The 560,072-nt window shown below is 42.2% G+C and overlaps 1 protein-coding gene across 7 annotated transcripts; it reads right to left on the bottom strand.

Annotated features, from left to right (window-relative positions):
• Nucleotides 1-24,155: 24,155 nt before the first annotated feature.
• Nucleotides 24,156-483,052, bottom strand: TBC1D22A (TBC1 domain family member 22A). 7 transcript variants are annotated; one of them, XM_030549252.1, is made up of 13 exons: nucleotides 482,804-483,052; nucleotides 470,264-470,320; nucleotides 463,196-463,536; nucleotides 461,931-462,110; nucleotides 408,167-408,237; nucleotides 389,569-389,697; nucleotides 383,412-383,474; nucleotides 359,490-359,604; nucleotides 301,905-302,011; nucleotides 261,419-261,494; nucleotides 202,114-202,241; nucleotides 123,467-123,562; nucleotides 24,156-27,386 (listed from the first exon to the last, which is right to left on the bottom strand). In XM_030549252.1, the coding sequence occupies exons 1-13, from the start codon at nucleotides 482,863-482,865 to the stop codon at nucleotides 27,258-27,260; spliced, it is 1,554 nt and encodes a 517-aa protein (XP_030405112.1). In that variant the 5' UTR covers nucleotides 482,866-483,052; the 3' UTR covers nucleotides 24,156-27,257. The 7 variants fall into 7 exon arrangements, with proteins under 7 accessions (XP_030405112.1, XP_030405111.1, XP_030405114.1 ...); XM_030549251.1 differs by having other exon boundaries at nucleotides 301,905-302,014; XM_030549254.1 differs by lacking the exon at nucleotides 24,156-27,386 and adding an exon at nucleotides 46,676-46,745 and having other exon boundaries at nucleotides 301,905-302,014.
• Nucleotides 483,053-560,072: the final 77,020 nt, after the last annotated feature.

The following is a 560,072-nucleotide window of genomic DNA, read 5'->3' on the forward strand; positions in this document are numbered from 1 at the left end:
ACCCCTGAGCACTGCAAGATACAGTGCTGTAAAGCCTCAGTGTAATCAGTGCTGCAGCGCTGGGAGTGCGGCTCCCAATGCTGCAAGCTACACCCGTAAGGGATGTGGTTTACGGGCAGCGCTGGGAGAGCTCTCTCCCAGTGCTGATGCTCCGACCACACTCACACTTCAAAGCGCTGCCGTGGCAATGCTCCCGCAGTGCTGCCATGGCAGCGCTTTGAAACTTCAAGTGTAGCCATACCCTAAACAAAACTAATTTCTTCAGTCTTCCCTCAAAGGTCATGTTTTTTAGACCTTTAACAATTAGTCTTGCTTTTCTCTGGACTTTCTAGAATTTGTCCACATCCTTCCTGAAATGTGGCATCCAGAACTGGACACAATAGTCAGAATGGAGTAAAGTGGAAGAATTACTTCTTGTGTCTTGCTTACAATGCTCCTGCTAGTAAATCCCAGAATTATATCTGCTTTTTTTTTTGCAACAGTATTACACTGTTGACTCAGATTTAGCTTGTAATTCTCTGTGATCCCCATATTCCTTTCTGCAGTGCTCCTTCCTAGGCAGTCATTTCCCATTTTGTATGTGTGCAACTGATTGTTCCTTCCTAAATTGGGTACTTTTTACTGAATTTCATCTTATTTACTTCAGATTATTTATCCAGTTTGTCCATATCATTTGGAATTTTAATCCTATCCTCCAAAGTAGTTGCAACCCCTCCCAGCTTGGTATCCTCCACAAACATTATAAATGTACTCAATATGCAATTATCTAAATCATTAATGAAGATATTGAACAGAACTGGACCCAGAACTGATCTCTGTGCAACCCCACTTTACTGTGAACCTCTCTGGAAATGGTTTCCTGATCAGTTATGCACCCACCTTATAGTAGCTCCATCTAGGTTGTGTTTCCTTAGTTTGTTTATGAGAAGCTCATGTGAGACCATATCAAAAACTTCACTTTACTTTAGTAAGACTAAGTTGACTGGTCTGTAATTCCCCAGGTTGTCTTTATTTCCCTTTTTATAGATTGGCACTATATTTGCCCTTTTCCAGTCCTCTGGAATCTCTTCCGTCTTCCATGACTTTTCAAAGATAATTGCTACTAATTGCTAATAATCATAACATGCTACAGTAATTCAGCATCAAATAGGCACCCGAGTATTCTCTGGCTGTGAGTAAAATGGTGCATTTTGTAGCCTGTACTAATTGTGTAGCTTTGTTGGGGGACCATTGTTATCTCTATAGGATTAGAACTGTCAGTTATTTAGGTATGATTCAGATTCATCCCCTTATTCCTCTACTGCACATAGGCAAATCCGGGAGCTTCCAAAGTCCTGTGAATTTCAGATAATCCCGATAAGATTTACTGCAGGGATTCAAGAAAAATACATAAGCAAGTCCAGAGAAAAGATTAAAAAATAGAAACATTTTTAAAGATAAGTAAGCCCACTATGAGGGAAGAAAGTCTGTAACTTACATAAACTACCAGCCAAAGACAGACTAATTCTTTTCAAATGCAGAGTGACTTTTAAGTGAAGCCACCTTGACCCCTAATCACTTTTGGCTACAAATAGCCACATACTGCTGAAAGAATTCCTGAAATGAAGATAAAGCATGATCCATATTCAGCCCAGTAAAAATCTACAGGAAGACTCCCCTTGATTTCAGTGGGAGTTGGATAATGCTATCACTTGGTACAAGTGCTTATGTATGAGGTTAAAATAGGGACTATTCTTCAGTACTCACGGCCTGATTTTCTGAAGAGATGAGGGCACACAGCCTCATTTGTCTGCAAACCCCGGGTGTGCAGTACTCCAAAAAAATCAAGCTAACGGGTCTGTCAGATGATCAGAAATAAGGAATGTTTGCTTCTAATGGGTCCTTCCCAGCTGGTGATAAATAATAGATAGTGTAAATGGGCCAAAGTGGCTTTCAACGCAGTTACAAGAAACATGGCTGAGACATGGGTGCAGCCTTCTGCAGTGTGTTGCCAGTACAAGACCATTGTTAAGGCAACCTGCCTAGAAAAAACAACATGTTTACATCTGGTGGGTCTCTTTACTAGCAGGACTAATGCATTTAGTGTATGCTTTTGAGGATTGAGGTTGTTCATTCCTGGGCTCAAGTGTTCAGGGGAGCTGGAACAATTTGTATCGTAGGGGTGCTGAGAGCCATTGAACCAAAAACTGTAAACCTTGTGTATAATGGAAACTACTTCAAGCCAGGGGTGCAGCAGCATCCCCACATCCCTAGTTCCAGCATCTATGCAAGTGTTGGATAGGCAAGTGTCACTTGTGTAAATTTTAATTGTGATTGTTCACAACCATCTTAGGCTTTCTCTCATATAAATGGCAGGTTTTTTGGATGGAAGACGAGGGGTTATGTTTCTAAAACATCTGATTTTTTTGGTTTCCTTTTTTTTTCTGGATCATGTAGTGCGTTGTGTATTCTCAGGGCAGGCAAAGTGTTCCATTTGTGTACCCATGTTTTCTTTTTAATATTCTTGTGCATTTTACCATTATAATCTGAGAAACGTTTTAACTTTTTTCAGCAGGAGAGGGAACTAAGTCAGTCCTGAGGAGATGTTGATAAAGAAACTACCATACAGAAAGCACATTATAAAGTCTCCTAGTAGATATATCTTACATTTAATAACATGTGATAAAACATCTTCAAGCCTTAAAATCTATTCATCAATAATAAATACTAATAATATTTAGCATATCTGTACAGGGCATTCTGCCTCAAAGGGACTCCAAAGAAAAATGTGATGAGGGAAAGAGGGAGAGGGAGGAACGAAGTTTAAAAAAATAGTTCTGATTGCCCAGGAATAGAGAAGAAAACTGACTCTTTGTTACTTGAAATATTTAACCCAAAACTTAACGTCTTTCCAAAAGATATGCTCTATCTCAATCAGGAGTTATGGAATTGAAGCAGGAATTACTGGATGAGGTTCTATTGCATGTGTTGTGCAGAAGATCAGACTAAATGGTCATATTAGTCCCTTCTGGCCTTAAAATCTATGCCTATCATGATTTTGATTTTCTCATCTATTGGCAAGTACTCAGATACTGCAGAGATGGGTGAGAATGGAGATACAGTAAAACCTGTTTTATCCGGTATGTTCGGGAAATGAGGGGTCAGTAAGTTAAAAATGCCAGTTAACTAAGAGGGAGGGAGTTTGGGTGTGGAAGGCGGTGCAGGATGGGGTGCGGGAGAGGGTGCAGGTCACGGGCTCTGGGAGGGAGTTTTGGTATGAGAGGGGGCTTGGGGCAGTCGATTGGGGCCCGGGAAGGGGTGCAGGGTGCCAGATCCTGGGGGCGCTCACCTCGGGCGGCTCTCCACAAGCAGCAACCTGTTCCAGCTTCTCCTAGGTGGAGGCGTGGCAGGCAGCTCTGTGCACTAGAACCGTCCCACCATGAGTGCTAGATCTTCAGCTCTCCTTGGCTGGGAACCATGGCCAATGGCAGCTGCGGGGACGGCACCTGTGGGTGGCCATTGAAAAGTTACTTTTAGTCATGATTGCCTCACAGCACTATCTGAAAGAAGATTTTCATTATGCTTAAAAAAAGAAATAAATGTAAAGTATCTTTTGGCAAATGTTTACTTTGAAATGGCATCCTTTGTTCAGCATTTTAAAGTTTTCCTCTGAAGGACCGCACACAAAGCATACTGCATGGAGCTCAACTTATCCTGCCTTTAGAGGATTGAATGCTAAGCTGACACTGCTGAGATCCAAAACTGAGGTCCAAGTCAACAAGATAGTATGAAGTTGTTTTGCTAATGGAACAGGACCTTTTGGTCACTGTTGGAATGCTTCAGATTCTGAAATTCTGTGTTTTATTAAAGACAAGACCCCAGCTGCTGCTAGATTTTAATACAAGATCTTGCAATATGGTATGAGGAGTTTGCAGCAATCTAACATCTTCATTTCCCCTTTAGTCTACACTATAATTGCCACCTTCTATTATGTTTGAGAGTTTATTTCCTGTTTCGGCTGGCAGTCATTAATCGCTTTCCTCTGTTTTTTGTTTGTCCATCTGTTTCCGGTGTTCAGAAATACCAAAAAAGCAATCTGCAGCTCTTCATATTTACACTTACAAAGAAAGAACAACAGAGCTCACAGCCATTGTCACAGGGCTAGCTGCAGCTCTGTCTCCTTTTGGATCTCTCTGAGATCTCTCTGAGAATCTGGTGAAAGGGTGGTGGTGGTTGAAGTTGTGGTGGAAATTCATGAGGTAGTTTAGATCCTCTGTCCAGAGGACGAAAATATCATCAGTGTATCTCAGGTATACTGTTGGTTTTGTGGTGCATTTTTCCAGAAATTCTTCCTTCCATATTTTTGTTATTCTATATAACATTTTGGTACAGATCACATGCTTATATTACACATTTAATCAAATTTTTCCATACGTATTGTTTTCAACACTTATTTGGCTGAGAATGTTGAAGCAGAAATGATCATCGCACTTTAGACTGTGCTATTCGAAGGTCAGATATCATACAATACCAACAGGGGTGTTCTCAGCATGTTAAATCAATGCCACAGTAAACATTGCAGCTCACCACCTACCTTATTAAATGACTGTTTATCCTTGAATCTTTGTTTATCACTGACCTCTTAGCTCCATATTTTTTCTCGATAAGTATCCTTTGGTTTTGTCTTATTCTGACTCCCTTTGTCCAGAATTGTCCCTCTTCTCCTTGGTACATCAGTCTCCCTCTTGGCTGTTATTCTTTTGAAGCTCAGCACTGTGCGGACTCAAAAGTCTCTACATTTTTTTAATAATATTGAGAATCACTACTCTTGACTTGGATATATTTTTTTCTTCTCTCAATTTTACTGTGCAGGTCCAAAGGACAGTCAATGGGATGGTAAAAATGTTTTAAAAATATCAATGGCAGGAAAAGATCTCTTTTTTTTAAAGTGCAGAAGATTCAATAAAATGAAAAACCCACCACATGGCACTGTAGTTCAAAAAAAAAGTGGGGGGTGGGCACTTAGCCTGGGGTGCCATATCATGAAATGTTCAACAGGGGAGCCTGAACAAGATTGTATTCTGTACAGTAGATTATTCCACATGTTCTTTGCATTAAATGCTATACCTCTTACTCGAGGCTCTATGTACTAAGCAGCATATTAGACTTCTTTTTACAGTGATGTTAACTGATAAGAAAATGGTTCTAGAGTTTGAGTGGTTCCTAGGCTGGGAGGAGTAGGGGTAGACAGAGGAGGAAGCAGTGACATGGTGGGAGAGTAGAGGTGAGATTTTCAGGAAGTGGCATCTCCTATCCAGGGTTCCTAAGCCTCACCAAAGCAGAGCTGAACTGTGATGTGCAAATCAGGAGCTATGTAGCAAGGTAAGGCATTTGTTAGGCACATTCACTTGCTAGACATACAGCTGAGTTCTTGCAGGCTCCAGGAGCCTCAGATGTCAGCTGTAGCCCTCTCCTCTGAGCCCTCTTTACTCCACCACCTTTCACCAAGGTAGAGCTTCAGCATCATGATGGGAAGACAAGCAACAGTGCTGACAAATGATCAACCAATGGGCAAATAGTAAGTTTTTAATACTGAAGTGGCAAAAAGATTTATGTTGTAACTTGGCAAGAAGGTAAATTATGCAATTATTTGCACAGATGCTTAAATGCATCACACATGGGGCCTTGTTCTTACCTGACTCGCAGCACAAACGTCTCATTGTTTAATTCTGGCCACATCTTTTGGGGAGAAAAAATAAAATAAAATAAAAGGATGCGTTCTGTTTTAGTTGCTGCAATGAAGGTATTCTCTGCCCTGAAGGGCAAACATTGCCATGACTACGCTTGGTAGCCGGCACTCTCAGGACAAACTGATGTGGTCTGTCGACTTCCAAACCAGCATTTCCATACCTAACAAATGAGGAATCAGTTTGGTGATTAAACTGTCTGCACCTGAATTCTCTGCCCCTTTAGTAACGCCAGTTATCCTTGCATTGTTTTATTGACTTCCATTTTCCAAGCCATTGCACTTCCAAATTGTGGCCTCCAGAAGCATTACCCCATTAAGGAAACAATTAGTCTGTACACTGAAACACAACCCACATCTTACTGGCTACCAGTTATAGTTAAGTTCTGCACTTCTGAAGTGCCCACACTGCCAGCTACTTTCAGATAAATTTGTTAGACTTTGCTGCCATTTTAATCTCCATGGCTGCACTCTTTGTCCATGTGCAGCTCCTATTGTTTTTGAATAGTTTCTTAGCTCCATTACTAATTGCAAAGGCTATCAGAAGATCTCAGACATATTTGCCAGGGGGGGTGTTTGCTCACAGAAGAGCACTAGGGTTCAAAACAGAAACAAGAAACAAACAAACTTGGCAATGGAAATCTTATGGCTCAGTTGTGCTCCTAGGGACTTTCAGCATGCTGGGCAGCAGTGCTGGCTGGTGCAGGGGAAACTGGACTATGGCTGCACCCTTTGTCTTGCTGCATAACACCGTTAGTCAAGAGCAGTCTTTCCCCTCAAGGGGAGCACAAAGACCTTAATTAGGCCTCATCCTGTCACCAAGAGTGCAAGAGGGAAGGAGGCTCTTTCTGCCCTCCACTCCTTTGCGAAAGCTGGCTGACCCCCCTTAATAGATTACAAGCGGCCAATAGGTGGTGGCGGGGCGGAGTACTGCTCATGGACACAGTAGCCTGAATTTTTGCACTCTCTCTTTTCCTCTGCCTCAAAGCAGGAAGATCCTGCTCCAAAACAGTCCGTACTAGCCAGATAACGGGAGCATGAGATTTTACACTTACCAATCAAGTATTAACATGCAAGGGTTTTTGTCTGAATGTGTATAAAAGGTTTGTGAAATTTGTGTAAGACAGAGTCTTTTGTACCAAGGTACAGGCTCTTCTTTTTCTGCAGAATAAAGCATTTTTCCTTATCCCTGTCAGGCTGTTAATTGGCTCTCAGCTAGGCAGACCCAATATTTCGGTAACACATACACATGCCAGGTTAGTCACAGTCTAGCCCTAAGGAGTAAATTAAAGGTAAGTAGTTGGGAACATTCAGTAAGGGATTATTGGAATGGGCCTGCAGATGCTAAAAGCCAGAAAGTGCAAGAGGAAAAGTGTCTTGCTGTAAGACTTAGCTTTATGTTCTTTGTTGCCTTCGGCTGGGATATTTCAAAGCAGCCTAAGGGAATTAGGAGCCCAAATTCCAATTCAATTGCATTTAATCCCAGTTCAAATTCTTAGTTGTTTCCCCAGTTTTGTTTCCCTTGGAAGGCATTTGTCTATATATGTGTTTCCCCACAGGTGCCCACCACAGCGTCCTGACCCTTACTGGGACCTCTGTGTGATCCCATAATATGAATGTTAAATAATAAACAACAGCCACAGATAACAAATTGTGCCTTTCTGACCTCTTATCACTGCTGATTTGCTCATTGTGCTCGTTAGTGGCTGCTACAGCATGTAACCTCTGATATACCATTCCAGCAGGCAGGTCATTGCTTCTGGCTACAGAAGGTGGTGAGTTCATCTGCTTCCAGGTAGTTTTGTCTAAGTAAAATGCTATGGCTTATCTGACATTGAGTGTATACAGCATGGCCTTTTGTGAGTTCCCGTGTGGTTTTGGATAAAACGTGGGCAGGTGTATGGTTTGGTTTATATGGAAGGATGGAGATACTTTAGGTAAAATTTTTGGGTGTGGTCAGCTAGTGACTGTCTTTAATGAACTCTGTGTACAGGGGCTTGGCCATCAGTGCCCCAGTCTTGCTAACTTGTCTGGCTGAGGTGATCGCAACCAAGAATGCGACTTTCATGGACATATGAAGGAGTGAGCAGGTTGCTAAAGGTTCAAAAGATGCTCCGATGAGACATTTAAGTACAAGATTCAAGTCCCAAGGGGTATAGTTTGTTGGGTAAATGTTCTGTATGCCGATGAGGAAGTGTTTAGCGATTGGGTGCGCAAAGACTGACGTTCCATACAACTTATGGTGAAAGGCTATGATAGCCGCTAGGTGTACTTTGATAAAGCTTGTGGATAAGTCTGATTCTTGAGTGCCAATATGTAATCCAGTATGACTGGGAGAGGCGCTGTGATTGCAGTAAACTGTTTTTGTTAGTACTGCAGTGAGAATCTCTTCTATTTCTGGAGGTAAATATTGCCCTAAGGACTTGGGTTCCAGACCCACCCTGGAGCAGAAAAGTGGGCACTTGTGTTTCATTGCTGATGCAAACAGGTCTACAGATAAAAAGCCCCATTCTCGGAATATTGAGTGGAGGACACTATCATGTATTTCTCATTCGTGTTCCTGGGAGAAACATCTGCTTAGTGTGTCCGCTGTTGTGTTCTGGCACCCTGGGATGTAAGATGCTGAGATGTTTATGTTGTGGTATCTGCACCAGTTCCATAGTTTCATGGCTTCAGTGCAGAGTGAATGGGAATGAGCCCCTCCTTGGCAATTGATATAAAATATGCATGCTAGGTTGTCGGTCAGTATGCAGATTGGTTCATTCTGTATGAGCGAAAGGAAGGCCCCCCACCGCTGAATTACTGCCGAACACCTGGCTGCACTTCGGCGGCGGGTCCCGCTTCGGTGGTAATTCGGTGGCGGGGGGCCCCCACCGCGGGTCTTCGGGGCACTTTGGCGGTGGGTGCCAGAATGGAAGGGCCCCCCGCCGCTGAATTACCGCCAAAGCGGGGGCCCGCCACCGCCAAAGACCCCAGGAATACTCTGGGCGGCCCTGCACCATTGTTGTGATGCAATGACCTTTGGAGGTACAGTTACACTTTTGTTTAGACTGTGTTTGATGGGGTGTAGACTATGCTCAGCCAGCTCTGTGGGCAATGCATATGTAAGTCTTGTGTGTCTCACAACGAATGTTGTGGCTGCCATGTGACAGGTTTTGGCAGATATTTAAGGGCAGCTGATAACTGTTGAGATGAGGTTGTTTAGTGTAATGAATCTGTGGTTAGGCAGCAATGCTCTGGCCTGTGTGGAATCGAGGTAGGCCCCAATGAACTCCAGTTCTTGCACTGAAGTCAGTGTAGATTTCTGTACATTTATTTACAATCCCATGGTCTGGAACAAAGCAATTGTGGTCTGCACCATGATTGTTGCTTTTTCCTGAGTTGTACCTTTCAGTAGACAGTTGTCTCAGTTTGGGAAAATCATTAACCCTTTTTTTCCATCAGTGGGCAGCCACTACTTCAGGGGTTTTGGAAAAGCCAAAGGGTAGTACTCTGTACTGGTAATGATTGGTCCCACCATGAATCTTAGAAATCGTCTGTGAGCCCAGTGTATAGTAATGTGAAAATAAGCATCTTGGAGGTCAAGGGCTGAAAACCAGTTCCCCCCCGGCTATCACTGGTATAATTGTGACCATTTTAAATCTGTGATTTTGCACAATTTTTTTGAGCTTCCAAAGGTCTAAGATGGGTCTCCATCTGCCATTTCTCTTTTTGGTGAGAATATAATGGGAGTTAAAACTCTTCCCCTTGTATTGAGTGGGAACTTGCTCCACAGCACCCAATTGCAGAAGATGGTTCACTTCTTGTTGTAGAAGGTGTTCATGAGAAGGGTCCCTGAGGAGGGATGGGGAAGTGGGTAGGGTAGGAGGGTGGGAAAGAAAGGGAATAGCATAACCTAATCTTATGATCTCCAGTACCCATTGGTCCGTTGTTATTGCTGCTCAGGCATAATGGAATGGTTGCAGGTGGTGGCCAAAAGGTTTGGTGGAAGTAGTTGAGAGTGCCATGTTGTGGGGAAGGTCATTTGGGCCCCTGACCAAAACTTCAAAACTGTGGCTTGGTGGTGGTCGGTTGCGAAGATGAGGACTAACTGGGCAGGGGGAGGGGGCTGCATCTTTGTGAACATTGTTTCTGTAAAAGCAGCAAAGAGCCCTGTGGCACCTTATAGTCTAACAGACATATTGGAGCATGAACTTTCGTGGGTGAATACCCACTGCGTTTACCATCATAGTGATGTTTAGCCTTCTTATACCTCTTTAAGATAATATACAACTGGTTTGACATTGTAAACCTCAGTGCAGTTAGAGGTATAAGCAACTCTGTGCAATTTCCACAAAACAGAGGCAGATTGGCTACAATTAATGACATTTTAGGGGGACTGCTTTCTGCTATGTCATGATTCACATCAACTCCAAAGTAATTTTAGATAACTATTTGTTAGGCACTGAAAACATGCCAATCTGTATTCCTCCACTGAGGGTTACACATATGCACCATGTGTCCAGAGTTGGAGAATTTGAAAGTAGTGTCTGTTGGGTCCATGCATGCAACCTGGCTTGCCTTGTTTCCATCCGAGGTGATAAAGGGCGGGGAAGACCAACCCTGTCTCCAGTTCCTTCTCCACTGTGAATATGACAAATCTGAAGCAGAGGGGGAAAAGGATGGGAAGTGGAACACACATAAGGACCACACATCTTGAAAAACCTCCCGTGAAGTTTTTCTCCTTTGTTCCATTGCAAGAATCTAGGTTGAAACATACTATATCTGTTTTCCTTTTGCTGTCTTCCACTGTTCCTAGTCAACGTTCTTTTTCATCTTCCTCATCCACAATTATCCCACCCATTGTTCCAGCTGGCAGTTTCTTTAATCGTGCTTTTCCCTGCATGGATCTGGTTTCACAGCCGCTGTCTCAGTCTCTCCATCTTCTTCAGGAAATCAATTTGGACTTTAAACCTAAATAACCATACTCATCTTCATTCAGAAATTAGAATGTCTTCCACATCAGGCTGCCTGGGATCCAACAGTATCTCTTCTTTTCACCTAAGCATTTGTTTATCTCCCTTTTTTAATTCCAGTGTTAGAACTTGGCCTCTGTGCCTCAAAATGACAAAGTACAACTCACTCAATCAGGCCCAGAGACATAGCTTCCAAACAAAGAAAAACAGCTCGTCAACCACTTCTTAGTTTCAATCACTCACTTCTCAAAAGATCAATAACCACTGCTGTAATTCCAGGAATTACTCCCCTTCAAGCTCCTTTTTGCACGTCTAAGATGCCCAGAAAAAGAGGTGTCTTATAAGGAACTTTTATCATACACAAAATGAGAGGCTGTTTGCCAAATATATGTGATTACTCAGTAATCAAATACATTTAAAGAGTACAATAAGAGTATTTAATAAGAATGACTAGCAAGTTGTTTTTATAGTACAAACTTAAAATATAGTATTGATGCTTAGAGAAATTCCAAAAATGCATGCTCTGCCAGGAAACCAATTTATGATTATAGCTAATCATATTTCAAATTATTTGGAAGTCATCCAATTTCCAGAATTTTATTTGAAAACTACAGTCACTCTGGATTTTTGTAATGTCTGGTTTAAAGATGGGTGCTGACTTTAAAATTAACCAATAATCTTATTCTTGCACATGAAAAAGCATTTAATTTTAATAATTTTATAATGCCTCATTCGTACAATGTTACAATAAAGTAGATGATTTTTGGGCACAGTACAAGGGAAGGTGTGAAGGGTTAATAATATTGTCATTGTAGGGACTGGTTGATAGCTTAGTGATCAAGACCCCAATTCAGTGAATTACATTTATTAGATTTAAGCACATGCTTAAATGCTTTATTGAATTGGTGCCTACAAACATTATACAAAAATGTTGGTTTGGATGTTGGATTAAAAGTAATAATTAATACATGTATGTTGTGGAAAAGGTAAGAAAAATGATTCCAGAACAGACCCAGGATTTGGTCTGATCATTAGAAAGAAATATGTCTCTCAGCTGCTGAGTTTGTGCTAATTGAAACAGGCCTGCCAGTTTGCAAAGTCTGTGCTAATTGTAGAAAAACATCCAGAGACAAAGAGTTTGTTCTAAAAGTAACAAGATAACAGCTGTCCTTTATGACTGGTACAACTTGTTTTTCTGAACCCCAGAATAAGATTTGTGAGACCCCCCCCCATCCCCGCATGCTTATCTTGTTTGTTTCCTTTTAGATGTAACAAGTGGGATGAATAGACTTATTGAAGTCTGCCATGTCCCAGTGATTTTAGAATGGTTATGTTAAAGGATGGGTAGGTGATAAAATGCAGATGTGACAGGAAATATGTCGGAGTGTGAGTGTGATTTTATGTATGATTGAATGAGGAAATGAAGATTAAAGGTTGAGGTGCCAGCCTTAAAATAAGACCGTTTGGCTGAAGAATACAGCGGATGAGACAGCCCGATAACCCTAAGAGCACACTTGCCCCAAAGACAGGAGGGCCAAAGAACAGAAGAACAAGATAACAACATACTGTCATTCTGTCATTGCTGTGCATTCTGTGTGATTGACTATCACTTCAAACGTGAGAACAAGCATTGAATATCACTTCAAACAGGAGAACAGCATGACAAGGCAAATACATGAGGATGCACCCCTGTAAGAACAGACTCTGAAGACTAAGGACTTTGGGTCTGATTCTGCAAACCAACTTCCAGGAGCATCAAATGCACAGCTGACAAGGCCCTACTGTCTCCTCATGTCCAGGCCTCCTGGCCAGTGGCTTGGCACAAGCAACTCTAAGGCTAGTAACTATCATGACAACCTTGCAGAACCTGTACATGTATGAATGAATGTGTGAATGAATGTGAAATTGAATGGAATGTTATAGCTATAACTGACTGCTTACTATGATTCTTTCTGTATTCACAATAAATGTGGCATATTGTCTTATTCTCTTTAATAAGATCCTGCTGGGTTTTTATTTTCTTGGTATAACATGGAGCACTAAATTAGGAAAACACAAGTAGAAAAACTACACTACACAACTGGTGTGGATCAACTGCCAATGGAATAAGGCACTTTAAAAAATACGTTCTGTATGTTTTTTCTTCTTAACACTTTATTCCATTACTTCTACTACATAGCAAACTTCTATTAATAGAGAAACCCAAGGAATTCAGGCAAATTTTTCTATCAAGCTCAATAAAAGTTATCTGTACAATAAACCATGACGGTGACAGAAATGTATGTTTAAAAAAAACAGTCTGTGTGTGTAGGAGAAATAAGTTTTATACAGCAGATTACTGGAGAAAGTTGCCCTTTAAGCTGAATAGTTAACTTGAAAGCTAGCCAAGTGAACAGGCAACTTGAAAGCTAGTCAATTACAAAAAATGAGTTAAGTAATTTCAGGTCCTGCATCTGCCACTCAGGGCCCTGCCAATTTTTCTGGTTTTGCAATCACATTTTTCTATTTCTTAAAATATTTTTTCTCCCTTGCTACTGTGTGAAAGACCCAAGCAAATAGGGAAGGAGAATTAGGCCCCAATTTAGCAAGCTGTTATGTATGGGCAGACCCTTATGCCTGAAAGAATTACCAATGAATTCAATGGGGATTCTCCGTGGGCCCAGGAAATGCCTGTGTAGAGAAATTTGCTGAATTAGTGTGAAACTGATTATATACAAATTGCTGTCAAATGCACAAATAAGAGAATATTTTTCATCCTTTTCTTGTGGTGGTAGTAATCACAGGTGTTACATGTAAGAATAGGTTAAAAAAAAACACCCAAAAGGACAGCATTTTGCATTGCTGGTGTCCCTTTAAATTCTAAACTTAAAACAGAATTATAGCTGGCAAGCTTTATTAGTGGCCAGTAAAGTGTTCAGCATACATTATGGAAATACAATATGTGACTCAGAATTCTGAAAAGAAGCTATTTGAAACCAAAATGATCTCATCTTCTGTTTCAGTGAATATCTCCTGTCCGATAATTTCAGTTTGGTCACCAATGCATTACGCAATTGCATTGGATATGCTGCTTTATCCAACATCCTCATCTTCCCCACACACTTTTGATATCACTAGAGCAAAAAATTGGGGTTGTTTTGTTTATCAAATCATAGTGCAACACCTCCATAAAACAAACTCAATGGACAGTAGGTTCCTCAATTCCGTTTTTAAGGAAAACTATAATCCAGAACAAAAAAAACATGCCTTCAGAATAAGTCTGCTCAATAAATCTGAATGTAGTTTCCTTTAGTTCTCCTTGACATGACCCTAACGGTTAATGGGTTTGGGATAATTTGAAATTGAAAGAATACAGTCATTATCTTAGTCATTGTGAAAGCTGGCTGACCCCCCTTAATAGATTACAAGCGGCCAGTAGGTGGGGGGGAGTAAGTACTGCTCATGGACACAGTAGCCTGCATTTTTGCACTCTCTCTTTTCCTCTGCCTCAAAGCAGGAAGTTCCTGCTTCAAACCAGTTAGTTCTACTTAGATAAGGGAAACATGAGATTTTACACTTACCAATCAAGTATTAACACGCAAGGGTCTTTGTCTGAATGTGTATAAAAGGTTTGTGAAATTTGTGTAAGACAGAGTCTTTTGTATCAAGGTACAGGCTCTCCTTTTTCTGCAGAATAAAGCATTTTTCCTTATCCCTGTCAGGCTGTTAATTGGCTCTCAGCTAGGCAGACCGAATATTTCGGTAACAGTTTCTGGCAACTCCAGACGGGACTCTCCTAGCTCGGACATTGGACTCTGGACGGCTGCGGCAAACTAGGAGCAGTGCCCCTGGGGTGCTTAACCCCTCTTCCTCACTTCTCCGCAGCCCCTGGGGTTTGTGATCCGATAAGGTGAGCCCTAATAGGATAAGGAAATACTATCTGGTTCTGTTCTGTTTAACCGGTTACTGTTGTCTTTCTGCTCTGTATACATTTGGGCATTAGGAGTGTGGGCGGAACTGAACCTCTCATTCGTAATTCCTCGAGTGGAAGCCATGCATGTGAGGAAGCTCTGAGGTTGTATTGAGGTCCTTCTGTCCCGTCCCCTGTAGCGGTCAGTGTAATAGAAGTAGAAAAACCTGGATTAGACTGTAATTCCCTCTGTTTGTTCTCTGTGTAATTCTTTTTTCTGTTTGAGTGTCAGCAGACAGATGGGTGGGTCTCTTGGTAAACCCTCTTAAGGGGTTTGGATTATATGTTAAGTAAATGGCCTTTACCTGGTGTTCAGAAAGGAATGTCAAGAGGAAATTGAATAGTTAAATGCCAATGGACCATGCATTTTTGCCCAAGTGGCAAGCCTCACGAGGGAGGACTCGGGTAGTCTTGTGAGTAAGAATGTTTAAGGGAAGAGACCAGGAAGGGTGGGGGCTAGTTGAGAAGCCCATCCTCCTAGCTTAACTGGTAGTGGAACAAGTTGGTGCCCATGGAAGGGGCAGTTCAGCGAGAAAAGCAGGATTGGGCCCAGGCGGGCAGGCAACAGACAGAGAGATTGGAAAACAGGTTGGAAATTCTGAGGGTATAGTGGAAGGAAGGAGTAAGTAAGTGTAAGCATGGGGATTTCAAATACCCAGGACAATATCTTGAAATGGTGATTTGAGTTGATAAAAGTGGCTGTTGGGAGACAAGCAAGTGATTTAAGGAAGAGTGAGAAGTTAACTCTGTAGTTGCTGGAGGGAACAGCAGTTGAACTTTGTAAAATGCTAAAGAGGAAAATTCTTGGTGTCTTTGAAATGTTTGTAAATAATTCAGGCAAAGAAATTATTAGATTGCAATCTTTTGGCTATGAACAATTTAGCTGAATTAGCTAAAGAAATATATACAGTGCTATGTAATTGAAATTTTATTAGGCTCTACTATAAGTAGTGATGTTTTCTTTCAGTGTTTGAAAGCAGGAGTTAAAAGTAAAAAGCAATCAGAATTCTGGTAAAGTTAATTATGTCCCTTTTAAGGTAAGAATCTTTAAGCTGTGGATAGCTTTGGATCCAAAAGCAAGCCAGAAAGCATCTGTATTAATGCGAATTATCTAACTGATAAGGTAGAAGCCACTGAAACCTGGGCTGCCTATGAAACATATACAAAAAAAATATGGGGTAATTCCTCTGTTTTGCCTGAAATCAGCAAGGGTATTTGTATATTTAAGTAATGATTGACTGCCCAGAAGGGGTAAACCTCTGTTTTTTGTCTTTCAGATAATCAGAGAAAACTGATGCCAGCTGAACAGCATTCAACATATCATACATTTACTGGCACAATAGAAATTATGTTGTGTGTTCTATGTTCTGTCTTGTGGTGTTTGTCTCATGGCCGGAATTGTTGTGTTTAGTGTTTTCATGGGATGGTCTGGTTTGAAATAAGGCAGAGGGGCTGGATTGGAATGCAGATACTTGTTTTATTCAACTTTGAATACAAAGTCTTTGGATAAATCAGGAAAATGTGACATACTAAAGTCTAACACATTTGCTTAAGTTAAAGAAAAAAGAAACTTCATTGGCCAAATCTTTAATTTAAAATTGTTATTAAAATTTGCATACCAACAGTTTTTGGGAGCAAGGACATGAAAGGTTAACCCAATCCCCATATTGTACATGGGATCCTTCTGGCGACCTCAGATTTCTAATCAGAGGGCTGGGGATGGTGGGAAGCTATTGGACTAAAGGTTGTACTGAATGAACTCCTCAAAGTGTCAAGCTTGTCCTGGCTTGTTGCTCCAAAGCTCTGTAATAAAGTTATTTTAGTGGAAGGGTATATGTGGCATACATTGAATAATAAGACTGTACATAATAATGTACTGTATAATGGCAATGTTTATGCGTTCGTTGTTGGGAAAAGGTGTATGAGTGAAGAGTGAAAGTTTCCTTTGTAGGTTAAAAGAAGCCAAAAAGGGAGAAGGAAAAAAGAACAGAATGAGTTAACTGGAAAGAAAAAAAATAATAGCTAGCAGACTGATGATAAGACACTGGCTTCATTCAAGGACACTGCTCACAGTTAAGACTTGGCTGATAACCAAGAAAAGGGGGGGGGCTTGAATGTGCCCAAGCAGCTATGAGATCTGCAAAACACTGCCAGGCACTAATGAAATGTGTTAGGTTTCTTTTCTCACAGGTAAAGAAGCGTTACCCAAAGACCCTAGCAGCCCTGCCACTCCTTGGAACCAGGAGACGGGATCAATGTAAAGGTCCACCAACGAAAGACTGCTCTGGCTCTACGCTGGAAAGGCCCTTATTAAGTCCCGCTGACTACCATCACCGCTGTGAAGTGCCAAAGACTGACTGCTTGGACCCATGATTCTCACTGCAAAAAGACCCCTCCACATCAGGAGAATTCTCCTACTGATGATTAGCCTATTTCACCTTCTAGCTCCACTGTGCCTACTGGACAGCAGGAAAAAAGTACAAGGTGAAGTGCTAGTAACCTCTCCCTTGTCCATTGACAGATCTACTGTGCCTTTGAATTTGTCTAGAAGAATCAAAACCATTACAGGGTGATGTGCTGGTAACCTCTCCCCTGTAGGATGCTGAACCATGACTGTTTCAGGGAAGAAGAAGGAACACTCACTCCACTAAAATTGCCAAAGTCCAGGGATTCCTGACTAGAAAGGACATTAAAAACTGACCCTGGTGAAGAAACAAAGAATTATACACTGGCAGAAAAAAAATTGTGGGACCCATGCTTAGGATTGTGATATTAATTGGATTTTGGGGTTTGTTCTACAGGCTGCGCCCTGTGTTCTGGATAAATCCTTCAGTATGTATTGCTCTCCCTAACTGGATTTAAAATGACAGGTACCACAAGCACTTTGTTGCCCCTGCCATCTCCCCTGTTACTCTGTAATACACCCCCTCCTAGGCTATTAATGTCAATGCCTCTTAAAAGTACCTGAGATTTGTTAAAGGTATACAACCAACAGATGCGATACAGTACTACACCAAAGAGATATGTATTAGGATATCAATGGACTGTGATTAATACAACACTAGGGGCTGCCATTAGATTAGCACAACAGAGGGCCTGGGTTATTTCCTCTGGAAAGAGAGGGACCTGACCGGATCCCTATGGGATGGGGCCAATAGCGCAGCAGCCATTTGGAATATTATTAAAAGCCAAGAACATGATAAGAAATCGGGCCATCTAGAAAAGACCACTAGCCTTATTTCTGGAGCTCAGCTAACCCAAATACAGGCTAGAGTTGGTGAGTTACATGTTATTTCCACCCTTAGTTCTATGACCCAGAAGTTACTAACAGAGATGGTGTTGAATATCACTGAGGCTGGGAAGGCATTGCAGTGCGATCTAGTATGTTTAAAAATTCAGGATTTCCTGAATGACCAGCTGATGGCCATTCGGAGTGATCTTGAGCACAAGACTTGGCCCACTGCCCTTACAGACACATCAGGAGTACCATCTGATCTGTGGTCATAGAGACATATTTGGACACTTTCTGAGTGGAAGTGTGGACATTCACAGTGCTCCTTCCAAGCATTTGGACCAGTTAGGGGGGTGTGCGCTTCCACATACCGAATCCTGATGGGTCCATGGAGAGGATGCATGTGGGACTGAATTATTCACCGAGACATCTGGGAAATTAGACCACCTGGTATACCTAACTAATTTATAGTCAGTGCCCCAATCCCTTAGTTGTCAGACAAACAGGATTCCATTCTTTTGTCCGTGCAATCATTCCTGAGTTGGGGGTAGCTGAACTAGAGAGAGCAGTTGTAAATAGTTCTGCAGGGCTTAAGAAAGCAGCTAATGCATTAATAGATGCTTTTTAAAAGTTACAAAAAGAGATTGATGAAGTAGCAGAAGTGGCTTTGCAAAATAAACGTGTGCTAGATGCTATAAATGCTGAAATAGAGGGGGCTTGTGCTCGCATGGGGAAAAAATGTCTATATAATGCTGTAACCAAAGGTTCTGCTGTCCGTAAGACAACTCAGTACCTGTCTCTCCAGCTTGATCGTAAATTACGTAACGGGCCTGGCAATCTGGGCTTGCCAGGCCCGAAGGGGGGATTGTGAAAGCTGGCTGACCCCCCTTAATAGATTACAAGTGGCCAGTAGGTGGGGGGAGAGTAAGTACAGCTCATGGACACAGTAGCCTGCTTTTCTGCACTCTCTTTTTTCCTCTGCCTCAAAGCAGGAAGATCCTGCTTCAAACCAATTAGTTCTACTTAGATAAGGGAAACATGAGATTTTACACTTACCAATCAAGTATTAACACGCAAGGGTCTTTGTCTGAATGTGTATAAAAGGTTTGTGAAATTTGTGTAAGACAGAGTCTTTTGTACCAAGGTACAGGCTCTCCTTTTTCTGCAGAATAAAGCATTTTTCCTTATCCCTGTCAGGCTGTTAATTGGCTCTCAGCTAGGCAGACCCAATATTTCGGTAACATCATGGAGACTTTCACTATCTATACCAATTCTTAGTAAACATGTTTTATAGAATGAAATAATAAATCAGCATAAGCATATGGGGAGACACAAATGATTAATGCTATTAGGATTAATGCTATTAACTTCTTCTAAAGATTTGATAATATATAGTTCTCCTTTGATTCCTCTCTGCCCAGCTCTAGCTTGGTTTAGGGAAGCAGATAGCTTGTTCTGGTGGATGTATAATCTTCTCTTGGTAACAAGAAATGTTTGAGCTTGGGGTTTTGAAATCCTATGTTCTTGAAGGGTAAGACTCTCATATGCAGAAGCAACATTAACTTCACTTAAGTTTTGTGCAAGTTCTTTAAAATCATGATTTCTGGCGAGGCCTCTACAATCTTATGTGATAACATATTTTACCTACTATGCTGAATACTTTTTATGGCTTATTGATACAATTTAATGGCTTCTGAGCTTATGAGAAACTTACAGGTGAGTTTCAAGTTTTGTGATTGCTTGATAATTTCTTTTGCTTGATATGTACCTGAACAAAGACTAGTTAAGATGCTGTCTTGTTTCAAAACAATGGCAAACTATTCTGCAAGGCTTTTCTTCAATTAACCTACCTACCATCATTTCTTTTAGAAATACATTCAGTTAAGCAACAATCAGAGCACTCTGCTTTTAACATACCATTCCTTGCTTCCAGAGGAATATAAAATAATACATGTTCACAATCAGTAGATACATTTGTTGATTGGGAATCTGGTCAGTCAGTGAGAATCATCTTGGATATTTCTGAAGTTCTTAGACTCATAGACTCATAGGTCAGAAGGGACCAATCTGATCATCTAGTCTGACCTCCTGCACAAGGCAGGCCACAGAACCCCACCCATCCAAATTTATAACACCCCCTATCCCAGGATCGAGTTATTGAAATCTTCAAAATTGGTTTGAAGACCTCAAGCTGCAGAGAAACCACCAGCAAGCGACCCGTGCCCAACGCTGCAGGGGAAGGCGAAAAACCTCCAGGGCCCCTGCCAATCCGCCCTGGAGGAAAATTCCTTCCCGACCCCAAATATGGCGATCAGCTAAACCCTAAGCATGTGGGCAAGAGTCATCAGCCAGCACCCAAGAAGGAATTCTCTGCAGTAACTCAGTTCCCATGCCATCCAACATCTCCCCGCAGACCTATCTGGTGGTAATCCAAGATCAATTGCCCAAATTAACAATCCTATCATAACATCCCCTCCATATACTTATCAAGCTTTGTCTTAAAGCCAGGAAAGTCTTTTGCCCCCACTACTTCCCTCGGAAGGCTGTTCCAGAACTTCACTCCCCTAATGGTTAGAAACCTTTGTCTAATTTCAAGTCTAAACTTCCTAATATCCAGTTTATACCCATTCGTCCTCGTGCCTACATTAGTACTAAACTTAAATAATTCCTCTCCCTCCCTAACGTTAACCCCCCTGATATATTTATATAGAGCAAGCATATCCCCCCGCAGCCTTCTTTTGGCCAGGCTAAACAAGCCAAGCTCTTTGAGTCTCCTTTCATAAGGCAGTTTTTCCATTCATAAGGCAGTTTTTCCATTCCATTCCACCTTGAGCAATACCATCCTGGCCTCCAGTTCCTAATGTGGCTTAGTAAGCTATCTCAGGAGATCTTGAAATAGACTGTACACTTTTTGGGGCAGAGACTTGGTCTTCTTCAGTGTTTGGAAAACATCTTGCATTTTTTGGATGCCACTGCAATAAAAATAATGAACCACCACCACCACTACCTTCAGGCTTGGAGAGTGGAGTTATGTCTCCTTTAGTTTTTGCTACGAATTTTCTTTTAAAGAAGTGCAATTAACATTTTGAAATAAAACTATTTATTAAAATTTCTTTTTCTCATGAGCTCCAGTTTGCATGCAGAGACACCAAGTTAGCTCTTTGGCTGTATCACAGATTTATAGTTTATTCACAGTGTGAACAATAGCAAATATAACCAGCAAGCTAATGGGCTGAGCAGAAACCTAGCTGGAGTTAAAACATAGCTAAGTAAGGCTGATGTTACAGTACAGTAGCTGCAACAAATAAGTCAAAGCATATCCTTCAGCTTATTGCGTACTTGTGTGTGGGCACAAGAGGCCCTATATAGAAACTGAATGAATTTTTAAGAGGAAGAGACTGTTGTGGCTGACAAAGTCCAATTTCTCCCAGATTTTTGTGGTGAAATGCTGGTTAAAGCTATAGCTGCTAACAGCTAATGGACAACAAAAATATAAAAGACAATTTTAAACACTGGTCCAAAAAGAATCAATTGCACAATCTTAAAATGAGAACGTTTTTCTGTTGGGTGAGTGTATGTAGGCTGGATGTTTGGAGGGATTTCAGTTCTAATTTTTATGCTAGCTTTGTATCTTTGAGCTATTTTATAAGATTTTAAGTCAGTCTTTGCAAGATTATTGCTGACCTAATGCCTTGATAGACTTCATGCCAAAAGAAGCTGATGTCAACAGTTACATGGGGAGAATTTTGCAGGCTTTTTGTGACATCTGCTAAAACTGGGAGGACAAATGATTTGTATAAAGATTACCTAACTGATTCTTATTAGGTGATGCCAGTGACTTTAGAGGGGGGATGCTCCATTCTGAATAACTAAGGAATTCCTAAAAGCAGCAAAGAATCCTGTGGCACCTTATAGACTAACAGACGTTTTGGAGCATGAGCTTTCGTGGGTGAATACCCACTTCCTCAGATGCAAGGAATTCCTGAGGAGAAATTACACGGGGGAGGGAAAAGGAATGCATAATCCTGAAAAGCTGGAGGAAAAGGTGAAACCACTGCTCATGTCTTCTGACCTTGTGATTCCAAAATCCTTGAAAAAGGCCTGTACTTTCTCCACCTCTCCGGCTGACCACCAAGGCACAGGTGAAGAAATTTACAGCGTCTATGACCTACAAGCAAAAAGCCTCTGGCCGGCCAACAAATCCATGGACAATAAGCAGCTAAGAAAACCATCAGCAAATCTGCAGTACCAACTTCCTGAAGCTGAATGACAAAGTCATGACAATCATTTTTCATAAGAATCTATTAAAAAATTAAATGCTTATTGGCCAGAGGATACTCGTAGCGAATCTTCTTGCATCTCTTTTCCAACCATCAGGTAACAGGCAGAGTGAGTATGTGTGTACATGCAGATGTATGTGATTAGACTCACAGAATTTGACTCAGGAGTTGTTTCTCATACATTTAAGACAGCCCGAGGTTAATAATCTTGCTGTTTAAAAGACTGCACACACACAAATTTTATGGCTTGGAAGGGTGCATTTAAATCCTAAGAAATTAGCTTCACCTAATGCTGTTTGTTAATTCACTATAACACGCTGTTTTATCCTAAAGTGTACTGGAACATTTTACATAACTGTATGTTGGTGGTGATGGGAGGCAAGTGGTTGTAGCTGGAAGAGTTAGTGGAACCAGTTTAGCCAAGATTATCTCTCTTCTCGTGACACATTGCTACTGTTATGATCAGCAAAAGGCATTTGAGGTGGAACCACTTGATATGAAGGATGGAAAGGTACTAGCAGGGCATTCTCAGTGAGGGGTCTTTGGTTTTGGAATTCTCTCTGTTCACCCTTTACTCCCCGCCCATCACAGACTAGATTTGTTAACTTTTCAGACAAGCTGCAAAAGCCCATTTTTTATCTCTCTTTCTCAGGCTGTTGAGGAAGGAGTGGACCAGTGTTTGGGACAGTCCCTTCCTATTATTTTATATTTAAACCTGTAGGACACACCTGGAATATTGCATGGGCACCTGTCGCTATACTTTATACATTCAAAATAAATAAAATGCATAAGTAAATAAAATAAACTGCTTTTGGTTAGATTTCCAAAAATCTTTTCCTGGTCAAATCTCAGGAATTCCATCCCCAACCTCCTTGAAATCTCATTCTCTCTTGGTTTTCCAGACCTTATCTTCACCTCCTACTGTTCATCATTTCATTTGGAGGCTCCACTTTCTCACTCTCCATGGTATTGTTACCCAAGATCACTCACTGGGCTCTGTCTCTATCACTTTACATCCTCTCTTTCTTCTCTCTCTCTCCACTTTTGACTTGTCTTCCTTTACCCAATCCTGCCTCTCTGACATCTTCTGGAGGTCTCATTATTAACAAACTAAGCGGGTGAGATTTTCAAAAGAGCTTACCTGATGTAGAAGCATAAGGGCCATTGAACGTGAGACCTTCCCCTTGGTCACAATTCTTCCTGTGCTTCAAATATAGAACATAATGGTTGTCTGTACCATTTCCCCCTCTCTTGCCCTTGCAGACCCAGCTTTTCTTCAAAGCATTTTTACATGCCATTTTCTGTCTAGACAACCAAGACAATGACATTCTCCCATCACCTTCCATCTTGACTATTGTACCTGCACTGTGGCTACCTTCATACCCGTATTATCCTCCAAAGGTTCCTAACAGAATGCAGCTGCTAAGATCGTCTTTCAAGCTCACTTTTCTTATCAAATCACCTCCCCCCCATTAAATCTTCCACTGGTTCTCGCTATTTCACCACATTAAGTTTAAGCTCCTTGTCCTCACTTTCACAATGCCCTTCACAACTCTGCAACTCCCTACTGATTGGCTCTTGGTTTTTTTTAATTGCATTTCCCTCCTCCACCACCTCTGCTCTGCCAACCACACCTGCCTCATCTGCTTCTCATGGAAACATCCCTGTGCTTCCCTTCATGTGGCTCATTATGCAGGGATATACCATGGTATGTTGCTTGACTTATTAGCTTGTAAAGTCTGCAAGGCAGGGAGTCACAGAAATATAAATGAGAGTAGAACTTGGCCCATTAAGTTTAGTGGTTTGTGATACAGGATTGGGAGTGTATTACTACTGTAAAAATGATACAATTCTGAATCTCTCTGATTTACAAAGGGCTTTCCATGCTAAATAACATATTACTTTAGAAATATGTATTTATTGCATTATCTATCATTAATTTTACAGTTTTTAAAAGCAGTGTCTGTTGAAACTATGATCTCTCTGTTTGTCAAAAAATACAACTGAACTTTGGGTACTTTTATTTTATTTTATAGTTCTGAAGTTAAATACAAATTCATGGATTTTTCCATATGAAAATAAGCCAAATAACATTGTAACATGATTTGTTATAATGTATTAGAGATGTACATAAGAGTTCAAGCTGAGAATCTTATGTTCTCCCAAGTATTATATTTACATAGTTGATTAATTTATTTACACTCCTATGTGAATACTGAAGCCATAAAGCTGTTTCTCTATATTGTACATTTTTATTACAAAAATCCTATAAGACACTGCCTTTTAGACAACACAGCATTCAGTGTTTTCATATCAATTTTATTAAATTACAGACTGGACTCAGTAATGATGTGTCAAGATGCCCCCTATATGTTTAAAATCTTTGACCCATAAGAAAATACAAATTACAAACCAATTTTAATATTCTGATTCTTGATTTTGAAAAATAGGTCTATGGATGTAAAAATGACAGAGAAAATTATTTGCTCTCTTTAGGTAACAGTTTGGTTGGAATGACACTTTGCCTGAGATGCATATTTCTGAAAACATAAGCATAATTACTTTTATAAAGTGAAATGTTTTTCTGTTAAGTTTTACGGTATTATAAATTTGGAGAGATTTTACATAAATATATGTTGGCCTCCTATGTACTCTAAAATATCCTCTCTATATAATCAGTACATTAGGAAACTCCCCAGCACCCTCATTAAACAATGTGCATAATTACAATCTTTAAATTCTGACATGGGCACAACAGCAAATGTAGCCTCTTTTGGGGGCATGACAGCATTTCCTTTAAAGAAAGTGATATTTACCACTGGAATTTGGAAGACGAAGCAGTCAACGTCAGTGTAACTTGTGAAGGAAACTTTAAAAATACATACCAAGCTTTACAAATGTTACATATTAGCATCTAACACAGCAAACAGCTTTGGGTCGACTTTTCATGTCTTGTATAACTACCTAAATAATGTCTCGATTAAAAAAAGTTAACTATACAAATCTCACAAAACATTATATGCTTACTGCTGGGTGCCTTCTCTCTTCTGAATTAGTTACAATAATTTGAATCACTAGTAAAGGATTATTTTTATTCATGTTTTATAGCCATAATCACCACAAATGGTCACATAAAAGTTTCAGGCTTTCTGTGTATTCTGTTACTGGAAGATATTCGGTTAGGCACAATATGACATTCTTTGTCAACTTAAGGTTAATTCTAGACACACAGTGACCATTAAAGATAAACAAAAATGTTGGGACTACACTGATATGGAAGATGGACACATACATAGACTATGTATGTTAGACACAAATACAGTAATCCAGGAATCTTGATCCTGCTTTGACTGACTCCCATTGACTACAATGGAACAGAATCATGCCCTAGATGCCAAACATCAGTTTATGAATTGCTTAAGTTAGTTCCTTCACCTCCATCAATAATTTCATGCCATTTTAAAAGACAAATCCCGTATAATAGCACAAACTGATTCCTCATCTACCTTGTTTCTGCTATTAAATTAGTAAAAACACTGTAAAAAACCATGGCCCACAAAACGGGTTATTTAGCTAATGTCAGCCCCCAAAAGAAAAAGAAAAAAGGCAACTTAGTGGATAATATTTTGTAAGAGATTGCAAATAATTCATTATTATTAATATCTTAAGACAAAGTCCTCCTGAAGATCTTTTATTCCCCTAACTTAAAAATGCATTGCTACTTCTACACTTGTGCCATGAACACTCTGAAAGTGTGTTAAAGTAAAACAACTCTTGAGTTCCATATAACGTGCCCCTTGCAGTTCTCAACTTCAGGCAGAATTCCCATTTGATAAGATTCCCTGAAAATAAATATTCCATTTACAGTATAGTAAATTAAGGGACTGTAAAAATTCATTCAGAACCCTATGATTACATGAAGGAACATTAACTGTAGAAAGTTCGTGGGGATTTTTATTCTTCTAATGTTGAAAGGGGGGATTCGGACTGCCTGTTAATAGGATCAACCTTTGCTCTTCCCCTGCATCACAATGAGAGAACAAATCATCAAGTAAGTTATTCAACAAATAAGTGAAGGACACAAGTATTACTTTTTTTCCTTTTCTAACATTTTAGAAATGGATTATAAGGCAAAAACTGACATTTAAAACATTTTGCATTGTAAATTAAGCCATTGAATATAAAATCCTTCCAAGTGAACTTTCATGCTGACAAACATTCAGGTCTTTTAAAACTTTATAATTATGAATTTGTTTAGCATGACAGAAAAAGCATATTTCTTAATTTATTCAGTGTGTTTTAGAAATATTCCAAAATATAAGGCTTATGGGAGAATTTCATCCAATGCTGACATGTATCCTTAAGCACCACTTAAATCCTTAACATGTGGTTACAGTGGTTCACAGGGCCTGAGAGAGCTCTCAGGACAACCTTAATGATGTCTAGAAAATGTGCAAATTGTGCCACCTATTCAGATTCCATATGTTGTGTTATTGTTATGATAGTAGAATTTTCATATTTTGGTTCTCTGTATCAACACAAAATACAATTTAAATGTTCTCTCAGGTTCAAAATAAAAAAATAAAAATAAACACACTTGTGAGCCCTTCTGTTCCAAATTCACCTTCATACCCATGATGTGTCCTTGTTTTCTACCAAGGGGAATCATTCCTATCACAGACAAATATAAGCAGGCAAAAGGTATCAGAGACTAGTATTGCTTAGATAGGAATAATTATACAAGCTCACAATCATTCCCATAACAGATTTTAAGGCTCATGGACACATGACAATCACTAGGCAGAGATGAATGTAAAATGCATTCCATATTCATACATAATTCCAATAATTATCAAAGTAAGAAAAATGAAATACTATGAAACAATTTAACTTATGTTGCTTTTATATATTGAGCAAGAAGGTTTACTTTTATGTAAAGATAATGTTCAATACCCTGGTCTGTCCATCTCTTTGGTATTCCAGTCTCATTTTGTAAATGCTCACAGAATTCTTTATTTAAATGCAATGATTAGTAATTATGTGCAAGTGCTAACCAGAATAATGAAAGCCATAATACTCCAGAACAAGCTGGTTTAAAATTCCTGGTTCTTTATACTCATTTCTTGTAATGATTGGGGGCATCTGCGAATGCAAACTTCAGTCTGTAGGCTTCTGCTAGGAGAACACTGATATCTTCATTTCCCCAGTGCATTGTGGGCAAATTCTGTAAAAAAATCAGCAACTCCTGGGGAGAAACAACAAAAAAGAAATAGGAAGATGAATGGTCTTAAAATAGAACTGTAATATAGTGAGCTTGTTATTATTTATTTGTATATGTGTAGTGCCTTGAAACCCCAACCAACGCTGATATTCCATTGTGTTAAGTGCTATTCCTACACGTTGTATCGTTCCTACCCTGAAAAGTTAACAATCTGTTATTATTATTTGTACATGGTAATGCCTAGGCCTCCATTCATGCATCAAACATGCTAGGCAAACACACAGTAACAAACACCCAACAAAACTAAATAGACAAAGCAGCCAAAGAGTGAGGGGAAAGGAATACTTATCCACAGTTTACAGATGGGGGACTGAAGTACTGGGATCTAATGCCCAAGGTCAGACTGAAAGTCACTGGCAGAAACAGAAACTAACCTCCAATCCCCAGAGTCCCAATCTGTTGCCTTTACAGGACTATCCTTACTCCAATCTAGTTTTATCAAATTACAGTAAATTTGCTTAATATAAATAGCAATTTAATTTATTTCCCCAGTTATTTTATTCACACTTTCTGGTTCCACACTTGCAAATTCCAACTGAATGCAGCATCATGTAAGTACTGAGAATTCTTTCCAATTTCCACTCACCATGTCTTCCACCTTTAGCTCTCTTAAAATTCCAGACAAGTATTGTACATTCCATGGACCTTTTGATTTGAATCAAGGATTTAGTTACAGTTACTAACACTTCTTACCCGGGTCACTTCAACAATCAATATGCTAGCTCTGAACATTTTGGCATATCAATCCTATACTCATTTCTTAGAAGGTTATAAAATAAATACTTATTTTGTTATCTTTAACTCACTTTACTTCATCTTACCATAATGTCTATGTTTTCAGGGTGAAACGCAGTGCACTACCATTATTGTAACTTACTGACTATGCTGCACATTCACTTTCAGAATTTAATTTAGTAACCCAGGTTCACTAAATGGATGGTGCAAAGAATGCTCAGTACCGAGCCACCAGAAATGCTGGAGATTAAAATTCCATCCAGCTGGCCTTTACATAAAGTAAAGCACACATAGCAAAATAAAATCTGGTAAAATCTGGCTTTTTGCATTTTTTTAACTGCTCCCTTATTTATACACTGATAAAACAATTCACTTCTGAAGTATTTACTTAATAACCACAACTCTGGGGATTTTTTGGAAGATTACATTAGTTCAGTTTACTTCAGCATTCATTATGAATTTTTTTTAACATAGATTAAAATAGTTCAAAGTATTGTTGGAAGTGGAACCTAATAACTAAAACATATACAAATATTTTGCTAAAATATGGATTCCTACCACTATAGGAATTATGTATTACTGTGGCCACATGGCATCAGAAGATATTTCAAATGTGCTGTTGGCCAACTGAATAGCTGTGGTTGGAGTATGTGAAATCCATCATGGATAAGATTAAATCCCAGCGATTTACAAGGATTGGCAGTTGACTCCACTTTTTTGGGGATAAGGGGTCACTGGGGTAACTGGTTTTCTTCTTGTTCCATAATCCAGTGACCAGAAAGAACATGGTTTCCCACACATCTATTTTGGTCAGCCAAAATACATCCTTGTTAACCTTCGCATGATCTTTAAGTATAGGATGCTGTATAATTGCCCTTGCTTACATGGCCAGAGCCATGGCTAATCAGAATGTCTGGGGTGGAAAGGAATTTCTCCCAATAATATAGACTGACCAACTATTTAGGGGCCTTTCACCTTCCCTGGCACATTATGAAGAAGTCTCTGACAGGCAGTAGGTCACTTCTCCAATCATAATAATTAATAATGTATCTACCCCTTTCTTCCCTTTAAAAAAATAAAATTCTGTGTTTATTTATGTATTTGCTGCAAACTTTCAGATTTGTCTCCTGTTAGTAGTTAGGACAATCCTGTACGACTTGAGAGACAACGAATCAGGACTGTGTAGTTAAGGGAACTGTTGTCTGTAGGGCTCTGGCTTCATGTGTTGCACTCATTGGAAGGTGGATAGCAAATGAGGCAGAGGATTGCAAGAAGAAACAAGATGGTCTTGTGGTTAAAGACGCTGAATACTAGCCTGGAGAACTAGATTCTATCTCCCCCTGCACCAAACAGTTTACATGTGAGGCTCATTAAGTTATTTAAAAAAGCTTTTCATATGTGTCAAGTATCAGAGGGGTAGCCATGTTAGTCTGAATCTGTAAAAGCAGCAAAGAGTCCTATGGCACCTTATAGACTAACAGACATTTTGGAGCATGAGCTTTCGTGGGTGAATCTGACGAAGTGGGTATTCACCCACGAAAGCTCATGCTCCAAAACGTCTGTTAGTCTATAAGGTGCCACAGGACTCTTTTCATATGTGGTCACTAATAGTGACTCTCTCATTTTCTGGGCACCTAATTTAAGACCCTGGCTGTGATTTGCAGAAGTGTTGATCACTCACAGGTGAAACTGAAGTCAATGGGAGCTTTGAATAGATAAGAGTGCTACAATGAAAAAGCAGGTCTTAGGTGTCTCAAATAGGGTACCCAAAATCAATGAATCATTTTTACCTTAATCCTTCTATGCTTCCGCTCCCCATCTGTAAAATGGGGATAATACCCACTTATCTCATGTGGGTGTTGGGTAATAAATTAACTAACATTTTGAAGTATTCAGCTTCCATATAGTGATAACTGTCATAGAAAGCACATGAAAAAATTTTAAATTCTGCCTTCAGAGCACTGTTTGAATAGTGTGTAGTACATAAGGCATTGAACAACAAGTTAAAAACAAAATATTGAATAGTTGTTCATGCAGTGAGCACTGTCCATTCTGTGCCCTGTGGAAAACATAATATAGGATCATGTAATTAAAGATTTTATCATGATACATACACATAAGGCACAGACAACCTTAATTCTGGCATTTCCTAACATCTGAGTGCTTGACCTTGCAGCCTTAATAATGCTCATTTAACACAGGGTTTTCTTTTTTTTTTTTGTATCATTTCCTAGGTTTTTAAAAAAGGAAACTGAAAAGACATTCCTTCACATGGAAACATATTGATATCCACATGGGTCATTAACAGGGTTCAAATTTTAGATTCACCACATGAACTTGTGCCTCTTGAGCAAATAGCGTTAACTGATAGTAGTAGTAGGTTGTAATCTTCTTTGTGGACCAGAGGGCAATGGGACACTTTGCCAATAGGTTTCTGTCATAAACAGATGGTTAAGAGTTAATGTCTTTTACCTGTAAAGGGTTGAAAAGCTCAGTAAACCTGGCTGACACCTGACCAGAGGACCAACAGGGGAACAAGATACTTTCAAATCTTGGTGGAGGAAAGTCTTTGTTTGTGCTTTTTGTTTTGTTTGTTGTTCGCTCTTGGGACTAAGAGGGACCAGACGTACACCCAGGTTCTCCAAATCTTTCTGAATCAGTCTTTCATGTTTCAAAATTGTAAGTAGTAGCCAGGCAAGGCGGATTAGTCTTATTTTTCCATTCTCAACTTGTAAATGTTTCTTTTAGCTGGAAGGATTTTTACCTCTGTTTGCTGTAACTTTGAATCTAAGGCTGGGGGGGAGGGGTCCCTCTGGTCTATATGAATCTGAGTACCCTGTAAAGCATTTTCCATCCTTATTTTACAGAGATAATTTTTACCTTTTCTTTCTTTAATTAAAAGCTTTCTTTTTAAGAACCTGACTGATTTTTTCCTTGTTTTAAGATCCAAGGGGTTGGGTCTGAACTCACCAGGGATTGGTGGGAGGGAAAGAAGGGGGGATGGTTAATTCCTCCGTGTTTTAAAATCCAAGAAGTTTGGATCGGTGTGAAGCCTCTCGAGGCAACCCAGGGAGGGGAAAGTCTGGGGGGATAGGAGCGGGGATGGTTAATTTCTCCTTGTTTTAAGATCCAAGGAGTTTGGATCTGTGTTCCCCAGGGAAGGTTTTGGGGGAACAGAAAGTGTGCCAGACACTAAATTCTGGCTGGTGGCAGTGTACCAGATCTAAGCTAGTAATTAAGCTTAGAAGTGTTCATGCAGGTCCCCACTCTTTGTACTCTAAAGTTCAAAGTGGGGAAAAAACCTTGACAGTTTCATAGCTATGTGGTAATAGAGGAATGGTGAGATTCAGGGAACTTTGGTTCCATTCCAGGCTTTAGTGCAGCGGTGGCCAAAATTTTACCTCAGGTGGAGGGGAAAGACGTGGATAGGGTAAGAGGGCTAAGACTCGGGCCACAGACGGGTGTGGGAGCAGAGCTAGGTGGTGCCCTCTCCCTGTGGGGGCTGGCCCGGGCCCCAGCTGCAGCCTCCCGAACGTTCCTCCACGCCCTTGCAGAGGGGCGGGCTCCACCTCTGCTTAAGTGGGTACAAACTCTTCAACATGTTCCTGCTAAGGATGACCCTTTCTGCATCATCCCCTCCAACTTGTTTCTGTCCTGTCTCTTCGCTAGCCTTGGCTCTTTGTTCCAGTTCTAACCTTCTCACCCAGCCAGACCCAGTCTCCATGCCCAGCTACTCTCAGTTTCCAATTTACTCCCCCAAGCTCCTAATCCCAGTATACTATCCCTGATCCCAACTCAGGTCCCGCTCTTGTCCCCTCTGCATTTCAGTCAGGCAGCTTCCTCCCTCCCCCAGGCTGCATGAGCCCATTAGTGGGTGTCCTGGAGAGTCCAAGACAGACAGGTTCGCTGATCTCAGTTCAGGTGCCCAGACCTATACCTAACATGGCTTGCAGTTGTTTTGGCTTCATCTGCTTCCTGGCAGCTTAAGGTATCATTTGCTTTAAGGAATCTTGCTTCGTAAAATGGAAAAAGGAGGTTGTAAAACAAGCAATGTTATAAATCTGACAAAGCATAAGCAAAGCTGATAATTAGCAGTACAACAGAAAAAGCATCAGAATATCTTTTAAAATGTGCTCTGTCACATGCAGTCATGTAATTGTTGGATAGTTGTCACAGTCTTTGTCATTTCATTTCATTCTGCTTGTCTGACAGCTGTGTTGTTAACTGTAATTAACAGATTAGCGCTATAGAGTAGGAATCTCTTTTAAACAGAGAAAACTACATAGTTCACAAAAAAAAATTAAGACGTGTAATCTGAATAGGGTGACCAGATAGCAAGTGTGAAAAATCAGGACAGGGATAATAGGAGCCTATAGAAGAAAAAGACCCAAAAATTGGGACTGTCCCTATAAAATTGGGACATCTGGTCACCCTAAATCTGAACAAATACACTAGTCACAGTCATAAAATTAAATTAGGGTCATATGTAATTATGAGAAATTAGCCGTTTTAACCTTGTCATCAAAAATCTCTAGATTTGCTGGATCACATCCTCCTATGGTATAAACTGGCATAATTAATGTATGCCATCTAAGGATATGACCTTCTGTTTTTGCTTTTTTATTGAAGATTATACAGAAAGTTTTTAGAAACATTCACTCAATTGTCAAGTGATGTATACATGAGACCAAACTTTATATTTAACCAATTTCCTATCTTATTCAAAATATATTATTGTCACCTACACTGATATGGGAAAGTCTCCCTAAAAACTGAGTGAACTGTTTCATGGGTCCCAGGGAGCAACCCATTGGAGTGGGTGCTGTGAATAAATATGTATCCTGTAAGAAAAACCATCTTCACAAACTTTCTTCCTTAATGATCAGTTCCATTTGCAATGCTATCTGTACAAGGACAAGAAAGGTAATTTTTAAAAAATGAAAGTGGAGATTAGCTTTAACATTTAGAAGTTCCCAAAATCTGGGGCAGGAGAAATCCTGTGAATGTCAGCAGCCCTAAATGTGGGGTCTTGTAATTGTTATATATTGCTTAGTTTCACTTAATTTTCATAAAAAGACAGTGTTTTTAAAAGGATATATTAATACAGAGAAATAGCTTTCATTTTTATGAAATTTACAAACATGCTGGAAAAATAATTTTAGAATATAATGTCTTTCAAACACATTGAAAAATTAGAGCATCCTTAAAAATATGCATTCATAATCTTCAAATGATAAGAAATGTTACAAATTTCAGAGAGAAAACACTTATTGCAAATACAAGGCATCAAGGTGTAATACTCTCTCTTTTAAATAGATGTGACAATTATACTGTGTTTTGAATATCATAAAATGGTGACAAACTAACTTGCTTTTTTTTACCCCTTGAAATCATCGTGATGAATATTTTTATAAATCCTAACTGACTGTACCATGATTAAAAGGAATAAAACTACTACCACTCAATAAATAATATTCCATAATATTTATTATATGGTATACTTACATTTTTCAAAGCACTGTAGATATTAGCTTACTTGTTGTCTCAATACACCTGTCAGATACATTGACAAACCACATTGTGGTTTTTTAACATATATGGAAACAACCAAAGACAGTGACTTGTCTTCCAAGACCACAGAATATGTCTGTTGGAAAGTTGGATTCAGAATCCAGGAGTTCCTGGAGAACACACTCCACTAGACCACATGAAATACGCCATATGCAAAACTACATCATGAAAGTCCATCTTTCATTTAAACACTGTACTACATTTAACACAGTGCTTAAATAAGACAGAGGGCTCCTCTTAAAAAACAAGAACACTGTTTAAATGCTTCTATGATTACTTCCAAACTCTATTCACGATTTTCATCAGGGCTGAATATGTAAATTCATGGCACAGTAACTTGTTGAGGGTCCAATCCTGTTCTCATTGACATAAATGGGAATTTTGCCATTGACATAGATTGGAAAAGGATCAGGCCCAAACTGTTCAAGAAAGTAAGATTGGTCCTGATTGGGGAATATGCATTATAAATCCAAGTGAGGTAATTGGCAATCACCAAGACACATCGCTTTAGTAATTTACTTAAGATGAGGTTGATCTTACTCAGATATATTGCTTAACAGAGCTTCAAAACAAATCTGGATAAAAATAAACCTCACAACTTGTTTGAAATAAAAAGCATAACCTGAAAAATACCTTCTCAAGAAAATGACATTTTCTTTTAATGCCAAACATGCCAGGGGAATGTTCATTGTAGCCTGAATGTGAAATAGCCTAAGAGAAGTATGTTCTTATGCCTTTCAATCAGAGGAGATACATAGCATCTGCTAATCAATATTTAACAAAGTATACGACAAGGCTATTTAAAAGCTACTCATTTATGAAGTTTATAATTACAACAGAGCAAAGATGAGGAATTAGTAGTGACTGAGATAAACTAGATTAATTTATTTATGATTATTGTTCTGATTTTTCTCACAGATAAAGATAAAGCAAGAACCATTAAAGTCTATGTGCAGGTAAGGCAGCCAGTTTAATTAATATAATTCACTTTTCCCATCCACATTCAAAGTTTAATTTGTGCCGCTCTCCTTGTTTATTTTATTTACATTATCTGTTTTAATGAAGAACTCTTTGGTGATGAACTGTTGAAGAATATATTTTAGAATGAGGAAGCTATGCTGAGTTTGAAAACCAGTTTGTAAAACATGCTTCCACCAGTCATTTTTCTGGTCCATTTAATTTTTTCCGTAAAGGCATCTGGCAGGGGGATCTATTAATTAGCCCATAGTTCTATTTAAATTATTCACCAAAGACAAAGGCTCAAAACTGTATCCAATATTCTAACTTCAGAAACTGTATAGAATCACTACAAAACAAGTAACTTAAAGGTCAGAAGGTGTTTGTACTTACAAAAATGGTTGCATGTTTTGATAGACTATACAGATGAAATTAGCTTTTATTTCTTATGATACTGAATTGGCACAGTTCAATTTTATAATACGAACGTCTCTACCTGGTGTGAGTGTGTGTGAGTGAGAGAGAGAGAGAGGGGATGTAAAAAAGGAAAGAGAGAGAGAGGATGTAAAAAAGGAAAGATACAGTATCATTTGACATTAAATTATAACCAAAGAGATTTGATACTGTCTGCTGTGTATGCATCTGCAGGATGAATTATAATGTGTTCATGGTAGCAAGACTCTGGTGAAATGACCTTAGATGAGCAAACTTTCTCAAATAGGTCAGAAATTGGAGAAGTACAAAAACTTGTCCCAACTTCAATTTCCTGGTTAATATTTACAGAATAATGAGGAGATACATGCCTTTTATATTAGTAGAACTTTAACTGTACAAATCCTTTTAATTTAAGCCTTTTCATAAGCAGGAAAATAAGGTAGTTTTTCTCTTTATTAATCTTCTTATTTATTTTGCTTATCTTCATTCTTCTTTCTTTCTTTGTTTAGTTTCCTGCTGTTTTGCTTACTTTATTTCCTCCATAAATCTTTCAGTAGGTGTTGGAAAATGCTACAGCAGGTCTGGACAGTTGGATTTTAAATATGCTATGAACCCACTTGATATTTTATAATACTGAGGCACTCACTACTATAGTAACAGGTTTACCAGCATTTCTACCAGAAATTAGGGCTGTCAAGCGATTAAAAAATGATTTGCGATTAATCATGCAATTAAAAGAATCACAACTAAGCACATGATTAAAAAATTAATTGCAATTAATTGCACTGTTAAACAATATTTTTGGATGTTTTCTACATTTTAAAATATATTGATTTCAATTATAACAGAATACAAAGTGTACAATGCTCACTTTATATTTATTTTTTATTACAAATATTCACACTGTAAAAAACAAAAGAAATAGTATATTTAAATTCATCTAATACAAGTTCTGTAGTGCAATCTCTTTATAATGAAAGTTGAACTTACAAATGTAGAATTATGTACAAAAAATAACTGCATTCAAAAATAAAACAATGTAAAACTTCAGAGCCTAAAAGTCCACTCAGTCCTACTTCAGCCAATCTCTCAGAAAAACAAGTTTGGTTACAACCTGCAGGAGATAATGCTGCCCATGTTTTGTTTACAATGTCATCTGAAAGAGAGAACAAGTGTTTACAAGGCACTGTTGTGGCCAGCATCGCAAGATATTTACGTGCCAGATTCATACATCCCTTCATGCTTCAACCAAAGCAGAGTGGATCAACGCATGTTCATTTTCATCATCTGAGTCAGATGCCACCAGCAGGTCGATTTTCTTTTAAGGTGGTTTGGGTTCTGTAGTTTCCGCATTGGTCTTGCTCTTTTAAGACATCTGAAAGCATTCTCCACACCTTGTCCCTCTCAGTTTTTGGAAGGCACTTTAGATTCTTAAACCTTGGGTAGAGTTCTGAAGCTATCTTTAGAAATTTCACATTGGTACCTTCTTTGTGTTTTGTAAAATCTTCTGTGAAAGTGTTCTTAAAATGAACATGTGCTGAGTCATCATCCAAACTGCTATAACATGAAATATATGGCAGAACCCAGGTAAAACAGAACAGGAGACATACAATTCTCCCCCAAGGAGTTCAGTCACAAATTTAATTAAGGCGGTATTTTTTTAACGAGTATCATCAACATGGAAGCATGTCCTCTGGAATAGTGGCAGAAGCATGAAGGGGCATATGAATGTTTAGAATAGCTGGCATGTAAACACCTTGAAATGCCGGCTACTTTCAGGTGACATTGTAAATCAGAAGCAGTCAGCAGTATCTCCCATAAAAGTAAACTAACTTGTTTGCCTTAGCAATTGGCTTAACAAGAAGTAGGACTGGGTGGACTTGTGAGCACTAAAGTTTTATACTGTTTTGTTTTTGACTGCAGTTATGTAGCAAAAAAAAATCTACATTTGTAAGTTACACTTTCACGATAAAGAGATCACACTACAGTATTTGTATGATGTGAATTGAAAAATACAATTTATTTTGTTTATCACTTTTACAGTACAAATATTTGCAATAAAATACAGTAACTCCTCACTTAACGTTGCAGTTATGTTCCTGAAAAATGCAACTTTAAGTGAAACGATATTAAATGAATCCAATTTTCCCATAAGGTTTAATATAAATGCAGGGGATTAGGTTCCAAGGAATTTTTTTTGGGGCAGACAAAAGGCATTCTATACTGTACAGTGGTGGGGAGGTGCCCCTGGCTTACCCCAGGCAGACACAGCCTGCTGCAGACAATGAGGTAGGTAAGGACGCCAGGAAGCACCTTGCACAGCAGCAGCTTCCCCCCAGAAGAACAGGTGCTGACTTTGCCAGGGGATGCTCCAGGCCTGTCTCTTCCCATTTCCGCTCCACTCCAGGCCCGCCTTTTCCCACCCACACTCCACCTCTTCCCCAGAGCATGCTGCATCCCTGCTCCTCCCTTTCCTCCCAGTGCTTCCCTGCCGCCAAACAGCTGTTTGGCAGCACTTAGGACCTTCTGGGAGGGACGGGAAGGAGCAGAGCCATGGCGCTTCCCCATTCTCAGGGCTGGGGGTGCAGGGTCTGGGAGAGAGTTAGGGCGCAGGAGGGTGCTCAGGGTGGGGGTGCGGGAGGAAGCTCAGGGCTGGAGCAGGCAGGAGGTGCAGAGCACCTACCTGGGAGGCTCCTGTTTGGCACAGGGGGTGTGCAGGTGGTTTGGCACAGCGCGGCACTGCCCCCAAGGCCACAATTCTGGGAGCTGCCTCCGCCCCCCCCGGCAGGCATGGCCATCCAGAACACAGGGGCTTTAGGGACTGCAGGGTCCTGGGCTAAGGGCCCTTCCGGAATGCAGCACTGCAAGCACAGGCCAGAGGACTCAGGAGAAGCAGGGACAGCCGTGCAGCCAGTGACTGGAGAGAAGCGGTGCTTTGAAGGGGAAAGCACTGCTTCTCTCTAGCCACTGGCTGCCCCTCCTTCTCCTGAGTCCTCCTGCCTGTGCTCGCAGGGGTGCATTCTGAAAGGGGTTTTAGAGCTGCAGGCCAAGGCCCCAGAGCCCTGGGCCCTGCAGCCCCTAAAACCCCTGTGTTCCAGGTGGCCCTGCCTGCCGGGGGTGCAAGGGCAGCTTCCCCGCTCCCTCCCTTCCTCCCTCCGAGAAAGTCCTAAGCGCCTCCAAACAGCTGATTGGCAGCGGGAGGGAGGGAAGAAAGGAGGGGGAGGAGGCGGAGAAGAAGAACTTGTGCAATGCTCCCTTGTACAGTCAGCCAAATGATGTTATAAGGGAGCACTGCACAACTTTAAATGAGCACGTTCCCTAATGGAGCAGCAATGTAACTTCAAAACAATGTTAAGCGGGAGGGTGTTAAGTGAGGAGTTATTGTAATAATATAAAGTGAGCACTGTACACTTTGTTTTCTGTGTTATACTATAAATCAATACATTTGAAAATGCAGAAAAACATCCACAAATATTTAATAAATTTCCATTGGTTTAACAGTGTGATTAATCACAATAAATTTTTTTAATCTCAAATAAATTAACTCCGTTAATCACAAGAGTTAACTGTGATTAATTGACAGCCCTACTAGAAATCCTTCTTTTCTAAGGGTTAGCAATGCATTCATAGAAATTTGCTCCAAGCTGAAACTTTGTAGGTGTTTTGGTCTGCGGCTTTGGAGGAGAAAGAGAGAAAAAGAAAGAAAATATAAGAAATATACACACATACACTTTTTAAAAAAACTCCTCTCAATTCCATAAAGAAAACACACAATTTGCCACTGTATAATACCTTCAAGTAAGCTATAACAATAGCATTGAACATCATGTTAGGAGTTGAGCTAGGTAGCACAGTGACCTACAGTCTGATGTCATAAGATGCTGAAAACGTCCGTAGGAGTTCTGAGTGCCCTCAAGTCCCTAAGATGTCAATGGGAGTTCAGGGTACTCCGTACCTTGTAAGATCAGGCCCTCAGTACTCCCTCAAAAGGACTGGTTATTGTTGTTGCTCAGGTTACAAATGAAAATGAGTATGGAAGTCTCCTCTCTCCATCTGAGCACATCACACAGCCACCACAGAGGTTTTGTTTTTATCTTCACATTTATGGTTAAACTGGTCCAGTTTTTATTAGGACAGTGTCACATTTTCTCCTCATGCATCTGCTCCCACAGATCCCCACTCTTTAGGGCCTCAAGTTATGATGCACAGCCTCAACACTTTTTGAAAGGATAGCTGTTAATGGAATAGTAGCTCAACACAGCCGATAGAGAACAACAACGTAAGACATAAGAAAAGATTTGGTCCTCTCCTTAGTATGAGGTTGGACCTGATACATTTGACTAATACAGTTTTACATTTAAAAAATGCAAGATTTCTTATCAACTTGGTGTTTTTCATTTTTAATAATACTTAGCATTTATATAACACTTTTCACGTTGGAAGTGCTTTGCAAGTAGTGCAATGTAGTGTCATGTAGGTTTTTAAAGATGATTTGAAGTCTGTAGCTTTTCCCCATTTAGCATTTTAATAACTTTCATAATACTGCATATTAAATGGATTCTCAAGTTGTTCAAATGCTAAATTTTACCATCCATAAATTTGTCATAATCCTGTGGGGAATATTTTGCAGATTCTAAATACTGTTTTTTAAAATCAATCCTCCTACCCTGTGAATTACACAAAAACAGCCATTATTTGTGGAGGACACTTATAGATCTATGAGACTTCCACCTATTTACTCTGCAGCTGCCTTTGAGAGATTGTTCCTAAACTATTCTGTTTATATACCATGTTTAATAACAGTTCATTATGTGCACTTGCTGACTCTGTGGGCTTATGCTGCCAAATACAATACACACAAAAAAAGGGAGAACACAAGAGTCCATTAAAAAACATCCACTGTAGTTACAACTAAATAAAGTCACAGAATAACAACGCTACCTAGCCCTTTTATAGCAATTTTCATCAGTAAATGTTAGAGCACTTTAAAATGGAGGTCAGTATAATTACTGCAGCTGAGGAAACCAAGGCACAGAGAGGTGAAATGACTTTCCCAAGGCCACACAGCATGCCATTGACAGAACTGGGAATAGGTCCTGGGCCTCCAAAGTCCCAGTCCAATGTTCTATCAGTAGTCAACACTACCTTTCTCCTACAAACAAAAGCTACTATCTTTTGAAGAGAGATCTGTAACAAAACTATTAGCAGTTCTAAAATATTTCTTAGCCACAGGGAGGAATTAGTGGACCAATGACTGTCAGCTATACCTGGCAATAATGCATTGACAGTAACCTAAATTATATTCCACACCAGATTTTCACCAGATACTTAAACTGGGCTATCTGACCATGTTCATCTCTCAAACCTGGGATCTGACTGCATGGTAGAGTATTGGGGGCTCATCCTTGGTCCTCTCTCCCTGCATCTGCTACACTAACCTAATTACAAGATACTACAGCCCTAGGAGAAACTCCCTTGCCCACTATGGTCCCAGCGGCAGGGAAAAAAAAGAAAGTCAGAGTATCTGTACAGCTGTTTGATAGGAAGGGCATGTTAATTCCCATGAGTTCCTTGCTCTGTGAGTAGCTGTGCATTTCCTACACAGAACAGGAACAGTGTCACAGGTCCCGGTCAACTGTCCCTCTTGGTTACTCACTAGACTGCTGTGAGGAGAATCCAAGCCTTTGGATCCCCAGATGTTCTAAACCTCTCAAAGCTGAACAGCATCCAGCTACTGCCCCAGTCTTTGGGGTCCTTAGGCACACTCTATGGCAGAGACCGTCTGCCTAACTCCTGGGCTCAGTACTGAGTCTTTAATATCTCCTGTAGCTTAAACACAACCTCTCCCAGATCTCTACCTAACCCTTCTGGTTTACCTTTAAGTATCGGAAGGCAGACGGCGGATGTAAGCATGTAATACATACAGACTCCCTGCATGTTTCTAACGCTGTAATTGTCTTTATTTGATAGCACAAGACATGCATAGATCCATACAAAAATAAACTCTACACACATTTCCCTGCCACAATTTCCTTCCCACTCCAAAGCATTCTTTTGTCTGAGGTTGAAGTCACTTGAATAATCCAGAGTCCTCCTGCTTCACTGACTGGCTTGTCCTGAAACATGGATCCTTACTTCTTTAAGTCAGCTTGTTTCATTGTTATTGGTCAGTCTAACCCCCTTCCCTTCACCCACCTGAACTTCCTGTGTGTTGTTCCCCATGCAATTTTTGTGTGGTTTTCGGTATCTGTTTATATATCCCCCTACTACCACGTGGCTTTTTTTGTTCTGTGTTCCATGTTAACTATCCTCACACCTTCTTGTCAACTATCTGAAATGGGCCATCTTGATTATCACTACAAAAGTTTTTTTTCTCCTGCTGATAAAAGCTCATCTTAATTAATTAGCCTCTTAGAGTTGCTATGGTAACTTTCACCTTTTCATGTTCTCTGTATGGATATATCTCTTCTGACTATATGTTCCATTCTATGCATCTGATGAAGTGGATGGTAGCCCACGAAAGCTTATGCTCAGATAAATTTGTTAGTCTCTAAGGTGCCGCAAGTATTCCTGTTTTCCCTAAACATGCAGTTACTCTTTAGCATAGCTATTAGGTGTCATTGAAGCTGAGCATTTCCCATTGTCTTCAGTCTGGTGTGTACTTGCTGCAGGCCCTGTTGACAATAGCAGATACTCATACATAGGTTTTCCATGATACAGAAATTCCATGACTTCTTATCATAAACCAGAATTCATAAGTTATACAGACAGATTCCACAATTCACCACACACAATCCCTCTGCTGCATAGTGCTGACCATTATCAGAATAGACAGCCCAGTACAAGTCAATTTATGTGGCCTGTAGGCACCTACACATCCTTCCTGCCACGTAAATTAGGGACTGGATGGGATCCTAAGTACATAATTCATAACTAATTACAAAAAAATAAAAACATGATACTGAAAAAGTACTGCGATATCTGAATACCCCATAAGATTCCAGTTGCATATTTACTCCAGAGTATTTGAGATAATATATATTCTTTCTTGACGCCTGGTTCTAGACCACTTGAAATTCAACAATTCATTATTAGACAAGCACAAATACATCTATCATAAAACTTCACTTAGTTTACACTAGTTATTCTAATTGCTTAAAGCTTTATATGACAGTCCCCAATCATACATTTAATTTAGATCTGTAATTAAAAAAAAAAGTTACAAACTTTTATTGAAGATTAGCAGCTATATTATATACAATAGCCACTCAAAAAGTTGCCAATTCTCTTAGTTAACTCAACATTTCCTCAGTATGTGCAGTATATGCAGCATAGACCTCTGTACAGTAAAGATAGGGAAGTAGAGGCCATTCTGCAAATACTGAGGTACAAATAGAATTATCTATCTACCTAATGCAAAAGTGATACATATATAATGGAAAACACCAGGTCTATCACATAATTATTTACAAATGAGGGGATTTTCAAAGCTCTCAGCACAGGCCTTATTCTGATTCTACTGAAGTCACAGAATCATAGGACTGGAAGGAACCTTGAGAGGTCATCTAGTCCAGTCCCCTGCACTCATAGCAGGACCAAGTATTATCTAGACCAAACTATTTGCTTCAACCAGGGGCAGAATCAGGCCAATGCTGAGGACTCATAAATAAGCCTAATCCTAGGGAGCAGGCCAAAGGGTCTACTCAGGGTTATTGGTTATATGGTGGGAGCTGTGCTAACCCCACATTGGACCCATTTAAATTTCTAGTATATGAGATGGGTGAACATATACCACCCATACCCAGTGTTAAATTAATAAAGTTGTGGCCTGCCACTTAAAATCCATTCCAGTGTCTCTCATGCATCCACATGTGTTCTCTGAACGAACCATCTTGCAATTGGAATGACAATGTTGCAGCTCAGAACTAGGTGTTTTAGCACAAACTCTCTAGTCAGTGATTATACTGAGTCACTTTCAAGAACACCAAACACATATAATATTTTGATAAGGAAAAAAACATAAAAATGTAGTAAGGAAAAATTTACAAAAAATATGACTAAACTATTGATATACTAATTTAAACTTTTTAAAATATTGCAAATATTTAGGTTATCTACTTAGATAGATGTAGTGGGGAGGGACAGTTCAGTGGTTTGAGCATTGACCTGCTAAACCCAGGGTTGTGAGTTCAATCCTTGAGGGGGCCATTTGGGGCAAAAATCTGTCAGGGATGGTACTTGGAGCTGCTGTGAAGGCAGGGGACTGGCCTCAATGACCTTTCAAGGTCCCTTCCAGTTCTATGAGATAGATATATCTCCATATTAAATTAAATATGGCATTTGAGGTATGACAAAGTAAGAGGTTTTATGTATGGTGTCTATAGTATACAAAGTAGGAATAGAAAGTTCTGAATTATTTACTATGTATATTCAATAGCTATTTGCTTTGTTATAGTCACTGTGCTGGTCCCAGCATATGAGAAACACAAGGTAGGTGAGGTAATATGTACTGGACCAACTTCTGTTGGTGGAAGGTACAAGCTTTTGAGACAGGGAGAACTCTTCTCTGTGTAGCTCGAAAGCTTGTATCTTATTGCACCAACTTCTGTTGGTGAAAAAGATATTACACCTCATTACTTCGTCTCTCTATGTATATTCAAGATATGCTACAAAAGATACTGATTTATAGCATATCTGGAATGTGTGTTATTTAAGAACTCCTGCAATGCATTTAAAAGTTCAATATTTTTCCCCATTATAGTCTAACGGAAAGAAATTAATACTTGCTGAAACAGTGAACATTCAGCTCATTAAATTCAGTATCATTTGATGAGCTTCTTTACATCTTGTTTATTGAATAGCACATGAAGTATGCATCTTCAAGGTGGTTTCAAAGTGTTTTTTAAGAAAACTGCTTATGAAAAGATTCTTATTATTTATCTTATTTTAATTTTTCTTTCGTACTCCATGACTTTTTAACCAATGGATCAAAGAACACAGATCACAACCTGACTCTCAGAAGAGATGAAACTAACAATGGACCAAAAAGGTCATTCCATACACTGATCAGAATTGTTAGATCTTAAGAGACATGCATTTTTTGATTCCAAATACGTAAAAGTAAATCTTCCCTGACATCACATCACACTCAGTAATTCAACTGCAGAGAGATCACTTGCTCTGAAGAAAATATTCTTATTTTATATTTGTAGTGCATTTCTGATGTCCTTTAAATGTCACTAGTCTTTCTGTGCATTAATATTTTGAACTGCAGATTGCACTGTTTGACTTTTTACTCATTTTCCTCAAAATTATTGGTGATCTCAGACATAGGGCCAGAAACTTCCCCAATCACCACTCTGAAAGCATTAGTTAATACAGTTTTCTATAGAGGATTTCTTTGACAATCCACTTATTAGTTAGAAAATCTTGCTATATTCTGGAAGAAACCATTGTTAAAAATAGAGAAAATAGCGATTGCTAGATATGGCTCAAATACCAGCTTCTGAAATTGGCCAACGGTGAGGGATCATGGTTCTCAACAAGGTGAAAAATAGAAGGTGACACTTTGACAGAACAATCTTCTCTTAATCTTCTGATAACATATGGCGTTGTATTGTCCTTGTAATTAATTTCATATTTCTCAGAAGAAATAATTATATAGAGAAATACACCTTAGGGTCCTGAAAATAAAAGCTTATGACAAGTTGATGGTCTTATTTTCCACTTTCATGTTTCTCTTTTCATGATTACTGACAAAGACTTTCTGATCACTATACAGCATATTTAAAACACTAAAAACAGCAATTAGATTCTTGTTTGATCCTGTATGAATCTATCTTCTTCATGGCACTTCTGTCCTTAGTTGCTAATCATAAAATATTATGTTTTGAAGAACATGGTCAAAAAAGTTGTTACTTCTATTATTTGGAGTGGGGAGAGGATTTATATCTTCATTTACAGGGCTTTGCAGTTGAAAATATGATTGATAGTGAGAATTTATTAATTCAAACAGGAAAAATGACATAAAATTACTTCATTTTATCTAATATTTAATATGGTAGGTAGGTCATATGTTCACTCTCATACATTATGAAAAAGTAAAAACATAAAATACCTGTGTGAAAGTTGCAGCTTTCTCAGAGATTTTGCTGTCTACATGGTTAATAAAATTTAAAACTGAGAAAGCATGGACATAGACCAGTGGTTTCCAAACTTTTTTCACTGCACACCCCTATCAGTAAAAAATTTTTGGGCATGCACCCCAGCCACACCGCAGAGCCGGCTCTACAATTTTTGCCCCCTGAAGCAAAACAAACGAACACAACAACAAAAAAGGCGCTCGGACTCACGCCTGAACTGCCGAAACCAAAAAAAACCCAAGAGCCACTCCCTCCTGCCACGCACCCCGAAGGATCCTCTTATGCACCCCACTTTGGAGATCACTGACATAGACCATAACAGACTTTCAACTTAGAGAGACAAGGTTGGTGAAGTGATAGCTTTTATTGGACCAACTTCCATTGTTGAGAAAGACAAGCTTTCAAGCTTGTAAAGAACCTCTTCCATCGGGGAAGCACTACAGCTGCACAGCTGTATTGCTTCAAGTATCAGAGGGGAGCCGTGTTAGTCTGGATCTGTAAAAGCAGCAAAGAATCCTGTGGCACCTTATAGACTAACAGACGTTTTGGAGCATGAGCTTTCGTGGGTGAATACCCACTTCGTCAGATGCAGGTAGTGGAAATTTCCAGGGGCAGGTATACATAAGCAGGCAAGCTAGAGATAATGAGGTTAGTTCTATCAGGGAGGATGAGGCCCTCTTCTAGCAGTTGAGGTGTGAAAAGAAAGGGAGGAGAAACTGGTTTTGTAGTTGGCAAGCCATTCACAGTCTCTGTTTAATCCTGAGCTGATGGTGTCAAATTTGCAGATGAACTGAAGCTCAGCAGTTTCTCTTTGAAGTCTGGTCCTGAAGTTTTTTTTGCTGCAGGATGGCCACCTTAAGGTCTGCTATAGTGTGGCCAGGGAGGTTGAAGTGTTCTCCTACAGGTTTTTGTATATTGCCTTTCCTAATATCTGATTTGTGTCCATTTATCCTTTTCCGTAGAGACTGTCCAGTTTGGCCGTTGCAACTGTGCGGCAACAGCAGTTTAATTATAGATATACCATCAAGTCATAGGATCTTATTCTTTATTGTTTAATCAAAGCAAACAGGTCCTCATTTTCTAATGTCTCATGCTGAATTTAAGCATCTTGGAAATCCATTGGAGGCCTTCACTGTCCTGTCAGCTTTTCCTCACATAGCTCCTCCCTTCTTTCTCCCATGCTGTCCTGCATATATATATGTTCCACGATAACCTAGATTGTAAACTCCTAAAAGCTTTAATAAAAGTTTGGACAGTGCCTAATACAATATAGTCACAAACCCTTATTTGGGCTTTAGGTGCTACCATAATATACATTATTATAATTTATGTTAAATGTATATTTTGTTTTATGAACATTTTATACTTTTCTTTTATACTGTATTAGAAGGAATATATTTAGTCATTTTGCTGCTTATGTAAAATATCTACCATAAATTTGTTAGATGCAAACTCAGATGTGATCATTAACGATTCCCAAGATCTGTTTTAAAAGAAAATAAATAAAATTGACTTCACAAAAATGTGCATGAGGTGCATATCCAGAGGAGAGGTTAAATTACCTAAATATCTAATTATCTTAAAAAGATACATACTTCTGCTCTATAAGCTTTGTAAGTTACCTATGTCCTTAGCTGTCAGTATTTCATTTCTAAATGTAAGCATTACTTAACAAAATATTTAATGCTGTTTTAAGTGAATAATTATATACAAGGGCTATAAACATAGAACCAGAGGACTGCATTTTAAAAGTGACTAGTGATTTGCTTTGCCTCAATTTTTGGGAGCCCAACTTAAATGGACTGATTTTCAGAGGGTTAATGACTGTATATTCGCTAAAATTTTAGTTTATTGAAAATGTACACACACGATTTTCACAGTCCTGAGCACCCACAGTTCCTTGTTCTCAGCACACCTGAAAATAATGACCATATTATATGGGTAATCAATTAAGTTGTAATGCAAAGACGTAAGAAGAATCCTAAAGGATATCTAAGAGAATACCACATATAAACTAAATGTATATGAACTTTTAAAGTTCTGCATCTATAAAGCAAAAATACACTGAAATAGACAATCTATGTTTAAATTCACGTGAAAGGGCTCTTTTATGGACTCAAACATTTGCAAAGCTGAAAAGTTACTTAGGAAAGAATCCAAGGAAAAAGTTTTAAAAGCAAAACTTTAAAGAGATTCTAAAATCTATCTCAGCCAGATCAGAAAGTCAAATATCTTTCAAGCAGAATTTGATTCCATCTGAATATGTCTGAACTGAAGAAAGGACTAAGATAAACCCTTAAAGAGATGAGCCATGGAGAAGGGACAAAGAGTTGATACCCACATCTAAAGGGTGTGTTTTTCCATCTACAGTGAACACAATGAGAAAAAGTGAAATAACAGCTACTGAAAGTTGATGCAATTTAGAAAGGAACAACTGGAATGGTACAAGAAAAGGAGAGAGGAGAAAAAGAAAAGGAAGATCAGGAGAAACTCACTCCAGTATGAAGAAAAGAAGCAGCCTTGACGAAGCTAGGACCAATAATGAGGCCATGAAAAATCCTTCAGCTCCTGTAGTGCTCTGCAGGAGGATGCCATCACCGAACTTAATGCTTCATGGGCTAAAAAACCCCACCCTTGTGTAACCTGACAAGTGTTATATTTATTTCAATACTGAAATTGTTTTAATTGGATACTGGAATGCTAGAGTAGCTTAAAGGTAAAGAGAACAGATTTTCCTATAACCCTGAATAGCAGAGCAATGTATTCCTAGGGAGGATAGGTAAATACACTATATTAAAACAGAGAGACTGCACATGTGATGTAATCTGAATGTCAGATTGAGTTTTCATCAACGCTGCCTGTTTGAAATCACTCTATGCAAAATAGTAGGTGAAAATACATGCTGAGCTTTTGAGACAACACTCTTCATATGGGTTTTTTAAATGACTGAATTAAAGCTCTTCTTCAGATACACAGTTTCCAAAGACTTAATACTAACACTTACTTTTGTCCATGAATACATTAGCTAAAACAATCCATTATAAACTTCCTTTCATCATGTACAAATCATTAGGATTATATGCAATAATTAGAGAGGGACCACCAATTAATTGGGGGATAATTAACCGCTGTACTAGCACATCTAGAAAAGTGCACTCTCTACAGGATACAATTCTCACTCTTACAGAAAGCATAATCTGATGGTAACTCTCCAAGAAGGTGTCAAAACTGAAGGAATTTTATGTAGAGTAACACTGTTTCATTACTTATTTTATATTACATTCTTTGTAGAATAGTCAAACTTTGAGTGCTTAAGTCATGGCATCCCCTAAGAATAGTAAAAACCTGTGTGTGAAAAAAATAGGGGGGTCTTTTCCCAAAAGCTACATGATGAAAAACAATTACTAATCTAGCCCATCCAATGTTGTTTCCTTGGATTATATTAATTTAGCAATTTGGGAATAAAAGTCACCTACTGCGGATTATGCCTGAGCAACCCTTTCATACACATAGGACACTGGATATAAGTGAAATTAATATTTTACAACAAAATAATATTGACCAAAAAATCTTGCAGTCTGTCTGTAAGAACACAACTGCAGCTCAGAATTCAAAAAGCCCGATCCTGAGTAATATGGATAGGTCATACAAGCAATATTTTAGAGCTGGCTGGAAAATATCTTATTCTTTTAAATTCTGACTTGTATCTGATAAGAAAGTTAAAAGTAAACTGCCGCTTTTAAAAGTCAAAACTGGAGGTGAAAAGTGGAAAAGGGGTAAAATCTTGGCCACATTGAACTCAATGGCCAAACTCCCATTCACTTATTGGGGTTGGTATTTCACTATCCAGTTTTCATAGTAGTACTAGTAGTTCAAGTACCTAGGTAGATTGACACACATGAAAAACAAACCTTGTTACCCCACCTTTAGAAAAAAATTAGTATGTTAACAGTTGCCAATCCTATTTAATTACATTTGGTAAACACCGTATGCTGCCCATGTGATGTTCTTTTTTTTTTATGCGATGCTAATTTAAAGCAGTGGCACAAGGATCTGGGGATGGAGACTGCTGGAGGAGCCAAATATATATTACTGCAAAAACAAGAAGTTCAAAAGAAAATCAACCCCCCACCTGTCACTATTTACCAATATTAGCAAGTAAAAGAACGGATAGAATTATCCTGAGTATATAAAGCCATGGAAAATCTATTTGCAGACTATGCGGAACTAGAAGTTAATGACTTAAAAACAAGCACAGGAATTGCTGTACTTATCAAGAATGTTGCAGTTACAGCAGAATTCCATTTCTGAAATGTGTTACTACACATAAGCCAGTGAATACTATTGATTTCTCTGTAGTCTAGCAACTTCAAAATATTTGTCTAGCACATTCAAATTGAGCATTTACAACACTTGTTCTCTCTCTATTCCACATGTTATCCTCTTCTCCTCCTGGTTTGAATTCTCTGACCATAACTTGCCAATATGTTTAAACAGCTTTCCTAGCCCTCCTGTTATGGAGAAAAGCTTGAAAATATGACCTGAGTATTTTGAACTTAAATCTCAGAAACCAGAAGACAAAGTGAATAGGTCTGGCTGAAATTTTTCCAACAAAAACCATTTTTCAATGGAAAACTGGGCTTTTAACAAAAGATTTTTTTTCACAAGTAGTGTCTGTTATTCATGGAAAGTTTTTACTTTTTGTCAAAAACACTTCAAAAGAAACATTTCTGGTTTTTGGCCCAAATCTCAAACTTTTCTACTCAGAAATGCTGCCTTGGTGACTCATGTGAGTTATAGTTAGAATACCTCTTGCCCTGTTCTCCTCTAGGGGCTGGGTTGTCCAGTTGGACTGCACCTTAGAAAATGCACCATGGCCAGGGACTTCCATAATTTATCGCAGTGACCCAGCAAGACGAAAGATGCTTGTGCATCATGAAAGATGAAGTCCATCTAGGGAGCCCTCCCTTTAGAGGAAATTGGAGTATGAGGCATCCAACTCCCATAGGAATCATAGCAGCTTTTCCCAATCCAAATTTTCTGTTTTAGAGAAAGTTTTTCACTGAAATATTTTTGGTTCTTGGCTAAGTATTTTATACTTCTGATTTTTTGTCAAAAAGTCAAAATTTTCCATAGAGTGCCCTGCCCAATTTTCTGACCAGCTCTAATCTTAAACCAAAATTAAAAATTATTAAAAAAAAAAAAGATATTTTTGAGGCCTGACTCATTACTTTTAATTCTTGGCATTACCAAGGCCAGAAATACTCACCTCTGGACTCTCTGACTCTAAACACTACCCAGGAAGAACTGGAAACCACCCAGCTATAGAACACAAACATGTAATGTACTAAACTAATATGACAGGCATCAGAAAAAAACAATTTTCTTGAAATAAATTATTGTAAGAGAAGAAAGTAGAACACATTGAAATAGGGATCCAGATTCTACATTGACTTCCCCTTGTGCAACCTCAGTGACTTCAGAGGATAAGTACAGAATTTGGCAAAGGGTGAATAATGTTGGCGTAGTGATAACAATAATCAGAAACCTGTTTCCAGTGGGATTAGGCATTTTAATTTAGAAGAGACAAGACACTGTTAACTGATAATTGCTCTAGCTACAGCCTGTCTTCTTAAGATATTTTGGTGGACATAAATAAGAATTTAATCTACTAATACTTAATGATTTCCCCTACTGGCCATCTGCAAACCTATGCTTTGTCTGGGCACATTCACAAAAAGGTGGGGGAGAGACAGGATTCCTTTATGACAGGCATGAGGGACTCAACATTTAAGAGGATAGAATTTTAATCTTTTCAAGTGTTCTCCCATGGATATGGAGGTGTTGCTGATACATACAAAAAAGGTTAATTAAAACTGAATACTGAAGTGCTGAGCACTAAGCACTGATATGCTATTCTTGTAGTTAATATAATTAATTACTGAACTTTAAAAGTTTCTTCTGTTATCTAATTAATAAGCTATCACTCCTTAATGTTAACTAATTAATGTAAATCAGTATATGGTAGCTGATGTGAAGGACTGATACTAGGAAATGAAATTAATGGTTATCATTGGCATTTTCCAAGGGGCTTATGGTTGTGAAGTAGTCAACTCCCACTGAAAGTCAATGAGAGTTGGGTTGGGTGCCTGTGATGGTTCTCTGGGTACTCAGGACTGTGAATCACCTTGCTATCTCCTGGGCCTCCAGTATGAGGGAGCCTTGTTTATTCTTATCTGGGTGTCAGCTCCCTGACACCACCAGCCTGTTAGCTACCCAAGCACTCTTCTCTGGGCAATGCTAGCCCCTACTCTGCCTTGCAGGTTATCAATAGGTGCATCCCAGTCCCAAGCCCCATTGAAGTATTCCCCTGTGGCAGGCCAGCCCCTTCATCACTAAACACCAGTCTGCTGTCCCCCAAAAAACAGTTTATGTAGCTTGTCTCTTTCAACCGAGGATCTGCACCCTCCTTAATATCACAGCACTTAGATACATTTATAGTGAAAACAAAAGAAGTTTATTACCAAAGATTCTAGAGATAGTAAGGATAATGAAAACAAAAGTTACACATAAAACAAAAACATAACATGCTTTCTAGAGACTAAACTTACGTTAATGGTAACCTCCAACCTAAAGAAGTTTACCTCACCCTCAAAGTCCTCTACAGAGTTTAAACCAAGGCTGGTTTGTGGGTGTGATCACATTTCGATGAATGTCAGTCACCACACTGTCCATTTACTTTCCAGGTGCAGGATCAAGGAGTGTCTTCCTTGCTTTCTACATATATCTCCAAAGTTCATTGTCTCTACTCAAAATCAGGATAACCACCCACGGCTTTTTATTCCTGGGTGCTCTTTCCTGTTGATTTTACATTTCCCTATTGACACAGTATGTAAATATCTATCCACTGTGTCAGCTCACAAGGCTTAATTTATATTCCGACAAAGAAACGGGTGAATAAACATTTCTTGTCTGACAGAAAACCTTTGTCAACACTTTAAAATATATTTTCAGTATACATATGTAATTCCCTACACATATATTTCACAACAATATTAATGACCAGTGTGAGCCTAGATTTTGTTTAAGATGTCACATAACATTCTTTGGTGAACGAAAACGTACCTACCAGAATCAGGACATTCCTGTAACCTCCTTGCTAGTTGGCGTAAGAGGTTCTTTGGTGACAGTGCTTCAATCCCCTAGGCTCTGTTGAAAATGCCAGCCCAAACTGACTGAATAGTTCTTACAATGATCATTTTGCATGAGTAATTAAGAGCTTTCTCTACAAAGCTAAACTAAGCTAAGCATGTGTTTAAGAGCTGTGCTGAACAGTGATGGACTAAAGTGCTTGGCTGAATCAGGGCCTAAAGGCAGAATTTAGCCATTACTGTTTACTCCATTGACAGCATGTTAATGTAAGTGTGCAGAAAGTGAATTCTATCAGGACAAATCGAAACTCCAGATGTATTTGTATGTGGGGCTCTAATCCAAAAGAGAGCAGATGAGCTGTCATGTGCAAAATTCTTCAGCTTTACAGCAGCTGCAAGAGCTAACTAGGGGTTATAACAACAATAGTCTTATCTATCAGCTATAATAGCATTTCAGTAAGGAATTTTAAATCCAATTTGTTTACAATTAGATGACAAAACAATAAACATTATAATTCTTGTTATTTTTACTGTGTGGCTGTTGCTGTGTGACAATTTTGTTGTAAGATAATGAAATCTACATGCACCAGCATTTAGTAAACCATAAGAGACGAGACGGAGCAGTGAAAGAAATGAAAAAGAAAATTAATCCTCCTCCATCTGTTTGTCTGAAAGAAAAGCATGTGTCACCTATTATTTAGCTCATACTCCAAAAGTCTTTGGTTTCTATTTGTTCTTTTATCAGCAGTTTTGATTGAATTTGGTAGTTAAGTGTACAGGCTTTTGTGATTTTCGTCTTCTCGGAGGTTACACACTGATAAGGCCAATAATTGACAATGTTATTCAGCAATTTTTGCTGAAGAAGTAAACATGGAAAGAAAACAGTTTTCTTTGGAGAGAGGTGTCTCCAGTGATACCTGTGAATTACTAACTAAATGGAAGCACTGCCAGTGCACTTAGTTGAGATGGCCACTTAAATTGGTGGGGAAGCAGAGCAGTTTTTCTTTTTTCCTGAAAGGGCTTTTATACTGACATTGAGAACACATGCAGATATCTTTGTGTAGTTACTGAAAATAAATGTGAACATTGGGGGGAAATGTCATATTAACTTGAAAGTGTTCTGTTAGATAATTACAGGCCAGTAAAACCCACCATTGTAAAATACAGCTGATTTAAGATTTGACAATTAATAATGTCTCTTTGTAAGGTGTATCCAGTATAACATGGTCTATGAAAAAATCTCTATAGCTTATACAAATGTTGGGCTGTATTTCCTCCTCTTTTCTGGTAAGTGGAGGGGAGCCAAAAACCTTGCCAAGAGATACTGAAAAGGGGAAACCACTCTGCCAGATGTCTATGGGTTTGCATCTCTGGGGTTTTGAGGGGCAGGAGGCTGTGAAATCAGAGAGCAGCTACACTACACAGCATTCTCTGCTGATAATACTGTGGGTGTAAACATCATTAACTTCTGCAGTATCCACTTCTGGGCACAGAAGGGGGTGTAGTTAATGGCAGAATAGTCCCTGAGGGAACCATTCTGCCAGTCACAAGCTAAGCATGGCAGAGATGATGTTCTAAAGGGCCTTTGTAGATCTCTGGACATCTGCTGGTTTAAGGAGGGGAAAACATCCTGCCTGTTCTAGAAGTGATGGTGTTAGGTAGCCCTGCCCCACAAATGGAATGGCAAAGAGGAAGTTCTATGAGTTGAAACTCTCAGAATTCCTGCTCCTAACCAGTATTTCCACACATAAGAGAACATATGGCTCACTGGTAGGAAAACTGGCAAGATGACCTAACAGAACAAAAAGTCCTATAGTTTCTATGATTTAATTCTGTGATTATATAAAATGACTAGGTGTATATAGGGATAACAGAGACCTTTGTGTAATGCTTACTGAGTAAATACACATGCTTCTGTTTGTAATATTTAGCATCATATAGTGCATTTTCAGCTGTAAATATCAAACAGCTCTACAAAGAAAGGTACATAATTATTAACCCCATTTTATAAAGTGAGTATCCACAACACAGAAAGGTTAAAGTGACTTGCCCAAGGATATAAATCAAGTCAACATCAGTACCAAGATTAGAAGCTAGGTCTCCTGACCACTAGGCCCTTGCATAATACACTATATAAGTATACTCAGTTTTTGCTAACAGGGTTCTGCATTATGTTCAGTAGCTTGAGAAACAATATTACAATTGGTGAACTCAATTCATTAGTATCTGTGAAATATAGAAGTGTTATCTCATCTTAATATGACCTGGGGCCAGTAATAATTGTTGAACAGAAAATTAGAGAGACCATTCTAGAAAGCAAGGTGAGTGAGGTAATATCTTTTATTGGACTGACTTCTGTTGGTGAGAGACACGCTTTTGAGCTTAGGCCAGGTCTACATTACAAACTTACATCAGTGTAACTTCATTGCTCAGGGGTGTTAAAAATCCACACCCGAGTGATGCAGTTATACCGACCTAACCTGCATTGTCAACAGCTCTATGTCGACAGGAGGCCGTACAAAGGGATCTCACAAAACTCGGTGACTAGGCAACAAAGTGGCAGACGAAATTCAATGTTGATAAATGCAAAGTAATGCACGTTGGAAAACATAATGCCAAATATACATATAAAATGATGAGGTCTAAATTAATTCTTATCACTCAAGCAATAGATCCTGGAGTCAATGTGGATAGTTCTCTGAAAACATCCACTCCATGTGCATTAGCAGTCAAAAAAGCTAATAATATTGGTAATCATTAAGAAAGGGATAGATAATAAGACAGAAAATATCATATAGCCTCTATATAAATCAATGGTATGCCCACATCTTGAATACTGCATGCAGATGTGGTCGCTCCATCTCAAAAAAGAGATATTGGAATTGAAAACTGTTCAGAAAAGGGCAACAAAAATGATTAGGGGTATGGAACAGTTTCCATATGAGAAGAGATGAATAAAACTGGGACTTTTCAGCTTGGAAAAGAGACAACCACGGGGAGATATGATAGAGGTCTATAAAATCATGACTTGTGTGGAGAAAGTAAATAAGGAAGTGTCATTTACTCCTCATAACACAAGAACTAGGGGCCACCAAATGAAATTAATAGGCAGCAGGTTTAAAACAAACAAAAGGAAGTATTTCTTCACACAACACACAGTCAACCTGTGAAACTCTTTGCCAGAGGATATTGTGAAAGCCAGGATTGGCATAGATGGTGTCCTCTGTTTGCCAGAAACTGGGAATGGGTGGCAGGGGAAGGATCACTTGATGATTACGTAGTCTGTTCATTCTCTCTGATGCACTTGGCATTGGTCACTTTGGTCTGACCCAGAATGGGCATTCTTATGTAAGGTACTGCCTCTTGCGAAGGTGGAGTACCTATGCCAATGACAGAAGCTCTCCCATCACTATAGGAGCGTCTTCACTGAACAGCAGCTGAGCCGCTGCAGCATTTTAAGTGTAGACCTGCCCATATATTAATTACTTTGTGAAAAGTGTTTACCCATCAGTGATGTGGTATTTTAGTCTTTTCCTACACATGCATATCACAACATACGGTGTACTTCATCCAGTGCACTAAACGCACCAATAGCAACTATGTGGGTGAAAGCAGACACTCACTATGCTCTCCAATGAACACACACAGAGGAAAACAGTAAAAGAGAAAAACACTGCAGTACTCATCCTCAGAGGAAACCTGCATAACCAACGGAACCTCTCTCACCAATCTTGTTTCTCCAATATCCTGGAACCAACATGGCTACAACAACACTGCATACAACAATGGAAGAGGTCATTTTAGATAGTTAAATATTTATTTTAAAGAGGAAATTACATAAACAAATTTTTTGGAACAGACTTTTGAAATGCTCGTCACAACTGTAAATACGGAAAAGATGTTGCTACTTTCTTGGAATACACTACTGTCTTAGGGGCCTACCCAGTCTTAAATTACTTGTGTGATTTCATAGACTGTAGAGGTTCCCTGGATCTTCAGGGCTCTAAAGGACCAATAGCAGCCCCATATTTTAATAGGTACTTGCTCCTCAGACGTGGCCACAGAAATGTGTTTTTGGCTTTACTCCGATGCCTAGGAGTGTTCACTTCTAGGGGTAACGTTTTGCACAATCAGAAATTAAGGTCTTTGGAGTAACATTGGGAAATGTATTCTCAATTTTACCCTTATCTGAAAATTAAAGATAAATCCACACTTAGAGCATGTGGATAGGCAAAGGACAACCTAAAGATCAAAGACAGAATACTTCTAAACAATATATAATCATTTATTATATTCACAAAGATATAGATATCACTGTCTCACCACTCATTCTCTGCAAATTATGCATAATCATACACAGAGTTATGAACAAACCTGTTCTTTATTACAAGCTTGTTATTGCAAGCCAATATGGGGGGGAAATGGCAACAAAACTATTTCTGGGGAAATATGTAACCTTCAATTTTATATTAAAAAAGAAGGCTAGACTAATTATTGCATCCCTCTGTACTTTACTGCTCTAATCAAACAGATTTTTGTTACAGATTCTTTACTCTGACAATCGGAAAAGTCCTTACAATACTAGCTACTATCTTGTGTCTTGCAAAATATTTCTTACTAAGGGGGAATTCATCATACATTAAAATAATTTTGAAACGCTGTGATAGATATGGATGTTACCAAAACCACAAATGGATGCTCAAAATCTTTGTAAAACTAAATATCTAAAATAGGAAACAGAATTTCTGTTCCTATGGACATTTTAAATAATTTTTCAGAATTAAGAACCATAAACAAAGAAAGTAAAATGTCAAATTCTTTCATTACAGTAGCACATTTCACATCACTTGTTGGTGGGGGATCATGCTGCCACAAGGGAAATGGTAGCACACACTCAGCAAGACTGCAATAGGACAAGACATCATGCTTGCAGCATCACTGAAACATTAATTTAGTCTACTTAAGATGACTGGAACCACTCCAAACATAATGTCACATCATTTACTTTTGAACATTCTGTTGAGACAGCACGGCTGTATTACAGAGTAGGAGAGCCACAGTAGTCCACTTGCTGATTCATGCTGTTAAATTATGCTGTTATAACACTATATTTATGTTGCTATCACATTACTTTACAATGGGGCCTTCATTATGGTCAGAGTCTGAAGAGTAGAGTGGAAGATGAACTACATGTCAGGAAGAAACAACACTTGTTTGTCTGCATTCAAATATATGAAGACTACACCTCTGCTTAAATCAATTCTACCAATAAAGAAGAGTTAGAGTTTAAAATATAATCCTATGTGATTATATCTAAATGATAACTCAAACATATGTAGTTTTGCCTAGCCAAGGATTTAGCTATTTATCCCCTAAGGATGACATTACAGTTAATACTGTGACACAGAGACCCTTTTTTTGATCCAAAGAGGTTATATATGGTTGGAGTCTTTACGTCTTGGAGAACTGTGTTATAGATCTTTTTAGTGCTTCTATGGTGAACAGATGTCCCGATTTTATAGGGACAGTCCCGATATGTGGGGCTTTTTCTTATATAGGTTCCTATTACTCCCCACCCTCTGTCCTGGTTTTTCACACTTGCTGCCTGGTCACCCTAAGTGCTTCTTATGGGGTACCACTTCAGCAATTTTATCTAGCAGCTGTATTCAAAAGACTTCAGAATAATTGTCAGGAACCTGAGCAGAGAGAGAGATAGTTAATCATTCCCTTTTATAATTTCACCCTCTTGACAAGAGGCAAAAGTCTTTTGCTGTTAGTGAAGGAACTCAAAAATCATAAAAAGATAAAAGACAAGACAAAACAACCTTGTATCTTCACAGTCAAACTTTGACAGCTCTAGATTTCTATGAGAGCTCTGATATTACATGTGTGACTTAGTTTACTGCAGCGCTAAGAATCAAAGGATGTGATCCCAGAAATCTTGACATCACATAAGAGTACTGCACCAGTGTGGACAATGAAACTTGAGTATTATTTCATAGTGTGGCCCTCATGTGATCCAGGCTACAAATAGAGGTGAAGGTTGTGACAGACTGACAAGATATGAACAAACCATGGAATTAAAAAAAGCTTTACTGAGTTAATCTTAATTATCAACATTTAATTTAACATCCTTGGAGACACTAGATTAAAATGCAATTGTGTACATGTTATTGTGGAATTGAATGGGGGTGGGGGAGAAATGTCCTTATTTATCAGCATTTGAAGCCTCCCTGAAGAGATCAATCGGATCATAGAATATCAGGGTTAGAAGGGACCTCAGGAGGTCATCTAGTCCAACTCCCTGCTCAAAGCAGGACTAATTCCAAACTAAATCATCCCAGCCAGGAGTTTGTCAAGCCTGACCTTAAAAGCCTCTAAGGAAGGAGATTCCACCACCTCCCTAGGTAACCCATTCCAGTGCTTCACCACTCTCTGAGTGAAAAAGTTTTTTTTTAATATCCAACCTAAACCTCCCCTATAGAGATACACATATGCTAGTTAAACCTGGATTCTCTAGAGCAGTGATTCCCAAACTTTGGATGCCGCTTGTTTAGGGAAAGCCTCTGGAGGGCCGGTTTGTTTACCTGCGGCGTCCGAGGGTCCGGCTGATCACGGCTCCTACTGGCCGTGGTTCACTGCTCCAGGCCAGTGGGAGCTGCTCTAAGCGGCACGGGCTGAGGGACATACTGCCCCTCTGATAGTATATTAAAAGGTAAAGCCTAGTGAACAGAAGCTCTAAAACTACTGAACTGATTTTCTTCAAACATGGCTTGAATCTTAGATCTCAGTAAGGTAAGTTAATTAACATATGTAATATCATTGTCTTCAGATTAGGCCTTCTCTTCAATGGTGTAACTGACTTGAATTTAGTGAACAATTCGGTTGACAGTGCACAGAAGGAACAGAATCCATCTTAGCTGTCCTTAACTTCATAAAGCCAACATAGCCTAAAAGAGTAAAAAATAGCAAAAACTTTTTTTTTTTTGCTAAAATAAAATAGATGATTGACTACATGCAGGAAGCAGACACTCTGAGCAATGGCCATTTTTCAAAGTAGAAGTAAATTTTAAGTGATTTGTCAAAGGAGATACAATGAGCTAGTGGTAGAGGGGGGAACAGAACCCAGATCTTACTTTCCCATCCCCCTGCTCCAACCACTAGATAATACTGCTCACATACTACAAATGCTAGACTATATACAAAGCTCCAGGCAATGTTCTATCCCCTTTTCTAATGCAGACCTAGTAATTTTTTTCTAAATTCATGCAATCATTTCAATATACTGTACCATTCTGCGATATTGAAACCCACTGCTGAATTCCTAACCTCTTAGACATTGCAATATCTCCCAATTTATTCTGCAATCAGCTTAAATTCATGATACTGGCTAAATTACCTAATACAATATTTTCAGATCACTAGGAATGTTTATTCTGTTTCTAATTTTCCCCCAATATTTTTGTACAAATGGCGATTACCATACCATATTAAAATACCTTTCTATTTCACACTCTTCCAGCATTTGCCATTTTACTTTATTCTTGACTTCATCTTAATGTAGTATTTTTATAGATGTCCTAAGGCATAACTGTTCTTTTTTCTAATCTATTTTTAACATAACATATTCTCTATTTTAGCACTAGGATAAGGTTACAAATTAATATATAATGGAACTGATTTTTATTTTTACAAAAAGTTAATTTACATGAATATAATACAGTGTTTGTAAGGGAGATATGAACAAACATCTTAATTGTACTTCAAAGTGTCAGTTTTCATTAAAAAAAGTAAGTTATTCTCTTACTGTTATGGTTGTGAAGTAAACCTTCAAAACGTGAAATGAGTGGCTATATCTTCACTGCAAAAAGGTACGTTTTTACATCAAACTTGTATCTCAACATAAAATACACCTTTTTGCAGTGAGGATGTAGCCTGTGGCTGATGCAGAGATATCCAGCTGAATTTGCAGAGAGCTTAAAATGATAGATGTGTATTGTGAACTGTCCCATTCAAAAAGGTTGCTAATTCAGAGGCCAATGGTAGTACTTTACTATAAACATCATTAACTGTTTAAATGCATAAAACATGTCAGAAAGGAAAAGAATTATCACATTATGAAGTTCTACCTTTGCATTTCTCAAAGAGGGACAGGAAAAGGGAAAGTTTGGGGCACAGATTGAGATATGTTTGACTTTAACAAAGGGATGGCATGTATGGGATAGGGTGGCCAGAAGTCCGGTTTCTAGGGTGACCAGATGAGAGACATGAAATATTGGGACACTGGGGGTAGCTGGAGTAGCGTAATGTAGGTCGACTTACCCCATAGTGAAGACAAGCCCTAAAATGCCAAAATCTTTCACCTTACCATACAGAAAAAAGGAAAAGGGGAAAAATAAAGAAGGAAGTCCAGTGATTGGGAGACAAAAGACACTGAAGAAGGTGCTTGAAAACTTTTCAAAATCAGAGAAACGCTTAAATGTAGTCATGAAATTACAGGCCCAGTTTCTAAGCTCAGCTCTTACGCTCACTTATTAAATAGCCTCGGCAGCTCTGTGCCTCAAGATCTTCATCTGTAAAATGGGGCACATACAGTTAAGACATCTTAGTAATGTGTTCCAAAAATCTATGGGTGAAATGCACTGTACAGATGCGAAGTAATTTTTTAAAAAAGGATTCTTCATTTTTATGCTCATTTATTGGACTTTTATTTTACTGACTTAATATGCCCAAAGTGAATGTGTCTTGAAAGGAAGTATCATTTTATTTATTTCATAGGATTTGTGTCACCCAATCCTGACGACTTACGTAAATTATTCAAAGGAGCTATACGTTCTCCGCTCACTATCTAATTTAACTGTAGACTGTAACATCTAGTAAAAACAGTAAGAGTCCAAAATTTATCTAACAGCTCAGCTGAATCAAAAATGAAAGGTTCACTTAATGCCAACCAGAGACCTAGAGGAATATCAAGGGAACACTTTATGGATGAATGAACAAAAATGATTCTTTATTCTGTGTGCCACTTCCAAAGGCTTGCTATACAAATAACCTTCTTTACACAAATTGCACTTTATCAAAATATTTTTCAACTAATTCTTTTTACTAGAACAAGGAAAAGTACAACTGTATTTATATTATCTAAAATGTAGTTTTATAACTAGAACTTATGCTGAACTAATTAACAACCCTAGCATCCCAGTGAAATCATGGTTATAAATTGTCATAAGATATATTATTTTTCTTTTAAAAAACACATTAAAGGACTACTTAAGTATATTAGGCCCAAACTACATTTTTTCCAATGCTGTACAACCTTCTGTTAATAGATCTGCTCATTATATTCATATGTTTAAAGAGAAAGCTCGTCAGATACTTCCCACCATTAATTTGATTTTATTCCTCTTTGTCTGTAATATTGTCTCAAACATAAAAATACATTTTATTTCCCAGATCCATTTAATCCTATCCTTATTGGTAAAACATTGATCTGCAAGTTCTAGCACTGCATGATATTTTCACATATCTGTTTGTACACCAGCATCATAGACGGTATCTGCTGATTTCTGTGAACAGGGTTCGTTTATAAATACAGCCTCCTGCTCAGGTTCTGCAGTAGAACACTACAAAACCGTAGTACTTCTATACATGCTAGTTGCTGTAGTAGTATTGTACAATTCTCAGCACCAGAGCTGTGTCTTGTGCATGTGAGGGAAGGTATCTGAAAACAAACACAGATGTATACACGTGCCTTCTGCAGTAACAGCATGTCTACAGGATTCTTTTCACGTGGGACCAAATTAAGAGCAGCATTTTATATTATAGCAGGGCAACAGTAGTACTATAGCTAAGACGAGGTTTCTGTTTCAAGATGACTCTTATAAGTGCAAGAAAATCAACATGGTTACTCAGATTGCATTGAAATTAGGTGTACCTCAATGAGATGCAGGATTCTGTTAGTGATCCAAATTTGGGGCCAAGAGGTTTCAAAGATAAAGCCTCAGAGTGTGTATACACCTCTTTCTTTTGAGAGCTCAGATCCAGATCTCCTCATATCACACTCACACCTCTTCCAAGCTGTTCCAGCTTACTCCTCCATCATTTAATACAGCTACGCTTAACACAGTGAATGCAGATGGAGTTGCATACAGGTAATTTGCAGTGGTTATTGCCAGTTCCAGCGGGGCAGAGTTAGGTTTGTGTAGGCATTTATCCTAACTTGTAAAGTTCTGCAAAAGTCCATTCTGGAAAGGCATGAGCTATCATCTGGCAATTTTAACTCTGTTAATGAAGGTGGGTATTTTTTTTTTTTTTTTTTTGCCATTTAGTATATAATACAGAGCTGATGAGATAGATTTATATTTTTGGTTTTACAGTCTAACTAGCAGCACATGTGTAATTAGAACATTCAACTGATAAAGTGTTTGATCTAAAGCAGCTGATGGCAAAATGAGTAGCTAGCTTGTAATCTTTATTGCCAACTATGTCCATTGCTGCACATTGTAAAAGCAAATAATTATTTTAGAAACTGCTTGGCTTCAACTCAGTCTTCATCACTGCTTGTAATCCTTGAAGTGATAGAGATGCTATCCAATAAAGATAATAAAGAGATATTAATGTAGCTAGGTGCCGAGACAGAATCACAGATGAGTATTTAACAGAAGGAAATTAATCAAGAGTGATTATGTAATAAAAATATCATAGTATTTAGCTTTTTGACAGGTTCATTGGGTGATACTCATGTACTGGTTGGTATAAAGTTTATTACTAATGAATTATTTGGTGTTACAGAACACAGCATTGCTAATCACCAGAAATGGTTCCCTCTTTCTAGAAACAAATTCAGAATACAAATATGCTTTGTAAAAGAACAATGTATCAGTGTTCACTTCAGCAAAATGTAGCAGTTGATCCTTAATGACCTTATGCCTGCATCTCTTGTGAACTCATCAGAATGCAAGCAACTGAGAACTCAAGTCACTAAAATATTGTTAACTATGACATTTCCTTTAAAACCAAAATGATTAAACTCTATTCAGTCAAGGCCAGTTTGTGCCCTGCCCCCCAACAGTTGCATTTGTTATTCACTTATTGTTGCTACATCTGGGGCTTTTTGTTCTGTGTCAGATCATTCAAACTCGAAAATGACAACCCTGAACAAATATAATCAAGTAAAGGACACTATGCCACATTAAACATGTTGCAATTAAAATAAAATAATTAATGAAGACAACAGATAAAAACACTTCAATTAGCACAAATTTCACTATGCACTTTTCATTTATAAAACTGAGAAAGGATTTCTGGGGCAAGTAGCAAAAACTGACCCATGACACTGCAAGGCTAATGGAGTTGACCTAATCACATTCAAAATATACAAGTTTCAAAGAGCGTACAAGAATCTTCATTTTATCAAACTTCTAAACACTGCATTATGTATCGCATTATGTCTTGGGGAAATACAACCTAGATGGAACTTCTATAAGATGGATGCCTAACTGATTGGAAAACCATTCTCAAAGTAGTTATCAGTGATTCACAGTCATGCTGGAAGGGTACATTGAGTGTGGTCCCGCAGGGATAAGTCTGGGTCCGGTTCTGTTCAATATCTTCATCAAAGATTGACATAATGGCATAGAGTACATTTATAAAGTTTACAGACGATACCAAGATGGGAAGGGGTGCAAGAGCTTTGGAGGTTAGGATTAAAATTCAAAATGATCTAGACAAACTGGAGAAATGGTTTGAAAAAAAACAGAATGAAATTCCATAATGACAAATGCAAAGTACTCCACTTAGGAAGGAACAATCAGTTGCACCCATACAAAATGGGAAATGACTGCCTAGCAAGGAGTACTGTAGAAAGGGATCTGAGAGTCATAGTGGATCACAAGTTAAATATGAGTCAACAATGTAACACAGTTGCAATAAAAGCAAACATCATTCTGGGTGTATTAGCAGGAGCGTTGTAAGCAAGACACGAGAAGTAATTCTTCCGCTACTCCCATGCTGATTAGGCCTCAGCTGGAGTACTGTGTTCAGTTGTGGGTGCCACATTTCAGATGGAGGTGGACAAATTGGAGAAAGTCCAGAGAAGAGCAAGAATAATTGTTAAAGGTCTAGAAAACATGATCTAGGAGTGAAGATTGAAAATAATGGGTTTGTTCTGGGTCTGAAGAAGAGAAGACTGAGTGGGGACATGATAACAGTCTTTAAGTACATAAAAGGTTGTTATGAGGAGGAGGGAGAAAAATTCTTCTCCTTAACCTCTGAGGATAGGACAAGAAGCAATGGGCTTAATTTGCAGCAAGGGTGATTTAGGTTGGACATTAGGAAAAACTACCTAACTGTCAGGGTGGTTAAGCATTGCCTAGGCAGATTGAGGAATCTTCATCATTGGAGATTTTAAAGACCAGGTTACATAAACAACTGTCAGGGATGGTCTAATACTTAGTCCTGCCTTGAGTGCAGGGGACTGGACTGGATGATCTCTCGAGGTCCCTTCCAGTCCTATGATTCTAGGTATTAAAGTTAAGATTTACAGGATTACAATATTAGGATCACAGAATTAGTACAGTAAAGTGAGCCTTAGAAAAGATTTCTTAGTAAGTTACTATTACTGGGTGACCTCTAAAGTCCTTAAATACACATAATACAGCACAAGCTCTGTCCTTCGCAGTCCTTTATATTTTCTTCCTGAATAAACTTTGACCCTAAAGATGCTATATCTGCAGTTATTCAGAGACAAACGGAGTAGTATGCAAGTGATATACTTCTTAGGTTGCTATGTTATGGTGATTATCTAATTAGTTACTGCATGATGTGAATAGTAATGGCAGCATTTAAAACAAATCAATAAAATACATCCAATCAATTCTTGGCAAGAATATACATATGTTCAGTATAGGTTTACAGAATAACTATAAAAATTCTGCCTGAACAGAATGTTTTCCTTTGGCTCAAATGCAGTAAAAGCTCACTGAAAACAAAATCCTTTGAGTGTCCATTTAATTTGAGTCCAAAGACAAAGCTAATACAATTTTTAAAAAATTAATAGTGAAGAGTGAGATTTTCAAATGCACAAATGGCACTTAGGCACCTAATTCTCATTGAAAAGTAATGGCAGCTAAACACTTAAAACCATTTGTGCTTTTGAAAATTGTCTCTTAAATTAATAAAGTAAATGCTGGATTCATATCTTCTCTACCAAAATATGTTTATCCAAACCTGGAGAAGGTTATTTTTTACACACCCACAAAGAGACGACGAGACAGAGAGAAGACAAATCTAGAGGTGCAGCAAACATTCTATTCCTTTTCAAGATGAAATACAGTATAAATCCACTAGAGACCAGACTAATCTGGGCATCCTACTAATCTATAAACCTCCAGCCACCAAGGCTGCTTAGAGAAGCTGATAAGTTCGCAAGACACAGACGTCAATATCTATCTGCATGAAGCTTGTGATATACTAATCCAAAATCTCCTAACCAAACTTTCTACTTTGGGTTTCTTACAGTACCTTGGTCTGGATGTGAACATAAAAATTGTAAGGACTCCCTCCTATCTTAGTCAAATAACTTCCACCTCCTGGAGAGAATGAGAAGTTAGGCTGAAGTGCCATCAACATGTGGATGACACCCAGCACTAGATTTACTGTAAAGGTAAAACCTGAACAGCATCACAGCCTCTCACAACATCTAGCCAAAAATTAGCAACTGTATGAAAATACTTAGCGAAAGCTGAACCTAGGCAAGTTTGAAGGAATGCTGATAAAGAAGAGGGAAGGGTCATGAAGAATTTAGCCACTCTACAGTATCGCCCTCTACTGAGGTCATGTCCTCATACATTTGTTACTGGAGCAACACTCTCTGAAAAACTCCAGCTGGTAAAAATACAGAAGACTATCTGCTAAATTAGGTTGCTATGAACACATTACCCCAGTCCTCTGCTCTCTGCAATAGCTTCCTATGGAAAATGGAGTTCCATTCAATGTTTCTTTCCTAAAAATCAAAGACCTCTAGGGGACTGGTCCTAGGTACTTCAGAGTTTCCTTCAGTCTCCATAATAACGACTTCTATAAAAACTCCGTCCACAAAATCACTGACAAAAGAGAGGAGGATTTGAAAATATAAGAGAGTCAGAACTTTTACTGATAAGACAGGATTAAAACTATCTTTAAATTGTATTAGGGATGAATGACTGATTTAGTCAAAATTCTCTTAGGCCTCCAAAAGCTAAGATTCCAGAATAGTAAATAAGCTGCTTCCTTTACCTCTGACTGTAGGTGCTCTTTGGATTCTTCCCTCTTATCCCAGCAGTGCTTTTTAAGAGCACTGCCAGCTGAATCTGTCCTCCTGAAGGATTATCCATTGGGTTCAAATCCATTTTATCAGACAGATGCTTTTGGAAAAGGTAGAAGGTATCTTGAATGCAAAGGAGTTTTTCCAGTGCTGTATACTTTGTGGCTCAAGTCACAGGGAAGCCAAATACCAGAGTTCTAATGTATGTGAACTGTGACCATAAAGCTGAAATGAGACCATACTGGGTCTTCCTATCTAGCTGATGTAACCAGAGGTACCGTTAGCACAGTACATTTTTATCAATGATTTGGAAAAGAACAAAATAATCACTGATAAAGTTTGCAAATGGCACAAAAATTGGAGGTATGGTAAATAATGAGGAGGGCAGGTCACTGACAGAAATTTGGCTTGCTTGGAAACCTGGGATACATGTAAATGTAGACATCTGGGAACGAAGAATGTAGGCCACACTTGCAGGATGGGGGACTCTAACCTGGGAAACAGTGATTGTAATATTGCTGCTGGAATATCATGTTGAATCTTGGCACCCACTATTTAAGGATGATGATGTATTGGAGAGGGTTCAGAGAAGAGCCACAAAAATGATTAAAGGATTAGAAAACATGCCTTATAGTGACAGACTAAAGGAGCTCAATTTATTTAGCTTAAAAAAGAGAAGGTTAAGGGGTTACTGACTACAGTCATTAAGTATCTTCATGGGGAATGAATATTTAATGATGGGCTTTTCAATGATGCAGAGAAAGGTCTAAAACATGTCTGGAAGTTGAAGCAAGACAAATTCAGACCAGAAGTAAAGCATACATTTTAACAGTGAGTAATTAACCATTGGAACAATGTACCAAGGGTCGCAATGGATTCTCCTTCACTGACAATTTTTAAATCAAGCTTGGATGTTCTTCTAAAAATTATGCGCTAGGAATTATTTTGGGGAAGTTCTATGGCCTGTGTCATATAGAACATCAGACTAGCTGATCACCACAGTCCCTTTCTGTCTCTGGAATTTATGTCTGTCCTGTCTATTCAGACTGTAGCCATCTATTACTTTGTACATTGTCTAGCACAACCAGCCCCAAATTTCAGGTGGGGACTGTAGGCACTATTGGAAATCTAATAATAATAAGAAGTCTCCAGAGCTATGAATAATATTCCTACATCATAAAAAATAAAGAGATTGTAAAACAAACCACTAGGAAAAAAATGTTTTTGCCATGGGAATTTTAGAGTTCAATGCTATTGGCTTCTTGAGCCTTTCAAATGTTTTGTAATTCCTGAAGAAAGAGTCCAATAAAAAGATATATGTATGAACAAAAAAGCACAGCAAAAGTATACAACTCTCAGTATTAAAAACTATGTTTCAGACTAGAGCCCACATTTCAGGCCTGACACTGAAGGACGTAAATATAAATGCTTTTTTTTCCTGTCCTCTGGAAAAATAAATCTCAAAGTGTTATTTTATATTGTGTGTGTATATATACAGGTGTGTATATGCACATGTGCGCACACACACACACACACACACACGTGTGCGATGTGTATTTTTTTTATATTTACTCCCCAAATATCATGCAGTTTCATATAAGCTTTATACAGCTGTAATGTTAAACGTAGAGAAAGAAAGCAGAATTATGGCATCCCCAGCTCAGACAATCATTTACATATCATCCTTCTTAAATAAATTCATCTTACAAGTAGTTTACTTTTTCCCTTTTCATAATGTATTCATTTTCACATCCAACAATTTAATATGGACATTAAAAATATTCCAATATCACTCTAACTTTAGCTAGTTATATCACAGCAACTTCTGTTCCAGTATAGGGAAAAACGTTTAAAAAGTTAAGCTTTTTCTTCCTGAGCCTGTTGCCAAGGCACACAAACCTTTCCTTGGTTTATTTGTTTTAAATCATACTTATTTTAACACTTAATATTTATCTTCAGCAAGAGCAAAAATCACAGTGAGAGCATCACAGGTAATTTACTGACCGGAGTCAGTTAATTGTTACCTCAGATTGTGCTGAATTTCTATAAACCTTTTCTTTTTAGGTGGCTGGAAACTATTTCTAATGAAATTTCCAGAAAAAGATGAATGCTCTCTCTCCACAAAATCTATTTTCTTTATTGTCTTTAAATTTTCCAGTCTCCCAAGAGTGCCCTGGTTCTTAACCCTCTTTCTAGCATTGTCACCGCAACAATCAACCTACATGGGAATTCCAAATATATTTTAACAGCCCAAAAATCAGACAACAGTACAAAAGAATGAATAAGAAAACAGCACAACCTTGACAGATACACAGCTGCCGTTCACGTTCCTGCTGTTCTGTATCACTTTTTTCTCCTCACCCACTCCCCAATTTTCGTTGTTTCCATTGATATATTTGATGCAATGAATAAATGAAGGTTTGAGGGGATTTGGATTTAACAAGCAAGTAACTGTTTGATGCAGTAACCTGCATGAAAAGATATTCAAATGTTTTTACATTTTACAAAACAGAGATGTACCTGAACCAAAGTCTTGGATCTAAATATTTCTGAATTTTGGGGAAGCTGGGATCCAGATCAGAGATTGGCATTAACCCATCTTTGGATAATAAGAATTTGCATGTCATAGTGTGTCCAGTTCTGGGTGCCACATTTCAGGAAAGATATGGACAAATCAGAGGAATTCCAGAGAAGAGCAACAAAAATGATTAAAGATCTAGAAAACATGACCTATGAGAGAAGATTGAAAACATTGAATTTGTTTAGTCTATAGAAGCGAAGAAAGAGGGGTTGTGGAATCTGCATCATTGGAGATTTTTAAGAGCAGGTTGGACAAACATCTGTCAGGGATGGGCTAGATAATATTTAGTCCTGCCTTGAGTGCATAGAACTGGATGACCTCTTAAGATCTCTTCCAGTTCTACAATTCTGTGATTCTATGATTAACCCTTTTAGTCCTTTACTGTCTGTAAATATGATTCATTTATATAGTAACTATTCTCTAGAATCTTTAGGATATTAACAAAGAATATGCTGAATTTTATCTAAAGCCCAGAATGCTGGTCCTTGACTGACAAGTGACCCTGTTTAGGATTGTATATAATAATCCTGAGCACCTCTATGTCCACAGAACTCCAGATAGTTTGGGAAACCATTCCCTTAATATATATAATGTTTACATAAGCATATATCAACCTAGGAGACTAATAAGAGATAACTGTTACAGCAGATAGAAAAGAATAATTATGGGGGAAGAAAGACCCACTGAAATCTATTATCTTGTTAGACCTCTCAGCTGTACGTAATCATGCCTTCACATATAAATCAGGTAAACTGAAAATTATTGAAACAACATCAGAACACATTTCTTCTAGCAAAAGAGGTTTTCTCTCTTTGAAAACCCTATATAATTATACTGGTGTGGGAATTTAGCTGGGGAATGAATCTGCCACATCCCTCCAGATACAGTGAAGAACAGAGACAGAGCCTGCTCTTTATCATCACCACCACATCAAAGGGTGGTAACATATCTATTCTTTCTGTATTCTGAGTAGTACTGTCCTAATTGCTGATTAATAATCTTTGATTAAAGAATTCTAATTGAGTCTGTAATTTCAACAATCTTGAGTCATAATTAACTCAGACATGCAACAGTAACTTTGCACTATCATAGTTGATTATTTCCTAAATATAATCCAATTAATTTTGGGTAGAAAAGCATCAGATTATTTTCAGTGACCTCTTCTTGGCTCTCCTGTTATTTCTCATACGTGAGCTTTTGGCATACAGTTCTATTTCTTCACTGATATAAAAGAAAGACTGTCTACCTCATTAGGTTAAAATGAGACTTTAAAAGTTGCTTTTTCTTGTTGCTCTGTAGCTTGACTTTCCACAAAGATTTTCTGAAAACAAAACTTGGCAGCAACAAAAGCTCTAAAAACGAGACAAAAAACCTTGTCTTTCTCCATGTACACAAATAAGTAGATGCTGAATTTCTACTGTTGCACAAAATTTCCTGGATTTGTTAGAAATGAAATACAAAAGTTACTGGTTTTTAAGAGACCTATATTCTGGGAAACCTAAATTTTGAGACCTATACTTCTTACAATTCATTCTTTACGTTGCAACGACATTCAAAGTCCCCAATATGCTAGGTGGTGTACAAAAAGACGGTTACTCACCTTTGTAACTGTTGTTCTTCGAGATGTGTTGCTCACATCCATTCCAGTTAGGTGTGCGCGCCGCGCGTGCACGTTCGTCGGAAACTTTTTACCCTAGCAACTCCAGCGGGCCGGCAGGTCGCCCCCTGGAGTGGCGCCGCCATGGCGCCCAATATATATCCCTGCCGGCCCGCCCGCTCCTCAGTTTCTTCTTGCCGGTGACTCCGACAGTGGGGAAGGAGGGCGGGTGTGGAATGGATGTGAGCAACACATCTCGAAGAACAACAGTTACAAAGGTGAGTAACCATCTTTTCTTCTTCGAGTGATTGCTCACATCCATTCCAGTTAGGTGAATCCCAAGCCATACCTAGGCGGTGGGGTCGGAGTGAGAAGTAGCGGCATGGAGCACTGCAGATCCGAAGGCCGCGTCCTCTCTGGACTGCTGGACCAGGGCGTAGTGGGAAGCAAAGGTGTGGACCGATGACCAGGTCGCTGCCCAACAGATTTCCTGGATGGGCACACGGGCGAGGAAAGCCAGCGACGACGCCTGCGCCCTGGTAGAATGCGCAGTCACACGGCCCGTAGGGATATGGGCCAAGTCATAACAGGTCCTGATGCAGGACGTTACCCAAGAGGATAACCTCTGGGAGGAGATAGGAAGCCCTTTCATGCGGTCCGCTACTGCTACGAAAAGCTGGGGGGATTTGCGGAAGGGCTTGGTCCTCTCCACGTAGAACGCGAGAGCCCTACGGACATCAAGCGAGTGGAGCTGCTGCTCCCTGCCTGAGGAGTGAGGTTTCGGGAAAAAAACCGGGAGGAATATCTCTTGGTTGACATGGAAGGCCGAGACCACCTTGGGGAGAAAGGCAGGGTGTGGTCTCAGCTGCACCTTGTCCTTGTGGAAGACCGTATATGGGAGGTCCACCACAAGAGCCCAGAGTTCCGACACCCGTCTAGCTGAGGTGATAGCTACTAGAAAGGCAGTCTTCCAAGAGAGGTAAAGCAGGGAGCAAGTAGCTAACGGCTCAAAGGGGGGCCCCATGAGCCGGGACAACACCAGGTTAAGATCCCAGGTTGGAGCAGGGGGACGGACGTTAGGGAATAAACGTTCCAGCCCCTTAAGGAATCTAGACACCGTTGGGTGAGAAAAAACGGAGCGACCATCCGCACCCGGGTGAAAGGTGGAGATAGCTGCTAGGTGGACTCGCAATGACGATATGGCCAGACCTTGCCCTTTGAGGGACCAAATGTAGTCTAAGATGTCGGTTACCGAAACTTCCATAGGGCGGAGATTTCTCTCCACGCACCAACAGGAGAAGCGCTTCCACTTGGCCGAATATGTCGCTCTTGTGGACGGTTTCCTGCTGCTCAAGAGCACCTCCCTCACCGGCGTGGAGCAGCGCAGCTCAGAGGCAGTCAGCCACGCAGGAGCCACGCCGCTAGGTGCAGCGACTGCAGGTCTGGGTGACAGAGGGTCCCGTGTTCCTGGGTAATCAGGTCCGGATGAAGGGGCAGGGGAACTGGGTCGGCTACGGACAGGTCCAGCAGCATGGTGTACCAGTGCTGCCTGGGCCATGCCGGGGCCACCATGATCACGTGAGCCCTGTCCCTGCGCACCTTCAGCAGGACCCTGTGGACCAGAGGGAACGGGGGAAACGCATAGTACAGGTGGGTCGACCACTGGATGAGGAAGGCATCCGCTATCGACCCGGGCTCCCTGCCCTGAAAGGAGCAGAACGCTTGGCACTTCCTGTTCCCCTTGGACGCGAAGAGGTCCACCCGGGGATAACCCCACCTCCGGAAAATGGAGAGGGCGACGTCCGGGCGAAGGGACCACTCGTGTGACAGGAAGGATCTGCTCAATCGATCCGCCAGCGTGTTCTGTACTCCGGGGAGGAAGGAAGCCCTGAGGTGAATGGAGTGGGCTACGCAAAAGTCCCAGAGTCGTATCGCCTCGTGGCACAGGGAGGAGGATCTGGTGCCGCCCTGCTTGTTGATATAGTACATGGTCGTCGTGTTGTCGGTGAACACGGCGACACAGCGACCCTGAAGCTGATGACAGAACGTTTGACAAGCAAGGCGGACCGCTCTCAACTCCCGCATGTTGATGTGTAGCCCCACTTCCTCCTGGGACCACAGGCCCTGCGTCCTCAGGGTCCCTAGGTGGGCCCCCCAGCCTAGATCTGAGGCATCCGTTGTTAGGGACACCGAGGGCTGAGGGGGGTGGAAAGGGAGACCCGCACATAACACGGACTGGTCTAGCCACCAGCCGAGAGAATCTAATACCCTCTGGGGGATTGTGACTAACATGTCTAGCGGCTGCCTTGTTGGCCTGTAATGATTGATGAGCCACAACTGGAGGGGCCTCATGCCGAGCCGCGCGTAATCGGTCACAAAGGTGCAAGCCGCCATGTGGCCTAACAGGGTTAGACATGTCCGCACTGACGTCAATGGGGCTGTCCGCAAACGTTGAACGATCGCCGACATGGTCTGGAACCGCTGCAGAGGCAGCAAGGCCCTGCCTACAGTGGCGTCCAGTACGGCCCCGATGAATTCTACCCTCTGTGTGGGAATCAGGGTGGACTTGTCTGCGTTTACCAAGAGGCCCAGACTTGCGAACATGCCAGTGATCACGCGGACATGGCTGTAGACTTGTTGTTCCGACGTGCCCCGAATCAACCAATCGTCCAGATAAGGAAACATGTGGACACGATTGCGCCGAAGATGCGCCACAACAACTGCCATGCATTTTGTAAACACTCTCAGGGCCGTGGACAGGCCAAATGGGAGGACTGCAAATTGATAATGAAGAGGCCCCACAACGAAGCGGAGGAAACGTCTGTGGCGTGGCCAAATGGCAATGTGAAAATATGCGTCCTGCATGTCGAGGGCGGCGTACCAGTCTCCCGGATCCAGGGATGGGATAATGGTCCCCAGGGATACCATGCGGAACTTCAACTTCACCAGGTATTTGTTGAGCTCTCGCAGGTCGAGGATAGGCCTGAGGCCTCCCTTGGCCTTGGGGATCAGAAAGTAGCGGGAATAAAACCCCTTGCCTTTCTCGTTTTCCGGAACCGCCTCTATAGCTCCTTTGCTGAGGAGCGTCTGCACCTCCTGCCGAATGAATTGCTCGTGAGAGGGGTCCCTGAAGAGGGACGAGGAAGGGGGGCGGGAAGGAGGAAATGAAACAAACTGCAGGCGGTATCCCTGGTGGGAGCGTCAGATGAGAGGATGGTGACAATTGGATCCTCTATCTCCGAGACCTCCTCGGCTTGCAGACTCAGATTTTGAGCTAATCGCCTGAGGAGGTCTTGGTGCGCCCTGAGATCCAGCGGGGGGGGGCTGTTGGAGGAGGTACCAGCCACCGCTTCATCCGGGGAGGAGGATGAGGAGACCCCAGGCAAGAGAGTGTCTAACTGTGGGTCTTCCTCAGCCCTCGCCTCTGCCTCAGGAGCCAAAGCGGAGTCTTGTTGCTTGGACCCTTCCTCCCCATCCGGGGAGGGAGGGGGCGAGACAACGAGGCTTCAGGAGCCCTACGCTCCGCAGTCGCCGGCCTAGCAGGGAGCTGTTGGGGGCCCTGGGCCTGATGGTATGCCCAGGGTGTCCAGAATCCCCATTGTTGCGGGCCTTGGTCCTGCTGCGGCGGATCACTGAACAGCGCCGCCTGCCGGTCGGTGCCCAGCGCATACCCGCTGTCCGTTTGTGAGGATACGGACGGCTGTCTAGAGGGCCAAGGTGGGGCCGACCCTGGATGGTAAGGGTCTGCGCGGGTCGGCACGGAGGATCGTCTCGGTGCCGGGGACCGGTGCCGGGAGTCATATCGGTGCCGAGATCAGGATCTGGACCGGGTTCTGTCACGGTGCTGAGATCCGGATCGGTACCGGGCGCCGCTTCGGTGCCGGGATCGGGACCTGCCACCAGCTCGGTGCCGGGAGGTCGGCCGGTGCGGCGAGTAACGTCGGGACCTGCTCCTGGAATCGCAGTGCCGGTATCGGCGGCTGGAGTCTGACCGCGATCGTCTTGATGTCGACCGGCGCCGCGAGTGCGACCGGTACCGCTGAGGAGAGCGGTGCCGGGACTGCGAGCGGCGGCGGGATCTGGAGCGACCATGACGTCGGGACCTGGATCGTGAACGAGAGTCCCGAGACGGTGCCGACATCATGGGCTTGCCTCTGGACACGACCCGCACCGGAGGTACCGGGGGTGGCAGCCGAGTGGGCTCAGTCAGGGCTATGAGGTCCCGAGCCGAGGCGAAGGTCTCCGGTGTGGATGGGACCACCATCTCAACCCCAGATCTCATGGGGGAGCTCGGCGGCACCGGACTCGACGGACCCGCCGGGCCCGGAGTCGACGGTGCCGGCGGCGCCGCGGCCGATGTTGAGGCCGGGCGCTCTAGCCGGGTCTGCCTGGCCGGAGTAGCGGACTTCGACGGCCTTGGCTCTGTCTCCGGTGCCGGAGAAGGTCGGTGTCGGGGAGTCTTCTCTGTGCCGGTGCGATCCGGTGCCGGCGCCGAGATCACGGCCTGCGAAGCCGTCGGGTCAAGTGCCGCCTCCATAAGGAGAGTTCGGAGTCTTTGATCCCTCTCCTTCTTTGTCCTTGGCTTAAAAGCCTTGCAGATGCGGCACTTGTCGGATCTGTGCGATTCCCCCAGGCACTTCAGGCACGCTTCGTGGGGATCGCTGGTAGGCATGGGCTTCTTGCAGGCCGCACACTACTTGAAGCCCGGCAAAACAGGCATGAGCCTGGCGCCGGGTGCCGGGAAGGGCTAAGCCCCCGGCGAAGAACTATTTACAAACAACTTAACTTAACTTAACAATCTAATTAACAACTACAATAGTACTAGAGATAAACGATAGATAACTAGGAGAGCTAGGGACGTGGAGGACAGCTATGCCGCGCTCCACAGTTCCAACGACCGACACGGCGGTAAGAAGGAACTGAGGAGCGGGCGGGCCGGCAGGGATATATATTGGGCACCATGGCGGCGCCACTCCAGGGGGCGACCTGCCGGCCCGCTGGAGTTGCTAGGGTAAAAAGTTTCCGACGAACGTGCACGCGCGACGCGCACACCTAACTGGAATGGATGTGAGCAATCACTCGAAGAAGAACAATAAGTATCTTTTAGAAAATAACATTTAGAGTAAGATGTTTTAGGCCTGTTACACTGGACACAGTACATACAAACATTACCAACTAGAAATTATCTAGAATTATCTCTTATGTAACTATGGAAACTTGAAAAACTATACAGAACATTTTTTGTTGGACAAAGAGCTAATAATATTTATTACAATGCCTATCCAATGAATTTAACACAGAAATTCAAGGTCCACCCTCTCCAGGGTAATAAGTAATTTAATTTCCATACTAGATTTGTTTTGGATATCTCTAATGTCTTTAAAAAAAGAAATGTGAGATGGTTGAAACTGAGATGATATTGAGATACTTCAATAAAGCCCGAAATGTAATTACATTTTTCAACAGGATACTTCCTGAAGTTTATCTGCCCTAGATCATGTAAAAATTAATAACCTCGTCTTTCAAGATGCACAGTAACTGCACGTACTACTGAATTTAAATTAAAATACTGCTTAGAATTAAGTTGATTTTAAATAATAGTCAATGACCAAGTATTTTAATGACAACTGGCAAGGCACGGATGGCTAAAGAAGAAAACATTTGTATGCAAAGGGATGTTTAAGAGGAGAATGCAAAGAAATTAGTATTTTATTATTTTAGGTTTTGGAAGCACTTCACGGGAATGGGGTTTGATGAACTCAGGCAAAACCAAACTATCACAGCCATGACACTGCCTCACATTGTGGACCCAGAAGCCTATTTTAGCTGGCAAGAGCACAATATTTAAACAGGGGGGAAAAAAACTCCAGTTTTAAAACAGCTTTGAGTATAAGACATAAACAAGCAAAAGAAGACAAGCAGAGTTAAGGATGCCATGACATAATTTATCTCTGTTGGGGACAGTTTGTACATCTGGTAGACAAGATTGCCTAGTGTTGTAATACTATGATAAAATGACCTTTTACAGTGCAATATGGCTGCAAAACGGTCAATGCAAGTTTACATATCATAGAGTAGGAAACCCCTTTTCTATATGACTCTGGTGTAAATATTGCGCTCAGTTCTAAAAAGGGTCAATACCAAGGAAGCAGAGAATTTTTTTCATTGTAACTCAGGAGTAATGGGATAAGAACAGCCACACTGGGTCAGACCAAAGCTCCATCTAGCCCAGTATCCTGTCTTCCGACAGTGGCAAGTGCCCAGTGTCCCAGAGGGAATGAACAGAACAGGTAATCATCAAGTGATCCATCCCGTGTTGCCCATTCCCAACTTCTGGCAAATAGAGGCTAGGGACACCATCCCTAACTATCCTGGCTAATGGCCATTGCTTGGCCTATCTTCCATGAACTTATCTAGTTCTTTTTTATTAAATTGAGAAAGGTATGATTGTTTTCTTCACAGTGAGATATTTGTGGGTATGAATTAGCTCCCAATGAAAGGGCTTGGAGGTCCATAGCTTCTGAGTTTTACAATGGTAGAAAGATAACTATAGAAAACATTCCTGTATTTGCAGGGAAATGAACTAGATCGGGGTTCTCAAACTTCATTGCACTATGACTCCTTTCTGACAACAAAAATTAATACATGACCACAGGAGGGAGGCTTAAACCCTGAGGCCTCCTGAGCCCCGCTGCCCCAGGAGGGGGCAAAGCTGAAGCCCGAGCTCCACCACCCCAAGCGTGGGTAGCCAAAGCTGAAGTCCAAAGGCTTCAGCCTTAGGAAGGGGGCCTGTCATGGTATAATTCCCCACTCTGAACCTTAGTGTCCAAAAGATGGGGTACCAGTATGAATTCCTCTAAGCTCAATTACCAGCTCAGTACTTGTAGTGCTGCCACCAACCAGGAATTCCAGTGCCTGGTACACTCTGGTCCCCCAAAAACCTTGCCCGGGGACCCCCAAGACCCAGTCCCTCTGGATCTTAACACAAGGAAAGTAAACCCTTTCCCTCACCATTGCCTCTCCCAGGCTTCCCCTCCCTGGGTTACCCTGGAAGATCACTGTGATCACTTGAATCTTAAAACAGAGAGGAAAATCCACTTCCCCCCTCCTTCTCTCTCCCCCTCCCAGACTCTCCCTGAGAGAGAAAGTAATCCTAACACAGAGAGAAAATAACCTCTCTCTCCCCCTTCCTTCCTTTCTCCCCACCAATTCCCTGGTGGATCCAGACCCAGTCCCCTGGGGTCTCATCAGAATAAAAAAAAAAATCAGGTTCTTAAACAAGAAAAGCTTTTAATTAAAGAAAGAAAAAACAGTAAAAATTATCTTTGTAAATTTAAGATGGAATATGTTACAGGGTCCTTCACCTATAGATACTGGGAATACCCTCCCAGCCTAAGTGTACAAGTACAAATTAAAATCCTTTCAGCAAAATACAAATTTGAACTCCTTCCAGCCAAATACACATTTGAACTTCTCCCAGCCAAATACACATTTGCAAATAAAGAAAATAAACATAAGCCTAACTTGCCTTATCTACCTAGTACTTACTATTCTGGACATATAAGAGACTGTACCAAAAGATTGGAGAGAAACCTGGTTGCACGTCTGGTCTCTCTGAGCCCCCAGAGAGAACCACCACCAAACACTAACAGCACACACAAAAACTTCCCTCCCTCACGATTTGAAAGTACCCTGTCCACTGATTGGTCCTCTGGTCAGGTGACAGCCAGGATCACTGAACTTAACCCTTTACAGGCAAAAGAGACATGAAGTACTTCTGTTCTATTAACCCTTGACTATCTGTTTATGACACGCCCCCCAAATCACTGACAGTGTGGAACCGCACTGGTGGTGATTTCTCCCTAGAACTTTAGAATAAACAGATTAATAAACACATACGCCATTACATATACTACTAATTATGTAAAACTACAAGATTATTCACATTGTAAGGACAATTTTTAACCAGTTGATTCTGGGAAACTTTCACAGGAGAGTGCATCAACTCCTTGATCTGTTGCCGCTGCAGACGTTCCAAGCTTGTGGAGAGGTTCACCTCTTCCACACCACTGTCACTTTTTCCTTTGCAGTAGACACCGTCAGGCCACTCAGTGTCATCTCCTCCCTGGGCTGTAAACTGACAAACCTGTAAGTCTCTTGAAGGAACGCTCTCTGGTATGTCTATCATACCAGGCCTTTTGCTCTTTTTGAGCATCATTTAGGTTTTCTTTTGCGAGGGCTAAAGAGTGTTGGAGGGTGTTCTGTAGGTTGCTTACAAAGTCCAGAATGTTAGTTCCTGGAGCGGGTGTAAACCCCTCCCATTGCTGCTTCACCAACTGTAATGGCCCTTTAACCTCGTGGCCATACACAAGCTCAAACGGTGAAAACCCTAAACTGGGATGTAGTACAGCCCTGTAGGCAAAGAGCAACTGCTGCAACACTAAGTCCCAGTCATTGGAGTATTCATTCACGAATTTACGTATCATGGCCCCCAAAGTTCCATTAAAACTTTCGACCAGGCCATTGGTTTGATGGTGGTACGAGGTGGCAACCAAGTGATTCACCCCAGGAGTTTCCCACAGTTCTTTCATGGTCCCTGCCAGGAGATCTGTCCCTGAATCTGTAAGGATATCGGAGGGCCAACCTACCCTGGCAAAAATGTCTGTTAGGGCCTGGCACACAGTGTTAGCCCTGGTGTTGCCTAGAGCTACTGCTTCTGGCCATCGGGTAGCAAAGTCCACAAAAGTCAGTATGTACTGCTTTCCTTTGGGAGTCTTTTTTGGGAAAGGACCCAGAATACCCACAGCTACTCGCTGAAATGGGACCTCAATTATGGGGACTGGCTGGAGAGGGGCCTTGACCTGGTCTTGGGGCTTTCCCACTTTTTGGCACACCTCACAAGACCGGACATACTTGGCAACATCCTTGCCCAACCCCTCCCAGTGGAAGGACTTCCCCAACCAGTCTTTGGTTCTGTTCATCCCAGCATGGCCACTGGGATGATCATGGACTAAGCTTAAGAGCTTCCCCCGGTATTTAGTTGGAACCACCAACTGTTTTTGTGGATGCCAGTCTTCCCGGTGTCCACCAGAAAGAGTCTCCTTACTAAAAAGCCCTTGTTCTATAACAAACCGGGATCGGTTAGCAGAGCTGAGAGGTGGTGGGGTGCTCCGTGCCACCGCCCAAGCTTTCTGAAGGCTGTCATCTGCTTCCTGCTCAGTCTGGAACTGTTTCCTGGAGGCTAGAGACACCAGTTCTTCCTTAGACTGTGGACTTGGTCCTTTGGGAAGCGATGTAGGTGATGGGGTTGTTTTTGCGGCTGGTTAACCGCTCTCCGCTGGTGCACCAGGTGGTATTTCAGGATTTGGCTGAGCCTCTTGGGTATGGTTGTCTGCTGCTTCTGCCAGTTCAGGCTCGCAGGGGCCCTCTGGCGTTGGGGATGAAGATGTGTTTGCAAGCGCTGGTGTCAGTGCTGGCAATGGTTCTGGTGTTGGTTGCGTTTCCAGGTCCAGGTCTGGGACTGGAGGTACTGTGGCTGTTGCAGTCGTAGGCAGGGGATCCGAGTCCACTACCTCTGTCTGGGTCTCTGCTAACACAGATGGGGCCTCTGTGTACGGCTCAGGAACAGGGATGGGTCTGGAAGCTTGCCTGGCAGGCTGCGTGTAACCATTACCACCCTCTTGGCCCACTTTATCTGGTTGGCCAAGTCTTCCCCCAGTAGCATGGGGATGGGATAATTGTCGTAGACTGCAAAAGTCCACATTCCTGACCAGCCTTTGTATTGGACAGGCAGTTTAGCTGTAGGCAAGTCTACAGCTTGTGACATGAAGGGGTAAATTGTCACTTGGGCCTTTGGGTTGATGAATTTGGGGTCCACTAAGGATTGGTGGATAGCTGACACTTGTGCCCCCGTGTCTCTCCACGCGATAACCTTCTTATCGCCCACTCTCAAAATTTCCCTTCGCTCCAAGGGTATTTGAGAGGCATCTGGGCCTGGGGATCTTTGGAGTGATGGAGATATAATGAACTGCATTCGGTTGGGGTTCTTGGGGCAGTTGGCCTTTATATGTCCCAGTTCATTACACTTGAAGCATCGCCCAGCTGACTGGTCACTGGGCCGAGGTGGGTTACTGGAGACTGGTGAGGTGAGAGAATAGGGAGTCGGCGGCTTTCCTGGGGTTGCAGGTTGGGTCTTGGGTTGCCCTCGGGTATAGAGTTTATTGTCGGTGTGACCCCTGTGATATTCGCTCCCCTTGATAGTAGCTTTTTTCTTCTCTGCCACTTCCACCCATCTGGCTCCAATCTCCCCCGCCTCAGTTACAGTTTTGGGCTTCCCATCTAGGATGTACCTTTCTATTTCCTCAGGAACACCCTCTAAGAACTGCTCCAATTGTATTAGGAGGTGCATGTCGTCCAGAGATTTAACATTGGCTCCTGATATCCAGGCATTATAATTCTTCCCAATGTGGTAGGCGTGTCGGGTGAATGACACATCTGGTTTCCACCTTAGGGCTCTGAACCTGCGACGGGCATGCTCAGGTGTTAGCCCCATTCTGATTCTGGCCTTGGTTTGAAAAAGTTTATAATCGTTCATGTTCTCCTTAGGCATTTCAGCCGCCACCTCTGCTAGGGGTCCACTGAGCAGTGGCCTCAGCTCTATCATGTACTGGTCTTCAGAGATGCAGATCCTTTCAAAATTTTCTAGGAAGGCCTCAGTATCATCACCTGCCTTGTAGGTGGGAAATTTCTTGGGATGTGGAACAATAACTGGAGAAGGGTTGGTAGGATTGGCTGTGTCCTTCTGCTTAGCCTGTTCTAATTCCAGGGCCTGCCGGTAGGCCTCCCTCTGGAGTTCCAACTGTTTCTCTTTTATCTCCAGCTCTCTCATGTGGGCAGCCTCTCTTTCTTCCCTCTCTCTTTCTTTTATCTCCAGCTCTCTCCTGTGGGCAGCCTCTCTTTCTCTTTCTCTCAGCTCCATCTCTTTTTGTTTTATTTCTAGTTCTGATACAGCGATTAGGGGGTGGGAGAAAGAGGTGTTATATAAGTATCGGAGTCTGTAAATGAATAACATAACTGTTATAAAGCATTAGAGGGGTAGCCGTGTTAGTCTGGATCTGTAAAAGCCGCAAAGAGTCCTGTGGCACCTTATAGACTAACAGATGTACTGGAGCATGAGCTTTCGTGGGTGAATACCCACTTCATCGGATGCATGCGTGTTATAGAGCAGTCACAAGTAATCATAAATTATACATAATATTTTACACACTTACTAAATTCACAGAGAAGTAATTAAGTTCACTGACAAATGCCAGTAGTCCATTGCATTCACAGAGATTCTCCAAATCGTATCAAGATTCACTGAAAACAACAGTAGCAACCACAAAATCTCACCGAAATACCTGTCTCAGATACTACAGGTACGAATATTAAGTAGCATCCCCATAATTATATCTGATTATTTTTAACAAGAAAAAATTAACAAGAGAAGGTATTAGATAGTAGGCAATACCGTTTTCTTTCCTTCCTCCCTGAAAAGTAAACCACCTTTTCAAACTCTTTCCTGGTTATCATCTGTTACAAAGCAAAGGTTATGAAAAGTAAAATGTTAAAAATAGGCTGTTTTACCCTGTTAGGTATTTAGTTCGGTATATAACCTAATAATTTCCAGTCTATCTCAGACATGAGAAGTGTTTGCATATAAGTGTTTCCATTAAACTTTGACCACAATTAACATTTTGCTTCCCCTCCATTGAAAATATTGATATTTGATAACAATGATCAATGTCACACATAATTGATATGACAAGTATAAGTTGCTACCAATTTTGCCCTATACTTGCTTTGTTCATTTTGAAGAACTATGAAAAGCACTGGAGGCGTAAAGATGAAGATTTACTGACTACCGCACATGTAAGTCCCATCAAGCCTAGCTGTCGATTATCTTAAATCTACTAGGAAAGACTTCTGCTCAAAGAGAAGTGTAAGAAGTTAATGAATTGGTGAAGAAGTTGCTCATGAAATCTGAACTGAACTTGCCATTACACACATTCAAACTTTCTCATGAACTGTTAACCAGTGAATATATTATAATGGTTGACACAGAACCAAGCTATTCAAATATTAACCTAACGTCGGATATAAAGGCAGAACAAAGACTGTATAAATATAATTTTTAAAATGGCACACAAAATTAAACAGAAAAAAAAAGGCTGGTTATTTAGAGCTATGGAAACATCTTTTGCACTTTTAAAGATATGCATTTCAGAATAAACAAGTGAAGAAGATATCTGCTTACAGACCACTTATTTTCTTGGGCACCACATAGCTTGGTCATACTATATCATTCAGTATTTACTGCAGTGGCACGTACTTTACTAAGCCACTGCAAAAATTCTTATTTGTATATCATCTTAGAAAAGTTTGAGTGTGTTGAAAGCAGGTTTGAAGAAATGTCTGTTAATAGTACAAAGGTAAGAACTAAATCAGCCAAGTGGAGACAAAAGTAGAGTTCACTACATGGGAAAATTACATTTCACATCCATTGGAGACTAATAGCGGTCGTAATAATCTGGCTCCACTGAAGTCAACGGGACGTTTGCCATTGTAATCAATGGGGCCAGGAGTTATCTCATACTCTTAAACTGAGGTTTTGGCTAACTTATGGGTGTGACTTCATTCATGGGTTTAATAATTAATGTCCATGAAAACAAGATAATTTTCTCATAACTGAGGGAGCTCACCCTGAAAGCAAACTGGCTTTGGATTGTTATGGCCAGGAATTCTTTTTCTCCAGCAACAGTTAAGAAATGAGAGCTAGCTATTGGTTTAAATCTTTGCAGTTTGAAGTTTCTGCAATTAAAACTTAAGGAGACAGATTTTCTGTTGATTAAAAGGACAGTGATGAACAAGGAAGATAACTAAAGATCAGTTCTTACTCTAGATTCAGTTCCTGTTTTAAGACTTTCCTCCCTCTTTTGAAAATCTGATTTAATTATATTTGGAAGAAATCCAATCTTAAATAGGGCTGATAAAAAATTGCAGAGAGAGATCTCCAGGTTAGTTCACAGCTGCGGGAGCTAGGCGTTCTCATTCTCTTGAGAATTTAATCACCCTGACAGTTAGGAAGTTTTTCCTCATGTCCAACCTAAACTTCCCTTGTTGCAATTTAAGCCCACTACTGCTTGTCCTATCCTCAGACGTTACAAAAAACCATTTTTCTCCCCTCCTTCTTTTACATTTTACATACTTGAAAACTTATGTTCCCCCTCAGTCTTCTCTTTTCCAGACTAAACAATCACAATTTTTTCAATCTTCTCTCATGGGTCATGTTTTCTAGACCTTTAATCATTTTTGTGGCTCTTCTCTGGACTTTCTCCAATTTGTCCTCATCCTTCCTGAAATGTGGCGCCAAGAACTGGACACAATACTCTGGACATAGCCTGGTCTGTAATTCCCCAGGTTGTCCTTATTTCCCTTTTTATAGATTGGCATTATATTTGCCTTTTTCCAGTCTTCTGGAATCTCTCCAGTCTTCCATGACTTTTCAAAGATAATCGCTAATGGCTCAGATATCTCCTCAGTCAGCTCCTTGAGTATTCTAGGATGCATTTCATCAGGCCTTGGTGACTTGAAGACATCTAAATTGTCTAAGTAATTTTTAACTTGTTCTTTCCCTATTTTAGCCTCTTCTGATCCTACCTCATTTTCACTGGTATTCACTATGTTAGACATCCAATCACCACCAACCTTCTTGATGAAAACCGAAACAAAGAAATTATAAATCTGCCATTTCCAAATGTTCTGTTATTATTTCCCCCTCCTCATTGAGTAATGGGCCTACCCCGTCCTTCATCTTCCCTCTTGCTTTTAATGTACTTGTAGAATGTTTTCTTGTTACCCTTTATGTCTCTAGCTAGTTTGATCTCATTTTGTCCCTTGGCCTTTCTAATTTTGTCCCTACATACTTTTGTTATTTGTTTATATTCATCCTTTGTAATTTGACCTAGTTTCCACTTTTTGTAGGACTATTTTTTGATTTTTAGATCACTGAAGATCTCCTGGTTAAGCCAGGGTGGTCTCTTGCCATACTTCCTATCTTTCCTATGGAGTGGGATAGTTTGTTCTTGTACCCTTAATATCTCTCTGAAAAACTGCCAACTATCTTCAACTGTTTTTACCCTTAGACTTGCTTCCCATGGGATCTTATCTACCAATTCCCTGAGTTTGCTAAAGTTTGCCTTCTTGAAATCTATTGTCTTTATTTTGCTGTTTTCCCTCCTACCATTCCTTAGAATAATGAACTCTATCATTTCATGATCACTTTCACTGTAGAAAGTGCCTTCTACTTTCAAATTCTCAACAAGTTCCTCCATATTTGTCAAAATCAAATCCAGAGCTTCCCCTGGTAGATTTCTCCATCTTCTGAAATAAAAAAAATGTTTCCAGTACGTTCCAAGGATTTATTGACTAATCTGTGCCCAGCTGTGTTATTTTCCCAACAGATGTCTGAGTAATTAAAGTCCTCCATCACCACCAAGTCCTGTGCTTTGGATGATTTTGTTAGTTGTTTAGACAACAGCCTTTGTTTTGGTTACATTTTTCCAGCATTTTAATCTAGTAGTTTGAGCAGGAATCTGTATTCCAGCTCTAACACTGACCCACTCTGTGTGACCTTTGGGAAAACTGTTTAAACTCTCTGGTCTAGCTATAAAATGAGTACAATACCTGTATACTACACAGAGATGATGGGAGGCGTAACTAGTGTTTTTAAGTCTTTTGCTATACCTGGTGAACGGTGCTGTAGAAATTCAATTTATATTATTATTGTAGCAAAGAGAAATATTTCTTAAGTAACTGAAAATATTGCATAGCTAGTTAATGTCTATCCACAGAAGTTGATCAGTAGAAGGTAGATTATGGTAAAGCATAAGTATCAACAGATAGAAATGAAATCTCTTTAGTAAATATTGTGAAAAATTAGTACTTTTCCCTTTAAAAAAAAACAACAACTGTGGTTAATTTAAAATGTTAAGTTAATCATTGCTGCCAACAACTGTATTGTGAATAGTCTATTACCATAAAGTCTCATTATTCTGATCGCTCTCAAGTAAAAACAGATTTGACAGGCACTGTTGTATATTTTAGACAGTGGCAAAAATTAGAGGCTTTATAATTTGTATCCAAATAACAAGGCCTGTCTTTTTGTTTAGAGGCCATAACAATTTATTGCAGGTGCACAGTGGCAGTTTACTTGTTCTTTCTCTGCTCCCACTGATGTTACCTTTCCATTGGTCAGAGAAGAAAAAGTATGCATCTCCCCTTTCTTCCTTTTTCTTTTCTTTCCTTTCCTTTCCTTCAGGATCCTTCCTATCACAGGATTTCAGAACCCTGAACAGTGGCAAGAATGCTTGTCTTCACTGTGAGTGAAGTGAACATATTTTCAGCTTTCTGTGCCTAATATCAGTGATGTTAGATAGATCTTAAGACTCAATCATTCAGTAGATTTAGACTGTAACGAATAAGACCATGGTAATGTGCCCTTCTTCTAATGTCCATGGGTTAAGATGTGGATAGGACATTTTTCTGAAAGCTTAAACAAAGAAAATAGAAGGTATTCAAATAAATTTGTTACAAAAGTGTATATATATATATATATTATATATATATAGTAATCTGCTGCCCCATCACCCCATAACACACACATGCAGTAGTCTCTACTTCCAGTATGTGAAGGTTCATTGCCTCTAAAAAAATAAAAAAACTGTCCTTTTCCCCTCTCCCCAACAAGTGTTTGGAGAAATAGCTGAAGTGTTCAGAGGAACGACTTTGACCATGAATAACAGCTGTCACTAAACTAGATTTTGTTTATGAAGTACGGTACTTTAGGACACCTAAACACATGGAACACTCAACAACCCACTTTAACTGAAAGGTTAAGCCAGGTTTACTTCTGCTTTGAATTATCAGAGTGGTGGAAAGCATCCCGGTCCTGCTTTCAATCTGGTCCATGATTTTTAATTGACTATTGTGGAGTTTTGTTTGTTTTCCAGGAGGTTTGGGTCCATTGGCTGTTGAGATTAATGCTGCTGTTTAATTCTGTGTTTTTAACTTGCAATAGGGTGCTTATATCTGTCTACATGATGCATGTAATGACAGATGTTTATATTTTTCTATGAAGAATTTACTATTCATGCCTTTTATAATATGCTTTATAGTAATTTATTAAAAAATTTAGATAGAGACACTGGAACTATCTGTTGTGCACAGGTCTGAACCCTAACTGTGAGACATCCGGTATGCTGGTTGATCTTGTTGTACCAATTATATTAGACCAGTAAAAACCAGCAGGATCTTATTAAAGGGGACAAGACAAAGATGCCACATTTATTATGATAACAATTTATGACTAATAACTAATATCTTAATTCTTATACACACACATTATACCTATTACCTATACACACACACACACACATATTCACATTATACCTTATACACACACACATACATTCACACACACACATCCACATTCATCATGTGTTCTACAGCTGCTGCATAGTTACCAGTCCTGAAGATAGCTTAAGTTCATGGCTTGATTTTGCAGCTTGGGTTCATAGCTTGTGGCAGCTAACTGGCCAGGAAAGCTGGGCACAAGGCTGAGCTGGATCTCTGTTGGGCAGGCACCGATGTTCTTCCATGTTGGCAGCAGAATGTTACCCAGAGTCTCTCATCTCACCCTTCTTTTTTATAGGCTTTTAGTTTGGATTCAAAGTCTATAGGTCTTGCTATGTCACGCTGCCTCTGGGTTTAGATTGATCACCCATCAATTGCAGGCGTGACTTTCAGCCTTGGACCAGGCTTTGATCTTCCTTCTGTTGTTCTGTTGTCCTTTTCTTTTTAGGGTAGATGCTTTTTACTTTGTTTAGGGCTGTTGTCTAGGTCTTCAGCCATTGGTATTTGAACTTTATCTCATCAGGACAGGCTGGGGCTGGAGGTTGATTCCATCATTCATACATACCTCATTCACACATCTAAACTAAACTAATAAGCTTACAGCAGGGTTTGCAAAAATGAAGGTTGGAGGAAGCTTTTACAAAATGTAGTGAGTGTTTTAAAATGGGGTTTGAATTACAATATGGAACAGAAGTTACAGTATAGGCAAGTGTAGTGAATGATGAACAGAAGTTACATTAATAAAGTGAACAATTAAAAACAATTTCATTCATCAGTTCTACAATCTCACATGTCGTAATGAACTGTGATCTCATAAACTAAGACTTAGTCTACACTAAAAAAGTTAAGCTGACCCAGCCACATCACTCAAGGGTGTGAAAAATCCACACTCAAGTGATGTAATTAAGCCAGTTTAGACAGTGCTAGGTCAATAGAAAAATTCTTCTATTGTTGATCTAGCTGCCATATCTTAGGGAGCTAGATGACCTTCAGCAATGGGAGAACCCCACCCATCAGCATAGACACCGAAGTAATACAGCAGCGCGGCTGAAGCACTACAAAAGTACTGCTGTCGCATTTCAACTGCAAACAAGCCCTTAGGCCTAACTTCATTCACTCAGACTGAATAGATTCCTCCGAAGTCAGGGACTTCTTCAAACTCCTTATTCTCTAGCATGATATTGAAGATGGAAGACTGCAGGCTCAGATACCATCAAACAAGACTATCATATAGTTTGTGTTCAGAACTGTCCAGTTAGAATATTGTTGATTGCTAACATTATTTCTAATTTTACACATAAAAGGTTTCATCAGTGTGGTGGGGTGCCTGCCCCAATCCCTGAGAATTTAGGCTGCAGCAGGCCAGTGGGCCTGCGCCGATGACTGGCCAATAAGAGAAGGGCTTATAGGAAGCCAATCAGGGCTAGGCTCAGTCCTATATAAAGGTTGCTCAAGGAGAGGAGAGTCAGTCAGTCCCAGGCCTTCGAGAGGGGATGGTCTGTCTCCAGAGCTGGGAGATTAACACCTGGGACAGCGCAGTGCTGGGCAGGCCTGGGGGAGCAGAAGGAAACTCCAGCCTGGTGTCTGTCAGGCTGCAGGCCCTGAGGGGAAGGGCCTAGCTGGTGCGAGGGGCCGAAGGGAAAGCAGCCCAGGGACATGGACAGAGGGAGAGAGAGGAGGATGGCAGGACGGCTGCCACTAGAGGGTCCCTGGGTTGGGACCCAGAGTAGTGGGCGGGCCTAGATTCCACCCTTCCCGATGGGAGCGGCCGCCTAGGGCTGCACCAGCCCCCTGCCAAGAGGGGTGTGACTTTGGGGGTGCAGTGGCCCACACTGGCTGGGGTGTAGAGAGACAGCTTCTTGATCCCCACCCTCCCCGGAAGGTGGTGAGGATGGACTAAGGGGCACTGCCGGAGGGCAGTGGCTTGAAGAGGACGCCGCTGAGCGGGTCCAGACACGCCAACTGAGGGCAAGACAACGGGTAGAACACCACTGAAAGAGGGCGCTCCACTGGACTGAGTGAATTCCTGGAGTCACCAGCAGGAGGCACTGCGGTGGTGAGTCCCAACCTTGTCACAATCAGTAAGGAAGGTAGGTAGTGTTCTAATTCAACCAAGTATTATTATTTCAGCCAAACTTAGGCACCCTAACTTTCTCTAAATAATTTCACTCAACTGAGTCAAACAACTTTTCTGCATATGATGACAATCAGATATTGTCAGCTAATAATGCTCTTCCACAACCAGTCTGTTCTCTTCACCAACTTTCGGAACATCAGATTAATCCTCAGAAATAATTTAGGCAAAAATCTTAGTATCCAAGTTAAACATTCAGATCAGCCCATAAAAGGAACATTCAATTTTGTCTTTTTTGATTCCAGAATAATAACTATATTTGCCTCATAGTAGGAAGGAGTGGCTTACTGTCAATAAAGTTATTGAAGGAACTTGGCCAGTCTGCTTGTCAGGATGTCCATAAGGGCTTTTAGAAAAGTACAAGAGAAACTATTGGACCACAATACCTCACTTCACTAATGCACTTCTTAACAATATGCAAAGGAATAAGGTAATTTCAAAAGTACCCTCATAACATTCCCTAATTTGTAAAATTAATAAAAGTAACAACCAATGTTAGTTTTACAACTAGGGAACAATAAAATTTTAAAGCCAAATAATATATAATGTCACCTACTGGATGAGTAGGAAACTTGCCATAAATTGTCCAGTGAATGAATTATCACTTGCAATAAAAGGAAATACCTTCCCAAGATTTAAAAGGTCCAATGGAAAATCACCGGATATGTAGATCAAGCCCCTCCCTACAACTGCATGGAAGAAAAACTGCATCAAATCCCTGTTCATTGTTCTCTCTCTACTCACATTCTCCACTTAAATTCTTCATCGGAGCAATCCAGTCTTCGCTGCAGGTCCTGAGATTCCAGACATCATGGAATCCTAATCCTGATCCAAGATGAGCCTCCCTATTCGCAGAAGCAGTGTATAGTGATGTTTCTCTCCCAAGAGTTTCTTTTAGCTAAAAGTCCTTTAAAGACAAGAACCTGGGTTTTGGACCTTAAAGGTCCAAAGTCCCATATATAAGCAGCTTTAGAAAAGCAAGGGCTTTCCTGAAAATCAAATATACCAAGAAAAAATCATCACCACACCAGAAGACTCCCTGGAAACTAAAGGAAAGGTGAGATGAATCCCACTTTGCTCTAAAACACACAAAGATTTAAAAGTCAGTATTTACTACTAAGACTAAGGAATTTTTGTGCTTTGAACAAAGCCAGAATTTACTGCCTTTCTAGAATTCTGAACTCCCTTAGAGTTCAGATTCTTGCTCAATGTAGCCAGACCACGGTTCTGAATCCTGGAATTGAAATTCCAAATTAATAAACTTAATTTCTATAGATAGTATTAAGATATCCTGATACCAAATAAACACCAAGAAAGATTATATGGGAGCAGGAAAGAAATAGAGCCTTAAAGTAGCCTTAAGATTTGAAATATTCTAAGATTCATAATTGAACTGAGTTACAGGATTTAAATCTAACATCTTGTGTAACTAAGTACTTGCGCCTAAATTCAATTATCTGTTTTCCACATATAGAGCACTGTAATTTGAGGAAATATTTGCATTTTTGGTATATTAAGGATGATCTGACAGCCTTCTAAAGCTATTTTACTGTCGCTTAAAGAAATAACACTGAATTTATAACTGTCTTGCTGTGTATTTTCAAGAATCTGGTGCTGTACTGTATTATGTTAGATTTTTGTGAAAAGTCATTGTTTGATGGTTAACTGTTCTTTTGTCTAAACTTAATTCCTCACTTTAAGTGCTACTGAATGGTAGCAACTTTGTTAAATAACTGTTCTGCTCATACCTTGTATCTGACACACTTAACATCCTGCAGCTGTGCTGTCTCTGCCAGTGTGAGGGAGAATCACCTGCTGGTGAGAGATGTCTCTCCCTTGCAACAATATATTGCATGTGAGAGTCAGAAAAGCTATCTTCTAACTTCACAATCTCACTTCACTCTGTGTGTGTGTCGATAAAGTTCAGAATATTTTTATTTGATACTGACTTGGCACTGTGAATTTTTAACTATAAAGTTATATAACATATTGGATCTTTCATTGCAAACTAGCTTTGTTTCCATTTTTGTATGTGATAATTTAGGGTATGCTTACGCTGCAAAGAAAACGTTATAGCAACAGGTTTCAGAGACTGGATCAATTGACTTGGGCTTGTGGGGCTTGGGCAGCAAGGCTAAAATAGCAGTGTAGACTTTCAGGCTTGGGCTGGAGCTACTCCTGTCAGCATAGTTAACTCACCTCCCCAAGAGGCAGTAGCTGTGTCAACAGAAGAAGCTCTCTTGTTGACGGTGCTGTCTACACCGGGGATAGGTTGGTATAGCTACGTCGCTCAGTGGTGTGGATTTTTCACATCCCTGAGCGATGCAGTTATACCGATACAGCAGTGGTTCTCAGTGAGCAATATGTGTACCCCTGGGGGTACCCAGAGATCTTCCAGGGGGTACATCAGCTCATCTAGATATTGGCCTAGTTTTACAACAGGTTACATAAAAAACACCAGAGAAGTCAATACAAACTAAAATTTCATACAGACGATGACTTGACTTGTTTATACTGCTTTATATACTATACCAGGGGTCGGCAACCTCTGGCATGCAGCTTGCCAGAGTAAGCACCCTGGCGGGCCGGGCCAGTTTCTTTACCTGCCACGTCGGCAGGTTCGGCCAATCACGGCTCCCACTGGCGAACCACCAGAGGTTGCCGACCTCTGTACTACACACTGAAATGTAAGTAAAATATTTATATTCCAGTGAATTTATTTGATAATTGTATGGTAAAAATGAGAAAGTTATGAATTTCAGTGACAGTGTGCTGTGACACACTTGTATTTTTAGGTCTAATTTTGTAAGCAAATAGTTTTTAAGGGGGTGAAATTTGGGGTATGCAAGAAAAATCAGACTCCTAAAAAGGGTATTTATTCTGGAAAGATTGAAAGCCACTGTGCTGTAGGTCTGTAGCGTAGACCTGGCCTCAGGCACTACAGAGTTTTCTTTGCAATGTAGACATACCCTTAAATTGTTACAGGTTTATCTTTGTTTGTTCCAATTACTAAGAGCCTTGTTCTTCTTTAATTACTTTCCTGCATGTTAATCTTGCTTGTGTTTATACTTTATGAATGTGCTTTGTCTGTGACCATCCAAACAGTTTCCTTTTTATGCAAAGTAACTGAAAGACAGAAAGACCTGTTCACACCTAACCCATTTTGTAAACTGCTCACCTTTCTTCAATGTACACATCACCTAATACTCACTTAGAATATATTACTATCTTTCACCATCTCCAAACTTTAGCCTGTTTAACCCACTAAGCCCAAAACCAGTTTGTTCATTCTGCAGGGTTACTGTAACAGTTATGATGTATGTGGTTATTGTATCTTTGCTTTCTATGTTGTCATAGTAACACACTTCCTCTAGGCCAAGGATGGGCAAAATACGGCCCACGGGCTGAATCCAGCCCCTCTAACATTTCTGTCCGCCCACCAGGTTCGCTGGCTGCCCCCTTGTGATCTCTAGGCTGCTAAAAGTTCTGCCACACAGTAGGGCACTCAGGCAGGTTGCCTTTCTGCTATGGCTCCACGCTAGTCCCGGAAGTTGCCGGCTGCTGCTGGCATGTCTCTATGTGCCCTTGGCAGAGTGTGTGGTGGGGAGACGGCTCCATATGCTGCCCCAGCCCCCAGCACCATCCTCACAGCTCCCATTGGCCAGAAATACTGCTGGGAGCTGCCTGTGGTAAGTGCCTCCTGGCCAGAGCCTGCACCTTGCACATCCTCCCCTTGCCCAGGTCAGAACCCCCTCCTACATCCAAACTCCCTCCCAGACCCTGCGCCCCCATCCTGAACCCCAATCTCCTGCCCTAGCCTGGAGCCCCCTCCTGCACCAAACTCCATCCCAGAGCTAACACCCCTCACCCTCTCCTGCACCCCAACATTCTGCACCAGCATGGAGCATGTATGTAAACACTCCTCAATTTTGAGCTGCAGTGGTCATATGACTAAATGTGCTTTAAGAATTATGATTCATTCTAGAATTCTATATTCTTGAGAGAATTGAGAAGAATTACTAGTTTTATTAATCTTGTTTAAGTTGGTATTATTTTCAAGTATATCAGCATATTTAGCTTATCAACTTTTATCATAATTGTTAAGATATTTTTGATTAAAGTAAGTTATAGTGTTGTAAACTAGTTTATTTACATTGAATTTGTCTTGGCTATTTGATATTATATTTAAATGGTGCATTGAATTGTTAATGATGCTTAGTGATTAGCCTCTCTCAACAGGAGACATATGCCAATATGCTTAGGACCTTGAGTAATTAATTGATTGAATAACATGGTTGCTGATTTTATGGCTTTTTGAATTTTACTCATCTGTGATACTAGTTCTACCATAGTTAAATCACATTTTGTTGTGATTTCATCTTATGTTTTAAGATGTAATTGCTAATTAGAAGCTGATTTTAAATATTGATATATTGCATTTTAATTTACTTTTCTTTTACATAATATAAAGGATTTGCATAATCCCTGTCAATTTAATTGTTTACTGGTCTTTACTCATTTTAAAATTAAATGTTTTTTGTTTTAAAGTCAAGTACAATTGTTTATTCTGGGACATCTTTTGGTGTTTAGAAAAAAATAATCTTATGTGGACTACTCTGAGCACAGTTTTAAAAATAACCATACGCTATAAATCCATCTTTTGATTAGGTTTTTCTGAACTAGTCTAATGAGAAGCAATTAGTTAATTCAATTTAATTGTTGTTTCATCCAATTATTCATTTTGATAATTGTCTGTTCGTTTTCTCTTGGCAATTTTACTTGAAAATTGTCTCGCATCCAACCTCTTCCTACTCCCACAGTATTCACTGAACAAGTTTTAGCAAAAAGAGAAGGATTCAGGTCTGCAGTTTCCAACCAAATAATTGATATTTATTTAGATGAAAAAATAAAATTGTATATACTAGCATTCATAAGAGATTGGTAAGCAAAAGTGCCTGGACATCTTTCGTTAAAGCCTCAAGGAGAAATGTGTATTTTAACACTAGCAAAACACTGCAGAAAGACACACTAATTTGGATGACCAACCTCTTATTTATTATTTGTATTACCATAATACCTAGGAACCCAAGTCATAGACCAGGATCCCATTGTGTTAGGCTGTCACCACTGCAACATATTCTCTTATCCCTTAAATCTGTAGTGCATTTTTGCAATTTATTCCTGTAGAAGATGTTTATACAAATCTTTGATGGAGTTTCCACGTAGTATTGGAGATTCTATTTCTTTAGAAAAATTTCAGTCATGTTAGTTTTGTTGGGAATGTTCCTTCACATGAAGGAGACTGAACAAAGGTAACAGTCCAAAGAAAGATAAATGCAGCCTGGAAAACCCTCTGCAGTCAAACAAGCCTATGATACTGCATTCCAGAGAACTACTAGTCAGCCCCAAGAATGAAATAAAACAGGGATCGGCAGCCTTTGGCACGTAGCACACCAGGGTAAGTACCCTGGTGAGCCGGGCCGGGTTGTTTACCTGCCGCGTCCGCAGGTTTGGCTGATCATGGCTCTCACTGGCCATAGTTCACTGCTCCAGGCCAACGGGGGCTGCCAGAAGCCGCAGCCAGCACATCCCTTGGCCCGCGCCACTTCCCGCAGCCCCCATTGGCCTAGGATGGTGAACTGCGGCCAGTGGGAGCTGTGATCGGCTGAACCTGCAGATGGTTCAGGAAAACAAACTGGCCCAACCCGCCAGGGTGCTTACCCTGGCAAGCCGTGTGTCAAAGGTTGCTGATCCCGGAAATAAAAGAACAAGAAAATTTGTGTCTTTATAAAAAAAAAAAAGTACTTAGGAAAAAGAGAGGTTAATTGCTTGGAACAGTTAAATATTTTTGCTCTGTTCTGACGGAATCAGAATTGTATGTGCAATACATTTCCTTTGCTTATGTCTAGAAATACGTATCTTGCCTATTTCATTCACTGTTTCCATGGAAAAAATATGACTGCTACAAGTGCACTGCTCTTCTTCTTTTTCACCAGGAATAAAATAATCCTTTCCTTCAAATGTTATTGGAACTGCATGCTTTAAAATTCTGACTGAGGTTGTTTTGTTACAATAATGAAAGCACAAATGGAGTCTGTTTTATACAAAGGAGCTGCTTTCTCTGTTTGTGTGGTGATAACTTAAGGGAAATACATATCTCTGCAGACAAAGTAATTCTTTCCCCAGAGATCAGAAAAATTACTAGCCAGCAGGGTACAGTGTATGTTCTCCCGTACTGCTTTTGCTGGCTTGATAAGATTCCAGTACTATATTATTCTCCAGAAAAGGTTAAACATAGAATATCAGGGTTGGAAGGGACCTCAGGAGGTCATCTAGTCCAACCCCCTGCTCAAAGCAGAACCAATCCCCAGACAGTTTTTTTTTTATCCTCATTCCCTAAATAGCCCCCTCAAGGACTGAATTCACAACCCTGCGTTTAGCAGGCCAATGCTCAAACCACTGAGCTATCCTTCTCCCTACACACTGAAATTTTGTGGTATGAGATATATCAGGTATACTAAATGCTACTAACAAGCCATAAAATAGGTCTTTTGTTGTGCTTCCAGATATAAGATTCACAGCTGAGTTACTTTCAGCTTTTATACAAATGTTTAAAATCATTTATTAGTACGGCCCCTTCCTGTTTCAGCAAGGAAAATGGGGGAGAGTTTGGTCAGACTAGTAGCAGGACGGCCACCTCCTTTAAATATCATATCAAGGGCACATGCCACATCCAGTAGTGGGATATGAGGAGACTTTATGGTAGCAAAGGAGCCAAACTTTCCCAGGAGTCTGAAGGACCAAGACTTGCAACTAGCATGCACGATTCCATGCTGTCCAGCCCAGTCTGTTTACATAGACAGTGGGATATCTGTACCACAACCACAGAATTCAAAGGGCGGATATCAGGTCTAATGTCTGTTTTGCATTTAACTAAGGAAAGTGTTTCCATTCCTCTTGCAAATACAAGCATTGGGGTAAGAAAAAAAGGATTTTGCAGTAATCAAGACAAGATGGTGAGAGCCTGGACAAGAGTTTTAGCTGGGTAGATGGATAGGAAAGCCTATATATTATACAGAAAGAATTGGCTAGTTTGAATGTGAGGACCTGAGTCAAAGATGATATCAAGCTTATGAGCCTGCATGACAGGCAGGATGGTGATGTTGTCAGTTGTGAACAGGAAAGGAAGTACCGTAGTGGGAAGGGCTTTGTCATAGAGACAGGCAGAGATTTTAGTTTGATTGAAGACAGGTCTAAACTCTCAAAATAGGATATATTTAAATTCCAGTGAGTACCTGGATTTCTATTACAGTATTCTTATTTATTTATAAAATTTCATTCAAGAGATACACATTCAACAGCACGGCATGAGGGAAGAGATTGTATCTCAAATAACCAACAAGCTCAATTTCAATTAATAAACTTTATACATTTGAACTCTAGGCACCATACAAGCTATGGCTGTTAAGGTCAAGTCAACACCTTGAATTACATCTGAACAACCAAAGACAGTGCAACAACAATTTGTAAAGATTAATTATGCAGAACTGACATCACTTTATTGTGAGACAATGTGATACAGGACTGGTTATGTTGAAATGTCTGTACATAACTATCTAGGACATAACTAATGGGTCAAATTGTGCTCTCCCACTGGTGTAAATTCAGAATAATTCACTAGGGACCAGATCCTCAACTTGTGTAAATTTTTGTAGCTACGTTAAAACCAGTGGAGATATACTAGTTTACACCAGTCAAGGACCTGGACCTAAATCACTGAAGTCAATAAAGTTACTCTGGACTTACTGCAGAATTTGGTCCCTAATTTTCATTTCCATATGTTTCAAACATTATACTATGCTTAATGCTATTAAAAATCAGCAGAAAGTCATATTTTTCCTTTTGCATTTTAATACCATATATTCTCAATTTCATGCATAAATATTTTATTTTTTAACAGTGCCAACCATTCACAGAACTATTTCTTTTGAATCTATGAAAATTTCAGAATTATAGCAGCAGTTAGGGAAGTTAACATGCTTACGAATATGAAAGAACTCCTCATTTAGCTCTGTGATGAGTTAAACACAGACCAGACAAATTAAATGAATTTTACATCTTGCACTCAAATCAAAGACAGATTTTACAACATTTAAAAAATGTTCAACATATAATATATATGTACTTTAAAAAAATGTTAGGGTTGGTGTAATGGAGAGCACATTTACAACTAAGTGAAAAACTGGAAATCAGGAGTTACCTGGTGTTTCTCACTACTCGGCTGTCTGGAAGCTCTACACAATTGATTCTCAATCCACGCAGGGAAGGATGTGAAAATTGTGTCATATTTTAACTTCAGCTATTGTCTGTCTTAGATACTGTTCTTTTATTTTCCATCTGTGAGGTAAACTACTTTGAGTGAGGTATGGAAATATGGGATTATGAACCCAAACTGCCTCAGTGGAGTCAGTAACTGAACTCCAGTTTAATTAGGTCCTATATGTTGATGACAACAGACAAGAATAAAATGCCAGGTCCTGTGTTGTGAAGAGCAATTGTTGCACGGTGAACTACTGAATTAAGTCATTTTGAGTTGAGCGTGTTCAGCATGTTTCAGACTATATCCAAATTACTGTTTAGAGAGAGAGGAGTATGTAACTTTGCTGAACTCATTATGCAAGGTAGAGTCAAAGCCCAGATGTTGGTTTTCCATAGCAATTCATGAAATAGAATATAAAAAGATGCTAACAAACTTCAAACTACTGGTAATAACTAGTTTACACACAATCCTGCAGCGCATTTCGATGAGGGTGCACCTGCATGCATACATACATACATTCAATTACAGGATAAAGCCTTACATTTTACAAACAAAATCATCTTCAAAACTTCAAATTCCTGAGATTAAAAATGTAATAGACCAGCTGCTAGGACTTGACCTAAGTTTCATCAATATAAATACAGAGTAATGCCATTCATTTAATCTTTGATAGTTATTCTGGATTTACATCTGTATAAACTATGAATAGGAATCAGTTCTCGTAATTTATATATTTGCATGTACAAACACACACACAAACACAATTTAAAAGGTATAAATACTCTTGGCCCAATGTAGACTCTTTGGGTAGAAAAAGAGTAAAAGGATGACATGTAAACTCTACTATTTTAAATTATGCGGACAAAGGGTAATGTGAGGGGGAAAAAATGGCAAAATCTGGTATAACAATATGATTAATGCATAAGTACACAAAATGCAAGAATTATAAATCTTTCTACAAATAGATGACTGATAAGAAATTTTGAAGATCTAAAACAAGAAAATTGTGTGAACATGTGTAAATGACTTTGCTTTATCCTGCTGGATACCTTACTTTCTTTTAGAAGGTTTATTCTAGGCAAACTGATTTAATGGGTACTTTAAAGTTTTATGATGTTTTTACTATCGTGCAGCTATCGCCATATTACTAGAGGGTTTGCAGAGGCAAATTATGGGTTCAGAATTGTATTAAAGAACATCAATGACCACTCCATAGTTACAGTTGCAAATATTATGCACCTGATTTCCAACCCCCAACCAAAAGTTCCTCAAAAAGAAAGTCAGTCCACCTGAAATTTCACATGCCACTTCTCACCTTCTCAAGTGTAGAATCAAAAAGCTCTATTCACTACAGGTCTCATGAGAATGACGACATTATTTGAACACATTCCCAACATATGCCTCTGGTTGTTTACAAGTAGTATGTAAATTTACTATTCAGCTAATGCCTCATTTCAGTACATGTCAGAAATTTCAGACTAAAATTGACAGTAGCTATCATACATTTAGTAGATACAGCACAAATCTAAATAAAATATCAAGCAATGTCATATGCATGCTAGTTAATAAAATCAGCTAGAATGCAAAAGTTTACAGAAGCAATGTTTTCTTATTTTGGACAGATTGTGATCCTGTAAATATGCTATGTTTAGACAAATATACATTTAAATACTGATAATTATCAAATTTAAACCCTCAAATCCATGGAAATTAAGCTTTTAGGGCTGGAATATGGCTGGCTAGTGCAGGCATGCAAGAAGGAAGATGCAACAAATAAAAGGGTTAGGGGAGAGTCACAGCACTGGACTCTCCAAGGCCTCCTCCAGCTCCCAGTGAACCAGAACTGATACAGAAAGTGGGAGGGAAAGACTGTTAAGGGAAGAGTAACCACATGAAGCGTAAAACGGTAGCCGATCTGGTGGCATGTGCTCTCAGAAGCATTCTGACTAACTCAGAAATGAGATGCCTTCGTGCTTCAGGACCTGCTCCTGCAGCACAGTCACTCCCTATACCTCAGAGAGACTGAAGCATTAAAAGCCAGACTAGTGTGAATGTTTAGTATGAAATCTTGGTTCACACTCCCAGCCCATGGTCTAAAGGTCAGAGCACAGAACTGAGAGCAAGGAACTCCAAAATTCTAATTCTGGTTATAGCACTGTGTCTCTTTTCAACAATACTTACTTTATAATACAGGCCAGGGATTGGCAAACTTTGGCATGCGGCTCACCAGGGTAAGCATCCTGATGGGCTGGGCCAGTTTGTTTACCTGCCATGTCTCCAGATTTGGCCGATTGCGGCTCCCACTGGCCTCGGTTCGCCATCCCAAGCCAATGGGGGCTGCGGAAAGCAGCGTGAGCTGAGGGATGTGCCGGTCACAGCTTCCCGCAGCCCCCATTGGCCTGAAGGGGTGAATCGCGGCCAGTGGGAGCCATGATTGGCTGAACCTGTGGATGCGGTAGGTAAACAACCCAGCCCACCAGGGTGCTTACCCTAGCATGCTGCGTGCCAAAGGTTGCTGATCCCTGATATAGGCTAACTGCATTATTTTTTTAAGCTGCCACTCTTCGACCTTAAGAAATTCATTGCAATCAAATAACTATACTAGGTCATTTCAAAACTGCATGCAAAACATTGCTGTTTGACTGAGACTTTGTCAAATTTCAGATTGGAAGCAAAAGCTTCTAAGTAAGTTATAAGAAGTGCAAAATGGAAATGGTCACAAACAACTCATTGCAGCAGTGTAGCAAGCAAAATCAGGATTAGCTACAACAAAACAGAGCAATGGACATTTTTACAGAGTACCTAAAATCTAGTGTTTTATTTTCTCTTTGAACACTGAAGATTGAATGGATTTTGAGGAATCATTAAACACTACATATTAGTGAACTCTGCAAAAGTAAGACTGTCAAACAGATAAGTAAGAGTTAATAGAACAGAAGTACTTCATATCTCTTTTGCCTGTAAAGGGTTAACAAGATCAGTGAGACTGGCTGTCACCTGACCAGAGGACCAATCAGGGGACAGGATACTTTCAAATCTTGAGGGAGGGAAGTTTTTGTGTGTGCTGTTAGTTTTTGGTTGTTGTTCACTCTGGGGGTTCAGAGGGACCAGATGCGCAACCAGGTTTCTCTCCAATCTCCCTGATACAGGTTCTTATAGATTCAAAATAGTGAGTATTAGGTAGATAAAGCGAGTTAGGCTTATGCTTGTTTTCTTTATTTGCAAATGTGTATTTGGCTTGAAGGAGTTCAAATGTGTATTTGGCTGGAAGGAGTTCACATTTGTATTTTGCTGAAAGGATTTTAATTTGTACTTGAATACTTAGGCTGGGAGAGTATTCCCAGTGTCTATAGCTGAAAGACCCTGTACCTATTCCATTTTCAATTTACAAAGATAATTTTTACTGTTTTTCTTTCTTTAATTAAAAGCTTTTCTTGTTTAAGAACCTGATTTTTTTTTCATTCTGATGAGACCCCAGGGGACTGGGTCTGGATCCACCAGGGAATTGGTGGGGAGAAAGGAGGGAAGGGAGAGAGAGAGGTTAATTTCTCTCTGTGTTAGGATTACTTTCTCTCTCAGGGAGAGTCTGGGAAGGGGAAAGAGAAGGAGGGGGAAAGGTGGATCTTCCTCTCTGTTTTAGGATTCAAGGAGTTTGAATCACAGTGATCTTCCAGGGCAACTCAGGGAGGGGAAGCCTGGGAGAGGCAAAGATGAGGGAAAGGGTTTACTTTCCTTGTGTTAAGATCCAGAGGGATTGGGTCTTGGGGGTCCCCAGGCAAGTTTTTTGGGGGACCAGAGTGTACCAGGCACTGGAATTCCTGGTTGGTGGCAGCGCTACAGGTTCTAAGCTGGTAATTGAGCTTAGAGGAATTCATGCTGGTACCCCATCTTTTGGACGCTAAGGTTCAGAGTGGGGAATTATACCATGACATGGTGGAGACAAAAGCTGATACAAAGACCTTGTCTTGTGGTTTCACATAAACCTGTTAAAAGTTCTACATTGGTCTGGTTTCTTACACATCGCTAAACAACTGGATAGGAGTCAGAAGAAATAATAAACCTGCTCAAAAGGCATGAAATGAAAGACATACTAATGTATGTGTGAAAAAATCACAACTTTGTAATATGATAATTATATTGTCAGTGCTAGATTCACACCCCTCTTTTAAGATATCTAGTAAAACTATTGAGAATATGAGTGGCATTCCGGAGCCTTAAACCCCCTCGTGCAGAAAATTTCTACTTTTTGGTCAAAATTTAGAAAATGCTGCCTTAATGCTTTACGGGAGTTGTAATTTGAGTGTCTCCTGCCCGTTGTTCTCAATGGGTGGGATTCCCTGGTTAGACTGCATCTCCCATGTTGCACCATGATCTCTCCAACTTGCTGAGCTGCTGTGGTACATCTTGGGTGAGGGTAACTCAGATTCAGAGCCAGTCCTACAGAAGAGAATGGGGCATGAGACACCAAGTCTACAATTCTGTGAGGCACCATGGTGGCATTTCCAAACCAAACTTTTTGGTTTTCTGCATAATTTTTCAGCTGAAAATTTCATTCTCAGCCAAAATTTTCCAATTTTCAGGATTTTTTTGTTTTATTTTTGTGTATTAGATTTTTTTTTTTAATGAAAAAAGTCAAAATTTTCAGTGGAAAACAAACACTTTTAGGAAAAAAAATGTTTAATCAAAAGAGTTTTGTATTGAAAAGCAGTTTTGATGGAAATATTTTGATCAACCCTACTAACAAATTTGTTAAAACAAAAACAAATAAAACCCCTCCTGTAGGGCAGGAAAAATGTTAAGGCTCCAGGAATGCAGATCTTCTCTACTGATAACTAACAATTTCAAATCACAATGGATAATCAAATAGGTGGATATTTCTGCTGAAGTGATGAGCAATAAAACCAATAATGTTGATATTTTAATTGTCATCCAAGGCTTGCTTGCTATCATCACACAGAAGCCAGGAGAAGTTCACGCTTCTCTTACAGATACTGGATCAAGATGTCCATCAACAGACTCAGCTAGACAAAAGTGCACACATTAGCATTCAGAATGTTTTGTTTGTAACTATAAGGCCTAGACTTTTTAAAAAAATACAAGAATTTAAATGTTGCTGAAGCTGCGATGTCACAAGCACAAACAATTTGACTGGCTATGAAGAGCCTGCGGGTTATCCACCACAACTGTAGACTACAAATGACACACAAATACACTGGCCCAGTGGCTCAACCTTTCCAGACTAGTGTATCCCTTTAGGAGTTTCATTTGTCGTGCATACCCCCAGTTTCATCTCACTTAAAAATTACTTGCTTACAAAATCAGAAATAAAAATACAAAAGTGACAGCATACAACTACTGAAAAATTGCTGACTTCCTCATCTTTACCATATAATTGTAAAATAAATTGATTGGAATATAAATATTGTACTTACATTTCAGCGGATAGTATATAGAGCAGTATAAACAAGTCACTGTCTGTATGACATTTTTATTTGTACTGACTTCACGAGTGCTTTTTATGTAGCCTGTTGTAAAACTAGACAACTATCTAGATGAGCAGATGTACCCCCTTGAAGACCTCTGCATACCCTGGTTGAGAACCATTGCACTAAGCAATGAATTACAGCCTGCATATACCCCTCAATTTAGTATAAAACCCAATCTAATACTTAGGTGGATATCAAAATAAATATTATAACTGAATTTAGCTATATTAGAGCCTCTCTAGAGGTTTCCTACTGTTTTTGGAATTATTCTGATTTCTGAGCAGCCTGCCCATAAAAATGCCTTTGTTGCTTCATTCTGTTCATCAGAACTACAGGGATTTTTATAACCAGTCTCTAGAACCAATACAGCTGGTAAACAGTTAGCATGGATTACATCCTGGGCATTTGCAGTTTTTCTATACTGGCAAAATCTCTCCACTCTACTCTCATGAGCTGTGTCAATGACAGTGTGGGTGGGTGTTCCATCAATAAAAGCTCAATAGGCTGTGGCTGGAGACAAAAAGAGGACATGCCTCTGCTGCAAAGTAGGGAAAAAGTAGTATTTCTTTATTCAAAACCCCAAATTAAATCAGTTAAGCAGGGATCATAGCTCTGAGCCAGTGTAGAGCAGAGTGGAAGAATTACTTCTCATGTCTTGCTTACAACACTCCTGCTAATACATCCCAGAATGTGTTTCATCCTATTTACTTCAGACCATTTCTCCAGTTTGTCCAGATAATTTTGAATTATAATCCTATCCTCCAAAGCACTTGCAACCCTTCCTAGCTTGGTGTCGTCTACAAACTTTATAAGTGTACTCTCTATGCCATTATCTAAATCATTGATGAAGATACTGAACAAAACTGATCCCTGCAGGACTCCACTCATTATGCCCTTCCAGCATGACTATGAACCACTGATAGCTATTCTCTGGGAATGGTTTTTCAACCACTTATACACCCACCTTTAGTAGCTTCATCTAGGTGCATTTCCCTAGTTTATGAGAAGGTCATGCGAGACAGTATCAAAAGCTTTTCTAAAGTCAAGATATACTAAGTCTACCGCTTCCCCGCCATCCACAAGGCTTGTTACCCTGTCAAGAAAGCTATCAGGTTGGTTTGACATGATTTGTTCTTGACAAATCCATGATATTACTTATCACATTATCATCTTCTAGATCAGTGGTGGGCAACCTGCAGCTCGCTGGCTGCATGCAGCCCATCAGGTTAATCTGATTGCAGGCCACGAGACATTTTGCTGATGTTGACTGTTCGCAGGCACGCCCCCCCACAGCTCCCAGTTACTGCGGTTCCAGATATTTGCAAATTGATTGCTTAATTATTTGCTCCGTTATCTTCCTGGGTACAGAAGTTAAGCTGACTGATCTGTAATTTCCCAGGCTGTCATTTATCTTTTTATATATTGGCACTATATTTGCCTTTTTCAAGTCTTCTGGAATCCCTCCTGTCTTCCATGACTTTTCAAAGATAATCGCTAATGTCTCAGATATACCTCTACCCTGATATAAAGCGACCCGATAGAACGCGGATTCGCATTCAACATGGTAAAGCTCTGACACGCTGCTCTGAGCATGTTAAGTATGTTGGGCCAGGCCGGGGCTGAAGGGTTTGATAAGGGGCAGAGAGTCTCGGGCTCCCCTCCCAGGATCTGGGGGGCAGAAGCTGTGGGAGGGCACTTTTGGGGGCCCTGCAGTCCCAGAGTGGCCCAGGGGATTAGCAGGGGGCTGGGAGCAGCCCGCTCTGCTTCCCTCGCCCCGGCCCCAGCCATGTCGCTCAGGGGAAGGGATCCCCCCCTGCACTCACCAGCAGCAGCGGAAGCAGAGCAGCCCGGCTCCAGCCCACTCCACTCCGCCAGCTCCCAGCTGCAGCGCTCCACTTCCCGCCGCAGGTGAGTATGGGGGGCATCCTTTCCCCAACCTCCCTGCACTCACCTGGGGCGGGAGGCAGAGCGCCGCGGCTGGGAAGTGGCAGAGTGGAGCAGGCTAGGGCTGCTTTGCTCCGCTTCCCGCCGCAAGTGCGTACGGGGGGCATCCTTTCCCAAACCTCACCACACTCACTGGCGGCGGGAAGCAGAGCAGCCCAGCTCCAGCCTGCTCCACTCTGCCAGCTCCCAGCCATTGCGCTCCACTTCCCGCCACAGGTAAGTGCAGGACCTTTCCCCAGCCGCCCTCCAGTGACATGGCTGGGGCTGGGGCAAGGAAAGCGGACTGGGCTGGGACTGAGTCATTCCGCTTCCTGCTGCAGGTGAGTGGGGGGGCATGCTTTTCCCAACCTCTCCGCACTCATCGACGGCGGGAAGCGGAGTGCCGTGGCTGGGAGCTGGCGGAGTGGAGCGGACTGGGGCTGGGCTACTCCACTTCCCACCGCTGCCAGTGAGCGCCTGTCAGGGGGTGGGGAAGGGTGGATAGAGGTCAGAGCAGTCAGGGGGCAGGGGGGCTGGGTAGAGGGTGGGATCCTGGGGGTGATTAGGGATGAGGGTCTCTGGTGGGGTCAGTCAGGGAACAAGGAATGGCGGAGGGCAAAGCAAGTTTGATATAATGCGGTTTCACCTATAACGTGGTGAGATTTTTTGTCTCCCGAGTACTGTGTTATATAAGGGTAGAGGTGTACCTCCTCAGTCAGCTCACCGAATATTCTAGGATGGATTTTATCAGGCCCTGGTGACTTGAAGACATCTAATTTGTCTAAGTAATTGTTAACTTGTTCTTAAGTGATCCTTTTCCTGAGGGAGTCACAGTTACCCTCATCTTCCACACACTCAGAGGTCAAATAGTATCAACTGATTCAGAGAAACAAACAAACAGCAACCAATTGTGTCCTTAGTTTTTTCCTTTGCTCAAGGAGACCTGGGCAGTCTCTCTCACTGGAAAAGCAAGTTTGCCACTCCTCAGGAAGGCTTTGTATATGGCTGGCTGCAGTTCTCAAGCTTTACAAATCTAGTTCCCTTAGGAATGGAAAGAAGGTCTTTCCCTTGCCAAGGCACCCAAACATCTGAAGTCTACTTCCTCCCTTTTATTCCCTGTTTACTTCCTAGTTATAGGGCACCAAGTCCATGTTTATTTCTGGTAGGTGTTGCAAGGTTGAACTGACTGCAGTCTGTCTGCAGACCTGAACATTAACCTCTTTTTGTTGTCCCAGTGTGGGGTTTTGTACACCCATTAGCTTGGGGCAAGAGGTTCTTAACTTCTCAGAGAACAATCAATACAATTTGATCAGGAACTGTAGCAGAAGCTCTTCCAGATAATTTCAAAACCACACAAAAGCATAAGTGAATACAAATATTCCAAAGACATGTATTCTAAAGATACAGATTCTAATCAGCAGCAGTGAGAGTCTGAGATGCTGTCAGCTTCAACTGCCATAACATGCTCTGCATTTTAGTTATATTTATTTTTCACACAGCTATCAAATCCATGTTCTGTCCGTAATACATCATAGCTTTTACTTCTTCCTCAGTATTTTAATGCTTGCTATTTTCTGCTTTTTTAAAGTTGTATTATCTTAAAATATATTTTTGTTTCTTTAATGAACTCATAAGAGCCAGGCAAAAACATGAAAAAAAAAATCTATGAATATTAGTTCACACTTTAAAACAGATTCCCTTTCATTGCATTTATTCCTCTTTTATGTTCACTTTATGCAAATATTCAAGTGAAGAAGGGTAATATTCAGACAAACAGCAATTATTAAGCTAATACTAGAGAATATTCATGGAACTCACTTACAAATCTGTGAATGAGAATATTTGTACTGGAATCTGAAGGCATGTCTATACTGCCCCACAGTTCAGACTAAGGGTCTCAATAGCAGTGCACACTAAAGTGCTGTGCTGTAACTCCTCCGTGGGAATGCTGTGGGCACAAACTTAAAGGTCCGGATGTTGGCTTCACAGCACTGCTATTTACGCCCCCTTAGTCCAAACAGCAGGGCACTGTAGACACGCCTTGAGAGTTATACTCATCCAGAGAACAAAACATAGGTGTATCTATGTATCCAGTCAACACTAAACTCAGCTAACACTGAATCCCAAATACTCAATGAATTGCTGATGCTTCATCTCTATAACAAGAATCATTCAACAAAATTAAAAATACCATAACCAGCTTGCAATAATATCAGACTCCCTTACGATATTTAGCCAAAGTTACTGGCCTCTGAGGGAGAAAAAAATTATAATAAAATAAAGAAACTTGTACATATACTCAATTAATTTAACCATAACCATATCATAGTTACACGGTCTGATATCTTTGACCTTTAACAGCTGAAATGAAATGCCTTATCCCCTTTAGAAAGCTAAGATTTCAACCTTCCCAAAGTTTCTTCCCTTATGAGTTGTGAGATACAGATCTTAAACCTGACACTGGTCCAGGAATTAATGCTGGCCGGACTGCGCCTTTGTATTTTTGAGAGGAAATTCCATACTTCAGGTAGAGGGTGGAGAAGGAGAGAATGGAAACATTTGTCCTACAAGCTTATTTAAAGAAATATGTCAGCAGTTTGAGGTTGCTCAGAAGTTTGGAATGCTAGAAGTGATCCCTGCATAGGTGGTGACATTTAAATTTATCATGCATATGTTTGAATGTCTTATCAGTACTCTACGCCTCTAAGCATAAATACACATATAAAACGTTAGCTACACACATATGCATTGCCATATAAGGTTCATATCTACAAATAATTGAACTAAATTAAAAAGTCTGAGTAGAGCTAGTTGAAAATTTTCCATCAAAATCGTATTTGATGGAAAATGTGTTTTCCACAAAAATTTCTGCAGAGAAACATCAATTTTGGGAATTAAAAAAATTAGTTCTCAGGAAAATCTAAACAAGACATTTTGTTTCATATTAGTTGTTTCGATCAAAAGTGTCAAAATGAAACATTACTACATTTCCAAAACAAAATTTAGTTCTGTAAGTTTTGATATTTCAACTTTTTGTCCTGGTTTAGGACCAACAAATACCAAAATAGTGGAATTTCCCATAGGACAAAAATTACATTTTTTGATCAGTCCTACCTTTGAGTATTGTAGATTTGTTCAGGCAAATTAAAAAATTTGAAGTCTGAATCCAGACAAAAGCACCTGAACCAGATACTTCCAGATACTTGAGTTGTTGGGTCATGCTTAGGTTCCAGTGTCCTCAATAGTTTTCTGAGTAAAGATCCTTCTCCGCTGTTGGAACATTCAGGGATTTAGACTCATCTCTTCATCGCAACTGTAACTTCACTGAATATAACAACCTTATTTTTTGATTCTTAATGGAAAATCAGGATACACTCCATAACATGTTTTGAAAGTATCTTCTCCCTGGTTACCAAGTAGCCCCACCATCTAAAGACTTCTCTAGTCCATTACAGTCTGTCTGTCCTACTCCATTTTACTGGTGGTTAGTTGGAATGTTGTCTTGAGGCCACAACTTCCTGATTTAGCCAGGGATTATCAGTAGGTATTTGAGACTGTTTGGCAGTATTAAAAGTCAACCAAAAATGTACACAACAACAGAAGATGTTAGTACAATTTAGTTTCTTGCTAATTTGCAGAAATAATAGAAAGAAAAATAATATTTTGCTACATTCTGTGAATTTCATTGTGCTGTGGCAGAAACTATAACTGATATGAAGAGTGGGAAAGAGCTTAGAGTTGATATTCCTTTTGTTGCATATTTTGATCCATATTGAAATCTCAAGTTAAAAGTACGGCTACTGAGGCAGTATCTGAGAAAGTCACAGGCATGATCTGTAGATTAAGGAAGGAAGGCACTCAAAGTTAACTCTAAGTTTGAGTTTTTCCTTTCCCAAATACAGTAGGCATAACTGGAATAAAGAAAGGCTGAAGAAATCAGATTGGCAATGACTGCAATCTTTTAATACTTGGAAGAAAATAAGGGAGCGAGACTGGGTCACAAAAGGATCAAGGACTAAAGAAGACCAGAGAACATATGTGCATCAAGTTGGATTTATTGCTCACTGACCAGTGCTCACTAGCAAGTGACACTATAAACTCTGCATTGAAATATCCCACACAGAAGCAAACATGTTGGAGAAGTTTCATGCTAAAATCTTTGAGTTGCTTACTCCTTGATTTTTCTCTCTTCCACCTGGTCAAGATTTTTTATTATTGATAAATTAATAGGTTTATTTCAGCATGTTACCATCAAGAACAGAAAATTTGTATAAGAGCTATATTCTGTTTAACTTGTTTCTCCATAATTTTAAAACAAGCAGAATGTAGAAAAGCTGTGAACCAATGATAAGCAATTCTTTTTTCATTTTACACAGTTCTTTATACCTAGTGAGAAATGCATATAAACAAATAGCCTGCCCCTGCACTCTATTCACAGAGGTGGCACTGACCAAGTAAATCTCCATCCTCTATAGGCTAATACATTATAAGCAATTCAAAAACATTAGTCACATTTCAATTCAGTAAAATGGTGATGGGAATACTTAGCATTAATAAAGCTCAAGACCCATTTATAGGAAACCACTTCAATGTTCAGCTGCACTGATGCCAGTCTTAGTCAGATTGCACCACTTTTGCCTGCTGGGAGGAAAAATGCTATGTATGCAAGAAAAATCTGAAGCAACTAATGATTACTGATGAGCAGATCTCAAAAGGTTTGGAAGTAGTTTGATACTTTAATGAAAAATAAAATATTTGGTTTTTGGTTTTTTAAAAAAGGTTTGGATAAGAACCCCAAAAGCTCATCCTGATATCTTAGATCTGCAAAACTATGCTACAAATCACATGAGAATAAGGTTCTATTATGAGATTCCTGGTATTCCTACTTCCAGTAGGGCAGCAAGTATCATGGATATGGCCTCTCTCTCTGCACTTTCACTTCTGGGTGCAACACAGTTGTACAGGACTGTGGAGATTTAAAATGATGAATAATAAATATTAACTTTCACACAAACAGGCCCAGCTAAGGCTTGCTTTAAATTTTATTTATAGTACAGTATAGTAAATTAGGATTGAACTCCATTGTATTAGGTGCTATTTAAGCATAGATATATTCTCTGTGCTGAAGAGATTACAGTTGATAGACAAACCTAAACAATGGAGTGTAACAAAAAAATAAGAGGGAAATGGCCAAGGAAGATGAACGTATAAGTAATAATCTCACATTGTTATATAGGCTAATGCTGCACAGCTTGATGTTTCTGAATCATTTAAACATCTTTAATTATGGTTTTAAAAAGTAAAACTGCTGTCTATTTAAACATACTATCTACTTAAAACTATTACATAACCTCACATAACCCAATCACCCCTCTTTAGCTATATTATTAGTTTAGAAAACAAACAAACTAAAAACTATCCTCACAGTTCCCTCAAATGATGAGGGAACTTTCATAAACTCATTCCTTGAGTTGGATTGTCACTTTGCTGCAGTTCAGGAGTGGCTCCATGCAGGTATCAGGTGCAAGAAGAGGGCATTAAGATCAATTAAGGAACGTATTTTCAGATATCTCCATAGTGTGGGGCTGGGAAGATGACATTAGTGCCCACCGAGGCCTCTACTCAGTTATTCCTCTTTTCATTCACTCCCACACACAAAAGCCTCCCAATTCAACAAAATAGCTCACATTGTAGGACAGATGACATCACTGAGGGTCTGAGCTTGTCATAGTTCTCTTCCCCTTTCTTCTGCCCAATATTCTTTGATTAGCAGAAGGAAAATGTTGGGGCCATGTGACCCTAAACTCTTGGCTCTGCTTGGGGAGGGGCAGTGCCCCAAGGAAGCCGGGGCAGAGGAAGATTTGACTAGTCCACTCCACCTTACCCTGTGAGATGTTGACAGCCACTGCCATCAGGACACTTACCTAAAGTATAGAAAAAGCTTTGTGAAGTATAGTGCAGGTAACATTTTTAGATCCAAGGCTCACAGACCATATTTTTCGCAGAGGATGATGCTGACCTACCATACAACACTACTGTTACATCCCCATGGATGAACCAAGGCCCAACAACTTCTGCATCTCAAATGAAGAAGGCCCACTTTCAGCAGCAGTGTTAGCCCATGGGGGGAAAAAAAAAAAAGGAGTGAATGTCCCATGAGAGTTCAAAATGGTAGTTATGGCTACGAGCAAGCACACTTTCCATTAAATACCCTACTCATGAGTTTCATCTGATGTCATTTTTTTTATTTTGCAAGAACTATCAGCTTTTTCTTAAAGAAGAGAGCGCAACACTTATTTAAAATAAATAAAACACCTTTTCACTTCAGAATACTTGCACCATCAACTTCTTCTACATAAAGAACAGATTTGTTAAGAAAACACAGAAAATTCTTTTGACACTAACATATAAAAAGAATCTGTTTTTGCAGCTTTTTTCCCCACAGGATAACTATGAGACTGGGTTAATGACCTGAGAGGTGGAAAATGAAATGTGATGTGTCTGCATGCAAATTAATTCACTTAGGAAAATTATAAAGAAGCTAAACACGGGTTAAATGGCAGCAAATCAGTTAAAGTCATTTACAGTCTTCCATCGGTATCAAGAGCAGGAAAGAAAGCAGCATGTTGGCTTGTATCAAGAGGCATATAACGAGATGTTAGTCTCCTCATAGTTAAGACATTTCTTTTTATAACCCAGTTTTGAAAACTCATTGTTACCACCACTCTGACCTTACTTTGCAAAAACCAAAAATAGCTTCACTGAAATTTTCCATGCCAGTTCTAGGCCTAGCATAAAATTTTCTTGGAAAGTTTGAGGCAAATCAGACAAAGCTTTGGGGGAATACGGGGACTAAAACATGTAGTGAAGTCACATTTTTGAAAGATGTTCCTAACATTTTTTTGAATCATTAACATATCTCAGAAAACACTTGACTTATCAACTTTCAAGAGGTTTCATTACGTTGGACAGGATTGAAGCCAGTCTAAATTTAGGTACATTGTATTTGGGGAGGGAGGTGGAATTTAGAAAGTAATTGTGTTTTCAAACTCAAAAGGAAGTTTGTAATAGGTGTTTTACACAGTGATCAGGGCCCAGATCCGGATGTCCAGGATATGATCACAAAGTTGTAGGGAGACTATTTGTGATGAGTGACAGCCACACGTAGAAGGAGTCATACATAGGAAGGTGGGAATATATAGAAATCAGTCGAGTCCATCTCTGTATACCTTGAAGGGTTCCCTGGAGTACCTGATCCCCAGGTATTCCTGGACTCATATGAGCATTAAAAAAGCACACATTAGGAAATTCCCAAACAGGAAAACAGTTAAGAAGTTAAGGTTAAGCAGACAATGCAAATGATTACACCCCCCCAGTAATTTCAGACCTACTGGTCCATTAAGATGAGCTGCCAGGCAGAAAGAATATGAGGTAAGTAGAAAAGGCAAATGGAACTGAAATGGATTAGCACTGAGCGTTCTGGTAAAACATCAACACTTACTTCCCAGAGGATAAATTACTTGTTCAAATCACAGAAGCAAAGGAGGTCTTTCACCTGTGATGCTGCTTCTTAAAATAAGCAATTTGATACTGCCTTTGATTTTCTTGAGAACAGTAACCACATTAGGTTTTCAACTTACGCCCTCTGTCCCAGAGCTTACCAGGCTCATTCCCCGTTATGCTGGACAGAAAAAAAACATAAGAGATCTGAGCTCTCATGCTTCAGGACATAAGCCAATGAACAGGGTGAGGAAAAGTCTTACATTAGGACTATTTTTCCATGATTCTTGACTAATGTTCCTCAACTACTTCAGAACGGTACAACGAATGGCACATCCATCTGTAAGACACTGATTTTCTTAAGTGTAACGTGTCAAAGACACTAAGAAAGGGTACCCTTAAATATAATACAGCTTTAAAAGATGCTTAAATTATAGCATCTATTATATAACTATGGACAAGGCAAAGTCAGGCTCACGGAAAACCCCACGTGAACTGATACTGTTGTTCTCATTAAAACAGATATTAAAGAAAAATTGCAAGGGACTGTCATATCATGTCAAAATAACTAATTACTGCAGTTTACTTTTCAGTCATCATCCCATCTGCTGAGGCATTTAATAGAGCTCCTCACTGGAGGTGGGAATGACATATTACTAATAGGATAAAATGTTTCATCATTCTCCACGTTAAGAAACTAAGTCCTTTCTCAAATGAGTTTCATTTACTTTCTTATAGTCACTAAAATGCCCAGGATATTTTATCTGCACAGTTGTAGGAATAAGATCATATAGCCTCAAACTATCAGATATAGTCTTATTATTGAAAGCATTTGTTCAGTGTTGCACAACTTTATTTAAAGTGAGTGCAAGGAATAAAATATTGAATTTGTCAAGCCAAATTGATTTGCAGAAGTGTTCACCTTAGAGTTCAGATTGTCAATTTTTGGTTGCTTATTCCTCAAATAGTTTTTTGGTTTTTGCCTTGCAAAGAAAATGTAGAGGACAATCACCGGCCTGCACTTTAAGCAGGGAGGAGTTTGGCTGGCTGGCTGGCCGGGAGAAGAAGGCAATACTTTCTGGCTTAGGGGAGGAAGGGAGACGAGACGTAAAACCGCTGGAAGAGCAGTCAGCACAGTGGATGACTCACCACCTCGGAATGAGGGGTTTAAAACGGTCAGCCTGGGCCTGGCCCCTCCCCATATTACTCAGATCAGGCTGGGCAGCACCCACCCTCCTTCCCTAATGAGGCCACAAATATGCCTGGTGTTTAGGTACATCTGCTGTGGGCATTACGCTAGCAGCCCCGCTAAGGGGAGCTGGGAAGGAATTTTTCCCTTACCACCATATTGGCCAGGTGCAGTGGATTCAGGTAGGCTCTGTTCATGTGTAGCATGATGGGCGATAGGCCATATGTCACAACTCTTTATTTAAGTGTATAGCGGACGTTCAGTGCAGGTACTCCATAAATTAAAGCACAAAGAAACGGAAAAATGGCTTGGAAAAGGAATTAAGGAGAGGTGCTTGGTAACTGAGCAAGTGGGGGACAGTTGGGGACTCCTATGATTGGTACAACAGGGAGCCAACCCTGCCATCATTATAGTCCACCTTAACTCCTCCTATAAGGGGGGGGTGGTCGGTAAGGTCCCGGAAAGGGAATTGCTGGAGGGACCTGGATTAAAGGGGGAGGGGAAGGGGAGAGCTGTGGAAGGCCTCCCCACCCCCAAATTGGCTGGAATTGGTAAGTTCCTGGCAGTGAATCTGCTGGAGGGATATAAATTTTGTACCTGCACTGCACACATTTTATCCGCTGGGTTAGTCCCTGAAGTCTAATAATAAAGTTGTGGCCTGATTAAACCCATATCTAATGTCTCCTGTCATTCTTTCAGCATAGCCAGACAACACATTTTAAAAGCAGATGACTCACGTGTACAACTTTACCTGTAGAATGTAGAGTAAACACCATGTTTACTTTATTGTAAAAACTGAAAACTAAGGATTCAAGTCTCTAAAAAAAGTTCAACATTTCAGACCTTATAAAGACCTTAATAAATACCTTTGAGTGGTTTGTATCAAGTGTGCATTTTAAATGAATGCAATGACTATTGCCCATATGTTTTGTGTGTCTTAGAGCAAGCCTAAAACGGAAGACCACATGCTAAACAGATTTTCTGAAAATGTAGGAAATAAACGGTTTTGTTAAAATCAGATTCACATTTGCAAATTCAATATCAAACACCTGATGTTTACCATTTCCAAACTGAATCCTGACACACCTATGCATGTGCTGTCATATTTCACTGACACCACTGAAATCAAGAGAACATCAACATGTACCTAGTACATTTAGTAGCATGGGTGATATATATCTTCTGAAAATGGGCCTTGATTCTGCGGAGACTTGTATACTTAAATGGAACTACTCGCTGTGTGAAGTTAATTTAATGGGACCAATCGCAGCAAGTAAAATTAAGCACATGTATATACCTTTGCAGAATTCAGTCCATGGCTATACATTCAGCAATTCTCAAGTGACTAAGATTGATTACACTCACTTCTGTTTCCTTCCTAATTTTTCTAACTTTTAAAATAATTGAACATAAAGCGAACATTTCCTATTCATTTATCATCATCTCTCTCTCTCTCGTTTTAAAAGCAGATTTCACACAATGAAAACCTCTTTTCATCACTATAGTAATACTTTGTCTCTATGGAAGTGTTTTTTGTCCTATAGAAATAATTTGTTTCTTTTAATTATTTCCGTAGGAAAAAATTACAATGGCACTAAATACTGGTGGGTCTTTTAAAGTTTTTTTTTCGTACAACAATCTATTAGAGACAAGTTTTGCTTGACTATATAGCTCTCAGATAATCACTCCCAAATAGCTATAATTGTAAATAATTCCCCATTATGCAGTATTACTGTGTATTCTTTAATTTCTACTTTCCTTCATTGCCTCTCATGTTTAGTTCCGTTTTCCACAACATATTTATATGCTCATAAGCAACTCACACAGAATCAAACCACTAATTTTATTATGTAGCTAAGAAATAAAATCAATACTATTACTTCAACATCTATTACATTTTCATTTCTCCGTTGTATAGTTTTCTCTGCTGGAATCAAGTTTTCTCTCTCCTGTTTTCCCTATGCTTGGGGCCACTTCTCTTATTTTCTTTAGTTAAGAAACAAGACAAAGTATAATTATTATTTAGATGCTAACATTTTAAATCAGCAATCCCAGCCAGTCTCCTCTAATTACAATATTCCCACCTCATCTGCATCACAGCAGAAAAAATCTGTCTCTTTGCAAGTGCATTATTAGATACAAAACACGCCAAAAGATCAGTTGTTTAAGTCTATTATTCTCACTCAGACAAGCTAAGTAACAAACAAAAACTACATTTAGTGCCAATTAAGGTTGCAGCAGTACACATTACATTCTCCCAAAAGTTAAAGGAATAGAAATAAGAAGGAAGACTTGTACTTTATTTTTCACCTTAATATTGTCTACAACGCTACTGATAACATATTCTAAACTCCACAAGGCTTTCACTTCCAACACCAACAGATCTAAAAAAGAAATATGTACTCCATCTTCCTCCAACTTGCTCTCAAGCACAAAACCTTATGGTGATCTCACTTGGTTTTATATCAACAGATCAGTACGCCTGACTATCACACAACCCAGGCATTTGGGAAGTTCTTCTGTCTTGTCACTGGTAAGGTCCAATGCCAATGTGGGAATCCACAAGCACGAAGGCCACCATCTCAGCCAACAGCGAGGCTGAAAAAATGATCTTGAGAGTTGAAAGCATCAGTCTTTACAGCATGTGCTAAGGCGCCAGCCTCTCAAGCGACAACTGTCGGAGATACACATCTTCACTGGACTAGATATAGAGAGGATCACAGCATACACGCTACCAGTGGTTACACAGGCAAAATGAATGACAAATGACTAAATGTGTGTGTAGTGGTCCCTCACTCTCCAGTGGGGAGGGAGGCCACTCTGCCTCATTGTAAGGGTGGTAGTCGTCGGGCTTTGGCTGCCCTGGCAGGGTCCGTCTAACAAAAGCAACCACACGATAGTCTGGGCTCCTGTCCCCACTCTTGGGTGGGGGCACGCCGACATATTTTTTAGCCCTCAGCCCACTCAGCTGGGGCTGGCATCAATTAACAGTCTGAGGTCCCTGCCCTCGGGCGGGGCTGGACTAGTAGCATGCTATCACCTATGCCTCCGAGTCGAGGCAGCCAGCAAATATACACAGTCTGTAGCCTTAGCCTTTTGGGCGGGGCAGAGAAGTGAGCAGGCTTTAGCCTGGACTTTGGGATGAGGCAGCCAGCAAACAGATCGTCAATAAGCCCTGGCCCTTACAGTGGGGCGGGATGGGGCAGGGGGCACGCTTTAGCCTAAGCTTGGGGTTCAGACAGCCAGCAAACCCATACGGTCTCGGAGTTCAGGTAGGGATGACCGCCCACGCAGTCTCAAGGGCTCCAAAATGGGTTGAGCACCCAGCAAGCAATCTACGGTGTTGACAGGTGTCTTCAGGGGGCCACAGGCCTCCTGGCATAAGGAGTCTACCACCCCAGAGTTTGGGAGCGCAGGGGGACGCAGGCCAGCCCTACTCCACTGCGTCCCAGCCCAGGGTCCTAGCAGTGGCAGACAGGTCTTCCACTGGGTCAGCGGGGATCCAGCCGCAACACACTGACTTAGAAGCAGTCAGCCCTGTAGCTGGCCAGCTGTTAGCTGCCCCTGGGCTACTTCCTACCTCTGTAGGGTTTGGAATCTTGGGTATCCACCAGTTCTCGGGCTCCTCTGGGTAGACAGCTGATGGTAGTCCAGGTAACTCCTCATCTGGGTCCGTCTCCTCCAGGGGCAGAGTGTGGCAGAACGTAGATTTAGCTCCTGGGTGTGGCAGCAGGGCAGAGGCATCTGTCTTCTCTGCTGGCTCCCGCTCAACAGAGCTGCGGAGCCCTCCCTTTATACTTCCTGTCCCGCCCTGGTCCTTCCAGTGAGGAGGGCGGGCTGGGTTCTGCTTCACCCACCAATGGACCATAGTGGTCCCTTGCTCTTCAGCCTGGAGGGAGGCTACCCTGCCTCACTACAATGTGTATGATGATTCAGGCCATAAGTTGCACATTAGTTTTTCAGTGAAAAAAAACAAAAAAACAACATGTATTTTAAAGATGTCTTTTCATTTCATAACTCTCCTACAACCACACCATCATTTCCTGCATACATCAGCAACAGGGCCTGAACTATAGACTTTCAGACCCCTAGCTTATACCCTTAATGTTTGAGCTGTGACAGTAATTACCAGCTCTTTTGTAGACTAGCCACTGGAGGAGAACTTGACACAAACTTTCTCAGTGGGCTTCGGAGATATTTACTAGCAGAATATTGGTGATCATCCTGGATTCTATCCCCAGCTCTCAGAGAAGAGAGTGATTTATACCATTTAGAGAGAGGATAAACTCTGAAAGGGAATATTGTGCAGTAAATTAGATTTGGATTTATCCTGTTAGAGTCCTGGGTTCTGAGCTGGAAATGACCTTGCATAAACTCTGTACCAAAACTTATTTAAAAAATTGGAAGGAAGAGTTCAGCAGCTCTTCCCTAAACATCTTTTGAGGTTGAGGCTCATGGCTTTAGTCAATAATAAGGGTAGCGAGTTGAATGGAAATATCAATAGAAATTACCATTAAATTCTCATTATTTCTACCAATTCATTTTTGATCAAGCCACCATGAAAAATTCAACCAGCGCTCTCAGTTTATAGTGTATACTTGGGATTTTTTCATCTCAGTGAGATATTTTACAAAATAAAGATTTTAAGTACCTGTTACCACTGAATATTGTAACAATCCGAAGTATGATTCAGTTACTGCGGCAGATAATACAACATAGTTTTAGTTTCATGATAATTGTGGTAATGTATCAGAAAAATAGCAAACTACAATTGAAAAATACTCAGTATAGCATAAAGCACTGCTCTTATTCTTTAAGGTCAAAGCCTCCTGGCAGTGACAATACAATGGTGATAAAACTAAAAGAGATGTCTAAAATAAGGTGGATATATAATCATAAATTCAAACCTTGAAGAACAAATATATACTTATCAGTCTAGCATACTTTTAAGTGATACCCCGTATGGCTCACCAAACAATGCATTATTTTATGAGTCAGTGTAGTCTATAGGACTGAGTTTAGGTCTGAGAGCCATGAGTTCCTGAGTTCTAATCTTGGGCAATTCCCATGGGACTTTGGGCAAAATCATTTAACCTCCGTGCTTCCAGTTCCTCATGTGTAACATTTCCCTTCACAAACTGTTGTAACTACTCTTTAGATAGAGCTTTGAAAACCTAAATCCTTTGAGAGAGATTATTGTATTTTAAACTGCACAAAAACTCAGCCCACAGGACTGAAATCCTGACAAGTTCTTAGTGAGTGCCATTTTAGGTAGCGGATGTAGATTTGTAAAGGTATTTGTGGGGAAAATCTTTTGAATATACTGAATGGGAAAGTACAGGTAATGCAACAAAGAGGGTAACAAAATAAAAGGGAAGGAGAGGCAATAGAAACATCAATGAGATTACATACTGACTCAGCAAAGGCTAGAGCACAGCATGGTAGAACAAAAAAACAACTCTTAAAATAAATGCAATAAAAATATCTCTGACTCATTTATTGTAGAAGTCATGGTAGAAATGGGTCTCGTAGGAGCAATATGAATGAAAAGAGGGCAGTGGCCTGCGGACCTGCTCAGAAAGATCATCTAATACATAGTATGTGTTGTCAAAGGGATCAGTGACAAGAGTATTTACAGTTTCTTCCATACACTAACTTATCTGACCTGGTGCACCATCTCTACCATCTTGTCTACAAGAAACGAGTTTAATGTATTTCCTCCCCAACATTTGCAGGGCACTAAGATGACTGAAAGAGTGGTAGAAAGCAGTAGCAGGCAATATGTTCACACAAACAGGCAGAATCTGTTCATTTGTATATTAATAATGCAGGAGTACGGATCTCTCTCATAAAATACTCAGATGTTGCATCAAAGCTTGGATCTTTTAACAGTAAAGTCCTGGTAGCTGAAATGAATGTATTTAATTTGATTATTCCGAGAGTCAAGAATGCTGACTGAAAGGCAAAAGGCAATCTTGAGCCAGATATATTCCTGCTGAGTATGTCCTCTGAGCTCTTGAATTAACTAAGTATTTTGAGGATGTGGAACCAATCTAATAATATCCCAACTTAGTATTTCATCTTTCATTTATTTTTCCAAATCATCCTAATATCTTGTAAATAGATATCAAAGTGATTATAATAAACAATGAACTGTAATAGTTCCAAGTAAATAATTTTCCAAGAAAAGCTTTGAAATCTAACACTTATATTATTGTATTAAAGTTACCCTCCTTTTCAACTGCTGTCCCTGGCTCAACATATATCATCTCCATTTTATTTCCTCTCCACCTAAAAATATGATCGTTTACTACAGCCATTTTTCCTAAGTGAGTTTAAGAACAAAAGTTAGTTTATTTAAAAGTCTACTTCCCTATGACTTCCAAGCCTATATAAAACTAAAATATAAATGTATATCAGAAAACATGCAATGCCTTCCATTAAATAATTACTAAATTAAGGATGTTTCAATTCAGAAAAGCCCCAAAGGACTTTCTAACTCAGGGGTTCTCAAACTGGGAGTCGGGACCCCTCAGGGAGTTGTGAGGTTATTACATGGGGGGTCATGAGCTGTCAACCTCCACCCCAAACCATGCTTTACCTCCAGCATTTATAACGATGTTAAAAATATTAAAAAAAAGTGTTTTTAATTTATAAGGGGGGGGAGTGTCACACTCAGAGTCTTGCTATGTGAAAAGGGTCACCAGTATAAAAGTTTGAGAGTCACTGTTCTAACTCAAACTACCCCAACCTCGCTACTAACAAAACTAAAAACGTACATCTCTATAGCACGTTTATAACACCTTTTCTGTTTCCAGGCAAGGTTTTTAATAGCATTTCTGAATAGTTTCTTAGAAAGAAGTTAAAAAAAATCCAATCAATTCTGGAAACTGTGATGGCTGATAAAATAGGGACCAAACCATTACACAATTTTACTCCTATACAGGTACTACAGAGACTTTCCATTTGATTATTTCAAACCAGTTTAGAAATATTGGTTATTCATTCTTTATTGGGTAGACTTGTCAATACATTATGAATATTCTTTCCCTGATTAAAAAAAAAATTAGAAACATAGGCATTTCCAAACTAGACCAGACAAGTGTTGCCTCTGGTAACGTCTCTGACAATGGCCAGTACCAAACACTTCCTCAAAAGTTTCAAGGAAAAAGTTAAGTGGAATGGACAGCATATTACCAGCATATTGCCCTTGTAACTGTGGATATTCTCATAATCCATACTAAATATCTAATCCTTTTTCATTAACACTGTTAATTAACACGATGAAAACGTATAGCGTAGGCAAGGTGTCACAGAGTGTTTCTTCAGCTACGCAGCGAGCAGCACTGTCGAGCCTATTTTTGTGGTCTTCCAGTCCCAAACACAACCAGTCTTTAATCCTCAGTTTCCCAACATGACAGGAGATAGCACAGGTATTCAGCAGGAGGAGTCTTCCACAGCTTGCTCACTCTCTGAACTCCCAGACTTACTTCCTGTTCCTCCCAATTACTAAACCAACTACCTCATCAGCACAATTGCCAGCAATATTGTAATCCCTAGCTGTTGATTGATTCCAATTAAGCCTGAAGCCTTGGTTGTGTTCCAGCAACTTCAGTGATCAGGGTGCTACAACTAGCACTCTGTCACATAAGGACACAGTAATTTTAGATGCTCACAGTTAATCCTAGTTAATGCCAATATTAGGCCTAAAATGAAACTGTTTTTGTCTATGACTTTTTACTCATTTTGTACATATAACTCATAATACCTTCAAAAACGACAGATTAAATCATATTCATCCCCAAGAGTTCATAACTGCATATATATGTGGTGAATCACTCAGATCTGTCTCATTAATAATAGGTGTTTTAAAACTTTTCTGAATTACGTATTTACACAGATTTTAATGACATCAATGGAAACTAAATTACAAAAACTATCTTACCTTGAAGATCAAATGTAGACACACAGAAGAAAAAAAGACTACAATACTTCACCCGATATTTTCCATTTACATATGTGTCTTATCTACCGAGTGTGTGTAGGAGATGAGGAAAACGCTATCAGCTCTGGGAGCAGGAAACAGCATAAATGGATTTAGTGGAGGGGATGGGGCCCAGTGCTAACATATAGTTGGGAGGGAGAGGTGTCCAGCATTAAGATATTGTTTGGGAAACAGCATAAATTGAAGTAGCCTGGTAGCACGTTAGGAGGCAGTATGAATTAAGCTATTCATGGGGAGCTACTCAGAGTTAATCTACTGTTGGGGAGGCAGCATTAAGTATTTTAATTGTGATTAGTAAGTCAGCCCTACATTAATTAAAACTGCCTCAATTCATTCATAAATCAATTCATTTTGTGGGGAAAGGCAGCACTGACTGATTGATTAGTACATGTTTTCTGGGGGCAGCATACAGTGTTCGTGTGTGTGGGACATTAATTAGCAGAGCAGAGTTCAGCCAGCAAGAGACTGGGTTCTTTGGACCTAAGCAGCCGGGGAAATGCTCTATTAGAATGGGCAGGGCTCCCAGGCATGGCTTGTAAAAGGCTGAAATATACTGCCCCCTTGCATCTTCCTAGCTATTACATATGTAGTACTTAGAGAAAAGTAATATCATAAAAATCAAACTACTATTTTTGGGAGAACTAAACAATCTAAGTTCTACAAATACAGGCGATCTTAAAAAACAGCCAAATTCTTCCTCATCTACACTGGTGTAAATCCCAGTGCAAACAACTACAAAGTCCTCACTAATCTCTGCATCTTGCAACCCATTCCCTGACTATGCACCTTATTTCAGAAACATTCCAGCAATATAACTCATTCTTGTGTGCTAACAATCTGAATAATCTCTGAAAAGAACCTAATGTAACATGAATTGTACTAACAAAGCAGTCCTATAATTGTATTCCGTGTACTCTCTCTTCTCTGGTCCATACCTAATGTCATTTCCCATCTTTTTTAGGCACAATTTAGATTGTAAGCTCTTTCGGACAAAAACTGGCTAAAGTTTTCAAATGTGGGCACCCAAAATAAGTCACCTAGATCATATTTAGGCACTGGAGTAAACAGTCTGGTTTTCAAAGATGTGGAATTGTGTCTGCCTGGGTCTAAGTCTTTATTATCTATGTAGAAGTGCCATGCACATCACTGATGCTATACAAATGTTAATCATAATAAAGAGGCAACATGACCACATTTTAAGATAAAACATATATATCAATTTACCCTCAGCCACTTACTGTGAAATTCCAAAACTTTCCTTGTTATAATGTTTCCTGAAATCTTTGCCTCAGTGATTGTCTCAGTTTAAGTAAAACTTTCTTCAAAGTGTACATCCCCCCACATACTGCACCCCACTATCTGCTGCTGCTTACAGTCAATCACTTCAGGTACAAGAGTTGACACTTACAAAGAGTCAAACATTGTCAATTTTAGTGCAACTGTTGTTGCTCTGTCAAATTCATACCTGAGTAATCCTGTAAATAGCAATTTAATAAATAACGTCCTGTTGGGAAAAATATATCCCTAGATACCTGCAGGGTTGAATAAAAATGTATTTACTTACTTGAAAGTCTCTTTCTTCCAGTATCTCTTTCCTCCACCTGACAAGGAAGGCAGCACAGACGTACAAGTGAAAATGGGAAAAACCCTCAGGTTCAGACTAAAAAAAAACACACAAAAAAAACAAAACACAAAAACCATAGAAATTAAATTTACTGAGTCATTACTTTACTTATGAAATTTAACCCCAATTATATTTATAAGACATTCAATATTGACTGGTTGTTGATGATATGAAATGTTTAAGAGAAACAAAGAACACAGACTATGTGCTTTCTTACTTTTCATTGGGTCTAGAATCTTATTAGATTTAAGGGACTTAAACCTCTATTTTTCACATCCCAAACGTATTATGACTTCATCTCTGCCATAAGCATTTATAGTCTATATCGCGGTAGGCAACCTGCGGCACGTGAGCTGATTTTCAGTGGCACTCACACTGCCTGGGTCCTGACCACCGGTCCGGGGGGCTCTGCATTTTAATTTAATTTTAAATGAAGTTTCTTAAACATTTAAAAAACCTTATTTACTTCACATACAACAATAGTTTAGTTATATATTATAGACTTATAGTAAGAGACCTTCTAAAAACATTAAAATGTATTACTGGCATGTGAAACCTTAAATTAGAGTGAATAAATGAAGGCTGAGCACAGCACTTCTGAAAGGTTGCTGACCCCTGGACTATATCTAGTGCTGAGTACCAGGCCTGGGTGCATATTTCTCAAAGTTAAATTACTTTCTTTCCAGCCCATTCCCATGCTTTTCCCTTTAGTAACTATGTTCTATGAATTACTGCAAGCTCAAGCATACTCCCCCAAACCCAATGTTACACCCATTTGCCCCATGCCCACTATTAGAGTGTGGAAGTTCCATCTGATATTCATTTCTGTGACATTGCACTACATGTGTTTTATGGAAATATGCTTATGAAAAAAAACATGATGCATCTAGAATATGCATTATGCAAAAAGTCTCTTTACAAAGCTTATAATCTACTGAGTGTGTACATCCTACTTGTATGTATGTATCATTCTTGTATCTGAAGCTAGAAATATGAAATATAACTCTTTGTGCAGCAGGCTGGACTAGATGACCTCCTGACGTCCCTTCCAAACCTGGTAGTCTAGGATTCTATGATTCTCTGAAGTGCTATTGTAATTATGCAAAGTGTGGGCCAATAATGGTGATTTAGAACCTTGATGGCTCCCATTGACAAGACAATTGGTTGTAAATGGCTCTGTTTACTTGCAAACCTCTCTGGATATGTACAGGTCAGCCCTGGAAGAATGAAGTCTTACAGTGATATGTGACCATGTCACATGATACTGGAATCCATCTTAAACCTTTTTCATTGAGAAGGAGGGGTGGGGACCCAGAGAGATAAGAGTCCTGCCTTGTGCCAAAGCTATAAAAGGGTTAGGAGTAGGGGTGGAACAGAACAAAGGGAGCGGTCAGTCATGATAAATCCCCTAGTTACCACCTGAGCTGGAACTAACAAGGACTGTACCGGGGAAAGGATTGGGCCCACACTAGGAAGGAGTCTAGCAGACACTACACTTCTGTGGAATGTGGCCTTCCCCGAGTCAGTGTATGCACTGAGTGAGGAGTGATTGTCTGCAACAGGGATAGCCTCTTTGCAGGAGATGTACTTCTTGAAGCCCGGAGAACCAGGCACACTCAGTTGTGGGAAGGGTCCCCAACAAGAAAATAGCAGGGGGGAAAATAAAGTCTTCTATTTATTTTTTTAAGGAAGAAAATAAGGAGAGAAAAAACCTACATTTACAACTAAGTACTTGGAGATTCACTAGCTATAGAAATGTAAAATGAAAGTAAGGTTATAAGAGTCTTTGAATAGCTCTGTCTCTAGCCAGGGGCGGTTGAGAAGGTTCGCTAGCCTTGTGGTAAGGCATGAGGAAAGAGCTCATGTGAAGGCCTAACAGACACTGCTGCTGAAGGTCTCCAATCAGCAGTGCAGGGACACAAGCACACCTGCAGTGAACCACCGATAGGGACACTACTCGAAGAAGAAAATGTAATTCCTTGTGTTGGAATTTGCGTGGATTAAAAACAACAGTCTTGAACGCCATCAATGAGGGCAGACATCAGACTTTCAGTTTTGCTTGTTACTTGAAGGACAATGCCAGTGCTCCATAATTATGAAGTAGCACTAGTTCAGTCTTGATTTAGAGAAAACAATCTATCATTGACCATATTTTCCTGTATAATAATAATAATTAGTATTATATAAACAATAATAATAATCCAGTTGTGGCGTAAAACTCAAAAGGTGCTTTGTTGCCCCAAGTACACTGGACAATTAAGGACTCAATGCAGGCAGGACAGATCACTAATTTCTCTGCTTGATACTTACATATCTGACAATGGAAAGGAATACATATTGCCTAAGTACTTATGAATGCTCCTTGCACGAGGGGGAGGGGGAGTGTCACTGGAACAACTGCAGTACCCTAAAGAGTGGAAAACACGCCTTTTAGCAGTCGCTTCTCATACCACGAGAGTGAGTGCAAGGGAGATGGGGGTGGGAAGAAATCAGTGGAACCTTCCATTCCTGTTAGCAGGCAGGTGAGTCCAAAGATACGTCTGACCACATCAAGTAGTCACAAAAACAGGGTAGTGCCAATCTGTTCAGGAAGCTTTTGAATTTCCACTTGAACTGAAACAAGGGACTCAGATGTGGGGTGCCCGGAGGAAAAAATGTTGATTAATTTGGGAATCATGGCAGGAAAAAGTTTAGAATAACTGCCTTAGGAAAAAGGCCTACACTAGGAAAAAGGTATGTTTTTACAACATGATAGCTAATATATGATAATTAACACATAAATCTTAGTATAGACAGGACAAGTTATAATTTTACCTAAACTCCCCTTTAAGATTCATTTTGATCAGCTAATGAAAATAAAATATAACTTGCCTGCTCTGCGCTAGGATTTTTAGAATATGAGCTATCATGTATTCACTATTTCATTGTAACAACCATACTTTTTTCCTAGTGCAGACATACTCCTAGAGAATTTCTATTTAAATACTGGTTCAGAGCTGACTGTTTAACATATGAAATTGGATAACATGACAGCTGAAGATGATGCAGCTGTAGGAACAGCAGTAAACACCAATTATCACATCAGTTTTTGTTCAAGAAAACATGAAGAAATTGAAAAATTACTTTAAAAATCCAGAAGGCCAGTAGAGGTCAAAATCCTTTTCTACCTTATTCTGAACATAATTAACAGAACATGACAGATGTTTTTTGTTTAGTTGCATCATTAAAATTCCTTGATAGCTTTTTCAGCTCTACAATTAATAAAAACGGTTACTAACTTTCTGTAACTGTTGTTCTTTGAGACGTGTTACTCATGTCAATTTAAATATGGGCGTGCACATGCTGTGGGCACCGCCGCCGGAAAGTTTTTCCCTCAGTGGTATCTGTCGGATCAGCTCTGGTGCCCCTGGAATTGCGCCCTCATAGCGCTGATATATAGGGACCTTCTGCCCCACCACCCTGAGTTCCTTCTTGCTAGCCAACTCAGACAGAGGTGTAGGAAGGTCAGTTTTGGACTGGATATGAGCAACACATTTCAAAGAACAACAGTTATGGAAGGTTAGAAACAGTTTTTTCTTCTTCTAGTGCTTGCTCATGTCCATTCCAACATAGTGGCTCCCAAGCAGATGTAGGAGGTGGGATTGGAGTTCAATGACAAGTTTTCTGAAATGATTTAGTCCTTTCTATGTAGAAGGCCAATGCTTACCTGACGTCTATCAAATATAGCTTCTGTTTCTGGCTATCTACATGCAGCTTTGGGTAGAAGATGGGAAGACATGTCCTGGGTATTGTTGAAATGCAACACCACCTTTGGGAGAAAGGTTGGATGAGGGTCCCAGGCTGGGGTACAGTTTGTCCAGCCCCTTAAAGAAGTAGCTACAGAGCGAGTTAGCAAAAATGGACTTGCCATTTACCCCTGGGTGGAAAGCCGAAATTGCTGCCAGATGTACTCTAATCAATGACACTGATAGCCCTTGCTGCTTTAAGTGTAGCAAATAGTCCAGAATACATTACACTGATGCTCTGGTGGGTGAGACCCTTTTCTTTGCTGTCTAAATTGAGAATTTCTTCCATTTTGCCAGGTACATGGCCCTAGTGGATGGATTTCTGCTCCCTCAAAGAACTTCTTGAACTGGACCTGAGCATGCTAGCTCTAAGGGTTCAGCCATGGCTTTCGGGCCGTGAGATGGAGGGACTCAAGGTTTGGATAATGTAGGCATCCATGATCCTGGGAGATGAGATCCAGAAACAGAAGTAGGGTGATTGGTGTTTCCGCCGAGAGGTCCAGAAGGGTGTGAACCAGTGTTTACATGGTCAGGCCAAGGCTATCAGGATCAGGCTCATTCCCTCCTTTCTGATCTTCAGCAGAAACTTGTCTATGAGTGGAATGGGACGGAATGCATAGAAGAGATGGTCCTTTTATGGGAGAAGGAATGCGTCTGTAAGCAAACCATGGGCTGACGAGGAGGCCTCCTTTTGTAGCTCCTACCCCACCTCCTATTATAATCCTACCTGGACTGGGGTTTGTAGAAACAAGGCAAAGCCTGGGGCTTAAAGTACTTCCTCAACGGGGCCAGTGTGAGTAGGCCTAGTGACTTTAAGGTGGCCCTCGAACCTTTTAAGCTGCAGAGCTTAGAGTTGGTCTGTTCTGAAAAGTGAGACATACCATTGAAAGGAGGGTCCTGAATTGTTTGCTGCACTTCATATGGAAGGCTCAAGGCCTGCAGCCACAAGCTCCTCCTCATAGCCACTGCTAAGGTCATGGTTTGTGCAGATAAATCTGCGGCTTGCAGGGACGCTTTCTCCACTGCTCTGCCCTCCTCGACCAGAGCAGAGAACTCAGTCCTAGATTCCTGTGGAAGCAACTCCTTACATTTAGTCAGTGCCCCCAGGTGTTAAAGTCAGAGGCTCAGGACTGCCTGCTGGTTGGCAATTTGAAGCTGTAGTCCCCCCTGTGGAGTAGATCTTTCTGCCAAAAAAAGATCCAGCTTCCTAGCATCCTTAGTTTTGGAGGTAGGCTCTCGTTCCCCCTACCTCTCTTAGTCATTTGCTGTTGATACCACTAGTGACACTAGGGGAGGATGGGTGTACAGATATTCAACCCCCTTTTTGGGGTTGAATACTTTCTCTCCACCCTCTTTGCCATGGGTTGCAAGGTGTCTGGAGTCTGCCACTGGGCCTTAATGAGTTCCAGGATGGAACTGTTCAGGGGCAAAGCCACTTGTGATGGGCCTGAAGGGGCCAAGATGTCCACCAGGGCATGGGAGGCTTCTGAGATGTCCCCCACCTGGATTCCCAGGTTCTGGGCTGTCCAGAAGCTACTGGTGTGCCCTATGGTCATCTTGAGTGAGTGCAATTGAAGTTCCTGCTACTGCCTCATCTGGGGAGGAGGAGGAGGAAGATGCTAGGACTGCTACCAGACTCTGTTCCTTCCTTCAGCACCTGAAGAATCCTGCAATGCCAGGTCCTGAAATTCAGTAACAGGCTGAGTGCTGGGTGGGGGCGGATAGCTCAGTGGTTTGAACATTGGCCTGCTAAACCCAGGGTTGAGAGTTCAATTCTTGAGGGGGCCACTTAGGGATCTGGGGCAAAAATCAGTACTTGGTCCTGCTAGTGAGGGCAGGGGGCTGGACTCAATGACCTTTCAAGGTCCCTTCCAGTTCTAGGAGATGATAATAATTGGAGATATACCTAATTAATATGACCTAGCTCCTACACAGAGGGAAGAGGTGGGGGAGCTCTGCTCTCTGACACAATATAATATGACTTCCTTGACTGAGGCCCTTGGGTCTGATTAAAAGCCCAGAGGGTCCAAAAAGGCCATTGCACAGGCACCTGCCACTGTGCAGGCCAGGCCATTGGTAGAAACCCTTAGCTCATATCAGCTATTGGGTGCTGGCAGTCAGACCTGTGCTGGCTCCTGTGGGAGCTGTAGGACCCTGGTTCAGAGTCCAATGGTGAGGAGTCACTGCCCAGTCACCACAGGGGAGCTGTGTCTGATAGTACCAGAGTGGTGCCAGGAGGGGAGTGACCAGTGCTGCAAATTCATCTCCAGTTCTCCCTTTGCCATTACCTGTGGTCTTGATGCCATAGATGTTCTCATTTCCAGTTTCTGTTCCCACCTGGCGGGGAAAGCAGTACTGGGAGGGAGAACAGGTCTTTTGCTGCCTCAAAAGCCTCTGGAACAGATGGAAGCACAAGCACTGCACTCTAATAGCTCTTCCTCTGAGGAGAGTCTAATGTTACCGGACTCAACAGTTCCCCTCGCTAGGCTAGAGTCAACAGTGCCAGACTGGCAGCCATTGAGCGTCAGTGGCCTGACAGGGATCTCACTCTGCCAGCCTCCTTGTGACAGGTGGGCTTTGGAGTTGGAGAGCATCCACTGTCCATCTTTCATTGTTTCTTGTGTGACACTGGTGACTGAGTATCCCTATGCCGAGTATCCCTGTGAGGGGTAGATGTCCTCTGCACTGGAGATCCCTGGTGGTGCTGAATCCTGGGAAACAGACAGAGTCCTTTCTCATTGCTGGAGAGGCCAGGCTATGCTGGCTGTCTCTCAGAGAAGCCAGCACGGTTCTCAATGAGGTGGAGGTACTCAGTGCTGAGACATGACTTGGCTCTGAGGGGGAATGAAGAGCTGCCTCCATGAGGAAGAATTTGAGTCTCACTGGTTTGAACCCCTTACAAATCCTGCAATGGTCCCGCAGATAAAAATTCCCCTAAACACTTAAAGCAAGTAGAGTGGAGGTAATTAATTGGAATAGGCTTATGGCAAGCCTTATATGGCTTAAACCCCAGAGACTGAGGTCCTACTGCCCCGAGAAGTGAGGTCCTACTCTATTATTACTAACTAACACTAAAACTATCCTAACTAGTGTTTTATGAGCTATATACGGGGAAAAAGAGACAAACTGCACTGGGGAGAGTACTTGTGCAAGTGCAAGCATAAACAGAAGTTCCAGCGACTATCACAGGCGATAATAAGGAACTGACAGGCCAGTACATCAGCAGGCCCCTATATATCAGCGCTATGAGGGTGCATCTCCAGGAAGCACCAGAGCCAACTCGAATAATATTACTGAGGGAAAAGCTTTTCGGTGGCAATGCATGCAGCACGTGCACACCTACTCTGGAATGGACATGAGCAAGCACTTGAAGAACAGCAATCATTTAAAAAAGATGTCAGCTGACATCAAGAAATTAAGATAAATAAAATCAAAGCTTTTTAGATTAATTATAGATACAATATTTTTGTGTTACTTCTTACTAGTAAAGGATTACAGCCAGTCTCTGCTTTAGCATAAATAAAACAAATGCCACATGATTGCTTTTTAAGCATTTATTAAATTGTTCAACTAATGAATACATAGTTACCCATTAGTAGTATAATATGTAGCCATTTAAAAGTTACCAACATACTTTTAACATTTTGAGGGAAAGAACCATAATGTGAAAGGCAAAAGAGAGCACTTAAGGTTTTTGTTAACTTTACAGTATCAATAAAATGAGTTTGTACGAAGTACACTTCAATTTTACTCCCATGAAACAAACAGTGAGTACAACAGCTGGCTGCTAAATTCAAACTGCAAGAATCACGTAAATATAAATTTTATCTTAAAGAAGGCCTGGTAAAGTTCAATAATGTTGTTTTGAACTATTGCCTTTTTCTCCTTGCTTTGGAAATTAGGCCTATTCACCACTGGAATTGTGCCATGATGCATTTGGAAGCCAAATTACTACATTTTACTAACACATCAAACCACCTATGATGATCTTGCTGTAAACTCCCTGTGATGTTCTTACTTTTTGTATGAAGTTTAAATTAATTCAAGAGTCCAAGAAAGAATAAACTTTGGCCTCAATGAAAACAACAGAAAAGGCCTTTGGCCATGCACAGCAGTAGGAAATCTGAAGGCCTAAATAAGAGACCCCACATTCCAGACCTGAAATAAAATTCCCACACCCCAGAAGACAGGTTACAGTTGATGAAGAAGAAAAGAATCTGTTTGCTTGGAGCCAGTTCAAGAAGCTAGATAGAAGAATTTAGCAAACCAGAGTCGCCTGATGAACCTATGGTCTGAGTTTAGATCTGCCTAGGAATATGGACAATAGGATAAAAAGCTGGCAGCAGTCTAAGAATCTGCACTCAAGGGAGGAAGGGAGAGAAGAAAGCAAATGAAGTACAGAAGGAGATTTGTGGGGAAGGGTATAGACAAGTTATTCCTGGGGGAATTCTGCGCCACAATGCACCCACAGAATTCACGTCCCCTGCATATTTCTTTGCTGCCCCTCAGAAAAATTACTTTCTGACTGGGAAGCAAAAGGAAGCTGCAAGCGCCGTCATTTGCCCTCCCCAGCTGTGCAAGTACATCATTTCTGGTACTCAGTGCACCTGGAAGAAAGGTAAGTAATTGAGGAGGGTGGGGCAAGAGCTGGGGACATCCATGGGTGAACTTTGGGGGGGGGAGCAGAGGGGACATCATTCCCCTAGAGGCGGGGGGGCATGCAGGGTCACATGCCCCTGCCACCCACAATTTCTATAAGTGCTAAGCTAGCTAGGACTTGCTCTGCTTGGCCTGCTGGTGTAACACCGACAGACCCCAGTTGTCACAGGGCAGGATCAAACCTGGGACCTCTGGAGCTAAGTGCATGAGACTCTACTACATGATCTAAAAGCCATATGGCTCTTAGTTAAGGCTGTTGAGCAGACTCATTAATCTTTCTCTAAGTGGTATCAGTGCCACTAGATGGGACAGAACACCACACCCAGGAGGTGCGTGGATTACACTGGGGCCAAAGGGGACTCAGTCATTCCCAAGCTGTGCCTCCCACCTGGCATGTTTCCAGCTCGCTCGGCCCATCTTCCTACAAGCTGGGCCCAGGTGAGAAGCAGAGGACGTGGTACATAACAGCTTCTCTCATGCTGGATGATGGAGGGTGGCCACTTGGGCCTGCTGACTGCAGTTGGACACCATCTTCTGACTCCCAGTGCTGGTTGTCTTTCCCTTCTATGTGTGCTAGCCGACCTGCATGGCCACGATCCTGTTTTCTGTACAAAGGAGAGTGCTCGAAGTGTCCAGATCTCCTCCGCACCCAGGCCCCTTACTGAGCTGCCTGCACCCAGATTGCCCCACACAGAACCCAGTCATCCCCACCTGGATCCTGCCCCCAGACCTCACTAAGCCTTTCCACACTTGCATCCTGCTGGGCTGAGCCTGCCTGAGCACACCTTCTGATGTGTCAGGGCCTGGTGCAGCCTCACTGCTGAGGGAGCTGCAGACTCATTTTCCATCTCGGTACAGCCAGTGTGTTCCCCCCGCCATGCTGGAGCCTCCACATTTATTTACTGACAAATAAAATGTGTAGAATTTTAAAATATTGTGCACATAATTTTTATTTTTTTGATGCAGAATTTTTATTGTTTGGCACAGAATTCCCTCAGGAGTAACAAGTACAGGAAAAGATATTGAGATTGTTGGGTGGGGGGGGAATGTACAGAAAGAGTAGGGGAAGGGAAGGACAAGTAAAAAGAAGAACAAGAACAAGATCATTTGTGATGGTGAGGGAGCCTGAGAATGGGTAGGACAGAAAGATTGTGTGGAAAAGGGAACAGAAAGAAGAGGGGTTAATCTGGAGATGCTGGGAGGGCAAATTGCAGGTCTGAGAAAAAGGGGACAAGACAGAGGAAAAGAAGAAAAATTAATGAGAGTAAAATACAGAAATAATTTGAAAGAAAAAAGAAAACAACATATAAATAAGGTTAAAAATTCTGTTATGTATGACGGTTCCTATATTTTATTGTATTGTCTTGGCTGAAAAGGGGGAATGGAAATGAACAGCAGACAATTTTTCTGTGTGGGTGGTGCATACCAGACATTTCATTTTTCTCAAGTCAAGCACTGTATGTATTGTTGGTGGGGAGAGGGACATGAATTAAATTTAGGATATATTGAAATTTTGCTATTTTTTCATGTCTCTCAAATTCAATTCAACATAACCCTTGGCATAACTGCTTTTTTGTTCTTCAGTTGTTTTGTGGGCTCAAAAAAAGGATACCTATTCTTTTAAGATTCTGCTTTTGATACCAAATAATCAGTTTGTTGTCCCATACTAAAGAGAATCATATCATAGAAAAAGATCAAAATTAAGTGTTTAGGAGAACTTGAAAGAAAATACATCCCAAAACTCTAGCATTCTTATTGGAATGTTAAAAAGCTTTTCAAGAAAATGCATAAAAAATATACAGTATAAAACCAAAGGCCTGTGTTTGTTCTTGAAATTTTCCTCTTCTACCTTTCTTTTCAATACCATTTTCCTAGGTTCCTTTATATTAAACCAAATAGACTTAAACATTCTATTCATTAGAGAAAAATGCATATTCCCTTTAGATTTAAGAATTCATCATGCTTCAGAGATAAAACTAGGCTACAAAGTATTTCCAATGAATAGTCTTAGACAGTTTTGGAAATTGAGCAAAACAGCTAACACATAACTGCCTTTTCTAACACCTGCTACCTATTATACCTTTCCATTTGTAGCCTTGAAGTTGCAAACAGTTTGATCTCTAAATGTATAAAAATAAAGACTACAAGCTAAAGGCTGTTTAAGATCAAATATAAACAATGACCTTGATTTAAATATTTTAGCAAAATATCTCATGACAGATGTACAGCCTTCCAGAAGACTTATTCTGAACACATTATGCGTGACTCAGAGCACATTATCACAGAGCCATCTGTCATCATCGATAAAAATCATTTAGATTGCTAACATCAGAGATATCACATTGTCCTGCAAAAGCTGATCTGTTCAGCTGAAATCAAAGGCTCTCTTTCATACTCCACTCTCAGAACTTCTTGAATTAGACTATCACTGAATGGATGTAGACTTAATCAGCAAAAAAATAATCTAACCCACCCGCCCATACACAACACTGCATCAGGGAAGATGAAATGCTAATATCCGATTGCATTATGTTTATAAGTAATTTATATTTGTAAGAGGAATGGGTAGGCATATTTTAAAGTTATATTTTTAAACTATCAAATGACAAATAATACTTAATAATGGTAAAGATATGCAGTGAAAATAATGCAAGAACGTTTTGTATTTCCATAGAGACTTCTATTCAAGGATCTCAAAGCACTTTATAAATAAAGAATAGAAGAACCCCTATGTTGTTCATAGATATCTTCACTGCATAGATCAGGCAATTGAGATGCAGAGAGGTTAAATGACTTTCTCAACATTTCACAAGAAGTCTGTAGAAGAAGTGGGAATAGAAATAAGATCTTAAGATCTCCGTCCTCTACTTTAACCATAACCATGCTTCTTTAAATCATTAGTGAAAGGATAAAATTGTGTGCCATGAGTATCTTTTTTGAAAGAGACATTATGCCTGTTAGATACACAAATAAAATCAGAATTTGAGGCCTTATCCTTTTACAAAATGTTGGGAAAATTCAACTTTTCAACCAATTGTTTCTTGTATTTTCAGGATGTCAACTGCTGGTTTCAAAATTTAACTGGATGTGTCTTCTGCTTTCAGTGAGACTTATTTTTGACTCTAGAAGACCTAAGGAACAAAACTGGTATATTCTTATTCCCCGACGTTTTGACATTTTCAACTGAGTTCTGCGAAGAGCAAAAAACATACAAAACAAAGCAAAGAGACTTTCACTAGGCCACTGACTGAATTAGTTTGAGCAGTGATGTGCTGTTGCTCTGAAATCACAGGATCTCCCAGGATTTCTTTGTTAAAATTTCACCATCAAACTCAAGGGAAGCATATTATAGGAAAATGATTGCCAGAAATAATATAGGGGAGGTTGGTAGTGACCCCTATATTTAGGTTGTCTAAAACTTTCCATGATAAAGGATTCTTGCAACCTTCTGAGGAATACCTCCATCATCTGCAGCAGGATTTTGACACTCTGTAGAGAGAATCCCCTCAGAAGATTCTTCGTCATATGAAATTAAAATGTAACTACATCTGAATGTAAAGCATTTAAAATCACCATTTCCTTTTTCTAACCTGCCTTCCTCAGGAAAATGTTGGCACACTGCCAAAATCATAGCTCATTATGACAGGGAGGCTGGGCTAATGCTGCCAGCAAAGTGGCATCAGCAGCAAAAAATGCAATGAACACATTTGTGAACTGCCAGAGCAAATGTAGTGGGGAGAAAGAGATTACTCACCCGCCACCCACTTTTGGATCCAGCACATGGCCTCACTGTCCCATGACTCTTTTTGAGTCATCATATGGGACAAGTGCTCCTCCAAATCACATTGGGCAGAGTGGAGAGAGAGGGCCAAACAGGTCTTTCCCCCAGGATGGAACACATGCCCCAGTGTCTCATCCTCCCTCTGAGGACACCACGTGGGGCAGAGCTCCTTCAGCTCCCAGGGTGGACTGAGGCGGGCTCCAAATCCAATGGTCCTAGACTGCCATCTTGATGGCTTCTCAGTGATAGTCTTTCAATATGGTGTCAAGCATCTTTGCTGGGCAGGGTCACTGACTGTATTGCAATTCAACAGGCTAGCTGTAGGCAGTTTAGATGTGGTTCAACACAAAATGGAAAATGGCCTTCATAATTTGATACAGCCATATCCCACTCTGTTACATGGTCTTTAAACACATGATCACATGCTATTTTTTGTCAATATCCCTGGCCTTATTCAGTGCACAACTGAGATGCACAAAAGGACAGAATTAAGATTGCATGGGCATACATAAATCTGGTATTTTCTAAATTTTGACTGCTTGAGTTTACAACCTAACTAATATTCTTCAACAGTTTCTTGCATGTAACAGGATATAAGCTTCCTCCTTTTAACTGCTGGGAATTAAGTTATAATACTCAAATAAATTTTTTAAAAAGTGTTGTTTCTCTGAATGGCTTTATATCAGCCCCTTTTAATTCACTGGAGAACCAGAAATAAGAATCTTAATTTCGGAAAATGAAATACTTTAGCTGTATTATGAAGTTCAAATTTTTAAACAAGAAATAGAATGTTCACATGAACAGAGAAAAAGATTTTTAATCACAGTAAAATGCCCCTATGATAATCATCATCATAAACAATCACCAATATGTATATACCACCTCTCTGGGTTTAATAGCAACTACATGCATAATTAAAACAAATACCACAAAAGAAGGTAGTCCAATAAAAAAAAATGAACAGGAAAGAATTTTGCAACACTGCCTTAATGCAGGAGTAGTTCCAAAGACCAGTGCAAGGTGCTTAGGAAAGGACTGCAAGAACAAATCTTTGATATGAGACTTATCTCTAACTGCTCCACTTAAAGAAAACATTTAAGTGCTCCGGTTTTAAATTTACCAGTTACTTTGGGAAAACGTAACTTTTAAAAGTAGTTCAAAAGGAAAACATTTTCAAGCTCTCCTTTTTTGAAAAGAGTATTTATGTACTACATACATATCCCCATGTGTTTAGAAGATTGACCTATTTTTACACTATCACTGTACTGTTCTTACCAATCAAGAGGTTTTCAGCTGAACAGTTTACAGTTTTCACTGCCAGCCACAAGTAGAGACTACAAACTTCAATCTTCTATATCTATAAACGACTTCTATAAACTTTAAATGTTAAAAAGCATTTTTCTAGATCTACAGTACTGCCAAGCCATCAAATATTAAAAATATTCCTTCAACCCTGTATTTTAAAAAAAATCACACACCATTGTGGTTCTTCAATATTTAATAAAATGCCTTTAGCATTGAATAATATCAGACTATTAAAAATTCTTTCATCTGAAGGCAGGAACACATTTAAATCCTTTCTAGAGAAGCAAAATGCAGGTCTAGTATTTTTGTATTCTAGTTGAAGTATGTTACCTTAATCTGTACTTTGTGTTGAACTGCTAGAGGAGTCCCTCAATCTCACTGCACTTGGAATAATTTTTGTATCCATCATTTATACAGTAGCATTAAACTTAAATGATTAATTGGAAAGTGTGTAGGATTCATTACATTGTTAGCTGAAATTGAAAGCCTTTTAGAAGTCTGCACTTCTCAAGTATTACTTTTTAATCAACAGTAAATAAAGTTACTACTCCCAACTACATCATGATCATGTAAACAGCCTGACTGTTTTCTCTAGGTGAGTCAACACTGATAATTTGCCTTCCCTGCCATTATATTTCAATAATTGCTGATAGAAAACTTGAGTTATTTAATTGATATAATACAATTTTATGTTTACACTTAATCTGTGTGTTCAGTTAACACCACCAATTTGACTGACACTGTAAAACTTACATGCAGGAAGAGACAGTGCATCCCTGTGTTTTACAGAAAATCAGGCAAAACCCAAACAAATTCTAGAAAAATCAATATACAATATGTAGTGAAGAGTAAAAGATAATGTCCTAATTTAAGCACCTATCAGTTAGTAAGAAGAAAATTTCTGTGGTGTTATGGTGCATTTTACACACACTCTCTTTCTCTCTCTCTTTAGAATCAAAGTCTGGTCCAAGCATAATTACAAACTCTTACGCTTACTAGAACCGGACAGTGGAACCTACTAAGTTTCCAGATTGTAAATAGTAAGATAGCAGATTCTTCCACATGCAAAATATCGTGGGGAAACTGCTACCTCTGATGTTCTTCCTTGTAAATTATTTGTCATAACTGTTTGTTTTTATTAATTAAAATGTATAGGTAGGAATAATATATATAAAAAAGCCACTCACTGAACTTTATATGTAGAGTGGAGTTCTTTATAGAACAATTGTAGTATATTCTGCTTTAAAAAAATAGTTTTACATGATGTATGTTCACAGTGTCCACTTCTTCTAAAAATATTTAGATGTAAAAACAATACAAAGTTTCCCTACATTACCCCACCAGTGTCCCTGAATTTTTTTCTGGAAAGACCCCAAGAGATGAAATGGCAGTTCAGATTTCAAATCCATTCAATACTAGAGCCCTCTGAGACATTCACAACATTTCAAATTAGTGTACATTTGAAAGAGGAGGGCTGTGATGCCAATATCTAGTGTGAAATTCTAGCCCCTCTGAAGTAAAGGGGTCAAAATTTAATCCATTTGTTAGTAATTTAATTGTGACCTATTCATTTCACGTAGCATAGCAAACAGAAACCAGATGGCAACAACTTTTGATCAATAGCAAGCATGGGTGGATTTTACTGATCTAGTGGTGAAAGGCTATGCATCACATTACCAGACCTCTGAGCAATCTGCCTCCCATTAAGTATTCCTTATTCCATCTTTCAAGGGAGTTTCACTATTAATCTTTATTTTTAGAATAAAGAGATTAAAGTCACCATCGTCTTGACTTGCTGGGTTGATAAATTTAAATGGAATAAAACTTTTCTTTAGTGCATCTCTGATTTTTTTTTTTTTTGGTCCTGGCTACTCTAGAACTTCAACAAACCATAGTGATAAAACATTAAGTGTTTCTGATTTGCTTTGATGAGATTCATTATGAATGGTATGATGTATGTAGATTCTTGCTCAAAGAGGAAACACATGGTTAGCTTATCTGCAGCTGAATCTGACACTCAAACAGATCTTTCTTGTATGGTTATATTTCTGCGAGTGTGCGCGTTTAACAGCATCATATCAATCTCTCCTTGCTGAATCAGGCATTCACAGAAGCCAAAGCTATAATGCAGTCTCCTTGGAGAATATACTTCATGTCAATACAAGGAGGCTGAGAATAGGATGATCAGAATGCTATTCAATGAGAACAACTGTGCCATCCCGACCAGTGCTCACACTGCCTCTGAAGAGTAATGAATGAGGAAGAATCACAGGGAATCTGATACTTTTAGAAAAGCTGCTGCTTCATCCTCATCTTCTTCTGTGGTAGCTCACATGCCACTGAGCCTAGTCACAGAGACATTAAAGATGTCCACTAACTGCTTTTTGTGCTGAGTGGAGAGCTCATCCCTCAGCTCTTCCTGTTTCTATTCCTGTAAGTGGGAAGCATGGCTGCAGGGAGCAGCCACCTTTACTCACAGCCTCTGAATACCATGAGAGCACGGATACATGAGCACAGGAGTATGAAGTCCACGAGGGACTTGACATAGGTGATAAGAGAAGACAGACAAGTACTGGCTCTCCTAATGGTCATTGTTGAGAGAAACACAGATTTATAGTAAAAAAATTTGAGGCAACAGTGATTAATTTGTTAAAAGACTGAAAAAAATCCAGTTTGGATCATTATTACGGTAACTCAACTTTTATACCAAATAATGTTGCAGTATAGTGTCTCTTTAAATGCAGTTATCCAGTATCTCTCACTATGCAATGAATGCTGCACTGGAGGGGATCCCCTGCTTCTGCTGCCAGCAGACAGCACAGGGATCCATTGCATTCTGTCTCCTAAAGGTGCAGAAGAGCACAGAACCTAAATTCCCCACTTTCCTTAATCCCAAGGAAGTCCCTCCACAGGGGCTTCCCTTGAAATCTGGCTGCATATACTAGGAGGAGAAGGGATGGTATTGGTTGCATATAATCTCAACCAACAGGAACAAAAGCCTTTTGAGATTTTTATAGGTAAATTCCTAGGGACCATAAAATTTACTAAGATTCTCCTTTCGCAGTTTAGAATCTATCTTGGGGGAGGAGGATTCTGGGGACAGCCAGAGCTCTTCTGGCAGTAACTCCTATAAGAGTGGTGCCGTTAAAAGAGCTGGTGGGGGCCAAGGGCTGGGGACATTATGCAGAGTGGAGGTACAGGGCCTCCTCACCTTCCATAGCACATGGAGTTAGTAGTACAGTCACACGTACCTGGAGATAGAAGTTAAAGGAAACTGCATGTCAAAACTTGCAGTTCCTTTGCCTCTACTCAGCTTCGAGATATGATCTAGCTCCCAACGTGCACACTGCCAAGCCAGAAGTACAGCAAAATTGATTTGTTTTAAAGCAAAATGTTACAAAATAAATATTGTTCTGCTTTGTAGTAGAGTTGGTTTAAAAATGCACTAAGCACAGGCGCCCATTTATTAGAAAAAAGATTTCATTAGGGTAACCAATGCACTTATGTGGTAAAAGTCAAAAAGGATACCAAGTCAAGATCATGCTAGATCAAAATTAGACCCATAATTCTTCAATAACCCATTTAAAAAGTGTATGCACACAAAAACAAACTAATTCTCCACTTCACCTTTTGAATTTCTATTTATCTCATGTATCATTTTAATTATTTTTTTCCAGTTCATTCCCAGAGAACCTTGATGTTGGGAAATTAATTAATGGATACAATAAAGAAACTGCCAGCATTGTTTCAATACAATTAAAGCATAGGCCTCATTTACATGTCTTCTTTTATTTGAGACAATAGGACTGATGAAATTTGTGCATGAAATTGTTAGCTCATTAAAAGGGACACAATCATATCCATTTTCACAGATATTCATCAATTATTAGATTTTACTGCGACACAAAATAAATGAATAGGGTAATCACTAGAGTTTTCAGCCCCAGGGTTTCATAGATACTATGATATTTTTCTAATGTACTTCACATTCTGTCTGATTAATAGATTTTTAGGTTAATACACATTACAAGATAAAACGTAAAGGGCAGAAGTATAAAGAAAAAAAAGGGGTAACTTGAGTTCCCAAACCTTAAACAAAAATAATCTGAATGGCCATTACGATATCTTGTATTAAAATTAAATAGAAACTGGACACAAAGATAATATAGAATATTTTGATAGCAATATTAAAATTATTTTAGTCACTTTTTCCAATATTCTCCAGAAGAGACATTTATTACCATGATCATCAAAATCATGGTCAAAACACACAAAGTATATGCGTGACCTTGGCATATCAGCTCAGGAGATGGAAACTAACCATTTAGACCTCAGCAGCAAGAAGGCTGGTATTCTGATTGCAACCCGCTCCTCTGGATGTGACAGGTTCGGGGTTTAGCTAAACCCAAAACAGATCTTGACATCTTTTTTTAATCTAGGGAACCCCACAAGTCTCAGTTTCCCCTTTTCAGTAACATAGAGACAGTTATATTAATGTACCATATAAAAGTACTGTGAGGATTTCTTATATCGGAACTGGCCATGACTTCATTGTTGAGCTGAACTAATTGCAAACTTAACAGGAGCTTTAAACTTTTCACTTATAAAACTTTCATTAAAAAATGACAAAACCCACAAGATATAAGATAAAGTTAAAAGTGCTCAAAATTGTTCATGGTCATTTGAAAAATGAATTGATACAACAGAGAACGTGGTCCCAAACCACCCTTTTGGCAGTTTTTCCACTGGACTATCTCACCCTTTTTTCCAAACCCAATTGCAAGAACTCTTGACACACAATCTGTATTTTTCTCTTCCTGTGCCAATTATGACCATCAGTTATATACAAATAGTATTTGTCTAGAGAACATTTTCTCATATTTTAGAAATAAATGTGAGTACACACACCAAGATGAACCCATTACAATTAAGACTGACATCATTACATGTTCTCTGGTGAGAACCCTGTGGTGTCACTTTATGGGTAAACATGCTCCCCACAAAAAGACAATGCTTCAAGGCTCGCATTCTCTCTACTACATCACTGTCTCAGTTCTGGAAGGCTGAGGCTGGGGAAATATAAAAAGGTACTCAAGTGTGAGTTGCTGCCTTGCTCCCACTTTTATCAAGTTAACGAGAGGCTATGCAAGATTACTGCAGTCAGAATCGGGAATTGAATCCTGAATTTCTAACAGGCATACCCAAATCTGATCTACCTGAGATATGCTGACTCTTACTTTGACAATTTCAGCTTATTATCCTACCTCAAACCACTAAACCACACTAAACAATTCAGGGATAGAATTCAGGATTCCCAATATTCTGCTGCTGATCAGCAAATAGTTGTTTGAAGGACTGGCAAGCTGTTTATCAAATCTTCCATTCGTGTTGCATCTACAAAGAGGCTAGCAACTACTCCTGTGGCTCAAATGGCAGTAGTCTGAGCTATGGATCTAAAGTTCCAGAGTGGAAACCCTGCAGCTGCCCTATGCTATGGCTGTATTTCTAAACCATGATAATTTATAAATTATTGTATGAATAAAAGAAACCAGGTAGCTTCACATTTCAGTTATTTGTCACACATTTTGCTTTGCAGGCTTGAAAGCTGAGAGGCATACTTCACACTGGAAGGCATGAGTGACCCAGAAGAAGAGGCAATACAGTGGGCAGAATGGCTAGTGGCGTAGAGGAAGGCATACTACAGCTGCAGTCAATCCTGGCTGTATCTATTTTTTCAGAAGTGACAACACAGGCTCCTTCATAGAGGTTCCCACTGTGGCCTGACACCTCATATTCTTAATAGAAATATTGTTATGATATGAATATGGCCTAAGATGTATTTTATGCAAGATGGGTCTTGTAAGATATCATTGGAAAGGTTATAATTTACTGAACGTAATTATCCAATTTGTATTCATGTATCATTTCTGTATCTGAAGTTAGGAATATTGACTATGTAACAATTACAACTGTGTGTGTACTTGGGGGAATGCCCAGACAGTAAGCAATCCTCCTGGATAAGCCATTAAGAAGAACAACACAACTTTGAAAATGCTAATCTCACTCCTTGAGTTTACTGGGATGCTGCATTGACAGTACAAGGTCAGGCGATACCACCTGATGCAAAATACCTTGGACACTGCTGGTATTTTTTCACTGGAAACAATGGCTTCCCGCCTCATGTAAATTCTATTTATGGCTGGGAGGCAAGGCTATCAGGACTCTCTCCTCCATTGCCTACCCAAGAAGAAAGACTGCTGAAAATACCTGAAGAGACAAAGGAACTAATCTGAGGGGAAAGCCAGGGGTGAGTCTAGACTGAGACAAGGAACCAGTCTGTAAGAAGAGATAACTGAATCTCTAAGCTACAGAAACTCCACAACTTGCCTAAAATAACATTCAGGGTAAGAAATTACTTCTTGAAACCAGTCTCTTTAAGATCTTAAGCTTAGTATCCGTGTTTTGTTTTATTTGCTCAGTAACCTGCTTTGTTCTGTTTGCTATCCCTTACAATCACTTAAAATTTACCTTTTATAGTTAATAAACTTATTTCTTGTTTATAACACAACTCAGTTTGTGCAATTATAACCAGGAGGGCAAGAAGTTGTGCATCTCTCTCTTCACACTGAGGAAGAGGGTGAATTTTTATGAGCTTGTGGTGTGCATATCTTTCTATACAACGCAAGACAATATTTTCTTGGGTGTATTTTCCAGAAGGAGCTGCACTTGAGTGCTGGGCAATTTCCTAGCTGAACCATCTCAGAGAGCTATTTGCAGACTCTGTGATTCTAGAGCTGGCTCTTCCCTACCTGTGTGTGCGCGCTGCCAGAGGCCGGGAAGCCTGATTCAGCAAAACTGGGAGAAGGAGCGTAGGCTAGTGGAGCCGGTGGGCTCAGTGAAATGCCAGTACATCAGATGGCATCCCAGAAAGGGGATTGCAACCTGTCACACCCACCAGCTGACAAGATATGTCATCGCTGCTAAATATGGGGGATTGCTCTAAGTACTCACTACATACTTTTAAAGAGGAATAAAATGCTTGAGGTAAAAAGATTTTACTGAGGCATGCTGAAGCCTCTCATATCCTTCAGTAACTTCAACATAGCCAGGAGCAACTTTGGTAGTGCAGTTTTTCCTTCCAATTTTTAGGCAGGTACATCCAGCTCCCATTTCTCTCTCTGCCCCTCTCTGATCCCAGGGAGCTATTTACTGAGATTAGAAAAAAGTCCAACAACCCACTCCCCTCAGGAAATAATACAAACAGACACTACAAACAAAAAGTATGTTTAGTGACAATTTAAGCTGCTTCAGAACTTGTACTCTGAAGTAAAACCTGAATAGTAACCTCAGCAATGATAAAGCTGATTAATTTCCCAAATACTTGGAATGTGTGACAGTCAACTGTGCCAATCTATTGAGGTCACCATTAAGGCTTTGCATTGGATTGCAAGTTTAATGAACATGGGGTTGATGAACTTGTGTTGGAGATGGAAGTGAACGCTTATAAGGCATTGAAGAGTGTTACTGATAGCATTGTAGGCCAGTGGTTCTCAAACTAGGGCCACCACTTGTTCAGAGAAAGCCCCTGGAGGACCGGGCTGGTTTGTTTACCTGCCACCTCCACAAGTTCGGCTGATTGCAGCTCCCACTGGCCATAGTTTGCCGCTTCAGGCCAATGGGGGCTGCAGGAAGTGGTGTGGGCCAAAGGACGTGCTGGCAGCCCTTCCTCCCTGGTTTGAGAATCACTGCTGTATGCTACATGAAAGTGGCAAGTCTTACAGGAGACATTTACTTGAATTTCTGATCTCCGTGCGTGTAAGGTGTGTCCTGATGCAATCTAAACTGTGAAATATAGTTTTTTGTTAATGTTGATACTGTGCCTTTAATACTGCAATGTTATACAGTGATTCTCAAAGAGTGTTTCTTGGAACACTGGGGCTCCACTGAGGTCACATAGTGATCCACTCTATGACAAAGTTTGAGACTCCTGATATAAATCATTTAGAATTCAGCTAAAAGACCATATCAAGGTACATATAAAAATCTAAATAATCAAAGCAAATGCATTTCTCAAAAGGACATGAATTCCAAATTGAACTAATATTTTGTAAAACATTTTACTAAAATTAACAGATTAAAATTTTAATTAATTGCATTCAAATTTTTCAAGGACTTACATGTTTAAAGTTAAGCAGTGCTTAAGTGCTTTTGGTGGATCAGTACCACTGTGTTCAGCACCTGACAAAGCTGAACCCTAATGGTCCAATTCAGGAATCACTGAAGTCATTGGGAGATATTCCATTAACTTCAATGAGGGCTAAACACCCTATACCCCAGTGAATTTTATGGCTCCTGCTCTACATCACCTTCAGACATTTTTTTAAAAAAATCCTCCATATATGCCTCAGAAAAGCATTGAGTGTTCTGTCCAAAATTGTTCAGCAGATATCAACTCTCATGTAATATGCTCTTTTAATGGTAGTATGAGAAAAATGACTTCCCAAAAGATATTTTCTAAAACCCCTTTCATTAATGTTATAACAACATAGTAATAAAAAGCTTTATCAAAAAAACTCATTTTCTTTTTCAAAGAGACCAAGATGAATTTTGTCTAAAGCTTCATAATCAGCAAGGTATGTATGCAAGCAATAGATATTTACCAGCAGAACTTATTAATGAGCCTTTTGTAAAAAATGCAGTGTTGAAACCAAAGAAACAGACAACCCAAGAATCAGCAACTTGGAAGCTGTGTGACAAAACCAAGATTTTAGTGGGGAAAAAAATGAGACTACTAACTGCTAGCGGGTCATATGCTTTTTTGCTTCTGTAGGCTGAACTCACTGCACACACCAGAGGCTCCTTGCATTTCTCCATTTTCCCCTCCAAGCTCCCTATGTGCCACACTTTCACCATCCTCCTGTATTTCAGGGACTCCCTGCAACATTCTCAACACCCCTCATGCCAGAGGCTCTGTGTACCCACCTTTCCTTCTTCCCTAAATGGACTCATGGAGCTGACACAGAGTCCAAAATGCTTTAGAGCTGTCAAGTAATCAAGGAAAGCAGCTACTGGGATTTCTACAAGGGATAGATGTGTCTGCATTGCCCACATACAAGAACCTTTTCCTTTTTGCTACATGATCAGTCTAGTGGAATCTTTTCTGCTACAAGTTAGAATGGTTTTGAACTTCCTGGAGAAGGCTCTCTCTGCCATTAGCCAACCAGCATCCAGGCCGTGAGGTGCAGCAATTTTGGTCTGAGTATAGACTGTGACCCTCGGTATGCATGATGAAACTTCAGTACAGCTCCTGATCACATGTGGTTGAACTGGAAGGCTCATCATATCTAAGTACCAAAACTGCCAGGGCCATAATAGGGCTATCAATATCATAAGGTTGTCTTATGCCTGCCCCTTCTCAAGACCTGTATCAATGGAATGGGAGAGTAGGCATACATGAGTTCCAGTGCACAGGAAATGAGGCAAGTGTTGGAGAGAGAGAGAGACCTTGGGCTGGCTTACTACCTCCTGCCTCCTCCCTCAAGCAAAACAACTTACACTTGTTATTTTAGTCCATGGCAAAGAGGTCTATCTAGAAGATGTCTTGTAGAATGGAGTTCTCAATAGGCTATTTGTCCAAGTATTGTCTGCTGAACTGATTTGCTAAGGCATTTTGTAGGCCTGGAAGGTGTAGAGTCATGAGAGTGACTTAACAGTTGATTCATAAGTTCCAGAAACATTTCTTTCTGGCAGAAAGTGTATGCTCTTCCTTCCACCACCCCGCCACACTTACTTGCTGACGTAGTACATTGCTGTAGTGTTGTCCATAAGTACTATAATTCCTGCAGTATGGGTAAGAATGCTGTGCATGCTAGGTGAACTGCTCTTAGCTCAAGGACATTTATGTGGAGATTTACCTGAAAGGGATTTTGGGATTCTATCACAGAAATTGCTGCAGGACAACTGGAACTAAGGAAATGATTAAAGCAACACTGGATTACAGATAATTTTATCAGATCATGGGAAAGAAGGAAAAAAGAGTCTCCGAGCAGAAGGGATATGCTGGAAGGTCAAAGTTAAGTTAGTGAAAAGAGGAGGAAACGGGTAGTAGACAAAAAGAAATGTCTTGAATGAGCATTCAAGAGGGCCTGTCAGAAAGATAATAATCAGTGGTAAAACAGTATGGTGCAATGCACTGAGGAAGCCTCTGAAAGACATTACCAGAAATGTGTACTGGTGATTTTGAAGGTCCTAACTGCACATCCATTCTTGTAGTTTCCACTAGTTAAGTACAAAAAAAAGGAGAATACTGGTAGGATATTGGTGCAGAACTTAAGCATTGGTGTGAGCATTTTTGTGAATTAATGAACAGATCTCCAGCAATATATAAACTACAACTTAATCCAGCAGAAAACAGGACAGAGGAAGTGATGCTTGTGGTCAAATTGTTACAAAATGATGAAGCACTTGGTCTTGACAATGTTTCATCAGAACTGCTAAAGAGTGAAGGCCTGCGTTGAGTTCACTGACTTCATGGAGTTTGTGACAAATATGGCAATTTCCTGGACAAACTTCACTAAAATAAGTTTCAGTATCTTAAGAGCTTATTGTATTAAAATGGAAATGTTTGTGTGTTATTGTAGTATTGTATGAAACTTCTCTAGGAGACATGACTAATGTGAACCTTGGGAAGTGTTATGAGCTCTTTGAACAAAGTGCTTGACAAACAAATTAGAGGGAGATTCCTAGAAAATAGTTGGGAGAAGGGGAAAGCAACTTTTCACATCTTTTGAAGCTGTGCTCTGACGAGAAACCTATAGTCTGTTGATCACCTGTTACAAGAGGACCAGGTCAGAGGTCCAGACTGGATAAAAGAGTGACACTCAGATTCTGGGTGTGCTTGTTCTGAGCTAAGAGCTGTTATGAATTTGTAACCACTGAAAACCCCCTTGGTGGGTGAAGGACAGTTCATCTGCCAGAGCCCTTGGACTCAGCTGTTGACTTCTGGTAAGTTTATTAGCATGTGTATAGGTTCTTTCATCTAATGCTTTAATCATAAAGATAAATGTGCTTGCTTAGAAAGAGCAGTGTGCTACTTCATAATGGTGGCAACTACCCTCTTCACATCCTTTGAAGAGAAAGCAAAGCAGTGCAGGCCTGTTCAGGCAGTCTGATTTTGTTGCGAAATTCACGGTATAGGCAGGGAACTGTGCAGTCTGGAAATAGCCCAGTCAGGAGGGAGACAGATGCATATCTCCACATAAGAGAGGTGATGGCTGGGGAGCCAGAAGCCTAAAAGTAGGTGCCCTTGCTGGACCACAAGGGGGAAACAGGTACAGTTGCTCTGAACTGTGACACGGTTCTCTTAAAAGTTAAGGAATCAGGTAAAATTCCAGAAGATTGGAAAATGGGCTACATCAGACCTTTTTTTTTTTTCTTTTTCCAAACCAGGAGAGTGATCAGCTTGCTCAATATATAGGGGAATGTCACTCCTGCCAGTCCCAGGGTTCATAGTCAAACTACTGAAATACTGTCTCAACACAGAAATGAGACACAAGCAGGGTGATTTCTGCACAGGCTGAGCTACAATCCATGCTATATATGCTTTGCAGAATATTACTGAAAAAATACTAGAGTGTCAAAAGGGAAATTAACATTGCATTTATAGACATTGCATTTGCAGCTCCTTCTGAGTCAGTGAATTGATCACCACTGTGGATACTGCTAAATCAATATGGGGTGAGAGAAGACAAAGTTCGTAGTGGAGGAACAGTACGGCAGTATGTAGCTGCGTGAGGGTCAACAGTTATATTACAGATTGGTTTTCAGTAGAATCAGGAATATGCAGGGTTGCATTCTCTCACTGTGTTACTTAATGATCTAATAGACTATCCTATGACAAAGCAGATTGAGGCCAAAAAAGGTGGTGTGAAATTTAAAGATTCATCTTTAGAGGATATTGAGTATATGGATGATATTATCTTATTTGGAGAGACTACTGACCAACTACAGCTAATGGTGAAGAAATGTGAAAAACTGTGGAATCTATGGGACTTAAGGTCAATGGTGATAAAACTAAAGCTGTGAATGCCTCCTATAAAACAAACCAAAGACCTACCGATGCTACATGTAGATGACAATGATATTGAATGCTGAATGAGTGAACAGTTTTATCTCTATGGATAGTCAATTGACAGCAAGAGGTTCTATATCCAAAGAAGTCATGTTGGATTGATCTTGCATCAATGGCATTTCAGCATTTTCAAAGGCCTTTGTTCTGGGAGTGGGATATCTGTGTGACAACTGTTAAACAGAGCAGAAACATGGCCATTAAACAGATGAGGAGAGGAAACTAAACAGTATTTTCTCAAAATTAATTGTTTTGATCCCAGGGACAAATCAATACTCTCTGTAGCCTTGGTGTGTCTCATGCTAATTTCTCTCTGTGCCCCCCATCAACCTGCTTCTTGTAGACTTAATATGCAAGCAGGGCATATTGTGTGTTGGCTTACTATTGGCTCAAAATAGGTTGAATGTACATTTCTATGAAAATGTTAGACATTCAGAAGTCAAGAGGACACGAGCATCCTCCCTCTAGGGGGGAAGAATGGATAGTCTCAACTGTTAGCCCATCCTCCATGCCATGATCCACCCCTCAAGGGGAAAGTAAAGATATGCTCATTTGTTACCCAGCCTCCAGCATTAATAGTATTCATCAGTGATCTTCTTGTGAGCATTTACCATGGCCCCGCTACTTGACTTCAATCAGCTGTAAAGCTCCTTTATTCTGTTATCACATCACTGTAAGAGAATGAATACCAAGGACAGAATAGTCCTGCTCAGGAAGAGTAGTCACACAGAATAGTAATGAGCCTCACTTCATCTGACACTACTGAAGGCGTTCTTTCATACTCCCTCACTCTTACAGATGAATGCATGCGTAACAAAAATAAATACCTTTTAGGTATAGATTACAAGAGATAGATATAAAGAACATAAATAATATATAAAGTAGAGCATGTAACAGTTTAAAAGAGGGGTCTAAAGCTGATATTAATGATGTAAGATAATAATCTGGATTTAATTGTCAGCTTTTGTGTTTCAATTGCTATTATATAGAGCGAAAAACCTGGCCTGAATAGTTATCCTATTGATAATGAAAAGTATATTCAGAACTTCAATACTAATTTCCAAGTTAACAGACACTCACTTCTGCTTAACATATACAAAGTAGCCCTGTTTTTATATATTAATATATAAAAAACATATAAGGCTAAATCCACAGACTATCACTATCCTATTTATTATAACAGCAATTCTTAATCTCTACCTCCTCAATATACAACTGTGTACACTGCTTCTATCTAGAAAGATCATTACAAGCCTGTCCTCAAAATGTAGATTACATCTCTGCAAAGCTGACAGACAAATCAGGAAGCTGAACTCATTTATTATTCTTTTCTTTGTATGTGGAAGCACATGATGCTGAAGCAAGGACAGTATTTTATACCTTTTTAATTCAAAACACATCTATTTTTAATAAACAAACAATAAATAATGGCTTTTAAAATATATCTTTTTAGCTCAAATATATTTTTGGTTTTGGGGCAATAAAATGCATAAGAAAATATTTATTTAAAATGTATGGTTAATCAGACGTTATTTCTGAACTAGTTTTCTGATTAGAACTGTGTCGTAAGAGAGCCTGAGACATAAGCCCTTGTATCAGAGGCCTGGTATGAGGCAGAAGCATAGGCTAAAGTAGTGGTCAAAGCTTTGCTGATATAAAAAAGCCAGGTTGTGAGCAAAAAACAGCTCTGTTCACAGAATCTGCCAAGAACAGGGCTGATATTGCAGAAACACACATTCCTAAGAAGTGCTAGGCACAGGGCACACCTGCAAACACATTCCAGAAGGGTGGTACCAGAAAAGACGGTTACTCACCTTTGTAACTGTTGTTCTTCGAGATGTGTTGCTCACATCCATTCCAGTTAGGTGTGCGCGCCGCGCGTGCACGTTCGTCGGAAACTTTTTACCCTAGCAACTCCAGTGGGCCGGCAGGTCGCCCCCTGGAGTGGCGCCGCCATGGCACCCAATATATATCCCTGCCGGCCCGCCCGCTCCTCAGTTCCTTCTTGCCGGCTACTCCGACAGTGGGGAAGGAGGGCGGGTGTGGAATGGATGTGAGCAACACATCTCGAAGAACAACAGTTACAAAGGTGAGTAACCGTCTTTTCTTCTTCGAGTGATTGCTCACATCCATTCCAGTTAGGTGACTCCCAAGCCATACCTAGGCGGTGGGGTCGGAGTGAGAAGTCGCGGCACGGAGCACTGCAGTTCCGAAGGCCGCATCCTCCCTCGACTGCTGGACCAGGACGTAGTGGGAAGCAAAGGTGTGGACCGATGACCAGGTCGCTGCCCGACAGATTTCCTGGATGGGCACGCGGGCGAGGAAAGCCAGCGACGACGCCTGCGCCCTGGTAGAATGCGCAGTCACACGGCCCGTAGGGACATGGGCCAAGTCATAACAGGTCCTGATACAGGATGTAACCCAAGAGGATACCCTCTGGGAGGAGATAGGAAGCCCTTTCATACGATCTGCTACCGCCACGAAAAGCTGGGGGGATTTTCGGAACGGCTTAGTCCTCTCTATGTAGAACGCGAGAGCCCTACGGACATCCAGCGAGTGGAGCTGCTGCTCCCTGCCTGAGGAGTGAGGTTTTGGGAAAAAAAACGGAAGGAAAATCTCTTGGTTGACGTGGAAGGCTGAGACCACCTTGGGCAGAAAAGCAGGGTGTGGTCTCAGCTGCACCTTGTCCTTGTGGAAGACCGTATATGGGGGGTCTACCACAAGAGCTCGGAGCTCCGACACCCGTCTAGCTGAGGTGATAGCCACTAGAAAGGCAGTTTTCCAAGAGAGGTAGAGCAGGGAGCAAGTAGCTAACGGCTCAAAGGGGGGCCCCATGAGCCGGGACAACACCAGGTTAAGATCCCAGGTTGGAGCAGGGGGACGGACGTTAGGGAATAAACGTTCCAGCCCTTTAAGGAATCTCGACACCGTCGGGTGAGAAAAAACGGAGCGACCGTCCGCACCCGGGTGAAAGGTGGAGATAGCTGCTAGGTGGACTCGCAACGACGATAAGGCCAGACCTTGCCCTTTGAGGGACCAAACGTAGTCTAAGATTTCGGTTATCGAAACTTCCATAGGGCGGAGATTTCTCTCTACGCACCAACAGGAGAAGCGCTTCCATTTCGCCGAATATGTGGCTCTTGTGGACGGTTTCCTGCTGCTCAAGAGCACCTCTCTCACAGGCGTGGAGCAGCGCAGCTCGGAACCAGTCAGCCACGCAGGAGCCACGCCGCTAGGTGCAGCGACTGCAGGTCTGGGTGACAGAGGGTCCCGTGGTCCTGGGTAATCAGGTCCGGATGAAGGGGCAGGGGAACTGGGTCGGCTATGGCCAAGTCCAGCAGCATGGTGTACCAGTGCTGCCTGGGCCATGCCGGGGCCACCATGATCACGAGAGCCCTGTCTCTGCGCACCTTCAGGAGGACCTTGTGGACCAGAGGGAACGGGGGAAACGCATAGTACAGGTGGGTCGACCACTGGATGAGGAAGGCATCCGCTATCGACCCCGGCTCCCTGCCCTGAAAGGAGCAGAACGCTTGGCACTTCCTGTTCCCCTTGGACGCGAAGAGGTCCACCCGGGGATAACCCCACCTCCGGAAAATGGAGAGAGAGCGACGTCCGGGCGAAGGGACCACTCGTGTGACAGGAAGGATCTGCTCAATCGATCCGCCAGCGTGTTCCGTACTCCAGGGAGGAAGGAAGCCCTGAGGTGAATGGAGTGGGCTACGCAAAAGTCCCAGAGTCGTATCGCCTCGTGGCACAGGGAGGAGGACCTGGTGCCGCCCTGCTTGTTGATATAGTACATGGTCGTCGTGTTGTCCGTGAACACGGCGACACAACGACCCTGAAGCTGATGACAGAACGCTTGACAAGCAAGGCGGACCGCTCTCAACTCCCGCATGTTGATATGTAGCCCCACCTCCTCCTGGGACCACAGGCCCTGTGTCCGCAGGGCCCCTAGGTGGGCCCCCCAGCCTAGATCTGAGGCATCCGTTGTCAGGGATACCGAGGGCTGAGAGGGGTGGAAGGGAAGACCCGCACATAATACGGACTGGTCTAACCACCAGCCGAGAGAATCTAAGACCTTCTGGGGGATTGTGACTAACATGTCTAACGGTTGCCTTGCCGGCCTGTAATGACTGATAAGCCACAGCTGGAGAGGCCTCATGTGGAGCCGAGCGTAGTCGGTCACAAAGGTGCACGCCGCCATGTGGCCTAACAGGGTTAGACATGTCCTCACTGACGTCAATGGGGCTGACCGCAAACGTTGAACGATCGCCGCCATGGTCTGAAACCGTTGCAGAGGCAGCGAGGCCCTGCCCACAGTGGCGTCCAGGACGGCCCCGATAAATTCCACCTTCTGCGTGGGCCTCAGGGTGGACTTGTCTGTGTTTATCAAGAGGCCCAGACTTGCAAACATGCCGGTGATCACGCGGACATGGCTGTTGACTTGCTGTTCCGACGTGCCCCGAATCAACCAGTCGTCCAGATAAGGGAACACGTGGACACGGTTGCGCCGAAGATGCGCCACGACAACTGCCATGCATTTTGTAAACACCCTCGGGGCCGTGGACAGGCTGAATGGGAGGACTGCAAATTGATAATGAAGAGCCCCCACAACGAAGCGGAGAAAGCGTCTGTGGCGTGGCCAAATGGCAATGTGGAAATACGCGTCCTGCATGTCGAGGGCGGCGTACCAGTCTCCCGGATCCAGGGATGGAATAATGGTCCCCAGGGATACCATGCGGAACTTCAACTTCACGAGGTATTTGTTGAGTTCTCGCAGGTCGAGGATAGGCCTGAGGCCCCCCTTGGCCTTGGGGATCAGAAAGTAGCGGGAATAAAACCCCTTGCCTTTCTCGTTTTCCGGAACCGCCTCTATAGCTCCTTTGCTGAGGAGCGTCTGCACCTCCTGCCGAAGGAATTGCTCGTGAGAGGGGTCCCTGAAGAGGGACGAGGAAGGAGGGCGGGAAGGAGGAAATGAAACAAACTGCAGGCGGTATCCCGTCTGCACCATGCTTAAGACCCAGCGGTCCGATGTTATTTGGGACCACGCCGGGAGGAAAAACGAAAGGCGGTTGGAAAACGGGGGGGAAGGATCCATAGGGGAAACTGTTACCGCGCCCTCGGGCGCACCTTCAAAATGAAGGCTTAGGACCAGGCGGGGGTTTTGAGGAGCCTTGGTTCTGCCCCCCTTGGTTCCCCGACTGCCTGCGCCTTCCGTTCCTGCCGCGGCGCCTGTAAAGGTCCTGCCGCTGGCGGAACTGGGAAAACGGCCTACGTTGCTGCTGTTGTTGCGACCTAAGGGTCTACGCTGCGTCACGGGGGTGTGCATCCCGAGGGACCGCATAATAACCCGGTTGTCTTTTAGACTCTTGAGTCTGGGGTCTGTCTTATCAGAAAACAGGCCCTGGCCTTCGAAAGGAAGGTCCTGTATGGTATGCTGGAGCTCCGGCGGAAGGCCGGAAACCTGCAGCCAGGAGATGCGACGCATCGTAACTCCTGACGCGAGGGTACGGGCAGCCGAGTCCGCAGCGTCCAAGGAGGCTTGTAAGGCCGTGCGTGCGACCTTCTTGCCTTCGTCCAAGATGGCCGTAAACTCTTGGCGAGCATCCTGTGGCAGCAGCTCTTTAAATTTGTCCACTGCCACCCAGGAATTAAAGGCATATCTGCTCAGCAGGGCCTGCTGGTTGGAGACCCTGAGCTGCAGCGCCCCAGCCGAATACACCTTACGGCCAAGGAGGTCCATCCGCCTGGCTTCTCTGGATTTGGGGGCTGGAGCCTCCTGGCCGTGACGCTCCCTATCGTTCACTGATTGCACCACCAGTGAACCCGGAGTCGGGTGTACATGGAGATATTCGTATCCCCTAGAAGGGGCCATGTACTTCCTCTCGACTCCTTTCGCTGTCGGAGGGATGGAGGCCGGGGACTGCCAGATGGTATTGGCGTTGGCCTGGATGGTCCGTATGAAGGGCAGGGCGACCCTGGTGGGAGCATCAGAAGAGAGGATGGTTACAATTGGATCCTCTATCTCCGAGACCTCCTCTGCCTGCAGACTCAGATTTTGAGCCAATCGCCTGAGGAGGTCTTGGTGCGCCCTGAGATCCAGCGGGGGGGGACTGTTGGAGGAGGTACCCGCCACCGCCTCATCCGGGGAGGAGGAAGATGAGACCCCAGGCACGAGAGTGTCTAACTGAGGGTCTTCCTCAGCCCTCGCCTCTGCCTCCGGAGCCGCAGCGGAGTCCTGCTGCTTGGACCCTTCCTCCCCTTCCGGGGAGGGAGGGGGGCGAGACAACGAGGCTTCAGGGGCCCTACGCTCCGCAGTCGCCGGTCTAGCAGGGAGCTGCTGGGGGCCCTGGGCCTGATGGTATGCCCAGGGTGTCCAGAATCCCCACTGTTGTGGGCCTTGGTCCTGCAGCGGCGGATCACCGAACAGCGCCGCTTGCCTGTCGGTGCCCAGCGCATACCCGCTGTCCGTCTGGGAAGATACGGACGGCTGTCTCGAGGGCCATGGTGGGGCCGACCCTGGATGGTAAGGGTCTGCGCGGGCCGGCACGGAGGATCATCTCGGTGCCGGGGACCGGTGCCGGGAGTCATATCGGTGCCGGGATCGGGATCGGGATCGGGATCTGTCACGGTGCCGGGATCCTGATCGGTACCGGGCGCCGCTTCGGTGCCGGGACCTGCCACCAGCTCGGTGCCGGGAGGTCGACCGGGACCTGCCACCAGCTCGGTGCCGGGAGGTCGACCGAGACCGGGACCTGCCACCAGCTCGGTGCCGGGAGGTCGACCGGTGCGGCGAGTAGCGTCGGGACCTGCTCCTGGAATCGCGGTGCCGGTGTCGACGACTGGAGCCTGACCGCGACCGTCTCGATGCCAACCGGTGCCGCGAGTGCGACCGGTACCGCTGAGGGGAGCGGTGCCGGGATTGCGAGCGGCGTCGGGATCTGGAGCGCCCAAGACGTCGGGACCTGGATCGTGAACGACTGTCTCTGGGCGGTGCCGATATCATGGGCTTGCCTCTGGACACGACCCGCACCGGAGGTACCGGGGGTGGCAGCCGAGTGGGCTCAGTCAGGGCAATAAGGTCCCGAGCCGAGGCGAAGGTCTCCGGTGTGGACGGGACCACTATCTCAACCCCAGATCTCATGGGGGAGCTCGGCGGTACCGGACTCAACGGACCCGCCGGGCCCGGAGTCAACGGTGCTGACGGTGCCGGCGGCGCCACGGCCGATGTCGAGGCCGGGCGCTCTAGCCGGGTCTGCCTGGCCGGAGTATCAGACTTCGACGGCCTTGGCTCTGACTCCAGTGCCGGAGAGGGTCGGTGCCGAGGAGTCTTCTCGGTGCCGGAGCGATCCGGTGCCGGTGCCGATACCACGGCCTGCGAAGCCGTCGGGTCAAGTGCCGCCTCCATTAGGAGAGTTCGGAGCCTTTGATCCCTCTCCTTCTTTGTCCTCGGCTTAAAAGCCTTACAGATGCGGCACTTGTCGGATCTGTGCGATTCCCCGAGGCACTTCAGGCACGCTTCGTGGGGATCGCTGGTAGGCATGGGCTTCTTGCAGGCCGCACACTGCTTGAAGCCCGGCGAAACAGGCATGAGCCTGGCGCCGGGTGCCGGGAAGGGCTAAGCCCCCGGCAAAGAACTACTTAACAACTATTTAACTTAACTATCTACTTAACAAACTAATTAACAACTATAATGGAACTAGAGATGAACGATAGATAAACGATAGAGAACTAGGAGAGCTAGGGACGTGGAGGACAGCTATGCCGCGCTCCACAGTTCCAACGACCGACACGGCGGTAAGAAGGAACTGAGGAGCGGGCGGGCCGGCAGGGATATATATTGGGCGCCATGGCGGCGCCACTCCAGGGGGCGACCTGCCGGCCCACTGGAGTTGCTAGGGTAAAAAGTTTCCGACGAACGTGCACGCGCGGCACGCACACCTAACTGGAATGGATGTGAGCAATCACTCGAAGAAGAACACCTCGATACCAATACACAGGGCCGGCTTTAGGAAGTGCGGGGCCCAACTGAAACATTTTCGGTTGGGCCCCGGCAAGGATGACAAAAAAAAAAGATGTAAAAAAAAGGGAAGTGCGGGGCTGGCTGGAGACAGGGGCTGACTGTGGGCAGGGCAGGGGGTGCAGCAGGGGCTGGCTTCAGGCAGGGGGTATGAGTGCAGGGGGTACAGGCCACCCTGTACAGTAAGTGTCCCCTCCTCCTCCCGCCTCCACCGGGGTAGCAGCAGCAACCCGCAGCTCGGGGGCTATTTAAAGGGCCCGGAGCTCCCCTGCTTCTACCACCCCAGCCCTTTAAATAGCCACGGAAGCCCTGGGGAAGCGGCAGGGCTCCCGCGGCTATTTAAAGGACAGGGGTGGCAGAGGCAGCTGGAGCCCTGGCCCTTTAAATAGCCCCCAGAGCCCCCCCTCTACCCCAGGGTTTGCCTCTGGGGGCTATTTAAAGGGCCCAGGGCTCCCCTGCTTCTACTGCCCTGACCCTTTAAATAGCCAAGGGAGCCCTGGGGAAGTAGCGGGGCTCCTACAGCTATTTAAAGGGCTGGGGCAGTAGAAGCAACGGGAGCCCCGGACTTTTTAAATAGCCCCCAGAGCCCCACAGCCTTACTCCTGGGCTCCAGCAGTGGGGCTCTGGTGGCAATTTAAAGGTCCTGGAGCTCCAGCCCCTGCTGGGAGACCCAGGCCCTTTAAATTGCCCCCCGGGGAAACTGGGCCACCCCAGTGTGACGCACTGGCTCATGCCGGCACGCCGTACCGGGGCTTGGGCAATGGGCCCTCTTAGGCGCAGGGCCTGATTCTGGAGAATAGGGTGAATTGGCCTAAAACCAGCCTTGCCAATACATTCCCTAAATATAACAAGAACACGCTGACTCATCCTAAACATAAGGTCAGGATGACAGCATGATGGATAGAGATGTTTTGACTGAACCAACAGGTACAAAGTAATGGGTGGCATCTAGATATGTCAGAGGGGCAATACGTAATTTGTTTGTATTGGTATATAAAGAGGTATCTCAGAGTGTCTTTGGCTGGCCTACAAGATAGTGGAAAAGTCACACTATTAACTAAGCTAGTCCATTGCAATGGGCATACATATGTTCGTGTACCTGTAACCATTGAGCCAGGACATTAGGACTGTGCTTCATAGACAATAAAACTGACCAAGTGCCTTCGCTATGAACCAAGTATGTGGTCACTGAACAGTTCAATCGAGGTCTACTGTGCCAACTATCTGTGCAGAGCTGGGATAACACACAGAGAATACACACTCACAGCCAATGTCTAAAAACATCTAATGACATTACTGTGTTCCTTCGAGGAGGATGAAAAGGTGCATACCTCTTTAAGAGCTGGGCGGTCCTGTCAGAAGTTGCTTGCTTGGTGAAAATTGTGGCTGGTACCATAAGTGGTTGAGAGGTTAAGCGTTTGGTGACCATCTCCTTGAGTCTCCTGATAGAAAAAAGTCTCTGGTACTGGGCCTACAGCAAAGTTGCTGCGAATTGTACTGATACCAATAAGATGAGCATCTCGGCATCTGGTGCCTTGGAGTCAGAAGGTACTAAACTGGTTGATAGTGCTTTTCTGTGGCCCTTGGTCTTGAGATTGGTGCTGAGTGATCGCTACTAGAGGCAGTGTGGTCCTTTTTCTGCAACGCAACCATCTATGTCAATTTTGATTTCACCATGGAGGTACCAAAACAGAACTGGCTTCAGGATTATTGTAGAAGAGGCTTATAAGGAAGGTACTTGCCTCCTGTTTGGAGAAGGAAAGTGATGTCTATTCTGATCAAGGGAGCAGTGCTCCTTACAGCCCTTTCAGAAGTTGATGCTTATGTGCAGATGAATGGGACTTGTGAGAAGTGGTCCAGGGGCTTGGAATGGTGTCTTGGTTCACCATGGCACTGGAGGCATGTGACTGACCCTACTGGCGAAGCTTCTTTGTTAGTGTGCCAGGATCCAATGAGACTTGCATCGATTGTTCCAGCAGGAAAATCCTAAGTCTTACCTCCCTTGCTTTCTGAGAACGTTTGGAGAGCTCTGCGACACGTCTCTCTCCTAGGCAAATTAGACACCTAGAATGCCTGTTATCAACTGACATTGGTGCCTCACAGGAGGGGCAGGACCTGAATCCCAATGACTAGGTGTTTGAGTAACATAAGAAACTGGGTATGGGGGTGTGGAAGGAGAAGGAATAAAGAAAATCCATTGACAAACTGTCTACAATTTTTATACATCTATACTGAGACAGATTACATAGTATAGCCAAAGGAAACCAACAGAATAAGAATTAACTAGCTGATTATTTATACTAACGACAATTAATAAACACTTAAGGTAAAGTCATAAGGGACTCAGATACTGAAGATGTTCTAGCTCACAGCCACAGGTGGTAAGAAGGATCTGAATCACCCAGTGGTTGTGGCTTCTCAGGGTGCAGATGCAGTTCTGACAGATGCTGCTACTCAAAATAATCCAACCTCACACACACCAAGAGTAGAATCTGTATGGACAATCATTACAAGAAGAAGCAGGCAATTCTCATGGTTGATAACATAAGGGAAACTGCCTTTTTACATATACTGGGGTCGGCAACCTTTGGCATGCAGTCCGGGCCAGTTTGTTTACCTGCCACATCTGCTGGTTCAGTCGATCACGGCTCCTGCTGGCTGCGGTTCACTGCTCCAGGCCAATGTGGGCGGTGGGAAGTGGTGCGGGCCGAGGGATGTGCTGGCTGCTGCTTCCCACTGCCCTCATTGACCTGGAGCAGTGAACCGCGGCCAGCAGGAGCTGTGATTGGCCGAACCTGTGTATGTGGCAGGTAAACAAACCAGCCAGGCCTACCAGGGTGCTTACCCTGGTGAGCCATGTGCCAAAGGTTGCCAACTCCTGACATATACAATATGTCCTATAATATCTATACAATATTACATAATGAACAAAGGTGCCAAATTTACAAAACTGCTTAAATATGTGCTTAACTCCATCCTTATTCAGGAAGGGTACTTCAACATATGCTTAACTGTAAGAACTAAAGCATCTTTCCTAAATAGGGATTATTTTCTGAATCAGGGCCTCAGTCTCCTGCAATATCTTGGCATGATGAAGCAAGATAGGGAAAAAAGTAGAAAGTTTGGTTTCCTAGTATTTTTTGATTACATAAAATATGTAACACTGCTTGTATATAGCTTTGTGAATTTTAAATGATTTACCCTTTTCTTGTGCAATTTGCAGCAGAATATTCTGAAAATAATACTGGGAACAATTGCGTTTACAGTAACATCTCAATCAGGAAAAAGCAAAAAGGTTAACTTATTATAAATATAAAAGTTTGATTCATACAAATTAAATTCAAGCAAATGAGTAAAAGAAAATGATTACATCACTCTGATTACATTTTAGTACCAAAATTAGCCATTGTTAAACATCAGTCACCATAAAAACTCTGCTTAAAGGAAACTAATATCTGCTATGGTAAAAACACCTGCAAAATTATTTTGCCTTTGTGTAATTTTATGGTAATGACTAGAAGTTAACAATATGATGGTGTATATAATAATGATGCAGTATATAATTCTCACATGAAGGAATAAACAAGAGGCAAATGTATTCAAAATACTGTATTCAAATGACTTGAATAGATGAATTTCCCTAATTTCCCCTGTAAAACCAAACTGGCTCTGGAGGGAAGTTACACTATATAACCGCAACTATTTTACAGAAGGCAATTCATTTCTCCTATGGCTTTGTTTCCTTTCTCTGAATAGCATGTTCTTAATTGATTCTATTTAGCAATTTGAATGCTCTGTCTGCAATGGGAGGTCACCAACAGTTTCAAATTAAAATGTTTATTTCTTAATAAATGTGGGTGCCACTGAATTTTTTTTACAAGTATATTTCTAAAATATTTACTGTAAAGGATGTAAACAACATTTGGATTAAATATTCTTTTTCAACTCCATGTACAACACTCATCACCATATACAACTGCCATTAACTTTTGTCAATAGATACTGCGGTTCCTCATACCTATATTGCAAGTTATTATATTCATATAGACACACAAACATGCATATAACTGGTTGATGACCAATTAAGCATGCATGGTTTCTTTGGAATTAAATGAGCAATCCCCATTACTGCAACTTAAAGCAGGGGAAAAAAACAAAAAACCATGAACCATCAGTCATGCCTTGTTCTTAGAGTGAGAACTTGTTCACACAATCACTTCAGCCAATGTAATGCAATGTAAAAATGTGCTTTAAATAAACAGCAAGTCACCTAATTAAAATGTATCACTTACTTAGTTAAAAATCTTATCTGCTTGTAATTTTCAGGAAAACAGATTTGAGGTAAAGTGTTTATACTAAATGTTTTTCAGACCCTATCTAAATTTATTTCATTTCTCCTTTTTCATCAAACTAGCTAATCATTAGGTCAAAGACACCTGGAAAGGCCAGTTCCCAATGTATTTGGTGGCCACTAACATAAGAGGATCTATACATGTATGTCTACACTACAGATGGGAGCAAGCGTCCCAGTTTGGGTAGACAGATTTCTGCTAGCAGGGCTTGAGCAGCACACTAAAAATAGTAGTGTAGATGATCTGGCTTGGGCTGGAGCTCAGGTGCTGAAGCCTAAAGGGCTGCGTGCGCTTGACAGCCTGAGCTTTGCCCAAGCCAAAACATTCATGCTGCTACTTTTAGCATGCTAGTTTGAAACCTGATAGTGTGAATCTATTTATCTGGTCTGGGAGATCCTGCATTGTAGACATACCCTACCTCTTGCTTGCTGGGATCAACTGCCTTCGTTGCTAGGATCAATGGAAAACATGCTTTAAAGGAACAATAGGAAAAAAATACCAGAAATAAAGAATGTTAAACAACCCACAGTTTTAAAGAGTTCTAGTGTATTCTCCAGAAGAGCTACTGTATAAAGTTTATTCTCAATATAATGCCAGTTCCTTGTTTCAAGAAAACTGCTCTTTCCAACAGACAAAGGTAATTACCTCAAACAGCGGTGTGACAATCTTCAAATAATTTCTCTGCTGCTTATAAAGACCTTGATCTTAGTTTTCCAGCAATTATATGTAAATATATACAAATTTAAATCTTTTTTCCTCATACAAATGCTATTAGTTAAAATGCATTCATCCTATTTCCCTCATAGTGTTTTTTTCACACCAGAAAAATAAGACTCTATGCAGAGTTTTCCATTCATGTCCTTTATATCTGGTAAAAACACACAAAACTTCATAGAAATAAGTCTATCAGTTTGTAAATTAGCAGTTTGCTTTGGTCTGTGATATTTAAAGTTGAAAGGTAATGTGAAGAGAAATGCCCTGTTTAATTCTGGGTACTTATTTTGGATGACTAAAAAAAAAAAAAAAAAAAATATCGGCCAAGTGCCAAAAATACCCCCACATACATTGGCAGAGGCCTTTTTAAACGATTCATATAGGTGCTGCCGTTTTTTCAAATGGGAAAAAGTTTAAGAGGAGAATTCTCTGGTTATTGAACAACTGTATTATGTTTGGCTTAGAGAGTGAAACTTTCTTGTTTCAACCATCAAAATGATTTTAATAGTCTCCTGTCCCTTCTTGCCATTTATTTAGTTGGACTCTTGAGTTTTTAAAAACCAATTCGCTCCTCTCCAACACCCACATTTCATCATACTTTCTTCTGCATCACCTTTTAATAAACTATCAGGATCACTACTACTTCTTTGGGGCATGTTGCTTCTGATAATTTACAGCAGACCCTGGTGACACACAGAATGAGTGACCATGACCAAAAATGTATAGTAGGCAAAACATTATTCTAAACTCACTGAGCCTGACTTCTTTCTTCTTTTTGTTGTTCTTTTAAAAACAATAAGTGCTTTTATCATCTAAAAAGATTTCATGCAGTACGCCACAAGCTACTTTTGGAGAGGTTATAAATTCCAGTTAGTCACTTACAATTAAACAAACACTGATTTAATATTGACCGCTAAGTGTGTTAACCTTATTTTCTGCAGTTTCTAGGCAAATAACAAAGATGTGAGCACCAGTACAATGATCTTTCAAACTATATGTAGGAAATGTTTTCTCTCTCTTTTTAAAATTTGTTATAGAGTGTTCACCACGGAAAAGCTACTGTGTGCACTATCATGAGCATATATACAGTGATCAAATTAACTAAATTCTTGAGTATTTATAGTCAAGCACCATAACATTTATTCAAACTGGTCAAACATTTTTAATTAAAACTTCTTAGCATACACTAACTTTCAGCTAATGCTAACTACAGCAGATGAAACTCATTTTAATCCTAAAAGCTAATAACATTGCTTAGATTTTAATTGACACCAAACACTCCAAGCTAAGGAGACTTTTTAAAGTGTTCAAAGAACAAAAATAGTTTAATTGTGGTTAATCTGTAAGTACAGTTCTCTCAGACTATGTTACAGTGCCATTACTACGGCCCTAGCAAATTCACGATCCGTTTTGGTCAATGTCGTTGTCGTTGAAATTTTAAAATAGTAAATTTCATTAGGTCAGCTATTTAAATCTGAAATGTCATGGTGCTGTAATTGTAGGGGTCCTGACCCATAAAGGAGTTGGGGGGGAGGCGGTCACAAGGTTACTGTAGGGGGGGTTGCGGTACTTCTACCCCTACTTCTTCACAGTGGCACAGGAATAAGGATGGCATGGTATGGTATTACCATCCTTACTTCTGCACTGCTTCCTGCAGAGTTGGGCCCTCAGTCAGCAGCTGCCGCTCTTCAGCCACCCAGATACGAAGGTAGCAGTGCAGAAGTAAGAGTGGCATGGTATGTTATTGCCATCCTTATTTCTGTGCAGCTGTTGGCACAGCTAACAGCCGCCCCTTTCCGGATGCCCAGATCAGAAGAGAGCGCAGAACTCAGGTGGCAATACCATGACCCTCCTCAAATAAGCTGGTGATCCCCCCTGCAACTCCCTTTTGGGTCAGGATCCCCAATTTGAGAAACACTGGTCTCCCCTGGGAAATCTACATATTATAGGGTAAAAGCACATAAGACCAGATTTCACAGTGCGTGATGCATTTTTCATGGCCGTGAATTTTGTAGGTCCCTAGCCATAACAGAAAAAAATAATCATTTGTACTTTTTGTTGTTATGCAGTACTTAGTCTCACATGAAATGACTTATGCCAGATCTAAGGCCATATGAATTATGAATTTTAAAAACAGGCTTATTTTTCCTACTTCAGATTACTTTTCCTCCTAGGATGAACCATGCAATCTTTTTAATGCAACACTTGCAGACTTTTGTTCTCCTCCTGAGACACATTAAGATTTTTTTCAGGTGGCAGGTTTATAATGAATCTCAAATCTAAAATACCTGTTAATCAGTGTACCAAAAGGACAACATACATATCAGAAATAGTGTGGACTTTTATGAATCACTGCCATTAAAAGCAGTCATCCTTAAGCAGATAATTAACATCAGATACAATCTTTTTTGATTGAAATCCACCGTAAACTACAACTTTATTGCGTCTAGTGAGCAATAAGTGAGCTCTTCTCTGAAAGCTTCATATCTGCTTGCTAGTTAAACTTTTCTGAATATTCTCATTTAAAATCTTTTTCACTTTGACAGTGACACATGCTTGCTTTCTGGAGGGGGCAGAGGCATAAAAGGCTGACTAGTTCAATTTTTTAATGGGATTATGAAAAAGAATGTTGTAAGGAGGACTGCTTTACCAGTTCAACTAGATTAACACAATCAATCAGTTTTAACACCATTTGTTGACATCAGAAATGTTGCTCCAGCTAGTTCTGTAGCGAATACCACAAAATTTAAAATAATAGCAACCATATCATGCCTTTCCAATGGAATTTTTCATTGAAAAGGGGTTGAATCTCACTAGAGGTTATGACATTTGTGAACATATCCAGTTCATTAAAATCACAAGTTGGTGAAAGTAAAACAGTTTTTTAAATGTTTTTTAAAAGTGTGCTTGAAAAACTAGATTTTTTTTTTTAAACTGGAAGAGGGATATTTGCCATTTTTTGAATTATTGAGCTTTATTAGGGAACACAATATTATTTAAGCCACACAAATTGCAATGTTAATTAAGAAATATAGTGCTGTGTTTTTCATGGCAATTACTATGCCATTGTCTAGCTATATGAAACTCACTCTATTGTAGATCTGACTTCAACTAGAAATATCCAACCAGCAACATCAAAACATGCAAAAGACGGTTACTCACCTTTGTAACTGTTGTTCTTCGAGATGTGTTGCTCATATCCATTCCAGTTAGGTGTGCGCGCCGCGCGTGCACATTCGTCGGAAAACTTTTACCCTAGCAACTCAGTGGGCCGGCAGGTCGCCCCCTAGAGTGGCGCCACCATGGCGCTTGATATATACTCCTGCCGGCCCACCCGCTCCTCAGTTCCTTCTTGCCGGCTACTCCGACAGTGGGGAAGGAGGGCGGGTGTGGAATGGATATGAGCAACACATCTCGAAGAACAACAGTTACAAAGGTGAGTAACCGTCTTTTCTTCTTCGAGTGATTGCTCATATCCATTCCAGTTAGGTGAATCCCAAGCCTTACAAAGGCGGTGGGGTCGGAGTGAAATGTGGCAGAATGAAAACTGCTGAGCCAGAGGCTACAGCCTCTCTTGACTGTTGAACCAGGGCATACTGCGAAGCAAAGGTATGGACCGAGGACCAATGGAGCTTCGCGACAGATCTCGTGGGTAGAAACACGAGCCAGCAAGGCGGCAGATGAAGCCTGAGCCCTGGTAGAATGCACGGTGATGTGGCTTGGGGAAATATGAGCCAAATCATAACAAGTGGGGATGTCCGCCATCACCCAAGATGAGATCCTCTGAGAGGAAAACAAGCAAGCCCTTCCTGTGGCCCGCTACCGGGACAGAGCTGGGGCACCTTAGGAAATGGTTCTGTCAGCACAATATAATGCGAGCACTCCACAGATGTCCAAGGAGTGCAATGGTTGTGCCCATTGCGTTGAGCTGTGGGTAACACGAAAGGCCGAAACCACCTTAGGGAGGAAAGCCGGGTGCGGTCATAACTGCACCTTGTCTTTGTGAAACCTAATGTACGGCGGAACCACCGTAAGAGCTCTGAGCTCGGAGACCCGTCTGGCCAAGACTAGGTTGAGGTCCCAGGTTGGGGCTGGGCGGCGCACCCGAGGGTGCAAGCGCTCCAAGCCCTTGAGGGGCCTCGAACCCATAGAGCGTGAGTACACGGAACGTCCACCTTAGCCTGCTGGAAGGTAGAGATGGCTGCTGAGCATATCCTCAGCGATGATACCGCCAGGTCCTGCCGCTGAAGGCCAGAGGCAGGCCAAATAGAGGGGGATCGAGACCTCAGCAGGAGCAAGATCGAGCGTATTGCAGCTGTAGAAGAAACGCTTCCACCTGGCCCGGTACGTTGACCAGGTGGAAGGCTGCCTGTCACCCCCGACTCAGGTACGCAGCAGCCACTGTGAGGCGAAGAGGCTGCAGGTCCGAGTGACGAAGCCTGTCGTTGCCCTGAATGATGAGGTCTGGGTGGGGTGGAAGGGTAATTGGGTCTGTTACTAACAGGCCGAGCAACGTGGTATATCAGTGCTGCCTGGACCACTCTGTAGTGATCATGATGATGCGCGCTCTGCCCCTGCGGAGTTTGAGCAGGACCTAATGAACCAGTGGGAACAGTGGGAAGGCATAATGCAGTTGGCCTTTCCACGGCATCAGGAACGCGTCCAAGATCGATTCCGAGGAGAGACCTTGGAAGGAGCAGAACACCTGGCATTTTCTGCTCTCGCGGTGAGCGAACAGGTCTGTGTGAGGAAACATCTCCACTTCCGGAAAGCAGGACGCCTCACATGGGGCAGAGTGATCACTCGTAAGACAGGAAAGACCTGCTGAGTCAAAGAGTTAAGACGTTCCGAACGCCTGGGAGAAAGGACGTCGCCAGCTCCATCGAGTGTGCCATGCAAAAGACCCAGAAATGGATGGCCTCCTGACAAAAAAGGGGGGAGGACTATGTCCCTCCCTGGATACTTATGAAGCACATGGCCGTTGTGTTGGCTGTAAACACTGAGATACAACGGCCTCGCAGCTGCCGCTGGAACCCCTGGCACGCCAGGCGGACTACTCTCATTTTTGGGGCATTGATGAGGAATGCCAGCTCCCTAGAAGACCAAAGGCCTTAAGCTCGGAGGTGACCATGAGCACTCGAGCAGAGAGATGATGCGTCCGTCGTCAGGGGCAGTGAGGGCTGGGGCGGATGAAACCGCATCCCTGTCCACACCAAGGAGGGAGTTAGCCACCACTCTAGGGAGCCTAAGGTGTTCGAGGGAACGGTGACTACCATGACCATTGGCTCCCTGTCCGGGCCGGGCTCCCTGTCCTCCGTGGAGAGGACGGAGGTGGAGCTTGGCGTGTTTGGTTACAAACTTGCGGGCAACCATGGACCCAGGAGACTGAGACAAGAACGAGCCGAGGTCGTTGGGAAAGCCTTCAGACCTCAGATGATTGTTGCCATCGCCTAAAACCGCAGTTGTGATAAGCAGGCTCCGGCTAGGTAGGAGACCAGGATAGCCCCTAGGAAGCCCAACCTCTGCGTGGGAACCAGAGTGAATTGCTCTATAGTAATCATCAGGCCTTGACCTGTGAATAAGACCGTGACGATGCCCACGCGCTGAGTGGTTTGTGTCTCAGAGTCTCCTCGGATAAGCGAATCGTCCAGATATGGAAAAGCGCATATCCGACATCAGCGACGGTAGGCGGCGACTATGGCCGCAAACCAGGAGTATTGACAGTTGGCTATAAAGCGGAGGCATCTCCTGTGCGGAGAGAAGATGGCATTGCGAAAGTACGCGTCCTTCATATCCAGGGCGGCATAGTAGCCCCCAGGAGGCAAGGATGGAATAATGGTTCCCAGGGATACCATGCAGAACTTCAACCTTATCCTAAACCGGTTGAGTCCGTGCAGGACCAGGAAGGTCTGAGACCTGCGTTCGAGTGGGGGACTAGGGCATAACGGGAGTAAAACCCCTTGCCCCTTTCGTCCACTGAAGGGGGACAGGGCTGGAGCAAATTAAAGGTGGTACCTATGCTCCATCGTGCGCAGGACCCAGCGATCTGAAAGTAACTGGGGCCACGCCAGGAGAAAGCGGGATCGGGATCCCGGCCTGCGACTGGTACACCGCCCTCAGGCGAACCTTGGAAAGTTCGTCTTTGGTCCCAGTGGTAATTGCGAGGGACCTTGACTTTGGCTCTTTAGGGGTCCTGACGTTCGTCTGCGACCACCTTGGCCTTGCCGTTTGCCAGAGTTCTGCCTCTGGCTAGGTACAGAGTATGGCGGCTGGGGCCAGAAAGGCCTGCGTTTGGTCGCTGGCGTATGCATGCTGAGAGAGCGCATTAGGACCCTATTGTCCATCAGGCTTCGCAGCCTGGGGCTGTCTCTGCCGCGAAGAGGCCTTTACCAGCAAAGGGTAAATCCTGAATGGCATACTGCAGCTCCGGCCGGAGGTATGAAACCTGAAGCCATGAAATGCACCTCATGGCGACACCCAAGGCCAGAGTCCTGGCCGCAGAGTCTGCTGCGTCCAACGAGGCCTGGAGGGACGCTCTGGGAACCTTCTTTCCCCCGTCCTCCAAGACGGCAGCGAACTCCTGGTGGGAGTTCTGAGGGAGAAACTCCTTCACCCAGGTGCTATAATTATCGCAGCTAAGCAAGGTTTGTTGCTTTGCTACCCAGAGCTGCAGGGCCTCTGTAGAGTACACCTGGCGGCCAAGCAGGTTCATTCGCCAAGCCTCTTTCGGCTTCGGGGCTGGCGCCCGCTGGCCATCATATGAGAATCGTGGTCCTGAGCATAAAATCTGCGCATATGGGATGACACGGATGCGTGTCCGGACAGCCATGGAGATACTAAAAGAAGGCACAGGCAGAGTCTCTGACTCATTCGGACCTTGCCCAACTCGGCACCGGGGACCGGCACCGGGAGGCGTATCGGTACCTGGAACGAGATCCAGACCCGCAACCAGAACGGTGCCGGGAGGTCGACCGAGATCTCGAGGCTCGGGGAGAGGCTACAGGAGTCAAGGCACCTGCCGCGGTGCCGGGAGTCGGAACGGTGCCGATAGCGGGTCGGCGAACGGGATACCGACCGGTGCAGCAAGTGCGACCAGTACCGATGAGGAAAACAGCACCGGGACTGCCAGTGGTGTCCGGCGTGCCGACAGGACTTGGAGTGTCTGCGGGACCGTGATCATGAACGGTGCCGCTCTGCTGTGCTGACAGAGGACGGTCACCTGAAGAGACTGTATTACCCGCACCGGCGGTGCCGGGGTCAGGCAGCATCGACTCTGTCATGGCACTGAGAGCCCTCGCCGTTGGTAACGTCTCCGGCGTGGAGGGAACAGCAGGCTCAACCACAGTGCATACTGGGGAGCTGTCAGGCACTGGATTCGACGGCCCTCGTGGGACCGGGATCAACGGTACCGAGGTCGTCAGAGCTTCGGTAGGTGTCGGTGCCGGGCGATCCGAGTTAGATAAGCTGTCTGGCTGCGGTGCCATCAGCACGGAAGCAGCAGGAGCAATAAGCTCAACCACGGCGCGTGCCGGGGAGCCGTCGGGCACCGGATTCGATAGCCCTTGTGGGACTGGAATCGACGGTGCCGACGTTGTCGGTGCCTCAGAGGCGTCGGTGCTGGGCAATCCGACTTAGACTAGCCCTCTGGCTGCGGTGCCGTTGGCACGGAAGCAGCAGGAGCAGTAGCTCAACCACGGCGCGTGCCGGGGAGCCGTCAGGCACCGGGTTCTACGGCCCTTGTGGGACCGGGATCGACGGTGCCGACGTCGTCGGTGCCGTAGCAGGTGTCGGTGCCGGGCGATCCGACTTAGACGACCTCTCTGGCTGCGGTGCCGTTGGCACGGAAGCAGCAGGAGCAGTAGCTCAACCACGGCGCGTGCCGGGGAGCCGTCAGGCACCGGATTCTACGGCCCTCGTGGGACCGGGATCGACGGTGCCGACGTCGTCGGTGCCGGGCGATCCGTCTTAGACGAGCTCTCTGGCTGCGGTGCAGTTGGCACGGAAGCAGCAGGAGCAGTAAGCTCTACCACGGCGCATGCCGGGGAGCTGCCAGGCACCGGATTCAGTGGCCCTGGGGGACTGGAATCGACGGTGCCGATGTCATCGGTGCCTCTGCAGGTGTCGGTGCCGGGTAATCCAACTTAGACGAGCTCTCTGGCTGCAATGCAGGTGGCACGGAAGCAGCAGGAGCAGGGGGCTCAACCACAGCGCGTGCCGGGGAGCCATCAGGCACCAGCAGGAATCGTAGGCTTTCTCGACCTCGGAAGAAGGGAGCGGTGCCGAGTCGACATCGGTGCCGGTGACGGCCGGTGCCGAAAGGCCTTGGTAGTACCGGCGGGGTCCGGTGCCGAGGAGGTGCTTCTGCCCACCGCTTGAACATCGCTCGGCGCCCAAGGTGGAGGGGTAAGTGAAAGTCCCGCACCTTTTTGTTCTCGGCTTAAAGCCTTGCAAATGGGGCACTTAGCTGTCAAGTGTGATTCCCTGAGGCACTTCAAACAGGAGTCGTGTAGATCTCCCTTCGGCCGCGGCTTCTGGCAGGCCGGGCCCATTTTAAAACCCGGTGAGCCATGCATGGGCTCCGGCACCGGGTTCATGGAAGGGGCTACTTTCTGAACCCCGCTAACTAAACTAACCATGTTAGCAAAGAAAACACGTATAGCTATACAATATATATATATAAAAGGGTTATAACTGCATAACTATATACGAGAAATACGAGTAGCTAGGGAAGTGGAGGTCAGCTAAGCCGCGCTCCACTGTTCCAACGACCGACACGGGCGGTAAGAAGGAACTGAGGAGCGGGTGGGCCGGCAGGAGTATATATCAAGCGCCATGGTGGCGCCACTCTAGGGGGCGACCTACCGGCCCACTGAGTTGCTAGGGTAAAAGTTTTCCGACGAATGTGCACGCGCGGCGCGCACACCTAACTGGAATGGATATGAGCAATCACTCGAAGAAGAACTATTAATTCAACAGGTTTGATTAGTGGTTGTGATTCACAGGATTGTCGAAAAAGAAATGCCATAACATTCCTGCCCTAACATTTTAATGTTTGCCGTTGTTACTCTGACATTCTTAACATTGAACACTGATTTTTCCATTTGATTGTTTCTTTTATTAAACATTAGTTACATTTTAAAAGCTCATTCACAGTCCACTGGTTAAATAAAATAAATGTGTACTATACTGCTGATAAACTGGAATAGCTCATGGCATCAAAATTGTATCATACCACAAAACAGATTTAGTCTCCCCTAAAGCCTTCCCAGCTTGGGTTTGGGAGAGAAAGAAGGGACTTTATCAGACTGGCAGAGCTATGGTTCTTTACTTGGGAGATAGATGGGATCTTCCTATGTTTGAACGTAGAGTTTGCGGCCAGAGAAGCAGGGGGTGATGATGAATGGCTGGGGAAGAGTCTTTGTCTCCAATGGCTAACCAGAACCGAGTTTAGAGGAGGTGATGATGACAGCTATCTCCCTCCACTCCTTCCCTGCATCATTTAAGGGCCTCTTGGTCCTAAGTCACCATTTTAATTGGTCAAAGCATCCAGCTTTCCTTTCCTTATGGGGTGTTGCAGATGCCAGAATTGGGTTTCTAGATTTCTTGTGGGTCTGGCCAGAACTCCCTTTCAGGAGTCAGGAAGAAATGTTTCCCTCTTGGAAAGATGCCTAGTGTTTTCTTTTTCTACCTTCCTCACAGCATCCTGAGTCCTGGCTGGTTAGGATAAATCAATGGAAGAAATAAAAATGGACCTCAGGCCTTCCTGGTTCCCAATCTTGTGAACACTAAGCTAAGCTAATGGGATATTTTGATGAGAATAGCAGCAGGAGCTGCTGAAGGACCTTAGCTTTACTAGCTCTTTGGGTTTTCCAAAACATATGGAAAGTAGTCCCCAAACTGGCCTGGGATGTCTCATGTGTAAGAAATCTCAGCTTCCTTTAAGAGTACAGTCAGTTTAGTAGAACTCTACTTTGCATATTCAGCATGTGAGTTTCAAACATCCATCTGTAAAATCAAAACCAATTTGTACTGGAAAACACTAGCACTGTTTCTCAATGAAGATTATTTTGGTGCTCTCTCACTTCTGAGAAGGGGCCGAGCATGGAAAATTTCAGCTCAGGAGATGAATGCTTCACAAAGTTACAATGGTCTGAAAATAAAGCTTTATATAATTGAAACCATTTTGCAAACTTAATTACAGTGATTCCTTCTGATCTTGCTGTGATAAAAATTAAACAATTCCTAAATGTGTAGGCACTCTGCAGTTTCTGTCCTTTGTATCTAAAAACCCTGTACCAATACTTACAGTCACAGCTAAACCATGAGACTGTATAAATGTATTATGAGAGCACAACAGAGTTCAAACCCAATCATTAATCTAAATGAAGCATAATAAGGGAAAATGACTGGCTCTCTCCCCCTCAAAGTACAGTATTTTCAGGAATGATCCTTTATCCGTTGTATTAAATTGGAAACCTTCATTATTAACTCATTTAATCTTAAAAATGGTTTTGTTGTGGAATAGTATGACTACTTTCTTATGCTTCTCCCTCTATCCCTTTCCTTGCATATGTTATAAGATTTGTGGATGACACCAAGCTGGAAAAGACTGCAAGCACTTTGGAGGACAGGATTAGATTTCAAAATGAACTTGATAAATTGGAGGAATTGGTCTGAAGTCAACAAGATGAAATTCAATAAAGGCAAGTGCAAAGTCCCACACTTAGGAAGGAAAAATAAAATGTACAGCTACAAAATGGGAAATGACTGGCTAGGCAGTAGTACTGCAGAAAAGGATTTGGGGGTCATCATGCATCACAAATTGAGTATGTGATAACAGTGTGGAGCAGCTGCAAAAAAAAGGCTAATGTTCAGGGATGTATTAAGAAGATCATCGTATCTAAGTCACTGGAGGCAATTATTCCACTCTAGTAGGCACTGGTGAGGACTCAGCTGGAATATTGTGTCCAGTTTTGCACACCATAATTTAGGAAAAAAGTAAACAAATTGGAAAGGTTCCAGAGAAGTGCAACAAAAAGTGATAAAACGTTCAGAAAACCTGAGGAAAGGTTAAAAATATATGTTTAGTTTTGAGTAAAGAAGACTAGGGTGGACCTGATAATGGTCTTTAAATATATTAAGGGCTGTTATGAAGACTACAGCGATCAATTGTTCTTCATCTCCATTGAAGATAGGACAAGAAGCAATCAGCTTAAACTGCCGCAATTATAAGGATACTTAAGCACTGGAACAGGTTACCTAAGGAGGCTGTGGAATCTTCGTTACTGGAGGTTTTTAAGAACAAGTGAGAAAAACCACTTGCTAGGGATGGTCTAGGTATACTTGGTACTACCTCAGCTCAGTGAGATGGACTAGATGAACTTTCAAGGTCCCTTCTAACCCTTTATTTCTATGATTCTATGATTATTAGCCTAATTTTTATTTATTCTAAAGACATTTTACACAACTCTGGAAGAATAAATGACTTTAAATGTAATTAAGTAAACGTAATTTATGCTCACTCTAATAGAGGTCCCATTACACTTTTTGAGTGGTGTAAAGTGACCTTAGTATAAATGAGAATCAGGCCCTATCTGTATTAATACTGCCTGTGTTAATATATGGCGCACAACTGCTTAAGAAAAAAATATATAACCATATAATGTTGTAAAGTTGATCCATTCTTTGGTGCTCAATTTCAGACATCTTAAAGGGGGCCTGATTTTCAGAAATCTATTCCATTCTATATAGACTCTTATACTGTGCTCACCACAGTAGTATCTGAGTGCCCTCCAGTAGCGCATTAAGCAACGTGACTACACATCTGCTATATGTTGTTTGTTCTCTCATCACTTCTCCAGATGAAGAAACGTGCAGTGGAGTGTCTTTTTTTTGATAGTTTTATTTATTTATATTTTTAAATGTAAAATATGCCTGTTGCTATGTGTTTATATTAGAGAAGGCAAGGTCAAGGAAATGTGCTGTGCACTTGGAGTGGTAATTGTGAGATTTGTGATAACCCTTAGTTCTTGGGGGAATTCATTCCACAGGCTCAGACCATTCCTGGAGAAAGTTCTGTCTGTGGATATATGAGATGAACTCTTATTGTTGAGAGTTCCAGAAAGGCATAGTTGTCAACAACCGTCATCATCCTGGTGCTTTAAATGATCTTTTAGATATCCTAGGCTCAGGCCACAGGAGTGTTTTGAAGATAAGGACTGAGACTTTGAACTTGATGAAATTCTTTGGGAAGCCAGTGTAGAGAGCAAAGGACAGGTCTGATGTGTTCCTGAGGAGCCTGTGTTGCTGAGATGTTCCGCAACATCTGTACTAGTTAGAGTTTCCTAAATGCTGAAGGCTTCGTGTGCAGGTATAATGCATTTCTGTGATCCAGCTGAGAAGAAAAGACAGTCTGAATAATTGAGGTCAAGTGTTCATCCGCCAGGATAGGATGGCATCTCCTATCCAAGCAGATATAGCAGAAAGTGTTATTTGCAGATGCGGCTATGTGAGTCAGAGTCAACTAAGAAGCCAAGAGTACTCCTAGATTATGGACTTAATTGACTAACTGCGGTGTGTATCTTCAGTCAATGGAGACTGCACCATGACTGCAAGCCTTTCAGAAGACTTTCCTTTGTCCACCAGCATCACCTCTTTTTTGATTGAGTTCAGCTTCAGCCAGCTTTTCTTCATCCATGAAGCTCATCCAAATGATCACCAAAGCACCGGGCCATCTTGGTGGTAATGGCGTAGTCTTGTGTGATGAAGGAGAGTTAGAGCTATGCATCACTTGCATATTGCTGGCACCTCAGTCCATGTCATCTGACTAGTTCAACTCATGGTTGCGTGTGAATGTTGAAAAAGGACCAGAGAGTGGAACTCCATTATTTTTTGTTGAGTGTGTCTTTCCTGTAAGGACTCGGACCAGTTTAGTGTATTACCCTGGACCTTGCCATCTCTCACAGGCAAGACATCAAAATCAAATTGTCAACAGTGGCAAATGCTGTAGACAGGTCCAGGAGAATGAGAATGTCTGTGTGTCTTCTAGTCATTGACATAAGGAGATCATTCATCAGTAACACTAAGGTTGTTTCAGTTCCACGTCCTGGCCTGAATCCAGATAGTGCTAGGACTAGAATGTTAACTTCAGTTAGTATAATGAAAGAAAAAGGAAAATTCCTTCTGTGTATGAGGCACTTACTGTTTTTGGTCAGGAATGGCACTAATTGGTCATGCCTCTTTTTCACAAGCCAAGAAAGGCCTGGGTTGGATTATCAAGTCTTGGTCAAGACTCCTTTAGGATGTCCAAAACTACCTGAGGAGTGAATGTACTCACTTTGGGAATGCAGGTGGGTTGTTGGCTGGAGGATATCATCAGGATGGATCCATACTGTTTGAGAAGGCTTCTCAAATGTGAATGATCTTTTCAGCGAAGTAGGATGATAATTCTTCATAACATTTGCTGTTTGGTTCCGATGAAGATTCTACGATTTCAGAATTGAAGCTATTTACCACTCCTTTAGTAGGAATTGGCAGCCTCAATGGACACTGGCAGGAAGATTTTCTTGGCTTGTAACACACCAACAGCACAGGATATGAGGAATGCATTTTGTTCCATATTGTCTGAATTGTCTTTTTCCTGCAACTGGTGCTTGAGTTTCCTCCCCCTCCTCTCTCTCTCTCTCTCCATTGCAGGGTGTCAGAAAACCAAAGAGACTTGTGTGGGAGATGGGGAGAAAGGGACAGTATGGGGACTAACATGTCAATAGTCAAGACTAGTGTAGATTGGTAGTGATTCACCAGGTGCATGACTCCTCATCCTGTAGGTAAGGTGCTGTTGTCCTTTAGCAGCCATCTTCAAATTGGGCATTCAAATATCACTCCTTAAAATCTTGGTTAATACAACTAGGCAATAAAAGAAAATGATGCTGAACCACTATACATGAAGATGGCTAATGGGTGCAGAATCTTCCACAGTGCTATGGCTAATGTGAACTAAGAACAGTCTATAAAAGTATATTTCCTTTTTCTGTAAAGTGTGTGTATGAAAGAAATAGAGCTCTACTTTTCTCTGTACTGTGGTAAACAGTTACAGTATTTAACCCATGCATCCCAGATTGGACTGAGCTTTATCTTGTTTCATGTTATTACCATGGTTGTGGCTTTCAAAGACAGCAGAGCCAGACACTGAATCACTATTTCTGAAAGATATGGTTCCCACAAGGGCTATTTTCATTTTATTTGTAAATGATTCAGTAGTTTACAGAGTCATGAATACAGTAGAACAGATAGATATTGATGCTGTAGTTATGATTCAGGCAGGTCTTTTATTTTTAGTCCATACTTTATAGGTATGGTAACTTGTGAATTTATATTGGGTTAGATTGAAAATTGGTTAGTCTCAGGGAAATACATTAATCCCTGGTGTAATCCAATAAAGGCAATAGAGTTCCCCTAGGATGAATGTGATGCACAGTGCCTGAATATCACATTACACATATAAGATAACTTGCATTATTTTTTTTTAACATCTCATTTGGGTACTATGAGCGAGGCAGTGAACAGGCAGAACAAAGATGAATAAAGGAATGAACACTATTTTTCAAGTCCCTATATTTTTTCAAATTGAATAAATTAACAAAGGCAAAAACAAAAAACAAGTTATTCTGAGTGAAGAAAGTCAAATCCTTGCTTTCAATTTAAAATACTTGGAGTTTAATTAGTGAATAAGTTTTGTTTTTTGCAGTTATCCATAATTACTACTGGCATGAGTTAATGTGCAACAAGTTTCACCCTCGGTGTCTGTTCCATTATGCTGTTTTGTTCAGAGATCTGAATTTTTTTGATTTCTGGAGTGATGAAATGCTACACAGTTCTCTGGGCTGATAAGTGGAACTTTTTTTTTTTTTTTAGGGGTATCAATGAAAGTACAAGATTTGGGCAGTAAACATGTTTAATTCAAGCCACAGGCATGGTCATGGGGCAACTGAAACCAGATCTATCTCTAAAAATATTGCCCCTGTGGATAAAACAACATCAGTTTAGAACCTCAGTTTATTCATTGGTTAATGACAGGATATTTAATGTTACTTTAACACAGCTTTGTATTAAATAGGCATACCACTGTGTTCCAATTAAACAGTGAAGAACAGCCAAAAATGAGAAAAATAATTAGGTATGTAAGAATTCAACTGACATTTGGAAGACTCCATCTTCAGTTGCCAAATTTAGGTAGGAAGCAGGGCCAGCTCCAGGCACTAGTTTATCAAGCAGGTGCTTGGGGCGACAACTCTGGAGTGGGGCGGCACTTTCAGATATTCAGCGACAATTCGGCGGAGGGTCCCTCACTCCCGCTTGGAGCGAAGGACTTCCCGCTGAATTGCCGCAGATCGTGACTTTTTTTTTTTTTGGGGGGGGTGGGGTAGGCCTGCTTGGGGCGGCAAAACCCCTGGAGCTGGCCCTGCTAGGAAGACACAGTTAATTGCTTGTGATGTGAGCTGCCTTTCAAGGAAAAGATGCAGACTACATTGTTTAATATTGCTGTGCCCCATTTCAGACTGATTTATGAACTAGCACTGATTCTGAATTTAATAAGAAGATAATTACTCACTAGTTTGAAATGAAGATAATTAGATATTACTGTTGAGAACAGACACCTGATGTACTTTAAGCCTCTACAGCACTAGAGGAAGAGATATAGTAGACATATTTATGTGGGGTCCAACATGATTTTTAGACTGGCAATAAATATAAAGACCTGATGATTCAATTCTTGCATTAAATATTTATGTTTCTATCATTAATAACACAGTCCTTTAAAAGGGAAACTGGCCAAGCACAGGAGAGATATGGACAAGGTAGTTTCTACATAAATGTACACGATTGGTACATTTGCTTTATGATTCCAAAGTTCTTCAAGGAGCTACTTAATTTTTCATAAGTACATAAATCAGATTGGCTTAATGACCTAAACTGCTTACATGGGGCTTCAAACATATTAATTATCCAACTGATCCAGTCTGCCAGATGCACTGTTCCAATGGAAGTGTCACCTAAGGAAAATGGTGGTAGTGTTAAAAAGGATGACAGCAGCATTGTTTGGTGTGCTTCAAAGAATCATTTGGAAAGTTTCAAATAAATACTGAGACTACTTAGATTAGCACGGGTAAGGAATATGTCTGAAGTGAAGTCCACTGTTATAAATAGTTTTATACCAGTAGATTACAATAACATTGTACATCAGGGAATTTTTATCTAAACTTTATGAATATTTTGCTTTGCAGAATATGTGTGCATGCACATGTGAGAGAGAAACTAATGCAAACAGAAGTTTTAAATGGTGTACTGAGTTTGTCAGGTCTGAGATGAGAGTGGTTTTCAAAGAAGAGGGGACTGTTTACTAAGGAGCCTCTGTGTCACAGCATGGAGCAAAGTACAGAGAATCTTTTGATGGGGAAAAATAGTGACTCAGTGAGATCAACTGGGTAGGAAGACAAATTTTATATTCTGGATGGACTAAAGAGAGAATGTGTGTGTGTTCAGAAAGCCTGAGAGGAGGATATTACAGTAGTAAAGACAAGAGATAAGAGTTTTAGCTGTTTGGACTCAGAGAAAAGGAGAGATCTTTGAAATATGCTGTGAAAAAAACAGCATGATTTGGACACAGCCTGAATGTAAGAAGAAAATGTGGAAGAACCAAAGATTATGAGCTTTGGTATCAGGTAGGTGCTGCTGTAAAAAGAATGGGACAAAAAAAAATATGAGGGAAGTAGAAAGAGTTTATGAGAAAAAACAAGGAACTCAGTTTAGTTATATTATGTTTAAGTCATGCACTTTCTGGAGAGAAGTCATACAGAGAAGCTGAAATGCAGGCTTGATCTGACGGAGATAGGTTGGAGAGGTAGATTTGTATATTATCAACATAAAGATGACACTTGAAGCTGTAGGAGTGGATGAGCTCACCCTGTGATAGAATGTAGAGAGAGAAGAGGACCAAGAGTCTTCCATAGTCTGGAAGAAAGAGTAGAAGAAAATCTATCAAAGGAGACAGTGAATTACGATCAGAATGGAAGAGGAGAGACACAAATGACCACAGGAAAACTAAAGAAGGTCAGGATATAAAAGAAAAAGAAGATAGAAAAGATGGGTGAGGTTCTCTCTTTTACTGGATCAGCATCCACTGGTGTGACACACAAGCTTTTGAGCTTATACAGAGCTCTTCTTCTTCAGGACAGAAAACCTCTGTGTAAGCTCAAAAGCTTATCTCTCTCACCAATGGATGTTGGTCCAATAAAAAGATATAACCTTACCCACCCCTCTCTTTCCCTTGTATGCAACTACACTGTATACAAGAAAAAAGAAATCATTAATAATTCCCAAACCAACAGAGATGTTGAGGAGGATGAGGATGAACTGTAACAGATCCGAAGAGCCCACCTGTTCTGTCAATGATATGCAAGCCATATATGAATCTGGCATTTTTTTCTCCTGCTATATATATATTCACCCTGCAGTGCTAACAGGAGTCAAAGTAGTAAAATCTTATTTATGTCACTAAAAATCAGTGAATATTACTGAATACATACAGGGGACAGATTTATTGAGTAAGAATTTGCCATTTACACATAGGATAGGACCCACACTTTACATAATGGGAAAAGGAGGACAAACACTGAGAAAGTGTGACAAATTAATAGATTTCCACTGCAGATTGCTTAGAAGCTCTTTGTCGATACCACATGCTGCGTTGTCGCAAATAGTATAATCTGCATAACGATATATTGCCTTCCCACAGCTATCAGGTACTTCTTAATGACCTTTGCTGTAGTAATGTGTTCTGTAATGTACAGCAACGGTCTGGCATTAATATGTACTTGTTATTTTATAGATTGTAAAAAGCAGTATAAGACTAGAAGGTGGGACTAAGTCCTAGATTTCAGAAATTAAGATTTTGAAGGAAAGACCTTCAATCAAGGATCATTTATGATGTATTTTTGCCTACTTTTTGCACTGATGGAGCTGGCTATTCAAAATTATTGCTCATGCATGCTTTTATACAATTATATACAATTTTATACACTGTCTTTTCAATATCATTATCTGTTTAGTCTTACTTAGTGGTCCATTTTCACTGGTAAGAAAATGCTTACATTTTTATTCAAGGGCTCATCATTCATAAACTTAGACCTATTATTAGTACTTTTGATTTGACTTAAACTGTTAACGTGATCTAAAATTCACCTAATTAGAACATTTCATGTATTCCCACACTGAGCCAATCTCCTCTTTTATGTAACTCCTCTGACATTATAATATAAAATCATACCAAAACACATCAAAATGCTAGCTACAAATCTTTTAATATATTATTAATATTAATATCGGACTGGAGAGTTGGGACTAAGTAATGGGACAGAAAGCTTTTCCTATTGGTTCAATGGTTCAAATTTGTGCAGGCTGATAGTGACCAATATTAGCTGTTTAAAAATCAAAGGGAAATGAATTGCTGGTCCCAGGATAGTTTCCAGTATCCACCACTACGAATGGCAGTAAATAATATAACTGTTAAGCAAGTGTCAGCAGAAATACCAAAAAGTCAATATGTATGGAAATTGACTTATGTCTCTGTCTAAATATGGTTTTTCCGCAGCACAAATGAAGGCACACTGCCATAGTGCAGAAGGTGACTGAGCTTTTGCTGGTTCCATATTTCCATTAAAATGAGAAATAAGAGACATGAGAGACCCTCATTCAAATTAACCAACATGGGACACTTTTCCAAGTTACTCCAAACCAGCAATACTCTCAGTACCACATCTCTTTCTGTAATGTCTGTAATGTATGACAGTCAATTATTCTGAAGAGACATTTGAACCTAAATTATGGGCCATATACTGTATACAACTGCTTTAAAACAAGTCAAGAAACCATCCCTTCATGTATGTACCACTAGGCTGTGCTCTCTCCCCAAAACTGTGTTCTTACATCTCTAGTACAAGCTAATCCTATTTAAAAAGTAGAAATAAATTTACCCTAAATTCAGATATAGCAAATTTTTACAGAATTAGGAGATCTGACACACCTTTGTTCCTTGGTTTTGGCCAGGACTACAAGCAGAACTTCTAGAATACAGTAAGAAACATTGTTCTCATAGAATTTCCATTCCAAATGAACACACACAAAAAAACCAGGGAATCCTATAAGAATTCCCCCTCAGCTTCTAAATCAAAAGGCTTTAAATAAGTAGAAGAATTTAATTTTCAGATGTCTATCCGAACTAAATCATGAGCATTTCAGCCATTACCTACTGAAGAGTATGGAGTTAAAACTCAGCCTTATGACTTGAGTACATACAACAGAACCTTAATGAAAGTCGTATCAGAGCAACATTGATCAGAAATTATTCAATATATTATTTTCAAAATGTGTTAACTTTACTCATGTGATTTGTCATTATGTCAAAAATCTATTACGAGCCTCACACTTCTAAAATTCTTCCTTGGCACTAAATTTACCTTACCAAAATATACATCTTACAAATAAAAAAGCAAGTTAAGAATAGTTCCAAAATGACAATATAAGAATTCAGAACAGCCACTTCAGAACAGAGTATGTTACTTAGAACCCAGTTTTCAGCCAAACCGAAGGGCAAAAATACTTACCATATGTATATGTGTAAGACCCAGAGCTAGAAGGCTTGCAAGGATAGAAAACGCTGCTCCTTCTACATGGGAAAAGACAGCTCTTGATAGTCTCATTTACATTAATTATAATTACTGAGTTTTGTTGCCTTAGTTGGAAATCATCCTGGAGTAAGGAGGCCACCTGGACCTTACAGGTAAGAGACTCTAGTTTGAGAATAGTGGATTCTAGATTGGGATGCTCGACAAGGAGAGGACTCTATGCACAAAACTTGTTTTGTTCTAGTATCCCGACCTGGAGACTCTGAACCATGTTTGATTTGATTCTGACCAGGCTGAACTAGTGATAGCGGCAGCAGAACAGAGCTGTCTGCACAGCAAGGACCTGATTGGATCAGTGGCAGAGCTGATGACATGGAACTGGATCAAGTGACTACAAATCAGGATAGGATTTGGCTATGTGGACTTCTCTGGACTGAAGCAGACAAGTCAAAGAGAGCCACTCCTTGATGCCCCTTGACTACCTCTGAGTCTAACTGGACTGAAATGAGCAAAACTCAATCAGAGCATGTAAATATATGATAATATAAATTATTATATTATGTTACTTCTGTTTTTCACCCCTTTCCCACAAAGAAAAGGTACTTTTGGTTCCATACCTTACAAGTACTATGGAGTGCTTGCATGTGTAGTAAACTAGTTAGAAAAATATTTTTTTCACAGATTCTGCCTTCAGTACTCTTTGTATCCAAGAATTCTAATGTCATTCCACCAGTCTTATTTTTTCTGGTCATTCAGTTGTGTCAAACTTGAAAACATCTACAGTGAGGTGCCCTACCTAGGTTCATCCTCCTGCTGAATAGTAATATAAGGTATAGGGTGGCAGTTGCCCCACTCCTGTGAAAATCTAGGCTGATTGGGGAAGCAGCCACAGCTGGGGCCACACCCCAGTCAGGCCACAGATGGCCCTATAAAAGGGCTGTGAACCAGAAGCTGAGTCAGTCTCTAGCTTTGGAGAGAGATGGACCTAGCTGCCTGAAGGAGCAAAGAGTATCGTGGACAGAGCAGTGCTGGAAGAGGGGTAGGCTGAGCTGGGGAGCTCAGACCTGGTGACCTCCCAGGCTGTGGTCTGACGGGAAGGCCTAGAGAGGTATTGGGCTGCAGGGAAAGGCAGCAGGTCCAAACCCCCCTTGTCAATGATGAGTGGCCATTACACTGCAGTCTGCCCCGGTGAACAGGGGCTATATGATGACTGGCAGTAACCACTGAGGCGAGGTGGGCTTAGAGGGTTGGGAGTTCCCCTGGGATGGGAGACCCAGAGAATGGAGTACTGCTGGGGCAGAATCCCAAGGTGAAAGGGCACCAGGAGGGACACGGGGGCACTAAGGCAGGTGAGACATCAGCCTACAAAGGATGTTCCGGGCTGGACAAGGGCTAACGTTCAAGATGAGCAGCAGGAGGTGCCGTGCCAGTGAGTCTTGCTTCGCTACATAAGGGTTGCTCTAGGTTACTGAGTCCTTGGCATGCTCTAAAGCAAAAAAATATCATACTAACCATTAACAAAAGAGGAAAAGAGGTAGAAAAGAAAAGGATTCTCAGGTAAGTGCTACTTGTAGACACTACACACCACTGAAAATAGATGATCAATGAGCAGTGATATGTTTGGTATCTACAAGTGCTACTTGATCATCTATTTTCAGTGGTGTGTAGTGTCTACAAGTAGCACTTACCTGAGAATCTTGGGGTTTTTTTAACCTCTTTCCAGTGTACTTCACATTGCTGACCAGTCACAGAAGTTGATGTGTAAACAAAGCTGAAGTTCATTATAACAATGAAGGTTTTGAGACTGATGACACTGAATGTCATCTCTCTTAACGCCACTGATATAACCAAACATACCAAGGGCTGCATACAGCAGCATAAAAATCAGCTTCAATGTATTCAGTGCAGAAACTCAACACTAGTTTAGTAGCAGTCAGTTCCTTGTTGGTAGAATGCATGTACGTTTATTAAGGCTACAGCCATACACTGGAAGGCATTAATTAAGACATAAAGCAACACCATCAGTTGATGGTGGAAAGGGAGAAGTAGGAAGGAGAACTGAGACACCAAAGAGAGCAATGCAATACTGTGAGGCCTATCCAATCAGACATGTGCCAGTCAGCTGATAATAACCCCAATCTATTCCTTTTGAAAGCTTGTGTCACATTCTGGGCTATGTCAGCAGTGGTCACCCAACATCTGACTATCTACTCCTGGAAATTTTTGCAACAGTGTTTCACAACTTGCAACCTGATGAGCAATGCCCTCAACCCCAAGACAATACAATGACAATGTTTAAGAGTGGCTTGGGACATCACTTTCACTTCTTGGACAGTCTCAAGGGCACAAACAGTACAAAGAGAACATCTATAAAAACAAAAATAGGGCAATTAACAAAACTGAGGTGTCAAGTATTCCATGCACTTCATCCAAAATTTGTTTACACAAGAATAAGAGCTAACAGTAAGATTCAGCTGGAGAAAGACAGCTTCCAACTTGTGAAGAGATATTTAAGTGACAAAGCACCTCAACACTTCACCTGCAGAAGTAAATTCCTAACCAGTCTGCAGTTGAAAAAAATGACAGCTAAGATAGCTCCTACTCATCGTACTTTATCAGAAGTTAGGTTGTATCACTATCTGGTGAGGCAGTCCTCAGCCCAAAGCATTCTGATCCCAACCACACGTAATGCGAATGGTCTTAAAAAGAACGATCTTGTACAATACTTTCTTATGAGGAATTTCAAACTCAATTCTCACCAACTCCACGCAAAAATAACTTCATAGACTACTTTGTTCTCAAACTGGTGTTTGGGTATCTTCTCCCAAATCTGCTTCTTTTAATTTCTTTTTCTGTTCGTGTGCCATATAGTGGAATAAACACTATCTCTCAGTTTGCTTTGCTGCATATTAGCCCTGCTTCAGATCTTTGCTAGATGATCAGATCTTGTCAATAACTCAATATTTACAAGAGAAGACCAGAAAAAAATTATAGCATGTCTTCATTTATTTCCCTCTTTTGCATGATTTCCCATTCCTTATTATTTCACTGTATTACTAAATTGTTATGACATTTTAAAATGTTAAGAGCCATGGATAAAAATATTTGTCAGCTAAATAAAAATATTAAGAGACACCTACTCCCCCTCCATTAAAAGTATCATGAGTCATTCTATTAGCAATTTTGAAGATTTTGGTTCTGCAGGCTGCGCAATGAAAAATGACAAACATTTCACTTTTTGTGTAACATACAATACAGGAGCTATATAAAAGTAATTAAAACCTGAAACTTTCAATACTTTGTTACAGAAAATCACATTCTATCTGCATGAAGACATACATTAATAAAAAAACGAACTCCCCTGTAGGTTTATACCTTATAAACAAATTGAATACATCTATACCATAAAGTCTGATATTTTTCTCTTGAGCTCAGAACTGAAAAAAAATACATCTTTATTTGGGAATTAACACAACCTTAGATTAATCAGTTTGAAGATTAACATGCACTGATATGGACTTTAAAACATTTTCTGCATGCATACATAACTCCTTACATAGTACCCGTAAATATATTTTACAGCTGGGAGTTGGCTCCAGTGGTGCAATGGGTTAGCACACAGTACTTATAGAGCAGTGTTTTGTGAAGTGATGCTGAGGTTGTGAGTTCAAACCTCCCCTAAAGCACAACTGGGGGCAGAGGGATAGCTTAGTGGTTTGAGCAGTGGCCTGCTAAACCCAGGGTTGTGAGTTCAATCCTAGAGGGGGCCACTAGGGATTCTGGGATTGGTCCTGCTTTCAGCAGGGGGTTGGACTAGATGATCTCCTGAGGTCCCTTCCAACCCTAATAATCTATGATTCTATGAACAATATTAAGGGTTAGTGTGACCCTGTCCTTCATTTAAGACTTCACACGACATTCCTTGGTGAATCAGAATGTACACACCAGCAGAGCTGTCCCTAGGGTACAGCAAATCGGGGCAACCGCTCCGGGCCCTGAGCTTTGTGGGGGCCCCACGGACCAGCGTGCTTGGCTGGGGCACATGGATATCATGTGAACTGCTAGCTTGGGGATGCTAGCACCCAACCCCTCCCCTTCCATCCGAGGGAGAGTGAGCCGGGAGGGAGAGCATGTAACGGCACTGCTGCAGCCTCCCCAGTCCCAAAGCATCAGTAGGGAGAGTGCATGGTGCCGCCGCAGCCTCTCCAGCCCTGGGAAGATAGGCGGCGTGGCCCCGCCCTCTGGAGCCCAGGGGCACCACCAAAGCAGGGACCTGGGGAGGCGGAGTATGGCTGTTTGGTGGAGCCCCGGAAGTGATGGATTTGTCACTTCTGCCCAGGGCTCCATATCCCCCTAGGGAAGGCCCTGCATACCAGAATCACGATATTCTTGTAATCCCTTTGCCAGCTGGCATTAAAGAATTCTTGGGCCATAGCACTACTTGCAGCTGGTGTCCAGAATGGATAAAAGGGGAAAGGGCAGCTGCTAGAAGTAAATATTAACAAGATGCCTGGTAGACCTTTCAGTCTGTAGACAGCAGTGATCTTAAGTCTTCACGGATTGAGGTACCCATCAGAAGTACCTTCAATTCCTCCTTGCAGGAAGAAGAAGAGGAGGAGAATTCATTGCTGGGATTAGTGATAGGGATCAGTCAGAAGAGGGTCAACCCAAATTTGCTGGTTATAAAGTGTGATACCTATTTAAACTCCACACTGAACCTAATAAAATGTCTGGTAGTTGAAGGGCAGACTGATCAGAAAGAGCTGCATTTCCACTCCCAGCCACCCCAAATTGTTCAAGTTAATATTGTTGTATCCTGACACTTAAAAATCCCTCTGTTTTTTATTTGCCTGCATGGACTGATCTCTGTATAGATAGATACCCCATCTATGCAACCTTGGGCTTGTTGAGGTCCCTCACAATAGTGAGTATTTCTAAGAACAGAAGTAATGAAATATAATCAGAAAATGCCAACGTGGTATCCTTATACTATATTAAAAAACAGTTCACTATAAGCTGTTTATTTTTCTGGAACTTTTAGGTTTCCTCTGTAAGACATGGTAATTCCATTGGCTGCTTTAACCATTTAATTTTAATATGCTTCTGTGAGAATTATCAAATATTGGTTTTGTTTTAAAGCATGACACAAGAACAGGTGTGTGAAAAAGTTTACAGAGGGAAATGGACATGTGTTAAAAGATGGAAAAATGAGAGAAATTTGTAGAAATAAAGCTACATAAAATCCAGACCAATTAATCTGTCTTCTTTATCCATAGGGTATTTACTAGGGCTGTCGATTAATTGCAGTTAACTTATGTGATTAACGTAAAAAAATTAATCGCGATTAAAATATTAATTGTGATTAATCGGTTTTAATCGCTCTGTTAAACAACAGAATACCAATTGAAATTAAATATTTGTGGATTTTTTCTACATTTTTGAATATATTAATTTAAATTACAACACAGAATACAAAGTGTATAGTGGTCACTTTATATAATTTTTTTTATTACAAATATCTGCACTGTAAAAATTATAAACAAAAGAATTCATAGTTTTCAATTCACCTCATACAAATACTGTAGTGCAATCTCTATCATGAAAGTGCAACTTACAAATGTAGATTTATTTTGGTTACATAATTGCACTCAAAAATAAAACAATGTAAAACTTTAGAGCCTACAAGTCCACTCAGTCCTACTTCTTGTTCAGCTGATTGCTCAGACAAACAAGTTTGTTTACATTTACGGGAGATAATACTGCCGGCTTCTTATTTATGTCACCTGAAAATGAGAACAGACTTTCGTATGGCACTTTTGTAGCTGGCATTGCAAGATATTTACGTGCCAGATATGCTGAACATTCGTATGCCCCTTCATGCTTTGGCCACCAATCCAGAGGACATGATTATGTGCTGATGATGCTCATTAAAAAAATGCATTAATGAAATTTGTGACTAAACTCCTTGGGGGAGAATTGTATGTCTCCTACTGTATTTCATGTTATAACAGTCCTGGATGATGACCCAGCACATGTTGTTCATTTTAAGAACACTTTCACTGCAGATTCGACAAAATACAAACAAGGTACCAATGTGTGATTTCTAAAGATTGCTACAGCACTCAACTCAACATTTAAGAATTTGAAGTGCCTTCAAAAATTTGAGAGAGATGAGGTGTAGAGCATGCTTTCAGAAGTCTTACAGGAGCAACACTTTGAGAGGAAAACTATAAACCTGAACCACTGGTGGCATCTGACTCAGATGAAGAAGAGGAATCGGTATGCATTGCTTTGGATGGTTATTGAGCAGAATCCGTTATCAGCAGGGACATGTCCTCTGGAATAGTGGCTGAAGCATGAAGGGGCATACAAATGTTTAGCATATCTGGAACGTAAATATCTTGCAATGCCGGCTACAAAATTGCCATGCAAACACCTGTACAATGTCACCTGAAAGTGAGAAAACAAGAAGCAAGCAGCATTAGCTCTTGCAAATGTAAACAAACTTGTTTGTCTGAGCGACTGGCTGAACAAGAAGTAGGATTAGTAGGACTGAATGGACTTGTAGGCTCTAAAGTTTTACATTGTTTTATTTTTTAATGCAGTTATTTTTTGTACATAATTCTATACTTGTAAGTTCAACTTTCATGATAAAGAGATTGCATTACAATTGCACTAGGTGAATTGAAAAATACTGAAGTGAGCACTGTACACTTCGTATTCTGTGTTGTAATTGAAATCAGTATATTTGAAAGTGTAGAAAATATCCAAAACTATTTAAATAAATGGTATTCTATTATTGTTTAACACAGGATTTCTCAAATAGGATCGAGGGACATACTAGTCACCGCTTCCAGCAGCCCCCATTGGCCTCGAGGTGTGATCCACGGCCACTGGGAGCCACCATCGTTTATCTGCCCCGGACCTGCAGACGGGGCAGATAAACGAACCGACCCGGCCCACCAGGGGCTTGCCCTACACAAGCAGCGACCCCTGTTTTAATTTTGTTAATTCCATCATTACTTTTTAAAATCACTTTGCAGCCCTACTATTTACTCAAAATCATTAGGCAATAAATACAAAAGTAATCTTTTTGACGGAAGTCATCTATTACAGGTACTAGTTTTGTTTTTATTAATAAAAGTAAATCTTGTGCTTGTTTGTTGAGGAGATTCTTGAGCACGAAGAATATAGTCAATTAATGATGTACAAAGGAAAAACTACTAATCTTAAAAAATCTATTTAACTAAAACATGTCTAGACAACTTCTGGCAATTTTTGGTAAGGATAAAAATCAGTTTATCTTGCTTCTATACTTAACTTACCATGTATCAGATATTTGTAAGATCTACAAGATGCTAGCTATACCCAACAAAATGTACACAGTACTGGCTTTGATGCGTCTATTTTAGACCATTTTATAAATTTGTCCCTTTTTATCATCATGGAAATTGTAAGTGGCATGGCATGCATTAACATACACCAACTGATTTAGCACAAAATCTTTAAATATTCATTGGTGGGGGGTTTTCTTAAAATGAACATTTATAGATACACGCAAAGCCTAAAAAAGGAGGTTTAAGTAGAAGTTACATGTGACCCAATAACCCCTCAATGCCAACTAGCAAAGGGTTACAAGAATATCCTGATTCTGGTATGTAAATTCTATCTCAAAGAGCATCTTGCAACGTCTTAAATGAAAGCCAAGATCACACTGGTCATAAATGTCATTGTGAAATGTATGTACAGATACTATGTAAGGAGCTACGTATGTAAACTGAAAATATGTTCTTAGATTCTGTATCAAAGCAAAGGTGAGGCAACCAGTTTCCTGTCAGTCAAAAGATGTTTACTCACCTTCATCTCTGTCAGCATGTAAATTAAGCCTTAACACAATGCAGGCACATTTATATATGAAGTCACAAGAGAGATATGAAATTCACGGGAAGAACACACACTGGGGGAAGAAAACCTTATCCTGAAATACACTTCAAATGTTTACTGGGCTGTATTCGGGGAACAGAGGAGTACCTAGGAATACTAGGAAAATCCTGTACCTGGGAATATTAATGAAAATGGGATATCACAACCAGCCTGGGCTGAAGACACTGCAAAAGGCTTTGGGTGACAGACATTTCAGAAGACAGTAGGTTAACCTAATAGTTAAGATTAATCTCTAGAAAACCTGTTATGTCTTAGTTTTATATGTAACCTTTTGTTTCCATTATCTTTACTATCTTTTGAATCTTTGATAACAAACTTACAGTTTTCACTATAAAATATATTTAAGTGTTGTGATATTAAGCTAGGAGCTGATCCTGAGTTGTGTCAGACAAGGTGGTGTGTACACTGTTCCCCTAGGGACAGCCAACTTGGTATTTCCATGAGTGTTCAGTGGAGAAGGGTCTGGACACTCCAGGTGAATGCTTCAAAGGGACTCAGGGATTGGATTACACTGTTTTTGAACCTGCATGGTAAAGTCAGGGATGGCATAGCCTGGTGATGTCAGGAAAATGACACCCAGTCAAGCACAAGAAAGTCTCCCTCACGCTGGAGGCAGGGTGACTCAGTTCTGGGGACCCCACGAACCATCACACTGCACTTCAGCAGCTAGTCTGGGTACATAACTTCTGCAGTGCATTGTCAAGAAAACTGTCTTTTGAAAAGTGATGAATTCCAAGTGACTGACTTGCAAATCTCAATAGGCAGAAGTGACCTGAGGCTAGATACCACTGCTGCTGTAGCTCTGGTTAAATGATTTCTAATATCATGCTCACTGTCAAAGAATAACAATGAGAAATAAGTGAAGAGCCATCAATCCCATGGTATTAGGTGGGTCAGCGGCTTGCATTTTGTATTAATGCTTCACTACTGGAAATCTTGACTCTTGATATCGGTGAATTAATGTAGCTCTCTTGTACACAGGCTGATATTATGCATTGTTCACAAAGGAAATGAACATCCAAGATACTGTAAAGGAGTGCTTTCTTTCTAAGATAAGGCAAAATGAATTTAATAGATCAGGAAGAGGAACAAACTAAAGAAGGGTGGCAAGAATGCTAAATTATTTTACATAATATAATCAAATTTTTTTTTTTAAAATTGGTTATACATAAATACAAGCACCTAACTTCAAGTTTACCCCTTCAAGTTTGTTAACAGGCATTATTTACAGTTGTTAGGTAATAATTGGAGATATACCAAGCTCCTAGAACTGGAAAGGACCTTGAAAGGTCATTGAGTCCAGCCCCCTGCCTTCACTAGCAGGACCAATTTTTGCCCCAGATCCCTAAGTGGCCCCCTCAAGGACTGAACTCACAACCCTGGGTTTAGCAGGCCAATGCTCAAACCACTGAGCTATCCCTTCCCCCTAATTACTTGATCACACACCTATATCTATAAATAGAGATTTTTTTTTTAATTACACAGAACCACTGATTCTGTGCACTGAATGGACATACATGATGGCAGATTAAGATTGCATGGTCAAACACAAAACTAGCATTTCCTAACTTTTAAGTTCTTGACTTTGCAAGCTAAATAACATTCTTTTAACAATCTTTGTGTGTGCGTGCAATATATGCAAGATTTAAAATAAATAAATGGGTGCTTAATGTTAGGCTCTTTCCATTGACTTCAACCTCTTGGAATGTCAGAAAAATTATTAAATATGGAATTAGAGGTTTATCTGTAGACACCAGTATTTGAAATCTTGGCCCAAATACATTTAGGCACTTAAATAGGATCTCTAATATTCTAAAATACTGAGTGAAGTTCAGTAGCTTACTTAAGTGCCTAAATATAGACTTATAACCGTATCTATTTTTTAAAGTTTGGCTTGGCTATATTTGGATATATATGCATACATGTGTGCGTGTGTGTTTTATGTCTACAACTAAAATATCCTCTAAATCTGACACTTTTTAACCAACCCACTGTTTCAGTTCCATATAGGTTTTAACATCCTGTCAAAGGCTAAAGGCTGAATAAGCTTTATCGATGTAACTAGTATCAGTGCCTTCACAATATGTGTGTATTATGTTTAGTCCATTTAATTTTTATAAAGAGTAATCAACAATGGAATAAATTATGATGCTAATAACCAAAGTAAGCATCAAAGATTATAAAATCTTGGATGAGGAAAAAGACAAGGACCTCTTGCTATAGATAAAGAATGACTCAAAATAAAGTGCTGAATTACAAATGGAAATTCTGACCCTAATGCAAATAACAGCCAACTTGATGCAGTGAGACACTACGTGTGACACTGGCAGTATGACAGAGGATTTCATTCATAACTACTTCACAATCAGAAGTACTTTAATTTCAATATTTAAAACAGCATGTTCACTTTTTTAGGCAAAGATTCCCCCCCATAATTAAAAATGAATATAACATCACAAAACAAATTGATATACAGCTTCTGACATTCAGCCCCATACTGCCATTTCGAGACTGGGATGCACATGTATGAATTCAATTACTGGAATAACATTTGTGCAAAACTAAGAGTGAACAAAGACTGGTAAGCGACAAATACAGAAGATACATCTTGATATATGCTCTGAAAGACAAAAATCGATTTCAATCTAAAAAATTTAAACTGAAGTAAGGCAAGAAGAAATTCCAAATTTGTTACAAACTCTTATGAAATGCCTTAAATCAGATCAGGGTTGCTTTTTTTGAGTTGTTGATAATAGGCATAACATTCTATAACATTTATCCACTATGGCAAACCATGGAATATGTACAGATTGACATCTCTACCATTCCTAATAAAAGTTGTTAAATCATGTAAGTACAAAGATAGAAAGTAGCAATAGTATTTGCTGCAAGTGTACAAAGAAACCTTTAAATCATCATCATGTCAACCACAGGCTCTTTTAGAATGGAGCAGACATGCAACTTGTCTTACTTCCTTTTCATAAACGCATATAAATCTGTTAAATTCCTGCCAATCATGCATAACTTCAGACATTGTAATATTGCACTGTACCAAAGTATTGTGCCAAGAATGTGATCCCAGGTTTGAAAGAAAATGCAGGATATAAAGACATGAGGGTAACAAGCAGTGAAAGAATAATGCACAGGCCTAGAGGGTTCATGCCCAGGGGCCCAAGCCAATTTGAGGACCCTCACAAGAGCGCAGGAACCTGGATAGAAGTGTGGGGGTGGAGGCATTAACACCGGAACTCTGGCTCTGCCCACTGCTCCTCCTCTTCCTCCAAGGCCCTGCTCCCTGGCCAGCCCAGAAGCTGGAGCTGGGCCATAGTAAGAGTTGCCCAGGCTGCTGTGGGGAAACCCAGAACTTCCATCTCTCCTGTGCGGGAGTCTGAGGGGTCCCGAGGGCAGCCCCTGGCCCATGTGCCCATCCCCCAGGGAGTGCCATCCAGGCAAGTGGAGGGTCCAGGGCTCCCCACAGCGGCCCAAACTCCTTGGGCGGCTCCTCAGGGTGGGCCTATAGGGCAAGCCACCAGGGTGACCGCCCAAGGCACTGTGGTTAGGGGGACACAGTGCAGAGTTGTGAGCTGCCAGGTGGCAGGGGAGAACCACAAACTTGCCGAGGCAATGCATGGGGGAGGCGAGTGGTGAGACACAGATATTTCTCGCTTCTCCGTAACATTCCTCCATTGCCACCTAGGGAGCTATAAGTGAAGGGCGAGGAGCAACAATGAGTGCTCCATGCATCCAGGTCATTTCCCCACCAGACTGTGCTGTGAGGTGAGCATCAGGAACTGTTGCTTTCCTGTCCTCCCCTTATGCAGCCCAGGTGGAAAAAGTGACCTGGATGCAAGGAGCCCTGACACTGCTCCTCATCTCCCCCCAACCCCCAGTCCTCTTGGGGGTGCACGAGCAGCTGTGCCTGCTGCTCTGTGCATCCAGGTCAGTTCCCCCATGTGGGCACAGAAGAGAACTGCAGGAGTTAGGGGAACAGGAAGGGTGCAGGGGTTATGGGCAGAGGGGGCATGGTGCAGCACAAAGTAAGGTGGTAATACACCATATACCATGCCACCCTTACTTCTCTAATTGTGCAGGGGGGGGGAGTGGCACTATAGACTCATAGACTCATAGGTCAGAAGGGACCAGTCTGATCATCTAGTCTGACCTCCTGCACAAGGCAGGCCACAGAACCCCACCCATCCAATTTTATAACAAACCCTATCCCAGGACCGAGTTATTGAAATCCTCAAAATTGGTTTGAAGACCTCAAGCTGCAGAAAGAAAAAGTAGAATCAAATGGAGTAAAAATCTTAAGTGAATCCACATGTTCCATAGAATCTCTATGGATAGAAATTTCATGTTCTAATAAGTATATAACATTAGGGATCTATTATCCACCACCTGACCAGGACAGTAATAGTGATGATGAAATGCTAACGGAAATTAGAGAGGCTATCAAAATTAAGAACTCAATAATAGTGAGGGATTTCAATTATCCCCACATTGACTGGGAACATTTCACTTCAGGACAAAATGCAGAGATAAAATTTCTCAATACTTTAAATGACTGCTTCATGGAGCAGCTGGTACGGGAACCCACAAGGGGAGAGACAACTCTAGATTTAATCCTGAGTGGAGTGCAGGATCTGGTCCAAGAGGTAACTATAACAGGACTGCTTGGAAATAGTGACCATAATACAACAGCATTCAACATCCCTGCGGTGGGATGAACATCTCAACAGCCCAATACTGTGGCATTTAATTTCAAAAAGGGGAACTATGCAAAAACAAGGGGGTTAGTTAAACAAAAGTTAAAAGGCACAGTGACTAAAGTGAAATTCCTGCAAGCTGCATGGGTGCTTTTTAAAGACACCATAACAGAGGCCAAACTTCAATGTATACCCCAAATTAAAAAACACAGTAAAAACCAAAGAATAGCCACCGTGGCTTAACAACCAACCATGTAAAAGAAGCAGTGAGAGATAAAAAGACTTCCATTAAAAAGTGGGAGTCAAATCCTAGTGAGGCAAATAGAAAGGAGCACAAACACTGCCAAATTAAGTGCAAGAGTGTAATAAGAAAAGCCAAAGAGGAGTTTGAAGAACGCCTAGCCAAAAACTCCAAAGGTAATAACAAAATGTTTTTTAAGTACATCAGAAGCAGGAAGCCTGCTAAACAACCAGTGGGGCCTCTTGATGATCGAGATACAAAAGGAGCGCTTAAAGACGATTAAGTCATTGCGGAGAAACTAAATAGATTCTTTGCTTCAGTCTTCACGGCTGAGGATGTTAGGGAGATTCCCAAACCTGAGCCAGTTTTTGTAGGTGACAAATCTGAAGAACTGTCACAGATTGAAGTGTCACTAGAGAAGGTTTTGGAATTAGTTGATAAACTCAACATTAACAAATCACTGGGGCCAGATGGCATTCACCCAAGAGTTCTGAAAGAATTCAAATGTGAAGTTGCGGAACTATTAATTAAGGTTTGTAACTTGTCCTTTAAATCAGCTTCTGTACCCAATGGCTGGAAGTTAGTTAATGTAACACTAATATTTAAAATATCTACAGGTGATCCCGGCAATTACAGATCGGTAAGTCTAACATCGGTACCAGGCAAATTAGTTGAAACAATAGTTAAGAACAAAATAGTCAGAAACATAGAAAAACAAACTGTTGAGCAATAGTCAACATGGTTTCTGTAAAGGGAAATTGTGTCTTATTAATCTATTAGAGTTCTTTGAAGGGGTCAACAAACATGTGGACAAGGGGGATCCAGTGGACGTAGTGTACTTAGATTTCCAGAAAGCCTTTGACAGGTCCCTCACCAAAGGCTCTTACGTAAATTAAGCTGTCATGGGATAAAAGGGAAGGTTCTTTCATGGATTGAGAACTGGCTAAAAGACAGGGAACAAAGGGTAGGAATTAATGGCAAATTCTCAGAATGGAGAGGGGTAACTAGTGGTGTTCCCCAAGGGTCAGTCCTAGGACCAATCCTATTCAACTTACTCATAAATCATCTGGAGAAAGGGATAAACAGAAAGGTGGCAAAGTTTGCAGATGATACTTGTTAAGGTTCCTTCCCCACTCTGAACTATAGGGTACAGATGTGGGGACCTGCATGGACACTTCTAAGCTTAATTACTAGCTTAGATCTGGTATCGCTGCCACCACTCCCAAGTACTACCTTTTTCCCCGGGTAGTCTTGAGGGACTTCACCAATTCCCTGGTGAACAGAGATCCAAACCCTTGGATCCTAACACAAGGTGAATTTAACCATCCCCTCTCCTTTCTCCCACCAATTCCTGGTGAGTCCAGATCCAATCCCCTTGGATCTAAAACCAAGGAAAAAATCAATCAGGTATTAAGAGAAAGGCTTTTAATTAAAGAAAAGAAAGGAAAAGAAAACCCTCTGGGAGAGATTAGCATATCAGCTACTCTCACAGACAACAGATTCAAAACACAGAGGATGTTCCCCTGGGCAAAAATCGTAATACACACACAAGAATACCCAAATTTGATAATTCCCTTAATGGTACTAAGACAAGTTACAAGGAAAACAAACATAAACCTATTTATCCCTTTCTAAAACTTACTACTCTGGTAAGAGGCTGGTTCCTTGATCTTTTTCACTCCGGCTGAAACTGCAGCTCTAAACAAAGGAAAACTTCCCTCCTTCCTTTTGAAACATCTTGTTCCCTCATTGGTTCCTCTGGTCAGGTGTTAGCTAGGCTAGGTTAACTTCTTAACACTTTACAGGTAAAAGAGGCATTAACCCTTAACTATCTGTTTAAGACAATACTAAACTGCTCAAGATAGTTAAGACCAAAGCAGACTGTGAAGAACTTCAAAAAGATCTCACAAAACTAAGTGATTGGGCAACAAAATGGCAAATGAAATTTAATGTGGATAAATGTAAAGTAATGCACATTGCAAAAATAAACCCAGCTATACATACAATATGATGTGGGCTAATTTAGCTACAACGAGTCAGGAAAAAGATCTTGGAGTCATCGTGTATAGTTCTCTGAAGACGTCCACGCAGTGTGCAGAGGTGGTCAAAAAAGCAAACAGGATGTTAGGAATCATTAAAAAGGGGATAAAGAATAAAACTGAGAATATATTATTGCCCTTATATAAATCGATGGTACACCCACATCTCGAACACTGCATACAGATATGGTCTCCTCATCTCAAAAAAGATATACTGGCACTAGAAAAGGTTCAGAAAAGGGCAACTAAAATGATTAGGGGTTTGGAGAGGGTCCCATATGAGGAAAGATTAAAGAGGCTAGGACTCTTCAGCTTGGAAAAGAGGAGACTAAGGGGGGATATGATAGAGATATAAAATCATGAGTGATGTGGAGAAAGTGGATAAGGAAGTTATTTACTTATTCCCATAATACAAGAACTAGGGGCCACCAAATGAAATGAATGGGCAGCAGGTTTAAAACAAATAAAAGGAAGTTCTTCACACAGCGCATAGTTAACTTGTGGAACTCCTTACCTGTGGAGGTTGTGAAGGCTGGGACTATAACAGCGTTTAAAAGGGAACTGGATAAATTCATGGTGGTGAAGTCTATAAATAGCTATTAGCCAGGATGGGTAAGGAATGGTGTCCCTAGCCTCTGTTTGTCAGAGGATGGAGATGGATGGCAGGAGAGAGATCACTTGACCATTACCTGTTAGGTTCACTCCCTCTGGGGCACCTGGCATTGGTCACTGTCGGTAGACAGAATACTGGGCTGGATGGACCTTTGGTCTAACCTGGTATAGCCGTTCTTATGTTCTCATGTTATGCTGCTGCTGCTGGTGGCAATGCCTTCAGACCTAGGCACAACAGCCAGGAGCTGCCACTATCTGGCCACCCAGCCAGTGCTTAATTTGTGCCGAGGCTTGCTAGGGCTGAGTCCAGCTCCTCTTTTAATATAAATTAAGGACTAGGGGGGGAGGCAGAAAGGCCCTGGGGGTTTGGGGAGCCTATACGGCCAGATGCATCAAGATACAAGTTTGCCCATGGTTCCATTTTCCCTCAGACTGGCCCCGGGCGGATCTTACCATGGCCCGACTCCAGCTTCTGGCTTGGCCAAGGGGTAGTTGTTGTGGGAAGGGGCAGGGAGTGGGGCCAGGTGGCAAGGGAAGGGTTGGGGGGCCCAAAAGTTCTTTGTGCCCAGGGCCCCAATAATTCTTTATCTACCTCTTGTAAGTAGAAGACAAAACTGAGGTCTTGTATTACAGTTTCTGACTGTGGAATCTTTTACATCTGATTCCAACAAAGCTCACATAATTCAGTTCTAAAGACTTAAAACTTCAGTGTCCTGAGAGTAATTTAGCAATTTGGAACAAAAAAAAAGAAAAAGAAAAAGAAAAAAAGTAACCTTTGAAAGGAACAACGTAGCTAATCAAAGGCATTTGTTCTCACATAAAAAACAAGCCAAGTCAAAGAAAGTTGAATTTCCTCTTGTTAAAGTACAATCCAAATTAAGGAAAGAATAAATGAAACTAAATCTTTAAAGCTAAGAAGCCCGCATCACAGACCTTGTTGTGTGTACAAGCTGTATAGTGCTTCTAATTATCCTGTTTTAGCAGGAATGAAAATTAAAAGTTGTTGTCAAGCAGCAGTTTTCTTTTTCAAAATGTATTTTGTGTTTGTAAAGTTCTACTGTAAAGACAGTACCATATTTTTACAGATTTATCAAAGCACAGTTACAGAACACCTATGCATTTTGTTATGGGGAATCTGTGAACCTTTGCAAAACTTTATTCTCATATAACTGGTTTACTTACAATAATTTTGGAGTATGCATGCAATGAATTACTTCACATAGCTGATTAAATCTCAATTAAGTTAGACAGAAAATCAGATACTGGCAAGACTGTGCTTGATACTGTAAAATCCAAGACAGATTATTCATAGAAGGGGCCACTGTGTTCATCTAGTCTGACCTGCAGCATAACACAGGCCATGGGACTTCCCTATATTAACTCCGTTTTGAACTAGACATGTCCTGTAGAAAAACAACCAGTCTGTGCACTATATTTTCATCAACACTTACTAACCTATGCTATCTAGAGTTAAATATATTGCTAGTTTAGCATTTTAATTCTACATCTTTTTCTCTTATAAATCATGATGTCCTCCTCAATGACAAAGAGGTATGAAGAGGTGTTGACACTACAGCATGCATCGAGTGCATGTGGATCTGAGCACTGACAATTCTGATGACACTGTGTACTTGTTTGCAAAGGCAGGAAGACTGAAGACAGCAAGTGTTTCAAGAAATGGTACTCATCATTGCAGACTTTTTTTTTTCTTTCTTAGTATTTGATTCATGCAAGAAAAGCAGTAAATACCAAGACGGCATATGTTACCGAGGCAGATAAAGCTCAGGTAGATGCTACCAAGCTTGAAACATTCAGTTCTCCAGGAAAATCAACTTAAAGCAGATGACCCAAGAGGTCAACACAGTTTCCAACCCCTTAGTGAACAATCCAGTCACAGACCACAGGCATAGTGAATTCTGGCTGCTAGCTTGTGAGACACACTTTATATAAGCATTTCTCATAAAACATATTATATACAGAGAGCATAACTTCCAAATCTGCCAGGGACACACTTATACCTCAATACATTTTCACGACACTAACAAAAATACTCATTACCTAAACAATGCTAAGCCACTCCATATGCACTTTATGAGACAACTGTCATTCCTCAAACTGCATATTATTTTGTATAGTTTTGTTATTCACCATTATACTACCACCCATGGAGAGGCAACTGCTGCAAAATAAACTTCTTTACCTGAAAGAACTTGGAGATTTTAAAAGATACTGTAAGCACAGCAAGGAAATCTGCATCACAATATATGGCTTTCTGCAGAAATGGATCATACAGAAACTGCAGGAATCTGTAGAATCTCAAAAGGAACACTGAACTTTTCCAGTGACAGCAACAGTTACACCACATAACATTACTCCAACAAAACCTATAATTCATGGTCTCTGCAGCCCTTATTTACACATTCAGGTTTATTTTAACTATTGTGATAATTATTACTCTTCGATTATATTATACTAGAGAAGTTACTAGTCTAAAGCTTAAAACAGAGCCTGATTCGCTCGCAGGTAATGATGTCTTTTATGTTGCTCTCTCAGGGTATGGCTACACTTGAAATTTCAAAGCGCTGACACGGCACTGGGAGAGCTGCATGTAAACCACATCCTCTACGGGTGTAGCTTGCAGCGCTGGGGCTGCTGAGGCTTTACAGCGCTGTATCTTGCAGCGCTTGGGGGGGGTGTTTTCACACCCCTGAGCGCAAAAGTTGCAGCGCTGTAAAGTGCCAGTGTAGCCAAGGCCTCAGTGCAAAAGGGACTTAACTGGCAACCATAGAATTTCCCCAGCAAAAAGGTATATGCTCTATCCTATGGGATATTTTCAGCTGCAAGAATAGCCTCTTGGAGCAGTTAGAGCTGATCATCAATTAGAGAGGCTGGTCTACTTAAAGGAGGTCTCAGGAGGCTAAAAATAGGGGGAATCTATCTCCAACTTACCCAAATCCTGTGCTCAAAATAGCTTGACTGAAAGTGAGAGCCCATCATAGTTAAAGTACTTGCCTATCAATGTTTCACTTAATGTGTCACCAGCTTTACCTACTAGTAAACAGTAATTCAAGCAAAATGTGTCACTTTCGGATCAGAGTGGTATAAATGATCAAGCCTGTACTTAACTAGTAAATTAATACTTCTATAGTGCATTTCATCTGAGGATCTCTACGTACTTTAAAAACGTTAGCCAAATCTCTCAACATTTCACCCAGACAAATAAATGTAAATATTTTTGTGATGAGTATATTGAGGGAGAGAGAAATGTACAAAATAAACAGTAAGTATTTTCATAAATAGAATACAACAGAATCCAGAGGTCCTTATCTTCACTTCTTGCTTTAACCAGCAGGTAACACTGCTTTCATATAATATGCTGTGATAAATAAAGTAGGGGTGAGGTAGCTCCTTTTGATGGACACCCAGCCAGCCAGTTAGCTGTAAAATCCCTCTTGGTAGCAGTTCTCGACTTGTTTTACCTGTATAGGGTTAAAAAGTCCCCCAGGTAAAGAAAAAAAAGTGGGCACCTAAACAAAAGAGCCATTGGGAACGCTAGAACTTTTTAAAATTGGAAAAAAAAAACCACCTTTCCCTTTGTCTGTCGTTCTCTTTGGGCTGCAGGGACACGGTGCAGCAATGCTATAAGAAGGAATGCTGCGTAGGGTTCAAACCAAGTATGAAAAATTATCTTCTATACCTAGAAGGAATCATTTGGATAGGAAATGTTTAGATAACGTGATCGGATTTCTTTATTTTGGCTTGTGGATTCCTCTGTGCTAACTCCAGATGCTTTGGTTTGATTGTAACCTTTAAGCTGAACCTCAAAAAAGCTATTTTGGGTGCTTAATTTTTTGAAATTGCTCTTTTAAAATCCAGCAAAAGCCTAAGTTCCAGATGTATTTTCTTCCTTTTTGTTTTTAATAAAATTTACCTTTTTTAAGAACAGGATTGGATTTTTGGTGTCCTAAGAGGTTTGTGCATATGCTGTTCGATTCGCTGGTGGCAACAGCTAATTTCCTTTGTTTTCTTTCTCAGCTTTTCCCTGAAGGGGAGGGGGTGGTGAAAGGACTTAAGGATACCCCACAAGGAGGAATTCCCAAGTGCTTCTTCCTGTATCCAAGGGAGTTCTTTGCATTTTGGGTGGTAGCAGCATTTACCAAGCCAAGGTCAGAGAAAAGCTGTATTAAACTCCCAAGGTTACAAGTCTGGAGTGGCACGAACTAATTTTTAGAATCCTTGCAGGCCCTCACATTTTGCACTCAAAGTGACAAAATGAGGATTCAGCCTTGACATATGCTATCCAGTTAAAATAAAATATTTCTCACTTTACCTTAATTTCTGCCAGTAAAAGACCAACAATTTGTAGATTATGTTACAATTATATTAGAATAAAGCAGCAAGTCTGAGGTGAAGTATTCAATCAAATCAGATGATACCAGTGGACAGAAAAGGTATATATTCATTTTATGTACTGTGTACAGCAACGAGGCAAAACTGTAGTCATTGTCCCATACTGAAAAATAGGGACAGATACATTTACATAAAATGACAGCACCTGAGAATGATGTCATCCTACATCACTAATTGGAAGTATGCAACCACAAAGCAAGTGCTCACCTGGTATGTGTCCCATAGCCTTATGGTGCACCTCAGGGGAACTTCTCTCATCAGCAAGTTATTCATCCAACGGAAAGCAAATTGCAAGTATTTCACCTCATGTTGATCTAAATGTCTGTGTACTTGTTCTTGAAGACAAAACAAAGAAACATTTATAACTTATTTAGAACCTTGTCTGAAGCTATAATTATCAGATAAACAGTCTAAAAATAAAACATTATATAAAATCAATTCACAGAAACTGTTACGGTTAAGAGAAAATGAACAAAATGGAGAGAGGTACAGCCAAACTTATCTTGCATTTAGTTTGCTGTCCCTACGTGGTTTAAGAGTACTCTGCATATCTGAATAGGGATGTCCCTTTTATCCTTTTCTGAGATCTCAATTACACTTTGATGGGGATACTCTGCTATCCTCTCCCAAAGATTTCTAGGGATGGCAGCCTTGTTTCTTCCACTGTGCTAGGACACTTTCCCAAAGCACTCTGTGATGAGTTGTGCTGGCACCACTGCAGTAAACAAGCTAGCAACATACAGGACCAGGCAGCTGCGGGAAGCCAGTAGCACCTGGTTGTCTGTACCTCTGTCACCCTGAGGTATGAGATACCAGCCAAAATCACCACTGTCGGTGAAAATAGTGTCAATATATTCTCTGCCTATATTCATATCCTGGGATGGGTTCCTAGGCTTTATAATAACATGCCACAGAATTCTCCTTTCTTCTGCTCTAGGCTGTACTCCCCATTGTTTGAGCTGCAAAGCGGAGACTAGGGAGGTGTTAACAGGCATTTCTTATAAAGGGGTTTTTAGTACCATTGTGACCATAAATCTAATGGTGTGTATCTGTTTTGATCAGCAGCTTCTGGCATGCCTCCCACCATGGGAAGGACATGTTCTATGGAATTCTCCAACCCACCATTGCCTTGTCCACTGATCAGAGGATTTGGAGGGCACATCAGAACACGACCATAGAGAAAGACTGAGAATGGTTGCTTCAGGAGAGGCAAAAAGGATAGCGAGAAAGAGGTGCACATTGGGAAAAGCACCAGGACAAGAAAAAAATGCTTCACACCATGGTTGACATGCAGGCTCAAAGATCCCATATTCCGCAGCCTTGTAGCCTTGAGAACTCAATAATTGCTGCTCCTTACATGCTCCCATCATACCACCTGGCATCACTGTGTACATCCTTACCCCTACCATTGTATGCTGTGGGACAACAAGGAGAAATATAGCTACACAAATAGATTCCGCTTATTAGCAACCCTTCGATTGCCAGCAAAAAGTTGTTTTTATCTGGCAGTTGCTAATGAGTGGAAGGCAGATTTGCAGGGCTGCAGCAGCGGAAAGACATGGTGGAATGTGCCTTCAATCTACCAAAAGCAAATTCAACCATCATTCTGTACCTGCTGAGCTGGTAGCTAAAATCTTCCCTGGGCACTGCTGATGTGGCCATCCCACAGCTTCATGAGTCAGGGGAGCAAAGGGCAGGCTTGATCCCCTAGAATCACCACTGGCATTTTAACATCACCAACATCCCTGCTGGCAGCTTTTTGAAAAGTCCTGTGTTCTAAAAGATGACAAACGTTTTCTTCATCAAATCATCACTAAACCAAGAGGTCAAGCAACTTTAACTTGGTGTTGGTAAGTAGTGAGGAAATAGCTTTGGATCAAATGATCAGGAGCTGATTCCATTAACAGTAAGTGGAAGGATAATCAAAACCAGGTCTTCAACTATGTTTTTTTATTTCAAAAAGGCAGACTTAAGGGAAGTAGTAAAAGAAGACAACTGCGCCAAAGAGCTTAAGGACTTAAAGGTGGAGGAGGCTTAGAATTAATTTAAATATCAACTATATAAAAACTATTTGCAATTTGCATTCCAAGCAAAGGACAAAATCTTGTAGAGAAAAGCTACAGACCAAGCTGTAGGAGTGTGCTCATTACATTTGCTGATAATACAAAGTTAGGAGGTATTATCAATACAGAGCAGAATGAGAATATTGTACAGGAAAAAAAATGGATGATCTTGAAGAATGGAGTAACAGAAATGGGATGAAATTCAATAATACAAAGTGCAAGGTCATGCACCTTCCCTGACCAGCCCACACTGATACTAGTGAAGCATTTCCCATGATCCGCTAGTGCTTGCATAACAATAGAAAAGTAGCCCCTTCTGTTGATGTACTCTGTGGCCAGGTGGGTTGGCACCAAAATAGGTATATGCGTGCCACAACTCAGGAACACCATTGCTGCAAATCAATCCCCCATTTCCTGTACATTACTGAGAGTCACAGTCCTGAAAAGCAGGAGACACTTAATGGCTCTGCACACTTGCATCACAACGGCCTCCACTGTGGATTTTCCAACTCCAAAAGGATTAATAATATAATATAAATAATATATGGAGATATACCTATCTCATAGAACTGGAAGGGACCTTGAAAGGTCATTGAGTCCAGCCCCATGCCTTCACTAGCAGGACCAAGTACTGATTTTTGCCCCAAATCCCTAAGTGGCCCCCTCAAGGACTGAACTCACAACCCTGGGTTTAGCCACGTGGACCAGAAGAGCGAGGCACATGCGTGCTGTCGAGGTCGGGAAGTTTTGGAGGCCATGAATCATGGTCATCATGGACTACAAGGGGGCCTGCGGTAAGCATGCCCTGGCGAGATTTGAGTCCAGGATCGCCCCAATGAAGTCTATTCTCTGCGTAGGCTCCAAAGTGGACTTTTCAGTGTTGAGCAGCAAGCCAAGTTGCTTGAACAAGCTCATGACGACACAAATGTGAGACTGCACCTGCAGGTTGGAAGGACCTCGAATGAGCCAGTCATCAAGGTATGGAAACACTTGTATTCGATGTCGGCAGAGCGAGGCCATTATGACAGCCACACATTTTGTGAAGACCCTTGGTGCTGTGGACAGGCTGAAGGGAAGGACAGTAAATTGGAAATGCTGCTAGTTGACCACAAAGCAAAGGAATCGCCTGTGTGGCAGGTAAATTGCTATGTGGAAGTACGCGTCCTTCATGCTGAGGGCGGCATACCAGTCTCCACGATCCAGGGAAGGGATAATGGTCCCCAGGGAAACCATACAGAACTTCAACTTTACCATGAATTTCTTGAGTCTGCACAGGTCCAAGATGGGCCATAGACCCCCCATTTGCCTTGGGGATTAGGAAATAACAGGAGTAAAATCCCCTGCCCCTCAAGTTCTTTGGGACCTCTTCTACCGCTCCAATAGCCAGGAGTGTCTGTACCTCCTGTAAGAGGAGTTGCTCGTGAGAGGGGTCCCTGAAGAGGAACAGGGTGGGAAAGGGGGTTGGGGGCGTGAAACAAACTGAAGATGATATCCAGTTTCCAACATGCGTAGGACCCAGTGATCTGATATTATGCTGGACTACGCAGGGAGGAAATAGGAGAGGCGGTTGAAGGAAGGTGGGAAAGGATCTGGTAAGGAGACTGGTGCTACATTCTTGAGCGCACCTTCAAAAGTTTTGTTTGGGCCCCGCCGATGGCTTTGGGGAGCCCTGATTCTGGCCTGCTTGAGGACCAGATTGTCTGCTCCTATTACCACAGCCACGCCTTTTGGTGAAGTCTTGCCGTGGTCGAGGGTTAGGGTAGGTGCGCTGAGGCTGGGGCTGGAAGGCTCTGTGCTGCGTCACCAGGGTATGCATGCCCAGTGATAGCAAGATGGCCCAGTTGTCCTTCAAACTCTGAAGTCTGGGGTCAGTTTTTATCGGAGACCAGCCCTTGGCCATGAAAGGGCAGGTCTTGAATGGTCTGCTGCAGCGTTGGTGTAAGACCAGATCCTTGTAGCCATAAGATGCGGCGCACAGCCACGCCGGAGGCTAGAGTTCTAGCTGCCAGGTCCGCCGCATCTAAAGATGCCTGCAGGGATGTCCTCGCCACTTTCTTGTCCTCCTCGAGCAAGGTCGCAAACTCCTTTCTGGACTCCTGGGGGACCAACTCCTTGAACTTCCTCATCGAGGTCCAGGTGTTATAGTTATAACAGCTCAGGAGGGCCTGATGGTTAGCTACCCTGAGCTGTAGACCCCAAGCGGAATAAAGCTTGTGCTCAAATAAATCCAGGTACCTAGGGTCCTTGGAATCAGTGGCAGGCACTTGCTGGCCATGTCGCTCACTCTCATTCACCGACTGCACCACAAGGGAGCAAGGGTGAGGGTGAACATACAAATATTCATAGCCCTTGGAGGGCACCATGTACTTCCTCTCCACCCCTCTGGCCGTGGGTGGAATAGATGCTGGGGACTGATAGATCATATCAGCATTAGCCTGGATGGTTCTAATGAAGGGTAGGGTGTCCCGTGTGGGGGCATCGACCGATAAAATGTCCACCACCGGATCTTCCACTTCCACCAATTCCTCCACCTGCAGGTTCATGTTCTGTGCTACCCTGTGCAGGAAATCCTGGTGTGCACAAAGATCTATAGGCGGTGGACCAGAGGAGGATGTGCCTGCCACTGCCTCATCAGGGGAGGAGGAAGAGGATACCCCTGGGACAAGCGGATCCTGGGGAAACTCTGGTTGGGGAGGGTCCTGCTGTGGTGGCATGGGCCTGATCTAGTGGCAGGACAGTTGCCTCCAAGTCTACGGAGGACGGCTCACAGTGGCCTCAGGCATCCGATGCTCCGAATGAGCGGATCGAGAAGCACCTGATGGGGCACTCGGGGCTTGGTAGTATGCCCAAGGAGTCCAGAAGGACCATTGTGGGGGTCCCTGATCAGGATCCTGTCCTTCATATTGCCCCTTGCTAGAATCATCAGTGTCATGGTCCTGGGTGTGATAGCCACTCCCCGCTTGGGATGACTAATTCGGTTGCAAAGGCCAAGGAGAGGCCACAAGCCCATGTGGCGTTGCACTGTCCTACTCTGTCAGTTCGTGCCTGGGAGCTGGAGACCGGTGCCGGGACCTTCGGCGGTACCATGTTCGGGATCAGAACCGATGGTCATGACGGTGCTGGGAGGCCGATGTAGACCTCAGCAAGGATCTATGAAGTCGGGATCGGCTGTGAGACGACCGGTGCCGGGACTGATGCCGGGACCCAGATCGGTACCGATTGTACCGGAAGGGAGACCTGCATGAAGTGGAGTGGCGCTTAGTATGACCAGTGCTGAGATGGAGATCGGTGCCGGGACTGGGACCATCGGTGGGATCGGGACCGCGACCTGGACCGGGACCGAGATCGGTGCCGAGCTGTCTCACTCTGCAAGGAGGGTCACATGAAGGGAGTTTTGCCTACAGTTTGGACAGTCTGCACAGGTGGTGCTGAGGGCTGAGGTGGTCCAGGCTCCGCCAGCGGGATCAGGTCGTGAGCGGTGGAGGTGATCTCCAGCATAGACAACAGGCTGAGCTCAACCACGGTGCACACCGAGGAGCTTGTGTGCACTGGACTCAACAGTTCTTGTGGCGCCAGAATCGACAGCGCCGAAGTCAGTGGTGTCGGAGTTGGAGCCTTAGTGGGATGGTCTGGTCCGGGCTGTTGCTCCAATGGGGCCTCAAGCGGTGTCTGAAACTGTACAGAAGCAGCAGGTGGTGTGTGCTGCTTTTTGGGCTGCGGAGACAGCAAATGATGTCGCGACTGTACTGGTGCCGGAGACGTCTGGTGCCGAGAGTCTTTGCTGGTGCCGGGTCGTTCCGGTGCCAGAGGTGCACTTCGGACTGATGGAGTCTGGTCTGCGTATGGTACTGAAGGCGCTGGGCTAAGTGCCGCTTCCATTAGGAGCTGTTTTAAACAAAAGTCCCACTCCTTTTTTGTTCAAGGCTTGAAAACCTTGCAAATGCAACACTTATCTGGTTGATGGGATTCCCCCAGGCACTTCAAGCAGGAGTCGTGGGAGTCTCCCGTAGGCATTGGCTTGAGACAGGCCGAGCAAGATTTGAAACCCAGGGACCTTGGCATGGTCCCTGGTACCAGGGAGGAGAGAAGAGAATGAACTCCGTTCCCTCCAAGTACTATCTACATTATATACAAACTTACTATTAACTAAACTAACTGCTAAACTATTAACAACTACACTAAACAACTATCTACAGTACAATGAGTAAAGCTAGGGAGGTGGAGATCAGCTATGCCATGCCCCACAGTTCTAACGACCGTCACGGGTGGTAAGAAGGAACTGAGGAGGCATTGGGTCGGCAGGGGCATATATCCGGCACCATAAGGGCGCCACTCCAGGGGGCGCTCAGCCAACCCATCAAGTGTTGCTAGGGTAAAAATCTTCCAACAGTTGTGCACGCGCACACACCTAATTGGAAACAATACGAGCAAGCACTCAAAGAAGAAAGTACTGATACAAACAGTATATTTTTGAAAGTGGAACACTACATTCTATACCGAAGAGTCAAAACTTTGAAGGAGTACAAGTTTTAGAGCTCTTTGCCCTTTCGACTTCTGCAAGATTAGGGGCCTGAACACCTTTTGGCCACCATCTGCTACACAAGCAAAGTGAAGAATTAATACAGTGTGCCAGTCCTTGCTCTAGGTAAAATTGGCAGCAAGTTCAAATAATTGAAATAAGACACTACTAACTTCCTGTATAAAAAGGTCATTGTCGGATACATATATTGCAGATTTTCCATTAGATAAATCCATTATATCCAGTGAGATACAAAAAAATCAGTCTAATTGAGACTTTCACTCTGGAACATTAGATAGGGAGGATTTGGCTCTTCATATAGCAGCCACATATTCTCATCTCCTTATAGGAAGCCTTTGAAGTAAGTAATGAAAAGCGATAAACTGCCACTTGTGATACTTCAACTATGGTTTTTAATAAATGTTCTGAATTTCTTGTTGGTTGCCTTCTATTCTAAAAAAGGTTGAAAAATATGCAAAACTTTAAGCATTAATTGCAATTTATATAGCTCGGAACAGCAAATGCATAAACTGAAAAGACTTATTCTGTCTACTTCATAAGAAACTGCGAGCAGATGCTATTTCACAGATAAAGGTAATATGGATAATAATAATCCTAAATTTAAAATTTTCCATTTCACTGGAAATAAATACATACATGTGATGAATGAGCATGCAGATGTAATTATTGTCATCTTTCTGACTTAAAATACTTTTCATAGGATAGTTATACAGCAATTTATGATAATAAAATTAGGGTATGCTAAAGTCAGAAGAATAATTGTACATATATGCACAATGCATTCACTATTTATAAGTATTTGTTCAAATAGCAAGTGTAATCATGCATAGTCACCTTAAACAGAATACCACAAGAAAGATATTCTATCATCTTTTAAGAATAGCAGATACCTAGGACTTCTAAAGTAATTCCATCCACCATTCCTCTGCTGGGAACACTGTAGTCAGAATAAAGCATTTGGGTTCAATCCCACTGACTACAGAGGCTTTGTCTACAGTCTCTCTAGTAATACAATGTTAAAGCAAAAACTGAACGGAAATCTTCAGATCTCAATTGGAGACTAAGACCTTATTTAACTAAAACGGTTTAGAAACATTGATTCCTTATTTAAGCTAAGTCAATATAAGGCCTGTTGGACATAAGTGTGTTAACTAGAAACTAAAAAGTTGTACAAATATAACTAAATAAAATTAAGCAAATGATTAAGTGCTTTCCTGAATAGTAATGGACATAAGCCTGTGCTGAAAGGCTTTCCTGAAATAGAGCCAGTGCTCTCAAATTTTTGCTAGGTGCCATACACAGTCAGAAAAAAACAAGAGTCCCTGCACCAAGATCTTACAACTAAAGGTCCCAATCCTGCAGACACTTACATATATGCTTAACATTACTATCACAAGTAGCCTCATTGACTTCAAAGTTAAGCATGTGCATAAGTGTTTGTGGGATGGGGGACCAAGGCCCTGAATCAGAAAAGCACTTATGTGTATACTTAAATCCCTATACAGGACAGCACAATTTAAAGCATGTACTTATATTCCATTCATGCATTTAAGCGCTGTACTAAATAGGGATGCTCTTCAGAATCATGGCTTAGGATAATTTACGGACAAGGAGATGATGGAAAGGAACGTAATACAAGATTTTAAAATAATATATTTGATCAATACTTTGAACAATATTTTGATAAGATACCGCCCCCTCCCTCCCAAAAATCTCTTAAATGTTGACAGACTCTACCAACTAGTTTGCACACACCTGAGTATCAAACCACGGCTCTTATCTAGCCACAAGGAATCTCAATCACACACTCAGTCATGCACCTGGCTAAGGCATGGCCCCCACGACCCTTTCTAAGCAAACAATAACACTGTTCAGCAAAGAGTTAAACTCTACAGTTAGGCTCAAGCCTAAAGCTCACATACTAAATGGATTACTGTGCATGTGAATACTAAATTACCAAGAGTGTTGCTAACCAGCAGACAGAACCCGATTGGCTTACGGGAACATACTTTTACTATTAATCTGACATAGAATCATAGAATATCAGGGTTGGAAGGGACTTCAGGAGATCCAGGCACCGTAAATTCGACCTCAACTCTTGGCAGAAATCTAAAAATTAAATGTAGGTGTGTTGCTACAATCTGCCTTTTAGGGAAATGTAATCTATGTTTTCTTTTTCCCAAGCAATAGAAGAGACAATGAAGATGAGGTGGAAGCTGCAGGATGTATATGATCATAGAGGAGGTACCTGAAAAGAGCTTCATTTGTACGAAGTGCTGTGTGACAGAGTGGATGGAAGAGAAGATCTGAGGTTTGGAGATGCAAGTGAAAGGTCTGGTTGAGTTTTAAAGGGGATTCGAGCACATGATGGAGGGAATGCAAGAGAAAGCTGAAGGAAAAATCAAGACTTGCAGATGCAAGCTGGACTGAAGAACTCTGAGAGGAGACTGCTGGATAAGAAATGTGGCCAATGGAAGCAGGTGACTATGAGAACCACAAAGAGGAAAAGATTGGCTAGTGAAGGAGAAGTAAATCTCAGGAACAGATTTGCTCAGTTAGAAAACAAAGGCGGCACACAGTAGGCAGTAACTGAAGGTGGGAGGGCAAGGAAGAAGAGCTTGAGGCAGCAGAAAAGCTGGTGCCGGCCCTGGTAAATATTTACCAAACAGCCTCTGTTGATATATAGAAAAGGAATTGGCTTTGCTATAAAACTTTAGGAAATATAACCTAATAAACCTGTGATCAACAAATGAGAAAGTGAAGGTGAGGTCTACACTATAGAAGATTTTTCTAGTATAACTATACCAGCAAATATTTTTGTTTATATACAACTTATATGGGGGGCAAGTGCTTTTTCTGTGTCTACACTAGGCTTTTGCCGGTGTAGAAAGGTAAAGAAAAAAAATCATACCCAAAACTGACATCAGTCTACTGGCAAATGTTTTAGTGTAGACCTGGCCTAATTGTAGGGAAGTATCTCAAAATAATATATAGAAAATTATATGTGAATCCCACTGCAACAGACTGAAAATTTAACTTTTTAATATGAATACAAATTAAAAGTTGGCAAGTCCGAGGCACCCTAATTAGAATACACCATCATTTTCTGTAATTCGATCTTTACATAATCAGAATTGGCTGACAACCATGTTTAAAGAAACAGTGTTATTTGGACAAATGATTTACACGGCCATTTCATTTTCTGAAGACAGGTATTACAGAATCTTTTTGATTCTGAACTAATCTAAGATGCATGCTTTCCTACAGCTAAATATAATTCAAGCCACAAGGTATTAAATTGATCTCACTTCACAGATATTTGCACTGGAATATAGAGCAAATTGACAAAGGTGCTTTCAGTTTTAATTACCAGGAAGCAACAATTTTTTAGAATAAATAATGGAATATAAAAGGATGAAATATGCCATTCCTGAGTGACCAGCTTTCAAAATGTTGACTCTGCTCTTTAAACTTCAGTATGTGACAGTTTAATAGCTGTGTTTATCTATGCAAAGTCAGCAGCTGCATGCAGAAGATAATATAGATAGTAATGCTGGAAAGATGCAGTATAACCAAATTACCAGTACTCTACAATTTCCTCAGATTTGTGGGCTCTAATCTTGTCTATCTTTAGAATTTATTTTAAATACAGATAGGCAATATTTGTGTCTTGCTTACTGATTTCAGCATGCATATTTGGATAGGTCATACGAATTCTGAGATAACCACACAATTTATACTCCTGTATATTGCAGGGTTTTTTAAAACAAATTGTTCTCTCATCAAAATTTAATTTGCACATCTACTACAGAGAATAGAAAATATTATGCCTTCTTATTTTTCCTTAAATATTAAATTTAAACCCATATAAAATGTTAGCACGTAGCACATTCTGGGTGTTTAAAAATATACATGTGAGGCCACAGCACTCTTGCTTTCAAATAGATATATATGGATCGGATCTGCTAAGACTTATGCCACAGACTATAAAAGACCACATCTTACTGAGAGTAATTTATATGGATAAAGTGGTTGAAAGTAATTCTTTTATGAACTAAATCCATATTCTTCACCAACGGGATAGATGAAACATATGTGAAGAATTTGAAAACAGGGAAAAAAACCAGAAATTTTAAAAATTTATGAAGTACTCTTACCCAATGGCCATATAGCTAGAAATCGAACTTTCAAACAGGCAATATAGCTCAGTAATGACCAGCTGTCCCGACTTTATAGGGACACCCCCGATTTTGGGGTCTTTTTCTTATATAGGCTCCTATTACCCAAACCCTCTGTCCCTATTTTTCACACTTGCTGTCTGGTCACCTTGTAGCACAATAATGAAAGAAATATCAACTGGTATAAAGTTAACACTTCAACAGTGAATACAGACCAGACCAGAACTCAACATCTGAATGTCATGTTGAAGGAAGTACTAATATCAAGTTAAAACTGATTGATAAAATTATATGCTAATTGCATGGTAGCTGGCTAAATGATTTATTTCATGAATATAGACATTCTCTTGGCCACTTCTCTGGAAGAGTAAGTCTTGAATCCTATGGGAATAGGTTCCATTGATACAGGAAAAAAAAAAACATCCCCAGAAATTTTAAATAAAAAGATTGACAAATGTGCACAAATGCTTACTATCCTCATCTTCACCATTCCCAGGTCCTCGGTTCAAACAACGTGCATTACTGCAGACTAAAGAGAAGATACAATTATTGCTATTTCTTCCACATTCTAGTGACCAGCACAGTTATCCAAAAATATGTGATAAATGACGAGGCTTTTTGCTCCAAGCTCAGTCCAACAAGTAAGATTCAGAATCTGAGTGGATTCATTAGCCAGCTTCCACGCTGTCTTTTCCTCCTGTCAGGGACTCTAACCCCGACGGCAAAGTTCGTTGTCTGACCGCAAGAGAGACAGGCAACACCAGCAAGGTCCGATCAAAAGCTCTTTATTGACAAGTGCACGCATCAATAGAGAGCAGCTCGTCTCCAGAGAGAACCAGCCCCCCTCTTTACATCTTAGTATAAGCCTATATAGACAGTTCCATCGCGTCATAAATTATTCACTGGAGCAACCCACCCCCTTCTTCTAACAACTAGAAACTAGACACCTTTAGTATACATGCATGCCTAAAGTTAGAGATGTAGGGGAGTTAAAAACAAACAAAGAACAAAACCAGGGAGTGAAAACAAGGAGGCTGGGAAACTAGGGCTCTTATCAGTTCTTCGAAGGAGCTGCCCGAACACAGCACATCTGGTACTATGCCAGGAATGCAGCTTCTCTTTTATCTCACTTTTTCCCAGCGCTTGTGAGACATGCTGCTGCTTCTCAGTGTTTTCCACTCAGGGATTACCCACAAACCTCTGTTAGCCTGACTTTGGTCAGGTTGGCATACCTGGTTTTGTCTGCTATATCTTTATTCAGGCCTAACACTCCTTATAAGGAAGCCAGTTTTTGAGTGATGACAAGAATCTTACATTCCAATTGTAGCCAGTTTCTCTCTTGGCAGGAAAGAAATCAACTTTTTAAAAAAAGAAAAGCAAATACTCTGTGTCACCAGGCAAAGTTGGCTCAGGACTTCCCAGAATGGAAAAAAAATGAAAAAGATTTTATGAAATTCAGACAGTATTAGTGTTTGAATAAACACTATTCTTCATAAACATGGTCATTTTTACTAAAATCTTGCCTCACATTATAATCGGTTGCTCTTTGGACTTTAACTTGTGGGCTAGTACTTAAAAAAAAATTAAAGATGCCTGGGTATACAGTATTTTAAGCATGTCTAACTCCTTGTTTAAAAAATGAACCTAATTTTTTGCTTTTGTGAATCCATTATTTTTAGAACACATCCTAACATCACCCAACAGAATTTTAATTTGCTCTCTGCTGCATGTGCATTTTCAGTTAAGCATAACTACTGTCAAATTCAAAAAGTCTTAAGTTACATTTCTCACTCATTTATGGCATTTTATAAACAAAACAAAATACAACAAAAACAAAAAATGAAGCACCAGCACTGATGGCAACCAGTAACAATGGCCAGTGTTAAACTAACCAGAGTCCATAATCTAGCCAAATACCAACTCTCGTGTATAACATTACTCATTAGCACATAAACATTCACATATTAATTGGTGTATCACTTTACAAGAGACCTCTTGCTTAATATCAAAGCATTACAACTTTTTTTGGTTTATACATTTCTTTGGAGCAAAATTCACTTTTACATAGTTCTAGGGCAAATCTTATTAAATATGTGGATATTTCAATGTTATATTATTTATTTCAAACCGATATTTAGATTTTAAATGTAGATCTTAAACATAAAGTCAAATAACTATCAACTGTGAAAAACAACTCCATCTACAAGAAAACCCAGTATTTAGACTAGGTAGCTGCAATTACCAGTATTCTCTAATCTCCTACCTACACTATCACACACAAGCATGCTCCATTTACTAGGTTGAAAAAGAATAATGTACAATAAACTACCAAACAAAATACAATTTTATGTACCAACAATGTCACAAAAACAGTAAGAATATTATTTGACACAGAATATACTATTGGTGTTTTATTTATTTGCTTACAAAAAACCATGGTATTTTGTATGCATTGATGATGATAAGATTTAAAATATTGGAGACCACTACATGGAACTACATCTGCCTCATGTGGAATCATTTCAGGTGTTCCTGCAATATGAATAATTTTACATTATTCAATATGTAATACTGCTTCTAATAGAAAAGCATACATAAACAAGCAGGCTCAAACCTTTATTATATTTAGTTTCTAGAATTCTGACATCAACCATTTTGCGGACTTGTGCAGCTGACCAGCACAAGTTCTAATCACAAAAGTCCTACTTAATTAAGCTCTATTTTAAGGACTAAATCAAGTGCCAGCTCAGAACAAACACTAGGTTTATTGGCTTATCTACACAGGGTGTTTACTCAAGCCAAACTTGAGTTAGTCTGGTCTGAAAAAGTTGAAGTACACAAAAGCAATTCACTACAGCACAGTACTCTGGAGTCCTTTTTCTATGCAAACTTCGAGTACACACAATACTCCAACGCACTAGTCGGGCAGTCCTTCAACTGCTATTCCACACTGATTTGCAGATGTCCATGACCAACCTGTCTGTTCAACTGTGTGCCCTCCACTTCTCTGGGGTGAAGTTAACCAGATGGTCCTTCCCCGGCTTAAGGGGTGGCATGGTGCCAGGATCTGCCTATGTGCTCTTGGATTCCAATATATTCGCATTACAGCAATATTGCTCCAGCAGCCTTTACAAAAAGCCTCAAGCAGCTGCTTAAACTTGTGCTGAGACACAAGATCTCATAACCATCTGAAAAGAAGTGTCAGTGCAGCAAGCTTTTGGAGCCAAACCAAGAGAAAAGAAGATATCTGAACATTGTTAGTCAAAGGTGTCAAACCTTTAGTCCCAGATTTGGACCTTAGCGTCCAAAATATGGGGGTTAGCATGAAAACCTCCAAGCTTAGCTACCAGGTTGGACCTGGTACTTGCTGCCACCACCCAAAAAATTAGAGTGTTTTGGGGCACTCTGGTCCCCCTGAACAACCTTCCCTGGGGACCCCAAGACCCAAATCCCTTGAGTCTCACAACAAAGGGAAATAATCCTTTCCCCCCCCCCCCCAGGTGCTCCTGGAGAGATACACAGATACAAGCTCTGGGAATCCAAACAGAGTGACCTCCCCCCCCCTCCGTTCCCAGTCCTGGAAACAAAAGCACTTTCCTCTTCACCCAGAGGGAATGTAAAATCAGGCTAGCAAATCCAACACACACAGATCTCCCCCTGATTTCTTCCTCCCACCAATTCCCTGGTGAGTGCAGACTCAATTTCCCTGAAGTAAAGAAAAACTCCACCAGGTCTTAAAAGAAAGCTTTATATAAAGAAGAAAGAAAAATACATACAAATGGTCTCTCTGTATTAAGGTGACAAAATACAGGGTTAATTGCTTAAAAGAAATATGAATAAACAGCCTTATTTAAAAAGAATACAAATCAAAGCACTCCAGCACTTATATTCATGCAAATACTAAAGAAAAGAAACCATATAACTTACTATCTGATCTCTTTGTCCTTACACTTAGAAACAGAAGATTAGAAAGCAGAAACTACTTCTCCAAAGCTCAGAGAAAGCAGGAAGACAGACAAAGACCTCAGACACAAAATTCCCTCCACCCAAAGTTGAAAAAATCCGGTTTCCTGATTGGTCCTCTGGTCAGGTGCTTCAGGTGAAAGAGACATTAACCCTTAGCTATCTGTTTATGACAAAAGGTTCATGAGAGGTCACAACCGGGATGCTGACCAGAGCTGGATAAAGAGCAAACAGCTCAGGAGAACCTACATTAAAACTACGGATGCCAGGAAAAGGCTGTGAAAACAGAATCTATCCATTTTTTGAGGAGCTGGAGAGGATCTTAGAAATTACACCACAACTGAACCAAAAGACACTGTGGACTCTGCCCCAACCCTAAGGGCAAGCAGATAGAATCATCAGAGGAGGAACACGAGGAGGGCAGTAAAGAGCTCTCTACAGAAAGCCAGCATCTCTTCAGGATTTAGGATCCTACGGGCAGCCAGAGAGGAAGCTAGCCCAATTCCTAGCCAGAAACTCATCCTGGGACTCAGGAGGCACATCCTATGGAGGGAACCTTGGCATATAAATATCAACGTTACAATTTATTATACAATTAGTAAACTATTCAATTTTTTGTATAAATTTCAATGGATAATGTTTATTTTTAAGCATTTTTTCTATTTTTGTCTATTTAAATTTTCATAGATGCACAAAATTATGGGTTGTATCAAACAATTATTTAATGACAGTAGAATCAGATTTAAAATGTTAAAGCTTTATAACCATTAAAACAAACTGTCAACATCATATGTCAATATTTTAGACTTGCATCAAACACTTAAGTTCTCAAGCAGCATTTTTCTTACTTTGCCTATCTGCACATTTTTATCATCATCGATGGAAACATTTTTTGTTGGTTTGGTGAAATCAACTGTGACGTTATTGACACGAATAGTGACCATATAGATCATTGTTGCAATCAGGGTCCTATGGTTGCACCAGGTCTTGTACACAGGAGGTCAAATGGGGTGTCTATGGAAAGGTTGTAGTTTGCTGGTTATGATTATGCTGTCTGTATGTGTGTATCATTTTTGTATTTGAGGTTATGAATTTGGCTATGTACTTGTATCTCAAGGTGTTTGATTCTACGTAGCCTCAGTGAAGCATTTGGTCAGCTTCTTGAGAAAGGACTATTCTCAGTAAGTGCCCAATCAAGAAACATTTAACTGACAATGGACTTTGGGAGATGCCAAGCCACATCTGAGCTTTCCTGGGAACGTTCAACTAACACAAACAATGGTGTCGGCCTGCAAAGAACTGACTCATGCATAGACATATGACTTGCCCAGGTGGCTACAAACTCCATCTTGTTGCTTTGACTTTGCACAGAAGAACAAAGGGGGTTCCGCCCATAACAGAGAAAATATAAAAGGCCCTGGAAGCCTCTCCATTTTGTTTTCAGCTGGCTTAAGAGATGGCCTTTCCACCCCAAAGAGATGCCTGAAAGAAACTGGAACAATGGACAGTAACTTGCTGGTGTGACTGATTGCTGGACCCAGACTAGGAAGGTGAAAGCAGCTTATTGGAACATCTCTGAGCATGAGATTTACCTGCATTCAGTTTCCTACTGTATTAGCTTGGACTCGCGTGTTTTTGTTTTATTTTGCTTTGTTCTGTCTATTACTTGGAACCACTTAAGTCCTACTTTTTATATTTAATAAAATCACTTTTGCTTATTACTGAACACAGAGATAGTGACTAATACCTGGGGGAGCAAACAGCTGCGCATCTCTATCAGTATTATAGAGCAGTGGTCCCCAACGCGGTGCCCGTGAGTGCCAATATGCCCGTGTCCTGGCCCCTGGGAGAGCACCCGCTGAAATGCTGCCAAATTTCAGTGGCATTTTGGCAGGGACGCCTCTCGATGACGCTGCTTGTTGCCAACAAGTGACATCGAGAGGCATCGCTCCCGAATTTCAGCAGCAACGCTTCTCGATGACGCCGCTGGCCATTGACAAGTGATGTCATCGAGAGGCATCGCTCCCAAAATTCGGCAGCATTTCGGCGGGTCCTCCACCACTGCACTGGTCCTTCGTCTGGCGCCTGTCAGACGAAAAGGTTGGGGACCACTGTTATAAAGGGAGGACAATTTATGTGTTTATCTTATTTAAGCTATATACAGAATAAAACGGATTTATTTGGTGTTTGGATCCCATTGGGAACTAGATGTCTGGGTGCTACAGACAGGTGCATTTTTAAGCTGTTTTCAGTTAAATCTGCAGCTTTGAGGGACATGGTTCAGACCCTGGGTCTGTGTTGGAGCAGGCTTGAGTGTCTGGCTCAACAAGGCAGGGATCTGGAGGCCCAAGCTGGCAGAGAAAATGGGATCAGAGGTAGTCTCAGCACATCAAGTGACAGTCCCCAGGGGTCTCTGTGACCAAACCCATCACATCAACATTTAATGACATTTACTGATAAAAACAATCCTTCCAAGCTTAACCATATTGCTGTACCAACTTCTGTTCCGGGTGCTCCATGGCCACAGCCATTTTGGGTGGATGTGAGCTAGGCACCGTTCTGAGTCTCCAGCCCCCACCTCCCTCATCCCACACTCTTGTGCAGCTCCTTCAATACACATTTTCAAAATGGTGGCTCCTCCAGCTGCCAACTTGCTTGTCTTGTTCTAACACCCCAACCATGGACTGTTTACAAATCTCTACCACAGAGAACACATCACCATCTATTTAGTTTTCTTTCCCTCTCTGTATCTGTCCTGCCCATCCCACCCTTCCAAACCCTTTCACCTGCTCAAAATGGTGGCCTCCCACAGTATATAAAAAAAAATGAACACATTGACCTAGTGCTTAACTAAGTCGCTCAGGGATGTGAAAAATGTAAACCCAGTGTAGACAGCACTAGGTCAATGGTCAAATTAGTCTGTCAATCTAGGGAAGGTGGATTACCTATGTCGATCAGAGAACCCATCCTGCTGGTGTAGGTCATGTCTACACTGAAATATTACTGTGGTGCAGCTGTGCCGCTCTAGCATTTCAAATGTAGACAAACCCTAAGACTGAGAAATTACTCAAATTTTGTATACAAGATAATTGCATGGTCACTGTCTCCAGCACAGCTCCCAATCTCTTCTACTCCCTCAATACTTTGGACTATCCTGGTCAGTAACTTCACAGTATATCTCACTTGTCTGCCCTTCACCTTTTTGAGTAAGGCCATTTTCTGCCTTCCAGTCACCTCTCTCATCATCAAAAATTAGAAGAGCCTAAAGGAGATGTAGGAGATTATTATCTAGTTCCTCTCCCACAGCCTAAACTGCAAGGTCAAACCAGGAACAGATTTCCTAACCCCCTCAGCTTCCAAGGCACAACTGTGAACCCAAACAGCATACAGTGCACAACCCCCAAAAAATCAAAATCTAGCCCTCCTCATGCACACACTATTTACCATCTCTGAGACCAGGAAGACCCTCAGGGAGAGGTAATCAGAAATCCATGTTTTTTTAAAAAAACCAAACTACCACAGACCCTCTGGAATATGAACAATAATCACTACTTTTGTTTTCCTACTTTCCTAGTCACAACACCTGCAGCAGCCACACCTTCAAAGTCAGGGCTCTATCAGTGGCTGAGACGCTAGGTAAGCTGAGGGTGTAGAAACAGAAAACTCAGGATGAAATGTTCACAAACCCCTTTATGGACTCCTGAAAAATTTGAAAAACACAGAGAGCTGAAGGCTGTACTTGAGGTAGGAGAGGGAAAAACACAGGGAGTTATCCAGAGAGAGTGCTGCAGTGGCCCAAGATAGCATTGCCATGGCAAAAGGCACTGGAGAGAAAGATGGGGCAATGCAAAGACAACTCCTGGAGGCAATCCAGAGGCAGAATGTCCTGTTGCAGCACATGCTGCTAGTGGGCACACAGGCAACCTGGTGCCCTCCACCAGGACCCAGCTACGTTCCGCAGGCCCTCGACAATATATGTTCCCCTCTGTACAGCTGCAGTTGTTTTCCTAGATGCCATTCCCCTTCCTGGGCCAAGTTCTTGACAGTGAGAATAATTACACCGTCATACAATTACAACCATTATACAGCTACAACCCAACTCTTTTGTGCCAATTCGCTTGATAACCTTGAGCCCTGACACTCAATGCTGAACAGCAAGTGGAGGCAGGACTTTTACCCACCTGTGAATTGGAGTGCCTCTCCCCATTGCTGTGTTTTACCCTCCGCGCTTCGTTATTTAAAAGATTTGTTTCACTGTCGCTTTAATTAAATGTTTATTTTTGGTTTTTATATAATAAATTGTGCTTAATAATTAAAGCAGATAAAATTCATTCAAAAAGTGTTAGTTCTGCAGGGGACACAGAAAAACAAATTTTGCATAAGTCTTAGGTTTTTACAAAAGTACAAAGGCTAGACACAAGATAAAAATAAGGACTATCACAAAGTTCACTTCTAGCACCCATAAGAGACTGCAGTACTCACAGTCCATTTCCCAACCCCTGCCATCAAGGGATAACAGCTGGGTGTACAGCTGCACATTTTCAAGCCCGAGATTCAAAGTAACAGCAATAAGCATCCTCAATAGCAGGTGTTGGCAACCTCTGGCACGCGGTTTGTCAGGGTAAGCACCCTGGCAGGCCAGTTCAGTTTGTTTACCTGCCAAGTCTGCAGGTTCGGCAGACTGTGGCTCCCACTGACCGCGGTTCACCATTCCAGGCCAATGGGGGTGGCGGGAAGCCGTGGTCAGCACGTCTCTCGGCCCATGACACTTCCCGCTGCCCCCATTGGTCTGGGACGGTGAACCACGGTCAGTGGGAGCCACGATCAGCCGAACCTGCCGATGCAGCAGGTAAACAAACTAGCCCAGCTCGCGAGGGTGCTTACCTTGACGAGTCGCATGCCAGAGTTGCCGACCCCTGCTCAATAGTATTGTCCTAGCTGTTTCAATCGTCTAGAGGACACCTTGCTGGCTGCTCAAAACACTGAGCAAGTCTCTATACTTCAGCCTCCGGCCCATGGTTAAAGCTTTCTCCCTTGCTCTCACAAATATTGCGCAAAATACAACATGCAGCTATAATCGTAGGTGAGATTTTTTTCTGCAGCTTTCAACCTAGCTCATAAATAGTGTCACCTTCCTTGCAGGCAGCCAAAATGCACACTCCACTTTCATTCTGCAACTATCGAGATAACAGTAGATAACAGTTCCTTCCTTCTGTCCAACTTGTCTGTAAATGACTTTATTAGCCACTGGCAGAAAACTATGTAGTCAACATGTTAGTCAAGTATATAAACTAAATACCGTTAAAGATGTGAATACTATATACAGTACCATAAGAAACTATAAAGGGTTTTTTGCTCTTCTCTCTCTCTCCTCAAATGCAGCATTTCAGAATTGAGTTGAAACAGCTTCAGGATCACATAAACCAGGAAATCTGGTTTGTGTGTCTTATTTGTAAAAATCTTGGGGTGTATAACTAGCAAGGTGAAGTAGAGTGCCATAAGGTAATAGTTAATGTCAAATGACTCCCACCCCACCTCCTAACAAGACAAGCTACCAAGTAAAAACCCACTGGCACAAAAACAGACAAGTAAGATAAACACGAACAGATGATACCGGTAGAGTTGACAGCAAAGATTGGATGACAGAAATAGACAAATAAAATTAAGTTTTAGCAGGATAAGCAAAAGTGTACTAATTTAGGTTAATTATTAGGATTTATAAATGAGAATATTCTAGCTCCCTAATTAAAACAAACAGGTACACAGGCAAAGAGACTGGGTAAACTGAATCTGGACAAAGTTATGGAACAAGGGATAAAAGACAGGTGATTGAAAATAGGAGAGTGGAGCAGACACAGGGGAAGAACATAGCAGAAATAAGATTGAATTTAATAAAAAGAGTTGCCCTGTCCCTAGAAGAGGCAACTTGAAAGTTATCTCTTGCCTTATCTTTTTGCATATATGTATTATTAGGTGATAACAGAATTGTCTTAAAATGAACAAAATAAAGGCTAAAAGAAATTGTTTAAGAGTGAATTGAAGTGGATCTCATTTTTCACCCAACACCCAGAAAGCAGACGATAACCTGGGTCTCCCAGAATAACAGCAACAACCTGCCCACTATTAACATGAATAGTGATCCTGGGGGCAAAGTCTCTTTTACTCACACACCTGCATGACAATGGCCCCAACCACTGATGTCCATATGTCTAATTGGTTTGCTATGGATGGGTAACATTTGGGGTTGGCCAACTTCCAAATGGCAGAGGTGACCCACTTCTGAAATGGTATGGGACACTACTTGCTGGTAGACTGACACTGCAGCTGCAGCTCTGGGCACAGATCTCGGAAAAGGTTACTTTTGCCATCCTGAATTTCTTTTGCAACTGCAGGCCATTCTAGATTAACCAGATAATGCATAGTCATTGTTGCCAGCATAGCGGTACTGAGCACTGTTGAGACCAAGTTGGCCGATGGAAATTCGAAAATTGCACTAGCCTATGCATAAAGAGAAGCAGCAGGGAACAGAGAGCAGAATCGTGGGATTTTTTAAATTTGACCCTAAGTCCCAGAATTCCATTGGCTTCCACTATGCATCTCAGAATGCACAGTGAGAAAAAATCTCAGAATTCACGCTGCCCAACAAAGAAATAAAGAACCAGGGGATACCCTCCCAGAATGCCACTTGCTTAGTATACAGCAAGCTCCCAACATGGACACAATGTTGTGAATTGAAAGATGCCACAACTGTTCTGTGTGCACTCTATTAGTACAACATATTTATAATGTATCAAATGTGTCAACTCAGTGAAAACTAAACCTCCCGGCAGACAATACCTAAGATTCCACATTAACCTCCCGTTATGAAACATTCTAATTTAATTTTGTTAAAATTTTTGGAAATTTCGTACATAATATCATCCTTGCCACATACTGTAGCTACAAGAGTGTCAAAAGTCATCATTTGTTTATCTGTCTGATAATACAGCATATTGATTCCCTCCAGATTTCATAAGGGAACCCAAAACAAATGACAGGTTTCAGAGGCATAGCCGTGTTAGTCTGTATCAGTAAAAACGAGGATTCCTTGTGGCACCTTAGAGACTAAGAAGTTTATTTGGGCATAAGCTTTCGTGGGCTATAACCCACTTCATCAGATGCATGGAGTGAAAAAGACAGTAAGCAGGTATAAATATACAGCACATGAAAAGATTTGAGTTGCCTTACTAAGTGGGGCATTAGTGCTAATGAGGCCAATACAATTAGGGTAGATGTGGCCCATTCCCAACTGTTGACAAGAAAGGGTGAATATCAACAGAGGGAATAAGTCTCATTAGCACTACAAAAAGTAATTTTCCCAAATAAAATTTGTCCAAATAAATTTGTTAGTCTCTAAGCTGCCACAAGGATTCCAAGTCAAGTGAATTAATTACCACTATTAACACCTAGAGAGGGATTTCATCAGTCAATTTACACTCTCTATGTGGACTTTAGATATGGAGTAATACACAGATGTAACCAACGATATATTTTATTATTCTGTTAAATTTCATTCTGTTATAATAAAAAGTAACAATCAGCCTCAAAATAGCTACTGATATTAAAAACAAAAATCAGCCCAAAATGGCTATTAACAATAACATTTTTTAAAAATTCAGAATTGATAATCATCACGACATAGCTAAAGAAATAAAATGTGGACTTCACTCTGTGTCAATTAAAGAATTTAAAAATAAGTTAACAACATGCGGTTTATTAAAAAATTTATTTTTCTATCTAAGATCTGTTTTGAAGATGAACTAAGAGAATGCAAGTATTCCCAAATCTATTTTGATTCTGTACTACAGTCCAACTAAATAAATAATAATAATCTTTCAAACAGTAATAGATGAAAATATACTATGTCCAAATGAATGAAAATCAGGATTATACTGATGTAAGTTTCATGATTTTTCTGAAGACTTTTCTATCCTTAATTCAATATTTTTAGTTTCATGGATTTAAGGTCAGAAGGGACCATTATGATCATCTATTCTGACCTCTTATACAAGACAGACCACAGAATTTCACATGGTATTTCCTGTATGAAGTCTATAACATCTAGTTGAGATACAGGACATATTTTGGAAAGACATCCAATTTTCATTTAAAGAATTCAAGTGAAGGAAACACCACAACCACCCTTGTAAATTGTTCCACCTGCTAATTTCCATACTGTTAAAATATTTTAACCGTAATTCCAGACCCCAATATTCTGTAAAATAGGCAAAGTATTATAGATTCATAAATTCATAGATTCTAGGACTGGAAGGGACCTCGAGTCCTAGTTTAAATTAGAGAAGATGCCAACATTTTAATTAACTATTTCTGTCCCTGCTTTTATGAATAATTTGTACTATAAACACTCTTCTTTTTCTGAAGTTAATTAGCAAAGAATCTAAAACGTAACTAAACTAAGATCTTGCAATTAATAAATGGACTTGGTTGTGGCAAGAAGGAAGAGAATTGGAGAGCCACCTCTCTGATCTCCTCTGCTCCAAATCTGAGAATTCCTCATGGGGACAGGGCCATCCTATACTTCTGGAAGCCACAAGAGAAAGCATGAAGTATAAATTGGGCTTCTCATTCCAACCACATGCTATACTATTGAGAACTTTATACAAGGATTCCTACTTGCTATCTCATAACCATTTTAAGGGGGAGAGGGGGATTGTTGGTTAGCAGCAGAGCTAACCCCAGCTTGTGTTTGAGACTTGGTATTGCATGAATATTTGCAGCTGTGCAATTGTGTTAACTGAAATTTGATCTTTGATCTCTTTGACAGATGGCTAAAAAAAAAAATGAGGGGTGTCTAATTTCCAGTATGGTTTGAGGTGAGAGATTCACCACTCCCATCGACAGCCACATATTTGGGAAGAGTCTTATTTTGATTAAGAGGGTCAAAATTTCCCCAAATCCTACATCCAAAGTGATGGTGTAGCTGCCTACCTACCATGCTAGAGATTCCTGTTGTAGCTCTGTAGCTGAGACACCACCTTTTCCTATTTCTCTGCTCTCTCAGTGTATCAGCTGCTTCACTTATCTATGACAAGTCTGGTACCCTTTCTTGCTTCATGGATAGAGAGACAGACAAGAAGAGAGAACTCCTGGGAGCAGGACAAGGGAGTCTTGGGCAATATCAGAAAGAGGGGCAAGGAGTGGGGGAGAAGATGAAGTCAAAAGAGGAAACTACTGTCCACTCCACAACCACAACATAAGGGTTACCATTTTTTCTACTTCCATTCAGTTCTTATGACAAGTGGTTGAAACTATGCTTTTTTAAAAGAAACACATATTTTGACGCAACAGCACAATGGAAAATATGGGGCAGAGACCATAGAATTCAACAGGAATTTTGGTTCCTCCTGGTCTGGCAGGAAAGGAACTATGTAACAATCTGAAAATCATCAATTCAGGGGTTATTAAAGCGGATATCCCCTAACCTCCTGCACCCTCTCCTCCAGGAAACACAGCTTAAAGGAGTTGAATTCCCAGTTCACTCTATGGAGGGAACCCATCACCTCCCTCATTCCCTCAACACAGGGGCTGCAAGTTCGTATAATTTTTGGTGGTGCCCAGAACGGGTCCAATTCCTCCCTCTATCACTGTCACTATTGGTGCAAAGAAGAGTAGTCGCTAATATGTCCTGCTCTAAATTCCAAGAACAGGGTTTTTAATAAGGCCAGGGAAGGGACATCTCATTGCTGGGCTTAGAGGACCCAACTCTTCCTCTCAGGTAAAAGGCAAAATAAAGGGTTTGTGCCTTGAGCCCAGCAGTCTTGTGTCTGTTAGCCTATATGGTCTGGCACTCTGACCGCAGAGAATGGTTTAAAGCTATCTAACAAATTGTGTTTTAATCAAGTTGTGACCTCTTGTCTTTTACCCAGCCAGTGTTTAGTTTCTACCTATAGTCTGATAATGCTAGCAAAGAAATCCTTAGCAGCATACTTTGTGTATTTCACATTCTGGAGTATTTTTTCCTAGCTAATGAAGAGCTAATGTTTCAACTAACATATGAAAAAAAATACTTTATTTAAAAAAACTAAAGTTTTATAAATTGAAGAATGACAAACAGTGAAAAGGGTTCAGCAAAGATTGTACAGAACAAAATTACCAATCAAATTGTTGGCAAAAGATATTAAAGTACAATGTTCTATGTACCAGAAGCTTTTCTATTTCTCTTTAGAGGACTTAACATTTGATTATCGTGCAGCATCCGGGTCTCTGCGTCGGGGAACTGCATATACCTTGGAAAATTAAAATTACATGATTTTAACTGCTTTACTGAACTAATATAATAGTGGTTCCTATAAATATTGTAAAATCACAAATCCTCTGGAAAAAAATATCATCATCCCTGGAGCCAGCCAGAGAATAATTTTCTTAGAAGATGACAGGTAAAGATCACTTTGAAGATGCTGCATGTATTGCAATCTAACATGTCCCCTCTTAAATTGGAAAAAGCATATAGAAAAAGCTAGATAAAGAATCATAACCTAGTTATAAAGTAAATGTCCAAAATTTGAGAACAAGTACTTGAGAACACCACTAGTTTTTGATATCTTGGTATTTTTCAGTCAATCAATACCGTAGTGCTTTAAGTAAAAAAAAAAAAAAAAAAAGTGGAGGGGAGTACTTAAAATTAAAATTGGAAAATATGGTGGCAAATAGTTTAGATGAAATTCTGTCTTCAGTTATAATAGCTATAAATCCAGTGTCCATTGAGTTCAGGTATTCTGGATTTCTGGAGCACAATAGTATTTGGTAAAAATGGCATATAAGGTCAAACGGACCATTTCTACTTTTTTATACGTCCATTTCTTAGTTTGCACTTCAGCCTCACTTCACTCAGAGTAAAAGGTAAAAGTCTGCATATGCAAGTTTATTGTTTTTTACAAACGGAAAAACAAGCCTAGAGTTATAAAGCAGTTATAATACCCTTTACATAAGTGCTTATAGGTTTAAAGCAGCCCCATCCTGTTTTAGCTCAACAGTGGTAATGTTATGGGACTATGATAATAGAGTAGAGAACTGTATTAAATTAACAAATTGGGCTGTCAATTAATCGCAGTTAGCTCACATGATTAACTCCAAAAAATTAATCACAATTAAAAAAATTGAGAGAGATCAGGGTGGATAAAAATCAATGATTTTAAAAAAATCAGATTTTTATTTAAAATTGGATTTTTTTTTATAAAATGATTTTTCTAGGAAAAAATCTAAAGATTGTATCTTAATTAAAAATTTTGGCTAAAAGATAGCTCATCATGGAGTACGGATTATAATTCTAATTCTATAATATGAGACAATATATTCATGTAATGTTTAAGAAAAGTTTTGTAAATGAGTTTCAATAGTTCCTGGACTAGAGACACAATTTTATTGGGTTCCGGGGGTTCTACATAGATTATTTAGGTTAATCTTTCTAGCTACCCAATGGGACTCAGTGCACAGTTTAGAAGATACCATCAGAGATGTTTAGTTTTGCAGTTCTCAGACTTTGGATTTGTGTCTCCAGAAATAACATACTTGTTAACTGCAAAATTTTTTTTAAATAAATAAATAAATATATAGAGGTGAGAAATAACAGACCTCAACCCTATTGTTCCTCTACACATTTTTGTACAGAGAGTCAATCCCTTACCTTTCTCTAAAAGTGCAACGTTTCAAATAGTTCAATGAATAGAAGATTGTTGGGAGCAGAATAGGTCTGGATAAGGAGAAGTCTGGAGATAAATCTGAGAAGGGAGGGACAGGCAGTAGAAACACAAGTGAAACTCTTTGAGCAGCATATTCCAGATGTCTTGAGGTCTTTCTGAGTGTAGCCTTCATTGATTTGAGATCTACCATACCATTCTCTCGCTAGAAAGGAAAACCTATACTGGCAGCAGCCCGGTTTAGGATTATTTTAATGAAGTTCCTCTACCGGTGGGTAAGACAGGCATGCATGCAAAATACAAACAATGCAACAAAGAAATGCAAGGCCTGGTTGCCCGAATAAAACAACATCATGAGAAGTGTTCCTTCTCAGGAGGAAGCTGCGTTGAAGATGAAGAAAGGAACATGTCTGAACAAGCAGGATCTTCAGGTTGGTAATTTTTTTTTATTTCATACTTCTTTCTTAAAGGACTGCCTGTCTTCCTTCTGGATTATTCTTGAATTCTCACGTTTGAGCAAAAAACAAAAAACAAAAAACAGTTGTTATTCTATGGTACTATCATTTTAGATGCAGTTGTGATAAAAAATAAATCGCTGAAATTCCTTTTAATATTTCACCTTTAAAGAGTACTGGGTGTCAGTGAATGCAATGAGTAATACTAAATGAGCAGTATGGTAATAATAATTAAATATCTTCATTGATTTATTTTGTTTAGGAAAATCCATCCTCAACATACAGGATTCTGAAGACTGTCCATCTTCAAGATTACTATCATTTTCTATAGTTTCAGAATTATCTGCCAACGATAGTGTTTCACTCATATCATGTATGTCACACAGCCACAGTATATCACCTGTAGCACAAAGAAAAAAAATCTCCATCATCCAGAAACAATCATAAATAAGTTTGTGATAAGAACTAGCAGATTACAAAGAGAGATAATTGATGAAAAAATTGCCCAGTTTGTTTATTCAACAAACTCTCCTTCTGTATGATTGAGAACCCACACTTCATTAATATGGTTCTGTAATTAAGATCAGGATACAGTCCACCCAACAGAGCAGATGTCACAGGCAAATTGCTGCATAAAGTGTATGAAAGAGAAATTGAGCAGTGTGCAAAAGGTCTAGAAGGTAAAATTGTTAACCTGAGTCTTGATGGGTGGAGCAATGATCACAATGACCCTGTTGTATGTGCCTGTGTGACAACAGAAGGGAATGTCTTCCTTACAGAAACAATGGATATATCAGGAAATGCACACAAAGCAGAATACTTACAAGAAGTAGCAGTAAAATCTAGGTAAACTGTGAAAAAAAATTCAAATGTCTAGTACCTACTTAGGTCACAGACAACGTTGAAAATGTATCCAAGATAAGAAATTATTTAGAAGAGAGTCCCAAGATGATAACATACGGTTGCAGTGCTAATTTGATGCACCTTCTAGCCAAAGACTTCAGTGTTCCACAAATAAAGGCTAATGTTGTTGAAATTGAAAAATACTTCCGTAACAACCACTTTGCTGCAGCTTCTCTGAAAAAAGTGGGAGGAACCAAGCTAACTCTCCCACAAGACATGCGATGGAACTCAGTAGTGGACTGTTTTGAGCACTAGATCAAGAACTGGCCTAATCTAATGACAGTCTGTGAACAAAATCGTGAAAAAATAGATGGTACTGTCACAGCCAAAGTTCTCAACATTGGGCTTAAGAGAAATGTTGAACACATAGTGTGTACGCTGAAGCCTATTTCTGTAGCCTTGAACAAAATGCAGGAAAATCGCTGTTTTATTACTGACGCTGTTGAAATTTGGAAGGAACTGAGTGAGATCTTAAAAAAGAGAAATATGCAATGACAGAGTTAAATTACAAGCACTAAAAAAACGAATTGGACAAGCGTTATCTCCAGCTCATTTTCTTGCAAATATTCTCAATACTCAGTACCAGGGTCAAACCTTAACTGCTGAAGAAGAGTTGGCTATGACATGGACATCCAGCAATCATCCCTCCATAATGCCAACTATAATAAACTTCAGAGATAAGGATGAAGCATTCAAGAAATAGATGTTTGCTGATGATGTTTTAAAGAAAGTCACACCAGTGAACTGGAGGAAGTCACTTAAGCACTTAGATTCAGAGACTGTTGAAGTGATAATCTCACTTTTAACAGCAGTAGCTTCTTCTGCCGGTATAGAAAGAATATTTTCTTTTTGACTAATTCATTCTAAATTGAGAAATTGTTTGGGACATGAAAAAGCAGGAAAGCTGATTTTTCTTTTCTAGATTATGAACAAACAGGAAAATTAAGGTGAAGACGACTGAGTTAACTGCAGAAGCCAATATTTTACGTTTTTCGTGTTGACCTGGCTGACACAATCAATTCCATTTTTGTTTGTTTTTTAAATTTCATTCAACTAGTTTAGTTAAAAACAATTAACAAAAACAAATCCAATTTAAAAAAACTTGAATGTTTAGCTAAATTCAAAATTTTCTATGCTTGTGTTGTTAAAATATTGTATGTTTGTTATTGAAGAAAAAAATCCAGAACACACAACTTTGTTGTTTTAGTTAAATAAAACCATTTAAATGTCTGTCTGGTGATGTTCTCCTCCTAATACAGCATGGCAAGAAAATCTTCCAAATATTAAAGTTTAACATGTTAAACTGGAGATAGTTCACCTCACAATGACTTCATAAATATCTGCTTCAATTACCTTTGGTAAATGAAATAACCAAACACTCATTCCTTTTCTGACATAGCCGTAAAACTAATCTGAAAAAATTCCAAAATAAATCACTTTAAAAATGTATAGTGTATACCTTCCAAAAATGAAACCTACATCTATCTAAGTTTGTGAAGAATATGTATTAAGCTTATAACAACCAAGAATGCACTTTTATGTAGAAATCCATGATTAAATCGAGTCTTCCTGACTAGCAATTTAAATCATGATTTAAATCAAATTGATTTAAATCAAATACACCCTGATCGCGATTAATTGCACTTTTAATCACTGTTAAACAATAGAATACTAGTTGAAATTTATTATAGTTGTGGATTTTTTTCTACATTTTCAAATATATCAAATTCAAATACAACACGGAATACAAAGCCTACATTGCTCACTTTATATTATTTTTATTACAAATATTTGCATTGTAAAAATTATAAAGAAATAATATTTTTCAATTCACCTCATAAAAGTTCTCAAGTGCAATCTCTTTATTGTGAAAGTGTAACTTACAAATATAGATTTTTTTTGCTACATAACTGCACTCAAAAACAAAACAATGTAAAACTTTAGAGCCTAGAAATCCACTCAGTCCTACTTCTTGTTCAGCCAATTGCTAAGACAAACAAATTTGTTTACAGTTACAGGACATAATGGTGTCTGCTTCTTATTTACAATGTCACCTGACAGTGAGAATAGGCATTTGCATGGCACTTCTACAGCTGTCACTGCAAGGTATTTACATGCCAGACATGCTAAAAACATTTGTATTCCCCTTCATGCTTTGGCCATCATTCCAGAGGACATGGTTCTATGCTGCCGACATTCGTTAATGCATTTTTATAAACATTTTGACTGAACTCCTTGGGGAAGAATAGTATGTCTCCTGCTCTATTTTACCCGCATTCTGCTATATATTTCATGTTATAGAAATCTCGGATGATGACCCAACATATGTTGCTTGTTTTAAGAACATTTTCACTGCAGATTTGACAAAACGCAAGGAAGTTACCAATGTCAGATGTCTAAAGATAGCTACAGCACTCAAACCAAAGTTTAAGAATCTAAAGTGCCTTCCAAAATCTGAGGATGAAGTGTGGAGCATGTTTTCAAAAGTCTTAGAAGAGCAACACTCCAGAAACCTCAGAATTGAATCACAAAAAAAGAAAAATCAACCTTCTGCTGGTGGCATCTGACTTAGATGAAAATGAATACGCATCGGTCCACACCACTTTGGATGATTATTGAGCAGAACCCATCATCGGCATGGACACATGTCCTCTGGAAGGGTGTCTGAAGCATGAAGGGACATGTGAATCTTTAGCGCATCTGGCACTTAAATATCTTGCAATGCTGGCTACAACAGTGCCATGCAAACACCTGTGGTCACTTTCAGGTGACATTGTAAACAAGAAGCAGGCAGCATTATCTTCTGCAAATGTAAACAAATGTTTGTTTGAGCAATTGGCTGAACAAGAAGTATGACTGAGTGGACTTGTAGGCTCTAAAGTTTTACATTTCATTTTTGAGCACAGTTATTTTTTGTACATAATTCCACATTTGTAAGTTCAACTTTCATGATAAAGAGATTACATTATTTGTATTAGGTGAATTGAAAAATACTATTTATTTTGCTTTTTACTGTGCAAATATTTGTAATTAAAAATAATACAGAGTACTGTAGACTTTGTATTTTGTGTGGTAATTGAAATCAATATATTTGAAAATGAAGAAAACATCCAAAAATATTTAAATAAATGGTATTCTATTATTCTTTAACAGTGCGATTAATCCCAATTAATTTTTTAATTGTGTAATTATTCTCAATTAATTTTTTTAATCCCTTGACAGTCCTATTAACAAGTGAATTTTATGAAGAAAGCCAAATTGGGTAAACTGATTGGAAAACCATTCCGTTAATAACCTTTCAGAAACAATTTGTATGCTTATTGTAACACTCAACCTATACTGTCAAACTGCTGTATTCCCTGATCTTTTGTATTTGTCACCATCTATTTTAATATTTATACAAAAATAATGTATAGATTTAACAACTGTTTATTAATGTCAGTAACTAATATTTTTGAAAGATTATATAAATGAATATCTAATAAGTATGAACCACTCAAAAAAAGAAACAACAAAAATGAAGTAATTTAACCTATTCTCAAGTTTGCTGATATGCTGGAACAGTTTGATATCAACAGCAGAGACAGTAAATTGTCCTGCCTTAGTTTACATGATATCGAACAGGGAAACATTACCATCATTGCCACCGACTTCATGCAACAAAGACTCCACATTACCACAGCAACATTTTCACCTCTGTGATGGAATGCGCCCCTGTATTCACACCCTACACATTACTGTAAAAATCTTTGTACCTGGCACGCCTTTTCAAGTATCATTTAAAAACTCACAACTTCTTAGAATTGTTGGTATGTAGAACCACCTATAGTATTTGCATATATTTGCATGAAATAATGTCTCACCTCTGAAACATCCTGTTACCTTTGGATTATGGATGCCCTAGAGCAGGGGTTGGCAACCTTTCAGAAGTGCTGTGCCGAGTCTTCATTTATTCACTCTAATGTAAGGTTTCACATGCCAGTAATACATTTTAATGTTTTTAGAAGATCTCTCTCTATAAGTCTATATTATATAAAAAAACTATTGTTGTATTTGAAGTAAATAAGGTTTTTAAAATATTTAAGAAGCGTCATTTAAAATAAAATTAAAATGCCCATTTTATCAGTTTGCTGAGTTTTTCAATGTGTGCCATAGCAGGGAGTGGCTGAGGCCAGGAGCAGAGCCCTGGGCTGGTACCCCAGGCCAGCAGTGGGCTGAGCGGGGCCGGGAAGTCTGGACACCTGCTGGCAGGGGGGCTGGTAGCCAGAACCGCAGACCGGCAGCAGGCTGAGCCTCTCAGCCTGTCACTTGCCCCACTCAGTCTACTGCTGGTCTGGGGTTCCAGCAGGGGTAAAAGTAACTTAAATTTCTTACAGGTACTGTCGTATTACAATCCCCCTCAGGGCGGGGGGGGGGAGGAGCTCAGGGGCTGGGATGCATGTGTGGGAGCACTCAGAGCGAGGGGTTGAGGTGTGGGGGAATCAGGGTGGGGATGTGGATAGTGCAAGAGTCAGGGCTGGGAGCATGGGGGGTGTAGGAGTCAGGGTTGGGTGGCATGAGAGGTTCAGGGCAGGTGGTTGGGGGGTATGGAGGGGAAGTCCCGGGGGCACGGGAACTTGGGGCTGGCCTGGGACAGTCCCTGTTGCAGCCAGGTTACCTGGATGGGTCTCTGTCCTACGTTGTTCCTATTTCTGCCAAGGGAGCTGTGAGCCAGCTGTGTGGGGGCACTGCATTTGCAGGAAAACGGGGGGTGGCGGCAGAAGACCAGGGCTGGCTCCAGGCACCAGCCCAGCAAGCAGGTGTTTGGAGCAGCCAACGGAGGCGGAGGGGGGGCACGTCCGGCACTTCAGCAGTGGGTCCCCCACTGAGGGAAAGACCAGCCGCCGAAGACTGAAGTGGTGGCTGCAGATTGCGATCACGGCTTTTTTTTTTGCTGCTCCGGGACGCAAAAACGCTGGAGCAAGCCCTGCAGAAGACCCTCTGGCCTGCCACTCCCTTCCCCCAGGGGCCGCAGGGATGGCACGTGCCTGCAGTGCCCTGGTGTCCAGCCACAGTGGCGAGAGAGGGGCAGCAGGACAGGCTGGGATGTGGACACCTCCACAGCACCTCCCGCCGGCCCCTTTCACTCGTCTGACTGCCTGCTGCTTCGACCACCAGCGCCAGCCTGCCGGAGAGTTCTGGCAGCCAGGAGCTCCCCAGCTGGGAGTGAGCCACATGCTGCGCCCCAGCATCGGTCGTTTCTGGGTTCCAGCTAGGTTTTGGTTCCATTTGCTGGCCCCTTACCAGCCGGGGTCTCAGCAGCTGGCCTGCTCAGCCCACTACCAGCCTGCGGTTCCGTTCACCCAGGCTGGCGGAGAGCTGAGTGGGGCCGGTGGCTGGGACCTCGGTGTGCTATTAAAAATCGGCTCGCGTGCCACCTTTGGCACGCGTGCTGTAGGTTGCTGACCCCTGCCCTAGGGAAATACTTTTAAATAACTCTGAAATCCACACGCATTGCAGATTTGAACTATTCTGAAAAAATTTTTAGTCGGAAAGTAAAAGTAAATTTTAAGTAATCATTTCATTAGCTACGCACGTGGGATCCCAATACAAATTTAATAGATTAAGGATTTAACAGAGTTTTAAAAGTGCAATTCTACTTAAAACTGAGTTTCAAAAGAACAGTGTAGGTTTCCATATATTTATTGCCTCTCAATGACCTGCAGATCAAATCTGACCAATTTACAAATAAAATAACTTTGTGATTATGTTTATAAAACTGCTTATCCCGTAAATTTAACATCAAATCAGAAATTCAAGCTGGGTTCTTGTTGAGTCACACATCCAAACTAGAAACCTGCATTCAGAATGTTGTGCAAACTGCAATAGAATCCAGCTCACTCTTCCAGAGCTGCATTGCCACTGAAGTGCTAACAGGAGTAAACAGTACTAATTACTTGTTTTAGTCATGAAATAGCTATGACTTTGAAAACTCAGAGTTGACTGAGGTGGAGCCAAATTTTACATACTAAACCTTTAGAGTAAAACTGCACTTTATTAAACAAAAAAAAAAACCCAACTTGTGGCAGTTCAAGTTAGTTGACCTACTGTGATAAAGTTTAGCTTTAGCTGAAATACTGTACTGACAAAACAAAAAGGTGATATTGACAAAGCAGTGAGTTGCTGAAGCCGTTTACCACTGCTGAAGCCTTTCCTTGCTGCAGGGGAAGACTGGCAGCAGGGAGCAGTGGGACACAACACTACTAAAAATAGCAGTGTAGACAAGGAAGGCACTGTTTGAATGCAGAGAAAGCCCTGTAGGGTACATACCCTAAGTGTTCCGGCAGTTCCTCACCTAAGCAGTGCCTCCCCATCTACATTGCTATTTGCACCTAAACATGCAGCATATGTACTCTATATGCCACTGTAATTCACGTGCAGTGTAGACGTGCCCTGACTTTGCTTCCAACACCTACCATTTGTGCTGCTTCCCACTACACTATTCTCATGTTTGCAGAGGTTAAAAAGTCAGGTCCTTCCAGGTCACCATATTAAACTCAAAAGGAACTTACCTGGGGCAGGATACCCAGAAGCCACAACTCCTGATAGGAAGCCTTTGTCTATTTCCTGATCTTGTGATTCACTCAGCTCTGAAATATGGACTAAGAGTATGTTTCTTATTTGTTGCCCAGCCCTTGGTCCACCTTCATTCCTCCCTTCAAACTGTCTGAACTCGCTCTCCCTGTTCATTTTGATTTTCACACTCACTCATTCCTTCCACTCCATTATTTCAATTTTTGCTTGCATTTTATGCAGTTGCCCTCTCCCTGTATCCATTTTCCTGTTCAATTCCTTACTCTCCCTGACTTCAACTCCAAAAAGTCCCTCGTAGAAACCCATAACTTATAATTTTATAATATAAATAATGTAAATATACTAAAAGAATATTTAAAAAAAAGACCTGACAAGAGACAGGGCAATTGGCACACTAATTCCTTTGCTTTTATGTTATGTCCTTTCACCCTAGCCTCTACGGTTTTTTAAGATTGTATGTTCTTCAAGGCAGAAATCATCTTTCTATGTTTCTTTAGCCCCCAGCACATTCTGGGTGTCACTACACTATAAATACATAGTAGTAAACTATTTATGTTTATAACAGTAAATCTTTAATCATTTGAAAATAGAAATAACAGTACAGTACTGGTACAAAAGATCCCTGATCCTGACCAAGGCCTCTGAGTTACATAGTAATATAAAGCACAATAACCTCCATTAAAAAAAAAAGATTGTCATGGTATAATCCCCACTCTGAACCTTAGTGTCCAAAAAGATGGGGTACCAGCACGAATTCCTCTAAGTTTAATTACCAGCTTAGAACCTGTAGCGCTGCCACCAACCAGGAATTACAGTGCCTGGTACACTCTGGTCCCCCCAAAACCTGGCCCGGGAACCCCCAAGACCCAGACCCTCTGGATCTTAACACAAGGAAAGTAAACCCTTTCCTTCACCGTTGCCTCTCCCAGACTTCCCCTCCCTGGGTTACCGTGGAAGATCACTGTGATTCAAACCCCTTGAATCCTGAAACAGAGAGGAAAATGCACCTTCCCCCTCCTTCTCTCTTCCCCTCCCAGCTTCTTCCTGAGAGAGAGTAATCCTGGCACAGAGAGAAATCAGCCTCTCTCCCTCTTCCCTCCTTTCTCCCCACCAATTCCCTGGTGAATCCAGACCCAGTCCCCTGGGGTCTCACCAGAATAAAAAAACAATTAGGTTCTTAAACAAGAAAAGCTTTTAATTAAAGAAAGAAAAAACAGTAAAAATTATCTTTGTAAATTTTAAAAAAATGGAATAGGTACAGGGTCTTTCAGCTGTAGACACTGGGAACACCCTCCCAGCTTAAGTATACAAGTACAAATTAAAATCTTTTCAGCAAAATACCAATTTGAACTCCTTTCAGCCAAATACACATTTGAACTTCTTCCAACCAAATACACATTTGCAAATAAAGAAAACAACCATAAGCCTAACTCGCTTTATCTACCTAGTACTCACTAGTCTGAACTTATAAGAGCCTGTATCGGAGAGATTGGAGAGAAACCTGGTTGCACGTCTGATCCCTCTGAGCCCCCAGAGTGAACAACCACCAAAACTAACAGCACAGCACAAAAACTTCCCTCCCTCAAGATTTGAAAGTATCCTGTCCTCTGATTGGTCCTCGGGTCAGGTGACAACCAGGCTTACTGAACTTGTTAACCCTTTACAGTCAGAGATATAAAGTTCTTCTGTGCTATTAACTTTTCTTATCTGTTTATGACAAAGATATTAAATCAATAATGTTTATAAAGCCATTTGAGGAACGCATGCGCTCAGGGCACTGCATAAGCAATTAAAATATGACAAATTTATTATAATCATAAAAGAGATCATACAAAACCAAACAGAATATTGAAGAACTAACCAAGATGGCATCATTTAAACAAAAGGAGAGGAGGAAGGAAGCTTCTTACATGGCACTGAAATTGATTAAAACAGAAAACTACTATGAAAGTCTGATGGTGTGTCTACCCCACACAGGACTGGAAGGGATTAAGGTGCCCTGCTGGCCTATTAACTCCATGGGCTGCACCTGGAGAAAGAGCCAAAGAGCAGGGAATCGACTGCAAGCAGGCTCAGCTGCATAGGAAGAGGAAGGGCCTATAAACCCAGGAAGCTGGCAACAGATAGTGACACAGCATGGGAAGAGGTGTCTGCCTTGAGAGCTAATCCCCAAAGTGACCAGAAGGAGGTGCCAGACAACTGAGGAGTGGTGAGACCCATCAAAGAAAGTTATAACTTTTTTTTAAAACTTTGCTTCTGCTTGATGTTATAGTGAAAAGATAGATTGTAAGAGAGAAAAATCTCATCACAAGCATCTTTCACAACAGTAGCAAGGAGCACATTCTAAACACTCAATTTTGATTTTAGCATTCTCTTACTCCAAATGCTATTCAATAAAAAATATCTTCTAAAATGATTTAAAAAACTCTTCTTTAATATAAATATTAACTAAAATAACATCCTTCCTCAACATATTTGAATATAATTTCATATGTACATAAAGCCTTATCACTAATTATTCACTTAATATAAAAATTGTAGCTGACAATACAGTACATCTCAATATAATTAAATCAATGTAATTTTGCATATACAATTAAGTTTTCTGTAACTGTAGTTTTAAAAAAATCATTAGTGTGATTGATAGATGCTTGATCCGAGTGGTTTCATCACTAAGTCATTGTACAAACAGCCAAGAACCAAATTAAAAAAAAACAAACCAAGAAAGTTAGTTAATCTTATATTTATCACAGCATATTCAACAGATCACTAACAAGAAATCTTTCAACAAAAGGCTTTAGCAAATCTAAAAATGAAACTAAAAATTTGTTTTCTGCCAAACAAGTCGCACATCCTTAGTATACAAGCTGAATACCATTTAAATGCATCAGAAAGGTCAGTTACAATATATTTTTCGACTTAAATTTTAAAATAGCTTTTTTATATAGTTCAATTGTCATGCCTACTTTGACATATTACATAGGGTCAACATTCACGTTGATGTACTACTGAATACAGTGGACTAACAAACATCACACAAAAAAGTGGAGTATTAGACACATCCCTATTTTAAGGTCTGCTATTGAGTGACATAACGTTATTGCACAACCATGAATGTAATATCTGTAAAACTGAAAGCACTGGGATACTATAGTTTGCTAGCTAGCAAAGACAGAAGATTAGCGTAGATCCTCAAACCAACATTCAGACACTTAGCACTTAGTGATAATATTTCTATAAAGAACATTAAGCACACAGTATGTTAAATACATCAATTGTGTGCACATAAAAATATTTTCAGAAGTGGAACTTAAAAAAACGGCAGTTTAAAAACGAGGTAACTTGCACTGAGGCAGGGCCGGCTCCAGCTTTTTGCCACCCGAAGAGGAGGAAAAAAAAGCCAAAACTGCGATCGGCGGCACTTTGGTGGCTGCTCTACCATACCGCTTCATTCTTCAGCAGCAATTCGGCGAAGTAGTCCTCTGAGAAGGACTGAGGGATCCGCCGCCGAAGACCCGGACATGCCACCCCTTTCCATTGGCTGCCCTAAGCACCTGCTTCCTGCGCTGGTGCCGGCCCTGCACAGAGGCAGGTAGGTGCAAAATTGCCATTAAAACATGAAAATTTGCAATTAAAATACATTTTTGTGCTTAAAATTTACAAATTAGCACTATCTTTTTGCTCAACAGTCCCCCCTCTTACTTGTACCCTTTTTTTCAGTACATACTGTCAAACAATGGCCTTTGTAACCTAAAACAAATGAACACAGGTGAACTTAACTGAAGCCAAGACTATTCATCTGGATCACTAAGAACAGCCATGTTTAATGAAATACAACATACTCCATAACTATGAATATCAAAAGGGCCCTCTTTAAAGATGCTGAGGCCTGTCTGACAAATGTCTAGTGTGATCAAATTTGCTGTCCAATGTGATCAAACTAAAAAAGGAGAAAAGAGAGACTCATTTTAAGATTCAACTTTCAGTTAGGCAATACCAAAATAACTAATGTAAAAATATTGGCTTTTTTCTCTCATTCAAAGACAACAGGGCTTCAGGCCTCTTGGGAGTGAATAAAAATGCCAGCAGCAAGCAGAGTGGTGGGAATTTGCATGTCCTTTACAAACCAGGAATCTTACTTTTAAAGCGATAGAGAATGTTTTTATCTCAATATTTGCATTTTTTTCAAAGTAGCTAGTACAAAGTTGTCAGCAGAAATGCTTTCCTAAACAATGCATTGATCTAAATAATTAAATGACCTTTTCTCACACTACTAGGAACACCACAATATTTCCCCTTAAGCCTAAATTGGCCAAGAAAATATTATCTCCCAATTTTTGCTAAGGATAACATACCTCATTTTCAATATTTTTAATCTGGCAAATAAACCTCAAATTGTCACATTTTCCCTGTGTCTGTGTATTATTAAGGATCATATACACACAAGTAATCCAACAAGAAAACCATCCAACAGTTTCCTAGGAAACTGATGCACAAAAGAACTATTCACAGTGGAGAAAACAAAAGCAAAAAAGAAAATACTGTAGTACTAGTTTGCTATTTAACCACCTCCCACACACACACACTATTGAACTGTTAATATTACAAATAAATCATTAACTATGGAAGATAACTGCAATATTCCATTTATACATACATTTATATTGTTTTCCATCTACTTATCTCTCTCACACAAACACCCCAAATAAAAAGAGCTAGTTTTGATGGGTTTCTTAATTTTTTTTAATCTGTAAAAATATTTTCTTAAGGCTTTATAACTAATACCCAAGGCCCCAGTCCTGCAATCTGATCTGTTCTGATGATTCTTTTGGGATCTGTATGAGTGCAAGAAAACATCAGCACAGGCTGATTTGCATGAGATTAAGTGCATCACGTAAATTACACTCAATCTGCGAACTGCATTATATGATATTTACCTTTTTCTTCTGATCCAACCCCACGTGACGTGCAAGTTGCATGGTTACATTTCAAATACCTTAAAAATTTTACTAAAATAATATTTATGTTAAAATGTCAATCAATGGTATTCTTACAGCTTGTTGTAGTAATCTTAACCATAGTGAATTTAGCTGCTATAGGTAGGCATTAAACTGGCATTAAAAATCAAGCTATTATTTTGCCACTTTAATTTTCTTTCAGCAAGGACTGCTTCCTGCTTACGGCAAATTTGGAAAAATTCAAAGTAATTTTACAAGACAAATGAGTGAGATAAGATCTTTCATTGGACCAACTTCTGTAGGCGAAAGAGACAACTTTGTGAGCTCCACAGTGGAGTGTAAAAAACAGGTGGACATGATTTAAAACAGAGAAAACAGGCTAACAGAGATATTAAGAAGTAGGGCTGTCGATTAATCAAAGTTAACTCACACGATTAACACAAATTAACGATTAATCGCAGTTTTAAATCGCACTGTTAAACAGAATACCAATTGAAATTTATTAAATATCTGTGGATGTTCTTCTACATTTTTGAATATATTGATTTAAATTACAACACAGAATACAAACTGTATAGTTCTCACTTTATATTATTTTTATTACAAATATTTGCACTGTAAACATTATAAACAAAATAAATCATTTTTCAGTTCACCTCCTGTAAGTACCATAATTCAATCTCTTTATCACGAAAATACAACTTACAAATACATTTTTTTTTTGCTATATAACAGACTCAAAAATAAAACAATGTAAAACTTTAGAGCCTACAAGTCCACTCAGTCCTACTTCTTAATCGCTAAGACAAACAAGTTTGTTTATATTTACGGGAAATAATGGTGTCCAATTCTTATTTATGTCACCTGAAAGTGGGAACAGGCATTCGCACAGCACTTTTGTAGCTGGCACTGCAAGGTATTTACGTGCTGGATATGTTAAACATTCATATGCCCCTTCATGCTTCAGCCACCGTTCCAGAGGACATGCTTCCATGCTGATGCCGCTCACTAAAAAACGTGTTATTTAAATTTTGACTGAACTCCTTGGCAGAGAATAGTATGTCTCCTGCTCCGTTTTAGACACATTCCGCCATGCATTTTCAAATTATAGCAGTCTCAGATGATGATCCAGCATATGTTTGTTTTAAGAACTCTTTTACTCCAGATTTGACAAAACGCAAAGAAGGTACAAATGTCAAATTTCTAAAAATAGCTACAGCACTCGACCCAAGGTTTAAAAAACTGAAGTGCCTTCCAAAATCTGAGAGGGCTGAGGTGTGGAGCCTGCTTTCAGATGGCTTAAAAGAATACCACCCTGATGCAGAAAATACAGAAACTGAAGCACCAAAAAAGAAAATCATCCTTCTGCTGGGAGGATCTGACTCAGATGATGGAAGTGAACATGCGTCGGTCTGCATTGCTTTGGATCATTATTGAGCAAAACCCATCATCAGCATGGACGCATGTCTCGTGGAATGGAGGTTGAAGATAAAGGGACATATGAATCTTCAGTGGATCTGGCATGTAAATATCTTGCAACATTGGCAACAATAGTGCCACGTGACTGTCTGTTCTCACTTTCAGGTGACACTGTAAACAAGAAGCGGGCAGCATTATTTCCTACAAAGGGAAACAAACTTGTTTGTCTGAGTGACTGATTGAACAAGTACAAGCACTGAATGGACTTGTAGGCTGTAAAGTTTTACATTGTTTTATTTTTGAATGCACTTTTTTTGTACATAATTCTACATTCGTAAGCTCAATTTTCATGATAAAGAGTTACAGTACTTATAAAAGGTGAATTGAAAAATGACAATTTCTTTTGTTTTTCACAGCACAAATGTTTGTAATAAAAACAAATACAAAGTGAGCACTCTACACTTTGTGTTCTGTGTTGTAACTGAAATCAATATATTTTAAAATATACAAAACATCAAAAAATATTTAAATGGTATTCTATTATTGTTTAACAGTATGATTAATTGCAATCATTTCTTTAATCACTTGACAGCCCTATTAAGAAGGATTTTCTCACTGTTAGTAGTACTACCTAATTGCATCAACGGGCTATAAATTAGGATCAGCGTCCCACTGTGTCAGGCATTGTACAAATAATGAGATAGTCCATAATTTCCACAGCTTACATTCAAAAGACAAGATTCAGCTATTGGCATAACAAATGATTACAGGGAGAAAGAGAGAGTGAAGAAAAGGGAGTGAAACAAACGAGAGTTTAAGACAAAGATGAAAATTCTTTGAATAAAAATATTAATGTATGAAAAACAGATGTATAATAATGAGCCAGCTGTATTCAACTGTAAGCTCTTTCATGCAAAGACCATGTCTCTCTATGTTTGTACAATTGATTTTATCTTAACAGAAGTAGTAGACAAACAAGTAGATGAGTCATAAAATCAAACCTTAAGGTCAGAAGGGACCATTATGATGATCTAGTCTAACCTCCTGCACAATGCAGGCCACAGAATCTCATCCACCCACTCCTGTATCAAACCTGTGTCTGAGCCATTGAAGTCCTCAAATCATGGTTTAAAGACTTCAGGATGCAGAGAATCTTCCAGCAAGTGATCCGTGCCCCATGTTGCAGAGGAAGGCAAAAAACCCACAGGGCTTCTGTCAATCTGCCCTGGAGGAAGATTCCTTCCTGACCCAAACATGGCAATCAGCTAAACCCTGAGCATGTGGGCAAGACTCACCAGCCAGACACCCAGGAAAGAATTCTCTGTAGTAACTCAGATCCCACCCCATCTAACATCCCATCACAAGCCATTGGGCATATTTACCGCTAGTAGTCAAAGACAAATTAATTGCCAAAATTAGGCTATCCCATTATACCATTCCCTCCATAAACTTATCAAGCTTAGTCTTGAAGCCAGGTATGTCTTTTGCCCCCATTACTCCCCTTGGAAGGCTGTTCCAGAACTTCACTCCTCTGATGGTTAGAAACCTTCATCTAATTTCAAGTCTAAACTTCCTGATGGCCAGTTTATATCCATTTGTTCTTCTGTCCACATTGGTACTGAGCTTAAATAATTCCTCTCCCTCCCTGGTATTTATTCCTCTGATATATTTATAGAGAGCAATCCTATCTCTCCTCAGCCTTCTTTTGGTTAGGCTAAACAAGCCAAGCTCCTTGAGTCTCCCTTCATATGACACGTTTTCCATTCCTCGGATCATCCCAGTGGCCCTTCTCCGAACCTGTTCCAGTTTGAATTCATCCTTCTTAAACATGGGTGACCAGAACTGCACAAAGTATTTCAGATGAAGTCTCACCAGTGCCTTGTATAACAGTATGAATTAATTAGATGGAGCAATTATTCTATAACTTCAAATTTTCTGTCTCCTATGAAAATATTACATTAATTAAATTCATAAGATCTTCCTTAATCACGATTCATGAGAAGCTCTGATTATTTTAACTTAGGGAATTTTTCTTAGATGAATGAAGAAGCTTGGCTGTTTAAAGTCTGATGCAATGTTCTGCAGTACACACAAGGACAGTTATTTTAAGAGAGGAGTTGTGATCCAGGAGACTGGGTTAATGAAGGTTGCTTGATTCGCTAATGTAATGCATTCACACTCAAGGGCAAATATAACTTTTCATACGCTGGTAATTCATTATGGACTAGCAAGCAGTCTGCACAAATTTCATCTACACAAGTAGCTACTTATTGTGTTACGGTTCTCCCCTCCATTACTCATTTAGTGAGCACCAGAATCAATGATGTTAGCAAGAACATGCACAAAAGTTCTGTTAGCAAAATACAGTTATAGAATATAATTTTCCCTCCGCAAATTCAATTAGTAGTTATGGTATTTTTGATACTGTTGCATTTTGTGTATACCACCAGATTATAAAAAAGTAAGCACTCAACTTTGTGCATCAACTACTCTGCTATTCAGACTAATTGGTTATTTACCTACAGCATGGTAAGGGAACTCTGCTGCTGTATCTCATAGGAGTATGTTTGAAATGAAGACACTCCCCTTGGCATTCTGAAATGGCACCAGGTACTGCCAACCACTCTTAACTGGGCAGTGAATTTCCCTTGTTTTTTTCAGGTAGTATTGGGGTTGGGAGGTGGAGGCTGAAGAGCACCTGTGTGAGGCAGGAATAAGGGGTCTTCCTGGGAATACTTGATTACCACTCAGCTCTTCCCCCTGGCTCCTGCATGTTTCCAGCATGGTTAGAAAGGCCATGGGGAGGAAGGAAGCTGGTAACTAGGTTGTGAAGAGCCAATCTACAAGCTGGAGGCAACAAGAGGGAGCACAAAGAGAGAAGCCCTAGGAGTCGTCCAACAAAGAGAGTAACAGAACGCCACTAGCCATCACCCACAGCCCCCAACTAAAACCTCTCCAGCACGTCATAAAGGATCAAGTATCAGAGGGGTAGCCGTGTTAGTCTGGATGCACATAGTGGAACTTTCCAGGGGCAGAGGTGTGTGTGTGTGTGTGTGTGTGTGTGTGTGTGTGTGTGTGTGTGTGTGTGTGTGTGTGTGTGTGTGTGTGTGTGTGTGTGTGTATATATATATATAGAGGTGTGTGTGTGTGTGTGTGTGTGTATATATATATATACATATATATACACACACACACACACACACACACACACACACACACACACACACACATATATATATATATATTTTTTTCCACTACATGCATTTGACGAAGTGGGTATTCACCCACGAAAGGTCATGCTCCTAAACGTCTGTTAGTCTATAAGGTGCCACAGGATTCTTTGCTGATCATAAAGGATGTGCAACCTATCCGGAAGGATGATCCTTTACTCTCACATACCTTGTGAGACAGGCCAGTCCTCGCTTACAGACAGCCCCCCGCACCCTTACTTGAAGCAAATACTTACCAGCAACTACACACTATACAACAAAAACACTAACCCAGAAACCAAACCCTGCAACAAACCCTAATGCCAACTCTGTCCACATATCTATTCAAGGGACACCATCATATGAACTAGCCATATCAGCCACATCATCAGGGGTTTATTCATCTGCACGTCTACCAATGTGATATATGCCATCATGTGCCAGCAATGCCCCTCTGCCATGTATGTTGGCCAAACCAGACAGTCTCTACACAAAAGAATAAATGGACACAAATCTGACATCAGTAATTATAACATTCAAAAACCAGTAGGAGAACACTTCAATCTCCCTGGTCACTCAATAACAGACTTAAAAGTGGCAATTCTTCAAGAACAAAAAAGCTTCAAAAACAAACTCCAGTGTGACACTGCAGAACGAATTAATTTGCAAACTGGACACCATCAAATTAGGCCTGAATAAAGACTAGGAGTGGATGGGATGTTACAAAAACTAAATTCCCCATACTAATTTCCCCCTACTGTTACTCACACCTTCTTGTCAACTGTTTGAAATGGGCCACCCTCATTACCACAACAAAAGTGATTTTTCCTTCCTTGGTATTCTACTGTTAATTAAATTGTCTCATTAGACTGACCCCCCACTTGGTACGGCAACTCCCATCTTTTCATGTACTATGTATATATACATACTTGCTACTGTATTTTCCACTCCATGCATCTGATGAAGTGGGTTCTAGCCCACAAAAGCTGATGCCCAAATAAATTTGTTAATCTCTAAGGTGCCACAAGGACTCCTCGTTGTTTTTGCTGATACAGACTAACACGGCTACCACTCTATTCCATTTTGGGGGCTAGTTTAAGGGGAAGGGGTTATGCACAGTCTTCTGCAAGATAGGAAGAGTACAGATGTGTGAATTGCCCCATTGAGTTTGATGGCATATTCTCAGCTAACTGAGAACAGCCCCTGGATATGAATTCAGCCTGCCTGTAATTTAGAGGTGTGAAATGCCACTTTCATCTTAATGTGTTCTCCCCCTTCTTCCAAAGCCAATCCTAGTTCCTGTTATTGGGCACCAAATTACTGGTGCTCAATGGACAATCAATTTTCAAGATAACCTCTCTCTATATATGTGGATTTCAGAGCAAACTGAATATTAAAATCAGCCTCTTATTTGGAAACTTTATCTGAGGAACTTGTTTAACTCACCATTGCATGGATGAGACCTAGTAATATTCAAGGTATCTGATTATATTTGTGGATTTTGGAGAATTTAGTGACAAAAGGAGAAAAAATGAAATGGAAAATGCAAAACAAACCCCACAACATTAAGGATACTGTTATTAAACATTTATATTATGGGTCCGTTGTGTTAGGTGCTCTACAAAGTAAATGATACTCCCTACATATAAGGGCTTGCAATATAAAAATTAAAGCTTTTTTATGTTCATTCATTTCCGTATTTTATTGCACTTTCCTGGCAGAAGACTACGTAGGAGTTTAAACGTAAGCCTAGAAACTTAACATATATATAGATAGATAGATAGATAGATAGATAGACACACACACACACACACACACATATATGAACAACTAAACAGGATTTTAAAAAAAATTAAGCCAAACAACATATATTCCACCTGTACCTTATGTTTTAGGAGATATTTTTCTATTTAAGAATTTTTATGCTTAGTCTTTTCCATCTCTACTAACCAGAATCTTACTTGAACACGATTCTTCCAACTAGTTCTCTTGACCCACCCCATCAGAAGATAAGTTTGTATAGATACAAACTGAACATAACAAACAGACTGAGTTGGAAGAGTGCTCACACAAATCAACCGCTACAGTAACCCTTTCCATTTATATTTCCTGCCACACTTCCCAGTTGTTTTCATAAGGCTTATCTCCTTTTCATTATCAAATAGGAGTCAAGTAACTTCCTTCAAAGCTGACACTAATGCAGCTCTGTGAATCAGCCAGTGAAAGATAAGAAAACAACAGGACTGTAGTACACAAGTCAGGCAGTTTCACATACATAGGTTTGGATCCTCTTTTGCTGCTGCAATCTGTCCAACTGGAGGCACAGCATGGATTTTTAATGATTGATGCTTTAAAATGTTTTGTACATGATCTACAGTACTGTGTATTGTATTACTAATGATTCTTCAGAGATGCAGGGTGGGTAAGTTAATATCTTTTATTGGGCCAACTTCTGATGGTGAAAGAGAGAAGCTTTTGAGCTAAATAAAGCTGGCTACAACTACACCACAAATAATCATTCTTCATGTATTCTGAACCACAGATCCATTACATATTGGTGCCTAGACTTTGCTACTCAACTGATGTTCTGATATTTAAAGAATGTTTTAAAAATATATTCACATGCTGCTTGTGTATTTCCTTGTATTTTAAGGCACGCGGCACTTTATGCTGTTCAAAAATAGGGGTTTTTTACCCCATTGAACATAATGAGTGTTTTAGTGCTGAATTTAAAGTAAGTAAATTTTAGAGCTTAACTATGCAGAATGCATACAGTTAACCTGGTTAATTTAAGATGTTAGAACCTACCAATGTAGACATGTTTTTTCAGATGACAGTATGAAAAAATTGAAAATGACACTCATGTTTCTTGGGCCCTAAAATGTACTTACCTTGGAAGTTCTACCATAGAGTAAATTTTCCCTTTGAGCTTGTATCGAGGTTGTATATCTCTCTCTCTCTCTCTCTCTCACACACACACACACACACACACACACACACACACACACACACACACACACACACACACACTTTTTAAAATCAGAACAATAATTTAGTACAGTAAGACTCGAAGTAAACAAAATGGTGTTGGTGCACTATTGGTAGAGTTTGTGTATATACCCAGACTTGTTCACTGTTTATTATACAATTTAAATAAAACATATATTGAAGAAAGGACAAATGTAAAACAGGCTTATTTGGAAACAAGAAGATAATCTGAGACAATTGTAAATGTGATTTATATTGTGAGCTGGGTTACTTTAACAGAATCTTGTTAGGGAAAAGAATAGTTATTTACTCAAGAATAAATGCGATGTTACCTGTCAGCTCTTTGTTCTTGAGGAACCAGGGCACAGTATCCAGCCTATCTGACTCATGAAGAACACTCCCACCGCCCCAGACTCTGCTTGAACCAAAACCGATCAGAAGAATGATTTACAAAAAGGAATGAAAAGGCAGTGGGAGACTCACTTAAACTCTTCTGGACAAGAGTCACAGGATTAAGGAAACTTCCCTAGCCTCAATTCCATCAGAGATGGGACAGGGAGGCATCTCTATTAGCATATAGAATGGAGAACAGAGATTCCAAGAAAAAAACTGCGCTGAACTCTGGGACCAGAAAAGCCAGAAAGCACTGTATGATGGGGGATCTACTCCAGATGTTAATGAACCCACGCCTGCACACACCCAGCTCAGTAGTTATCTGACTAATTCTAGTAATAAATCCTTTACTGGTAACTAAAATACTGAAGCTGCCTAATTGCATTGTGAGCTCCCTCGAAGGAACACGCCCATAGCAGGAAAAGACGGTTACTCACCTTTGTAACTGTTGTTCTTCGAGATGTGTTGCTCATATCCATTCCAGGTAGGTGTACGCGCCGCGCGTGCACGTTTGCCAGAAACTTTTTACCCTAGCAACTCCAGTGGGCCGGCAGGTCGCCCCCTAGAGTGGCGCCACTATGGCACTAGATATATACCCCTGCCGGCCCACCCGCTCCTCAGTTCCTTCTTGCCGGCTACTCCGACAGTGGGGAAGGAGGGCGGGTGTGGAATGGATATCAGCAACACATCTCGAAGAACAACAGTTACAAAGGTGAGTAACCGTCTTTTCTTCTTCGAGTGATTGCTTATATCCATTCCAGGTAGGTGAATCCCAAGCCTTACCTAGGCGGTGGGGTCGGAGTGAGAGGTCGCGGCCTGGAGTACTGCAGAGCCAAAGGCCGCATCATCTCTGGACTGCTGAACCAGGGCGTAATGGGAAGCGAATGTGTGGACCGATGACCAGGTCGCCACCCTAAAAATCTCTTGGATTGGCACGCGGGCAAGGAAAGCCAGCGATGATGCCTGTGCTCTGGTGGAGTGAGCAGTCACACGGCCCGTCGGAACGTGGGCCAGGTCGTAGCAGGTCCTGATGCAGGAGGTAACCCAGGAAGATATCCTCTGCGAGGAAATCGGTAGCCCCTTGACCCGGTCCGCTACCGCCACGAATAACTGGGGGGACTTGCGGAACGGTTTGGTCCTGTCCACATAAAATGCTAGCGCCCGACAGACATCTAGCGAGTGGAGCTGTTGCTCCCTGCGGGACGAATGGGGCTTTGGGAAAAAGAAGGGGAGGAAGATCTCCTGGTTAATGTGGAAAGCCGAGACCACCTTGGGAAGAAAGGCAGGGTGTGGTCTCAGCTGCACCTTGTCTTTATGGAAGACCGTATACGGGGGGATCTACTGTGAGGGCCCGTAGTTCTGACACCCGTCTAGCTGAGGTGATGGCCACTAGGAAGGCGGTCTTCCACAAAAGATAGAGCAGGGAGCAAGTAGCTAATGGCTCGAATGGAGGACCCATGAGCCGAGTTAGGACCAGGTTGAGATCCCATGAAGGGGCAGGAGGGCGGATCTGTGGATAGAGACGCTCCAGTCCCTTCAGGAATCTCGCCACCATAGGGTGGGAGAAGACGGAACATCCATCCCCTCCAGGATGAAACGCGGAGATGGCCGCTAGGTGGACCCGGAGGGACGACAATGCCAGACCCTGGGCCTTGAGGGACCAGATGTAGTCTAGAATAGTGGTGATGGGAGTCTCCATAGGGAGAAGACCTTTCTCCGAACACCAACAGGAGAAACGCTTCCACTTAGCCGAGTAAGTAGCCCTGGTGGAAGGCTTTCTACTGCCCAGGAAAACTTCCCAAACCGCGGTAGAGCAGCGTAGCTCGGAGCCTGTCAACCACGCAGGAGCCATGCCGTAAGGTGCAGAGACAGAAGGTCCGAGTGACAGAGCCTGCCGTGGTCCTGAGTGATCAGGTCCCGATGTAGGGGCAGGGCAACTGGGTTGGCTACTGAGAGGTCCAGCAACATGGGGTACCAATGTTGTCTGGCCCATGCTGGAGCTATGAGAATCACTCGAGCTCTGTCTCTGCGCACCTTGAGGAGAACCCTGTGTATCAGCGGAACGGGAGGGAACGCGTAAAACAGGTGGGTTGCCCATGGGATTAGGAAGGCATCTGCTATAGACCCTGGCTCCCGATCCTGGAAGGAGCAGAATGCTCGACACTTCCTGTTCTCCCTGGACACGAAGAGGTCCATCCGCGGACGACCCCACCTCTGGAAGAGTGAGAGGGTGACGTCTGGACGGAGGGACCACTCGTGCGAGCGGAAGGATCTGCTCAGTCAGTCCGCTAGAGTATTCCGCACTTCCGGGAGATAGGAGGCGGAAAGGTGAACGGCATGGGCTATGCAAAACTCCCAGAGACGCATCGCCTTGAGACATAGGGGAGAAGACCTGGTGCCGCCCTGCTTGTTGATGTAAAACATGGTCGTCGTGTTGTCGGTGAACACCGCGACACAACGACCTTGAAGGAGATGGAGAAACGCTTGACAAGCAAGACGGACCGCTCTCAACTCTCGTATGTTGATGTGGAGGTCCATCTCCTGAGGGGTCCACAAGCCCTGAGTTCTTTGGGCACCGCAGTGCGCCCCCTAGCCCAGATCTGAGGCGTCCGTAGTCAGGGATGCCGAGGGCTGGGCCGGATGAAACGGGAGCCCCGCACAGACTACGGACTGGTCCAGCCACCACCGAAGGGAGTCCAATACCCTCTGAGGAACGGTGACGACTGTGTCCAACGAATGTCTGGCCGGCCGGTACTGCGCGATGAGCCAAGATTGAAGAGGCTTCATGCGGAGTCGGGCATACGCCGTCACGAACATAGAGGCTGCCATATGGCCCAGGAGGGCCAGACATGTTCATAGAGAGGTCAGCAGGGCCACCTGCAAGCGCAGAATGATGGCCGACAGCGACTGGAACCTGGCCAAGGGTAGCAAGGCCCTGGCCAGGGTAGAGTCCAGAACGGCCCCAATGAACTCTATCCGCTGCGTGGGGAGCAGAGTAGACTTGTCCACGTTGATCACGAGGCCCAGGGCAGCAAAGAGGCTGCTGATCCTGCGGACGTGGTCGTGGACCTGCAGCTCCGATGTGCCCCGGATCAGCCAGTCGTCGAGATAGGGAAACACGTGAATGCGGCAACGCCGAAGGTGTGCAACGACGACTGCCATGCATTTCGTGAACACCCTCGGGGCCGTAGAGAGGCCAAACGGGAGGACCGCAAATTGATAATGTCGGTGGTCGACCACAAAGCGGAGGAAACACCTGTGCTGGGGGGATATGGAGATATGGAAGTAAGCGTCCTGCATGTCGAGGGCGGCGTACCAGTGTCCGGGATCCAGGGATGAGATGATGGTTCCAAGGGATACCATACGGAACTTCAACTTCTCCATATACTTGTTGAGTTCCCGCAGGTCGAGGATGGGCCTGAGGCCGCCCTTGGACTTGGGAATTAGAAAGTAGCGGGAATAAAACCCCTTGCCCTTCTCGCTCTCTGGAACCTCCTCTATGGCTCCCTTGAGGAGGAGCGTGTGCACCTCCTGACGGAGGAATTGCTCATGAGAGGGGTCCCTGAAGAGGGACGAGGATGGGGGAGGGGGGGGGCGAAGAAAACTGCAGGCGATAACCGGCCTGCACCATACGCAAGACCCAACGGTCCGATGTTATTTGGGTCCACGCTGGGAGGAAAAAAGAAAGACGGTTGAAAAACTGCGGGGAAGGGTCCGGAGGGGAAACCGGTACTGCGCCCTCGGGCGCACCTTCAAAATGAAGGCTTAGGTCCAGGAGGGGCCTTGGCGGAGCCTTGGTTCTGCCCCGTTTGGCCACCTGACTGTCTTTGTCGGTTGTTCCTGCCGCGGCGCCTAGTGAGGTCCTGCTGTGGACGGAACTGAGGATACGGCCGATGCTGCTGCTGTTGGTTCTGTTGCCGGAATGGCCTGCGCTGTGTCGCAGGCGTATGCATCCCCAGCGACCGTATTATGACCCTATTGTCCTTAAGGTCCTTTAGTCTGGGGTCTGTTTTAGCGGAAAACAGGCCCTGGCCTTCGAAGGGGAGGTCCTGGATAGTATGTTGGAGCTCCGCTGGAAGGCCAGAGACCTGCAGCCAGGAAATTCGGCACATTGTGAGCCCCGAGGCAAGGGTCCGAGCGGCCGAGTCCGCAGCATCTAAAGAGGCTTGTAGCGATGTCCTCGCTACTTTCTTGCCCTCATCCAGGATGGTGGTAAACTCCTGGCAGGCGTCCTGTGGTAACAGCTCTGCGAATTTCCCCGCCGCTACCCACAAGTTGAAGGAGTAGCGGCTAAGGAGGGCCTGCTGATTTGAGACCCTGAGCCGTAGCGCCCCCGCCGAATAGACCTTGCGGCCCAGGAGGTCCATCCGTCTCACCTCCTTCGACTTGGGCGCTGGGGCCTCTTGACCGTGGCTCTCCCTGTCGTTCACCGACTGGACCACAAGTGAGCAGGGTGTCGGGTGAACGTACAGGTATTCATAGCCCTTCGAGGGGGCCATGTACTTCCTTTCCACCCCTCGAGCGGTCGGAAGGATGGAGGCCGGTGACTGCCAGATAGTAGCTGCGTTGGCCTGGATAGTTTTGATAAAGGGCAGGGCCACTCTCATGGGCGCATCAGCGGAGAGGATGCTCACCACCGGGTCCTCGATTTCAGAGACCTCCTCTGCTTGCAAGTCCAGGTTCTGTGGAACACGTCGGAGGAGGTCCTGGTGTGCCCTAAGATCTAGCGGGGGAGGGCTGGAGGACGAGGTACCCGCCACTGCCTCATCTGGTGAAGACGACGAGGAAACCCCCAGCAACAGAGTGTCCACGGGGGTTCCTATCTGGGGCTGCACCTCCGTCACTGGAGAGAGCTCTGGGTCCTGGTGGCTGGACCTGCCGTCTGCTTCCGGGGAGGGTGGGGGTCTAGACACGGTCGCCTCCGGTGGCCTGCGTTCCGCCGCAGGGCGGGGGGTAATGTGTTGTGGACCCTGGGCTTGACGATACGCCCATGGGATCCAAAACCCCCACTGCTGAGGCCCTCGTTCCTGTGGTGGAGGGTCCTGAAACAGGGCCGAGTATCTGTCCTGGCCCAAGGCATACGCGCTGTCCGCCTGAGAGGACACAGATGGTTCCCTGGAAGGCCACGGAGGTGCTGAGCCTGTTTGATAGGCATCTCTGAATGCCGACTCCGATGCTCTCCTCGGTGCCGAGGAGCGGTGCCGCGACCCGTATCGGTGCCGGGATCGGGACCGGGAACGGCGTGGTAGCTGGTGCTGGGATCCGGAGCGGGATCTGCATCGAGGTCGGTGCTGGGAGCGGGACCGCGACCTTCGATCAGCGCGGTGCTGGGATGGCAGTGGGGACCGGGACCTGCCACCGACGCGGTGCCAGGAGGTCGACCGGGATCGGGACCTACCACCAGCTCGGTGCCGGGAGGTCGACCGCGGAGCCGAACGTCGAGGTGAACGGCTCCTAGAGTCTCGGTGCCGGCGGTAAGAGGAGCCAGATCGGGACCGTGCAGATACTGATCGGTGCCATGAATGCGACCGGTACCGCCTGGGAGAACGGTGCCGGGACTGTGAGCGGCACCCCGAGTGCGAGCGTTCACGTCTCCGGGGCGATCGGTGCCGGGACTCTGGAGACAGCGCTCTTAGCATTGGTTTGCCTCTGGAGGTTACCCGTCCCGGGGGTGCCGTCTGAGGCTGCGATGGCTCCATTAGCGCTATCAAGTCCCATGCCGAGGCAAAGGTCTCCGGCGTAGATGGGACTAACAGCTCGACCCCTGATCTCGAGGGGGAGCTAGGAGGGGCTGGACTCGACGGACCTTCCGGACCCAGAGTCGACAGCAGCCCTGCAGGCAATGCCGCGGCCAAGATAGGTGCCGGGCGTTCCACTCGGGCTTGCCTCGATGGTGTTGCAGACGCCGAGGGTCGTGGATCTTCTCCCGGTGCCGGGGAGTCTTGCCGGTGCCGGCACGGTCTGGTGTCTGAGTAGAAGTGACCGGCTGCGCCGCCGGTGCCGGAGTCAGTGCCGCTTCCATTAGGAGAGCGCGGAGTCTTTGATCCCTCTCCTTCTTTGTGTGAGGCTTAAAGGCCTTGCATATACGGCACTTCTCACGTATGTGCGATTCCCCCAGGCACTTGAGGCACGCATCGTGGGGTCGAGCAGCATTTCCAAGTTGCCTCCCTCCTATGTTCAGCGCATCCCAGTCCCCGCATTCACGTTACAGTTCTGGTAGTAACCCACTTGATGAGCAAACCCCACAGGATTCTTGGGTGCTGCAGGGATCTTTAGCTTAGGTAAGAGAAGTGTTGCTGCAGAGCAAATGGGGAAGCCAAAAACACACAACGGAGGGAGGGAAGGAAGCAACCAGCTTAACCATAAAAGTTATTTATTGCCAAGTAATAACCATACAAGGAGAGGCAAACTAACAAAACAGTTGCAATATTAAATGTAGCTTAAATTTGATTACAAAAGTCAGGTTTGGAAAACTATAGTCACAGAAGTCAGGGTTAGAAAGCTATACCTAGAGTAGGAAAAATAAAAAAGAAAAGAGAGAGTTGGGTTCTCACCACTCCATGAAGCTTGAACAGGTTGGGGTTCCCAGGTGGTGGTGGTAGCTGAGGGTCCAGAATGCTGGAGACAGGCAGAACCCCCAGCACAATCAGTCAGGAGAAGACGAAATCCCAGTGGAATTGATGCAGATTTTGGATCCAGGCATCAGAACACTTACTTGACTGTGGGTAGGGGTTTTTTTGTAGGGTAACAACAATGGATCAAGGGAGAACACTGGATTTGTTTATGGGTAAACTGATGGCTCAAGGGAGTATACCACAGCTGTTTTCTTCAGATTAGAAAATAGGAACTGGTCATTCTTCTTCGAGTGATTGCTCATATCCATTCCAGATAGGTATATGCGCCGCGCGTGCACGTTTGCCGGAAACTTTTTACCCTAGCAACTCCAGTGGGCCGGCAGGTTGCCCCCTAGAGTGGCGCCACTATGGCACTAGATATATACCCCTGCCGGCCTGCCCGCTCCTCAGTTCCTTCTTACCGCTGTGTCGGTTGCTGGAACTGTGGAGTGCGGCTTGCTGTCCTCCACGTACCTAGCTCTCCTGTACTCTGTTCGTAGTCATAGTTGTAAATAGTTTATAGATAGTTTGATAGTATATTAGTTAGTTGTGTATTATATATAGTTGTTTAACTTGTTCGCGGGTGGGCCGTTGCCCTTCCCGGCGCCCGGCACCGGGCTCATGCCTGGCTCGCCAGGCTTCAAGCAGTGCTCGGCAGGTAAATAAGGGTGGCAGCTTGGGAGTGCTGATTGACCTGGTCTGCTCAGACGTGCTCTGTTAATGTGTGTGTTCATCTGATTCTGGGGCTGGAAGAACCCAGTCCTAGGGAACCTAGGTCCTGCGCGATAGTTCCACTGGGAAGGAACTTGCAGAAGGGAGAAGTAGAACTCCATATGAAAACACAAGTGACACAAGCAGTACATTGATAGAAGTACAGAACACCGCCTTCCCCCCTGAAGAATAACGCTAATAAATGAGTGTACCCCAAAGTAACAGGCAAATCTGGTATCAGTGTTCTCCAAGATGTGTTATCCACATCCAACTAAATTCCATTTCTGATGCACATGCACACAAGATCAGATTCTTTTGAAAAGAAGTGTCCGCAGGATCCATGTATGTCCTCCAGCACCACATAGAGAAGGTCATAAAGGGTGGGGCAGCTGCAATCAACTTTAAGTTCTTTCACCAAAACAGAATCCAGGCGATATGGGGAAGGAGGGCAGATCATAGTATACCTGTGGACATCAGAACTTGAAGAACCACAGTCACTGTAGAATAAATAACCGTTCTTTTTTCTCCAAGTGATTGTCCACGTTTTACACTTCTAGTACTTCACAAGCAGTGAACTCATGTCCAAGAGGTGGGTGTTCTGCATGTACTGAAACAAGGACTGCAAGACAGCTTTGCCAAGGGAGCATCAGCTCTTGAGAAACCACTGAATAGTGTTGTGTAAAGATGTGAACTGAACTCCAGGTAGCAGCTCTACAAATCTGTGACTAGAATGCTTCTTACTGAAGTTGCAGATGCTGCTTGAGTTGTGATGGAGCAAACTCTGCTCTGTGTAGATAGGTCCAAATGTGCTACCTCATACTGCTGTCTAATGCAGTTCAAAACCCATTTAGATAGTGTGTGGAGACAGGCTCACCATTCATCCTGTAAGAGGAGGCCAGGAAAATCATGGTGAATTCCCAAATAGTAGAAGAGTGTTCTCGGTACATCTAAATTGTGGAGCCTAGTTTCTTGTAGACTAGCATGATGTTTAGGGAAGGTAACTGCTGAGTAAATCACTTGATTTAGATCAAAATCTGACAATATGTAAGAACTTCAAGTGAAGTCTTAATGTTCCCTTGTCCTTCTGATAAAACTGTATATGATGGTTCTTCGAATGGGAACTATGACCTCTTAGATCTCTCCTATTCTTCTGAATGAGACAGTAGTACCTAAGAAGGTAGTCTTCATAGATAGGTGATACAAAGAGGTTGCCACAGGTTCAAAGAGGAATCTCATTAATGCTGATCTCCCTTCTGAGATTTCAATGGATTGTTAAGTGTCTTTGACTGATGGAAAGACATGAATAGGACCTTTGAGGAACTTACCAACTAATGGGTGAAAAGACTTTGAGACCCTTTATGGAAGGAAGAGCAGAAAGAGCTGCCAAATGGACTCATATGGAGATAATTCAGAGCCCCAAATGCTTCAGGACAAGAATTAAATCTAGAATCATTGCTATTGGGAACTCTTCAGATAAAAGATGCTTTTGCATTGTCCCAATAGTGAAAATTCAATTTTATTTCCATAGATCAGAATCCACATCGGAGTTTAGCATGCTTTAATTTATGCACATTGACTTCACATATTTAACTGATTTGCCCTGTGTAAAAGCTGCCTAATGCTGCTTGTTGGAATGCTCAGTCTGTTCAGGAAGTTGTATTTAGCCAGGAACTCGGTAGTTTGAAAAGCACATTTGTAAGCTGGTTGAGGAATAAGCCTTATGGTCAAGAGGTCAAGCCCTTTGGGGTATTTATGCAGTGGTATCATTTTGGGTGGTCCCTGTTGTTTAGACCACTTGTAGACAGCTGCAACCACTACGGAGTCCAATGTCGTGTAATTACAGAAATGTATAAACCCCTTCAAGGGGACTTGCTAGCAACTCTTCATCTTTGAAGTGGGTATCACTGATGCTGGGGTTTGCCATAGGTCCCTTTCTGGATTCAGCAAGATTTCATTTATTCACATTGGCAACCTACCAGAAACTGAAGAAACTGCACCAGAGGACTACCAGATCTTGCAGAAGCTCATCTGGCTCGGTTGAAACAATTGGAGTAAGAGCCTTATCAGATAAAAATGAAAATATCATTAATGTGATAGGGTGGACATCTGTCTCTGGCAGATCTTCTTGCTCTAAATCCTGGTTCTGATACTAAAAAGTATGGTGGACCAGTTGCCTTTCATGAAGTGGTCTAAGAGGTGAGGAAAACCTGTCTCTAGAGTCAGGAGCAGCCAATGAAGTCTTTCTGTTGAGTTGCATCCCACAAGGGGCCTGGAACAGCCACAATTACATCAGATAAGAATATAGTAGGTCCTGGAGGATGCCAAGAAGGGGCTCACAGCTATGTTCTCAGTATCTCATCCTGTGTCATCTGACTCCCTGTCAGAGCAGCTTGGCTTATAGTGAGGAGACTGCAGTAAGTAAGTGGGAAACATCTCTCCATTTTGCTTAGATGCGGAAGAGATATTCCTCTTCCATACATGGAGCCATTTTCTTGGGAGTTCTACAAGGTTCTAGAATATTCTGTGCAGGAACTGAGGTAGCCAACCCAAATGTCACTGGGGTTTTTTTTTAGTGGCAATAGCAACCTTGTGAGGACAGTTACTTTCAAGTCACTCAATACTGTGAATCTCATCAGAACAGAGAAAGTCAGTTTCACAGGCATACCCTGCACACTAATGGGCACCATGGTATATGCTGTAGATGACAGGACAAAACATTCTTTTGTTAGTGCCGGGTGCTTCAGTTCTGAGTGCTTTAGTGCCAGGCAGGGAGCTTGTATGACCATGCCAAGTGCTTCAGTGCGAGTACTTTGATAATAGTTGAGGCATTCACCAGATCATGAAATGGCACCAAGGTCATCTGATAACCCAATCTCTACATTTACCTGCCTCCTCACCAGCACAAAGTAGACTAGGGAGATCTGTCTCTCCAATCACCCTGTGACCCGTGCTGTTTTCTCTCTGTCTCCTTGGAACACTGTCAAGGAGGGTAGGGAGACTCTTCCCAATTCCACAGTGAATGGATGGGACTTTCTTGAGTAGGACTGAAGTCTGGAGCTGGGCGTGGACCCAAGGATTACCAAAGCAGTTAGTGACAGTTTGGAAGTCATCTTCTCAATCGGCTGAGAACATGCCTTCATGGACCTTGCCATGAGGAAAAGTTTTTAGGAGTGATTTCCCTTTTGAGCATTCAAGTGGTGTATGTGCCCCACCTGGACAGAAACAGCACTTCAGGTCTCAATCATTAATAAAAATAGCTGTCTTGCAAAAGGGACAGGATTTAAATCTGGGAGATTTTGACTCTGCCAGGTCCAGGGGCAGTTGTGGATAGAGCAGACCTCCTATCTAAAAGATTTCTTCCTTTTTATTGCATGCCAACAAGCTTAAAAACTATATTAATCTAACTATACTAAAAATCACATCTACAACTCTAGATAAATACAAGCAAATTGCATAGTGCAAAGATATAGGCCCTGCAGAAGAAGTACCATGGGCAGTAAGAAAGAACAGAAAGGCAGCTGAGCCAATCCTCAACCTTTATGTCACTGGCTACGGAGGACTGTAGGGTATGCAGGATGCAGGCATGGCTCCAATGGACACTGGCATTCAAAAGATTCCAATTTCACAAGTGTGAAGCACACATGCATGAGAAGTGGAATACATATGGACACTTGAAGAAGAGACTGAAATTCCCACCTAAATCCACTAACATTTTGATAAATTAACTTGGTGTATTACCCAAAGTTTATTACATACATATATCTAATAGCCTGTACATTTTCACAGTTTCCTAAACAATTTATCTTTTTTAAGACTGGTTTTCATTCCCTCGTTTTGTCAATATTAAAAGTATTTTAACATCCACCTTTACTAATTTTATCATTAACCTTTATTTGTTATGACACTAATAAGGTACACAGAGAGAAATCCAGAATGTAAATATGTGCAAACAAGTTTAACACTGGTGCAGGAAAAGCTTACAATATGTATAATGAAAAAAGAATTCATCTTTTCAAGAAGATTATTCAGTATTAAGCGATATAAGAACTAACATTTCTTTTTCTCTCTCATCGACAGGGTAGTGTCACAAATATATGGTTTAGTTCTGCTTGGCATCACTTTGTTAATGCTCTGTTAATTAATTTAACAAACTACTAGGAGAATATGTTTAGAATAGGCAAGGCATTATCTCTTGAATTCCATTTAATTAAACTCTGCTATACCAATACGACAGTCAGCATTTCATGAAGGGAATTATTTTAAGGATGAAGGTAGAAAATACTTCAAAGTTCCCTGCTAAAACATGAAAGCATAATCTAAAATTATCCCTGCAACATACTGTAATTTATCTATAATATTAAAGATGTTATTTCCAGAGTTAGTAATTAATTGGATTCCACAGAGAAATTATTCAGGCATTCTTGATAGCAAAACGATGCACAAAGGAACAAAACATAGTGCCGAAGGACAACCATAAACAACCACTGTGACTCTGCTGAATTACAACAATCATTGAGCTTAATGTGAAATAAATGCTGGCTGCCTTTTGTATGTGGCCATTACTCTGCTGCAAAGAGATTGCCATTGAATTTTGATTATATTGCCTTAATAAAAAGTAATGAAAGTGGCTCATGCTCTAGTGGCTTTCCTTTAAATGATACACAACAGTGATCTTGCAAAGGCCACTATGCCACAAGTTGATTGAGTATGACACCTCGCCTGAGAAAGGCTGTGTTACACTCTCATGGTAGATAACTGCACTGATATTGGCTAAACTACTCACAAAGCTTTTAACTGAAGACTTTCAGTGAAGCACCATTTAGAGTCTAGGTTAGCTTTGAAGACTTACCATCGATCCGGCTAACAAGTTCTTCCAGCATTTTCACTTTCTTTTGAATCCCTGGCTGTGCAAAGGTGTAGTTATCCTAAGGAGGAAAATATCATATAAATAATAAATAATGGCAAAAATTATGCAGACTTTTCATCTGCTTATTTAAATCCACATATTTTTGTTTGATATAAAATTTAAACTTTTCAGATGAGGATACCGGTATTTTAAAAAAATGAAAGTTCTGTTTCTATATATTTATTATTAATAATCAGTAATTAACCACATTTCATAGATGTAGTGGCATTCTCCATGTCCAGTGGCATACCTTTCATTTTTCACTGCCTCACCAGGAATTCACTCACTAATCCAGCCCCACTGCAATTTATGTTAATATTCTAAACCTCTAAGCAGATAACAAAAATCTGCCTTCTAAGGACTTTCTATTATCTGGCTAAAACATTAAATTTTACCCCACAATTAGACTGGTCTGAGGTGCAAGAACTGAAAGAATTCAGCTCTAAACCAGTGACAAGATTAGAGTTTGATCTTCAAAAGCTTAGATGAATATCCTCAGCTGGTAGAAATAACCATAACCTCACTTCAGTGGAGTTATGACAACCTACACTAGTTGAAGATTTACCCCCATGAGCGCAAAGTGACAGGCAAGCCCACCAACAGGAGGGGAAGGGAAGGGAGCAAAGGGGGCAATTGCCCAGGGACCTGGGAGATTTAAAAGGGCCCAGAAGGTCCCAGCTGCTACCACGACTGGGGTGGTGGCAATAGCAGTGGTGGCAATGAGGAGCCTTGGGCCCTTTTAAATCACCCTGGTGGGCTGTGGGGCTCCCAGGCACATGGAGTGGTACTGGCGGAAGCAACGGCAGCTAGGCGGGCATGTGGAAGCCCTGGTCATGCCAGAAGAATGTGCCCAGCAGCGCAGCTGGCAGCTCGCTGGGCATCAGACAGCGCAGACGCAGCACTGCCCAAATGTCAAGCAAACTGTTCTAGGCGGCACACTGACGGTTCTGCGACTGCTCTGAGCCCTGGGCTTTGGGGGCTGGCAAGACTGGCCAGTGCAGTCAGCCCCGGAAGTAACGGATTTGTCATTTCCACCCCAGGCCCCACATTCCCATGGGGACAGCCCTTGCTGTCAGCAGGTCTGGAAATGCTGTCAGCAGCCCTGGTCACAGGTAAAATTGTGAAACCAAATGCAATATGCAAATTTCACAATAGTGCAGATAGACTGAATATCTGTATGTACAAATGCCTGATCTGAAAGTACAACAATGGTAAATGGTCATGCAAATTATTGTAGTTGTATAGATGTGAGTTCTGATGTACTGAGAGCAAATAGCTTGAAAGTCTATGTAGAGGGAATCCCACACTTTGGTTATACGACAGAAGAAGAGATGAAACTCTCCCTTCCACACCCATGCTTGTCAATATTTTGTAGAGCAATGTTATTGAGGGAGCGAGGGACAGCTCAGTGGTTTGAGCATTGGCCTACTAAACCCAGGGTTGTGAGTTCAATCCTTGAGGGGGCCATTTAGGAATTTGGGGATTGGTCTTGCTTTGAGCAGGGGGTTGGAGTAGATGATCTCTAAGGTCCTTTCCAACCCTAATAATCTACAATTCTATTTGAATACATTGACGAATACCTAAAAATTTAGTAGCATTCTTCATCTCGCAGCCACTGCACAGCAAGACTCATGATACTATGGCATGATTTTAAACTTGAAGAGAGAATGAAAGAAACCCCAGTACTAACACACTTTTTTTTTTTAAAGAATGCAAACATTTTAAAAAATTTTTTCCTATAAAATGTGGCATACACAAAATATCTAACAAGGTGATATAGTGTAAAAGATATTTTGGAATAACTCACTTGTGACATGCCACTGGTGAGCTGTGTAGCCATCCCAAAATCATGCTAATAAAACCACCCTTGCTATTGGAATGCTAATCTTTCCATTCCTATGTTGATTCAGCTGGGTAATCTACAATTTGCATTAATACAGTGTTGAACACTTAACAGTATTTATTTTAAAAAAATACTATTTTGACACATATACATTAATTTTTTCAATTACATTTATGGGGTTTATAAAAATTTAGAAAGTGTAATTTAGATTTTTAAAATCTATAATGTCCTAAAACTGAACAAAAATATTAAAACATTGTTTGTATTTAACAATCCTTATACAAGTTACAGTAGAACACATCAGAATATGGAAACAAAGTGTACTAACTTGGGGCTAATAGTCAACTGAAGAAACCCAATATGCAGTAAGTAAATGCATTTTTTTCTCGTAATCTGGATTTCATTTTGAGTAGACTCACTAAGGGCCTGATCCAAATTCCATGGAAATATACGAGATTCTTTCTACCAAGCTCTATGAGATTTGGATTAAGCCCAAGGACACTATATGAATCCATTGATCAATGTGCATTTTCCCAACTACCAGAATAACAATCTGACAAATTAGCATGATTAGTAGCCTCTGATCAGCAGAAATCAAGAACTGGACTAAAATGGATACTACAGATCAGCTATATTGGCAGAGGTGTGTTGGAAAGTTTACATAGAACCTATTTAAAATATGTTGGATTATAGCCTACACTAGTCCTCAATTTTACAAATATTCAATCTAATTTGAAAAAGCAAATTCAAAAGTTCACAAGGGAAAATTACTTACAGGTACTGTAGTCTGTTGCCCACTCTAAAACAGTGAATTGAGGTCCCAACACTATTATGATGCCACCAACTGGTAAAGGAGGTACAGATTTGTGAAGTCCCACTCTCACCCTGCAGATTACACTCGTCCATTAGAGATATTCCCAGATAATTAGTATGCAAAATAGTAAGAAAAATAATAAAACAGTACCAGCATAGGGGAGGATAGGATGGAAGAAGAGAGGACTACAATGAACAGATAACCAGTAATTTTTCCTTGTCATGGGATGGGAGGAGAGAGAGATATATGACAAGGGATAAAGGACCAGACAGAAGATGTAGCCAGCAGTAATAGTGCTGCTAAACCCAGATGTTAAAAATCCTAAATCAGACCCAAAAAATCATAAGCCTGTCTTTAAAAAAAAAAAATCGACAAAATGCCTCTCATACAGCCCTCCTTTTCCCTTCTCGTTCCCCCTCTGACACCCTACATTACACTGTATCTGGCCTCCAACATTTCCCTGCATCCTGTCTGCAACCCACTTCCTCCATACTTCCTTGTAGGCTACCTCCTCCATCCCCGCCCCCCATTTATTTGCATGTCCACAGCAAGCCTCCTGCTCTCCACACTCCTCAAAGTTATTTGCCCTGTTCCCTAATATATTGCCATTCTCCGATACTCTCACAGTACCCATTCCTAGCACACCTACATTCTCTTTTCCCATGCCTGACTCTCAATATCCCTCAGGGCAGCTTGGTTTTAATCTCAGTGGAAATAGCAGGAGATGGCATCCATCTTTATCTACTGGATGGCCTAAAAGCCAGAATCCCATAATTTAGGAAGAAGGGCATATTGGTTAACAAAACCAAGCTGGTTTAGAGGGGAAGTGAACACAGTGATTAAAAATGTGAAATATAATAGATGGAATAAAGGGGAAATCGATATTAATGAATTTAAATCAGAAGCCAGGAATTGTAGGGAATGTATAGGAAGCAAAAAGCCACAAGGAGAAATCTATGGCCAGCATAGTGAAGGACAATAAGAAGTAAGGATTGTTTTTTTTTTTAAAAAAAGTATATTAGGAATAAAAATAATCCCAACAATGGTACTGGTCCATCGCTAAATGGAAACTGGAGAAATAGCAATAATAATTCAGAAAGTGTTAAATAAACATTTCTGTTTTGTATGTGGGGAAAAAACAGGTGTAGCCATATCATATGACAAGAACATACTTTCCATTTCACTAGTAATTGGGAAGACCTAAGTAACGATAGGCCTGTCAGTGCAACATTGATCCTCAGCTGATATGGCATTCAATTAATCCATATCAACATGGGTTTGCAGAAAAGATATCCTGTCAAACTAACTTTTTTTTTGTGATGATATTAGAAGTTTGATTCATAAAGGTAATAGTCCTGATGTAATACACCTAGAGTTCTGCAAGGTGTTTGATTTAGTCCCATATGTTTTGATTAAAAAACTAAACTGATATAAATTTAACATGACACACACTAAATGGATTAAAAAATAGCTAACAGAAAATTCTCAAAATGTAACTGTAAACAGGGAATGATTGCCGAGCGGATGTGTTTCTGGTGAAGTCCTGTATGCAATGCTTCTTGGCCTTATGCTATCTAACATTTTATCAATGGCCTGGAAGAAAACATAAAATTATCACAAAGTTTTCCAATGATTCAAAAATTGGAGGAGTAAATAAAGATGACAGATCACTGATTCAGAGTGATATGGATCATCTGGTAAACTGAGAACAAGAAAACAACAAGCATAATTGTACATGTCTAGGAACAAAGAATGTAGAACATACTTGCAAGATGGAGCACTCTATCTTGGGAAGCTGTGATTTTGAAAAAAAAATATTTGGGGCCATGCTGGATAATAAACTGAACATGAGCTCCCAGAGTGACACTGTGGCCAAAAGGGCTAAAGCTATTCTTGTAGTATGAAAATGGGATTCCTGAGTAACAGTAGAGAGATTATTTTACCTCTGTATTTAGCACTAGCATAACTACTCATAGACTTTAAGGTCAGAAGGGACCATTATGATCATCTAGTCTGACCTCCTGCACAATGCAGGCCACAGAATCTCACCCACCCACTCCTGTAACAACCCCCTAACCTATGTCTGAGTTATTGAAGTCCTCAAATTGTGGTTTGAAGACCTCAAGCTGCAGAGAATCCTCCAGCAAGTGACCTGTGCCCCACGCTGCAGAGGAAGGCAAAAAACCTGGAATATAGTGTCCACTTCTGCAGTCCACAAATCAAGTATGTAGATAAACTGGAAGAGGATTCAAGAAGAGCCATGAGATGAACAAAGGAATAGAAAACATGCTTTATAGTAATAGGCTCAAAGAGTTCAATCTACTTAGTTTAACCAAGAGAAGATTAAGAAGTGACTTGATTACAGTCTATAAATACCTACATGGGGAACGAACATTTGACTATGACCTCTAACGTATAACACAATCCAAAGGCAGAAAGATGAAACTACATAAATTCAAACAAAATAAGGTGTAAATTTTTAACAGTGAGGGTAATTAGCAATTGGAACAATTTACCAATGGTCACAGTGGATTCCTCATCCCTCACAATTTCTCTGTTTTTCTAAAAGATGCTGTAAGAAATATTTTGCAGAAGTTCTATGGACTGTGTTATAGAGGAAGTCACACTAGATAATCACAGTGATCCCTTCTGCCTTTGGAATCTATTAATCTATGAAACGTTAGTGGGATGTGGCATTCATCTTGCTAAAGTGCTGGCTGTGGCTTCAGTGCCACTGACTGTAATGGGAGATGGTGCCCCCCTTTGTGAGGGCAGCCTCACTTCACTTCCACAGGCCAAATGGACATAGTGTTCATCCTTCTAAGGGCAGCCTGTGGCTATTATAGCTACAGGCAAAACTCAGAGATTGAATGCAGAAATTTATAAGAATCCTTATATCAGAAAGACAGAAAAACAGACAGAAACATTGTAAGGACTGACAACAGTGCATTAAGCCCAGGAAGTGGGTTTACCTTGTATGCTCCTACCAGAATATTGCAGCCAAAGAAGGCTTCCTGAGAGAAGAAAAGCCTCGAGAAACCTCAGGAAACTGTGTATAAACTCAAATGTTCTTCTCCTTACAAGTCTTTAGTCAAAGGTGAAAGATGTACATGATCTGAAAAGAAACCAGGGTATTCTGATACCTCTGGTATGGAGTTATGGGGAAATAAATCCTCACTGCCTGTCAAGTGAAGGGTGCCCCAGACAAATGATATTTCATAAGCTCATGAAAAAGCTTACCAGCCTGGTCACGTTCAGTGAGAATGCAGCTTCAAGACCCCCATAGCCAATCTCAGATGTGTCTGTTACAGCTGTCCCCCTGCTGCATTCCTTTTTCCCCTCTCCTGTTTGTCCTGTGTGGCCGCCCCTCCTGGCCACTGTGCTAACTAAAGTCACAGCCCTATTCATAGGAATGGCTTGTACAGACTAACTGGAGCCATTGCTCTGCCTAGGGAGGGGGCTTCTTGCTTCTTTGTTTGGCTCCTTTGTTCAGACCCGGGCTCGGTGTGGGGGGCACTGCCCAGAAATGAAAGACCTGAAGTGGCCAACTAATTAAGCATATGAGTCATACCTGTAGCTCAGAACATGCCTATGCTTACCTGCAGCCTTTCCCTGCCTTCTCTCCTCCCCGTATCAAGAGGAGCCAATCAAAAGTACTGGTGGGAAACTGCCTGAGTTTGCCTTTAAAGCCGGACATTTTCTGATCAGACCTCGGAGAAGGTCCTTGCCTTGCCACCTGGTCTGATCAGCTAGGGGTCTTTGGGGGGCCCACCCCCCGCTCTCGTTTTTGAGTGTACCCCCATTTTTAAACTCCCCTCCCACGAACAACGAATTTGTGCCTGGAGATCTCCTGATTATTGTAAGCGAATCGAGTCCTCTCTCCATCCTCCGATGCTACTGCTGTTCCTGCCTCTGTGCTTGCTGCTGTCCTGGGGATTGGTAAGAACTCCCTCTTGCAGACTCCCCCTGTCCTAGCTGCTGGCCTTGTTTCCCCAGCAGACAGACCCAAGCTAACTCCTTGGTCTGTATCTGTAATCTGTTTCTTACTCCGCAGCACCTTTGCTGCTAAAAATAAGCCTGTGCCGCTGCTAAGCTGCGCCTTCCTGGACTGTATCCTGGGCCGCCGGCTTGCAGCTGCCCCATTGCTGCAGCCACCACCTCCCCCTCCCGATCAAAGAATCGGCATAGTGTAAGGTGCACCTATTAGAATCAGGTTCTTAGTCTAGATAAGTTGTAATTTCATTTTGCATAGCTGTGGTTAAGTTAGGTTTAAAGAATTGTTTGTATTATGCTCTGTTAGGTTTAAAAAAGAATTGTTGCATTGTGTTCTGTTACTTGCTAATTTGTGTAGTCTTGGTTAAGTTAGATCATAAATAAGATTTTGCTGTGTTCTATATAATTGTGGTTAAGTCTGTCTTCCGACTGCCCTAACCCCCCCCAAAGCTTGCCTGTGTCTCCCCCCGAGCTCCCCAATAACTCGTTGCAGTCTCTCTGCTGTTTAAACTTGCAGCCTGTCTGCTCTCTGTATTTCCCTGAGTTTAAATCTCCCTCCGCAGCACCTCTGCCTTTGGTCTCTGCTCCACCACGTGCTCCTCTTCCCCCATCCCCCAACCTCATTCCTCTACCACTGCCTCTCTCTCTCTCTCTCTCTCTCTCTCTCTTTTAATCCCTTCCCCCATGTGTTCACCCGCTCCTACTGCTGCCAAACCTCAATTGTATTACTGAAGTCTAGCATAAAACCCCATTGGTTACACTTTTCTCTCTGACACACCTCACATTTTACATTTACACCACTGTGACACATTTTTACCTAGAGTTGTTGGTTATTTAACACATTTTACCCATAACTGTTAGTTGGTTATATGCTGCTGTGACACACCCTTTACATAGAAATTGTTAGCTACTTGTTACATTTATACTTCAGTGTTAATTGGTTACCAACTGTATTGTACCCCACTACTGAAACCCCCTATACTGTTTACTAAAAGAAACCCCTCCCCAATAGTCTACCTTAACAAACCCCATACCCCTCACTATTGAATTTTCCCTGTTTTTGCATTTTCTTAATAAAGTTTATTTTGCACTCCACCAGTGCAGTAGTTGTCCCCCAAGATCCCCTACCTGCTGGCAGGGTCAAGATGAATGTGACTGCAGACCACAAGCCCCTGAGAATGAAAGTAAAGGAACTTGGGAAGTATCCACAGGGCACTGCTAGGCATATTCGGTCTAAAAACCAAGAGCGGCAGGGTCACCATCAAATCAGCAAAATCGCAACTGCCATGTCTTCACTGCCTTCCTCAGTACTTTGGGCATTAGGAGAAGTGCTGCAAAGGAGGTCACTAAGACTGAAGAGTCTGAGAACTCATATGAAGGTTTCCAAAATCTGGTGCATCTAACTTTGCCAATGATTTTAAAGACCATACTGCATTCTGCCAGAACCAACGGTTTGCAAATAAGCCAGCCTGCATGGAAAAGATACCATGAATGAAAAGTTGAGTGTAATATGAGCTCCCACTCATGAAAATTATCCCATTCCTTCTATCCAGTGGTTGCCATGCAGAATCAGATTCTCAAGAATGTATTCCCTTCAACACAAGTTTGAAAACACATCCAAAGTGTTAACACAAGGATCAAGGTTCTCCTACTACCATAGTGAGAACTAAGAGGCAATGAGAGTGGGAAAATGCATTTTCACAGGAGAAGGTAATGTCCATGAAGGAGGAAGACAGAACAAGGATATAGCAGGAAGTCTGTTTTCTCTGAATATGAGGCAGAAGGCTTTTAGCAGGCCATTGAAAGGCATCAGAAAGGGAGCTAAGGGGCCATGCAAGCTCTCTATGGTGCTTCAACAATGGAAATTACAGACAGACACAGAAACCAAAAGGCAAGTGCTGTGGCAGGCACACCACCAATAGCACTGCAGAGTGTGTTAAGAGTGAGAGAGCGCAACATGGAGAAAACTGAAGGGAAACCTGTCAGAGCATCAGGAGAGGGAAAAGATGAACCTCCACCGAAGGGCAGAGAAAATGACAATTTTACCCAAAGATGGAAGTATGTGCTGGTTCCTTAGGTCTCTTCCCTCCCTAGTAAGAACACTCTGGTTATAGAGCATAAAGTTCTACCTTCTGTACTGTCCCTCAGCATAGGATCCTCCCCCAAAAAACTATGTGGGGATGGGATCCAAAATTCAAGGCTTAATTCACTGTAGTTGGGTGAGAGATGATTTAAAACAATCCTGCTCTTCAAAGCAGATTATCAGATTAAAATATAGTTCTGTACAGAACCTTTTATTTTCAAGGAACTCCAAAGTACTTTGTAAAGTGATATATTAGACACTGGCAGTTTGGTAACTGTGTTAGCAAACAGACCCACCATCCATTAGTCCATTTAACATTAGAAACTATTATACTAAGTGAGCAAATGTTGGCCAGAACACAGTGGTAATCCCTTATAATTTTTGAATAGAGCCACATACTCCAACTTCCCACATAGAAAGCCACTCTAGACAAGCAACAAAGTTTTCTGGTTAGCATTTCATCTGAAGAATTGTATCTCTAACAGTGAAGTACTATACTAAGTGCCAACACTGCAAAGAAAGGAAAATCCAGATACAGGATTTAAATCTAGAACTTTTTAATTCCAAGACAACTCTCTCTGAAAACCAATGTAAATATAAATAATTTGTATAATCTCAAAGGCTTACATTTGGTTTTCAAAACGTATGTTTTTAGTGTTTACATACAAAATGCATACATTACAATGAATGTTTTTCCTTGTGTTCTAGCAAACATTTGCTCACTTAGTATAATAGTTTCTAATGTTAAATGGACTAATTATGAATAGGAGCCACATGAATAAGAAATCTCAGTTTACAGATTTTATTTTTAATGTGGCATACAGAATCCCTGAATTTTCTTACTTCTTTTTCTACCTCCTTTACTGTATGTGTCAAATACTTCAAAATTTAAAATCGACTTGCAGTTTGAACCAACACTTTCTGATTATACTGACAATACTTAGGAAGCAAGAGTCCAGCGTATGAAGTTAAACATTAAATTATGGAAAAATATTTGAAAGACAATCTACTGAAAAATGGAGAAAGGCAAAAGAGAGTTATAGATGATATAATTAAGGAAAAACAAAGGTATGAGAGAGGGCAGCACTGGGAAAAATGAAAGGGTTAGGATGCAGCCATACTGGGGGAGATAGGAATAAAACAAGATGAAAGCCAGCTTTGCTAGAAAACTACTAAAAACAAAGATGTGTTGTTAACAGTTCTGCATGTGACCAACCTCCACAGTGGCTAGAAAATTGTAATTCAAGTTATTCTAAAATTACTTCCATAGCATGAAGCTGTGCATTATTGTTACTTCAAACTTACACATAAGCCTTGTTTACATTCGAAAGGGTTTGCCATCATAGCTGTGTTAGCAAACCCTCCTAGTGAAGATACAGTTTGTATCAGGAAAATAACTTTTGCCAGTATAATTTATACCAGTTTCCTGAACAAAACAATCTAAACCAGCAAAAGGGCCTGTTTGCTGGTATAACTGGATCTAAACTAGGACTTATAGCAACATAGCTACGTCAGTTAAAAAAAAAAAGAAAAAGAAATCCTCACCCCCTAACATACATAAGTGCAGATCAGGACTAAAGAAAGCTGGTTCAATTTGACTCTTGGTCTCTTAAATATCCAAAGGCCAAACATTCAGATCCAAGGGGCATGGCACTACTTTCTAGGCACAGAGACTCTTGTCATATCTATTCCCAAACATGAGGAACTGCAAAGATATTTCTTAAAGAAAGAAATGTCAAGACATATATCAGTTGGTAGACTTTTGCTTTTCCCGTTAACAAACAATTGTAAAAGAATATTGCAAATTAATTAGTACATTAGTTTGTACAACTAGCTGTGCGATGGGACCATTACTACAAATAAAAGGTGAACAAAACAATTATCTGTATTAACAGCACAACAGATGTATACACAGTAACCTTTACGTGAGGCTAAATTTCTGTAACAATGATACATTCCTGCATTGGAGACAAAAGTCACATATTGACTCAAGAAGTAACATATTTAAGGAGTATGGACAAGACTGACATTCCAATCAGTGCTACAACAGTACGAATGTTAAGTATTAGTTTATATTTATTTTACTAGCAGGGCTGCATACCAGTAATGAAAGGAAAATATACACAAATAAATTTGTGGGAGGTCTCAGTGTAGGACTGGTGAGATTTCTTTTTTTTTTAAGTGAGTTACTTTCCTGAGTGTTAATTAAGGAAATTAATAATGGTGCACTGAGTCAAGTTAACTACAGGCTGGTACTAGGTAAACTACTATCGACATATTTGGCACTAGCTCTGCATCCTGACCTAAACATCTCCGCTACTCCAATATTAGTTTATCTAAAGCTCAGATTTCAAAACATGTTGAAATGTGAAACTGTGGGATATAGCAGGTGGTCTCATCATAGTTTCCTATTTGTATGTGCTTGTTACTGACTGAAACTTTAAGTCAATTCTTTAGAGAGGAAAGGCCAACCAACAGTACCACAAAGAAGAACAGATATTTTTAAACAAACTTTCTCAATGTAAAAAAATCTCTCTGGGTTGGTTTTATTGCATTTCTGCTTGTGTGAAGAAAGCTTTCAGCTTGCACTTCAGAAAAAGATGTTAGTACAACAAAGTGCCTTTCTAGTTTATCAGAGAAAGTCAATTTCTGGATGGCATCCAGTTAAATAATTAAAACAAAAACAACTTTAGTATAGGTAGTTTTGAACTCAAAATCTATCCACTTCAATAAATGCAAAATGTCTAGTTTATTTCTTATGGATGCAGTCATTATTAACATAACATGGCACAATTCAGAGTCTTAAAGTAAATTTAGGAATGTTTTAATATACCCAAACTACAGATGTGTAACTACAAAAAAAAAACAGTTAAATCTTGTTCCAGTATTAGACATGAAGTATACAAATATATATTGTCTGGCTATACCAAAGGAGGACAGGGGATATTTGACAAGGGTTTAATCAGGCCGCAACTTTATTATTAGTGTACAGCACAGGTAACCCCATGTTTATTCTGTAATTACCCCCGGGAGGGGGGAAGTGTGCCAGCTCCCCCTCTTTTTCCATCCAGGTCCCTCCAGCAAATCCATTGCCAGGACCACACCATTTCCTCCCCCCTGTAGAAGGGTTACGGTGGGCTATAAGAATGAGAGTTGGCTCCCTGCCATACCAATTTTAGAAGTCCTCAACCGCCCCCCTCTCATTCCTTTAATAAACACCTTTTAAAAAAAGTCCTTTTCCAAGCCATTTATCTGATCACCATTTACTTTTCCTGTGGAGTACTGCACTGGACATCCTAACTTCTTTACATATTATGCTTCTGTATCATCCTTTTTTCAGTCTTCATGATCCCCTACTAATTACATATCAAGGTGTCGATAATGATTCAGTCACATTGTTAATTTGCTCTCCACTATCCCTCTGACATCCGACCCACCTATTTCGTTTCTCCAACTGTAAACAAACACCATGGAGCATAATTCTCTCACTGATGCTGCCTCATCTATCTGGAACTATCCTTAGTTCCCCAACACTTTCCCTCTATTCAGACAATGTTACTGAAATTACTTTCTCTCTGTCTCATAATAAAAACTTTTTTTTTTAAAGGGATCTGTGATATTGTGGAGGAAGGATTCTACACAAGTGTAAAGTGCATTCTATTATCCCTAGTCCTTTAATGACCTATGTTGTAAAACTAGCAATAAAAAACAAATATTTAGAAATTAAGTAAGCAAAAGCCAGGGAATTCAAAAGCTGTTTCCACAGTAATATTTCACATCATTATGAAGCTGTCAGTAGTGGCTACCTAGAGTTCTGTTGAGATTTGCAGTTGAAGCAAAACTACAATCCCTCTATTACACAACTGAATTGCTGAATTCAGTTTCCAAACTTGGCAGAAGGCAACTTTTCTATGTACTTTTCTGTACTGAACTATGGTTTTGTTAATTTTTTTCAACTAGTGAAATCGTTAATAACTTTTGTAGAAAAAACAAACATTTTAAATTGCTCCCATCTTTCCCCAAATTCTTTCACACACATTTCTGAACTGCCATATATGATACTTCTTCAGCGTTAACAACTAGACTTATTAAATATTTCTTTGGTAATGTCACTGAGAAAGATATTTTTAAATTAGGCCATGTCTACACTACCACTTATGTTGGCAAAACTTACGTCACTCAGCGGTGTGAAAAAAACACACTCAGAGCAACATACTTTTGCTGGCATAAGTGGTAGTATGCATAGCACTATGTCAGCCGGAGAGCTTCTCCCACAGACATCGCTACAGCCGCTTATTGGAGGTGGTTTAATTATACTGATGGGAGAGCTCCCTTGGCACAGAATAGCTACACAAGATCTTACAGTAGCACAGATGCATCAGTACAGCTGTGCCACTATAAGTTCTTTAGTGTACAAATAGCCTTAGATGTTTTAGAGCACCCATTGCCATAGTATTTCCATGACTGTGAATGGTGTCTAACCGAAAGCTGCCATTTTAATGGCAAGAGTCTCAGCCCAATGATATAGTGTACTAGAAAGAAAGCAGAAGCTAATGGAATATTTAGTAAACAGACTTAGAAAGCTATTGTTATGTTCATTTTTTTAATGACTATATAGTAGCTTGATTATTTTACCCTTACATTGCTTTAAGCATATCAAAGGCCCTAGTCCTCATGATGATTAAGTCCACGCCAAGTTTGAAGGCTTTTCCTCTTTTCAACCTCTTGAATTATCCAAGTGCAAAGGAGCAACAAATGAGAAACAACCATAGGTTGGGAAGTGCACCTGGTGTATAATTACTCTAGCAAAGGAAAATAACACACTGAACCTGCACAGTAAACTATTTCCTTAATTTTTTATACTGTTTCTCAGACAGTGTTTTCAGATTTGAAAAACAACATTCCTTACTGAGGACCATATGCTTGAGATGTTTTAATTTCTAAAAACTAAATAACCAATTTAGTCTAGTTTAAAGAACCATCTGAGTAAAATTTTTAGAACATCAAAATTATTCCATGCTCAGATAATGAAAAAAATGGTTAAATAGAGGAAGTTTTTAACTTCTGAAGATAGATGCTTAGAATTAATGTGCCTTCTGAAGCATAACTATACTGTCACTACTGCAATGCTTTAAATACATGATGAATACATGTGCCTTATTAGAGCTTTCAGTTGCTCTAACCATTAATTATCAGGTATATTTTCTATTTTGAACTGTCAGATTCTGCATGGCTTTTTGGTTAAAGAAAATGAACATTTAAAAAAAACTGTGATGGCTGAATGCATATTGCAGAGATGGAAAAAGTACTGAAAAGTAAAAAAACAAAACTGAAAGACAGCTTTTAATGTAGTTGCTGAAGGAGAAAAGCAGTCAGCTAAAACTAAAAAGTACACGTGTCAATAACTTCAATAATACTTGTAGCCAAGAATAAGAAGAACAATACAGCACTTCTCACCTCTTTGGATGCAACAAAATATCGACAAACAAATTCTCGATGAAAATGTCAGATACAATTTACAAAAAACTGAAAATACCAGACAAAATATTCACTTTTTACCGTTTTATAATCTTTATTGTTAATATAATGAATGCACGAAGCAAGCTCTTTGTTTATCATATGAACAGACGTCTACCACTGCATAGTCAAGTACTCCTTTTTCCACATGTACAAAAAATAAAATGTATCCTTTTTAAAATCACATAGGTCAGACTCAATCAGATTTATAAATTATTCTATTTATGACATATGTAACACACTGTTTGCACTATTATAGGTTTTATAGGAATAGACTAAGAAAATATTATCAGATAATTAAACTGAATTGAGGACAAAATAATCAAAGTAATAAGAGACAAATTTTGAAGTACCATGCAAATTTCATAGCCCCGGCAGAATTAGGCCCACTTGGTGTTGTAGAAGTGCACAATCACCAGACTGTCTCCTTGTGTCAAGTGAAAAGTTGCAGGAATTTTCATCTCCCTTGCACCCTCCCAGGCCATCTGCCTTTGCATGCCACTCAGCCCTCTGACTGAGAAGCTCCTAGTTCAAACCCTTTCCAGGATGACAATGTTCAAGTGCAGCTGAAAGTCCCAAATAATCAACTTATCTTCTGGGCCTGGTGATGAACCCTTTCCTGTAGTTCAACTGCCTTTCTCCAACTCTGGTATCAAGCACTGTCCCATCCAACCTACCTTTTTCTGAGTCCTCTAGCCTCCAACAGTGTTCAATGCTTTGGCCCATCTCAAAAGTGAGCCTGCCTGTCTGATCCCTGTGGCTTTTCCTCCTGACAGAACTCTCTCAAGTCTATTTATAAAAGGCCACGGTGTCTGCCTGATCTCTCTGACTGACAAGTAACTACTTAATTAACACTCAGGTGAAGTGAATGTGACTAACTGGGTCTTTAACCCTTTCTCACCATCACAGGTGCACAGAAGTACAAAAGCCTTTAAGGCTTTACATGATCTTATTTTTCATATTGAAGAGTAATGAATATTTTAAATGCACTAACATACTTCTCTTCTAACTCCGACAACTGTTGGTTCATCTTATGACTCCCTGAAGTCAGAAAACCAGAAAAAAGTTGAGATACTGACCACTATTTTGTATGTCAATGGTATCACTCCTCCAAAGGTGACTTTTTGCCCTTACTTAAGAGATTTCTTGGCAACTAAAAACATTAGGATAGAAATCATAGTATTATATAGGAAATATCAGACAGTGTCCTGGAGTACACCTATGTTGGAGGAAGAATTTTTTTGAAGATACTCAGTAGTACACGCTGCAATTCATTCAACAAATCCACTACAGAATAACATGGATGAGGACTCCATAACTGTTAATTTTAATAAAACTTGATTTAAAACGTGTAGCAATTTCTTAAGTTACAGGAGAGGTTCTGCATGATTTCTAATTGCAAGGCTCTCCAAACACAATACCGTATCATCAGTACTAGCCATATAACATATCAATATCTTATAAAAACAGGCACTAAATCTATTATTTATGTTTGATAGAATCTAAAGGTCTCAATTAGAATCAGGGGCCCTTTGTGCTATGTGCAGTTCAATCACATAGCACAATGGGCAATCTTTAAAAAAAAGTTTAACACAATAATATTCAGGATAGAAGATCTAAAAAGTAGGAAATGTTGTAATATTTGCTTATAATAATCACATATCCACTGGGAGACTGCAAGCAACAACTCTGGCACCACCAGCAGGACTTAACTTCCTACTTATGCCTATTCCTACTTGTACAACTACATAACATACATGACAACAACTTAAAACTAAGATAAAACTATAGCAGCTTTACTGTGTGGAGCTGCTGTCTACACTCATTACAGCATTAACACATACTAGTAATGTGCCAAGGAGGAGGCAATGTTTGGATTTGAATCCAGTTTAAGTTAGGGTTCAGGTTTGAGTCGAAGTCAGAGCTAGGTTTCAAGAGCACTGAAATCCCAGAGAGAAGATGGAGAAAAAAGTTTACATTAAGGTTGAAGATCTTGGGGTTTATCATTACATATTCATAATGACATGCAATAAAAAGAGGGCACCAAACAACATTCACAGAGGTATGCCTGCCCACTGATCCAGCACACTGACAAAAACACATGCTTCGTATAAAATATATGAAAGGATGATTGTGTAGAAGAAGAGAGAATTGACTGAAAACAGCACAACCACAATTTCTTCCGGGATGTATCTATTTAATTCATGGTCCTTTTTCCTAATGTGACACTGGCAGAACAGGTACCAGCTCATGCCAAGGCCTCAGGCCTCTCTAATCTCTTACAAATGCACAGCTGGAAACCATTTTTGCTTATCTGCGTTAACATGTACTATGTTATCAATGCTAAGTTGATAAGAGGGTGTTTAGACTTTATAAAATGCTTATAGGATCCTGCATGTATTGATCTCACTTATAACTTCTATAGCCAAAGTTATATTGAGTGTTTGCATCACAAACCTCAGTAATTGTGCAACTCAAATAGGAAAAGAAGAATTAATTCAAGGGCTTGTTCTTCCTACATGGTGGCCCATAAAAGGCAAATGAGGTATTTCTAGCATCAAAGGACAGAGGCCCTGTTGACTGCATTCCTAACTCCCTCCAGGAAGAAGAGACCTATGCACGAACTCATCCCAATAGTCTGGACTCTGGAGTAGAGGGGATAAAAATCCCTGACAAGGAGAAAGTGAATCTCTTTCATACTGTCTGCATTATGAGATGCAAAGATTCCTAAACATAGGCAAAGAGATCCCCATGCTCCTTGGCATAGGTTAGCCCTGAAAGACATTTTGAATTGAGAGATTACTACAACTGTCACCTTCTGAATTACAGACTGAAACTCATTTGTGTATATATGCTTACTTGAACCTGTAATTAACTCTCATTTCTTTTTCCTAGTTAATAAACTTTTAGTTAGTTTATTACAGGATTGGCTACAGGCATTGTCTTTGGTGTGAGATCTAAAGCGCAAGTTGATCTGAGGCAGCATTGTAACCAGGGCAGGGTGAGTGGAAAGCTGCAGGGATGGAAAAATTTGGCAGAAAAATGAGGAAAGAACGATAGGGGGAACCAATATGGTTGCTCGCCGGGGCGCTAAAATGCCTAATTACAGCTCTCATTATGAGATAAATTACTGGTCCCTTGGGACTGGGAGCAACCTGAATATTGTGTGATCTTTCGGCCATTTATCACAAAATCCAGCTCGCCTGCATGGCCACATAGACTGGAATGACCAAGGGGACCGTCCGTGACTCCATGGTAAGACTATTACAGTGATCCAGCAGTTTACATTTGTTACTGGGTTGGTGAAATCTAATTATAAAACATACCACCAGTTTGGGATATCTGCCCAGAGGTTGGCACGCATGGTCATGAACCACTCCAGACAGCATGACATCAACCAGTAAAAATACAGATAGGTATGAGACATGCAGAGACGTTTTGAGTAGGGATTTATAGGTGAACATTCACACTATTACCTCTGTGATGAAGGACGAGAGTAAAAAAGAATTGTAAATGTTTCCTGTAATGCCCAGTCCTAAAATCTCTACATTTAAAAAGACACTAGTCCTCATTCTCTGAAGACTTTCTATATTTCCTGTGACCAACCATAACATGAAAACAGTCTCAGTATTAATATACTATGCCATCAGAGGAATGCTCATTACAACTATGAAACACCAAGCGGAATGTCAAGGTACATCTCTGAACTGCTTTAGGGCCATCTTCAATTATTCAATACAATAGAAGAGACAGATGCCTGCCTCTCCTTTAAGACAGGTTTTAAAAACACAGGATTCAATAAGTTCAACTTCTCAGTCATGTCAATAAGCTATTTAATTTGAGAATGTGTGCAGTTCTGGATGGCCCTTCTCAACAAAGATAGATCAGAATTAGAAAAGGTGCAGAGAAGGGCAACAAAAATGATTAAGGATATGGAACAATTGCCATACAAAAAGAAATTAAAGACTGGGACTGCTGTGCTTAGAAAGAGACAATTAAGGGGGGATATGATAGAGGTCTATAAAATCATGAATAATATGGAGAAAATGAATAGAAAGTGTTATTTATGCCTTCACAAACATAAGTTACTAGAGGTCACCCAATGAAATTAACAGGCAGCAGATTTAACAGACGTAAGGAAGTACTTCTTCACACAACACATGCTCAACCTGTGAAACCTGCTGCCAAAAATATAACTGGATTCAAAAAACAATTAGATACATTCATGGAAGACGTGTGAATATAATGTAACTGGAATATGCTTCATGCAAAAGCTTTCTTGTAAGGTATTATTACAAAGCATATAATCTACTGAGTGTGGTCATCCTATTTGTAGAAATATATAACTTGTACCTGAAACTAGAAATATGAACTATAACTGAAGTCCTATTGTAATTATGCAAAGTATGGCCATTAATGGTGGTTTGAAACTTTATGGCTCCCATCAGCCTGGACAACTGACAGTAGATGGCTCTGTTTACTTGTAAGTCTTCCTCTATACGTGCATGCAGGCAAGTGGGTAATGAAGTCTTACAGTGACATGTGATCATGTCACCTGAACTGGAATCCATCTTTAACCTGGTGCTTTTCCATTTAGGAGGAGGAGTGGGAACCCAGAGAGGAACAAAGGATTCCTGCCTTGTGCAAAAGATATGTAAAGGGGTGGAACAGAACAAAGGGGGTTGCAGTCATGAGAAATCCCCTAGCTACCACCTGAGCTGGAAAAAGAATTGTACCAGGAAAAGGATTGGGCCCAGACTAGGAAAGCTTCCAGTCCAGTCCAGTGAAAAAAGCCTACTGAAACATCTCTGAGGGTGAGATTAACCTGTATTCAGTTTTCTTAGTGTATTAGGCTTAGACTTGGGTGTTTTATTTCATTTTGCTTGGTAATACACTTTGTTCTGTGTCTTTACTTGAAACCACTTAAATCCTACTTTTTGTATTTCATAAAATCACTTTTTACTTATTAATGAACCCAGAGTATGTATTAATACCAGGGGGGGCAGGGAGGGGAAGACAGCTTGCATCTCTCTCTATCAGTGTTATAGAGGGCGAACAATTTATGAGTTTACCCTGTATACGCTTTATACAGGATAAAATGGATTTATTTGGAGTTTTTACCCCATTTAGAGTTGGGTATTTGAGTGCTGAAGACAGGAGCACTTCTTAAACTGTTTTCAGTTAAGCCTGAAGCTTGTGAGGGACGTGGTTCAGACTTGGACCTGTGCTTGCAGCAGGCAAGCATGTCTGGCTCAGACAAGGGAAGGCTCTGAAGTTCCAAGCTGGCAGGGAGAACGAGCTCAGAGGTAGTCTCGACACATCAGGTGGCAGTCCCAAGGGAGTTTCTCTGACCCAACTATCACATGGTCCATCAATGGCTATTAGCAAATATGGTCAGCAGCGCAAGCCCAAGCTCTTGGTATCCCTAAACCTCCAATGGCCAGAAGCTGGGACATGACAACAGGTCATGATGATCATTCAGAATTGCTCTGTTTTGTTCATTCCCTCTGAAGCATCTAACACTGGGCTAAATGGACCAGACCCAGAATGACCATTCTTATCTGATGTAAAAACATATTTGAATGTATTTCATTATTCAGATTATTTTACATACAGCGGAAATAGATGCTAGCTTTGTGTTTTGGGGGGGAGTGGATATTTTATTTGTTATAATAAAAATTCACACCCTTCAAACATGACATTTTTAATTACTGAAGTTGTTGAAAATACAGGTCACAGACTGTAGTTTTTTTCTCATACCATTTTTATCTGAGTCCTGGTCTATGCTACGAGTTTAGGTCGAATTTAGCAGCGTTAGATTGATTTAAGCCTGCATCCGTCCACATGACAAAGCCATTTTTGTCAACTTAAAGGGCTCTTAAAATCAATTTCTGTACTCCTCCCCAACGAGGGGATTAGCGCTGAAATTGACCCTCCTGGCTTGAATTCGGGGTAGTGTGGATGCAATTCTACGGTATTGGCCTCCGGGAGCTATCCCAGAGTGCTCCATTTTGACCGCTCTGGACAGCACTCTCAACGCAGATGCACTGGCCGTGTAGACAGGAAAAGCCCTGCGAACTTTTGAATTTCATTTCCTGTTTGACCAGCGTGGCAAGCCAAGAGGTGACCATGCAGATCTCATCAGCACAGTTGACTATGGAGTCCCAGAATCGCAAAAGAACTCCATCATAGACCGAACAGGAGATACTGGATCTGATCACTGTATGGGGAGACGAATCCATGCTATCCAAACTCCATTCCAAAAGACAAAATGTCCAGGCGCCCCCGACCGACCTCACCGAGGCTGTCCAGGAGCACCCATGTCTGACCAGCTGCCACCGACTGACCTCACTGAGGTTGGCCAGGAGTAACCTGAGAGAGCAGCAGATGGTACGATATGGCTGCTAACCATCTTTGCTAACTTGCAAAGGCAAGGAGCTGCTGCTGTGTGGCAATGCAGTACCGCGTCTGTCAGCAGCACCCAGGAAACGTATGGTGATAGTGAGCTGAGTGGGCTCCATGCTTGCCATGGTATGTCGTCTGCACTGGTAACCCAGGAAAAAAGGCGACAAACGATTTTTTGATGTTGCTTTCACGGAGGGAAAGAGAGAGGGGGGCCTGATGACATGTACTCAAAACCACCCGCAACAATGTTTTTGCCCCATCAGGCACTGGGAGCTCAACCCAGAATTCCAATGGGCAGTGAAGACTGAGAATTGTGGGATAGCTACCACAGTGCAACACTCTGAAAGTTGATGCTAGCCTCAGTACTGTGGATGCACACCACCGACTTAATGTGCTTAGTGGGGACACACACAATTGACCGTATCAAATCGATTTCTAAAAAACTAACTTCTATTAAATCAACCTAATTTCATAGTGCAGACATACTCATGATCACGTGCATCTCAGTGTAAAAAGAGAAAATGATACGTGTGAGGAGAAAATTAATGCATCTAGTTTGCATATTAATTCAAGTTCAGCAGTTTCTCATTGGAGTCTGTTTTTGAAGCTTTTCTGTTGCAAAATTGCCACCTTTAAATCTGTTACTGAGTGGTCAGAGAGGTTCAAGTGTTCTCCGGTTTTTGAATGTTATGATTCCTGATGTCAGATTTAGGTCCATTTATTCTTTTGCTTAGAAACTGTCCAGGTTGGCCAGTGTACATGGCAGAGAGGCAATGCTGGCACATGATGGCATATATCACATTGGTAGATGTGCAAGTGAACAAGCCCCTGATGGTATGGTATGGCTGATATGATTAGGTCCTATGATGGTGTCCGGGACTGGCTCTATGCACCAGTGCAGGAAGCAGGTGCTTGGGGCAGCCAATGGAAAGGGCCGGCACATTCGGGTCTTCGGTGGCAATTTGATGGCGAGTCCCTTGGTCTCTCTTGGAGGGAAGGACCGGCCACGGAATTGTCGCCGAAGAATGAAGCAGTAGGATAGAGCTGATCGCGGCTTTTTTTTTTCCTCTTCGCCACTTGGGGCAGCAAAAAAGCTGGTTCCGAGCCAGATGGTGTCACTTGAATAGCTATGTGGCATCAGAATTGGCAAGGTTCCTGGGTTACTGTTTTTGGTGTGTGGTTGCTGGTGAGTATTTGCTTCAGGTTGGGGGACTGTCTGTAAGTGAGGACAAGTCTGTCTCCCAAGATCTGTGAGAGTGAGGGATTATCTTTCAGGATAGATTGTAGATCTTTGATGATGAGCTGAAGAGGTTTTAGTTGGGGGCTGAAGGTGACAGCTAGAGGCATTCGGTTATTTTCTTTGTTGGGCCTGTCCTGCAGTAGGTGACTTCTGGGTACTCTTCTGGCTCAGTCAATCTGTTTTTTTCACTTCGGCAGGTGGGTATTGTAGTTTTAAGAATGCTTCATAGAAATCTTGTAGGTGTTTGTTTCTGTCTGAGAGATTGGAGCAAATGTGATTGTATCTTAGAGCTTGGCTGTAGACAATGAATCATGTGATGTGTCCGGGATGGAAGCTGGAGGCATGTAGGTAAGTATAGCAGTCAGTAGGCTTCTGGTATAGAGTGGTGTTTATGTGATCATCGCTTATTAGCACAGTAGTGTCCAGGAAATGGACTGTTTGTGTGAACTGTTCTAGGCTGAGGTTGATGGTGGGATTGAAAATCGTTGAAATCATGGTGGAATTCCTCAAGGACTTCTTTTCCATGGGTCTAGATGATGAAGATGTCATCAAAGTAGCACAAGTAGAACAGCGGTGTTAGGGGACGAGAGCTAAAGAAGCATTGTTCTGAATCAGAATTTAGGGCTTTCTTCAACTAAATGCAAGATTTCTAGTTTTCTATCACTCCACACCCACAGCAAAAGCCACAGAAATTAGGGCTTGCTGAAGAACTACAGTGATTTCCACTTAATCACTACCGGAGCCAGACTAACCAACAGAAAGCAGTCTGGACAGTATTGCTATAGTGACCCAAATTCTCTCTCTCCATCCTCCTCCTCCTCTCCCTCCATTCCCTTCCTGTCTCCACTTAGAAGGAAGTTATACCCTGGTCCTGGCTCCCACTGGTAATAGCAGGACAGAGTCCACTGAGACTCATAATTCCATACCAAGCACACTGTATGAGACCTAACTAGCAAGGAACACTGCTTATTGATACTCACTTTATATTGAATTTACAAAGCAGGAAAGTGTTTTGACCCATTAATCCATTACATGCTCAATCTTAACCATAATATTGGCCAATTATTATCCACACTACACGGTGCGGCTGACGTGGTTAGGTCCTATGATGTTGTCCCTTGAATAGACTGCAGACAGAGTTGGCAACGGGGTTTGTTGCAGCCACATCATCAGGGGCTTGTTCACCTGCACATCTACCAATGGGATATATGTCATGTGCCAGCAATGTCCCTCTGCCATGTACTTTGGCCAAACCAGATAGTCTCTATGCAAAAGAATAAATGGACACAAATCAGATATCAAGAATTTTAACGTTCAAAAACCAGTAGGAGAACACTTGAACCTCCCTGGACATTCAACAACAGACTTAAAAGTGCCAATTCTTCAACAAAAACTTCAAAAACAGACTCCCATGAGAAACTGCAGAACTGGAAATAATTTGCAAACTGGCCACCATCAAATTAGGCCTGAATAAAGACTGGAAGTGGATGGATCACAAAAAAAAGGTAAACTTTATCTCTGCTGATACTCACACCTTCTTGTCAATTGTTCGAAATGGGCCCCCTTGATTGCATTGGCCTCATTAGCACTACAAAAGTAATTTTCCCTCCCTTGGTATTCATCCCTTCTTGTCAACTGTTGAGAATAGGCCACTTCCACCTTAATGGAATTGGCTCATTAACACTGACCCCCCACTTGGTAAGGCAGCTCCCATCTTTTCATGTGCTTCTCGGCCTTTTAGCTAAGATCACGTGTATAACACGGGAACCAAGACAAGCGCTGCAGGAAGTGCAAGTATGCCCTGGAGACCTTGCCCCACGTCCTGTGCAGCTGCAAGCCCTACACCAGAGCCTGGCAGCTGCGCCACAACGCCGTCCAGGACCGGCTGGTGAAGGCCATTGCCCCACACCTGGGTGAGATCGCAATCAACCGCACCATCCCCGACACCGACAGCCTGCTGCGCCCGGACATCGTCGTCACGGACGAGGAACGGAAAAAGATCATCCTCGTCGACATGACGATCCCGTTCGAGAACAGGACCCCGGCCTTCCACAAAGTCCGAGCCTGTAAACTCGAAAAATATGCCTCCTAGGCTGACACCCTGCGGGCAGAGGGCTACGAGGTTTACACCGACGCCCTGATCGTCGGAGCGCTGGGTGCCTGGGACCCCTGTAATGAACGAGTACTTAGGGCCTGTGGGGTGGGCTGTCGCTATGCACGGCTCATGAGACGTTTGATGGTCTCGGACACTATCCGGTGGTCTAGGGACATTTACACAGAGCACATCACCGGCCACCGCCAATACCAGGAGTGAGCCGGCGTGATTTCGTGCACCCACGGGGGGGGGGGAGGAGGCCTATAAACTCCCCCCTACTGAACCATATCCCCTGAGCCCTAAACCCACCGAGCTGGATTCCACCATGTGAGGGTCATCCTGTCCCCATTACCCAGCCCGCTTACTTATACCCATGACTGCGTGTAACCCACTGTATGAGCGATGTACTCTCACTGCTTCCTTACTGCTTCTTGATCCCATCCACCGTACACCCTGCATTGAGGACCTTACAGACTGTATATGTTATGTGCTAACCAATTTCCAAATACCAGCGTCCCCCTATACTCTGTATGTTACCCCCAATGACCAATAACTGGCGCTTCAAACTCTTTGTATCATCTTTATTTAAATATTCTCTAATAAACTTTTAAATCTGTTCTTAAACCACCCCGCCCATTGGGGATACTGCAGATTGTATGTGTTATGCGCTATCCAACATCAAAATACTAACATCCCCCTATACTCTGTATGGTACCTCCGATGACTATTAACTGAATTTTCAATGCTCTGTATCATTTATTTTTAAACATTTTCTAATAAAATTTCAAATCTGCTTACTGTATTTTTAACTCCATGCATCTGATGAACTGGGTTTTAGCCCATGAAAGCCTATACCCAAATAAATTTGCTAGTCTCTAAGGTGCCACAAGGACTCTTTGTTGGTTTTGCTGATACAGACTAACACAGCTACCACTCTGAAGCCTCAAACATTATTTCTTCTAGATATTTCACATAAGCTTTCATTTTCATATAATAAATATTCTGAACTCATTAACCATATGGTATATTTCTAGTGATAGTGAGGAGAAAAGCATTGATTAAATTAAATTGGCAGACCAAGTAGCTGACACTTAAACACTACTTTAAAAAATGTTTATATGCCACTTGAGGAGAAATATTTCTAGAGCCCTTAACATGCATGGGAAATGCATATCCCTAATGCAGGACATATTACTAATGAGAAAATGAAATATGACTTTCTGATTAACTTCTAAACCTAACAAGCTGGATCTTGGAATGTGGGAGCATGCACATAAACTTGAACCAGGTTTATGGAAGCTGCTTATGTAGAAAATTGTGTGTATACTAGAGATACTGTATACCCGTTCTTTGTCAGAATAGCACTCACTACCCAATTCTAAACCAACTGTTTGTGGGACAGAAAAGACTATTCTGATAGGCAATCACTAAAGAATTGTATAGTTATTACAATACAAACTGGACTGGCACCCTATAATGAAAAAGCTAAGCTAGTTACACAGATTCTTTAAACAGATTTGTGTCCAATGAATCCATGTCAGAACATTTTTCCCAAAGTAGCTGCTGCTGAAGGAACAAGGCAGAAAGCTAAACAGACCTATCTATGTGATTCTCTGAATCCAAGTTAGGCAAGAAACTAATATAAGAAAGAAAGAACCTTGAAATTTGCAGAAGACACTGAATAGGAATTATCATCCAGAACTTGTCTCTTACAAATCTGAGTAACAGCAGCAATTGCTGAAAGATCAGATATCCAGTTTGTAGTATGGAAATAAGTATGCAAGTTAGATGTTGTAATGCTAGTATGGGAGTAACTACCACTATGTTAATACCTGTGTTAAATATCTGAGAATATCAAGTGAAACCCAGATGTTTCCAAAACTGAGTGGTGTCAATTAGCAAGTAACTCCTAAGAGCTCACTAAACTACAGGTAGAAACATAGCAATCTTAAAGTACATATTTGAATTGACTTTTTATCTAGAGACTTAAAGAGGAATATATTACTTAAGACAGTGTGGATCCCTGACAGAGCCCTGACCTCCCAGAGAAGCTTATCCATTCTCCTCTACCCCACACACAATTTACAACTCATCCTTGATGACCCATTTTCTCAGCAATTATCTAATTACAGAAGACTGGACAGGATTCCCTTTGAAGCCTGTAAATCCTGCTCTTTAGACAGCCATGGAAGTTGCTAGCAAGCAACACAAGGGATTCCCACCCTCAGGAACTGCGTAAACTGTCTCATATTCCCAAATTCACAGGCCCTGTCACAGTAACCATATTAATATTTTATAGCAATTTTTTCTATTTAATTGCATTTGAGCAGAACTTTTATGCCACATATGCTTATGTACTGTGCCTCTGGTTATTTTATTACTATTAAAAGTTATTTTAGCTGTACCTATTTTTTTTTAATTTTGTATCGTTCATCTCTATTGAACTTTAAATGAAGTGTTGTACTCAATTTTATATACAAGTGTTAGATCTGTCAGTGACAGATCAATGTGAACTTTTTATTTTCATGTTACTGGGATTCTGTGTATATAAGGAGGTTTTGGCTATACAAAAAAGGGAATTAAAAATAAGCATGAATGTATGTTTATCTAGTCAGGTGAAAGGAGAAAACTGTAGGATCAGTTTTATTTTGCTGAATTTCAAACCCTTAATAAAATGATCAAATTAATAATATCTGTAAATTTTGAAACTTTTCTATATATATATGCTGGCAATCAAATGGATGATCATTAGTATACTCAATAAGTCTTCAGACATGGTTCAGCTATAGCAGGCCTACAATACCGGCAAATGAACATATTTCCAAAGGAAAATGTCCAATCAAGCACAAATTCTGAGATTCAATTGTTTTCAGGAATGTTCAAAGAGAAGGTATGTATTAAAAATACCTTGAAATATATTTAAAGTATGAAATTATCGAACTGTGTGCAAAGAACACAAATGCCTACATTAGTCATATATGGCACATGACATGAACATATAAAAATAAGTATCCAATTTTGCAGCAGAGCTTTGCAGAAGTTGGCTTTGGGATGCACCTTGGATTCTGGTACAAAAGACCATAGGATAACAATAGATGTGGTTCAAGGTCATGGATAAGTGAAGATTGAGTACACAGAGTAGACAGTCAAAAGTGACTGACAGTTCAATTATAAAACAGAATACAGACTGCAGTGACACTCTAAAATGTGAAAGCCAGGTTGCATATATAAAGCCTCATAATTTCTGCTCAACAAATCCATGCTATGACTGTTCTCAGGTACCAAGGACTAAGAGTCACTTGGTTACTCTCCCAGCCTCCAGCAAGAAGACCTTGCTTGTGCTTAACCCAGTGTCAGCTCCCCGACATCCCCAGTCTCCTCTAGGCTATGCTACCACTTGCTTCATCTTGCAGGTTAACAGTAACCGTACCCCTAGCATTCAGCCCCTTCACCCCTGAACATTCACAGATATACCAAGTCTGCTGTCCCCGCAGGAACTGAGTAAAAGCCAGCTTGAATGATTCAACTCAGGTTCAACTCCCTGTATAATACCACAGCACTGAGGTATATTTATAGTGAAAAACAACAAGAAGTTTATTATCAAAGATTCAAGACACAGTGAGCAAGGGTAATAGAAATAAAAGAGTTGCATGTAAAACAAACATGACTGATAGAGACTAAACTTAACATGCCAGCCTCTTGTCTAAAGTTCACTTCACCCCAAATGTCCTCTGCAGCATTTCAACAAGGGCAGTTTGGGATCCCATTTTCATGAATATAACTGCAGTGACTGATTACTTTCTAGGTACAGAATAAAAGGGTGTCTTCCTTTCCTTCTCCTTATATCCCCCAAAGTTTATTGTTGGTACCCAGAATCAGGATAACCCCCTCACAGCATATTTTCTCGTGTGCTGCTTCCCTGTTGATTACAAAACTTCCCTCAACTTCATAGGTAAATGGGATTCCCATTGTGTTGGCTTAGAATGCTTAAATTTATGTCAACATGGTGAAAAGCGAATAAACATTCAGTGGAATCCTGATCACCTGATCTAAATGGGATTGGGGCCAGATCGGATAACCAAAAATCCAAATAAACTAGAGACTGGGTGATGGGACTCGGGCTGTCAGTTCCAGGCATGGCAGAAGCACCAGTTGCCCAGGTCTGACGGCCTGAGCTCCAGCCACCCGGAGATGATGGCCCCAGGCAGAGGGTGGTTTGGTTAATATGGACAGCCGGATAAGGGAAGCTCAGATAAATGCGGTTCTACTGACAGAAAACTTGTTTGTCAACTCTACCTCATAGTCATCAACTCTATGAGTGCTCCAGCGCTAGAGCACCCACAGAATAAAATTAAGTGGATACTTAGCACCCACCGGCAGCCTGCACCCTTCTCTTCCCCACTGGCAGGTCTGCCAATCAACTCCTCCCTCATCCTCAGGGGGGCTCCAGGACCCAGAACACCAAGCACATGCTTGGGGTGGCAAGCCACAGTGGGCGCTCTGCCAGTCGCTGCGAGGGCGGCAGGCAGGCTGCCTTCGGTGGCTTACCTGGGGAGGGTCTGCTGGTCCCGCGGCTTCAGCGGACCTCCTGCAGATGTGCCTGCAGAGGGTCCACAGGTCCCGCGGCTTCAGAGGACCTTCCGCAGCGTGCGGGAAGTCCGCCGAAGCCGCGGGACCAGCGGACCCTCCGCAGGCACACCGCCGAAGGCAGCCTGCCTGCTGTACTTGGGGCAGCAAAATGCCTAGAGCTGCCCCTGCTCACCCTCCCAATGCCTCCCATTCGCCAAAAGTCAGCTGTTCCCCACTCCTCCTGAAAACCATGAATGGGGTGGAACTGGGCAAGAAGAGGCAGGTGGAGGTGGGGTGGAAAGGAATGGAGTGGGCACAGGGTCGAGGGTTGAGCAGGAAAGGAAAGGAAGAAGCCGGCACTTGTGTTCTATCTTGCTACAAACTTTAGAATGTATTTCTAGTATTCATACATAACCCTTTACGTAGTATTTGTACATGCATTTCATAACAATATTAGTGACCAGTGTGACCCTGGCTTTTATTTAAGACTTCATATGACATTCTTTCATGAACCAGAATGTACATGCCAGAATCAGAATATTCTAGTAATCCCCTGGCCAGTTGGCACTGAGGAGTTCACGGGTCGCACGTACTAAAACATTTTCAAAGACAGCATTAAACCTGTTTGCGTGACAGACACAGATTAATATTGAAGAGATTGGTAACTAGACACAGATAAAAGAAGAGAGACTGAGGCCTGGTCTACACTACGCATTTAAACCGATTTCAGCAGCGTTAAACCAATTTAACGCCACACTCGTCCACACTTCGAGGCCCTTTATATCGATAGAAAGGGCTCTTTACATCGGTTTTTGTACTCCTCCCCGACGAGAGGAGTAGCGTTAAAATTGGTATTACCATATCGGATTAGAGTTAGTGTGGCCGCAAATCGATGGTATTGGCCTCCGGGCGGTATCCCACAGTGCACCACTGTGACCGCTCTGGACAGCAATCTGAACTCGGATGCACTGGCCAGGTAGACAGGAAAAGCCCTGCGAACTTTTGAATTTCATTTCCTGTTTGGCCAGTGTGGAGCTCTGATCAGCACAGGTGACCACACAGAGCTCATCAGCACAGGTAGCAATGCAGTCTCCTGAGAATCGAAAAAGAGCTCCAGCATGGACCGCACGGGAGGTACTGGATCTGCTCACTATATGGGGAGAGGATTCTGTGCTAACAGAACTCCGTTCCAAAAGAAGAAATGAAAAAATATTTGGAAAAGTTTCCAAGGCTATGATGGAAGAAGGCCACACCAGGGACTCAGTGCAGTGCAGAGTGAAAGTTAAGGAGCTCAGACAAGCCTACCAGAAAACCAAAGCAGCAAATGGAAAGTCCGGGTCAGGGCCGAAAACATGCTGCTTCTACACTAAGCTACATGCAATTTTAGGGGGCTGCGCACCACTACTCCACCCCTGTCTGTGGATTCTGAGGTGGGGGTTGTAATCTCAACCATGGCTGAGGATTCTGTGGAGGGGGAAGATGAGAAGGAGGAGGATGACGACGACCTTGCAGCGAGCACACAGCACTCCATTAGTCCCAACAGCCAGGAGCTTTTTGTGACCCAGACGGAATTACCCTCCAAGCCCTCCCAAGCCACTAGCCCACATAGTGAAGCCATAGAAGTGACTTCTGGTGAGTGTACCTTGTAAATATAAGACATGGTTTAAAAGCAAGCGTTTTTTAATGATTGATTTGCCATGAGGGCTTGGGATGCATTCGTGGCCAGTAAAGTTACTGGAAAAGTTTGTTAACATGTCTGGGGATGGAGAGGAAATCCTCCAGGGACATATCCATGAAGCGCTCCTGGAGGTACTCCAAAACCCTTTGCAGAAGGTTTCTGGGCAAGGCAGCCTTGTTCTGTCCACCATGGTAGGACACTTTACCACGCCATGCATGTAGCAAGTGATCGGGTATCATTGCATGACAAAGCATAGCTGCGTATGGTCCCGGTGATTGTTGGCATTCAAGAAACATCCGTTCTTTATCTCGCTCTGTTATCCTCAGCAGAGTGATATCGTTCATGGTAACCTGGTTGAAATTCAGGAATTTAATTAAGGGGACATATGGCCATTTTCCTACTGGGCTGTTACTTAAAAGAAATCCTTCCTTGCACGTAGCCAAGCCGGGGGAGGGGAGGAAGGATAGCGCTGAGCTTTTTTGCGTTTGGCTAGCAGGAATCTTCCCAGCTACCAGTCACGCGATGGGGGAGGGAGGAAATGGGGGTGATTAGCAGTGATCTTCCATGATACCAGCCATGCAGTGGGGGGAGGGGTAAAGCAATCATCCTAGAGAATTGGATGGGGGGGGTTGGTTTCTGCTGCTGCATGTTAACAGGAAAGAAGCATCAGAGGGCACTGTCTATATGAAGACTGGAGAAGCCGAAAGACAATGGCTTACCATGGCTGCATGCAAGTTGAATTCTGATGACCGGACCTGCGTCTGTGAGATCTGTAACACCAGAACCGCAGGCACTCAATATTAAGATGCAAAATGCAACCTTGTAGTGAAATCACATGTGCTATGTAAGGTGAATATGTTGTTCACTGTGAAAGAGTATAAGCATTGTTCTGTAAAATGTATCTTTTTAAATACTTCTCTCCCTTTTTTCCCTCCCTCATGCAGCTGCAAATTTTTCAAGCCTCCCTACTCCATCCCGAAGGCTATCTCAGATAAGGCGGAGGAAAAAGAAGACGCAAGATGAAATGTTCTCGGAAATCATGGAAGAAACCCACAATGAAAGAGCTCATCTGAATGAGTGGAAGGACGTGGTAGCAAAGTACAGGAAAGATGCCAGTGAATGTGAGGATAGGAGAGACGCTCGAGATGAGAGATGGTAGCCTAACCCTAACCCTAAGCAGTGGCGGGATGCAATGCTGGAGCTGCTGCGTGATCAAACTGATATCCTCAAACATCTGGTGGATCTTCAGGAAGAGCAGTGGGGTCACAGAGTGCCGCTGCACCCTGTGTAACCACCCTCACCACTCACCACCATGTTCCATATCTTCGTCACCCAGACGTGTAAGAACGCGTGGGGGAAGGCTTCGTGCACTCGCCCACTCCACCCCCATGGACAGTCCAACCAAAAGGCCGTCATTACATTGAAGTGTGTTTAATGGCCTTTTCCTTCCCTCCTATCCTCCTACCAAACCCCACACGGGATACCTTGTCAGTTCTCTGCCTCTTTTTATAATTACTTTTTAATAATGAATACATGATTTTTAAACGATAGTGACTTTATTTCCTTAAGCAAGCTATAATCGAAGAGGGAGAGTGGGTTGCTTACGGGGAAGGAGTCAATCAAGGGGGTGGGTTCATGAAGGGGAAACACAGCAGTCACACCGTACCCTGGCCCATGATGAAACTCATTTTCAAAGCTTCTCTGATGCGCACCACTTCCTTGTGTGCTCTTCTAATCGCCCTGGTGTCTGGCTGCACGTAATCAGCAGCCAGGTGATTTGCCTCAGCCCCCTACCCCGCCATAAAGGTCTCCCCCTTACTCTCACAGAGATTGTGGAGCACACAGCAAGCAGCAATAACAAAGGGGACACTGGTTTGGCTGAGGTCTGAGCGAGTCAGTAATGTGCGCCAGCGCACCTTTAAATGGCCAAATGCACATTCTACCACATCCTGCACTTGCTCAGCCTGTAGTTAAAACAGCTCCTGACCACTGTCCAGGCTGCCTGTGTATGGCTTCATGAGACATGGCATCAAGGGGTAGGCTGGGTCACCCAGGATAACTATAGGCATTTCAACATCCCCAACTGTTATTTTCTGGTCTGGGAAGTAATTCCCTTGCCGCAGCAGTTTAAACAAAGCAGTGCTTCTGAAGACGCGAGCGTCATGAACCCTTCCTGGCCATCCCACGTGGATGTTGGTGAAACATCCCTTGTGGTCCACCAGTGCTTGCAGCACCATTGAAAAGTACCCTTTGTGGTTTATGTACTGGGTGCCCTGGTGCTCCGGTGCCAAGATAGGGATATGGGTTTCATCTATCGCCCGCCCCACACAGTTAGGGAATCCCATTGCATCAAAGCCATCCACTATGACCTGCACGTTTCGCATCATCACCACCTTTCGTAGCAGCAGCTTAATGATTGCTTTGGCTATTTGCATCACAGCAGCCCCCACAATAGATTTCCCCATTCCAAATTGATTCCCGACTGATCGCTAGCTGTCTGGCATTGCAAGCTTCCAGAGGGCTATTGCCACTCACTTCTCCACTGTGAGGGCTGCTCTCATCTTGGTATTATGGCGTTTCAGGGCAGGGGAAAGCAAGTTACAAAGTTCCATGAAAGTGCCCTTATGCATGCGAAAGTTTCACAGCCACTGTGAATCATCTCACACCTGCAAAACTATGCGGTCCCACCAGCCTGTGCTTGTTTCCTGGGCCCAAAATCGGCATTCAATGGCTAGAACCTGCCCCATTACCAGCAGGATCTACAAAGCGCAGGGGCCCGCAGTTTGAGAGAATTCTCTGTCCATGACCTCATCACTCTCGTAGCAGCGCTGCCGTAGCCGCCGCCGCCTCCTCGCCTGGCTTTGCAGGTCCTGGTTCAGCATAGACTGCACGAGAATGCGCGAGGTGTTTACAAGGTCCATGATTGCGGTATTGATCTGAGCAGGGTCCATGCTTGCTGTGCTATGGCGTTTGCACAGTTCACCCAGGAAAAAAGGCGTGAAATGGTTGTCTGCTGCTTTCATGGAGGGAGGGATGAGGCTGTACCCAGAACCACCCGTGACAATGATTTTTGCTTCATCAGGCACTGGGCTCTCAACCCAGAATTCCAAGGGGTGGGGGAGACTGCGGGAACTATGGGATAGCTACAGGATAGCTACCCACAGTGCAACGCTCCAAAAATCGACGCTAGCCTCGGACCATGGACACACACCATCGAATTAATGTGTTTAGTGTGGCCACGTGCACTAGACTTTATACAATCTGTTTTACAAAACCGGTTTATGTAAAATCGGAATAATCCCGTAGTGTAGACGTACCTTGAGGAAACAAAGATAACACTGAGAAATCTGAGGATAGAATAGTTACTATTAAACTTTTAAACACTTAAGGGATGGGGAAGAAGAGAGCCTGCTAGAACACATACAAATACTAATCATCTCTCTAACTTGTGAGCAAAGGTACCCTTACAGCAGAAATCTCAAGACACCAAAAAACAGCATGAGTAAGGCTATGTCTACATTACGGAGCCTATGCCAACATAGTTATGTTGGCGAAGATATGTCAATATAGCTGCCAAGTGTAGATGCAGCTTACACCAACAGAAGATTTTCTAGTGTAGGTCCTCCACTTCCTTGAACCTCATTAGCTACATTGAAAGAAGCCCCCTTTCATTGACACAGCTGTGTCTACAGTGGGGGTTTTGTCAGTATAGTTGTGTCAGTCTGGGTGTGGTTTTTCACTCCCCTGACTGACGTAGCTGTGCTGAAATAGCTTAAGTGCAGACTCAGCCTAAGTCCTCTAAAGTGAAAGATAAGGAATAAGAAACTGGGTCAACTTATCTGGACATAAACCAATCAGCAGCAAACATAAAAGTAGGCTTCCCTTTCCTGTCAAGAATCTTAAGTATATCAGAAGACCAATACCAAATACTTAATCTATTCAGGGACTCAGCAGCAGTATATATACTGAAAAAAGTGTGTCATCCAACTGAGCACACACATCTACACACATTTTCAAAAGAACGGGAGGAAAACTAAAGGTATTCTCAGTCTTAACAATCCTAGATAGGCTACTGATAAACCCATGCCTCAGTACCTTTCTGAACAACTTTGGAATCAGACAGAATTAGAATTAGACAGCTATGAGGAAGAGAGGTAACAGAAGAAATAATTTTTCCATAAAAAAGGCAAGCAAATTCAATTTGGGCCTCACTCTGCTATTGACTCTTATTTTTTTTGAGAGACAAGAGTAAATGAACTGGTACTGCACTCCTAAGGGAAGAAGTAGTAGTGTGACACATCACCTCCATATTGGTGCACACAACAAAATTCATGTAATGGGGGTGGGGCCAAGAGGTTCAGAGTATGGGAGTGGGCTCTGGGCTGGGGCAGAGAGTTAGATGCAGGGGGTGAGGGCTCCGGAGTGGGGCAGGGGCAGAGGCAGAGGGTTAGATGCAGGGGGTGAGGGCTCTGGAGTGGGGCTGGAGATAAGGAGTTGGGGGTGCAGAAGGGTGTCCCAGGGCTACAGCAGGAAAGGGGGTACTCCACCCAGTGCCTCTCCTCACCAGAGCAGCTCTGGGGCTGGGGCTGCAGGATAGGCACATCTTCCCCGGCACCAGCAGGTTTAGGCTGGGGCTGGAGCTGGGTTCGGGCCGGGCCACCCCGGCCACGCCTGGTTGGGGGCTGGGCTAGGTTGGGGCTGGGGGAGAGGGGCACCCATCCCCAGGCTGTGGCAGGTCTCCGGGCAGGTTCCCTGAGCGCCTGTGTGTTTCTAAATAGGCTGCTGTTCGACTGCAAAGCTTACAGGGAACTTAGTTCATCACTGCAGTATCTGAACGCTTTGACCCACCTTTTAAAACTTTTGAACTAGTAGGATTATTTACATGCATCTGACGCAGTGGGTATTCACCCATGAAAGCTCATGCTCCAATACGTCTGTTAGTCTATAAGGTGCCACAAGACTCTTTGCTGCTTTTAGGATTATTTAAACACCCTACAGCCACACTTCAAACAAAATATCAACAGCCCTGTTTAGGTTGTAAACTCTTTAAGATAGAGTCTGTCTCTCACCATGGGGGTGTAGAGTGCATAGCACAATGGGGCCCTGAACTTGTTTGGGACTCTCTTTGTGCTACTGTCAATCATTCTAGGTATGGTTTGGGAGGGGAGGAAGAATGGGAAGGCAGCAGGTTATTTGGTTTTGAATATAAATAATGTTCAAACAGAATTAAATTAACTTTGTTTGGTCACACGGACAAAAGAAGTAGGAAAAATAACTGACAAGTGCAAGCTACTTAAATGTAAGAGATGTTTGTTTCTTTGCTTTACAACAACTTACAAAGTAAAATATAAAGAGAACCTAGAGTGGGCCCAAGTCACACTCACTTCCTTGTATACTGCCAGGCTTAATTTTGTTAGCCTAAAAAGCCACCCATGATAGATGGGTGCATCCTTGGATATTTCTAGTGGCAATTAATGCACTATATAAAATGTCTTAACATATCCACATATTTCAAATGTTCATTGCTGCATCTCAAGCCTATTACTACTAACTTCTTTCATCCTCACAAAAAAATAACCAATTGATCCAAACATACTAGTTTGTGTGCACAAGTGAGACTTGGAGGAGTGATCACTGAACTCACTTTTTGCAGGCAAGAGGGATAGCAGTATACATTAGGGAAAGTGCAACTAAATTGTTTGGGGTCTTTCAGGGAAACCAGGTAAAAGAAATAATATAATGTATTTTTTTCCATTGTTAATTAATACTGAATTGATCATGCACTCAACTCCCAGAGCATTCTTTGCGCTACTACTGCCAAGCAATTATTTCTCTCTTTTTGTATCTTCATATGACTGGTTATGCCTTGTTACTTCTTCTATCAAGCGTGTACTATACATCTTTTCTCATTAGGAGAACACATTATACATTTATTTTTTCATTCTCACAAGATTTTTTTAAAAGAAGTATTACGAGAGCTTATTTTATATGTTTGAGCTATAAGTGCTTTGAAATGTGTCATTTATGAAGTCTAAAATAGGCAATGAATCACATTTTACAGAGGTCAAATTAAAAAAACAAAGCAGGCTACATTTTTCAAATGCTGCTATTTACTTGACCTTGGATCAGGATAATGATGTTTACAACACCCTAGGGAAAGTAGAGTACTTTTCTTCCCTATATGTTTCATAAATAATTTTATTAAAAAGTGAACCTCTTATGACCTTAATTAGTTCACGGCCCTTCTGCACAGTGCCTAACCCAAGGAAACATTCAAATTAGAAAGCAAGAAAGCGTTATGGAAGAATAATTCTTTTATAAATAGTAATGGGGCCAAGAGCACAGCAATGCCTTCCCGTATATACACTCTAGTTAAGGACCCTGCTGAGTCACATTAGAGTAATTTAACTGACAAACACAAATAGGAAATTATTGTAAATACTTTGGTGTTTTATACAAAGATGATCAGCAGCAGTCAGCAATTCCTCACCAGCAGAATGGTAAGAACAAAGACATACTACTGTGGCTACAGAATTACCAAGTAGGCATGGAATATATGTCATCTTTCTACTTTCATATAGATGTACAATTTCTATTCCAGGAAAGTAGCATACACTAAGTCATGATAAAATAAAACTACAAATTAATAAAGGCTCTATGGTTTAAACATAGTAGTGTGAGTTGTTCATTTTTAACCAAGATCCAGAAAGGGTCAAGGCAAACCCTATTACCTCCAGATACACTGAAAAAAAGTGGAACTAGTATACTCATTTTAAACTCTAGACACTGCTTAAACCAGCATCAGAACATGTATATTTACAATTAATATGCCAAATCACAATCTGTTACAACTTCAGTCCAGCGCCTAGAACAAAAAGTACAAGATGCATTCTTCACGGACTGAGCACTTCTTCGAAAAGTGTGTCATCAATTACTACAGCCTTAAAAGAGAACATGCATTATATCGGTTCTGGGTTGGAGGATAAAGTAATGATGGTCAGCTCATAATAAGAAGAAAGAACAGGAAATACTAGGTATTATATTTTCTAATCAGTGGCTTTCTAAATTTGGCAATGATAAGCCTCTACAGCAAGGGTCAGCAATCTCTGGCACGCGGCTTGCCAGGGTAAGACCATGAACAGAGAACCTGGAGGATAACTGTTGCAGAGTGTATGGGGAAGGAAACTGGACAGAGTACAGCCTAGGTGTCAGAGAAGGAGATATATCAGGACATAATGGGGCTTCTCTGGCAGCCAACACAGATGCTACAGGCTCTCATGGACATTCAGGTTCAAAAAACCCAGACTTATCTCCCTTTGAGTCCATGGAGAACTGCAGTATAGCACCTCCCTACACTCCCCATCCCCCCCAACATCGGGTGCTAAGTTCCTACCCCTGACACTCCACACCAGGGAAAATTAAGGACAAACAGTGACCTGTGAAAGCCACAGTTGAAGTATGGGTAGCTAAAACAGATATGAATGTTCCTTCTTTAAATCTGTTCCATAAATTTATTAAAGTTTTAATGTATTTGCTTTTAATTTGCACAAATTTTTGAAGTATTTTTGTTACTTGATAAAACTCTATTGTTTGGAATATTATTCATCTTTATTGGTTCCCAACTTATGCTGCAGAATGGCTAGTGGTATTGAAAGCACTCACTTAACATGCGATTGTACACTTGGACACAGCTCATGGGATAGACACAAAACACAGTGCAAAAATCATAAATGTTCAGCAAGCAGCACAAAATTAATAGTCGCATTGTTAGTGTTATATTCATAGATATGCACCAAGTGCCACACAATTCCTAACAGGCTCCCAAACAGCAGGGCCAGATAGAGCACAGTACACCAAATACATTACAGTGGCTCAGTCTTAAAGTCCGCTTTAGCCTCCCTGAGCAATATAGCTGTGTTGAACTCTTCTGACAGCCCTTGTATCTGGCTATTCAAACTCAGCAGAAAGCCACTCCACCTCCAGTCTGGCAGCAACATTTCCCCTTTGTTTCACAGATACTATGCAGGACACAGCATACACCTATTGCCATTAGGATATTTTTCTCCCTGAGATCCAATCTTTTGAGTAAACAATGTCAGTGCCTCTTCAATCTACTGAAAGTACACTCAACTGTCACCCTGCATCGGCTGAGCCAATAGCCGAATCTTTTCCTTGCAGTGGTGGCCAGTGTATGGCTTCATGAGTCAGAGGAATATGAGGTAGGCTGGGTTCCCCATGATCACTACTGGCATTTCAACATCGCCAATGGCAATCCGCTGGTCAGGAAATAAAGTCCCTGATTGTACCTTTTCAGCAGCCTTATGTTCTTAGAGATGTGAGTGTAATCCACCTTCCCTGACCAGTTAACATTGATGTTGCTGAAGCATCACTGGTCATCTGCCAGCATTTGCATTAACCATAGAAAAAGAGCCCTTTCTGTTGATGTGCTCTGGGGCCAACATTTACAGGTGCTCCATGAAAGCCTTCAGCCATCTTGAATTGGTTCTTTCTATGCACAGCAATCTGTCCTCCAGAAAATCATTATGCTCTCTCTGGCTCTGCGAATACCCGAAGGCTGTGCACCTTGTGTTTGCAACACTCATGACAGTACAGAGCTGTGCAGGCTCCAGGCTTCTTCCAGAGATCTGCAAATTCATGTGATTTTCAAAATAGGCATGAAAATTATGGGATAGAGATAGCATTATGGGATGAAGAAAAGTGCATAAGTCCGAGTCATCCCTTAACAACTCATTTCTGCTCCATTACGCATTGCCAAAACTTACCAAAACAGAGCATGCTGGATGGTGGTGAGTTGCACACTGATATAACTACACATGGTGCATCACACTGTGCAGTCAAACAAGGACTTCTGCAGTGCTGACACAAGAGAGCCAAGTATGAACACACACAAGCAATATATCAACTACAGTGGCTTTATGCCAAGATAACTTGCATCAGCAAAAGTTTGTAGTGAATGTAATTAAATGCATGCAATTTGCTTTGTAAACTGAAAACTAAACTAAAAACACTAACAAGATTTTATTGTGGCACCTTAGAGACTAACAAATTTATTTGAACATAAGCTTTTGTGGGCTACAGCTCACTTCATCAGATGCATGCAGTGGAAAATACAGTAGGAAGATATACATATACACACAGAGAACATGAAAAGATGGCTGTTACCATACACATTGTAACGAGAGTGATCAGTAAAGGTGAGCTATTACCAGCAGGAGAGAAAAAAAACTTTTTGTAGTGGTAATCAAAATGGTCCATTTGCAGCAGTTGACAAGAAGTTGTGAGAAACAGTGTTTTTTTTGGGGGGGGGAATAAACATGGGGAAATAGTTTTACTTTGTGCAATGACCCACCCGCTCCCAGTCTTTATTCAAACCTAATTTAATGACGTCCATGTTCATGTTAATGCATAGACTAATCTAAACCTCTAAAAATCTTATATTTTGACTATTTTTGGATCTAACAATTTATCTCTTTTGGATGGTGCAGGTCCCCTCTATTCAAAACAGGTAAGTTTAACTGAGGCTTTATTTCCTCATGTAGATGGTTCTAACTTTTATAGACACAGTTTTATTCCAACAGTTCATATATACAAAACCTGTATTTTAATTACTGCATTTGGTCATTTGGTGCATTTGACTGCACTTTGATTTTATAGGGGAAATGATGAACAGACACCACCACAAGATACCCTACAAACAAACTAGGGTACTAAAAAAAGGTTTTTAAAATGATTTAAAAAATCATGATAGCCTATATTTAAAGGTTAGTCTGCCAGAAAGTGGATTTTGTTTAAAATAGTCAATTACAAAAATCCAGTTTCTCATTGTCTTTCATTGACCATTTTATGTGCAGACTTCAAACAACAACAAATGAAACAAAATGCTGCTCTACTAATAGACGCCAAGTGCTTAAAATGTCTCTGGAATCACAACCTCCAATTTCATACTCACATATCATAATGTATTGAGACATATTGAAGTTCGGTACAAAAAAAAAAATTGTGCAGCACTTTTCAAAAAACCCATCACCAAATTCATGGCAGATTTCCACTATGGGGAAATTTATGTTTTCCTCTATTTTTCTTACATGTACTTTTTCTCAACATCCTTAAAGTAGTTCAAAGCTACTAATCAGTTATCTTCACTAGTTAAGAACAGGAGAAATCAATTTACCTGAATGCCATCAAGCAACTTGCTCATGCACCAGTAACTGTCAGCTTCAATGTTCTGCAGCACTTCTTCAGGCAGACTGGAAACATCAAAATTTTCCACTTCTTCTTCTGCAGTGGAAAAAGAAAGAGGAAAAAGACAAGTCAATGAAGTGCACAGAATAAATAAAGCAAGGTTGAGAAAAATAATTGATAACAAAGACAGCCAGCTTGTATTCACAATCTTCAAAACCAGTTCTTTAACAGGGACTAAATGCATCATTTATTGCTCAACTGTGTCATTTACAGGTTCTAAATGTTAATGAATATTTAATTTATTGCAGACTGTGAAAATCCTGAATCATGTCCAATTAATTAGAATTCATATACAATAAATTATATAATTCTAGACATTTCACACTTGAGAGAGGAGTACCAAGAGCAATAAAAATAGTCTTCTAAAATATATAAATTTTTTTTTAAATTACTCTGCAGAGATATTTGTGTATGTGGGTGTTAGTTATTTTCTTTAAAAAAAAAAAAATATATATTCTTTCAAGGCACGGATTGTCTCTTTTCAATGTTGGTACAGTGCCCAGCACAATGGGCCCTAATCCCAGTTGGGGCCTTTGAATGCTATAATAATATAAATATTTTCTAATAATAATAAAAGATATGAATAAATGAAAATTCTAATAATGTGCTCAATGCATCTCAAACAGCGACAGTAAGAAGATGTGCATTTGGCACAAAAATTATTCAGAATATATACCTGACGCACATTTTTTAAAGCTGGTTGCTACAACCACTATCATGCCCTAGATATGCCTTAATCAACTGCAGTGATGTCCAACTAGTGATCTTTTATTTGTAACAATTGTGACCATGGGGAGTGACTGTCTTAAGATGCAACAAAGAGTCCTGTGGCACATTAAAGATTAACAGATGTATTGGAGCATAAGCTTTTGTGGGCAAATACCCACTTTATCAGACGCATGTAATGGAAATTTCCAGAGGCAGGTACAAATATGAAGGCAAGAATCAGTTTGGAGATAACGAGGTTAGTTCAATCAGGGAGAACAAGGCCCTCTTCTAGCAGTTGAGGTGTGAACACCAAGGGAGGAGAAATTGCTTTTGTAGTTGGCTAGCCATTCACAGTCTTTGTTTAATCCTCAGCTGATGGTGTCAAATTTGCAAATGAACTGAAGCTCAGCAGTTTCTCTTTGGAGTTTGGTCCTGAAGTTCTTTTGCTGCAGGATGGCTACTTTTACATCTGCTATTGTGTGGCCAGGGAGGTTGAAGTGTTCTCCTATAGGTTTTTGTATATTGCCATTCCTAATATCTGACTTGTGTCCATTCATCCTTTTACGTAGGGACTGTCCAGTTTGGCCAACATACATAGCAGAGGGGCATTGCTGGCACATGATGGCATACATTGTACTGGTGGACGTGCTGGTGAATGAACCGGTGATGTTGTGGCTGATCTGGTTAGGTCCTGTGATGGTGTCGCTGGTGTAAATATGTGGGCAGAGTTGGCATCGAGGTTTGTTGCATGGATTGGTTCCTGAGTAAGAGTTGTTATGGTGCAGCGTGTGGTTGCTGGCGAGAATATGCTTAAGGTTGGTGGGTTGTCAGTGGGCGAGGACTGGCCCGCCTCCCAAGGTCTGTGAAAGCAAGGGATCGTTGTCCAGGATGGGTTGTAGATCACTGATGATGCATTGGAGAGGTTTTAGCTGAGGACTGTAGGTGATGGCCATTGGAGTTCTGTTGATTTCTTTCTTGGGCCTGTCTTGTAGCAGGAGGCTTCTGGATACACATCTGGCTCTGTTGATTTGTTTCCTTATTTCCTCGTGCGGGTATTGTAGTTTTGAGAATGCTTGGTGAAGATCTTTTAGGTGTTGGTCTCTGTCTGAGGGGTTGGAGCAAATGCGGTTGTACCTCAGTGCTTGGCTGTAGAAGATGGATTGTGTGGTGTGTCTGAGGTGGAAGCTGGAGGCATGAAGGTTTTCGGTATAGGGTGGTGTTAATGTGACTATCACTTATTTGTTCTGTGGTGTCTAGGAAATGGACCTCCCATGTAGACTGGTCCAGGCTGAGGGTGATGGTGGGGTGCAAGCTGTTGAAATCATGGTGGAATTCTTCCAGAATCTCCTTTCCATGGGTCCAGACGACGAAGATGTCGTCAATTTAGCATAGGTAGAGAAGGGGCGTAAGTGGATGAGAGCTGAGGAAGCATTGGTCCAGGTCAGACATAAAAATGTTGGCATATTGTGGGGCTATGCGGGTGCCCAAGTCGGTGACACTGGTCTAGAGGTACATATTGTCACCAAATTTGAAACAATTGTGTGTGAGGATAAAGTCACAGAGCTCAGCAACCAGTTGTGCTGTCATCATCATCAGGGATAGTGTTCCTGACAGCTTGTATTCTATCTGTGTGTGGGATGTTTGTGTAGAGAACCTGAGGAAAGTGGCCTGTATAATTCGGTATTGGAGAGTTGTCTGGCAGCCTCCTTCATGACGACTGTCATTTCAACCCTCAGGACCGATACATAGAATGCTTCCACTGATGTGCACAGACAGAAATTGTGGAAAAACAACATTGCTTGCCTCAACCTCAGTCGTGCAGAACGCAATGCCATCCACAGCCTCAGAAACAACCCTGAAATTATAATCAAAGAAGCTGATAAAGGAGGTGCTGTTGTCATCATGAACAGGTCTGACTACCAGAAGGAGGCTACCAGACAACTCTCCAATATCGAATTCTACAGGCCACTTTCCTCAGATCCCACTAAGGAACATACTAAGAAACTGCACTCAAGACACTCCCTACACTAACACAAACACTCTTCGAGCCTCGACCGGGGTTATTCTATCTACTATCCAAGATCCACAAACCTGGAAATCCTGGATGCCTCATCATCTCTGGAATTGGCACTCTCACTGAAGGACTGTCCAGATATGTGGACTCTCTACTCAAGACCCTATGCCATCAGCACTCCCAGCTATCTCCGTGATACCACTGATTTCCTGAGAAAACTACAACGCATTGGTGTTCTCCCAGAAAACACCATCCTAGCCACCATGGATGTGGAGGCTCTCTACAGGACTCTTTGTTGCTTTTTACAGATCCAGACTAACATGGCTATTCCTCTGATACTTGTCTTAAGATGAAAATTGTGCTCCGTAAGTTATTTCCTGTAATTCTTAAACTGGAGAGTTTGAACAGAATACCATCACCTCCCCAATAGCTGCCCACCACTTCCCTGCAGCCTAAGAAACAGCTGGTAGTGCTCTAAGTAGCCGCTGTCCCTTCCCTTCCCTGTTACAGCTGAGCAACAGTTCCCCTGCTAGCTACCTGCCACATCACAGGAGGGTGAATAGCTCCGGCTGTCCCATTGTCTGCCAGGCTTTGTGAGCTAGAGCTGGTTGGGAATTTTTCCACCAAAACTTTGCTGGAAAATGCAGAGTCACCAAAACAAACTTTTAGTAGAAAATTATCCTTTTTGATGAAAAACTTTGATGGGAAAGGTTTCTCAGATCCATGATGGAATTTCTGGTAAAAACTGCAGTGAGAGCGAGAGATTCTGCAGGTCAGAGGTTAGCCACCTTGGATGTAACACACCCCATTTCAAGTCCCTGCTCTGAATGACAAGTCTCCCACAGCCCAGATGAATTCCCTGTCCACCAGGCTATAGAGTCAGTGTCTCTCTGGCCCAATGAATATTTGATTATTTATAAAAGTGGAACAGCTAGAACAGGATGGAGGGACGGGGTGGAGAGACAGACAGACAGACACTACAGCCCAATTATTAGGTGTTTAAGAAGCCAACCTGAAGGAGCTTGAAGATAACAATAGGATGCCTGGAATTTCTGCCTCTGCCTGCACAGCAGTATTCAAATTGGAATTCTATCCATGAAGTAAAATTTCAAAATAGAATTCTCTCTTCAGGACAGCAAAACATTCTCTGCCTGGAATAACCCTTATATCATCAAATCTACATTCAGCAAGTGTGTGTCTGGATATCAGACTGGACCTTGTTGCAGAAACTCATATGTGATGGTAATTTCACCTGTTCAAGTAAAGGACTAGTCATTTCACAGAAATGGCTGCCTGATGGTGGAGAGGCAGCCATTATTGCCCTTTCTTCATCTTATGGATGCTTTTGGAAATCGAACGATCTGGAGAGAGAGAATCAAGACGCATATAGCACTTTGGAGCAGGGATTGTCCCTGATTTTTACTAAAAATACCCTGGGGAGGCCAGGCACTCCTGGGGGCTTGCAGCTGCTCCAGCCCCACCGGGTCTGACCTGACCCTAGTCACTGCTTCAGCCTGGGGCGACAGCGGCTCCAGCCCTGCCCCAGAAGAAGTTGCACAATCCGTGACCTCCATGACAGAATTGTATCCTTAACTATTGTTGAGGCATGGTGAATATTGTGTGAATGTGGATGAGCAAGACAAATCTCACTTAAACTGTAAACTCTTTGGGGACAGGACCATCTTTTTGCTCTGTGTTTTGAACAGCATCTAATGCAGTCCAGTCCTAGCCCACACTGGAGTGCCCAGGTGCTACTACAATACAAATAATTAATAACTATCACAAATATTCCTATATTCACCCTTTATCCATGATAAAAGCATGTTTTAATATTCTAGAAGTGCCTCAAACAACAAACAAATACTTTAAAATGAGCAAAAGAAAAACTGAGCATGTGTAATTTTTGCATCTGTCTAGTGGATTAAGAAGGAACACCAGGTTTCCAAATATGTAAAAAAGCCTTTGTTTTCTCTGCTTGTTCTTTACACTAGATATGTGAGTGTTGTATGCACAGTTTTTCCTGAAACACTCGGCACAATGCTGGAGGAAACGTTCATGACATCATAGATATCAAGAAACTGAAAAACAGAAAAGGGAAGCGTTCTAAAAAGTAAGATGGGAGAGAAACAGAAGGATTACTACTTGATTGATATTCTTTTGAAGTAATAAAGTACTATTTCATTTTAAAGCTTTTCTAAGTTTCCCATCAGAAAACAAAGACAACTTTCAAATAGTATTTGTAGGAGGATTGGTTTAAACTTTTATGCAATGAGTTCAATTCATAATAATAATATAAGGATTAAATAATGTGTGGATGAAAAAAAGCAACAGGCAAGTGTATCAGTATGTGGGGGAAGAATCACTATATAAAAGTTCCCAATTATAATGTGTCTCAGCAATGTTTCTCATTTTCCTCAGTTTCCTGTGGAGATTTTCATCATATTATCTATGGAAGTGTAGAAGACAGCAAAATAGATGCCTGAAGAAAACCTGCTGTGACATGGAGTTAAATGACATGCTGATCTGAGTGTGTATGTTACTGCACGTATTGCCATTAGCTGTTTACTCCCTCCCAGTTTATTACCCTATACTTGTGAAACCGCCCTCTGGGTGAAAGTCAGTAACTCATTAAGGAAAACTCTAAACGCACACTCCACAGGCAGCAGCAACATGACAAAATGAAAAGAAATTAATTATAGCTTGTTACATGTACATTGTCCTGATGATCCTATCAAATAAATGGGTTAAATAGATGTGATTGTATTAAAATTCCTCAAAATTAAGAATGAGTGTCAGATTGAGATTAAGGCCACTCATCCTTTTTGGTGGCTCTGTTTAACAGTTATAATGAAATTCATATTAGTTTCCTCACTCTCTGCCTTTTAAAAGTATTTCTTGATTGCTGGAAGAGGAACCCCCCAGTTTTCAGTAGAGACTGTAAGCAGATCTACCATGGAAGTAAGAATAAGGCATTAGCACCTGCTGCATGAGAGAGGCATTTAAAAAAAAAAAAATAGGCCACTACTATTGTGAAAAGTTTGTGAATATGCACAGTTAGAACTGGATGTGGAGGACAAGACCTAGTGCTCCCAGTGCTGCTCACCCAATGCCAACAACTGACAGTAGGTATTTTAGCACTGGTCTACACTATTACCTTATATTGATATAGTAACATCACTCAAGGGTGTGGAAAATCCATTCTCTCAAGCAACGCACTTATATCAACGCACTTATATCAATATAGAGGGTGCTATGTCAACGGGAGGGCTTCTCTTCTTGACATAGCTACGCCGCCTCAAGAGGTGGGAGTACCTCAGCCAACAGGAGAATCTCTCCCATCAGCAAAGGTAGCTTCTTCCCTAAGCGCTACACTAGTGCAGCTGTGTCACTGCTGTAATGTAAATGTAGACAAGCCCTTAAAGAACCAAGTACAGTTACTTGCATTCCTAACCTACACTCTACAACTTTTGGACTTTTTCATATGCTAATAATTAATGAGAAATCATTTCCAGTGTTAAACTGCCAAATATGTAGTTTTGTCCAAACAATTTTTAAACTTTTTAGTAACATTACCAATCCTGCACTATATTTTTCTTCTTGTGGTTTCTAAACATATTCCAGTTCACAGAGAATTTGGTCCATTAACTTGGTCAGTTGAAAACTGGAAAATAAACAACATGAAGCATGGTTCTTTTTATCTAAATAACATGAGGTTGCTTCCTATTTATAAGATAATAATATCCTGAGTTTCAAAAAAAAAAAAAAAAAAAAACAGACTGAAAGCCTGAGGTATTCTTATGTGGGGTACTGTTATTGCAGATTTAACTGGCAGCACTTTCCAGGAGTAGTTATAATGAAACATATTCCCTCCTCTGTACTCTGATAGGCAACTAATCTCATAACTGTGTCCAGATGCCTACAACAACAACAAAAACCCAGAAGCCTTTGTCCTAATCTCCTCCATGTCATATCACCCTACCTAACTGCAGCTTTCACGTCATCATATCCTGTTCCTTCTGACCCCTGGAGGAAGATTTACTACCTCTTTCCCATGCCACAAAGAACAATACTTTTAAAATTAAATATATTTCACATCTAGAGTTTGATGGAATGACAATGTAGAGGAGGAGGAAAGTTGTTTGTTATGAATTTTAATGGGAATTCTTGAGAGCAGAAGCCAATTAGAGAGGAAAGAGCTGCATAAACATTGTATAGGTACTGAGAAATAATTATAGTGAGATTAAACAAATATGTGCACTGATTGGTTAACAACAGCTATCACCCAATCATAGTATAGATATTTACATCCTGTATGGTAGAGAAATAAAGGGTCTTTATGCAAATTGCAATCTTTCTGCCACAGTTCAAAATTGCATAATTGAGAAATGACAGCAAAGTTATGGGTCAGCAACTGTAGATTATCCCTATGCTGTGTTTGGCTGAGATAATTTCATTTCTGTACATTCTATTTATCTTGAACATCCTGCTAGATATCAGTACTATAGTTCAATTATGGCATTTACTTGGTTGTAAAAATCTATTTTCAGCATTTTTTAAAAATACACTAACTTTCCAAATAATTCACCTTTTTAGTGAAAGTTCCTATGCTTGGCCCCATTCAAAAGTAAACTTTTTCAAAAGTTTAATCAAAAACCACTCACCAATTGCCAAATTACACAGAATTAGCTCTTTCCATTAAAAGAACTAACATTTCATAGGGCCTTAGCTCTTAAATAAACTAAGGAAATGTAAGGAACACTTTAAATGTTAAAATTTTAGCTTTGATCCTGCAAACACCCATGCAGACAAACCTTTCCCACCATGTGGGACCCCACTGACATCAATGGAGCTCCAGGCCGGAGCAGGGGACTACCTGAATGGATATTCTTGCAAGACCACTGGTCTTAAAAGCAAAAAGAAAACTGTCAAGAAGTGAATAAGTTATGGTTCTTATAATATTAACCTGCCTACATATATTCAGCAGACTAAACAGTATTCAAAATATTTTATATTTATGTACAATGTGCACAACTTAATTTGATAAGAATCTCAATATGTCTCTATTAATGCAACATGAAGTCAGTTATCCAAAATTCAGAGCTTATCTTTAAAAACACATACAATAAAAAAAAAAAAGTACTGAGACTTTCGGTCCAATTCTGTAGCTTTTAATGGATAGCTGCAATTAAAACAGTGGGACTGCACACACACATGGATTATTTATGTAGTGTAATGTTTACAGGATCAGGCCCTTTAATATTCTGTAGTAAACAAGCTCCTCTGGGCATCTCTCTGAAGAAAGTCAAGAGTATTCTGTAACTTAGGTTATGTCTACACGACCATTTATGTTGATATAACTTGTGTCATTCAGAGGTGTAATCCCCTCTGCTTCCTAAGCAAGATAAATTACACCAATCTAAGCACCGGTGTGGACAGTGCTTTGTTGATGGGATAGCTTCTTCCACTGAGAGAGCTGCAGCTGTTGCTTGCTGGGAATGGACTAATTAAATTGATGGGACAGCTCCCTTGGAATATGTGCTAACTATTTATACTAAACTATCTGTTTGATCTTGTATTTAGCTGTGACGTTCTGGTTACCTTTCCCAGGCCTGAAGAAGAGCTCTGTCTAGCTTGAAAGCTTGTGTCTCTAACCAGCAGAAATTGGTGCAGTAAAAGATATTCCCTCACCCACCTTGTCTCAGGAGAGGGCGGGACAGTGAAGAATATACTTTTCAGAGAAAATTTGTGACTAGGAGTGTGCTGAGGTCACCCTACAAGTAGTAGCCAAAGCTACTGAAACCCAGAGTATGGGTTGCTGATAGGCTGCTAGCATCAGAGTTAGTGAGCCAGGGCTGTAGCTACACACAGACACTCATGGTGTGACATACATGCTGCCTGGCTATTTCTGAGCAGCCCAGGTTGGGAGCTACAACAGCAAAGCATTGAGAGGCACCAAAAGTTACAGGGCAGGTGGTAATAAAATCATTCACTGGTCTGGATTGCATCCCAGAATGTGACACCATAGGTCAGGGGTGGGCAAACTTTTTGGACCAAGGGCCACATCTGGGTGGGGAAATTGTATGCAGGACCGGGGAAGGGGGTTGGGGCACGGGAGGGAGTGTGATGTGCAGGAAGGGACTCAAGGCAAGGGACTGGGGAAGAGGAACGGTGCAGAATGTATGAGGGGGCTCAGGGCAGGGAGTTGGAGTGCAGGAGGAGTGCAGACTGCAGGCAGGGGGCTTAGGGCAGGGAGTTGGGGGGCAGGGTGCAGGCAGGGTTCAGGCTCTTGCCTGGCGCTGCTTACCTAAAAAGGCTCCAGGGTGGCACCCGGGCCAGGGCAGGTTCCCTGAATGCCTGCCCTGGCCCTGTGCCGCTCCAGGAAGCACTGAGGCCCCTAGGGGATGGAGGGTGGAGGGCTCTGCATGCTCTGCCCTTGCCGCACCTCCAGGTACCTCCCCCAAAGCTCCCATTGGCCGCAGTTCCCTGTTCCCATCCAATGGGAGCTGCGGGGGTGGTGCCTGGAGGCAAGGGCAACACACAGAGCCCTCTGCCCCCCCGCCCAAGGGCCACAGGGACACTGTGCTGGCCATTTCTGAGAGCAGCGCGGGGCCCACGGTGCCATGGGGGCAATCCCGCAGGCCGGATCCAAAACCCCGAGGAGCTGGAGCCGGCCTGCAGGCCATGGTTTGCCCACCCCTGCCATAGGTAATTCAAAGTTTGGGGCCCTGTGGGTTCCATTTGAGAGTAGAAATAGGTGATGGTCAAGTATTTCTTTGCTGCAGTTTTGTTTAATTACAAAGAACATATAAAGTTCTGTCTCTCTGAATGCACAGGGAATCCATTTGCAGGAACGGCTTCTTTTGCTCACAGCACCAAGAGCAGTCTTTTCCAGCCTGCACCCTGATCCCCATACTTTCAGCTGCTCTCTCTCACTCAATCTGTTCTCAGCCGCTGTATGTTCTCTCCATTCCCTCCTTCTGCTGCTAGTATCTGGGCACACTGTTAGGCTGTGTTTTAGGTGTGGCCCCTTATAACCAACTTAAATGGGGAACTCATTCACACATTAGTTTAAAAAGGTTTTAATTCAAAGACAACAAGGAATCACACAGCTCATAACAGGCATCTCAAATTGGGCATGTGAGTATTTATGTCTCTGTACCTCAATTTCCCATTTTTTAAGTGTTTCCCCAAATGCAGCTTATTAGAATTTCTCAAAAACATTGAGGGGAGATTACCCTTCTGTTTAGCTTGCAATATATGAGTTGAGAGATTATCTATTTCTCAAATGTGATTATTGTCTCATAAAATAAAGACAAACCAATACATTCCTTTCTAGCTAACTCGAACAAATAATAAATTGGCAAAAGGGACAATTTCTGAACTGCTTGTCATGCAAATACATTCTTGACATTATATAAAGTGCTGTTCTGAAAAAGATTAAATGCAAATGTTCCTGATACATGGGCAATCATACCAGATATGCTTCTTAAACTACTTAAGGAGATCTCCCAATGCTGTGATGATTGTTGTTATACTGTGACTAGAGTTCAAGACGAGACACAGTGTTTATACTCCCTTTGGCTGGGAGAAATTGAGAGCACTTGAAAGGTCATACTCTAGTTTTCATAAGTATAAGAAGTCTCTTCTCTAGGCCACTCAAAGTAATTACACTTGCAGTGACTTGGCAAAAAGCCACTTGCCTTGTCCTCCAGGTCAGAGGTAATTTCACAAACTAATGTGGATGTTAGAATAACTGTTTATAGTATAAGTAGTTCCATATAAATCAGATTAATTTTTAGATCATTATTTCTCAGGCTGAAAAGTAAGACTATTTACATTACTTCTTTAGGAAATTGCATCAATTCCATTCAGCATGGGCAATGTCATCACCCTAGTCATAATAGTCAGAGTCCATTTCCTTTGTGATAAAGTGACTGATCATATGTAACTTTTAGCTGTAATAAAAATCAATAATCTGTAAGAGGTCACTTTTTAAAAACCAAACTAACAAGCCTGATGGAAAACAGGAACAAGAGAAAAGTCATCCTAGATAGTCTACATGGGATATAAGAAAAGGAGGGTGGCACAGAATCAGGACATTACCCACTTAGTCATCATTACTCTGCCTTGATATCAGGCCAAAAAAGTGATACTACAGCCTGAGAATCTGGCAGTAAAGATTCTGGAACACAATAGAAACCTACCTAAATCCCTGGAACACAACAGAAACCTACCCAAATCCCAGCCATGAATGGCACAAGGAAGGCACTTTAAGGAAATCAAACAAACACTCAGCATCTTGGAAATGTAGTATCTCACACACTTCAAGAGCAAAACCAAAATAATTGAATTAGCACAGATAAAATCAGAATGCAAAGACATTTGTTAATACTGCCAACGTGATCTCAAAGGAGGAATCTAATACCAAGATTTGGTTAGATGATGCCATAAGGTCACAGCTAACCTATGTTTGTGTCCTAATATATCAAAATCCTATGTCAGACAAGGAAGGTACAGTGGCCATAACCTTTTTACCCAACTTCCAGTGTAAAAGGATGCACTTCCCAAAAATAGAGACATTAAAGTGAGTCCACCTTATTATGTCAAACTAGGAATGGAAACAGAGGAATACTCTGATAAAGAGGTCAAATCTTATATGGCAGATTTATCTGGTTATCTACCCAGAAGAGAACAGCTACCAAACTCAGTAACGGAAATCTCAAGATTCTTTTCCCTCCTTCATTACCCATGTAGGCAATGCTACTGTCACCTAGCTAGCAATAGCAAGATTTTAGTTCATATTACAGCCACAGCTTGCTCACAGGTCATACTTGGCCCAATCACTCACCCAGCCATCCCCACACAGACAACAGATCTTATCTTAAGCATAGCCTTAGACCTCAAATTTGGAAAAACATCTTTATTCTCCCAGAAGATCACCGCCATTTTAAAAACAAAGGCAAAAGGAATATACAACTAATTGAGCACTTTGGGTTGTTTGTTATCATGTCACCTTGCCGAGCCACTAACCATTGCAGCACTTGTGGAAGTTTTAAAGTACCGATGTGGTACCAAAAAATGTAAATTTTAGGAAGAGTTATAATTGGCACATGTAAACAACTTGAAGCATCTTTTTAACAAAAGAGATACCAGTATGTTTCTACAGAAAGAAAAGAAACACAACTGGACTAAAACAAACAAGAAATTAAATAATAAAATATTAGTTGCAGCAATATATCTAAAGCCCATTATAGAATATATACTGCACAATGCTATTACATGTCCTTAGGAGCTGAAGACAATAAGTATTTAGCTAGAGAATGTGGATTTTACATATCAGCTGACAGAGGTGGTAATGCGTTTCATCTCCCAAGAAGAAAAGGTGAAAGCTGGAAGTGCAGTCTGTGCCAAACGACTGATGAAATTACACTGGCACTTGCAACAACAAGAAGCCAGTCTATTTTCCACCAGAAGTTACAATACACAGAGACAACGACTTTAAAAGAATGAAGGCACCACTCCAGAAGTGCAGGAAAAAAATCTAGGATTGACACTGGAAAGGAGATGACAGAAAAAGAAGTCATGGGGAATATTTTATGTCGCTATGCTTTGCACATCTGCTACATATATCTACTAGTCATAACAACATAGATACTATATTTTGACTCTACGTCATATAGGGAAGGATGTGTGTATCTTTTAAAAAGTAAACATGATAATAGAAATAAGAAATATAGAGCTAGTGGGGACCTCAAAAAGGAATCTAGTGCATGCCCCATGTTTCCACCGACGTGCACGCGCTGAAATTGTGGAAAAACAGCATCATCTGCCCCATAACCTCAGCCGTGCAGAACACAGTGCCATCTGGAGCCTCAGAAACAACAACTCTGACATCATAATCAAAAAGGCTGACAAAGGAGGTGCTGTTGTCATCATGAATAGGTCGGAATATGAACAAGAGGCTGCTAATCAGCTCTCCAACACCACCTTCTACAAGCCATTACCCTCTGATCCCATTGAGGGTTACTAAAAGAAACTACACCATGTACTCAAGAAATTCCCTGATAACCACAAGAGCAAATCCGGACAGACAGCCCTCTAGATCCCCGACCAGGGGCATTCTATCTGCTACCCAAGATCCATAAACCTGGAAATCCTGGACACCCCATCATCTCACACATTAGCACCCTAACAGCAGGATTGTCTGGCTATGTAGACTCCAGCCTCAGGCCCTATGCTACCAACACTCCTAGCTATCTTCGAGACACCACTGACTTCCTGAGAAAACTACAATCCATTAGTGATCTTCCTGAAAACATCATGCTAGCCACTATGGATGTAGAAGCCCTCTACACCAACATTCCACACAAAGATGGACTACAAGCCATTAGGAACAGTATCCCCGTTTCGGGGATACTGTTCCTAATGGCTTGTAGTTTTTTTTTAAATCATTTATCCAGTAGTATAAAACAACTCCCCCCAAATCTTATGATTCACTACATAAAATGGCAAACCTGGTGGCTGAACTTTGTAACTTTGTCCTTACCCATAACTATTTCACATGGGGACAATGTGTACCTTCAAAGCAGCGGCACTGCTATGGGTACCCGCATGGCCCTACAGTATGCCAACATTTTTATGGCTGACTTAGAACAACGCTTCCTCATCTCTCGTCCCCTAACACCTCTACTCGCGCTACACTGATGACATCTTCATCATCTGGACTCATGGAAAAGAAATCCTTGAGGAATTCCATCATGATTTCAACAATTTCCACCCCACCATCAGCCTCAGCCTCGACCAGTCCACACAAGAGATCTACTTCCTGGATGCTACAGTACTAATAAACGATGGCCACATAAACATCACCCTATACCGGAAACTCATTGACCTCTATACTTATCTACATTCCTCCAGCTTTCATCCAGACCACACCACTCGACCCATTGTCTACAGCCAAGCTCTACGATACAATCATATTTGCTCCAACCCTCAGACAGAGACAAATACCTACAAGATCTCTATCAAGCATTCTTACAACCAGAATATCATCTACCTGCTGAAGTGAAAAAAACAGATTGACAGAGCCAGAAGAGTACCCAGAAGTCACCTACTACAGGACAGGCCCAACAAAGTAATACAACACCACTAGCCATCACCTACAGCCCCCAACTAAAACCTCTCCAGCGCATCATCAAGGATCTACAACCTATCCTGAAGGACGATCCATCACTCTCACAGATCTTGGGAGACATGCCAGTCCTTGCTTACAGACAGCCCCCAAACCTGAAGCAAATACTCACCAGCAACCACATACCATACAACAGAAACACCAACCCAGGAACCTATCCTTGCAACAAAGCCCATTGCCAACTCTGTCTACATATCTATTCAGGAGATACCATCATAGGACCTAATCACATCAGCCACACTATCAGAGGCTTGTTCACCTGCACATCTACCGATTAGATATATGCCATCATGTGCCAGCAATGCCCCCGCGCCATGTACATTGACCAAACCGGACAGTCTCTACGTAAAAGAATAAATGGACACAAATCAGACGTCAAGAATTATAACATTCAAAAATCAGTTGGCAAACACTTTAACCTCCCTGGCCACTTGATTACAGACCTAAAAGTCGCAATATTACAACAAAAAAAATTCAAAAACAGACTCCAACAAGAGACTGCTGAATTGGAATTAATTTGCAAATTGGACACCAATAAATTAGGTTTGAATAAAGACTGGGAGTGGAGGGGCCATTACACAAAGTAAAACTATTTCCCCATGCTTACCTCCCCCCCGCCACACACACACACACACACACACAGAGTTCCTTATATCTCCTTGTCAAGTGCTGGAAATGGGCCATTTTCATTACCACTACAAACAGTTATTTTTCTCTCCTGCTGACAACAGCTCACCTTAACTGATCAATCTCCTTATAATGTATATGGTAACACTCATTGTTTCATGGTGCAGGTGGGTGGGTGGGTGTTCCTTCTGTATTTTCCACTCCATGGATCCGATGAAGTGAGCTGTAGCCCACGAAAGCTGATGAAATGGAGTGCTGTAAGCTAAGGCCACAAGTACTCCTATTTTTTTGTATGCACAGAGACATGGACTCCAGCTTCTTTGGTTCTACTAAATGAACTAAACAAATTATACTTACTCTTTCTACTGTATGAAAAACATGCAGTGTAGTAGGTTTTTTTTTAAATCATTTATCCAGTAGTATAAAACAACTCCCCCCAAATCTTATGATTCACTACATAAAACAGTACTAATTTTGAAACATGCATATAAAAACTAAGAAAAATGAAGATATCTGTATTTTTTAAATGAATATTGTGTGTACCTCTGTTTATATAATTACCCATGTCTCTGCTACATGGGTACAGTCAGTTAACTTAGTTCAGGGAAGTTCTCCAGGAAGCCAGATTGTGACTAACTTGATTTCTGATGCTTACTGTATAATATATTGAATCCACTGTTGGAAGTCTACCTCTTACGGACAAGATGTAGATGTCCAATGACAGATAAAGGAACTCTGAAATGGTTAAAAAGGCCGCCTGAGAACTCAGGGGTGGAGATAGTGACTAATAGTCAGACTCAGACAGAGGCAGCAAAGAGTGTAGACTGTCCTTCCCAGCTCCAGCGCTGTGGGTGCTTACGACAAGTAGGGCCTATCAAAAGGTGCAAGGAAATGGAAGGGAAGGCCTTTAGTTGTTTTAGCTCTTTCCCCCAGTGATGTCCCTATGGATAAATAAATACTTTGTTTTCAAAAGGCTGTTCAGTCTCATGGCATGTTCATGCTAATCACAGGCCAAGAGAAGGCTATCGCTGCAACCAAAACCTAGCTCGACCTGCTGAAGACTCAGCTGATGAAATGGAGTGCTGTAAACTAAGGCCTAGTCTAAAAGTGGGATGATTTGAAGGATACCACCCTGAGAGAAGTACAGGATCAGGTAGTTCAGGGAGACAGAAAGGGTCAAAAGGTACACTTCACCTTGAAACAGAAAAAAAAAAAAAAAAAATCTTCTAAATACAACATAAAAATGCAAGTAATGCTACATAAATAGGACTGAGTCATGCAAAGGATTTAAAATGTTATGGTTACAGTAGGCAAACAAAAACTTTTAAAAAAACTTTTTTAAAAAAACTGAACATATATTCTTCTTCTTAAGATACTATTTCCCATATTCCTATTGTTACAGTAATTTCACTCAAGTATACCAAAGCATCTTTGGGTAAGTGAAAGTCAAATTAACAAGCCACCTTTGTAATAATGAATCAAGAAATCATAATTTGAATTTCTCATAAGGAATAACATACCATATAACATTAGACTGTGTATTCCATTAGCTTAACTTAATCACACAACTACCAACACCTTAATACAGTTACTAGAATTACAAAGTTCGTCTACAAATTGAGGAGAACGGCTCTTGCAGTCAAGAACAGCATTTCTACTCTCAACTATTAAACTTTCTTAAACAATTTGCTTTAATTGCTACTGAACACAGGTTATAAACAAATTTGTGGTGCAGTTAAACGCTACAAAGCTAACCCTTTCTTGTTTGCAATTGATTAGAATTCTTACTTGTTCTTTCCCAGTACAGCTTTGGCTTCTGTCCAGTGAAATACAATTAAGTGTTCCTAATTCTGATACGGACCATATTCAAGTGTTTGTTATTGCACAGGAAAAGTACATATATCTAGCTACATAGAACCAGGTATTTTAATTAAAATTGTCTCTTCAGGGAAGGAATCCTGTCTTTTGTTTGTTAAGACCCAGCAACATTTATACAGCCTAAAAAAAAATTATTATTCTCATTCAGTGGTGCTAAATGCCAGCAATCACTATAAATGACATGGTGAGGCAAACTTCAATGCTTTAATATACATATGAAGTGGATATGTAACTAATCAAACCATAACTTTGAATTTTGTGAATTCACTCAATTTACTATAAGAATTGTCTAGTACCAATTGTGATGGTATTACCTATGTTTTTATACACTGGACAGATGAATACCACAAAGTGAATTAAAAACTAGAACTGGAGTATATGCATGCATACACACAAAATTCCATTCTAGACTGAGAAAACTTTCTCAACGAACATTTTGCTGAAACTGGTACGTTCCTGTCAAGAGTTTCAGTGTAAACAAATCACCATTTTCCAACAAATAAAACAACCATCTTTATTAAGAAAACTTAATTTCACATAGACTCATCATAAAAGATGGTAAATTCTGCTCATTAGCAATCTGGGCGAGATATGTATCAGTAATTTTGGAGGTTAAAAGCATTGCATTCTTATTACCACTCTCGAGACTTCCAGTTCTCCATCTCACAGCAAGTTTTACGTTTAATAAAATAAGTTGTGAAAGACGTACCAAGTCCTCCTCTTCGGAAATCCTAATTACTTTCATACCTCATCTAATAGGAGCAGCAGAAGCTTCTGGGAACCATAAGAGCAGGTAAAAGATAAATTCTAATCAGCCCAACAAGTAAAACTACAATAACAAAGGTACATGGATCAATGTTCTAGAGAAAGACATCAGTGACCCTATCTAGAGCTCTAGCCATGGAATAATGTGTGACAAATCCTGTTCCCATTCATCGCTGGCACCACATGATGTTCTGTTGCACATGTGGAAGCATTATTTGAGTGCATGTAAGACAGTTACATTTGCTAGGCCTCCCTGGATACCGGTAAGATTCTGAGATTTAGAAGTGGGGGAAGACTGGGAAAATTTAACTGCCATTACACAAATCCACTTGTTGTTCCCCTTCCATGGAAAGGCCTAACAAAAACAAAATGAACGTAAATAACCAACAGGTCATGCCAACAGCTAACCAATATAAACAATCATTAATTTTGTCTTTCCTTTCCCCTTCCTTCCCACTATTTAATATTAGCTATTGCTGAAAGTCAAGCTCTCTCTTAATGAATTAGTTTCTAATCCCAGGATCATTTTGGAACTTAAGATGAACACTCCATGTATATGCTTTTGCTGACTCTGAACTGGACATTTTTCTACTTTCTACATCTCTAAAGCCAAACATCAAGAATTGTCACAATCATTTATTATAAAATGACTGAATGACTATCCTTTCATTTCTCTTAGGCCTACTTTTACTGTTACCCATCCATCTCAGAGGATCAGAATATGGCATCTGTATTTCTTATAAGTTAAAGAAGCTTATTTTTATTTTTATAAACTGAGTATCTGCCAGCAATATTAACCTTCACATCCCTCAACAAGCCTCATTTCAGATAGCTGTCCCTCACTGATTTTCACTCTTGCATCTATACCCATTCAGGCATCTGACCATTAAAGTAACACTAAAAACAACCAAAGATTAAATAAAAACCAAACAAACTTCTTATCTTGGGAAAACTTACAAAAGCTATATTCCTTTCCCATTAACACTTTTCTCCCACTTTGCCCACTTCCATAACCTTCTACACAATGAGGTCTACTGTCTTTCATTCATTTTGATGAAATTAGGGCCAGATTCTGCTGCTCTTGATTTCAACAAGAGCAAGAAAAGGCCCTTAGATACCAAGATCTTCTGGGCAGAGACCTTGTTTTATGCCTAATGTGCCATGTACACCAACATGGTATGTACACAAACAAAATTAAAGTTTGGTTCTCCCATATGAAATCTGTGGAACAAGCTTCCAACTGGCCTGAGCTTCAGATAACATATGCTGTCAACCTGTTTAACATGCTCTCACTTGGTCCAATCTTTTGATCAAAAGCCTATTCTCAGTTCTGCTGGCAATTTTCTGGAAGTCCCTTGCACTTTCCTGTCCAATTATTTTTAATATCCCTTCCCCAATGCTGGAAAATGGTAAAAATTGTTTTGGTTTGTTGTTTTTAATTAGAAATACTTACGTAAGTGACCATTTAATCTAAAGTCTGATTCAGAGCAATGAGACAAATTTAGCACACCTCTTCTAAAAATAAAGTATATGAAGCAGATTAAGGTGTTAAATATTACAGGAATATTCATGCAGAAAGACAAAAACTGGCAATGCCAAACAATTCTGAATCTGAAGAATACAATACTGAATCATACAGTCTTTTAATGAAAAACTTCAACTGTAGCAAACCCAATTAAGTACGTTTTAGGCAATGTTCTCTTTTTTTAAACAAATCTATATTTCACACATACTGAAAAATAATTACAATTTATACAGACTATAAAATAAGCTATGGCACCATTTCTGTTAACAATAAGTTAATTCAAGTATAGTTTTTTTTGTATGTTTATCTTCTCTCAACTATCTTTTTTGTGTGTGTTTCTTTAAGGCATTCTGTGGCTCAACAAAACATATCTTACTTAAAAAGTTAACTTTAAATCTTGATCTCATTTTATTTGATTTTTTCACTTAATTTACAACTTCATTTGACTTCTATACACTAAAAATGCATTTTAAGATAACACAAAAGAAGGGTATTTATTGTTATTGTCAACACTGCCAACAGCTATAAAGGCTCATCCTTAGGGACTGTTTAGAATGTCTAAACTAAAAGACAGCTCTTGACAAAATAAAGCTTCATATTTGACATTTTTGCTTCCAGCATCACAAACTGGATTGTAAATCAAGTTTATGAATTTTTTATGACTTAAAAAGTATGTTGAAACTGAAGGATTTTGTTTATTCGAAACCACTGTCATAGCTAGACTATACTGACAGCCGTGTTAACCCCTAATGACTGCACTATTTGAATTAGATATTAGCATTCTAAAATAGTCTAACCGGTGTTCCAAGCTACAGACAAACCAAAAGAATCAAGGAAAAGTAGATAAAGGCCATCCACTGGCTCTTTAGTAAACCTGGACATTTTAACCTGTGCTTTATGATTTGAGATCCACAGCACTGAGAATTATTCAACGTTGGTAGCCTTTATAGTAATTTTCATCCATAATTGTCAGAGCACTTTACACGTGGGTAAGCATTATTACATACTTTGGGGAGTTTATACATTTGTTGGTAAATATTACCAATTATAAAAAGATACATTAATATCCTTTCTACTACCTAAAAATGATATTATTTTAAAATACTTTAGAGGAGCCTTTGTAAAAAAGCTGAAAAGCTTGCACGGCACCTGCCAGCATCATATCTAGCTTAAACTACTACTATTACTCCTTCAAGGTAAATCATTAAATTTACCCACAGAGTAAAAACAAACAAACAAACAAACAACATGTACCTGCAGAGCTAAAAAAGGCAAACCAACATCTGTGAATGGAAAAACTGTCAGGTTGAAGTTTAAATTGGAGCTAACAACAAGGAAGGGTCAAACAGCCAATGTAAAAAGGTCAAGTGAATTTAAAGCAAACCTTAGCCTCACAGGTCTAACAATTACTATCTAGTATAGATCAAGAGCACAGACTGTTGAATAAACACTTTCCTGGAGTGCCTGATGTGAGCTTTCTGTAAAATCCAAAAGGTGATATGCTTGGGGATTAGGGCAGAAAAGATTAAAGGTTGAACCTATCAACAGAAACATTTATAAATTTGGGGAACTTTCACAGTTTGAAATTTTTGTTCAAGCTTGTTGTTTTATTGTTTACACTCCAACTTTATATTTAATTTTACTATCTTATTTTGTGTTTTCCAAAATACCTGCTTCTACTTGTTGAGGAGTCACTTTGGGGATGATATAGGCAGGGCCAGCTCCAGGCACCAGCTTATCAAGTAGGTGTTTGGGGCAGCAACTCCAGAGGGGGGCAGCACTTTAAAGTATTTGGTGGCAATTCGGCAGAGGGTCCCTCACTCCCACTCGGAGCGAAGTACCTCCCACTGAATTGCCGCAGATCGCAATCGCAGCTTTTTTTTTTTTTTCATTTTTTGGCTGCTTGGGGCGGCAAAACCCCTGGAGCCGGCCCTGGATATAGGGAGCTGCAGATGGAAAAAAGGTGGAGTGGACAGTCAGTCTCCCACTTGTCTTGCTGTAAAACACCAGCCGACAGGAGAAGGCTTTCCTTCTGCCACTTCTGAGAATCTACTTCACACAAGGAAGGATTGTGAAGCAGAGAGAAATGTATCAGAAAGGCTCCTCAGCTCCTGCTGGATGCATCAAGGAATACAGACAGCAGCAAAAAAAAAATAAAATAAAATAAAAATAAAAACAAAAACAACAACCCTCTTCCCTTGGTTACATTCTTTCATCAAAGAATATATAGGTCTCTCGCAACTTACGCGTATTTAACATGCGCGATTTCAGCTTTACACTGAAAGGCCTGGAGTCCCGGAGGGGGCGTGGCCTCAAGATTTAAAGGTCCTGGGGCACCAGTTGTGGCTGGGAGTCCCACGGCCTCTAAACCACTCAGGGGGCTCCCAGCTGCAGAGGTGGCTCGTAGCCCATGGGGTGAACTAAAGGGCCCGAGGCACCACCCACTGAGGCGCTTCGGGCCCTTTAAATGCCCCCCCCCATCCCACCGCATTAGCTGCAGGCAGGATTTAAAGGGCTACTCCGGGCTCCCTGCCACGTAGGGAAGCCTGGTGGAGCCCTTTAAATGCCTTCCCCACCCCCATCCCACCAGCCAGAGCTGCGGGCAGGATTTAAAGGGCTTGGGGTTCTGACTATACGCAGTTTTCGCTTTACGCGATAATCACGGAAAGGAACCCCCGCCTAAGATGCGACAGACCTGTAAATGTGCTTCATAAATACTGGTGAATAAGCATCACATTATCCTTTGCAGAAGAGTAGTGCAACTCCAATTTACAAGCAGAAAAACAGAAGTAGTTTGTTAAGGACATATAGAACCACTGTGTATTAAGAACACAGAACAATCTCCACAGTTTGACCTATAAGGAACTCCCAGATGAAAGAGACTCAAACGTGATTGAAAGGAAGAGGAAAAGCAACAGCTAAGGCCTTGTCTACACTACAGGAGAAATTGGATTTAAGCTACGCAATTTAAGTTACATGAATAGCATAATTCAAATAGACGTAGCTTAGATCTACCTACTGCGGGATCCACACTACATGATGTCAACAGAAGACGCTCTCCAATCAACTCCCCTTACTTCTCTCGAGCCAGTGGAGTACAAGAATCAACAGGAGAGCGACCTGCGGTCAGTTTAGCAGGTCTACACTAGACCCATTAAATCGACCGCCAATGCATCGATCACCACTCATCAATCATCCCGGTAAGTGTAGACAAGCCCTAAGAAATAAGAAAGAAGCAGAGTAACAGATTATATCACAACTGATCCCCTAAGTGGAAATAGCTGATAATCTATTCAATTCCAATACAAAGACCTTACCAGTTCTGGGCTTCTTGAGTTGTGATCTCTAGGAAGGAGTTGACCCATGTGATGGCTTTCCTCTATTTGTGTTCCGTCTTAGCTCTTAGTCAATCACTCAGATCGAGGCCTTTCACTCTCAGGACCGCTGAAAGCATCACCATCACTCCTGTGAATGTTTTTCAAATTGCTAGCAAACTGAACAAAAGACCCTGATACTGTTTGTGAGGTATAGGTCAGTACCCTGAAGATGCAGGAAGCCAAAGAACTCCACCAAGTTCATTGCCACAATTACTCTTCAGGGGCTCCATCCTGAAGCTTGGGACTGGAAAGGAGCTTATTTTTTTAATTCATGCCCATCATTGAGCACAGATCTCTATTGTTGTTGGGAACTATGAGGTATGCATATTATCACTATTTGTCTGGGGAAACTAGTATGCTGGCCTGGATTCCCAGCAGATAGTCCAAAATGTTGGAAGCCCTGCATTTTCAATCAAGTGGTGATGGAACAAAATAGCCAAGGAAGGGCTTGACACAGAATTCTAACACATGGCCTTGGGATATAGTTTCCAATATCCAGTCGTCTGAGATCACGCTGGCTCATGAATCAAGTAGTAAGAAAGCTGCCCTTCCACAGCACTTGAATCTCTGAGCTGTTCCTTTGGGGTGAAAGGAATTGCCCTTTCTGAGATTTTGAATAAAGTTCTTTTCCTGAGGTGACAGTTTGACTTCCTCTGAACCTACTGGGAAAAACCCACAATAATATTATTAAAGAAGGGTCAGAGGGACTAGATTCCTGTCATGTGTAAAAGACTCCTGTGGCTTCTGAAGTTCTTTCCCAAATAGCACTGTCTCTTTGAAGGCAGGACAGACAGGCTAGTCATGAGTTTCTGATCAGAACTCCTCTGTGCTATAGGTCCAGAACTGATGCCTCATAACTGCTACGAACACTGGAGAATGCAATCAGGCAGCAGTATGACACCTCCATTTGGTCATCCCTAACTTCAGGGACAACACCTGATGAAATGCCACTATTGTCAGAGAGAAGGCTGTGGGTGAGAATGGCAAGCTCTAACTGTACAGAAAGTGCCTGAGTGGTGGCTTCCTAGTCCTCCCAGACAGGTACATTCAAAGCCACCACAAAGAACTAGTGTTGTCCCCAACATTGCCTCATTTCCAGTATATAATCTGCCAGAGCTCCCAAGCAGGAGGATCTCCCAATAGTTAATTTGAGTGACTGTTCCAGTGCCATCCTTCGGGGTTCTTTGGGGAGGAGTTTGTGAGAGTCAAACATGCTGAACTCCTTCTCCAAGGAGATTCTAGACAAGAAGATAGCATAAGACCTGTCAGCAATTCCCTTGGGAAGAACCATACATCATGGGCATCAAAGTCCTAGAAGGATTTCTCCAGAGTTTTGGGCCCCCATTTAGTTCGCTTCCTCAGGCAGAGAAAGTGAGCTAAGTCAGCAGATACAGCAACAAGGACCGTCCATCCAAGGTTGTGAGCCAGCTAGGAAGGCAGGATAGGAGTTCTTGTGTTTCCTTGTAGAGTCTGTTAATCAACCCAGAACCCAAGAAGGAGGGTTACTTGACAAATAAAAGCCTATGTTGAAGTTACTGGGGAGTCATATAAAAAATGGAAACTAGGTCAGATCACGAAGGATGAATATAGGCAAATAACACAGGAATGCAGAGGCAAGATTAGACAAGCAAAGGCACAAAATGAACTCAAACTAGCTATGGGAATAAAGGGAAACAAGACGACTTTTTATCAATACATTAGAAGCAAGAGGAAGACTACGGACAGGGTAGGCCCACTGCTCAATGAGGAGGGGGTAACAGTAACGGGAGACTTGGAAATGGCAGAGATGCTTAATGACTTCTTTGTTTCTGTCTTCACTGAGAAGTCTGAAGGAATGTCTAGTATAGTGAATGCTTACGGGAAGAGAGTAGGTTTAGAAGAGAAAATAAGGAAAGAGCAAGTAAAAAATCACTTAGAAAAGTTAGATGCCTGCAAGTCACCAGGGCCTGATGGAATGCATCCTAGAATACTCAAGGAGTTAATGGAAGAGGTATCTGAGCCTCTAGCTATTATCTTTGGGAAATCATGGGAGACAGGGGAGATTCCAGAAGACTGGAAGGGGGCAAATATAGTGCCCATCTATAAAAAGGGAAATAAAAACAACCCAGGAAACTACAGACCAGTTAGTTAAACTTCTGTGCCAGGGAAGATAATGGAGCAGGTAATCAAAGAAATCATCTGCAAACACTTGGAAGGTGGTAAGGTGATAGGGAATAGCCAGCATGGATTTGTAAAGAACAAATCGTGTCAAACTAATCTGATAGCGTTCTTTGATAGGATAACGAGCCTTGTGGATAAGGGAGAAGCGGTGGATGTGATATACCTAGACTTTAGTAAGGCATTTGATACGGCCTCGCATGATATTCTTATAGATAAGCTAGGAAAGTACAATTTAGATGGGGCTACTGTAAGGTGGGTGCATAACTGGCTGGATAACCGTACTCAGAGAGAGTAGTTGTTAATGGCTCCCAATCCTACTGGAAAGGTATAACAAGTGGGGTTCCGCAGGGGTCTGTTTTGGGACCAGTTCTGTTCAATATCTTCATCAACGATTTAGATGTTGGCATAGAAACTACGCTTATTAAGTTTGCGGACGATACCAAACTGGGAGGGATTGCAACTGCTTTGGAGGACAGGGTCAAAATTCAAAATGATCTGGACAAGTTGGAGAAATGGTCTGAGGTAAACAGAATGAAGTTCAATAAAGATAAATGCAAAGTGCTCCACTCAGGAAGGAACAATCAGTTTCACACATACAGAATGGGAAGAGACTGTCTAGGAAGGAGTATGGCAGAAAGAGATCTAGGGGTCATAGTGGACCACAAGCTTAATATGAGTCAACAGTGTGATACTGTTGCAAAAAAAAGCAAACGTGATTCTGGGATGCATTAACAAGTGTGTTGTAAACAAGACACGAGAAGTCATTCTTCCGCTTTACTCTGCGCTGGTTAGGCCTCAACTGGAGTATTGTGTCCAGTTCTGGGCACTGCATTTCAAGAAAGATGTGGAGAAATTGGAGAGGGTCCAGAGAAGAGCAACAAAAATGATTAAAGGTCTTGAGAACATGACCTATGAAGGAAGGCTGAAGGAATTGGGTTTGTTTAGTTTGGAAAAGAGAAGACTGAGAGGGGACATGATAGCAGTTTTCAGGTATCTAAAAGGGTGTCATCAGGAGGAGGGAGAAAACTTGTTCACCTTAGCCTCCAATGATAGAACAAGAAGCAATGGGCTTAAACTGCAGCAAGGGAGATTTAGGTTGGACATTAGGAAAAAGTTCCTAACTGTCAGGGTAGTTAAACACTGGAATAGATTGCCTAGGGAAGTTGTGGAATCTCCATCTCTGGAGATATTTAAGAGTAGGTTAGATAAATGTCTATTAGGGATGGTCTAGACAGTATTTGGTCCTGCCATGAGGGCAGGGGACTGGACTCGATGACCTCTCGAGGTCCCTTCCAGTCCTAGAGTCTATGAGTCCAACACAGGGAAAATGAGGCAGCAGCTTACCTGATGCCAAATCAGTTATAACAGCGCTATTACATTAGTCTGCTGTGCCAGCTAGTATGGACACTGCTTTCTCCTTCTCTGGCAAAAGCTAGCCAGAGAATATACCTTATACAGGGTACTAAGGGTTCTTTAATCTAGTAGAGAAAGCCAAAACAAAGCATAACAAGAACCAGTGGCAGGAAACTGAAACCAGACAAATTCAAATTAGAAATAACAATCATCCTGACTTAAAAATGTGTAAGTCAGAGAAGTAGCAGATTTTCCATTTCTTGATGCCTTCAAATCCAAGATTGGGTAATTTTCTGGAAGATATGCTTTAGCCAAAAGACACAAGTTACTAGGCTCAATGCAGGCGTAACTGGGTTGATTTTAATTGCCCGTGATTAGGGTGACCCAATCTCCTGATATTATGGAGACTGTCACGATAGTAGAGGTTTGTCTTATATAGGAAACTATTACTCACCCCGGCCTGAAAAAAAAAGAAAAGAAAAAGAAAAGAAAAAAAGTGTCCTGATTTTTCACACTTGCTATCTGATCACCCTACCTGGTGATCCAGCCTTACATTTTATGACTCTATGAACAATATGCTGTCTTGATCTACTGGCAAGAATGAATGATGGTCAAACATGTGAACTGACACATGATCAAAGAGAAAACTTTAGCCTGTATTATTGCTAGGCACTATGTTCTGCTAGAACCGTCTTTATGGAGAAAAGGAGCAAGAGTTTTAGTTCTAAGAATACCAACACCTAGAGAGAAATCCTTTAATCTCATCAATATTTGTGGTATTACATACAGTCAAGCAGTAAGACAAAAAACAAAATAGTTCCATTGCATCTATCAGACCTTCATGTTTAATTCAAACAAACTCACAAAACTGTTGATACTTCACCAGTACCATCTCTGGCATTATATGATTAAAATATGACCATGTAGATAATTGTTGCTATCACTGCTATATAATTGCAAAAAATCTACAAATTATGTCATGTAAGGTGTCTATGGAAAAGTTATGGATTTGCTAAACATGATTATCCTATTTGTGTGCATGTATCATTTCTGTATCTGAAATTAGGAATATTGGCTATATACCTGTATTTCAAATGTGTTTGTTCCCGTGGTCACACCCACAAGGCAGTTAATTTCTGGTCTGGCCAGAACATTGTGAAGGGACTATTCAAGCTGAATGGCCCATCAAAGAACACTTAACTCACAATGGACCATAGAAGAGGCTTATCCCTACCTGATGGACCTTCTTGTGGATGTTCTAGCTAAAATATGGGTAATGGCCTCTGCTATGAGTCAGCTTCTAAAGGTATGTCTTCACTAGTATAAAAGGTATGTTAAAGCACTGCTGCAGCAGTTGTGTAGTCGCAGCACCAGCACTGGGGGAGAGCAAGAAAGTTGCAGCACTGTAAAGTGGCAGTGTAGACAAGGCCTAAGATTAAAACCTGATTTAACAAATTAGATTCTCCTGATCAAAGAAGTTTCTCTCACCAAGTCTCCATTCCAGCATGGCTGACCAGAGTGTCTGGCCATGACATGTCACAGAGTCCCAAAGGTTCAGTTCCTTTGTTTCCTCAGCTGAAGGATGCCAAAATGGCTTTTTCTCTCTCCTTATATCTTGCAGAGTTGATTGACCCTGCTTCAAGAGGCAAGGCGGCTTCATGTGAGAGAGGAAGTGGACATCTTTCCTGACTTGCTCACCTGATGGCTTTGTTTACCTTGCATGTAAATGTGTTTTTGGTCACACCTTGCTTAATTGCCATTGGAGACACATTCAAGAAGGTGGAACCACATTCTTTTTTTTCTGGAACAGGCATGCTTAGGCACTCTTGCCACATACATTTTAAGAACTTTTCTTTCCTCAGCACAAATCTATAGAATCCTTTGTGGGTTTACCATAAACAAGAATATTCATGATCAGTGAGTTATTAGTTTTCCAGTGATATATTACGTGCATCTTTTGAGTATATATCATGACAACAGTGTGCCAATTGGAACAGGGGTCAGGGTCAACACATACTGGGTTCTCTCTCCAAATCAAGATTTGGGCACGAAATCAGGATTTCCTGGGGCAGCTTATATAGCTCTTGGCCAGGTTGATGACTCTAGTTTCAATGACCCTCAAGCCAGTGCCTTTCAAGAGCACTAAATTCACACACAAATTGTAAGGCCAAAAACAGTTGCTCTTTAAAAATAATTCCTCCCTTCAGTCAAAACTAAAAATTAGATTTTTTGTAATTTTACTTTCACATCTCTATAAATGTAAAAAAAGTTCTCCTTATTACTATTTCAGGACAACCTAATTTGGAGAAGAATATGACCAGCTTTTCCATATCTCTCATTTCTCACATAAATGACTCTGAAAAGCAGGGAATTCCAGAAACAGAATTTTCATTTTGCAGTACTAGTTTACCCAGCTAATATTGTAAAATTTAAAAAAAAAAACTGTACATAGCTTTTTTTAGTAACTAGATAATATTCTTTTAAACAGTAATGGACTCAACTGTCCTCTGAGTCAATTTTTTATATATATGTGAGTGTGAGCACACACACAATCTTGAAATTACACTGAGTTTTCTTTTTCAGTAAATGTGTGCTTTATATACTTAAGTGGATTAGTTAAATTCTTCATTCCTGCTTTACACTTTATCATTCACCACTGGCATCAGCCTGAAGGTAATTAAGATCTATTATATAGAATTTTAATTCCCTGCCCTAAAATAAAAGCCAAACACTTTCCATGCTGGTGAACACAAAAATATCAATTACCTTCCCTTGTTTGCTCTGCTTGCTTTTTTGTAGCTATTGTTTTCTCTTTCCTTTTTAAAACTGCATTAAATAGGTACATCATTGAGTAGTCTGTATTTAAATTACAAGACAAGTCTAATCAAGTTAAAATGAGCAGTATTTACAGGATATAGATTTAAGGCAACAGTAATTATAATGGTTTGAATGCTATACATATTGTGTATCAATAGAAATATCATTTCTTTACATAATAAAGACAGAAAAGTGTTAGTTTGGAGTAACAAGAGTTAAGTATAGTTCCTTTTTAATTTAAAATCTTTTTGGAAGTTGACTAACTAGTAACCCGCACCAGCAGTATTTGAATTTCATATCCTTGAAGAAGATTTATACATCTGTTATCTCTGCTTGGAGAATTTTTAGCTTTCTTGCTATTAGTTCTTTCATAATTAGATACCCAATGTTTTTGTCATTTAGGTGCCAAAGGCAATTAGAGTCACCTTCTACCCCAGAGCTAAGAGTGTTCAAGAAGATTCCAGCTCTGAAAATACAACCAGCCCTGCAATTCTCCAGTACAGGAAGATGAAGATCATTAACTATAACTATATGGAGACCATAGGGAGAATGGGAAGACTCCACATGCCAAACTAAGCAGCTCCCTTTGGAGTACATTTCTTTCCTCATAATTACATTAATTGCAATTAGCTTTCTACTCCTTCATAATTCTTTCATTTTGACACCTGCAGAAGTACTTTGGTTTCTGTTCAAGTCCATTTTGCTGCTGCCGCCATCATTACTCAAACTCTTACTTTCTATTTGTTCCCATGACACAACATTTTTCCAACTTGCATTTTCCATTAATATGTCTTTCAGTGAATTCTCCCTGCATTCTCAGACCATTTGACTGCCAACATTTATTTTTAAATGGCTATTATTCAGCCCTGAAACAAAGTTATCCATGACAGACATTTCAGTTTTCCCAGTAGTAGTTTGTTCACTCTTTAAGGAACTTTTATATAAATAATTACATTGGATTAAAAAAAAAACTGGGGGACATCTGCACATTTAAACAGCAAGTAATACACAGCACATTTTCTCTAGATGGATACCCTTGGGAATGGGGCACTGGCCTATGATGAGGGCCCCATAAGCCCTAATAATTCAAACAACCACCAAGGAATCTTATTATATTAAGATGCACAACAAAAAAATGTAAAATGCATTTCAGTGGATATATTATCAACTCCTCCAACCGATGAGTTGTCTATATCAGAGTAGGAGATTTTCATTAGCAGTAGCAGATGATACTTAACTATTTATGTAGTACAAAATTCTTTCAAATACTGTTCAGCTTTCATTACTGAACATAAAAATTAGGTAAGTGACCCAAAAACACTCTACCAGCATACAGCATACCTGTAACAATTTAGAATAAGAGAGCTGCAACAGTCATTTTTGGCTACCAACATGGAGAATTTCAGAATGACCTACATTTCTCTGCACAAACTAATACAAAAATGTAATATTAAATGGCATACAGTATAAAAACTGAAGATATAGAACCAAACTGCAGGACACAAGTCAATGCAAAATTTCTAGGTTGGAGAGGCATTTAAGGCTCAGTTTAATGGAGAGTTGTAGGACATAGCAGTATAAGAAAATGAAGAGAATCCTACGAAATTCATAGCCATGAAAAACACATCATAGACTGCTACAGGGGTCCTGACCCAAAAGGGAGTTGCAGAGAGGTCACAACATTATTTTAGGGTGGTCACAGTACTGCCACCATTACTTCTGCGCTGAGTTCAGAGCTGGGTGGCTAGAGAGTGGCAGTTGTTAGTCAGGTGCCCAGCTCTGAAGGGAGCGTCCCTCTAACAGCCGCACAGAAGTAAGGGTGCCAATACCATCCCAAGCCATTCTTCTGCGCTGATGCCTTCAGAGCTGGACAGGCAGAGTGGAGGCTGCTGACTGAGGGCCCAGCTCTGCAGGCAGCAATGCTGAAGTAAGGGTGGCAATACCATATAATAAAAAGCAACAGAGAGTCCTGTGGCACCTTATAGACTAACAGACGTATTGGAGCATAAGCTTTCGTGGGTGAATACCCACTTCGTCAGATGAATGTAATGGAAATTTCCAGAGGCAGGCATAAATATGCAGGCAAGAATCAGTTTAGAGATAATGAGGTTAGTTCAATCAGGGAGCATGAGGTCCTCTTCTAGCAGATGAGGTGTGAACACCAAGAGAGGAGAAACTGCTTTTGTAGCTGGCTAGCCATTCACAGTCTTTGTTTAATCCTGAGCTGATGGCATCAAATTTGCAAATGAACTGAAGCTCAGTTTCTCTTTGAAGTTTGGTCCTGATGTTTTTTTGCTACAGGATGGCTACCTTTAAATCTGCTCGTGTGTGTCCAGAGAAACTGAAGTGTTCTCCTACAGGTTTTTGTACATTGCCATTCCTAATATCTGACTTGTGTCCATTTATTCTTTTACGTAGGGACTGTCCAGTTTGGGCTTGTCTTGCATCAGGAGGAATACAGAGCCAGAAGTGTACCCAGAAGCCTCCTGCTGCAAGACAAGCCCAAGAAAGAAATCAACAGAACTCCACTGGCCATCACCTACAGTCCTCAGCTAAAACCTCTCCAACGCATCATCAGTGATCTACAACCCATCCTGGACAATGATCCCTCGTTTTCACAGGCCTTGGGAGGCAGGCCAGTCCTTGCCCACAGACAACCCGCCAACCTGAAGCATATTCTCACCAGCAACCACACACCGCACCATAGTAACTCTAACTCAGGAACCAATCCATGCAACAAACCTCGATGCCAACACTGCCCACATATTTACACCAGAGACACCATCACAGGACCTAACCAGATCAGCCACATCATCACTGGTTCATTCACCAGCATGTCCATCAATGTTATATACGCCATCATGTGCCAGCAATGCCTCTCAGATATGTACATCGGCCAAACTGGACAGTCCCCATGTAAAAGGATAAATGGACAACTCAGATATTAGGAATGGCAATGTACAAAAACCCGTAGGAGAACACTTCAGTTTCTCTGGACACACAAGAGCAGATTTAAAGGTAGCCATCCTGTAGCAAAAAACATCAGGAGCAGACTTCAGAGAGAAACTGCTGAGCTTCAGTTCATTTGCAAATTTGATGCCATCATCTCAGGATTAAATAAAGACTGTGAATGGCTAGCCATTCACAGTCTTTATTTAAAAATAAATAAAGCAGTTTTCTCCTCCCTTGGTGTTCATAACTCAACTGCTAGAAGAGGGCCTCATCCTCCCTGATTGAACTAACCTCATTATCTCTACACTGATTCTTGCCTGCATATTTATACCTGCCTCTGGAAATTTCCACTACATTCATCCGACGAAATGGGTATTCACCCATGAAAGCTTATGCTCCAGTACGTCTTTTAGTCTATAAGGTGCCACAGGACTCTCTTGCTTTTTACAGATCCAGACTAACATGGCTATCCCTCTGATACTTAATATCATACCATGCCATCCTTACTTCTGGCTTCAGAGCTAGGCTCCCAGACAGCAGCTGCCACTCTCCAGCTGCCTAGCTCAGAAGGCAGCACCACTAACAGCAGCAGTGCAGAAGTAAGGATAGCAGTACCGTGACCCCTCTACAATTACAACATTGAAATTTCAGATTTAAATAGCTGAAATAATGAAAATGTACTATTTTTAAAATCCTATGACCATAAAATTGACCAAAATGGACCATGAATTTGGTAGAGCCCTAAAAATGAATCTTCAGCTAAAGAACATTAGCCAGTAACTTCACGCTCACAAAAAAAATATCACTGAACCAAACTAAAGTTTTACGGTCTTGAATCAGCAGAAGTAGGCGAATACCCAAACATGAATAGAGAATACTCAAATATGAGTAAAATTTATGCTCAAATAGCAGAATTAATTTTAAGGATATATTCAGTGTGGAAGACTTCCTTACAACAGAAGTAATGGAGTTAGCATGTTGAGCAATTGAAATTGTCTAAGATTTTTCTGAAATGAAGATAAATTGAAAGTGTTGTTAGAAAAATGAGATAACCTCAATAATAGATTTCAAAGAAATAACCAACATCTTTGAGACACCTAAGGGATTGAATTGATACCATGGAATTATTCATACCAAAGTAGTTAATGCAACAGCAAGTCTATGTAATAAATACTTAGACACTAAACATATCTTCTGGTATGGCCATCCCCAGCCAAATTCATCATCATTTGGTTAATTCGATTTTCTGAAGGGGAGGAGGATTATGGCAGCACTGAGAAAAATGACTGTGTTGAAACGGGAGGTTTTGGATTTTTCTTCAGTTAGAATGTCTCTATTTTGATTAAAATGCTTAAGACACATGATCAACTATCCATATTAGATGCAAGATAAATGTCTAAGACAGAGTCAGCACAGATAAAACAAAAACACCCAATTCAAGACTAAATTTACACAGAACTCCCAGACTTCCTTGGCAATACTTTAATAATATTGTCGTGTTTCTTTTTATTCATTTAAAGTAAAACACATTATACTTATAATTTTAAATGTTGTTAAAATAACTACAGTTAAAACCAATAATTCATAGAAATAAATTACTCCCTTATACCTGAGAAATGTGTAATGTACATTGAAGACTTCTCCAAAATAATTCCTACAACAGCTCTTTTAGAAAAACATCCAAACTTGATTTAAAAATGGCAAGTGATGGAGAATCCACCAGGACCCTTGTGAAGTTATTCCAATGGTTAATTACCCTCAGTGTTAAAAACGTACATCTTATTTCCAGTCTGTATTTGTCTAGATTCAACTTCTAGCCATTAGATCCTATCACACCTTTCTCTGCAAGACTGAGGAGCTTTTTATTATCAAATATTTTTCCCCATGTAGGTACGTATGGACTGCTACCAAGTCACACCAAAACCTTCTCTTTGCTAAACTAAATAGACAGACTCAAGGAGCTCCAGTACTATACAGCAGGGTTTACTAAGCCTTTAATAATTCTCATGGCTCTTCTCTGAACCCTCTCCAATTTATCAATATCCTTCTTAAACTGTGGGCACCAGAACTGGCCACAACATTTTAGTACCAGTAGCACTAGTGCCAAATACAGAGGTAAAATAACCTCTCTGCTCCAACACAAAATTCCCGTTTATGCATCCAACACATTAGCTGCATCACCACACTGGGAGCTCATGTTCATCTGGTTATTCACCATGACCCCAATTTTTTTTTCCCAGAGTCACTACTTCCCCAGATGATATCTCCCATTGTGGCCTGTATTCTTTATTCCTAGATGTAAACACAGATATTTAGATGTATTAAAATGCTTATGCTCAGCTTACCAAAGATCCAAATTGCTCTGTATCAGTGACCCTGCCTCATCATCATTTACCACTTCCCCAGTTTGTGTATCACCTGCAAACTTTATCAGTTATGATTTTACATTTTCTTCCAGGTCATTGATAAATTGTTAAATAGAATGAGGCAAGAACTGATCTCTGCAGGATCACACTCAAAACACACCCACGCAGTGATGATCCCCGGTTTAAAAATTACATTTTGAGACCTATCAGTTAGCCAGCTTTAAAAAATTTAATGTGTGCCATATTAATTTTATATCATCCTAGTTCTTTTTAATCAACAGGCTGTGTAGTAACAAGTCAAATGTCTTACGAAGTCTAAGTATAGTACATCAAACACTATTACTTTTATCAACCAAATTTGTAATCTCAAACACCACAGCCACTGAGGGGGTGGAGAGAATGAATTTTCATCTCTTCTTGGTGCTCTACCAATGATAATTCCTCTGAAACAGGAATCATCCCATGAGGAATAAAGGAGCATAGCCTTAATGATCAGTTTCCCACAGTTATATATGGGTTAAAGCAGGAATTAGTATTGCTGGACCCAGAATCTTCTTAAGTAGGTATAAAGTTCCATTAAAATCTGGATGTAGGCCTAGCTTGATAAAAGTAACTTGCCTCAATTTTCAGTGGTCATGACTGGGAAGGTGAATGGAAGGTTAAGTTGTAAATAAAGGCTTTACTCACAGTATACTGGAGTCAAAATGCCTGTGCTAGCTAAGATAACAAGGAACACCCTAGGACTAGGGACAATGACAAGATTAACCTGCAATGTAAAGATCAAGTTATACATGAAACAGCACAAGGGCAGAGTATGCTGTACAGGGATTGGTTACTACAAAGTAACCAGGCCAACACCAAAAATGTATAACGCAATCTATAGTCAATGCAATGTAATGTATAAAAGGTACATAAAAGGAAGAAGTTTTCTGTGCAACTTTGGATGTGTGGTACACCCTATGCCCATCCCCTAACGCTTGAGTCTTATGAATTCGCATAGCTTTGCGGTATGCTAAATAAAGAAATCTCAGTGATTAAATCTGGTGTTTGAGTTTTTTGGATCCCAGAGAACTGGATGAAGCGTTCTCCCAGAACTGGATAAGATGTTCTGGATAAGGCAAGTATAAAAGGTCTCAGACAGAATCCCAACAGTGGGCAGTTAACGCTCTGTATCTCATCTTCCATTTTTGGTTAAGATTGTTGACAAAGGCTATGACAGATAACTCCCAGGAACTAACCACCTCACATGTTCTTCACTAGTTAATCCAGACATGGAAAGTATGGAATGGAGTCTGCATGGGTAGATCACCTCAAAGCCATGCTGATATTAGATCTATCATCTGCCTTTGACGTTTTAATCATGAAGCATTAGTGATTTACCTGTGGACAAGGCTGTTGTTGGTGGATTGTTTAATTTCCTGCTCAGCAACCTCAGCAAGATGAGCAATTGTTTTTCCACCAAGATAGAATTCACATGGATTACACACAGTTCCCTTTAGTCTTTCCTCTTGTTTAAAACATATATGAAACCATTGAGAAGGTTATGAAGGAGACATGGGTTACAGCATCTTCAATATATTAATGACATCTTTCTCTTATGACCTTTTGACCTTATCCAGAGCCCTTCCAGGACTCAGGAAAGAACTAGGGTCAACTAACCAAGGCTCAATCTGAATGAAAGTGGGGAGTTTTTGATGAGTTGGGGAAAGGAACTGGAGGACATCGTGAGGATATTTGCACCTTTAAGTGAGACTGTGCAAGCACTTCTTGTTGCTCAAGTTCACCATCACTAGATTCCCAGATACCTTTTGATCATCAGGTAGGAGCAACAATGGTTGGAACTACACATATTCCCCAGCTGCATTTAGCTGGGAAGTTGCAACCATTTCTTCTAGATGTGGAACCTGTTACCACCAACCATGTCCTTGTCACCTGAAGATTAGAGTGCTGAAATGTGCACTACATGGTGCTAAAACCTAAATCAGACCTGAAACCTGAAGTAGGTGCAGAAGTTGATTGCTTGCTTAAAAGTTATTAAACACTGTGTCTCATCACTTTTTCATGACAATACAGGAATGCAAAATAGTAATAGTATCCACATTGCACATCTCATGTAAACATACTAACAAAACTAGGACCTGATCTAGCGGTCAGACCATGAGTTGGGAGCCAGGCCACTTCAGATACCAGAAAATCAGAGTCAGACAATAGAAGCAGGTAGAGCAGGGGAGACAGTTCTAAGTAGGGGAAACCCAGCTACACAGACAGCTTCCTGTTCCTCTGCTTGGTTAAAAGAGAAGCAGGTAACCAACTGGACCCCCAGCCCCTAATTCCACCAATCAGATCCCTGGATTGGAATTCTCTCTCAGTGTTGAGCTTGTAATTAGAGCCCTGCGTGGATACAAACGTATGTCCGCAGATATAAATTGATATCCACAGGACCGCAGGGCTCTCCCGGGAACTGCAGCAACAAAAAGAGCAGAACATAGGGCCGCCGCTCCCAGGATCTAACGCCCCACACTAGCGGCTCTCCAGCGTAGCTGCATTTCCCCAGCCCCTTTTACAACTATAACAGCCTTTTCCTCCAATCGATAAAAAGATTAACTTTATTGCTTTAAGAAAAAAATGTATCTGTAATTACTGAATTACAGAGGTCACCTTTCAAAAGTCAATACTTGCCTAGTTAAGATACAGTACTATCTGAACCAATTTATCCTCAAACTTTAAAGAAACGTGTGACAAGACCAAACTTGGGAAACCTCAGCCTGAGAAGTGGAGAAAATCTTTATAAGCAACCGGAAAAAAAAGACCTTTAAAAACACAAAATTTCGGCAAGTTTACTGACTTTGGCCCTCCAACTATAACCCCACTTTCCATAACCCCAAAGCAGAGCACAAAATTTTGTAATACAAATATACCACCGTGATACAGCAACATACGTTTGTAAGGAAAAAAAAAACACAACACATCACCCCACAAAAAAAAAAAAACATAACATAACATAAGGAAAAAATGAGACAGACAGAAATATACAAGTTCAGTAAAAATCACACTGTGGTGTTGCAGCAAGTATTTACACTAGATTCAGCAAAATCCCGTTGAAGGCATTTACTAAGAACAAACTCTGCCAGACTGTTTGGAAGATAATAAAAGTGTGATTCCAAACTTCTCCAATTTGTCACTAGGGCAATAAATATCCCTTTCACAGTGGCAGCTAGTATAGCTCTATGTCAACATTTTATTAGTGATAATGTGCCGTCCTCCCATAATCTGTCATGCATTGTCATGCGTGCTCTACTTCAGGTGTGCATGCACTTCGAGCCCCTCCATTGGAGATTTTTAGCTAACAGTGTCCATTTGTCTATTGCCTCCTTGTGGCAGACACTAAGGCTATATAGGGGTGAATGAATGAACCTCCCTCCGTTTCTCCTCTACCCAGTGATCCACTAGGGAACAACCGAAGTAGAGGGGAAGGCAGGCAGGTAGTGGAGCACTCATAGGTGGACAATCTCAAAGAACTTCTGATACTGTACAGGGTAACATTTCCTTCCTCAAGTGGCATCCGTATGGGTGCTCCACTTCAGGTGGCTTTCAAGCGGTAACCCAAAAAGGAGGAGGGAGCTTCGGAATAAGGTCCAGAACTGAAGGCAGTACTGCATAGCCAAGTACGTCATTGGATCTGACAGCATGGAGCAGGGTGTAATGCTCTGAAAACGTAAAGATGGAGATCCAAGTAGTGGCCATTCACATCACAGTAGATGTTGCCTGTGATCTAGTTGAATTTGCTCTTACCCTTGGGGGAAGGGGCGTTGAGCCCCTGCAGACTCATAACAGGTAAAGATGCAACCCATTACCCAATTTGAAAGTCTGAGTAGAGCTAGGAACCCTTTCAGATCTATCTGAGAAGGCTATGAAGAGTCCAGGCAATCTCCAAGAGCCTTCTAACATCCAGGGTATGGAAATAGGATTCCTGTTATGAAGTATGAGGTTTCGGAAAAAGTACTGGTAGATGGATACATTGGTTAAAAATCCGATGAAACCTTTGGCAGGAACCCAGGATGCGGACTTAGAGATGTTATTAAAGAACAGTGTAAAGGAGGGCTCTGCCATTAAGGCTCCAGCCTCCCTGACACTATGGGTCTAAAAAGGCTGTCTTCATATATACATCAAGCAGGTAGCCATTGGTTCAAATGGAGGTCTTATGAGGCGGTTGAGAACCAGGTTAAGGTCCCAAGGCAGGATGGGGTATTTAATTTGGGAGAAAAGATTACTCAGACCCTTAAGCCTGGATGATGCCAGGTGAGCAAAAATGGATAATCCCTAGATTTGGGATTGAAAGGCTGAAATGGTGGCCAAGTGTACCTTGACCAAACTGATGAATAACCCAGATGTCTTCAGATCCAGCAGGTAATCTAGTCTAAGAGAAAGGGGAGCCCAAGGAGCCCTGAAGTAACAACAATCACACCAATGCACAAATCTCTTCCATTTCTCCAGGTATTTAGTAGTGCAGGTTGACGCTTTTCTCCTGCACATCCATAGAGCAGGAAGCCTCTACTCCTGAGAAGCATCCAGGAGCCATTCCCTGAGGTGTAGAACTGCAGGAGAAGCATGGACAGAAAATAAGGAACGCTCAGGAGCTTGGTCGATGGTTGGACACAGAGTTGAAGCAGATAAGGGTACCATGCTTATCTCAGTCAGGTAGGTACCACTAGGATAAATCTGGCCCTGCCCGATTTTGTTCAGCATCTTTAGAATTAGAACAGCAGTTCTCAAACTGTGGGTCATGATCCCGAAGTGGGTTGTGACCCCTTTTTAATTGGGTTGCCAGGGCTGGCATTAGACTTGTGGGGCCCAGGGCCAAAGCCAAAGCCCGAGGGCAAAAACCGTGGACAGTGGGGCTCAGGTTACAGGCCCCCGCCTGGGTCTGAAGCCCTTAGGCTTTGGCCCACTTGCCCAAAGTGGTAGGCTCAGGCCTTGTTACTCCTGCCTGGGGCTGAGGACTTGGGTGTGCTCAGGCTTCGGTCCTCCCTCCTGGGGTCATGTAGTAACTTTTGTTGTCAGAAAGGGGTCATGATACAATGAAGTCTGAGAACCCCTGAATTGGAGGCGCTAGGGGAAAGGTATAGAACAGACTCTTCTTCCACAGTAGAAGGAAGGCATCCCCTAGGGAGAAATGACCCAGACCCACCTTGAACAGAAGAGAGGGCACTTCTTGTTCTTGGACATGGTGAAAAGACTGATCTCTGGCAGTCCCCCTCTCTAGAATATGCTGTGGAGAACCTGAGTGTCCAGCTTCCATATGTAACATGAGAGTGTCTGTTGAGGGCATTAGTTGTGGTGTTCTGGATGCCTCAGAGGTAGACTGCTGAAATCTGAATAGGGTGGACTATACACAAGTTCTGGAACTTTATAGCTTTGGCACATAAGGAGAGGGATCTTGCTCCTTCCCTCTTATTGATATAAAACATACAGGACATATAGTCTGTCATGACCTTGATTGCTTTGCCCCGGAAGAGGGGCAGAAAATGGAGGCAAACATTCTTGACTACTCTGAAGTCCCACAAGTTGATGGGAGACTGGTTTTGTGGGCTGTCCATCTGAACTGTGAGGGTGTCAAGGGAGGCTCATTATCTTAACAGGATGTGTAGATTGTTAGAGTCATTGACGGTGATGGGCTACAGGAGGGGATATCTGCACAGATATTGAGTTGCTCCCTCCACCAGTCTAGAGAGTTCTTTACATGAAAGGGGACCATCATCTGTCGGTCCAAGGTGTCCCTGTTTGGAAAATAGGTATTTCTGAGCCAACCCAGGAAACAGCAGACCTTGCATGATTGGTCACAAATGTGCAAGCTACCACACAGTACAAGAGTTGAAGACAGTTCATTATTGTGGTGCAAGGACTTCCCTGAATTGTCTCTACCAGATCTGACAAGGTCACAAATCTGTAAAGAGAGGTATACTCTGGCTATCAATATGTCCAAGTATGCCCCTATAAACTATATTCTTTGTACAGGTACCAGCATGAATGTCTTTACATTCAGCTGTAGGCCCAAATCTTGGAACAGATCGAGGGCCTTCTGGGTGGACAATACCACCACCTCAAAAGGAGTGGACCTTGAGCAGCCAGTCATTGAGGTATGGAAAGATCAGGACCACTTCCTGCCGAAAGTAAGCTGCCACTAGTGCTAGAACCTTGAAGACACCCTCGGGTACAGTTATATGGAAATGGATATGTCTTGTAAGTCGAGGAACAAAAACCATTTCTTCTTCTAATAAACGAATTACGATTGCCAAAAAGTTACCATCCTGAACTTCGAAGTTTTGTTTAACCATATTAGATCCAAGATCAGCTTCCAATCTCCAACACTAAGAAATATTTTGAGTAGAACCCTGTGCGGGGAAGCAACCAGTTTCATTGCTCCTAGCTGAAGGAGAGAGTTCACCTTTTGCCTCGGTAGAAGCTCATGAGAGGAGTTTCTGAAGATGGACAGAGAAGAGGAGTAAAAGAGAGCAACAGTGTAGCCTGATGTTATGACCCACAAGACCCATCAGCTCCCACGCCTGGAGGAAAGGAACAAGGCTGTCCCCAAAGGGAGAGAGATGGGCTAAAGAGTGTAACTGTAAATCCAGAGGAGTGCAAGGATCTGAACCCTAGACCAACCACTCAAAACTGCTGTTTAGATGATGCGTAGGTGATCATGGAGGGCAGATGGGCAGCCCTCTTCCTCTGAAACCTGTCTCTCTTTTCTGGGCATAACCTTTGGGCAGTTTGTGACCTACTGAAATGCTTTTTTCTCATAGGTGTATAAATGCCCAGGGAATGTAGGGTAGCCCTGGAGTCCTTCAATGTGTGCAGGGAGTCATTTGTGGTCTCTGAGAAAAGCTTATGACTATCAATGGGGAGGTCCTCTATGGTGCTATGAACTTCTCTTGGAAACCCCAGAAGTTGAAGCCATGATGCCTGCATACAACAGTTCCTACTTCATGGGGGTAGATAATTGTGTCCACAGAAATTAGAGATACTTGGAGAGCCGTTCTAGCCAATAGCTGACCCTCCACAACTATTGCTTCCTGCAGTCACGTGGCAGCCACTCAATAAAAGCTGTACGTTTGTTGTAATTAGTAGAGCTGTATTTGGCCATGATTGCCTGGTAGTTTGCAATCTGGAACTGCAGGGTTATGGATGAGTAAGATTTTCTTCCAAAAAGACTCAGCCACTTTTGGTCATCATAGAGGTTAGATCTTGAAATGCACTGTCTACTCTATTTATTCACCCCGTCAACCACTAGGATGTTAGACAGGGAATGAGAACTAAAAAAAGTCAAAAAGTACTGCTTGCCCTTAGGGATTTTATCTGCCCATTTGCACATTGGTGGAATAATTGCAGGTGTTTGCCACACCATCTTAGCTGGATCATTAATAGGTAGCAGCACTCTGGAAGGTGTTGCCAACTGCAAAATATCTAACAGTTTATGATATCTGATCTCCCTCAAATGGATCTGGAGGTGTCTGCTACCCTTGTAATGAAGTCTGAACCCTGAAGTTGTTGACCATGGAAGGAGGCAGAGGTATAACTGCCCCATCCAGCAACAACAATCAACTGGGAGTCTCGTGAGTGACTCTCATCGCCCGAGCTCTTCAAATGTCTCCCATCATGGATGTACAGGGGGAGGATGTGAAACTTTAGTCTCCATGAAGGATGGTACCAATGGTCTGTGAAACTGCTCTCAATAGGTAGCCCACAGGTCCTAATATGGCCATTGCAGGTGTCCTAAGGAAGCAGGGGCGCAATGCATGGCTGGTGGGTCACCAAGGATGATGGGACAAGGTCCTCTCTGCTAGAAGGGGTATGTAGGAGAACTGATTGGGAACTCTAGGAGACATCCTGCCATGTGGGGACAGCCATTGAGGAAGGAGGAGAGTCCTGTGCCATGGAATGTCCACTTGGAGACAGAGGTCTTGGTACCAAGAGACACTCAGTACCCACCAACAATGGTGATTCTGGTTCATCTGACACAGAGGTCTATCAGGTATCAAAATTGCTGTGGTACCAGAAAGTATCCAATTACCAATGCCATAGTTAAGGTTGCAGTAACTGAAGTGGATGATATAGATTATGATGGGCATGTGACAGCACCAACAGCTGAACGAGATGCTTCAGAGCCAATGGCAGGGTTGAACTCAATGGTATCCTCTGCTTAGCCTCCTATTGGTGGAGGGTACTGGTGCCCTACTGGAGCTGAGCTTCTTGTCCTTGGACGCCCCAGGCTTCATAGGCCTGCCAATATGAGAGGAAGAGTCCTTGGGCTCAACGGTACCCTCAGAGACAGAGAACCTTGATGGGGACCTGGTCTTTTCCAGAGCTAGCTCAGAGTAAGAATCCACAGTCTTCTTTCCAAGAGTCTTCCCAGCAGATTCCAAAGACTTCACTTTCTTAGGCGAAGCATGCCCTGATGTTGACATGGCACTGAATCTGTCAAGGGACAGATATATTAGGGGATAAGGGAGAGAATCTCCTAACCTGGCTCAGAGGATGGTTGCAGGGAGCATGTCATGAGCAACAGTTTGAGCTTTGTCTCCGTGTTCTATTTGGCCCTTATGTCCAGGGCGAAGAAGGAGGAACGCTTCTGTGAGAGATGGGACTCCTCCCAGGCAATGGACAAACTCAGACGGCCTGTCACTATAGCCTCCCAGCAAGAGACCCAGCGTTTGAAACCTGGAGAGCCAAGTATGCTCCACTAGGAGAAGATAATATTGTGGTTTGTTTTTTTCCTTCTCTCTTCCTTCTGGGAGACTATCACCTAAAACTATACTGTACTAAGCACTAACACTAACTTTAGAACTATAAACTATTTAAGTGCATACAAGAAAAGTGAAGGCCAACTACGCTGTAGGTAGAATGCTAGGTTTCTGTCTCAGGCTGAGGTGGTAGAGAAGAAACTGAGGGCAGTTTGCCTCCACACCCCTATTTAGCCTCAGTGTCTGCCATGATAAGGGATAGGGTGCATGCACAGGCTGGATAGACAGTGCTAGCTAGACATCTCTGAACAAGAGAGACACCCCTTTGTTGGGTTCTGAAGGACTGCTCCTGCCAGAGCCCATGTTAGAGTTGGGTGATCCCTGATAAGCTTAAATGGCATGTATGTAGGTTCTTTTATTGTTCTTAATATGTTTTCTCAGGAATGCTCTTATCCAAAGAATAAATAAGCTTGCACAGAAAGCTGTGTGTTAGCTTATCTGTGGGCAGTTAGTCTGCCTTGGCAGACTTGTCAGAGGCAGTGTATCTTTTGCTGTGAACACCACAATGAAGGCAGGGAACTGTTCAGCCTGGGAATGCCCCTGTCAGGAGGGAGAGAGAAGCTGGTCTCCACCCAAGAAAGGCAAGAGCTGGAAACCTGAGAGCAGATGCCCTTGCTGGACAACTTAAGTGAAAAACAGGAGCAGTTGTCCTTAACTTACATTTAATTGAACTCGTGCTAGCCTCTAGTGTGGGGTTTCAGAAACTTGTTCCAGTTTTGTGTTAAATCATCCTATATACAATACTCCTTTATATACCTAATAACTGCATTAATTACTGTCTCAATTTTCTGCCACCTATCACCATTCAGAGTCATTGTCTCAATCTGTATACTAAATCACATATGGATCCACAGTCCCTCCTGCAAAGGGTGATGTCAAATAGCTGGGCCTCTTGTTCAATTGTTTTAGCTGAAGGTTTCTGGCTGATAGGGGACAGGAAGAGGGATGGTAAAATATATGTTTTAAGTGCTCCCAACTCCTATCTCAGAATATACAAAACCATAGAATTCTACACTAGTGAAGAGTATTTATCAATCACCATACCAGGTTCTGCCTTCTGTCAGCACAGTTGTTTATCAATAGGTGCATGTACGTGATTGCTCAAGTCATCAAACTTGGATTCTTTTCTTTTGAATTTTTTTTTCTCACAAAAATCTGTTAAATGCCTAAAACTTTGTATTAAAAAATGTCATAGGGTGTAACTACAAAGGTGTAGCCAGACCTCTGTAACAATACTGTATGTCTTCCAGAGGTGTACGGAACAAGCCGATCCATGTTCTGTCAATATAGTGTCTGTGTTGAACAATGGTACTAAATAAAAGTAGTAAATAGTTAAGAAGCCATATTACAAGTGAAAATAAAAAGGGGAGGGATGGGATGTCAGGGGGGAGCTAGACCTTCCAAAGACTGTTTAAGCACTGTGCTAATGAATAGCCAGACCAGACACAGCAATAGCATATTCTGTCCTTGGAACCTGGTACCTCTGCTAATAGCAGGACATAGCAAAGTGCTCACAGTCACAGATGTCTGTCAGACTAATATATTGGGAAAATCAAGTAGTCAGGGACTTGGCCTTTTTGAAGATAGGAAGTGGCACATTGCTTAGTCACATAGACACACAAAGGTGGTCAGTGCATCTGAAGAGAAGAGTTTATCTAACAAGTCATGACTAGATTTTTCTGAGAGAAATCATTATGATGCTACCAGTTCTGCTCTTTCCCCATTACAGCAGATAAAAGCAGTCTCTCTCTCATAAATAAGCCATTCTTGACTACAATTTTTTTTCCTACAGGGGAATATTTCTGACAACATTCTATGCCTGCTCTTCATGGCCACTCCAGCAAATATATTTATAACAAATCATTACCCTATGAAACTGAAATCCCTGACACAACCTTAAGTATGGTCTCGTTATCACTCTACCCAATACCGTTCTTGTTGTCTAGCTTTTCTGTTCTATCCCTAATTGAAATTCTCAGTAATATCACCACTTACAACAACAGAGGAGGCCATCCTATAAAAAATCTGAGGCATTTAAAAAATATTCCACTTTCCTTTTTATACTATTGTTTGCTTAAAAATTGCCCCCCCCCAAAAAAAATAGTCTATGAGATTACATTTAAGTAGTATAATTTTGCTTAGACAAATGGACTATCCCAGAATTCTATTTATTGTTGAGCTTTTCACCAAGACACCTGATATAAGCAGACTATAACAAGAGACATTTCAAAACAAAAAATTAAGCAAAAACCTCTCCTTTAGTGAGCAAAAGTTTTTTCACCCTGCCATACTTGGATTCTTTTCACTCAAATTTTTTTTCTCATGATTGTTAAATGCCTTATACTTTGTATTAAAAAATTTCACAGGATGTAAAATATTTAAGTGTAGCATTGCTTGAAATTGTTTAAATAGCCAAAAAACAAAAAGCAACTTGACTGTAAACAGTATATTCAAAAACAATCCAAAATCCTATTATAATTTAGCAGACCACTGAACACTTGGAAAACAAAAAACAATCCAGTTCAAATTAAATGCAAACAACGACAGTTACAAGAGCTTCATAAAACTCTAATGTATCAACATAACTCTGATAGCTTTTCTTTCCTTCACTGTCATCCAAACTTTAATTTACACTCTGATAATTGGAATATGTGAAAGATCGACTATCACTGAAATTCATCTAATAATAAATTACATGCATTATTGCTCTTCTATTTCCCTATAGACTATGGGAATTTACTTCCCTTGCCAACGGTCCACTAATTACAACTCCAGTAGCACTTCAGTCATCCTGCACTTCATTCTAAAATATTATCTGGAAATCCCATTAACGTGACTGAAAATTTCAAATGTTAAGTTTTATACATAAAGAGATATGACAATAGATTTATTCTGATTGCGTCTATTGTAATTTCTATTGTTATGATTACGTAACATATTCCTTTTCTCCCCTTTAATATTAACCATCAAGAATCCACTTTTGTTTAAAGACTGAGTCAAATACTACTTAAACTTAACAAGACAAATCCTAACAGAGTGTAGAGCAGCAGGCAAAATTAATGTTATTTTGTGAACTTTAACTGTATTCCACCTGAATCAAAAAAAACAGATTCTAAGATGTCTGAAGCCACAAGCATATATTTCTCAAACTGTGCAACATGATATATTACCTTAACTTTTCCAAGAGGTCTGGATAAATCTCCCAAAATACCAAAGTCAAATCACTACATCTGCTCTCAAAATAGTCAAATGCCCCATCCTCACTGAGGCTAGCAAAATAAAATAAAAGTTTCTGTGTTAAATTATTTGTAAAATACAAAGTGGTAAATAAACATTAGCAACCCTTTTTAAAATTAACAGTCCTCATATTTCTCAAATGCTTTGTTTGATGAGTATCAAACTTCACACAAAACGGTTAAACCTGGTACAAAAACACACTTAGGGTTTCACCCAGAATTATATAGTTTAATTCTGGTTAAGTTAGACAATGAATGCAGGAAGGGTAAATAAAAATCATGCTTTGGCACAAGCCTACAGGTACATCTGCACTACAGTAGCTCAGCTACACTGCCGTCATTGTGTTAATGTAGCATAGATGTTTCCTACATCAGCAGTTTTCAGACTGTGGGTTGGGACCCGAAATTGGTCACAACCTGATTTTAATGGGGTCGCCAGGGCTAGCATTAGATTTGCTGGGACCCAGGGCTGAAGATGAAACCCGAGTTCCGTTCCCGCCCCCCGTCCAGGAGTCATATAGTAACTTCATTGTCAGAGGGGATCGCAATGCGATGAAGTTTGAGAACCTATGTTCTACATCATTGAAGAGAGTTTTTCATTAATGTATATAATCCACCTCTTTGAGAGGCAGTTGTTAGCTTAAAGAAATAATTCTTCTGGCAATCTAGCTGCATCTACACTGGGGGCTAGGTTGACCAAACACAGTCACACAGGGCATGAAATTTTCACAGCTCTGAGTAATGTAGCTAGGTCAAACTCAGGTGTAGTTGTAGCTCAGCCCTAAGACCAACTAAAGGGACTGATCCTGTAGACACTACCATGTGTTGTCTTAAACACCATTAGCACTAAAGTTAGTGATACAAGAGCTTGTGTTGTGTGTATGTGGGGGGAGAGACAGTGCGTTTTGGGGGGCACAGTGTGTCAGCATGCTGTCTTGTAAGTTCACACAGCAGCAAAGCCTCTTCCTCTCTCTTTCACAGACACTCAACAGCAGCATTCCACAGTAATGGCTTGCTTTGTCCCGGAGCAGATAAGCATGCCGGCTGTCAGAAAAGGAGTTTTAAAAGGGGATATCCGCATGCCTGCAGCTGAGTTCAAAACAATGACCAGAGTGACCACTTGACTTCCGAGGATTATGGGAAGTTTCCGGAGGCCAATCACAGCACAGTAATGCAACACATCGTCCACACTGATGCCCCGGGTGTTTCAGCTGGGGCGCAGCAAGCTTTATGCTTCTCGTGGAGGTGGATTACCAGGAAGGCTCCATCTGCAGAGTCCAGGCGCTTTAAGGGCCTTGCCAGTGTGGACACCTCAGGAGTTACGGCCCCCAGGGCTGCTTTAATGCGCTCTAACTTGCAAGTGTAGCCAAGCCCTTAGTGTGGATGCAGTTATAAAGGCACTTTATACTGTACAGCTATTCCTGTACGGGAAGGGAGATAACATTACCAGCATAAATGTCACTTTTGTAACAGTATTATTGTGTACACACTAGACTAGGGCTTTTACCAGTATAACTGTATTGGTAAAAAAGTCATGTGTAACCAAAGTAGTTACACTAGTAAAAAAAAGTTAAGTGTAAACCCAGACAAAGATTTTACAGGATTGATAACTAACAAGATTAACACCAATTTGAAGAATGTGCAATCTAAAATGTACTAATTCTAACAGGCCTTGGTGAAAGATACAAAGGTTCAAGTTTCCAATAAATTGAAGATTTAGAAAATTCCAGCACTTTTAAAAACAGGAGAACTCAAAATTTTAGAGAAAGTGTTTTAGGCAAGATTTTTCTCCAGTAATCATTCATCTCCCTTCCCCAGCCCCGCAAGTTTCCTTGCCCTCTCTATTCTCTCTCCAAGGACTTTTTTTCTGTAAACCAGCCATATGTTTTTCTGTCTACTGTTTAGGTTTCCTTTCCCACCCCGACCTCCCTCTCTCTCAAATATCTCCAAAGAGGTATTGCTTTAATAAGTCTGCACATTGTACTGCCTTTTTGACAGCACTGCCAAACCGATAAGTAACAGTCACTGTTTGTCAGTTTCACATGGATTCTCCTGAATAGTTGTAGTGAACGGAAAATGTAAGATTCTGTGCTGCATTTAAACCCACGAAGCAAATATGGAAAGCTGGATTTTAGATCTATACACACACACACACACACACACACACACACACACACGACAGATATTAAAGAAAAGTGCTCCTATTTAAAACTTGCAATATACAAAAGTGAGAACTTGTATATAAAAGACAAATGAATGGTTTAAAAAATATAACCTAACCCATCACTTCAAGAACAGGTCAACACTACTCCTTTAAAGGACTAACATTAGCACAGTGGGGTCCCGGTACAAGACTGGGACTTTAGGCGCTATGATAATACAAACAAAATAAATAAAATAATAAAAAAATAAAAAATGAAGAGGATAGGTCTAAGCACCTACCTAACTGGAATGTAAATTAAAGTCAACATCCCAAGAAAGTGACTTATTTTACTTTCTAAATATTTTACTATTTAAGTAGCTTACAGAAAAAAAATGTTCTTCAGAACTGATGCATGCAGTATGAGTGAACCAAATAGAGTAACTATCTAGGGCCATGTCTATACTACAAAGTTAAGTTGACTTTATGTCAGTCGACATCGAGCCTCTGATTTAAGTAAGTCAATCTTGCATGTCCATACTACACTCATTGTGTCAGTGGAGTGTATCCTCACTAGCAGAGCTTGCATCAACGCATGGAGCACAGCATACGTATCCCACAGTGCACATAGCTGAGGGGAATTTTCAGTTGGGCTTGCAATACCTTATGGGACCAAAACATTGCCAAAGAGTACATAAATCAAAAGGGGTACATCTCAACGGTGTTGCAAGCACTGGTGGATCACAGGCACTGTTTCACCGACGTCAACATGGGATGGTCGGGAAAGGTGCATGACACGTACATCTTTAGGAACACAGGCCTGTTCAGAAAGCTGCAAGCAGGAACTTTCTTTCCAGACTGCAAAATAACCATTGGTGATGTTGAAATGCCAGTTGGGATCCTGGAAAACCCAGCCTTCCCTTTGCCCCCACGGCTAATGAAGCTTACATTGGCAGCCTGGCACAAGTAAGGACTAGTTCAACCATAGGCTGAGCAAGTGCAAAATGGAGATGAAACGTGCCTTTGGACGTTTAAATCTTGTATTTATTTTTTTTTAGTATTTCTCCAAAGCACGGAGGTTCCAAAACTTCTCAAAAATAATTTCTTAACCAGTTTGTTAACATGGGCAAAACAATGCATTTCCCCTTAATCTTGTTCTTGGAAATGGCTGAAATTTTCGCTGAAATTTTCCAGAAGAATTCAGTCCAAGACAGACTCCTGGCATATGGGATAGTTAAAGTTTGGCAAAATTATAAGCAACTGAAAATGAGGTCCTATAAGAGGAAGAGTCAGGCAACCTTAACTAGAGGTGTTGCACCTAGAATAATAAAACAAAAGGATGATGAAGCTGTTTTTTCCAAACAAAAATTCCACAAACATTTGTCAAGCACAATATTTTTTCCTGTTTTTTCTTTCCTGAAAAATGGGGAAAATATAACTACAATTTTCTTTGATGACACATTCCTTGGTTTTATGGTTTTTTAAAAACAAAATGTTTCCAAGAATGCTAAAACAGAAATACTGGCCTAGTTAATGACAAATTAACTTAACTTCTTGGATCAACATTTCTGACTGAACTTCTTGCTGGAAATCAAGGTGAACATTCTCTCAACAAGGATAATCATCTCCTAGGTACTTTTGACTTGATGGGAATCCCTCCTGCTCCCCATGGTGTACCACAGATCAAAGTTACCTTTGAGATAAATGTGAATAAACAACCTTACCCAATTGTTCCCTCCATTGCATTTTCTCTCCTGTAAATTCCACCCCCCACCACCAACCACCATATGTTGAATGAATAAAGAGCCTTTTCTCCTCAATCTGTTCAGTTTTATTATGCAGACAAACACAGAGAGACAGCAAAGAAAAGTAAGATAACATGGGGCAAAAGGGCTGATAACACTGTTGGGGGAGAAACAAGAAGAGCTTGCTCGCTTACAGATGCACTGTAACAGCAATCAAAGGTGTAGGCGCCTTACAGTCCTTGTACCCTCCTCTGGTGTTGAGCACAAGGGATTTCCCCCCACCTCATAGGACATTTGGGGAAGGAGGATTTAGAACTGGGGGATGATGGCAGCAGGTCCAGCATAGGCTGCAGAGGGACTCTAGTATCCAGCTGCCTTTCTTGAACCTCATCGAGATGCCTCAACATGTCTGATTGCTCCTTTATTATCCACTGTATCTCTTCCAGTGCGGCATGCTTTTGTTCCCTGCATGCTCTCCTGTCCTCCCTGTCCATGTCCAGGTTCTCAGACAGTGTAATCCTCCATGCTCTGAGCTCCATCTTGTCACTCTCCGAGGCACTCATTGAACATGTGCTCCCAAGTCGTCTTTTTCTGCCTTCTAATCTAGGAAAATCTCTGTCTTTGTGCCGACAGACAAGGTTTCAGCTGCAAGGAATGCAAAGCACAATGGTATCGCTGACAGTGCATACATTGTTTCTGGTGCAAAGTTAATTTTTTAATTAAAAAATGACCCCTCAATACAATTGACTGGCAAGAAACAACGTAATCATAACCATTGGCTACTGCAGGAGTCAGTTTGCTGCTCCAGCCATGGTGACAAAGGCCACAAGGCATGAGCAAGAGGTCTTGTGCTGCTGCTTTTGTGAACACATCCTTGGGATCACAGGTTGGAACTTGAGAAAAGCCCCCCTTCCTGTAGCAACCTGGATGGTGCTTGAGGACAGGCACCAGTGCAAAAAAACCCAAAATTGTTTGTTACAAAAGCGGCATCAGGTCAGGAGGGCAGGGAGACAAACAGGAAGCTGCCACCTCCTTCCCTTCTTTTTCAGTGCTGCTTGCAATACACAGTTATCCCTTTCAACCACAACAGCAGCATGTTTGGGAAAGTGTGGTTGTGTGACCCATATCGAACCAAACAGAGGGCGGATTACTAGTTCAGCTGTTTGCGGTTTAAGGCTTGTACTGAAAACTTCCCATTTTCCTCAGGTGACCACATGTGATATCACTCTCTGGAGTGTAACAGAGGTGGCAAAAGAGCAGAGGCTGCAAGCATTTGGCTAAAGACCTGGTTCTTATGCTGCATGCTGCAATGATGCCAGCAGAGTTAATACTGGAGTGGCATGGGAAAGTGTCCTACCATGGTAGACAAAATAAGGCAGCCCTTCACAGAACCTTCTGCAAAGGATTGCAGAGTACCTCCATGACAGCTTCCTAGAGATCTTCATGGAGGATTCCAGGTCAACACCATGCCTCCATAAATGGTCTTTTTCAGAGAGCATCTTCTGCGTAGCTAGAGTGGCCACCGATACTCGTTACACCAACTCTTTTGTTCATATTAAACAAAGAATAGCAGTTAGATTTCAAACGTGTACTTACCAGGAGGTGCCTTTCCAGAATCTTGCTCCACCGTGAACCGGTCCTCTGAAGGAATGGGCTCCAGGGTTAAAAACAGTTCTTGGCTGTCGGGGAGAATGGATCCTCCACTTGCATGCCTCACATTCTCCTCTTCCTCAACAATATCCCCCTCGTTGTTGCTACAGGTCACCCGGAGCTCCAGGGAGGTATTCACGGAGCATTTTGGATTAGCATTGGAGTCACCACCGAGAATCACATGCAGCTCCTCATAAAAGCAGCATGTCTGCGGGGTAGAACCAGAACGACTGTTCACCTCCCTTGACTTCTGGATTCTTGCTGAAGCTCCTTTATTTTCACATGGCACTGCTGCGTGTCCCTGGTGTAGCATTTCTCCCCCATGCCCTGAACAATCTTGCCATAGATACTAGCAGTTCTTCTGCTGGATCGGAGCTCTGCCTGCACAGACTCCTCCCCACACAGCAATAAGATCTATCACCTCCTGTGTACTCCATGCTAGAGCACATTTTTAGCCTTGAGTCTCCATGATCAGCTGTGCTGGCAAACTCTCCATGCTGATCAAATAGGAAATGAAAATTCAAAAGTTCCCAGGGCTTTAACAGGGGAGCAGCTGTTTCCTGTGTACCTCGCTGATGTTCAGTGGAGTTGAAAGAGCTTTCTAGAGCGGTGACAGCAGAGCACTGTAGGACACCTCCTGGAAGCCAATTCATTCAAATTACACAATGCACTGTCTACACTATCCCCATGTCGACCCATGGATGTCGAATCAAAACTACACCTCTCATGGAGGTAGAGTACAGAAGTCAACTTTACAGACCACTTAGGTCAGCAGAAGGGACTCGATAGTGTAGACACATACATTATTAGGTCAACTTAATGCTGCTTATGTCGACCTAAGTTTGCAGTGTAGACCAGGCCAAGGTTTCATTTGCCAAGGAACCACATTTAACAACTTTTAAATATACTAACATATAGACTGATCTATTAACCTTGGCTAATGAAAACGGCTCATTTCAATTTAGTGAAAACGGTAGATTACGGAGCCCCAGGGGTGGAGATCAGACAGGGCCAGCAGTAGGTGTTTTGTGACCCAGGATGGAAAACGTTTTTGGTTCCCCAACCACTCAATAGAGGATTTAGCACCCCCAATACTAATCTGGTACCCTAAAATTTGGGTACCCAGCTGGCCACCCTGATTGCCTGCCCCTAAAGCCAGCCTTGAGGCCAGCTTAAGCACTGTTGCAATGAACATGAACCAAGGACAGAATCCAACATGCGTCCCAACCCAGCTGCCCTCCATTACTGTGTTCCGACATCTTCCTCCTGCGTCTGCTGAAGACTTTTACTACTCTCACTGATCCTGAAATGGCCACAACTGTAAACAGCCCTCCAGTTACTTCGGTTACTCTCTCTTCGATGGTCTCTAGAGCCACAAGCAGTGAACTACAGTAAAAACAGCTGCTGCTGCTGCCGCCGCCATCTGACTAAGGGAAGACAGTCTGGCCAACCTCAGTTCCCTTCTGTACTGTAAAGGAAAGGGGCAGAGGCAAACTTTGGAAGCTGGCCTACTTATTTTCAAAAGAAGGCCAGTAGCAAACTCCTCAATTTTCTCTTCCCTCCCTTGAATGATCTCCGTCTCCATCACATTCAACCAATGGCAATGATTCAGCAATGAGGCAGTCAATGGACTTGCTAAAAATTTGTGGCTCAGGTCCAAGTGAGCATCACAATGGATGCAGTGACAGTGACTCCAGACATTCAAAACACCAATAGGTGTGAGGAAGAAATGAGGAATACAGAGGATATCAAAGTAGTACCCAAGTGAAATGGCACAAGACTCATCAGTTTGGATATTTAAAAACAAGAGTGAATTTACACAAGAGCCCAGTTCTTGCAGGGAAACTAACTGGATGACTCTCCCATTCCCAACATCTATGTTAAGTGTTCTAGTGACGTGATACTCCCATATTGACATGCTCAGCAGCCTACCTTGTTGATATATGCTTACTGGACATCCAATATGGAGATATTATTTTAATGCACCGCGGTGAATTAGTGAGATATAACTGTATTACACTGCTACCATTGTGGTGGTGTTGGCACATTCATAAATTAGGTTCCTCCATTCAGTCACTTAATATACTCTAATTGGGTGCCTTAAAGTTAGGCATCTTAACCCATATTTATTAAGGTATGTCTACACTACAAGCACTACCATGACAGAGATGCACCAATGTAAGAGTTCTTCAATCAATCTAGCTGAATCTACAGTGGGAGCTAGGTTTTCCACAGTCCTAAGTGAAGTAGCTAGGTTGACATACATTTTAAGTGTAGACCACTTCACAGGAAGCTAAACATGTATAACTTAAGTGCCTAGAAAAGGAATTTGCTGTGCTGGGAGACCCTGTGAAAAAACAGAAACAGACTTCTATTTGCTAAAATATGACTGTTGCGTGGGTTAAGGTATTTGAATAACCATCTTAACTCTTCATGACAGAGAATCATTGTGTTTGAACAATTCACAAATTACAGACTGTTTACTAATAAATAACTCACTTCTATAACTCATGTTTCTGAACAAATTAAGCTACACAGTTGTGAATGAGCAATGCTATCACAACAGTGCATTTTCTTTAAAATGTAATTAGTGTACAAAAGATCACACCAAACAACATTCCCACTTACTTATGAACTGGCAATGATTATTACCACCTTCATTACATCAGGCCAAGTTGCTTCCAGAGGAAGAACACACAAAGAATTTAAACTTGCGACAAAGTGAAGAAGCAGAAGCAGCAGAATGGAACAGCTTATCCTGGAATGTTATCCAGTAATCATAAGTCATTCATGTTTAAAAGTTGTGAAAGATTTTTTTTCTTTTAAATGTAATGTTTAGTTTGCTATTTAAAGTAAAGAAACTTTTAACATTTTAAAATATGCACAAGATTTTTAAAAATCTGCCAGGGGGTAAAAGGTGGTGCTATATGTCTATTGATTCAACACTACACAAGTTTTGACAAATCTATCCAAATTCCAGAAATACTGTTTAACTCCAGTGTTTTATTTAGTTCTTGCAATTTTTATCCAAATAGATTTAATATACTTTTGCAATACTATGTTTTAATCTTATAAGAAATTAGTGATCAAGGAAAAAAGCATTCAGTGCTGCCACTTCTCACATCTTTATGAAGAGTGTCACAATTTTTTGTACATTTCTTAAAGCCCAACCTCTAGAAAATTATGATCAGGTAAGAATGTCAGCTTTCATTTCAAAACAATTCTAGGCCTAGGTTGTGGAGAAAAACTTGAAAACATAACTGGAGACCACCATGAAGGCTCAAAAACCCGAAGACAAATACAACAAATTCATTGCTTATTTTCAGGGGGAGGGGCAGTGTTTTGGGGGGGGGGGTTTGGTTGGTTGGTTTAAAATTATTAAATTAACAACAACAACACCCACCCACCCACCCAAACACTCACTCACTCAATTTTGGGAGGAATGACTATTTTTAAAATGTTCTGGGTTAGAAACTCTCAAATATATACTGGAAAAATATAGTTCACATGAATATCATATTCCTATTTAATAAGTAACAAATAGAAACGGAGACTTAAAATGTAATTCATTGATACACACATCTTTTCATTGGCAAATCAACTTCTATTACTTTTTTTTGTTGCTGTGTTATTGTCCAGTTTAAAAAAAAAACCTACAATTACTGAAACAGTCATGTTCTCTGATCTCATCATACTGACATTCAATCACTAGGGTCTCACAAGGAAAGTTGGTGGTACAGACAAACTTATTTACTATATTAATTAAATGGTCTATTTAACATGGAATATCAATTCTCTAATCACATCTCATTTGAACTTCTTATTTCAATTAACAACTCTAAAATCTACCAACAGAGATCCTACTGTTCTAGGATCATTAAGAACATTTTCATTATCTGTCAAATGAGGGAGTAAGAGGCATAAACTGCAAGCACTCTCAGGAGTAGGCCTCTATCCCTACTTAAGAGATGATTAGGGAGTAAGCAGCAGTAGTTCTCATTAGTTGCTTAGCAATGAAAGTCTTCCTATTTAACAAGAAATGAAACAAAGCAAGAGAGGTGTTGCCATGCAAATCAATAAATGGATAGTCTTTCATCCACTCAAGGGTAATGTGTCCTCCATTAAATCTAATCAATCTAGGTTAGGACATTGATGGGGTAACTCAAGGAGGAGGTGGAGCAGGAATAAAGTAAAGATATATACACAATATACAATGTACTATGTATACACATATACATATGTAGCACCTCACAGAACATTGAACGTCCTGTGTAGTTATATATGCAACTGTGATCATTTTCATTATATGTATATTTGAAAAGAAATTAAGGGAAATGTAAAACAGTGAACTTCAAATATATTATTTTCCACTCTATTGTTGCTTACCCTTAATAATCACACACACACACACACACACCCCCAAAATAGATTAGGAATTTAAAATGGAAAAAAACTACAATCTGAAATATGTCGGTGATTTACACAAGAATAACCCAATAGTTTATAATTAGTAGTGAACTTTTACAATAGCTTTCCCTTCAATAATTTAGTTATAATGCATAATGCAGATTAAAATTGTCGCAGCCCTAAGACCTCGATTCTAACATGGTGTCTGCATGGCCAATTGTCGGTCATCTAAAGGTCACATTGGTACCATGTTCAACACTGTGGTGCTGTGTGCTACCTTTAGGTGCGGTGTGCAACATTATAGTGCCGTGTGCATTTTTCTGCTCTTTTTGCCTGGTCACCTAAGGGTCAGGCTAGTGCTGTGTGCATAATACCGGCATGCTGTGAGCAAAGGGATCCAATCTGACCAATTGTAGTTCAGTTCAAACGGTCAGATTAGGGTCGTGTGCAAAACCATGCTAGTGTGCTGGGTGCAGCTTCTAGTGTGCCATGTGCAAATTCTATCTAGGTAGAGGGAGCCAACTCGGAACCTGGAAGGTGAAGGAGCTAGGGATCAATCAGATTTTGACAAGTGTAAAAGAGCCTTTGAATAAAACTATGCCTCGTGCCAGAATCTGCAGGAGTATCCACATACTGACTGAAGGACCTGATCAACCCTTCAGCCAGGGGTCTCCTCCAGATATAGCCAGCTCGGGACGTGACATTTACTTTTCAAAGTTATCTTCTACGGAATCGATATGCTTCTGGTGTCTGTACTGCTGGTCAACTGCGCCTGGAATACGGTACTTGCTTCCTAATTTTCTGTGAATACTCTGTGCTTTGCTTAGCTTCTTCTGTAGAACTGTATATATATATTTGGTGTAAAGTTGTGCATATACAGTATATGAAAGCTAAATTGTTGTAATTGCTATTAGAGTAAGTTGTTATATTTTGTAGTGTTTGGTAATGTGCACAGTTCATTTAATTTAGTGTATTAATTTTATTTTTTAAAAGAGTAGTTAACTTTGAATTATCTTATTCTTTGTTAATGGATGTAACGAGATTGCTTCAAATTGTGTGAATGTTCTTGTTCTAATAGTACTGTTAGTTGGTAAAAGTGCTCCTCCCCAGCCCAAGTTGTGGTTTTCTCCCTGTTAATAAATGGCCACGTGGTGTTTTGAAGTTTCAGTTTGTCTGGTTTTAATTTTCCTCTCTCAATTAAAATTCATCCGAACCAGGGACGGACAAAAATAAAATGATGACAAAAATTATTCCTGGATATTTACAGCTTTTATACAAAACCATCCTTTATAAAAACAGTCTTCAGTAGTTATGATCATAATAAGGATTAAATTATAGTTAAAAGATAACAGTATAATATAGGGTATGCCCTAATTCTAAAATGTCCAGCAGGCCTCAGCCTTGCCATCTGATCCATTAGAGACTCCTCCTACATCTCCAATTGAAATTTTGTCCGCATAGAGTCCCGAGTACTACAGAAGTTAATGAGTATCTACACAAATCAGATTGCTGGATCAGGACCTTAGTTTGTAACATTGGTCTGGATACCTTAAAGTTACCATTTTAAACATGTGAATAGTTTTAGCTGTAAATAATACCCCGCCACTTCCCTGCCCATATATATTTAAGGGAATGACCTGTTATATATTTACATTTGCCAATTATATCATTCTCATACACCAGATGACCATTCACATACTCAAATGTAATTTATTTATCCAGCTAAACTGTTATACTAAAATGCAGATATTTTTCTGAAATCATAACCAATTTGTAATTAAGTATTGTACCAAAAAACTTACCTATGTATTCACAAACGAAGACTACAAAAAAAGGAGTAACAAGGTCGTTTATTCCCTGAACATATCCACTTGCTGGATGACGTATTGCCCAGATAAACAAAATTCGTTCAAAAATCTGAAAGAAAGTTAAAGAAACTCTGAAGCAAGGAATTTATCAAATGGTGAGAACATTTTAAACACGATATTTGAAAAGCATGAAGGACAAATTTAAGATCATAGACAATAACTAGCACTAAAAGTATGCATACGGAAGCATAAATGATCACTGGTATTCATAATTAACTGTCAACATTAATTAAGTTTCTCAGCTATTTAAAGAAAGCACTTTCAGGATATTAGCACATGTTAAAACCAACCTTGTATATAATTCAGTTATATTAGTAACAAAAGAGAACTTTTATCACTGGAGCTTTTAAAATAAAAGTAAGATCCTCCCCCCTTTGGGAATTTTACATCACCTTTCCACAACCCCCCCACCCCTCCCCCACACACACACATACACAATCCCTCTCAAAGATAAATATATTACTAAGAACCATACTTTGTACTTTTCCAAAATAACAAAAGGTCTATTCCAGGAGTAGGCAACCTATGGCACATGTGCAAAAGGCGGCACGCGAGCTGATTTTCAGCGGCACTCACACTGCTGGGTCCTGGCCACCCGTCCAGGGGGCGCTGCACTTAAATTTAATTTTAAATGAAGCTTCTTAAACATCTTATTTACTTTACATACAACAACAGTTTAGTTATATATTATAGACTTGTAGAAAGAGGCCTTCTAAAATGTTAAAATGTATTACTGGCACGCGAAACCTTAAAACAGAATGAATAAATGAGGACTTGGCACACCACTTCTGAAAAGTTGCCAACCCCTGGTCTATTCATACTTCTGTGATAGGTCACTGCAGATTTTTGCAATAATTCACCCCCACACACACACACACACACAAAAAAAGCTTGTCTTGCACTGCCCTTCCAGAATATGTAGGGTAGTGAAACTTAAATCTCTGAAAACTAGGAAATGTAGAGTCAAGGCAATGTCTCCCACATCACACCCCAAGAGAACCTTAACTCTGCCCTCCGTGAGCAATGGCCTAACAAGTGCTTGTGAAAGACCATAGGACTGTACCCTTCCTGAGCATGTTGAAGACAGCGGAGGGCATGAAGAAGAACAGTGTGGGGAAACAAACCTTTTCTTGACTAGGATATAATTTGAGTTTAGGCAGAGTTTCACAAAAACAGGCTAGATAAGCCCAACCTACACTCATTCACTTCGCCTACTTCAGAAGAACCCCCTAAGACTTGCCAGATGTTAACACGTTCATTGTTGTCCTAAGGATTTTCTTTGGTTAAGTCCCAGCTAATACTATGTCCTTAGCAGCTCTGAAACTCTAAAAGCTTTTAAAAACATTCCTAAATGGCCATTGTGATCGTAGTCTCTGATCTCCTGCATAAATCCAGCCAGAAAATGGGGCGGGGGACAAGAATTCCTCTAGTTGCAGCTGCACCTCTGCCCAGATGGCAATGTGAGCTCTGGCAACTTGCTTCAACTAATGTCAGAATCAATACTGCCACATCTAGCATTGTGAGGGTTATTGGCAGCACATGAAGAGGAATGGTGACTGAGAAAATTGTATTGGACAACACAGCACAAAAATGCAGAAAGTGGCAGACTTTGTTAGGGATAGGTAAGGTTTGGTTTTGTCCCAGTGCCTACTGCTAGTTCTAGGGGGCAGAGTTAAGGTTATGTGGATGTGTGATGGTGGAAGGCATCAGCTTAGCTCTGTTTCATAGTTTTCAGAGGTTTAAGTTTAGCTCCTTACTCATTCTGGAAAGGCACAAACAGCTCTAGGCATTAGCTCTGGGAGTTGTGAACTATTTCATTCAGCTCAATGAGTGTTCTCATCCCTCCATGCCCAATCTCAGAGCTTGCATGCCTGTGCTATGCACTGAGTATATCCATTTTAATCTTCCCACACAAGCATGCCTTTTCCCAGTGCCCAGACCATACCTAGTGCTTCCCAGCAGGAACTGAGGGAGCTTCTCCCAGTAGATAACCCTCTGGCTGGGACCCCTACACTTATAGACTCATAGACTCTAGGACTGGAAGGGACCTCGAGAGGTCATCGAGTCCAGTCCCCTGCCCTCATGGCAGGACCAAACACTGTCTAGACCATCCCTAATAGATATTTATCTAACCTACTCTAAAATATCTCCAGAGATGGAGATTCCACAACTTCCCTAGGCAATCTATTCCAGTGTTTAACTACCCTGACAGTTAGGAACTTTTTCCTAATCTCCAACCTAAATCTCCCTTGCTGCAGTTTAAGCCCATTGCTTCTTGTTCTATCCTTAGAGGCTAAGGTGAACAAGTTTTCTCCCTCCTCCTGATGACACCCTTTTAGATACCTGAAAACTGATATCATGTCCCCTCTCAGTCTTCTCTTTTCCAAACTAAACAAACCCAATTCCTTCAGCCTTCCTTCATAGGTCATGTTCTCAAGACCTTTAATCATTCTTGTTGCTCTTCTCTGGACCCTCTCCAATTTCTCCACATCTTTCTTGAAATGCGGTGCCCAGAACTGGACACAATACTCCAGTTGAGGCCTAACCAGTGCAGAGTAAAGCGGAAGAACGACTTCTCGTGTCTTGTTTACGACACATCTGTTAATGCATCCCAGAATCACGTTTGCTTTTTTTGCAATAGTATCACACTGTTGACTCATATTAAGCTTGTGGTCTACTATGACCCCTAGATCTCTTTCTGCCATACTCCTTCCTAGACAGTCTCTTCCAATTCTGTATGTGTGAAACTGATTGTTCCTTCCTAAGTGGAGCACTTTGCATTTATCTTTATTGAACTTCATCCTGTTTACCTCAGACCATTTTTCCAATTTGTCCAGATCATTTTGAATTTTGACCCTGTCCTCCAAAGCAGTTGCAATCCCTCCCAGTTTGGTATCGTCCGCAAACTTAATAAGCGTACTTTCTATGCCAACATCCAAATCGTTGATGAAGATATTGAACAGAGCCGGTCCCAAAACAGACCCCTGCGGAACCCCACTTGTTATACCTTTTCAGCAGGATTGGGAGCCATTAATAACTACTCTCTGAGTACGGTTATCCAGCCAGTTATGCACCCACCTTATAGTAGCCCCATCTAAATTGTACTTTCCTAGTTTATCTATAAGAATATCATGCGAGACCATATCAAATGCCTTACTAAAGTCTAGGTATATCACATCCACCGCTTCTCCCTTATCCACAAGGCTCGTTATCCTATCAAAGAATGTTATCAGATTAGTTTGACACTTGTACTTGCCTCTTTGTTGTCATTTTCTACTTGGCAACTAGACCCTCCCAAATCAGCCCAGCCATCCAGGCCACCATACTGAGGGTCATATCCTAGCCACATTACTGCTCCAAAACTTTCCTAGGAGAGGACTTGGGAAGATTACATTGAGGGTATACCTGTGGTGTTCTGAGCTTTCCCAAAATTGCACACACCATTCAAAACAACTCCCTTGTAGCCCAAACATCTAGCAATTGGTGGGTTGGTAGGACTCATGTGCACATCACACAAATCTCTAGAGGAAAAGATTCAAACTCATAGGCCTTGGCCATCAGGTGAGTACATTATTAGGTAGGTCACTCGAAAAAGGAGTTCCTTAGAAACAATAGCTCTCAGAGATACAAACTGTCTAATCAAGGATCCTAAAGCCTTTATAATGTAATAACCTTTGAAATATTTCTAAACTGGTCCTTGAATATTGAGCTCAGAGGTGGTTCAGTAATATAAATTTTATGAAGGTCAGAGCCTTATTATTTTCCTTGTCTGCATTAAAAAAAAAAGTGAGAAAATGTTTCAGATTCTTACTAGCAGCTCATTGTATGGGGTTGCATCTCAAGAACCATTTGACCAAGTGACCCCAAACCATGCTCCACAAACTCTGAGGCCGCATTTACACTATGGGCACTACTATGACACAGTTGCATCACTGCAACTATGCTGCTGTAGCTCCATAAAGTAGACAATTCTGACCTCAACAGAAGGGTTTTTTTCCCTCATCATTGCAGTGAGCCCACCTTCCCACAGCAGCTAGGTCGATGGAAGAATTCTTTTGTAGATCTCACTATATCTACACTGGGGATTAGGTCAGTTTAACTACAGCCCTCCAGGGTGAGAATTTTTCACACCCTTGAGTGACAAAGCTAGGTTGATTTAAATTCTAAAGTGCAGACCAGGCCTAAGCCCCTGTTACAACATGCTAAGTTTCAAGATGACCCCCCTATGGATGTGGGTTTTAGAGCACTTTGAACGTAAAAATCAGGTCGTCGTCGGGAAGCTATATCTCAGTAACCCCCTTTACCAATAACCCCACACTTGCCCCATCCCTGGCCCTGATGAGGAACTGCAGCTTTCAAAACAATCTAGGCATATGGATTTTAAAGTGTTTTAAAATACTAGCTCAAACAAAAAGTTCCGCTGTTGAAGAGATCTCTGCAGCTTCAGTCTAACCTGAAGTAGAATGCAGGTAATTGGCACAGCAGACACAAATCTGCAAAGGGAAAGACTTGGATTCACAGGTCCTTGGATGGCATTTGGTTTTAATATCTACAAGCATATTGCGCTGAGGCACCCACTGACTGATATCAGGAAAGCCTCTATACACTCTTGGTCACCACAGAGCAGCAGTCTTACAGTACACGCACAAGTCACTTTCTCTAGTGCAGACCCTAGGTGTCCAATAGTTTATAGATCCAATTCAATCCCTTAAGAACAATATAAAAAGTGCTTGCTCGGTGCCGGACACTAGCCGAAATCAAACTTGTTCAGGCAATATCAGTTTTTATGTCTTTGGGAAGAGGAATAAATGTAGACTAAAAAAAAGGTACAAAAAATGAAGGAAACAGTTCAGATAAAATGCTCAAATGACTCCAAATTTGCACTACCAACACCACCTCACCAAGGCATAGCAATTTAATACAGTGTGAGCATACGTGTGAATTTTAGAGCACTTAGAAAGCTCATCAAAGCCTTAACAGCTGACATTTCAAATTAACTCTTGTGTGATGAGGGCAGCCCCATAATTAAGCATATTAAATGGAAGACAGAACTACATACTACATCTGGTTGGATGCATATGGATAATATGAGACACAAACCAAGTCATCTGAGTTTTGACAGTGTAATTTTTTTTCTTTTCTGTTTTCATAAAACTCGATTTCCTGATTTCATCCAGAAGCTGAAGTGCCCTAAATGCTACTAGAAAGGCTATTTGACATAAGCGTCTACTATAGTACTAATTGTGACTCTAAGAATCCCTAAATGCCAACCGGCAAAGGGTTCACTGTTCTGCACCTTCTGTTAGGCCTGACAAACTTACTATACCTAGCACATTGCTGTCATATTTATCTGTAAAGAATATTATGTGATGACTTCATAATTATTGCACTCTGTATGTACCGATGATATTTAAGAAGTTGTGTGTATGTACTAAAACAAGTTTTAAAACCAGTAACTCAGAGAGCTAACAAACCCGTATCCCAGACAAGAGATAAAATATGTACCTCCGTCAAATGTAAATTAATCATCATAAGTCAACACAACAGAAACCAATTTGCATAGGACAACATGAGGGCATGAAATCAACATGAAGTCACCAGGTATTAGAGAAATTACATTAGAGATTTTTATTGACTCTGGGTATAAGAACAATGACTTTGGGGAAATACAGGAGAAGGGCAAAATGATATTTTTATCCATCACTGAGAAAGCAAAAAAGGACAGCACCTTTTACATCCAATAACAGTTAATCCTAGCCATTCTCAAACTGTGGGTCAGGATTCCAATGTGTGTCATGAAGTCCGAGCTCGAGCTCAACCCCCACCAGGGACAGCAGGGCTCGGGCACCGGCCCTCTCTCCCCTACACGGGGCAGTGGGGCTCAGGCTCTCCCCCAGGCTCATGTAGTAACTGTTGTCAGAAGGGGGTCACGGTGCAATGAAGTTTGAGAATCCCTGTGCTAGGAGATTACTTTAGGTGAGAAGCTACTTTAGACAAGGATTTTAGCCTCTTAAAGCTGAATTTAGACTCTAAGACGCCTGTTGTCCTTTTTGTTTTATATGTAACCATTTCTCTTTCTATTATCCTTACTTGATATCTCTTAAATCTTTACCTTTAGTAATACTCATGATTGTTTCAATATAAATATATCTCCATGATGTAGTGTTATAAAGGACACAAACCTGAGTTGTACTAATCAAGCTGTGTGTGTACTGTTTTCTTGGGAACAGCAGACCTGGTAATTACTGGGAATGCCCAGTGACAACGGCTGAATATTACAGGAGGATGCTTTCAGATGCACTTGGGGATAGGCATGCACATATTGTTAACCTGCAATGCAAAGTAAGGGCTGGCAAAGCTCTGAGGAGATTGTTTGGGTGGCTAAAGACTGGCGGTACCTGGGAACAGACATGCAGTTAAGCACCAGCAAGTCTCTCCTTCATTGAGACAAGAGGGTGAACAAAGTGTCTCAGAGTCCTGGGCACCCCAAGCCAAAGCATCACACTAGTCACCATGGAATCCATTCTCACAATACGCCTGATTAACCACATGGCAGATTTCCAACTTGATTCCTAAACCAACAACCAAACTTTGGAATACTGATCTGAAATTAACTATAGAAACTTGTGAGATTTGCCCATTACATGCCAATTCTTTCTTTGATATGAGTTAACGCATTAGTATCGAGAACTATATGCATGTATCTAAAGGAGACTATTCAATCATCTTAAACATTATCTTTGAATTTCCTTACTGTAATCACATTAAAGAAATTCAGGCCTTGAATAATTTTCAGTAGGTTTTCATCATATAGTTTCATTTTGTATTAACTAGAATTAGAAAGAAATGGCAAAAAGTAAAAAAAAATTCTTGCCCCATAAATTGCAAAGTTCCTCTGAACTACATTTTTTTATATACCCTGCACATACATGATAGACTAAAGTGTCTGAAGGAGCTTTTACAACCAAAAGCTGTCAAAATCTAATTAAATATTTAACACAGACAAATCACAGAAAGAACAGCCATCATGACTAAGACAATTCATTTAAACCATGACTATAACAGTTATTAAACCCTCAAATATGATGCTAATTACGAATACGTTGACCAACAATTGTAGAAGCTCTGGCAGAGGTCCTACAGTTAGGAGAGAGAGTATAATCTTGCTCCCTGTCTTACGGGCCTTGTTTGATTCGCTACTCCTCCATCCGTGGATCTTCTATTTTAGTTCCCACTTTAGTCAGCAGAACCTTCACATGACAATTTCCGGTAAAAGTAAATACAGAAAACCCATGAGAGAGGAGGAAATATTCCATGTTTACTTCCACACAGTGCCCAGGAGGTAACTTTTTCTTAATCTATAGCCTTTGATTGTGTAAATACAAACATGGACAAGAAATAAAATGCATCATTAACAGAGCCCATAGGGAGACAGCTTGGGGATAAACTCAACGAGCAGCAACAGATACAAAAGCAACTACAGCATTCACTTTTGGAGACAGACAATGCCATTGTAACCCACACACCTTCTGGGTGTGGTGTTCTGTCCCATCTAATGCCACAGAGACCACTTAGAGAGCAATTAGCTAACAGCCAGTTGGCTTTTAATATGATCAATATCACCAGGACACACTTCAAGATTCCTGGGTCCTATACATGCCTATCACAACATATGGTGTACTTCGTTCACTGCATCAAATGTTCCAACAACTATGTGGATGAAGCCAGTCAATCACTATACTCTCAAATGAACTCTAACAGAAAAATGGTAAGACAAAATACCATGCAGGCAAAAAATTTTCACAAAGCGGTCACTCCATATTTGATCTCTCAATCCCAGTCAAAGGAAACCTTCACAACACCTTCAAAAGGCAAGCCTGGGGACTTAAATTCATAACTCTGCTAGACATTAAAAACCATGGACTCAGAGACATTGTTTTTATGGCTCATTACTACACCCCCCCCACACACACACTTCCTATTAACCCTCAGTTGCCCTCTTCATTTTAAGTGGTCTCCTACACCATGTGTGAACCACTTATGCTTAATCACTCCCAATTTATATTTAGCTGAGACACTCTGATTATCTTCCACAGACCTGAAAAAGAGCTCTGTGAAGCTTGGAAACTTGTAACTTTCACCACTAGAAGTTGGTCCAATAAAAGATATTACTTCATCTACCTGGTCTCTCTCATTATCTGGAATCAACTCACGTATGACTACACTGAAGAAAAAAAACAAATGTAGTTAATATATTGTAACTCATACTTAAGAGTGTGCTGCCTGTTTAAGCAATGATGTTACCTGCCAAAGGACCATCAATAGAAAAAGCCCAAAACAATTCTTCCTGTGTTTAATGAACATACAGAGCCCTGGTCTACACTAAGGGGGGCGGAGAGGGGAGGAGAATCAATCTAAGTTACGCAACTTCAGCTACATAAATAACGTAGCTGAAGTTGACGTACTTAGATAGACTTACCGAGGTGTCTTCACCACGGTGAGTTGACTGCTACCGCTCCCCCATCGACTCCGCCTGTGCCTCTCATGGAGCTGGAGTACAGGAGTCAACAGGAGAGCACTCAGACGAGTGCTCTAGAGTAGACACAATAAATCGACCCTTGCTGGATCGATCGCTGCCCACCGATCAGGAGGCTAGTGTTGACATACCCAAAAGATTCTGAAATTGCTTTCAACAATGAATCCTTACTGGTTAGCAGTACCTATTAAAGTTCCGTTGACTTACATGATTTTCAAACTTTAGTTGGCAAAAGTGAATTAAAAGTTGTATTCATTTTAACCTACAAGATATCGCTCCTCTTTATGGTAATTTCTACTAAACAATAATTAAAAACGTTTTATTCTGGCAGCAGCCACTAGTGCTGAAGTTGAGTCTGTCAGCATTTTCATTACACCAGCCTAATTTCAAAGGTTGTAACTCAGCTCTAAAATTTCCCTCTAGACTGACTGTTAACAACAAGCAATAGCCTAGGAGAAAACCATTTTTTACATCTTTTTTTTTATATAAATTCACATGAAAAACTCCTTGACCACACAAAGATAATAAGAACGCAACAAAAATTATGGACTGGCTTTTTGTACCTAAACTCTTCCACTTTTAAAAACGAAATGTTACAGTCTGTTTTTTCATGCATATTGTACAGATTAAATAATTAATCTGTTGGAAAAACTAGACAGTAAAATGTCATATCTAGATTAATTATCAATATCCATTTAACACTCATGCCTCTAGCTGTATTATTCTAAATTAGAAACCTATGGTAGCAGAACAGTTATATTGTTACAATCTATTACGTAAATTTATACGTATACATTTTTTGTCCTTCAGGAAAAAATAGAAATCTAGAAAAGTAAATCAATAGTATGCCAGGCAGCACAGATCACCAAATACTGTAACAGAGAGAGCCATCTTTTACCTTAGACAACAAAGTACACTGAAGACTAAATTATTCCTAGCTCTTAGAGACTTCCACTTCCCTCTGACTTTATAACTAGAAGCGTAATCCACTGGAGAATGGAGCCCATCCATGGAGTATAAGTATGTCCATATGTGTGTGTGTGTGTGTGTGTGTGTGTGACAAAGTTCCTCCTTTACCTTGGTGGGTCCTGCACTTATTGGTGGATTTGCTCACCTCAGTGATCCTCCCTAGTGGTGGAACCCACAGTCTGGGTCAACTCCTCCTGTGTCTGATCAGGAGTTGGGAGGTTTGAGGGGAACCCAGGCCCGCCCTCTACTCCGGGTTCCAGCCCAGGGCCCTGTGGATTGCAGCTATCTATAGTGCCTCCTGTAACAGCTGCATGACAGCTACAACTCCCTGGGCTACTTCCCCATGGCCTCCTCCAAACACCTTCTTTATCCTCACCACAGGACCTTCCTCTTGGTGTCTGATAATGCTTGATTGTCTGATAATTCCTCAATCCTCCAGCAGCACACCCTCTCAGTCTCAGCTCCTTGCGCCTCTTGCTCCCAGCTCCTCACACGTACTTCCTCTCCTCTGGCTCCTCCCCACCTGACTGGAGTGAGCTCCTTTTTAAACCCAGGTGCCCTGATTAGCCTGCCTTGATTTGCTGCAGGTGTTCTAATCAATGTAGCTATCTCCACTGCCTTCTAGAAAGATCTTAACTGGCCCCAGGTGCCTTGATTAACCTGGAGCAACTGCCATTTGGTTACCATGGTACTAGGGATTTGTTTAGCCTGGGGCTAACATACCTATTCCTCAGTACTTAACTGTAGCCATCTGGCCTTGCCCCATCATTTTTTATATTATATTAGATAGATAGATAGATAGATAGATAGATAGATAGATAGATAGATAGATAGATAGATAGATAGATAGATAGATAGATAGATAGATATAGAGAGAGAGAGAGAGTTATATTTTTATAAGTATTTTATACACATACATTTTATATATAAATAAAATGTATGTGTATAAAATATATATATTTTATACACACACAGACACACACAGGGTAAAATATACGATTTGGGCTTTTGTAACTCTTGGTTAAAAAACTGAATCCATGTGTGAATTGCAACAATTAATAATTAAATTCACCTTCATTCCTTTAGGAGAAATATTGAGCGTAATATTTTAATCATTCCGTAAAATAGTAATACTGTATATTGTAGTTTGATTGTCTCCATTACATAAAATTACTCCAAAAGCTTTAGCTTTGAGTCAATAGGGCCCAGTCCTATTTAACATATTCATAAACGATCTGGAAAAACGGGTAAACAGTGAGGTGGCAAGATTTGCAGATAATACAAAACTACTCAAGATAGTTAAGTCCCAGGCAGACTGCGAAGAGCTACAAAAGGATCTCACAAAATTGAGTGACTGGGCAACAAAATGGCAGATGAAATGTAATGTTAATAAATGCAAAGTAATGCACATTGGAAAACATAATCCTAACTACACATAGTGCGGCAAGGCACCTTCTCAGTCTCCCCAGCCTCTTCTGCTTTTAGCCCTGGTGAGACAGGCTTGGGTAATGCGGTCCCCCTTGGGACACAGAGGAAGTCTGCTCCACGTCTCTCCGCCAGTCCTGTTTAGAGTATTTTTATTCCCTTGAGAGAGAGAGGACTGCCTCTCCTCCTGGTGAGGCTCGCTGTCTTGCTGCTCCAACACTCTTGGCAGCAGGGCTCCTCTCTCTGCCCCCCTCCTTCCTCCCAGGGAAGGGTTTAAAAAGGTCTCAGGCAGCCCTAAGTTGGAATCAGCTGATCCTAATTAACCTCAGGTAGCTCCCCCTCAGCTGATTCTAATTGTTACCTTGGTAACCCTTTCTCAGCTGAACCTGATTGACCTGTAGTCACCTCCCAGTTAATAAGGAGGAGGGCCTTTTAACCCTCTGGGACTGATTCCTACCCCTCCCTTGCAGCTATCTGTTCTGAGTTTATCACAATATAAAATGATGGGGTCTAAATTAGCTGTTACCATTCAAGAGATCTTGGAGTCATTGTGAATAGTTCTCTGAAATCATCCACTCAATGTGCAGTGGCAGTCAAAAAAAGCAAACAATGTTGGGAATCATCAAGAAAGGGATAGAAAATATCATATTGCCTCTATATAAAATCAATGGTATCTCCACACCTTGAATACTGCATGCAGATGTGGTCACCCCATCTCAAAAAAGATATACTGGAATTGGAAAAGGTTCAGAAAAGGGCCAAAAAAAATCTCCATATGAGGAGAGATTAATAAGACTAGCACTTTTCAGCTTGGAAAAGAGGCGACTAAGGGGGGATATGATCAAGGTCTATAAAATCAGGAGTGGTATAGAGAAAGTAAATAAGGAAGTGTTAATTACTCCTTCTCACAATACAAGAACAAGGGCCACCAAATGAAATTAATAAGTAGCAGGTTTAACACAAACACAGGAAAGCATTTTTTCACACAACGCACTGTCAACCTCTGGAACTCCTTGCCAGACGGTGTTGTGAAGGCCAATAATATAACGGAGTTCAGAAGGGAGCTATATAGATTCATGCAAGATTAGCTATTAGCCAGAATGGGCAGGAATGGTGTCCCTAGACTCTGTTTGCCAGAAGCTGTGATTAGGTGGCAGGGCATGGATCATTTGATAACTGGTCTTTTCATTCCCTTTGAGCCATCTGCCATTGGCTACTGTCAGAGGACAAGATCTGGGCTTGATGGACCTTTGGTCTGACCCAGAACGGCCATTCTTATGTTCTTATGTAAAACAAATCTTTGTAACAACTTACTTTTGACATTAATAGATTTCTTTTTAAACCTTCCCTTGACGCAAACACTTATTCGTGGTCCATCACAAACCTTCCTTTTTTCATAAAAATGCTTGAGAGAATAGTTTTCGGCTCTCTAGTGCCATTTTTTTATGCAACAATATCCTCAACTGATTTCAGTAACTGTTCATTGTTGCATACAGTACTGAAATGGCTCTCATACATTTAAATTAGTGACTATTTTTTTCTGCTACTTTTTTCCCTATCCCCTTCCTCATTCTTAACTTTAATGCTGTCTTCAACACACTCACAAAGATAAAGCTGAGCTGTGCAGGAGGAAAAGCCTTCTTGGGGGCCAGTCCAAGACTGTGAACAGATTCCCACCGGCAATAAGGATCATCCCAGACTTCAATATCTTGCACTCCAAGTGCAAGACACACTTCTTTGACCTCTCTAATACAGCGTGTACATTAAAAAAAGGTAGCAAAATAACACACTACATAGCACACAATCCAATACTGTTGGAAAGAGAAAGAGATGGACCCAGACATGACAGACAGTTACATAATTTAATGCACTATTGGAAGGCACTCAGATATTACAATGATAGAGGTATAAAAACCTACACAAAATTACATCCAAGGGCTTGTGTCATGGTATAATTTCCCACTCTGAACCTTAGCGTCCAAAAGATGGGGTACCAACATGAATTCCTCTAAGCTCAATTACCAGCTTAGTACTTGTAGAGCTGCCACCAACCAGGAATTCCAGTGCCTGGTACACTCTGGTCCCCCCAAAACCTTGCCTGGGGACCCCCCCAAGACCCAGACCCTCTGGATCTTAACACAAGGAAAGTAAACCCTTTCCCTCACCATTGCCTCTCCCAGACTTCCCCTCCCTGGGTTACCCTGGAAGATCACTGTGATTCAAACTCCTTGAATCTTAAAACAGAGGAAAATTCACCTTCCCCTCTCCTTCTCTCTCCCCCTCCCGGACTCTCTCTGAGAGAGAAAGTAATCCTAACACAGAGAGAAAAATAACTTCTCTCTCCCCCTTCCCTCCTTCCTCCCCACCAATTCCCTGGTGAATCCAGATCCCGTCCCCTGGGGTCTCACACCAGAATAAAAAAAAAAAATCAGGTTCTTAAATAAGAAAAGCTTTTAATTAAAGAAAGAAAAAAACAACAGTAAAAATTATCTTTGTAAATTTAAGATGGAATATGTTACATGGTTCTTCAGCTATAGACACTGGGAATACCCTCCCAGCCTAAGTATACAAGTACAAATTAAAATCCTTTCAGCAAAATACACATTTGAACTCCTCCCAGCCAAATACACATTTGCAAATAAAGAAAACAAACATAAGCCTAACTCGCCTTATCACCTAGTACTTACTATTCTGAGCACATAAGAACCTGTATCAGAGAGATTGGAGAGAAACCTGGTTGCACATCTGGTCCCCCTGAGCCCCCAGAGTGAACAACAACCAAAAACTAACAAACAGCACACACAAAAACTTCCCTCCCTCAAGATTTGAAAGTATCCTGTCCCCTGATTGGTCCTCTGGTCAGGTGACAGCCAGGCTCACTGATCTTGTTAACCCTTTACAGGCAGAAGAGATATGAAGTACTTCTGTTCTATTAACTTTTATTTATCTGTTTATGACAGCTTGTCTACAGAAACATTTAATTTGCAGCAAGCTGGCATGTGAATCTACCTCTCACTACCCTGCAGCGAATTAGCTTTCCATGTGGACCTTGCTGACGCGCATTAACAGTTGGTTAATGCACTTTGATCTAGTCCTGTTTCAAAGCAGACTAAGTATTTAATCCTGTGTTTCAAAACACATTTGGCATGGTAAGATGCTTTAAAAATTAAGTTTTACTGAACCATGCAATTGTTATCTTTGAATCAAAGTAGAAAATATATGCCAATGCAGTTAAAATTTGTTAAAAGCTCACACTATTACAATATGAGGAGAGAGTCAATTATTCAAAACAATTCTTCATTTGAACTGTATAACCTGCCAAAAATAATAAATAATTAATAATAACCACCACCACCACCACCACAAAAATTAAGAACTAAAAGCTAAGACACTGGACTACAAACTAGCTACAACACAGTATATACCAAGTCAATTATGTACCAACTCAGTACCACAAATTCTAAAACTATTTTTCCAGTGTAAGATGCCACAGTATTTGCTCTTTTTAGATTTACATGACCATATTAATATGGTAGTGCACTTTTATAACATGAAATGATTTCCTGTTCAGTTTGTAATTTACACTTCAAGTATTACATTTGTTAGAAAATAGGAGTGTATCAACAGTTCATCCACCTCATTAGAATTATATTAATTTACATTCATCTTTATCTTGTCCTCAAATCACTGAACAGTAGTAGGTGACTTGCTAGACAAGAGGTGACTTGTGCATAAAACATTTTAATTTGAATTGGTTTAATTTGAATTTTGTTAAGGAGTTTTTTCCCCCTCTAAATCATAGTTTTCTCAATCACAACCTTGAAGCTCTAAAACAGATCTTGAACTGCTGTATTTGACTCTAATGGCTACACTAACATTTAAGGTAATTCTATGTTTATATTGAAATCATGAATATTTTTGGCACGTGACCCTGCAATAGTTCAACACTAAGATAGAAGAAAATACTTTCAAAAACACTAAGGTTCTGATCGAGTACGTGGTATAGTTCCACTGACTTCAGTGAGACCACTTTTACATGCTTATAGCGGCACACCTACTTCAGTGTTTCACTGGATCAGGGCCTAACTCACAGGCACATTAAATTACAAGGAGCAATCCTGGACTGGGAGGGCAAAATATTAGATAAGAAACTGTGGTATGAAAAATTTTCTGAAATGAAATTATCTAAGTTTTACAAAACTGTAGGAAGTTAAATAAAAAAAATTCCTGTAAAATCATTTACAATAAAAATATTTTCAATATTTAATCTCAGACAAATTTGCTCTTTACCATTCCTCTCTCTGGAAATGGTACTGCAGATATAATACAGGGATAGTTCAAATGTTTAATATTTACCTTTCTATATCCGATTATCTATTGCACAACCCTTTGTGTATTTTTAATCTGTCCCCATCTTTTCCCAAGAACCCTTTCTGTGAGCTTTTTTTTAAATCCTTTTTCCTTCATCCTTGTTGTGTTACCTAAATTCTTGCTCCACTTCTTTGTCCATATCTTCTGTCTTTAACCTATGCTATCTGTTTTATTTTACTCTTCTCCTCGCTCTTTCTTCTCTTCACTGAAACAAGTGGTGAGTTAAATAAAACAAGATATAGAACTGGGATTGCTCCTCTACCCTGGAATGTCTGGTTACCCTAAACTAAAGCAGAGCTCGTAAACTGCTGATCAAAACACATAGGAGAATGGTAAAAACAAGAAGATGAATTGGTCCCCCTGCCAATTTTCTTCCCAGTACCCAAAACCAGAGGATCTAATGAAAACCATAGCATACTGAGAATAATACCTCAACTAGAAGGTAGGGAAGGTGAGGCAGTGCCTTAAGTACACGTGGGGGTTGGGGCATGTAAAGCTAGTGGGTGGCAGGAAGTGCTCAAGAAAGCTCTCCCATTTCCCAGGCAAGATCTCTGCATGTGCTCTAGGATGAGAAAGGAACGAATAAATGGAGGGTAAAAGGTACCAGTACAGGTGAGCATGCTTTCCACTCCATTCCTTAGGATTCCAGAGATTGGCCATGTACCCACCATTCAGACACTCACCTCCATGGAGAGAGGACATTTGACTGGTGCAGCAAGGAGGGGGATTTTTTGAACTGTAGTCAATTTGTTATCAAAATGAGCCCAAAGGTGGAAAAATGAATTATGAAAAAAGTAAACTCAAAAACTCACAAAAATGTGTTCTATTGCCAACTTTATTACAGATGGAGCTGGTAGCACCACCTACTAAGGTTGCCCAACTCCTCCCATTACAAGTCCCTTTTTCAGTTGCAAAATTTGCCAAAGTTTAATCATTTTAACTGAAATTTAACACATCAACTATCTGCCTTAGGCTGCATTCCCACCCCTCTAATTTCAGCCATTTCCAAGAAAGAAGCTAGGGAAATAACACGCTTTTTCCCATGTTAAAAAAAAATGCATCCACTAATTTTGCATGCCCACTTTGAGATTCCTAGGACGTGATTTTTCAGAATACTTAATATTCTACAAAACTTCATATATTTAAAAACATAGCTCCCATTGACTTCAATTCCAATTATGAGTGTTCAGTGCTGCTGCAAATCAGATCCCAAGGTCTCAAGTCAAGCACCCCAGAAATGAGGATAACACAATTAGGGACCATCTGCGAAGTCTGATTTAAAAGACCGAGTTAGCATCACAAGGGAACACTGTGACAGAAGCACGAATAGAATCTATTTCTCCAAGGCAGCATTCAACTGTCTGAGCCATGAGAACAGTTTTATTAACATAACAGAACCTTCCTTCTTTTCCTACAATGTTCTATCTCATTTCACTACACACCTGTCAATTTCTACCAACAAAAGAGGCAGTGGTCCAATGGACAATGGCCTCCTTCACTACACAGCCCTCATTCATCTCCAAAGCAAGTCCATCCTGTGAAGCGAATGAGGCAGGGGTCCAAGCAGAAAAAAATAAAGATTGTATAATACATATGTACAAGGGGGCCAAATCAAATCAATTATGGTGGGTAACCATAATTCTAGCATTTCCTTATTTTGAGCGCTTGCTTAACTTTGTAATCTTAATTATGTTTTTTAATATATGCTTTTGTGTAATACACACAGCAATTTTATTTTAATCTGAACAAAATTTTACAAGAGAATAAGGGAAAATCTACAGAAAACCAAAATTGATATGGTGATGCTGTATAAAAGGGAAGGTGACCATCTACACTAATGTGGTCACAACTTTTACAAAATTGAGATAAACCTTGTACAAAATGCCTTGTGAGGTATCATTGAAAAGGTTATGATCTGCTGTATATTATCATCTCATTACAATGGATGTACTGACACTGTGCATGGAGCTCTGAAATTCTGCTGTATGTTTGTGACTCAAACACATTATGGTCTGAGAAACGCCCACAGGTTAGCTCTTTAGAAATAACAGAGGAGCAGTAAATAAGGATGTCTCTATGTCAACCCCAAATCATCTCAGATGACACCATGTAGGCAAAAGTGCAAGCTAAAATGTACAATTTGTATGAAGGGCTGGTGGACGAGCATGTAGGGCATTATTGCTGTGTGCCCCAGCACCGAACCCCATGACACAGCTGATTTTTCCAGGAAAGGGGGGCCAAGATATAAAAAGGTGGGAACAAAAGGCCCCTGGCCAGCTTTTTCCTACCACATCTCTGGACTGTGGAACGCTGACAAAGGAAATTTTAAACAAAGGACTGAGGTCCTCAGAACCATTCTGGGAAACCAGAGAGACTTATAGAAACAAGCAGATATAACATCCCTGCTAGCATTTTGGATTTATAAACTCTAATTCATCTGTAATGTACTTTAACCTCTGAAAGAGCTCATCTCTTTTCTTAGTAAGCTAACTAAAGATTTATTAACTAAGGATTGGGTACAGCAGGGGTAGGCAACCTATGGCATGCATGCCAAAGGAAGTACGCAAGCTGATTTTCAGTGGCATTCACACTGCCTAGGTCCTGGTCACTGGTCTGGGGGAGGCTTTGATGCCAGCCTGGGGTCCCAGCTACCTCCCCAGGACTCTGCAGCCTCACTCAGCTGTGGCCCACTGGCCCCAGCCTGGGGCAGTGAAGGGTGCAGACAGGGGCAAGAGGAAGTGCAGCTCAACACCCCCACCTTTAAAATATCCCAGTACAATGGAACTGGAACAATTAAGTCCTGATTTCCTGCTTACATCACTATCACACCACGTGAAACAGCGCATTGCGTTTGACGTTGTCCATGCCGTCTGCAACAATTTTTTTTCCCCCCATTGTAAGTTGATGGGTACATTTGACGAAATGTCAGCTTCTAAGAAAACAAAGTTAAGCTGAAATGAACGGACATCTTTTTCGACAGACATTTGGATTTATTCAAAAGAAGGACCGTGCTGTTTGTGCTTTCTGTTGTGAAAGTGTTGTTTATTGCACATCAAGTGTTCGACGACATTTTCAAATGAAGCACAAGAAAACCTCTCTTGACAAAGCAGACAAGACTGAATTGATCAAAAAGGCAATAGCAGGATATGAGAAGCAAAGCAGTGTTTTTAAATGCTTAAGCGTAAGTAAAAAACAAGCCACAGAAGGAAGATACAAGATCGCGCAGTGCATTGCAAAAAACGGAAAGCGGTTTACAGATGGGAAATATAAAAAAGTTTTTTCAGCAGTTCGGAGGTTTTGTTCATGATTTGCCAGATAGGATCACATCTTTATCTAGAATAAAAGAACTGCCTGTCTCTGCCATAACTGTTGAGAGAGACAAGCAAAATGGCAGAAAACATTAACGAAAAGCAGACAACTGCATTAAAAGACACAGCAGTGTTTAGCGTTGCAGTTGATGAGAGCGTGGATATAAATGACATTCCACGTTTGGCAGCTGTTGAAAGATAGTGTTTCCAATGAAATCCAAGAGGAACTTTGTTGCCTAAAACCCCTGGATGGAACAACAAAGGGGGAAGATATACTGGAAAGTTTTGTAAACCATTTTGAAGAATGAGGAGTTGACATCAGAAAAATATTTTGTGTGACAACAGATGGTGCTCCTGCCATGGTCGGACAACAGAAGGGATTTGTAAAGTTACTTGAAGATCAAATTGGCTGCCTGACAGTCAAATTTCACTGTATCAACCATTAAGAAAATCTATGCGATAAAATTTTTAATTCAGAGCTTAATAATGTGATGAATACAGTGGTGCAAATTGTGAATTTCCTTGTTGCTTGATCTGCTTTGACTAACAGTTTCAAGCACTGATAGAAGAGATGGACAGTGCCTATAACGACATTCCATCTCACAGCAACATTCGGTGGCTAAGTTGTGGCAAGGTTTTGGTGTGCTTTGTAAACTGTTTTGATGCAATCAAGGCCTTTTTGTCAAAAAAAGGATAGAACTACCCCGATCTGGATGACGACAAATGGCTGGGTAAGCTCATATTTCTAACTGATATCACTGCTTACCTAAACGAACTCAACCTCTGTCTCCAGGGTGCAGGGCAAACAGTTCCAGATCTTTATGAAGCCTGGAAGGCATTTGTTGTAAAACTCAAATATCCCGAGAAAAAACTGCTACTTTCATTACTTCCAGCAAATAAAAGAGCTATCAATACATTGCAGTGACAATGAGATTGGAATGTACATGCAAGAACAGGAATTAAATTTCTGACAGATTTCAAGACTTCCAGTGATTTGGCCAATGCTTTCTTTTCTAATTAAATCTGAAAAGTGCATCAAAAGCGACTTGGATTTGTCTGTATTTCAGTGGATGGGTGTTAAAGATTTCAAAATGCAGCTCATTCAGTTAAAAAGCTCAGAATTGTGAGCATCAAAGTTTGGAGTTCTGCGGAGTGCACTTGAACCTACCGAGAGAGATCATGAGGCCTCTATTCTTACCTGCTGGACATCTCTGCCAGTGAAATTTAACTGTTTGAAGAAAATTGCGTTTGCAACACTTTCAGAATTTGGATCCAGATACCTGTGTGAACAGGTATTTTCACACATGAAATCTGTCCTCTGTCCCCTCTCGGAGCCAGTTAACAACCTATCACTCAGAAGCCTGTGTGCAGCTTCAAGTATCCAAATACGTGCCAGACACTGGAAAACTCAGCAAGGAAAAGCAAGCGCAAGGATCACACTAAACTGATAAGATCTGCATTTTAATTTGTTTTTAAATGAAGCTTCTTTAACATTTTAAAAACCTTATTTACTTTAATATATAACTAGACTATTGTTGTATGTATACATATAGAAAAAGGCCTTCTAAAAATGTTAAAATGTATTACTCGCACGCAAAACCTTCAATTAGAGTGAACAAATCAAGATTCGGCACATCACTTCTGAAAGGCTGCCAACCCTGGGGTACAGCATTATTTTTGGTGTGTGATCCGAAGTATCTATTGACCTAGGTAAGCGACTAGCCACCTGGGCCTGGAAGAACCTAATGTGTGGTGAATTTGGTATTAATAACTTTCATTATAAAGTCCACTTTGCCTGGGAGGTAATAAGTGGTTGGAATGCCAAAGGATACAGTCTGTATTCTGCGGTAAAACTAGTATAATGGTCCAGCAGTGAACCTTTACTGCTGAGTTGGTGAAATCAAATGATAGAATATACCGCCAGTTTGGGGTGGTGTCTGCCCTATTTTCTGACAGTCTTCCCTGAGTTTGGCTCTCTCAGTTTGGCTCTCTCCAGATACAGTGACAGATATACTTGCTATTAAAATTACTTTAAGTGGAATAAAAACAAGATCTGCAAGTGAGTTAGTAGTCACGTTCAATCCTGGACGCCCCATCATCTCTGGAATTGGCACTTTCACTAAAGGACTGTCCGGATATGTGGACACTCTACTCAGACCCTACGCCATCACCCTACTCCCAGCTATCTCCGTGACACCACTGATTTCTTGAGAAAACTACAATGCTTTGGTAATCTTCTAGAAAACAGCATCCTAGCCACCATGGATGTGGAGGCTCTCTACATAAACATCCCACACACAGCTGGAATACAAGCTGTCAGGAACAGTATCCCTGATGATGCCACAGAACAATTGGTTGCTGAGCTCTGTGACTTTATCCTCAAGCACAGTTATTTCAAATTTGGTGACAATATATACCTCCAGACCAGTAGAACCGCCATGGGCACCCGCATGGCCCCACAATATGCCAACATTTTTATGGCTGACCTGGAACAACAGCTCCTGTCCACTCATGACCCTTCTCTACCTATGCTACACTGATGACAAAAACATCTGGATCTGTGGGAAGGAGACCCTGGAAGAATTCCACCACGATTTCAACAGCTTCCACCCCACCACAAACCTCAGCCTGGACCAATCTACACGGGAGGTCCGCTTCCTAGACACCACGGTACAAATAAGTGATGGTCACGTTAACACCACTCTATACCGAAAACCCACCATCTGCTATGCCTACCTTCATGCCTCCAGCTTCCATCCCTGACACAACACAATATCCATCATCTACTGCCAAGCGCTGAGGTATAACTGCATTTGCTCGAACCTCTCAGACAGAAACCAACACCTACAAGATCTTCACCAAGCATTCTCAAAACTACAATATCCGCACGAGGAAATAAGGAAACAAATAAACAGAGCCAGATGTGTATCCAGAAGCCTCCTGCTACAAGACAAGCCCAAGAAAGAAGCCAACAGAACTCCACTGGCCATCACCTACAGTCCTCAGCTAAAACCTCTCCAACACATCATCAGTGATCTACAACTCATCCTGGACAACGATCCCTCGCTTTCACAGGCCTTGGGAGGCAGGCCAGTCCTCGCCCACAGACAACCCGCCAACCTAAAGCATATTCTCACCAGCAATCACACACTGCACCATAGTAACTCTAACTCAAGAACCAATTCATGCAACAAACCTCAATGCCTACTCTGCCCACATATTTACACCAGCGACACCATCACAGGACCTAACCAGATCAACCACATCATCACCCATTCATTCACCTGCACATCCACCAATGTAATATATGCCATCATGTGCCAGCAATGCCCCTCTGCTATGTACATTGGACAAACTGGACAATCACCACGTAAAAGGATAAATGGACACAAGTCAGAAATTAGGAATGGCAATATACAAAAACCTGTAAGAGAACAGTTCAACCTCCCTGGACACACACAGACAGACTTAAAGGTAGCCATCCTGTAGCAAAAAAACATCAGGACCAGACATCAAAGAGAAATTGCTGAACTTCAGTTTATTTGCAAATTTGACAACATTAGCTCAGGATTAAACAAAGACTGTGAATGGCTAGCCAACTACAAAAGCAGTTTCTCCTCCCTTGGTGTTCATACCTCAACTGCTAGAAGAGGGCCTCATCCTCCCTGATTGAACCTCGTTATCTCTAGACTGATTCTTGCCTGCATACTTATACCTGCCTCTGGAAATTTCCACCACATGCGTCTCACAAAGTGGGTATTCACCCACGAAAGCTTATGCTCCAATACATCTGTTAGTCTATGAGGTGCCACAGGACTCTTTGTCACTTTATTCAAGTCTTGGTACACCAGAAATTATAGAAACAAGTGGGCATAGTGACGTTCCAAGTGCTGACATGTAATTTTTTGCCTTAAAACTTTTTTTCCCAAAACGTGAGTGACACCACAGTAAAGAATGCTTCTACGCTGAAACATTACCAAAATGGCATTGTAAGCATTCCATATCAAATGTGCTCAGTTTACAAGTAAAAAAATATTCGGAATTTTAAATTTTATTTTAGGGAGTATGATGCATTTTGGGGAAGAGCACAGGATGGGGTTGAGAAAAGTTTACTGGGTCTGGTTACTTGTTTTTTAACTGTCAGGTCTGCTAATCCAACTTGGACTCAAGAACAAACTGAATTTCTTCCCTCACATATCACCATTAGTAACAGAGATCCTTCAGATGAAATTAAGCCCTCAATTACAATCTGTCTTCAGACTAAGCACTCACAACAGTTGCTGTGCAAGAATAGAATTCAGCTCACTCAGTGTTAGCTTTGCAGTGCAAACTGAAATAAAAAGAAAAAAGGCATTTTTTTCACTAAAGGAAATTGATACATTTTTTCAATATATGCAGGGAGCGGACCCATTGAATAAAAAGATCCCATGTTTTTAGTCTGTTTTCAAGTACAACACTTATATTTAGGCCAAAGATGTCCACTGTAAAGATTTAAGGGGTTCAAAGGAACACTTATATTCCATGATAACATTTATAACCTACAAACAGCAACTGAACAGAGTTTAACAGTGAAGAAAAAACAAAGCATTTAGACCGGATATGTAGGAATCTATTTTATGTTTCTAATTAAATATTTGTAATTACTTTCTTTAAAAGTACAACACTATGTATCTATGTAATATTTAAGTATTACAGACAGAACAGCTTTAAATTACTGGGGGCGGAAACCAGAGACATTAATAACTAAAACAACCAAAACCAAAACTAACCTAGGAGGAGGAACAACCAATAATGCAAGAGAATGGAATATAAAAAAATAAGCCAGGAAAAAAAAATAATTTGCCATCACAGACTATGCTATCAGACAAAGTGATTTAGAGTAACGTTGGGCAGCACGGGATACATGGGGTCATGGAAAACAATGGTATTTGATAAAGTGACCACAGATGATCAAGAAAAATTGTTTATCAAAAAAGCAAATGGAAAAACTCAAACACACTGGGGCTCAGTCCAGACGACCCCATTCATCCCTTTGACCTTTCACTGGTGTTTTCATTTTTTCAACATTATTCACAGGTTGCAACTATATCATGTCTCTAAATTAATTATTTGCTTTTCAAGCATTGTTCTCAAGCCAAGATGGCAATCATATGTATAATGTAATTACTAATAAAAAATATAGCCAGTCTGGGAGTACTAAGAAATTAATTATCTGAACAGCTAAAATTACTTGACAACAATTCTTACCTCTGTTACTTTGGGTTGAAGTCTTAAAGATTCAGGATTCATACGAGGGATATCTATGTGAATCTAATTGAACAGAAACATTTTAGAAAAGAAAATCAGTAAGTACATACAATTTATTTTTTAACATTATTGAACTTTCATTTTTTCTTGACTGTTTTTTTAGAATATGTATAACACCAGAAATGTAGCCTGAGACCCTATTCTGCCATCATTTAGAACGGCGGCCTTTATAAGCTTTCTAGGGCCTGGTCCACACTACATAGATCGATGTAAACTGCCTTGCATCCATCTATCTAGTTGTGCATATGTCTCAAATTGCTGTAAATACTCCGTTATGCCAACATCGTTACACCACTTCCCTGAGCAGCGTTGAGCCACAGTCAATGTACTTAGGTCAATAAAGGGTGACTGTCAACATTGCCTTACTTATGTCGACCCCATCCTCCAGCAGCTTGACAATGCCCCACACCAACCGTTTTGGTTACCACTGTGAACACCATTGCCCAGGAGTCATACAGAAGAGCCCCCTTCCCTTTAAAGTCCAATGAATTTTTTGAAATTAGTTTTCCTGATTGCCTGGCTTGGTGATCACACCTAGCAGCTCTCCATTGTTAAGTGCAACAGGCCAGCAGACCATGTTAGCTACACATTCCAGATACGCTCCTGCCTATAACAGACAGGAGATATTGGATCTCCTGGGCATGTGGGAAAAAGAGGTTCTCCAGGCACAGATCCAATCCAGTGGCAGAAACATTAACATCTACGAGAAGATTGCTGTGGTGATGCAGGAGAAGGGCTACAGCAGGGACCATCAGCAGCGTCACATGAAAGCCAAGGAGCTGCGAAAGGCATACAAGAAAGCCAATCCATCCAATGCTGAGTCCCAGATATGCCATTCTCAGCATCCGCAACAGTACCATGGCTACCTGCAAAGAGCCTGAGTCACAAGTCCCTGCTGTAAACAGCAAGGAGAAGAAGGAAGTGGTGGTGTATTTGTTTTACAATTGCATGGGTTGGGTTTAAAAAAAAAAAAAAAAAAACACTGATTTTGTTAGGGAATAAAATTCTATTTGGAACACAATTCATCATTATTAGTTCACAACATATGCTGCCAAGCGCACAGCAGTTCTGAAAGCAATCAGTTACCCTTTATTGCACAATGTGACACAGCTCATAGGATCATTCAAACAAAATTAATAGTTGCATTGACAATGTAAAACTGCAACATGTACAGGAATCACCACATGATTCCTACCAGCCACAAAAGAGCACATTACAGAACCATATAGTATTCTGTCTCACTGTTAAAATGGTCTTTCAAAGCCTCCCTGAGCCGCATAGCTCCATGTTGAGCTCTTCTAATATCCTTTGTATCTGGCTGCTCAAATTCAGCAGATAGCTACTCGGCACCTGCCCTCCACTCCGGCAGACACTTTTCTCCCTTTGCTTCACAGATATTATGCAGGACACAGCAGGCAGCTATAGCCATTGGATATTTTTCTCACTGAGGTCCAGTCTTGTGAGTAAACTGTACCAGTGACATAGGTGCCAACTCCTTGCGTGCTCCACGGCTGGAACACACACGAGTGGGGTGGAGGGGGAACAGTGGATGCTCAGCACCCACCAGCCATAGCTGATCAGGGGCACTGACGAACAGCTTGAAAAGAAGAGTAACAAAAATGATTAAAGGTCTAGAAAACATGGCCTATGACAGAAGATTGAAAAAAGATGAACGGGGGAGGTGGGAATGATAATGGTTTTCAAGTACATAAAAGGTTGTTACAGGGAGATGGGAGAAAATTTTCCCTCTAACATCAGAGCATAGAACAAGAAGCAATGTGCTTAAATGCACCAAGGGCAGTTTAGGTTGAACATTAGGAAAAAACTTCTCAACTGTCAGGGTGGTTAAGAACTGGAATAAAATTGCCTAGGGAGGTTGTGGAATCTCCATCATTGCCTAACCTGCTCATACAAAATCTCTAATCACCTGTCATGGATGGTCTAGATCAGGGGCGGGCAAACTTTTTGGCCTGAAGGCCACATCAGGATTACGAAACTGTATAGAGGGCCGGGTAGGGAAGGATGTGCCTCATAAGAACACAAGAATGGCTGTACCGGGTCAGACCAAAGATCTATCTAGTCCAGTATTCTGTCTACTGACAGTGACCAATGCCAGGTGCCCCAGAGGGAGTGAAGCTAACAGGCAATGATCAAGCGATCTCTCTCCTGCCATCCATCTCCATACTCTGATAAACAGAGGCTAGGGACACCATTCTTTACCCTTCCTGGCTAATAGCCATTTATGGACTTAGCCACCATGAATTTATCCAGTTTCCTTTTAAACATTGTTATAGTCCCTGCCTTCACAACCTCCTCAGGTAAGGAGTTCCACAAGTTGACTGTGCGCTGTGTGAAGAAGAACTTCCTTTTATTTGTTTTAAACCTGCTATCTATTAATTTCATTTGGAGACCCCTAATTCTTGTATTATGGGAATAAGTAAATAACTTTTCCTTATCCACTTTCTCTACATCACTCATGATTTTATATACCTCTATCATATCCCCCCCTTAGTCTCCTTTTTTCCAAGCTGAAACGTTCTAGCCTCTTTAATCTCTCCTCATATGGGACCCGTTCCAAACCCCTAACCATTTTAGTTGCTCTTCTCTGAAGTTTTTCTAGTGCTAGAATATTTTTTTTTAGGTGAGGAGACCACATCTGTACATAGTATTCAAGATGTGGGCGTACCATGGATTTATATAAGGGCAATAAGATATTCTCAGTCTTATTCTCCATCCCCTTTTAAATGATTCCTAACATCCTGTTCGCTTTTTTGACCGTCTCTGCGCACTGCATGGACATCTTCAGAGAACTATCCACGATGACGCCAAGATCTTTTTCCTGACTCATTGTAGCTAAATTAGCCCCTATCATATCGTATGTATAGTTGGGGCTATTTTTTCCAGTGTGCATTACTTTACATTTATCCACATTAAATTTCATTTGCCATTTTGTTGCCCAATCACTTAGTTTTGTGAGATCTTTTTGAAGTTCTTCACAATCTGCTTTGATCTTAACTATCTTGAGTAGCTGAGTATCATCTGCATACTTTGCCACCTCACTATTTATTCCTTTCTCCAGACAGCCTCCCCAAACAGCCCGGCCCCCATCCCCTATCCACCCACTCCCCACCCCGAGATTGCCCCCCCTCAGAATCCCTGACCCATGCAACCGCCTCCCGTTCCTTGTCCCCTGACCGCCCCCTCCTGGGACCACCTGTCGCAAGCACCCTCCCATCCCCTATTCAACCCCCTCTGCTCCCTGTCCCCTGACTGCCCTGACCCCTATCCACACCACGCCCTGATAGGCCCCCCGGGACTTCAATGCCTATCCAATACTTAGTCCTGCCTTGAGTGCAGAGGACTGGACTAGAAGACCTCTCAAGGTCTCTTCCAGTCCTATGATTCTATCACTATTTTAAACAATGTGCCAGACAAGAAAGAACTTTTGGTACAAATGAAATTAAGTGGATTTCCTAGGAAATGCTAGAGAGAATACAAATTCATACACCTCTGGTCCTAACCTTCTGAAACTATGACCTGAGGTGAAACCCACTGTCTGCTGATTATCTGAAGATCAGCGCCCCAAGCTGCATAAAGGAGACACTCAGGGCATGTCTGAACAGTACGCTGAAGCACAGCTGCACCACCAAAATACATGTGGTGAAGACACTCCATTCCAACGGGAGAGAGCTCTCCCGTCAGTATAATAAAACCACCTCCACAAATGCTGTGCACACAAGCGCTTATGTCTGTAACCTCACATTGCTTGGGGGGTGGTTTATTCCTCTGAGCAACAGAAGTTATGGCAACATAGGCTGTAGTGTAAACAGCCTCAGATTCACGGCTGTGCTTGTTGTAACCACAGAAAAACATTTTGGTGAGGCTTGAAGGCCTTATCACCTGCCAGAGCCCTTGTTAGAGTTGACTGTGATCTCTAGTAAGCTTATTAGCATGCATTTAGGTTCTTTCATTGTTTTTAATATGTTTTTCTCTCTAACATTTTCACCTTCAGAATAAACACGCTTCCTTAGAAAGGGCTGCATGGTACTTTGTAACTCTGGGCAATTATGCTGTTTATAGCCTCTGAGGAAAAAGTAAAGTGCAGATGCAGGCCGTCTAGCCCATCTGGCTTGCTAAGCAATTCAGGGTGGGCAGGAACCAGCGTAGCCTGGAAAGACCCCAGTCAGGAGGGAGAGAGGTTTATTTCTGCCCAAGAGAGGTGATGTCTGATAAGTCAGGAGCCTAAAACTGGGTAATCTTGCTGGTGCAAGAAGGGGGATATAGAGATGCAGTTGCCCTGAACTGTGACATACTGTTTTTTAATTTTACAATACAATCTCTTGTCATCAACAAAACATGTACCTGTATCTTTCTCCTGCTCTTTTAACATAAGCCACCAAGTTTCTAAACAGCCAAAACAATTCTTTCATAAAACATTTCCCGTGTTTGTTCTTTTGGCACGGTGGGGTGCAGGGGCAGGGAAGAGAGAAAGAGGGACTATGAGACACAGGCAGCCTATCTAGGTTTTTACATCCTTCTCTGGTACCTATGGCTTTGTCTACACCAGCACTTTTGTCCGTTAGGGGTGTGAAAAAACACAGCCCTGACACATACAGTTTCACCGACAAAAGCGCTGGTGTGGACAACGCTGTGTCAGCGGGACATCCTCTTCCACCAACATAGCTACTGCTACTTGTTGGGGGTGGTTTAATTATGCCAGCAGGACACCTCTCCCATCGGCATAAAGCAGCTAGACAGGAGATCTTACAGCAGCACAGTTGCAGCTGTACAGCTGTGCCATTTTAAGGTCCAGAGTGTAGACATAACCTATGATCCTGTGAACTAGTCATATGGGCATACATTCCTCTAGTGTCTAATCAATCTTCCACAACCCCAGTGCTTCCCAAAATCTCAAATCCTTTAATGGCAATCATAGAACACACTGATCATCCAAAAATTGTGGAAACCCTGCATGTAAAATCATCATTTGGTAGCTTTTGGTGAATTTGATTGTTTCATTTATCAGATGTCCTATGGGGATATGTTAAAAGCACTTAGCTCATACTCCTCAACTTCTCTTCTCCTCTTAATTTCTTTCCTTTCGTTGAAGTAGCAGTCAATTTCAAGTCCTCTATTCTAATGCTATAGTGCCACTTCAAAGCATTAGGAAGAGCAACTTTGGGAAGACTGGGGAATAATCTAAAGACTCAATTGGAAAAAAACTGGAAGAATAAATATTGAACTGAGAAGAAAGAGGTTAACTGAAGGTCCCAATTTGAACTGGAATTAATATCAGAAATTAGTCTGTATTGTAAAACTGGTGTTCAGTGGCGACAGAAAAAAGCTCACAGTTGCAGATCTCCCCTGTTACAGTAAATATGTTAATTGATAGATCAACCCTGTTAAAGGGCAGCAGGTATGCCTACTCTTCTGGGGAGAATGTGAAGTATGACGTATCTGTTGGAGCATATAGTCCCCCCAGCTATGCCACTGGGTGCATTGGGGAGCAGTCTCAAAGCTCCGCCTTCTCCACTCCCACCAGTGGTGCCAAAACAAGGGAGTTCAGGGGGGCATAGTCCCATCACTTTTAAAAGTGGGAGGGCTATGCAAGTGGGGTATGGTGTCCAGAAGGGAAGGGACTGCCCAGGGGCAAAGCCACAGAAGGAAGGGGCCGCGCTGCCGCTGCCGCTGCCGCTCCCACTGCCCCTTCCCCGCATTAGGGACTTCTGCCACTCCTGATTCTCCTTGCCACAGGAGATGGGGAAGCTGTCTGAAGTCTGTTTCCCCTCATGTGCAGGAAGTGATAATGCTGCATACCAAGTGCCCTATATTATTTAATATCTTGATATTTAGTGTTTTACAATCAAAGAAATAAATTAAAGTTTTTCTAAATTTTCTAAATTACAGATCAATTAAAGATGCTCAATATTACTAAACAATCTTTGCTAGATTTAATGGTGGTAAAGCACAAAAATAATTACTGAACATATGGCTAAACAAAAATATCCTTCTGCTTATCTATGAAGTAGTAATAAAGCATATATTAAATATTTTTTATTTTTCATGTATGTTAAGGGTTTTCAATAAGCTACTCTACCTGTCTGTATGTGTCTTGATGACTTTCATCATTTCTGGAGTCATAATATTGTTCAATAAAAGCAAAATACTCTTTTCTTTTTCTCTGTAAAGTGCCTTCTCTTCGGTCCACATTGGCAGGAAGGTAACCCTGAAAATATGAAGGAAAAAAAATCATTTTGATCGTCAGATTTTTACAGGGATACGAAAGCTACAGTTCAATATAAAATTTATATTTCAAAACTTGTTCAGATTAAAATATTTACTCAATTTTTTTTAAAGCAGAAATAAGTTGCAGCCCAAAATAAATTCTCTAAGTAACTTAGAACAAATGTACACAAAACAGTGAATTCTTTGTTACTGTAAACACCTTGGGTTTGGGAGGAGGGGTAGGCGAGTGTTCCATTTAGCTGCTACCAGATATTCCTCACTCTGATGGCTTGATGCTTGCAGCACTTTCTATGATCAAATTTTTGGATGCCCAGTATGATGAGATGACCAGAAAATCATACTCAGCTAGATGGGAACCACAGTTAGGCCTTGAAAAAACTGTTCATGTCTCATTATATATTGCAGTAAAGTTATTACATACAGCAGTGTTTCCCAAACTTGGGACGCCGCTTGTGTAAGAAAAGCCCCTAGTGGGCTGGGCCGGTTTGTTTACCTGCCGCGTCCACAGCTCCGGCTGATCAAGGCTCCCATTGGCCGTGGTTCACTGCTCCTGGCCAATGGGAGCGGCTGGAAGTGGCAGTCAGTACATCTCTCAGCCTGCGCCGCTTCCAGCCGCTCCCATTGACCTGGAGCAGCGAACCGTGGCCAGTGGGAGCCGCGATCAGCTGGACCTGCAGACATGGCAGGTAAACAAACCAGCCCGCCAGGGGCTTTCTCTACACAAGCAGAGTCCTAGGTTTGGGAAACACTGACATACAGTGTTAACAGTGCAATCCTTTTCAGATCCATACAGATTAGAAACGCAAGAACAAGTACCTTCACGTGAAGAATCTTTCAACCAGTCCTTTGTTTTTTTTCCCAGTTCAAACTGAACACAAAATACAGCTTTAGACATTCTTACTTCAGAATGTGCATTTTTAAAAACACGATTTAAGCATTTTTTCTACAAGTAGTAATTACTCATCAAAAATGCAGAGCAGATGTTTGCCTTCCAAAAAGAACACCATACACTAAGTTCAAACAGAAAATAGTAATGCTAAAAGATTTTGTTAATTACCAGATTTCAGTGTGGCCTAGGGTGGCCAACTTTCTGATTTGAGAAAACCAGACACTGAGCGGGAGAACCTCCCCACCCTTTGCTCCACCTCTTTCCCTTGGGGCCCTGCACCCCACTCCTCTTCTCCTCTCTCCCCACCATCGCTTGCTGCTCTCTCCGCCACACTCACCCTGCCAGCTGAGCACGGCTCTAGGGGTGGAGAGGTGAGTGGGGCAGGATGTTGGAGAGAGAGCTGCGCTCCAGGGATGGGGAGGGTGTGACTGGAAAAGGGTGGGGGAGGGAGAGTGGCGCTCCATGAGTTGGGGGGGCTGAGTGAGGAGAGACAGGGCAGGGAGAACTGCGCTCAGGGCAGGATGGGGAAGCCGCTCATACCTCTCTCTACTGGAGCCATTCCTCAGTATTCCACTGCTCCTCCAGGCTCCAGCAGCACCTGCTACTGTTCCTGCCCCTTGGGAGTGGAGGCTGGTTACAGCAGCTAACCGGGCTTTTAGCGTCCAGTCAGCAGTGCTGACCGGACACTGTCAGGTTCCCTTTTCAACGGAAAACCGGATACCTGGAAAAACTGACAACCACACTGTGGCCCTTATTTTATTCCTTTCATTTCATTCATTTCTAAAAAGCTGCACACTAACTCTCTCTCATTTAAAATAGAAAAAGAATGTACATATGCATGTGACCTTGCAGTCCAAATCATCTTAGAGCAGAACATATATTCAAACCCTTCAACATATTTCAGGGATTTTATTAAACTATTTCAAAACAACATGAAAGCCTTAAAATTCTTTTTTATGGCTACAACTTCTTTTAAAAATTGATTATCCTTTAGGATTAAGTAGTAAATATTAACAGCGACCTTGCCATGAAATATGGGCCCCTTCAAGTAAGGCATTTCTTGCTGGGAAGTCAGATCCGACCTAGATGGAGTTATGTGATTTTATATTAGCAGCTTCATGAGAAATCATATTTGTGCCACTTTAAACTCATCTCCCTGTGTCACAGAAGATCCCCTCAGACGCAGGGTAACAACAGTCCCTGCATGCACTGCTTCCCACTCAAACTGATAGTTCAAGTCCCCAGCTAAGTGTTCTGTGTAAACACAACACTATATATCAAAGAAAACCAAAAATATGCTGTTATTTATAAACCTTCTTAAAAAACAAATCCTATGGCAGAAGAGGTTTCCATAATTAGCAAATGGAATGCTTCCTGAATATGCAGCTGCATATAAAATGAATACTGGATGCTTTGTACAGGAAGTCTAATTTAAGCAGTTGCAATTCAAACAAGCAATACTAGTATTTCATTGGATTGTAAAGAAGATTGTTTCATCAGTTCCAAATTTCATATAAATTGAGAAGAGGGGCTTTAAAAATTACTTCAGAAAGACGTCATTCTTAAGCGAGATGGTTCTAAACTTATAGCAAATTTGATACCAAGGAGCGTTGATATAAAAATCTTCACTGCAAAAACTCACACCACCCACCAATATATAGAAATGGGATTAAATCCTGCATTTCCTGCCAGTACTGATAAAAATCTTCAAGTCTAATGAACACTTTCATATTTATTGACCAATGAGTTATTTTTAAAAATAGTTGTTAATAATGTTAGCCATAGATCGTCCTAAACAAACAAACTCCTGACTTTCATCTTAAAATCTGTTATTGTAACGTATTAAGCCACGGCAAATGTAAATGAAAATATAACTAAGATACTAAGCACAACACTACCATATTAAATGTTCATGTTCAATCCTATACACGTTACAAACTAAATTATTCTGTACAACTATTAATATTTATTCTTCATTTTGTAACAGTCTATTTCTTTGGATTTTTGTTTGTTTTGTTTCTTTTAAAAAAGATAACATTAAAAAGAAAGAAAAATCTTGAGCATTTTTGTAAATTAAGAATTGATCAATTATATATTATTCCTCCCCCTCCTACCAGTCAGAAAATTACAGGATTAACTTCAATTTATTTTTCTCTTTGTTTAATAGCAATTTTGTGATGGAAGCACTGAATCACTATCTTAAAACACATGCAGTGTTATTACAATTTGGTAAAGTCCTCCATTTTAACTACACTACAAATGTAACTTTGTGACAGACCCAGGCCAGTGGGGTGCAGGAGTCTGGTCCTATTGGCATCCAGCGGGGGTGGGCGGGCGAAGCCCGCCCACTTCTAAAGGGCCTCCCCCCAGCCTAAGGGGAGGACCCACAGGTCTGGGACACCAAATAATTACGGGGGACAACTACTGAAAAAAAACAGGATTGGGAGTGAGGTCATAGGGCTAAACGAAGGGAACCCGATGGGGACACCGAGCAGAGAACCCCGGACAACGCCCACTGCTCCTCGAAGACGTCAAGGGAGCCAGTGGACGCCGCCCAGAGGAACTCTGCCCGGATGCGTGAGCAGACGGAGGAACGGAAATAGGCCCTACAGTCGCAGGAAATCCCGTCGGCCAACCTCCTCTCCCTGGTGTTGTAGATGGTCAGTTTGGCCAGGGCCAAGAGGAGGTTGAGAAGGAGATCCCGCGACTTCGTGGGGCCACGGATGGGGAGCGTGTAGATAAAAAGGTGAGGGGAAAAGTGCAACCAAAAACGCAGGAAAATATTCAGGAGGAGCCGGAACAGGGGCTGCAACCTGGCACACTCCAAATAAACGTGCGCCAAGGTCTCCTCACCACAGAAAGGGCAGGTGCTAGGGACAGATGTGAACCGCGCCAAGTACACGCCCGTGCTCACGGCTCCGTGAAGGAGCCTCCAACTGATATCCCCGGCGGGCCTCGGGACCAGGGCAGAGTACAAGCTGGCCCACCGGGGCTCCTCACCCTCGAGAGGTGGCAGGAGGTCCCGCCATTTGGTATCGGGGCGGGATGCGAGGGTGAGGTAGTGAAGGGTATGGAGCACGAGCGAGTACAGATGTTTCCGTGGCGCGGTCTGGAACAAAACCGGCTGCAGATCATGCAGCCGGCTGGCAGTGAAAGGGTGAGGGGGCCGATTGGGTCCACGGGGCAGGGGCCCGATAAAAATGTCCACGGGGCCTGGGGTGGAGGGTGGGCGGGGCGTGCCCTCTCGCAGGACCCGGTCGAGGTAAGCCCAAGCAGCGGGCAGTAAAGCGGCCTTCACCTCCTGAAGTACGCGCTGGGGAGTACGAGGTCTGGAGAGCCCCATGCGCTGAGCGAGCGTCAGGGGATCCAGCCAGTCTCCCCGGTCGTAGTCCAGGAGGTCTCCGACCCTGGTGACTCCCGCCGCGACCAACCTCTGGCACACCGTGGGGGACTCCGCCACCTGCACACGAAGCTGGGGATTGTGTAGCAGGGGCTCCGCGAGGAGGTCAACCCCCATGGTGGCCGCCACGGACCTGGTCGTTGAAAAGAGCTTCCAGGTCCGGAGGAGGTCTTGGTAGAAGACCGGCAGCCTGGAGAGGTCTCGCGGAAGACCTCTCGGATGGAGGTAAAAGAGCTGCCGGTCGTATCGGAGCCCTCGAAAGCGGCGGAGGAAGGCGTGCGCCAATACGCTCCACGCCGGACTACCCGCACCAAACAGGAGCCTCTGCAGGGCCTGGAGGCGGAAGACATGGACCTGAGCGTGTAAGCACTTCAGGCCCTGCCCCCCTCCTCCAGGGGCAGGTGGAGGACCCCTGCAGAGACCCAGTGCGTCCCTGGCCAAAAGAACTCCAGAATCACCGTCCGGAGGTTGGCCAGGAAACCCGGGGCCGGGACCAGGGTGTTGAGTCGGTACCAGAGCATGGACAGGACCAGTTGATTAAGCACCAGTGCCCTCCCACGAAGGGAGAGGCACCGGAGTAGTCCTGTCCATTTCCGGAGCCGCTCCGTCACCCTGCCCTGCAAATCCTGCCAGTTCTCCGGCGGAGACGGATGCGTGGCAGAAAGGTAAACGCCGAGATAGAGCAGCGGACCCGCGCTCCACCTGATGGCCTGAAGCGCAGGTGGGAGGGAGCTCGCCTGCCACCCGTCCCCGACCACTAGGCCAGAGCTCTTGACCCAGTTGACCCGGGCGGAGGAGGCCGCCGAGTACACAGCCTGGCAAGCCTCCACCCGCGCCAAGTCGCCCGGGTCCTGGACCACGAGGAGCACATCGTCGGCGTATGCCGACAGGACCAGCCGCAGCCCCAGCTCCCGAAGCACCAACCCCGTCAACCTCTTGCGGAGGAGACAGAGGAAGGGCTCGATCGCCAGAGTGTACAGCTGGCCCGAGAGGGGGCACCCCTGCTGCACTCCCCGCCCGAAGCTGACCGGCTCGGTCAGGGTCCAGTTGAGCCTGACCAGACACTCCGCAGAAGCGTACAGCACCTGGAGAAAACCCACAAACAGGGGTCCGAAGCCGAACGCTCGCAGAGTGCCCAGGAGATACCCGTGATCCATCCGGTCGAACGCCTTCTCCTGATCCAGGGACAAGAGGGCGAATGACAGACCATCCCTACACCCCAATTCCAGAAGGTCCCAGACCAGATACAAGTTATCAAAGATGGTGCGGCCCGGGACGGTGTAGGTCTGGTCTGGATGGACCACGTCCGCCAGCACGGACCCTAGCCGCATCGAGATGGCCTTCGCAACAATTTTGTAGTCCGTGCTGAGGAGCGAGACGGGACGCCAATTCCGTAAGTCGCGGAGGTCCCCCCTCTTCGGCAATAAGGCCAGCACGGTTCGCCTGCACGAGAGAGGGAGGACCCCGCTCTGCAAAGCCTCGGCCCAGACGGTGACCAAGTCTGGGCCGAGGATGTCCCAGAACACGCGGTAGAACTCCACGGTCAGCCCGTTCAAGCCCGGAGATTTATTGGTGGGCATGCGACGGAGGGCCTCCGAGAACTCAGCCAGAGTGAGAGGCAGCTCTAGCCGGTCCCGGTCGCCCGTGCTGACCGTCGGGAGCCCGTCCCAGAGCACTCTGCAAGCGTTAGGATCGGTCGGATCCGGGGAGAAAAGAGTGGCGTAGAAGGCCCTGGCCCTCTGGCACATCTCCGCCGGATCCGTGAGGGGGGTGCCATCCTCCGCCAGGAGGCAGGTGACGTGCTTCTTGGCCCCCCTCCTTTTCTCCAGGGCGTAGAAGAAGCGGGAGCCGCGATCCATCTCCCGAAGGAGGTGGATGCGGGATCGAACAAAAGCACCCCGGGCCCGATGATCTTCGAGGGCCCGGAGCTCCTCCCGCTTCTCCCGGCACGCTCCGCAGAGGGATGGATCCTCGGGGTTGACGGCCAGACGCCTCTCCAGCTCCAAGACCTCCCGCTCCAACTGCCCTATCGCCGCATCCCTCCGTCGGCTGGCACCCCGAGTGTAGTCACGGCAGAAGAGCCGGGCGCGCACCTTCCCCAGATCCCACCACCGCCGCGCCGAGGAAAAGGCGCGCCTCTGCCCTCGCCAGGCCAGCCAGAACTCCCGGAAGGACGCCACAAAGCCCGCATCCTCCAGCAAACTATTATTAAAGTGCCAATAGGCCGGCCCCGGCCTCTCCGCGCAGAAAGAGGCCGTCACGGTGGCAAGGTGGTGATCCGAAAAGGGGGCCGGCCGAACGCTGGAGGAGTGGGCCCGGGAAAGGTGGAAACGTGACAGGTAAATACGGTCCAGCCGCGAGTGGCACGACCGATGGGCCTCCACCCGGACGAAGGTGAACGTCGAGACGTCGTCTGGGTGGTGGTCGCGCCAGACGTCCACCAGGGAGTGGCGGTCGACAATCTCCCGGAGGACGTCCGCAGCTGCCGGGCACTGCTCGGTCCCCGAGCGGTCCCGTTCCTCGAGAGTGGTGTTAAAATCCCCTCCCAGGACCAGGGACTCACGAGGATCCAGGGAGCCAAGGAAGGCGGACGCCTGCTGATAAAAATGTAGCCTCTCTGGGGCCGATGTCGGGGCGTAAACGTTGACGAGATTAACCACAAGCCCCTCCACACGGACCCGGAGGTGCAGCAGGCGACCCGGCACAGCCTCGGCGACCCCTAGCACCTCGGGCCGTAGGTCGGGGGAGAACAGGGTTGCCACTCCAGCCGTGCAGACAGAGAAATGGCTAAAGTAGGCCCCGTCCCCCCACTCCAGCCGCCAACTAGCTTCAGCGGCAGGATCCGTAGGGGTCTCCTGCAGGAAAACCAGAGTACCCGCCCTCCCGGAGGAAGGAGAGCACCTGGCTCCTGCGGAGACCTATCCTACAGCCTCGGGTGTTTAAGGTGGCAAGGATGATCGGCGCCATGAGGAGGGCTGGGGGTGATCCTCGCTGGCAGACACGCCCACGGCCTCCGGCAGGCCGCGCAGCAATCCGTGACCAACACCGAAGGTGAGTAAGGAGTCACGGAAGACACGGACCCGCCGGTAGGCCACGGCGGCCTGCTTCCCGGTCCTCTTACCCTCCCCCATGAGGGCCCTCGCGGCCCGGAGGACCTGATGGAAATCCCCCCACCGCTGGAGCGCAAGATGGACTTTGTTCCGGGAGCCATGGACGTCCTCGAGGAACTCCCGCAGCTCCTCCCTCAGCGCATGGGGGGGTGGGGTCACTGATCGATGACTGGCCCCCAGTGGGGCCCCCGTCACAGCCCCGTGGCCCACCAAGGCGGGTAGGCAGGGGGCAGATCCCCAACGTGGCAGCAGATGGACCAACTCCACACGACCCGCCCCGCTCCCAGAATCAAGAAGGGGCGGTGGAAGGGGAACAGGAAAGAACTAGTGAACCCGCTCCCTGGGAGGGATTGCCAGGGGCGGCACTGGCATCACAGGAAGTGGGGGGGGACAAGGACAGAGCCAACAGGAGTAGGGCGGGGATCAGGGAGAGAATCCGGGAAGGAGGTAGAGGCAGGATCTGGAGCCTCCATAGGTGAGACGCCGGAAGGTGGCTCCTCCTGGCCAGGCTCAAGGATCTGGGAAGTGGGCAGGGGACCCCTAACGATGCCGGGCTCAGCCACTGTGGCACGTGTGGCAGCCTCGGCATCCAGAGAGAGATGGTGGTCAATGGGGTCCCCGCTGGGGAAGGAGGGCGGGTCCTCCACACCAAAGAGGGACACCCCCTGGGAAGCGGGGCTCGGCAGCGAGGCACTGGCCATCGCTCCAAGGGGCTCGGCAGCCGTCAACAGAGTGCCACCCACAGCCAGATCGATAGAACATTCCAGGGGACCCTCAGAGGTGGGAGCAGAAACAGCGGGTAGGGGAAGGGAACCCAGGGACAGGGGGGATGTAGGGAGGTCACCCAGATCGAGGCCCGCCGGCAGAGGGTCGTCCTCCCCCTGCATGACCGGGGTCAAGCCCAGGGCCTCGATCTCCGCATAGATGGGAGGGAGATCACCGTCCACCACCCCAGGGCCCTCCCCGCCAGCACCCGAGGCGATACCCACTGCGGCACTCTCAGAGGCGTCAAGTGGGAAGGGGGCGAGAGAGGCTCCCTCGGGGGCTTCCACGGGAAGGGACCCCGGAGGAGGGGCGGTGATACCTTCCGGTGCTGCCACAGCATCCCCAGCCAGCTCCACACAACGGGAGTCATCAGGGGGCAAGGCAGAAGACTCGTCATCGGTGACCCCCTTCCTGCTCTTCCGGGGGGCCTCCGAATCCGAAGGATGTAAGCAAACTCGAGCCTTCCGCTTGCCCCGCTTCCCCTGCACTAAGGACCAGCCCTCCATGGCATCATCCGGGGGCCGGCTACAGGGGTCGGCTCGGGGGGCAAGGGCAATGGCTCAGGGACTCGGGGAGGCAGTGCTGGGACAGCAGAAACCAGAGAGGATTCCCCCTGGGATGAGCCCTCTCCCACGGCCGGCGGTAGCCCCGCCACACCCTCCTCCACAGAGGTGGATCGAGAAGGAGGAGGAGGGGCAGCTTCGGGTGCTGGGCAGCCAGGGGCACCGGCGATGACAGGGCCGGCGCCTTGCCGGGGCTCGGGGGTCCCGGACGCTCCTCCGTGCTGGGCCAAGGGACAGTCCCTCCGGACGTGCCCCATCGCCCTGCAGAGGTAGCACCGAGCCTCCCCCGTTGAGTAATGCACCCGGTAGTGGGCTCCCTGGTAGGGGACCAGAAAGGACCCCTCGAGCGCCTCTCCGCCACGCGCCGCCGGCGGCAGTAGAAGCTGCACTTGCCGGCGGAACGAGAGAACATGACGGAGGGCGGGGTCCTTGCAGCCCAAGGGGAGAGGGCTGATGACAGAGACGGGGCGTCCCAGGGCAGAAAGGGCGGGCAGCAGGGCGGCATTGGGCAGGAAGGGAGGGACGGAGGTCAAAATTAAGCGGACCCCCAGATCTTCCAACGGCTCCAGGGGGACGAACACGCCCCCCACCGCCAGGCCCGTCTCTACCGCCTCCTGGGCGGCGGCCTCCGATGCCAGGAAGAAGACCACCTTCCCGTACATTTTGGAGGCCGCCACGATGGCCGTGGGCCCCACCACCCTCGCCAACGCCCGCACGTAGGTCTCCACGTGGGGCGAGGCGGGCACCAGGAGGCAACGGACGCCGTGCTTCCTGGTCAAAGTGGGAAAGGGGCCCCGGCCGCTGTAGATGTTGGCGGAAGCAGCGGTCGGAGGAGCAGCAGCAGGCGGGGGGGCCGCCACCACCTGGGCGTACGCCCTGGGGGCCGAGGGAGGGACACCTGCAGAGCTGGTGGAGGGAATAGCGGGGAGGGACGCCGCAGCCGGTAGCGGGGCTGCGGCAGCGGGGGCAGTCTCCGCCATGGAGGGCCTGGCCTTTCTAGCGGGGCCCTTACCCTTCTTCCCACCCCGACCCTTCCCACCGGGTGGGGGGGCTCCCCCCGAATCAGAAGGGGCGAGAGACGTGGCAGCAACGGAGGTCTCCCCAGTACTCGCTGCCGCCGGTGCCCCAGCAGGGGCGGTGGTAGGTGGATCGGCAGCGGACACAGGGGCAGGTGGAGGAGGGGTAGTGGGAGCATCGCGAGGGGTCTCCCCCGCCGCATCCCCCGCCATAACGAGAGCGGGGAGGGGGACAAACAGCGAGGGGAGGGGAAGGAGAGGAGGCGGCCACCCTTCCCCGCTAGGCTGCAGGCAGGGGAGGAGGGCGCCAGAAGGGGAAGGCTAAAGGGGCGTAGGGAGCAACCAAGGACTAAGGGTGGGATTGTTGCAGGGCACCAACGCAGAGGGGGGTTCCGGCTCCTCCAGTTGCACTAGGGGAGCGGGGGGGCAACGGCAGAGGGGGGAGTGCAGTGAACAAGGGGAAACCAAATGGGGAAGGGCACAAGCGCCTGAGAGGGGGCGTGGGCGCATGGGGGGAACCGATCAGGGCTGGGGAAGCACAGGGTGGGGGGAAAGGGCGAGCTGAGATTGGGGTAGAGGGACCACGGGGACAGCTACAGGGCCGGGGCAGAACTATCAGGCAGCAGAGGGAAATATGTGGGGTGGACAAATTTGGCAAAGGGGAGGGGTCAGTCCAGTATGAGGGGGGAGGTGGTGCACCCACAGGCACTCGTGCCAAAAAGTCAATGGTTGGCTGCTGCTGCTGCAGGCCCAAATGGTGGAAGTGGGCGTGGTGAGCCAGGCGAGCAGCTCAGTCCCAGAGGCAGGAGTCCAAAGCAGAAGGAAAACAGCCAGCAGGGGTGGTGGAGGGGGCAACGATGGTGGTGGGGGCGAAGGGGGACACAGATGGACTGGGGACAGGCTCCACGCCACACCCCCGGTGCCCCAGCGGACACAGTCCAAACCCCCACCACAAGAGCACAGTTTGAAAAAGACTCAGTCCAGAAAAGCCCCCTCCACATTGGTCTTCATACTATCTCCAGCAGCGGGTGGTCCTCTTCTCCTTCCTCTCCTCCTCCGGGCACCAACAGCTCCCCAGCAACAGCCACAGTAGGCCCAGCAGCTCCAGGCGGTGGTGGTCTGGCGTCCAGGCAGGAGGGACCCCGCGCAGAGGGTGGTGGTCTCAGCAACAAGAGCTGGGGTCCCTTACTCCCCTCTTCTCTGGGAAGCAGGCCAGCAGCCCCCCCCAAGGGGCTGTAGGTGGAAAAACAGCAGTAACTGAGGTGGGGGGGGGAACCACCAGCCAGCCAGCAAACAGCAGAGAGAGGGGTAGGTGGTGGTGTCTAGCCCAGCCAGGGAAGCAGCAGGAGCAGGAACAGCAGCAGAAACAGCAGCAGCGAGGGCCCAGCGCCCAGCAGGAACAGCAGCAGCAGCAGCAGCCCTCTCTCTCCTTCCTCTACAGCAGAGTGGTAGAAGGAAGAGTCAGTACTGGCCCCAGGAGAAGCAGGCTTCTGCTCCCTGAGGGACCAGAGCAGGGGCTGCACTATAGTAGTCAGGAACTTGCTAGAACCAATTAACGCAGACAGGCTGATTAAAACACCTGCAGCCAATCAAGGCAGGCTAATCAGGGCACCTGGGTTTTAAAAGGAGCTCTCTCCAGTCAGATGGGGAGGAGCCAGAGGAGAGGAAGTGTGTGTGAGCAGCTGGGAGCAAGAGACACAAGGAGCTGAGAGTGAGAGGGTGTGCTGCTGGAGGATTAAGGAGTACAAGCATTATTAGACACCAGGAGGAAGGTCCTGTGGTGAGGATAAAGAAGGTGTTTGGAGGAGGCCTTGGGGAAGTAGCCCAGGGAGGTGTAGCTGTCACACAGCTTTACAAGAGGCACTATAGACAGCTGCAAATCCATAGGGCCCTGGGCTGGAACCCGGAGTAGAGGGCGGGCCCGGGTTCCCCCCAAACCTCCCAATTCCTGATCAGACACAGAAGGAGTTGATCCAGACTGTGGGGGAGATCACTGAGGTGAGCAAATCTGCCAATAAGCGCAGGACCCACCAAGGCAGAGGAGGAACTTTGTCACACTTGGCATGAAGAATGGATGGCTTTAACACAAAACTAGGACATGGTGAGGGTAATTCACCACAACAGAACCCAAGGATGTATTGTGGAGAAGAAAAAAAAAAAAACACACAACACACTTCACTAATTTAGGAGATTATCAAAGTAAACATGATATCTCCAGAACTTTCACCCCTACAACAGGTACCCACTTCACTGAGACCATGTCTTAAAATATGCAGACATATTCCAGATATTTTAAATTCTAACAACATTTAGCCTCAAGATGCAGGCTCTCTGACATTTGACATCCTGTCTCAATGCTTTGTGTTAAGTTAAATATTGAATTCTGCCTCCCATTTAATTTTAAACTGCTGAACATTTTCTGGACGATATGTTAGTCCCATTAGAAAAGAATTTATCTGCTAGACCTAATTTCGTTGTCCCAGTAATACCAATATTTTCTCAGCAGCAGAGACTTTTTGCTGTTATTCAGTATTAGAGATTGTGGCTATCTGTCAGTTGAACATGTCTGGTTTCCTTACAAATTAGGTTTTATTTAAAACATTTGAAAGTCTAAATGTATCATCATGGCATAGACTGGTAGCAAATTAAATCTCTTTAACAACTCATTTCTATATCAATTTTATCTTTATTCCAAAGAGAAGAGTGCCAAAATAGTTCTGCTTGCTGTTTATGTATGTAGCACTTAACTTCTTTATTGAACTTTAAGAATGGATTGTCTATTTTTATAAAGTATCACTTCCATTAGACATCATAGTGACAGTCCCTAAGCATTTTCTTGACTTCAAAACTATTTCCAATATGGAAAACATTTGAGAGAGACACAGTAACATTACATAGCCAGAGGTTTAGTGAGAAGTCTCTCAATTTGTTAATTGTAAATTTCCTTTTAGCGTATGTGTCTTTAATGTTAAATTTACGAGATGAGGGAATCTCTCTCTGCTCCCAAACATGATGGTTTGTATTTTTTAAAACCAGACTTCTGACCAATTCCAAAATAGAATTGTTACCTCTCTTCAGTTTAGTTTTGTTTAATGTTCTTCTTTTCCAAATGACCCGGATGGAAGTGAGTATACTTCAGTTTGATACTTTGTAACACCACTCCTACACAGTAATTAAAACAGGAAGTGAAGACTACAGTACTCAATTGATACTGCAGGGGGATTTACCACTAGATGAAAAAGAAATAAGTAGAAGACACAATCTGGTCAGTAAGATTAACATTTCTACCATGAGAAGTGGCATCATGAGATCTTTTGATACCATTAACGCTCAAGACCTTTGTTTTTTTTAATCACTTTCCTAAAAATGTAGTAGAGCATTGATTAAATACCAACTCTGAGGAAAGTCACCAGAAGCATTCTTTGATGGTCTCCTATCAAGTAAGTGACCCAGGAAAACCCTACTGAGCTATTAGAACACAAGACAGCCTTTAAAAAGACCCCAACTACACAAAAAAAGTTACGTTCAAGAGCAGGGAGCCAACAAGAACTGCACCTGGCAATCCAATTGGAATAGGTCCTACATGGTCACACAGCAAGGTGGAAGAACTTTAACCCTGTTGAGGCATGTTCTGCCAAATTAACTAAAGATGTGAAATTAAAGCACATTAAACTCATGTATAAGATAAAGCAAACTAAGACCACTTTACTTCTGAATTAGAGTCTCCACAAAGGGGTTTTATGCTCTTTAACTAGTGTACTTGAACTTCACCCCTTTAGTTAACTCAGGGCTTGCCTACAGGGAGGGAGGGGAGTTAAAGCCCCAATTTTTTGCTTTGAGTCAGGAAATGAGCATTACACAAAAGTCACAATAACAGCATGCACATGGGACAGTGTGCCTTCTGCCAATGTGTATCATTGTGTAGCCATGGCAGCCATTTGTTGCAAACTGATAACATGGCATTGATAACATGCTCATTTGCACACCACTCAGCAGTCAAGCATTCTTGGATTTTTCTGGCTGTGCACTGTGGGATGCACAATGGAAGCCATGCCAGTTCAAACTCTTAAATCCCAAGATTCATCTGGCTCTGCCCCATACTTCCTTTATGGGTGGGATAACGCCATTTTCAAATTGCCGTCGGTAAATATGGACCTAACAAGTCTCCATGCCGCTATGCTGTCAAGCTCAAATGCACAGAGGCTGCTTGGGATGTATTTCAGCACTCAAAGCCACATGAATTTGGCACGGACTTCGCCTGCCACACCACTAAGCAGATGTAGCAGCAGTTCCTCCAACAGCAGGAGGGTCTTCAGAATATATTGGTGGGAAAAGGATTGTTTTATAGACCTGGGATGACCAACAGTGGCAACAGATCTTCAGGATGGTGAAAGCAACTATTTGGGAGCGCTCTACAGAACTAACCCCAGAGTTACCATGGCAGTTTACCGACTTGTGACATCCCATATCCATGGACAAGCAGATCACAATTGCCCTCTGGCCAAATGCTACCAGTCCACAGCAAACCAGTTATGCATGGGGAGATTTATGGTCAGGACCAGGGGCGGCTCCAGGCACCAGCACACCAAGCGTGTGCCTGGGGCAGCAAGCCACGGGGGACGCTCTGCCGGTCACCGCGAGGGCAGCAGGCAGGTTGCCTTTGGTGGCATGCCTGCAGAGGGTCCGCTGGTCCCATGGCTTCGGCGAACCTCCCGCAGGCGGGCTGCCGAATCCGCAGACCTCCTACAGGCAAGCCGCCAAAGGCAGCCTGCCTGCCTTGCTTGGGGCGGCAAAATACCTAGAGCTATCCCTGATCAGGACCATTGTCATGCAAGTATGTGATGCCATGGAAAAGGTACTGTTGCACTGGGTAACAAAGCTTAGTAATGCTCAGGAGGTCATTGATGGTTTTGCATGCATGGGGTTCAAATTGTATTGGGACAATTGATGGGAATTATGTGCCTATTCTTTGCCCCACCATAGCTCAGAATTTATAAACAGAAAGGGGTATTTCCTCATGGTGCTTGAAGGGCTGGTCAACCACTGTGGTAGGTTTACAGACAAATATCAGGTGATCTGGAAGGGTCCATGATGCAAGGACCTTTCGGAATACAGCTGTATTTAGATTAATGGAGAAAGGACTGTTTGTCCCCAGGAAACGCTGTGGACATTAATGGTGTGGATATTGCTCTGGTTATCCTGGGAGACCTGGTTTATCCTTTGTTTCCCTGGTTAATCAAGCCAGTCGCAGATAGCTTGGACAGAATCTATTTTGCATTAATATTTGTGAAAATGAAGGAGAAGCCTTAGCAGCATATGGGAGATTGAAGTGCAGAAGTGGTTTCAGCAGCCAGCAAAGTGTTCAATGCAAAATGCAAAATACAAACAGCTGGGGCAAGGTTGTCAGGTAAATCTATTACTCTCATTTTGAGTTTCAGGCTTGAAACTGAACAGCTGTTAATCCAAGGACGGGAGGGTGGAAAAATGGTTACTAACCTTCCATTAACTGTTGTTTTTCGAGATGTGTTGCTCATGTCCGTTCCAATGTAGGTGTGTGCTCACCCCAAGCCCCACCACTGGTAAGTTTTTTCCCCTCAGTGGCATCAGTTGGGTCAGCTCTGGTGCCCCCTAGGGTGATGCGCTCATAGCACCAGTAAAGAGGGGCCCATCGACCATAGCCCCTCAGTTCCTTTTTGCCGGCTAACTCCGACAGAGGGTCAAGTGGAGGCAGGTTGGATTGAACATGAGCAACACATCCCGAAGAACACCACTTACAGAAGGTTAGTAATTGTTTTCTCCTTCTTCGAGTGCTTGCTCATGTCCATTTCAGTGTTGGTGACTCCAAAGCAATAGTGCAGGTGGAGAGTTTGGAGTTTATTGACATGCTGATTGTAACACAGCTCAGCCAAATCCAGCATAAATTTCTACCCTGGTGGTGGTGGTGGAGGATGAGGATGATATGGTGCGGACTGGTGACCACATTGCTGCTCTACAAATTTTCTGTACAGAAACTTGAGCTACAAATGCCACCAAAGAATTCTGAGCCATTGTACAGTGCACTGTCAGGACAAGAGGAGCTGGGACCTTTGCCAGGTCGTATCATGTGTGGATATAGGAAGCGATTCATGAAGAAATTATCTAGCCTGAGACTGGAAGACCTTTCATTCTGTCTGCAGTGGCATTTCCAAAATTACTTAGTCCTTTCTATGCAGAACACTAGTGCACATCTGATATCCAGCGAGTGGCATGCAGCTTTGGATAGAAGACCAGTAGGAAGATATGCGGGTTACTATGGAATTGCAATATTGCCTCTGGAAGGAATGGCAAATGTGGCCGCAATTGAACCTTGTCCTTGAAGACGACCATATAAAGTGGTTCCGACGTAAGGGCTTGGATCTCAGAGATCCTTCTGGCTGAAGTAATGGCCACCAGAAAAGCCACCTTCCAGAATATGTAAAGCACATTGCCAGCAGTTCAAATGGGGTTCCTGTTAGCCTTGCCAACTCCAAGCTGAGGTCCCAAAGAAGGAGTGGCTGCCGTAGATGGGGGTATAATCTCTGGAGGTCATTAAAGAAATGACTACAGATAAAGTTCAACAAAACAGCCAGCCATTCACCTATGGGTGGAAAGCTGATTTTGCTGCCATATGAACCCTAACAGAGGACAAAATTAGGCCTTGAGCAAGTAGTCTAAAATGAAATGTAGTGTCAATTTCTAGCCCACATCTACCTACAATGAGTACGGCTATGAGTCAGCTGGAACAGAATTTAGCATGGCAGTATAGCATAACGGCAGCAGCGCATAACGGCAGCAGCAAATTAAAACTTTAAATTATTTAATAATTTACCTTTTAAAAACCGTCACATGCCACTGTTCCCTCCATAGGATCAGCCTCCTCAATCCTAATCTGAGTTGCTGGGATTCAAGATTGAGTACAGCAGGGCAGGAATCAGGTTTGCCTTCTCCCCCTAGCCAGCATCAGTTTCAAACAGATTCTGGCTTTCCAGAGAGATCTCTTTACTGGCCTCCTCATGCTTATCCTCCAATAAGTCTTGGTGGTCACATTCAGGGAAGTGAGGGGGTGGTGAAGCAGTGGCCAGCAGGCTCCTCAAGTTGCCTGGTTTTGAGTGATCACATAGTTATGTAAAATCCTGTGCAGCTCCTCAAAAAATGGACCAGTTACACATCCCCTGCCGGATTGCTTGCTGTTGTCACTGATTTTAAAGTAGGTGGACCTTCAGTGCAGATGTTTGCTTTTTATCCAGCACTGTGTGGCATCCCAGTCATGGCCCTTAGAGGACATCTGCCCAGTAATATCCATAAAAAGGCCTTTGTTCTCTTGGCTGGCCACTGGAGCTACATGCACCAATGCTTCTCCCCAAACGGCTATAAGATCCAGGGTGTCAGCACAGCTCCAAGTAGTTGCTCAAAACATGTTGTAAGGCCTTCCGGAGCATTATGACGGGTATTGTGATCAACTGTGACCCAGGAGCAAACTGACAAAATCTGGCTGTGCGCTATCTTATAAGCAGAGGTGGCGGCATCCAGGCAACTTGACCCCAGAGGAGAGCAGGACACGTATGTAAACAGATACATCAGTAATAGTCCCTCACAAATCAGGTTCTGATATCCACTGGAAGACTGCCAAAGTAGCTCGCAGCAGTATTGCGTGCATATAAACTATAGTCCGGACTAACTCGCCTCACAGCAAAGTTAATTCACTTTGAAAGAAGACTCCAGAGTTCATACTAAATGCAGAGTCAGTGTACTAAAATGAATTCCCTCGTGTATGCAAGCATTTTCAACGTGAATTAACTCAAAATGCTGCAGATTCAATTCCCCACAAACAATCTCTCAGTTTAACTTCCTGTGTGTAGACATGCTCTCGGTTTCAAGAGAAACTACATAACTCAGCTCAAAGCTCTGACTTCAAATTTTGAATTTTAAAATAAAAGTGATTGCATGCTGTGCTTAATTTTAATTGCAAGAGAATATTTAATCAAATATTCACTGTTAAACTGCATATGCATTTAGAATTAGAAAGCACTACACAACAAATTTATTAGGACTCATTAGCAAGAGAAAATCTTTCAAACACTGGAAATCAGACCCAATCTGAAGTGAACACTTAGTATTCCCTGATGATTTATTTTTTTCAAAAAAAAAAGCTGTCTAAGCCTTCCCTGAAAAATTCAACAGTGCTAAACTGTTGAGTGCATAGCTCTGAATGTTAAATAGAGCTTAAGTTCATGAAGATTTGCTGATAAAGTCTCTTCTACATATTCTACAGTATAAGCACTTTGAGTCTTTTCAGTGCCAGTGGCATTACAACTCCCCACACCCTTCCATCATGTACAGATAGAAGATAGTTAAAACACATATTTATGACAGATTTTCAGGTTCACATTTTGCTAACTAAACACTCTTAGCTGGAATATATCATACTTTTTGTGGGAAGCTAACATGATGTGGAATACCCACATTTAAACAAAAAAAATAAGATAGACCAGTTATTTATTACTAATTGTCATTTTCTCCTAATTTGACAAACCACGCTTGAAACTGAACAAATAATGGAACTCTGTTCTTTGCTTTTACCATTCAGTAACACAACACATTGTTTTAGAGTATCACTAATAGGCTATAACTCAAGCAAAATTCTTCAGTGACAGAAACAAAGCAATTATTGCCAGAAACAGAACTTACTGAAAGAAGTTTCCATGTGATCGGGCGAACTTGTTTAGGAATTCCAGACCAACTCAACTTCCGTAATTCATCTGTCAAACAAAATCAGTTTCATGATACGTCAACAAACACTTGATAAATATTCATTAGTAAATACAACCAAATTAATACAAAGTTGTTAATATTTATCAAAATACAAGTAAAATCAGAATTACACAATATTTGAGGAATTAAAAAGGTATTGCAAAATGAGAATCCATACAGATGCCCAGGAAAAATAGATATTTGGTCTGATAAGGTAGTTTCCTGGTATATTTACCAACTGTTATTTCTTACCATATATATTGTATATTAATATGCACAAGAGAAAGATTTGATGTAGGCTCTACATATACTGATGTTAATTAAAAGGTGATAATTAGTAGTAACCCAAACAGCAATGTTTCACTTTCGGATGCTGGGATTTAATCTTAAATTTACAAAATGTTATTTCCATTTCTGGTCATACTGTACAACTTTATAGATAGGTTTTCTAGAAAACCGTTTCCAAAAGAGCATATCCGACACAGTATATCCAGCTAAACCAAATACAATCCACTCTAAAGTCACTCAACATCTATCCAGCCATATGCGTTTTCATTATTTTCCTGTACAAATTCTGCATTCATCTATAAAATACATGAAAAGTTGTGAAAACAAAAAAGTATGAAAAATATTTAATTACAAAAGATGCATAACAATGCCTGTTAGGAAACTTAAAACTTCAGGATTTAATTATATGCAAGACAGTCTCTTGCTGCTTCTCACTGTCAGCAGAAAGTGAGCATGAAAATCCTACATTATGGCCAAGTGATTAGATTTATTGATTTAGGTTCCACATATAAATATATGCAATTTTTACATTCTAATCAGTCTTTGAAAACTTCCACCATGAAAATTAAAGTACAGAATACAAATTATTAGAGGATGGGGACTCTGAGGAGACAATGCAAGTGCCTCTCTAACTGTGACTGCTTATAGTATATTCATGTCTACAGATGTCCTCCCGGGTTACGCAATCCCGATTTACGCAAATACGTACTTACAAAAAAGTTCCGTAAGCTAGAAATAGGAGGTGTGGGGCGGGGGGGTTGGGAGGCATAATTGTCAGGTATAGGTTTCTGACTTACACACAATTCCAGTTATGTAATGCTTGCGTAACTTGGGGAGCGTCTGTATTGATAAATCACAAGGTTTCTGTCACCACAAGCTAGTGTTGCTGCTTTTTTTTTTTTTTTTTTTTTTTTTTTAAAAGAAAATAGCTGTGTTCCTGTTGGAACTTTGTGTTTACTTCCTGTACACAGCTTCCAAGAAGTTTCACAAATGCGTCTTAAAATGTCATTTTTAATATTCTCTGGATAATGATGGATTTATTTATTTTAAGTTTTCAGCTTTTAGTGATAGGGAGGGTCATAATTAAGACAGAAATATCCATATGTTCTCCAGAACTGGGAATAGAAAATGATGCCCTATGTACCTCTGCTTGAAATGACTGATGCAACCTTAATATTTCTTAGTTATGTGAACATTTTAGAAGATCTTGTATATTTAAAAAATCCCAAAGTCACTTCTTTGTGGAAAAGTTTTTCATTATTCTTCATGAAACAGACAATAAGGATTTAATTTTCCCTCCCCATCTGCCACTTAATAGTTTTACTGAATCAGTTGAGTCTTTTTTTTTAATTGATTTGAGTAGGAAAAAGATATCACTCCTATTAGATGTAATGAGATTTTATTTAAAATTACTTGATCACCAATTTAAATGTATAATCTTTGAGAAAGCCAATTCTTAAACCTTGTGGGCTGAGTTTATTGGCACAGGTGGTGTCCCCTAGAACCAAAACCCTGGAAGGCTACCATCTGTAACTGGGAGATCTCAAGTTTAAATAGCTTCAAGTATCATATCTATGCTGATGATTCACAAATTTCTCTTCACCAGCAATCTCTCTTTCAATCATGAATCTTAGCTGGTCTCTAACATCTGTTTGATGTCTTACTGTCAACTAAAATGAATACTAGCAAAACCAAACTCCTGACCTTTCCTCTCAAGCTTTCTCCATTTTCTTCCTTCCCTATTACTGTCAGCAACACCATAAACTTTCCACATAGCTCGGGACTGATGGATATTTGTGACTCCCTCCTCTCCTTTGCTCCACATTTTCAAGCCATATTCAAAATCATTCTTATGCCTCTACATGTACAAGATTCCTCCTTTTCTCCTGCCTCCACAGCAAAGTCTCTCATTCAGGCCCTCGTATCCTGCCTCACCTATGACAAACACCCTCGTCTCTGGCTTCTCAAACATACCCAGGCACTCTTCATTCCATACAAAATGCACTTGTTAAAATCATCTCCATCATGCGGATGGATTGCATCCTGCACCCTCCCTGATTTCATCCTCTGCCTACCACCTGCTATTGCATCAAGTTGTAATTGCTGGTCACTTGTTTCAAGGCTTATATTTAAATCTATGTCTCTACTCATTCTCTTTAGTAAAGCTTCATGTTGCCTTCTGTTTCTTCTGCTCAGCCAGCGTTATTGCCCCCATTTGTTGCCTCTCAAAACAGTCACCTTTATCCCTTCATTACCTTCTATGTAAGATTCCACCTTCCTGAATTCATTTGTAAGGCCCATATCTTCACCATTTCGAAATAGCTCTTAAAATCTACTTTTGAAATGGAAAAAATTACTAACCTTTAATAACTGTAGTTCTTAGAGATGTGTTGCATATGTCTATTCCACTCTTGGGCATGGTCTACACTAGGAGGGGAGGAAATCCATCTAAGTTAGGCAACTTCAGCTACATGAATAACGTAGCTGAAGTCGACGTACTTAGACCTACTTACCGTGGTGTCTTCACTGTGGTGAGTTGACTCTGCCTGTGCCTCTCACAGCGGAGGAGTACAGGAGTCGACGGGAGAGCGCTCAGGGGTCGATTTATCACATCTAGACTAGAGACACGCTAAATCGACCCCACTGGATTGATCGCTGCCCGCCAATCCGGCAGGTAGTACAGATATACTGTTGGTGTGTGCACCCACATCCCCCAGGAATTCTTTTCGTAGGTGGTACTTGTTGGGGCAGCTCAAGCGCCCGCCACACGCTGCTGGTGTTGGTATAGAGAGCCCAGCCGACCTCAAACCTCCTTAGTTCCTTCTTTCTGGAAACTTCAGTGGAGATGTGTAGGAGGGCAGGTTGTGGAATGGATGTTTGCAACAGATCTTGAATAACAACCATTACAAAAGGTTAGAAAAAACATTTTTTCTTCACGTGACTGCATATGCGCATTCCACTCTTAGTGACTCCCAAGCAGTTAAAAAGGCAGAGGGACCAGAGTTCCTGTTCATACAGACTGCAGTACTGATTGACCAAAATTGGCATTAATCTCTTGAATACTGACTGATGGTATAATGGGAGGAAAAATTAAACACCGATGACCAGGTTGCTGCTTTGCAAAAGTCCAGGATAGAGTTCTGCACTAGGAATGCCATTGAGGATGCTTACAATCCTACGGAATGGGCAGTCAGTTTGTCTGGAAGAGACACATCTGTTGGATTATAATATGTGCAGATACAAGTTACACAAAATTAAATTCTCTGTGCAGGACCTTTCATTCTGTCCGCTTTGGCCATGAACAGCTAGATTGACAGCTGAAATGGTTTGGATCTGTCCAGATAAAAAACCAGTGCTTGTCTAACATCCAATATGCATAGCTCTGGTTTAGAGTACAGGCAAGTAAATTGACAGATATGAAAATCTGAAGCCACCTTACAGGGAAACCTTAGATGAGGTCTTAAGTACACCTTTTCTTTAAAGAAGACTGTTGGTTCAGATGTTTGGAGACTCGTCTGGAAGAAGTAATAGCAATTAGGAATAATAGAAAATTAGGGTTGGAAGAGACCTCAGAAAGTCATCTAGTCCAACCCCCTGCTCAAAGCAGGACCAACGCCAACTAAATCACCCAAACCAGGGCTTTGTCAAGGCAGGCCTTCAAAACCTTTAAGAATGGAGATTCCATCACCTCCCTAGGTAACCCATTCCAGAGCTTCTACCCTCCTAATGGAATAGTGTTTCCTAATATTGAAACTAGACCTCCACTACTGCAACTTAAGACTATTGCTCCTTGTTCTGTCATCTGCCACCACTGAGAACAGCTACCTCCATTGTTTTTGGAACCCCCCTTCAGGTAGTTGAAGGCTATTATCAAATCCCCCCTCACTCTTCTCTTTTGCAGACTAAAGCAGCCCAGGTCCCTCAGCCTCTCCTCATAAGTCATGTGCTCCAGCCGCCTAATAATTTTCTATGCCCTCTGCTGGACTCTCTTCAAATTTGTCCACATCCTTTCTGTAGTGGAGGGCCCAAAACTGAACACAATACTCCAAATGTGGCCTCACCAGCGCTGAATAGAGGGGAATAATCACTTCCCTCGATATGCTGGCAATGCTCCTACAAATGCAGCCTAATATGCCATTAGCCTTCTTGGCTACAAGGGTACACTGTTGACTCATATCCAGCTTCTCATCCACTGTAATCCACAGGTCCTTTTCTGCAAAACTGCCACTCAGCCAGTCGGTCCCCAGCCTGTAACAGTGCATGGGATTCTTCCGTCCAAAGTGCAGGACTCTGCACTTGTCCTTGTTGAACCTCATCAGGCTTCTTTTGGCCTAATCTTCCATTTTGTCTAGGTCACTCTGGACCCTATTCCTACCCTCCAGCATATATACCACTCCCCCCAGCTTAGCATCATCTGCTTAATAAGCAAGTCTCAGCATTCTATACTAGCTTCAGTTTGGGAACAGTTCCACGGTGCACAGCACCTGACACAGGATGGGAACACAGACAGTGGAAACTGCCAATAGCTAATCTATTTTACTTATTTGTTTTTGTTTTGATACAGGATACAAATCGAAACTACCAAATTGTGCACACAGCAGGTCAGATCCTCATACAGGGTAAGTTGGCATAGCTCCATTCAAATCAAGTGAGCTACACATATTTACAGCAGCCGATGATTTGGACCAGAAAGGGTACGCAAGCACAAATCCCTATCACTCTTCATTTTGTCTTAAGTGAGAACTCTTCAGGGCAGGACAATGTTGGTACAGCAATTACCAATGAGTAAGTTGATCCTACTGAATAAATTCCCAATTATACTACTACCTTTTTAATTATTAATTTTAAATGCTTTATTTGTATTCATACAGGCTAGATTTTTTTTTAAGAAGAGTTTAGATGACTCCACAGACTTTGCTAGGTAAGCCCTTCCACTTGAAAAGGGAAGTTCTATATTCACTGTTGGCGAATGGATTTGTCAAGCCCCAATTATAACCCTTCTCACTTCTGTATTACTTCTAACAACTTCAAGAAACTCTCCTTTGAGACTGAAATTTTCCATGCTTGGTCTCTTCCCAGAGGTGATCTGAAGAAATTTGCTGCAGTCTTTTTAATGTGCTTAAAAGAGTCTTTCTGCATTATATAACTAAATTGCCACTACAATAACTCAGTAACAGCCAAACTTTGAAACGTAGCTTATAAGAGGCTCTATTGAAGAGTAATTCCATGACCTAGTTCGAAAATTTGAGCATCCAAAAACTGTCCTGGAGACATGCAGCAGAAAACTAAGACTGGGATTTCACAATTCAAAAGAACTGTGTATGTATTTTCCCAGAAGCTTTCACCTTAGCTCTTTGAACTAGTCACAGCATGCCTAAGAAAGGGAAGTGTGTGCTAGAGGTTCACAGGTGTGCAAGGGGCCTTTATAGTTTCTGATAAATATCGGAACTTTTGCTTGGAGGAAATAAATCCTAATGCCAGCTCTTTGGGCTCTGTATATACAATGGCCATGACTGAAAATGTCAACATTTGTGCACGTTTACCATACAGAATACTAGTGTGGTAAATCTAGGTTCATGCTGACTTTTCATATATCAACCTCTGTACTTTTGGAGTGTTGGAGAAGTTCTGAATGTTTTTGTTAAGTATATGATACTATTTCAACATGATGCATTACATTGTGCATGGAGAGAGAATGTAGGGTTTAGATATTGTCTGGCAGAAAGGAAGATCTTTAATAGTATGAAAAGAATATAAATGTGGATGGTCTGGTTCAAATGATTCAGCCTTGTGAAATTCTACTTGCTGGCAGGAAGAGTATAATCTACACAGTTTGCACATTTGTGCTCTATTTGGCCAGTATATAATGTAACTAATTCCTACATGTATAATCCTCTTCCATATAAAATTGTTTATGGATGTTTAATCAGGATATCTTTTGAAGACACTTCACTGAACTTTGTCCATTACAGGTACATCTATTTGTTTCTCATTACTCTCCACAATGAGGAGCGTGTTTCAACTGCAACCAAAGGAAATTAACTGTTAATTTGATTTTAAAACATCCCGTGATCCAGTACATTTTAACCAGTGTGTTGCAACTTTAACACATGTATAACTATGTGCATGATCAGCAAGAGCATGAAACAAAGGTAGAATTTGAGTATCTTGGAATATTCCAGTGATGTCTTACCTCCTTTATTACTCCACCTAGGAAATTAAATGCAAAATGTCATACCACGACAGAAATAAAGATGGAAATTTGAAATCACAAGAAGTCAGGCCACATAAAAAATAGTACCATAAACATCAACTCGGTGTGGGTTGCATTAATGGAACATGTTGCTGTTTTATCGTTAAAATGTTTAGCTTAATACTGTACTCCTTAGGTTGTTCTACAATTAATCAAGCATGCAGGGTATACAACACGGTCAATTTAAACGTTTTAGGAAAAGCAAACAAACAGCTGAACTGCCTACAAGTCCATGACGTGTGTATAGCAATTTAAAAAAAAAATACTAATATCATTTGAGCTAAACTTCACCAATCATGTTTTCATTTTACTGCATCCCAGTCCTACATGCCTGTACTTTGTCTATATAGACTGAAAGCTCTTTGGGAAAGTGATGGTCTCCCAGCCTTTATCCCCATTCACTGTGGGGCTGTCTCACTCCCCGTATTACCAAAATTCCTCTTCCTGCCTTGGCTGTTAGCCAACAGATTTGGATGTGTCTTCAAAACCCTGAACAGTGGCTGATAAATAGCACCATGCATAGAAACAGTACAGAACCACAATTACAAATCACAAGCATACTCGGTCTCTTCCATATTTCACTCCTGAAGATTAAATTAATAAATGTAACTGCAGTATCAAGGAAGAGGGTGATCTGGGCATCAGCAAAGTTATAGTACTCAAGATGCGGAATTATGAGGGCCTAATATGAATTTAGTGGAGATCCGAAGTCTGATTTAAGAAGCATCACAGAAGCAGCAGCAGAATTTGAACACATGAGTTAAGGGACAGGGAGAAGTCAAATTTGACCCCCATGTCAGAGGTCTGATTGAAGGATAATGTTGTCATCTGTGCTATTTTCACTGAGGAAACAGGTAGAGGAGTGGGATTCGTTTAGGAAGAAATCAAGGAGCTCAGTTTTAGTCATGTTACATGTAAGCTGAAGGGGAGACATCCAAGAAGGCCTGAGTCCTAGAGGAAAGATGGTAATTGATGTGAGGTCACCCTGGGAGATGATCTGCTGCAAGATACTGAAGAAGCAAGCAGAATAATAAAGGAACCCGAAGAAAGTAACAAAAGCCAAGAGAAAACAAGACCTCACTGACGGTATGATCAGTATCAGAAGCAGTACTGAGATCAGAATACAGACAAACTTGGGCAGAGATAAACTGTCAAAAACAGTTTCAATGAAGGCATACAGGGTAGAAGTTTCACTGGACAGAGTCAGAGAACTGAAAGATAGAAACTTTAGATGATGAAAAACAGAAATAAGTAAACAGCTGGAAAGTGGGTTAAGGTGTGTTTTTGTTTGTTTTTTGTTTTTGAGACAGGCAAAGAATGCCATAACATGGAGATCCTTAGCTAGTCACGGTAAGAAAAGAACATTCTCACTAGCACTCAGGAGTTTAGTCTGCCTGCAACTCAAAGGGTCAAAAAACTATGAGATCCAATAATAGGACTCCACTTTATACGGCATTTTTAGAAAAAAGGATTCACTATAATCTAAGTGAGAGATTATCAATGTATTCATTACAGTTTTAACACATGCACGAACAGAGATAGCCTAGTAATATCTCCTAGCAGTAGCAGGAACCCTTATCTTCATTTATAAGCAATTTAAAAAACAAAAGATGGGTCTGATGTAACGCCAATATTGCAAGCCTTGAGTGAACACCAAGAGCAGCAACTATTGAGAGATATTGTAAGACTGAAAATGAAGGACCAATGAAGTAATAAATTAGATACATCAATAGTCAGCTGCTGGAGGTTTCAATTACATACAAGACTAGACGTCAGACAAATTCTAGCCATCTAGCACTGAAAGGTAAAACTGAATAGCACCAACACACACCATTATGGAGGCCTCAAGCCCAAAAAGGCAGCCACCCAATCAGAACAAGTAACAGCAAAGTAAGTTTGTGACATCAAGAACTATTTCAGAAATGTTCGTTTTACATCGTCTATGTACACAGAAAGAAGAAACAAAGTTCTCCCTTAACTAAACCCGACTACATCTGTAAAAAGTTGTTTTTGAAATCTAACTGTTAGCTCTAGAGTTAGTTTGATGAAGAATGAAGGCTCTCGGGCTTCAGAAAAGAAAGTGATCTCCAATTGTGCTTCCTACTTTTCCATTAGTCATTCTGGACTATATACTGTTTACCTGTTCCAATCTCTCTTGTATATTAGCATTCTAGTTTAAAGAAACAAATTGTATGCATCAGTTAATAGCTCTTTCCTGCTAACATTTATTAAAAACTCATTACGTTTTTTTGCTACAATACACTAAATACATACTAATTTAGACAAAACTATAAAACAGAGAGAGTACTGTACCTAAAACAAAATAAGTTGAAATAACTTGAAGAGTTATGCTGTTTTAAATGCTTTATTTTGTACTTAGAAAATGCAAAATCAGAATAAATATTTAAAAAACCCTTAGGCCTGGTCTACACTCAAAATTAGCCAGTTTAACTATGCCACTGAGGGGTATGAAAATCCATACCTATGAGCAATGTAGTTAAGCCAACCCAAGTTCCCATATAGACAGCAATAGGTCTATGAAAGAATGCTCCTGTCAATCCTAGCTAACACCTCTCAGAGAGATGGATTACCTACACCAGGAGTAAGCAACCTATGGCACACATACCAAAGGCGGCACACGAGCCCAAGGCGGCACACGAGCTGATTTTCAGTGGCATTCACACTGCCCGGGTCCTGGCCACTGGTGCAGGGGCTCTGCATTTTAATTTAGTTTTAAATGAAGCTTCTTAAACATTTTAAAAACCTTATTTACTTTACATACAACAATAGTTTAGTTCTATATTATAGACTTATAGAAAGAGACTTTCAAAGAACGTTGAAATGCATTAATAGAATGCAAAACCTTAAATTAGAGTGAGTAAATGAAAACTCGGCACCCCACTTCTGAAAGGTTGCCGACCCCTGACCTACACGAATGGGAGAATACTTCCCATCCACATAGGTAGTGTCTACACTGAAGTGCTAGAGCAGTGGAGCAGGTGTGCAATGTTAGCATTTCAAGTGCAGACAAGCCCTAAAACACCAAAACAATGTTTTTATTAACAATATCTCTAGCAAAAAAAAAAAAAAAAAAAAGTTCCTCTGGAACTTAGCATTCTAGCAGAGAAGTCTGCACGGCCATATGGCTACTGCCTATTCTGTTGATAAATAAGACTCCAACAGTCAGGATCAACCTTGCTAGGTTTGGTAAAAACAGATCAGTCCATTATAAACTTGTTCCTAAAGAGCACTTCAAATATTAGAATGATGGGAACTCATGAACATTGGATACCATTACAAATAATCAGACCAAACCTTACTGGGGGAAAAGAATATCTGAAGGTCCAATATTCAATCTCATTTTTCAGACAGATTTTCAAAACACAAAGACACTTGCAATGTTAAAAGAGAATATTGGAAGAGTGTCTTTTATATTGTAAAATTTCACATTTTTGCATAAAAACATTTAAAAATTGTTCACTGCTATGCTTTTCAAATGTTATTTTGGAATCAAAATTATATGGTTGTCAGCTAGATTTTTAGATTGTTGCGAGGGAGTAAAAAGCAGTCCTTACTTTCTACTGGTTTCTGCAAACTGACCTCTAAGGTCACTATTGCACTTGCATAATGATGGGAGAAAATGTGCTTTATTGTATAATGTTTCTCCAGTAAGACCACATAAGCGTGTAGAGTAAATTAGAGCAATGGTTCTCCAATGTTTTTTTTTCCTGCCAACCACTTGAAAATTGCTGAGAGTCTTGGCGGACCACTTAATGATCTTTCCAAATGTTGTTTGTACTGTTAGGTAACTATTGTAAAGTACTTTCGATAAAAGTGCTACATATAAAAAAACCCTTAATAATAATTAATGGGTTTTTTGTTCTACAAATAAAAGCACACAACTCATATTTTAATATCAGTAGTCTTACCTTTCAAATGTTATGGATTTGTCCTCTGTCCCTGTCAAGTATAATTCCCAAATCTGGACCTTAGCGTCCAGGATATGGGTACTAGCATAAAGTCCTCTAAGCTTAATTACCAGCTTAGATCTGACAGGCTGCCACCAATCAGGACTTAGTGTAGAGCGCCTGATAGACTCTGGTCTCCCCCAGTACCTTCCCTGGGGGTCCCAAGACCCAAATTCCTTGAGTCTCACAACAAAAGGAAATAAACCATTCCCTTCCCCCTCCCTTCTTCCTCCCAGCTCCTTCCCGCCCTGGGAACACTAGGAGATTGCCTGATTCAACTTCTTGAATCACCACACCGAGAGGAGTGTTACCTTCCCCTCACCCAGAGGCAATACAAGCTGCGTGAATTTAACACAAAGAGAAAATTTATCCTTCCCTTCTCCCCACCAATTCCCTTGAACCTTAACTAGGAGAAAAAAATCAAACAGGTCTTAAAAAGCAAAACTTTTAATAAAAAAAGAAAAAAAAAAGTAAAAGGTTTATCTCTGTACTTTAGATGGTAAACAGTTACAGGGTCTTTCAACTTATAAACAATAGAAAGAAACGTTCTCCAGCAGAAACACAATTTAAGCTACTTCCAGCAAGTACACATATGCAAATAAAAAAAACAAATTAAAAGACTACAACCGCCTTTTTTCTTACCTCACAATTCTGAATACATAAGAGACTGTAGCAGGGAGATTGGCAGAAACCTGGTTGCACCTCTAGTCCCGTCCAGGACCCAGAGAGAACAAAGCCAAACCCAAAACCCACAAACAAAGGCTTCCCTCCACAAGAATTGAAAGTATCTTGTCTCCTGATTGGTCCTCTGGTCAGGTGTTTGCAGGTCACTGTTTGTTAACCCTTTATAGGTGAAAGAGACATTAACCCTTAGCTATCTGTTTATGACAGTCCCCTGCTGGGGCTGGGAAGAGGGCAGAGGGGTCTCTCCCTCTCTCTCCCACCACAGCAGCCCCCGAGCTGGGGCTGGGAAGGAGAAGGGGTCTCTCCTCTGGCACAGCAGCTACAAAGCTGAGGCTTGGGGGGTGGGGCAGCCGCAGCCCTGGAGCTGGGGAAAATCGCCTCTTTCTCTAGCCGCCGCAGCCCCGCATATCCCAAATTCCTCCCACCCCCTCTTCTCACTCCACTGTCTCTCCCACCTACTCCCTATTCCTCTCAAGGCCACAACCTCACTTTACATGTGCATCTTCTCCAGGGTCCAGGCACCTAATTAGTGGAGCCACAAGTGGCCCTTCATTGTCTTGTGTGCAGCCGCCCAGGCACACACCTTAGAGGGAACTATCAGCAGACCACCTGAATGGAGCTCCCGGACCACAGTTTGAAAACTGTGCGCGCGCATGTGTGTGTGTGTAAAAATAAAAATTTGGGTTACCCTGAACATCCTCAACCACAAGAGAAGTATAGGTCAAGATCTCGTGGCGGGCCTGTACATAATAAATATTTTTGAGGAGAGATTCTTCAACTAAACGAGTGTTCTAAAACCAGGTAAATTCCCATGACTGCGTGAATTGCAGAGTTATGTAACTTTCTTGGTCTTTTCCTCATCACAGAATCCACAGCACTGACATAACAAGCAGACAGAAGTAGTCATCCCTTCTTTCCCTCCACAATTAAGATAAGACTTCTGCTAGGAAATTAACTAACCTAATAGGTTGGTGCTGCTTTTACCATCTTCCACTTTGTCATCCTTCTCTTTCCCCAAGTGATCCATTCCTCTGCTTCCATGGACTTACCTCTTTTATACTTTTCTGTTATTTATTCTCCTCTTTGAAAAGTATCATCTGCTCCTCCTCTATTTATACTTAAGTTAACTTTATGGGCCATCCTCCTACTTTGTCCCACATTAATTGTTACTGTCCCCTTTTCACAAATCAGGGTTCTGTGCAAAAAAACATATCCAGTGTGCATAAAACTTCAACTTTTGCATGCACACTGGACATTTTATGTGAACCAAAATGTATGCATATTTAATAGATGAAATAAGTAAGTGGTAGTTTTGCCACCAACCTCACTGGGGCCAAGATTTCACCTAATATTCTTAATTTAAGTGACTTGTCAAAGACCACAGAGGGAGTTCTCATCCAAATCTGGATTGGAATGCATTTTAGTGCAGTCAAAATGCTGCCTGTCCGAGATTCCCCTCCTTGTTGGTAGAGGTTGGTAGAGCTAGCTTGTCTACACTTGAAATGCTACAGTGGCATATCTGCAGCTGCCGTGCTTAACTGTAGACACTACCTACATCAATATGAGGGGTTCTCCCATAAGCTTAAAGTAATCCACCTCCCCAAGAGGTAGTAGCTAAATTGACAGAAAAAAGAAAAAGACAGTTACCTTTTCTGTAACTGGTGTTCTTCAAGATGTGTTGCTCATATCTATTCCACAATAGGTGAGCTTGCTTGCCACGTGTACCGGTGCTGGAAGTTTTTCCCCTAGCAGTACCCGTGGGGGGGGGGGGGAGTGCCCTCCACAATCCCTGGAGTGGCGACTGCCTGGCACGGTATAGGGGGAGCTGTGTGTTCCCCCACCCTCTGTTCCTTCTTTCCAGACAACTCCAACAGAGGAAGGAGGGCAGGATGTGGAATAGACATGAGCAACACATCTCGAAGAACACCAGCTACAGAAAGGCAACTGTCCTTTCCTCTTTGAGTGATTGCTCATGTGTATTCCTCAATAGGGAATTCCAAGCTATATCTGTAGGAAGTAGGCAGGAGTGCACAATTTCCCAGGACAGAGGACAGCCCTGCCGAATTCAGCATCTTCCCTGGTCTGGGAGACGATCGCACAATGCGAGGTGAACGTGTGAATCAAAAACCACGTGGCGGCCCTATAAAATGTCTTTGTTGGGGACATGGGCCATGAAGGCAGCCGATGAGGCCTGCGCCCAAGTCGAGTGTGCCCTCACAATGGGGGCGAGGGGACACCCACCAGCTCATAACAGGAACGGATGCACAAAGTGATCCGATTGGAAAGCCGCTGGGTGGAAACCAGCTGGCCCTTCGCAAGCTCAGCTAAGGTGATGAACAGATGCGAGGACGGCTTAGTCCGCTCGAGGTAGAAAGCCGGAGCCTACTGCACATCGAGCACGTGGAGATGGTGCTCCACACTGGACACACGGGGCTTGGAGCAAAGGACCAGTAGAAAAATGTCCTGACCCATGTAGTAGGCGGAGACCACCTTTGGGAGGAACATGGGGTGTGAGTGGAGCTGGACTTTGTCTTTATGAAAGACCATGTACGGCGGCTCAGAGATCAGGGCCCTGAGCTCTGAGATTCACCTGGCTGACGTGATTGTAACCAGAAAGGCCATGAGAGATGAGACCAGGAGCACACAGCCAGTGGTTCAAATGGGGGTCCCGTGAGACGAGCCAACACCAGGTTTAGGTCTCACTGCTAGACCGGGGGTCTAAAATATGGAAAAAGACGGTCCAAACCTTTCAGAAACCGGCCATCATAGCCCTTGCACCTAGTGGATGGACGGCCAATATGGCTGCCAGGTGCACCCTTACTGACAATGGCGCCAGGTCCTTAGATGGAGGAGGTAATCAAGGATAAGCTGGATCGGGGAGGTCACTGAGGAGACGCCCTGGGCCACCGCACACCTAGAAAACCCGGACCACTTCGCCAAATAAGCGTGGCAACTACTTTTGAGGACGACACGCTGAACCGGATCCGAGCATGTCCTTTCCTCTTCACATAACCACTGAGCAGCCACATCGTGAGGTGAAGAACCACTAGCCTGGGATGGAGGAGGCGGCCCTGGTCCTGAGAGAGCAGGTCCAGGTGGAGCTGCAACGGCCACGGCAGAGCTACTGCCTGTCTCATGAAGGTCCCATACCACTGCTGCCTGGGCCACACTGGGGCAAATCAGGAGGACCCGTGCCTTGTCCTACTTTATCTTCTCCAGGACCCTGCTCATTAGGGGGAACAGGGGAAAGGCATAGAGAAGCCGGCCTGACCAGGACAGGAGAAAGGCAGAAATAGCACCTGTCATAAACAGATGGTTAAGGGTTAATGTCTCTTTTTCCTGTAAAGGGTTAACTAGCAGTAAACCTGGAACACCTGGCCAGAGGACCAATCAGGAGACAAGATACTTTCAAGTCTTGGTAGAGGGAAGCCTTTGTTTGTGCTTTCTGGGTTTTGCTCTGTTCTTTCTGGGTTCTGAAAGGGGCCAGACATGTAAGCAGATTTCTCCAATCTTTCTGAAAAAGCCTCTTCTGTTCAATTTGGTAAGTACCAGTTAGAAAGGCGGTTTAGTCTTCTTGTTTGTTTTCTTTATTTGCAAATGTGTATTTTGCTGGAAGGATTGTATCTGTTGCAACTTTTATTTGTGCTGGGGGGAGGATTCTCTCGAGTGTCTATAAGCTGAAAGACCCTGTAACATTTTCCATCTTGATTTTACAGAGACAATTTTTTTACTTTTTTCTTTTAATAAAAGTTTTCTTTTTTAAGAACCTGATTGATTTTTTGGTTATCTTGTGTAAAACCCAAGGGGAAGGGGTCTGTACTCACCAGGGAACTGGTGGGAGAAAGGAGAGAAGGGGGGAGGAAAAGCCTGATTTATCTCTGTGTTAGGATTACTGTCTCTCTCTCAGAGAAAGTCTGGGAGGGGGAGAGAAGTGGGGGGAAGGTGAATTTCCTCTCTGTTTTAAGATTCAAGGAGTTGAATCACAGGGATCTCCCAATGTTACCCAGGGAGAGGAGAATCTGGGAGGAAGAAAGGAGGGGAATAGTTTATTTCCCTTTGTTTTAGATTCATGGAGCTTGAATCTGTCTCTCTCTCTCCAGGATAGCCCAGAGAGGGAAAGCCTGGGAGAGGACACGGTGGGGGAAGGGTTTATTTTCCCTTGTGTTAAGATTCAAGGAATTTGGATCTTGTTTCACCAGTGAGTTGGTGAAGCCTCTCCAGACGACCCCAGGGAGGGAAAAAGTCTAAGAGGGGGAAGGGGGGGGGGATAGTCAGTTGCTCCTTGTTTTAAGATCCAGGGGGTCTGGGTCTTGGGGTCCCCTGGGAAGGTTTTGGGGGGACCAGAGTGTACCAGGCACTGCAAGTCCTGGTTGGTGACAGCACTGCAAGATCTAAGCTGGTAATCAAGCTTAGAGGAATTCATGCTGGTACCCCATCTTTTGGACACTAAGGTTCAGAGTGGGGATTCATACCATGACAGCACCCCTCCCCAGCCCCCCCACCCCTCCCCGAGCAGAACCAAGAGCATCGCCAGTTCTGGTGAGTAGAGAATAGGTCCACCTGTAGAGTTCCCCACCTTTGGAAGAGCCAGTGAGCCACTTCCAGGTGGAGGGACCACTCATGTTGCGACGAAAAGTCCCTGCTCAAGCAATCCGCCCTCTTGTTCCACACACTCGGTAGGTGGAAGGCCTTCAGGTGGATGTTGTGGGCTACACAGAAGTCCCACAACTTGAGGGCTTCACGGCAGAGGATGCTTGTTGATATATAACATCAAGGCCGTGTTGTCCGTGAGGACCCTGACTACCTTGCCCCACAGGTGCGAGCAAAAGGCCATACACGCCAGCCACACCGCCCTGAGCCCCTTGATGTTCTTCTGTAGGGTCAAGTCTCGAGCCAACCACAGGCCTTGGGTCTGAAAATTCCCCACATGGGCCTCCCAACTCAGGTCCAACACATTGGACACCAGCTCCAATGACAGGGCCCTGTCCCTGAATGAGACCCCTTGGAGCATGTTGTTTGGGGTGGATCACCACTGTAGGGAGGCGATCACAGACTCTGGCATGGTGAGGACCTTGTCCATCCTGTCCGTGGCCTGGGAGAACTTCAAAGCCAACCAGAGCTGGAGGGGCCTCATCCTGAGTCTGGCATGACGAACGACACAGATGCATGCAGCCATGTGACCGAAGAGTTGCAGGCAAACCCTGGCTGTTGTCACCGGAACCTTGTGACCAAATTGATGAGATCTTCCAAGGTCTCAAACCTGTGTGGTGGGAGAGAGGCCCTGGCCAACACTGCATCCAGGAGCACCTCAATAAACGCTATGCATTGGACCAGGACTAACATGGACTAGGTGATGTTTACCAACAGGCCCAAAGTGATGCACATGGACAAGAGAAGTGCCATGTGAACCCTCACCTGTGACCAGGAGGTGCCCCTGACAAGTTAATCATCCAGATAGAGGAATATTTGGATCTCCCGCCATCTGAGGTGGCCACTACCACTGACATGCATTTTGTAAACACCCTGGTGGCATTGGACAGACCAAACGGAAGGACCGTGAATTGGTAATGGTTCTGTCCCACCATGAAACGTAAGAATTGTTTGTGCCCCTCGAATATGTGGATGTGGAAGTGTGCGTCCTGTAGATCGTGGGCAGGGTACCTGTCTCCAGAATCCAGGGAGGGGAAGATGAAGGCCAGGGAGACCATGCGGAACTTGAGCTTCACCACGTACTGGTTCAGACCTCAGAAGTCCAGGATGGGCATGAGTTCACCTTTAGCCTTCGGGATAAGGAAATAATGGGAGTAATACCCCTTGCCCATGAACTCCTTGGGCACTGCCTCTATCGCTCCTAGTCCTAGGAGCCGCCCCACCTCCTGCTTGAGCACAGCTTTGTGTGAGGGGTCCCCTCAAGATGAATGGGGGTGGGAGGTGGTTAGGTGGGGAGGAAGTAAACTGGACAGTGTAACCCCAGGAAATGGTGTTGAGGACCCATCAGTCTGAGGTTAGCCGTGACAATTCTGGGAGAAAAGCACACAACCAGTTGAAGAAGGGAAGCTTTATTGGGGGTGGATCGATGATGATGATGATGATGATGATGAGTGGGGTGCCCCCAAGCATCCCATCAAAAACATCTTTTCCCTGCCTGCTCGCCCTTGGAGAACCCAGGCTGGGGGGCAGGTCAAGACTGCCTCAGTGGGCATCTCTTAGAGTCCCACTGCTGCTTATGGGGGGCCTCATACTTCGGGAGGGCAGCATGGGCAGGAGTCTGCCGTGGCTTGAATTTAGGTTCTGTTCAAGCTGGGACATAGAGTCCCAAAGTCTGGAGAGTCATGCAGGAGTCTTTCATGCCACATATTTGTTTCCTCCACAAACAGAGCTTTCCCATTAAACGGGAGATCCTGCATGGAAGACTGCGCCTCGCTGAACAAACCAAAGAGGAGCCATAACGTCGGTCTTACGGACACCGTGGAGGCCATTCATCATGCAACCGTGCCCGCGGGATCCAAGGCTGCCTGCAGGGACGCCCTAGCGGCTGCTGTCTCTTCCTCCACTAGCGCCTTAAACTCCTTTCTATGGTGCTCATGGAGGGAGTCCTCAGTTTTAGACAGGGAGCCCCACAGATTGAATTTGTACCGACCCAGGAGAGCCTGATGGTTCACCAATCATAACTGGAAGCGCACAGATGAATAAATTTTCCTTCCGAAAGAGTCCAGTCTCTGCGAGTCTTTGTTTTTTGAGGTCGGGGCTGGATGACCCTGCCGTTCCCTATGGTTGACCGACTCGACCAAGAAGGAGCTGAGCACCGGGTGGGTATACAAGTACTCATGCCCACTAAAGTACTTACATTCTGCCTTTTTAGAGATGAGGGCCAACGAGGCCGGTGTTTGCCACAGGGCATTTGAAATCTTAGCCACTCCTTCATGGAGAGGCAAGGCCACCCTTCCCAGTGCCGATGGGGACAGACATTAAAACAGGGAGTCCGAGGCCTCCTCCATCTCCTCTGCCTGGAGGTGTAGACTTGCTGACACCCTCCTAAAAAGAGTTCTTCGTGGGCCCTAGAGTCCTCCTGCGGGACAGATGGGGGCAGGGCCGCAATCACCTCCTCCGAGCAGGGCAAAAAGGCTGATGTGGCGCTCTGCGTTTCGGCCGGCACTGGAGGGTCCACCACCTGGTCAGACTCTGGGCATGGTGCTGAGGATGTACATCCCACCGACTCCTTTGTCGGGGGTCTGGAGAGAGGAGCTCCCACTGGGGGCTGTGCCGGAGGCCTCAGTGCCTACTGGTACCATTCAGCTGGCTACGATGCGCGGTGCCACTGCACCTACTGTGGCACTAGTGGGACTGGTTGTCCGGGTTGGCTGGCCTGACCAATCGAAGGACGGCTACGATTGGAGACCGGCTGGCGTACGATCCGCTGCTGTCCCTGAACCAGCAATGCCAGGATCTGTGATGGCCACAGGACCATAATCTCGACATGGAGAACTGGTACCGACTCTCATAGCTGCTCTGCGAACGGCCTCAACAGGCGGATCAGCAACGGCAAGACACTGGCAATCGATGCCCAGGACTGTGATGTCTTGACCGAGACTTGGAGCAGGAGCTTGAGCAGGAATGGCGTCGACGATCGTGCTGTGACTGACTGCGGTACCCTCTTTGAGATGAGGACCGATGGTGACACCCACTGCTGTCCCGCCAATGTTCACTCCTTGAGGACGAACGGTGTCGTGAGTCCCAGCCAGCCAGAACCCAGACAGATAGTCTGGTCGGCGTCAAGGGCGATGCACCTGGACTCTGCCCCAAGCAGTCACTGAATGGTGATCAGCGTCAGGAACTTTCCCTCGATTGACGCCAGTACCAGACCGGAGGCGGCTGCGGAGATCCCAGCTTGCCTCCAGAGCATGAGGCCAACATCAGTGGTGCTCCAGGCACCGGTATAGACATGACGTCCCGGGAAACCTGGAGGGCTTCAGGCATGGAAGGCGTCTGGACATCCGGAGAGGTCTGTTCCGAAGGGGTTGGGCTACTCCGCTCAGCTTGAGTCAGAGCCCTGGGGGCCAGTGGGGATCGAAGACTGTAGTAGACCAGAACCCAATCACTGATTCTACCAACTCAAGAAGTTTGAATTAAATTACTATTTCCAATAAGATCTCTGATCCTGGATTGATTACCTAAAAGAGTCGCACAATGGTATAGTGGCGCCCCTTCAAGTGACACACGGCCATGGACTTCACAGGACTTATCGATGACCTCTAGTGACTATAGAGGGGAAGGAACTGTGAATAGTCTTTGGTTTTTGGAAAGTCACTATGAAAATTATCACATGCAATCAGTTTAGATTTCCAATATTACTTCTGTAAGACAGAAGAAGGTCTTATTTTAAGAAAAGCTGAGAGCCTGAACATTTAGAGAGTCCTCAACAGGTGGAATGCAGCCATAGACTGCCACTCTGAAAGGCCAGCCTCTTTTTTTGTGGGGGATAAATGTCTAGGATACTGAGGAAATATAATGTATAACTCTGCTGAAGAACTAACCAAAGTTCCGTCTTTTCAGGAAGCATTACAGAGTTAATTTTCATGGCCAGTGCAGGAAAATCCCTGGTGAATAGTGTTAACCGTTCCCAGTCGTCATCTTCAGACAGAGTACATACATTCTTAGTAAAACAGATTTAATGCAAAGAAAACAAATATAAAAACACTGCAAATGGTATTTGGAATACTATGACTAACTCATAAACAAAAGCTATTGGACAGTAAGTCTACTGGTGTTCCTCATACAGACTTCCCCACCTTGTTCCTGTCACATATGTACAAATATAAGATTCCAACCAAATATCTACACTTCTGTTCTTTAGCACATGCATGAAACACATTCCCAGTCATTTTAGAGATGATTTTGTAGTCTTTATAGCAGTGATCAGCAACCTTTGGCATGCGGCTCATCAGGGTAAACACCCTGGCGGGCCAAGCCGGTTTATTTACTTGCCGCTTCCGCATGTTCGGCCGATTGCACCTCCCACTGGCCGCAGTTCACCGCTCCAGGCCAATGCAGGTGGCAGGAAGCAGCATCCAGCACATCCCATGGCCCGCGCCATTTCCTGCAGCCCCCATTGGCCTAGAGCGGCGAACCGCGGCCAGTGGGAGCCGCGATCGGCCGAACCTGCAGAAGCAACAGATAAACAGACTGGCCCGGCCCACCAAGGTGCTTACCCTGTTGAGCTGCATGCCAAAGGTCGCCAATACCTGCTTTATAGCATAGCCATAATATGTAGTGTGTGTCACCTCCACTCGTCAGAGCTTAAGAAGAATGGTAGCATTTCAGTCCTAAATTTATATTTATATATATAAATAAAATTCCTAAATTTATAGCCTTCTTCCTCCTTGTGCTGACTAGCTCAGTTCTCAGAGGCTGACTACATATAACCTGTCAAGACAGTGCCTACAATGAAAACTTCCTGTACAGCTTCAGAAGCCGCTATTGAGCATGTCTAGTAATTTCCACACCCCATCTGGGGATGTTTGAGCCCTTCTGGCTGAGTTCCTGTGTCCATCTCTCTGCATGTGTGCACACAGAGTATTCCAACTAAAATCCATCTTTCCTTCCCACAACTTGTCCACCCTCTCTTTGGTGGAAACAAAGGGAAATGCTGTGGTATAAAGCATGTGGGTTAAAATACACTTCAGAAAGTGCTTAAATAGTTGACGAAAGCAATGTAAGCATAGCATAAATGACTGATTTATGTCTAAGTCAAAATTTTTTCCAACAATGCCAATACACTAGTCTTCACTCTGCATTATGCATAGGACAAATTTGAGATTTTAAAAACAAAAGTTGGTTGAGCTACACAAGTGCAAGATAAGGTGTTTGAAAAATATGTTTCCCATTTCAAGTGGAAAAAGGATAAAGATTAAAACTAAGAAACAGAGCACATAAAGCATTTAAGTGGACAGAGAACAAACTATTCATTCACCTTTGACTACGTACTTTCAAGTCTGCTGCAAGTAAACAAAATTTAATGAAGTGTTTTCCTTTTACAACTACTCCCTTACTCTGAAAAAGAGCATCTGATTCACTGTCAATTTTAAAGGAACACTTCAAAAGGGTCTAATTACACACTACTTTCTCAATATCATTGATTTCACAGCCAACGATATACAGGATTTAATTAAGAAAAAGTTACTGCTTTGTGATATACTGATCCTTTTTTGTTTTCTTGATAGTTGAAATAAGAAGTTGGAGGTTGATATTTCTATCTTTTTTACACAAAAATGCAAGAAAAAAGTAAATCTATAAAATTAATCAAAATGAAAATATGAAAGTGATAGGACACACTTCTAACAACATATTGTTCAGTGTACGTAATAAAAGGGTCAACTCCATATCACATCTGCTGGCTGTACATATATTACAATGCCTTGTTAGTTACAGATATAATACTGTTGTCCCATACTGGAGTAACCATGTTGTACAACCAGTTCCACAGGGCTCCAGAACTATCCTAGATACTAGCCTAGATTTTTCAGTACAATCAGTTCACTTTGCATTGTGCAGATGGTCCACAGTGGATAGATTCCAGCAAGAAATAGCCAGTAAAGATTTTCCCCCAGCTACAGAGGGATTGGTAGAGAAAGCAGCTGCCTCACCTATGCCAGCTGCCCTACCTCCATTCTAGCCGAGGGGTAATGACATGGAAGGGAGCTGACATGGTGAGGGCAGGTTGGAAGTGGCCAGGGCTATAGTCAGTCAGTCAATTAACTAATGCCAACCCTGGTGCTGAATCCCCACCTCTCATCCCCAAACCTACAAAAAGAAGAGCTTGGATGCAAGGGAGAATTGAGACTATTTTTCTCTGTTCATGACCACTTCCCACTCCTGCCACACCAAATACATTTAGCTTCAAAAGAGGACAATGTTTCCAATTCAATAATCACTGGGCTTCCATTACACCACAAAGATCCTGCCAACTATTTTCAAAAGACAAAGTGATAAGAAGAAAGTTACTCCCAGAGCTCACATACCAACATGGTTATCAAAATGATGAACTGAAAAGAATCTAGCAGTACAATATGTTGTCACATAAGAGATGTGAGTTTATTTGGCCAAAGATTAACATACAAGAAATTATTGGAATCATTGCTTCCTTTCTGTTCAGATCATTTGCGATTTTTTAAAAACGTTTTTCATAGAACTATTATGCTCATCAGGGAGAACAGATAAGGCTTCTCAGAAATGTGTTATAAATCAAGTGTACCATGGAACAATGTCACAAAAACTGAATCTAATTGCTCGTTATAAAGGATAACTGTTTAAATGAGATTTTATACACATTTACAAAAAACTAGTGTTAAAAACAACCTTAACATTTAACAAACGAGCACAAGTCTTGAAACTTAGGCCATGTCTACATTAGCAAGCTTACAGCAGCACAGCTGCATGGATGCAGCTGCGCTGTTGTATGATTGCTTGTGTAGCCACTCTATTCTGAGAGCTCTTCCATTGACATAATAAAACCACCTCCACGAGCTAACATAATGCTGTCCAGATAAGCGCTTATGTCAGTGTAACTTCTGTCGCTCAGTGGTGTTTTTTTTCAAACCCCGACTGACATTAAGTTATACCAACAAAAGTGCTAGTGTAGATATGCCCTTAAAATTAAGATTACATAACTAAACTTAACTTCACCTCTTCTCCTTATGATATAAAATATCTTTATTTTACATCACTTCACTATACAGCAATATAGGTGTTTTACAGATTCTGCATAGGAACGTAGAGCTTTTCTATTAAGTCAACCTAAGCTCCAGTACTATAACCAGGAAGAATTAGGGATGTAGAAAGGAGAAATAATAAAGCAAGAAGAATCATAGAATAGCCATGCCTGCGTTTTCACATGCTAGGTTATAATGGTTATAACTCCATATTGTTTATGGATCAAATGTCCATCAGCCCTGATTATCACTACCAAGAGCCATTAGAAACTGTTAATATTTAAAATTAATACAGTTCAGAAACCCCATGCTGCAGTGATTTAAATTTTATTGCTGGAGAAATGTAGAGGCTAACACCAAAAATGTGAGACCTTTAAAGGGAAGATTTTCAAAGGTACAAACGGGTGTTTAGGCATCCAATTCCCACTGAAACTCAGTGGGATTTAGGCAGCTAATTCTTTTAATTACTTTGGAAAACATTAGGAGTTACATTAGTTGATATATGAACACAATTCATCCCATAATGTCATTTTCATAAAAAGTGGTTTCTGTTTATTTTTAGTATTTTTTGAGGTAGCTATCTTGCAGTCTGTGGTATAGTAACACCAAATTTTTTTTAATTGTTTAAATATCAGAGGGGTAGCCGTGTTAGCCTGGATCTGTAAAAGCAGCAAAGAGTCCTGATGCATTCAACGAAGTGGGTATTCACTCACGAAAGCTCATGCTCCAATACATCTGTTAGTCTAAGGTGCCACAGGACTATTTGCTGCTTTTAATTGTTTAAGTAAGACTTTTCCCAAGTTGATGCTAGCTAAGGACGACCTAAATCAAATAACCTAATTGGACCAAGTTGCATGGCCCCAAGGGAGGTCTCATACCTGATTTCTTAAAGTCTTGGAGGGAGATGCTGCAAACAAAGATTGAAAGCCATAAGAATCAAGGGGCAGGCGTTAGAAACATCATCTTTCAAGCCATGTGAGGAAAGAAAAATGACATTCCAGAATCCTTGGAAAAGGAAAACCATGACATCAAGCACACAGGCTACGCCAGTCTTTCACCAGCCTCTCTCTACAGCTGAAAAAAACCCACTAAGCAGCTCTGTACAGCAACATCACCCTCTAGTTCAGGCCTGCACAACTCGTAAAGCAGCAAGGGCCACATTACTCCAAAGAAAACAACTAAGGGCCGAAACCCTCCAGCCCCGCAGAAACACACACCCCCCAGGACCTCCCGGCCCACAGAAACACCCCACCTCAGCACCACCCAGCCCTGCAGAAACAAACCCTCCTTCCCCAGCACTGCCCCACCAAAACAGCTGTGGGCCAAAAAGGAAGGCTGGGGATGGGGAGGCAATACTTGATTTTAAATCGGTCAGGGGCTCCCAGCTGAAGAGGTGGCTGGGAGATGTCAGGGGAAAATTAAAGGGCCCGTGGCTCTGGCGGCTGGGGGAAACCAGAGCTTTGCAGGGCTGGGGCAGGGATTTAAAGGGCTCAGAGCTCCTGCCACTAAGGGGAGCCCAAGCCCTTTAAATTCCAGCCCCAGCCCATCCGCTGGAGCCACGGCCGGGATTCAAAGGGCTCTGGGCTGCCTACAGCCACCGGGGAGCCCTGAGCCCTTTAAATCTCAGCGGGAAGCCCAGAGCCCTTTGATTCCCAGCCGCAGCTGGGATTAAAAGGGCTCTGGGCTCCCCGGGGCTGCAGGCAGCCCAAAGCCCTTTAATTCCCCGTTGCGGGCCACACAGTGAGCCTCCGCGGGCCGCATGTTGTGCAGGCCTGCTCTAGTTCCTTAATCGCAGTTCCAGCTCCTATTCCATAGGAGTACAGAAACCCACGAGACCTGGAGAGTTCATGAATCCCTTGTTACCTTAAGTACCTTATTTCTTCCCTTTTCTATTTTTGTCTGTTGCTTTTATTAGCTGGGAAACATCCCAGCCTTTCATTCTTTAACAGCAACATGTGGAAGAGTGGTTCGGTGAAAGGATGCGTGTATGAGAACCTCGGAAGTTCAAACTGGGAAGGCTCCAGAAAAAAAGTTCTTCAGGTTTAAACTGAATTAAACAAAGTCTCAAAGATATTCTGAGTGCGTTCTATATTCTGTGTGTAAGGGAACATCTACACTACAGGATTATTCTGATTTTACATAAAGCGGTTTTGTAAAACAGATGGATAAAGTCGAGTGCACGCGGCCACACAAAGAACATTAATTCGGCAGTGTGCGTCCATGTACCGAGGCTAATGTCGAATTCCGGAGCGTTGCTACTGTGGGCAGCTATCCCATAGTTATCCCATAGTTCCCGCAGTCTCTCCCGTCCCCTTGGAATTCTGGGGCGCGATCTCAGTGCCTGATGGGGCAAAAAACATTGTCGCAGGTGGTTCTGAGTACAGCCTCCTCTCTCCCTTCATGAAAGCAACAGACAACCGTTTCGCGCCTTTTTCCTGGATGAACTGTGCAAACGCCATAGCACAGCAAGCATGGACCCTGCTCAGATCAAGGCCACAATCGTGGATCTTGTCAACACCTCACGCAGTCTGTGCTGAACCAGGACCTGCAAAACCAGGCGAGGAGGCGGCAGCTACAGCAGAGCAGCAACGAGAGTGATAAGGATATGGACACAGAATTCTCTCAAACAGGAGGCCTCTGCGCTTTGGAGATCATGCTGGTAATGGGGCAGGTTCTAGCCATTGAACGCCGATTTTGGGCCCGGGAAACAAGCACAGACTGGCAGGACCGCATAGTGTTGCAGGTTTGGGATGATTAGCAGTGGCTGCAAAACTTTCCCATGCGTAAGGGCACTTCCATGGAACTTTGTGACTTGCTTTCCCCTGCTCTGAAACGCCACAATACCAAGATGAGAGCAGCCCTCACAGTTGAGAAGCGAGTGGCAATAGCCCTCTGGAAGCTTGCAACACCAGACAGCTACTGGTCAGTCGTGAATCAATTTGGAGTGGGAAAATCTACTGCAGTGGCTGCTGTGATGCAAGTAGCCAAAGCAATCATTAAGCTGCTGCTACGAAAGGTTTTGACTCTGGGAAATGTGCAGGTCATAGTGGGTGGCTTTGCTGCAATGGGATTCCCTAACTGTGGGGGAGCGATAGATGGAACCCAAATCCCTATCTTGGCATCGGAGCACCAGAGCACCCAGTAAGTAAATCGCAAAGGGTACTTTTCCATGGTGCTGCAAGCACTGGTGGATCACAAGGGACGTTTCACCAACATCCACATGGGACGTCCAGGCAGGGTTCATGACGCTCACGTCTTCAGGAACATTACTCTGTTTAAACGGCTGCAGCAAGGAAATTATTTCCCAGACCAGAAAATAACAGTTGGGGATGCTGAAATGCCTATAGTTATCCTGGATGACCCAGCCTATCCCCTGATGCCATGGCTCATGAAGCCATATACAGGCAGCCTGGACAGTAGTCAGGAGCTGTTCAATTACAGGCTGAACAAATACAGAATGGTGGTAGAATGTGCGTTTGGTCGTTTAAAGGTGCACTGGGGCACATTACTGACTCGCTCAGACCTCAGCCAAACCAATGTCCCCACTGTTATTGCTGCTTGCTGTGTGCTCCACAATCTCTGTGAGAGTAAGGGGGAGACCTTTATGGCGGGGTAGGAGGCTGAGGCAAATCACCTGGCCACTGATTACGCGCAGCCGGACACCAGGGCGATTAGAAGAGCACACCATGAAGCGGTGCGCATCAGAGAAGCTTTGAAAACGAGTTTCATCACGGGCCAGGGTACGGTGTGACTGTTGTGTTTGTTTCCCCTTGATGAACCCCCCCTTGACTGACTCATTCCCTGTAAGCAACCCAGCCTCCCCCTTCGATTACAGCTTGCTTAAGGAAATAAAGTCATTGTCGTTTAAAAATCATGTATTCTTTATTAAAAAGTCATTATAGAAAGAGGGAGAGAACTGACAAGGTATCCCGGATATGGTTTGGGAGGAGAATAGTAGGGAAGGAAAAGGCCACTAAAAATATTTCAAAGTAATGACAGCCTTTTGGTTGGGCTGTCCACTGGGGTGCAGTGTGCGGGTGCACGAAGCCTTCCCCCACGCGTTCTTACACGTCTGGGTGAGGAAGATATGGAACATGATGAGAGGTGAGGGTGGCTACACAGGGGCTGCAGCGGCACTCTGTGACCCTGCTGCTGTTCCTGAAGCTCCACTAGACGTCGGAGGATGTCAGTTTGATCATGCAGCAGCCCCAGCGTTGCATTCCGCCACCACTGATCTTCCTGCCTACACCTCTGATTTTCCTGTCACCACCTCTCCTCACGTTCGTCCCTCATTTCTTCACGTTCACTGGCATATTTCCTGTAATTTGATACCATGTCCTTCTACTCATTCAGATGAGCTCTTTCATTGCGGGTCACTTCCATGATTTCCGAGAACATTTCGTCTCGTGTCTTTTTTCCTCCACCTTATCTGAGATAGCCTTCAGGATGGAGTAGGGAGGCTTGAAAAATTTGCAGCTGCATGAGGGAGGTAAGAGAGAGAGAGGAGTATTTAAAAAGATACATTTTACAGAACAATGGTTATACTCTTTCACAGTGAACAACACTATTCACCTTACATAGCACATGTGATTTCACTACAAGGTGGCATTTTGCATCTTAATATTGAGTGCCTGCGGCTCTGGTGTTAGAGATCTCACAGACGCAGGTCCAAGCAGCAGAATTCAGCTTGCATGCAGCCATGGTAAGCCATTGTCTTTCGGCTTCTGCAGCCTTCATATACACAGTGCCCTCCTTTCCCAAATACCAAGCAGATCCCGTTCAGTGCTGCTTCTTTCCTGTTAACATGCAGCAGCAGAAACCACCCCCTCATCCAATTCTCTGGGATGATTGCTTTACCCCTCCCCACCACCGCGTGGCTAGTATCATGGAAGATCACTGCTAATCACCCCCCTTCCCCCCCACCACGTGGCTGGTAGCAGGGAAGACCTCTGCTAGCCAAACGCAAAAAAGCTCAGCACCATTCCCCCCTCCTCCCCCCTGCTTGGCTACCTGCAGGGAAGGATTTCTTTTAAGCAACAGGCCAACAGCCGAGTAGGAATGGCCATCTCTGTCCCCTTAATTAAATTCCTGAATTTCAACCAGGTTACCATGAACAATATCACTCTCCTGAGGATAACACAGCGAGATAACGAAAGGATGTTGCTTGAATGCCAGCAATCACCGGGACCATACGCAGCTAGGCTTTGTCATGCAATGATACCAGACTATTTGCTACATGCATGGCGTGGTCAAGTGTCCTACCACGGTGGACGGAATAAGACTGCCTTACCCAGAAACCTTCTGCAAAGGCTTTTGGAGTACCTCCAGGAGAGCTTCATGGAGATGTCCCTGGAGGATTTCCACTCCATCCCCAGACATGTTAAACTTTTCCAATAACTGTACTGGCCGCGAATGCATCCCAAGTCCTCAGGGCAAAATCAATCATTAAAAAACGCTTGCTTTTAAACCATGTCTTATATTTACAAAGGTACACTCACCAGAGGTCGCTTCCATGGCTTCATTGTCTGGGCTAGTGGCTTGGGAGGGCAATTCCGTCTGGGTGAGAAAAATCTCCTGGCTGTTGAGGACGAGCTTGCAGAGAGCACACAGCACTCCGTTCTCCCCCTCTTCCTCCTCCTCCTCATCTTCCCCGTCCGCAGAATCCTCAGCCATGGCTGCGATTACCACCCCCACCTCGGAATCCATGGACATGGTGGGGTAGTGGACATGGTGGGGTAGTGGTGGCGGACCCCCCTGAGAATTGCATGCAGCTCAGCACAGAAGCGGCATGTTTTTGGCCCTGGCCCAGACCTTCCGTTTGCTTCTTTGGTTTTCTGGTAGGCTTGTCTTAGCTCCTTAACTTTCACGCTGCACTGCACTGAGTCCCTGGTGTGGCCTCTCTGCATCATGGCCTTGGAAATTTTTTCAAATGTTTTTTCATTTCGTCGTTTGGAACAGAGTTCTGTTAGCACAGAATCCTCTCTCCATATAGCGATCAGATCCAGTACCTCCCGTGCGGTCCATGCTGGAGCTCTTTTTCAATTCTCAGGAGACGGCATTGTTACCTGTGCTGATAAGTTCTGCGTGGTCACCTGTGCTGGTGAGCGCTCCACACTGGCCAAACAAGAAATGTAATTCAAAAGTTCGTGGGGCTTTTCCTGTCTACCTGGCCACTGCATCCGAGTTCAGATTGCTGTCCAGAGCAGTCACAGTGGTGCACTGTGGGATACTGCCCAGAGGCCAATACCATCGATTTGCAGCCACACTAACCCTAATCTGATATGGTAATACCGATTTCAGCGCTACTCCTCTCGTCGGGGAGGAGTACAGAAACTGGTTTAAAGAGCTCTTTGTATCAATAAAGAAGGCCTCGTTGTGTGGACGGGTGCAGCATTAAATCGGTTTAACTCTGCTAAAATTGGTATAAATGGGTAGCGTAGACCAGGCCTAAGAATCCTAAAGAAACCTGAAGTTGTCAGCTGTAAACTGCTGAACAAGAGTTGTCAAACATCAGAGCTATTTTACGGCCCGTTTGTAATCTCTGTGTTGGTGGGTAGTTAGCCACCTTGTTGGAACTGAAATCTACGGAGAACCAATTCGACAGCACCTCCTTAGATCCCTTCTCATAAGGGCTGATTTATTTGTTGTATTAATCTAATATTTGACTGGAATTTAAATTGACACGTTGATTTGACAGTAATACTAAAGATAAAGCAATGCAACTAACAACAGCTTGGCTTTGGTGATATGCTTTTATGATTTTATGTTGTTTAATAACTTCTATGAAGCTGGCAGAGAGCCACATTTCTTTCAATAAACAATGCAAATCTAGAATCTTTGCAGACCTGGGTGGATATCAGTTGGTCAACCTAAAACCGTAATCAGCTCCCTCGAATTAGCCTTTGATTCTTACAGTTCATCAAGAAATGCCAGACAGTGTTATCTGACATACCTAGGAAGAAACAATTATTTATCAGATATCACTGTGCAGGAAGTAACTTCCTTTGAATGGTGACTACTATATGCACACTAATCTTGTGTTCCAAAAAAAAAAAATCTGTATTATCCACAAACTGAAATATATAGATATTGCCACAGCAAAACAATTAACAGAGTTTTAAGTTTCTGTAGAATCTGGTTCAATACAAAATAGTGCTAAAAGAAGAAGGGAGAGTGTCATTGTTAGGAAATGAATTTTAAAAAAGTAAGTACTGATTTGTACTCTACAGTACTTGCCAGAGTATTCCATTTATTTGTTCTACACATGGAGGGTTTTTGATGCGATACTCCATGAAAATAAAAAAATAAGTAATAAATGGATACCTGGTATGCAGGTTTTTTATTTTTATTTCTAAAAATTTTCCCTGACTACAGCATGAAATTTCAAATTTAAAGAATATGCTTTCAAGGATGTCACAGCACTGCTAAGTCTCCATATGCCTCTTTGCACCAAGCAAGTTAAAACTGAATTTTAATAGGGAAAAAAACATTCAATACAGTTCCTGGGAATTAGTTCTTTCAACAGTAACTATACTTACTGAAACGCATGGTACAGGCTAAAAAAAATTATTTTTTTTTTAAAATACCACAAAGATCTGACTTTATACAAACATCTGTGGTGCCATTAGGACCTCAATCTGAACATGAAAGTAGTACTTTACAGGAAAACACAATTAAAGAAGATATGGGATGCATTAACAGGTGTGTTGTAAACAAGACACGAGAAGTCATTCTTCCGCTGTACTCTGCGCTGGTTAGGCCTCAACTGGAGTATTGTGTCCAGTTCTGGGCACCGCATTTCAAGAAAGATGTGGAGAAATTGGAGAGGGTTCAGAGAAGAGCAACAAAAATGATTAAAGGTCTTGAGAACATGACCTATGAAGAAAGGCTGAAAGCATTGGGTTTGTTTAGTTTGGAAAAGAGAAGACTGAGAGGGGACATGATAGCAGTTTTCAGGTATCTAAAAGGGTGTCATCAGGAGGAGGGAGAAAACTTGTTCACCTTAGCCTCTAACGATAGAACAAGAAGCAATGGGCTTAAACTGCAGCAAGGGAGATTTAGGTTGGACATTAGGAACTTTTTCCTAACTGTCAGGGTAGTTAAACACTGGAATAAATTGCCTAGGGAGGTTGTGTAATCTCCATCTCTGGAGATATTTAAGAGTAGGTTAGATAAATGTCTATCAGGGATGGTCTAGACAGTATTTGGTCCTGCCATGAGGGCAGGGGACTGGACTCGATGACCTCTCGAGGTCCCTTACAGTCCTAGAGTCTATGAATCTGTGACAAAGATATTTTGAGAAGCGAAATGTGGAACAGTGCTCTTACAAATGCTGATACATTGCAGCACTTTGACTAGTTAAAAACGTGACTATTTAGATTAGCATACATCAGGTGAATCTTTATAAAGGACAGAATATACAGCAAGTTGGAGCTGAAAGAGAAAACATTTACTTTTCTATGTGGAGGCAGAGATATCGGAGAGGCTGTGGTTTGTTCCGAAAAAAAATAAAATAAAATAATCTATCAGTAAGAGGGACTTGATTTTCTTTCTCCAAAAAGTGAGCTCTGCCTCCATTCCCTATGAGTTATGACTTCTGTCTAGAGCAGTGGATTACTGCAACAGAAAAGACGTAAGTGCCATCTCAATAAAGGCATATAAAACACATAAAAGCTTACTAAATACAAGTAAGCAAACTATAATAGCATGTGTGTCTTAAGATGTAAAAAAGTGGAGCACCAGATGAAGCAGAAGAAAATCCTAGTTAGCTGAGAAGTTCTGTCATGGGTACTAAACAACCCTTGGTATTTTAACTTTGGTATTGCAAAGAATCATCATACTGACCCCAGCACACACTGAAGAAAGACTAATCTTTTTTCAAGATGCAGACCTATATGGAATGATCTGCCATGCTTTCTTTCCATAAGAGACACTATTCATAACTAATGCTACATTTTAGTCACATGTATTTTTAGTAGAGTTGTCAATTAATTGCAGTTAACTCACGCGATTAACTCAAAAAAATTAATCGCGATTAATCAGTTTTAATCGCACTGTTAAATTTCAATTGGTATTCTACTGTTTATTAAATATTTTGGATGTTTTTCTACATTTTCATATATATTGTATTCTGTGTTGTAATTGAAATCAAAAGGTATATTATTTTTATTACAAATATTTGCACAGTAAAAATTAACAAAAAATAGCATTTTTTCAGTTCAACTCATACAAGTACTGTAGTGCAATCTCGTCACGAAATTGCAATTTACAAATGTATTTTTTTTTTGTTACATAACTGTACTCAAAAACAAAGCAAATGTAAAACTACAAGCAAACTACAACAGTGCCACAAGAATGCCTGTTCTCACTTTCAGGTGATATTGTAAACAATAAGCAGGCAGCATTATCTCATGCAAATGTAAACAAACTTGTTTGTCCGAGCGATTCATAGAACAAGAAATGAGTGGAACTGTGTCCTCGAAACTTTTACATTGTTTTATTTTTGAATGCAGTATTTTTGGTACATAATTCTACATTTGTAAGTTCAACTTTCATGATAAAGAGATTGCACTATAGTGCTTGTATTAGGTGAACTGAAAAATACTACTTCTTTTGTTCTGTACAGTGCAAATATTTGTAATTAAAAATATGTGAGAACTGTACACTTTATATTCTGTGTTGTAATTGAAATCAATATATTTGAAAATGTAGAAAACACCCAAAAATATTTAAATAAATGGTATTCTATTAATTTTTTTAATTGCTTGACAGCTCTAATTTTTAGTAAAAGTCATGGACAGATCACAGACAGTAAACAAAAAAATTCACGGCCTGTGACCTGTCATCCATGACTTTTACTAAAATACCTGTAAAAAATTTTTGGGAGGAGGGGCCTGTCCGGGGCCCCCGCAAGTGCTGGGGCAGGACAGCCCAGGTGCTGGGGGTCGTGTGCAGATGGCAACACGCAGCCCAGGACCCCTGCTGGTGCTGGGGGGGCAGTGGGTGAGGGCATGCAATGAATAGGGAGCATGCCACTGCCCAGAGCACTGCCCCCACAGCTCCCAGTCGGTAGCACAGAGCTGCCTGGCCATACCTCTACTATCAAAGCAGCAAGGGGGATGTCACTGCTTCTAGGGAGCTCCACCCCAGGTAAGCACCGCCCAGAGCCCACCTCACCCAGTCCCACGTCCCAATTCCCTGCACCCTCCCACACCCAAACTCTGCTGTTGGGCAGATGAGAGGGCATATGGGGGCCTCTGAGCCAAGCATGTCGGCCGCTGTAGAAGTCATGGCAAGTCACAGAATCCATGACTTCCATAACCTCTGTGACAAACTTACAGCCTTATTCATAACATCCTACTTAGAACAATCATATCATTATAATCCCGTTTTTTCCCCCCTCAGCAAAGAATATTTCTCTTTTTTGTTGTGAAGAAACTGTTTCAACCATCAGTGATCTAACATGGCAGATAGTCACCAAACATTACTAGTTTGAATATTTCCACTAGTCATGTGCCCACATTGTTGTTATACATATACCAAGATTCGATTGATCTCACACTCACATTGTTCATATAGTAACTCAAAAAGAACCTTTAAAAACAGAGTCCCTTCCACCATCTCTGATATTACTGGGATGTTTTGCAAGTTTATATAACTGGAGAGATCTGCCAGTTTACTTGGCCAAAAAACAAGCAAGCAGCAGCATAAAGCTGAGCATACAGAATTCAAAATTGGAAACTGATTGTACCTTTTAGAAAAATCCTGGTTTCATAAACACTTCAGAAGTTTCCCACTTCAGAAACTTTTTCAAGACCTCACTAAAACATGTGATACAATCATGAGATAAAAAGACTAATAAACAGATGTTCAAATAAATATAATCCTAGCTTGGTATCTATCCATTTTTGATTGGCAATTATAGAACAAAACATTTTCCCCTGAAAGGGAACTTACTCTCACAGGATAGCAAATATGTGTTACTTTTGTTTTTCAGAGTACCCAGATTTCCCTAACTAAAACATATTTCACAAAATTTAAATGAGTTAAACATACCATAATTGAACCCACAAAACACTAACACTTTACTTTCCTCAAAATTCATTTGTTGATTTGTTCCGGTGTTAGTGTAGGGAGTGTCCTAAGTAGATAGTGCAGTTTCTTAGTGTATTCCTCAGTGGGATCTGAGGGAAGTGGCCTGTAGAATTCGGTATTGGACAGTTGTCTGGCGGCCTCCTTTTGGTAGTCTGACCTGTTCATGACAACAGCACCTCCTTTATCAGCCTCCTTGATGATAATGTCAGGGTGGTTTCTGAGGCTGTGGATGGCATTGCGTTCTGCACGACTTAGGTTATGAGGCAAGCAATGTTGTTTTTCCACAATTTCTGTCTGTGCACATCGGCGGAAGCATTCAATGTATAGGAACACCACCGGAACAAAATCAATATACCCTTAGAGCCCCGACCAGAGTTATTCTATCTACTACCCAAGATCCACAAACCTGGAAATCCTGGATCCCCATCATCTCAGGCATTGGCACTCTCACTGAAGGACTGTCTGGATATATGGACTCTCTGCTCACCTATGCCACCAACACTCCCAGCTATCTCCGTAACACCACTGATCTCCTGAGGAAACTACAATGCATTGGTGACCTTCCAGAAAACACCATCCTAGCCACCATGGATGTAGAGGCTGTCTACACAAACATCCCTCACACAGATGGAATACAAGCTATCAGGAACAGTATCCCTGATGATGCCACAGCACAAGTGGCTGCTGAGATCTGTGCCTTTATCCTCACCACACAACTATTTCAAATTTGATAACAATATATATCTCCAGATCAGTGGCACCGCTATGGGCACCCGCATGGCCCCACAATATGCCGATATTTTTATGGCCGACCTGGAACAACGCTTCCTCAGCTCTCGTCCACTCACGCCCCTTCTCTACCTACGCTACATCGATGACATCTTCATCATCTGGACCCATGGGAAGGAGACTCTGGAAAAATTCCACCACGATTTCAACAGCTTCCACCCCATCATCAACTTCAGCCTGCACCAATCTACATGGGAGGTCTACTTCCTAGACACCACAGTGCAAATAAGTGACGGTCACATTAACACCACCCTCTACCGAAAACCTACCGACCGCTATGCCTACCTTCGTGCCTCCAGCTTCTATCCCGGGCACATCACATGATCCATTGTCTACAGCCAAGCACTGAGGTACAATCGCATCTTCTCTAACCCCTCAGACAGAGACCAAAACCTACAAAATCTCCACCAAGCATTCTCAAAACTACAATACCCGCATGAGGAAATAAGGAAACAGATCAACAGAGCCAGACGTGTACCCAGAAGCCTCCTACTGCAAGACAAACCCAAGAATGAAACCAACAGGACTCCACTGGCCATCACATACAGTCCCCAGCTAAAACCTCTCCAACGCATCATCAGGGACCTACAACCCATCCTGGACAATGATCCCACACTTTCACAGGCCTTGGGTGGCAGGCCAGTCCTCGCCCACAGACAACCAGACAACCTGAAACATATTCTCCCCAGTAACTGCACACTGCACCATAGTAACTCTAGCTCAGGAACCAATCCATGCAACAAGCCTCGATGCCTACTCTGCCCACATATCTACACCAGCGACACCATCACAGGACCTAACCAGATCAGCCACACCATCACCCGTTCATTCATCTGCACGTCCACCAATGTAATATACACCATCATATGTCAGCAATGCCCCTCTGCTATGTACATAGGCCAAACTGGACCTCTACGGAAAAGGATACATGGACACAAATCAGAGATTAGGAATGGCAATATACAAAAAACTGTAGGAGAACACTTCAACCTCCCTGGCCACACTATAGCAGACCTTAAGGTGGCCATCCTGCAACAAAAAAACTTCAGGACCAGACTTCAAAGAGAAACTACTGAGCTTCAGTTCATCTGCAAATTCGACACCATCAGCTCAGGATTAAACAAAGACTGTGAATGGCTTGCCAACTACAAAACCAGTTTCTCCTCCCTTGGTTTTCACACCTCAACTGCTAGAACAGGGCCTCATCCTCCCTGATTAAACTAACCTCGTTATCTCTAGCTTGCTTGCATATATACACCTGCCCCTGGAAATTTCCACTACATGCATCTGACGAAGTGGGTATTCACCCACGAAAGCTCATGCTCCAAAACGTCTGTTAGTCTATAAGGTGCCACAGGATTCTTGGCTGCTTTTCCTTCTAAAGTCTTTTCAGCTATAAACACAAGATAAGCACCTGGAACAAATGGCCTATTAAAAGTTTTATAAGATATGTAAGTGGTGCATTGCACAACTATCACTAGAGACATTAAATCCACATCTACACTAATACTAAAAGATGAATGCTTAAAAAATGTGTAAAATAGTTTAAGGGTAGTAACACGGATAAGAGCTTAAACACAACCTGAACTAAGGTAAACTGCCAAAAATCATTTGCTATGGTACTTGCTGAAATGTTCAATACATAAACCTCTCACAACAAAGCAGTTTGCAACAATAAGCAGCAGCAGAACTAGAGTCCTTCTCGGCATTTTTAATACATCATAAGAAATCTAGCCTCATTCCAGGCCACCCTTTAGCAAATAATATTGATAGGCTATACAAGAGAACAAAAGAGGCACACAAAAAAAAAATTACGTTAGTATGTGTTGTGTGTCTCAGATGAAGAAAAAAGAAGAAAAGTTTAATCAGACTGTCAAAAGGCTTTTTCCAAGTATGTTTTTGAATCTTTGAAGCTCCTCACCAGGGCTCATAATGATAAGGAGAGCAGTAGTACAAATGTCAAGTCAGAGTAAAACTTCACAAGTCAGATAATCGCCACTCTGAAGAGACCTTCCATCCAAACATAACTACATAACTTCAATATCTGAATACATTTTTCCTATTCATCCAGCTAATTGTCCACACAACTTTTCACTAAATTAAATGTGCACCAGAGATATTGTAAAATGGACTTCCTTACCTTGTCAATAAATATAAAACAGAATCTAATCATGAAAAAAGTAACTGCACTGTTCCTGTTTAAAACAGTACTAGTCTTCCTTTCAAGATCTTCTTTAAAAATCTGATTACCAACAATTTTGCATGGAAAAATTAGATTCAGAGACGTAAGAGAAAAAAACCTGGAATTTTCTGTTAACTGGAGATTTATCCCTCACTGACTTCCATGCCTACCACATGTCAGCAAGCATGGCCAAACCACGTTTTACTGGCATCCCAGGTGAAGGATTGTTTCGTGTTCTTCCAAATCAATAAAAAGAACAGGAGTACTTGTGGCACCTTAGAAACTAACAAATTTATTTCAGCATAAGCTTTCATGGGCTACAGCTCACTTCTTTGGATGCATAAAATGGACATCCGAAGAAGTGAGCTGTAGCCCACAAAAGCTTATGCTGAAATAAATTTGTTAGTTTCTAAGGTGCCACAAGTACTCCTGTTCTTTTTGTGGATACAGACTAACATGGCTTCTACTCTGAAACCTTCCAAATCAATGCGAGCTTCTCTCTTTTCTTCTTTTCAAGTGGTTCCATCACCTCTTTTCTTCCCACATATTGCTTATTAGCTTTCACACATTTCTCAGTCTAATTTCTTGCCTTAATGTCCCATCTCTTCCCATCCCCATTAATAAGACAAAGATTGTCTATTGGTCTGCTTGGCACCTCCTTCAGTCCATGCATTAGAGATGAGTTCCTGAAGCAGGGGACTCTCACGGCCAGATGATTTTCTCTAATGAAGCACCTTCTGAAGTCATGGCACCACCAGATGTGTAGTGCTGTAGACACCGATCTCTTTAGCCCCAGTCCTAAAACTAATCCATTCTAAAATTAAAAAAAAAAAAATTATCCACATAGGAGAGATTGTATGGGGCTATACAGACACAGAATGCATCTAATCCCCTCTAATTCTGTTGCAAAGGATATAAACTGTTTATAGTCAAATACACAGTAAATTTGAGTGAATCATTTTCATTGTTTAAAACATTGGGATATCAGAGTAACTACAGTATTGGAGCTACAGTCCTCCAAGACTGAAGCCCAGGTGGATTGCAAAACAGGCAAATATAGAATGGAATTCTATAGTCTGGAACTATTTGGCTATTTGCAAGCAGAAGCCATCATTTCTGATCTTTACCTCTTGAGTACTAAAGAAATGTACTCAAACTCTTATTTGGCAAATTATGCATTAAAAATATTTGAGTTGCAATTTGATCTATATTTAAATTTACTCATTAAACTATTTTTCAATAGCCAAATTATTCTAATACAGTCCCATAGCTAAGCAATTGACTCACTGTTACTAACCTAATGTCTAAGATCTGTCCCAAGAAAAAAGCTGTCCTGATATTTCAGCTTGCAATATAAAATATTTGCCCAGAATTTGTGCTGTTTATCTTCACATCAAGTGTATATTATGTGTATCAAGACAGAACTTTAAGACTATAGCTCCAATATAAACAAACGTTCTCCTTAAATTTGTCTGTAGAATCATGAGATTTCTCATCTTCAAAGTAATCGTAAAACGGATATGAGTTGATATCACTATTTTACAAGCATGTGCACAGAGGTAAAGCAGTTACATGCCAAGATTAGAACTCAAGAATTCCTGTCTTCCAGACCTCTGCTCAGACTGACGAAGTATAACTTCCAAAAGCAAGACTTCAAACCCAGAAAAGTCACCATCTCTCTTTTCAGCTGTTTCACTGTTCTTTTAAATATCTTTCTCTGTAGTTAAACCACTGCAGCGGTGCTTTGGTGTGGACACTACCTACACTGACAGGAGAGGTTCTCCCATTGGTGTAGGTAATCCACCTCCTTGAGAGGTAGTAGATAAAATGGTCTACAGTGGGGGTTACATCAGCATACCTCCATCTCTCAGTGGACTAGACTTTTCATACCCAGGACCCACAGTTATGCCAATGTAAATTCCCAATGTAGACCAGCGCTTTGTTAAGTAACTTTGATTTACATTCTACAATAATCAATTTGCTAGCACCGGCTAACTCTTGTTTCCGTTTACGAGCCAACAATTACTCTGCAGAAACAAAAGGTGGGGTATATGTTTAAATATCATAAAAGAATGTGGTATGTAATTGCCTCAGATTGACAAAATTCATTTAATGGGGGAACAATTAGTGCATTTTGTTCTACTACAACACATAGCAGTGAGTCACACATTTCTTCCAGTTATGTTTAAAAAAAAAAATTAAAGGTATTATGCTTAAGATAATACCTTTAATTGCATTGATGTACAATTTATTCATACTGAATAAATGTTTCATAGAGCATGATTTTGACAATAAAAATATTGGATTACTGACATTAATTTGCCAACTTCTTATTCCTGAGAGCTATCATTAGTAGGTGACCCACTGTGCTACAGTATTTGGCTTACAACTACTACAAGTTCATCATTCTCTCAGTTTCAAATAAAAGCATAGTATTTTAGAAGTTGATTTTAAGGAACCCAACAATTTTTCTGTATGCATTATTCATTTTGTGACACAAAACTGTTAATTCACTGAGATTACTGTAAATTACTATATTAAGTGATGGCTTGCATGAACAATTAAATGATAGATATGATAAAACAGATTTATAAGCTTTATGTTCCAACAACAAATTCCTTGGATAACGTAGGTGTACAGAGCTAGAAAATTCTTTCAAGACAGTAGATTCATGGTACTGCAGCTCCCCCAACAGCATTTTTTAAAATAGGCAGTACATGTAGTAAAAAAGCTTTAATAAAGGGCTTGATATTACTATGGTAACCACAGCAACTGGTTTCTAAAATGAATAATAGCTCCGTTTGGTGCTTCATTACATCTTTTTCAAGCAAATACTGCTCTTAATCTTCTCAATGGAACAAAGAGTTATCTTGAATGCATACAGAAAACTGAAAATGAAGTCTGATACAATGTTGTGAATATGAGTTAAGGCCTTCTTCAGGAATGAATAAAGAAAAAAAGTAAGCCAAGTTAACTAACAGAGGTAGAAAGCACGAGAATTTAATGAGAAGCGAAACAGATGAGGTGGATATTTGTAAGTGAACATTTGTTTTCCTAATCCTAAAGAGCAAAAAAGTGATTGAGAAGGCCATTAAAAAAGAAATTTCAAGTAGGAAAGGTGATAATCCAGAGTCAATTGTCAGAATAAATTATGGAGAATGCTTACCTTTCCCGCAAAAAATTTAAGCACAATTACAATTATCCAGCATCACCTCATGCACTGTGCAATTCCCCATCCCTCTCAACTATTCTGTTATTTTCATTTCAGATCTATTGAACAGTTACTAATTGTATAATGTTTAAGAGACTGGGCATTACTAAAATATTTAGTCTCCATAGATAGAATGCAGAACTTGTCACTCAACAGTTCATCCTGCCAGATTCAGGAAGAATTAAATGAAGGGGTCAATTCCCAATTTCCTTAGAGATATTGATACCACCCCAACCCCTCAAAAGAAAAAACCCCACCTGTTGTAACAAGGGAGAATGCTCTGAGATACCAAAAATACATGGGCAAAACCCCATATTTTGCTTGCTCTTGCCTAAGTGTAGAAATAAGGACTTGTTTAAATTATGTGAGTTCAAGTTTATATAAACATTTTATATTAACTTAGAGTAAATGAATAGTGAGACAAAATTGAAGTTTTTACCACTGTATTAAAATTCCACATTACTAAGCCATCAAAACAATTACCAAAAGAGATTAAGAAAAACAGATTCAGTGCTGGTTTTCTAAAATCTACAATCAATCACATTTGAGAGATATGAAACATCCAGATGACACATCAGGGGGCAGGGGGAAGAAATCGGTGTCATACCTTTTTATTGACAAAATACATGCTAAAGACATGCATCTGAGGAAGTGGGTATTCACCCACGAAAGCTCATGCTCCAAAACGTCTGTTAGTCTATAAGGTGCCACAGGATTCTTTGCTGCTTTTACATGCTAAAGAGTTTTCCTTGACATATCTACATGCCACTAAGGAGAATCGAGGTAGTATAGATTTAGCCTATCAACCCCCCAAGGTACTTAAGAGCTGATGGGTTTTTCAGACCAGGAATGAATTGACAGCCCTGCCAGACTTAGTGACCTCAGGTGCCATGCCACACCTGGCCAAAAGGGATGCCATTGCCCCAACACACTGGCTCACAGGGACCTATTGTGCAAATGTGGAAGGTAAAGTTAGAGAACTCCACACACCACCATTTTATTTCCTGATTATATCCAGGGCCTTGTGTATTCCACGGTCACAGAATCTGGCATGGAACACATTCCTTGCCAGAGAACTATGCTCCTAAAATTCAGCTTTCATTTAAAAACATATGTTTCCAGCACTTCTGATTGCAGCAATAACTTTGAAGACAATCTTGGAAAACCATTGCAGTGAATCTGCAGAGTCTGCAATGCTGTGTGAACTGCACCATCCATCTCAATCAGGGTCCTGTGGACTCTGCAATTCAACCACAGAATTTGTTATTTTCCCAGGATACCATGGAATTCCCCATTTGCTGCAATCAAGAGCCTGATATTTTGTTTAGTGTCTCCCTAACCTGCCAGGACCTGCCTACAGCTGCTCACTAGCTTTCCTCCCAAGGAAGAGATAATTGCATTACAGTGCATGCTTCCTAAACTGTTTAATGGACCCAGGCTGACAGCAGCCAGAGATGGAGTTCACTTTGCTGTTGGGGAGAAGGGTTTTGGGGTCCTGATTCTCATTTTTGAATGCAATACTGCTAGTATGTACAATGAAATATAATAACTAAGTTATTCTAATCTTTCACACCCACCATTAGCTTGGCATTAGCTTTTATTTAGCTTTTCAAATGCCTCATCCACAGGTCAGCAGAGCACCAAATACTACTGTTGAAGTCATATGAGTCATAGCCTATAAGATAACAGTTACAAGTGTTTCACGTGCTCTCAGGATTAGGCACTATAATGCTTTCACCTTCCCAATCCCCCATCTCCATTAATCAAATTCTTTAAGATTTTAGTCTCTATCGTTTACATCTAGGAAAATAATTTAAATGGCCATAAGTTACCCAATTATTTTGATCTGTCAAACTCACAAACTTGAGGTTGGGAGATAGCGGAGGGTGCTCCACACAGATCCTCTCCCAACCCAGCTTTTAGGAATTTTGCTAACTCACGTATCCTGTACTGGACTTCCAGTTAAGTCATATTTGCAAAGTTTCATTATTCTTATGTTGGAAAATTTGTTCATTCAAATATTCTTTCCTGGGGTTTTCACACTTAAAAGCATCTCTTAGGCTTTTCTTTTAATTTAGCCCTCATGCCCTACTAGCGTTTAGTTTTCAAGTAAAAGGTAAAAGTTAAATATTGCAATAGACAGTAGAAGTATATAATGAAAAAGAAAACTCAGCCATTCTTACTGCTAGGAAGCTGGTAGGAGCTGGAATTCTTACGTTGTGCCTGAGTAGGAAATAAGTGCAGAATCAGTGGTAGAGCAGAGTGATTAACCTGAACTACATTCAGTAGCTGAATCTGTCTGCATGTGTGAAGGTCAAGCATTACCTGGAGGGGTCCACCCTGCTGTTGGTTTCAGCCAGTATCATTCACAGGTTCTGGAAGTGTAATGAGAACTTCAGACCAATGCTTTGGATTCTTGTCCTTCTGGCTAGAGAAAGCAGGCAGAAGGAGGAAAACTCCTTTGCTGGTGGAGATAGCTAACACTTTACATAAAAGGCAGGGTGTAAGCATGCCAAGTCCTTTATAGGATTCAAGCGTTCAGCCTATGCTCAAGAAATTATCCTTCGATGTGGAGGCTATCCAATTATTGACTGGGATCTAATTTTCTGTTTCTGGTTAGCACTGTGGCAAAGATTGTGGCAAGACATACATCCAACTTCCTTTAACTTCTAGCACTTGTTGCACTGACCAACATTCTCCTGGAAATATAGAGATTGAATGTCCATGCTGAGATAAGGTCTATCAGCTGCCTTCAATATTCTACATCATATGGAGTGCATAATACAAGTGTGGTCCTTGGTGGGAGTGGACAGGGCTGCCCTCAGGTGGCTTTGCTCCCTTCACTCATAAATCCTATAGGTAACTTTGGCAACTGGTTTTCTGCCACAAAGGTTCTTGTATGTGATGCCATCATGGGATTCTGTGTTGTGCCTGCTCACGTTCAGTGTGCAAGACCACTAGAAGTTAGTGAAGAGATAGGGACTAAAGTATTATTGGCATGCTAAATGCTCTTCCCCCTTCCATTTCATCCAGAGTGAGAAGTATAATCAAGTGTCTCTATCAACGACTGGGTCAGACTGGGACAAAGATACAAAGAATTGCTCAAAGTTCAATTCAAATCAAAACTAGAATATTCATGACAAAAGATCTGGCTGAGATTATTTTCAGTCCTGATGGACTATATTCATCATTTATTAATGCAGTTTCAAGTTTGTGGTGGGTCCTGTTAGATTCCAGCTGCTTGATCAAATAACCGCAGGAACCAAGACAGCTTTTTCCATCTAGCATCTCTTCTACTTGCAATGTCACTTGAAAGCGAGAACAGGCATTCTCATGGCACTGCAAGGTATTTACGTGCCAGATATTCTAAACATTCACATGCTACTTCATGCTTCAGCCACCATTCCAGAGGACATGCTTCCATGCTGATGATACTCATTAAAAAAAACTATAATGCATTAATTAAATTTGTGATTGAACTCCTTGGGAAGCGAATTATGTCTGTTGCTCTGTTTTACCCAGATTCTGCCATATATTTCATGTTATAGCAATCTTAGATGATGACCCAACACATGTTGTTTGTTTTAAGAACACTTCCACTGCAGATTTCACAAAAGAGGTACCAATGTGAGATTTCTGAATATAGCTACAGCACTGAAGTTTAAGAAGCTGAAGTGCCTCAAGGTTTAAAAAGCTGAAGTGTCTTCTAAAATCTGAGAGGGATGAGGTGTGAAACATACTTTCAGAAGTGTTAAAAAAGCAACACTTCCAAAGCAGAAACTACAGAACTCAAACCACCAAAGAAGAAAATCAGTCATCTGATGGTGGCATCTGACTCAGATGATGAAAATGAACATACATCAGTCCGCAGTGCTTTGGATCGTTATTGAGCAGAACCAGTCATCATCATGGACACATGTCCTCTGGAAGGGTGGTTGGAGCATGAAGGGACATATGAAGCTTTAGCGCATCTGGCATGTAAATAACTTGCAACACCAGCTACAATAGTGCCATGAGAATGCCTGTTCTGACTTTCAGGTGACACTGTAAACAAGAATCGGGCAGCATTATCTTCCACAAATGTGAACACACTCATTTGTCTGAGCAATTGGCCAAACAAGTAGGAGGAATGAGTGGACTTGCAGGCTCTAAAGTTTTACATTTTGTTTTTGAATGCAGTTATTTTTGTACATAATTCTACATTTGTAGGTTCAACTTTTATGATAAAGAGGTTGTACTACAGCACTTGTAATGAGGGAATTGAAAAATACTATTTCTTTTATCATTTTTATAGTGCAAATATTTGTAATCAAAAATATAATTGTGAGCACTGTACACTTGTATTCTGTGTTGTAATTGAAATCAATATATTTGAAAGAGTAGAAAACATCCAAAAATATTTAAATAAATGGTATTCTATTATTGTTTAACAGTGCAATTAATCAAGATTAATCTTTTTACCGCACAATTGCCATTACTTTTTAATTGCTTGACAGCCCTAATTAATATTCTGTCTTGATACCTAGCTTTCATATTTGTCCTGAAAATAAGGGTTGATTGTGTATTATATTTGAAAACAGATGGTAAAGTGAAAAACCTAAGATGAAGGCTAGAGGAACAATAGGAAGAAGAAACGGAAGAGGAAGAGCAGTGAAAAAGTAAGATCGAAGCGATCAAAGCAGCAATGCAAAATTTCAGATAATTATTGGTAGGCAAACAGGGAACAGATCAGAAAAAGGTCACTCATGGCAGGCAAGAGGAGGAATAGTGACATTGCTGAGTTAAATTCTGTGCTCCCTGAAGTCAATGGCTAAATTCCCATTGGACTTCAACGACACCAGGGTTTCACCAAGACAGACAGGAAAAAGTAACTTGAATAAGAAATCCAAATCAGAAATAGATTTAAAAAAAAAAAAGTATCTTGTAAGAGCAAGACAGTTTATTTCATCAGAATAAACATGATGGAGGTTTATGTATTTTTAATACAGCCAAGAATATGGGTGAAAGGAGATTTCACCCACCTACTCAGACAGATACAATGCAGTAAGGGAAGAAATAAACCCAACAATAATTTTGTTGACACAGTAGAAAACACACACTTTCCATATATAAAAGCACCGCTCATTCTTTTTTAGAAAGGTATTATTTTGTTTGAAGAGAGGAAATGAATTGAAGATTAAAGTGATAATGGAGCATCTCTGCAGTAATTACTATAAATTTGTAAATTAAAATTAAAATGAGACCAACATAGGAGAAAGATAAGACTCAGTTTCAGTGACCGAAGTTTTGAGAGGATTAGAGAAGTATCAATGAAATTAAATGGGAAAAATTTAAGCAAGAGAAAACAGAGAAGGCAATGATTTCAAAGCTAAATTACTAAATCCTCAAGAGTAATATCTGTTTATTTGCATCAGCCTTTTAGACATGCAAATACAACAAACAATCAAGAAAAGAGACAAGGCCATTTTTAAGGAAATCTGAACTAATTACTTTATTGCAAATATTGTTCATTTCATAATTTATCATTTCATATTTAATTAACATCTGGTTAAATACTAAAATCATTTGGCAACATCTGAAAATATGTTATTAAGTTGAAGGTTTGACCACTACTGTTTTGATTAAGAAGCCAACATTATCATTCACCATTAAACTAAATAGATTTCTTAGGAAACATCTCAAAGTAGTCATCCCAATTAAAATGTACCCCAGTTAAGTAGATGATAACAATACACATAGGAAAATTAGGGAAATATCTGGAAAACTACAAACCATGACACTCACTTTTAAAACCATGACACTAATCCTCCTAAACATACTCAACACATGACAAATTACTTAAGGATAGTTAAAATAAAATTCTTTTCATAGATTCATTTTATTTTAAAAGCAAAAGCTTCTCTGCAGTGTGATATAGTACTGACCTTCTAGATTAGTTCTGTGTATTAAGTGAAGGGACAAGCATGTTGAGCAGATAATAAACTGACTTGAACATCAGAGAGATAGGGTACTTCTGGATGATAACAGTTTGAAAGAGAAATGATTAGTGGCATGCCACATGGATCAGTGCTGGGACAGATTTTGTTCACTTCATACTATTTATCGATGACCTGGAAGAAGGCATGTGTACCACAATGATAAATTACAGATCAAAACTGTAGAGGGCAATAAAATTCTAAATGACTTGGACAGACCAGGGGCAGAGAGAGATAAATTGCATATGAAATTCAGTGCTGAGAAATTAAAGATAATGAGGCTAAGAACAAAAAAAAGTTAAGTTACTGCATTTTTGCAATAACAATTTAATTTTAAAAAGTTGTAAAGGAGATAACAGGCCTTAATTCCAGCCTACCGTGTTAATGAACCATATAAAAGGAACAAGGAATATTTATGACAATCACTGTATTCTACCAGGATTAAATCTCCATCCCAGAATGTGTAGATCTCTGTAAACATGAGACTGAATCCACTATCAAGGAGGAAGTACCTTACTCAACAACTTACAGCTGCTGCAAAAGTCACGGAGGTCACAGAAAGTCACAGAATCTGTGACTTCAGTGACTCTGCAACAGACTCACAGACTTAACTCTGACTAAGGGGAGACTTGAAATTAGGAGCCTTATCTCTGCTGTAATTTTCTAGAATTAATTCTTCCGAAGTTAAGATACTAAGTTTTTGGCATCTTTCTTGATTCAAGATTATCAATGGCAACAAACAAACAAACAAACAAACAAACCACACACCACACCTATTAACGCAGAACTAAGGTTGCTTGGTCATATGTCATCCCCTTGCACCATGCTGAATTGAGCAAATATCTCAATCTTTGGAAAACCAGGAAATGCAGAATTAAGGTTGCCCATGCCATCTTTCAGCAATTCCCCAATATGCCCGGCTTACATATACCTTCACTCCACCAACCCACAGTTGCTGAAATATACAAGGCTCTTCATTTCCTTTTCCATGCTCTCCCACATGATTTTACTTAACACTATTTAAGGAAAAAAAAAGGAACCAAAAAAAGGTTGTCCATGTCACCTTCCCTCTGGTCGACTAGACCTAATAGTGGCCAGTGGCAATTATTTACTTACATGCCAGTGCAGTCAGCATTTTACATATACCTACACGAAATGGTGGAGGAAGTAGTTAGGCCTACTTGATAAAGGTATGTTTATGATATGAAGACATGTGTGGATTACTTTGAGGTGTAAGAAAGAGCTATCATTATGATATGAAGGAGATCTATATTTTGCACACTTGTGTGAGGGGAAAGGGAAGATGTGTACCTTCAGGATCCAGTATGCAGTATCTAGTATCATTTCAATGCAGAACTGTATAGGTTGTCAGTAGCAGGGGTTTTATTACAAAGGAAATTGTCAACAGTGAGTGAAATGAAAGGATTCTAATGCTTTAAAACAGGGGTTCTCAAACTGGAGGTTGGGACCCCTCAGGGGGTCGTGAGGGTATTACATGGGGGGTTGCGAGCTGTCAGTCTCCACTCCAAACCTGGCTTTGCTTCCAGTATTTATAATGGTGTTACATATATTAAAAAGTGTTTTTAATTTATAAGGGAGGGTCACCCTCAGAGGCTTTGTATGTGAAAGGGGTCACCAGTACAAAAGTTTGAGAACTACTGCTTTAAGATTAAGTGAAACTGTAGGTTGAGATGGTATTCTGTGAAAAAGCATAAAATAGTTGTGAAAAAATGTGAAGTGGTTCTTAAATTAATCACTTCCCCAGAAAGAATATCAAATGTTTATGTATGCGCTATGGTATGCAAGAATCTGGAACCTAGTGTCAAGAGCCAGTAAAAGTATGTGCTATGTGGATAGAAAGAAGGTAGCATGGGCAACCTTTTTTGATCCTTTAATATTGTTCAGGCATGTCTATGCTACAAGTGTAACAAAGGCACAGCTGCAGTTATGCTGCTGTAGTGTAGACACTTGCGACAGTGATGAAAGGAGGTTTTCCGTTGTAGTAAATCCACCACCTCAACTGGCAGAATCTATGTTGACAGAAGGATTCTTCTATTGACCTAGCAGTGTCTTTTTCACACCCCAGAGACATGGCTAGGTTTACCTAAGTTTTAGGTGCAGACCAGGCTATAAATTGAAACCTGTAAGTGAGGGTGAATGTGCTGTAAAAAGGAAGTAATGAGCTTGTACATTTCAGCAACTATGGATTTGGCAGGGTAAACGTATGCCTATTAACAGGGTTTAGTGGAACACTGCTGAAAGAAGGCAGAGTTGTGATTGCATGGGCAGTTTTAATTCTACATTACCTGTTTTTCAGAAGTCTGAGTTTGTTCAACTCAACATTCCACAGGGGGATGACATACAACGAAATTGGCCTTACCTATGCATTAATGAAGGGTATTTTAGCATGGAATTTCCTAGGTTTTTTTAAACAGGAAAAGATATATTGTTGGTAGGGAATTAGTGGTCCCTAATATGTACCACAACTTGCATACCAAGCCAAATCAGCCTGTAGTCAGCAGTCTCCATGTACTCCCTGCTCTCCTGCAAACTTCTGCAATCTTGTGATCGAATCGCCTTCCAGGATCCACATATTGGCAAACATAACAGTGCATATGTTTCTTTTCCCTCAGCAATCAAGCTATTTGCACTGTCAGTTCCAAACCTCCACATTGTGTGTCTCTGGAAACACCCATATTAATCTGCCCCAAGATCAGGAAGTAGCCACTTGATCCCCCTCACACTGATGCTAGTAATATACAGATTCTCAAAACCACCAATCTAAGGATTGCCTATCACTCTGTCCCCTCTCTCATCCAACCCCTTTGCATCTACAAGCCCTCTTCTTGTCATCCCCTTTCCCTCCCCTCAACACAGTCCTCTGTCTCCAGCTCCTCCCCACCCCACCCAATATATCAAAAATTTTGGTTAAACCAGCTGCTGACTATTCTGCTGCATTCACAGTAATCCATAAAATAAATACTTGTTATAACAGACAACTGGAAGAAAGTAACATGAAGTATTAAATTTTTTATTGCACAGGTGTACAAAGGTTCAGACTAGAAACAACAGTGGTGGGATGTTTGGCGTGTGCAAAGGCATTGGCACATTCCTTCAAACTAACCAGGCAAGCAAAGAAACTCAGCTTTTTTCCTTTATTGGTTCATACGCAATATGAAACTCTTCCAAACTGCACATCAACACAGGCAAAGCAGTGAACATATTCCTAAGTACTGTTCACAGTTTGGGTCACTCAAAGATTTAGTGGGTGCCATGCTGTGATAAATAAGGGGGGTAGCTCCATTTTATGGACACCCAGCCAGTCAGTTAGCTCTAAAGTCCCTCTTGGTGGCTTTTCTCTGCTTGCTTTACCTGTAAAGGGTTAAAAAAAATGTAAAGGAAAGGGAGTGGGCACCTGACCAAAAGAGCCAATGGAAAGGCTAGAACTTTTTTAAGTGGGGAAAAAACTTCCCCTGTGTGTTTGTTGTGGTTCTCCGGAAAAGAGGAGAACAGGGCAGTAGTTATGCTGTGAGAAGCTGAAGGCCAGATATGATTTGGTGGGTTTTTTCCCTATCTAGAACTACCTATTTCATAACCCAGATATGTAAGTAGATCAGGAATGTTTAGAAAGAAATGGATTAAGTTTATTTCTGCTTTTTTCCCTATGACTAGTGGACTCCTTTGTGCTAACTCCAGATGCTTTTGTTTGTTTGTAACCTTTAAGCAGAACCCCCAAGAAAGATAATTTGGGTGCTTAATTTTTGGAATTGCTCTTTTAAAATCTATCCTGAGTTTCAAATGTATTTTCTTTTTGTTTTTAATAATTTTGTTTTTGTTTTTTTAAGAACAGGATTGGATTTTTCGTGTCCTAAGACATTTGTGCACATGTTGTTTAATTATCTGGGGGCAACAGCTAATTTCCCGTTTTCTTTGTCAGCATTTCTCTGAGCAGGAGGGAGGGAGGTGAAAGGGCTTGTGGGTATCCCACAGGAAGGAATTCCAAAGTGTGCATTTCTCGGTTCCAAAAAGGGAATTTTTACATTTGGGTGGTGGCAGCACCTACCTATCCAAAGTCAGAGAGAAGCTATAACCGTGGGAGTTTAATACAAGTCTGGAGTGGCCAGTATTAAATTTTTAGAATCCTTGAGGGCACTCGCTTTCTGCATTCTAAGTGCCAGAGAAGGGAATCAGCCTTGACACATGCACGCTCCATAATCCCCAACCTGGGAGAGCTGGGGAATGCAGTAGGTTGGGATGCAGTGTGGTTGGAATGCACTGGCAGAACTAGGCCTGCAACGTTGTTGGGGTGCACTGACAAAGCTGGGGGCTACCATGCCTGCCTATCACCTGAGCCCCCAACCTGTCTGGCCATCAATCCTATTTATCTCTCTCCCTGTAATCTCCCACCCATCACTGCAACCCAAACCTCTTCTCCCCTATCCTTCCCAGGAAGCATTCACATGATTAATTCCCCCTCCCCGCAATACTCTGATTACGTTCCTCCCAATATAAGGTGCTGCCCATGACTCAAATTACAGCAACATCCAGCCTCTCAGTTCAAAAAACTCTTTTTGCCTTCAGTGAGGGCTTGTGATTAATTTATCTTTAGTTATGTTAACTAAAGTTAACAGCCTTCAAGAGGTCTTATTAGAGCCATCATTAGTACCTCTCAGTTCTACAGTACAAGGCAGCAGAAGACAACCATTTTTGAGGAGGATCCTGTAACTCAGGAACCCCTTGGACAGATGACCCCAAATTTGCATCATGAACACTACCCCATGTGGGACACCACATTTCAAAGCACTCTGGGTAACTATTTGGATTTTAGAGCACTTAGAAAAGTCAAGCTACATAAAATGGCAGGAATGGCTGTTTTTCCATGTATTGGTGCATGGATTTTACAACGTCTCCACTATGACAATGGTCTTCCAAGTGTAACTGAAAGGATTTCAAGGGTAGCTGTACTACTTTGTGGTTTGTTTTTTTTGTTTTGTTATTTATTTCTCCCGTTATGATGGAAGCAAAAGCATAGAGATAAGAATCTGTGTGTGTTGGATATTTTTTTCATCCTGAAGCCTATTATCTGGCTCCACCACCATCACTTTTTCAGCAATACTTGAGCTACAAACAAAAAGTTACATTTATCAATTTAGCTTTGTAGAAACAGAGGAAGAATGGTTGTGAACACAGGTCCACACTAATTAGATTGGATGAGGTGTCAAACAAAACTGCATATGAGCAGATATCTAAAAGAGGACTTATCATGATCCTGTTTAGTTCCAAGAAAAATATTGAGAAACTATTCAATTCCTTTACATGTAGAAAGCAGACTGTATTTCCTACTTCTACATTCGTAATGGGAAAAGGTAAAAGTATTATTTTTTCAAGTTTAAAAAAAGTCCAACAGGAAAGAAGAACCAAGTTTTATTTATGATTATATGGATGCAACTCCCATTGAAATCAGTGTGATTGCACTAGTGTAACAGCAACAAAGCAGAATTTTGCTTCAAACATATGTTATTTGTTCTATTCATAACAGATTAAATTACAGGTATACGGCCAGTGTGTTGACTGCATGGGGAAATATTCAATGCACACATGCATTCACAAGTATTTGTCTAATTGTGTTGTCAGAGTTAAATAGGTAAGGCTAAATTTTAAAAAGATCCAATACTCATTTTATAATCTTACTTTTCTTATTAAAAAACTCTGTTTTAATAGGAAATATATGTTTCTATGCCTCTTGCAACTGCATCACTCAAAGTTATTACTGTTGCCTATATTATGCACTCTAAAAAGAAAATAGTTCTGGTGCCTTTTAATTTAGTTATGATAGAACTTAAAATGTCATAAGATGTTAGGTGTTCATTTCATATTGATCTGCTTGTAATACTGCTGCTTTTTCTTGTTACTTTATGGGCATCAATAAGTCTTGTGTATTAATCTATGGTATAAGAGGAAAAAAACACACATCATCATGACTTTGACAGAACAGAATACTTCTATATGGCAGAAGTTTTAAGAATATGAATCCTAACAGCACATTAAGATTTTCTGTCGGGGTCTTGGTCCATGATTAGGGCTGCTAGGGCACTACAGTAATATAAATAAATAAAAAATAAATAATAATATAATGTCAAAAGTCTGCTAATCACTTGATAGGTAAAAGAAAAACCCTCATAGCAAAGACCTTAAACTCTAGATGTGGATATGGCAGGCTACTGCTATACCCATCCAGTAGGAAGAAAAAAAAAAAATGATGAAAAAAAGATTAAAGAAACTATTTTCAAAGGAGGTTAGTACCTGCAGTTCCCATCAAAATCATTTACCCCGGGACGTCTAAAACAGTCAGCACATGGCTGCAAACAAAGGCAGTGGAAGAACTGGGATTAGCAATCAGGGGCCAGTCACCTCAGGAACTGCAAACATGCATTTCTCATTGCTTTCAACAAGAGTTGCATGCACACATCTTCCAGGATGAGCCAACTCAAGGAAATCCCTATTCCTAGTTCCATTCTTATTTTTAATTTTTGCCAAAGATCTATGTGGTTCAGAAGAATTTAATCAGCTTCTCCAGGTGCAGTATAATCTTTCTAGCCTCTTTACAGGCTCACTTTTCTGTCTTGGAAGTTAAAATGAACCTCAGTGATTCTGTTGCCACTCTCCATATACTAAAAATGACTATGAATTTGGAGAAGCCCTTGGGAAGTAGCTGACTACTACATTTCCTATAGCCTGCAACTCCAGGAGGTTGGTGCAGAGACGTGAACAACTAAAAGAGCTCTTATTCACATAAGATGGCAATTATTTCAGTAATGTCATCTTCATGTTTTTTGTGCGTTAAGTTACAGAAACTGTCAGATAACAGTATAACACACAAAAAATGGTACTGGTAGGGCAGATACTATCTACTATTAGTCCTTGACATAGAGAATGCTCTTATGGAAGACAAACAGTGATACTTTGATACTATATTGCACTTCACTTCTCGACTCCTTTTCCCATTTACACGGCTTCGGATGTACCCATAATTCTTCCAGTCGATGGCACAAGTTCATTGGTCTTGGAGTTCCAGTCCGTTGCTCTTCAATCTTTTTTTTGACATAGAGCAATCTTATTTTTAAGTGTCAAATACCACCTGAATTATGTTTTCCAATATCCAGTCTACCCTCTGTCTTCGGTCTCTTGTCATTTGTTTCCACAAGTTATTCCAATAAAAGATAACTCACTGAGTATTTAGACATATAATGAAATAAATACTGCAAGGAGGACAGTGCAGATCAAAAAAGCCACATTATATCAGGTAACAAAAGAATTTAAACATTTTGATGTACACGATTGGTATACTGCAAGCATTAGAATATGATCACAATTGCATCTTAAAACTCTCAGCTCAGCCAACTCAAAACTGAAAACATTTGAGTGATTAGGAGAGCAACTGTAAATTCTCAGCCACATCATTATAATATGGCATGTCAAACTGCAAAAATAATAAAAGTAGGAATTCTTCTGTTTAAAAATAAAAATGATGTGGATTTTAAGTACTTACCAAGATTTGTGTTAGGACCAGCAAGTAGTTGCTTAAATTTGTCTAATCTGAATGCCTCTCTTTCAGTTAGTGCCGGAGTAGCTGACGTATTGTGGTCTGCCACTTCACCTTCTAATGGATCTGTTGGAGCATGTGGAAAGGACTGTGACCTCTGCATGGAAGAGTTTTCACGAACACTCTCTACAACAGAAAAAAGGAGAGTATTAGTAAAGCCCCGCTAATTTAGAGATTCTCTGGAAGTCAATTTAGGCCACCTGTAATCTGGTCTACACCATGACTCAATTTAAAAAAACAGAATCTTTGGGAAAATATCCCCAGCGTAGACCAAGCCAGCAGCCTCAACTGCAGATGGCTTCTTAGATTTAGGAGAATCAGTTTTTCCTCCAGGAGTATTCCAGGACTCAGAAGACCTTCAACAGAGCACATCAATCTGGGATGTCATACATCAAAAAGTTAAGGCCCATTTAATTAATTGGGCCCAACCATAAAGACCAATATACTGTGGAAAGTGGTCTTTACCAACTGTTGCTGAGATTGTGAAAAAAAACAAGTGTTATTTCAAAGACCAACACGCAGGATGTACAGTCCAAGTCAGTTGAGGTTGCACTGCTTCAGAGGAGTTCTGCCCTGCCCTGTGTCCCCTCCCCACCCATCTTCTCCAATTTATCAAGTAGTTTTAAAACATCAGTCTTAACAGATAACAAAAAATGAGCATATATAAACTTTATCCTCGCAACCCACATGTGAGGCTCAAGAGAGTTCTCCACATTTTACAGATGAGGAAACTGACACTCAGTATGGAAATACAGCACAATTAGAAAAAAGGGAGGAATGGAAATATGAGTAGGTGGAACTAGTCTTTGACTTTTTCTTTTAATTAAACTTTAGGCTGTCTATAAAACAAACAGTTTTAAAACCTTTTGTCTGAGCTGCATCTTAATTGCAAATTTTACCCAAAAAAGTAAACATTTTATAACCAGTCCTGAAATCACCTTGATTCAGCTGACCACATGACTATACTCAAAGATCCAATTTAAACTAGCAATGAGGTGGTTCTTGTTTTCAAACTGTTAAAACATCGTTACCTCACCTCAACATTTTAAAGCTTGTTTTGACATGCAATGTCCCTTTCATCAATTAGTGTTCACCATCAATATTTTTTCTTGGGGTATTAAGTTAAAACAAAAAATCAACACTACAAGAGTTTAGCATTTTGAAACCTCTAAAATTCAGACTTCAGCATCATTTTCATATCTTAAACATACCTGCAGAACTTGATGCATGACTTTCACTGACTGACTTAACCAGCCTGTTGTCACCATACACCACTGAAGGCAATTCTGAAAATGGTACTGGTTTGTCTTCCTGTAGCTGTTCTTCCTGCAGTTTATGCTGTTCTTGTAGTCTGCTGTGATTCTGAATTACTTTGTTAGCTGTTTCCATGACTACATCTGTATTTAAATTTTCAGCTGCCATTGCTAAGAGTTCATCATCATCGTCCCCAAGATCCCAAGCATCACTTGTGTTACTTTCAAATTCTTGGAAGGTACTGACTTTCTTCAATTTCACAGGAGTTGTTGGTGGCTTGGATCCTGGTTTTTTCAAGCTGTTTAAAAAAAAAAAAAAAAAAAGTTAAGTGTGACTGCTTCATCAGCATTAGTCAAAGTCAAGGGGGGAAAACAGTCAAATTTTAAATCAGCCCCAAAAGACTGTCAAAGACAAGTGGCAGTTGGCACGTAATTGTCACTGACTTTCAGTGGGAGTTGGTCATATAAGTATATGGCTACACAGAAAAAAACAAAAAACCCCGCAGCAGCAAGTCTGAGAAACTGGGTCAACTGACTCAGGCTCAAGCTGCAGGGACTAAAGATAGCAGCGTAGATGTTTGGACTTGGGCTGACAAAGAGATGGAGTTAGACGATGATGTAGTGTCCACAGAGGGGTTGCCCAATGAGGCAGCCAGCCAGGAAGAGTTTTACCACTCCAGAGGTGACTAGCCAGTCTCAGCAGTTGCTCTCTGGTGAACAAGAAGCAGGAGAGGAGACGCCTGGTAAGTGGCTGTGGTTTGTGAGGTGCGGAGGTGGGTTCAAGGTATAGAAATGTACAAGGCTGCCTGTGTTTCTGTGTGCCTGACATTTCCTTGTGTGGCTAATCAATACAGCAGACCATAGTATTGATGCATGCCAAGTTCTCATGGAAATCCTCCTTAGAGATTTCTAGGAAACTTTCCTGGAAGTACTTGGCAATCCTCTGAGGAAGGTTCCTTGGAGGAGCTGCTTTGTTCCTTCCCCCATTGTAGGAAGTGAGATATGTGCTACAATAACCCCTGCCTGCGGAAGCGTGGGAGAGTTTAGAATATTTTCTCTAGTCTCCGCAACGCAACCCTTCCAGAGTGCTCTTTTCCCCAGGTAGAGAGCCCTTCCCCCAGCCAACACTCATTATGCTTTAGATGTTTGCCAAGATGTGCGCTTGCCAAGGGTCAGTGAGAAAGTAATTGTAATGTTACCAGAGGTCTATTTTACTGAAATGTTTCAATGCTGTACGTGAATTTAACAATCATGCTTCTGTGCATTGTCTCTTGTGCTTCTGCAGATGTGGCCTTAAGGAACACCCCACACACACTGGCAGAGTATCTCCGTCAGCTAAGAAAGCACCCAAGATGGAGCAAAGACGACAGTTCCGGGAGGTACTGCAATTCTCCAATGCAGAGAAAAGAGAATGCAGGGAGTGGAGGGAAGTTGAAAGGCAGGACAGAAAAGAAAATCAGGAATTTGTTAAGGACACTACTGAGCGGGTGATTCAAGTCATGGAGGAGAAAATGCAGATGCTGAAGTTCTTAATAATGCTGCTAACTGAGCAGATGCGTGCCTGCCCTCTCCTGCAGCACATTCAGAACTCTTTCCTGTGCCCCCACCCAAACTCCACCCGCACAGTCCTTTCCGCTTTCCACAAGTTCTCGGTTTCCTGTTCACTCCATCCCCTTGGACAACTTTCAAAATGATAGCTGGACCTACACACAGTTTTGAAATTCCGCTCTTCCCTTGTACCTCCTTGCCCACCAAGAGTGTGTGTGTTTGTGTGTTGTTTTTTCTGAAATAAAAGCACAGTTTTGAATGGTAACTAACCTTTATTTGTGTCCTACAAATTGAGATAGCAAGCACTACCAATACATACACAAGCATTTAAATCATTTACTTATTGGAATTTAAGGCCCCAAATTTCACAATTGCTTCATATGAAAACTAGATGCAACACTGCAATACCAAATCAGAGATACACATTACTGGTTCTCATTTTCAAAATGTTGCCTCAAAGCCTCCCTCATTCGAATTGCCCCTCTCTGGGCCCCTCTGATAGCCCTGATATCTGACTGCTCAAAATCATGAGCCAAGCAGTCTGCCTCAGCACTCCACTCCTGAGCAAGCCTTTCACCTTTAGCTTCACAAATATTATGCAAAATACAAAATAAGGCTATGATCATGGGTGCGTATATTACCCTAATTGAGGCCTAACCTGCCATAAAGGCATCACCAGTGCGCATTTTATCTGCCAAGGGCACATTCCATAGTCATCCGGCACCTACTCAGCTTGCTGTTCAACTGCTCCTTACTGCTAGCCACGTTTCCAGTGTAAGGTTTTATGAGCCATAGTTCTAAGAGGTATGCTGGGGCTCCCAGAATCACTACGGACATTTCAACATCCCCTACTGTAATCTTCTGGTCTGGAAAGAAAGTCCCCGCTTGCAGCTTTCTGTACAGGCTGATGTTCCTGAAGATGTGTGCATCATGCACCTTCCCAGACCACCCATGTTAATACTAGTGAAACGCCCATGGTGATCTGCAAGTGCCTGCAACACCATGGAGAAATACCCCTTCCTATTGATGTACTCCGTCACCAGGTGGGTCTGGTGCCAAAACTGGAATGTGTGTGCCATCTATCACCCCTTCACTGTTAGGGAAACCCATTTCTGCTATGCCGCCCACTATTTCATGCACATTTCCCAGAGTCACGGTCTTTCATAGCAGAATGCGATTAATTGCCCTGCACACTTGCATTAACGCAGCCCCAGTGGTCAACTTCTCAACTCCAAATTAATGTGCAACCAACTGGTAGCTGTCTAGAGTCGCAAGCTTCCAAATTGCGATTGCTACACACTTCTCTACCACTAGGGCAGCTCTGATTCTGGTGTCTTTGTGCTGCAGTGCTGGGGCGAGCGCCACACACAGTTCCAAGAAGGTGGCTTTCTACATCTGAAAGTTCTGTTGCCACTGCTCGTCATCCCAGACCTGAATGACAATGTGATCCCACGTTCAGTGCTTGTTTCCCAAGCTCAAAAGCTATGGTCCACTGCATGCAGCTGTTCCATGAATGCCAAAAGAAACCTAAAGTTGCTCCTACCCATATTATACACTACGTCAGGCAACTGGGAGTCTTGTTCAGTTAGGAACTTCATGATTAACTGCCCTGCCATTCACATTGTTTTAATGACAGTTATCAGAGGATAGGAGAGCAGTGAGGGATCCATCCCTTCATTACAAAGATGCCAGGGTGCACAGCAAACAAGTGCTGTTGAAAAATGCCATGAAAGAAAGACGGAAGACCATGAAATGCTGGGATGGAAAACAATGCATCATAGGTAGGTACCCACAGTGCATTGCTCACACTGTCGATGATACTGCCCCAACTGGGGACATGCTCTGCCGACAGAGGGAGCAAGTGTGAACATGCAGTACCTATTTTTATTATAGCGCTTTCTGAGTGTTGGCATAACTTTTGTTGAAAAAAGTTATGTCAAGTGTAGACAAGGCCTTAGACTTAGATTGCAAGCTCTGTGCGGAAGGGACCACCTTTTTATTCTTTATTTCCATAGCCCTAACATAATGGGATCCTGGCTCAAATAACAAGCATGTGTGACATGCTATTTTAAAAGTGCTACAATATCACTAACACTTAAATGCTTATGTAAAACTAAAATTTCTGTCAAAAAAATTCTGTTTAGGTATCTGTATTTCGGGACAGAACATTATTACTACTAAAAGCATAGTGATAATTGTTTCACAGAAATTCATCTGCTCCTGCTACTTACTTCCTACTTGATCTGTGATATTACAATTGTCTCCATGACTGTAACTGTCTCCATAACAGAAAAGATTAGGATTCGCAGGAGGAACAATGAAGCAACAGATCTTCTCTGAAGGGGGAATTGTATAGAAAAAATAGGACATGGCTAGTCTGCACAGTGGTATTCTTCACAAGTGCACAACATACTCTAGAAGAAAGATGAAAATCAAAAGCACTTCTTGTATTCAAAGAAACACAAGCGTGTGGAAAAAAAAAATCTTAGTATGAACACAAATCAGGATACTCTGCCAGCAGCTTTTTGTATTCCTATTATTGAAAAGTTGTTCTTTTCTTATATTAGTCAATATTCCTATACTTCCACACACTATTAGAAACACAAGTTGGGAGAGGTAATATCTTTTATTGGACTAACGTCTATTGATGAGATTCTTGTCTCTCATCTACAGAACAAGCTTGATAATTAGCAAAATTGGCAAGAAAATTAGGCAACATTTGTTAAAACTGGATTCATCCTTAACATTATGTGAGAAAGTAGCATAAATGCAGCATTAGAGATCAGAAATTATGTATACAAGGGTTAGGAAATTCTAAAAGTTAAGATTTCCCTCACAACTGTCACTTGGCTGCACTGCGCAACACAAAAATTATAATAACTTGAAGCTGCTTCCTGTCAACCGCTATCCTGAGGTGAATAAACCAAGACCAAAAAAGTAGAGTTGTAAGGAGAAAGAAGCTTTTGCACTGACATCTGAAGTGAACATGCTCCAACAGAATGCACTGTTAAATTGAACTTAATTCTTAACTTCCAGCAATGGCACTGTTTGCCTCTCTCCTCCCACTCTTACCCGCTTTCGCTCTACTGTATTACCTCTTTTACCCAACTTCTTTCCTCTCTAAAGATCAAAACTTTTATTCCAATATAATGTCAACATATTTTTCCTTACACTGTATCAAAACTGAATTGGAACAATGTAAATAAGAAACATATAAGTGATGGGGATTATGAAGTCAAGACTTACAGAGAGAAAAATGGAAAATAGGTCAAAGATTTTTTTTTAAACAAAGTTTCCCTTTCACATGATTCACAGCAATACTTTCTTGCTGTGTCTATTGAGCACTTCATTTCTCAGCCTTAATGTTATACTAGCTATGTCTTGCGGCAAGCATCTGTTTTAACAAGAAGAGACAAGACTGAACTTAGTTATCTTATTGAGCGTGTTAACTCCTTGAATTGGAGTGACATGATAGGCCTATGAAGTTTAGAAGCACAAATGAAGTGATGTTCTCAGAAGCATCCAAACCAGATAGCATGTGCAAACTGCTCACTTTTAATATTCCTAACTTAAGAACTGCTGACCTAATTCTTCTCAGTTTTGGATTATGTATGTCTGAGGAAGTGACTAAAAGAATAAGGGAAGTAAAATTTCTCACTAGTCATTTGACTAACCTAAAGATAGCTTTTTTCCAGTGTAAGGTGCCTTCACTTGGTAGCCAGCTGAAGTTCTTCCCATTCTGAGGAAATTTTATTATTTTGTGAATAAATAAATCAGATTAATTTCAGCTAAACTGTTTGCTACTTCAGTTGTGGAGTGGATTCTGGAGGAGACATCTTCGGTTTTCTCTGGTTGCTCTTAGGCCACCAAATGCTCACTGAGATAGGAGAGGCATTACAATATTTCATTCCAAGCCTCTTATTAGGATGTGTGTCACTCCTGGCTGGCGAAAGCTAGTAGGGAAGCATTGTGTCCAATATTTTTGGAGACTATCAACACCTCCATTAGGGAGAGTGTATTGCCAGCTTCACTTAAGCCTTTGTGTAGCCTCTGCTCCAGAAACCAATGCTGGAAGTTCAAGGTGTAGCTAACCAGCATCCAGTATCCAACCCTCCATAGTTAGTCAAGACATCAGGTGAAGTTTCAAAAAGTGTTCCATTTCCTCTCCTCAAGTTATTAGGAAAGTTAAACCAGACAGCATGGCTGCAATGCTTTCAGTATACTGATAATAGCCAGCTCTCTCTGTCTCTCACTTGATGCAATCAGAGCTATTAAACATCTAGCCCAACATCTGGAGGAGACAGACAGTGCTCCTCCATGCCCCAAACTGAAGCTCAATCAGGGTAAACATAACAGAAAGCAAATGGGTTGGATGAAGCAACCCAAAGACATGGTACAAGTACTTTCCCCCACAGAAAAGAGCACATATCTACGATGTGTTTTAATTATAGGAGTTTATAATATTGGGTTATTGGATTCCCCAGCTGCTGTTAGTCATACCGAGATAAAATTCACACACTATTTTTTATTTGTCTACCGAAAATACTGCAAGCATTTCTGACAGATGTAGAACTTGTTAGATATAATCCATGCCTTTGTCACCCTCAAGATTAGATTACCATATTGCATCCTGTATGGGCTACATCTTAAATCATTCTATTTAGTAAGACATTCTTCTAAGTCTCATAAGGTACATGCACAACCCATTAAGTAAAATGGACATACAAGATTTGTCATGAATAAAAACGAACAAGAATAAACATTAATAATTTCTTACTGTGTTCTAAACAAGCAAAGCTTAAAGTTAGCATAAATATGCTAATATTTGTGCAGTTGTTACAAGCTAAGCAAGTACAGTGTACATTACTAAATATTACAGCCAATAAGAAATACTGGATACAAAAAATGTAGAGACAGATTTGCAAGCTGTAATTTTTATTTATGAACACAGGGATTGCCATGCCTGATCAGAAAATAAAAATTGGTATCTTTCCTGTGGCAATAACACAACACGCCAAAAGAGACGAAAAAAGTCTCAATATTTTTAACCAACTATACAATTAGGCACAAAATTGAGAAATACAGCCTAGAACAGGAGTTAAATTTAACCTCATTTTTAAAGTTTAACTATAAATATTTTTAAATTGTCACTACTACAAATCCTTCATAAAAAAAATTTTATACAGGACATTTTGCAAAAAGACTAAGACATTTAAACAAGACACTCCAAAAGAGTTTGAAATTTAAGTCATCCAAGATACAATGAACTGCTGCTAGGTATTTGATGCAGTAAGAATCAGGAAGCCAGTGTAACAGCAGACGTTAGAATGGGGAAGGGAATAGCATGATCTGGTTAGATATGGAAGAGGAAGATGACTAACAGCAGCATTTTGGACAAACTAAGGAAGAGGATGAGGTGGTGAGAAAGTCAAAACAGGTCAGAGTTATCTAGTACTTTTTAATGTTATGTTAACTTACGTTCCATGCAACAACGGATCAAAAGGAGGATGCTGAGCTCCATACACATGTCGGATACTAAAGATAGAAAAAGAAGTGATCACAAATTTGACAAGAGATTTAAAAAAAAATCAGCAACTTCCTGTCTCAAAGAAGCATATAAACATATAAAAAGAGTTGTTGCTAAATATACCATTATAAAGAGTGAGCAAAATTCACAGTATATGGGAAGCGGGGTCATCGTTTCCATGGGGATTTCCATTAAAGTGTAAGCTCCTCGAGACAGGGCACAAACTGTTGAGACCTATTTTTTTATTTCTTGAATGAAGAATTAAAACAAAAACAAAAAATTAAAGATTTCTTTTAAAACACTGAGACTGCATGTTGCTTCTGAACCCCTTCCTTTTCCAATTAACCACATTCTTCATTCACCTCTCATTCAATCCTACAAAAATGCCTCAAAGAGCTCATTGTAAAGAAGTTAATCATCACTATTTCTGGAGTCATTTCCTTGTGGCCTCAGTTGCTACCTGATTAATGAGGTAATTTAACTATTTCTAAGCATCTTCTAACTTTCCTACAAACCCCCCAGATTCCTCCATAATATGGAATGTTGAACGGGTGGTTTAAGTATCTGATTTAGACTTAATCAGCATTAAGTCTCTAAGTCTCACTATGTGCCTCAGCACTACAGCTAATGGTAACTGATCTAAAATGAAATGGGTTGAAAAAGTCTTAACATAAAATTTATTTATTGATTTTTCATTTTGTCATAGCATTTTAAAGAGTTTGCTTTTTAAAAAGATACAGAACACGGTACTGGGTGTCATATGATCAGCTAGCTATGACTCATATCCAAAGTCATTTCAATCTGGAATTGCCCCAAACCAGGATAAAAGTGTTATATCATAAGCTACAATATGGAGATACACAGTATGTCTACACCACAATTAAAAATTAAAAACCCACAACTGACTGGGATTCGGGCTAAGAGACTGTTTAATTGCAGTCTAGGTGTTCGGGCTCAGGCTGGAGACCAGGATCTAGGATTCTGTGAGTTGCACGAACTTCGAAACTACAATTAAAACAGCCCCTTGGCCCTTGCAAGCCCCATGAGCCTGAATCAGCTGGCACAGGCCAGACATCAGTGTCTAATTGTATGTATCATGTACTCTATAAACAATTTGCATGAGACAATTACATCACGCATCATCATAAGGGCTCCTTTGTAGTCACAACATGACACAGTATACAAGATGGCATGCATTAGAGAACAAAAACAATGGTAATGCCATGAAATAAATAGGCTTGAAAGTACAATTTCATGTTCAACATCCTTATTGAGGTTATAAAAATGTTACTATGTAAGCAATATAATAAGATTTGTCCTCAAAATAAAAGTAAATTTACTTGCAAGTTTCAACCTGACAAACATCTACTAAAATTAAGATTAAAGAGGTAGTGCTTATAATGGAAATACTGACACGGGCTATCCTACTGTAGCATGAACATACTCATCTTAATGCTATATGTTCACAAAGAATGCCATATCTGCACTTAAACTACTTCCTCATGGCACAGTCCATAACCCAAAATGCAATAAAAGTGACTAACAATACTTTATTTACTTTGTCAAATATCACTACTTGCCCTCTTACATAACACAGCCAGAGTAGATTGTATAGTACTAATATTATTACAATCATCCTTCTAAAGCAGGACCAAGTGAGTGGCCATGGACAACTGGTATTTTTCCCAAAAAACTGCAGAAACTCATGGATATCTGCCCTGTTCTGCCTCATGTTCCATCTCTACATGAGCTCATTTGGAGATGCTATGTGCCCTGCTTTCAACAATATGTCTATGACACACAGCTGTCTCACACCTACTAGAAACACTAAAAGCTCTATCTGAAAGCTACAAGAGAGCAACTCCTGGATCAAGAACAGCAAGCTGAAACTAAACCAAAGAAAGACTAAAATAATGCTGTCTGGAAGGAGGAAAAACCTTTAACATCTACTCAGGACCTTCCACCACCGTGCACAGGCTGAAATTGTGGAAAAGCAGTATCACTTGCCCCATATCCTCAGCTGTGCAGAACATAAAGCTATCCACAGCCTCAGAAACAACTCTGACATTATAATAAAAGAGAGACTGACAAAGGAGGTGCTGTAGTCCTCATGAATAGGTCAGAATATGAATGAGAGGCTGCTAGGCAACTCTCTGACACCACATTCTACAGGTCATTATCCTCTGATCCCACTGAGGGTTACCAAAAGAAACTACAGTACAGCCCCATTTACGCACGGATGTCAGGAGTCAAGGCGTCACGACCATGTGTTAACAGACCGCGGGTTAAGAGGGCCATGCCAAAGTATGTATGGATGGATGGATGGATGGATGGATGGATAGATGGATAGATATACACACACACACACACACACACATAATTATCTAGGATTACGAACATATTCACAGCATCCCAAATACTGCACGCCTATCTGTAAACAGTGCTCTGCAAGAAGATAAAGTCAAATGTGTAATCTAATTAAAACATTAGTATTATGACACAGGAGTGAAGTAACTCAGGACACTTACCGGTACAGGGTGGGGGCAGCTCTGGCCCCCGGAAGGGGCAGGGCTAGAGGGTCAGCATCTCCCAGATAGCTCTTCCACGCCGCCTGATCCACACCACCCAGGGTTCCCATGGTGATTTAAAGGGCCCAGGACACCATTGCCAGGGGAGCGACGTCCAGAGCCCCAAGCCCTTTTAAATCACTGGCTCCAGGGCAGCTGCTCCCTTTGCCCTCCTTCTGCCCATCAGTGGCCGAGAGGGGGCAAAAGGGGCAGGGACCTTAAAGCACTGCAGGGTCCTTTGCCACAGCAACGCTTTAATGTCCCTGCCTTTTTTGCCTCCCCCATCAGCGGCCCTGCTGGTAGGGTTCCTACCAGCAGGGCTGCCACCAGGGGGGAAGGGGGAGAGGGAAGGGGCAGCAACGTTAAAGCAGTCCTTTGCCACGGCAGCACTTGAACATTGCTGCCCCTTCCCTGCCCCCCCCCCCCAGCCGGAGGTGGTAAAGACGCACAACACGTTTCCGCTCCACACTTCCTGTCGATTTCTATGTCAGTGAGCAAATCTGTAGCACTACACAGCAAGTTCCTGTACTGCATGTTAATGAGTCTCGCGTGTTAAATAGGTAGCACTGGGAGGCACAGCGCTACCGCGTGTTAAGCAGATTCGCGTGTAAATAGGTCACGAGTAAACAGATCTGCATTGTATGCCATCTTCTCAAGAAACTCCCTGAAGAAGCACAAGAATAAATCTACACAGACACCCCCCTAGAGCCCTGACCAGGAGTATTTTATCTGCCACCCAAGATCCAAAAACCTGGGAATCCTGGATGCCCCATCATCTCAGGCATTGGCACCCTGACAGCAGGATTGTCTGGCTATACAGACTCTCTCCTCAGGTCCTACACTACCAGCAGTACCAGTATCTTCGAGACACCACTGGCTTCCTGAGGAAGCTTCCATTGCTGATCTTGCAGAAAACACCATCCTAGCCACTATGGATGTAGAAGCTCTCTATACCAACATTCCACACAAAGATAGACTACAAGCCATCAGGAACAGTATCGCCAATAATGTCACGGCAAACTTGGTGGGTGAACTTTGTGACTTTGTCCTCACCCACAACTATTTCACATTTGGGGACAATATATACCTTCAAGTCAGCAGGATTGCTATAGGTACCCGCATGCCAATGTTTTTATGGCTGACTTAGAACAACACTTCCTCAACTCTAATCCCCTAGCATCCCTACTCTACTTGCACTACACTGATGACATCTTCATCATCATCTGGACCCATGGGAAGGAGGCCCTTGAGGAATTCAACCAGGATTTCAACAATTTCCAGCCCACATCAACCTCAGCCTGTACCAGTCCATACAAGAGATCCACCTCTGGGACACTACAATGCAAATAAGCGATGGTCACATAAACACCACCCTATACTGGAAACCTACTAACCGACTTACATACATGCCTCCAGCTTTCATCCGAACTACATCACACAATCCATTGTCTACAGCCAAGCTCTAAGATACAATCACATTTGCACTAATCCCTCAGACAGAGACCAACACCTACAAAATCTCTATCAAGCATTCTTAAAACTACACTACCCACCTGGTGAAGTGAAGAAACAGATTGACAGAGCCAGAAGGGTACTCAGAAGTCACTTACTACAGGACAGGCCCAACAAAGGAAGTAACAGAACACCACTAGCCATCACCTACAGTCCCCAACTAAAACCTCTCCAGCGCATCATCAAGGATCTACAACCTATCCTGAAGGACTCTCTCAGACCCTCACTCTCACAGACCTTTGGAGACAGGACAGTCCTCGCTTACAGACAGCCCCCTAACCTGAAACAAATACTCACCAGCAACTACACACCACACAACACTAACCCAGGAACCAATCCCTAAAACAAACCCCGTTGCCAACTCTGTCCGCATCTCTATTCAAGGGACACCATCATAGGACCTAACCACATCAGCCACACCATTAGGGGCTCGTTCACCTACACATCTACCAATGTGATATACGCCATCATGTGCCAGCAATGCCCCTCTGCCAGTCCACTGGCCAAACAGGACAGTCTCTACACAAAAGAATAAATGGACATAAATCAGACATTAAGAATTTTAACATTCAAAAACCAGTAGGAGAACACTTCTAAGTCTGTTATTGAGTGTCCACAGAGATTGAAATGGCAATTCTTCAAACAAAAAAAATGTTCTGCTTACTGTATTTTTCACTCCATACATCTGATTAAGTTGATCTTAGTCCACAAAAGCTTATGCCCAAATAAATTTGTTAGTCTCTAAGGTACCCCTATGACTCCTCATTGTTCTTCCCATCACAGGCATCTTCCCTTCATTCATCAAAAATTGTGTGGCCTCAAAGTCTTGCTCAACCAGCGACTGTTCTTAGATGCCCAGGTAGTGGCAGTAGTAAGATATGCCCCTTTCTACCTTCTGCTTGCTAGGAATATTCATGCTTTCCTATCAACCAAGAATCTGGTTCAATTCATTTAATTATTCCTTTCAGACTGAGACAACCTATACTAACTGATAGTGAGAGGTGGGGAAAACAATTTAAAGGTTCAGCCATCTCCAGAACAGCTTGAGTCACACACATACACGAAAGCCCCCTCCCCTTACTCTCAGTCTCCCCACCAGGAAAGCAGCAGCCTCTCCCTGCAGCTCCCAGCTGTTGTTCCTGCCTCTCCCTGCGGGATGCAGCTCATGGGCTGTGACAGCTGCCGTGCAGGGAGGGGCAAGGCTGCACCATGTGACTGATCAGGTCCAGAAAACTTTGGCTGAAATTGGGGGGAGGAGGAGTGGAACGTGACCCCATGTGCTCCTCTCCCCTACACCTAGCCTCTGCCTTCAGACTAAATTACTATAATCCAGTGGATCTGGAGCTGAAGGTCAAAGTAATGTAGATGCTCCATTTCTGCAGGGTGTAGCAGTTTGCATTCTCAGCAGGACAGATCGTTTCTATGATGCAACCTTTCCTATCCAGCCATACAACTATTTCATGTAGCACATCAAGTACTGCAGCAGCCTTTTCACTGGTCTTGACAAATACTTTTTGTTGGCTCCCAGCCTCATCTTCAAAATCATCAACAACTCAGAGCTCACCGACAGGGTTCAGCTCTCCATCCACAAGTCAGTGTTAAGGGTTCGGTAGAAATGCATTTTTTATAACTTGTGTGCAGTGAAAAAAATTTAATACCCTTAACTATTATTTGTTTTCTTGCTCTTAAAAGAAAATCAGTCTGATTGGCAGCACTCGTGCCCCATTCATTTTTCTCCACATCAACTTCTCACCATAACTAAGGTAATCGTTTTGTTCATTGACTGCGGATAGTCTGGTCAACAGCAAGAGACACTGCCAAGGTTTGGACTCAGACATTAGATTGAACACCTAAACATGAAAACTAAAAAGACACACATGCAGGCCAGTCCTGTGGAATTAATTGGCAGTGTCCTATCTATGTGCTGTGGGTTTCCAATCACAGACTCAATTCAAAGGCTGTTAGGAGCCAGGAATGCAGTATACTTAGTGGGCAGATATTCTGTTGATGCAAACTTTCATAGCTGTACTGAAGTCAATGGAGCAGTGACAAATTCACACCAGCTGCAGACCTTCTCTTTAGTCCCTGAAAAGGAAGGACTGACATCATTCAGCAACGTATTGCGAACCATCGAGAAATTGTGCTGACAGACTCCAAACACCTAGGAACTGAAAAATAATATAAAATAAAGCATGAAGAAGAGAAGGACCCTCAGGGTTCCTCTTACAAACAAACACACACCAAAGAGTTCAACAGTGGTAAACAGTTAGTAGGTCCTGTACATCTTCTGAAGGGTAGTGAGTACTCTAATAATGACTGGATCAACAGATAACCTTAGTATGGAATTATATTGAGCCTTCATACGTTAAAGTATAAACAGTATGATGGCAATATGCTCCACCTACAATGAATACTAGCATGCACATGGCAATTAGTAAAGGCATTCTCCCATCTGAATAATCATGGTGTCTTTTGGGCCCTCAGAAAAATACCATGTTTGTGGATACAGCTGGTGAAAAAAAGTTGTTCAGGGTTCGCTTATTTCCCTGACAGGACAAGACACGAGTTTTCAAGTTCTTTAACACTGTGGATGGCTTTCCTTCTCATACCCAAGCAGATAGATCACCTCCCCTTTTATTATGTAATATCCCTGTGACAATTATGGTAATTGCTGCAACGGACAAGAAATAATTAGTTAAAAGCACATTAAATATATTTTCTAATGAAATTTAATAGCTAGAAAAAACAGAACAACTAGTAGCATGTGACCTCCAAGCTCTGTGAACCCAGAGCTCCATAAACTCCCAGTAGGCCATAGATCAATTTGGAACACAGGAATTGCTGGATGCTAGATCTGCAAGGGTTCCATCTATCTAGCATTCCATTTCCAACAGTGACTGGCACTTGATAGTTCAGAAGATGCAAGAAACCACACAGCAGGCAGATGTGGGATAATCTGCACCAAATCAATGTCCCAGCCTAGCTCTTACTGTTTAGAGATTGGCTTAACTCTTCAAGCATGAGGTTTTATATAAACTGCCAATACTTTATTTTTAGCTTTAACTATTATAATTGTAGATATTCTTATTATCCAGTGACAATCCCTCTTCTAATCTTGCTAAATTCTTGGCCTCTAATGTCCTCTGGTAATGAGTTCCACAGCCAAAGTATGAACTGTATTAAGAAGTATTTTCTTTATTCAGTCTTGAATTAGACACCTTCCAATTTCATTAAATTATCCCCTTGTTCTTCTGCTGTCAGGAAGGAAGAACTGATGTGCCTATTCTGCCTTCTCTATACAACTCTTTATTTTGCACTTTTATCATGTCCCCTGATTCCCCTCCTTGCTAAGGTAAACAACTGCAGTCTTATCAATCGCTCCTCGTATGAGAGTTTTTCCATACCCATAACTGTTCTCAGCACCCTTCTTTGGGTCCCTCTAATTCTACAGAATCTTTTTTGAAATGTGGTGATGAAGCCGAAAACAATTTAAGCCAAATTAGCGGAGAGAAAAAAATTAAACAGAAAAGTGTGAATTTTTAAATTAAATGAAAATAAAATAAAAGGAGGGGGAAAGCTGATAGCAAGGAATATAAATTAGAAACAAGGAATTATAAAAAACAGTATTAAGAACAAAAAAAGGATTCTGACAATGGTACTGTTTCATGATTAGATAGAAGTTGTAGGATTATCAATAACAATGCACAAAAGGCAAAAGCATTTAATAAATATTTCCCGTTTTGTACTGGACAAAAGACAGATGATAGATTCACATATAAGGATTATGATGAAAAAGAAGAAATATTTTCTCCTCTAATAGTAACTCAGGAGGAGGTTAAACCAAAGCTACTGAAATTAGACATTTTAAAAATGAGAATCATCAATCAAGCCAGAAGGGTCCACTGTGATCATCTAATCTGATTTCCTCCATAATACAGGCCTACGGTTGTGTACTTAATCAGTATAAAAATCATTAGTTAACTGACTAATCAAATATTTGAAAACACTAGGTTACTAGAACAACAAAAAGAGAGTAAAACTTCTTCTATAGAAAGCTAAACCCATTGTAGACCATACTTATGCCTAATTACAAAAATCAATAATGTATCTTAACTGAGTTATTTTAACTCAGAAAAATGCACCAGGATGCAATCAGAAAGCTAGGTTACCACCTACATAAGGCATTCTTGCAGGAACATTTGACAATATTTCACCACAATCAAATAATAAGCAGTCAATTGACCTGCTTGCCAAGCCTACTGACAGGCCATATAACTTCTCTGAATTCATTCCTGTTTGAATTAGAGCCTCTTGGAAAACATCCAAACTGCATTTTAAAGATTTCCAGTGATGGAAAATCTACTACATCCCTTGGTAAGTTGCTCCAATAGTAACAACACTCTCTGTTAAATATGTTGTGCCTTATTTATAGTCTCAATTTGTCCAGTGTCACCTTTCAGCCACTGGATCTTGTTATACCTTTACCTGTTAGACTGAACAGCCTTTTATTAAATTTTTGTTCTCCATATAGCTACTTACAAAGTGTAATCAAGTCATCCCATTTTGTTAAATAGATTGAGCTAATGGAATCTATCACTATAAGACATGCTTTATAATCCTTTAATCCTTCTCGTGGCTCTTCTCTGAACTTTCTCCAATATGTCAGCACACTTTTGGAATTATGGACACCAGAACTGGACACTGTATTCCAGTAGCACTTGCACCACTGCCAAATAGAAAGGTATACAACCGAATCCAGAGTTTTAAAATAACTGGCTGAAGAGCTCCATGGATCACTAACGTTTATTTTTAATAAGTTTTGGAACCCTGGAGAAGTTCCAACCCTGGAGAAGTTCCAACGTACTGAAAGAAGGCTAAGGCTGTGCCAATATTTTAAAAGTTAAGAATGATCTGGTAATTATAGGACTGTTGGCCTGAGATCAACCCCAGGCAAAACAAGGTGGATAAAAATCAATTGTTGAAAAAACAAAAAACAAAAAACAATATTTTTTTAATTTACATTTAAATTAGTTTATTTAAAAAAAAACAACAACCTGTATTTAAATTAAATTTGAAATTGACAACCTGTTAAGGCCTAAACTTACTTTAATCTGTTAAAATCACTGAAATTAAATACACTACAAAAATAATATTAAACACTACATGTTTGCAACCAAGTTTTAAAGAAAAGTAAATTGGAGGATCAGGCCAGAAGAAATCTGATAAGGTTCAACAAGGACAAGTGCAGAGTCCTACCCTTAGGAAGGAAGAATCCCACGCACTGCTACAGGCTGGGGACCGACTGTCTAAGCAACAGTTCTGCAGAAAAGGACTTGGGGATTACAGTGGATGAGAAGCTGGATAGGAGTCAGCAGTGTACCCTCGCTACCAAGAAGGACAACAACATATTGGGCTGTATTGGTAGGAGCATTGCCAGCAGATCCAGGGAAGTGATTATTCCTCTCTGTTCGACACTGGTGAGGCCACACCTGGAGTATTGTATCCAGTTTTGGTCCCCTCACTACAGAAGGGATGTGGACAAACTGGAGACAGGTCAGTGGAGGGTGACGGAAATGATTAGGGGGCTGACGCACATGTCTTATGAGGAGAGGCTGAGGGAACTGGAGTTATTTAGTCTGCAGAATACAAGAGTGAGGGGAGATTTGATAGCATTCTTCAACTACCTGGGGGGGTTTTGATAGAGGATGGAGCTAAGCTGTTCTCAGTGGTGGCAGATGACAGAACAAGAAGCAATGGTCTCAAGTTGCAACAGGGGAGGTCTAGATTGGGTATTAGGAAAAACTATTTTACTAGGAGGGTGGTGAAGTAATCGGTTACCTAGGGAGGTGATGGAATCTCTATCCTTAGAGGCTTTTAAGGCCCAGCTTGACAAAGCCTTGGCTGGGATAATTTAGTTGGGGTTGGTCCTGCTTTGAGCAGAGGATTAACTAGATGACCTCCTGAATATTCCAACCCTAATATTCTATGATTCTATAATTGAATATTTATCCAAATAGACAAACCATTAGAAAAAATTAATCTAGTAAAAAAAATGCATCGCTATTTTCTAACATAATAGAAAATGAAAAAATTAAGAATCTGAATAAATGTATGTTAAGCTATACTATTGTTTAAATACATGTGTATAAATATAGTGTATCCTCCTGGTTAGCAAAAGGCAGCACCAATTTAGTAAAGGCTATATTTAACATGTTTTAATGGTTATCATCCAATTTGTGTCAGCCTTTATTTAAAAAAATAACTAAAAAGTACAAATGTAAAACACAATTAAAGTTGACAATTTCAACCAAGGTTTTTTTGCTTGCTGATTTAAACCATGAATAAAAATTTGTGTTTCAATTGCTTTGATTTAAAATCAAGCCACCCTGAACTAACAGAGAGAAAATATAATTAATGCTTATCAACAGGGGTTTATGGAAAATAGATCTTGTCAAACTAATCTCATATCTTCTTTTTTTTAAATAAGATTACAATTTTGGTTGATGAAGGTTTTAGTGTTGACATAATATACAGAGGCTGCATCTACACTACAGCGGTGCAGCTGCATAGACACTAAAACTTCCATTGCTATAGTATATCAACCTTGCTGAGAAGCAGTAGCTTGGTCAACAGAATTCTTTTTCTACCTAATGCTGTCTACACTGCGACATAGGTCATCTTAACTACATCCCTCAGGGACATGTATTTTTTCACACCTCCTGAGCAATGTAGTTGGCTTGACCCAACTTTCTAGTGTAGACCAGTCCTTAGACCAGTGGTTCCCAAACTTTTGTATTGGTGACCCCTTTCACATAGCAAGCCTCTGAGTGCAACAACACCCCCCTTATAAATTAAAAACAGTTTTTTATATATTTAACACCATTATAAATGCTGGAGGTGAAGCAGAGATTGCGTGGAGGCTGTCAGCTCATGACCCTCCTTATAATAACCTCATGAGCCCCTGAGGGATCCCAACCCCCAATTTGAGAACCCCACCTTGGACTTCTGTAAGACATTTTATTTGATGTTTTCTCTAAAAGTTATGCTCTAGTTCAAAGGGGAATTAATTCAAGTAAATCCTATGGGCTAATATACGCAGGAAATCAGACCAGATGATCACAGTAGTCTCTGCTGTTTCTACAATCTATGAATACTGCACAAAGTGTAATGAATCATGTAATCTAGTTCTCCTCTGCTCACTACCTGATTGACACACACAAAGATTTCTAACTGAAAACTACTGAGATGAGCTATTCAAGTAGCTGAATGATTTGGCACATAAAAATTCCAATTGTTAGTTCAACAAGAAAAGCTACAGAAAAACATTGAAAGACATCCTGGCACACTTGCCAGCAAGAAGCAAAGAACACTTTGCTGTGGCTACAACCCAAACTGAAATTGACAAGAATCTGTTCAGAGAGACAAGGTGGGGGAGATAATATTTTTTATTGTACTAACTTCTGTTGATGAGAGAGACAGACTTTCTAGCTTACAAAGAGCTCTTCTTCAGGTCTGGAAAACTTAGGCCTGGTCTATACTGTGGGTGGGAAAACGGTCTAAGTTACGCAACTTGTAGCTGAAGTTGACATACTTAGATCTACTTACCACAGTGTCTTCACTATGGTAGGTCGACTGCTGATGCTCCCCCATCGACTCCAGCTACGCTTCTTGCTCTGGTAGAGTACCGGAGTTGATGGGGGAGTGCTTAATTTATTGCATCTTCACTAGATGTGATAAATCAACTCCCACTGGATCAATCACTCCAGAGGAAAGTATAGACATGCCCTTATTCAGAGTGTCAAAGAAAAGGGTGGGCATGGCTGCAACACTGCATACCTTGAAATATTTAACTACCTACCCTAAACAATCTGTTCCACCTCCTATTTAACTGTGACATTCTGAGCAAGTTTTCCAGAGCAGAAGAAAAGCTCTGTGTAAGCTCCAAAGCTTGTCTCTCTCACCAACATAAGTTAGTCCAATAAAAGATATTACCTGGCTCACTCAGCATGGGGAGCATGGAAGTCAATTATTTTTGGCTTACTGTACATCACTCAAGCCAAGCAGCAGAGGACAGCGCTCATGCTCTACAGCTGTCCCTTACAGAAACGCAGTGCAACTTCCAGAGGCTAGTCAGTTTCACGGCTGTTACTACAACTGCTGTCAAGCGTCAGCTGTTCGCCACCCCCTGCGGGCTCCAGCGCCGGACGCCAGACCCTCCTCTCCAAGTCACGGGGGCGCGGTGCAGAGCTGCCCTCAGCACCGCGTGAAGGGACTATTCTGCCCCTAACACGCTGACAAGTGACCCCGCCGCCTTCCAGCACCCCCACCCCGCCACTAACCCCACATAGCCCGGAGCCAGCCGCCCCACTGCCACCGTCCCTTCCGATAGGCCAGCCTCCTTCACACGCTCACCTCCCCGGCACCTTCGAGCCGCTCCGCTTCCAGAACTGCTTCCTGCCTCCGTCGTTCGCCATGGCTCCCGTCACCTCATCCCCTTCACCGGAGCGGAGCGCAGCACAGCGCAGCGCCTCCCCCGTCCGCCTGCTCGGTTCCCCACGGCACGGCCCACTTTGCCCGGCCAAATTCCTGGGAGTTTACTCCATCCCAACCGCTTCCCATTTACTAGAAGCAGAGCGCTGCCATGTTGACACCGGGCAAAAAGCTCTATCCCCATTGGCCGGCGGTGACCCGCACCAATCAGAAGTAAGTTTACTCAGAGTCACCCAATCAGGGCCGCTGGAGCCGGGTCTGGCGACTGGGAGCAGCAGGCAAAAGGAGGTGGGGAGGGAGAGCCAGAGCTGCCTCGGCCCCGCCTGTCGCCAAACCCCTTTCCCACCTTCCAACCGTGGTTTTCCTCCCTTAATGTCTCGGGACGCTCTTCTCGCTGCTCTCCCTCGTGGAGGGGGCGGGCGCTGCCTGTAGTGTGTTCCTGCGGCGGGGGCTGTGTACAGACAGCCTCGGGGTTGAGGAGGGCGCTTTATAGACGGTCTCGGCGGGCGTTGGTCTAGCAGCACTTGCCAGGACCTTTCCCCTCCACCATTCAGGGCGGGTTAGGGTGCTAACACTAGGGTGACCAGAGAGCAACTGTGAAAAAAAATGGGATGGGGTGGAGGGTAATAGGCACCTATATAAGAAAAAGTCCCAAAAAACAGGACTGTCCCTTTAAAAACAGGACATTTGGTCACCCTATAACACCAGTGAGTCTCTTAGGGCGAGTCTATACTACAAAATTAAGTTGACAAATCAAGATATAACCACCACCATAATGAAATTGATTTTTCATGTTCATACTACGCTCCTTCTGTCAGCGGTGCGTATCCTCACCAGGAGCACTACCACCGATTTAACTGACTATGAGACACAAACAGCCCGGCGCTTGCAGCCACTGCAGCAGGGCTGTGCCTGTCAGCCTGGTGAGGCTCCGGCCTGTCAGCCCTGGCGGTGGGGATCCAGCTGCCAGAGGCTGACAGCCAGAACTGTCAACAGAGTATCTACACATCAATCTCAGTACATCGGCCAAAGCGCTAAGGCTCTTACAGAGGTGTAGTGGGCAACTTACATTGGCGAGAGCAACAATGTAGTATAAATAGTTACAGAATTAGGTAGCCATAGCTACATTGCTCTGTACTGTGAAAAATTTAACACCATCTACAATGTAGTTGGGTCAACCTACTCTCATTGTGGATGGAAGAATTCTTCCATCGACCTACCTCACACCTCTCAAAGGGGTGACTTTACTATCATGACAGAAAAAACCCTTCCATCACATAGGGCTTGGCTACACTCGAAACTTCAAAGCACTGCCGCAGGAGCACTCCCGCGGCAGCGCTTTGAAGTGCAAGTGTGGTCACGGCGCCAGTGCTGGGAGACAGCTCTCCCAGCGCTGCAGGTACTCCACCTCCCCGTGCTTTGCAGCGCTGTAACTTGCTGTGCTCAGGGGTGTGTTTTTTCACACCTCTGAGTGAGAAAGTTGCAGCGCTGTAAAGCTCCAGTGTAGCCAAGGCCATAGTGTGTACACTACAGTACTACTGCAGCTGCAGCACTTGTAGACCTTTATTGACAATGATAGCCCCCTCCTCCCCCTCATCTATCTGGTCTTGTCTACATTAAAAAATTATGTTGACCTAACTTACATGGTATACAGCCACTGCAGTTATTAAATTGGTTGTGTGTGTACACTTGACTCCTTGTTTCAGTGGTGTGTGTATTCACCAGGAGCTCTTGTATTGACTGTATTGTCAGTGTGGGGCACTATGGGATGGCTCCTGGAGACCAGTAACAGTCGATATAAGCAACAGTGTCTACACTGACACTGCATCGACATAATTACATTGACAAGGACTCTATGGCACTCGGGGAGGTGCCATTACTAAATCAGCATAGAGAAGCATTTAGGTCAGTGTGAGCCAAATTTAAGTGACGATACTTCCACAGCTAGGCTGACACAAAGCAGTTTACATTGACCTAGCTGTGTAGAGCACCAGGCCTCTCTCTCTCCAGCCTATGCTCCCCCTCACATTAATAATTTTCCCTAGAAAAGCTGCAGTTTCAGGTAGACCAGCTGAACAGTTATCTGTTTATTTATCATGTATTTGCACTGCATCAATGGTTGGGTTTTATAAGATGGGGAATATAACAGAAAGATGATCTTATGGCTAAACCACTGGAATTGGATTTAAGAAATCTGGGTTGATGTCCCAGTCCTGTCACAGGCCTCTTGTGTGATCTGGGGCAAGTTACTTTATTTGTTTGTGTGTCAGTCCCATTAATAAAATGGAATATTGTATTTCTTTTCTATCACCTGCTAGTCTGTAAACTCTTTGGGGCAGGAACTGTCTCTTGGTATGAGTATGTACAATACATAACAGAATGTGGCTTCAATCTCTGCTGAAGAGTCTAGCCACCACAAAGAATTTTATATTGCACTTCTATGAGATTTTTAACAATGGCAATTCCACATGAAGTAACAAATTTATTTTTTCCAGAGTAGTTTTATTTAGATGGGGAGGGTGTTGGTTGATTAGTTAGTTTTGGGGTTTTTTTGTTTTGGTTTGTTTGTTTGCTAACTCCATATTCCCTCTCCATTGAATTGGTCTAAATAAAATATGATCTAATTTAGTCTGCATCCTAATAATCATTTCTGAAAGCATACCTTCTAATTTGAAAGGAAAGATCCCATGATGAAGATTGTGGAAGATATGAGGACAGATTTTGACCAGAGTAACTGATACAGTTTTGAAACGAAACGCTATTATAAGGTAGCTTTTCCAATTTGTAATTCTTCCCTATTTCTTAAAACCTCAGAGCAAAATTACGTATCAGATTATTCTTTTATAGGAAATACTTCCAAAGGTAGGTACCTGCTTTTTCATGGTAATTGTGTGGCGTTTATCACCTCTTAAAGTTAGGCACAAGGCCATGGATCCACAAAGGGACTTAAGTGTTACAGTACCTGTCTTTTAGGTGCCTAAGAACTCACAGAAACAATAGTGCGATCCACAAAGCCTGAGTTAGGCTCCCTATACAATACATGGGGAGGGTTAGCCTTCTAATAATGGGATGCACAAAAGCGAGAAGGGTAGGTTTAGGTTAGGGACCTGCCTAAGCTAGCCAGTGGGAGATGTCAATGACAGGTGTGAAAGTAGAATGAATTATATTGTAAAAATAAGAATGGATTAAGGAAATGTTGTATGTACCTTTAAGCAGAAATAAGAAATACTGAAATACAGGTGCCAGGAAAAGAAACATTAGGCATAAACAATGGTGCTAATGGCGAAACATTAACAGAAGATCGGTAATAGTTAGTAAGGAAATAAGATATGCATGCCTAGCACAGGTAAACTTATCAGATTCTGCTTCCTTTGTTATCTTGTTAAGTTCTCGCCCTTCTATCTGTATAAATGAGATAGTTTGTGTCTTGCATGGTGCTCACATTATCTGGGTGTTATTAGCAGAGCGCTGTGCTAATAAAACAGAGTGGTCTGACAAACTGTGAGTCCTGAGTCTAACTTTGACACAGGGGTGTGACCTAAGCCCTGCCTCTTTCTTGGAATTAGGCACCTAAGTCTGGGCTGTACAGAGGTGCCTATTTCTGTTCTCTATCCATAGCTATGAACCCCCCTCCTGGAGTCATCTGGCTTAGGCATCTAAGCTCTTTCTTGCAAGAATGAATTAAGTGCCTGTCTAACTCAACACAAAACAGCCAGAGGAGGAGGTGGTGCTACCTTCCTTATAACTTCTAGCCCTGTGATTAGAGCACTCACCTGGGATGTGGGAGACGCTGGTTCAATTTCCCCCTCTGCCTGACAGAAAAAGGTCTTTCACGCCTTTGACTCACTGGGCTAGAGAATATTTTGATGGGGGTTTCCCTCAGTCTGTCCTATTGAAGCAGTTCCACTTTGGATAAATAATTAGGGAATTATGAGAGCAAGGGGACTGGAACTGGAGCAGCAAAACAAAGAAAACAATGCCTCATTTTCCAGCTTTGTGGGTGAGAGAACTGTAAGTGAAGATTATAATGCTGGTGTGAAAGTAGAATGAATTATATTGTGAAAATAAAAAGGATTAAAAAAATGCTGTCTGTACCTTTAAGCAAAACTGTTGGAATGCTGCAATCCAAGTGTCAGGAATACAGACATTCACATAGAACAATTGCACCATTTAAGGGCAATTGGTGACGTATTAGCCTTAGATCAATAAGAGTTAGTAAGGAAATAGGATATGCATGCTATGCCCCTGGTGAATTTTACTGTTTTGCTTTTAATTCCCGCTCTTTTATCTGTATAAATAAGACTGTTTGGGTCTTGCATGGCTACTCACATTATCTGGGTGTTATTGGCGGAGCGCTGCGCTAATAAAACAGAGTGGTCTGACAAATTGTGAGTCCTGATTCTAACTTTGACAATTTGGAGGTTCCACCGAGATGGCTCCTGACCGTTTTTGTAGGATGACCATGGTAGCCAGCACCTGGGCATTTGGTCCCAGCGGTCCTCCACTAGAGTGGAAAGGCGCACAGCCACAATGAGGTCTACGCCATTGAACCTGTTGGTTCCCACTCTGTTCTGGTAGGGATCCCGGGATCTGACATCAGGAATCTGGTCAGGTAATTATTTCTGTGTTTTGCCCAGACTGAGGACTGTCCTGTCTCTGTGACTGTCCATACTCTTGTGGAGTGTTTGAGTCTGGGTGCCGTCTCTATCCGGGGATAGGCCGACCAAGGGGTTCCTGTCCCTGTGGTCTGAGTGAGTGGAATCTGCACAATCGCAGCCGCACTGTACTTTGAGTAAAAGCCCTAGTGTGAAAGCAAGGGCGATTGAGGCAGTAGCCTGTGGGCTCCTTTTGTGTGTTGCACTGGGCATCGCTCTAATGAACCCGAATTTCCTTCTTGTGTGATTTGTGTGTGAAGTCCTCCTGTATTGGTAACCAGACGTCTAAGTTGGGACCGTTCCCTAAATGAACGCTGGCTCATTTTATATATTTAGGATGGGTCCGGACTCCTGTAAAAAGGGTCCAGACTCCTGTAAATTTCTGGGAAAATGGTCTAGGCTAACTCAGGGGGATCCCAAAACTCAGTGGCCACTGTTAAAATCTTGAAACAAAGACTAAGTGGACGTCTTAAAGGACAAACTCAGCCAACCTAAAACTAAATTGGCTAAAGGAGAGGTTAATTGTTTCATGCAGTGGTGGCAAGAGGCAAATCATAGGTGGACAAAATCAAAACTCGCCTCTCTCAAATATTCAAATAATAAGTTAAAAGCTTTATTAAAAGCCTCCTCTCCCACCACCAGACTGAGCGCTCCCCTTTACCCCGTTCTCCAAACCCCGGATCGATCCAACCCCCTTTATACTCCCATTTCATTGTAAAAATGACAAAAAGCCCCTTGTTCTGTTCCCCTTTGTTGTCTGCCTCAAAAACTGATTCTTTAGTGTTTCACTACCAATTCAGCAAGGAGGGTGGGCTCCTCAACTAGTCCCCACCCTTCCTGGTCCCTTTCTTTGAACATTTCTTTCAAAATTGTGAAATGACCACAATATCACTCACAAACGGTTCATTGAAAAAAACAAAGCAGGATCGGGCCCTGTCATAAACAGATAGCTAAGGGTTAATGTTCTTTTGCCTGGAAAGGAGTAATCTGAAACACCTGATCAGAGGACCAATCAGGAAACAAGACTTTTTCAATCTGGCGGAGGGAAGTTTGTGTGTGAGTCCTTTGTTCTTGTCTTGTATCTGTCCCTCTCGGCTATAGGAAGGTTTTTCTGTTTCCTGCTTTCTAATCTTCTGTTTCCAAGTTGTGAGTACAGAGATCATAAAACAATAGGGGTTATTGTTTTTTTATTTTGTATTTACATGTGTGTAGTTGCTGGAATGTGTTAAATTGTATTCTTTTGAATAAGGCTGTTTATTCATATTTCTTTTAAGCAATTGACCCTGTATTTGTCACCTTAATACAGAGAGACCATTTTTATGTATTTTTCTTTCTTTTTCCATAAAGCTTTCTTTTTAAGACCTGTTGGAGTTTTTCTTTAGTGGGGAACTCCAGGGAACTGAGTCTGTGCTCACCAGGGAATTGGTGGGAGGAAGAAGTCAGGGGGAAGTCTGTGTGTTAGATTTACCAGCCTGACTTTGCATTCCCTCTGGGTGAAGGAAGGGGGTGGGGGAGAGATTGGCTCTCTCTCCTTGTGTTTCCAGGACTGGAAATAGAGAGGGTGGAGTCCCTCTGTTTAGATTCACGGAGCTTGCTTCTGTGTATCTCTCCAGGAACCCAGGGAGGGAACACCTGGAAGGGAGAAGGGAAGGGAAATGGTTTATTCCCCTTTGTTGTGAGACTCAAGGAATTTGGGTCTTGGGATCCCCAAGGAAGGTTTTTGGGGGGACCAGAGTGCCCCAAAACACTCTAATTTTTTGGGTGGTGGCAGCTTTACCAGGTCCAAGCTGGTAACTAAGCTTGGAGGTTTTCATGCCAACCCCCATATTTTGGACGCTAAGGTCCAAATCTGGGAATAGGTTATGACATGGTGGCGGGGTGGGATAGATAGAATCCAGAAGCCAGTAGGAATATTATATTTTTCTTTTCTCTGCTAGGGGCTTTTAAGCAGAGAGAAACAGTTTGGTTTTAAAGGAACCAGAGAGAATTTTTTTTCTCTGCTCTCTCTTGCAGTTTCTGGCTTGCATATTAAGCAAGGAACCATTAAGCTGTGACAAAAGGGTCTTTTGTGACACAATAGCACTCCCATTAGGAGTCAAATACCAGCACTATACACATGCAAATAAAGTGGCTTTTCTGGTTTACTTTACATTTAAAAGATTAGCTAGAGGAAGAAAGGGAAAAAGGCACTGTTGCTAGGCAGACCCCAGGAGGCAACAGAGAACCTGAAGTTCAGAAGATAAACACCGGAGGGCACCCCAACACAAGAAAACAGGAACCATGACTTCCAAGGAAAAAAGAGAGGCAGAAGAACAAATCAAAGAAGCTGAACACAGGCGACAACTGGAAAAAAGACAAAAAGAGGTGGAGCTGAAAGAAAAGGAAGAAAACATCAAACTGGCAGCCTACAAAAGAGAACAAGCAGCCAAAGAGGCAGCCCACAAAAGAAAAGTAGAAGAAGAAGAGGTGGCCCACAGAAGGAAACAAGAAGAGGAAGAGGTGGCTCACAGAAGGAAACAAGAAGAAGAGGAGGCAACTCACAAACAAGAGATGGAAAGGCTACAAAAACAAGAAGAAGCCAACAATGCAGCCCACCAACAAGAGTTGGAAAAACATAGGGAGGCCCACCGACAGGCCATGGAATTAGAAAAGGCTAAGCAACAAAACCCAGCCAATCCTAACAACCCTTCGTCAGTACTTGTTCCACAGCACAGGAAATTTCCCACCTACAAGGCAGGTGATGACACTGAGGCCTTCTTGGAAAATTTTGAAAGAGCCTGTCTTGGGTACAGCATCCCTGAAAACCAGTACATGGTAGAATTGAGGCCACAGCTCAGTGGACCTTTAGCAGAGGTGGCAGCTGAAATGCCTAAGAATAACATGAACGACTATAAACTTTTTCAAACCAAGGCCAGATACAGAATGGGGATCACCCCGGATCATGCCCGTCGGCGTTTCAGAACCCAAAAGTGGAAACCAGATGTGTCATTTCCCAAACACGCCTACTACGTTGGGAAAAATTATGAGGCCTGGATATCAGGACACAATGTTAAATCCTTGGAAGAACTGCACCTCCTCATACAAATGGAGCAGTTCTTGGATGGTGTTCCTGAGGACATAACATGGTACATACAAGATGGAAAACCCAAAAATCTCACCGAGGCGGGGGAGATTGGAGCCAGAGGGATGGAAGTGGCAGAAAGCAAGAAAGCTACTGTCAAGGGGAACGAATACCCCAGGGGGCACACCGACCATAAACCCTACAACCGAGGACAGCCAAAGACCCCACATTCAACCCAAGTAAAGCCACAGATGCCCTATTCTTCCACCTCACCAGTCTCCAGTAACTCACCTCGACCCAGTGACCAGTCAGATGGAAGATGCTTCAAGTGTAATGAACTGGGACATATCAAGGCCAACTGCCCAAAAACCGCCAACCGAGTGCAGTTCATTACACCATGTCATAAACAGATAGCTAAGGGTTAATGTCTCTAACACCTGGAAAGAAGTACCTGAAACACCTGACCAGAGGACCAATCAGGAAACCAGACCTTTTCAGATCTGGGTGGAGGGAAGTTTGTGTGTGAGTCCTTTGTTCTTTGGTCTTCTGCCTGTACTCTCTCGGCTATGAGAAGTGATTTTTTCTGTCTCCTGCCTTTCTAATCTTCTGTTTCCCAGTTGTAAGTACAAAAGATCAGATAGTGTTTTATATTTTTTTTGTATTTACATGTCTATAGTTGCTGGAGTGCTTTGAATTGTATTCTTTTTGAATAAGGCTGTTTATTCATATTTCTTTTAAGCAATTGACCCTGTATTTGTCACCTTAATACAGAGAGACCATTTTTATGTATTTTTCTTTCTTTTTACATAAAGCTTTCTTTTTAAGACCTGTTGGAGTTTTTTCTTTAGTGGGGAACTCCAGGGAATTGAGTCTGTGCTCACCAGGGAATTGGTGGGAGGAAGAAGTCAAGGGGAAATCTGTGTGTGTTAAATTTACTAGCCTGACTTTGCATTCCCTCTGGGTGAGGGGGGAAGAGAGATTAGCTCTCGGTACTTCTGTTTTCCAAGGCTGGAAACGGGGAGGGTGGAATCCCTCTGTTTAGATTCATGGAGTTTGCTTCTGTTTATCTCTCCAGGAACCCAGGGAGGGAATACCTGGAAGGGAGAAGGGAAGGGAAATGGTTTATTCCCCTTTGTTGTGAGACTCAAGGAATATGGGTCTTGGGATCCCCAGGGAAGGTTTTTGGGGGGACCAGAGTGCCCCAAAACACTCTAATTTTTTGGGTGGTGGCAGCTTTACCAGGTCCAAGCTGGTAACTAAGCTTGGAGGTTTTCATGCCAACCCCCATATTTTGGACGCTAAGGTCCAAATCTGGGATTAGGTTTATGATACACCACCATCACACCAATGATCCCCAGGCGCAGATGCCTCTCAAATACCCTTGGCGCGAAGGGAAAATTTGAGAGTGGGCAGAAAGAAGTTACTGCGTGGAGAGACACGGGGGCACAAGTGTCAGCTATCCACCAATCCTTCGTAGACCCCAAATTCATCAACCCACAGGCCAAAGTGACAATTTACCCCTTCATGTCACAAGCTGTAGACTTGCCTACAGCTGAACTGCCTGTCCAGTACAAAGGCTGGTCAGGAATGTGGACTTTTGCAGTCTATGACAATTATCCTATCCCCATGCTACTGGGGGACGACTTGGCCAACCAGGTGAAGCGGGCCAAGAGAGTGGGAATGGTTACACGCAGCCAAACAAGACAAGCTTCCAGACCCATTCCTGTTCCTGAGCCGTCCACAGACGCCCCGTCTGTGTTACCAGAGACCCAGACAGAGGTAGTGGACCCGGATTCCATGCCAACCACTGAAACAGCCACAGCATCTCCAGTCCCAGGCCCAGAACTGGAACAACGACCAGCACCAGCAAGTGCTACCACATCTTCAAACTCAACGCCAGAGGGCGCCAGCGAGCCAAAACTGGCAGAAGCAACAGACAGCCACACCCAAAAGGCTCAACCAGAGCCTGAAATACCCTCAGGTGCACCAGCGGAGAGCGGTTCACCAGCAACGGAAACAACCCCATCACCTACATCGCTTCCAGAGGGACCAAACCCAAGTCCCCAGTCTGAGGAAGAACTGGTGACCCCAGCCTCAAGGGAACAGTTCCAGACTGAGCAGGAAGCAGATGACAGCCTTCAGAAAGCTTGGGCGGCGGCACGGAGCACCCCACCGCCTCTCAGCTCTTCTAATTGATCCCTGTTTGTTATAGACCAAGGACTTTTACACAAGGAGATTCTTTCTGGTGGACACCAGGAAGAATGGCAGCCGCAAAAACAGTTGGTGGTTCCAACTAAGTTCCGGGGGAAGCTCTTAAGCTTAGCCCATGATCATCCCAGTGGCCATGCTGGGGTGAACAGAACCAAGGACCGGTTGGGGAAGTCCTTCCACTGGGAGGGGATGGGCAAGGACATTGCCAAGTATGTCCGGTCTTGTGAGGTATGCCAAAGAGTGGGAAAGCCCCAAGACCTGGTCAAGGCCCCTCTCCAGCCACTCCCCATAATAGAGGTCCCATTTCAGTGAGTAGCTGTGGATATTCTGGGTCCTTTCCCAAAAAAGATGCCCAGAGGAAAGCAGTACGTACTGACTTTAGTGGACTTTGCTACCCGATGGCCGGAAGCAGTAGCTCTAGGCAACACCAGGGCTAACACTGTGTGCCTGGCCCTAACAGACATTTTTGCCAGTGTAGGTTGGCCCTCCGACATCCTTATTGATTCAGGATCTAATTTCCTGGCATGGACCATGAAAGAACTGTGGGAATCTCATGGGGTAAACCACTTGGTTGCCACCCCGTACCACCATCAAACCAATGGCCTGGTGGAAAAGTTTAATGGAACTTTGGGGGCCATGATACGTAAATTTGTCAACGAACACTCCAATAATTGGGACCTAGTGTTGCAGCAGTTGCTGTTTGCCTACAAGGCTGTACCACATCCCAGTTTAGGGTTTTCACCGTTTGAACTTGTGTATGGTCACGAGGTTAAGGGGCCATTACAGTTGGTGAAGCAGCAATGGGAGGGTTTACGCATTCTCCAGGAACTAACATTCTGGACTTTGTAAGCAACCTGCAAAACACCCTCCGACACTCTTTAGCCCTTGCTAGAGAAAACCTAAAGGATGCTCAGGAAGAGCAAAAGGACTGGTATGACAGACATACCAGAGAACGTTCCTTCAAAGTAGGAGACCAGGTTATGGTCTTGAAGGCGCAACAGGCCCATAAGATGGAAGCGTCATGGGAAGGGCCATTCACAGTCCAAGAGCGCCTGGGAACTGTAAACTACCTCATAGCATTTCCCAATTCCTCACTAAAGCCCAGAGTGTACCATGTTAATTCTCTCAAGCCTTTCCATTCCAGAGACTTACAGGTTTGTCAGTTTACAGTCCAGGGAGATGATGCTGAGTGGCCTGAAGGTGTCTACTACGAAGGGAAAAAAGACGGTGGCGCGGAAGAGGTGAACCTCTCAACCACCCTGAAACGTCTGCAGTGGCGACAAATCAAGGAGCTGTACACTAGCTTCGCCCCACTGTTCTCAGCCACCCCAGGATGGACTGAACGGGCATACCACTCCATTGACACAGGTAATGCTCACCCAATTAGAACCCCACCCTACCGGGTGTCTCCTCAGGCCCAAGCTGCTATAGAACGGGAGATCCAGAACATGCTACAGATGGGTATAATCCGCTCATCTACCAGTGCAGGGGCATCTCCAGTGGTTCTGGTACCCAGACCAGATGGGGAAATACGCTTTTGCGTGGACTACAGTAAGCTAAATTTGGTAACTCATCCGGACAACTATCCAATGCCACGCGGCGATGAGCTATTGGAGAAGTTGGGATGTGCCCAGTTCATCTCTACAATAAACTTAAACAAGGGGTACTGGCAAGTTCCGCTAGATGAACCTGCCAAGGAAAGGTCAGCATTCATCACCCATGCGGGGGTGTATGAATTTAATGTCCTTCCTTTCGGGCTGCGAAATGCACCCGCCACCTTCCAGAGGCTGGTAGATGGTCTACTAGCAGGACTGGGAGAATATGCAGTTGCCTAACTTGACGATGTGGCCATTTTTTCGGACTCCTGGCCCAAACACCTACTACACCTGGAAAATGTCTTTGAACACATCAGGCAGGCCAGACTAACTGTTAAGGCCAAAAAGTGTCAAATAGGTCAAAACAGAGTGACTTACCTGGGGCACCAGGTGGGTCGAGGAACCATAAACCCCCTACAGGCTAAGGTGGATGCTATCCAAAAGTGGCCTGTCCCAAGGTCAAAGAAACAGGTCCAATCCTTCTTAGGCTTGGCGGGGTACTACAGGCGATTTGTACCACACTACAGCCAAATCGCTGCCCCACTGACCGACCTGACCAAAAAGACCCAGCCAAATGCAGTTAAGTGGACTGATGAGTGTCAAAAGGCCTTTACCCAACTTAAGGCGACGCTCATGTCTGACGCTGTGCTCAGGGCCCTGGACTTTGACAAGCCATTCCTAGTAACCACAGATGCATCTGAGCGTGGTATAGGAGCAGTTCTCATGCAGGAAGCAACAGATCACAACTTCCATCCTGTCGTGTTTCTCAGCAAGAAACTGTCTGAGAGGGAAAGTCACTGGTCAGTCAGTGAAAAGGAATGCTATGCCATTGTGTACGCCCTGGAAAAGCTACGCCCATATGTTTGGGGATGGCGGTTCCAGCTACAAACTGACCATGCTGCGCTAAAGTGGCTTCATACTGCCAAGGGGAACAACAAGAAACTTCTTCATTGGAGTTTAGCTCTCCAAGATTTTGATTTTGAAATTCAACACATCTCAGGAGCTTCTAACAAAGTAGCTGATGCTCTCTCCCGTGAGAGTTTCCCAGAATCCAGTAGTTAAAAAGTGTTCTTAAAATGTAGAAGTCTGTTAGTTATATACTTAGTGGTATATGTAAAGGTGCATGTGTTGTATTAATCTGTTTATTTTAAAGTTCTAGGAGGAAATCGCCGCCAGTGAGGTTCCCCACTGTCTGCAATTTGGGGGGCGTGTCATAAACAGATAGCTAAGGGTTAATGTTCTTTTGCCTGGAAAGGAGTAACCTGAAACACCTGACCAGAGGACCAATCAGGAAACAAGACTTTTTCAATCTGGCGGAGGGAAGTTTGTGTGTGAGTCCTTTGTTCTTGTCTTGTATCTGTCCCTCTCGGCTATGGGAAGGATTTTTCTGTTTCCTGCTTTCTAATCTTCTGTTTCCAAGTTGTGAGTACAGAGATCATAAAACAATAGGGTTTATTGTTTTTTTCTTTTGTATTTACATGTGTGTAGTTGCTGGAATGTGTTAAATTGTATTCTTTTAAATAAGGCTGTTTATTCATATTTCTTTTAAGCAATTGACCCTGTATTTGTCACCTTAATACAGAGAGACCATTTTTATGTATTTTTCTTTTTTTTTACATAAAGCTTTCTTTTTAAGACCTGTTGGAGTTTTTCTTTAGTGGGGAACTCCAGGGAACTGAGTCTGTGCTCACCAGGGAATTGGTGGGAGGAAGAAGTCAGGGGGAAATCTGTGTGTGTTAGATTTACTAGCCTGACTAGGTTATGACAGGCCCAGACAAGCAGGCAAGCAACAGATAAACTGAAAAACATGTTGAAAGCCCTAATGGAATAGTGTCAGGAGTAAAAAAAGCAGTAAGTGCAGGCATGAACCCCTGGAACAATACTTAAAATGGTGAAATCTGAGGTGATAAAGGTGTCATTTTGGGACATAAACAAGTGATTTAAGAAAAGAGAGTGAAAAGTTAACTCTACAGAGGCTAAAGAGAATTAAGCAGTTAAACTTTGTGAAAAATGTTAAAAAGGACCATGTTAAAGAGAAAGAATTCTTGGTTTCTTTGCAGCCATTCTGAAGGGAAAATGGTCCCTTTTTCCAGAAGAATGCCTGTAAATAATCCATATATATATACAGCTATGTAAAAACAAAGCAGTGTAAAGAAATGTTAAGGAAAAGAAAATGTGTATGTATGTATCTATTTGTCTGTGAAAATATGTAACATTCTAAGAATCTAAACAAACACATCTGGTTTGTAAAACTCCTGTTTTCTAGGTGTGAGATACATTGGTTTTGTTTTTGTTTTTAATGCCACTAAAAATTCATTTGACTCTTTAATTCAAAGTTGCAAAACTGACAGACCTTTTTGCAAGACCCAGGTAATTAGTGCTGTTTGGCTTTGGGATTTAGCATTTAACCCTTAAGGGGTATCTTGATTCTTTACAAAAATTAAAATGTTTTTAAATAAAGACCAAGTCATGGCTGCAATAGGGCAGTCAAAATCAGGAGAATAAGGAGAGATTCTAAAGTCTTTTTGTTTGGTTGGGTTTTTTTTGGTAAGAATAGCAAATAAAAGCTGTAATGAAAAAATAAAAAATTAACAGTGACCCTCTGAAGCAACAGCAGAGGTGAGGTGCACAAAACAAAAAGAAGCAATGTTAAAAACGCTGAGCCTTAAAATAGCTCTATGTAATCAGACTGTCACTTTTATAAGAGTACATGAAAACTCTGTAAGAACAAAACAAACAGTTACACCTTATGTAAAAATTAATATGGCTAATGTTTTAAAAGGTTATTGTATAGAAAGAATGTGCATTTTCCCTAGGACATGTGCAGTGTATATTGTAGAAAGGGGTAAAAAAAATGCAAATGAAATGTGCTGCTGAATTAAAATCCTACTAGGGCTCCAAAAAGAGCTGCAATAGGCTGTGTTTTCTTTTTCAGATCCCTGTGTGTTAAGACAGAGTCTCTGAGCTCTGCTGATGGCTTTGAATCCAAAAGCCAAGCCTGTGTTAATGCAAATTACCTAACTGATAAAAAAAGGTGAAAACTGCCAGCACAAAAGAAGCTGCAAATAAAGAACATACCTGGTCAGCAAACAAATTGCCTACATAAAAGGCATGGTATAACAAGATACCTTTAATAGATTTGATGCTAATGTTATTGTTAATATTAAACATTAAAATAAATTTGATGTTAGTAAGTACCCCTGTAACAACTTATAGTGTGTATGATTTTTGGAAAAATCCTTTAAAGTAATATGGTAATGATGCTTCTCAGCTATTACCTATAAATAAACTTAAAGCTTAACACAGCAGAAAAAACATTACAAACTTGGTCTGCTATATAAAAGGAAAAACTTGAGGTACACCACCTCATGAATTTAATAACTAAACAGTTGAATAATTTCTGAATAACCCTTAAAAAGTAGAAGCCATTAAAACCTGGCCTGCCTATAAAACAAACAACAACAACAACAAAACCACAAAAAAATATGGGGGTAATTCCTCTGTTTTGCCTGCAATCAGCAAGGGTATTTGTAAAAGAAAGGAATCTTTTAAGTAATAATCAATGCCACCCCAAAAGGAGTAGAAAAATGTTATTTTTGTCTTTCAGATAATCCAAAGTACTGTATAATGGGCTATGTGTATGTGTTAATTTTTGGGGATAAGTGTTAGCAACCCACCAGAAGACAAATGTAAATGTAAATGTAAATGTAATGTAAGTACTGTGTTTACCAATAATCACATTTACTATTTGCCACAACAACAACAAAAAAGTCTCAGCTTACAGTAAGCACTGATTTAGCTCAGTTCTCTATCAAGCTTGGCATTAAATGGCAAACAGTTACCAATCATCTGTTAAAAGCTAAAAAGGTAATGTGAAAAACTGGACCATTCATATTATACACACAAATGGAAACATGTTAAGAATTGCCACTACAGAAAAACATAACAGCTTACCATTGGTATAACATATTTTCTGGATGGTCTCCCACAACTACTGGCATACTAATGTTACTACCCCTAATTGTGTTTTTGGTTTTAAATTGTATGCGTTTAATTAAAATGTTTAAAATGTGCTGGTGAATAAAACAAATGTGTGCAAAGCTAAAGTCACAGGCCCAAATCACCTCCCAGTATTTTCTATTATGTAAACTAAATAAAAAGTGACACTGGTGATTAATAATCTTAGTGTCAAAAGGCGGATATATAGGAGCAGGATTTTATAATGTCCCATAAGAATTAAAGTATAATTTGATTTCATCCTGCTAGCCACTTTTTTAAATAGCAGAAAGAAATGACCCCCTGGGACTATAAGATTCTGTTTTCCCATATGCATTACAAATTGGGCCCTCTCTTAACTCTTTAAAATTTAGTTAGTAAGAGACAGGATTCTCTATTGTGTCTATGTTAAGTAAATTAGAGAAACGTTAAAGGCCTGGGTCTTAATGTAAATTGTCTTGGTTATCAATTGTAAAACTTAGCAAGGTTTAATTTGCAATGCCTTTTTTTTTGCTCGATATAAAATACTACTGTTTGTATTCTCAGTCTATTTGTGTAAATGAGGAATGTATGCATCAGTAAAAGATAAGGTGTGAAGGCCATTGTTATAGCCAGAGTCAAGAAAAAAGCAGTAAAGAGACTTAAAGAACATCAAAAAATCACCAGGCACTGCTTACTACCCCGACGGCTGTTAAACTGTCTGGCATCTCAGAGTGGATACATGCTTCTCAGTGTAAGAATGCACCACCCCCAGTAAACCAATCATCACCTCAGGACCATGCAGAGTCAATTTTGACTCCAGAAGAAGACGTAGAGGAACAGCTTGCAATACCTTACAATCTACGCTCTCGTAAGGTTTGCCGAAAGCAGACAACTACATAAAGCAAGGCCCAAGAAGAAGCAGTAGTGAGCCTAGCGCCTGCTGCCTGGTGGACACAAAACTGTGACTGCAGTTCCCTCAGTTAAGGTTGTCAGAACCAGAAGGGCCCTGCCTCCAACATGCACCTCTGGTGGTGCCTGTTCCTCGGCTGTTTGTGTCTTAAGGTCTGGGGAGCCCACAATGACAATTCTTTTATCCAGCAGCAAGTGTGGATAGCTCAGACCCTTAATATTTCTAAATGCTAGGTCTGCAGCCACATCCCAGCCCACTTTCAAACTGGTGTTCCTGTCCTGGCTACCCATTCAATTCCCCAGACCTCACTGGAGGACCTTGTCCGTTTAACACAATATGGAACAGTAATAACACCTGGGCAGAGGCTATTGGCAGTTCCTTTATCCCACTTGGGGGAGTAATACACCAGGCAAAAAGGCTCCTGAGGTTACAAGCAGTAGTTAAAATAATGGCAAATAAAACCAGAGAAAGTTTAAAAACCCTGGCCAAAGAAACAGGGGCGATCCAACAGGTGGCCCTCCAAAACCGTCAGGCATTAAACATAGTGCTGGCGGCCAAAGGAGGGACCTGTGCTCTCATTGGAAAAGAATGTTATAGACTCATAGACTCTAGGACTGGAAGGGACCTCGAGAGGTCGTCGAGTCCAGTCCCCTGCCCTCATGGCAGGACTCATAGACTCATAGACTCATAGACTCTAGGACTGGAAGGGACCTCGAGAGGTCATCGAGTCCAGTCCCCTGCCCTCATGGCAGGACCAAATACTGTCTAAACCATCCCTAATAGACATTTATCTAACCTACTCTTAAATATCTCCAGCGATGGAGATTCCACAACTTCCCTAGGCAATCTATTCCAGTGTTTAACTACCCTGACAGTTAGGAACTTTTTCCTAATGTCCAACCTAAATCTCCCTTGCTGCAGTTTAAGCCCATTGCTTCTTGTTCTATCATTGGAGGCTAAGGTGAACAAGTTTTCTCCCTCCTCCTGATGACACCCTTTTAGATACCTGAAAACTGATATCAGGTCCCCTCTCAGTCTTCTCTTTTCCAAACTAAATAAACCCAATTCCTTCAGCCTTCCTTCATAGGTCATGTTCTCAAGACCTTTAATCATTCTTGTGCTCTTCTCTGGACCCTCTCCAATTTCTCCACATCTTTCTTGAAATGCGGTGCCCAGAACTGGACACAATACTCCAGTTGAGGCCTAACCAGCGCAGAGTAAAGCGGAAGAATGACTTCTCGTGTCTTGTTTACAACACACCTGTTAATGCATCCCAGAATCACGTTTGCTTTTTTTGCAACAGTATCACACTATTGACTCATATTAAGCTTGTGGTCTACTATGACCCCTAGATCTCTTTCTGCCATACTCCTTCCTAGACAGTCTCTTCCCATTCTGTATGTGTGAAACTGATTGTTCCTTCCTAAGTGGAGCACTTTGCATTTATCTTTATTGAACTTCATCCTGTTTACCTCAGACCATTTCTCCAATTTGTCCAGATCATTTTGAATTTTGACCCTGTCCTCCAAAGCAGTTGCAATCCCTCCCAGTTTGGTATCGTCCGCAAACTTAATAAGGGTACTTTCTATGCCAACATCTAAATCGTTGATGAAGATATTGAACAGAGCCGGTCCCAAAACAGACCCCTGTGGAACCCCACTTGTTATACCTTTCCAGCAGGATTGTGATCTATTAATAACTACTCTCTGAGTACGGTTATCCAGCCAGTTATGCACCCACCTTATGTCCCAAAACAGACCCCTGTGGGACCCCACTTGTTATACCTTTCCAGCAGGATTGGGAGCCATTAATAACTACTCTCTGAGTACGGTTATCCAGCAAGTTATGCACCCACCCACATAACCATGTTGTGTGTTTATACCTGACAATACCAATGAGGTAATAGATCGCGCTAGCCACTTAGAACAAATCGCATATCTTCCCCATGAAGAGTCGAGTTCTTTATGGAAGTGGCTAAGTAACCTGTTCAATTTCTCTGGCATAGGAAACTGGTTGTTTCAGGGAGCCCTAACTATCCTGTTTGGAATCTTAGTAATTTTTGTATGCTTTCAGTTAATCTCCTGTTGTATCCAAAATTGTGTCACCCAGATGACTGCCCCAAAACAGAGTGCTAATATGATGATTTTAAATATCACTGATGAACAAAGAGATAAGAAACGGTTAATTTGTGGAACCCAGTAATTGTTGGTCATGGCGTGCGCTTGACCAAAAGGAGGGATTGTGAAAGTAGAATGAATTATATTGTGAAAATAAAAAGGATTAAAAAAATGCTGTCTGTACCTTTAAGCAAAACTGTTTGAATGCTGCAATCCAGGTGTCAGGAATACAGACATTCACATAGAACAATTGCACCATTTAAGGGCAATTGGTGAAGTATTAGCCTTAGATCGATAAGAGTTAGTAAGGAAATAGGCTATGCATGCTGTGCCCCTGGTGAATTTTACTGTTTTGCTTTCTTTGTCCCTTTGTCTAATTCCCGCTCTTTTATCTGTATAAATAAGACTGTTTGGATCTTGCATGGCCACTCACATTATCTGGGTGTTATTGGCGGAGCGCTGCGCTAATAAAACAGAGTGGTCTGACAAATTGTGAGTCCTGATTCTAACTTTAACACTGGACACTGATGGCCTTAAGCCAACTGTCTCAGGAATCTGCCAAGAACTTTGCTGAAAATATGTTCCTCATCTTATCAATGGAGCTAAGTTTTATCACACATCTGCTCATCTTTATTTGAATGAAGCTCCTTCTGATCTGACAGCTCAGGCATTGTCAGTTTCATCCAGAACAATTTACAGACTTGGAACCTAATCCTGTAAACCCTTAATCACTTGATCAGTCCCACTGAAGACAATGAGACTATTTGCATGACTATGGACTATTTTTCTGGTAAGAGTTTCACTGAAATTGTTTCAGGAGTCCGTTCCTATAAAGGAAGTTAAATCCCTCCATTTGAAATGCAATGTTTGGGTACAATACCATAATGCAGTTTATGATACAGTTCTACTCAAAATTTGTCTTTTAATAAGTCATACATATGCATAAATGGCTCTGTGATGGGTTTGGTCACAGAGACCCCCTTGAGACTGTCACCTGACATGCTGAAACTACCTCTGAGCCTGTTTTCCCTGTCAGCTTGGGACTGAAGAATCCTGTCTTGTTGAGCCAGAGATGCAAGCCTGCTGCAACACAGACCCAGGATCAGAACCACGTCCCTAAAGCTGCAGGCTTTAACTGAAAACCACTCAGAAGGTACTCTTGTCTCCAGCACCCAGACACCCAGCTCCTAATGGGATCCAAACCCCAAATAAATCTGTTTTACTCTGCATAAAGCCTATACAAGGTAAACTCATAAAATGTCGGCCCTCTATAACACTGATAGAGAGATATGCACAGCTGTTTGCTCCCCCAGGTATTAATCACTTACTCTGGGTTCAATAACAAACAAAAGTGATTTTATTAAGAATAAAAAGTAGGATTTAGGTGGTTCCAAATACAGTAATAACAGACAAAACAGATGCCTCCGACAAAGTGGGTATTCACTCATGAAAGCTCATGCTCCAATACATGTGTTAGGCCTTGTCTACACTACAAAGCTGCAGCGCTGGTGAGGGGGTTACAGCGCAGCAACTTAGGATGTGTACACACCTGCAGGGCATTGCCAGCGCTGCAACTCCCTGTTTGCAGTGCTGGCCGTACACCCGGTCGTGCCTCGGGTGTAAAGGATCCAGCGCTGGATCAGCAGCGCTGGTCATCAGGTTTTTGTTGACCTCCGTGGAATAAGCAGGTATCCCAGCATACCTGAGGAAGCCTCTCTGGTAATTAAGCAAACTCCACTGCCCTCCAAGCAGGTATCCAGCCCCGCGGTGTGCTCTGGCGTTCCCCGACCCTCCCTCCAAACAGGTCTCCTTCCCCGCGGTGTGCTCTGGCGTTCCCCGACCCCCCCTCCAAACAGGTCTCCTTCCCCGTGGTGTGCTCTGGCATTCCCCGACCCCCCCTCCAAGCAGGTCTCCTTCCCTGCGGTGTGCTCTGGCGTTCCCCGACCCCCCCCTCCAAACAGGTCTCCTTCCCCGTGGTGTGCTCTGGCATTCCCCGACCCCCCCTCCAAGCAGGTCTCCTTCCCCGCGGTGTGCTCTGGCGTTCCCCGACCCTCCCTCCAAGCAGGTCTCCTTCCCCGCGGTGTGCTCTGGCGTTCCCCGACCCCCCCTCCAAGCAGGTCTCCTTCCCCGCGGTGTGCTCTGGCGTTCCCCGACCCCCCCTCCAAGCAGGTCTCCTTCCCCGCGGTGTGCTCTGGCGTTCCCCGACCCCCCCCTCCAAGCAGGTCTCCTTCCCCGCGGTGTGCTCTGGCGTTCCCCGACCCCCCCTCCAAGCAGGTCTCCTTCCCCGCGGTGTGCTCTGGCGTTCCCCGACCCCCCCTCCAAGCAGGTCTCCTTCCCCGTGGTTTGCTCTGGCATTCTCCGACCCCCGCTCCAAGCAGGTCTCCTTCCCCACGGTGTGCAACAGCGCTGCAGCGTGGCCACATCTAACACCACTTGCAGCGCTGGTTGCTGTAAGTGTGGCCACTCTGCAGCGCTGGCCCTATACAGCTGTAACAACCAGCGCTGCAAAATTGTAGATGTAGACATACCCTTAGTCTACAACGTGCCACAGGACTTTTTGCTGCTTTTACAGATCCAGACTAACACGGCTACCCCTCTGATACTAGACAGAACAAGGTAAGTTACCAAGCAAAATAAAACAAAACACACAAGGCTAACTTAATACACTGAGAGTCTAGTTACAAATACTAACTTCTCACCCTACCTGTTATCTCAGGTAGGATGAGATAACAATCCTTTTCAGACCAACGCTGTAGTTTATGGCCTGGGTCCAGCAATCAGTCACACCCCCGTAGTTACAGTCCTTTGTTTTAGTTTCTTTCAGGCATCTCTTTGGGGTGGAAAGGCCATCTCTTGAGCCAGCTGAAGACAAAATGGAGAGGCTTCCAGGGCCTTTTATATTCTTGCTCTTGTGGGTGGAAACCCCTTTGTTCTTCTGTGCAAAATGACAGCAACAAGATGGAGTTTGTAGCCACCTGGGGAAGTCACATATTCATAAATGATTCAACTTTTTGCAGGCCGACACCATTGTTTACATATTAGTTTGAGTGTTCCCAGCAAAGCTCAGATGTGGATTGGTGTCTCCCGAAGACCAATGTTAGCTAAGTACTCCCAATTACTTGAATGACCCCTTCACACTATGTTAACCAAATCTGCCTTATACGCTTACTAGAGCAAACACTTTAAATACAAGCATAGAGCCAATGCTCATAACTTCAGATAAAAAAAAGATACATGCATATGAATAGGATGAATACATTCAGTAGAACATAACCTTAGCAAAGATATGTTACATGGCATATGTATCATAAAACATATTCCAGTTATGTCATATTTACATTCATAAGCATATTTCTATACAGCACTATAGGGTGCAACGTCACACCCTCTTCCTGAACTTACTTATATTCAGTAGATCATAACCTTTGCAAAGATATGTTATATGGCATATCTAGCTGCAACAATGCTGCCTTTGGCGGGACACTACTAAGAGTATCAATTTAGGACAAATTGCTTGTGAGCAGGGCAGTTACAGCCCAAGGCTGGGATTCCTTTACTACTAAGGCACACCAAACCAGCCAAACAGAGAGAACTTGGGTTCTAACCCACTGGCTAACCAGAAGTTATACAAGCAAATTTCTCAGACACTCCAGTTTCCCAATATCACCACCAGCAGCCACTCCTTATGGGGATGAATAGTTATGAAAACCAATACCGCAGTAAAAGAAAAAAGGTTCTCCCAATTCCAAAAGACCAAGCCCCAGACCCAGGTCAATATACAGATCAGATCTTACTCACAAATCACGCTGTTGCCAATCCTTTAGAATCTAAAATCTAAAGGTTTATTCATAAAAAGAAAGAAATATAGATGAAAGTTAAAATTGGTTAAATGGAATCAATTAGATACAGTAATGACAAAGTTCTTGGTTCAGGCTCATAATAGTGATAAAATAAACTGTAGGTTCAAATCAGATCTCTGAAGTACATCCACAACTTGGATGGATCATTCAGTCCTTTGTTCAGAGCTTCAGTTTAGCAAAGTTCCTCCAGAGGTAAGAAACAGGATTAAAGACAAGATGGAGGAGATGCAGCTGCCTTTTATAGTCCTTTTGCCATGTGGCTTGTGCTTCCTTTGTTCCAAAAACAAGCTACCTGGCACATGGCATGGAAAAACCAGAGGGTATGGCTACACTTGAAATTTCAAAGCGCTGCCACGGCAGCGCTGCCGCAGCGCTGCCGCGGCAGCGCTTTGAAGTGTGAGTGTAGTGGAGCGCCAGCGCTGGGAGAGAGCTCTCCCAGCGCTGCACGTAAACCACATCCCTTACAGGTGTAGCTTGCAGCATTGGGAGCCGCGCTCCCAGTGCTGCAGCACTGATTACACTGAGGCTTTACAGCACTGTATCTTGCAGCGCTCAGGGGGGTGTTTTTTCACACCTCTGAGCGTGAAAGTTGCAGCACTGTAAAGTGCCAGTGTAGCCATGGCCTTAGAGTTCTGTCCACAGGCATGTCCCTGCATGTCTTGCTGAGTCACAAGGTGTATCTGCCTTCTGTGAACGGGTCAATTGTATAGCTGATGGTCCTTAATGGGCCATCAAGCAGGCTAGGCAGTGCTGATGCCAGATTGTCTGGGGTTTCATCCAGAAGCGTAGCACAAGTTTTAAATACAGACTGTATAGAGCCAATACTTATAACTTTAAATACAAAAATGATACATGAATACAAATAGCATAATCATAACCAGCAAATCGTAACTTTGTCATAAACACTTTAATTAACCTCCTTTGTACAAGATTTGGGGCCATTATATGACCTTGGTTGCAACACTGATCTATACGGTCAGAGTTTATGTCAATAATGTCACACTAGCATAAAGCATATTCCAGTTATGTCATATTTACACTCATAAGCATATTTCTATAAACATATAGAGTGCAACCTCACAGGCTTCTCAGCCAACTCCCATATGCTATATAAACAGACTGACTACTACATATTTGGGGGGAAAGTGAGTAGTAAAGCATGTTGATGCTTGTGTATACAAACACCCATTTCATCACTGTACTGGAAAATATAGTTGAACTTAATTCTCTATGGAACTTGAAGAAAGTTTAACAGCCCCAATTGCTGTCTGTGTTAATTACATGCCTTCTAAGAGAAAAGTATCAGTCCACTTACTAAAAAAAAATTCCTTCCAGCTGGTGTTCAGAAGAGTGCTACAGGACACATACATAACCTCATGAGCAGAGGGCAGAGAGGATACCCTCCCACATTATGACCAGCAAAAAAAAATAAATAATAATAAAATCTCAGAGGCAAAAGTTCACAGATTTGCAAACCTAAAAACCTGCGTTATGCTTTAAACCACCTCATCACATAGCTGGTTATGAACATTAAAAAGTTAACTGCAAAGGAACACTGTAGCCCATTAACCTGTATTGTGCCAGTATGCCCCCACTGACTAGGTTCAAAGGCTCAGTCACACCTGAACAAATAAAAATTAACCTTGACCTTTTAGGCTAAATAGAGTGATGTGACTGGCTCCATCTCTGTTGTTACATAACAGATAACAAAACTCCAGTGGGGCACGGTGCTGGCACATAGGGTCTCAGGTATGTGGCATGATTTTTCAGAATTTCTTTTGGGAATAGTCATGTACGTGAAATAGCTGGTACTTATGATTATGCTATTTCTATACATGTGTATTCATCTTGGTATCTGAAGTTATGAATATTAGCTATGTTTACTACATGTTAGCTCCTGTGGTAAGACCCACAAGCTATTTAGCCAGCACATGAAGGGACAAGTCAAGTTGAATGGCCCATTAAGGAACACTTAGCTCACAATGGACCCTGGAAAACTCCTGTCTACACTTAACGGACTCTTCCTGTGAATGTTCTAACTACAATATGGGTGGGGGTGATGGACATGTAACTTGCCCGTGTGACTCCAAACACCATCTTTCACAGTGAGAACAGATTTCCCTTCACTTAGCAGAAGCTAAAAAGCCCTGGAAACATCTCCATTTTGCTTATCTCCATGTTTAACAGATGCAGTTGTAAAATTTTAGACAGGTAAGGGAGGTGTTGGAGGGGACAGAGAGAGCGTGGGGGCCCTGGGTTGGGGGTGGGATGGGGAGGAGTCACATGGAGGGTTACGTGGGAAGGTCACGTGCCCCCACTTGTGTCCCTCCCATGAGTGCAATGCTGGCAAGAAATGATTTATACTTGCACCACTGGGAGTCGGAGTCTCCATCCTGCCACATTAGTGCCTTAACCACCATATAATAGAGTCTCTCTCTCTCTTCTCTTTTCCCCACCCCCAACAACTACCTTTAGCTTGTGAGTTTTAACAGGTTGCTAGTCCAAGAAGAGTGGCTGCAGGCAAAAGTTTGACCTTTTCCGTTCCCTGATTAGTAAGTGTCGTATTTTGTTCTGTACTTATGTCCTTTAACTAAGACACTTTTTACAGGTTCTGGATCTATAAGCACATTGTGATATTTTGTGACCTTGAGTATCAGCAGTTTCACACAGGATATGCAAGGGGCTTAATGAAATATGAACTGCCTCCACTAACTAAAGTGAAAATAAAACCTGTGAGTGAGTGACAAGGTCATGAGAAAATCTTTGCTGAGTCTTAACTTAGATAAATTTAAATTAGATCCATAGTTGTCAGTATCCATTTATATCTTATGCACAACTTTTGACTGTAACACTAAACTAAAAGTATGATAAATGAAATATCTATAAAAGGAATATACTCTCATTAGTAGCAACACAGGATTTTTTAAGTATAGAGCCAAAAACATATTTTTGTGCTTTGACTTGCAATATTTGTTATAAATAAGGGAGCCTGTCAGTGAGTTTGAGATTAAGTCGCCCTGAAATCTTTGAAAAGCTTGACCTAAATTCTGACCAAAGACCCCCTAACTATTGTGACAGTCCAGAGCAGCTATAGGAAACTTCTACAGAAATTTGGTTAAATTAAAAAAATGGAGAATTTTACTCAATTAAATATTGAAGTGAATAGTATTCTGTATAATGTTCATTGTATTATTTCAAATATTAATTCAATATCTTTTATATTGTGCATAATTTTCAATGTGCTGCAGAATTTTGTACTGAAAACTCATAAGTAAGGTTAAGATTTTGTCATCGTTATTTTTAGTAAAAGTCATGAACAGGTCACGGGCAATACATAAAAATTCAAGGGAGTTGTGATCTGTCTGTGACTTTTACTAAAAATAATGGGGGGCAGCCTGACAGCTGGAGCCCCATGCTTGAGGACTGAGAACCTGAGCCTCAATGCCACGGGTGGGCACAGCCTGGATCCAGCCTTGGCCGCAGTTATGGGATAGGGGCGCACAACCCCAGCTCCAGTCCTGGCTGCAACCACTGACAGCTGAAGCTGAAGAAGTCATGGAGGTTCAGTAAAGTCATGGAATCCATGACTTCCGTGACCTCCATGACTAAATCGTATCCTTATTCATAAATAACTGCTGTACCGATTTGTTCCACTGACTGTTCCAAGCAGTTCTGTCCTACAAATGGATCTAAATCTGTAGCATGAGGGACAGGGACTATGCCTTCATACAATCAATGTGGATGCCATGGTGGAGAGTCACCAGCTTTCCTATGAGCCACTGCTAGGTAGACTCTAGAGTTAGAATCACCTAGGCTTCGGCCTCAGCCCCATCTGGAGGTTAGGAACCACATTTCATTATTTCCATTCATTTATTAAATAGTGTTTATAAAAGTAATTTTGGTTGTATTTCCCCACTTGTTCTGTGCTTTGTTTTATATCTGAACTCATTGTTTTATGTTCTGTGTTGCCTAGACTCAAGAAATGGGAGTGGTCCAAACAAGAATTAGAAAGGGAGACATCTTTCCAGCCTCCTTCGTGCAGCCTGCTTGCATTCTTCCTGTTCTTCCCCACTTAATACAGCGGTTCCCATAGGTGTCATAAACGGGAAGACTTGGCCAACCAGGTGAAGCGGGCCAAAAGAGTGGGAATGGTTACACATAACCAAACCAGGCAAGCTTCCAGACCCGTTCCTGTTCCTGAGCCGTCCACAGACGCCCCGTCTGTGTTACCAGAGACCCAGACAGAGGTAGTGGACCAGGATGCCATGCCAACCACTGAAACAGCCACAGCACCTCCAGTCCCAGGCCCGGAACTGGAACAGCAACCAGCATCAGCAATTGCAACCACATCTCCAAACTCAACACCAGAGGGCGCCAGCGAGCCGGAACTGGCAGAAGCAACAGACAGCCATACCCAAAAGACTCAGCCAGAGCCTGAAATACCCTCAGGTGCACCAGCGGAGAGTGGTTCACCAGCAACGGAAACAACCCCATCACCTGCATAGCTTCCAGAGGGACCAAGCCCAAGTCCACAGTCTGAGGAAGAACTGGTGACCCCAGCCTCAAGGGAACAGTTCCAGACTGAGCAGGAAGCAGATGACAGCCTTCAGAAAGCTTGGGCGGCGGCACGGAGCACCCCACCGCCTCTCAGCTCTTCTAATCGATCCCGGTTTGTTATAGACCAAGGACTTTTATACAAGGAAATTCTTTCTGGTGGACACCGGGAAGAGTGGCAGCCACAAAAACAGTTGGTGGTTCCAACTAAGTACTGGGGGAAGCTCTTAAGCTTAGCCCATGATCATCCCAGTGGCCATGCTGGGGTGAACAGAACCAAGGACCGGTTGGGAAAGTCCTTCCACTGGGAGGGGATGGACAAGGATGTTGCCAAGTATGTCCGGTCTTGCGAGGTATGCCAAAGAGTGGGAAAACCCCAAGACCAGGTCAAGGCCCCTCTCCAGCCACTCCCCATTATTGAGGTCCCATTTCAGCGAGTAGCTGTGGATATTCTGGGTCCTTTCCCAAAAAAGACACCCAGAGGAAAGCAGTACGTACTGACTTTAGTGGACTTTGCTACCCGATGGCCGGAAGCAGTAGCTCTAGGCAACACCAGGGCTAACACTGTGTGCCTGGCCCTAACAGACATTTTTGCCAGGGTAGGTTGGCCCTCCGACATCCTTATTGATTCAGGATCTAATTTCCTGGCAGGGACCATGCAAAAACTGTGGGAAACGCATGGGGTGAACCACTTGGTCGCCACCCCGTACCACCATCAAACCAATGGCCTAGTGGAAAGGTTTAATGGAACTTTGGGGGCCATGATACGTAAATTCATCAACGAACACTCCAATAATTGGGACCTAGTGTTGCAACAGTTGCTGTTTGCCTACAGGGCTGTATCACATCCCAGTTTAGGGTTTTCACCGTTTGAACTTGTGTATGGTCACGAGGTTAAGGGACCATTACAGTTGGTGAAGCAGCAATGGGAGGGGTTTACGCCTTCTCCAGGAACTAACATTCTGGACTTTGTAAGCAAACTACAAAGCACCCTCCGACACTCCTTAGCCCTTGCTAAAGAGAACCTAAAGGATGCTCAGAAAGAGCAAAAGGCTTGGTATGACAGACATGCCAGAGAACGTTCCTTCAAGGTAGGAGACCAGGTTATGGTCTTGAAGGCGCAACAGGCCCATAAGATGGAAGCATCATGGGAAGGACCATTCACGGTCCAAGAGCGCCTGGGAACTGGGAACTACCTCATAGCATTTCCCAATTCCTCACTAAAGCCCAGAGTGTACCATGTTAATTCTCTCAAGCCTTTCCATTCCAGAGACTTACAGGTTTGTCAGTTTACAGTCCAGGGAGATGATGCTGAGTGGCCTGACGGTGTCTACTACGACGGGAAAAAAGACGGCGGCGTGGAAGAGGTGAACCTCTCAACCACCCTGAAACGTCTGCAGCTGCGACAAATCAAGGAGCTGTGCACTAGCTTCACCCCATTGTTCTCAACCACCCCAGGACGGACTGAATGGGCATACCACTCCATTGACACAGGTAATGCTCACCCCATTAGAACCCCACCCTACCGGGTGTCTCCTCATGCCCAAGCTGCTATAGAACGGGAGATCCAGAACATGCTACAGATGGGTATAATCCGCTCATCTACCAGTGCATGGGCATCTCCAGTGGTTCTGGTACCCAAACCAGATGGGGAAATACGCTTTTGCGTGGACTACCGTAAGCTAAATGCGGTAATTCGTCCGGACAACTATCCAATGCCACGCAGAGATGAGCTATTGGAGAAGTTGGGACGTGCCCAGTTCATCTCTACAATAGACTTAACCAAGGGGTACAGTCAAGTACCGCTAGATGAACCTGCCAAGGAGAGGTCAGCATTCGTCACCCATGTGGGGGTGTATGAATTTAATGTCCTTCCTTTCGGCCTTCGAAATGCACCCGCCACCTTCCAGAGGCTGGTAGATGGTCTACTAGCAGGACTGGGAAAATATGCAGTTGCCTAACTCGATGATGTGGCCATTTTTTCGGACTCCTGGCCCGAACACCTACTACACCTGGACAAGGTCTTTGAGCGCATCAGGCAGGCCGGACTAACTGTTAAGGCCAAAAAGTGTCAAATAGGCCAAAACAGAGTGACTTACCTGGGGCACCAGGTGGGTCGAGGAACCATAAACCCCCTACAGGCCAAGGTGGATGCTATCCAAAAGTGGCCTGTCCCAAGGTCAAAGAAACAGGTCCATTCCTTCTTAGGCTTGGCGGGGTACTACAGGCGATTTGTACCACACTACAGCCAAATCGCTGCCCCACTGACCGACCTGACCAAAAAGACCCAGCCAAATGCAGTTAAGTGGACTGATGAGTGTCAAAAGGCCTTTACCCAACTTAAGGCGACGCTCATGTCTGAAGCTGTGCTCAGGGCCCTGGACTTTGACAAGCCATTCCTAGTAACCACAGATGCATCTGAGCATGGTATAGGAGCAGTTCTCATGCAGGAAGCAACGGATCACAACTTCCATCCTGTCGTGTTTCTCAGCAAGAAACTGTCTGAGAGGGAAAGTCACTGGTCAGTCAGTGAAAAGGAATGCTATGCCATTGTGTACGCCCTGGAAAAGCTACGCCCATATGTTTGGGGATGGCGGTTCCAGCTACAAACTGACCATGCCTCACTAAATCCTGGTTGTCCACTTACTGTTTCATGGTGCTCCAGCACTTGTTTCACCTATGCTTACCAAGGACCTTTATATCCTATTGTCATAAACGTAGTCCCAGATTTGGACCTTAGCGTCCAAAATATGGGGGTTAGCATGAAAACCTCCAAGCTTAGTTACCAGCTTGGACCTGGTAAAGCTGCCACCACCCAAAAAATTAGAGTGTTTTGGGGCACTCTGGCTCCCCCCCAAAACCTTCCCTGGGGACCCCAAGACCCAAATTCCTTGAGTCTCACAACAAAGGGGAATAAACCATTTCCCTTCCCTTCTCCCTTCCAGGTGTTCCCTCCCTGGGTTCCTGGAGAGATACACAGAAGCAAGCTCCGTGAATCTAAACAGAGGGATTCCACCCTCTCTATTTCCAGTCCTGGAAAACACAAGCGCCGAGAGAGAGAGAGCCAAGCTGCCCCCCACCCCTCTCCTTCACCCAGAGGGAATGCAAAGTCAGGCTAGTAAATCTAACACACACAGATTTCCCCCTGACTTCTTCCTCCCACCAATTCCCTGGTGAGCTACAGACTCAATTCCCTGGAGTTTCCCACCAAAGAAAAACTCCAACAGGTCTTAAAAAGAAAACTTTATATTAAAAGAAAGAAAAAATACATAAAAATGGTCTCTCTGTATTAAGGTGACAAATACAGGGTCAATTGCTTAAAAGAAATATGAATAAACAGCCTTATTCAAAAAGAATACAATTCAAAACACTCCAGCAACTACACACATGTAAATACAAAAAAAAAACATATAAACCACTGTCCTTTCTGTACTTACAACTGGGAAACAGAAGATTAGAAAGCAGGAGACAGAAATCCTCTCATAGCCGAGAGAGAGTACAGGCACAAGACAAAAAACAAAGAACTCAGACACAAACTTCCCTCCACTCAGATTTGAAAAAGTCTTGTTTCCTGATTGGTCTTCTGGTCAGGTGTTTCAGGTTACTCCTTTCCAGGTAAAAGAACATTAACCCTTAGCTATCTGTTTATGACAAGGCCAATTTAGGAAGGGCATTCTATACAAAAAGAGCAGTATGATAGAAGCACAGAGGCCAGGGTGGGAGAAGCAGACAGATTGGATATCAAGGCTAGCATCATTTGAGGAAAAGAGGGGACAATGAAATTTGAGGTTAAGAGATAAGCAGTGAGAGAATCACACAAGACCATGAAGGAAAGGACAAGAAGCTTGAACTTGAAGCTGTGGAGGGGGGGAACTGCTAGAGAAATTTGAAGAGGGCATAACATGGTCAAATAGTCAAGCAAGGAAAATTATCCAAGCAATTGCCCTTTGTATGGAATGGAGAGGTACAGTGTGGGAGGCAGAGAGGCTGGAGGTGAGGAAGAGGTTGCAGTAATCAAAACAAGAGCTGAGAGCCTGGAGGAGAGTTTGAGTTCCATGGACAGAAAGAAAAGGTCGGCTCTTAGAAATGTTATGGAGGAAGCAGCAGAAAGTTTTGGACACAGCCTGGATGTGTGGGAGGAGTTGAAGGTTACCTTGGAATGTCAGGAAGATGATGGTGCTTTCAAAAGTGACAGGGATTCAGACAAATGGAGATGGTTTGGAAGGGAAGAGGATTTCAGTTTTGGATTTAGTAAGCTCAGACAGATTGTGGGACATTTAAGAGGTTCAGAAAGACAGGCTGAGATACAGCACTGGACCACAGTAGATTTGTGGCCAGTTTGCTGAGAGATGGCAGTGAAAGCTATGTTTCAGAATAAGTTCACCCAAAGAAAACTTATAAAGGGACAAGAGATGAGGCCCAGGATAGAACAATGTGGGACCCCCCTACCCATGGCAAATGACAGCAGGAGGAGGATCTGCCAAAAGAGACACTGTAGGAATTATAGACTCATAGACTCTAGGACAGGAAGGGAGATCAGAGAGATCAGAAAAACAAGAAGTACAGAATCACAAGAGCCAAGGATGGACAACATATTGTTTTTACATGGTTAAGAAGGGTGAATATAGAGTGAAGGCCCTGAGATATTGCCAGGAAGAGGTCATTAAAGACCTTAGTGAGAGCAGTTTCAGCAGAGCAGAGACACACATTAACTACATCTGGCTGAAGGGGAGAAAAGCATGTCGGAGAGGTAGCAAGGTCTTTTTTTCATGATGGAGAAGACAAAAGCATATGTGTATTGTGATGGGAAGGAACGTTAGGAGAGGGAGAGGTTGAGGATAAGTGTAAGAGGGGGTGAAAGTGAGCGGCAAACAGCGGAGAGGCTAACAGAGGGAATTTGCCTGGAATCTGTCCAAGATGAGCTATGCTAAGTGCTGCATTAGGGGGGCTGTGTTGGGAGCTGGGGGGAGGTGAGTCTCTGTTGCAGGGACAGTTTGTCAGTTTGATCGTGTTGTTTGAAAAGTGTAAATTGGGGGTGCTTTGTTCCAGGTGGGCCTGATTGATTGAGTGGAGGGTAAGGCTTTGAGCCAGGACAACTGCTTCAAGCCAGCAGCCTTATAAAACAGGCAGCCAGTTGTGAACCAGCTGAGCGGCGAACATCAGAGAGGCTAACAGAGGGAGTTTGCCTGGGGAGAGCCCACCAGAGCCGCCCAGAGGATTTAGGGGGCCTGGGGCAAAGCAATTTTGGGGGCCCCTTCCATAAAAAAAGTTACAATACTATATTTTTTACATTTCCAAATACATGATATTAACCAGGGAAATACATTAAAAAATTAATTTTTAATAATTTGAAAATACACAAAATACGTTATTTAAAAACATTAAATGCTTTAATGGTATGTATACATTTGCAATTACATAATGAGCTGTCGCTAGGTGATGGGGATAGTTGGTCCCAAATGGGCTATCACTGCCTGGGGTGGTGCTGTTGTTGCCCAGGGATGGGTGGGGACCTGGGCTCTGGGTCGGTGGTGCCCGGTTCATAGGAGCTGGGCTCAGAGCTGGGGGTCAGGGCTGTTCTTAGTGATAGCAGATGACAGAACAAGGAGTAATGATCTCAAGTTGCAGTGGGGGAGGTTTAGGTTGGATATTAGGAAAAACTTTTTCACTAAGAGGGTGGTGAAGCACTGGACTGAGTTACGTTGGGAGATGGTGGAATCTCCTTTCTTAGAGGTTTTTAAGGCCAGGCTTGACAAAGCCCTGGCTGGGATGATTTAGTTGGGGATTGGTCCTGTTTTGAACAGGGGGTTGGACTAGATGACCTCCTGAGGTCCCTTCCAACCCTGATATTCTGTGATTCTATGATTCTATGATATACATGGTGTGTCCTCTCTGGTTCCTGTATACCATATTTTTCTTGGAAGATTCTATGTCCAACTAATTGGTCTATGATATCACAAATACCAAGCAAGTAAAACATTACTTATCAGTAGGGGAAGCAATTTTTATTCAGACTTTACAAAGCTCTTTGTTCCATTTGGTTTTCTTAAGTAAACCCATTTTTTTCTTTCCTTTGTTTGTCACCTTTAAAAGCATTTCTTCTCACATAGTCATCCTGAGTTCAGTGTCCAGTGCTGCAAACCCTGTGGTCACAATATGCAGACTTTCCTCCCAATAAATATCAGCTCTATTATCACAGTAGTTGTTTATAGATTCTAATACTTGTGATGCATGCTAACATGAACAGTTTCCAGCCTGATGATGATACGGCATGTTGCTATTCAGGAAATCCAGGTTCAAATGTTACTCCAGAACTCCTTGCTCTTCCACTGGCAGAGAGCAGGACATGCTACAAAGATAAAACACTTGATCTCCAAAAATGAGATTTCCAAAACATTACACTATTGAGCAACCCCAGCTCATGTATTCTAACAGCCGCCTGGCTGGAAGACTCCAGAGAGACCTCTCATTAGAATCTCATAATGAGGTAATAACAACAACCTCCTGAGAAACCACTTGCTATTCTGTCTGGAAGAGGTATTAACAGCAGACTCAGAGGAGACCATTTATTATGTTCTATTGAAGCAGCAGTATTTGGGACAACAAAAATTCCCATTAATTATGCCCTCTTTGACTCTGATGGAAGGCTTGAATAAGCCCCCTAGTTATACCATTCCATTCCAAAGATAAAATGGCACATTACAAGTCAAGCGCTGGGGGCAATAAAATAACTCCCATTGGTTTTGGATCAGGCCCTAGTAGAGAGATGATGATGGAGAGGACTATTTGATCAGCTCCACTGCATAATGGAGGTGAAATAAAGGAGTACAATAATGGTGAGAAAGGGCCAACTCACCTCCATTCAAGACCACAGTAGGTCATCCTTGTGAAAATTCTACGGCTGGGAACTGTGGGAATTCTCAGAACATTTTGGAGCAGAGAGAGCTCAGGGCAGGGTGTGCTCAGCTCAGAATCTGGTGCATCTCGAAATGGCAGTGTGATGAGATCTCCGGGGTACAACCAAGAACTGGGGTACTGCTGTGCTACCCTAACTTTCCAGCCTGGGCTGTCTCTCACAATGCTTTGCTAGTGACAAGCAGCAAGGCAAACTCAAGGACTGTGTTAAGATCATAACTGGTAAACAGAAGAGCTGTGGAACTGGAAATCAATACACCTCTACCTCAATATAACACTGTCTTTGGGAGCCAAAAAAATCTTACCGCATTATAGGTGAAACTGCGTTATATCAAACTTGCTTTGATTCGCCGGAGTGCGCAGCCCCCTCCCCCTCCCCGAGCACTGCTTTACTGTGTTATATTTGAATTTGTGTTATATCGGGTCACATTATATTGGGGTAGAGGTGTATATCAAAATTGGCATGTTGGAAATTAGTTCTAGCTGGTGGACAACATAAAGAGGGGAGGGCCTATTCTACCCATCACTTGGGAAGATCCCCACCCCAGTCAGGAAGGGGTGAAAGAGTGCCTCTGGGCACAATTAGTCCCAACCTGGGGCACATGTGGGTATGTCTACACAGCAAAGAAAAATTTGTAGCTCATCCGTGCCAGCCAACTAGGCTTGGACTGGAGCCTGAGGTCTTGGACCCTCCCGTACCCTAGGAGGCCTGACAAGCCTAGAGATGGGTGGGTCCCTAAAAGGGAGGATCCCTGTTCTGTGCAATATTCTTAAGGAGCAGAAGTGCAGCCCAGAAAGCCACATCATCTAAAAGATTGTCAAACAAGGGAGTTTTCCTTATAAAAGGCTCCAGCTAAAGGGAACAAGGGATGTTAAAGTGAAAACCTTAGCTAATATTTCATATTTCAAATGCTTTAACTGTCTTTCATTTTCTGTATCTTTAAAAAAAGGTTAGAATGATTTTAATGGTGTTTGCCATGGTATTGAGCAGGATGAGGTCTCTGTACGCCAAATCTTTTTTAAGGTTGGACAGTGACAGGGTCATGTTAATACCAAGGCCACCCAAAGGATTCAGGGGTCCTGGGGTATTGAAGGGCCGCCCGCTGCGAAAATCCCGGCCAAAGACCCAGACTGCCACCGGGCCAGGGCTCACGGGGCCCCTGTGGGACCTGGGGCAAATTCCACACTTGTCCGCCCCTCTGGGCAGCCCTGGTTAATACCTTTAACTCTGTGGGCTCATATATTCCATCCAAACTAATACAATATGTTCCTGAGTTCTATGAGGGTTCAAGAGAATCTCTGCTTCTTCCACAAGAACATAAGAATGGCCGTACTGGGTCAGACCAAAGGTCCATCTAGCCCAGTATCCTGTCTACTGACAGTGGCCAATGCCAGGTGCCCCAAAGGGAGTAAACCTAACAGGTAATGATCAAGTGATCTCTCTCCTGTCATCCATCTCCACCCTCTGACAAACAGAGGCTAGGGACACTATTCCTTACCCATCGTGGCTAATAACCATTTATGGACTTAACCACCATGAATTTATCCAGTTCTCTTTTAAATGCTGTTATAGTCCTAGTCTTCACAACCTCCTTGGGCAAGGAGTTCCACAAGTTGACTGTGTGCTGTGTGAAGAAGAACTTCCTTTTATTTGTTTTAAACCTGTGGCCCATTCATTTCATTTGGTGGCCCCTAGTTCTCGTATTACGGGAATAAATAAATAACTTTTCCTTATCTACTTTCTCCACATTACTCATGATTTTATATACCTCTATCATATTGCCCCTTAATATCCTCTTTTCCAAGCTGAAGAATCCTAGCCTCTTTAATCTCTCCTAATACGGGACCTGTTCCAAACCCCTAATCATTTTAGTTGCCCTTCTCTGAACCTTTTCTAGTGCCAGTATATTTTTTGAGATGAGGAGACCAATCTGTATGCAGTATTCAAGATGTGGGCGTACCATGGATTTATCTAAGGGCAGTAATATATTCTCAGTCTTACTCTCTATCCCCTTTTTAATGATTCCTAACATCCTGTTTGCTTTTTTGACTCCCTCTGCATACTGCATGGTCTTCTTCAGAGGACTCCAAGATCTTTTTCCTGATTTGTTGTAGCTAAATTAGCCCCCATCATATTGTATGTATAGTTGGGGTTATTTTTTCCAATGTGCATTATGTTACATTAAATTTCATTTGCCATTTTGCTGCCCAATCACTTAGTTTTGTGAGATCTTTTTGAAGTTCTTCACAATCTGCTTTGGTCCTAATTATCTTGAGCAGTTTAGTATCATCTGCAAATTTTCCACCTCACTTTTTACCCCTTTCTCCAGATCATTTATGAATAAGTTGAATCGGATTGGTCCTAGGACTGATCTTTGGGGAACACCACTAGTTACTCCTCTCCATTCTGAGAATTTACCATTTATTCCTACCCTTTGTTCCCTGTCTTTTAACTGGCTCTCAATCCATGAAAGGAGTCACAAATTCCTCCCTGATGGATTCTCCACACCGTTACTCATGAAGTTCTAAAGTAGTGTTCCCCACCTCTGAGTTTTTTCCATAGGAAGAAATCATTTGGCTTAAACATCTAAAAGAAACTAAAACGCTCAACTTCTGTTTGCTTTCCTAGTCTTTCTAAGTGAAGTTTATCTGTGGTGCATTTGGCTTGACTTTCTTTTCTCCATTTCCTCTGCAATGTTTCTTCTCCAAATATAATGGTACAGTAATTTAGGTGGGGGGTGATGAATATGTGATTGTATTTAAACTTTGGAACCTCTTCTGGGCAGGAGGAGTGAAATTTCTTAATTAACTGAGCTGGCAGAAGCATTTTTCACCCATGGTGCAACCCAATTGTCTAGGCTTGGGTGAAGTCAAACAGAGCCCCAAGGTTTCACATCGTGGCTGATAAAATCCTTCTCTTTTTCAAAAACATCCGAACTAGTCCTTTGAATTTTCCCTTTGTGCCCCACATCAACTTGGTCTTGACCAGATAAAGTTTGATCCCGTTGCTCCCAATCCAAATATGGGCACTATAGCATCCATGTGATAAGGTGGATAGTATTTGTGGAAACTGAGATACACAGGTGCCTCTGAATTCATATTTTTGACAGTGTAGTCTGGGGCATTTCACCTCCTCTCCAAATATGAAATACAGAAATGCAGGAGAACTGATCAGTGCCATCTTGTCCTGCTCTAATAGAGCAAATCTCTGTTGCAGGCAAAAAATCTGTTAAAACAAATGCTACTATTTCCTTGTGGGCAGTGATGGCAAGGCAAAAGTAGGCAAGTGCCAGGCTTCCATTTCGGGAATGAAAAGACACTGGAAAGTATGTCTGCACAAATTTTATAAAAGGAGTCTAAAGCTACCCTGAACAAATGTTCAAAATTGCTAAATGGAAAGTTTCTCCACCCCGTTTTTATAGTCCAGTCCAAAGCCCATTGATGTCAGTGGTAAAACTCCCAATGTTTTCTGTGGGCTTTGGATCAAGACTACAGCTTGATTAGTTGGGCTTTGTGTGCTGCAGGGTGAACTTAATCCTAAATCTACAATTCCTGAGCTTTACAGTGAAACCAATTTATTATTCTACCACTGACTCTTTTGCCTTTGTATTAATTGTAATTGTATTTGTTAATTTATTGATTTTTTTGATTTTGCATAATTATTAACAGTAAAAGGTAGATTATTTTTTAATGTGCATATGTAAAGCATGCAATCTTAAAAAACATGTGGAACAATCACAGGGCACACAAGTTCTTACTAGTGGCTGCCATCTTGAATTTGTTCCTCTGATGTCAGCAAGCCCTTGTGACTGCTTTTTTCTGCTTAAGAGCAATTACATCAGATGAGCTGTCTGAACAATGGCTTTGTACAAATAGCCTGTTTGAGAACTCATATCAAAGCCTTTAAATAGAGATCACTTGCAGATTAGTTAACTGAAGATACCTAGCTGCAATATGATGAGTTTCCCAGGAGCATACAACTTATCTTGTAACTTTCACATATTTTTCAGACTTTTTTTTTCTGTTGCTCTTGCTACTGTACAGATGTTTAAAAAACAAACAAACAAACAAACATGGTAAATGTGAGTGGCTTGGGTTGCTGGTACATCATTATCCCTTTCATTAGTATTTTCAGAGGCATTACATTGTTTCTATTTACTGAATTTCTAGATCTTTTGTTAATTGCAGATTGTTAATTTTCCTTAAACAATGCAAACAAGATGCTATTTATAGAAATTACTGAATTGTACACCTGGAAAGCTCACTTTAAACCGTAACAATTGAAACCTTTGAAACAAGTATCATGTCCCATCAAGTTCACCAAGAATCAATATTACTTCAGCTAATTGACATTGCTTTTTATTCAAGATTAAATAGTTGAGGTAATAGAATCAATAAAAAAAATCTTGGGGATTTTTCTACCCTTACAGGAGTTTGTATAACACAGGCTGAAAGAGTTGAACAACCAACAGACACTGAAAAGAAATAGTCTTGTGAGTAGTTCATAGGCCTTTAAGGCCATAAGGGACTGTTATAATCTAATCTGACTTCCTGCATAACAAAGGATATAGAATTTCAGCCCATAATTTCCACATCCAGACCAATAACTTGTGGGTGAATTAAACATTTCTTTTAGAAAGAGGCATTCAATCTTGATTTAAAGACTCCAAGTGACAGAGAATCTACCACAGCCTTTAATAAGCTGTTCCACTGTTAACTGTCCTCACTGCTGAAAATATGTACCTTATATGCAGTTTGAATTTTTCTAATTTCCACTTTCAGACACTGAATCTCATTAGATTCTTCTGTAGAAGTGATTTATCACTGGTGGAGTGGTAAATGACAATCTCTGTGTCATCTGCGAACTTTATCATCAATGATTTTATTTCTTTCTCCAGATCATTGATAACAAAGACTTGAATAGTCTTGAACTGAGAACTGATCCCTGCAGGATCTCACTAGGTATGTCATTGTTTATTGATTCCGTGTTAACTAATATATTTTGGATATATCTAGTAGGTAGCTTTTAATTCATGTAATGTGTGCTGCATAGATATTTATTGTGTTAATTTTCTAATCACAATGTCAGTGAATGAATAGACATAGAATGAGTAGGTGTAGAATTTATTGTCACATAACATTCCAAAGTTTATCACATACAACTTTATTTTAAATGTCTGTTTATCATCATGGAAACAAATGGTACTTGGGCTCAGCTTGATACTTCTGACTAAACTGTGGATCAGAATGTGACTAAACTAACATATACTGTGGGAGTGGAGAGTTCTTGTCTTGCCATGTTTACATATATTCTCTCTTGAAAATATATTTAATTTTCTGTAATAGGTCTGCATAAACATAATAGGAAAGAATGATTCTGAAGAAGAACATTCTCAAGCTTGATTAGTATCTAAAATTGTACCTTCTCCGCAGCGCATTCCCACTGTTGACATTTACAGAGATTTTTGCAGAATGATGCTTAACGTATTCATTTCCTCTGGCTACTTGTGAAATTTTATTTTAATGACCATGCATGCCAGAATTATTATCACTGTACTTCAGTGTCTCACTACAAGAGATTAATCCTTTGATTTAAAATAGTTCTGACTTCTAAGAAATCCTGATTGCACTATCATTCCGTTTCTAAAACTTGGGGACTTTCTGGTGGTCCTATGTCAGTGGCCTAAGTACACTTCTTGTAATAAGATTGCAAGACTTGAAGCACTTGTCAAGATCATTCAAGTGACATTTCAAATTGTGATTTTTAAGGTTTAGAAGCTAAGCTGATTTTTCCTTCATTACTTTATTTTCAACATCATCCTCAGTGCTTCGTTAAACAAGGAAGTCATAGGAGTGCTAACCTTTAATGCTATCTCTGTTACTCATTTACCTGGAACATTGTTTTCTTTACACAACTGCTGAAAAATTAGTTCTGCTCCCTGCTCCAGGCTTCAGCCTTATTTATGTATAAGTAGGGAAAGCTAAACAATACATCTTCTGTATTAAAATCAACTAACAATACATGCATCCACTATGCACAAGTTGGGGAAAAGTACTTCTTATCTTTATCCAGTCAGTTCCAACCAACCATTTTAGTCTTATTTGAAAATCTCACCCTAAAAGTAGATTCGGGGACTTTCCTTTAGACCCTCAAGGTTAAAACTTTGCCCTATTTGATGCTGAAATCACTGGATAAGCAAACAGTTTGATTTAGAAACTTCAACACTGAAGTGGCAGTTCTGGGTCTAATGAAACTCACACAAGGGGTAGTGTCCTCCCATCACTTATGGAGAATTTACCATATATTCTTTGGTCAAACTCACTGAGATATACTAAGTTGGTGATTAATGACTTTCATCACAGCTTTATAAAATCTTACAGCCTCAGTAAAAAATCGATGTAACTGAACAAATTATTGAGAAAATCCAGTCAATCAGCTGGGGGTGGTGGAGCAGGGGCTCACTCTGATGCAAAGGAAAAGGGCAAATTTTCCAGGCTTCACAAATTAGATTTATATAACAATATTTACCCCTTATAAACCTCACCAGGTATGTTTTACTCTGCTCCATCTCTGTACAGGTAGGTCACTTTCCCTTTCAGCCTACACCAAAGTCATTGAACCACACTCCAAAATGTTACCCCTCTGTTGTTCTAACTCCTCCTGCAATGCATTCTGGAATACCTTCTATGAAGGAATGCTATGAAATTTAATTTATTGTCATATTTTCCCATGCACGGTACTATAACTGATGGTATTTCATATAACTACAGAAGACAATTTTAAATGTCTATTTTTAAAGTGATGCACAAAGAACTATGCACAGCACTCCTGTTTTCATTGTGCATGTAATTCCCTTATGCATGCTATGAAGATTTATCCTTTAGCAGTCCTCCATTTCAGCCACAAAATCCCCTGTAGCCAGCATAACGAGTGGGACAACCAGCAGATGTAATCTGTTGGGATTTTCTATGCCTTACTTTTAAAGAGTCTTTCTGTTTCCCAGAAGGAAATATTTCTTATGCATTTTAAAGTTTTCTGCAACCACTAGAATTTAAAACCTGCATTTCCATTACATTGTTCATCTCGTTAAAAGAAAGAAAAGTGCTCTGCCTAAAATAGTTTAATCAGTTAGTGGCAGGGTTGGCTAAAACATTTTCTGTTTGAGACAATTAATTATGGGGAAGTGTGATTCTTATACAGAAAGTTGCAGAACCAGTGTGTGAATATGCAAGCTTCTTACATTTAAAACAATACAAAATAAAGGTTTATAAATGGAAAATGCAGTTGATGTAGAAGTATAGTGTCCATCTTCAGAGAGATTATATAGACAATATTAAACAATATCGCATTCTTTCTAGGGCTAGGGTGAAAAACTAAATGGCTTATTTTTGGTACATAATTTACTTCACTGAATAACAGCATTGAGAATGGTCAAACACAGAGAGGCATTGAGCACCATTAAAATCAATGAGTAGCAGCTGCTCAGCATCTTCTTATCACCTTCTAGAGCTCTGGATTATAAAAATATTAGCTTGTGCTAAGCATCTCCTTTTTGGAAATGACACTGTACTGCAAGGAAACACCTACTCCATAATATAGTACACCACACCACATCTGCCTCTTAAATAAACAATCTTTTGGAAAACTAAACCTCTTCATTTAAAGTACATACTTTCCCATTTGCAATACAAGACAGGGCTAAACAGGCACTTCAAGAACTGAGCATTTTAAGAATAATATTGCTAGCAAATTATAAAGAACTGCAATAACTTCAGTATGTGGATTAGTAACAGGTGTTGCTAAAAAAGCTTCTACCATTTCTGGCAATGCTCGATTTTTCTCTCCTCTCGTCACTCCAGAGTCAAGGATTTATTGGTTTAATTCAACAATCCTCTGAAGTTGTATCGTTTTGTAATGCTATACTTGAACTTTCACTGCATGTGCCAGCCAGAGGCTAATAATAAAGAGCAAGATATATGTAGGAAAGAGAGTATATTACATTTGCCAACTTTGCTATTTTCCCCTAGTCTTCCATTTGAGAGCTTTTTAGAGTCATCTGGCCTCTTTCACATATTGCATCAGAATTTAAGAAAGGACCATTTCATGTAATAGAATGTCAGAAGGTGACTGCTCACTGGAATACAATGTGTTGTTATACATTGCCATCCAATAGAATGTGTCATAGTGTCAGTTGATCCATTATAGCACTACAGGTGCTTTGGGGTTTTTTGTTTTTTTTAATTGCATTGAATATAAACATGAGCCCTGCTGCTAGAATTTTGGTGAGTGGCAGATTTTATTTTTAAAGTCTCACATTGATTACTCATGAAGGCAGAACAACATTGAACGTTACCAGACATTTGCCCAGAAGGCAGCATTTATTTACACTCTCTCCTGATTCAGTTTTCCTCTTTCACTGTTACTGAATATATGGCATCATTCTATACATGCACAGTAGCAGCACATCTTTTCAGACTCTTCCTCGCCTCATGGCCATAATGGAAAGAGATCCATTTATAGAACATGGCCAAAAATGGCCATATTAGTCATGAATCTGTCTATCTTTTGTATTTTTTTATGCAAAAGATGCAGTGTTAACTTAAGGAAATCACGAATTTCCTGTGCCTAATGAAATAGGAAGTAGTAGCAGGTTAACTAGCTAAGAAGCACTTGTTACCCAAATAGATGCTCTGATTCTGTGATTTGTGTTACCCTTTTAGGAGTTTTTCTGCTCTAAATTGTAAGATCTTTCATTATCAAGATCAGTCATATACAGAGATAGCCAGAATCTATAAATGATGGTTGACCTATCTCAGTCTTATTCTTATGTAACTCCATCATAAATGGAGTTTTGCCAGTTTTATGCTGGTGCATGGAGTGGAGAATTAGGCTCATTATTTTTTAAGCTGTCTTTATTAACAATCTTAAACTGTCCTCATCTTGAAGCTCTTTGGTATTTTGTAAAGGATGGCCACAGCCTAGAAGGGTGCTGTGCTTTATAATGGAACAGAATTATAAACAAACACAATCCCACACGGCATTTTGATGTTCCAGGGTCTTTGATATTGCCTTAAGTATATATGTGAATTTCTGTATCAATGGTTTCTTAGTTATACAGACAAAATCTTGTCTGAGGAGTGAAGGTGAGTTATAACATTCCCATCCATTGCTAGTATTCCGAGCTTTACCTACACTTCTCCTTCCCATCCATCCTAATCCCACTCTGGCACACTCCTCCTTCCCTCAGATCACCTCTGCTCCAACGCTGAGCCTCCCTCTAGCCTCAACCTCTCTACATTGTGTTCTCTTCCCTCTCACCACTTTCTGCCTCATGGTACTTATCTCCCAAACTTCACAGCCTTCCTGACCCTTCCCCAGATCCATCTGGCATGCCCATTTCCAAAAGCATAATAGTGATCTTTGAACTTTTCATTTCTCACTCCCTCCATCTTCTGGCTTTCGCCTGGATCCCCCTCTGATGTTGTCTTTAAAGCCACGCTTCTGGTGGCCTCTATCTCTCACACTCCCTATCCAGAATCATCCCTAACAGAAGATGGCATGGATATTGGGCCTCTTTGTACTTGCTCCTTCCAATTCTTCACTCCTCTGCTTTCCCACTCCTCCTTCTGAGCAGCAATCTGACTCTTTTCTCCTCTTTCCCCTCCATGCTGCTGCCTGCTGTCGCCCTTCTTGCCCCTCCCCAGCCATCTTCCTCTTTCATTTTGATTCCTGGCTCTGTCATCCTCTCATCACAACCTTCAGCTTCCATGAGGATCACTTGTCTGCCACCTTATCCACATGTCTCCTTGATGTCACCTCTACTTTCTCATATCCAGCTGGTTCTTCTAAATTTTTTTTCCCCAATCCATCAGCATTGATAACTTCTCTTTTGCTTTCAGCTCTTTCCTCCCTGCTCTCTTCCTTCTCTTCCATTGACAAGGCTGTTGATTTCCTCCACTTTCCGCTTTCCTAGGATCACTGTCTGTTTTCCTCATGGCTCCTATGAAGCTTAGTTTCTTCGTTGGTAGTCCCATGACTGTGCTGACTTCCTCCGCTATAATTTTGTTTTCTTCTCCTCTCTTAGAAACATAGAATCATAGAATATCAGAGTTGGAAGGGACCTCAGGAGGTCATCTAGTTCAACCCCCTGCTCAAAGTAGGACCAATCCCCAACTAAATCATCCCAGCCAGGGCTTCATCAAGCCTGACCTTAAAAACTTCTAAGAAGGAGATTCCACTACCTCCCTAAGTAACCCATTCCAGTGCTTCACCACCCTCCTAGTGAAAAAGTTTTTCCTAATATCCAACCTAAACCTCCCCCACTACAACTTGAGACCATTACTCCTTGTTCTGTCATCTGCTACCACTGAGAACAGTTTAGATCCATCCTCTTTGCAACTCCCTTTCAGGTAGTTGAAAGCAGCTATCAAATCCCACCTCATTCTTCTCTTCTGCAGAATAATTAATCCCACTTCCCTGAGCCTCTCCTCCTAAATCATGGTCTCCAGTCCCCTAATCATTTTTGTTGCCCTCCTCTGAACTCTTTCCAATTTTTTCATACCCTTCTTGTAGTGCGGGGCCCAAAACTGGACACAGGACTCCAGATGAGGCCCCACCAATGCCAAATACAGGGGAACGATCACGTCCCCCAATCTGCTGGCAATGCTCCTACTTACAAATCCGAAAATGCTGTTAGCCTTCTTGGCAACAAGGGCACACTGTTGACTCATATCCAGCTTCTAGTCCACTGTAACCCCTAGGTTATTTTCTGCAGAACTGCTGCCTAGCCACTCAGTCCCTAGTCTGTAGCAGTGCATGGGATTCTTCTGTCCTAAGTGCAGGACTCTGCACTTGTCCTTGTGAACCTCATCAGATTTCTTTTGGCCCAATTCTCTAATTTGTCTAGGTCCCTCTGTATCCTGTGTCTACCCTCCAGGGTATCTACCACCCCTCCCAGTTTAGTGTCATCTGCAAACTTGCTGAGGGTGCAATCCATGCCATCTTCCTGATCATTAATGAAGATATTGAACAAAACCGGCCCCAGGACTGCTTGATACTGGCTGCCAACTAGACATGGAGCCATTGATCACTACCCCATGGAGCCCAATGATCTAACCAGCTTTCTCTCCACCTTATAGTCCATTTATCCAGCACATACTTCTTTAACTTGATGGCAAGAATACTGCGGGAAACCATATCAAAAGCTTTGCTAAAGTCAAGGAATAACATGTCTTCTGCTTTCCCCTCATCAACAGAGCCAGTTATCTCATCATGGAAGGCAATTAGGTTAGTCAGACCTGCATGCCTAAGCAATATTTTTTATACTCCTCCCTGGTCATTTGTCCAATCTTCCACTTCTTGTAAGCTTCTTTTTTTGTGTTTAAGATCAGCAAGGATTCCACTGTTAAGCCAAGCTGGTTGCCTGCCATATTTACTATTTTTCTACACATTGGGATGGTTCGTTCCTGCAGCCTCAATAAGGATCCTTTAAAATACAGCCAGCTCTCCAGTGAAGCTGGCTGAATTTCCCCATCATGTTATTCTCCCAGGGGATCCTGCCCATCAATTCCCTGCAGGAGTCAAAGTCTGCTTTTTCAAGTCCAGGATCCGTATTCTGCTTCTCTCTTTTCTTCCTTGTGTCAGGATCCTGAACTCGACCATCTCATGGTCAGTGCCTCCCAGATTCCCATCCACTTTTGCTTCCCCTACTAATTCTTCCCTGTTGGGAAAGCAAAAATGGGGTGGCATGGGAGAAAGCATAAAGAAGTTTGTGGTAAAAGTTTATTAACAGGCAATAGCGCAGAGTTTCTCAAACAGGGGTCACCACTTGTGTAGGGAAAGCCTCTGGTGGGCTGGGCCAGTTCATTTACTTGCCCCATCCACAGGTCCAGCCGATCGCGACTCCCAGTGGCCATGGATCGCTACTCTAGGCCAATGGGGGATGCTGGAAGCGGTGCCCAGTACGTCCCTTGGCCGGACTTGCGGATGGGACAGGTAAACGAACCATCCCAGCCCACCAGAAGCTTTCCCTCCACAAGTGGCGACCCCTGTTTGAGAAACCCTGCAATAGAGGTTGTCACTGTTGGTGGAAAAGAGAGGGGAAGATAATACACTAGTGCAAATATGAAAGGTCAGGAAGGTTGTGTAAATACTGGTATTTTCCAGATTGGCCACTAAGTGAGTGCTTAGGAGGACATCTCTGCATGCCCAAATACTAGGGTGACCAGATGTCCCAATTTTATAGCTCCAGATTTTTGGAGCTTTTTCTTACATAGGCACCTGTCCTGATTTTTCACATTTGCTATCTGGTCACCCTACCAAATACAGCCCTTCTGCCCCTTGAACAGTGAATTTGAAATTGCTTCTACCTAAAATGGGTGCTGGTTTTACTTTTTGGGAATAGTTAGATACAAAGGCCAGAACATTTGAACTTAGGTGCCTAATGTAAGGCACCTATATTAATAGCTAAGTATCAAAAATGCTGAGTGAGTCTGACAGTTTAGTGGGTATTTCTGGGTCAGCTTATGAATTCCATTTTAGTTTTGTGAACCATTTTGAATATAAACTTCAGTGTGGCTCTGTAGTAGGAACTTAACACATAGTGGACAGATTGCATTTGGGAAGCTGTGATGGAGTAATCAGGGGCCATCAACGTTGCATGGTGCTACCCCAGTGAAACAAAGGGTTTGCTACCAGCAGGGCCATTAACTTTGAATGACTCTCTGCCCAGAAGAGGTTTGGAGCCCGAAAATTTCCCAAAAGAAGCATAGATGCAAGAAAAGGTGTCAGAGGCTGTTCTAAAAAAGGAATGGTCCCTAACCCAATGAAGCCTTTTAACCACCAGAGGTGAGACAATCAAGCCAAAAAGTCTAGAAAAATGGCCTGGCCTAAAGGACTTTGACCAAACGTAGGACTCATGGGGTGGTGAGAACACTGAGGGGGTTGTATGCAGGCATTCATTGTTTTTATTGATCTGTAACTCTCTTGTGGTTTTTAGCAGTAAAGTGCTTGTATAAGAAATTTCTTTGCTAAGCCTTTGTCCTTTGCTTTACTGCCACGTTCTCCCTGGAAGGTGTAACTAGGAAACCAGAGTCAGGTGCAATTTGAGGGGAATATGACTAAGCAACTGGGGGCTCAGGAGAGCTGAGCCACTGCTTCTGTTGTCTAGGTGGCTGGACTGCAGGGTCCTATTCCCTAGGCAGGGAGTCATACATGGAGTTTGCTCCTGGGAGTGTGCCTGTGAAGCCCAGAGCTAGGAACAGCAACCAGTCATGATTCAGACCTACAGGGCTTAGAAGCACATGGGTTTCAGCAGTTGGATCCCATCCCAACAGGCTGGTGTCAGTCCAAAGGGCAGGACTAGGCTAGTCTGTGATGCTGAGTACCTCAGTTCTCATTTATAGCTGCAAATGGTCAGCCCCAATTTCCAAAATTTTCATCAGATTACACCTCATTCTTTCTGTGTTTGAGGGGAAACCACCATTATTGTCAAACATCACATCCTCTGAATAGCTAAATAGATTTCCAGAGGGTGAAACTTTTAAGTCTAGGATAGTCAGGTCTGTAAGGTAAGTGAATCTAACTCCATTATACTTCTACCACTCTCCTTTGTATAGAATAGTGAGCTCAATGTGGTACCTTCCAGCTTAGCTTTAACTGCATAAAGAGTTACTGAATTTAGGACATCGGTTAAGCTATTTTCAGAGTAGCTCCACTCTTGTTAATTTTCCAGGGAGATTTTCTTTATAAAGTGAGGGGAATGGATCAGTCACTCTTTCTTCAGTCTTTAATTCACCTTTACTAATGCTATTTTTTCTGACATTCTTCAGGTAAGTTGTGTGTGGCAGCTATGACATTGTCTTGCTGTGATTCAGAATTGTGTAGGAACAGCTTGAAGTGGGGTTACACCACATAAGCTATATTGTAACTTTCCATGGCTGAACAAAATTCCTCCCAGGGTCACCGCTCCTATCCCTCTTTACACTGGTGCAGTGTGACCGTGGGGCATGGACAACAGCTGCACAGTGTCTGGCTTTTGTGCCCTCTCCCTTACTTCTACCCTTACACACCTGGGCAAGGCAAGCTACAATTTAGCCCTTAGCTGGGCCCTTATTGTTCATTGAGAAACCCTCATGCAATGCTTCTCATTTCTCATCCCTCTCGCCCATGTTCTGTCCCATAGTATTTCAGCATGGAACCCTCCTGCCAAAATAAGAGCGCTTGTATGCAGTGTTGTGGTAACCATGTTGGTCCCAGGATATTAGAGCAACAAAGTAGGGAAGGTAATATCTTTTATTGGACCAACTTCTGTTGATGAGAGAAAGAAGCTTTTGAATTTACAGAGCCCAGACTGAAGAAGAGCTCTGGGTAACCTCGAAAGCTTGTCTCTCTCACCAGCAGAAGTTGATCTAATAAAAGATGTTACTTGACCCACCCTGTATCTCTAATATCCTGGATCCAACATCATTGCAAACAACTTTGTAGGTTGTCATATGTCCATCCTTATTTGAAGGAGGAGGAAGTTTTTCATAACTAAATCCATTTTGAATGTGTTATTAGTTTGAGAAGTCTCATTGATGCATTTTCACCTCTAATCAAGGGAGAAAAATCTGCCTTTAAGAATATAATCCCTTTCCTGAAGACTTGTTTTAAACATACTAGTCATATGAGCAATTAGTCAGAATGTTTTCTTTTTCCAGCAACACTGATTACCCCCAATCATTGGTGGTGGTTATCATAGGCTGGGGAAGGCTGTGCCTCCCCAGACAGCCAGGCATGGTCCCACCTACACTCTACCCTCCACCCCTCTCCTGCTTCCCACTCTGTGTGTGGCTCCAGTCCTCCTGTGCAGTGGCTCCAGCTTGGGCTGGGGAAGTACCGCCTGCCCTCCCAGTGCTGGGGGGGCTGGGGCCGTGCTGCCTGCCCTCCTGGGGTTGGGGCTGTGCAGCCTGCCCTCCTGGGGTTGGGGGCACTAGCCTGAGGTAGGGGCCAGCAGCCACGATGTGGGGGGCTCTGGCAGGGTTGTGTGGAAAGGGTGGGGCCTCAAACAGAAGGGGGCAAGGCTGGAGGTTAGCCTCCCTCAGTTGGCTTTTCATGTGCTGCTCATGGCCCCCGTTGTAAGTTTTTAGCTACAGAGATTTGAAATAATTCCTTAGAGAGTATGATTTTGCAAATTTGTTCAAATTAAAACATTTAGGAGATGGCTTGAAGATGACTGATTTCTCAAAGCATTGCAAGTGTATTTAACTTCACAGTTCTGACTGAATGAACTAAATGACTAGATGACTAAAACCTTGTGCAATCCTTTGAAAATGTACCTCTTTCATAGAAACCTACTGTTTTCAAAACTAGCTTTTCTGTATTGCAGATTGACATGTAGATCAGTCAGCTCTAGACAAGTCACCCATAATACTGAAGATACTCCCAATTAATTTGTCAGCCATTGCTACCTTGGGAGACAAACTGACTACTGCCCCTTTCAACCTCCCTGCAGTATACTCAAAAATGTCTCCATCTCTGCACTGTCTTGCCCTTGAACAATGGTGATTTTCTGCATCCAAGTAGAGCAGATTTCCTTGAATATATGCGTTTATTAGAATTAAATATATAGCTTTAAATATGAAATGATTCTCCTGATTCCCCCACCTCTTTGTGTAAGCTGTGTCTGATTTTATATTCTGTTCATAATGTTCTTAGCTTTCCTTCTAATTTTGGTATGAGAAAATTAGGAAGAGAGACAGCCTATTCAGCCTAACACACATGCTGAGCTGTCAGTGCAGAAATAGCTCTGCTTTGCAGATTTTATGCAAAATAATGGCGTGCATTTGCATTCTAGTATCAGTGATTCAGACAACTTCATACCCAGCTGTCATCTTCTTTACTACAAAATTCAGTTGAACAATCAAAGTGAAGATTACTCAGTTCAAACACAAACCACTCTAATACATTTTATATCTGATTGTTCTGAATATCGGCATGTAAAAACAGCATTTGACAGATAATTTGGCTTACTTCTTTAAGCATCTACTTTATGTTTATATGGCACTTTAAAAAATAATTTATAGTACTAGATACTGAAATTTATCTGATTAATTAACATATATATGAGCTGTCTCAATGCAGTTTCAAGGAGAAGCTTTGGAAATACTTTAAAAACAAAACCAATAATACCCCTCATCCTAGCTTTAAACCATAAATGCAACTTTAATAAAGAATCTAGAAGCAGGATACTGGCCCTGGGATGATAGCTGCCCTTGAAGCAACTTTAGGAAGACATAAACTCTCCACCCCTTTTTTGGAAATCAGTGGGCGTTCTGCTTAAAAACTGTGTAGCCCCAAGTACTTTTATTGCGTTTCATATATTCTTTTAGCTTTTCTGAACTGTTTTTTCTCAGTTGACTGTGTTGTATATGTCTGTGTCTTTCTATGACTGAGCTAGTGGAATAAACTGAATAGAGGTATGGCATCATACAGGACTCCTAATTAAGATCAAGTGTACTATCATTTTAATATCAGATGCATCTTCTCTTGGAGGAGCCATATGCATCTTCTCTTGGAGGAGCCATACGCTGCTCTTGCAAGGGGATAGACTCAATGATCCATCTCTAACCACTACAGTCAAAGATCTGGAGATGAGCTGGACTGAGCATGAGCTGACAGATAGTGTGGGCAAGAGTGGATACTCAGTTCCAAATTGCTGAGACTGAACTGTAGGATTGAGAAGAGTGAGATGAGCATTTTAGGGTTTCTGAGGAGACGACAGTAGCATTTTCAAAAGTGCCTAAGTGACATAGGAGCACAAATCCCAATTATCCAAATAGACCTTCGCACTTAGGAGCCTTTGAAAATGTTACCCCCTGAGCAGGGCAGGAAGACCTGATAGAGGTTAGTAGTGAGCTGATCACCTCACTTGCCTCTGCGGAAGTACAGCCTCTCGGAGATTCCAGAGACTAGTGAGAGCTTTGTAGTAAGAAGCATGGCCATCGGAGTGGAATTCAAGTGGCTTTAGGAGGAGAGACTGATGGAGAGAATAGTTTGGAAAGTATTTTCAATGTAAATTTAGGTTATGTCAGGTTTTTCCACTGATGCCATTTTGTAGCATTTAAAGTTCAGTCTTGGAGACCAGGTAGAAGATTTTCTAAAGCCTGTAAAGCATGTAAATCTCATTCCCACTTTTTGTTTTTACATATTATTAATGAAAGTCTCTCAAGTAAAGGTATGCTCAGTGGTTCATTTCTTAAGACTTTCTCATGTATTATGCTTTCGGTCAGTCAACCTATTACTCTCTTATTGCATATTCTAAAGAATACTTCACTGATATTGTTGCTAACACAGATGCATCTATATGTAACCCTTCTGCCAGGTGGAGTCGGTAGCAACAAGGGCCAGGTTCAATATCTAGGGGTTCCTTGTCAACGATACAACACAGAACCAGCTTGATCCTCCACTCAGTAACCTGGGGAAATTACATAGCATCCCCTCTAAGAGGCAATACTCCACTTTTGCAAGCACAGAGTCTGAGAGTAGAAAAGAAACTTTTATTAAAAGAGGGGGTAACCCAACATTAACATGGGAAAACACCACCAAGCATAAAACCATAAATAAAAACACCCACCCCATAGTACATTGGACAGTGTCTTTTGCCTCAGGCTCTTAAACCAACAACCAAATGCTCCTTTAACATGCCCCTCCCTTCTCCTACTGCACCCCACTCACAGTTTTTGTCCTTTGTCAGTGAAGATCCAGAGTTCAGAGGTGTGTTCACGTGAGTTCTCCTCCTGCCCTGGCACCGGGGGAAAGGCACTTTGCTTACTACAATGTCTGGTGCTCACACTGCCTCGGCCATTCTGTGCCCTCTAGGACATCTTGAGGTCCCACCAGTTAAACACAGCTCTTAGTGATTTCAGCGTTAGTGGGGGATCCTTACTGCTAGAGCAGACTGGGCAATCTCTTGCCTCAAAAACACTATTGCAAAGCAGGGTTATCAGTTATCACCAATAACCACATGTAATGTTAAGACCCAGTTATCAGCTATGTCAGCTCTATTGGTCTACAACAAAAGATTCCCAATTAAGTCTTAATTAGTTCTGTTATTGCACAGTAGCAAATAGAATGGTCAAAGGGGTTCTAGGCTCCTTAAACAGAATACATATCACCAGCTACAAATACTTATCCCCACCCTGTCTCAACTCCACTAGGCTTTGGCCACCCTGTCCCCTGCCGAGCAAGTGCAGTTCAGTTGAGGGTAAGTCCCTCAGTCAAGACATGCCAAGTCCAATTCTGCTGCCCTTGATTCAAACAAGGATGACAACACTTTATTACCCCTGCACTCAATAACAAAGTGACTTCTGATCCAATACCAGTCAAAAGTAATCTTTTGGGCAAAGCAGTCCCATCATGCTGAGCCCCTAGGCAGGATGAGCATACCCATGCAAACAAGGTCAGTTCCTGAAGTCTTCTTTCCCAGCTCATCACTAGATGTCAGGGGAGAGCTCATGCAGACTCTGCTTACATATAGTTGTCTGGGATGGAAACATGGGCAGTGCATATGAGAGGCTTGGGGAGGCTAAGCCTTCCCCAAAAAAGCTGACCATGCAAGGACTAAAAAATGCCAGATGCAGTGCAGGTTACCTCCCTTTGGAGGCATGCCAGCCCCCTGCCTTTGGAGTGCTGCCATCAAAATCTCCCTAGAAGTAGAGAGGCCACTGGTGCCTGGACCGTGGCCCTGCCAACACTTCACTCCGACTGTGACCTGAGGCCCTGCTCCCGATCGGCCTCTTCCCCCAAGGCCCTGACTTTGCTCTGCCTTTTCCTGCCCCTGTCCACCACCTCCCCTACCCCACCCTGTTCTGCCACTTTTTTGAAGAGTTGCTCCAGCATCAGCACATGCAGCAGGAAGAGGAGTCCCACATCCTGGTCAGTGCTATGCCCACCCATTTTTTCCCCTCCTTATGGGTGAGCAATGGGGGGAGAAGGACAAGTACCAGGCAGGGGGCCTTGGGGGAGGATGTGAAGAGGAGTGAGTGGTGGGTGGGAGGACCTCGGGGGGGATGGGGCCATGGTCCAAGTGTCCATTCCCCCCACCACACACACTTCTTGGGAGCTTCCAGTGCTCATGTAGGCTTCCCCAAATGAAAGAGTCATGTGCTGCTTATGGATGAAAATATCTCTTTCTATGTAATGGGTTAATTGGCCCATCTGAGCATACCTCAGAGAAGTGTCTGGACTGGAGAGTCATGTTAAACAATATTGAGAAGGCTTCCCAGGTATGCTCAATGCTGTTTCAACATCTCATTTGCTATATTCTCTGGGCTCAAGAATTTCCTGAGTTTGACTTTTTGAAGATTTTTCCTTGAGTCCCTGTCTTGTAATAGGGGTGTCCAGGATTGCTGGAAGTTTGTAAATGACTTTTTTTTGGTGTCATGGTTTCTTTAATGAGACTGTTTTGTTCTCAAGAAAATTTCTCAGATTAGATTCTAGTAGGCCTTGTAAATGTTTTCTCCAGATTTTTCGATTCTGTGCAGTGAGGTTTGGTTTCTGATTTGGTTCACATTCTTCTCAGGTATGCTGGAAGTAATTGTTGTTCATTGCCTCTTCAATTTGTCTTAATTTCTCTTTCACATGCTTTCACTTTTTTCTCCTTTTGGAGTCTTGATTTGTAGTTCTGCAGTGTGTCCTGGTAAGCATAGCACAGATTAGTATCAAGTGGGTCTCAGGTTTTTAAATTGGAGATTTCTCTCACCTTGATTTATGGCAACCTGTATCAAATCACTTTTCTTTCCCTTCTCCTGGTATTGCTTTTTTACTGGTTTTGGGGTTAGGATTTGATTTGCTACTCTCCTGAGGTCTCAGTGAAGGATTGGTAGTAATTCTAATGGCATTTTCCATTTGGTTAGTACCTATGGATGGAAGCTACGGACATAGCAACCTGAAACAAATCATCACAATTGTTTCTAATGATTCTATATCGTTCAATGGATGTATGTGGTATCATGCGGAGAGTATGGAGAAACAGTCCATGTCTCAAAGAGTCTAATTCAAAGTTCTTGTAAAATCCTTAAGACAGAAATCCACAGCAAGTTTCTCTTTAGCTTGTAACACTACCTTTTTGGGGCACCAATGGACTGTAGGAGAAAAAGAAAAAAGGCTGCTCTCCAAATCTCCCTGGATCATGATCAAGTGCAGCATTGCCATTCACAGGAAAGCAAATTATCTTTTGGATCTATTCCCAGACCCTCCAGTATGTCAATAACTTTCCCTCAATTACCTTTCAATTCAGATGAAAAAGGCATGAAAAAAGGCCAGAGGCGTAGAAGCCTTCTTGACAAGCTTTCAGGATTTGTTTTTCCAGACTCTTTTCAATAATTACTGTAATTGATATTTTAAAATATAAGCATAAAAAGACTGTAAAATGGCTCTGAAGAATTTTCAGAGAGAATGATGTCATCCCTTTCATCAGCTGAAAAGCTGTTACACTTACTATTTAGGTCATTGTTTGTTCATCAGTTCAGAATGTCATTTAGCATTTTAATGTCAAAATGCATTTTTGTCTCTACATTATTACCTTTTGTCATTAGTTTTCTTTCTTTAGAAGCATTAAAGGACAAAATTCTGCTCTCAGATATAGGTGCACAATTTTAACTGGATGGGTGCCCAAGTGTACACCTTCCACTTTTCCTGAGGTGCTTTGAGCGATATATTTCAGACATTTCCCAGAGGGTTACTTAGAGAAAGATGTTCCTTCTCATGAGGAGAAGAAACAAGTCGAAATTGCCAATGGGGAGTGGAAAACAGCCGTGGCAAGAGTTGTCCACGGTGAGCCTCACCACTTAGGAATTTGAAATTGGGACTATCCTTTAAGTTCCAGGATATATATCACCACTAACCCTACCTGAATCTCTCCATTGGGCCAGACTGTGCTGGCCCTTATGTGAATGTGCAAGGGCAGATGGAAGGAACCTCTCTCCCAACTGCACCCCTGCCAAGGGAGCCAGGCTGCAGACCTAGCATGGAACTCAGAAGACTTGGGTTCCATACTTGGCTCTGCCATGGACTTGCTTAGTGACTTTGTTCAAATCACTTCACTTTGTGCCTCACTTCCCAATCTGTAAAATGAGGATAATAAGATTTGACCCCTGCTCAAGGACTGAGCACAGTTGCAGCTGGCTAGTGATGCAAACTACCCAAATGAGCTGGAAAAGGAGGAGTCAAGGCCTTAGCTCCACCTCATTCTATACCAACCAGGTTGGCACAGAGGAAAGCACATGTTGCACCCTATAAAAGAATGGCGCAGCTACTTAGCTACCTTGAAGTTCCATCACAAGGCCTCATGGTGCATCTGCTAAAGTAGCGCGAGTCCCCAGTGTGATGCAGGCAGATCAGGTGCCATCTCATGCCAAAGCCCCTAGGTCTCACTGAACACTGACAAATACAAGCTGGAAACCAGTCTGGCTCACCTGCGGTGTTAGCATTGTTAAAATAGATGTTAAGTTGATAACAATGTGTTTGGATTTGATTAAATGCCTGTAGGATGCTTCATGTATTGATCTCACTCATAACATCTGTAGCCTATGGTATGATGTTACACTGACAGTTTGTTTACATTATAAAGTTCTCTAATTGTGTAACACAGCAAAAAAGAAATGAATACATTAATTAATGTAAAGTGCTGGACCTGCACGCAAGAAGGCCCTTTTAAACTAAAGGAGCCATTGTGGAACATCAAAGGACAAAGAATTAGTTGGTTGCCTTCCCACTCTCTACTCACAACCACACAAAGAAGAGACAAGCACCGACACTTATTTCATCAGTCTGGAGACAGGGAATAAAAATGCTTGACCAGAAGGAACTGTATCACTGTGTTGCTTGGCATTTGGAGATGACAATATTTCTAAGCATAAGTAAGTAGGGTGACCCGATGTCCCAATTTTATAGGGACAGTCCTGATATTTGGGGCTTTGTCTTATATAGGTACCTATTACCCCTCTCTCCCGTCCCGATTTTTCACACTTGCTGTCTGGTCACCCTATAAGTAAGGGATCCCCAAGCTGCTTAGTTTAGGTTAATTTGACACCATCAGTTCAGGATTAAACAAAGACTGTGAATGTCTTGCCAACTACAAAACCAGTTTCTCCTCCCTTGGTTTTCACACCTCAACTGCTAGAACAGGGCCTCATCCTCCCTGATTGAACTAACCTCGTTATCTCTAGCTTGCCTGCATATATATACCTGCCCCTGGAAATTTCCACTACATGCATCTGACGAAGTGGGTATTCACCCACGAAAGCTCATGCTCCAAAATGTTTGTTAGTCTATAAGGTGCCACAGGATTCTTTGCTGCTTTTACAGATCCAGACTAACACGGCTACCCCTCTAATACTTGACACCATGCAAGGCACTGCATTTAGCTGTATGGAGTGGAAATCCATCAACCTCATGAAGAAACTTGCACAAATACAGACAGATATCATCTTCCTTTCCAAATGCAAACAGATGGACAACATACCAAATGAACTAAAGGTAAAAAATCCACTGCTATCTACATAATACACAGACCACAGTGAGAGATTATGCCATACTTTATCAAAGAAAATGAGGAACCACTTGATCAGCATCCTATACAGCAAACAGGAAAACACCAAAAAGAGCTCTCCAACCTGGAGACTCTCATTAATAACCAAACCTCCATACAAACGGACTTCACTAAAATAAGACAGGAGATCTACATTACTCACTGACATAACCTTATTCCCAGATTTTGGACCTTAGCGTCCAAAATATGGGGGTTAGCATGAAAACCTCCAAGCTTAGTTACCAGCTTGGACCTGGTACTGCTGCCACCACCCAAAAAATTAGAGTGTTTTGGGGCACTCTGGTCCCCCTGAAAAACCTTCCCTGGGGACCCCAAGACCCAAATCCCTTGAGTCTCACAACAAAGGGAAATAATCCTGTTTCCCTTCCCCCCTCCAGGTGCTCCTGGAGAGATACACAGACACAAGCTCTGTGAAACTACACAGAGTGATTCCCCCTCTCCGTTCCCCAGTCCTGGGAACAAAAAGGACTTTCCTATTCCCCAGAGGGAATGCAAAATCAGGCTAGCCAATTCAACACACACAGACCTCCCCTGATTTCTTCCTCCCACCAATTCCCTGGTGAGTACAGACTCAATTTCCCTGAAGTAAAGAAAAACTCCAACAGGTCTTAAAAGAAAGCTTTATATAAAAAAGAAAGAAAAAATACAAATGTTCTCTCTGTATTAAGATGATACAACACAGGGTCAATTGCTTAAAAGAATATTGAATAAACAGCCTTATTCAAAACGAATACAAATCAAAGCACTCCAGCACTTATATTCATGCAAATACCAAAGAAAAGAAACCATAGAACTTACTATCTGATCTCTTTGTCCTTACACTTAGAAACAGAAGACTAGAAAATAGAACTACTTCTCCAAAGCTCAGAGACAGCAGGCAGACAGACAAAAGACTCAGACACACACTTCCCTCCACCCAAAGTTGAAAAAATCCGGTTTCCTGATTGGTTTTCTGGTCAGGTGTTTCAGGTGAAAGAGACATTAACCCTTAGCTATCTGTTTATGACACGCCCCCCAAATTGCAGACAGTGGGGAAGCTCACTGGCGGCAATTTCCTTCTAGAACTTGAAAATAAACAGATTAATACAACACATGCACCTTTACATATACTACTAAGTATATAACTAACAGACTTTTACATTTTAAGAACACTTTTTAACTACTGGATTCTGGGAAACTCTCACGGGAGAGTGCATCAGCAACTTTGTTAGAAGCTCCTGTGATGTGTTGAATTTCAAAATCAAAATCTTGGAGAGCTAAACTCCAACGAAGAAGTTTCTTGTTGTTCCCCTTGGCAGTATGAAGCCACTTTAGTGCAGCATGGTCAGTTTGTAGTTGGAACCGCCGTCCCCAAACATATGGGCGTAGCTTTTCCAGGGCGTACACAATGGCATAGCATTCCTTTTCACTGACTGACCAGTGACTTTCCCTCTCAGACAGTTTCTTGCTGAGAAACACGACAGGATGGAAGTTGTGATCTGTTGCTTCCTGCATGAGCACTGCTCCTATACCACGCTCAGATGCATCTGTGGTTACTAGGAATGGTTTGTCAAAATCCGGGGCCCTGAGTACAGGGTCAGACATGAGCGTTGCCTTAAGCTGGGTAAAGGCTTTTTGACACTCATTAGTCCACTTAACGGCATTTGGCTGGGTCTTTTTGGTTAGGTCGGTCAATGGGGCAGCGATTTGGCTGTAGTGTGGTACAAATCGCCTGTAGTATCCGGCCAAGCCTAAGAAGGATTGGACCTGTTTCTTTGACCTTGGGACAGGCCACTTTTGGATAGCATCCACCTTGGCCTGTAGGGGGTTTATGGTTCCTCGACCCACCTGGTGCCCCAGGTAAGTCACTCTGTTTTGGCCTATTTGACACTTTTTGGCCTTAACAGTTAGTCCTGCCTGCCTGATGCGCTCAAAGACCTTTTCCAGGTGTAGTAGGTGTTCGGGCCAGGAGTCTGAAAAAATGGCCACATCATCAAGGTAGGCAACTGCAAATTCTCCCAGTCCAGCTAGTAGACCGTCTACCAGCCTCTGGAAGGTGGCGGGTGCATTTCGAAGGCCGAAAGGAAGGACATTGAATTCATACACCCCCGCATGGGTGACGAATGCTGACCTCTCCTTGGCAGGTTCATCTAGCGGTACTTGCCAGTACCCCTTGGTTAAGTCTATTGTAGAGATGAACTGGGCACATCCCAACTTTTCCAATAGCTCATCAGTGCGTGGCATTGGATAGTTGTCCGGACGAGTTACCGCATTTAGCTTACGGTAGTCCACGCAAAAGCGTATTTCCCCATCTGGTTTGGGTACCAGAACCACTGGAGATGCCCATGCACTGGTAGATGGGCGGATTATACCCATCTGTAGCATGTTCTGGATCTCCCGTTCTATAGCAGCTTGGGCATGAGGAGACACCCGGTAGGGTGGGGTTCTGATTGGGTGAGCATTACCTGTATCAATGGAGTGGTATGCCCGTTCAGTCCGTCCTGGGGTGGCTGAGAACAATGGGGCGAAGCTAGTGCACAGCTCCTTGATTTGTTGCCGCTGCAGACGTTCCAGGGTGGTTGAGAGGTTCACCTCTTCCAAGCCACCGTCTTTTTTTCCGTCGTAGTAGACACCGTCAGGCCACTCAGCATCATCTCCCTGGACTGTAAACTGACAAACCTGTAAGTCTCTGGAATAGAAAGGCTTGAGAGAATTAACATGGTACACTTTAGGCTTTAGGGAGGAATTGGGAAATGCTATGAGGTAGTTTACAGCTCCCAGGCACTCTTGGACCGTGAATGGCCCTTCCCATGATGCTTCCATCTTATGGGCCTGTTGCACCTTCAAGACCATAACCTGGTCTCCTACCTTGAAGGAACGTTCTCTGGCATGTCTGTCATACCAGGCCTTTTGCTCTTCTTGAGCATCCTTTAGGTTCTCTCTAGCAAGGGCTAAAGAGTGTCGGAGGGTGCTTTGTAGGTTGCTTACAAAGTCCAGAATGTTAGTTCCTGGAGAAGGCGTAAACCCCTCCCATTGCTGCTTCACCAACTGTAATGGCCCCTTAACCTCGTGACCATACACAAGTTCAAATGGTGAAAACCCTAAACTGGGATGTGGTACAGCCCTGTAGGCAAACAGCAACTGCTGCAACACTAGGTCCCAATTATTGGAGAATTCGTTGATGAATTTTCTTATCATGGCCCCCAAAGTTCCATTGAACCTTTCCACCAGGCCATTGGTTTGATGGTGGTACGGGGTGGCAACCAAGTGATTCACCCCATGAGTTTCCCACAGTTTTTCCATGGTCCCTGCCAGGAAATTAGACCCTGAATCTGTAAGGATGTCGGAGGGCCAACCTACCCTGGCAAAGATGTCTGTTAGGGCCAGGCACACAGTGGTAGCCCTGATGTTGCCTAGAGCTACTGCTTCTGGCCATCGGGTAGCAAAGTCCACTAAAGTCAGTACATACTGCTTTCCTCTGGGCGTCTTTTTTGGGAAAGGGCCCAGAATATCCACAGCTACTCGCTGAAATGGGACCTCAATTATGGGGAGTGGCTGGAGAGGGGCCTTGACCTGGTCTTGAGGCTTACCCACTCTTTGGCATACCTCACAAGACCGGACATACTTGGCAACATCCTTGCCCATCCCCTCCCAGTGGAAGGACTTCCCCAACCGGTCCTTGGTTCGGTTCACCCCAGCATGGCCACTGGGATGATCATGGGCTAAGCTTAAGAGCTTCCTCCGGTACTTAGTTGGAACCACCAACTGTTTTTGCGGCTGCCATTCCTCCCGGTGTCCACCAGAAAGAATTTCCTTGTATAAAAGTCCTTGGTCTATAACAAACCGGGATCGATTAGAAGAGCTGAGAGGCGGTGGGGTGCTCCGTGCCGCCCCCCACGCTTTCTGAAGGCTGTCATCTGCTTCCTGCTCAGCCTGGAACTGTTCCCTTGAGGCTGGGGTCACCAGTTCTTCCTCAGACTGTGGACTTGGGCTTGGTCCCTCTGGAAGCGATGTAGGTGATGGGGTTGTTTCCGTTGCTGGTGAACCGCTCTCCGCTGGTGCACCTGAGGGTATTTCAGGCTCTGGCTGAGCCTTTTGGGTATGGCTGTCGTGTGCTTCTGCCAGTTCTGGCTCGCTGGCGCCCTCTGGCGTTGAGTTTGAAGATGTGGTTGCACTTGCTGGTGCTGGTTGCTGTTCCAGTTCCGGGCCTGGGACTGGAGATGCTGTGGCTGTTTCAGTGGTAGGCATGGAATCTGGGTCCACTACCTCTGTCTGGGTCTCTGGTAACACAGACGGGGCCTCTGTGGACGGCTCAGGAACAGGAATGGGTCTGGAAGCTTGCCTGGTTTGGCTACGGGTAACCATTCCCACTCTCTTGGCCCGCCTCACCTGGTTGGCCAAGTCTTCCCCCAGTAGCATGGGGATAGGATAATTGTCATAGACTGCAAAAGTCCACATTCCTGACCAGCCTTTGTACTGGACAGGCAGTTGAGCTGTAGGCAAGTCTACAGCTTGTGACATGAAGGGGTAAATTGTAACTTTGGCCTTTGGGTTGATGAATTTGGGGTCAACGAAGGATTGGTGGATAGCTGACACTTGTGCCCCCGTGTCTCTCCACGCAGTAACCTTCTTTCCGCCCACTCTCAAATTTTCCCTTCGCTCCAAGGGTATTTGAGAGGCATCTGGGCCTGGGGATCTTTGGGGTGATGGTGGTGTAATGAATTGCACTCGCATGGTGTTCTTGGGACAGTTGGCCTTGATATGTCCCAGTTCATTACACTTAAAGCATCTTCCATCTGATGGGTCACTGGGCCGAGGTGAGTTACTGGAGACTGGTGAGGTTGAAGAGTAGGGTATCTGTGGCTTTACTTGGGTGGTATGTAGGGTCTTTGGCTGTCCTCGGTTGTAGGGTTTATGGTCTGTGTGCCCCCTGGGGTAATCGTTCCCCTTGACAGTAGCTTTTTTGCTTTCTGCCAGTTCCATCCATTTGGCTCCAATCTCCCCCGCCTCAGCGATAGTTTTGGGATTTCTATCTTGTATGTACCGTGTGATGTCTTCAGGAACACCATCCAAGAACTGCTCCATTTGTATGAGGAGGTTCACTTCTTCCAAGGTTTGAATGTTGTTTCCTGTTAACCAGGCCTCATAGTTTTTTGCAATGTAGTAGGCGTGTTTGGGAAATGACACCTCTGGTTTCCACTTTTGGGTTCTGAAGCGCCGACGGGCATGATCTGGGGTTATCCCCATCCGGTATCTGGCCTTGGTTTGAAAAAGTTTATAGTCATTCATTTGCGGCTTGGGCATTTCAGCTGCCACCTCTGCTAAAGGTCCACTGAGGTGTGGCCTTAATTCTACCATGTACTGGTCTTCGGGGATGCTGTACCCAAGACAGGCTCTTTCAAAATTTTCCAGGAAGGCCTCGGTGTCATCACCTGCCTTGTAGGTGGGAAATTTCCTGTGCTGTGGAGCAATAATGGGCGCCGGGTTGTTAGGGTTGGCTGGCACATGCAGCCCAGCTTTTGCCAACTCCAGTTCATGTTTTCTCTGCTTTTCCTTCTCTTCATTTTCTTTTTGTTGTTTTTCCATTTCTTTTTGTTGTTTTTCCATGTCTCGGCGGTGGGCCGCCTCTTCTTCTTCTTGCTTCCTTCTGTGGGCCAACTCATCTTCTGCTTGTTTCCTTCGGTAGGCCACCTCTTCTTCTTCTAGTTTTCTTTTGTGTGCTGCCTCTTGGGCTGCCTGTTTGATGCTTTCTTCCTTTTCTTTCAGCTCCATCTCTTTTTGTTTTATTTCTAGTTGTCGCCTGTGTTCAGCTTCTTTGATTTGGTCTTCGGCCTCCATTTTTGCCTTAGAAGTCATGATTCCTGCTTTCTTGTGTTGGGGTGCCCTCCGGTGTTTATCTTCTGCACTGCAGGCTCTGTTGCCTCCTGAAGTCTTCCTAGCAACAGTGCTTTTTTCCTTTTCTCTCTCTAGCTAATGTTCAATTAAGGGAAACCAGAAAAACCACTTTATTTGCATGCATATAAGTGCTGGTACTTGCCACCTAATGGGAGGGCTACTGCATGACAAAAGACCCTCAACAGTCTTCTCGCTTAACATGCAAACCACAAACTGCTAGAGAGAGCAGAAAAAAAAAATTCTCTCTGGTTCCCTTTTAAAACCAAACTGTTTCTCTCTGCTAAAAAGCCCTTAGCAGAGAAAAGAAAAATATAATATTCCTACTGGCTTCTGGATTCTGTCTAGATCCCACCGCTGCTACACCATGACATAACCTTATTCCCAGATTTTGGACCTTAGCGTCCAAAATATGGGGCTTAGCATGAAAACCTCCAAGCTTAGTTACCAGCTTGGACCTGGTACTGCTGCCACCACCCAAAAAATTAGAGTGTTTTGGGGCACTCTGGTCCCCCTGAAAAACCTTCCCTGGGGACCCCAAGACCCAAATCCCTTGAGTCTCACAACAAAGGGAAATAATCCTGTTTCCCTTCCCCCCTCCAGGTGCTCCTGGAGAGATACACAGACACAAGCTCTGTGAAACTACACAGAGTGATTCCCCCTCTCCGTTCCCCAGTCCTGGGAACAAAAAGGACTTTCCTATTCCCCAGAGGGAATGCAAAATCAGGCTAGCCAATTCAACACACACAGACCTCCCCTGATTTCTTCCTCCCACCAATTCCCTGGTGAGTACAGACTCAATTTCCCTGAAGTAAAGAAAAACTCCAACAGGTCTTAAAAGAAAGCTTTATATAAAAAAGAAAGAAAAAATACAAATGTTCTCTCTGTATTAAGATGATACAACACAGGGTCAATTGCTTAAAAGAATATTGAATAAACAGCCTTATTCAAAACGAATACAAATCAAAGCACTCCAGCACTTATATTCATGCAAATACCAAAGAAAAGAAACCATAGAACTTACTATCTGATCTCTTTGTCCTTACACTTAGAAACAGAAGACTAGAAAATAGAACTACTTCTCCAAAGCTCAGAGACAGCAGGCAGACAGACAAAAGACTCAGACACACACTTCCCTCCACCCAAAGTTGAAAAAATCCGGTTTCCTGATTGGTTTTCTGGTCAGGTGTTTCAGGTGAAAGAGACATTAACCCTTAGCTATCTGTTTATGACACTCACTTCACCTCTCTACAAAGGAAAAAGGACTGTAAGCTGTCTAAACTCCTACCTGCCTCATGGGGCCACAACCGTGGTACCCCCAACCCACCCAGCAATATCATCAATCTATCCAACTACACACTCAGCCCAGAAGAAAAGTCTGTCCTATCTTGGGGGCTCTCTTTCTGCCCTGCCACCCCCACCAACATGATACAGTTCTGCAGCGATCTAGAAGTCTACTTTTGCTGTCTCCGACTCAAAGAATACTTTCAGGACAACATTGAACAGCGCACTGATACACTGGTACCTTCCCACCAACAGCACAAGAAGAACTCCACATGGGTTCCTCCTGAGGGTCGAAATGACAGTCTGGACCTATGCATTGAATGCTTCCGCTGACGTGCACAGGCAGAAATTGTGGAAAAACAACATCGCTTGCCTCATAACCTAAGTTGTGCAGAACGCAATGCCATCCACAGCCTCAGAAACCACCCTGACATTATCATCAAAGAGGCTGATAAAGAAGGTGCTGTTGTCATCATGAACAGGTCTGAATACCAAAAGGAGGCCGCCAGACAACTCTCCAACACCAAATTCTACAGAGCACTTCCCTCAGATCCCACTGAGGAATACACTAAGAAACTGCAACATCTACTCAGGACGCTCCCTGCACTAACACTGGAACAAATCAAGATACCTTCAGAGCCCTGACCAGGTTTATTCTATCTACTACCCAAGATCCACAAACCTGGAAATCCTGGACTCCCCATCATCTTGGGCATTGGCACTCTCACTGAAGGACTGTCCGGATATGTGGACTCTCTACCCAGACCCTATGCCATCAGCACTTCCAGCTATCTCCATGACACCACTGATTTCCTGAGGAAACTACAATGCATTGGTGACCTTCCAGAAAACACCATCCTAGCCACCATGGACGTAGAGGCTCTCTACACGAACATCCCTCACACAGATGGAATACAAGCTGTCAGGAACAGTATCCCTGATGATGCCACAGCACAACTGGCTACTGAGCTCTGTGCCTTTATCCTCACCACACAACTATTTCAAATTTGATGACAATATATATCTCCAGATCAGTGGCACTGCTATGGGCACCCACATGGCCCCACAACATGCCAATATTTTTATGGCTGACCTGGAACAACGCTTCCTCGGCTCTCGTCCACTCACGCCCCTTCTCTACCTACGCTACACTGATGACATCTTCATCATCTGGACCCATGGGAAGGAGACTCTGGAAAATTCCACCACAATTTCAGCAGCTTCCACCTCACAATCAACCTTAGCCTGGATCAATCTACACAGTAGGTCCACTTCCTAGACACCACGGTGCAAATAAGTGATGGTCACATTAACACCACCCTATACCGAAAACCTATCGACCGCTATGCCTACCTTCGTGCCTCCAGCTTCCATCCCGGGCACATCACACGATCCATTGTCTACAGCCAAGCACTGAAGTACAATCGCATCTGCTCTAACCCCTCAGACAGAGACCAAAACCTACAAAATCCCCACCAAGCATTCTCCAAATTACAATACCCACATGAGGAAATAAGGAAACAGATCAGCAGAGCCAGACATGTACCCAGAAGCCTTCTACTGCAAGACAAACCCAAGAAAGAAACCAACAGGACTCCACTGGCCATCACATACAGTCCCCAGCTAAAACCTCTCCAATGCATCATCAGGGATCTACAACCCATCCTGGACAATGATCCCACACTTTCACAGGCCTTGGGTGGCAGGCCAGTCCTGGCCCACAGACAACCTGACAACCTGAAACATATTCTCACCAGTAACTGCACACTGCACCATAGGAACTCTAGCTCAGGAACCAATCCATGCAAAAAATCTCGATGCCAACTCTGCCCACATATCTACACCAGCGACACCATCACAGGACCTAACCAGATCAGCCATACCATCACCGGTTCATTCACCTGCACATCCACTAATGTAATATATGCCATCATATGTCGGCAATGCCCCTCTGCTATGTACATCGGCCAAACTGGACAGTTGCTACGGAAAAGGATAAACGGACACAAATCAGATATTAGGAATGGCAATATACAAAAACCTGTAGGAGAACACTTCAACCTCCCCGGACACATTAAGGTGACCATCCTGCAGCAAAAAAACTTCAGGACCAGACTTCAAAGAGAAACTGCTGAGCTTCAGTTCATCTGCAAATTTGACACCATCAACTCAGGATTAAACAAAGACTGTGAATGGCTTGCCAACTACAAAACCAGTTTCTCCTCCCTTGGTTTTCACACCTCAACTGCTAGAACAGGGCCTCATCCTCCCTGATTGAACTAACCTCGTTATCTCTAGCTTGCCTGCATATATATATCTGCTCCTGGAAATTTCCACTACATGCATCTGATGAAATGGGTATTCACCCATGAAAGCTCATGCTCCAAAACGTCTGTTAGTCTATAAGGTGCCACAGGATTCTTTGCTGCTTTTACAGATCCAGACTAACACGGTTACCCCTCTGATAGTTTAGGTTAGTATGATGTTCCCCTCTGGTGTTATCTGGACCGGTGATCTGCTAGGTCACTCCAGTTCTCGAATTTGGGAGCCAGCCTTACCCTGCTCTGCTGTGAGAACCCCCACTCCTGAGCTGTTCACACACAGCCTCTGGCATGTGAGCTGCTCCTTGGATTGTGCAACTGAATGACACTAGCCAATATCTCCTGCCCAGATACAACCATCTTGCAGTGTCCAGTTATGCCCATTGGACACTAAAAGCTTGTTTGAGTTTGTCAGTTTAACAAAGAAATTGATATGTACCAGGCTTGTTCTCCCGAGGGGAGTCTCTGACATGCTTCAAACCAAACGCACTGCTTCAAGTACAATAAACATACAAATTTATTAACTACAAAGATAGGCTTTAAGTGATAATAAGTCAAAGCATAACAAGTGGGATTTGGTCAAATGAAATAAAAGCAAAATGCATTCTAAGCTTATTTTAACACTTTCAGTGCCATTACAAACTTAGATGCTTCTCACCGCAGGCTGGCTGGTTGCCCTTCAGCCAGGCTTTCCCCTTTGCTCAGTGCTTCAGTTGCTTGGTGGTGATGTCTGTGATGGAGGTGAGTAACAGTCCAGTGTGGGGGCTCGGCCCTCTCAGGCATGGCTGGGAGCCAGTCCGCCTCGCTACCCGAGTTTGGGTGAGCTGTCGACCTAGCCGGGTGAGGCAGGAAACAGTCAGGATCTCAGGCCCTCAGGCAGGGGCTGAGCAAACAACAGTATATAAGCCGAGGCCCTTGGGCAGGGCGGGGCGACAAGCAGTTCAGGGCTCAGGCCCTTAGGCAGGGACTGAGCAAACAAACAGTTTATAAGCCCAGGCCCTTGGGCAGGGCGGGGCGACAAGCAGTTCAGGGCTCAGGCCCTTAGGCAGGGACTGAGCAAACAAACAGTTTATAAGCCCAGGCCCTTGGGCAGGGCGGGGCGACAAGCAGTTCAAGGCTCAGGTCCTTAGGCAGGGACTGAGCAAACAAACAGTTCAAAGTCTAGAAGAAAGGCGTCCTCAGGCCAGCGAGAGGGGAAGTCTGCCACCCCTGGAAGGGTGGCAGGGGGGACGCAGGCCCTCCCACTCCACTGTGTCCCAGCCTGGGGCCCTAACAGCGGCAGACGGTCTGCTGCTGTGTCAGTGAGGATCCTGGCCGCAACACACTGACATTGGTTCGGGGTTTCCTGGAGCCAGATTAGGGTCGGCTACCCCTGGGCCACTTCCAATCCCCCCCCCGCCCCGTTGATACCTGTGGATCACCTGCGTCTTCCGCAATGTCCCACACCATGGGCTCCTCAGGATACTGAGCGTTGGGTAAGCGGGGTTGGTCCTCAGGATACTGGTCGCAGGGAGGTTCAGGCGGCTCCTCAGGGTACCGGGAGAGGGGAAGGCCCGGCCGGTCCTCCTCAGGGTAGCGAGGGCGGGGGCCGGCTCGGCCGGTCCTCCTCCGGGTAGCGAGGGTGGGGGCCAGCTCGGCCAGTCCTCCTCCGGGTAGTGAGGGCGGGGGCCAGCTCAGCCAGTCCTCCTCCGGGTAGCGAGCCCGGGCCGGCTCGGCCAGTCCTCCTCCGGGTAGTGAGCCCGGGGCCGGCTCGGCCCAGCAGGAGCTAGGGCACCAGTGTCTGTCCTCTCCGGCGGCCAGTGGTCAACTGAGCGCTGGGGCCAGGCCTTCATACTTCCTGTCCCGCCCCTTGACTTCCGGGGGCGGGAACAGGTGGCGGTGGTGCCGCCCACTTTGGCATTTGTTCTGGCTCAGCCCTCTCAGGCGTGGCTAGGAGCCAGTCCGCCTCGCTACAAGGTGGAAGAGAGAGGAAGAGCATAGCAAATGTCTCTTCCTTTTATCATGTTCTCTCTTCTCTCTTACCTCTCTCTCCTCCCCCCCCCCCCCCGCTTCAGAGTCAGGTGAGCATTACCTCATCGCAGTCCCAAACTGACCAAAAGAAGAGGGGTGACTCGCTCGAGAGTCCAACAGATCCTTTGTTATTCCCTAGGCCAGTGTCCTTTGTTCCTTTGAGGCTGGGCTGGGTTTGTCCCATACATGCCCTGATGAGGTGTGAACTGCCCCTCTGCTCTTGGAAAGTCTTTGCCTCGGCTTGCTTTAAGCCATGAGGACACATTCTCAACCTCATAACCATATACATGAAATTACAACCTATAACATAACATTACTATAACAACAATTACTATAACAAAACAAGGCTCAGCATCTTGAGCCTTTCGAAGACACCCGACATGACAAACTTTGTATCAGATTCCACACAATCATATTATAAAGATGAAAATGGGGGTGCTGGGTGTTCCCCTGAGGTACAGAACGTCACAGTTAGCCCTATACAGCATACAGAATTTGCATATTACAGCATCTTCCATTACCCTTTGAAACCTGAAACTGTAACTCATTTGTACATATGTTTAACTGCTTTAACCTTGTAAATATCTACTTTCTTTTTCTTAGTTAATATATCTTTAGTTAGTTTATTATAAGAATGGCTACAAACATTGTCATTGGTGAGGCACCTAAAGTACAATTAACCTGGGGTAACTGACTGGTCCTATGGGACTAGGATTAATTTGAATATTGTTGTGATTTTTGGTGGAAGGCAGCGTTTCTCAAATTGGGGTCAGCAGATGCCTGGGGGTCCATAAGGATACTCCAGGGGGCCCAAAAGTCATGTCCAGGCCCCACTGATGAACTACGCCCCCTCCCTCACAGTGCCTCCTGGAACAGCCTACAGGTAGTGATTGAGGAGTTCACACTTGGCTGGTGAAATCTAAGTATAGAACACACAACCAGTTTGGGGTTTGTGCCCTGTTTCTTAACAGTCTGCCTTGAGGTTAGCACACATGGTCATGAGCCACTCTAGCCAGGTTGACACACACTACCTTCAGTGCAAGACTCACACAAATCTATGGTGGAATGGTTGTGGTGGGATTCAATCATTCTTTCATCTCTGATGGTATTATCCAACTCTGTTTAATGTTTAGGGTTAAGAACTTGCATTTCAGCTCTCCACCTTCTTCCACTCTCCCAGATAATCTTATTCAATTTATAGTTTTTACCACCTCTGCCTAGGATATTATACTCTGAAGACCTATGCAACCATTTGATTTTGGCAGTTAAACATTTAATTGCAAGGTCCTAAAAAATAAAAAATACACCTGTACAAGAGTTGGTACAGAGCAACATAACCTGGTTTATTTTAATTATGGATAACCTCACTATCTCCCTATGATAAGGATCAACACTACTTTGCAACTTGGTTCCCCTCTGTAATTTAAATCAATATTTTGTTAATTCAGGTCATCTTGAAGAACACCTGTTTGATACTGTTGATTAAAAAGATGTAGTACATAGAAAAGTTCCTTCATTGATTTCCTACATATTGTGCAATTATCCTGCTCAGTACAATGTTCAGTTTCTTAAAGCATGTACTTTTATAGAAATTATGTATCTATTATAAATTCAGATTTTTGGGAACTTGTTAAAATGTTGTTAGCTATATATAAAACAGTTCTAGGAATGTTGTAAGCCTTAGAAAATTGGTTACCTCCATGTATTTTTTTCATGACGTTGTAACCAGTGTATCTGTTGTACAATGTACTCCATCATTTCTATCCTATAATCTATAACATTTTTGAAGGAAAGGCCACTTCACCTGTTTAAAATTAAGTACATGAGAAAAACAAGTGTAACCTACCAGGTCCGACTGTGCTGGGACCAAGTTCAGCCCCTGTGTAAACAGTTATTCACAGAAGTGAAATCAATGGAGTTATACCTGGTTACACCAGGGTAAAATTTGGTCCTAAGACTTGTGGGTGACATGATGAAGTGGGGGCCTAGTTTATCTTCTACCCTCTTGTTAGCTGCTTTGCCAGCTACCCATCCCCCATTTTGCTCTTTCACTACATATATTATTACTGGTTTTACAGTAGTTACTACTAGTTACTAAAGGCTTGATTTTGGGAGACAGAAGAAATGTTAGATGCTAAAAGTGACCTGCAAAGAGAGAAAAAAAATGGGTTTGTGCTTCCTTTCCTACCTTGCCCTCCCTTTATGATGCACAAAGAAAGCTTGAAAGCTTCTTTTTCTTTTCACTTTTTGTTCACAAAAGATTTGTTTTCTGAATAATTTTACACTAGATATTCAGGTCTCATCTAGTTTGTTTTTCCTAGAAAACTGGAGAGCTTGTGTTACTGACATCACAGATACCAAGGAAGTGAAACCTGATTCACTGCGGGGAGAAGTGATTTTTATTCAGACTGTTACACTTAAAAAAACAAACAACTACTTAACTAAACCTTAAACTTTAGGGTGAAAAACTCCCTTTGTTAAAAGTTAAATATACTGGGCCTTCACACAAGGTCAGAGAACTCCCAAACCATTTCTCTGCAACTTCCAAGGGAAACCTCCAGCAAAATCAGGAAATGCAAGACTTAGCACATCAGAATAAAACTCAACTTTAAAAAATTCAGTCTTTCAATATAAAGAAACAAAGAGCTGCACAAATTCCACTTTTCTCCCTTTCAAATGACCTTTAATTTAGAGTGTAGGGTCCAATTTCACCCCTGGTATAAGTGGATGCAACTTCACTGCAGTCCACTGAAGCAAATGGACTGTTTTCAACTCAGCAAGTACAGTCTTTGACTCAGGGCCAATACTTCCTGGTGAAATGCAAGTGATTCACAGTAAGAGAGCTCCACATAAATAGCTGCACACTAGAAGCCATTTGCAGTGAACAGCAACAACTTTTATTGGTTCTAGAAAATCCATGAACAATGGTGAATGCGAACAATTTCTTGAATATCGGCCACTGGCAAATTGTCTATTAACTGGATTTCTGCAAATATAGACATTTATTTTGTAGAGCGCTCTTGTAACAATTCAGCCAGAAGAATCTTATCTTAGGAGGCAAGTCTGTTAAGTCACTATAAGAATATGCTGTCACCTCAGGAATAAGAAAGGGAAAGCAGAGAGGCAGCGAGGGAGAACATACAAATACTTACTATTTGAAGAGAGAAAGATGAAGCTTTCACTTACAAAATACCCACTTTAGAGTTGTAGCACTTTGGTTCTGCCATATTGAAAGAGACAGCCTCAGAAAAGCATGTGAGAGAGACCAGACAATAGGATAACTCTGTGCAAAAGGGGAATTAGTAGTGAAAATCAACACAAATAAGGTGCTCATGGGGAAAGGGTTCCTTCTGTGTTCTGCATCTCATTGCTATATTGTAAGCTCTGAGTAGCTATAGATCAATGTATGTTATTGATAAAAGTTCAAAAAATTTACTCTGTCATTTCTATTAGGAAGACCAGTCACTTTATTTTGAATCTATTTCTTGTAAGTTTGGTACTATGTTATATAAGTAAACTGACCTTATGTCTGTTTGTTACCAGTGAAAATGCCGTTGCTTTATAGTGCCGAGGGATAATTAACCTAAAAGATACTCTTAAGAGGTGTGCTAATTTAAAGAAGCCTAACATATATATAGCATATAAGACGAGTGTCTAGCCTTGAGCAAATAGACATTGACAGCAGCTAAATGTGAAGTCCTTCTGCTTTGTCAGGACTTAACCAGGATCTCTGAGACAGTTACATTAAACTGGTGTTTACCCTGATCTGCTCTTATATCCTGATGACCAGCCATGCTTTGGGGGCTGTACAACTTGAATCCAGATAATGAGGGATAATGATTTGATAAACATGTGGGCCATATTCAAGGAACAACACCGGGATCCATAAAGCAAGTCAGGTGCCAAGCCTCCCTATACAATGAACAGGCACCTCAGAATACAATCCACCAAAGTCAGCACCCTAGGCAGGAAGTCACCAAAGCTATCCAATGGGAGATGCTGATCAGAGGGATGGTATCCTCTCAGAGATACATGCCTAAATTCAGGTTACAGGGGAGTGGTTAGCTCTTCTTAGTAATCCACAAGTAGGGTCCCTCCTTGCAATGCCAGCTACAATAATGCTATGCAAACCCCTCTTTTGACTTTCAGGTGACATAGTGAACAAGAAGAGGATAGCATTATCTCCAGTAAATGTAAACAAACTTGCCTGTTTTAATGATTGGCTGAACAAGAAATAGGACTGATTGGTCTTGTAGGCTCTAAAGTTTTGCATTGTTTTGTTTTTGAGTGCACTTATGTAAAAAACAATAATTCCAGACTTGTAAATTGCACTTTCACGATAAAGAGATTGTACTACAGTACTTGTATGAGGTGAATTGAAAAATACTTTTCTTTTGTCCATCTTTTCTACAGTGCAAATATTTGTAATAAAAATATAAAAGCACTGTACACTTTGTATTGTTATAATTGAAATCAATATATTTGAAAATGTAGAAAAACATACAAAAATATTTATAATACATTTAAATTGGTATTCTATTATTGTTTAACAGTGCAATTAAAACTGCAATTAATTGAGTTAATTTGTTTTGAGTTAATTGTGATTAATTCACAGCTCTAGTATTTATCCACAATGGAACAATCATTGGGCCAGAGAGTGGAAATGACTATGTAGTCCAGAGGTTAAGGCACCCACTTGGGAGGTGAGATGCCTCAGGTATAGTTTCCCTACTTCAACCACGTTCATTAGTATTGATCCACAATGGAACAGCTTCAACAGGAGAGATTAAGGGAGTCACTCCTCTTCTTATCCTCTGAAAGTATCGCAAAGCTCTCAGTGATTAGAGAACTGTCCTAAGCAATGGGAGAGCCCTCTTCAAATCCTTTCTCCCCTACTGATAGAGGTGGGGGGAATTGAACCAGCATCTCCCAGAAGGTGGTCAGTAGATCCAGCAGCATTTTGTATGGGATCCAATCTGCAAGATTCCCTCTAAGCAGGCCTACTTGTAAATTAGGCAGCCAAATACCAGTCTTCCTCTGATTTGTGAATTGCTCTGGGGCTTAGGTGGGAGGTAGGTGCTTGGATGCTAAGGGGGAGGCTGCAGTTCACATGCCTTGAGGCAGAAACACAAGCACCAAGGGAACTTTTACTCTGAAAAACTTAGGGGCTCAGTGAGTTTAGGCACCTACAGGGTTCGGCAAAAGTTTTGTGGGTCATAGTGGAGGCAAAACAGGGACTTAAGCACCCTGAGCACGCACTTTGCTGTAGACCATGGGTCACAGTTTTACGAACTGCTCCTATAAGGCCTACATTATCTTGTCTGCACCCAAATACTAGACACTTTCTTGTTTAGCCACTGCTATTGCTCTCTTTAAATACAAACTGATTTAGAAGAGATGGCATTCAGACATGAAACAGTTAACAATAAACTAATTCAGCTCTGAACATAGATGACCTATATACAGAGGCAAACTGGCACGATTACTCAGCTCTGATCTAGTTAATATTTACATAGTTTAACACGCAAGCAATGTTTGCATAACACACCTGGGCATGTCAGCAGATGTTAAATCTCTCCCAGCAGGATCCACTGGGTTCTGCTGCTTTACATAAGCAACTGGCTCATTGTCTCACTTTCACGGGGGTCAGGGAAGATGCTCAGTAGCTCTGAAGTAGGAGCCCTAAGAGCATACAAGTCTGGGGAGAATGTAAAGGTTTATTTCTTTGTTTGTGAAGCCAGATTCAGGTAGGGATGGAATCGTTAACTCGGTACAGTAAGCGGACTGTGGCTACGTCTTCACTACCCGCCGTATCGGTGGGTAGCAATCGATTTCTCGGGGATCCCCGATCCCCCAACGAGCTCCTGTCGACTCTGGAACTCCACCAATGCGAACGGCAGTAGCGGAGTTGACAGGTGAAGCCACGGACATCGATCCCGCGCCGTGAGGACGGTAGGTAACTCGATCTAAGATACTTCGACTTCAGCTACGCTATTCACGTAGCTGAAGTTGCGTATCTTAGATCGATTTCCCCCTCTAGTGTAGACCAGCCCTATGTTTTACTGCAGATTGGGAAAGGCAACTGCTCACAGCACTGTGTGAGGCTCATTTACTGCATCCTTCTCGCAACAATGACTTCATGGGCTCTTCCTCTCACATGCAGAGTAGGACCCAGTTTGGCACTCGGTGATACAATGCATGAGCCTTTAAGAGTACAAGATAGGAGAGCCTGTTGGAGAGACCTAACAAGTACTGGATTGCCCATGTGCTCTCTGCACCATTGCATTGTACACTGGGCAGGAGCTGATGCTATGAGAGACCTCAGAGGTATTATGGTGCAGAGGGTGTTTTTAAAGTATGTATTAATGTTTTGATTTCAATTCAAATTTCCAACCAATGACTAAATTGACAACATTTCATGTAACTGGGTGACCACTGGGGGAGGAGGGGTATTAAGGAAATTAACAGGGAATGTAGGGACATCCCTGGGCCCATGGGCACGGCTTGACGGGGTGAGAGTCCCAAGAGGTGCTGGGCAGCAGAGGGCACACGATGGGCATGGCCTGAGCGGCGAGAGTCCCAGGCGGTGCTGGACGGCAGGGGGAACATGGGCACGGCCTGAGCAGTGAGGGTCCCAGGTGGTCCTGGGCAGCAGGGGGCACACGATGGGCATGCCCTGAGCGGTGAGGGTCCCAGGCAGTGCTGGGCGGCAGAGGGCACGTGACAGACACAGCCTGAGTGTTGAGAGTCCTAGGCGGTGCTGGGCAGCAGAGGGCACACTGGCATGGCCTGAGCGATGAGAGTTCCTGGCTTTGCTGGGAGACAGAGGGCACACGACGGGCATGGCCTGATGCTGTGAGGGTCCCAGGCAGTGCTGGGCAGCAGAGGGCACATGAGCACGGCCTGGGTGGTGAGAGTCCCAGGCGGGGCTGGGCGGCAGAGGGAACATGGGCACGGTCTGATGCAGTGAGAGTCCCAGGCGGTGCTGGGCGGCAGGGGCACAAGACGAGTATGGCCCAATGCTGTGAGGGTCCCAGGCAATGCTGGGCGGCAGAGGGCACATGATGGGCACGGCCTGGGCGGTGAGGGTCGCAGGCGGTGCTGAGAGGCAGGGGGCACTTGGGCACGGCCTGGGCGGTGAGGGTCCCGGGCGGTGCTGAGCGGCAGGGGGCACTCGGGCACGGCCTGGGCGGTGAGGGTCCCAGGTGGTGCTGAGCGGCAGGGGGCACTTGGGCACGGCCTGGGCGGTGAGGGTCCCGGGCGGTGCTGGGCGGCAGGGGGCACACGATGGGCACGGCCTGAGCGGTGAGGTCCCGGGCGGTGCTGGGCGGCAGAGGGCACACGACGGGCACGGCCTGGGCCGTGAGGGTCCCAGGTGGTGCTGAGCGGCAGGGGGCACTCGGGCAGGGCCTGGGCGGTGAGGGTCCCGGGAGCTGCTGGGCGGCAGGGGGAACACGACGGGCACGGCCTGGGTGGTGAGGATCCCGGGCGGTGCTGGGCGGCAGGGGGAACACGACGGGCACGGCCTGGGCGGTGAGGGTCCCGGGCGGTGCTGAGCGGCAGGGGGCACATGACGGGCACGGCCTGGACGGTGAGGGTCCCAGGTGGTGCTGGGCGGCAGGGGGCACTCGGGCAGGGCCTGGGCGGTGAGGGTCCCGGGAGCTGCTGGGCGGCAGGGGGAACACGACGGGCACGGCCTGGGTGGTGAGGATCCCGGGCGGTGCTGGGCGGCAGGGGGCACACGACGGGCACGGCCTGGGCGGTGAGGTTCCCGGGCGGTGCTGAGCGGCAGGGGGCACACGACGGGCACGGCCTGGGCGCTGAGGATCCCGGGCGGTGCTGGGCAGCAGAGGGCACACGACGGGCACGGCCTGGGCGGTGAGGTCCCGGGCGGTGCTGGGCGGCAGAGGGCACACGACGGGCACGGCCTGAGCGGTGAGGGTCCCGGGCGGTGCTGGGCGGCAGGGGGCACTCGGGTACGGCCTGGGCGGTGAGGGTCCCGGGCGGTGCTGGGCGGCAGAGGGCACACGACGGGCACGGCCTGGGCGGTGAGGGTCCCGGGCGGTGCTGGGCGGCAGGAGGCACACGACGGGCACGGCCTGGGCGGTGAGGGTCCCGGGCGGTGCTGGGCGGCAGGGGGCACTCGGGCACGGCCTGGGCGGTGAGGGTCCCGGGCGGTGCTGGGCGGCAGAGGGCACACGACGGGCAAGGCCTGGGCGGTGAGGGTCCCGGGCGGTGCTGGGCGGCAGGGGGCACTCGGGCACGGCCTGGGCGGTGAGGGTCCCGGGCGGTGCTGGGCGGCAGAGGGCACATGATGGGCACGGCCTGGGCGGTGAGGGTCCCGGGCGGTGCTGGGCGGCAGAGGGCACATGACGGGCACGGCCTGGGCGGTGAGGGTCCTGGGAAGTGCTGGGCGGCAGGGGGCACACGACGGGCACGGCCTGGGCGGTGAGGGTCCTGGGCGGTGCTGGGCGGCAGAGGGCACACGACGGGCACGGTCTGGGCGGTGAGGGTCCCGGGCGGTGCTGGGCGGCAGGGGGCTCTCGGGCACGGCCTGAGCGGTGAGGGTCCCGGGCGGTGCTGGGCGGCAGAGGGCACACAACGGGCACGGCCTGGGCGGTGAGGGTCCCGGGCGGTGCTGGGCGGCAGAGGGCACACAACGGGCACGGCCTGGGCGGTGAGGGTCCCGGGCGGTGCTGGGCGGCAGGGGGCACATGACGGGCACGGCCTGGGTGGTGAGGGTCCCGGGCGGTGCTGGGCGGCAGGGGGCACTCGGGCACGGCCTGGGCGGTGAGGGTCCCGGGCGGTGCTGGGCGGCAGAGGGCACACAACGGGCACGGCCTGGGCGGTGAGGGTCCCGGGCGGTGCTGAGCGGCAGGGGGCACACGACGGGCACAGCCTGGGCGGTGAGGGTCCCGGGCGGTGCTGGGCGGCAGGGGGCACTCGGGCACGGCCTGGGCGGTGAGGGTCCCGGGCGGTGCTGGGCGGCAGAGGGCACATGACGGGCACGGCCTGGGCGGTGAGGGTCCCGGGCGGTGCTGGGCGGCAGAGGGCACACGACGGGCACGGCCTGGGCGGTGAGGGTCCCGGGCGGTGCTGGGCGGCAGGGGGCACTCGGGCACGGCCTGGGCGGTGAGGGTCCCGGGCGGTGCTGGGCGGCAGAGGGCACACGACGGGCACGGCCTGGGCGGTGAGGGTCCCGGGCGGTGCTGGGCGGCAGGGGGCACACGACGGGCACGGCCTGGGCGGTGAGGGTC

This window comes from Gopherus evgoodei, chromosome 1 (assembly GCF_007399415.2).
Source record: "Gopherus evgoodei ecotype Sinaloan lineage chromosome 1, rGopEvg1_v1.p, whole genome shotgun sequence".
Lineage (NCBI taxonomy): Eukaryota > Metazoa > Chordata > Testudines > Testudinidae > Gopherus > Gopherus evgoodei.

Excerpts from the sequence above, each read along its gene's own strand:
- TBC1D22A (XM_030549248.1), bottom strand. The coding sequence starts at position 482,865 with ATGGCGAACGACGGAGGCAGGAAGCAGTTCTGGAAGCGGAGCGGCTCG. Across the intron at positions 462,111-463,195 it reads TCATGCATCAAGTTCTGCAG|AGAGTGTTCGTGAAAACTCT; the intron begins GTATGTTTAAGA and ends TTTCTGTTGTAG. Across the intron at positions 389,698-408,166 it reads TCACATGGAAACTTCTTTCA|GGTTACCTTCCTGCCAATGT; the intron begins GTAAGTTCTGTT and ends TCATATTTTCAG.